The 501,617-nt window shown below is 41.0% G+C and overlaps 2 protein-coding genes across 6 annotated transcripts; one reads left to right on the plus strand and one right to left on the minus strand.

Annotated features, from left to right (window-relative positions):
- Window positions 1-67,743: 67,743 nt before the first annotated feature.
- SYNE2 (spectrin repeat containing nuclear envelope protein 2) lies at window positions 67,744-398,679 on the plus strand. Of its 4 annotated transcripts, XM_064374927.1 has the most exons (116): window positions 67,744-67,823; window positions 73,909-74,038; window positions 104,061-104,122; window positions 105,446-105,541; window positions 105,636-105,713; window positions 105,958-106,050; window positions 114,962-115,143; window positions 121,028-121,224; window positions 129,493-129,593; window positions 132,230-132,331; window positions 135,676-135,813; window positions 144,106-144,270; window positions 145,130-145,242; window positions 146,075-146,237; window positions 147,916-147,994; window positions 148,546-148,733; window positions 150,484-150,648; window positions 151,582-151,731; window positions 154,311-154,484; window positions 158,246-158,404; window positions 158,693-158,866; window positions 161,617-161,751; window positions 163,082-163,240; window positions 165,312-165,523; window positions 165,671-165,719; window positions 166,597-166,706; window positions 167,321-167,447; window positions 168,969-169,126; window positions 170,334-170,481; window positions 171,422-172,032; window positions 175,984-176,163; window positions 178,936-179,086; window positions 185,342-185,500; window positions 186,287-186,448; window positions 188,783-188,884; window positions 190,122-190,322; window positions 190,670-190,841; window positions 191,372-191,484; window positions 193,183-193,385; window positions 193,837-193,956; window positions 194,055-194,346; window positions 195,795-195,946; window positions 196,700-197,009; window positions 198,946-199,110; window positions 200,103-200,444; window positions 214,946-215,101; window positions 216,557-216,822; window positions 218,956-221,056; window positions 223,250-223,572; window positions 230,494-230,638; window positions 233,152-233,370; window positions 239,317-239,582; window positions 242,323-242,491; window positions 245,394-245,549; window positions 248,233-248,373; window positions 251,466-251,648; window positions 252,771-252,908; window positions 258,954-259,139; window positions 261,517-261,639; window positions 262,822-263,004; window positions 265,298-265,429; window positions 269,807-270,004; window positions 270,612-270,686; window positions 273,181-273,291; window positions 274,538-274,654; window positions 278,407-278,637; window positions 284,526-284,708; window positions 286,037-286,171; window positions 287,438-287,559; window positions 287,705-287,846; window positions 290,120-290,251; window positions 290,803-290,955; window positions 291,074-291,283; window positions 292,621-292,722; window positions 293,967-294,086; window positions 294,228-294,428; window positions 296,145-296,318; window positions 297,644-297,775; window positions 301,744-301,940; window positions 303,909-304,041; window positions 305,042-305,224; window positions 305,640-305,786; window positions 307,450-307,626; window positions 310,079-310,234; window positions 317,556-317,708; window positions 323,873-324,043; window positions 324,553-324,683; window positions 328,036-328,240; window positions 329,366-329,545; window positions 330,853-330,978; window positions 333,134-333,288; window positions 333,400-333,544; window positions 334,765-334,859; window positions 336,114-336,348; window positions 341,561-341,755; window positions 344,305-344,430; window positions 359,143-359,298; window positions 361,279-361,437; window positions 362,520-362,686; window positions 377,009-377,171; window positions 379,067-379,254; window positions 380,042-380,192; window positions 380,556-380,738; window positions 382,888-383,025; window positions 384,140-384,334; window positions 385,507-385,789; window positions 386,612-386,680; window positions 387,576-387,715; window positions 390,336-390,450; window positions 391,115-391,317; window positions 392,330-392,530; window positions 393,447-393,575; window positions 395,074-395,265; window positions 396,674-396,760; window positions 397,268-397,314; window positions 397,582-398,679. In XM_064374927.1, the coding sequence occupies exons 2-116, from the start codon at window positions 73,960-73,962 to the stop codon at window positions 397,787-397,789; spliced, it is 20,700 nt and encodes a 6,899-aa protein (XP_064230997.1). In that variant the 5' UTR covers window positions 67,744-67,823; window positions 73,909-73,959; the 3' UTR covers window positions 397,790-398,679. The 4 variants fall into 4 exon arrangements, with proteins under 4 accessions (XP_064230997.1, XP_064230994.1, XP_064230995.1 ...); XM_064374924.1 differs by lacking the exons at window positions 67,744-67,823; window positions 73,909-74,038; window positions 104,061-104,122; ... (49 more) ...; window positions 242,323-242,491; window positions 245,394-245,549 and having other exon boundaries at window positions 248,166-248,373; window positions 397,265-397,314; XM_064374925.1 differs by lacking the exons at window positions 67,744-67,823; window positions 73,909-74,038; window positions 104,061-104,122; ... (50 more) ...; window positions 245,394-245,549; window positions 262,822-263,004 and having other exon boundaries at window positions 248,166-248,373; window positions 397,265-397,314.
- On the minus strand, window positions 398,525-460,743 carry ESR2 (estrogen receptor 2). Of its 2 annotated transcripts, none has more exons than XM_012464175.2 (8): window positions 460,293-460,743; window positions 456,120-456,292; window positions 443,058-443,174; window positions 435,031-435,330; window positions 431,221-431,359; window positions 422,545-422,678; window positions 407,888-408,068; window positions 398,525-399,797 (listed from the first exon to the last, which is right to left on the minus strand). In XM_012464175.2, the coding sequence occupies exons 1-8, from the start codon at window positions 460,652-460,654 to the stop codon at window positions 399,713-399,715; spliced, it is 1,491 nt and encodes a 496-aa protein (XP_012319598.1). In that variant the 5' UTR covers window positions 460,655-460,743; the 3' UTR covers window positions 398,525-399,712. The 2 variants fall into 2 exon arrangements, with proteins under 2 accessions (XP_012319598.1, XP_012319597.1); XM_012464174.2 differs by lacking the exon at window positions 398,525-399,797 and adding an exon at window positions 405,490-405,914.
- Window positions 460,744-501,617: the final 40,874 nt, after the last annotated feature.

A 501,617-nucleotide genomic window follows, 5' to 3' on the forward strand; every position in this document is an offset into this window, starting at 1 on the left:
ATTGCGCCCAGCCCTTCTTTTAAAATGGTCTAAGCCAGGTGTGGTGGCTCACGTTTGTAATCTTAGCACTTTAGGAGACCAAAGCAAAAGAACCTCTTGAGGCTAGGAGTTCAAAACCACCCGGGGCAACATAGCAGGACCCTGTCTCTATTTTAAATAAAAAGAAAAAAAGAGAAATAAAAGGAAAAAGCTGCAAAATAATTTATGTAGCAGCGATTAAGTATCGGATCTTTGGAAACTTAGAAGAATTCTTTGTGAAACCATCTGGGCCTCATACTTTTTCTGTGTGGATAGTTATGTTATGTCTTTATTTCTTCTAGAAAAATAGGTTTGTCTAGGCTTTCTATCTCTACTGAGATTAATTTTGTCATGTTGCAAGTTCTATTAAATCTAGGCTTTCAAATGTATTTTTGGGCATGGTGGCTCATGTCTGTAACCCCCGCACTTTGGGAGGCCAAGGCAGGTGGATCACCTGAGGTCGGGAGTTCAAAACCAGCCTGGCCAACTTGGTGAAACCCCGTCTCTACTAAAAATACAAAAATTAGCCTGGTATGGTGGCGGGCACCTGTAATCTCACCTACTGGGGAGGCTGAGGCAGGAGAATTGCTTGAATCCAGGAAGAAGAGATGCAGTGAGCTGAGATCACGCCGTTGCACTCCAGCCTGGGTGACAAGAGTGAAACTTCATCTCAAAAAATTAAAAAAAAAAATCAAATGTATTTTCATAATACTATGTAATTTTCTGTTTCACTGGCTATACTCCCCTTACATTTTTAAAAATTTAGTGTTATACTTTCATCCTTTTTTTTGGATTAGATTAATTAGTAGTCTGTCATTAAATTTTTTCCTCAAATAATTGGCATGGTAATTTATTCATTCATTCTCTGTATTTGACATAATTGATTGCTGCTTTATCCTTATTTTACTTTCTGCTTTTCTTTTTCTTTCTTTGTTTTTAATACCTTAAACTATTTAGGGATAATCTGCTTTTGTTTGATTTTTTTTGGTTTAGGTTTTTGTTTGTTTGTTTGTTTTTGAGACATAGTTTCACTCTGTCGCCCAGGCTGGAGTACAGTGGCATGATCTCAGCTCACTGCAACCTCCATCTCCCGGGTTCAAACAATTCTCCTGCCTCAGCCTCCCAAGTAGCTGGGATTACAGGTGCCCACCACCATGCCCAGTTAATTTGTTTTGTATTATTAGCAGAGACAAGGTTTCACCATGTTTTCCAGCCTGGTCTCAAACTCCTGACCTCAAGTGATCCACCTGCCTTAGCATCCCAAAGTGCTAGGATTACAGGCAGGAGCCACTGCACTTGCCCCCTGACACTTTTGTTTTTTTTCTTGAGACAAGGTCTGGCTCTGTTGCCCAGGCTGGAGTGCAGTGTTGCTATTACGGCTCACTAGAGCCTCAATTCCTGGGCCCAAGCAATCTTCCCACCTCAGCCTCCCAAGGAGCTGGGACCTCAGGCATGTACCATTATGCTGGCGAAGTTTTTTTACTTTTTGTAGAGATGGGCTCACTATGTTTCGCAGGTTAGTCTCAAACTCCTGGGTTCAAGCCATCTGCCTGCATCAGCCTCCCAAAGTGCTGGGATTACAGGTGAGAGCCACCATGTGTGTAGCTGGTTTAGTTTTATGAGTGAGAAATTAAATTCATTTTTGGCCATTCTTTCATTTTTAGCAATAGAAATATTTAATATTATAATTTTTTCTTTAGTTACTGATTTTTTTTATAGACTGTAATATGTATTGTTTTCATTATCATTATGTTTTAGAAATTATTCAAGTTCAGGCTGGGTGCAGTGGCTCATGCCTGTAATTCCAGCACTTTGGGAGTCTGAGGTGGGTGGATCACGATATCAGGAGATCAAGACCATCCCGGCTAACATGGTGAAATCGCATCTTTACTAAAATACAAAAAATTAACTGGGTGTGGTGTTGTGCGCCTATAGTCTCAGCTACTCGGGAGGCTGAGGCAGGAGAATTGTCTGGAACCCGGGAGGCGGTGAGCCGAGATCATGCCACTGTACTCCAGCCTGGGCCGACAACAGCGAGACTCCATCTCAAAAAAAGAAAAAAAAAAAGAGAGTTAGATCTCAAGGTTTTTGTTTCATAGGAAGGAAGCCAAGATTGTGCCACTGCACTCCAGCCTGGGTGACAGAAGGAGATTCCATCTCAATAAATAAATAAATAAAGTGCCCTACTAAACAACTGTTGGATAAAATGGAAAATAGAATTAAAATTGAACTTGAGGCCGGGTGCGGTGGCTAACGCCTGTAATCCCAGCACTTTGGGAGGCCAAGGCGGGTGGATCACGAGGTCAACAGATCGAGACCATCCTGGTCAACATAGTGAAACCCCGTCTCTACTAAAAACACAAAAAATTAGCTGGGCACGGTGGCGTGTGCCTGTAATCCCAGCTACTCGGGAGGCTGAGGCAGGAGAATTGCCTGAACCCAGGAGGCGGAGGTTGCGGTGAGCCGAGATCGCGCCATTGCACTCCAGCCTGGGTAACGAGAGCGAAACTCTGTCTCAAAAAAAAAAAAAAAAAAAAAAAATTAACTTAAATAATTTCTTTCTTTCTTTTTTTAAGATGGAGTCTCACTCTGTCACCAAGGCTGGAGTGCAGTGGTGCGATCTTGGCTCACTGCAACCTCTTCATCCTGGGTTCCAAGTGATTCTCTTGCCTGAGCCTCCTGAGTAGCTGAGAATACAGGCATGCGCCACCATGCCTGGCTAATTTTTGTATTTTTGGTGGAGACGAGGTTTCACCATGTTGGCCAGGCTGGTCTCCAACTCCTGACCTCAAGTGATCTGTCTGTCTCTGCCTCCCAAAGTATTGAGATTACAGGCGTGGGCCAAGTACCCAGCCTAATAGGGCACTTAAAAATTTCCAGGTGGAAAGAACTACTTGTTTTCTGATTTTGTTACTGATTTCTAGTTTTATTATATTGTTTGTTTATTTACTTAAAATTAAAAAAAATAATAGAGAGAGGGTCCTGCCGTGTTGCCCAGGTTGGTCTCGAATTCCCAGGCTCAGGCTATCCTCCTGCCTTAGCCTCTCAAAGTGCTGGGCTTACAGATGTGACCCACAGCACCCAGCCTATTATATTATTTACTTACTAATTATTGTTTAACTAAAATAAGCCTGAATCTGTGGCTCACCGCTGTAGTCCCAGTACTTTGGGAGGCCGAGGTGGGAGGATTACTTGAGCCAAAAAGTTCGAGACCAACCTAGGTAACATATAAAGACCCTGCTTTTACAAAAAAATAAAAAATAAAAAAATTAGCTGGGTGTGGTGTCATGTGCCTGTAGTCTCAGCTACTTGGGAGGCTGAGGTGGGAGGATCCCTAGAGCCCAGGAGGTCGAGGCTACAATGAGCCATGATCATACTATTACACTCTAGCCTGAGTGACAACATGAGACCTTGTCTCAAAAAAAAAAAAAAAAAAGATATTTGCTTTATTCTACTATTGAAGTTTTGTTTATGATATATTATAGCCAGTTTTCATTGCTCACTCATATGTGCTTGGGAAGAAAGTATGTTCTCTCTCTCTTTTTTTTTTGAGACCGAGTATCACTCTGTTGCCCAGGCTGGAGTGCAATGGTGGGATGTCAGCTCACAAAAACCTCTGCCTCCTGGGTTCAAGTGATTCTCTTACCTCAGCCTCCTGAGTAGCTGGGATAACAGGCACCTGCCACCATGCCCAGCTAATTTTTATATTTTTAGTAGAGATGGGGTTTCACCATCTTGGCCAGACTGGTCTTGAACTCCTGATTTCAGGTGATCTGCCTGCCTCAGCCTCCCAAAGTGGTGGGATTAGCAACGTGAGCCACCGTGCCTGGCCCATTTTTTTGTTTTTTGTTTTTTTTTTGTTTTTGAGATGGAGTTTCACTCTTGTCACCCAGGCTGGAGTGCAGTGGCGAAGTCTTAACTCACTGCAACCTCTGCCTCCTGGGTTCAAGCGATTCTCCTGCCTCAGCCTCCCAGGTAGTTGGGATTACAGACACCTGCCACCATGACTGGTTAATTTTTATATTTTTAGTAGAGATGGAGTTTCACCATATTGGCCAGGCTGGTCTCGAACTCCTGATCTCAGGTGATCCACCTGCCTCAGCCTCCCCAAGTGCTGGGATTACAGGCATGAGCCACCTCATCTGGCCTATTCTCTATTTTTGAGGTGTAAAGTTCAATATATATGATATCCAGGAGGTCTGCCTTATTATTTGTTTATTTATTTTTAAAGATTTATCAAGTGAAGCAGTGGGAGTGAAGAAGGAACAAATAAATCTGTAACTGGCTGTGATCAATTTGTTGTAAACATCATTGCACTGAGACCAGCCAAGGTCTACCTTATTTATTATTAATATATTGTTTAAGTTTTCTATATTCTTGCTTAATTTGGCTGGTCAGATCTGTCTTAGACTGAAAGAGACATGTTCGTGCCTCTTATTTTTATTGTGAACTGAACAGTATGATTAATCCATCACTTAGCATTTGAGGGCAAAGCAAACTAGACATACAACAGGATTTCTTTAAATGATGCATTTATTTCTGTTAAAAACATGTCCAGGTTCTAATTCAGGGACAGACACTACTAGTTTTATTAGGCAAATACTTCAAGGTTTCAGTCTTCTCCTTTGTAAACTGATGTGAGTCATGGAATTTTAAAAATCTAACATTTTAATTGACTTATTCAATAAGTGCTTTTGAAATAACACTCTTCAAAGCCCCGAAGTTACTGACTGAAATAATTGCAATAATGACAGCTATCATTTGTTTAGTGGTCACAGCCCGCCAGCCTCCACGCTCAGCACTTCACATACACAGTTCCACTGAATCATGGCATAGTCCTTTTTAATTTTTCCTCAATCTCTAGAATGTTGGACTCTAGTTCAACTGGCAGTACCAACTTGCATCTTGTTGGATGCAACTTTCTACTTTCATTAGGACGATGGTCAGAAAGAACACATTAGTCAAGGGAGCAATTAGCCAACACTTATTTTTTTAGTTGCCAAGTTTTACAGGAAACAAGACCAGAGTGAGATAAGGAGCTCTGGCCTTTGCAGGGTGTGATTGCACTCTTGGACAAAGAAAAAGGAGCTGTTTTCCCGGCTAGCTATTTTCATCCAGGTTTAAACAAGTGCTCCCAAAGTGGTAAAACATATTGTAGCCAAAAATTGTTCCTTAACTTAGGCAGAGATAGCCTAACAAGGAGTGTTTAGCACTAGTTAATCTCCTTTTGTCTTTTTTAGTAACATTGTAATACAATAGGAGTAAGTAATAAGATGGTCTCACCTTGCCTCAGATTAATGAATATCATACCTGCTTCTTTAGATAAAGAGACTTTGTGTTTAAAAATTCACTTATCCATCTGGTGAGTCACTTAACATTATTATCTCCTATTACCATCAGGGTCGATAAATACATGATACCATTGTCACACTACCACCCTCCGTGCCCATGGCAAGAGAATCGGTCATTAATCAACTTGTACATTTTCTTGCCAAATCTAGATGGAGCCCACAATTTCTTTTCTTTTCTTTTTTTGAGACAGAGCCTAGCTCTGTCGCCAGGCTGGAGTACAGTGGCGCAATCTCGGCTCACTGCAACCTTCGCCTCCTGGGTTCAAGTGATTCTCCTGCCTTAGCCTCCAGAGTAGCTGGGACTACAGGTGCGTGCTACCACGCCTGAATAATTTTTTTTTTTTTTGTATGTTAGTAGAGACATGTTTCACCATGTTGGCCAGGATGGTCTCAAACCCCTGACCTCGTGATCCGCCTGCCTCGGCCTCCCGAAGTGCTGGGATTACAGGCATGAGCCACCACACCAGGCCAATGACCCACAATTTTTTTTAAACATGGCACCCAAGTATGACTGGAATTAGCTCCTAAGATAAAATCTGTTACCATTCTTGTTTAGGCACTCTGGATGCAAGGATAAATACACAGAACTCACAGCTGAGGGTGGGATGCAGAAATATAAATATCAACACTTGTGCCATGAGATCAGGTGACAGGGAGGAGTTGCTGGCTAACTTAGAGTGGTGAATTTAGCATTTCTTTAATAGCACGAGGATGCTCAGCTCTCCTGAGTTCCTTAGACCACGATTTTTTTCAGTGACTCTTGGTTGAGCTGCTCAGTACACTGTATATGTGGAATGTCTACTTCAGTATTGTCACCCATGTGCCATAGCATGTCTGTGTACCAAGTCACAGATGTGCTTTCATTTTGAGCAACTTGCAAAACTTATGTTTACTACAGCTGGAGTTAGCAAAGTCGCTCAGGCAGGCTGTCGAGCCCAACAGATCATTTGTTATAAGATACAGAGGCTTGCTGGGGTATGGGGTATAATACGACGACGTACTATTTTATTTTATTTTGCTTGTTTGCCTTTTGAGACAGAGTTTTGCTCTTGTTGCCTAGGCTGGAGTTCAATGGCGTGATCTCAGCTTACTACAACCTTTGCCTGCCAGGTTCAAGGGATTCTCCTGCCTCAGCCTCCCAAGTAGCTAGGTTTACAGGCATGAGCCACCAAGTCTGGCTAAGTTTTGTATTTTTTTTAGTAGAGACGGAGTTTCACCATGTTGGCCAGGCTAGTGTTGAACTCTGACCTCATGTGCTGGGATTACAGGTCGAGCCACTGTGCCAGGCCGACAACATACATGTCATACTATGTTTGTATTTTGGTACATGGGAAAGTGTATACATGGCTGGGTTTGTGGCAACCCTTACTCTTTCCTAGTGAGAGATGTAACCATATGAGCCGTCTGTTTATATAGGCTCAGGATTGTGTTTTAAGAGAACTAGGTGTGTCTCTGTGTGGCTTAACATTACATTTGATTTTCACTTCAAAGTACAGAGGATCTGTTTCATTGCACTTGTCATTAGTCTAATCTGCTGATTTAAAAGTAGGTATTAATTTAATATCCAAACTGGGATGGCTAAGAGACACCACAGGTAATTAAAAGGCTCTAATTAGAGACACCTAAAAACATTTTGAGACATTGTATTCTGGACTCTTTAAAATATACTAGACAACATCGAGCAGTAGTCCTTTCACTTCAACAAGGGCTTGTAACATAGATGCCTGGAAGAGAACAATGACTAGGAAATCATAACATTTTTCCCAGAGACTGTTGCCATTATGATTTTTGCAGGATTTACTGTAAAGAAAGCAATAGACACAGAATGGAAATTAATAGAATGAATAGAACAGAGAGGGGAAAAATAGCAGACAATGTTTTGTAGACAGGTCCGCAAATCCCCGAGCCCAACCTCTCTCTAAAATTGGCTCTCTGGCTTGCAACTATCCATCCCATCAAGCAAAGTGGTTTTATGAAAAGACAGCATAGGACCAGAAAGTTGTTCTTGCTTTATAGACTTTTGTTGTGACTCAAGCCATTGTTAATAAATAATGCAAAGCTAGGTAGTCTGAGAAGTGATATCATTGGAAGTACAATCTAGGAATACAAGGAACTCTGCATTTGTGAAGAGTTGAGCTACTGACCATCAATAAAATGTGCATTTCAAATAATTTGCCTGTATCATCCTGGTAGTCACAGAGGTAAATGTTTTTGAAACAATCGTTCCAAATTGTCGGTACAATTTAAAACTAATTTTCCCATTAACATATGTTAGCCGAATGCATTATCAAACCTCTAATCTCCGTTATTTGCCATCTACTTTGAGACATTTCAGTAATTCAGGTAAGATTCTGTAGCCACAGATATATATATATGAACTTGGAGTTTTTAGAAAAGTTAAGGCCGATGCAGTGGCTTATGCCTGTAATCTTAGCACTTTGGGAGGCTGAGGTGGGAGGATCACTTGGGGCCAGGAGTTTGAGACCAGCTTGGGCAACATGGTCAAACCCCGTCTCTAAAAAAATACACAAATTACTGGTGTAGTGCTGTGCGCCTGTGGTCCCAGCTACTAAAGACGGTGTGTGGCGGGGGCAGGAGGGGGCGGGGAGGGGAATCTGTGTGTTGCGGAGGCGGTGAGGCTGGAGGATCGCTTGACACCAGGTGGTAGAGGCTTCAGTGAGTTGAGATCACACCACTGTACTCTAGCCTGGGCAACAGAGTGAGACCGTGTCTAAAAAATAAAATAAGTTAAATCTGATTGTAATAGAAACTCAATAGAGAAGTACTGAAAAGTCACTGCTTCTTTATGTAATAATAGTGAGGTGCGCATTTTATTTGGAACTTCAAGTGCCTTAGTAATACTGTAAATAGCAGCGCAAGAGGTAAGTGGGAGTAAAATGACAACATCCTGAGTCCAAAGGGATTGAGTATTGCTGTTATATCAAACAGCCACCTGCAAGACGCAGTTCCAAGGATGTAGTTCGCAGTGAGTTTTAAGACCTGGATGATGTATGTCGCGTCAGACGACTGAGGCAGCTCTCCACTTTCCCTCATCCAAGAGGAGGGAGGGACCCGGTCATCTGCATTGTTAACAAGAGCCTCCCCTTCTCTCCAGGTGACCTCGAGGTCCGGACCACTACGAAATATGGATCCAGATTTTAAAGACCTTCGAATCCAAACTCCTGGTGTTACAAAGAGCCCACGGGGTGAAATGAGTTGTTCACCGTCTGGTAGCTAATCGCAGATCTGCTCTCTTACTCCCACTTCCAAGACCCAGGAATCTGCGGGCGTTGGAGAAGACCCCTGCTGAAATAGTCCAGAAAAGCTTTTTAGGGGAGTTTGTGACCCCTGGTCCCCCAGCCCCGGATAAGAAAAGGGCCTTGAACCTGCATTGCGAGGTGGTCTCTCCCTCACACCACCTCTGATGTCCCAAACCACAGGGAGAAAGTTGCCCGCCCCGGGCTGCGGCAGGGCCTGCTGCTCCGCCCCGCGCTGGCGGGCGCGCTCCACACTGGCCGCCGAGCGGCGAGCGCGGGACTCGGCGGCGGGAGGCGGGCGGGGAAGGCGCGGGGCGTGGTTTGCCGCTTTCCGAGCGCCAAGGAGCGGAGCGCGCTCAGCTGCGCCCAGAGCCTTCGGCCGGACCTGAAAAAGCGAGAGGGAGAGCGAGCAAAAGGCGCGATTCAGGGAGCTAGGCAAGCGGGGCGCCGACCTCTGGCGGCCCCGGCCCGCGCCCTCGCCCCTCGGCCGGGCGGAAGGTGGGTGAGCGCGTCCGCGGGGCCCCAGTACCCCGGTGCGCCCAGAAGAGAGCGGGAGGGAGGGGAAGGGGCGGGAGCGAGGGAGTGAAAGATCCCCGAGCCGGGGACGGGGGCGGCGGGAGCCGGGAACCGACCCGATGCCGGGGTCCGAGCTGGGCCACGGGAAACTTTGCTCGAGTGGGGAGAGCGGGGTGCGTGGAGGGCGCCGCAAACTTGTCAGCGGGCGGGGCGCTCCGGGGATTGGAGCGAGCGCCAGCGGGTGGCGTTTGTCTCTCCGGGTTCTTTGTGTCACCTCCGGGCCCCAGCCCGCCGGTCTACCCGGCTCGGGCAGGCGCTGCGCGGGAGGCTGTGCCCGGGTGCCCCGGCCGCCCCCTTCCCGGCCCAGGCCCCGGCGCTCGGGGGCCGCTGATTGTTTTCATTCCTCGCGTCACGCCTGGGCGGGAAAGATTTTGAATGCCGCGTGAGCTGGAAGGCGGACAGCTGCGGCGCAGAGATTGCAGGATCGTGGGCGGTGTGGGGCTCGCCGGGGGGACTCGGGGACCCGCGGGCCGGGGCGCACCCGGGCTGGAGGGGGCGCGGGGACGGACGGACCGGGCACTGGAGGGGCGGCGGCGGGCGGGACAGCCTAGCGTCTCCACGGGGGCGGGGGCTGTCGAACGCCCGGGATTATAATTCCATTTTGATTGCTTGGGGTCTTTGTTGTCTGAAATTGCCTTTAGGGTCTGACGGTGGCACCTTCTCCTCCTTAGGTTATTTTTCTTCTGTCCAAAAGGGCGGGGCGGGGGCTGTGTATGGCATTAGTGCTGCTGGGAACGTTAGCGCCTGATGTGATGGAGGCCGAGAAGTCCTGTGTAGCATTCGAGTTTGTGGACGCCTGCTGTTTCCGAAAGTTATTTCCCCCTCCCTCGGTGAAAGGGAGCTTCTGAGCTGGACGCCGCAGGCGCGATTGTGTACAAGCACCGGCAAGTCGGAGCCAATCCGTGAGGGTTCTTTCGCGCGGCTCCACTCTTGGCATCGCCTTTTTTTTTTTTTTTTTTTTTTTTTTTTGAGTTTCTTTGATTTGAAGCAACTTTCTTCTGCTTTTCTTAAAGTTCCGAAGGCTTCGTTGCAGATACTAAGTGGCCATGCTAGGATGGGTTCGATCACTTTTAGAGGTGGGGAATACAATGAAACCATGCCGGGCCACACCTGGCCTTCTCACCACTCCAGTACCTGCCACTGAGACATTGTAAACAGGTTCAGGGGAGAGCGTTCAGCTTTTATGGGATGGAATATTTGGTGTGCTTTCATGCTTTAATGCATGACTCCTTCTCTAAGTTGTCTTTCTGGAAAGCTGTGGAGACTCTCAGGGGCTTTTCCTGAGATAATTACTGAACAGCTTTAGCCTGGCCAGCCCCCTGGGGCGGTGGGAACAGGTGTAATCCTCATTAAGTTTTTTTCGTGGTGAAGACTGGAGATAACAAAATAAGTAAGAAGTGGAAATGTTTAGGTCTTTGTCCATATGTTTGAATTAACAAAGCTTTATCTGAATTAAAAAAAAAAAACACCGCTAGCTAGCCTTAAAATTGTTTGAAAAATCATGTGAATAAATTTACCCAATTAAATTTTTTTTAAGCATTTCAGTGGCTTCGTGTTAACTTTATTGTAGGGTATTGCAGGTTGTTTAGAGAACTGAGTCACAATGAGGTCATTCTGAGTAGTGCTCTCACTAGCGTAAGGTGAGAGTTAATGTAAAATTTAAAAACGGAATGAATCACATTTTAATAAGTAAGGGAATGGATGAAAAGCGATTTACTCATTTTTCTTTTTTTTTTTTTTTTTGAGACAGAGTCCCGCTCTGTCACCAGACTGTAGTGCAGTGGCCTGAACTCGGCTCACTGCAACCTCTGCCTCCCAGGTTCAAGTGATTCTCCTGCCTCAGCCTCCCGTGTAGCTGGGATTACAGGCACGCATCACCACGCCCAGCTAATTTTTGGTATTTTTAGTGGAGATGGGGTTTCACCATGTTGGCCAGGACGGTCTCGATCTCCTGACCTCTTCATCCACCCACCTCGGCCTCCCAAAGTGCTAGGATTACAGGCATGAGCCACCGCGCCTGGCCTCATTTTTCATTATTATATTTTTCATTACTTATATGTTTTAAATATATATTTTCAAAAATTTCACAAAGTTATTCATTTACTCAAATAAGCTCCTACACATACCAGCCACTGTGCTGGCTTCTGGGGTTCTGAATAATAATAATAGTTACCCCTTATAGAATGCTTATTTTGTACTAGTAGATACTTTACATAGATTACCTTTTTACCTTTTTCATCTGTAAATATTTATTGAGTACCCACAGTGTATTGTGCCAGCTGCCAGGGTGATAGTGGTGCACAAGACAGCTGTGGTTCCTGCCCTTATCTAGGTGAGGAATATAGGCAGGAAATAAAACATATTGCTAAACTAATCGCAGGTTTTGAAAGGTAAATCAGAGCACATCATTCTTCTGTTCAGACCCTCCATAGCTTCTCATGTCTCTCTGACTGAATGGCAAAGACCTGACAGTGGCTTCCAGAGCACACCTCTTTTGGTTTCCCTGCTTCTCCGTGCTGTTACCTTCCTATCCTATCTGCTACTCTGAGTGTCTACAGACAAACTAGCTGTCTTGCTGCATGAGGGCCTTTGGACTTGCTGTGCACTGCCTGGAATGACCCCCTGGCCCGTATCTCTCATGGTTCTCCTGTTGACCTGACCCCCTTCACTTCTTTACTTGATGTTATTTTCATCAGTGAGTCTTCACTAACCCCCAAATTTAAAATCACAACCACTCTCGCAACTCCCATTCCTCCTTTCGTAAGTTACTGTTTTTCCTCCATAGCCCTCATGGCTGTCTACCATATAATATGTGGCTTGTTTATTGTCTGTCGTCTTCAGGCGATTGTATCCTCCTTCAGACCTGCATTAGAGCTGTTTTATTCACTGTTGTAACTTCAGAATCTGAAACAGTAATTGGCAATGACTTGAATGAATGTTGAGTGGAAAGAAGGATGCAACAGAATACTGAGACATAGAATAACCGAGGCCTCCCATAATACTGATGAGAAGACCTCTCGGTGGAAGTGACGTTTAACTGAGACTTGAAGATGAGAAGGAGCTAGCCATGTTGTTGTGGCATAAGAGGTTGTAGAGAGGAGACAGGCATGGAAGAAGATCAGGCAGAGACATACCATGCCCAGAGGCCTTGAGGCAGGAAAGAGCTTGGCGGTGTGTGGATTTGTTGGAATTGAGAGGTCATTGTGGCTGAGCACTGTCGAGTCAAGGGAGGGTGGGACTAATGACAGAGTGGAAGTCAGGTAGGTGTCAGATCATGCAGGGCCTTTCTGGAGAAATTAACATTGAATTCTCACATATAGCCTATGAACCCATTTTGTAGTTTAAAAAACTGGGCATCAGGAGATTGAATAACTTTCCGAGATTATGCTATGGGTGAGTGGCAGAGCCTAGAATATAAAGGCAGGCTTGCAGACTCTAAAGGACCTATATTTGACCACTATGTCAAGATCAAAAGACCTAGTCCCTATCCTGACGAAGCTATTAGTCTAGTGGGAAGATAAGCTATTGCAGTATACACACGTGCTCCTGGGGGCTGCGAGAGGAGGGAAGCACCTCATCCTGCCTGGGAGTGGGGCAGGCCAAATTGGAAAGAGTAAAACCATTTTTCCTTTTTTTAAATTATGAAATATTTCATATTAATCTTGGGTAAGAAATAATATTAAATGCAATAGCCTATTCTCTGAGTATTTACTGTATATTCACTTTCTTTTCTTTTCTTTTTTTTTGAGATGGAGTCTCGCTATGTCATCCAGGCTAGAGTGCAGTGGCGCAGTTTCAGGTCACAGCAGCCTCCGCCTCCCAGGTTTAAACAATTCTCTGCCTCAGCCTCCTGAGTAGCTACAATTACAGGCGTGTGCCACCATGCCTGGTTAATTTTTTGTATTTTTAGTAAAGATGGAGTTTCACCATCTTTGCCAGGCTGGTCTTGAACTTCTGACGTCGTGATCCACACGCCTCGGCCTCCCAAAGTGCTGGGATTACAGGTGTGAGCCACCGTGCCCGGCTTTTCTTTTTAAAGACAAAATACTTGCTTTCACAGGTACAAAGGATCTGTGTCATATGCCTCCTTTCCTACTTTCACCAAATAAAGGATTATGTCTGGAATAGTGTAAAGTCACTTATTTTATTATTTTATTTTATTTTATTTTTTGAGACAAGGTCTCATTCTATCACCCAGGCTGGAATGCAGTGCTGCGATCATGGCTCACTGTAGCCTCTGCCTCCTGGGCCCAAGTGATTCTTCCACTCCAGCCTCTTAAGTAATGGACTACAGGTACGCACTACCATACCTGGCTAATTTTTAAATTTTTTCTAGAGAAGAGGTCTTACCATGTTGCCTAGGCTGGTCTCCTAACTCCTGGCCTCAAGTGATCCTCTCACCTCAGCCTCCCAAAATGCTGGATTATAGGCATGAGCCTGCATTTGGCCTCATGTTTATGTTGGAGAAGGTTTTTTTTTTTGGGATGGAGTCTCACTCTGTTGCCCAGGCTAGAGTGCGGTGGCTCAATCTCAGCTCACTGCAACCTCTGCCTCCTGGGTTCAAGCAATTCTCCTGCCTCAGCCTCCCAAGTGGCTTGGGTTATAGGCATGCACCACCATGCCCAGCTAAGTTTTTGTATTTTTAGAGAAACAGGGTTTCACCGGGTTAGTCAGGATGGTCTCCATCTCCTGACCTTGTGATCCACCTGCCTTGGCTTCCCAAAGTGTTGGGATTACAGGTGTGAGCCACTGAACCTGGCTGAGAAGTTTTTCACTTATGTATAGACCTGTGAAACTGCCTTCCTCTAGCCCCTTGCTGTACCCTAAATCCCCCTTCCTCGTACAACCAATGATAGATAACTTTGTGACTCTGTGGATTAGTTTGCATTTTTAGAATTTTATGTACATGGAATCATGTAATAAGTTCTCTTCTTTGCCTAGCTTTTGCTTAGCATAATTATTTTGAGACTCACCCATATTGTATTAATAGTTGATTCGTTTTTATTGTTAAGTAATACAACATTGTACTGATAGACATTTCATTTATCTTTTCACCCATTGATAGACGTTCGGGTTGTTTCTGGTTTTGGACTATTAAAACTAAAACTGCCGTGAACATTATACACAGTCTTTGTATGCATATCTTTCATTTCCCCTGGGTAGATATCTAGGAGTAGAATGACTAGATTCTATGGTAGGCATATGTTTAACTCTCCAAAAACTGTACTTTTCCAAAGTGGTTATATAATATAACCAAAGTAGTTTGTGAGGGTTCCAGTTGCTCCAAATCCTTGCAAACAATTGGGGTGGTCAGGCTTTCATAGCCATTCTTTTGGGTGTGTAGTGGTACCTCATTGTGGTTTTAATTTCTGTTTCCCTGATGGCTAATGACATTGAGCACTGTTTCATATGCTTATCTACCAGGCATATCTTCTTTGTTGAAGTGTCTGCTCAAATTGTTTGCCCATTTTCTTGTGGTTTCCTTATTATTGAGTTTTGAGAGTTCTTTGTGTATTCTGGGTGCAAGTCATTTTATCAGGTCTAAGGTTTGCAAATATTTGCATTCAGTCTTGTCTTAGTCCATTTTGTGCTGCCATTGCAGAATACCACAGATTGGGTAATTTATAATGAACAGAAATTTATTGTCTCACGGCTCTAGAATCTGGGAAGTCTAAGATTGAGGAGGGGGCGACATCTGGTGAGAGCATTTTTACTGTATCACTACATGACAGAAGGGCAAAGAGAGGGTGAGAAAGATGCAAAATGGAGCTGATTTATTCTTTTTATTTTATTATTTATTTATTTTAAGACACAGTCTCACTCTGTCACCCAGGCTGGATTGCAGTGACACAATCTTGGCTCATTGCAACCTCTGCCTCCTGGGTTCCAGCAATTCTTGTACCCAGCCTCCCGAGTAGCTGGGATTACAGGTGTATGCCACCACACTGGCTTTTTTTTTTTTTTTTTTTTTGTATTTCTAGTGGAGACAGGGTTTCATTGTGTTGCCAGGCTGGTTTTGAACTCCTGGCCTTAAGTGCTCTGCCCACCTTGGCTTCTGAAAGTGCTGGGATTACAGGCATGAGCCACTGCGCCCAGCTTATTTTGTTTTTTGAGACAGAGTCTTGCTCTGTTGACCAGACTGGAGTTTAGTGGCTCAATCTCAGCCCACTGCAACCTCTGCCTCCCAGGTTACAGCGATTCTCCTGCCTTAGCCTCCTGAGTAGCAGGGACTCCAGGTGCATGCCCCACCACACTCATCCTGATTTATTCTTTTATAAGAAACCCACTCCTACAATGATGGCATAAATCCATTAATGAGAGCAGAGCCTTCATAACCTAATCACCTGATAAATGTTCCACCTCTTTGGGAGGTTGAGGCGGGTGGATCACCTGAGGCCAGGAGTTCAAGACCAGCCCGGCCAACATGGTGAAACCTCATCTCTACTAAAAATACAAAAAAAAAAAAAAAAAAAAATTAGCCAGGCTTGGTGGTAGGTGCCTGTAATTCCAGCTACTTGGGAGGCTGAGGCGGAGATTACACCATTGCACCCTAGCCTGGGCGACAAGAGCAAAACTCCATCTCAAAAACAAAACAAAACAAAACAAAACAAACACAAAAATTAGCTGGGTGTGGTGGCATGTGCCTGTAGTCCCAGCTACTCGGGAGGCTGAGGCAGGAGAATCGCTTTGAACCCGGGAGGCAGAGGTTGCAGTGAGTCGAGATTGCGCCACTGTACTCCAGCCTGAGTAACAAGAGTGAAACTCCGTCTCAAAAAAAAAAAAAAAAAGTTCCATCTCTTAATACTGTAATATTGTAACAGTATTGCCTCTTAATAATGTTATAGTGGCAATTAAATTTCACCAGAGTTTCGGAGAGGACATTTAAACCATAGCAAGTTTATTACATTCTCTTAACAATATCTTTTGAGGATACTGTTCTTAATTTTGATGACGTACAACTTGTAAATTTATTCTTATGGATTGTACTTTTGGTATTATATCTAAGAAATCTGCTTCATTCAAAATCAAAAAGGCTTTCTCCTATGATGTTTTTCTAAAATGTTTATAGGTTTTGGTTTGACATTTAGGTTCATCTGCTTTGAGTTAATTTTTGTTTATGTTGTGAAGTATGGGTGGAAGTTTACCCCACCTATACGAGGAACATTTGATAATTTTTGGAGGCAGTGTCTGGAGACCATGTCTGGTATAGGGACGAGAAGCATGTATTCCTGGCATCTAGTGGGCAGAGGTCCAGGATGCTGCTAGATCCCCTACAATGGATAGGTGAGATCCTCTCGGTTATTCAGCCAAAGCGTTAGCAATGCCACGGTTGCGATGCCCTAGGCTTGAGGTTTATCAGCTTTATTGACCTCCGTGCACTAACTGTTGGTTTCATTGATATTGTTTAATATTTTTCCATTTTCCCTTTAATTGAGTTTCACTCTAATCTTTATTTTTTCTTCTACTTTACTTTTGGGTTCAATTTGTTCTTATTCTAGTTTCCTTAGGTCATTGATTTGTGCCTTTTTTTCTTTGATATAGGTGTTTAGTCTTTTAAATTTATTCCTCAGTACTACTTTAGTGCCATCTCACAAATTTTGATACGGTGCGATTTTATTTTTATTCAGTTTAAAATACTTTTAAAATTTAAATTACAATTTATTTTATTATTATTATTTTTTAAGATGTAGTTCTCCTTTCTGCACTGCATTTTTTAAAGAAGGAGGTCACTATATGCAGCCTGCACTAAAGAAGTGGCTGCCACTCCTTGGATGATATTATATTTTTTTTCCATTGTGACTATCTTTGCCTTTTAATCAAGATGTTTAGACATTTATACTTAAAGCGATTATTGATGTAATTAGATTTAAATCTAGCATCTTATCATTTTCTTTTTTTCCTCATGTGCTCTTTGCTTTCTTTTACTGTTTTTGGGTTACTTGAATATTTTTTATAATTCTATTTTATAGCCTTATGCTTATTAGCTATCATTATATTGTTATTTTATATTTCTTATTTTTATATTTTATTTATTTCATTTTGAGACAGAGTTTCTCTCTGTTGCTTACATGGTAGCTTTGACCTATTGGTCTCAGCATCTCAAGTAGCTGGGACTACAGGTGTGTGCCGCCGCACCTGGCTAATTTTTGTATTTGTAGTAGAGAAGAGGTTTCACCGTGTTGGCCAGGCTGGTCTCCATCTCCTGGCCTTAAGTGATCTGCCCGCCTCAGCCTCCCAAAGTGCTGGGATTACAGGCATGAGCCACTGCACCCTGACCTCTTTTCTCTCCTTTCTTTTCTTCTTCTGTTTCTCTTTCTCCCCTCCCCCTTCCCCTTCCTCTGCTCCTTCCCCTTCCTCTGCTCCTTTCCCTTCCTCTCCTCCTTCCCCTTCCTCTCCTCCTTTCCCTCCTTCCCTTCCTTCCCCTCCTTTCCCTCCCTCGCTGGAGTGTTGCAACTTCTGCCTCTCTGGCTCAAATGATCTACCTGCTTTGGCCTCCCAAAGGACTAGGATTATAGATGTGTACCTGGCCTAGAAACTAATTTTCTTGAACTAAATCCTTAATTGCTTTAATTTTCCAGGAAAAAGAAAAAAAAAAGAGAAAAAAAGAAAAAAAAACTAAATCCACTAAATTATCATAGAGCAAACCATTGCTGTAATAGAAACGTATTTTATTTTTTAAATAGTATTCTGCTTATGTATAGAACATATTTTAGAATACAGCAGAGTGTTACAATATTCAGAGCACCTCACCAGAGAACCCTCCCCTCCAGATAGGCTCTGCAGGGTGCATTGCCTCCTTTTCTTTCCTTTGGGCTCCATTAGGAAGAGAGAGGTGAATGGGGAGAAGGAAATCTATCTTCCTGTGTTGACATTTTCCAGACCCTGAGAAACGTTGAGTTGAAAGATGAGTGTGAAAGCATCTCTTTCTTTTGATGTTATGTGAGATGAAAAATACTTGCTAATAGCTCCTCAGGTCAAAGTAACACATTTGACAAAAAGGAGCTTCAAGCTTTTGCTCGTCAGTGTCCATATTTGATTGGAAAGTTCAATCTGAGATGCGGTGCTTAGATTTTTCTAGAATCTGCCAATTACTTGTTTCTCTGGTTTCAGCTGACTTTTAGTCTCCCTTTGGCTACTACCACTGTGTGCAGTTTGTTGTAAGTGAGTAGCTCTTCTCTATCGTGCTGTGTAAACGTACCCCTCTTTAATACATTCAACGAATTATTTTTTAAATACTTACTGAATCTGGGCTCTGACACACAGATGAAAGTCAATGTCCCTTGCCATTAGCAAGCTGTCTAGAAGCAGAAAGGCCCATTAGCATAGGAACATCTCAGTGGGGTGATTGGAGTCACTGAGTGGAGACATGAGCAGGGCGAAGCATGGTCAGCTAGAACAGTGGTTCTCAAAGTAAGGCCCAGGGACCAGGAGCAGCAACCTATTGACTATACCTTGACAGTGGGGCCCAGCAGTCTGTGTTTAATAGGTCTTCTAAGTGATTCTGATGCATGCTCCAGACTGTGAACCATGGGCATAGAGGATGAGATGATCTCTGAGATTTTTTTCAGCTCTTGAAGTCTATGCATATGGTTAAGAAATGTGATGTTTACCCCACTGTATTTTAAGAGCATTAGTTGGCACTAATATCATATAAAACATTAGTTGCAATGTTGGCTGGGGACCACAGCATATGCCTATAATCCCAGCGTTTTGGGAGGCCGAGGCAGGAGGATCACATGAGCCCAGGAGTTTGAGACCAGCCTGGGCAACATAGTGAGACCCCCATCTCTTAAAAGAAAATAAGTAGCTGGGCTATGGTGGTGCATGTCTGTAGTCCCAGGTAGGTACTAGGGAGGCTGAGGTGGGAGAATCGCTTGAGCCTGGGCGATTGCGGCTGCAGTGAGCTGGGAGACACAGTGAGACCCCGTCTAAAAGGAAAAAAAGAAATGTAGGTAAAACAAATTCAGTTTTACTCAATGTGTTGCTGAAGTGAGCACAGTAAAACAAATTCAAAGTGATACAGTTATGTTTGGCGGTGAAGTAATAGTAAATTGTATTTAAAATTTCTTATGAAAACTTTCAAATAGATTCAAAAGCAGAGATAATAGTAAAATGTACCATCATGTAACAATTACCCAGAATAAATATTATTAAATCCTATCAATCTGTTTTTACCCATGTCTTCACATATCCCCCCCGTGCTGGATTATTTTGAAGCAAATTTCATCCGTCATATCATTTTATCTTTAAATAATTGGATTTTAAATTATTTGAGATGTTAAGGTGCTAGAAATGAATTTGAAACTGAATCATATGTAGCCATTTCCTGGTTACCCTTACATTATAGATAAAACTTATCCGGAGCTAATTTACACAAAAGGTGGATAAAACAAAACAACAGGTGGACACATGTACATGTATTCCTATTTGCATAAAATCTATTAAAAAGTATACTTTTTTTGTTGTTGAGGCAAGGTCTCGCTCTGGCACCCAGGTGGGAGTGCAGTGTGGTGTGATCATGGCTCATTGCAGCCTTGACCTCCTGGGCCCAAATGAACCTCCAGCCTTGTGTTTTGATATTTTGTAGAAATGAGATCTCTCTATGTTGCTCAGGCTGGTCTCGAACTTCTGGGCTCAAGCAGTACTCCTACCTCTGCCTCGCAAGGGGTTGGGATTACAGGCGTGAACCACCGCGCCTGGCAAAAAGAAATATACTTGTCACTACCATGAATACATTTTATTATAACATTTTATGTACTGTCATTATGTTAATAATATATGCATTATACTTATAAATAATATTCTAGAATAGTAAGGAAGATATACATACATGCCCTGGCAAAATTGAATTATTACACTTGAATGGGAAATTTTAATTTGAAAGGCAGACTTTTAGGAAGGTAGATATTAGAAGGTTTTTGAAGGTTTGAAGTTTTTTTTTTTTTTTGAGACAGTCTCAGTCTGTCGCCAGGCTGCAGTGCAGTGGCGTGATCTCGGCTCACTGCAGCCTCCACCTCCTGGGTTCAAGTAGTTCTCCTGCCTCAGCCTCCTGAGTGGAACTAGGCATGCACCACCACACCTGGCTAATTTTTGTACTTTTAGTAGAGATGGAATTTCACTCTGTTGGCCAGGCTGGTCTCAAACTCCAGGCCTCAGGTGATCTGCCTGCCACTGCCTCACAAAATGCTGGGATTACAGGGATAAGCCACTGTGCCTGGCCGTGGGGCAGATTTTTAACATATGTAAACTAAGAATTCTCACTACTCATTTCAGCAGTTATGTTGCCTCATTTGGAAAGAAAAGGTATTGTGCATGTGGGGATGCGTAATAAGTTTTAAAAATCCATTTGTCTTAGTCAGTGTGCTCCATGCCGTCCTCTTTTCAAGGTTAGAGATAACGCATTTAGTAGGAGATCAGGTTGTGGGATAGTTGGTGTTCGGAGAGGGGACAGAACTGGTTACAGATGTACCGCCTGTTTTCTCCTACTTTTGCTTTGGAGGACATGTTGTGGTATCCTGAGGAAAAGCTGATTGTATCACTTATGACTGAGATTTTCATCTTTAGCCGCTTCTGTGTGATACGTGAATTAATGGGTCATACCATAGGAGTTAGCTAATTTTCATTTTTTTTTCGCAGACACCTCATACAAGAGCTAATTTTCATTTTAAAATGTTACTCAGAAGAAATTTTTTTCTTAGTTGTATATTTCAACAATATAAATAAGCTCTTCAAGACTATCTGCCATACCCCCAAAACAAAAAATCCCACAACTGGAATGCATATAAGCTATTACTACAGTATAATGGTGGATTATAGCCAGTGTACGATGGGATTGTGGATAGAATAATGCATATTAGAGCTTTTAGTTCAAAAATTTGAGATAGTGATTCAGAAAGAAAAAATGATTATCATGAATTCTGTTTACTAAAGAGTTAAAGATGTGTTTTATTTATTTTTATTTATTCTTTTGAGACAGAGTTTTGCTCTTGTTGCCCAAGCTGGAGTGCAATGACGTGATCTCAACTCACTTCAACCTCTGCCTCCTGGGTTCAAGCAATTCTCCTGCCCCAGCCTCCCTAGTAGCTGGGATTAGAGGCGTGCACCACCATGCTCGACTACTTTTTTGTATTTTTAGTAGAAATGGGGTTTCACCATATTACCAGGCTGGTCTCGAACTCCTGACCTTGTAATCCGTCCACCTTGGCCTCCCAAAGTACTGGGATTACAGGCATGAGCCACTGCTCCCGGCCAAGATGTGTTTTATTATTTGCACTTGTGTTGGCAAAGAAAATCGGTTACTAAGCATGCTCTTGTTAGAATATTCTTTGTAGTCACTCATTTGATGACATTGAGTAGGAATCTTTCCTCTGTTAATAGACCTTTGTTTAAAAGAAAATATGTTACCTTTGTAGTCTTTGTACATTTTTCACTGCAGAAAGCTTCCCCTCTGCTGGTAATAATTACTTTTATAAAAGTGTTTAATCCAGAACTGATTATATTCCCTTCTGAGCTGGATGAAAAGAAACTCCTGAATGTTTGTAACCACAGATTAATGATTTGGTTACAAAGACTCTGTTGGTGGTGGTTTCTGAGAACTGGAAGGTAAGCTTGTTCCTTGGGTGAGTCATCATGTTGTCTTGCGTTTGGTCATGTGTTTTCTTAGCAACTGCTGTTGATTTCAGGTTTGAGCAGGGTGAGCATGTTTTGAAATGATCCAACAGATTCTTTTAGGTTCTATATGCCTGCTGAATCTTATATACTTACTATTGTATGTATCACAAGGAATGAAAGATTGCATTCTTTTTCTATCTCTGTCTTCCAAAACATTTATCTTCTGATTTGTTTTTCAGAGGTCATGGGGACTGGGAGTGGAGGTAAAAAAAGGAGAAAAAATAAATGAATCTGGGTTATCATGAGTCTGCTTGTTTATGCCTCTGGACTAGAGCAGAACCAAAAGGACCTTCATGTGCTGAAAGGAGTAAATACGATTTCCTGGGGTGCTGATCTTGAGTAATACTCCCATGTGCATACATTCTAGAGGAACAAGTGAATTTTAAAAATGTCTGTGGTATAGTGTAGTGGTTAAAGGCATGGCTTCTGAAATCAGTCTGACCCCTGCTTCATATTCTAGCTTTGCTGAATATGAATAACACCTCTCTATACTGGAGGTGTTATTTTGGGCAAATTACTTAACCTCTCTGAGTAGAGTTTCCTCATCTGTAAAAGTGAAACTAAAATCCCACGTACTTTGTAAGCGTTGATGAGTGTTAGTGAGATAATACAGGTAACGGACAGCATGGTACCTATAGAACACATGATAACAAATGCTATTACATTCAGTTCAGGGGTGCAGTACAGAAGGGGCTAGGTAACAGGTGTTTAGGGGACAATCAGAAATGAATCAGATGTGAGTCCTAATTCTTCAGGAACTGGGAGAGATGGCCTTGAAAACAAGTCACTGTGGTATTATCTAGAATGGAAGAAGTGCCAGCTGAGGTACAAGTGAGGTGCTGTGGGTGCATAAAGCAAGTGATTAATGCCAACTTTGGGGAAGTTAGAGCTAATTTTGTAAAACATTTGCCACTTGAGCTGAGTAGCTGGGCCTAGAATGATGAGTAGGGCTTTCATGGGTGGAGAATGGAGGAGAGTGGATTGCAGGCAGAACACAAGCACAGGGTTCATGGCAGGGTGTGGTGGGAGGGAAGGCTGGCGAGGTGATTTGTGCTTAGATTTTGGAGGGTTTTTCACACGCAAGTGTTCAGACTATATTCTCATGGTCAGTGGGGAACCAAAACAGGTGCTTGGTGTGAGCTCTGTTTCATCATAATATTTTGAAGGATGTACTGGAGAAGCAGGGAGTCGAATTACAAGGATGTTTCAGAAATTCAGGTGAGTGATGAAGACATTTGGAGAACAGGGTCTGAGGAGATTAAAAGGAGATAGAAGACAGATAATTTGAAACCAGGTGCCAAAGAGAGTGTTCATGCCATTACTTGAGAGAGAGAGAAAATACAGGAGAAGAAGATCTGGGATAAGTTGGGTAGTCCAGCAGTGAGGTGGGCTAATGGGCCTTGTGAGCTCAAAGAGTAGTAGGAGATCTATCTGGCAGTTGGAAATTCAGTTCTGAAAGAAAGAATCTAACATTTATTGGGTACCTACTGTGTCTCAGGTTTTATGCTAAGTACCTTCGCAAATTATTTATTGGTAGCAAATAATTTCTTTCTTTCTTTTTTTTTTTTTTGAGATGGAGTTTCGCTCTTGTTGCCCAGGCTGGAGTGCAGTGGTGCAATCTCGGCTCACTGCAACCTCTGCCCCATGGGTTGAAGTGATTCTCCTGCCTCAGCCTCCCGAGAAGCTAGGACTACAGGTGCCCACCACCATGCCCAGCTAATTTTTGTATTTTTAGTAGAGATGGGGTTTTACCATGTTGGCCAGGCTGGTCTCAAACTCCTGACTTCAGGAGATTCACCCACTTCGGCCTCCCAAAGTGCTAGGATTACAGGTGTGAGCCATCATGCCTGGCTTCAAAAAGTTATTTTTAAGATGAAAAAGTAGGGGCTCAGAAGAGACCTGACATTTAAACATCAACTTTAATTTTAAAGCACTTCTCATTTTTATCTTTTCTCTTTAAGCTCAGGAGAATGGATGAATGAGTGAGTACTGGAGGCAGCCAGCTGGCTGCTCTCTGGGATACTTTTCGTCAGTTTCCACCTTCAGGCTTTCACTGTGAGGAGAGAAGCTCTTTAACTGGGTGGTTCTCCTTGCTACCTGAAGAATGTCAAGAGAGTTTAATTCTCCATTTTATTTCTCAAGTTCTAATATTTCTTTCCCTTTTGAGCTGCTTGAAGGTTAATGTCCTTTAAGATTTCTCTCTCTTGCTTCTGATGAAATAGAAATAGTTGTTTTGGAGTGGGTAAAAACTTAATCTATTGAGTCTTGTTTTAGTTCAATTGGAGAGGCCAAAGGGACAGAGAGAATGTTGCTTTTTTCCTTAATGGTGTCCCCTTTATTAGATAGTGAAATGTGTAATCCTTATGTCAGGCTCATTGATGCAGATAAAAATTAAGTCTGATCAGACTTTGCCTTTTAAGGAATTTTTGTTCTTACAAAAACCCCAGTACACACACGCACACACACACACACACATGAACATTTACATGCACACATGGGCAAAAGCCCTTCTCCATAATATTTTCATTTTCCTTTCTTGCAGTCTCTCTTCCTAGAGATAATTGCCATGGACAATTGTATGTTTATTTCATTTAAATATTTCTGACACTTGGAACCTTGTCAATAATTAGGCAAAGCAGCTAGATTTTGACCTTTTTCTTTTTCACCTAGGTATTTGATATCAGGGTTTATTACTGAAATTTCATAAATATGGGTTCTTTTTTTTGTTTTAAAGGCAGGGTCTCTGTTGTCCAGGCTAGAGTGCGGTGGCATGATTTCTGCTCACTGCAACTTCTGCCTCCTGAGCCGAAGCAATCCTCTCCTATTGGCTTCCTTAGCAGCTGGGGCTACAGGTGTGCATCACCACGCCTGGCTAATTTTTGCATTTTGTGTACAGATGGGTTTTGCCATGTTGCTCAGGCTTGGGTTCTTATTTTTGACTGTGGTTTTGAAAACCCCATAAATGTAAAATTTAACTTACTTTAAATGCTGTTAAATCACTTCAAATCAGCAACATGGCTAAGGATAGAATTTAAAGACCTTGTGCATCTCATTTGTTGCTAAACTGGTTCTGTTAATTTATTACATAGGTTTGCCAGTTAACTGCAACAGTGGGTAAAAAAACTTCTTTTTCCTTCTTTTTTTTTTTAAACAGAGTTGTACTCTGCAGTCCATGCTAGAGTGCAGTGGCATGATCATAGCTCACTGCAGCCTCAAACTCCTGGGCTCGAGCAATCTTCCCACCTCAGCCTCCCAACACAGGTTCATGCCACCATGTCCAGCTAATTAAAGCAGTTTTTTTTTTTTTTTTCAAGAGATGGGGTCTTGCTATATTTGCCAGAAGGGTTTTGAACTCCCAGACTCAAGTAATCCTCCTGCCTCAACCTCCCAAAGTGCTGGGATTATAGGCATAAGCCACCTTGCCTGGCCTCTTATCTTTTCTGTTCTGTTCTGTTCTTTTTTCCCTTCCCTCCCTCCCTTCCTTCTAGGAGGAAGGACACAGAAGAGCTGAGAGTAGAAATTAACATAGGTCAATTTTAGTTTGGTAACTGTATTCATCTGTAAACTAATTCATACGTTAAATGCTCATATAAATGTGCTGTGTTAAATTTCTGTACATAATCATGGGGTAAATGAGTAGGCTGGATATATCTTGTCCATTAAGAAGTCTCTTGTGGTCCTCTTTAAGGACACGGGTTTTGGAGCTCAACAGACTTGTGTTCAAGCAAGTCTTGCCCGTAACTTGCTATGTGATTTGGACAAGTTACTTAACCTCTCTGTTTTCTTAAATGAGGTGGTTGATGTCTATGTTATAGGCTTGTGAGGATCAAAGTAAAGTGTCTGGCACCAACTGAGTACTTAAAAATATTAACAATTTTTTTTTGAGAGGATCTCACTCTGTTGCCCAGGCTGGAGTGTAGTGGCACAATCTCCATCTTTTCTGGGCTCAAGCAGTCCTCCCACCTCAGCCTCCTGAGAAACTGGGACTACAGGTGTGTGCCACCACACCTGGCTAATTTTTAAGTTTTTTGTAGAGATGGGATTTCACTGTGTTGCTTACGTTGGTCTTGAATTCCTGGGCTCTAGTAATCTTCTTGCCTTGGCCTCCAAGTGCTGGGATTACAACATGAGCTACCATGCCCAGCCAGTGATTCTTTTTTTTTTTTTTTGAGATGGAATTTCGCTCTTGTTACCCAGACTGGAGTGCAGTGGCGCGATCTCGGCTCACTGCAACCTCCGCCTCCTTGGTTCAGGCAATTCTCCTGCCTCAGCCTCCCGAGTAGCTGGGACTGCAGGCACGCACCACCATGCTCGGCTAATTTTTTATATATTTAGTAGAGACGGGGTTTCACCATGTTGACCAGGATGGTCTCAATCTCTTGACCTCGTGGTCCACCCGCCTTGGCCTCCCAAAGTGCTGGGATTATAGGTGTGAGCCACCGCGCCCGGCTCAGCCAGTGATTCTTATTACTGTTTTATCATTGTTATCAAATAGAGAACCTACAATTTTGATCACGTATGTGAGTTAATTTATCTGTTCTCACTTTTAAGCTATAACAAAGTAGGTGTAACTGATACTCCACATTTTTTGCCCTGTAGGTTGTCAAAAGGAGTATAGAAATACTGAGATAAGCTTTTTAAAAATTTATTTATTTTTAAAAAATTTTAAAAAGAATGGAGATAGGGTCTAGCTATGTTGCTGAGGCTGGTCTTGAACTCCCAGGCTCAAGCGATACCACCTTAGCCTTCCAGAGTGGTGATATTACAGGTGTAAGCAACTATGCCTGGCCAAAAGAAGCATTTTAAAACAGAGGCGAATCTTAGTACTACTCTTAGTTGGTCAGCTTTTTAAGTAAGTTGAAAGAGTTCACCCAAAGAATAAGAGAGATTTTCTTTAGTTTTAGTAGTCTGACATCTCAAGTTCCTTTGGTGTTTTGAGTTTTGTTTCTACTCAGGAAAATGTTGTGGAATGCATAAAACATTTTAAAAGGAGTGTTCCAATTGTTCACCAATGGGGAAGAGACTGCTTAAGTGGTGTTGTTGGTTGAGAACATATTATATATATTTTGGGGGCTGAGGACAGATCAGGGATATTTCCACAGGGAAGGATTTGAGAGAAGGAAACAAATATTTCTTAGAAATGTCAAAACTGTAGTCTGAAATTCCATGGAAAGAAAATTGAAGAATTTTGTAATCCAAGTCATTGGAGATAAAGGGTTAGAAAGAATATTTTTATTGTAGGAAGTGTTAGCTGCATGGGAAGATCCATAAATCTAACAGTTTTAGTGAGCTAGAAGATACAGTAAAGAAAAAGAAATCTCAGAAGTAGAGAGAAACAGGCTTTTTTGTTTTTTAAAGACAGGGTTTTGTTTGGTTGCCCAGGCTAGTGTTCGCTTTTTTTTTTTTTTTGAACATGGAGCTGGATGCTTTCATATATATATATGAAATATATATATGTATATATAATATACATATGTATATATGTATGTACATACGTATGTATATATTATACATACATATGTATATATGTATATACATATATATTATACATACATATGTATATTATATGTATGTTCTTTACATGTACCCCTGAACCTAAATTGCAATATATGTATATATTATACATACATACATATGTATGTATATATTATACATACATACATAGTATATATACATATGTATGTATAATATATACATATATTATACATACATACATATTATATATACTATGGGGGGTGTATATATTACACATACACAGTGTATATATTATATATACACACTGGGGGGTGACTAGGGGAGGGACAGCATGGGGTGGGGAGTTGGGGAGGGAAAACATGGGGAGAAATGCCAGATATAGGTGACGGGGAGGAAGGCAGCAAACCATATTGCCAAGTATGTACCTATGCAACAATCCTGCATGTTCTTTACATGTACCCCTGAACCTAAATTGCAATATATGTATATATTATACATACATATGTATATTATATATACATGTATGTATATATGTATATATGTATATATTATACATACATATGTATATATAATGTATGTATAATATATGTATATATTATACATACATATGTATATATAATGTATGTATAATATATGTATATATACATACATAGTATATATACATATGTATATACTATGTATGTATGTATAATATATACATATATTATACATACATTATATATACATATGTATGTATAATATATACATATATACATATATACATACATGTATATATAATATACATATGTATGTATAATATATACATATATTGCAATTTAGGTTCAGGGGTACATGTAAAGAACATGCAGGATTGTTGCATAGGTACATACTTGGCAATATGGTTTGCTGCCTTCCTCCCCGTCACCTATATCTGGCATTTCTCCCCATGTTTTCCCTCCCCAACTCCCCACCCCATGCTGTCCCTCCCCTAGTCACCCCCCAGTCCCCCCCAACAGACCCCAGTGTGTGATGCTCCCCTCCCTGTGTCCATGTGTTCTCATTGTTCAACATCCGCCTGTGAGTGAGAACATGTCATGCTTGATTCTCTGTTCCTGTGTCAGTTTGCTGAGAATGATGGTTTCCAGGTTCATCCATGTCCCTACAAAGGACACAAACTCATCATTTTTTATGACTGCATAGTATTCCATGGTGTATATGTGCCACATTCTCCTTGTCCAGTCTATCATCAGTGGGCATTTGGGTCGGTTCCAAGTCTTTGCTATTGTAAACAGTGCTGCAATGAACATTTATTATTTTGAGATATGTTCCGTCAATACCTAGTTTATTGAGAGTTTTTAGCATAAAGGCTGTTGAATTTTGTGAAAGGCCTTCTCTGCATCTAGAGATAATCATGTGGTTTTTGTCTTTGGTTCTGTTTATGTGGTGAATTACATTTATAGACTTGTGTATGTTGAACCAGCCTTGCATCCTCGGGATGAAGCCTACTTGATCGTGATGGATAAGCTTTTTGATGTGCTGTTGCAATGGTTTGCCAGTATTTTATTGAAGATATTTGCATCTGTGTTCATCATGGATATTGGGCTGAAGTTTTCTTTTCTTGTTGAGTCTCTGCCGGGTTTTGGTATCAGGATGATGTTGGTCTCATAAAATGATTTGGGGAGGATTCCCTCTTTTTGGATTTGTTTGGAATAGTTTCAGAAGGAGTGGTACCAGCTCCTCTTTGTATGTCTGGTAGAATTCGGCTGTAAACCCATCTGGACCTGGGCTTTTTTTGGTTGGTAAGCTATTAACTGCTGCTTCAACTTCAGCACTTGTTATTGGTCTATTCAGGGTTTCAACTTCTTCCTGGTTTAGGCTTACGAGGGTGTAAGTGTCCAGGAATTTATCCATTTCTTCCAGGTTTATGTGCATAGAGTTGTTTGTAGTAATCTCTGATGGTGGTTTGCATTTCTGTGGAATCTGTGGTGATATCCCCTTTATCGTTTTTTATTGCATCTGTTTGATTATTCTCTCTTTTCTTTTTTATTAATCTGGCTAGTGGTCTATTTTGTTGATCATTTCAAAAAACCAGCTCCTGGATTTATTGATTTTTTGAAAGTTTTTTTGTGTCTCTATCTCCTTCATTTCTGCTCTGATCTTAGTTATTTCTTGTCTTCTGCTAGGTTTTGAGTTTTTTTGATCTTGCTCCTCTAGCTCTTTCAATTTTGACAGTAGGGTGTCGATATTAGATCTTTCCTTGCTTCTCATGTGGGCATTTATTGGTATAAATTTTCCTCTAGACACTGCTTTAAATGTGTCCCAGAGATTTTGGTACATTATGTCTTCGTTCTCGTTGATTTTAAAGAACATCTTTATTTCTGCCTTCATTTCATTGTTTATCCAGTCAACATTCAAGAACCAGTTGTTCAGTTTCCACGATGTTGTGCGGTTCTGAGTTAGTTTCTGAATTCTGAGTTTTAACTTGATTGCACTGTGGTCTGAGAGACTGTTATGATTTCCATTCTTTTGCAGTTGCTGAGGAGTGATTTACTTCCAGTTATGTGGTCAATTTTAGAGTAGGTGTGATGTGGTGCTGAGAAGAATATATATTCTGTGGATTTGGGGTGGAGAGTTCTGTAAATGTCTATTAGGTTTGCTTGGTCCAGGTCTGAGTTCAAGTCCTGGATATCCTTGTTAATTTTCTGTCTCATTGATCTGTCTAATATTGAGAGTAGAGTGTTAAAGTCTCCCACTATTATTGTGTGGGAGTCTAAGTCTCTTTGTAGGTCATTAAGAGCTTGCTTTATGTATCTGGGTGCTCCTGTATTGGGTGCATATATATGTAGGATCGTTAGCTCTTCTTGTTGCATTGATCCTTTTGCCATTAATGCCCTTCTTTGTCTCTTTTGATCTTTGTTGGTTTAAAGTCTATTTTATCAGAGACTAGGATTGCAACTCCTGCTTTTTTTTTGCTCTCCATTTGCTTGGTAAATCTTCCTCCATCCCTTTATTTTGAGCCTATGTGGTATCTTTGCATGTGAGATGGGTTTCCTGGATACAGCACACCAATGAGTTTTGGCTTTTTATCCAATTTGCCAGTCTGTGTCTTTTGATTGGGGCATTTAGTCCATTTACATTTAGGGTTGATATTGTTATGTGTGAATTTGATCCTGCCATTTTGATGCTAGCTGGTTGTTTTGCCCATTAGTTGATGCAGTTTCTTCATTGTTTTGATGCTCTTTACCATTTGGTATGTTTTTGGAGTGACTGGTACTGGTTGTTCTTTCTGTGTATAGTGCTTCTTTCAGTAGCTCTTGTAAAGCAGGCCTGGTGGAGGTGAAATCTCTGAGCAATTGCTTGTTCATAAAGGATTTTATTTTTCCTTCGCTTATGAAGCTTAATTTGGATATGAAATACTAGGTTGAAAGTTCTTTTCTTTAAGGATATCGACTCTCTTCCGGCTTGTAGGGTTTCTGCCAAGAGATCCTCTGTGAGTCTGATGGGCTTCCCTTTGTGGGTAACTCGACCTTTCTCTCTGGCTGCCCTTGGCATTTTTTTCCTTCATTTCAACCCTGGTGAATCTGATGATTATGTGCCTTGGGGTGGTGTTCTCTGTATTTCCTGGGCTTGAATGTTGGCCTGCCTTGCTAGGTTGGGGAAGTTCTCCTGGATAATATCCTGAAGAGTGTTTTCCAGCTTGGATTCACTCTCTCCGTCACATTCAGGTACACCTATCAAACGTAGATTAGGTCTTTTCACATAATCCCATATTTCTTGGAGGCTTTGTTCATTTCTTTTTACTCTTTTTTCTCTAATCTTGCCTTCTCATTTTATTTCATTGAGTTGATCTTCAATTTCTGATATCCTTTCCTCTGCTTGGTTGATTTGGCTGTTGAGACTTGTGTATGCTTTGTGAAGTTCTCGTGTTGTGTTTTTCAGCTCCATCAATTCATTTATATTCCTCTCTAAGCTGTTTATTCTCGTTAGCATTTCATCAAACCGTTTTTCAAGGTTCTTAGTTTCTTTGCATTGGCTTAGAACATGATCTTTTAGCTCAGAGAAGTTTGTTATTACCCATCTTCTGAAGCCTGTTTCTGTCAATCAGACTCATTCTCCATCCAGCCTTGCTGGTGAGGAGTTGTGATCCCTTGGAGGAGGAGAGGCTTTCTGGTTTTGGGTATTTTCATCCTTTTTGTGCTGATTTCTTCCCATTTTTGTGGATTTATCTACCTGTGGTCTTTGTGTTTGGTGGCTTTCAGATGGGGTCTCTGAGTGGACGTCCTTTTTGTTGATGATGAAGTTATTTCTTTGTTTATTAGTTTTCCTTCTAACAGTCAGGCCTCTCTGCTGTGGGACTGCCGGAGGTCCACTCCAGACCCTGCTTACATGGGGATCACCTGCGGCAGCTGCAGAACAGTAAGGGTTGCTGCCAGTTTCTTCTTCTGTTATCTTTGTCCCAGAAGGATACCTGCCAGATATCAGCCTGAGCTCTCCTTTATGAGGTGTCTCTTTGGTTATATGGGGTTTAGGGAGCTGCTTGAGGAGAGAGTCTGTCCCTTATAGGAGCTCAAGTGCTGAGCCGTGAGCTGTTCAGAGCTGCTGGGCAGGTACGTTTAAGTCTGCTGCAGTGGAACTCATAACTGTCTTTTTTTCTCAGGTGCTCTGTCCTGGGAAGGCAGGGCTTTATTTAAAAGTTCCTGTCATTCTGCTGCCTTTTTTCAGAGATGCTCTGCCCAGTGAGGAGGTGCCTAGTCACAGTCTGCCAGCAGAAGCGTTGCTGAGCTGCCGTGGGCTTTGCTCAGCTGCTGTGTGAACTTTCTTGCAGTTTTGTTTACAGGGGTATAGTTAGAACTGCCTTGATAGTGGCGGACTGCCTCGGTAATGGTGGATTGCCTCAGTAATGGCAGACTGCGTTGGTAGTGGTGGACTGCCTTGGTAATGGTGGATGCCCTTCCCCCCACAGAGCTGGACCATCCTGGGTCCAGGTGCACTTGCTGTGAAACTCAATCCAGAGTGTTTCGATTGCTGGTCTTTGTGGGAGTGGGACCTGCCGAGCCAGATCATCTGGCTCCCTGTTTCAACCCTTTTCTTCAGTTGAACGGGTGAATCTGTCTCCCAGGTGTTCCAGTCGCCAGTTGAAACGGCACCTGGATTTGTGTGAGTTTTTGTGTGGAGACCCACTGCCCCGGCTGAAACAGCTGTGCTGGAGACTCGTGGCACTTTTCTGCCTGGGAATCTCCTTGTCTGTGGGCAGTAAAAATTGGTTTGGAAATGCAGTGATCACTCACCCTCTGCATTTTCGCTGGGAACTGCACTCCAGAGTTGTTCCTATTCAGCCAGCTTGGATCCTCCCTTTTTTTTTTTTTAAAGACCAGATAAATTTCTTTCTTTCTTCTTTTTTTTTTTTTTTTTTGAGGAGTCTTGCTCTATTGCCCAGGCTAGAGTGCAGTGGCGCGATCTTGGCTCACTGCAACTTCTGACTACTGGGTTCAGGCGATTTTCCTGTCTCAGCCTCCTGAGCAGCTGGGATTACAGGTGTGTGCCAGCATGCCCAGCTAATTTTTGTGTTTTTAGTAGAGATGGGGTTTCACCATGTTGGTCAGGCTGGTTTCAAACTCCTGACCTTAGGATCTGCCTGCCTCAGCCTCCCAAAATGGTCGGTTTGTGGACATGAGCCACTGCGCCTGGCCAATAAATTTCTGATGGTGCATGTTGCAAGCAACAACAAAAATTATTTACTATACACAGAAGTGCATTCTTTTCTTTCCCTGAGATGATATGACCTCATATCAGATCTTAAAGTTGTGTTCACAGAATTTGCAAATACGTATCTTTAGGGAAAACTCAGAAACAACTAATTCTGATTATTTCTCTTCAGGTGAGAAAGTTCTACCATGCTTAGAAATGGAATGGAAACAAGTTTGCAAGCTCTCTAGCAAGTCACAAGGAAAGCAGGGGCAAAGGGAGGATTTAATAGATTTCACAGTTTGAGATTCTGCTTTTTCAAAAATCAAATCTGTTTTTCAGAGACACTCTCTCTTTTCTTTCTTTCTTTTTTTTTTTTTTTTGAGATAGAGTCTCACTCTGTCTCTCAGGCTGGCAGGCTGGAGTGCAGTGGCACAATCTCGCCTCACTGCAACCTCCACCTCCTGGGTTCAAGTGAGTCTCCTGCCTCAGCCTCCTGAGTAGCTTGGCCTATAGGTGCCTGTCACCCCTCACTTGGCTAATTTTGAATTTTCTTTTTTTTCTTTTAGAGACAGTGTTTTACCATGTTGTCCTGATCTCAAGTGATCCATGCACTTTGACCTCTCAAAGTGCTGGGATTACACAGGTGTGAATCACTGTGCCCAGCTCAGAGACACCCTCTATTTTTATAGTTGTTTGATTCAAATACTTTTCCACATAAGAATATCTGTTAAAGAGCTGCATTGCTGGTTGGCATGCTAGAACACACAGCTTTTACATCACACTACAGTTAACTTTCCAGCTGTTTTTTCTCATCTACTTTCATTTTACTTTTTAAAATTAAAATTTAAATTTTTAATTGTACTTTGTTGTTTTTAACCAGTCAGAATGCTAAGATTTGATTGTTAGGTTAAGACCAGCTATGAAATATTTAGTAAGAACTCCCCATTTATCAATGCGGTTGCACAGAAATGGATGGTTCTTGGAGGCAGAGTTAAAGAGAAACAGCCCCGAGAAGGACAGAAAGGAACACTAATTTTGGGGAGATTTGAATTTTTTAAAAAAATTTCACTAGAACAAGTATTTCCTTAACATTCTAGTATGAAAAGCATTATCTAAAGTGGTTAAGAGATGTCATTTTTTAAAATCTTTCAGAGACAGGGTCTTACTGTGAGAATCCCAGCTAATTTTTATGCTTTTTGTAGAGATGGGGTTTTGCCATATTGTCCAGGCTGGTCTGAAACTCCTGAGCTCAAGCCATCCGCCTGCCTCGGCCTCCCAAAGTGTTGGGATTACAGGTGTGAGCCACTGCACCTGGCCAACTTAAATTATACCTATATATAGATATAGTTTAAAAATTACGTAATATTTAAGACCTATGAAAAGGTATAAATAATTATACAGTAAGTATATACTTGCTTTAGCATCCTAGTTCAGAAATAAAATTTTGCTAATTTGGTTGTGACCTCTTCCTCCTCCACAGAGGAAGCTGCTATACTGAATTTGGTGTTTATCGTGTTTACGTGTTTCTTCACAATTTTGTTGCATATGAATGTCTTCAAAGTATTTGACAGTTGGTAGTGTGTGGGCCCAGCTGTGCCAAGTTGTACTGGCCTAGTAGTTCCATCATGGATCCCTAGGAAATATTTTAAGATGGTATCTAATTGTCTGGGTAAGGTGGCTCACGCCTGTAATCCCAGCACTTTGGGAGGCCGAGGTGAGTAGATCACCTGAGGTCAGGAGTTTGAGACCAGCCTGGCCAATATGGTGAAACCTCATCTCTACTGAAAATACAAAAATTAGCTTGATGTGGTGGCAGGCACCTGTAATCCCAGTTACTTGGGAAGCTGAGGCAGGAGAATGCCTTGAACCCGGGAGGCAGAGGTTGCAGTGACCTGAGATTACAGCACTGTACTCCAGCCTGGGCAACAGAGTGAGACTCTGCCTCAAAAAAAAAAAAAAAAAAAAAGTATATATAATATTACAATTTTACCGTAGGTTGTACATTCTTCTGGAAGTTGCTTTCTTTCCTCTCAACTGTGAGATTCATCCCTCTTGGTATATATGTAACTCTGGTTCATTGCTTTTCGTTGTTTTAACATTCCATAGTATGACTATGTCACAGTTTATCCATTCACTTATTTTTTGATACTTAGTTTTTTATGTCTTCTAGGACCCAGCTGTTCATGTCTTTTGTTTATTTTCCTATTGGTTTGTTTGTCTTTTTCTTTTTGATTTGTAGATATATTATTTTTATTGTTTTCTGGAAACTATTACTCATTAACAAATGCTCATTAACATACACATAAACTACATAATGACAGCTTTGTCTTTCCATTACTACTGGAGCTACATATAGCTACTCACATTTGAAAATGGGTATACTTTAATCAGACTGATATGAAGTCCACAAGTAGAATTGTCTGAGTGTTAATATGCTGCGGACTGTAGATATAAACATATTTATTGAGAATGGATATGACTTACTTTTTTTTTTTTGAGATGGAGTCTTGTTCTGTTGCCCAGGCTGGAGTGTAGTGGTGTGATCTTGGCTCACTGCAACCTCCATCTCCCAGGTTCAAGTAGTGCTCCTGCCTCAGCCTCCCAGGTTGCTGAGACTACAGGCGCCTGCCACCATGCCTGGATAATTTTTGTATTTTTAGTAGAGACGCTTTTTCACCATATTGATCAGGCTGGTCTCGAACTCCTGACCTTATGATCCACCCGCCTTAGCCTCCCAAAGTGCTGGGATTACAGGCGTGAGCCACCGCGCCGGCTGATTTACATTTTTTTGGTAAAGATTAATTTCCCTGTATTTACATAGTCATGCAGGTAAAGGTGTTGACCCTACAGTACTCTAAAGTGTGAGTATTTACCTTTGTAAGAAATCATAAGATTCTCATTTTTTAAAAGCAGGATAATGGTTGGCACCATTGCTTCCTCATTGAACCATGGATAGGTCTCAGCATGCAAAGGAAGTAGAAAGTGACTGGGAGGCCGGCAGCTGTTGCTCATTTCTTTCCACAGTTTGATTTATTTACACTATTTGGGTTGGTCATGGCTTAGTTCTCCCTCCCTTTTTCCTCCAGGGAACGGTGACTTGACAGGGTGCATGGGAGCTGCTTGTTCTCTTGTTGGCTGCTTATATTTTCTTTCTGGAAGGTTATTGTTTTCAAGGATCTTAAGCACCAGGATTAGGAGAGTTAAAATTTGTTAGCTTGGAGAATGTCACCTTCCCCTTTATCCTGCTGTCCTGGCTGTGTGCTTCCTTCTCTCCCTTCCTGTATCTCTCTTCCTTACAGATTGCTTGCATTACGTATCTGTGAGATAGCCGTCTACCAGAGTATTTAACATTTTGTTCATTATAGTTCTTTAAAACCTTCTTGTAGTTGCACAAAAAGACATAAACATTTAAAAATACGTTTGGTACTGGAGGGTGCCTTTACCTGGAGCATTGCATCTGATTTCCTTATTAGACTAAATCCTACTGAACACAGTGGCCCTCCCTGCCTGCCCTCCGCTCCACTGTGTCTGTTTCCCGCCTCCCGGCTCTGCAGGCCTCCTTGGTTGTTGGGAAGTAACAAAGTACCGTAATTTGCTAGATGTTGCAGGAAGATGACAGGCCGAGGGGTTCCAGGAAGGATGTCTATGTAACCTGCCTTAGCTCTCTTATCTTTAAAATTGCCACCTAACTAGCCTCCTCTGTCTTGGGAATAGACAGAACTTTAGAGTTAAGAATGTTGTTCAAAAGAAAGATGTTTATTTTTAGAGCAGAAAATATTTTGTGCCTATTTGCCATAACTGCTTTTTTTTTTTTTTTTTTTTTTTTTTTTAGAAACAAAATGATTGGGCTTTACAAGTGGGTAATCTCAAAGGGAAAACAAAAATCTTGCAAAAAGATTTAGCAATATATAAAAATTTGGGAAACAAGCTTCATTAAGTAACTTTTTATGTTTGCTTAGTCAAAATTAATATTACCGTAATTACTCTGAAATTCCTTTACCTTGCATTTCTTGCCATATAACCTGATTTAATGACGTAGAAAATAAAAAATATCAAAGGTGACAAGTATTTAAAGGCATTTTGTTGTTGGGACAAAGGGTGTGGTGTTATCACTAGGAGACAGAGTTCTCAGAGATGGTGTCATCTCAGTTAATTTTATCTTCTTCATGATCACATAGATAAAAAAACATTTCAAATTCCCGATTTTTTTTTTTTTTTGAAATGGGGTGTTGCTATGTTGTCCATGCTGGAGTTCAGTGGCTACTCACATCGTGGTGCACTAAGCTTTAAACTCTTGGGCTCAAGTGATCCTCCTGCCTCAGCCTCCCAAGTAGCTGGGACTACAGGTGTGTGCCACTGTGCAAAGCTTTCAAGTCTTTGATTTTTAAGGAATCCTGATTTTATTTTAGCAGGATAATTTTGACTTTATGAGCCCGTTTCTTGTAATAACGCAGCATGTGATATAGATAAAAATCAAAGACCAGAGCTAACAGAATGGCCTTCCTTCTTATAGCATCTTTATGAACAGTTGTGAGTAAAGATGATTCCCAAAACCCTTTACAGATACTAAATTCTATTTAAAGATTCACAATAACAATGACAACATTTTAGGGCTCCCTTCCAACACCATCACTTCCTCCTTCTCCTGGGAAGTTGAGCTTGGGGTGGAGGAGGCGCAGTGGTATTCCTGGACTAGCACGCCCATGCTGTTGCCTGCATCTATGGAATCACAGACCTTTATGAGACACTGAGCAATGGGATTGGTGATGTAGAAATATTTTGATGGAGACTAACAGAATAGAAAAAAAAATGAATTAAGAAATGAATTAAGAAACTTATCAACTTCAGTCAGTCATGGGGAGAAATACTCTCATCTATTAAACAATAACAAAACTTTTGAAATGCCGATATTTATAGTAAATGGTTTTTTCTATCTTTTGGCATTACTCTTAAGAGGTATATTTGAGGGACTAACAGTGTGTAGGCCAAGGGGAGGCTTTGCTGCCCAGGTGGAAGAGCCCTCTATTGCCCTCTGCAGGGTCCCAAGGCTCCCAGACAAGGGACTTGATGCCAGAAAACCCAGGGCAGAAGGGAGAATGGCCAAAGTGCATGTTGCACAGGGTGCATCTTAGAAGATCCCTCTGATTGACTTTGCTGTACTCTAGGGAGGTCTGTGGACCAGGATCACCCCAGTGTTTCCAGTTTAAACTAGGATGGACCTGCTTTATGAAGGTACAGGTATGAATTTGGTGGCTATGGATTGAGCTAGTTGTTTAAAACTTACTGAATCAACTGGGTGTGGTGGCTTGCACTTGTAATCCTAACACTTTGAGAGGCTGAGATGGGAGGATTGTTTGAGGCAAGGAGTTTGAGACCAGCCTGGGCAACATAGTGAGACCCTATCTATACAAAAAATAAAAAATAGTGGGGTGTGGTGGCACACACCTGTAATTCCAGCTACTTGGGAGGCTGAGGTGGGAGGATCGCTGGAGCTAGGTGTTCAAGGCTGTAGCAAGCTATGATCATACTATTAAACTCCAGCCTGGGTGACAGAGCAAGACCCTATCTCAAAAAACAAAACAAAATAAATAAAATCTTATTTAATTGCAGTAGTGGATACCATTATATTTTTTCAATAAAAAAAAAGCCAATCAAATATGTTCCATTTAACTGCATTGCTAATCATAGCAAATAAACTGAGATAATACAGTGAGTTGTTCAAAGCTTCCCAGTGAGTCAGGGAACAAATAAAACAGATCAGAAACCACTGTCCCTGGATGCCCAGGCTGTTACTTAGTCCAACAGACCTGTTATTGAGGATTAACATCCACTCAGAGCCAGAAATAGACCAATTGAGACCTAAATCAGTTTTGATTGTTAGTCTCTAAGGATGAAAGGATGAGGGATACGTTAATTTGCTGGGCAATTGATTTTCCCTTGGGATAAGAGAAAAACAAGACCAAAATTGTCAGTCATCAAAAATGGCACAGCCGCTTTCGCTAATAAATTATGTTTGGGTTTGGAAAAATTCCAGCCCTATAAATAGATTATGGGAAGCCTTCGGGGAAAGAAAAAAAGGTACGCCATGACTGCTTTCATATTAAAAAACAAAAAAAAACAAAAAAAAACAAAAAAAAACTCAGCAGGCCCATAAAACTTGGATAAAACAGTGAGAGGCCTATAACCTAGAACTTTGGTCAAAATAGGAACTATGATTCATAGCTGAAACTTTACTTTCTAAGTTTGTTACCACTCACTTCCAAGTTTAGAAGGAATAGGTCAAAAGTTTGGCAGGAGGATTTTCGGGAACGATTTGTACAAACAGGAGATTTCTGAGCAGTTCCATTTTTCCTGCTGAGAGGTGGTTGATTTGGTTACTGACATTCTCATATTTTGCCTTTGTAGTGATTAAGAAAACCATTTCTGGAGTGGAAATGAGAACCATCTCCACATTTTAATATTGTGATTGTAATAGAATTATGGAATGCTTCTGAAGATCTACACTGTTGGAAAGTGACACCATTCTGATTTTCTGGGCTTCTCATAGGGATGTTGAAAGTCAGCAAGTGGAGCTTGATATTTAACAACAGAGTTAGGGACCAAAGAGGCTTATCTTTCATGAGTATATGTGTTCCCCATGTGCGTATTCTTTGCTTTCTTATTCTCTGTGTCTGTTCCCTTTTTTCCCCTATGTTTCTCTGACAGTTCTACTTTATGACTGTCTGTGAGGTGTGGCGTTCTATATTTTACAGCGAGGGCCATTTGCATTAGTTGCACCTTTTTTTTTTTTAATTGAAACTTTTTTTTTTTTTTTGAGACAGGGTCTCATTCTGTTGCCCAGGCTGGAGTACAGTGGCATCATCATGGCTCATTGCATTCTCGACCTCCTGGGCTTAAGTGATCCTCCCACCTTAACCTCCCTTGAGTAGCTGGGACTACAGGTGTGCACCACTGCACCTGGTTAGTTTTTTTTTTTTTTTTCTTTTTTTTTTGAGACAGAGTCTCACTCTGTGGCCCAGGCTGGAGGGCAGTGGCATGATCTCGGCTTACCACAACCTCCACCTCCCAGGTTCAAGTGATTTTCCTGCCTCAGCCTCCTGAGTAGCTGAGATTACAGGCGTGCACCACCACACCCGGCTAATTTTTTTTTTTTGAGATGGAGTTTCGCTCTCGTTACCCAGGCTGGAGTGCAATGGCGCGATCTCGGCTCACCGCAACCTCTGCCTCCTGGGTTCAGGCAATTCTCCTGCCTCAGCCTCCTGAGTAGCTGGGATTACAGGCACGCGCCACCATGCCCAGATAATTTTTTTGTATTTTTAGTAGAGACGGGGTTTCACCATGTTGACCAGGATGGTCTCGATCTCTTGACCTCGTGATCCACCCGCCTCGGCCTCCCAAAGTGCTGGGATTACAGGTGTGAGCCACTGTGCCCAGCAATTTTTTTTTTTTTTTGGTAGAGATGAAGTCGTACTGTGTTACCCAGGCTGGTCTTGAACTCCTGGCCTCAAGTGATCCACCTGCCTCGGCCTCTCAAAGTGCTAGGATTACAGGCTTAAGCCATTGTGCCTGGCAAAACATGGTGTTCTTTTTTTTTTTTCCTCTTCCCCCACACCCCCCAACATGGTGTTCTTTGTATGGTGAGTGGGTAGGTGAATAAGAAATGGCACCTGTGGGAACATGATCGTGATCTTCACTCTGTGGGACTGGCATGTCTAGATATCCTTGGCCTACACTTGGTACACCCACATAATCTGATAAAGTCTGTAGCCCTGGTAAGAGGCTTGCCTGTGGAGGCAGTGAACACCTTTATGGGGAGCTGGGGAGGACTGGTTGATTGTCTAGAGAAGTCGGTTAGTATCTCATATTTGGGACCATACAAGAATCAAGACAATCATTTGCTGATAGGCATTTCCCCTGGATTCTGGTTGTTTCATTTCTCCTGCTGAAGCCTCCTTTTATTTATTTTTTCTTTATTTTTATTTATTTATTTTTGAGACAGGGTCTCACTCTGTTGCCCAGTCTGGAACGCAGTGGTTGGTGCTATCTCGGCTTACTGTAGCTTTCACTTCCCAGGTTCAAGGAGTTCTCCTGTCTCAGCCTCCTGAGTAGCTGGGATTATAGGCCTCTCCCACCAGGCCTGGGTAATTTTTGTATTTTTAGTAGAGACAGTGTTTTACTAGGTTGGCTAGGCTGGTCTCGAACTCTCTTGACCTAGGTGATCCACCTGCCTTGGCTCTCTGAAGTGTTGGGATTACAGGAGTGACGCCAGCCTGAAGGTCCCCTCCCTTTTTTTTTGAGATGGAGTTTTGCTCTTGTCGCCCAGGCTGGAGTGCAATGGTGTAACCTAGGCTCACTATAACCTCCGCCTCCTGGGTTCAAGTGATTCTCCTGCCTCAGCCTCCTGAGTAGCTGGGATTACAGGTGCCCACCACCATGCTCAGCTAATTTTTGTATTTTTAGTAGAGATGGGGTTTCACCATGTTAGCCAGGCTAGTCTTGAACTCCTGACCCCTAGTGATCCACCCACCTCAGCCTCCCACTGCGCCCAGCCTCTGAAGCCCCTTTTTAAAGCAGTGATCAAAAAAGAAAAAAAAAATTTAAGCATAACTCTTAAATATCTGACTGAAACCATTAAATTATATAGTTTGGATGAGTGTGGTGGCTCATGCCTTGCCTGTAATCTCAGTGCTTTGGGAGGCTGAGGTGGGAGTCTTGCTTGAGGCCAGGAGTTGGTTTTTTTTTTTTTTTTTTTTTTGAGACAGAGTCTTGCTCTGTCACCAGGCTGAAGTGCAGTGGTGCAATCTCAGCTTACTGCAAGCTCTGCCTCCTGGGTTCAAGCTATTCTCCTCCCTTAGCCTCCTGAGTAGCTGGGACTACAGGTGCACACCACCATGCTTAGCTAGTTTTTTTGTATTTTAATAGAGATGGGGTTTCACCATGTTGGCCAGGATGGTCTCCGTCTGCTGACCTTCTGATCCACCCGCCTCGGCCTCCCAAAGTGCTGGGATTACAGGCCTGAGCCACCGCACCTGGCTGAGGCCAGGAGTTTAAGACCAGGCTGGGCGACATAGCAAGACCCCTACCAAAAAAAGTTCAGTTGGGTGTGTAGGTATGTGCTAAGGAGTTTAAAGGAATACAGACTGCCTCATGAGCCAAGAGACTGTAATGGGGGAAACTGAAAAGCATTCCATGATCTACCCCAACCTTGAGTTAGGGCTAATTTGTCTCAATAACAAAGACATTGTAGAGAATGACTCCTCTACCAGGGCAGGAAAACCCTCTAAAAATTAACCTCTGCATTCTTCACTAGAATCAGCCCCAGTGAACCTGAACTGTGGGTAGATGAAGGAGACAGGCAGAGATCCAGGCCATGAGTCCTTGGGAGAAGTGGTTGGAGCCCACAGAGTCTCTATCCCCTGAATTCTGACAGTCACCTCAGATACTCTGTAGCTGTTCATTTCTTCCAGGAAAGGCTCAGGCGGCTGGTGTATCCTATAAAAGAAGCTAGGAAGGTAGGTGGGAAAGCAATCTGGGAGACTGTTAATTGTGTGCAGATGGGAAAGGGAGAGTGGTAATATGTAACTTTACTAAGGAACAAAGGGGCTTCCAAAAGTTCCCTTGCCCCAGCCTGTGACAAAGGAGGAAAAATGAATCTACCCAGATAAATAAGCAACAGAGGACAAAAGTATTTTTGTGTTTTCCCTTTGGTATCCACAGATAGCATATTTTACAAATACCGCAAGATTAAATTCTTCAGTTAGTCTGAAAAAGTAACACTGGAGAATTCAAGAAATTGAGCCAAGGTTATTGGGGGGATACTTGAGTTTCTAGCACCAACTAGCAAAGGATATCACAGTGGCATAGAAGTTAAATCTTTAAAGGAATTGATTTAGGTTTATTCTTTTTATTAACCACAAGTCACATTCTTAAGAAAATATTTTCTTCTCTGGTTAATGTTTCATTTTATGGATGAGAACTTTCTAAATGTAATTTTATTCATTTTCTTATTTAATTTCACTTGATGAAAGGGATGTGACAAAGGTTGACGTTAAGTGGTTTTATTTATTTATTTATTTGAGACAGGGTTTCACTCTGTCTCCCAGACTGGAGTACAGGGGCATAATCTCGTCTCACCTCACCTCTGCCTCCCAGGCTCAGGTGAGTCTCCTGCCTCAGCCTCCTGAATAGCTGGGATTGCAGATGTGCGCCACAGCTGCCCAGCTAATGTTTGTATTTTTAGTAGAGAGGGTTTCACCTTGTTGGCCAGGATGGTCTTGAACTCCCGACCTTAAATAATCCACTCGCCTCAGCCTCCCAAAGTGCTGGGACTGCAGGCCTGAGCCACTGCGCCTGGCTGAAGTGGTTTAAAAACTGTGTGTGGGTTACATATTTTTCATTTAGAAGATGAGGTAGCAATAATGCTAAAAGACTTTGAATAATAATTCTATGTTTAAAAACAAAAGAATTCTATGTTACATCACCTAGCACAACTATTTTTGTACTTTACCTTTTAATGCTTGTTTATATGGGTGTATATTTATATGGTTACATTCCTATTGAATATCAACATTGGATTCTGTTTATCTTAGTATTTTCTTATTTAATATTTTCTGTAGACTTTAATTTTTTTTTTTTTTCCTTTTTTAGACAGGGTCTCCCTCTGTTGCCCAGGCTGGAGTACAAGAGGTGTGATCATGGCTCACTGCAGCCTTGGCTTCCTAGTCTCAAGCAATCCTCCAGCCTTAGCCTCTCAAATAGTTGGGACTACAGGTGTGTGCCACTGTCACTGGCTAATGTAAAAAAAAATTCTTTTTTTGAGATGGAGTCTCGTTCTGTTGCCCAGGCTGGACTGCAGTGGCACAATCTCGACTCACTTCAACCTCTGCCTCCTGGGTTCAAGTAATTCTCCTGCCTCAGCCTCCTGAGCAGCTGGGATTACAGGCATGTGCCACCACACCTGACTAATTTTTTTTGTATTTTTAGTAGAGATGGGGTTTCACCATATTGGCCAGGCTGGTCTTGAACTCCTGACTTTGTGATCCGCCCACCTTGGCCTCCCAAAGGTGTTGGGATTACAGGTGTGAGCCACTGCACCTGGCAATTTTTTTTTTTTTTTTTTTTTTTTTGAGACGGAGTTTCGCTCTTGTTGCCCAGGCTGGAGTGCAATGGCGCGATCTTGGCTCACTGCAACCTCCACCTCCTGGGTTCAGGCAATTCTCCTGCCTCAGCCTCCTGAGTAGCTGGGATTACAGGCGCGCGCCACCGTGCCCAGCTAATTTTTTGTATTTTTAGTAGAGACGGGGTTTCACCATGTTGACCAGGATGGTCTTGATCTCTTGACCTTGTGATCCACCCGTCTCGGCCTCCCAAAGTGCTAGGATTACAGGCGTGAGCCACCATGCCCGGCCTTTTTTTTTTTTTTTTTTTTTTTTTTGTAGCGACAGGCTTTCTCCAGCTTGGCTAGGCTGGTCCTGGACTCCTGGGCTGAAGCAATCTGCCTGCCTTGGCTTCCCAAAGTGTTGGGATTATAGGTGTGAACCACTGTGCCCGGCCCTAAAGAAAACTTCTATGCCTTTGAATATGAAGCTATTACCAGGATACTTGTTTGTCTTCAGTCACTTCGTGGGATATTGCTATAGAATAAAAATTTGGGCCAGGCATAGTGGCTCATGGCTGTAATCCCAGCACTTTAGGAGGATTGTTTGAAGATAGGTCTCTTCAGCCTAGGCAACATAGTGAGACTGTCTCTACAATAAATAAACAAAACAAAACAATCTGATCTTTTGAGCTAGAGAGATAATACAGATTAATTTATGTACATATAAAAATTTATATACTTACGTAAATATGTATTTATGGATAATTACATATTTATGGATAATTATTTATATTTCTAAAGAATTGGAAATAATTCAAATTAATTTCTCTTAGTGAATTAATCTGCCACATCAGGCAACGTGTTGCTTCATGTCATGCCGATGTCCAGTGGATAAGATGTTGCTTATTCAACACCACTTGAAGAAACACCAGCTTTGCATGGCCTTAGTACTACAGCCTTGCAGAAACCATTAGAACAATGGTACTATTACTGATGTTAGTTATTGGAAACTATAACATATTTCTGATTGACCAGCCAGATAGATGATTGAATTAGGGAGACTGTTAGCCTTATGGGAATTTTATTCCTCTTTAGAATAATGTTTGAGAGGAAGAGTTTAAAATCCAAGCATTTCACTGAGGAAAGATAACAAGGCTACAACCCTGCTGCAGTTTACAGGTTATTGGTCATGCTTTGTGTGAACTATTTGAACCTTCTCAAAAGCTCTGTGATGCAGGTGGAGCTGTAGGTCCTTGTGTAATAGCAGAAAAGGCGGAAGCTCAGCCTCCTGCTTGTGGTTATTGCGTGAGTACGTGGAAGAGCGGATGAGAAGCAGTCAACTCCTTGCATCCTGGCAAATGTCAGCTTGAACAATGTCATCATTAGGATGAATTAGTGAGCAGCTAAAATTCCATTTATAGTTATAATTAGATATGAGTATAGTAATTGATATGAATATTGGTGTTAAGTCACCAAAGAGAACTTAAAACATATTCTATATATTGTATTTAGCAGGAATTTCTATCACTCTTGATTAAAAACAAATAGTAATGTTAGTGAATGAGTAATGTGTGGAGGCTGGGTGAGTGGTGGCTCACACCAGTAATTTCAGCACTTTGAGAGGCCAATGTGAAGTGATTGCTTGAGTCCAGGAGTTCGAGACCTGCCTGGGTAACATAAAGAGACCTCATCTCTGTGCAAAGTAAAAAAAAAAAAAAAAAAAAAAAAAAAAAAAATTAGCTGGGTGTGGTGTCACATGCCTGTGGTCTCAGCTACTTGGGAGGCTGAGGTGGGAGGATTGCTTGAGTCTGGGATATCAAGGCTGCAATGAACTATGATGGTGCCACTGCACTCCAGCCTGTGTGACAGAGTGGGACCGTTATCTCAAAAGAAAAAAAAAGATAACAATTATTTGTGGAAAGGTTACTTATCTTGATCATCTCATTTTGGTATTATATGAAATAGAGGTTGAGACTGTGGACTCAGGATGCAGCTCAGAGACACAGTGGCTGAGCCACTAAGGATAAAGCACTTTGCTTCCATGAGCCTTGGTTTCATCTATAAATTGGAGGTATGGTTAGTATACATGTCAGAGAAGTTTTATAAGGATTAAATGACATGATATATATAAATGCTTAGTGCATAGTAAGCACTCTTTTTTTAAATGAATTAGTTGGTATTTATTGGCAAATATGCTTCAATTCTTTATTGTTTTACATTTTATTTCTTTGTTTTTTGGAGATGGAGTCTTGCTCTGTCACCCATGCTGGAGTGCAGTGGTGCCATCTTGGCTCACTGTAGCCTCAATCACCAGGCTCAAATGATCCTCCCACCTTGACCTCCCAGGAAGCTGTGACTATGTACAGCTCCACACCTGGCTAACTTTTTTCTGGTATTTTTTTGTAGAGATGGGGTTTTGCCATGTTGTCCAGGCTTGTCTGGAACTCCTGGGCTCAAGCAATCCTTCTGCCTTGGCCTACCAAAGTGCTGAGGTTACAGGTGTTTGCCACTGTGCGGGGCCTTTATTGTATGCTTGATGTGAGGAAATGCCTGTAAATCAAGGCTGAAAATACAAAAACAAATTATATTGGATGATAAATTTCCTATGGGGTGTTTTGAATTTGAATTTGGGAATAATTGTTCCAGACACAAGCTTGAAGTTTTCTGAACTAAAATATAAATGTAGACCTGGTTATATTGCTTATAATACAGAAGCTGGTGAACTTTTGTTTTTGGCTTGGGTGTGAGGGGAGTTGGGGAAGTATGGACTCTTTTTGAAATGAAAAAATACGTTGTGCCCTCAGGAAGAGATGTTTTTATGTGCAGAGTCATTGGATAGTGATGGGTGACCCATGGAGAGCTGAGAGGCGGTCCCTTGGTGCCACCCAGGAGATGAAGGACAGCCACTCAGAGCGAATCTTAGAGAGTAGCCACAGCCAGGATGTCAGGACCAGAGGGGCACCCTAAGCTTCTTTCCCCTCCTGGACCATCTCAAACAAACTAAAGACAGAGTATCGAGGGTAAGTGACATGGAAAGCAGGCTCTGTCGTAGACCACAGTGGAGAAGGTGGAGTTTCTACAGCAGGACGGTGCTGCTACAGAAGCCTTCCGGGAGCAGGGGGAGCAGGTTCAGTGACATGACCTGGGGCCCATAGGAAAGGCTTTTCTTCCCAAGACAGAAAAACTAAGAAAAGAATAAAGGTAGGAGGTACTCGCTGAGAGTGTTCAATGATTCTGTCCATCTCTCCAGTAACTCCTCGCATGTCTGCTTGGTACCTACTTTGCATCAGACTTGGTATTTGGAACTGGATACAAAGAAGAAAGTGGTACCGTCAGGAGCTCTGGGTGCAGTGAGGCCTCAGACACGGAGATGTGTCTGAGACAAGTGTGGTAGATGCGCTGAGATTGTGGCATGGGGTGTATAGTGGGCACCAAGGCAGATCACCTCGCTCTGCCTGGGTCAGATGGAGTTGTTCACGTGGATGGGATAGGAGAGACAGTGTGTGCAAAGATGGGAAGGTGAGAGAGAACCCGGGGCCTTAAAGAGAGCTTCGATGCTTTGGCCACGTTTGTAGCCTTAGGGCCCAGGTGAGATGTGAAAAGACGGTGATGAAGTAGGAAGGCCCCAGATCTTGAAGAATCTTAAGTGCAGTCGATAGGGAGCCTTTGAACTATTTTAAGCAGAGAAGTAGCCAGAGCGATGGTTTTCAGAGCTTAATATGGTGGACACTGTGATGCACTGTCCAGATACCCCTTCAAAGAAAGACTTGGCCAGCCTCTTAGGAGTGACCCCTTTAGCCACTGCCTCAGCTGCAGTGAACCACCTTACTCAAAGGATAAAGATGGAGGGTCCCACATCCAAGGGCTAGTGAGGTGGGAGTAGGAAGGCTGCACCATCGAGGTGCAACTTAGGACAACTCTGAGGGCCACACCACCTCCAGAGCTCACCTTGCAGTTGGTAGAGGCCGTATTGAGCCCTCTTTACAACTCAGCCTTCTCCTCTGCCCACTCCTGCTTCCTTCTCTACTCCTGCAATCTGGGCCTTTCTCACTTCCTCTCGGTGAAGTTGGCAGGCTCTATTTGGTGTCCCTCTGATGTGCTTAGGTCTGGAAATTGTTTCCAGGTGGGGAGCACAGACAATCATGAGGCTCAGCTTGTCCATTTCTCTGAAGGATGACACTCTTGCATTCCCTGTTGCAGCCTCAACATAATTGTTTCCTATATTGTTTCCAGTTTTCTAGTTGTTTACAGAAAAACATTAATTCTGGACCCTGTAACTGCCAGATGGCCAGAGCCGAAGTTACCTGTTCTATTTTAAATTTTTTTTTTTTGAGACAGGGTCTTGCTCTGTCACCCAGGCTGGACTGCAGTGGCGTGATCATAGCTTATTGCAGCCTCAAGCTCCTGGGCTCAAGCAGTCCTCCTGCCTCAGCCTCCTGAGTACACCTGTTTTATTTTGAATATGTTGAACTGGGAGATGTTGAGGTAGTTACGCTGCCAGCTATATACTCATCCAACGATATTCAGCTTGCATTTATTGACTACTTGCTGTGTGCCAGATTTTTGGTTATATACCAGGGTCATTGAGGTGAAGGATAGTAGTCCTTGCCCATGGGGAGACAATGGTCTAATGGATTCTTAATTGAAGCAAGGGAGGTGTTCCCGAGAATATTCGAGCTAAATAGATGCTGATTTTCTTAATTAGACCCAGCCTTCCTCCCTCCCTCTTTTGCCAGTATGGGATCTTGTTGCTTTATAGTGAAGTAATTGATCCCTACACCACCTGTGTTGTGCTAACACAGGTAATGATGCCATTTCACAGAATGAAAGTGGTTGTAACATCCTTACTGCTTGTTTTTCAAACGGGATTCCAGATGCACTGTTGGGTGGACTCACTACCTACAAAAACATACATATAGGCAGACACACAAACTTGTCACCTGTTTTCTGTCCTTGGCCCAGGAATGAGGACCCTAACTAAAGCACCAACAGGAAGATGTGTGCTTAGGTAGTCGAGAGCTAATGGTCCTTATTTTTTCTTTTGGCTTTATGATTTTCAGATAAGTAATGACTTTTTATTAGAATAATTGATTATAATTATTTATATAAGACAAGGTGAAATGCATGCTTTGTTGTCCACTTGTTTACTATGTGGAATTTTCTTCCTTTTTTCTTTTTTAATCATAGACTTTGATTTTAAGAGGTAGGTAGAACAATGTAATTTTAAGAATACATTGGGCCGGTGGGCTCGGTGGCTGATGCCTGTAATCCCAACACTTTGGGAGGCTGAGGTGGGTAGATCACGAGGTCAGGAGATTGAGACCATCTTGGCCAACATGGTGAAACCCTGTCTCTACTAAAATACAAAAAATTAGTTGGGCGTGGTGGTGTGTGCCAGTAGTCCCACCTGTTTGGGAGACTAAGGCAGGGGAATTGCTTGAACCCAGGAGGCGGAGGTGGCAGTGAGCTGAGATCTCGCAACTGCATTCCAGCCTGGTGACAGAGCAAGACTCCATCTCAAAAAAAAAAAAAAAAAAAAAAGAATACATTGTGTAATCAATGGGTGTAAAGTCAATTATTAGGTGCAAGGTTTATCTACTGGATATTTATCAATTTTATATTTTGTAATTAGATGTCTCAACTGACAGAATTTATCTTGTACTTATTGGAGTAGTAGCCTTATTAATTTTGTGTTTAAAATGATATAAACTATTCATTCTTTTTTTTGAGATGGAGTCTTGCTCTGTCGCTGAGGCTGGAGTGCAGTGGTACAATCTCGGCTCTCTGCAACCTCTGCCCCTTGGGTTCAAGTGATTCTCCTGCCTCAGCCTCCCAAGTAGCTGGGACTACAGGCGTGCACCACCAAGCCTGGCTAATTTTTGTATTTTTAGTAGCAACAGAGTTTCACCATATTGGCCAGGCTTGTCTTGAACTCCTGACTTCAAGTGAGCCCACTGCCTTGGCCTCCCAAAGTGCTGGGATTACAGGCATGAGCCACTGTACCTGGCTGAGTCCCGCTTTTTATAGTGTCATAAAATTGCACTTATTTAGCTGGAAGGACTCGTAGTGTCTAGCTCCATCCTTATGATATGGATGAGAAAACTAGGGATCAAGTATGTTCAATACATTCTCTACAAGCTTGGGACAAAACTCAGGCCTGCTAAACCACCAGTCCAGGAGGAGGTCATGACATGGTATTGCCTCCTCATAAGACCGTTCAGCTTCCTAGACTGCTCTTGGTGTGGCTTCGGGTATCCCAGACCTGGGTGGGAGGCACCGTCCTTCACTGGCCAGCCAGCCAGCAGCTGTGTGTGCTGGTCCTTGCTTCTCTTGCTGTGAGCTGGGATCTTAAGGCCAGGCTTGGTTATATTCTAGCCTAGATGAGCTTGGGTCCTTGTTACGGCTGCTCATTCACCATTCCTGCCCTACTGGAAATTAGCCTCATAGTATCACTCACCTAATTATTTTATTTAATTTGCACAGCATAGAGAGAGCTGAAGCACAGTGGTGACAATGGCCCTGAATCAAGTAAGGCAAGGTAGTCTGTATCCCATCTTGCTGACTACCCACTGTAGTGCCTGAAACATGCAAATTGAGTAAATTATTGACAAGTAATAAATGAACGAAAGCTAAATGGTAACAGAACATTTTCTCCCTTTTGTCTTCCTGAGATGTTTTAGGAGACTAATCCTTGCTGTTCTTTTCCAATTTAAATTTTTGTGAACCATCAAGATGTAATGCAGGCATTAAGATTGTGTTTGTAGAAATTAACAACATAGAAATAAAGCCAAAAAAATTGTGGTGTAATTACAACTCTAAAAACAAAGTAAAAGATCTGTGATAGAGATTTTAAAAAGATAAAAATTATCTAAAAATTGACAAAAATATTAGGAATGGTGGCATTTGGATGGTGAAGCCAGGGGTATAGTTTATTTTTTTTAGTTTTCTGGAACATTTAAAAATTATTTTAATAAGCTCCTATTTTATAGTATGAAAATCCTCTTAAAATAAATACAATGTATATTTCATTTTGTAGAAAATAAACTGAATGACAGTTTGACTTTCTGTCCTTTCAGTATATGTAATTTACAGGATTTTTAAAAATCCTCTAATAATAGGTGGATACATTTCTTCACCACTGGCTCTGTTGTGGTGGTGGAGTAGGGAGGAAAGGGGTGATACTTCTCCTCACCCATCATAAGGGTCGTGGCTGACACTTCTACCTATAACAAAAGTCAGGTTAACCAGAGAAAAGCATACCAAGTATTATTATTAAAGTATCATTAATAATTCTCCTATTAAAGTATTATTTTTATTTTTAAAATATTTATGTTTTTGAGTCAGGGTTTCATTCTGCTGCCCAGGCTGGAGTGCAGTTCCACAATCGTAGCTCACTTTAGCCTCGAACTCCTGGGCTCATGGGGTCCTCTCATTTCAGCCTCTTGAGCAGCTGGGACCACAGATGCAGGCCATGACACCAGGCTGTTTAATTCTATTTTTTGTAGAGACAGGGTCTCGCTGTGTTGCCTGGGCTAGTCTGAAACTCCTGGGCTCAAGTGATCCTCCCACCTTGGCCTCCCTCAGTGGCTTAGAGATGTGAGCTACTGTGCCTGGTCCATACTGAAGTATTTAGTCATAGTTTTACATGACATGAGCGCCTTCAGAATGAAGGCCCAAAGACTCAGGGTGAAGTATCCATTTTTATGCTGTGGTTCAATGCATGGACAACCGTGTATAAATATGATTGGACAAAAAAGATATGATCTTGTAGTAACAGACTGAGGGGGAAATTTATTCAGAATATTCTTGACCTCACTGTACAGCAGTCCTTCCATCCAGTATGGGGTAGGACCCCTCTCTGGAGTGGTTGAGGTTTTTTTTTGTGTGTGTGTGTGACAGTTTCCCTCTGTCACCAAGCTGGAGCGCAGTGGTGCTGTCTCGGCTCACTGCAACCTTCGCCTCCTGGGTTCAAGTGATTCTCCTGCCTCAGCCTCCCGAATAGCTAGGACTACGGGTACACGTGACCACACCCAGCTAATTTTTGTATTTTTAGTGAAGACTGGGTTTCACCATGTTGGCTAGGATGGTCTCCATCTTTTGACCTCGTGATCCGCCTGACTCAGCCTCCCAGAGTGCTGGGATTACAGGCGTGAGCCACTGCGACTGGCCATTTTTTTTTTTTTGAGACAGGGTCTCAATCTGTCGCTCAGGCTAGATGGAATACAGTGGTGTGATCTTGTCTCACTGCAACCTCGACCTCCTGTGCTCTGGTGATCCTCCTACCTTAGCATCCCCAGTAGCTGGGACTACAGGCGTGGGCCACCACACTTGGCTAATTTTTGTATTTTTAGTAGAGACAGGGTTTTACCATGTTGGCCAGGCTGGTTCTCTCAAAATCCTGAGCTCAAGCGATTCACTGGCTTCAGCCTCCCAAAGTGCTGGGATTACAGGTGTGAGCTATCGTGCCTGGCCATTAAGGGTCTTATGACTTACAATCAAACAAGATATGCCAGAGAATTTCTTTCTTTCTTTCTTTTTTTTTTTTTTTTTTTGAGACGGAGTCTCACACTGTTGCCCAGGTTGTAGTGGAGTGGTGGGATCTCTGCTCTCTGTAATCTCCACTCACTGCAACCTCTGCCTCCCAGGTTCAAGCAATTCTCCTGCCTCAGCCTCCTGAGTAGCTGGGCCTACAGGCGTGTACCACCACACCCAGCTAATTTTTGTATTTTTAGTAGAGACAGGGTTTCACCATGTAGGCCAGGATAGTCTCCATGTCCTGACCTCATGATCCACCCGCCTCGGCCTCCCAAAGTGCTGGGATTGTAGCAGGAGCCACCGTGCCTGGCCCAGAGAATTTCTTTATAGCCAGTTCTTACACAGAAAAGCCGGGGGACGTTTGTTGTAATGTTTTTAGGTTTTATGGCTGGCTTTGGGGAAATGGGGTTCTGATTTCTATGACCCCACTTTGGAGAAGAGGGATTCCAGTTTCCGTGGCTTGCCTCTGGTGAGAATGAGGGGAGAGAGGAGAGGGCAGGTGGTCAGAGAGAAACTTTGCTTCTGAGGCTGCCACTTGGGAGTATAGTTTTCTGAGCCTAACAGTGGATTAGAGAAACGGACTTATTTGTGTGCTTGTTAATGATTTCTAATTTGAGTAGGCTCACTTGTCCTGGCAGCATGCCCATCCCCAACTACATTTGCTGGGTCCTATCTGCCTCAATGGGGAAATCTTGAGGGTAAGAAGACAGAAATTGCTCCTTTTCCTTTTATGCCTCTATGACAAGCTTTGCTTTTTTGGACTTCTCCAGGCAATTAGTTATGCTGTTCATGCTCCTGACTCTGTTCCTGTCTCTAGAAAGCATTTCTCACTTATTCATCGTTGTTCCCAAATGCCTGATATAGTGTCTGGCAAGTTGTAAGCACTCCATTGGTATTTGTTAAATGAATGAATGAATGATTACTGTCACCTCTGGAACTCTCAGCTCTTCAGGAATTTGGTTTATGTTTTTATAATATTTATCTTATGCCCCAGTATTAGAATAAAATGGGGATAGAAAGCCTCTAAATTAGCAAGAAGCTCGGCAATTGTAGGGGAGGAAAAACTTCTTTCCTCTACCCTCCTAGGTTTAGTGGCCTGAGGCCCTGCCAATTAAACTGTCAAAAGAGATTAACAAGAGAAAAAACAGTTTTAATTACTTACGTAGGCATGAAAGTTCACAAAGAAATGTGGCACAAGGAGGCCGTCAGAACTTGACGGCTCATATGCCATCCAAAGGATGACAAAGTGTAGAGAAGAGGCTAGTTGTAGGAGAAGGGGACTCAGTTACGGGAAGGTGACTAGGAAATGTGTGGTATACAGGGGTTGTTAGTTAGGTTTGTCTTGGAGATTAAAGTGCCTTCTTCATTGATGGGAATTGTTAAGAGACATTCTCCTCTTCCTGGCACAGGAGAGGGGGGACACCTTTACAAATGGAAATTTCCTTTATAAATGTAAATTTCCTTTACAAAGAGAAACAAGCTCTGTTTTTACAGCTTGTCATGTTCTCAGTTGGCTTCAGCTCACGATAATCTTTATGCCAAAGAGGAATATTTTGGGGTGATATTCTGGCCTCCTTTACAATCATATATACATATATGATTTGGGGCTGTAGTGGGATTTGGACATTACAAGACAAAACAGACCCTTATCTGAAAAAGACTGCTTTTGCTAATTTCCTCTGTAAGGGAACACAGTTAAAGAGAAAGAATGGGTCTGGGCCAACCAGCAGCTGGTGCCTCTGTTCATAAAAGCACGTGTAATTTTGGCCGGTTATAGCAGTGTGGGCCAAAAGGAAAAAGCAAATCACTCCACCTTTGCCCATTTATAATAATAAATTAATTTCTGCATGTGAAAGCATCCCTGCAGCCGCCACTAAAATTGGCAAACATTTTTCTCAAGAAATAGTTTGTTTTAGAAACAAACTTCTGATTTTAACAGCTAACATATTTTTGGCTCTCATAAGCGTTTGCTGCCAAACATTTCAAATTTAGAGATATTTCTTTTAAATATCTTAGGGAGACTAGTGTTTGGAATTTTAAAATAACAATCCTTCATCAGTGGGAAAATGCTGCACAACAGAACGTGTAAAAATGCATGTGCAGTTATATTACTCAAACGTCTGACAAACAAACTATTATAATCATAGTGGGATTCTGCGTGATTTTCCCCAAGCGTTTCTTTTCTTCTCAGAATTTTGCCAGTTGTATTTGCAACCATTTTGACCACAGCTCAGAAAGACTAGTTCAACTTTGTAAATTTTCATAGAGTTCCTCCATTTCCCTCAGCCTCCTTTTTCCCCCCAAAGTAGTTTTTCCCAGAGTAGTTTCAAGTTCTTCTTGAAAACCCAAGGAAAAAAAATCATTACAAGCAGAAATTGGCATTTTACCTTAAAATACATCCAGGAGGATATTTGAGGTCAATTCAGTTTCCCATGGCTAAGAATTCTGGTCATTCGGGGAGAAAAAAAATTGTCAAAAATGGAAGAAGGAGAAGCAATTCAAGTGAAGATATCCAAGGAAGGAATTGTAATTTTTTTTTTAGTATTCTGTGACTCACAAAGATTTGAGGTTAAAAATGATTTTTAGTATTATTTCTGTTTTTATTTGTATGTGTGTAAAAAATAAATTATTGGTAAAGAATGCTTTCTGAGTGTTGGTTTTCTGTTTGTCTTTTTTTTTTTTTTTTGTAGAGATGGGGTCTCACTATGTGGCACAGGCTGGCCTTGAACTCCAGGGCTCAAGCAGTCCTCCTACATCAGCCTCCCAAGTAGCTGGGCCCATAGGCGAGGGCCACCGTGCCTGGCTGTTTTATTTATTTAGCTTTTAAATTTATTCATTCTCTATTTTATACACAAAGGATGACTACAACAAATATGTATAAGATCAAGTATTAGGGCCGGGCGCGGTGGCTCACGCCTGTAATCCCAGCACTTTGGGAGGCCAGGGAGGGTGGATCACGAGGTCAAGAGATTGAGACCATCCTGGTCAACATGGTGAAACCCCGTCTCTACTAAAAATACAAAAAATTACCTGGGCACGGTGGCGCCTGCCTGTAATCCCAGCTACTGAGGAGGCTGAGGCAGGAGAATTGCCTGAACCCAGGAGGCGGAGGTTGCGGTGAGCCGAGATCGCGCCATTGCACTCCAGCCTGGGGAACAAGAGCGAAACTCTGTCTCAAAAAAAAAAAAAAAAAAGATCAAGTATTATATGTTAGTCAAAAGTGAAAACAAAAGATAATCCAAAGGCCAGAGGAAAGCAAACAGAATGAGGGTCTACACAGTTACTAGAATTAGACCTCAAAGTTAGCCCTGTTTCCGGGTGGCTGAAGTGAAAAAGAACATTAATTATGTATGGTTCTTATTTTTAGAAAAGAAACCAACAACAAACATTCTTCATTTCTCAAAGGAAATGAAGTGTTTTCTAGCACTAAATTCTTTAAAAATGAAAAAGAAAAAAATTTAATGGAAGGGCTTTCTACAAGGAGAAGCTGAAGATTGTAGAAACGCAGTGTCCTTGGCCAGGTGCGGTGGCTCCCACTTTTAATCGTAGCCCTTTGGGAAGCCGGAGCACTCAAATCGCTTGAGGCCAGGAGCTCGAGACCAGCCTGAGCAACACTGTGAGGCCTACAACATTGTGAGACCTATTGTTTTGTCACTATAAAAAATTAGCCAGGCATGGTGGCACGTGTCTGTAGTCCTGTCTACTCGGGATGCTGAGGTGGGATCGCACTTGAGCCTGGGAGGCTGGGGCTGCAGTGAGCTAAGATTGCACTACTGTACTCCAGCCTGGGCGACAGATCAAGTTGCTGTCTTAAAAAAAAGAAACTTTCTTCAGCAACATTGCTGCAGTTATTCATCTATTCTTTCTTTTAATCTTTCTCAAACATGTATTATGTAGTTATTTGGCATGCACTATGCTACACAATAAAGATAAAACAGCAAGCAAGACAGCCTGTTCTTACAAAGCCAGAGTCTAGGATCGGACGAATCTGTTTCACAGGGCCAGGGCAGGCTCAGTATGGAGAGTCTAAGGAATGGGTTTCTCCGTGTTTGCTGGCCTAGCTAAACATTCAGGACCTGCAGCTCTAAGTGATGCAAGGATGTCTATGTCTGTAATATACTTCGCCTTAGAATGCCAGGAAAGGTCTGACAAGAGCTAGGCAATGGGAGTCATGGCTCCAGCCAGCTTGGCTGGGATGCAGGGCTGAGATTGCTCCTGGAGTGGGGAGCAGAGATGAGTGATCTGTTAGTTACTCAGTTACTTCTTTGGGGAAAAAGGCCAGTTCACCTAGAGCCAAGTTACCCAATGACAGGCTGACCTAATTATTTGTTGCTTTTTAATTCTATTTTAAAAGTTTAAACAGTTTGTGTAAGATAAGATGGTTTTAACAGCTTTTTGAAGATGTATGTGATATTTAAGATGGGCTTTTTCATTTTAATGTGCTGGGCATTTTATGGATTTTTTTTTTTTTTGAGACAGGATATTTTTCCTCTGCCCAGGCTGAAGTTCAGTGGATGTGATAATAGGATCATAGCTCACTGCAGCCTTAATTAAACTCCTGGGCTCAAACTGTCCTCCTGCCTCAGCATCTTGGGTAGCTAGGACTATAGGCATGCACCACCATGCCCTGCTAATTAAAAATATATTTTTTTTCTAGAAATGGGGTCTTGCTATGTTGCTTAGTCTGGTCTTGAACTCGTGGCCTCAGGCGATCCTCCTGCCTTGGCCTCCCAAAGTGCTGGGATTACAGGTGTGAGCCACTGCATCCCGCCATTATAAAATAACTTATGTTTCTATTGCTGGAACGGGAGGGTGCTGGGGCAGAGGGAGATAAAAACACACTGCAAAGCCTGGGCTGCTGTTCTTCTGGAGAGGAGATTGAGGGGCAGAATGAGGGAATGGAGAGGAGGTAGAATAAGTGTATTCACCAGGAGTATAATCATTATAAACACATTCTTGGATGTAAAGGGTCATTAGGAATATATTTTTATTACGAATAATAATTCATTATGGCCATCATTACCTTCTTACTCTCCCCTTCTCTGTTGCCTACTACCCTGGAAATATTGTTAATCTATTGCTTGTAAGCAAGACTATATTCGGGCTCTCTATGGAACTTGGGCTATTGGTGACATGCATTTAGTTCAAGAGTGATGGGACATGAAGAAGCAGACTCTGGCAGAAATGATACTCAGGAATAGGAATAGGAACCTACTCAGGTCTCAAAATCATTCCTGTGTTTTTAGTAGGGATGCTTTAGCATGTTGTTTACAAATTAGGCCTCTTCCTAGAGCTTACAACTGGAATCTAGCTGTCTTCAAGTGATATGGCATTGAGAAATATTAAAATAGTCCCATTTATTGAAAGCACATACATTTCCATTTTCTACTACCAATTTTTTCTTTCTCACCAATGAATAACAATTTACATTTGTGACCTAGGAACGGTGGCTCACACTGTAATCCTTACACTTTGGAGGCTAAGGTGGGTGGGTCACTTGAGCCTAGGAATTTGAGACCAGCCTGGGCAACATGGCAAGACCCCGTCTCTACCAAAACAAATTTAGAAATTAGCTGGGCAGGTGTTGTGTGCCTGTTGTTCTAGCTACTCAAGAGGCTGAGATGGGAGGGTGGCTTGAGCCCAGGAGGCAAAGGTTGCCGTGAGCCGAGATTGTGCCACTGCATTCCAGCCCAGGCAACAGAGCGAGACCCTGTCTCCAAAAAAAAGAAAACAATCTCATTTTATAATTTTAACGTGCCACATGCTAAATGAGATAATCATCTTGTCCTTACAGAAAGTCTATGACTTAATTTATTTGTATCCTCTCTTATTCCAGGGAGAAGCTTGAAGCACTTTATAGAGAAACATAAAATTCAATGGAATAAAAAATAGATGAGGACATTGGAGTGAAGAAAAAATAGGGGTAGATGGATGTAGACAGTGGTAAAGCAACTTATTTTCTATAAGTCATTTGTAGTTGCTAGAGATGGGCTGTAGCAGCTAAAACAGGGAGGGAAACCTTGTTTATAAAAATAACATGTTCATTAAATTAAAAGAATAGATGTCTAGGATCACAGTTTTTCTTGGTACTGAGACCTGAGAGAATTTTCCACAACATGTTCTCATAAAAGGAACACTGGTTTCGGGCTGTGTACTCCTGAACTCCTGTAGAAAGAGTACAATGGTAGGTTTCTCTTGAGTGTTTCCTATCATATCCTGCATGGTAAGGCTTGTGGGATCACACCAAAATACATTTTACTAAAAGCCGTTCTCTGAAGGGGTAGAACAATGCAGTGCAGGTTCACAGCTCCCTGACGGCTGGACAGGATCCAAAGACAACATCCAGGAATGGGTGGACTCGATCTCAGGCATTCCTCTGTGAATACTGTTTCTTGTAATCCAGTGTTGGTAAATGTGCGGCGGAGAACTTCGGGTTAGATTCTTTGGCAGGAATCTGAAAGTCTGAACGTTGGCCCAGACAAAATCATTACCCTCATTTCACAGATGAAGAAACAGGACCTTGGTGAGGCTGATGATTGCCCAAGGCTGAGTGGTCAGTGGAGAAGCTGGGACTACAGCCGAGTTCTTCTGACTTGAAGTCTAGTGCTCTTTCAGCCATTTCCTCCCACTTTTCTAACTTCGATAGAATTCTGTTAAAATTTAAAGTGTTCATAATGACTGTTTTAAACATTCATAATGGACTCCATACTTAGATGTTAATTAAGTTAACTATATAGCTGAAGTCTCATCCTTCTGGTCCTTTGCCTTCCACTCTGTGAAGTTGGGGGTATCTTGCCCTGGCATGTTTTTGCTCTTTTACTGTATATGTGTGTATGTCTATGTTTAAAATTTACATAAATGGCCTGGTGCAGTGGCTCACACCTGTAATTCCAGCACTTTGGGAGGCTGAGGTGGGCGGATCACTTGTGGTCAGGAGTTCTAGACAAGCCTGGCCAACATGGTGAAACCTCAACTCTACCAAAAAATACAAAACTTAGCCAGGTGTGGTGACGCACACCTGTAATTCCAGTGACTTCGGAGGCTGAGGCAGGAGAATCACTTGAACCCAGGGGGCGGAGGTTGCAGTGAGCCGAGCTTGTGCCACTGTGCTCTAGCCTGGGTGACAGAGTGAGGCCCTATCATAAATAAATGAATAAATAAAATGTACATAAAGGACATATGACCTCATAGTGTATCTGTCCTTTGTGCTGGCTTGTTTCTCTACCTTTGTAGTTCTTGTATCTATCCATGCTGATACTGGTCTTTCATTGATTTTAGCTGTGAATAGTCTTCACTTTTTTTTTTTTTTTTGAGATGGAGTCTTGCTCTGTCGCCCAGGCTGGAGCATGGTGGCATGATCTCGACTCAGTGCAGTCTCCACCTTCCAGGTTCAAGTGATTCTTCTGTCTCAGCCTCCCGAGTAGCTGGGATTACAGGTGCGCCCCACTGCACCTAGCTAATTTTGTTTTATATTTTTAGTAGAGATGGGGGTCTCACCATGTTGGCCAGGAGAGTCTCCATCTCCTGACCTTGTGATCCGCCTGCCTTAGCCTCCCAGAGTGCTGGGATTACAGGCATGAGCCACGGCACCTGGCCTAGTCTTCACTTTTACATGAATCAACCACAGTTTATCTTTTTCTCTGCTAATAGCATTAGATTGTTTCCACTTTTTTCCTTACAAACAGTTCTACCCTGATTATTCCCAAATGTGTCTCCTTGTGTATACATGCAATTTTACAGGATTTTTTAGTCGGCAGAAATGAGCATCAGGCAGATGTGAGAACGTTTTTGCCGAGCCCTCGCGGGCCAACCTTGGACCCAGCATGCCATTTAGGATCATTCCTAGCCAGTGCTGTTCTGGCCTCCGCGGGCCTTCAGCTGCCCTCACAATCCTTGTATGCTTCTGTGGTTGGTTGGTTTGTCTTCTCAACTGTGGTTTGTTGCAAGCACCATTTATTCCTCAAGAACCCCACACTAACCATGTTCCCCCTGCTCCTGCTCCCAAGAGATGACCTCAGCTCTTATTTTCCTGAGAAAAATGAAGTCAAATGATGAGAGCTCCCTCTTCAAAATTTCTCCGCATTCTCACGCAGAAGAACCACGAACATGTTTTGCAAACCACAAATTGTTTGTGGAATGCTTGGAGGAATACATTTTTAAAAAAAGTTTCTGAGATCCCAAATTGGAACTTTGTCTTATCATGAGCTGCTTTATCTTCAGAGTCACTCATTCAAATCCCTCTGACCACAGCCACCAACCTTCCTAGTGTATTTCCTAAGGTATGCAAACTATAATCGTTCTTCAGCCTCACGGAGACAGCCGTCTGTACACTCTCTAATTTCATGGGCTCACTCCTGCCTGCAGTACATCCCTCCTTCCCAGGTTGTCTTCCCACAGCTCGCACCCCAAACCTCTCTCCAGAGCCCTCCGTTTTCATGTCTCAATCTGCTGCATCACTATCATCCTGGGAACGCCCCTTTCTTTCTCCTGTATTTAATGCCCAGTTCCTGTTTTTCTCACTTTTAGTTTAGTGTTTTTTTTTTTTTTTTTTTTTAAGACAAAGTCTCACTCTATTACCAAGCTGGAGTGCAATGGCACAATCTTGGCTCACTGCAACCTCCACCTCCTGGGTTCAAGTGATTCTTCTGCCTCAGCTTCCCGAGTAGCTGGGAATACAGGTGTGCACCACCATGCCTGGCTAATTTTTGTATGTTTAGTAGAGACACGGGTGTCACTATATTGGCCATGCTGGTCTTGAACTCCTGACCTTGTGATCTACCAACCTTAGCCTCCCAAAGTGCTGGGATTACAGATGTGAGCCATTGGGCCTGACCAAGTATTTTATTTTGTTGGCATACTTTTGTTCATCTTGTTTTACCTTCTTATTTTGTTAGTATAACTTTATTTTTTTGAGACAGAGTTTTGCTGTCATTCAGGCTGGAGTGCTGTGGTGGCATCTCGGCTCACTGCAATCTCCACCTCCCTGGTTCAAGCGATCCACCTGCCTCAGCCTCCTGAGTAGCTGGGACTACAGGCGCATGCCACCACGCCTGGCTAATTTTTATATTTTTTGTAGAGATGGAGTTTTGCTATGTTGCCCAGGCTGGTCTCGAACTCCTGGCCTCAAGTGATTCGCCTGCCTTGGCCTTCCAGAGTGCTGACATTACAGGTGTGAATCATTGCACCTGGCCCCCACCAGTAGCTTTCTAAGACGAAGGGCTTAGGACGTATATTTTTTTTGAAGCTTTGTGTGTCAAACACTTGATTCATACTTTAGCTGGGTATAAATTAGAGTTGAAAGTTTTTCTCTTAGAACTTTGTTTAAAAATCACAAAATACACATAACATAAAGTTTATCGTTGTAACCATTTTTAAGTGGTATTGATTCCTGCTGGTGGGTTCACACTGTTGTGTAACCATCACCACTATCCATCTCCTGAACTCTTTCCATTTTGTAAAACTGAAACTATATTCATTAAACAAATAAAAGTTAATTAAAATAGTTAACTCTCCATTCCCTTGGCAGCCACCATTTTACTCTTTGTCTATAAATTTTGATAACTCTAGGTACCTTATGTAAGTGGAATCAGACAGCATTTGTGGGGAATTTTCTGGATCTGTGCTGATTTCATACATGTGGATGTCAGGTTTTTTAGCTTTGTAAGTTTTCATCCTTAAGTTATTTTTGTTAGTTTTTTTGAGACAACAGGGTCTTACTTTATCACTCAGGCTGGAGTGCAGTGGCACAGTCATGGCTTATTGCAGCCTCAAACTCCAGGGCTCAGGTGATCCTCCTGCCTCAGCCTCCCAAGTAGCTGGGACTACAGGCACATGCCACCATGCCTAGCCAATTTTTGGATTTTTTGTGAAGATGGGGTTTTACCATGTTGCCTAGGCTGGTCTAGAACATCTGGGCTCAAGTGATGCTCCTGCTTTGGCCTCCCAAATTGCTGGGATTACAGGCGTGAGCCACTGTGCCTGGCTAAGTTTTCTCACTCTTTGTTTTAGTATTGTGACTGGCTTTTAATTTTTACTGCTGATTAAGAAATGGGATAATCTCTATAAATGTATTCCACAGATTACAATAAATACTATTTATATACTGTGTAGTACATTTCTTTTTTTTTATTGCATTTTAGGTTTTGGGGTACATGTGAAGAACATGCAAGATAGTTGCATGGGTACACACATGGCAGTGTGATTTGCTGCCTTCCTCCCCTTCACCTATATCTGGCATTTCTCCCCATGCTATCTCTCCCCAACTCCCCACCCCCCACTGTCCCTCCCCTATTTCCCCCCAACAGACCCCAGTGTGTGATGCTCCCCTCCCTGTGTCCATGTGTTCTCATTGTTCAACACCCGCCTATGAGTGAGAACATGCGGTGTTTGATTTTCTGTTCTTGTGTCAGTTTGCTGAGAATGATGGTTTCCAGGTTCATCCATGTCTCTACAAAGGACATGAACTCATCGTTTTTGATGGCTGCGTAATATTCCATGGTGTATATGTGCCACATTTTCCCTGTCCAGTCTATCATCGATGGGCATTTGGGTTGGTTCGAGGTCTTTGCTATTGTAAACTGTGCTGCATTGAACATTCGTGTGCATGTGTCCTTATAGTAGAGCGATTTATAATCCTTTGGATACATACCCAGTAATGGGATTGCTGGGTCAAATGGAATTTCTGTTTCTAGGTCCTCGAGAAATCGCCACATTGTCTTCCACAATGGTCGAACTAATTTACACTCCCACCCAACAGTGTAAAAGTGTTCCTATTTCTCCACATCTTCTCCAGCATCTGTTATCTCCAGAGTTTTTAATGATCGCCATTCTAACTGGCGTGAGATGGTATCTCAATGTAGTTTTGATTTGCATTTCTCTAATGACCAGTGATGATGAGCATTTGTTCATATGTTTGTTGGCCTCATGTATGTCTTCTTTTGTAAGTACATTTCTTATAGTAAGTATTTAATAAATGTTAGTTGTAGTAGTTCTTAGTTTCCTGAGTGTGTTCCTTGAATTCCAGCAACCACCTTATAAGAGAAGGATTATTCCCATTCTGCAGCAGTGGATGCTGAAGTTCAGAGCATCTGGGACTGGATCAAGGCCAGTGGAAGGCGCTTTTAGGGAAGTGGCTACATTTCCTCCGGATGCTCTGATGGTGGGTTAAGTGGGTGGTTTCTCACCTCAGTTGGTATTTGTTGGTGACACTGCTTTGTTGTGAGATTGTAAGCCCAGTGGCATCATGATTTGAGAATTGCTACATGTTTGTTTTCTAAAAGCATAGTATATAGATAGGTGTATTAGTTTGTTTTCACACTGCTGATAAAGACATACCTGAGACTGGGAAGAAAAAGAGGTTTAATGGACTTACAGTTCCACATGGCTGGGGAGGCCTCACAATCATAGTGGAAGGCAAGGAGGAGCAAGTCATGACTTACATGAATGGCAGCAGGCAAAAAGAGAGCTTGTGCAAAAATCTCCCCCTTATAGTAACCATCAGATCTTATGAGACTCATTCACTATCACAAGAACAGCGCAGGAAATACCCGCCCCCATAGTCACCTTCCACCAGGTTCCTCCCATGACACGTGGGAATTGTGGGAGTTACAATTCAAGATGAGATTTGGGTGGGGACACAGCCAAACCATATCATAGGATTGATTGTTCTGGCACTTGTGTGGTGTCATTAGAAGAATTAAGTTCCTGGGAGGAGGTAATAGAGTGGACTTTACAAATCACCTGACCTGGGAATATGCACCAGTTGCTTCTAGAGAAGTTAATGGGAAAAAGATGAAGAAATTTATTGCAGTGTTTCACCAACTTTCTGCTGTGAGCTTGTAAGCAGACTGTCAATTGCTGGGAATAGCTCTACAATTGAACTGAAAAAGGAGAAGAGCCTTCCAAATTCCTAGGTGGACTATAAATAATAGTACAGCTGAAGAATGGAAAAAAGAACAGGAGAGACACCCCAGTGAAAATGCTGGCTTTAAAGTCTCTCTGTTAAAGAAATAAGTGAATGATACATCCTGCTATGATATACCTTCTGGTCAACCTTTAAAGATAGGACAAATGCCTCTTCCTCAGTAGTGGCGAAGTGGTTTTTCAGTTAGACTTTCAGTTATACTGGCAGGGCTTGTTAACAAACTGTCTAATGATGAGAAAACAGAAAACCATTGAGCTACCAAAAATAATTCTGGGAGTATTTTTTAGAAGTTTCTGATACAGAGAATTTAAAAAATACTTCATTTTTGTCAAGAGTATTTTTCTCCTTATTATGAAGATACAGTATACAAGTTCTATGGCATATGGAATGAAGAACTGAACCTGAACTAAATAATGGCTTATTCTCATTTTGCTGTCATTTCATTAAAATAAAAGCAAAATTGTTATTCTTATTTCAGTAGAAATATGCATCCGTCATTTGAAAATTTAAAAATGCAGATAAAAAGAAAATAAAAATCACTCATAACCGCCTTCACTTGAGATGTCATCTATTAAAATTTCATCTTTTAGATAAAAAGTTTCTAATCGTAGCCAGAGTAAATGCCAAGATTTCTTTAAAAAAGGGAAACTCAACCAGATGTGGTGGCTCAAGCCTGTAATCCCAGCACTTTGGGAGGCTGAGGCGGGCGGATCATGAGGTCAGGAGTTTGAGACCATCCCGGCCACGCTGGTGAAACCCTGTCTCTACTAAAAATAAAAAGAATTATCTGGGCATGGTGGTGGGCACCTGTAATCCCAGCTACTCGGGAGACTGAGGCAGGAGAATTGCTTGAACCTGTGAGGTGGAGGTTGCAGTGAGCCAAGATAGTGCCACTGCGCTCCAGCCTGGGTGACAGAGCGAGACTCCATCTCAAAAAAAAAATAAAAAAAAAAAAAAGGAAAGAGAAACTCACTACTGTTTTGAGGTTTTAATAGATATCACAAGAATATTCCATAAGCAAGCCATAGTCATTTCAAAATAGTTTATACCAGCCGGCTGCAATTGCTCACACCTGTAATCCCAGCATTTTGGGAAGCTGAGGCAGGAGGATTGCCTCAGGTCAGGAGTTTGAGACCAGCATGGGGAATATAGTGAGACCCTGCCTCTATAGAAAATTTAAAAATTAGCCAAGTGTGGTTTTATGTGCCTATAGTTCTAGCTACTTGGGGAGGATGGCTTGAGCCCGAGGACATTGAGGTTTCAGTGAGCCATGATAGCACCACTGCACTCCAGCCTGGGTGACAGAATGAGAACTTGTTTTCAGCAACAAACAAAACCAAACCAAAACCCCCAAAATAGTTTATATGTCATTGATAAAAGCATGTGTATTAATTTACATGAATTTTAAAAACAACGCCACATTATTCCACTTTGTTTTAGAATATTTAATGCCACTACATTCTTCACCCAACCTTTGGTTTTGTTTCTGAAGATTTTATTCACTCTTAAGAATAGTTTTATTTAAGGCTGGGCATGGTGACTCATGCCTGTAATCCAAGCACTTTGGGAGGCTGAGGCAGGCGGATTATCTGAAGTCAGGATTTCAAGACCAGCCTGGCCAATATGGCGAAAACCCAGCTCTACTAAAAATACAAAAATTAGCTGGGCATGGTGGCTTATACCTGTAGTCCCAGCTATTTGGGAGGCTGAGGCAGGAGAATCATTTGAACTTGGGAGGCAGAGGTTGCGGTGAGCCGAGATCGCACCATTGCAGTCCAGCCTGTGCAACAGAGCGAGACTCCATCCCTGGCTTTGTTACATAATTGTGGTTACTTTTATTTGAGAAGACAAGTAAGACCAAAAGGAGTACCCAGGAAAAGCTCTTCTGGGGTGGAATTTACCTGAGCACAGCTGCTGTCTTCTCCTCGGGGAAGTCAAAACATAGTGATAGATTTCAGTTACCAGAGACCTGGGAGACTCAATCTAGCCCTCAGCCAAACCCTCACTCCTCTCTTTCTTTCTCTCTCATCCCTTTTTTGGGAGACAAAGTCTTGCTCTGTCACCCAGGCTGCAGTGCAGCGGCATGAATGGGACTCACTGCAGCCTTGATCTCCTGGGCTCAAGCGAGGTGGGAACCTCAGCCACTGGAGTAGCTAGGCCTGCAGGTGCGTGCCGCCAAGCCCAGCTATTTTATTTTTATTTTTTTTGTTGAGACAAAGTCTCACTTTGTTGCCCAGGCTGGTCTCGAAGTCCTGGTCTCAAGCAGTCCCCCTGCCTCTGGCTCTCTAAGTGCTGGGATTACAGGAGTGAACCTCTGCACCTGACCTTTCACTCTTACTTCTGCCTTCCTTTTTCATACCCTTTCTAGCTTCTGCATTCAAATCCTGAGAAGACCCTTGAAACTTTTCGTTTCTACTGTTTCGGTTTTTCATGGTCCTTTTTGATATGTAAATTCCTCCCTAGAAATGTCAACAGTTTCTCACTGTTTTTCACCAAAAACAGTTGTGTTGGAAATATCTTCAATCATATCCTCATGACCTCTGTAGTATGTTTTGACAAATGATTGTACTAAGACAGTATTTGGGTCAATAATCTAATACTCCCAATTGGTTCAGTGTTCAAAGTTTGGCTTTACTTTCGATAGACATTTCTAGAAGCTCTAAGAAATTGTCCCGGAAATAAAAAGTTATGAATATATCTTTTGCCTTGTTTGCTGATAAATTCTCCTGGTTAAAAACAGAAACTTCTGGCCGGTGTGGTGGCTCACACCTATAGTCCCAGCACTTCAGGAGGCCGAGGTGGGTGGATCACCTGAGATCAGGAGTTTGAGATCAGCCTAGCCAACATTGTGAAACCCCTGACTCTACTAAAAATACAAAATAATTAGCTGGGTGTGGTGGTGGGTACCTGTAATCTCAGCTACTCAGGAGGCTGAGGCAGAAGAACTGCTTGAACCCAGGAGGTGGAGGTTGCAGAAAGCCAAGATTGCACCGTTGCACTCCAGCTGGGGTGACAGAGTGAGACTCTGTCTTAAAAAAAAAAAAAAAAAATCCAGAAACTTATAAGTCATCCAGCTATTTTGAGGTCTAGACTGTTTTTTTGGGGGTACTATTTTATCTAGTTGTTTTTCTGACACCTTTGTTATTTATTTATTTTTATTTATTTACTTTCTAGAGGCAGAGTCTCTCTAGATTGCCCAGGCTTGCCTTGAACTTCTGGATTTGAACAGTCTTCCCATCTCAGTCTCCTAGGTAGGTAGGACTACAGGGATGTGCCTGGTCTTTTTCTACGTCTTTAATATACAATACAGTGACTTCCACATACCAGTTTAGGACAGGAATACTTCTTGATTCTCCAGTTACCAACTTGTCTTTATTGTTCTGTTTTTGTTTTTAATATAAATACAGCAAATGATTCTTTCTCCTACATCTGATACCTTATATTTGATTAATATTGAACTAAATGGCCATTCTTTTTATTTTTTTAATTTCAGAGAGACATTGTTTTTTTTGAGATGAAGTCTCGCTTTGTTACCCAGGCTGGAATGCAATGACATGATCTTGGTTCACTGCAACCTCTGCCTCCCAGGTTCAAGCAATTCTCCTGCCTCAGCCTCCCGAATAGCTGGGATTACAGGCGCTTGCCACCATATCCGGCTAATTTTTGTATTTTTAGTAGAGACAGGGTTTCACCATGTTCGTTGGGCTGGTCTTGAACTCCTGACCTCGTGATCTGCCTGCCTCAGTCTCCCAAAGTGCTGGGATTACAGGCGTGAGCCACTGCAGTCAGCCTCTATTTTTTAAAATTTTAACTTTTGTTTTAGATATAGAAGGCACATGTGCAGGTTTGTAACAGGTATATTGTAACCAGGTGGTGAGCATAGTACCTGATAGGTAGTTTTTCAACCCATGTCCCCTTCCCTCCCTTCACTCCTCTAGTAGTCTGTAGTCTTTTCTTCCCATGTTTATGTCTATGTGTTCTCAATGTTTAGCTCCCACTTTTAAGTGAGAACATTTATTATTTGGTTTTCTGGTCCTGTGTTAATTCGCTTAGGATTATGGCCTCCAGCTCCATCCATGTTGCTGCAAAGGCTAAGGTGTTATTCTATGTTATGGCTGTGTAGTATTCCATGATGTGTATGTACTACGTTTTCTTTAGTCCACAGTCGTTGGGCACCTAGGCTGATTCCGTATCTTTGTTATTATGAGTAATGTGGCAGTAAACTTATGAGTGCATGTGTCTTTTTGGTAGAATGATCTATTTTCCTTTGGGCATATATACAGTAATGGGATTACTGGGTTGAATGTTAGCTTTGTTTTCAGTTTGAGACATCTGCAAACTGCTTTCCATAGTGGCTGAACTAATTTACTTTCCCACCAACAGTTTGTAAAGTTCTCTTTTCTCTGCAGCCTCACCAGCATCTTTTGTTTCTTGACTTTTAGTAATAGCCATTCTGACTGGTGTGAGATGGTGTATCTTGGTGGTTTTGATTTGGATTTCTCTGATAATTAATGATAGTAAGCATTTTTTCATGTTAGTTGGCCAGTTGTAAGTCTTCTTTTGAGGTATGTCTATTCATGCCCTTGGCCCATTTTTTAATGGGGTTGTCTTTTGCTTGTTGATTTCTTTAAGATCCTTATAGATTCTGAGTATTAGGCCTTTGTCAGTGCATGGTTTGTGAATGCATTCTTCCATTCTGTAGGGTTTTTGTTTACTTTGTGGATAGTTTCTTTTGCTGTGCAGAAACTCTTTAATTAGGTCCCATCTGTCAATTTTTGTTTGTGTTGCATTTGCTTTTGGAGACTTAGCCAAAAATACTTTGCCAAGGCTGATGTTAAGAAGGGTATTTCCTAGGTTTTCTTTCAGGATTTTTATAGTTTGAGGTCTTACATCTGTGTTGAGTTAATTTTTGTTTATGGTGAAAGTTAAGGAAGGGTTCAGTTTCATTCATCAGCATATGGCTATATAGTTATCCCAGCATCATTTATTGACTAGGGAGTCATTTCTCCATTGCTTATTTTTGTCAGTCTTGTTAATATCAGATGGTTGGAAACGTGCAACTTTATTTCTGAGTTTTCTATTTTGTTCCATTGGTCATTGTGTCTGCTTTTGTATTAGTACCATGCTGTTTTGGTTACTGTAGCCATAGAGTATAGTTTGAAATTGGGTAGTGTGATGCCAATGGCTTTGTTCTTTTTGCTTAGGATTGCTTTGACTATTTGGGCTGTGTTTTTGGGTCTATGTGAATTTTAGAATTGTTTTTTCTAATTCTGTGAAGTATGTTCATAGTTGGATCAGAATGCCATTGAATCTGTAAATTGCTTTGATAGTATGGTCATTTCAGTGATATTGGTGGTGCTTCTAATTCATGGACATGGAAAGTTTTTCCCTTTATTTGTGTCATCTCTGATTTTTTTTCAGCAGTTTTTTATAATTCTCCTTGAGATCTTTCACCTCCGTGATTAACTGTGTTCCTAGATATTTTATTTTCTTTGTGGCTGTTGAAAATGGAAATATGCTCTTGGCTTGACTGTCAGCCCGGTGCATCTAAATTTTGTACTAAGTTTTGCTACTGATTTTTGTACATTGATTTTATATCCTGAAACTCTGCTAAAATCACATATCAGTTCTAGTAGCCTTTTGGCGGAGTCTTTAGGGTTTTTTAAGTATAAAATCATATCATCAGCAAAGAGAGATAGTTTGACCTCTTCTTTTCCTATTTGGATGCCTTTTATTTCTTTTTCTTGCCTGATTGTTCTGGCTAGGGCTTCCAGTGCTTTCTTCAATAGGAGTAGTGAGAGTGGACATCTTTATCTTGTTCCAGCTTTTGCCCATTGAGTATGATGTTGGCTGTGAGTTTTTTTCATATGGCTCTTATTATTTTGAGGTATATTCCTTCAATGCCTAGTCTGTGGAGGGTTTTTTTAATCATAAAGGGAAATGTTCAATTTATAAAAAGCTTTTCTGTGTCTATTGAGATGACATATGGATTTTGCTTTTAATTCTGTTTATGTGGTAAATCACATTTATTGATTTGGATATGTTAGAACCAACCCTATATTCCAGAAATAAAGCCTACTTGATCATGATGAATTAACGTTTTTATGTGCTGCTGGATTCAGTTTGCTAGTATTTTGTTGAGAATTTTTGCGTCTGTGTTCATCAGGGATATTGGCCTGAAGTTTTCTTTTTTAGTTGTGTCTTTGCCAAATTTTGGTATTAGGCTGATGCTGGCTTCATGGTATGAGTTAGGGAAGAGTCCCTCCTCCTTAATTTTTTTGGAATAGTTTCAGTAGGATTTGTACCAGTTCTTCTTTACACTTCTGGTAGAATTCAGCTGTGAATCCATCTGGTCCAGAGCTTTTTTTGGTTGGTAGGTTTTTAAAAAAATTATTGATTCATCTTCAGAGTTCGATATTGGTCTACTCAAGATGTCAATCTCTTTCCAATTCAGTCTTGGGAAATTGTGTTTCTGGGAATTTATCCATTTCCTCTAGATTTTCTAAGTTATGTGGATAAAGTTGTTTGTAGTATTCACTGAGGATCTTTTGTATTTCTGAGGGATCAGCTGTAATATCATCTTTGTCATTTCTTATTATACTTACTTGCATCTTCTCAGAGACATTCTTACCAAATTCAAGGTACTATCCAAATAATGCTAATAGGACTATTTGGCAGGAAATGCTATTTTGTAATAAGTACACTCTTGTCTTAGGTGGTTTGAGTTGCTATAACAAAATACCATATAATGGGTAGTTTAACATGACAGAGATGTATTTCTCATAGTTCAGGAGTCTGGGAAATCCAAGATCAAGTCTAGAAGATTTAGTGTCTGTTGAGGGCCTGTTACCTCAGGGATGGCGATCTTCTCAGTCTATCCTCACATGGTGGAAGGGGTAAGGGGTCTCTCTTGGGCCTTTTTTATAAGGACACTAATCCCATTAATGAGGATCACCTCTCAAAGGCCCCATCTTACCATGACATTGGGGATTAGATTTCAACATATGGACTTTGGGGGACGTAAGATCTCAGTCCACTGCAACTCCTACAGTTGCATCCATCTCCAGCTTTTTTTTTTGTTTGTTTGTTTTTTGAGATGGAGTTTTGCTCTTGTTACCCAGGCCGGAGTGCAATGGCGCAATCTCGGCTCACCGCAACCTCCGCCTCCTGGGTTCAGGCAATTCTCCCGCCTCAGCCTCCTGGGTAGCTGGGATTACAGGCACGCGCCACCATGCCCAGCTAATTTTTTGTATTTTTAGTAGAGACGGGGTTTCACCTTGTTGACCAGGATGGTCTCGATCTCTTGACCTCGTGATCCACCCGCCTCGGCCTCCCAAAGTGCTGGGATTACAGGCATGAGCCACCGCGCCCGGCCTCCATCTCCAGCTTTAAGTGGTGGCGCATGCTGCCTCCTTTGCTATCAGAATACCTTCTATCCTTGTTTATTAGAGGACTTTGCTTAATATTGTGTTCATTTGTCATTCTCAGAGGATTGAATCTCTTGAGAGCAGCATCCAACCTATATGATTATTTGTTGTACAAATGAATGAAAACAAAAATAAACAACATATGGCAAACTTTCGCTCACCTTAGGAGGTACCATCATGTGTTGGTTTAGAGGATGAACTCTGAAGCCCAAACTACGTGGATTCAAGCCTTGGCTCCTTCATTTATTACCTGTGTGTTCTTAGACAATCGTGAATCATATTGGTGCATCTAAGTTTTATCTTTTCAAATGTGGAGATGACGGTAGTTTCTAACTCTTACCATTGTTATAAATGAGGTTTTATATACAAAGTGCTTGTAACACTGCCTATATACAGTAAGTACTGTTGTTACTATTGCTATTATCCTTTTTTTTTTTTTAATAGCTATGACATGGAATAGTATGTGCCCTTAAAAGATTCATTCTGGAATTCAGTTCTTAGGGTGCCAAAATGAAGAAGTGCTTTGTCTCTACTTTGGGTTCAGGAGCCCCAGAGTATGGGAAGTGGAGGTCCTCAGTATATCACACAGCTGAGGACATTTGTGTTTTTATCAGTTGTCAGGCTGCCGAGGCTCATGGTGAACTAATAAACAGCCTTTCCTTTTGGTTAGAATCTCTCTATCCATATAGCAACTCTTTTACCTCAGGCTGGTTGTGATTCATCTTAATTCAGAGGGTAAACAAATTAATCATTAATTAAGTTACGAAATCTTTAACAACAGTGATCCATACAAGAGATACTAAAAGGGCTGTGGGTGATAAACAGAGGGAGCAGGCAGGATTGAAATATTTTTGAAGTCTTCTCTAGCAGGAACTGTTTAATGATTTTTACTCTTTGTATTTTTTTAAGTGTTCTGTTTAATATTTAATATGATTGTATCTAGCTGTTGGCCTCATATTTATCTTTTAGTCCCCCTGCCAACATTTTATTATGCAAAATTTCCAGTATACAGCAAAAATAAAGGAATTTAAAAGTGAATACCTATATGGTCAACACATAACATTAATATTTTGCAATGCTTGCTTGATCACAAAGCTGTACAGTTATCTATCACTATGTTCACCCCCAACTACTTTATATTTTTATATGCTTGGTTAGGTTTATTTTATTATTTGATCATCCATATGAGAGAAGTCAGTGTTTTGTACTCATCCTCCAGAAACTAATAGTGGTAAATAAATACATGAAGCAATGCTTTGTAAGAGGTATGGAGTAAAAATTGCTCTCACTGGAAGGATTCTTTAAGAATCAAGGTGAGGCAAGGGGAAGAAACGTGTAGGTAGAAAAATAAGCCCTTGGGAAAAGAATTCACTATATTAGATAACTCATTAAAATATTCTTTTTGATATGTTAGATTTTTAGTTTCACTTTGCAAGCTATGCAGGCTCAGCTCTTCTTGTTTCCAGTAAATAGCAACAAAACTGGGGCAGAAAAGAAACTACGTTAGTAAAGTGTTTTAAAGAAAATCCTTGAAGGTTGAAGGCTAACAATCACATAACACTAACACCTAAGATAACAGTTTGTGTCAGCTTTACTTCCTCTAGATAAGTTACTACATCGAATTGCCTGGCTTTCCTTTTCATCACTGGTATAGAATCCACAATGCTAGTTCTTTTGGAGTTCTGAAGGCAGCTCCAAAGGGCATGAATAGGTCATAGGGCAAAATCTTGATTATGAGTCAAAAGGAAGGCGTAGTTACTTTGTTCTTCATGAACTATGGAAACACACACTAGAAAGCCATACTTGTTTTGGAGGACGGTTTTTGGTTGCTGCGGTTTTCTGGCAGTACATGTTTACTAGAAACAGAGCTGCAAAGTTATTAATGAACATTTATCTCTTTCACTTTCAGTTCACTTCTTTAATTGAGATGGACATGATATAATCTCCATTGAGTCAAAGAATGGCATCTAGTCCTGAGCTTCCCACCGAAGATGAACAGGTTTCCTGGGGCATCGATGATCTCCATATTTCATTGCAAGGTAATTAAGATTGGGTCCAGGTAGCACCCACAGAAACTGTGGAAACCTTATTCTTACCTAGCTGCAAATCATACTGATTTCTGTCTCTCCTATGGAGATAATTAAATATATCTGTATTTTTCCAGCTGTAGAAACCTTTTAGTATACTTAAGTGTCTTTATTGCTGTCTTAGCTCTGTGGGAAAGTAAGGAATACCTGGAAGGAATTTACTATCTCCAGTTTCTTACTGAGTGTATGTATTTTATTTGCAGTGAAAATTAAATAGTAAACCATAGTTTACTTGGCATTGTTTGTGCTTACTTCATATCTTTTTGTATAGCTTCTTTTAAATGCACATCCTTGCCGGGCACGGTGGCTCATGCTTGTAATCCCAGCACTTTGGGAGGCCGAGGTAGGCAGATCACCCAAGGTCAGGGGTTCGAGACCAGCCTGAACAACATGGGGACACCCCATTTCTACTAAAAGTACAAAACTGGCCAGGTGTGGTAGCACATGCCTGTAATCCCAGGTACTTGGGAGGCTGAAGCAGGAGAATTGCTTGAACCCGAGAGATGGAGGTTGCAGTGAGCTGAGATCGCACCATTGCATTCCAGGCTGGGCAACAAGAGTGAAACTCCATCTCGTAAATAAATAAATGCACATCTTTATTTTTCCAATAGGAAGAAAGGTAATATCATAAATGAATGATCTTTCAGTCATGTGAATCATGTGTCCATATGTCTAAGTGCTGTCATTTTTTTAAATGCTTCTTGTGAAGTTTGGCAATATTCGTGTTGTATTTTGAAAATTCGCTAGCCACTAGACCTCTTTGCTGATAACAAATGTTGGAGTTTAGTAAAGTTAGCTAGTATACAAGAAATAAGGCTATAGCAGGTCTTGGAAAATATTTATGGAAATATGTATTTTAAAGTAATTTCAAGATTATGAGCAGTATTATGCAGCATTTTTAGAATGTTATTCAAAATCATAGATTCTGAGTCATTTATGGTAAAGATGCCAAAATTACTTTTTTTCTGATATTTTCCTTTAAATTAAAGATCTGTTTTGATGCCATATTGAGTGATTTGGCAAAAAAACAAAAACAAAAACAAAACCACCCTGTTTTGAGTCATTTGCTTCTATATTTTGAGCTGAGATGGAAATCAGTAGCTGTTAGAATAGACAGTATCTGTATGTACCAGCCTTTTAAAAGTAATTATTGTATAATTTGTGTAGATTAAGAAACAAATTGTTGCGAGGTTATACTTGAGATAAGAATTTTAAAAATTTTTAGTAAGGACTAAAAAAATAGTGTCTTAATACTCAGATGTAGTTGGAATCAAGCTTTCATTTAACTGGAAAAAAATTCTTGTTTTTCTATGGTGTTTTGGTTGCATGTGAAGTTTTGACTGCCATAAATAGGTAAATCAGATTTCTAATGCTGGCTCTGCCAATCATTAGTTCTTTGAACTTGGAGGAGAGATTTCATCTCTTGAGTCTCAGTTTCCTCATTTGTAAAATGTGAATGAGAGTGCCCACACTGCAGCTGCGTTTTGAAGATGAACAGTAAGAGAGACAAAGGGGCTTAGCACAGTGCCTAACACAGACTAGCGACTCAGTATGTACATCGAACTTTGACTATGTTTGGAGTCAAAATCTTACTCTCAAAGTATTGCTTGTCCAGGAGCACATGGCTGGAGTAGAAACTTCATGGTATACAGGAAAAAAGTGTAAATCAGAAGTCTGGTTTTTCTCCGCTATTTCGTTTGTTTGTTTTAACATTTCTGTTCAGTGGCTCCCTATCACATGTGGGATGAAGTCCAGACTTCTTGGCATGGCTCAGGCTTTTGCTGGTCCAGTGCTTGCCTTTCTCTCGGCTCTTATCTCCCACCATGCCCCATATACACTCTGTGCTCCAGACCCACAGTTCCTTAAGGGGCCATACTGTTCCCCACTCGGCCAGCCTGTGTGCTTTCATTTGGGTTGTTTCCCTTGTAGCTCCCCTCTCCCGGCCTCCTTCAGCAGCAGAAGTCATCCCCGATCCATCCTTCATACATCCCTTATCCATCCCCCGGTCAATTAGAATCAGCTTCCTCTGTGAGCCCTGCTCTCTCTTAGGCTGAGATAACGTGCTTCCTCCTCTGTTCTCCCATAGTATCTATTTGAGCACTTACAGTATTTTAATTATTATACATATCAAATAATATTTTCTTCCCCACAACAGAGTGAACATTTTGACTTCTGTGTAGCATGCTATAATTTATGTAGCACTTTTGCATACATCATCTCATTTGATCCTCACAACCACATCATGAAGTAGATTTAAAAAGAATCTTTGACGAGCTGAGAAAGAAGCTGTGGCTCAGAAAGAATGAATTACTTGCCGAGAGTCCCGCAGCTAGTGAGCAGCAGTTTTGACTAGGAGGACATTGTACCATACCCTCTTTGATACACTAACTTTCTCTGGAAAATTTATTAAATCTTAGCCTTAACCTATTCAATCCACAGCAAGTGTTCACATCCAGAATATGGATGGACATCTTCAAGTAATATTAGCAATCTCAGGCTCACACATAGCTCAAAATAATCAGCAAATTACTGAGAAATGAGTGGTTTCTTATAGCATGTTTTGAATTATAGTAGGTTATACAATCTGCTTCACAATTGGAGAATCGTATGGGCTGTTTGCAGTGTAAATATGATATACATGCACTGATCAGTCTGAACGATTTCCTTTCATGATGTATTTAGAGGAATCGTGGGGCTGGGCACATTGCTCTGTAGGGGGAGAGGTGGAAAGCCAATACTATAGTGTTGAGGTGACACTGGGCAATCTGTCCACATTAGCCAGGTACCCTCAAGAGATACCAACCACGAAGTTCCCATGCCTATAAGATGAAGGCTTTACGGTGAAATGAATAGGTTTCCCAAAGTTAAGTTCCATATTGTTATCAGTGAATTTATAATGATTCTTTCAGCCTAAGTTGTTGAAGGAAAGAAGGAAGGGAGGGAGGAAGGAAGAAAAGAAGGCGGACACTGGATATATTTCTGAAGGCACCTTTGCTTTCATAGCAGGATTATTAGTTATTTGAGAAAAAATATTGTTGGACAATATTATCTGCATGAAGAACTACTGAACTAAAGGCTGTTGGTGGTAGTCTTAAAGACACTTGGCATTGTACACGCAGCAAGCAGACTCGTATTTTGCAAAATTCACGTGCTTAATGATCCTTGGAATAATATGAGAAAAGAGATTTCATGTAATATGAGAGGCTCAGGATCACTGCTCTTAAGAAAGTTTTTATTTTTCTTTGTTTCAGAACCGTTTTTAGAGGCAGATAGAGACAGTAGAATGGCCTAATTAACTTATAAAGCCTGCTTTATTTTAGCAAAAACTTAATCTAAGGTGAGACAATTGTGGCAACACCCTTGTTGCAATTTCTTGCAATCGTGCAAGAAAAGATTAAAATGTCTGAATTGAAATGTAGTGATTCATTATTGATATGTTACGAAAGCAGATAGCCCATATGTGCAGGGCCTAAAAGAAATCAGCCCTAAAAATAAGGCAGTGCTTTGCTGAAATTCATAGAGCAGGACAATAAGCAAGTGACTTCATCTTTCTTTTCATTGACTTTTTGTGTGATCTTTGAGAAAATATAAAGCCAATTTGAGGGTACCTTCCCTCTTTTTTTTTGAGAGAGGGTCTTGCTCTGTCACCCAGGCTGGAGAGCAGTGGTGTGAACATGGCTCACTGTAGTCTCAAACTTCTGGGCTCAAGTGATCTTCACACCTCAGCCTCACAAGTAGCTGATACTACAGGTACACATCACTGCACCTGGCTTTTTAATTTTTTTGTAGAGATGGGGGTCTTGCTATGACACCCAGGCTGGTTTTGAACTCGTGGACTCAAGTGATCCTCCTACCTCAGCCTCCCAAAGTGCTGGGATTACAGGCGTGAGCCACCACACCTGGCCCTGAGGGTAATCTTTATAGGTAGATATTTATGTTTTCTGCATCTAGTGAAGAGGATGGTATTGGACTGTTTGGTTAGGAAGAGAAATGAATGGTATTTATGAATTTGAGTGGGTTCATTTAAAAATGGAATTCATTTAGTTTAGTGCATTCTCTACTCTGGGCAGTCCACATTTTACTTTAGTTATTTATTCATATATATATATATATATATATATATATATAACATACATATAAAATATATAATATATAAAAAAAAATTTTTTTTTGACAGAGTCTCACTTTGTTGCCCAGGATAGAGGGCAGTGGTGCAACCTCAGCTCACTGCAACCTCCACCTCCTGGGTTCAAGCAATTCTCCTGCCTCAGCATCCTGAGTAGCTGGGATTACAGGCACCTGCCACTACACCTGGCTAATTTTTGTATTTTTAGTAGAGACAGGGTTTCACCATGTTGGCCAGCTTGGTCTTGAACTTCTGACCTCAAGTGATTCACCTGCCTTGGCCTTCCAAAGTGCGGGGATTACAGTTGTGAGCCACTGGCTAGCAGGCGTTATTTTAAATGATTTTGAGATTTGGAAATTCAGGCTATTAAAATGATAATAAATGGCTGTTTAAAAATTTTTAAATTTAATATAGTTTTAAATTTTAAAAAATTAAAAAAATATATGGGGAGAATCTTGCTAATTTGCCCAGGCTGGTCTTGAACTCCTGGCCTCAAGCTATCCTCCCACCTTGGCCTCCCAGAGCACTGGGATTACAGGTGTGAGCCACTGTGCCTGGCCATAAATGGCTATCTCTAAAAATTGTTTGCTTTACCAATATGCCCTTTATATAATTCCTTTAAATCTTTCTATTTGGATTTCTTCCTTGGCAAAGTAATAGGTGCTTCCTTCTCTTTAATCTCAAGAAAATAATAACTATAAACTTTGTCAGAAACAACATCTGTGCTCAGCTCTTTGTGTGGGAAAGGTATGCCCAGGGAACAATTTTTTAAAGTATTGGATAGATAAGATTATGAAAGCAGTAGGGGTAAAGTTGGATAAGTATCACAGGACTTTAAAGTTAGATGGGATTTTCTTTGCAATTCAGTGTAATTTGGGACCAAAGTAGGAATCCTTTCTGAAGTATTTCTGAGATTAAGATCCTTCAGGGAATTGAATTGAAACCCGAGGTTTGGGTTTTTTGCTTTTAGGCAGTGCCCACCTGTTGGGTTTTGAGAGTGAGAGTTACGTGGTCACATGTCGGAGTTGTGCCTTAGGGGATTAATCTGGCTTTGAGGTACAGGAAGGCTGGAAAGGTCAAGAAAGTAGTTGGAGAAACCTATTAGGAAGTGTTAGCAAATATCTGGGTGTTGGTACTTTTGCCCGGGCCAGGGTTTTAGCAGTGGTTATGAAAGTATGGGACAGATAAGAAAATCTTTAAGATGGAAGACTCAGTAGGAATTTGCAACTATGAATGTGGATAAGGTAGAAAGGCTCCAAGGTTTTGAAGTTGAGCTGCTTGGGATAATAGCAGTAGCATATATAATGTCCAAATTACTAACTTTATTTACTGTGTTTTGTTTTTGTTTTGTGTTGAAACAGAAGTCTTGCTCTGTCTCCCAGGCTGGAGTGCAGTGACGTGATCTTGGCTCACTGCAGCCTCCGCCTCCTGGGTTTAAGCAGTTTTTGTGTCTTAGCCACCCGAGTAGCTGGGATTACAGGCACGTGCCACCATGCCAAGCTATTTTTTGTGTTTTTAGTAGAGATGAGGTTTTGCCATGTTGCCTAGGCTTGTCTCAAACTCCTGGGCTCGATAGTTCCTCCCACCTTTGTCTTCCAAAGCGCTGGGATTACTGTCATGAGCCACCGTGCTCGGCCTATTTAGTGTGTTTTTATGAGTCATGATAGTAACAAATACAAAGGCCATTAAATATTATTTATATCAATGTGCTTAAAATAAATTTTTGTAGATAAAAGATGCTTTACAAAGACTCTTGAGAACTTCTCCATTATAGAAAGATTAAAAGCATGATGTAGGTGGAGGATCTATTTGAAAGCCATAGTAACAAGCGAAATCGGCTGTGTAGGAGGACTCATCATGAGAAATTTTAAATGGCAACTGTAGGCAATTTTGAACTGTTTTGGACACTCACATTTTTGTATTTTAGATTTATTTCTTTTTTAATAAGGACATAATGAACAACATCGGCCAATGCTTTAGAAAAACAGCATCCAGATACAGAATATTATCATTTTATGATACACTGATATTATCATTTTAGACACTGAACTAGGAATGAGTGTGGATTCTGTTACCTTTGCCACCACACAGAAGTTAACTTGCAAGCAGTCCTGACAAGATGCAGGTTCGTCTGCAAGAACTTGTATAAAAAACATTCAGCCCAGTTACCGTGTCATTTCAAACAAGGCTCATATGTTTTATTTAATGCTCATATCGTCTCAATGACGTATTTTAAAATATTAAAAAACCCTCTGTGTCTTCTGTGTAGGTATCATTACTTGGTAGGGTCCAGTGGTGAAACGTGAGTCTCTGTAGTTAGGTTATTAGTCCGTTTAAACTTATTTGTTATTTACTGAGTATCCATCTGATGGGAGGCTTTCAATGTTTGTACTATTTTTAGAAGTGTTAAAAATTATCCATATTTAGTTGGTTAGGTTACAAACATCATAATGGAGATGTCAGGTTTAATTTTATTCATTTACTTGATAAATGCTGAACGCCAATCATGCGCTGTGGGCAAGGTGTTATGAGTACAAAGAAACAAATTGGACATCTTCAAGAAGCATGTAGTCTAGATGTGCTTTTGCTTGTTGATGTCATGTGGAAGTGAAAAGATAGCCTGGGATGCCAGTATAATCATTCTTTCTTTTTTTCTTGAGATGGAGTCTCGCACTGCCAGCCGGGCTGGAGTGCAGTGGCGCTATCTCAGCTTACTGCAACTTCCACTTCCTGGGTTCAAGTGATTCTCCTGCCCCAGCCTCCTGGGTAGCTGAGATTACAGGCACCCATCACCACGCCCAGCTAATGTTTTGTATTTTTAGTAGAGATGGGGTTTCACCATGTTGGCCAGGTTGGTCTCGTGATTTGCTCGAGAATGATTACATTGTAATCCCAGCCTCCCAAAGTTCTGGGACTACAATGTAATCATTCTTGTGAGATGAGCTGAGGTCTTTAACTTTAAAGGGTTATGTTCCTAATTTTGGTATCCGTTGTACAAATTCAACGAAAATAGGACCAGAAATGTTGTCTGGAATATCTTTTTTTCAGCTTTAGGGAGGTAAAGAATAAAAAACATACTGCATACAGCATTATTTGCAAGGTGAGTTATAAATTCTTCTCAGTGTAAAGATGAAACAGTTTGGTCAGAACTTCCCTGGAGATTGTTGTCTTCTTACTGTTCTTATCCTTGAATTTCCTCTCATCTTTGGATATTACTTGCTGCGATAATACTTCAGAGTTCCTCCAAGTGTGTTTTAGGTACAGACAATATTAATGAATCATTATTGCCAATCAAGTTTCTGAATAGTTTAGGTTTTCAATAAACAATTTTATTATGAGTGACTGAGTGGCCATTTTATATATTTTAAAATGTTCAATAAAGTACCCTGGATTAGAAGAACTTTTGAGTGTTCATGAAAATTGTCAGATGGGATGGAAACATGGTTTTTTTAGACCTAAGACAGTGAGGTGTGTCTGTGATGTTTCGGGGTTAAATAATGCTTTAGTGTTTATGAGAGAAGAATCTGTTCTACCTTTTAACTGTGAGTGAATGAAACCATGTGAAGTCTTAGAGGAACGAGATTGATTACAAGCTTCTAGGCTGGTGCAGTGGCTCAGACCTGTAATCTCAGCACTTTGGGAGACTGAAGTGGGAGTACTGCTTGAGCCCAGGAGTTTGAGACCAGCTTGGGCAACATAGTGAGAGCCCTGGCTCAACAAAAAATAAAATAAATTATCTGGGCATGGTGGCTTTCCCTTGTAGTCCCAGCTACTTGGGAGGCTGAGGTGGGAGGATTGCCTGAGCCCAGGAGTTGAGACTGCAGTAAGCTTTGATCACACCACTGTGCTCTAGGTTGGATGACAGAGGGAGACCCTGTCTCTAAAATAAACAATTACTTATTTTTTTAAAAAAGGATTATGGGTGGAATTTCTTCCCATTTGCAACAAAGTCCCCACTGTGGGATTTTGAGGTTGATGATGAATGAAGAGTAAGAAAAGGCATGTATTAGTAGGTAATATTTTTGCTTCTCTAACCAGTTCAGATTGCTCGTTTATTATGAATAAAAGCAAATTTTCTTTGGCTGGTTAGATACTTATTATAGCAATCAAGCTATAATTTACCCATGTTTAGTGGTTTAGGTTAGTCCTTCACTGGCTATCAGTGTTGTACTGTAACAGTACAAAAGCTTCTAGAAAGTTCCTGTTATCATAGTAGCTGATATTCGCTTTTGCTGTGTTTTCTTGGAAAATTCTTTGCCTTGATATTATTAAACTTTATAACCTTAAAAATATTCTAATTAAAGGAAAAATAAAATAAGAGCTCTTGTGATATTTTGTGCTGCATAGTGTTTTTCAGAAAAAAAAATTGTTTTTTTCTTTAGTTTGTATATACAGTTTTGGCTTCTGGGAACTTTGGTTCTGTTTTTGCCAGGAATTTGGGGATAAGCTTACTTTATTCTGGGTCAGTTAAATTTTGAAAACTAGGGCAAGATAAATCCAGGGTCATTTAGAGTCTTGTTAAAGTGGGTTAACAAAGATCTCATTCATTCTGTATAGAAGTAAAAATCCTTTTTAATTAGCCCCATGGGATACAAGATTTTTCTGAGCTTTTCTGTATCCATGTATGTCGGGTGGGGGTGTAATTATTCAGAGCTTGAAGTAGTACATTAGAAAAACACAAAACTTAAAATAACATCACCTTTAAAATGGAAAAACTAAGACGTTAGTATAGTATGTTACGTTGTAATCATTTGCTGGATTTAGTGTGTGGTTTAACACTCTGAATTGGAGGTCATTTCTAAATGTGCCTCTTCAAAACATTACTTCCCTTACCTGATTTCAACAGTGGTGATTACAGTTTCCCGAAGTAACTCCCATTTTTCTAAATCATTCAGGGACTCTCAAAGGTAACTGCATTTCTGTTTCTCGATATGTGTGAGAGCCACAGTTGACTACCACCAGGTATTTTTATAGTCATTTAAAAGTGATGGATAAAAGGATATGAATGATTTATCAGAGAGATGGAATGTCTGAAGTTTTCAGTGTGTGTCTCTTTGGAGGAGAGATGTCAGATGCTGGATGAATAATTTCTTACTGTCATTGAGAGTCTGTGCAGTGATGCATGTCAGACGAGCATAGGAGGGAAAAGGCAGAAAGAGTAGCCACACGCTTTTGCTGTTCTCTTGTGGGGTGGAGCAGCATCCACTAGTCAGGCACTGGTTTTTTCCGTCTTTACTGCACAGGGGATTACCAGTTTCATCAGTGGTGTCATGTTACAAGGTAAAGGGCACCTGGCTCAAGTGTGGAACACAAACAGCCCTTCTCAAATTTGAGAAACATTTAAGATCTTTCCAAAACATTGGAATCATTTGCCTTTTCTTCAGTTAAGTAGGATTTTTAATAGTAGGAACTAAGTCTGCTGGGTATCTCTGCCTCCATCTGAATGCTTTGTTGGCAAACTTCCTGGGGGTTTTGATGTCTTCAAAATAAAATGTTTCAGAAATCCAGGTAAATTCACATTTCCCACTTCATCAGATAATTATAATTTTTATGAGCACAGGTGAAGCTGTTCACTGATTCATTCATGCAGCAAATGTTTCCTGTGACCCTACTTTGCATCAGGCACTATTTTGGGTAAGAGAATACTGAGGTGAACAACTTCAGTAAGCTTCATGTGCCTGTGGTGTTTATATTTAAGCTAGACTAGCTTATAATCAAGAAGTACATCAGTGCATGGTAAAATGCTGTGCAGAAGATGTAAATGAGTTCATATCATAGAGCTTGGGTGACTTCTTTAGATCAGAGAAGGCCTCTGAAAAGGGACAGCTTAGGAGTGATTGAGTAACACAAGGAACTTCCCTGCAAAGAGCAACATGAAAGCGGCCCAATGTGAGGCAGTAGGACAAAGAAGAGCTCTAGGATAGAAGCAAGGTTGGTGAATTCATGGAGCCAAAGAAGCCTAGTGTGGCTGGATTGTGGTGGGCAAGGGGTGGCCTGACCTGGTCATGCACTGAATGAGATCGCCTATGGAGTGTGTAGCAAGAGCAGACCTTTGGGTCTTTCAGTGTTTAGAGGTCAAGTGGAAGAGGAGGAACAAGGAAAGGACACTGAGAAGGAGTAGCCAGTGACAAGGAAGGAAAAGCAGGTGAACGTGATGCCCTGGAAACCCTTAGATGAAAGTGTTTCAAGAAGGTGGTGGCCGGGCGCGGTAGCTTCCGCCTATAATCCCAGCACTTTGGGAGGCCGGGGCGTTTGGATCATTTGAGGTCAGGAGATTGAGACCAGCCTGGCCAAAATGGTGAAACCCTGTATCTACTAAAAATACAAAAATTAGCCGGGCGTGGTGGCACGCGCCTGTAATCCCAGCTATTCGGGAGGCTAAGGCAGGGGAATCCCTTGAGTCTGGGAGGCGAAGGTTGCAGTGAGCCGAAATCCGGCCACTGCACTCTAGTCTGGGTGAGAGAGTGAGACCCTGTCTTAAAAAAACAGAAGGTGGTGTGGTAAAGCATGTTGAATGCCACACAGCAATCAAGTAAGGTCAGTACAGAGAGGTGCCCACTAGATTGGGCTCATAGAATTTGTTGTGATGGCTCTGACAAGGTTAGCTACTGTCAAGTGGTGGAAATGGAAGCCTGACTAGAGTGCCTTGAGGAGGGAGAATACGAGAACTAGGAATTGGAGACAGTGGCTTTATTTACACTTTCAAGAAAGTTTGCTGTAAAATAGGGATATCAGGCACATGATAAAAGGGAAGATTTTTTTTTTTAAGGTAAGAGGTACTATTTCGTTACTTGTTATGCTTTTCCTAGGTATAGGTCAATTTACTCTGAAAGCTCCATTCATTTATTTGTTCATTCATTATTCAACAAATATTTTTGAACACTTTCTGTGTATAAGGCATTGTGCTGAGCACACGGGGTAGTATGTGGCACGTCGTCTTCTAAAATGTGTCCTCTGATTAGAGATACACACAAGCACATAGACTATCCCAGTATCATGGGATGTGTGCTCCAAGTGAGGCAAGACTTGGTACTGTGGAAGTGTGGAGTAGGAGTACCTAACTCAGACCCAAGGAAGGTGTCCCAGAGAAAATGATTCCTAAGCTTTTACCTAAAAGGTGTTAGCAAATGAGTAGTGTGAAGATGAGAGATGCTGTGGGCAGGAGAGGCCAGAAGATGAGCTGAATGTGGTACATTGAGGGAAATGGGCGTTCAGTGAGACTGAGGATTTAAAGGAGAATTAAAATTTGGAGGATAATGTGAAGAGATGAGGGGTCATGTAAACATAAAGGGGTTTGGAATTTTTCCTAAGACCAAGGAGAAGCAATGGAGGGATTCTGAGGAGCCACAGAACAGTTTTTAGAAATTCCCCCAGGCTGTAGTGTGGGGTATAGTCTTTAAGGGAGTGAATGTAGAAACAGAAAGACCAGCTTAAGTCTGTTAGGGTGGTCCACCCAAGAGAGAATGATGTCCTGATGTAGACGTGGCCAATGAGATGGAGAGAAATAGGTGTTCAAGAGATATCATCTAATAGGTATCAGGACTTTTTGGTGGACTGGGTATGGGAGAAGGAGAGGGAAGGATGTATCAAAGATGATAGATTTTGGCCAGGTGTGGTGGCTCACGCCTGTAATCCCAGCACTTTGGTAGGCTGAAGTGGGTGGATCGCTTGAGGCCAGGAGTTCAAGACCAGCCTGGCCAACATGGTGAAACCGTGTCTCTACTAAAAAATACAAAAATTATCTGGGTGTGTTGGCACGCTCCTGTAATCTCAGCTACTTTGGAGGCTGAGGCAGAAAAATCGCTTGAATCTGGGAGGTGGAGGCTGCAGTAAGCGGAGATCGTGCCATTGCATTCCAGCCTGTGGGACAGAGAAGACTGTCTCAAAAATAAATAAATAGAAAATATGATAGGTTTATTCTTGGGCACATGGGTAGATGATAGAACTATTCACTGAAAAAAAAATGCAGGAGAACAACTTTGGTTGGGTAGGGAATTGGTTAGAGATGATGACTCTGGATGTGAAATCCAGAGCATGTTATCCAAGACGTACTAGGCTTTCAATAGACCTTTTGTTTTGTTTTATTTTTTTGAGACAGGGTCTCACTTTGTCATCCAGGCTGGAGTACAGTGGCGTGATCATGGCTCACTGCAGCCTTAACCTCCTGGGCTCAGGTGCTTCTCCAACCTCAGTCTCTCAAGTAGCTGGAACTATAAGTGTGTGCCACCATGCCTGGCTAATTTTTTGTATTTTTTTTTTTTTTCTTTTTAAGAAAGGGTCTCACTTGGTTGCCTGGGCTGGTCTTGAACTCCTGGGCTCAACTGATCCTCACACCTCAGCCTTCCAAAGTGCTGAGATTATAGGCACAAGCCACCACACCCAGCTTAGATATTTTATTAAATGAGCAAATAAAATATCCTCCATCTTCTGGGAGGAAGTAATCTCGTTCATAAAATGGCTACCTGACCACTTCATTGGTAGGCTTTAATGTAAGTGTCATAGTTCCTTATTCCTGGGCCTGACTTGCTTCAGCAAGCCATCTGAGCCCCTCCAGTGTTTCTTAAGATATCCATGTGTTAGGGCCAGGTGCAGTGGCTCATGCCTATAATCCTAGCACTGTGGGAGGTTGATGTGGGAAGATAGCTTGAGCTCAGGAGTTTGAGACCAGCCTGGGCATCATGGCAAGACTCTATCTCTATAAAAAATACTCAGGTGTTATAATATTTATTTTGAAATACATTGTATTAATATCCAGAGTTTATTATTTCATCGCTTTTTTTTTGCCAGGCCCTTCTTATTCCCTTCTGTTGTTTCAAGAATAAGTCACACGTGTAAATCGTCCAGTCTATTTAGACAACTATTTCACAAAGTGAGATATGTGAAGGCCTGAATCAGAATCTTGGAGAGTTGGGTTCCAGAAACCTGCGCTTAAACAATCACCCTGAGTAATTTGCTGGCATTCCAAAATGTAAGAACCCTGGTTATAATCACAGCACAGCTCTGTTTAGTGCAGTCTGGTTCTTTTGCACTCAGAAGTCAGAGGTGCTTGGACTGCTGCCCCAGTAGAAAGTGTGCAGGCTCACATGTCTTGACTTTCAAAAGAAAAGCATTCCGTTTTATGTGGTAGATAAAAAGTAGCAAGGAGTAATAAATGTGTGTTAAAATAAATGTAGTCATTTCTTTATTTCTTCATTCCATAGATATTTATTGAGCAATTCAGATGAATCAGAAGAGGGTGAGAAGGAGGAAGGACAAATAGCACCCAGCTTCTAGACTTTTATCAGTATTGTGGGCTCATTTTCATGTGCTAGAAATACAAGATTTGCTTACTCAGAGAGCCGGGAGCTATGTTCCAGTGAGGTTGGAAACAAAAGCCTCATTATAAGAATCTCAGGTGTTTACACAAGGGTGTGGTTTGCTCATGTGGCAACACGAAGTTGCTGGATTCCACATGCTGAGGCTCAAAGTAGAAATCATTGATCTTATGTCATATATTTTCCCAACAAACTAAGTACTTAAATCTCTATGTTGATTGAGGAAAAATAACAACAAAATCCTGCTCCCTCTTTCCTCAGCCATTTAAGCATTCATTCAACAAATATTTTCTGAATTCCTGTAGGATGAAAGCTCTGGGGTAGGTGCTGCAGGCAAAATGAGAAGCAAAATGAGACATGGGTCATGTATTCTGGGAGCCTGTGAATGAGCTAAGCTAATGAGGAGGCAGTGGTTAATCAAATAACCTCATAGATATTAGCTAATATTTCGTTAAACTTTATTAAGATATAATTTGACATCAAATTCATATGCCATGCAATTCACTCATTTAAAGTGTATGATTTAGTAGTTTTTAGTATACTCACAGTTGGGCAGTCATCACATTGGATTTTAGAACTTTTTTTTTTTTTTGTGACAGGGTCTCACTTTGTCACCCAAGCTGGAGTGCAGTGGTGTGATTTCAGCTCACTGCAACCTCTGCCTCCCGGGCTCAAGCAATCCACCCACTTCAGCTTCCTCAGTAGCTGTGACTACAGGTGTATGCCACCACACCTGGTTAATTTTTTGTTTTTATTTTTATTTTTATAGAGACAAAGTTTCACCATGTTGTCCAGGCTGGTCTTGAACTTCTGGGCTCAAGCAATTCACCTGCCTCGGCCTCCCAAAGTGTTGGGATTATTACAGGCATCGGGCACTGCGCCCAGCCAAAATGAGTATTCTTTTCCTACTGACTTTTTCTTGCCATGCTTGTCAAAAATCAACTGACCATAAGTGGAAGAATTTACTTCTAGATTTTCAGTGCCATTCCATTGATCTATTATATAGATCTGCCCTTATGCCAGTACCACACTCTCTTGATTACTGTAGCTTTTAGTATGTTTTGAAATTGGGAATTGTGTGTCCTCTAACTTAATTCTTTTTCAACTTTAGCTATTCTGGGTCGCTTGTATTTCCATATGAATTTTAGAATTAGCTTGTCTAATTGTGAAAAAAAAAAAGGCAGCTGAGATTTGATAGGAATTGCATTGAGTCTGTAGAACAAGTTGGAAAATATTGCCATCTTAACAATATTAAGTATTCTAGCCCATGAATATAGGCTATCTTTTTATTTACCTAGATCTTTAAATTTCTTTTAACAGTGTTTTGTAGTTTTCATTGAATAAGTCTTGCAATTCTTTTGTTAAATCTAGTGGTAAGTAGTTTATTCTTTTTTTTTTTTTTTTTTTTTTTAAGATGGAGTCTCACTCTGTCTCCCAGGCTGGAGTGCAGTGGCGTGATCTTGGCTCACTGCAATCCCTGCCTCCTGGGTTCAAGTGTTTCTCCTGCTTCAGCATCCCAAGTTGCTGGGATCACAGGCGCCTGGCACCATGTCCAGCTAATTTTTTGTATTTTTAGTAGAGACAGGGTTTCATCATGTTGGCCAGGATGGTCTTGATCTCTTGACCTTGTGATCCGCCCACCTTAGCCTCCTAAAGTTTATTCTTTTTGATGCCATTGTGAATGATATTTTCAAATAGCAATTTCTTGATTTTTTCATTGGCAGTATATAGAAATACAATTGATTTTTGTGTATTTATCTTGTATCTTGCAACCTTGCTAAACACATTAATTTGGGTATATTTTTTGTAGATACAATAGGATTTTCTAAATAAAAGTTCATGTCATTGCCTTTAAAGACAATTTAACTTTTCTCCTTCCAGACTTTGTTCTTTATTTTTTGCCTCACTCCAGTGCAATGTTGAATGGAAGTGATAGAAGTATACATCCTTGCTTTGTTCCTGATTTTGATTTAGGAACAAAGCAAGAATATATACTTCCATCATTTCATGCATTTAGTTTCTTGTCATTAAGTATGTTGTTAGTGTTGTTTTCTTCATCAGTGTTCTTTATCACATTAAGAAAGTTTTCTGCCAGGTGTGGTGGCTCATGCTTATAATCCCAGCACTTTGGGAGGCTGAGGCAGGTGGATCGCTTGAGCCCAAGAGTTCAAGACCAGCTTGGGCAAAATGTTGAAAACCTGTCTCAATCAATCAATCAATCAATAGCCAGGTGTGGTGGTGTATGCCTGTAGTCTCAGCTACTTGGGAAACTGAGGTGGGAGGATTGCTTGAGCCCAGGAGGCAGAGGTTGCACTGAGCTGAGATCACACCACTGCACTCTAGCTTGGGTGACAGAATGAGACCCTATCTCAAACAAAAAAATAAATAAATAAAATAAATAAAGTTTTCATCATTCCCTTTTTAAAATTTTTGTGAATACATAGTAGTTGTATATATTTATGGGTTACATGAGGTATTTTGAAATAGGCATGCAATGCATAACAATCATATCTGGGTAAGCAGTGTATCCGTTACCCTAAGCAGTTATCCTTTGTGTTTCAAACAATCCAGTTATATACCCTTCGTTATTTTAAAATGAACAATTAAATTGTTTTTTACCATAGTCACCCTGTTGTGCTAGCAAATACTAGGTCTTCTTTAGTCTTTGTAACTATTTTTGTACCCATTAATTGTCTCCCCTTCCCTTCTTCCTGCACTCCCAGGTACCCTTCCCAGCCTCTGGTAACCATTCTTCTACTGTCTGTCTCTATGAGTTCAATTGTTTTAATTTTTAGTTTCCACAGATAAGTGAAATCATGTGATGTTCTTTCTGTGCCTGGGTTTTGTTTTGTTTTGTTTTAAAACAGAGTGTCACTCTTGTTGCCCAGGCTGGCGTGCAATGGTGCGGTCTCAGCTCACCGCAACCTCTGCCTCCCAGGTTAAAGCGATTCTCCTGCCTCAGCCTCTCGAGTAGCTGGGATTACAGGTGTCTGCCACCACGCCTGGCTAATTTTTGTATTTTTAGTAGAGACGGGGTTTCTCCATGTTGGCCAGCCTGGTCTCGAGCTTCTGACCTCGGGTGATTCACCCGCCTTGGCCTCCCAAAGTGTTGGGATTATAGGCATGAGCTACCACAGCAGGGAGGCTTATTTCACTTAACATAATGACCTCCAGTTCCATCTATGTTGTTACAAATGACAGAATTTCATCTTTTTTTTTCTTTCCTTCTTTTCTGAGATAGGATCTCATTTTGCCACCCAGGCTAGAGTTTAGTGGTGTGATCTCAGCTTACTGTAGCCTCCACCTCCTGGGCTCAAGTGATCTTCCCACCTCAGTCCCCCAAGTAGCTTGGATTACAGGTGCACACCACCACACCTGGCTAATTTTTCATAGTTTTTTTTTTTGTAGAGATGTGGTTTCGCCGTGTTGTCCAGGTTGGTCTTGAACTCCTGAGCTCAAGCGATCCACCCACCTCAGCCTCCCAAAGTGCTAGGATTACAGCTGTGAACCACTGTTCCTGGCCAGGATTTTAGAACATTTTTGTCACCCCAAAAAGAAAACCCATACCTTTTCACTGTCACCCCTCCCCATTCCCACCTCCATCTCCACCTCTAGCCTTACCCCCAACCCTAGGCACCTATTAATTTACTTTCTGTCTCTACAGATTTCCCTATTTTGGACATGTCATATAAATGGACTCACATATGTGGTCTTTTGTGACCGGTTTCTTTCACTTAGCATAATGTTTTCCAGATTCAACCATATTTGTGTAAACTAAGCATAGTCTATGCCAGGGACTGGCAAACTTTTTCTCTAAAGGGCCAGGTAGTAAATACTTCAGTCTGTGAATGCCATATGGTCTCTGTTGTAACTACTAACTCTGCCATTGTAGCATGAAAGCAGCCACAGGCAATGCACAGACAATCAAGCATGTGGCTGTTCCAATAAAATTGTATTTATAAAAACAGGCAGCAGGTCAAATTAGGCTTGTGGGCAACAGTTTGCTGACCTCTGGTCTAAGTCAGTAGGGGCACTTAATCCTCCTAATAACTGGATGAAGTAGATACTATTGTCCCCATTTTCAGAATAAGACTGAGGCACACAGCTAGTAAGTGGGAGATAAGGGGATCCCACACAGGTAGTCTGGCTCCACAGCCAGTGTTCTTAACCTTGTCATTGATGACAAATTGAGCTAAGTGCTAAATAGTGGGAACATTCCCCCATGACTCTATGAAAGCAAATGAAAGACTTAGATTGACTTAGTTTTTCCTCAGGATGTAACACTTGAGCTGAGACCTAAGCATGACTAGAAGTTAACTCAGTGAAGTGAATAGGGGTGTGATGGTACAAATGCCTGTGGGAGGTAGGAACACAGATTGTAAAGGCCCTGAAAGAAGGCAGAAGTGGCTAGAGCCTGGGGTGCCGGAGAGAGTAGGATGCCTGAGGCTGGTGAGGTGCTGTGAGGCCCACACAGTGCCTCCTAGGCTCTGTTAAGGACTTTGCTCATGATTTTAAGAGCAGAGAGAAACCATCTAAGAATCAAGAGTAATTTGGGTAAATTTAGGTCAGATTGGAAGGGCCTAGAGCAGACGTAGTTGGCCATGGAAGCATTCCAGGGTAGAGTTGATAGTAGATTGAAGAGGAGAGGTCAGATGCAGTGGCTCATGCCTGTAATCCCAGCACTGTGGATGGCTGAGGCAGGAGGATAACCTGGGCCCAGGAGTTCAAGACTAGCCTGGGCAACAAAGACCCCATCTGTTATGGTTTGGCTGTGTCCCCACCCAAATCTCATCTTGAATTGCAGCTCCCATAATTCCCACGTGTTGTGGGAGGGACCCAGTCAGGGGATAATTGAATTTTAGATGTGGCTTCCCCCATACTGTTCTCATGATAATGAATTAGTCTCATGAGATCTGATGTTTTTATAAGGGGTTTCACTTTTGCTTGGCTCTCATTCTCTCTTGTCTGCCACCATGTAAGACATGCCTTTCACCTTCTGCCATGATTGTGAGGCTTCCCTAGCCACATGGAACTGTGAGTCCATTAAACCTCTTTTTCTTTGTAAATTACCTGGTCTCAGGCATGTCTTTATCAGTAGCATGAGAGTGGACTAATACACCATCTCTACAAAAAATAGGAAAAAAAGAAAAAAAAAAAGGATCGAACAGGAGGGCTAGTGGGCCAAGAGGTATAGAGAAGGAAGTGGATACCAGAGATATGAGGGGGCAAATTTGGCAGGATTTGGTGGTGGGTTGTACTTGAGAATGATAAAGAATAAGGGTGTCCAACCCATGAGATGGGAACATGGGCAAGGACTAGACTGGGGAGAGACAATGCTGAAGTTGACAGGCAAATACTTTTTTCCCCATAGCGATAATGTCGATTCTTCAGAGGGAGATGTGTGAAATAAAGTAATTGCAAGGTTAGGAAATGGTTGCTCATTGTGTTTATGAGTTGTGTTAGCCAGGAATTACCTCTTAAACTCATTTTACTGATTCAATAAGCCAGAGCTTAATCTTGGTACTATTTGTTTTCCTTTCTTACTGTTTGTCTGTTTATGGTTGGTTGCAAGAAAATCATGTTGTAAATTATCCTCTGCTTTTTCTATTAGTTAATAGCCTCCCTTTTGTAGTAAAGTAACAGGCTTTTTCCTGTTTATCCTTCAGATATTTTAGGCTTGTTTTTTGTTTTGATTGTGTGTACCTGTGTGTCTTTATTCTCTTAATTTGTTTCTTTATTTATTTCTGTTTGTTATCATTGCCAAGAGAAACAATAGAAGAGGTGGCTTTATATTTTTAGTTCTCTTTCTATCAGATGGCAGCTTGATTAAGATTTTTTGGGTGGGCTGTTGGAACACGTGGCTAAAATATGTTGCATTATTGTCTGAATTTAATTATCATCCTTACTGTGTCTGTCCTAGCTAACAGTAAGTTGGCAGTATTGTTGCAGGGAATGGCAACAGAATCTCATTAGCACCTGTCTGTGACATAATAAGAAATATATATTTGGTCTCTGCCCCTGGTTCCTGGCACTTAGCTCCTAAAACTCTTGGAATTTTCTGAACCACAGGAATGTTAGGAGCATTTTTTGTTCTAAGTTTGACCTTTGGCTCTGGTTCCTGACATAGAGCTCTTAAAGCCCTTGGCATTTCCTGGTGATAGGACCATCTTTTGTTCTAATGAGGAGACTCTTGATGGCTCCTAGATGGCTTCAGGATGGAGTCTGGTTACCAGAAAGACCAAGCCAGATTAGAAATTTGGAACTCTTCCCACCCCTGTTTTCCGGAGGGGTGAGAAGAGCTGGAGATTGAATTAATAATTCATTTTATCTATGTGATGAAGCCTCCTTAAAAATCTCTAAAGTGCAGGGCTAAAAAAAATCTGTATCCTATGGAATTTATATTCTAGTGGGAAAGCCATGTAATATACCAATAACAAATAAGTAACATAATACCATTTACACAGTGTAAATCTAAAGAAGAAAGTAAATAGGGACAGGCTCGGTGGCTCACGCCTGTAATCTCAGGTGTGATCTCTCTTTGGGAGGCCAAGGAGGGCGGATCACTTGAGGTCAGGAGTTCAAGACCAGCCTGGCTAACATGGTGAAACTCAGTGACAACTAAAAACATAAAAATTAGCTGGGTGTAGGGGTGGGCGCCTGTAATCTCAGCTACTGGGGAGGATGACGCAGGATAATTGCTTAAACACAGGAGTCAGAGGTTGCAGTGAGCCGAGATTGTGCCACTGCATTCCAGCCTGGGCAACAAGAGTGAAACTCTGTCTCAAAAAAAAAAAAGAGGAAAAGAAAAATTTTCTCTGGAGAGATATTTAACTGAAGGCATCAGGATGAGCCAGCCATATGAAATGCATGTAGAATACGTATTCCAGGATTCCAGGTTAGGGAAACAGCATTTACTGAACTTCATGAAATGAAGTTTTAGAGATAGGCAGGAGCCAGATTACATGAAGCTATGGGCCATGGTTTGGTTTTTAATATACAATGAGATGGGGCCAGACACAGTGGCTCGTGTCTGTAATCCTAGGGCTTTGGGAGGGTGAAGTGGGGATTGCTTGAGGCCAGGAATTTGAGATCAGCCTGGATGACATAGGTAGACCGCCCTCCCATCCCTACAAAAAAATGAAAAAAGTTAGCTGTGCATGGTGGCATGTGCCTATGGTCCAGCTACTCAGGAGGCTGAGGTGGGAGGATCGCTTGAGCCTAGGAGGTTGAGGCTGCAGTAAGCCATGTTTCCACCACCACGCATTCCAGCCTGGGCCATAGAGTGAGACCCTGTCTCAAAAAAAAAAAAAAAGAAAGAAGCAGTGAGGTGGTTGTACAACTTTGTGAATTATACACTTTAAAAAGTGAATTTTATGGTATGTGAGTTACATTTCAATAAAAAAGTTGTTAATTAGAAAAAAAAAAATCTCTAAAGTATAGAGTTTGGATACCTTCTGGGTTTGTGAACACATTCATGTGCTGGGACCCTTCTAGACCTTGCCCTCTGTATGCCTTTATGTGGCTGCTCATCACTTTCCTTTATCATTATCTTTTTTTTTTTTTAAAGATGGAGTCTGCTTTGTTGCTCAGGCTGGAGTGCAGTGGTGCGATGATAGCTCAGTGCAAACCTTTGCCTCCCATGTTCAAGCAATTCTCCTCCTGCAGCCTCCCAAGTAGCTGGAATTACAGGTGCATGCCACCACGCCTGGCAAATTTTTTGTATTTTTAGTGGAGACAGGGTTTTACCATGTTGACCAGGCTGGTCTCAAACTCCTGACCTCAGGTGGTCTACCTGCTTCAGCCTCCCAAAGTGGTGGGATTACAGGCGTGAGCCACAGCACCATACAATAAACCAGCAAACGTAAGTGATTCCATGAATTCTGTGAGAGCCATCATAGCAAATTATTGAACCTTAGGAGGGGGTCTGGGGATTATAAACCCTGATTTATAGCCAAATCGCACAGAAATGTGAGTAACCGGGAATCAACTACCTGTGACTGGCATCTGAAGTAGGGGAGTCTTGTGGGACCGAACCCTTAACATGAGGGATCTGCACTAACTCCTGGCAGTCAGTGTCATCTTTGAATAGAGGATACCCACTTGGTGTCTGGAGAGTTGGAATTGCTTAATGTTAGGGAAAAACTCACACATCTGGTATCAGAAGTGAAGTACTAAGAGTTGTAGGTCTGGGCACGGTGGCTCACGCCTCTAATCCCAGCACTTTGGAAGGCCAAGGTGGGTGGATCACAGGAACAAGAGATCAAGACCATCCTGGCCAACATGGTGAAACCCCATCTCTACTAAAAATACAAAAATTAGCCGGACGTGGCGGCACACGCCTGTAGTTCCAGCTACACCAGAGGCTGAGGCAGGAGAATTGCTTGAACCCAGGAGGCGGAGTCCACAGTGAGCCGAGATGATGCCACTGCGCTCCAGCCTGGGCGACCGAGCGAGACTCTGTCTCAACAGGAAAAAGAAAAAAAAAGATTTGTAATCGAGAAAAAGAGTGCTTTTCTTTCACAATACCCTTTTGTTCAAGATGTTTTATTAGTTGAAGAAAGAAATTGCCTAGGATTTATTAAAATAAGGATTAAGAGAAGACGTAGGCCTAGTATAACTGTTGCCAGTAAGTTATTTTCCTCCATGCAGTACGTTGGTTTTATCCTCAATACTTTTAGTTCTTCCTAAGTCTTTCAATTAGCCAATATTTATTGAGGATTTTTTCCCCTATGTTACACTGCTGAGGGGAAGCAAAAACACAAAAGCAGAAAGGTTTGACTCCAAGTCGTTATGCTGAGTAGGAGCGAAACCTATAAGTTATGTATCAGAAGTTCAAGTTACAGTCTTCAACTCCTGGACTCCAGTGATCATCCTGCTTCAGTTTCCAGAGTAGCTGGGACCATAAGCATGTGTCGTCATGCCTGCCTCTAAGATTAGCTTTTAATTTCTATTTTATGTCCCTAGGTACTGTTTGAAAACTTTTTATAAGCATTACAGGTTACTTTGTAATAATAATAACCAGAAAAGATTCAACAAAGTGTTGTCAGAGGTCAGAGCCAGAATAGATTATTTCCATTCATTTTAAGAAAGGGAACTTTGGGGCCAGGTGCTGTGGCTCACACCTGTAATCCCAGCACTTAGGGAGCCCCAGGTGGGTGGATCACTTGAGCTCAGGAGTTCACGAGCAGTCTAGGCAACATGGTGAAACCCTGTCTCCACAAAAAAATACAAAAATTAGGCATGGTGGCACACACCTGTAGTCCCAGCTACTGGGAAGGCTGAGATGGGAGGATCATTTGAGCCCAGGAGTTCCAGCTGCAGTGAACTGCGATTGCACCACTGCACACTCCAGGCTGGGTGATAGAGTTGAGACCCTATCAAAAAAAAAAAAAAAAAAAAAAAGATGTGGACCTTTTAAACTGGATATGTTCGATTTTAATAAATGTTGATTAAATGCTGACATTTGCTGGGTGCTGGTGTTTCTATGAACACAGAGAGATGGGAAAGAGTGGTCATTCCAGTAGCGTGGCAATGCAGAAAAGGGTGAAACGTTGTTGGGGAATTGTAGATATCCCAGTTTGGCCAGAGAAATAGGATATGAGTAGAGGAGTCATGGAGCCAAGTTACAAATGACCTGGAATGTTAGGCTAAGAATTGATCATTTATTCAGTAAGGAATTGGGGAATTATCAAACAATTTTAATAAGGAGAGTGAAAGATCAAAGTAATGAATCTGGGGCCACATGCAATAAACCTGTTATTGATACAATCATAGGAGGAGAAGAAGAGAAATTCTTGGATGTGAAGAGGTCATAAGGCTTCCTCGTAGTGCAGTTATGTGAAAATGAAAGCTAGTGATTCTTAGCCTCAGGTAACTGCTTTTGAACTCTTATTACCAGGAAGGACTCCCGGAGTCAACATTTTAGACCAACTTTTGGGAAACAACCTTGATGAGACTTAGTAGCCATGATAGTTTTATAATGAGCTTTAAAATGAAAAGCCACACCCTTTAATTAGCTTAACTCAATTTGCTTTCAGTTTAGTTCCCTTCTGGCTAAGCATAGGAGATGTCCGCTCACAAAAACAGACTGAATCAGAACAAACTCAGGGATTAAATGTATTTTTGTGGTAATGACACCTAGAGAAAAATCTCTGGCTTCTGTGCCTCATTTCTCAAATCCAGGCGAATATTTTTCGAGGATGATAATCAAAGATACTCATATGGGCCTGAATAAAATTCACTGACCACATTTTCCTACATTATGTATGTATATTTGCCTGAAAAATCAAGATAGAGAATTTCTCATTCTCTTTTCCCTTAGTATTTTTACAGAAATTAATCATTGTAGTAGATTGTATTAGTCTCTTTATTTCTTTGCTTTTCCTATCCCTAACATCTGCTGATTAAAAAGTCCTATTCTCTACATGCCATTCTAAGAAGAGTTTTATTAAGTTGCTATAAGCAAGTGGCTCTCAATTATTTTTTCCCCAATGGGTCAGCCTTTGAAAAGAACAAAAGGTTCCTTATCCTGCCATAGGGTGAGCTGTTTGCCTCTGGTTCCCATTGAATACTGCCATTCAGGGATAAAGCAGTATGAAAAAGTGAGAAAAGTGTGTCAAGGGATAAATAGAATGGCCCATATGAAACCGTTTAATTGAGCTGCTACAAAGGTGTTTAATTGCACCTGGGACATCTTTGTTTGCCATTAAGCAAAGGGTCTTTATTGCATTTAAAGGGTTTTGATTTCCAGGATGAAGAGACATTCTCTAAGTTCGGACAATGAGTTAAAAGCCATGCAGATTCCTTTCCAAATCTTTTTTCTGAAGATTTCATTTGTGCACTGCTTCCTTTGCTAACTGGTGAATACCTGTGGGGATTTGTTCTGGCTGCTCCTCTTACTGTTTTTTTCCCTTGTTTTATGAGAGTTTAATCAGATTAGGACAGAGGTAACTTCAACTCTTCCTTAGAAAAGTTTTGGTAATTTTAAATTCAAGTTTATGTGTCTATAAGGGGATGTTCCTCAGTTTACTCTCAGATTAGCTGCTCCATTTGAACAATCCAGTTAGAGCCCTGATTTTGTTACCACTTTTCTCAGCTAGGAAAGTTCATAGTCCCAGGTTGCTTAGTATAAAACCCCTTTTGTCTAGTATCCCGTGCAAATGAAATGACCCCCATCTTATTTGGAAATAGCTCAAAATGGCTGAGGTTTCCAGGTGGGCATGGATTACTAAGACTGAAGGCACTCAGTGCTCTTTTTGCACTCAGTTTCATGCTGCATCTCACCTCCTCTGAGGCTGTTGAATCATGCTCCTCCCTCATGGTAACTCCTGATAATATTGCTGATTAGTTTCTTTTTTACACTTTATCATCCAGAAAGAAAAAATCTCTCTTGGTCCCTTAAAAATAAGAGAGTGATCTTTGTTTTTTCTGTTGTCGTCGTTTGTTTTCATTTTCAATGTCTGCTCTAATGCTAGGAATGGATGGGGCCCTCTCAGCTTTTACATATGACCCTGATTAGTGTACGAATAACTTGATCCTTGAATCACAAAAACTTCTAACTTGATCCTTGAATCACAAAAACTTCTTCAGTAGTTTTTTTCTATTAAGACAAAAAATTAGCCTTTGATGCATTTTTTTGGTAAGTGGCAGTATGTATTGGCAATATGTTTAAAAGTTTATCTTCTGATACTGGGGACAAAACAATGGAAACATTTCTCAGAGATTGTAGGAGATTTAGTATAATTTTGAATTATAGGACAAAATTGTGGTGCTCTGGAATTATGTGGTTAAGAGAAGTGTATTTAAAACAGGAATAACTCTTAAAAGCCTGAATTATCCAGTTGGCTTATCAGAACTCAGTTTAGTTCAGTTAGCAATTATTGAGCACCCTATGAAGTGTTAGATCAGTAGGCTGTAATTAATTTAAACTGGTGATGCATAAAAAAGGGAATGGATTAAAAAAGAAAATAATTCCAGTGAGACTTGGTGCATCTTTAATTCTTACTCAGTTGCAATACTTACTAGGCAATTGTAAATACCACAAAATTCCATTTACGCTGCTGGGCCTTCTTCTAATTCTTCAGCCAGAGCTCTTGTCTGCCTCAACATTTTTCCAGAACTTAAATTAGATGTCATACTTTTACAAATATTGCAGGTCAAATACCAACAATTTCAATTCACTATGACTATTAGATAGAGATTAATAAGGGAGAGAAAAGTCCAAGGAAAATAATGTAGTGGAAGGTAGAACAGACAACTTTGAGAGAAAGGACTGTGAACTCATAAAGGTAGATTTGCTTCAATATTGTAAACAAAATATAGCAACCACAATAATAATTAAAAACATTATCATTAGGTCACACTTGTAATTCCAGCACTTTAGGAGGCCAGCGTGGAAAGAGTGCTTGAATCCAGGAGTTCAAGACCAGCCTGGGCAACACAGTCAGACCTCATCTCTACTAAATTCAAAAAAGAAAACAAAACTTTTTGTTTGTTTTTGAGACGGAGTCTTGCTCTGTTGCTCATGCTGGAGTGCAGTGGCGCTGTCTCGGCTCACTGCAACCTCCGCCTCCCGGGTTCAAGCGATTCTCCTGCCTCAGCCTCCTGAGTAGCTGGGATTACAGGCACGTGCCACCACGCCTGGCTAATTTTTGTATTTTTCGTAGAGATAGGGTTTCACCATGTTGGTCAAACTGGTCTCGAACTCCTGACCTTGTGATCTGCCCGCCTTGGCCTCCCAAAGTGCTGGGATTACAGGCATGAGCCACTGCACCCCACCCAAAACATTATCATTGTTTCAGAAAATATTTATTTAGGGCTTACTCTGGGCCAAGCTTTTCAAGGCGGTTGGGACATGTCACAGAGAAAGCATCTTTGCCTGGGTTGTGGTGCTTAAATTCTGTTGAGAGGAGAGTGAGAACTTACCAATAAACCTCCTGCCTAAGCGATTTACCTGGAATGTTGAACGAGATAAGCACTCGGAAAAATAACAACAAAACAGAGTAGAGCAGGACAAGAGGGATCAGGAGTTGGGGGTGTTACAGCTTTAGATAGGACAGTCAGGGCAGACCTCTTAGATGAGGTGTTGTCTGAGCCACCATTTGAAGGAGCTGAGGGACTTCGCCTGTGGATAACGGTAGAAAGAACATTCCTAGAAGAAAGAACAGCCGGTGCCAAAACCCTCAGGTAGGAATGGGCCTGGGAGTTTGAGGAATACAGGAGGCCAGAGTGGTTGGAGCAGAAGGAGCAAGTGGGAAGCAGGGAAGGGCAGATGGCGCTGGGGCTTGTAGCTATCATGTGGGGTGAAGAGGGGAGCCCTTGCAGGGTTTTGAGCAAAGGAGTTTCCTGATCTGAGTGAACATTTTGGCAGCATCACTCTGCTTGCTCTGCTGAGCATAGTAGTTTGGGGGCAGAGCTGGAAGGAAGATCTGAGTCTGTCATAGTAATTCAGGTGATGGTGATGGTGACTTGGGCCAGGGTGGTGGTGATGGAGGTGGTGAGAAGTGGTCATATCCTGAATATATTGTAAAGGTAGACCTAACAGAATATCTGGAGGCATTAGATATGAAACGTGAAAGAAAGGGAGGAGGCAACCATGATGAAGGGGGAACATCAGGAGGCTGGGTCCTGGAAGCAGGAGAGGAGAGTGATCATCTGTATCAGATACTGCCGATGGGTCCAGCAGGATGAGGGTTGAGAAGGGACCTTGGTTTTAGTGAGAGTGAGTCATCGAGGATCTTGATTCGAGTGACCATGATGAAAAAGCCGTTTCAGTGGAATGGCAGGAACCTGACTGTTATGGGTTCAGTTAAGAGTGAGTGAGGAGGAGACCTGGAGACAGTGAACACAAACTGTTTGAGGAGCTTTGCCACAAAGGAGCAGATAAATGAAGCGATGGCTGGTGGGGAACTGGCGTCGAGAGAGGTTTGTTTTTGGATGGGAGAATTAACAGCATGGCTGTCTACTTACGGGGATTGTCTGTGGGAGTGGAGGAAGAGGATGATGCGGAAGAGGTAGGAGCAGAATGTTCTTGTGTGGGAGCACAGGGATGGGATCTAGTGTACAAGTGAAAAGTCTGGCTTTAGATATGAGTGAGGCTAGTTCATCTTTGCTGATAGGTTGGAGGCAGAGCACTTTTGCAGCTTGTTAGATGAGGAGGTGGGAAGCAAGGTCTCAGCTGAGTTTAACGATGGGAGAGGGTGTATTGGACGTTTGAGGAAGAAGAAAAGGGGTGAAGTTGCCATCTGGGGAGGGAGAGAGGGTGGTAGAGTGTGATTGCTGTCAGCGTTGAGGGCCCAGTGGGGATGCTGGTGAGACCAGTGAGCACCGTTTGGTGGTTTCTCCAGCCACATTCAGCAACCTGTGTGTAGGATGAAGTGCACAGAGCAGTCATGAAGTGTCAAATGAATAGAACAAAATAGGTGAAATGCAAAGAAGTGTTGGTAATAATTGATCATGGAACTTAAAATGGATAGGAATGAAAGGTAGGACATCCTGGAGGTGAGGGAAACTAAAAAACAGGCAGAGTCAATGGCTTGGAGTTGTTGATGAGCTGAAGGAATTGTTGGAGTTGGGGCACTAGAGGGATTGAACTGAAATGAGATACGTGAAATTGAGATCATGGAGGAGTTGTTATTAATAACAATGCAGTCTAGAGTATGACCGTGACAGACAGGTGATTGACGCAGGGCAGAGACAAGTGTATTGGAGAGGAGGAATTTGAGAAGTGAGGGGCCACGACATTGGAAAGTTCATTGCTGTGTTTATTGAAATTGCCAAGAATAAGGCCAGGTGTGATGGCTCACACCTGTAATCCCAGCACTTTGGGAGTTGAATTGGGAGGATTGCTTAAGCCTAGGACTTTGAGACTGGGTCACACGGGGACACCCATCTCTGCAAAAAATTTTTAAAATTGGCTGGTCATGGCAGTACATGCCTGTAGTTCCAGCTGCGTGGGAGCCTGGGAGGTCAAGGCTGCAGTGAGCCATGATCACACCCCTGCACTCCAGCTTGAGCAACAGAGTGAGACCCTGTCTATAAATAAGTAAATAAGAAATGACTAAGAATTAGACAGGAGTTCCATTGGACGGAGTGGCAGTGGAGAAGGAGCAGAAAGGGTGGGAAACGATAGCGGTAGGTAACGACTGTGATAGCAAGGATAGTCTGATGACATGAGATTCAAAGCTTGAGCATTTCAAGGACAAAGAGGGTAGAGGATGGGCTGGAGGTGGCATGAGGAGTAAAGAAACAGTGATATGAGGGCTGCAGGAGAAAGCAAAGCCGCCACTTGAGAGGGCTGCAGGGAAGTGGTATTCTCAGAGGAGAGCCAGGTTTTCATGAGAGCAGGAAGGCAAAACCTCAACACCAGAGAGGGTATTGGGCACGGAGGGGATTTTGCTGATGGTGCACCATGGATTTTATCATCTGTGGAAGTGTTTTGGGAGTTAAGGAGAGGTGGGAAATGAGAAAAGTTGGAGGGATATGCAGAGTCGTATGGAAATTAGAAAGAAAGAAATGAGAGGGACCTGAGAATTTAGAGTGCATCTGTGTGTGTATGCACGTGTGTGCATGTATATACATGTATGCTTATGTGTGTGCATGTACATGTGTGTATGCATTGGCTGATACAAGCAAGGATAAGAGTATAGTGAGATGAGGCCCAGTGACCTTGAGGTTGATGGTGGCAAGGCCATGAGCATTGGGCACAGGGTGCAATGGGTGTCTGGGCCTATTCTTATCCCTGCCCATCCAGGTGGGGAGGCCTGGGGAGATGGAAGCTCAGTTCTTGAATGCAGGGCTAACTCTGAACCTCGGTGCTGAGAATGTCTACTGAATATCAGGGTAGAGGGCTAGGGGAGGCCTGGTGTCAGTGCGGGGGCCACTCCTGCTCAGAGGGACAAGGAGGGATATACTCTGAGGGTTCAAGTCTTCCCCTTGAGTCCTACTTTTTTTTTTTTTCTTTTTCTTTTTCTTTTTCTTTTTTGAGATGAAGTCTCTCTTTGTTGCCCAGGCTGGAGTGCAGTGGCACCATCTTGGATCTTGGCTCACTGCAACCTCTGCCTCCTGGGTTCAAATGATTCTCCTTCCTCAGCCTTTCTAGTAGCTGGGGCTGCAGATCTGTGCCACCATGCCTGGGTAATTTTTGTATTTTTAGTAGAAATGGGGTTTCCCCATGTTGCCCAGGCTGGTCTTGAACTCTTGACCTCAGGTGATCCACGGCCTCAGCCTCCCAAAGTGCTGGGATTACAGATGTGAACCACAGCACCATGGTCCTAATTCTTTAGTCAGTAAAAAATATTAAAAACCATTGTCTGTTATCAACAAACCCATGGTTTTTTAAAAAAAAAAAAAATCAACATGCTTTTTCTGAAACACTACTTGGACAAATATCTACAATTTAGACTAAATCCTGGAAAGCTTGTAAGCTTGTGAAACAAAGGCACACACCCAGCATGACAGACCTTTGCAGCTTTAATATGTGCAGGAGGTTTCTAAGAATTCTGATTTTATAACTGCTGATGTTCTTTCTTTGTAGCTGAACAGGAAGACATTCAGAAGAAAACCTTCACATGCTGGATAAACTCACAGTTGGCCAGGGTAAGCAAACAAAGACCAAATTCGGTTATAAATCTATTTGTTACTCCCCCTACTCCTTCTGTTTTGACCCCAAGAAGCCATTAAAAAATGGTACTGGTGATGACAGGTAAAAGGTTGTGGAATGTCTTTTCTTGAAAGAATGTGCTAAAAGTTATCTTGATCTTGTTTTGATATATTAGTTACTCTTTCTCAACACAGAAAAAAAGTTACTTTTGTTAAGGATATGGGATAGTGCTGTAAAAATATTCAAATTAATCACAGCTTTTGCATCAGGTGAAATACAGTAATACTTATTTGCATGTAATGAATATTATGTATTAGAAACTGTCCTAAACTTTTTTTTTTTTTTTTTTTTTTTTTTGAGATGGGGTCTCACTGTGTCGCCAGGCTGGAGTGCAGTGGTGGGATCTCGGCTGGGTTCAAGCAATTCTCGTGTCTCAGCCTCCCAAGTAGCTGGGACTACAGGCACGCGCCACCACACCCAGCTAATTTGTGTATTTTTAGTAGAGTCAGGGTTTCACCATGTTAGCCAGGATAGTTTGTATCTCTTGACCTCATGATCTGCCTGCCTCAGCCTCCCGAAGTGCTAGGATTACAGGCATGAGCCACTGCGCCTAGCCAGAAACTGTCCTAAACTCTTTAAATGTAATGATTATGACAATTCCAGACAAATGATTTCACAACATCCCTATGAGATAGATAGTAATATGCCTGTTTAAAGGTCAAGGAAACTGTGGTACAGAGGAGTTATGTGACTTGCGTGTGGTCACACAGCTCATAAGTGATAGTGCTGGGATATGAAACCAGACAGTCTGGACTCAGAGGCCTTGATCATAATCACTGTGCCATCCTACCACACTGATGCCAAGTGTCTAGAGTAACCTAGATACACGATGAATGAGCCTCTTTTCACAGACCACTCAGACTGTTTTCTCTCTGTCCATTTCAACATGATGCTTGTAATTCTAACAAAGGGTAAATACATAAGCAGCTTACTCCAGAAATGTAATCTGCTCTCCAGATGGGTCAATAGCAGCTGATTCTAAACGTCTTTGATGCCACTTAGGTGCACAGGTTTTAAGCTGTCAGTGAAAGCTCCATGCAGAAAGGATGTTGTGTTACTGGAAATGTGCCATAAGAGAAATTAAATTAGCTACTTATCATGTTTTGATATGAATCTTTGCATGTTCTCTCTCATTCTCTTAATTAAGAAGAAAGTCATTATTGAATTTTAGTTTTTCACAAAGCACATTTATGATATTCTTAAAGGTATTGTTTTTGAACCAAAGTTTAACTGATTATTTTTCTTTTTACCTTCTGCAGCACATTTCTCCCTCTGTTATATCTGACCTATTCACAGACATTAAAAAGGGGCATGTTCTCCTGGATCTGCTAGAAGTACTTTCTGGGCAACAGTTGGTAAGATTTTTAAATGACACTGAGAAACTTTCTGTTGATTTACAAAAAATGTATTTCATTTTTTCTGAGTAATATATTTGCTTGAATTTTGCAGCCTCGGGATAAAGGATCTAATACATTCCAGTGTAGAATCAATATAGAACATGCCTTGACATTCCTAAGAAACCGATCAGTAAGTATAAATTTCACTTGAAAATTCACAGGAGATGGCCGGGCGCGGTGGCTCATGCCTGTAATCCCAGCACTCTGGGAGGCTGAGGCGGGTGGATCACCTGAGGTCAGGAGTTCAAGACCAGCCTGACCAACATGGTGAAACCCCGTCTTTAAAGAAAAGAAAAAAAAAAAAAGAAAATTCACAGGAAAGATTAATGCTCTGGAATATTTCCTCCTTTTAACCTGCATTTCTTGTTTTCCAGATCAAGCTAATAAATATTCATGTTACTGATATCATTGATGGAAACCCATCCATTATCCTTGGCCTAATTTGGACAATTATCCTGCACTTTCATGTAAGTAGATTGATGGTATAGAAATCATTTCTGCCCTACCACAGTATGAAATAAATGTAATACAATAAGTGTGACTTGACTAGATTCAGTCCTGAGCTGCTTCTATAAATAGGACCTCTGGAAATCTTGAACGGGTAGCAGACCTTTTGCCATTTTTGTTGCTGGTTTTTAACATTTTTTTTTTTTGTTTTTATTTTTATTATTATTTTTTGAGATGGAGTCTCACTCTATCATCCAGGGTGGAGTGCAGTGGTGCAATCTCAGCTTACTGCAACCTCCACTTCCTGAGTTCGAGTGATTCTCCTATCTCAGCCTCTTAAGTAGCTGGGACTATAGACACGCGCCACCGTGCCTGGCTAATTTTTGTATTTTTAGTAGAGACGGGGTTTTGCCATGTTGGCCAGGCTGGTCTCAAACTCCTGACCTCAGGTGATCTTGCCTCGGCCTCCCAAAGTTCTGGGATTATAGGCATTAGCCACCGTGCCTGCCCTGTTGCTGTTTTTCAATTGAAAGTTGAATGATGAATTATCATGGTATCCTGCATTATCCATAATATCAGTGCCAGTTTGAACAGAACCTGCCGTGATAAATGTTTGCTTCTCATGGCAGAAGAGAGAGTAGGAAGTTTCTGGAGTAAATGCTTGAAATCTAACCACTAAACTTTGTAAAGCCTCCTTATTTTGGGGGACCCCTGTCCAATCTGACTATGAATAATCCTACAATATCCAGTTCTATCCCAAGACTGACTTGTAGATTCATTTCATTTCACAGATATTTTTGAGCACTTACTGTATGCTAGCTCTTGTATGAGGACATCAAGATTTAGTGATGGTTATAGTTCTGACTTTATAAAACATATGATTGATAAATATGTTTTTTCAGGCCTGGAATTCTGACATAGTGCAGGTTTTCTGCACTACCTAAAAGGTTGCATTTGCTGTATGTCCATAATTATTTTGAAAATAACTTGGAAACAATACTTATTTTAGAGAAACTAGAAAATACCGTTACTAACATATAACATTTAAAACATACAGAGACAGATGACATATTATTTCTGGATACATGCATTTGTAATTACAATGGAATAATATACATGAAAATGATGAAAACTAAATTTAAGATTGTGTTTTCTTTCCTGAGAAAGGAGAAAATGAGATTGGAGAGGGAAAGACAGAGGCTTAAATTGTTTCTGTGTTTTCTTTAAGAAAATCTAAACCAAATATGGTAAAATGTTAAAATTTGATAGTTCATAGGCATTTATTACTTTTTCCTATTTATTACAGCTTTCTAGTATTTGAAATATAATTGAAAATTTTAATATAGATAAAAATTATCTAAATCCACCATTCACTATAACTGCTATAAATAATTTAGTGTTTAGTCTTTATGATATATACAGCAAGAATTAATGTATATTCATATGTATATATTTTTAATAAATGGAGGCATGATGTTTGCTGTAAAGTACTATATTTCACTAATGATAGTCAGAAGGCACATGATCATTTGTAATTATAGGTAATTTCAGATAAGAATGCCCTTAAGGTAAAACCTTTGCAATACGATCTTAATTATTTCTATGGGCCAAATTCTTAGAAGTGACATTGTGTCATAGAGTTTGCAAACTTAAGGCTTTCTTTTTGAGACTGAGTCTTGCTCTGTTGTCCAGGCTGGAGTGTAGTGGCATGATCTCGGCTCGCTGCAATCTCTGCCTCCCAGGTTCAAGCTGATTCTCATGCCTCAGCCCCCCAAGTAGCTGGGATTACAAGTGCCCACCCCCACGCCTAGATAAATTTTGTATTTTTAGTAGAGACGGGGTTTCACCATGTTGGCCAAGCTGGTCTCAAACTCGTGACCTCAAATGATCCACTTGCCTCGGTCTCCCAAAATGCTGGAATTACAGGCATGAGCCACTACACCTGGCCTTTTTCTTTTTTAAATTAAAAAAATTTAAGTAAACTTTTGTTGATGTATATGTAACATACACAGATAAAAATGAACAGGTCGGAGAGAGATCCAAGATGGCTGACCACTAGCAGCTCTGGATTGTAGCTCCCCATGAAAGTGCAGAACGAGAGGATGCCACACTTTCAGACGAATTTTTGTTGCTCACGGACCAGGAGATTCTCAGCGGAGGAGCCCTATGGGTCGCCAGTGTGACTTTTGTGGCCGGCGCGGCAGTTTTGCTGGCGCCTCAGCGCGGCAGTTCTTGGTGCAGAGTGAGCGGGACTGGGTCCCCTTTTGGCCGATTTCTGGGCAGAAAAGCACCATCAATCTTAACACTGCTGTTTTGGCCAGCGCAGTGGATTGCTCAGATTTTGGTGCTGGGAATCAACAAGTTGGACGTCCACTCAGAAACCTAATTTGAAAGTCGGAAATCACAAAGACGACAGGTGGATAAATTTACAATGATGGGAAGAAACCAACGTAAAAAGGCTGAGAATACCCAAAATCAGAATACCTCTCCCTCTACAGGGGATCACAGTTCCTCATCAGCAACGGAACAAGCCCTGATGGAGAACGAGTGCGTTCCATTAACAGAAGTAGGCTTCAGAAGGTGGATGATAAGAAACTTCTGTGAATTAAAAGAACTTGTTCTAACCCAATGTAACGAAACTAAGAACTTTGAAAAAAGGTTTGACGAAATGCTAACAAGAATAGACAATTTGGAGAGGAATATAGGTGAATTAATGGAGCTGAAAAACACAACACGAGAACTTCACGAAGTATGCACAAGTTTTAACAGTCGAATTAATCAAGCAGAAGAAAGGATATCAGAGTTTGAAGACCAACTTAACGAAATAAAACGAGAAGTCAAGATTAGAGAAAAAAGGATAAAAAAGAATGAGCAAAGTCTGCAAGAAATATGGGACTATGTGAAAAGACCTAATCTACGTTTGATAGGTGTACCTGAATGTGACGAAGAGAATGAATCCAAGTTGGAAAATACTCTTCAGATTATTCAGGAAAACTTTCCCAACTTAGTAAGACAGGACAATATTCAACTCCAGGTAATACAGAGAACACCACAAAGATATTCCTCAAGAAGACCAACCCCAAGGCACATAATCGTCAGATTCGTTAGGGTTGAAATGAAGGAGAAAATACTAAGAGCAGCCAGAGAGAAAGGTCAGGTTACCCATAAAGGGAAGCCTATCAGACTTACAGCAGATCTCTCAGCAGAAACCCTATAAGCCAGAAAAGAGTGGGGGCCAATATTCAACATCCTTAAAGAAAAGAACTTTCAACCCAGAATTTCATATTCAGCCAAACTGAGCTTCAAAAGTGAAGGAAAAATAAAATCTTTTGCAAACAAGCAAGTACTTAGAGATTTCACCATCACCAGGCCTGCTTTACAGAAGCTTCTGAAAGAAGCACTATACATATAAAGGAGCAAGCAGTATCAGCCTTTCCAAAAATATATCCAGCTAGCATCAAATGGCAGTATTAAACTCATATATATTATTAACTGGATAAAAAGCCAAAACCCATCAGTATGCTGTATCCAGACCCATCTCACATGCAACGATACACAAAGACTCAAAACAAAGGAACAGAGGAAGATCTACCAACCAAACGGAGAGCAAACATAAATAAATAAATAAAAAGCAGGAGTTGCAATTCTCACCTCTGGTAAAATAGACTTTAAAGCAACAAAGATCAAAAGAGGCAAAGATAAAGAGACTTAGCCTCCCACACAATAATAGTGGGAGACTGTAACATCACATTGTATCAACGAGATAGAAAATTAACAAGGATATCCAGGATTTGAACTCAGACCCGGAACAAGTAAACTTAATAAACATTTATAGAACTCTCCACTTCAAATATACAAAACATACATTCTTATCAGCACCATATCATACCTATTCCAAAAGTGACTACATAATTGGAAGTAAATCACTCCTCAATAATTGCATAGCATTTCATAGGTTTAAATGAAATTTTGGTTGGCTGCTTGTTTGTTATTTTCTTCCCTTATTCCTTCCTGTCTCCATTGTTAAGCACAATTATTGGCATAAAAGAGGTTTTCAATTCCCATTTTTAGACCACATTCTAGCCTGGGCAATAAAGCAATACTCCCGTTCTGTCTCCTTCTTTCTCTTCCTCATCTTCATTCTTTTTTTTTTCTTTCTTTCTTCCTTTTTTTTTTTTTTCAAAAAAAAAAAAAAATTACCCAGTCTTGAGTATTTCTTTATGGCAATGCAAGAACAGCCTAATACAGTGGCCAAACACAATAGAAGTTTATTTCCCTTTCATGAAATAGTCCAGTCTGGGCATGATTAAAAAAAAAAAACAAAAAACAAAAGAACACAAGTGGCTTCTAGAAGCTGGAAAAGGCAAGAAAACAGACTCTCCCATGGAGCCTCCAGAAAGGATAGCAACCCAGTCCGTATGTTGATTTTAGCCCAGTGAGAGGCCAGAATTGTAAGATAGTAGATTTGTGTTGTTTCAAGCTGCTAGATTTGTGCTGATTTGTTAAAGCAATAGAAAACTGAAAAAAAAAAAAAAAAAAAAAATGAACAGGTCTTAGGTACAGAGCTTGATGAATATTTACAAATGAAACACACCCATATAATCACCCTGCCAGACAGAAATATAGAACTTTGCCAGCATCCCAAAGTGCCCCAGGTCCTTCTCCCAATCACTGCCCTCCTTTCCTAAAGATAAGCACCACTTTGAGCTCCATGGACAAGTGTAGTGTCTTTAACTCCATACAAGTAGAATTATAAATGTCTTCTTTTATGTACACTAAGTACTCTTTTGTGTTTGACTTACTTCACTTTACATCATGTCTGTGAGATTTACCTGATTGTAGCAAGTATCAGTAAGTCTTTCTTTTTCATTGCTGTGCGTGAATATACAATTGTATGTATATACCATATTTACCATTGTATTGTTGATGTATATTTCTTTTGCTGCCAGTTTTTTTTGTTAGTTTGTTTTTGTTTTTTATTTTGAGATGTAGTCTCACTCTGTCACCCAGGCTGGAGTGCAGTGGCACGATCTTGGCTCACTACAACCTCTGCCTCCCTCCCGGGTTCAAGTGATTCTCCAGCCTCAGCCTGCCAAGTAGCTGAATTATTGGTGTGTGCCACCACACCCAGCTAATTCTGTATTTTCACTAGAGATGGGGTTTCACATTGTTGGCCAGGCTGGTCTCGAACTCCTGACCTCAAGTGATCTGCCTACCTCTGCCTCTGAAAGTGCTGGAATTACAGATGTGAGCCACTGCAAGCAACCTGTTGCCAGTTTTTAGCTTTATGAGTAAAGCTGCTAAGGACATTCTTGTATAAATCCTCATTTCCAACCTATATCTACCTAGGAATGCAATTGATGGTCTTAGAGCATATGATCTTTAGCTTTAGTATGTACTGCCAAACAGTTTATCAAAGTGGTTGTTCCAGTTTACACTCACCAGAGTTTCTTGCTACAATCTCTGCTGCTAATAGTTGGCATTTAAAATTTTTTATCTAAGCCTTGATGTTATGTGTAATGATTTGTAGGCATTTAAAAATATATTCTAGGCTGGGTACAGTGGCTCAGGCCTATAATCCCAGCACTTTGAAAGGCTGAGGCAGGAGGACTGTTTGAGCTCAGGAGTTTAAGACCAGCCTGCCAACATGAGGAGACCACATCTCCTCAAAAATAAAAATAAAAATAATTAGCTGGGCATGGTGGTACCTGTCTGTGGTTTCAGCTTTTCTGGAGGCTGAAGTGGGAGAAGCACTTGAGTCCAGGAGATTAAGGCTGTAGTGAGCCATAATTGTGCCATTGCACACTAGCCTGGGCAATAGAGCAAGACCCTGTCCCCAAAAAACATATGTAGGTATATATAAATACACACACATATATACTGGAGATCATATATTTATACATGTAATATATATGATCTTCAGTGTATATATTACATATATAATATATATTGATATATATTCAAAGAACTTTTATCCAGTATATATGTATATGTATGTATACATATATATGTATGCTTTTGTCCAGTAAACATATGTAATATATATATGTGTATATAATATATATACTGAAAAAAAGTTCTTTGTAGAATATATATAAATTGCAAAGAATTCTGACTCTGGGGCTTGCTTTTTCAGTCTTAATGAGGAAGCATTCATAATTTTAATAGTTTTAATGTATCAACTGCTTTTGTGGCTTATACTTTTAGATTTTTTTTTTTTTTTTTTTTTTGAGACAGTTATGCTCTGTTACTCAGGCTGGAGTGCAGTGGCATAGTGGCGTGATCTTGGCTCACTACAACCTCCACTTCCCAGGTTCAAGTGATTCTCCTGCCTCAGTCTCCTGAGTATTGGGGATTACAGGTGTGCACCACCATGCCTGGCTAATTTTTGTATTTTTAGTAGAGATGGGGTTTCGCCATGTTGTCTGGGCTGGTCTTGAATTCCTGACCTCAGGTGATCCACCTGCTTAGCCTCCCAAAGTGCTGGGATTACAGGTGTGAGCCACCGTGCCTGGCCTTTTATATTCTTTAAGGACCTGTTTTACTGTGAAGTATTTTCTAGAACAGTTTTGTCCAATAGGATTTTCTGCAATGATGGAACTGTTCCATAGCTATATTGTACGAAACAGTGACCACTAGCCACTTGTGGCTGTTGAACACTTGAGATGTGGCTAGCATGGCAGGGGAACTGAATTATTCAATTAATTTGAATTTAATCTCACATGTGCCTAGTGGCTGTCATACTGGACAGCCCAGTTCTGAAAACTTGTTTTAAATTTTATATTTAGATCTACAGTCTTTGAAGAATGAATTGATTGTCTATGTTATATTGAAACAATCAAAATTTACTTTCTTCCATATGGCTATCCTGTTTACCCAACACCGTTTATTGGAAAACTCGCCATTTTCCTACTGTGCTGTGTAGTGTCATCTTCATACATGAAGTTGCCCTATATGTGAGGCTCCTTTTTTTTTCTTTTTTTCTTTTTCTTTTTGAGATGGAGTCTCACTCTGTCACCCAGGCTGGAGTGCAGTGGTGAGGTCTTGGCTCACTGCAGCCTCCACCTCCTGGGTTCAAGCGATTCTCCTGCCTCAGCCTCCTGAGTAGCTGAGAGTACAGGTGCCCACCACCGTGCCCAGCTAAATTTTGTATTTTTAGTAGAGACAGGGTTTCACCATGTTGGCCAGGCTGGTATCAAACTCATGACCTCATGATCTGCTCACCTCGGCCTCCCAAAGTGCTGGGATTACAGGTGTGAGCCACTGCACCCAGTCTGTGAGGCTCCAATTTCAAATGACCTATTTCGGTTCATGACGTCTCTTTGCACCAGTACTATACCTGGTTAATTTTGGTAACTATATAGTAAGTCTTGATATCGGATAGTGTAAGTTGTCCAACTTGTTCTTTAAGAAAATCTTCATTATTCTTTACTTTTTGCATTTTTATATAAATTTTATGAATAACTTGTCACACATGTGCATGCACACACATACACATTTTCTGCTGGGATTTTTATTGGGATGACATGGAATATATGAAACATTTTGGAAAAAACATATTTAAAAAATACTACATTTTTCATTCTATAAATATAGTATTTTAATCTGTTCAAAATATTTTCTAATTTTCTTTACTATTGCTTAGGCCTAGTGCAGTGGCTCACACATGTAATCCCAGCACTTTGGGAGGCTGAGGTGGGCAGATCACAAGGTCAGGAGTTCAAGACCAACCTGACCAACATGGTGAAACCTTGTCTCCACTAAAAATACAAAAATTAGCCAGGCGTGGTGGCATGCGCCTATAATCCCAGCTACTCAGGAGGCTGAGGCAGCAGAATTGCTTGAACCCGGGAGGCGGATGTTGCAGTGAGCCAAGATTGCACGACTGCACTCTAGCCTGGGTGACAAAGTGAGACTTCGTCTAAAAATAATATGTATATATAGGGCGCTTAATTTCTGAATATTTGGAGATTTTGTCTTTTATATATTTGCTGCTGACTAGAATTTCAGTGTGGTCAGAGAGCATACTCTGAGTGATTTCAGTCCTTCAGAATTGCTGCAGCTTGCTTTATGGTGCAGCATGGTCAGTTTCAGTAAAGGTTCTGTACGCTCGTGAAAGGAATGTGGGTGTAGTGCTTTCTAGATCAATGTTAATCAGATGAAGTTTGTTAATTGTGTTGTTGACATCTATTATTATTGATTGTCTGGTTGGTCTGTCAGTTGTTGAGAGAAATGTATTAAATACTTTTATGTTTATGGATTTATCTTTTAAAATTTTGGATAGATATCATATTGCCCTCCAAAAAAATTGGGCCAATTTGTACATTTACTAGCAATATAAGAATGTCTAGTTTCTCATACTTACTATCACTGGATATTACCTTTACATTTCTTTTGCCTGTATAATATAGTAAAAGCTATCCTTTTGCTGTATACATTTAAATTTCTTAAATTACTAATGCAACTGTTTTTTGTAGATTTAATGGCAATTTTATTTTATTCCTCTTGACTTGTCTATCCATATGTTTGAGTAGCTTTTTTTCTATGTGTACATTTGTTCTTAATGGATGCATTTCACTTAATCCAGTCTCTAGGAGCTCAATTTGGTTCAGTTCAATTCGGTTTGACAGGTGTTAAGCTGCAGTGAAGTGCTCCATAAGCACTTTAGGGGGATGAATGTATACTAGCTCTCAATGTGGGACAGCCTGCCTGGGTGAGGGTAAGGAATGAATCAAGTCATTCCTTAGGAAGCAAAAGTGCAGTCCATATGGCAGATACTACTATTCAAGGATTTGCCCAGCACTCATTTCACCAGGAGTAAACTGTGACTGTCATAGGAGGCTTTTCAGGTCTTATTTTGACGGAAATTTTGGCCCAATTACTGGTAACTTATGCTTTTATAAACATTAAGTCTTATTTTGCCTTCCTTAGATTGAGAAGCTTGCCCAGACTCTTTCTTGCAATTACAATCAGCCTTCCCTGGATGATGTGAGTGTGGTTGATTCATCTCCTACCTCAAGTCCTCCAGCTAAGAAATGCTCCAAAGTGCAAGCAAGATGGCAGATGTCTGCAAAAAAGGCCCTTCTTTTGTGGGCTCAGCAACAATGTGCCACGTAAGTAGTTTGCTATGACCATAACAGACACACAGGGCAGCTGTATCAACCAATAGCACCTCACCACCCAAACACCACCTTACCACCCAAACCTCCTTCGCTTGCAATGAAAATTCTTACTCTCCCGCTTCCTCTCAGTGCATCTTCCACACGTGGAAGCCAGGGAGCTCAGCCACTTTTGGTTTCAAAGGCTGGAGTGTGGTATCACCTGGGTAAACTAACTCATCCCTACCTGCTGTGTTTAGGTGGCCTATTATTACATGGAAATAAAGTGGTACTTAAATGCCAGGCATGGTGGCTCACTCCTATAATTCCAGAGCTTTGGGAGGCTGAGGCAGGCAGATCTCTTGACGTCAGGAGTTTGAGACCAGCCTGGCCAACATGGTGAAACCTCGTCTCTACTAAAAATACACAAAAAATTAGCCTGGTGTGTTGGCACATGCCTGTAATCCCAGCTACTTGGGAGGCTGAAGTGGGAGAATTGCTTGAACCTGGGAGGTGGAAGTTGCAGTGAACCAAGATCATACCACTGCACTCCAGCCTAGGTAACAGAGTGAGACTCTGTCTCAAAAAAAAAAAAAGTGGTACTTAAATATTGTTTTCTTTATGCACAGTTCCCCTGTGCATCTGCAAAGTAGATTTAGATTTAAAAAATTTTACACAATAAGAGCTTTTTAAAAGACAGCATGGTATCTTAATTGTATTCCCAGGATCTAGCCTAATGTGATTTCATGGCATGTGCTCCCGAAACGTGTGTTGAATGAACGAATTAACAAATGAGTGATAAGGCTGGGCTCGCTGGCTCACATATACAATCCCAGCACTTTGAGAGGCCAAGGCAGGCGGATCACAAAGTCAAGTGATCAAGACCATCCTGGCCAACATGGTAAAACCCCATCTCTACTAAAAATACAAAAATTAGCTGGGTGTGGTGGTGCACGCCTGTAGTCCCAGCTACTTGGGAGGCTGAGGCTGGAGAATCGCTTGAACCTGGGAGGCAGAGGTTGCAGTGAGCCGAGATTGTGCCTGCGTGACAGAGCGAGACATCGTCTCAAAAAAAAAAAAAAAAAAGAGTGATAAGTAGCCAGTACATAAACTTATATATTAAGAGACCTCAGAGTTTAGAAACATAGCTCAGTTAGGAAGCACAGAGACCAGACAGTATGTGTTTTGAGACAGGGTCTCACTTTGTCGCCCAGGCTCGTGTTCAGTGGTGCGATTATGGCTCACCACAGCCTTGACCTCCCAGGCTCAATTGATCCTTCCACCTTAGCCTCCTGAGTAGCTGAGACTGCAGTTGTACACCATCACGTCTGGCTAATTTTTGCATTTTTTGTAGAGATGGGGTTTTGCCATGTTGCCCAGGCTGGTCTCAGACTCCTGAGCTCAAGCAATTCACCTGCCTCTGCCTTCCAAAGTGCGGTGATTACAGGTGTGAGCTACCACAACAGGCTGGAGTATGCATCTTTAAAAATTGGGGATAATGAAGGAAAGTTACTGCTCATATATATATTTTAACAAAGAAAAATGTTTTCTGCTCTTGGGAGACAGTTTACTTTTTCATTGTAACCAATGTCTGAGATGGAGTTTAGGAAGAGCTGTAGAATTCAAAAGGCATTTCTTGTCACATCAAAGCATTGTTAAGTAAATAGGGTCATAAATATGTTGCTAAGCCCTTTCAAATGCAGGACTTCAGAGTAAGTCCTTCCTGCTGAAAGGCCAAGATAGAGCTGAATTTCTGCCTTCAACCTTACTTTTATTCTTTTTGAGGGGGAGTTTCGCTCTTATCGTTCAGGCTGGAGTACAGTGGCACTATCTCAGCCCACTGCAACCTCCACCTCCCAAGTTCAAGCAGTTCTCCTGCCTCAGCCTCCTGAGTAGCTGGCATTACAAGTGTGCACCACAATGCCCAGCTAATTTTGTATTTTTAGTAGAGACGGGATTTTACCATGTTGGCCCAGGCTGGTCTCGAACTCCTGATCTCAGGTGATCCGCCCACCTTGGCCTTCCAACGTGTTGAGATTGCAAGCGTGAGCCACCACGCCCGGCCCAGCCTTACTTTTCTTTAGTTGCCATTCATCCTCTGAACATACATAACCTTATATGGAGGCTTAAAGTACATTAAATGAATTGTTTCTTGAATCGCCTAGAGATAATTGTACTCCAGTTTTATAAATTTTAATAATCCCGAACAGTATTTGTGAAGAGCGTTATGTCATACTCAGATTTATTATTTCATTTATGCATAAATAAGCTTCAAGTCCTTTCAAAGCCATATATATTTTACCATAGTGTGTCTTTTCTTCATGTCTCCCCACTTTCTTAGTTTTCAACTATAGAGCTTATGCTAAGCTTATTTTTGTGGGGTTTTGCCATGTTGCCCAGGCTGGTCTCAAACTCCAGCCTCTTACTAAATTTAGCACCTCTTTTTAAGTAATTCATCATGAGTTTATCCTAGTTTTGGCCATCATTACTGGTATTATTAGATAACTTTTATTTCAATATTCTGTGTTATATTTCAGTAAGACTGTTTTGTAAGTAATAGGTTGTATATTCTCATTTGTGAAACAGACGAATCAGGCCTCATTCCCCACATCTAAATGAGTGTTGGTCCTGCCAACCAGGAGCCCAATTCCAGCCTCTCTAAGGTCTGGCAGTAGCGTCTTTGAGGTATTGGCTTTGGCTTATCAGTGCAGAGCTAACCTCAGCTGCAGCCACCATCCCTTTAGGTATTCTTAGGTTGGTGCAAAAGTGATTCTGGTTTTTGTCATTACTTTTAATTACTTAAAAGTAATTGCATTACTTTTGTCATTGCTTTACATTTTGCCATTACTTCTAATGGTAATGGCAAAATGTAAAGCAATGGTAAAAGTAATGGTACTTCTTTTTTACCCACCAAATAGTTTAGCTTAGTCTTGCACACCCTAAAGTCAGAGAGTACCTGGATTTGAAGTCCTGGCGCCCTGTACTTTCTAACTGATGACTTTGAACATCTTATTTCTTTTTGTTGCAGTCTCTTCAGTCATAAAATCTGGACAACAGTAATGTCATAGGTTGTTGTATGCATGATAAGAATTAATTTTTTTTAAAGCATTTAGAACAGTTTCTGGATGAAGTAGGTACCACAAACGTATTTGTTAGACAACACAAAAATGACAGCTATGTGACTGCTATGTAGTTTATTACAGTCATAGTTTTAAGCTTTTTTTCTCTAAGTAAACAGGAAGACCCAGGTCATCTGAAGCAGACTATTTCCTGAGTAGCTTTTATCATTTGATTAATACCTTAAAACAGTCTAGTGAATTTCTTCATGCTTTTTATGGGATATGAAAGGACACTCTAGTTGTTCTAGAGTATATCCCAAATATTACAGGCAACTATCCCTTTTGCAAGACTTTCACCGATCCTTTATGAAGCATGGAATACTGATGAAGTGATTTTTTAAAAAATAGGTGTCTTAAGCCCTGATTATGCCAGGCACTGTTTGGGGAATGAATCTACAGTGATGAACAAGAAAGGCAAAGCGCTTGCTCTCAAAAGCTTGCATCCTGATGGGAAAAGCAGGAATTATCATTAAGAAATACGATAATTACAGTTGGCAAACAGATTAGGAAGGACTTTTGATATGATCAGGAAGGTTGAGCACAGGGAGAGTGTCTCCTTTAGTGTAGGTGGTAAGGCAGGGCTTTGCTGTGGAGAGACTTTGAGCTGAGTCCTGAAGTGGGAGGCTTTATGAAGATCTATGAGAAGGAGCATCCAGGGACGGTGACTAGGAGGGCAGCTGTGAGAAACAGGAACGAGGCTGGTGTGTCTGTAACACTGTAAGAGAGGGGAGATAGGGCTTGTGGGCCAGGGTGAGAGATGAAATACAATGGCTAGCTAATGATGTTTGTATATATCTATAGATATCTATAATATATATCAGTAGATATCTAATGTATCTATAGATGTCTGTAATCTATAGATATATATAATATAGACATATAATATTTATAATATAGCTATATAATATGTAATATAGGTATATAATATAGATATATAATATATGTAACATATACATAATATATCTATAGATAGCTATGGATGTATAATATATATTATAGATATGAATCTCTATAGATATCTATATATATTATATAGATATGTATTGATATCTCTATAGATACAATAATTATATTATATGTAGATATATAATATATTAATATATGTATCTATATATAATATGTATTTATATATAATATATTAATCTATATATCTATATATCTATATATAAAATATATTAATGTGTATCTACATATATTATAATTAATATATCTATATATGTATATGTTACATATGTATTACATATATAGTTAGTATATACCTACATATATCTACATATTATAATTAATCTATATCTACATATATTATAATTACATATTATATAATATATATTTATATCTACATATCTTAATATCTAAAATATGCCATTTTGACCTTTCTTTTTTTTTTTTTTTTTTTTTGAGATGGAATCTTGCTCTGTCTCCAGGTAGGAGAGTACAGTGGTGTGATCTCAGCTCACTGCAACCTTCCCCTCCCAGGTTCAAGCAATTCTCCTGCCTCAGTCTCCTGAGTAGCTGGGATTACAGGCACATGCCACCATGCCCAGCTAATTTTTGTATTTTTAGTAGAGACAGGGTTTCACCATTTTGGTCAGGCTAGTCTCCAACTGCTGACGTTTTGATCCACCTCCCTCGGCCTACCAAAATGCCGGAATTATAGACGTGAGCCACCGCGCCCACCCCATTTTGACCATTTTAAATTGTACAGTTCAGTGGCACTAACTATATTCATATTGTTGTCTAACCATTGCCATTCTCTGTCACCAGAACTTTTTTCATTTTGTGAAACTGCCCCTGTTAAACTATAACTCCCCATTACCGCCACCCACCATTCTACTTCTCTGTGAATTTGACTATTCTGCATACCTCATACGAGTGGTATCATATGGTATGTGTCCTTTTGTGACTGGCTTATTTCATTTAGCATGGTTTTTAAGGTTCATTCATCTTGTAGCATGTGTCAGAATTTCCCTCCTTTTTTTTGAGACAGTCTCATTCTGTCACCCAGGCTGGAATGCAGTGGTGTGGTTGTAGCTCACTGCAGCTTCAGTTTTCCAGTATCAGGTGATCCTCTCACCTCAGCCTCTCAATGTGCTGGGATTACAGGCATGAACCAATGTGCCCAGCCAGAATTTTCTTTCTTTTTAAAGCGGAATAATAGTCATTGTACATGTATACCACATTTTTTTAAATCCATTTAACCATTTATCCATTCATCTTCAATGATGGATTTTATGCAGAAGAGTGACAAGGTCTATCTACCTAGTAAGCTACTGGCCATTGATTGCAGACAATGTATCATTTAATTTGTCCCACTGAAAAAGAAAATGCTTTTCTCAAGTTAGGAACCTTACCTGTATGTAGAAGTTTAAAGGCAGACTTGAGCCAACAGATTTGGTAATGAAGGAAATCAATCTTGAGTGATTATCATTATCTCCTGGAGGGCTTTTAAAGGCACAGATTTCAGGCTCACCTCCAGAGTTTGATTCAGCAGGTATGGGATTCAGCCTGAGAATTTGCATTTCTAAACCTGCGGTCCAGGTGACACTAAGGCTGCTGGCTCAGAAACAACATGTTGAGAATCAGTGTTCTGTGATATTTTGAGTTTCATGAAACTTGGCATTTTCCTTTAATTTGGTCACAAGATTAAAAATTTTATCTGGCATGATGTATCTAATTTATTTGTTTTGCCAAATTTTGTTTTAATTACTATCAAATATAGTGGAGGTGTGTGTTACATTATTTTTAATAGTATTTATCATGTTTTTGTCCTTTTATGATAGGTATGAGTCTGTCAATGTGACAGACTTTAAGTCAAGCTGGAGAAATGGGATGGCTTTTTTGGCAGTCATTCATGCCTTGCGACCAGACCTAATTGACATGAAGAGTGTGAAGCATAGGTCCAACAAAGACAATCTGAGAGAGGCCTTCAGAATTGCAGAACAAGAATTAAAAATCCCCAGACTCCTGGAACCAGAAGGTAAAGAAGCTTCTTTGCGTTTAAAACAATTTTTAAGGCTTAGCATGAAGTTGATTTCAAAATAGTGTCTATACATGAGCAAACATAAAAGCATTCTATTTTAGTCCTGGAGGGTTTAACTTAAACTGTTTATTGAATTTTATGCAATTAAAGATTTCCTACCAGTTTGTTAACTTCAGTAATTATAGGGGAAGCCACCGCTGAAAGCAAACAGTGCTGTTACTGGGAATAATTTGAGCCTCTGTCTTGATTTTCTTCTATTACGTTCTGTGTTTTGTTCTTCTTGATTCTATTATTCTGTTCTAAATCTCTTATGTGAGATGTTTCTCTAAGTCTTGAATTAAATTTGTTTATTTGTCTCTCCTTCTTCACTCCCTCTGTGTTAAAGCTGAACCTCTGTGAGAATAGAAACTGCTGCTTTCCCGCCTCCCCTTAAATGGTTGGCCAAGCTTTGTCCATTGATTCTGCACAATCAATTGTGTTGGATTGTTAACAGCACCATCCTAAGTACTGGTTATTTTTACAGAGATCATCATCGAGTTATAATTTAGCTTTATAAAATTAAGATTTAAAAATTTTACTTCTTTCTCAAAAGCACTTTAATTTGGATTGTGAGAGAGATCCAAGATGGCTGATGATTAGCAGCTCGGGCATGTACCTCCCAGTGAAAGCGCAAAGAACGAGAGGACGCCACACTTTCAGACGAATATTTGTTGCTCACGGACCAGGAGATTCCCAGTGGAGGAGCCCCACGGGTCGCCAGGGCGACTCTTGTGGCCGGCGTGGTGGTTTTGCTGGTGTCTTAGCACGCCAGTTCTTGGTGCAGAGTCCGGAGATTCCCGGGCAGAAAAGCACCATCAATCTTAACACCGCTGTTTTGGCCGGCTCAGTGGATTGCTCAGATTTCGGCGCAGGGAATCAACAAGTTGGACGTCAGAGACCCAGTTAGAAAGCCGGTAATTATAAAGACGACAGACGGACAAATATATAATGAAGGGAAGAAACCAGCGTAAAAAGGTAGAGAATACTCAAAATCAGAATGCCTCTCCCTCTACAGGGGATTGCAATTCCTCATCAGTAACGGAACAAGGCTTAATAGATTACACGTGTGTTCCAATAACAGAAGCAGGTTTCAAAACGTGGGTGATAAGAAACTTCTGTGAATTAAAAGAACTTGTTCTAACCCAATGCAAAGAAACTAAGAACCTTGAAAAAAGGTTTGACGAACTGTTAACGAGAATGGACAATTTAGAGAAGAATATAAGTGAATTGATGGAGCTGAAAAACACAACACGAGAACTTCGCGAAGCATGCACAAGTTTAAACAGTCGAATTGATCAAGCAGAAGGAAGGCTATCAGAAGTCGAGGACCAGCTCAGTGAAATGAAACGAGAAGACAAGAATGCAGAAAAAAGGATGAAAAGGAATGAGCAAAGTCTCCAGGAAATATGGGACTATGTGAAAAGACCTAATTTACGTTTGATAGGTGTACCTGAATGTGATGAAGAGAATGAATCCAAGTTGGAAAATACTCTTCAGGATATCATTCAGGAAAATTTTCCCAACCTGGCAAGGCAGGGTAATATTCAACTCCAGGTAATACAGAGAACACCGCAAAGATATTCTTCAAGAAGACCAACCCCAAGGCACATAATTGCCAGATTTATTAGGGTTGAAATGAAGGAGAAAATACTAAGGGCAGCCAGAGAGAAAGGTCAGGTTACCCATAAAGGGAAACCTATCAGACTTACAGCAGATCTCTCAGCAGAAACCCTACAAGCCAGAAAAGAGTGGGGACCAATATTTAACATCCTTAAAGAAAAGAACTTTCAACCCAGAATTTCCTATCCAGCCAAACTAAACTTTATGAGCGAAGGAAAAATTAAATCTTTTGCGAACAAACAAGTACTTAGAGAGTTCACCACCACCAGGCCTGCTTTACAAGAGCTTCTGAAAGAAGCACTATACATATAAAGGAACAACCAATATCAGCCTTTCCAAAAATATATCAAAAAGCAAAGAACTTTAACACAATAAAAAATTTACATCAACTAATGGGCAAAACAGCCAGCTAGCATCAAATGCCGGTATTAAACCTATATATATTTTAATTGGATAAAAAGCCAAAACCCATCGGTATGCTGCATCCGGGCCCATCTTACATGCAACAATACACAAAGACTCAGAGAGAAGGAGGAAGATTTACCAATCAAACAGAGAGTAAAAATAAACTAATAAACAAAAAGCAGGAGATGCAATTCTCGCCTCTGATAAAGTAGACTTTAAAGCAACAAAGATCAAAAGAGGCGAGGAATGACATTACATAATGGCAAAAGGATCAATGCAACAAGAAGAGCTAACGATTCTATAGATCAACGAGATAGAAAATTAACAAGGATATTCAGAACTTGAACTCAGACCCGGAACAAGTAAACTTAATAAACATTTATAGAACTCTCCACTTCAAATACACAAAACATACATTACCACCTCACACCTATTCCAAAGGTGACTATATAATTGGAAGTAAATCACTCCTCAGTAATCGCATAGCATTTCATAGGTTTAAATTAAATATTGGTTGGCTGTTTGTTTGTTATCTTCTTCCCTTATTCCTTCCTGACTACATCATTAAGTATAATTATCAGTATAAAAGAGCTTTTCAATACCCATTACTAAATTGCATTCTAGCCTGGGCAAGAAAGCAATACTCCCATTCTCTCTCCCTCTTTCTTTTCCTTCTCCCTCCTCCCCATTCTCTCTCTCTCTTTCTCTTCCTTTTTCCTCCTTCCTATTCTCTCTCAAAAAAAAAAAAAAAAAAAAAAAATTTGGATTGTAATGCTTCATAATGTAACCAAAGCTATTAAAAAAACATTAAGGTCATAATAGAGGTATACAGGATTAGTGAAAATTATGATGAATGAATAGGTCAAGTACATTTAAATTTTAGTCTCAGCTCTATTACTGGGGTATGTATATAAATGTTTAGTGACTGGCTCTCCCAAACAATGGGAAACACACATACATTTACACTGTCTATTATAGATTTTACTGATATTAAGGAATGTGTATTATTTTATAAGTAATTATAAAATTTATGATATGCTTTCTTACAGATTCCATATAGCCCCAAAATGCTTTTATTGATTTTTGCCAAACTCTATATCCATCTGTAACCAACTTGGGGTTGTATTTGCTGAAGAAGTATAGTTCTGACATGAGTGTTAGTTTAGAATTTCCTTTATGTTAATAAGTAAGTGGAATAAGAGGTATATTAGAACTTCATTTGTTCTTCAATGACACGAATGACTTCTTTGCTGAATCGAATACTAGAAGAATATTTTTTCAGCTTTTTATGCTATTCACAATGCAACTAACACCTATAGACAACACATTTTTAAGATTTACCTGCATTATTAACAATTTCTTCATCCCTTTTTTAGCAGTTAACAAAACAGTCCTCATTTGCAGACTTCTGTGTTATAAATGCTACTGCTATGACTGATTTCAAGTTACCAATGTACAGTCACTGAACACAGAATTAGAGAAAGATGTGCAGTACCACATCATTATGTATTGTTTCCATCATACAGATACAATAGACAGCCTCAAGAGCATAAATAATAGTAAAATGTAATACAATAATTGGGAAGTGATAAGTTTTGAGTATTTATTACCTATGCTTTTAATATAATTTGTACATTTGTATTTTATGTACATCATTAAAAATTATGATTTAATTTTTAATGATGATTTTTTCACAACCAGCTTACAAAACTTCTAAACATTTAGCAGTCAGCTCTCTTAAGCCTGTGTGAGTCAGCTAGCTCCAGCACACTCACTGACTAGGGACTGTGGTTTTGTCACTTAATTTTTTTGGTTTCAAGCAGCTTTGTTAAGAGATAATTCACATACCATATAACTTATCCATTTAAGTATACAAATTAGTGGTTTCTAGTATACAGCCTGCCCTCCATGTCTGTGGGTTCTATATCCATGAAGTCAGCCAACATTGGATTGAAAATACTTGAAAAAAAAAAAAAAAGCATCTGTCCTGAGCATGTACAGACGTTTTTCTTGTCATTTTTCCCTAAACAATACGTGTTACACAATTGTTTAACAACTATTTACATAGCATTTACGTTGCATTGGATATTAAAAGCAATCTAGAGATGAGTCCTCTAACCAGTCCCCGTGGATACCAAGGACAGCTATATTCACAAAATTGTTCAGTCATCATCACAGTTCGTTTTAGACCATTTTTGTTATCCCCAAAGGAACTCCTGTGACCATTAGCAATTACTCTCCATTTGCCTCCAACTCCTGCATGCCCCAGTACTTTCTGTCAGGATAGTTTTGCCTCTTCTGAACATTTCACATAAGTGGAATTATACAATATATGGTCTTTGTGACTGGTTTCTTTAACTTAGTAAAATGTCTCTAAGGTTATCCATGTTGTGGCATATGTCAATACTTCATTCCTTTTTGTTTGTTTGAGTCAGAGTCTCACTTTGTTGCCCAGGCTGGAGTGTAGTGGCGGATCTTGGCTCACTGCAACCTCTGCCTCCTGGGTTAAAGCGATTCTTGTGCCTCAGCCTCCTGAGTAGCTGGGACTACAGGTATGCTCCACCTCTCAGTTTTCTTTCCTTTTTTTTTTTGAGACTCCATCTCAAAAAAACCCAACTTTGATTTTTAGAACAAGTTTAGATTTATGGAAAAATTAAGAAGATAGTGCAAGGACACCATGTTTTATTTACTTGTCATGTCTCCTGTGGCTCCTCTTGATTGTGACTTTTCCAGACTTTTAAATAAATGACCTTGACAGTTTTGGAGATTACTAGTTAGGTATTTTGTAGGATGCCTGTTTATTGCAATTTGCCTTAGGTTTTTTTCTCATGATGATGCTGGGTTTTTGTGTTCTTGGGAGGAAGAACACAGCAGTAGAATGTCATTCTCATCACATCCTTCCAAGGGTACATACTGTCAACATGATTTATCAATGTTGATGCTTACCTGGATCCCCTGGCTGAGCTAGTGCTGATCAGGGTTCTCATGGTGAAGTTACTCTTTTCTCTCCCTTCTTTCCATACTGTACTCTTTGGAGGGAAATCACTGCACAGCCCACATTTGGGAGAGTTACACTCACTCTCCTTGATGGCAAATTATCTATGTAAAGTATTTGAAGATCTTCTGCATAGAGATTTGTCTGTTCTCCTCCATTTATTTATTTATTCAGTCATTTGTTTATATCAGTATGGGCTTATTGATATTTTATACTGTTAGTTGTAATCCAGTACTACTTTGTTTATTTTAATGCTTAATTTTTTTTTTTTTTTGAGGTGGAGTCTTGCTCTTTCACCAGGCTGGAGTGCAGTGGCGCAATCTCGGCTCACTGCAGCCTCCACCTCCTGGGTTCAAGTGATTCTTCCGCCTCAGCCTCCCGAGTAGCTGTGACCACAGGCATGTGCCACCATGCCCAGCTAATTTTTTTGCATTTTTAGTAGAGACAGGGTTTTCACCATGTTGGCCAGGATGATCTCAGTCTCTTGACTTCGTGATCCGCCCGCCTTAGCCTCCAAAGTGCTGGGATTACTGTCGTAAGCCGCCACGCCTGGCCTTTAAGGCTTAATTTTTCAAAAAGTCCTCTTTAAGCTCAAAGTTCTGGCCACTAGGAAGCTCTTGCAGTTGGCTCCTATGCTCCTTTGTTGTATCCCCATCGGTATGGGGTTTGCTTGTTTTTGAGCATTTTCTTGCTTTCTGGCCTGACGAGATGCTGCAGGTTCATCTTGTATATTTCCTGCCCCAGTCTTAGGATCAGTCATTTCTCCAAGGAGCTCTGGCTCTTTTTATTGGAGAATGATATTAGAAACCAAGATCTGGGTGCTAGCTATGCTCTTTGCTACTGGTATGTAGCCTCTTAGGACTTCAGTTTTTTGTGTGTGTGTGTGAGAGTTGAATTAGATGATATTTGTAAGCTCACAGCCTAATGTGAACTCAGAACTTTTATGTGAGCTTACAGCTATATTTCTTTTATTTTTATTTTCATTTTTATTTTTATTTTTTGAGACGGAGTCTCTTGCTCTGTCTCCCAGGCGGCAGTGCAGTGGTGGGATCTCGGCTCACTGCAACCTCCGCCTCCTGGGTTCAAGCAGTTCTCCTGTCTCAGCCTCCCAAGTAGCTGGGATTACAGGCATGTGTTACCATGCCCGGCTAATTTTTGCATTTTTAGTAGAAAGGGAGTTTTGGCATGGCGGCCAGGCTGGTCTCAAACTCCTGACCTCAGGTCATCAGCCACCTTGGTCTCAGAAAGTGCTAGGACTACAGGCTTAAGCCACTGTGCCCGGCCTGCCTACACCCGTATTTCTACAGTTTGGACATTGGTCGGGCTTCATGTTGATTGTTACTAATTCTTGTTAATTTTTTACCCCTATCTTCCTCCCCTTCCCTTTTTACCTTCTTTTCTCCATTTCTTTGTCTTTTGTCTTTTTGTTTTATTTTCCTTTATTTTTCCTCTTGCTCTGTTCTGATTTCTGGTTTCTGATTACTATCTGTTTTAAATACTTTTCTCATAGTGTGATTCACCAAATCTTTATTATTAGTATAAAATATTTTCTCCATTTTAGTATGTACAAATAACCAGGCAACTAATGAAACAGACACTATAGTAGAAACAAATTTCCTCTGCAGAATTAATTGCCCATAATTCATTATAGATGGCTTAAATAATAGCTCAAAAATGTGAAGTGCACCATGATTATTTATGCAAACCAAATACCATAGTCATATTTGAATAAGGGAACTATTTTGACATAATATTGTTAATGCATTTAATCATCACACATGGCTTCATATATAATGAGAAATTTTTATAAAGCAATATCTAGATAAGCCAGTATCATTATTTTATGTATCTCTTGATGTTTATATCTTTTTCAGTTAAAGATAGAATAACTTAATTCTTAGAAATTCTTCCTATATTGAAACCCCGCCCTCAGTTTGTTGCTAGCTTTTATATGCTTACTGCCTTGTTTGCAAATGGATTAGATTTATTTTCTACTTCAGCTGACTTAGAGCACTCATTGAACCTATGAAGTATGTCCACTAAAACATGCATGATGTGTTGTATTTGTTTGTTATTTGTTTTTCTCCCAACCTTAAATTCCTTGAGGGGCAGATAATGTTTTAAGGCATCTAGCGTCTACTAGTTTAATGAATAAAGGGTTGAAACAGAAGCTCTCCAAAGGCATGGACCATTCCTTACATATCCGTGTAGCCGCTGCCTGTGACCCACATTTATTGGCTCTCTGTATATATTTGTTGTGTTAAGTTTAACTGAATTAATAAGTAAACAGTGAAGTTCTTAAAAAATATCTTCATTGGTTATTTAGGTCAAGAAACACCTCCAAATTAGGTGTTCATTTTGTCTGTGATACATTGCATCCCCCTTTTTGTGGCTTTATGATCTCCTTCACTTATTAGATGCCCCGAGAAGTTCTTCACTTACAGAATTTATATACCTGGCACAGTGTCTTGTGCCAGCTACTTGTGAGGCTGAGGTCGGAGGATTGCTTGAGGCCTGGAGCTTGAGACCAGCCTGGGCAACACAGAGAGAACTTGTCTCTAAAAGAAAATAAATAAGAATTTGTAGTCTTTTAAATTTTGTTTAATTCAGCATTTTACAAACTTATTTCACCATGGACTCTTAATGCAGCACAAAGCCTGGCCCGTAGAAGGCTCTCAGTAGATTTACTTGTTCCATGAATGAATGAACAAACTCTGTGGATGTCTTAGATAAGCCTTCCGTACAATATATGCTTTTGGAAATGCTTTACTGCACACATGCCAAGACTAACGTGTCAGGAATGCATTCTAATTGCTGTATGTTCTTGCACTCCTGGAAGAATTTCTGTACCATGTCTCTAGAAAGAGGAATGCTTGATTTTCTCATTTTCTCCTCTTCATCCTCTCTGACTACTTATGCCCTCAGACATACCCCCACAGTGACACTTTATTATTAGAAAAGTGAGACTATGCACATACCAGTGCCAGGATTTAACCCAGATATCTCCGAGTATAGATCTAAGCTCTTAGCCACTGCACAGTCTTGCAGCAAGGCTGAGTAAACAGAGATTGCATGGCTGGGTGACTACTTTGGTGCATTTCCAGAGTCTGTGAACCAAATGGCAGAGGCTATGATGTAGCCTGTTCTTTGAGTATGCATTATAGCAAATGTATAAGAGCTCATTGATAGTGTGGTGTATCTTGCAGACGTGGATGTTGTTGATCCTGATGAAAAATCCATCATGACCTATGTGGCACAATTTCTGCAGTATTCCAAAGATGCCCATGGGACTGGAGAGGAGGCTCAGGTATGTTTTCTTCTGTATAAATCAAGCTCATTTTTGTTGTATCCTGCTAATGGTTTAACTTTTAAAATTGAGATATAATTTGCATACAGAACTTAAATATACAGTTTAATGAGTTTTGACAAAGCATTCACCCCTGTAAATCACACTTCAGTCATGATGTAAAACATTTCTAATACCTGGAATATTCCACTGGGCACCTTTTCTGTCTCTGCTCCCCACCCCAGGTAACAAGCATTCTAATTTCTTTCACTGTACATTAGTGTTGAATATTCTTTTCTTTTTTAAGTTCAGAGAGATAATTTATTAAACTCTACTGAATTATCTGAAACAACTTTTAGATAGGTACTATATAAGACAAATGAAGTTAAACTTTTTAAAAAACTCTAAAGATATCAAGTTTTTGTTTGTTACAATATTCTATTTTTTATTTTTTTGAGACAGAGTCTCACTCCATCACTCAGGCTGGAATGTAGTTGGCTTACAGCAACCTCTGCCTCCTGGTTCAAGTGATTCTCATGCCTCAGCCTCCCAAGTAGCTGGAATTACAGGCACATGCCACCATATCCAGCTGATTTTTGTATATTTGGTAGAGACGAGGTTTTACCATGTTGGCTAGGCTGGTCTTGAACTCCTGACTTCAAGTGATCTGCCTACCTCAGCTTCCCAAAGTGCTGGGATTACAGGAGTCAGCTACTGCGCCTGGCCTATCAAATTTTTGTGTATTATAATATTTATTACATATATATATATATATATATATTTTTTTTTTTTTTTTAAGAGGGAATTTTGCTGTTTCACCCAGGCTGGAGTGCAGTGGTGCAATCTTGGTTTACTCCAACCTCTACCTCTCGGGTTCAAGCAATTCTGCCTCAGCCTCCCAAGTAGCTGGGACTACAGGTGCATGCCACCATGCCCTGCTAATTTTTGTATTTTTAGTAGAGACAGGGTTTCACCATGTTAGCCAGGATAGTTTCAATCTCTTGACCCTCATGATTCTCCTGCCTTGGCCTCCCAAAGTGCTGGGATTACAGGTGTGCGCCACTGTGCCCGGCCGATGTAATTTATATACAATAAAATTCATCTATTTAATGTGTTCATTTCAGTGGTTGTTAGTGTATTTACATGATCGGGCAACCTTCACCGTCATCTAATTTTAGGATATTTCCATTTTGCCTATTGTTTAGTTTCATATAAATGAAATTGTGAAATTCATATAAATGGGAGTGTTGTGTTCTGTTGTCAATTCCTATTTGTTGATATACTCTTGAACTACTTTTTCTTTTTTGGTTTGTTTTTTGAGACACAGTCTCACTCTGTAATGAGGCTAAAGTGCAGTGGTGTGATCTTGGCTCACTGCAACCGCCACCTCCCAGGTTCAAGTGATTCTCGTGCCTCAGCCTCCCGATAGCTGGGATTACAGGCATGGACCATCACGCCCCACTAATTTTTGTATTTTTAATAGAGACAGGATTTTACCATGTTGGCTAGGATAGTCTCGAACTCCTGGCCTGAAGTGATCTGCCCGCCTTGGCCTCCCAAAGTGCTAGGATTATAGGCGTGAGCCACTGAGCTCAGCCTTGAATTACTATTAGATTGCCATTTGATTATTCAATTTTTCCCTTTTAGTTTCAGTCAGTTACATAAAATATTGTGGGTAGAAACTTCAGAAAAATTGCTGAGCAGCTGAAAAGAAACTTATTCTGCTTCTATGATGATAAATGAATGCTGTGAATTTAGTAAAATGTTTGAGAATATTACTTAAAAATGTGTTTTCAACCACATGTTTACATGCATTTCAGACATGTTTACATACATTTTATTTGACAAATCGGGCCTGTGTTTTTCCAGCTGTTAAGTTTGAGGCAATAAGCCAGATTGTTGCTGACTCTGGAAGACAATCTCAAGCTGAGATGCAGGCTTATAATTCAGTTCACTCATTTCTGGCCTGCTGAGGAACTATTCTTATCTAATTAATTTTCATATTAAAAACATAAAATTAAAGATTCAACTGTCCATGAAATTGAGTGCAAAAATATTAGAAAACTTCTACTTAATAGGAAAAAACAAAGTAAATGAAGGTTAAAGAATAGTGGAAATAAGATATAACTTCTTTGTCCTCTAGCAGTAAAACTGCCTTCCAAATGTAAGCAAGTTTACCACCTAAGCAAGAATCTATAGAAAAAGTAATTGTTGTTCACATCTTAATGATAGCTAGCTAAAACCTTTGGTAGTGTTATTTTTAGGCTCTTGGAAGTGTTTGAGATATTTTTGATGTCAGTGTTTTTGCAGGGTGTGAACATCTCTTGAATTACCCCATATTTAGATTTATTGCAAGTCAGTCTTCTGAAATGCCTGCTATAAAGAAGTGATTTAGAATAATGTTCTCTAAGCCAACATGGGGGCGGGGGTGCGTTGCTTGCCCATTTCTTTAGCACATTGTCATGTTCAGATGCTAGTTTCAATCTGGTTCAAAATTTAAGGTGTTATATGAACAAGGGAAATTACTCTTTGGCATAATGAATCAATGATGTGTAATGATGATATTATTTCACTGATGTTTCAAGTTGTTAATTTTTTTGTTAAAAAAAACCAAGTCTGTTTAAAATATAGTTCAATCGTGTGTGTGTGAAATACAGGGAAAGGTGAAAAATGCTATGGTCTGGTTAACTCTGCAAAAGGAAAAACTACAGAAGTTGCTCAAGGATTCCGAAAATGATACCTACTTTCAAAAATATAATGTAAGTATGATTTTAAACAGCTGTTTGTAATTTACTGTTAAAGAGAAGAGCAGTAAGTATGTTTTTAGAAAACTCTTTCAGAGTGAAGTATTTTAAATATTAAGTGCAGGTTTGAAGGCTGAATTCTAGGACTGTCCATCTGGAACTTTAACGTGCTTGTGATCACTGGGTCATCCTATTAAAATGCACATTCTGCTTCAGTAATTCTGAGGCAGGGCCTGAGATTTTGGATTTCTAAGGAGGCCTCAGGTGATGTTGGTTCTGCTGGTTTTTGGAGTCCTTTGAAAAGCATGGTTCTAGAACAGGAGTTGGCCCATTTTGTAAATGTTATTGGAACAGAGCCACATCCATTTAAGAATTGTCAGTCAGTACTTTCACACTGTAACCCCAGAGCTGAGTAGTCGTGATAGAGACCATATGGCTCATAAAGCCTGAGATATTTGCTGTCTTGCCCCTTAGAATAAAAGTGTTCCAATCCCTGGTTTAAAGCAGAACATGCTTTTCAGAATGAATATTGAATGAAAGAAAAATCAGGAATAGGGTCCCAGAATTCCTTTGGGAAATAATGACAACTGTGATTATTATTACCACATATTGAACATTTCTTTTTTTTTTTTTTTTTTTTGAGATGGAGTCTTGCTCTGTGTCCCAGGCTAGAGTGCAGTGGCGTGATCTTGGCTCACTACAACCTCCGCCTCCTGGGCTCAATCTATTCTCCTGCCTTAGTCTCCTGAGTAGCTGGGATTACAGGCACCCGCCACCATGCCTGGCTAATATTTGTATTTTTAGTAGAGACAGGGTTTCACCATGTTGGCCAGGCTGGTCTTGAACTCCTGATGTCAATTGATCCGCCCGCCTCGGCCTCCTAAAGTGCTGGGATTACAGGTGTGAGCTACCATACCTGGTCATGTTGAATGTTTTTTAAGTAGCAGACACCTTGCTGATTTGCATTTTACATATTAAAATATCTTGCTGAGCTTGGTATTATTCTAGTTTTACAGATGAATAAGTGGCTTATTTAAGGTTACATGGATACTGAACGATAGAGATGGGATTTGAATGGAAGCCTAGCTTTAAAGACCTAGCTGTTTTTACATTCTGATGCTTCTCCGGGGCAAGTAGTTATTCCCTGTACAGTCTTGAAAGAGACTAACAGGAAACAAAGCAAAGGTCCCTCAGTCCTGTTTGTTAGAGCCCATTGTCTATGCAGTGCTGTGCTTCTCCCCAGTGCTCTGTCCTGAGCAAGCTGCAGATACTGTCAGATACCTACACAGCACTTAGCACCTCTAGACTTCCATCTTCCTGTCTGTTAAGTGAAAGAGTTGGATGAGTCCAGCCTTTCTAACCATAACATTCAATGGGTTGTATGACTTGCTAGCCATACGTTCCTTTTTGCTTTGGAAGCATAGGGAAGAAAGGGATCAAACATCTTTTTTTTCCTTTTGTCTGAGCTGCATAGACTTCTTGACCTTCTTCCATTTAGCTCTGGTCTAAGATTTTTTCTTTTCTTTTTTTTTTTTTTTTGAGACGGAATCTAGCTGTCACCTAGACTGGAGTGCAGTGGGGTGATCTTGGCTCACTGCAAGCTCCGCCTCCTGGTTTCAATCGATTCTCCTGCCTCAGCCTCCTAAGTAACTGGGATTACAGGCATGCACCAGCACATCTGGCTAATTTTTGCATTTTTAGTGGAGACAGGGTTTTACCATGTTGGTTAGGCTGATCTCAAACTCCTGACCTCGTGTTCCACCCACCTTGGCCCCCTCAAAGTGCTGGGATTACAGGCATGAGCCACTGCGCCGGGCTGAAGATCTTTTTTTCTTGACAAAATGCTTATCATTTACTGAAAGTGCATTGTTCTCAAATATGTCTTTTATTTAATCATGCATTAGAGATTCAGGTTTCTTAAATAGAAGGCTTTGTGAAGTTATTAATTATCAGAAAGTATTAAGTAATCCTTTGACTTTCTCATAACATTTAATTTAAAATGCTGTCAATAATTCTGGATAATGTTTTAAGTGACATTTTAAAACGTTAATGCTGATCCTTGCAGTACTTTCAGCAGCATGGTTCTAGCGTAGGGGTTGGCCCATTTTGTAAATAAAATGTTATTGGAGCAGAGCCACACCCATTGAAATATTGTCAGTAGCTACTTTCACACTACAACCCCAGAGCTGGGTGGTTGTGGTGGCTCATGCCTATAATCTCAACACTTTGGGAGATGAGGCAGGTGGATCACTTGAGCCCAGGAGTTTAAAAGCAGTCTGTACAACATGGTGAAACCCTGTCTCTACAAAAAAATACAAAAAAATTAGCCATATGTGGTGGTGGTTACTGGTCTGTAGTGCCAGCTGCTTGGGAGGCTAAGATGGGAGGATCACTTCAGCCCAGGAGGCAGAGATTCCAGTCAGCCAAGATCACACCACTGAACTTCAGCGTGGACAATGGAGCCAGACCCCGTCTCAAAAAAAAAAAAAATCTATGTAATCGATAACTCTTTTTTTTCCCCTGAGACAGGATCTCTCTCTGTCACCCAGTCTATAGTGCAGTGGCCTGATCATGGTTCACTGCAACCTCTGCCTTCCAGGCTTAAGTCATCCTTTAAGCTCAGCCTCTTGAGTAGCTGGAACTACAGGTGTATGCCACCATGCTTGGCTATTTTTTTGTATTTTTTATAGATCTGGGTTTTGTCATGTTGCCCAGGCTAGTTTTGAACTCCTGGGCTCAAGTGATGTACCTGCCTTAGCCTCCCAAATTGTTAGAATTACAGTCGTGAGCCACAGCATCTGGCCAATTGATAACTCTTAAACACCCATATTTCACACAATTGTGAACCAAGAAAAATCTTTACTTATTAAATGTTTGAAGGCAGACAAAGTGTTTTTCAAAGTTTATGTAAATGAATGGGGAAGAATAAGCTGAAGCTCAGTTAATCATGAACACTGTGAAAATCACTTATACATGACTACTACTGTCATACAATTTTCACATTCATTCATTCTTATTTTGCTGTGAGCATATATTTGGGAAGGACAAACAAACTCATATTTTCCATGTGACATTATGATCTGTTCTGTGGCCCTGTGACTTTGCTGCTCCATTCCAATAGAAATCCAACAATACTGACACAAAGCACAGAGTGAGACCTTTGATATTATGCTGGCGCCCAGTTATCACAGTGCACCGAAGAAGGGAACCAGAGCAGAGAGAGGATACTGGATTCAGGGGATTTTACCTTTAAGTAAAAACTTAAATATAACCTATAGCTATAGACCTCAAAGTAACAGATTGTATTATATAAATGGAATTAAACATTTTCAGTCTTTAAACTACTCTTCTGATTGTAGAGCCTGCTGTCCTTTATGGAGTCATTCAATGAAGAAAAAAGATCCTTTTTGGATGTCCTGTTGATAAAAAGGAATCTGGATGAGCTGGACAAGGATCAGTTACAGTTGGGAGAAGCCTGGGATGGCCTCAATCACCAGGTGACTGTTTATGTTGTTTAGAAGAACAATTGCAGGCTTGAAAACGCGGCTCACACCTATAATTTCAGCATTTTGGGACACCAAGACGGATGGATCACTTGAGGTCAGGAGTTTGAGACCAACCTGGTGAAACCCTGTCTCTACTAAAAATACAGGAATTAGTCAGGGTTGGTGGTGGGTGCCTGTAATCCCAACTACTTTGGAGGCTAGGCATGAGAATCGCTTGAACCCAGGAGACGGAGGTTGCAGTGACCCAAGATCGCACCACTGCACTCCGGGCCTGGGTGACAGAACGAGACTACGACTCACCAAAAAAAAATTTTTTTCAAAGAGCAACTTTGTTTTTTTCAATGAGGGTTTTACTTTAAACGTCCATGGGAAATTCTGTAAAACACAGGGTAGATGCTTCATCAGAAAATGGGATAGTGTTTTTATATTTTCTCCATGGCATCATTTGGATAGTGGTCATGTTAAGTAGGATTTTTTTGCATTCTGCATAGAGAAAACGCAAACTTATCCAAGTTTGATACATTTGCTATCAATTCTTCGTTTGCCACAGTAGTTATCTATATTTTGATTTATCTGTGGCTTCTTCTCTACTATCATGTATCAATATCAGTAGATGCTTGAGAGAAGTAGGAGCAAACCCACAGAGTGTGTAAGGATGAATTCATACTTGCGTATCTGAATATATCCGTATGATTTTAATCCTTTTCAATGTATTGACATGGTATAACATTCTACAAATGTTAAATTTAAAAAAAAATTCAATTTAAATTTTAATTTTTGTGGGTACATAGTAGGTATATATATTTATGGGGTACATGAGATATTTTGATACAGGCATGCAATGTGTAATAAGCGTATCTTGGAGAATAGGGTATCCGTCCTCTCAAGCATTCATCCTTTGAGGTATGAACAATCCAGTTACGTGCTTCAAGTTATTTAAAAATGTACAATTAAGTTATTATTGACTATAGTCACCCTGTTGTGCTATCAAATAGTAGGTCTTATTTGTTCTATTTTTTTGTACCCATTAACCATCTCCATTTCCCCCCTACTCCCTTACTGCCCTTCCCAGCCTCTGGTAGCCATCCTTCTACTCTCTATCTCCATGAGTTAAACTGTTTTGATTTTTAGATGCCACAAATAAGTAAGAACGCGTGCTATTTGTCTTTCTATGCCTAGCTTATTTCACTTAACATAATGACTTCCAGTTCCATCCACGTTGTTGCAAATGACAGAATCTCATTCTTTTTTATGGCTGAATAGTACTCCATTGTGTATATTTACCATGTTTTCTTTATTAATTCATCTGTTGATGGCCATTTATGTTGCTTCTAAATTACAAATATTAATTAATACAAAGTGGTTGTTCAGATTATCTGTGTCTTGACTGACATTTTGTCCAATTCTATTGTATATTGATCAAAGAGGAGTATTAAAAGTCTGCGGGAATCTCTCTTCAATGCTGTCAAATTTTGCTTCATGTATTTTAAAACATTGTCATTGTGTGTACATGCTTATGATTACTTTGTCTTTCTGAGGACTTCTAGCGTTATGAAATATTCCTGCTTATCTTTAATAATATTGTTTTTCTTGACATCTGTTAATATTATACTTAATGTTGTACCAGTATAGTCATTCCAGTCTTGTATGCTGACTGTTTAGCACATCTTTTTCCTTCATTTACTTTAAATTTATTTAGAGTCTTTATATTCAAAGTGTACCTCTTATAAATGACACATAATTATATCTTACTTTCTTATCTACTGTGCCAATCCTTATCTTTTTTTTTTTTTTTTTTTTTTGGAGATTGGGTCTTACTCTTTTGTCTAGGCTAGAGTGAGTATAGCAGTATAGCAGCACAATCATGGCTTACTGTATCCTTGCCCTCCTAGGCTCAAGCCAGCCTCCTGCCTCACCTCCCAAGTAGCTGGGACTACAAGTGTGTGCCATCATGCCTGGCTAAGTTTTAATTTTTTTGTAGAGATGGGGTTTTGCCATGTTGCCCAGGCAGGTCTTGAACTCCTGGCCTCAAGCAATGCTCCTGAATTAGAACTTTTGGCCTCCCAAAGTGTTGGGATTACAGGCATGAGCCACCGTGTCTATCCTATCCCTCTCTTTTAATTGGAGTGCTTAGTCCATTTAATGCAATTGTTGATAGAGTTCAGTTCAGATATATCATTTAACTCTTTGTTTATTCTCTATTCTCTCTGCCTTTTCTATTCCCATTTCTTTCTTCCTTTCTTTTTTTTTTTTTTTTTTTTTTGAGATGGAGTCTCTGTCTCCCAGGCTGGAGTGCAGTGGCATGATGTCAGCTCACTGCAACCTCTACCTTTTGGGTTCAAGTGATTCTCCCATCTCAATCTCCCAAGTAGCTGGGATTACAGGCATCCGCCACCACGCCTGGCTAATTTTTGTATTTTTAGTAGTGATGGGGTTTCACCATGTTGGCCAGGCTGGTCTCGAACTCCTGACCTCAAGTGATCTGCCTCCCTCGACCTCCCAAAGTACTGACATTACAGGCGTGAGCCACTGTGCCCAGCCCCTGTTTCTTCCTTTCTTGCCTGGTTTTGGATCATGCATTTTTTTAAGAATTCCATTTTAATTGGTCTATTGACTTTTGGCTCTACATCTTCCTATCATGTTTTTAATGGTTGCTCTAGGGATTATTATACACATAAAATTTTTACAGTCTACTTAGAGTTTTACAGTTGTGTTTTTTTTTTTTTTTTTTTTGGGACAGGGTCTTGCTCTGTTGCCTGAGCTGGAGTGCAGTGGCTTGATCATGGCCAACTGGAACCTCTGCTTCCCGGGCTCAGTTGATCCTTCCACCTTGGCTTCCTGAGTAGCTGGGACTACAGGCATACATGACCATGCACACCTAATTTCTTTTGTATTATTATTATTTTTTTTAACAAAGAAGGGATTTCACTATGTTGCCCAGGCTGGTCTTGAACTCCTGGGTTCAAGGGATCCACTCACCTTGGCCTACCAAAGTGCTGGGATTACAAGTGTGAGCCACCACACCCAGCCTTAGAGTTGTACAATATCCACCTTGTTGTACAACTTCTTGTAACATGTAGAAATCCTGCAATCAAATTGATTCATCTCCCATTATTTATGCTATAGTTGTTTTATATATGACACATGTAACATGTGTCTTAAAATCCCCAGGACCATGTTATAATTTTTTTTTTTGCTCTAAACAGCCATATATTTTAAGGAAATTAAATGAAAATATTAGTCTTTTATATTTATCTAGGTATTTCCAGTGTTCTTCATTTCTTTCTAGAGATTTGAGTTTCCATTGAGCTTGGTTCCCTTCAGCCTGAAAACTTGCTTTGAATTATTTTGTAATCCAGGGCTGTGATTGACAAATAGACCTAGTTTTCTTTGATCTCTAAATATGTCTTTATTTTGCCTTCTTTTAAAAAAATAACTTTATTGAGGTATAATTTATGTAACATCTCATTTTCAAATGGATAACAAAATGATTTCTAATACATTTACAGAGTTATGAAAGGAACTGTGTGGTCCACAAAGTCAAAATACTTACTCTTCACAGGAAAAGTTTGCTGACTCCTGCTTGGCCGTGAGGAGTGGCAGCCTGCTTTCAGAATGTATTTTCCACATCATTTACTAAGTGTATTAAATAACAGTTCAGTGGCTTAAAAAGAGCCGCTCTTTTAGAGAGCCTAATTTTGAGGAACTCACAGCTCCTAGAATCTTCCCATCAGTGGTGGTGCTTCTTGCATTGTCAGTTCCTATTCTGATCACCGCTTTGAAACAGACTCTTGTGAAGGATAAGACCTGTCCGTCTTATCTTTTGTTGGCCAAGTCCTCAACAAAGTGCAAGGCAACGAAAAAGATATTGTCTGTATAGTTCAGGCTCTTCCAGGCCACAGAGACCTGGCCTGATTTTGTTAAATATGGAAAAATTGCCCAAATAATGAGAAAAACCATAAAGAGAACTATTTTGCAAGATTAAGGGCTGCAAATTGGTAATAGCTTGAAAATCCATTCCTCAGTCAGGTAAACTGCAGCTCAGTTTCTTGGTGTGGCAAAATGAGACATTGCTAATTTTAAAGTCATTGAATATATGAGTTGAAACCATTTACACAGTTTCTGGTTCAGTAGTTTGAGAACAGAGATTTCTCAGAGCATCATAGTAAATGGTTTCATATTGAGTCTACTAGAAAATAGCAACATTATGTTATTTTGACCTGTGAGGATCTTATATAAATTTTCAGCCAAATTGAAAAGTAATTACTGCAGAAAGGAAGTGTTAAGTGGGAGAGAAGAGGAACGAAAGGTAAACATTGCCTTCTGTTCTTCCTCTTCTGCCTGCTGTATAAATATTGAGTGTAGCCCTGAGTCAGAATACACAGGTTTGGTTTAATTCAAAATATATACAACTTTCTTTTGGTTGTGCAAAGAATAATAGTTGAACTAGAGGTATTGCTCTTAACCTCTCTTTAACTCAATCATTTATCAGTTTTTCTGGTTTATTTTTTGGCAAAGGTACAAGTAATTAGACATACTAAAAGCGCATGCTAACTTGTTTATTTGAAAACTCACAAAAATGGCCAGGTGCAGTGGCTTACACCTGTAATCCTAGCACTTTGGGAGGCCAACGTGGACAGATCGTTTGACGTCAGGAGTTTGAGACCAGCTCTGGCCAACGTGGCGAATCCCTGTCTCTACTAAAAATACAAAAATTAGCCATGCATGGTGGCACAAGCCTGTAATCCCAGCTACTCAGGAGGCTGAGGCAGGAGAATCGCTTGAACCCGGGAGGCGGAGGTTTCAGTGAGCTGAGACATGTCTCCAGCTTGGGAGACGGAGTGAGACTCTATCTCAAAAAAAAAATTTACAATAATGAAATCACTTTTTTTCATTTTTCTTCCATCTGGAGACATAATGGCAAATGGTTAATGATGTAAAATTGTAGAATTGGCCGGGTGCAATGGTTCATGCCTGTAATCTCAGCACTTTGGGAGGCCGAGGTGGGTGGATCACCTGAGGTCAGGAGTTTGAGACCAGCCTGGCCAAGATGGTGAAACCCCATCTCTACTAAAAATACAAAAATTAGCCAGGTGTGGTGGGATGTGCCTGTAATCCCAGCTACTCAGGAGGCTGAGGCGGGAGAATCGCTTGAACCTGGGAGGCGAAGGTTGCATTGAGCCAAAGTTGTGCCTGCACTCCAGCCTGGGTAACAGACTGAGACTCCATCTCAAAAAACAACAAAAAACAAATTATAGAATTATCTTTGTCATATGCCTTTTGAGAAAATTAAACTTCCAAGACAAAGCAAAACAAAATGAAAAAACTGTAATATTTAATGCTTCTATTTTATGAACAGTTCCATTTGATTGCATTAAAGGAGCCTAGCTTTGTCCCCATTTTGTATACCTGGGTACTTGGTTGAACATCTTTTAGATACTTGCTTTTGCATATCACGCATACCCATAAATGTTTTTGAATGAACATTGAAGTGATCTATCTAATTTACAAATTTTTGCCTAGTCTTTCTCCTGTTTAAAAAACAAAAGAACTCAGCTGGGCATTGTGGCTCATGCCTTCAGTCCTAGCAGTTTGGAAGACCAAAGCAGGAGGATTGCTTGAGGCCAGGAGTTCAAGACTAGCCTGGGCAACATAGTGAGACCTTGTCTCTACAGTAAAACAATAATTTAAAAAACTCACAGAATAAAAACAGTGCATTTAGTAGAATTAGACTAGGTAACAGAAAGAGAAAATACAGAATTAAGACCAGTCCTTTCATTAGAGAAAGTTATTTGAGTGAAACAAATTTTAATTTGTGATTGATCTTCATAGGAGTATCAAATAAATGAGAAGAGGCTTATTTGACTCATGTTTCTGCTTCTGTACAAAAAGCATCGTGCCAGCGTCTGCTTCTGGTGAGGGCCTTAGGCTGCTTCCACTCATAATGGAAGGCAAAGGGGAGCTGGTGTATAGAAATCACATGGCGAGAGAGAGAGAGAGAGAGAGAGAGAGAAAGAAACAGAGAGAGAAAGGAGGTGCCGTACTCTTTTCAACAACCAGCACTCATGGGAACTCAGCTCCTGTTAGGCCCAGCCCTAATATTGGCTGTCAGACTTAAACATGAGATTCAGAGGAGATAAACATTCAAACTGTATAGCAGTACGTTTATTTAAAAAGTCACATTCTTTTTTTGGAGACAGTCTTGCTCTGTTGCCCAGGCTGGATTGCACTGGTGTGATTTTGGCTTACTGCAGTCTCCACTTTCTGAGTTCAAGTGATTCTCCTGTGTCAGCCTCCCGAGTAGCTGGGAGTAGAGGCATGATCCACCATGCCCAGCTAATTTTTTTTCTTTTGTTTTTGAGACAGGGTCTCGCTCTGTCTCCCAGGCTGGAGTGCATTGGTGCAATCTCAGCTCACTACAACCTCCTCCTGCCTGGCTCTGTGGTGTCACTTACCACAGTTTCCTGTAACCATGTTCTTGGCTGCTTCTTTGGATAGGTGGTTCAGGCAAGAGCTGTGGCTTTTATTTATCTGGTTTATACTGTGACATAGGGGGTGGTGTTAAGTTGCTCTTCCATTTATACATAACACATGGAGCTGGGCGAGGCCCTGCTCTTGTTTTTATTCATTGGCTTGTGTTTTGATTTCCTTTTATACTCATACCTTCTTTCTATTTCCCCCTTCTCCTTGAGCCACAAGTTTGATAACTTTAATGTGTTTCTTTTTGTTTTATGTTTTTGCATAATACAGATAGAATTTATAGTGTTTTTTTTGAGACAGGGTCTCACGGTCACCCAGGCTGGAGTGTAATGGCGTGATCATGGCTAGCTAAAGTCTTGACCTCCTGGGCTCAAGTGATCCTGCCACCTTAGTCTCTTGAGTAACCAAGACTATAGGCGCACACCACCACTCCTGGCTAATTTTTGTATTTTTAGTGGGGGTGGGGTTTTACCATGTTGCCCAAACTGGTCTTGAACTCCTGTGCTCAACTGATCCGCCTGCCTCAGCCTCCTGAAGTGCTGGGTTTATAGGTGTGAGCTACTGCTCCTGACCTGCACATGTGTTTTTAAGTTGTGTACCCTTAAGTTGAGGATATATGTTGTTTCTTTTATTTTTGAGCACAGTGTATTTAAGGTGCTTCCATGTCAGCATCTGTGCATCTAATTTGCTCCTAACTGCTGTATAGCATTGAACGATGGGTAACCATCACATGGTTTCTATATCTTTATCTCCAGCTCTTAGCGCAATAGGTTGTTCATAAATGTTTGGTCAGTGGGTGGATGAATGAATGAATGAATGAATGTGTGAGTGAGTTTTGACAGTGCTTGTGGGGGGAAATCCAGGTAGAAGAGGCAGCAAGAGTTAAGACACAAGAGTACAATGAGTGAAGAAGCAAGCAGTCCCGAGTGTGTGTGGCTCATGTGCTTGTGCATGCAGGAAGTGGTGGGAGGCTGAGGAAGGAGGAGATAGACCTGGATTTGGGGATGGGTGGTGCTTTAGTGAAGGACAGATATTCAGGAGATCCGGTAGATATATGTCACATGGATATACAGTTAGGGCTAGAGAGGGAAGTGGTTATAAGTCACTATGGAAGATGCAGTTGTAGTGTCAGAGCACACAAGGACAAATGACGGTCATTCAGTAGGATAGCCTATCCTTGCTTAGAGGCGTACTTTAAATCTTTTGAATTTTCCCCATATTGTTTTGTTTTGTTTTGTTTTTTCTTGAGATAGAGTCTCACTCTGTTGCCCAGGCTGGAGTGCAGTGGCATGATCTTGGCTCACTGCAACCTCCACCTCCCGGGTTCAAGCAGTTCTCTGCCTCAGCCTCCCAAGTAGCTGGGATTACAGGCACCCTCCAGCATGCCTGGCTAATTTTTTTTTTTCTGTATATTTTAGTTGAGACAGGGTTTCACCATCTTAGTCAGGCTGGTCTTGAACTCCTGACCTTGTGATCCATCTGCCTCGGCCTCCCAAAGTGCTGGGATTTCAGGCATGAGCCACTGCACTCGGCCTACCCCATATCTTATTGTGGATTTATCAAACATTTGTTTTTTCTCATGCCTTCTTTTCCTATAGCTTTTGAACAAATTATATTTCTGATCAGCAAGTAGGTAAGTGATATTTAGAACTAAGAAATTTACCCATTGATAAAGATTTCCATGATAATGGAACACATTGATCAGTTATGACTTTCAGAGCAATTTCAAAGAATCAAACCTACTGTATGTAAAGAAATAAACAAGAAAAGTTCTACTGAAGAACATCTTCCTTTTTTTTTCAGATTAATGCGTGGACAGTAAAGCTGAATTGTGCCTTGCCTCCACCCCTCCATCAAACTGAAGCTTGGCTTCAGGAGGTAGAAGGGCTTATGGATGAAGATTTGTCAACCTCCCAGGATTACTCTCAAGACATGACTCTGATACAAGAGAAAATGACTTTATTCAAGGTTGGAAAAGCAAAAAAAGAGATGTAGAAAAACACATTTCATTAGTGATTGTTCTTGAGGAAGATTTTTTCGTAAAAAGAAGGGAAGGAAATATAATGGATATTTGAAGATGGTTTAGAATGATTCCTCTGGGGATTTTTGGGATCTAGAAGATAACTTTATATTCATGACCATTGTACTAGCTTAAGGTTGAAACAATAAAGATAGAATCTAAATAAGGATAGAGTTCCAAAGCAACTGTAAATAAAGTCTGACCAAGAAAAGGTCAAGGGGTAGGAGGGCGGAGAAGAGGGGGCCTGATTTAAAATTTGAGAGACTGGATTCTCATTAAAATGGCATGAAAGAAATGATGTGAGATTTATGATATTTGAGCCTACAAAGGAATGGAAAATACACCAATAAATAAAAGATTATAATAATGGTTTTACTAAAGACACTGTGGTCTGCCTCTCTATAAAATATTCAGATTTGAAACATTTATGATGAAAATATCTATTCACAAAATCTTAGTTAATGGGAGGAGTTTCAGCGAGACTCCTCCACTACAGAATTTTTTTAAAAAACAAAATTAGCTGGGTATTGTAGTGTGTGCCTGTAGTTCCAGCTACTTGGGAAGCTAAGGTGAGAGGATCCCTTGAATCCAGGAATTCTGGGCTGCAGTGAGCCATGATTGTACCACTGCATTCTAGCCTGGGTGACAGAACGAGACCCTGTGTCTTAAAATAATAAAGAAAAATGGGTTGGGGGAGGGCTTTACGATTTTTTTTGAGAAAAGATACAATGCAAGTTAGATAGACAAATCCTTAATTACAGTGTTTGGCAATAAATATGGCTTATGTCATGCTGAATTTCTTTTCAGAGCCTGATGGATAGATTTGAGTATCATTCAAACAATCTCCTTACCTTTGAAAATAGAGATGAAAATCATTTGCCTTTGGTGCCACCTGACAAATTGGAGGAAATGAAAAGACGGTGTGTAACACTACCATTTCACAACTGCTGGTGCTATTCACGTTTGAGTAACAGCTTGTACTACAGGGACCACAAAATACAGATTTTTAGATAATTTTTACCAAATATTCTCCTTTCAATCTTGATAACAATATCTTCATGTTTTATGTAATAGTAACATTGTAGATACTATGCAAGCATACTTCCTTTTTTATTGAATGGTAGAATATGGTGATGGAAAAAGTTGAGAAACTGAGCTCTGTATCTTGGTTTTGGATAAGTTTTTCTCTTTTTGAGCATGTTTCCTCCTTTGTAAATTTAGGTTAATGATAATTCACCCTGTCCAGGTCTCACCAGGAAACTGGATCATATGGGAGGAGGAATATGAAAGCACTTTATAATTGTAAAATACTATAAATATTGAGATTATTTAATCAATTATCTTTTCTCATTCAAAAGTAACTTATTAGAGTAATAAGAGGGTGTTAGCCTTAATAATGAAAAAGCTTAATAATATATAAACTTAGATTATAGTTTTATATTAAGTCATATGGAAGTTTTCAGATTTAGTAAAATATTTCATAGATCAACATTTTATTATAGGATTTGTCAATTGGGAAATCATTTATTCAGAAAATGTTCTTTGTTTTATGTTTTTACCTTAGAAATGGTTGTTTTATATCTAGTCATGATATCTTACAGTGTTTAAAAAGGAAAGAGATAATGATACATCTGAGTTCCATGTGCTTAAAAGAGCAAGTTGAAGCCTCAGTATTTTTAAACATGCTGAACAGATTTCTCACGTTTGGTCAATAATATGAAGTTAAATTCCTAAACTTGCACTGTTTTCCAGAATCAACAACATTTTGGAGAAAAAATTTATTCTACTTCTAGAATTTCATTACTACAAGTGCTTAGTTCTTGGTTTGTTAGATGAAGTGAAATCAAAATTGGATATTTGGAACATTAAATATGGGAGCAGAGAATCTGTGGAATTATTGCTGGAAGACTGGCATGTAAGCTTTTAATTTTGTGTCATAGGCAACTATTCTCCATCTCTTGGTGCTGTGTTTGCATTTTTACTTGGCACGATTTCCCATTAACTCTTCAGGCTTTGAGATGGGTTTTCTTGACAGATTTCTTTAGCTTCAGTATTGCCTGAAGAAAAGAATTACAAGGAGTCAAATAGCAGCATAGGGAAGAGTGAAAAAAAAATATCACTACTTACTACCCAAGGGGAGATGAAGAGTTAACCAAGTCAGTTAATGTAATATAAAAGGTTTCCATGCTTTTTTCATTAAAAATTCCTCCTTTCACTTACTTGAAATGTTAATTTTTGTTTCCTTTTCTGATTCATACTTTCATGCAGTAATTACATTTTTCATATAACATTTTTATCTTAGCTTACTAAATTTACTACTTACGATAAACAATGCATTTTCTCTTTTGTCTTGAGGCTTTCTATTTGGCTTTAACTCTTCCAGTTTATAGGAAGAAGTGTTTGAAGTCAGTTAAATATAAGTATGTTCACATCTAAGTTAAAACTACAGCATCACAGAAATGCCGATTCTACACTCAGGCCTTATCCTTCTTTTTGTTTCCCTCCTTTTAGAAGTGAGGGGGTGCTGGGTGCGGTGGCGCACAGCTGTAATCCCAACACTTTGGGAGGCCAAGGCAGGCAGATCACCAGAGGTCAGGAATTCCAGATCAGCCTGGCCAGCAGGGCAAAACCCTGTCTCTACTAAAAATACAAAAATTAGCCAGGCGTGGTTGTAGGTGTCTGTAATTCCAGCTACTCAGGAGGCTGAGGCAGGAGAATCGCTTCAACCCTGAAGGGTGGAGGCTGCAGTGAGCTGAGATCGTGCCACTGCACTGCACTCCAGCAACAGAGCAGTTGTCTCAAACAAAAAAAGAGAAAGAAAGAAAGAAAGAGAGAAAAGAAAGAAAGAAAGAATGAAGAAAAGAAAGAAAGAAATGACGGGGAAAAGAAAAATCCCAAGATTGCAAATTTTATTGTAAAAATTTAAAAAATGATAAAGAGAAATTTACTTCCAATTTATGATTTAAACACTGTATGTTTCCAAACAGGAAGCAGCGTCATTCTAAACTAGGCTAGATTTTGAATATTTCTACTTCTTTGATTTTTCATTTTTCTATTTAAATGTTCATACTATTGGCACATATAAGTATACAGTAAATATGAATTTCGAATTAGGTTAGTATTTTTCCATAACAGAATCTGGTTAATGGTAGTTTCTGAAGTGTTTTTGTGTGACGGATATCTCTTTGTAACATACTCTAATATATCTGAAAAGATTACTCAATAAAGCATGTGAAATAAGAGCACTGATACAATTATGTAATATTAATAAAATGTGCAAAGTAGGAGATCCTGAAATTACTATAATACTTAACTTGCCTTTTTCCACAAGAGGAAAACTAGTGTAGCACCATGTCACCACATTAAGACAAATTTTATCAGATGTCGTACCTGTTTCATGTTCACGCTCAGCTTATGTCTCCTAGATTTTAGCCATCCTTCTTCCTCTTTCCCTTCCAAATATGTAGTATTAAAGACCTAAAGAAATTTTGGTAACTGTGTCCTTCATTGAATGTCTGTATCTCCCTATCTGGATTTCTTGGCACAATTTTAAAAGTAAAAACTGTCAATATATTTTTTTCTTTTCTTCCCAGAAATTTATTGAAGAAAAAGGATTCCTAGCCCAACTTGATACCTCTTTTCAAAAATGTGAAGAAATTTATAAGAATTTGGGTAAAGTAGTTTAGTTACTTTTTGATGGAATGACTGTCACTTAATGATGTTTTATCTGTTTTACTTTCTATATAATGTTTTAGAAATTAGTTTTATGTGCATGTTTTCCTAGGAAAATTCTTGCTTTCACTTTTTTTTTTTTTTTTTGAGACGTAGTTTCGCTCTTGATACCCAGGCTGGAGCGCAATGGCGCGATCTCGGCTCACCGCAATCTCCGCCTCCTGGGTTCAGGCAATTCTCCTGCCTCAGCCTCCTGAGTAGCTGGGATTACAGGCACGCGCCACCGTGCCCAGCTAATTTTTTGTATTAGTAGAGACGGGGTTTCACCGTGTTGACCAGGATGGTCTCGATCCCTTGACCTCGTGATCCACCCGCCTCGGCCTCCCAAAGTGCTGGGATTACAGGCTTGAGCCACCGCGCCCGGCCTGCTTTCACTTTTAATATTGTCGGAGTACATATTATTTTGCCACTGTCAATTAATTCAAATATTTTAAGAATATTATTAATAAAAAATTGTTTTTTAAGATCACTTTTTTGTTTTAATATTGCAGCTGGAGAATGTCAGAATATTAGTAAACAATATATGGTGATGAAATCTGATGTTTGTATGTATAGGAAAAATATATATAATGTGAAGTCCACTCTACAAAAAGTGCTGGCATATTGGGCTACTTATGTGGAAAACCTTCGCTTAATAAGGGCTTGCTTTGAGGAGATAAAGAAGGAAGAAATTAAAGAGGTATTTGCAATCTAATAGTATCTGCTCAATTTTGTTTTTTAATTGTTTTATTTTATGACCCTTATTTTTGATTCAAAGATGAGAAAGCAGAGACGACTATACCAGTGTTTTGGAAAATTCTTCGAGGTTTGGAAAGAATTTAGTTTCTTCCCAATGTAATTGCCAGGAGGCAGTTTTCTCCACTGGTTTATAGGTTTTATACATGGTCACACACACACATACAACGCCCCCCCCACCCACCTACCCACCGCCAACAACACAGAGCTTTCTTGAGGTATAATTTACATACAGAGTAATAGCTTTTTGGGGATGTTTTGCTGAACTCTTTGGAGAGGAAATAAGACTTAATGTACTGGGTAGCTTATAAACAGATTTAAAATAAATTACTGTTCAGAAAATTTTATTTTTCCATTTGGTTGAAACCCTCCAGCTCTAAAATATTCCTGAGTTTCTAGAGGAGGACAATCAAGATACCTTAACTTATGTGTAGAGGTGTGGAAGAACTGCCAATGTAATTCATTATTGTTTTAATGTGTTATTCCTGTAATAATCTGTTCTGTGATTATCTGAGATAGTTTCTCTTTCTTTCATTTGTTTTTCTCTGTTGCGGATAGCTATAGTCTTTCAGATTAAACATTTTCAAAATAGAAACTAAAATTACTCAATAGAAAATCGATTATTTGTATTAAAGTAAAAGTGTAGGAGTACAAAAAAAGAGCATTTTAGGGGTTGAGTCATCACTTCTTTCTGTCACCCATATTAATACTAGAAATTCAGATCTTTGTCTTCCAACAGTCCCTCTGTCTTTAAAGGTCTTCTATAAAAATGTACATAACTCAGAGAAAAATAACACTCTAAGCTTGCAATACCCAAACTGCTAAGAAATCCTGAGCTACCAGAGAGAACTAACAGAACTTACAGAACACTCTAAAATTCGAAGGAGACACAACAACATCCATCTGTTGGACACCATGCTGCTACTAAGTTGTTGAACTGACTATTAAAAATGGGAACTGTTAGGTAATATTTCTGGCCTAGGGACTCTCTGAAAAAATTAATGAGACAGTTAAGGCTCCATGAACTAAACAAGTTTGGAAACCTCTGCTGTAAGTTCATCAACCACATAGAGAGATCAGATGCATTTTAAAAGTCCAGGACCAGGAGTGATGACAGACAGCTGGGACTCGCCAGTTAGCACTTAGAAATGAAGAGCTAGACCAGTAGGGATGGCGGATTCCTCTAAGGGGAAAGTCAAAGTCCCTGCAAAGAATGTTGCTTAGAATTAATCTTGGTGTGGAGGTTGCAATGAGCCAAGATCACACCACTGCACTCTAGCCTGGGCAACAGAGCAAGACTCTGTCTCAAAAAAAAAAAAAAAAATCCTGTATGGTGGCTCATGCCTGTAATCTCAGCACTTTGGGAGGCCAAGGCAGGCGGATCACAAGGTCAGGAGTTCAAGACCAGCCTGACCAACATAGTGAAACCCCATCTCTACTAAAAATACAAAAAGTAGCTGGGTGTGGTGGCCTGCACCTGTAGTCCCAGGTACTCAGGAGGCTGAGGCAAGAGAATGGCTTGAACCCTGGAAGTGGAGGTTGCGGTGAGCCAAGATCAGGCTACTGCACTTCAGCCTGGGTGACAGAGCAAGACTCTGTCTCAAAAAAAAAAAAGCCTTGGTGAACATTTATTATACATAATAGAAAGACACTATTACGTCATTAAGATAGTATGTTGCTTATCTGTTACGTAGGTTCCCTTTGAGACACTAGCCCAGTGGAATCTAGAACATGGTACTTTAAATGAAGCAGGAAATTTTTTAATCGAAGTCAGCAATGATGTGGTTGGATCATCTATTTCTAAAGAACTGAGAAGGCTGAATAAAAGATGGAGAAAGTTTGTTTCAAAAACTCAACTTGTAAGTTCTTTTAACTGGTTACAGCTTTATTTAGATATGATTCATGTACCATACAATTTACTCATTGTAAGTACATAGCTGATTGATTGCTGGTATATTCACCGAGTTGTGTAGCCATTACCATACAAAATTTAGAATATTTTTATTAATTCATAAAGAAACGCTGTACCCCTCAGCGGTCACTCCCTATTTTCTTCTAACCCCTACCCCCACAGCCCTACACAACCACAAATCCACTGTCTTCTACAGATTTGCCTATTCTGGACATTTTACATAATAGAATCATATAATATGTGATCTCTTAGGGCAAATTATTTTACTTGGCATAATATTTTTTAGGTTCATTTGTGTTATAGAATGAAATAGTACTCATTCCTTTTTATTGGCAAATAATAATTCATTGTATGGATATATACCACATTTTGTTTGTCTATTCTCTAGCTGGTGCTCATTTGAGTTCTTTTCACTTTTGGGGTTTTTATGAACAGTACAGCTATGGACATTCATGTGGACACGTGTTTTCTTTGAGTGTATGCCTAAGAGAGTGTATGCCTGAGAGAGCTGTTAATTCTTGAACCCTTTCTACTATAGAGCCTTCTAGTTGAAATTCACTTACCATAAAGGAAAAACAAGCATTGTTTTGCTTACTAGATTTTCAGCTCCTTGAGAACATACACTGAGCCTTATTTATCTTTATATGTAGCATAGTGCCTCATAAAAGCAGACTTTTTATAAAACATTTTTCAACTAATTCCATTTCTTAACAATTTGAGACTTAGGTCTTTTATGTGAAATGCTCATATTTTATAATATTGTTGCTAGTTGAGTCCTAAAAATATATTTGAATATATTATGTCCACTTATTGTTTGTAATGTATATTAATATAAAATAAAAGTATGAGTATTAAATTTTATAAAATTAATTTTGTATAGGAAATGAACCTACCACTGATAAAAAAACAGGATCAGCCCACTTTTGACAATTCCGGAAATATTCAACTATCTAAAGAAGAAAAAGCAACTGTTGAGTTTTCAACAGATTTGTCAATAGAACCTCCTGAAAATTGTAATCAAAATATAAAGGTAAAATAGTCATAATTCGTATATTTCGCTTGCATATAGACATAATTTAACTTTGGTACTTAAAAAAAGAGATATTGCTGGGCCCAGTGGCTCATGCCTGTAATCCCAGCATTTAGGGAGGCCAAAGTGGGTTGATCGCTTGAGCTCAGGAGTTCGAGACCATCCTGGGTAACATGGCAAAGCCCTATCTATACCAAAAATACAAAGTTTTCTCGGTGCGTGGGTATGCGCCTGTGGTTCTAGCTACTTGGGAGGCTGAGGTGGGAGGATTGCTTGAGCCTGGGAGGTGGAGGTTGAAAGTGAGGCAAGATTGTGCCAGTGCACTCCATCCTGGGTGACAGAGTAAGACCTCTGTCTCAAAGAAAAAAAAAGATATTGTTGAGATGGTGGTAAATGTGTGGATTGCTAGATGACATTTGAAGTGTGATCATTTCCTAGGAAAATGCTTGAATGATTTCCCTCATGAAGTCTTTAGCATGGAAGTCTTACTTACTCCACTTACTGTGCTCTCACAGACACACAGAACAGTCCTGACTCTCAGCAGTATAAATTGAGTTGATGTTTTCCTGAGATTACCTCTGACTAGTGCTCAGAAACTGTCTAGCTTTAGGCTAGCCCTTGGCGTTTGTGTGTCTTGCTTCCTTTCTGTAAAATGGGGGAAAATATTTTATTTCTTCCTTGTTTTGTTGGGTAATTTGGTGAATGACTTTAGATCATAGGAAAAAGTACAGAAAAAGAACAAAAAATAAATGAAAAATCATACATTCGTAAGATATAATACCTATGACTTTGGAAATACTCCCTTCCTTCATGATAACTTATACAGCTTTATTTAAACTACTTTTAAACTAGCTCGGATCCATTTGCATGATGGAGTGCCAGTGTTTTCACACTGTAAGAATGCCTACTTAGAATATCTGGAAACATCTGAATTTTTGTGTGTGCTTTAAAATACTAGCGTCTTCTGATACATTTCAAATATAATCTCACCAGGCAAGGTGGCTCATGCCTGCAATCCTAGCACTTTGGAGGCCGAGGCAAGAGGATTACTTGAGCCTAGAAGTTCAAGACCAACCTGGGCAACAGAGTGAACCCTGTCTCTATTTAAAATAAAATAAAATAAAATAATAAAATAAAATGAACAGTGATCTAATCTTAAATGATCTAATCATTTAAGAATGTATCTGTGGGTAGTGCACACCTGTAATCCCAGCACTTTGGGAGGCTGAGGCGGGCAGATCACTTGAGATCAGGAGTTTGAGACCAGTTCGGCCAACATGGTGAAACCCCATCTCTACTAAAAATAAAAATAATTAGCTGGGTATGGTGGTGGGTGCCTGTAATCCCAGCTACTCAGGAGGCTGATACAGGAGAATCGCTTGGACCTGGGAGCAGAAGTTGCAGTGAGCCGAGATCATGCCACTGCATTCCAGCCTGGGTAACAGAGCAAGACTCCATTTCCAAAAAAAAAAAAAAAAATCTGTATATCCCATAAATATAAGCCATTATAATTTGTCAATATACAGTTTAAGACATAATATATCTATTGTAAAGCTATAGTATGCCAACCTATAGGTTATTAATGGGAAAAGATTTAATTTTGTTGAAATTTGATTCTGAGTTTCTTCTTGATATTTTCAATAATAGCTATATTTATTTAAATAGTATATGAGTTTTAGAAATGTTTTTATAGTCACTTACCCTCATTTACTAAACTTTAATCTTCTTACATGTAAAATGGAGAAAATATCTAACTGATAGGAATTATATTATAATTAAGTAAGAAACCCTGAGCAAACCTTTTAATTTGCAAAGTGATGCACACTATTTTAAAGTGTTAATCATTGGCCAGGCATAGTGGCTCATGCCTGTAATTCCAGCTCTTTGGGAGGCTGAGATGGGACTTAAGCCCATGAGTTTGAGATCAACCTGGGCAACATAGTGAGACCCCATCTCTACAAAAAATAAAAAATTGGCTAGATATAGTGGCATACACCTGTAGTTCCAGCTACTCAGGAGGCTGAGGTGGGAGGATCACTTGAGCCTGGGAGGTTGAGGATGTAATGAGCTGTGATCGTGCCACTGTACTGCAGCCTGGGCAATAAAGTGATACTTCATATAAAAAAAAAGTTACTATTGTCAAAAAACTACATCTTATATCATTAAAATATGTTGAATTGGCACTCTTCAGGAGAGAAAGGGCGTAACTTTTTAAACTTTTATATCTGAAGACAGGGTCTTGCTTTATTGCCCAGGCTAGAATGCAGTGATATGATCATAGCTCACTGTAGCTCCAAACTCCTGGGCTTAGGCAATTCACTTGTCTCAGCCTCTTGAGTAGCCAGGACTACAAGCACGCACCATTATGCCCAACTAACTTTAAAATTTTTTGTAGAGATGAGGTCTCACTTTGTTGCCCAGCCTGGTCTCAAACTCTTGGCCTCAAGTGATCCTTCTGCCTCGACTTCCTAAAGAGCTGGGATTACAGACGTAAGCCTAAGGTGTAACTTTTTGAAAAGGAAAATTATTATGTTTTATACATGCTGACATTTTCTCGGTGGTAATTTTGAATGTTATAGGCTGGAGAGGAACATGAAAAAGAAAATGAAGAATCCACAGGGCAACTAAAAGTGGCTAAAGATGTTGAAAAAGTCATTGGACAAGTGGAAATCTGGGAGGCAGAAACCAAATCTGTTTTGGATCTTCTGAGAGATCAAGATGATGTGAATACTTCAGTGGAAGAATCTTTGAAGGTATGAGTGTAAAAGTATTAAGAGGATACTTTCATGGTTGTGCATTTATGTTTTAAGATAAATAAAAAGTGTTAAAGTAAGTAGTAATAAGCCTACAGTTTTAATTTTCTTTGTTGGGAGTTTTAAAAATGAATGGATTTTTATCTCTCGATTATTTGCTGTTACTTTGCTTGAAAGCAGAGGGTAGATTAGGAGACCACTGATAATACCTATGAATGTTAAGCTCTTGAACTTACTATCTTAGCCATAAAAGGGGAGTTAAAATATTGTCTTGCTCTGGAGGACGATGAGGAGATGAATGAGTTCAGTCTCATAGAGCTCAGTGCAGAGTGCACATAAGAGATTATACAATCAGGCCAGGCGCGGCGGTTTATGCCTGTAATCCCAGCACTTTGGGAGCCCAAGGTGGGCAGATCACAAGGGCAAGAGATCAAGACCATCCTGGCCAACATGGTAAAACCAGGTCTCTAATAAAAATAGAAAAAATTAGCTGGGCATGATGGCACACACCTGGAGTTTCAGCTACTTGGGAGGCTGAGGCAGGAGAATTGATTGAATTGCTCCCGGGAGGCGGAGCCAAGATCGTTCCACTGCACTCCAGCCTGGGTAACAGAGCGAGACTCTGTCTCAAAAAAAAAAAAAGATCATACAATCTGTGCTTTGGAAGTTCACCCACTGATTAAGTCACTCTTCTTACTCAGTGCAGGGAGACTGACTCATGTTGTTAGATCTTTGTTCTCTCTATATTCTCAGGCACTTGACTCATTGAAAGGCAATGAGGCAAGAGAGTGTTTTAATATAACTTGGTTCTCTTGGGAAAGGAGTTATTGAGGTTTTTACTGAGTTCCAGCTCAGCTCTAATACCTACAGAGTATAAGTTACAACAAGATGGGGAAGTTTCTGGAATAAAAAGGAACATTTACATACTTTTTCTAAGCCTACATTTCTGAAAGGTATATATTTCAGCATTTTGTGTTTTCAGTATTTGGTAGTTTTTATTGCTTTGAAAATATTACATAAATTTATCATGCCATCTCATCTTCTGATTTTATTTTTATTATTTATTAATTTATTCTATCTGGAATTTATTTTCTTGGAAAAAATATGGTAGAAATTCAGTATTTTAAAATTTTTTAAATAATTTAAAAATTATTGTGAAAATACAAGCACACTGAACTATATTTCTATTAAGAAAGAATTAAGTAGATATCCATTGGATCAAAATATTGGATCAAGATACATTCTAAAGTAAGAAATACAAGTTTCTAAACAGTATGGATAATGAGATAATGTGATCTCATTTGTGGTTTTTAAAAGAGGTTGTATTTTTATATATAATGTATTTATATTCATAGAAAAATATCTGTAAAGATATACCAGTAACTGAGTCTATCTTTATCCCATATTACTCCCAGCTCCTAGTACATGGTAGACATCTAGTAAATCTTTTCTTTCCTTTTTTTTTGAGACGGGGTGTTGCTCTGTCTGTCACCCAGGCTGGAATACAGTGGCACAATCATGGCTCCCTTGACCTCCCCAGCTTCAAGTGATCCTTCTACTTCAGCCTCCCAAGTAGCTGGGATTACAAGCATGCGCCATCACGCCCAGCTAATTCTTATATTTTTAGTAGAGATAGGGTTTCGCTGTATTGCTCAAGTTGGTCTTTAACTCCTGGGCTCAAGTGATTTGCCCACTTCAGCCCTACTAGGTGCTGGGATTGCAGGCGTGAGCCACCGTGCCTGGCTATACTTCCTTTTTTACATGCTGTACCTTTCCTTTTTTTTTTTTTTCAGTTTTTTGAATTACATGAACTTTTTTGTTTTATAATTTAAAAGAAGGAAAAATTGAAATGATAACTGAACGTGCTAGTTTCAGGAAATTAAAATCACTGTAATTCCACTGCCCTAAGATAAATAAGATCAACATTTACATAGTTGGTATCACACACTATAACTTCTATTTTATCATACCGGTGTGTATTAGTTCATTTTCACACTGCTGTTAAAGACATACCCGAGACTGGGCAATTTACAAAAGAAAGAGGTTTAGTTGACTTACAGTTCCACGTGACTGGGGAGGCCTGACAGTCATGGCGGAGGGTGAAAGGGATGTCTCACGTGGCGGCAGACAAGAGAAGAGGGTTGTGCAGGGAAACTCCCCTTTATGTAATCATTAGATCTGGTGAAACTTACTATCATGAGAACAGCACAAGAAACACCTGCTCCCGCGATTCAGTTACCTCCCACCGGGTCCCTCCCACAACACGTGGGAATTCAAGACGGGATTTAGGTGGGGACACAGCCAAACCATATCACCATGCCACTGTGAGTTGTAATTTAAAAATTATTTTTTGCTGACTTGAGAACTGAAAAGTGGTATCTCCTTATTGTTTTAATGGGTACTTATTTGACTACATATATTACTTAACTATCATATATTTATTAGGCATCTGTTTCTATGAATTATCTGTTCTTATATTTTCAAAATTTTCTTTGGGGTCTTGGTATTTTTTAAACTGAATTATACAAGCTCTTTGAATTGTGATCCATTTTCAATTCTGTGTCAAATATTTTTGCTGAGTTGTTGACTTTGTTTATTTTATTTTGCATCACAGGTTTTTTATATTTATGTAGTCACGTCTATCCCTATGCTTAGGCCTGAAAAGACCCTCTGCAGTGAGATAGGAAATTGGATTTTATTTTATTTTATTTTTGAGACGAAGTCTTGCTCTGTTGCCTAGGCTGAAGTGCAGTGGTGCAATCTTGCCTCACTGCAATCTCTGCTTCCTTGGTTCAAGAGATTCTTCTACCTCAGCTTCCTGAGTAGTTGGGATTACAGGCACCTGCCACCATGCCTGGCTTTTTGTATTTTTAGTAGAGGCCAGGTTTCACCATGTTAGCCAGGCTGGTCTCAAACTGCTGACCTCAAATGATCCACCCATGTCGGCCTCCCAAAGTGCTGTGGTTATAGGCATGAGCCATTGCTGATTTTATTTTATTTTATTATTTTTTCTAGTTTTTGAGATGTAGTTTCACACTCTTGTTGCCCAGGCTGGAGTTCATGAGTGTAATCCTGGCTCACTACAACCTCTGACTCCTGGGTTCAAGCAATTCTCCTGCCTCAACCTCCCGAGTAACTGGGATTACAGGTGTGCAGCACCATGCCCAGCTAATTTTGTATTTTTAGTAGAGATGGGGTTTCACTATGTTGGCCAGGCCAGTCTCGAACTCCTAACCTCAGGCGATCTGCTTGCTTCGGCCTTCCAAAGTACTGAGATTACAGGCATTAGTCACTGTGCCTGGCTGCAGATTGGTTCTTATGGATAATGTCTTTCTTTTCGTGGTTTCATATTTCTGACCCATTTGGAATTTATTTTTGTTATGATACATAAAGATTATTTTCCAATAGCTATTTTATCCAGTAACATTTATTGAATTCCCCTTCCCACTAATTCGACATAGAACAAGTTCATTTTAGGGTTTATTACCATTGTCTCAACTTTCTATTGTCTTTGTTTTTCTTCTATTCTTTATTTCATTGAAGTACTAACTGTGTAAAGAATAATCTATAAAACATGTTCAGAATCTGCTTGTATCAATATGAAATTTCAAATGACTCTTTAAAATATTTTTCAGAATGCAGATTTGCTTGATTTTGGATTAATAATGAACTTATTTGGTTTCCTGATGAGATTGTTTTGATTAATGTTTAACATATAATCAGAATGTTTATGGTTATCTCACTTCAATTTGTTTTAATAGCATCTTATTGCCAAAGGCTCTATGTATGAGGAGCTTATGGTAAGAACTGAAGATATGTTACACATGGATATACAAAATATTTCAAGCCAGGAGTCCTTTCAACATGATCTCACAACTGGGCTTCAGGCAAAGATTCAAGCAGCTAAAGAGAAAGTCCAGGTATCTCTTTAATTTTCCCTATTTAGTGATTCTATTCTCTGAAACAGAGGGGTCACTGGGTGGGCAGTGAAGGGGTTGATAGCCCTGTAGCTTGGAAACATTTCATAAAATATTACCTTTGCATTACATTTCTTTATAATTTAGAGCATATTGGGAAAATATAAGTAACATAATTTAGGTAGCTCTTTGTCTAGTGGGAAAATAACAAATAGTCAAAGTATTTGTTAACTTAAGAATTTATTAAGAATTTGGTCCACGTGTTAATTTGAGAATTTTTTTGTCTTCAAGATCAATGTAGTAAAACTCATTGCAACGTTGAAGAGCTCAACCGATGTTTCACCAGAATTGGACGTCAGGCTGAAGATGGAAGAATCCCAGAAGGAACTTGAATCATACATGACGAGGGCTCAGCAGTTACTGGGGCAAAGAGAGAGCCCCGGTGGACTCATTTCAAAATACAAGGTGGGAATCTTTTCAGCCAGCAAATGTAGGACATTTATTACTAACTGCCTATCTTGTTTGAAATCAAGATGTTTCCTTCACTGTAATTATATACTGAGTTACTATAACTGAAAAGGATTTCCCAGTATTATATATCATTCCCCTGAGGTTATTAAAAGTAAGTATTCAAGTATAGAATTTTTTTAGTTCAAATTTTATTGTGGATCTGCTGAATGTACTCAGTGATATGGTGTAAAGAGTGCAGCCGACTCTATGACACTGAACAAGAATTTAATTTCTCTGGCTTTTTAATTTGTAAATTGGCATAATAATTCCATCCCTACCCAGCTGTCAGATTTGTTGTGAGGCTTTAAGTTAAAATAAGGCACATGAAGTTACTTTGCATAAATTCTCTGAATGTTAAAAATTATCATTATTATTAAAATACTTTGATAAAAGTTATTCATGGAAACATACTTATCTGTAGTTAAAGACCTAATAATGTTGTTTTGTATGGAGACAGTTTCAAGTTGATTTTTATGGTTTGATAGGCTGAGGTTGCAGCTTAAGATGTCACCAAACCAGACTCACTCTTAATTAACATAGTGGGAGGTGCTGGGGGGATTAGAAGCAAAGGTAAACAATGCCTCTACCTTGAAACAAATTGGAGGGGTAGAGTAATACCAGTGCTTTCGTTCATTCATATTCAGCATTTAGCATGCTTTACTGAACACTTAAAATGAGCTGGGCATTTGGGGGAAATAAAATGCAGGAAGGCGATGCCCTGTTGCTGCTCCTACTCTTTATGAAAGCGTGCCCTATAGGAGCTTGTCTTCATTCTCATCAAGGCCTCTGTCTGTCTTCTGGGCCTCAACCCTATTTTGGCTTTCTGGATTGCTAACCACACTGGAACCCTGTTGTCAGTCATTTCTGCATCGCTTTTCCTATGACCTTATAGCCTTTGTCTGCTTGATCTCACACCATTTGCGCTTTGCTAGCTGCCGCCTTCAACCACTACCCTCTGTCTTTTATTCCCAGGTTCCTGGGAACTTTTACTCCCAGGTTCCTGAAAGTACTAAAGTGACCTTAAGAATGAGTTGTTGTTTTAAATGATGCTGAGGCTGGAATTCTAGGTGGGTAGATATGGTCTGGTCGGGAGAGAAGGAAAAAAATATATACAGGTTTCTAGACTCCTTCTTTTATTTTTATTTTTATTCTCAGAGACAGAGTCTTACTCTGTTACCCAGTTTGGGGTGCAGTCGTGCAATCTCGGCTCACTGCAGCTTCCAACTCCTGGGCTCAAGCTATCCTCTTGACTCAGACTCCAAGTAGCTGGGACTTCAGGCACACGTCACTACACGCAGCTAATTTTTCAAATTTTTTTATAGAGAAAGGGTCTCACTCTGTTGGCCAGGCTGGTCTCAAACTCCTAGCCTCAAGTGATCCTCCCACCTCGGTCTCCCAAAGTGCTGGTATTACAGGCATGAGACACTATGCTTGGCTTCTTAGCTCCTTTACCAGAGAAGGGATGGAGGTGTCTGTTCTCACACCATTTTCTCTCCCTGACCTTCTTCCTTTTGGATTTTCCCCATTTTGCCAATGGCATTTAGTCAAGTGGAGACACTTTTACAGCAGAAGCAAGATCCCTGCCCTGTTGGGTATTGCCCTGAGACCCCCCCAGGACTCCATGCACACAGGGGCAGTGGGAGCTCCCAGCTATGAAGAGCATACAGGGTAAAGGTGTCTACCCAGGCTGTAAATCTCGCAGTCCTCAAGGAGGCCTTGGAGGGGGGCCTGGAGCTCAGCATTGTACCTTACCTGCAGCCAATCCGTAAAAACGTGTAATGAGTGAAAGTGCAAATTCCCACCCTGCTCGGCTTCTCCCCGAGAATGACTTTCATCTTCTCTCTCCTATAAGTTTTCTGCCATTTTCACACACAGGCCCTAGCCTGTTTTTTTTTTTTTATTCTATCATCACTAGTTACCTAGGCCAGGTTTTTGCTTCTGTAGAGTATGCCAGGTCGGGAGCAGACACGTGCCTATCAGGGCTGTTTCCATTCTTGTCTACTGCTGGGACTGCCAACATGGGTGGCCCTGGGCAAAACTTTGAAGTTGATGGTGAAACAAATTGGCCTCCTTTCAGCATAACTGTTTATGCATGATAGTAAACATTTGCCATATTAACCTTACTGTAAATTTTGTCTTGGCTGGGCATGGTGGCTAACACCTGTAATCCCAGCATTCTGGGAAACCGAGGTGAGTGGCTTGCTTGAGCCCAGGAGTTTGAGGCTGCAGTGAGCTGTGATTGTGCCACTGCACTTCAGCCTAGGCGACAGAGCAAGATTCTATCTCAAAACAAAACAAAACAAAGAAACAAAAACTGATACACTCTTCATATTATATTGCTTCTGTAGTATGATTGTCTGCTCAATACTGAAGAACTTTAAAGGAAACATAGCCAGTGACTATTCCCCTGTACAGTGAACTTTATAGTTACTTACCAATGAGGTAACAAAAATCATCTTGAATATCATAAAGGTATGTGCCTCATGTGTAACTACATTTGAATAATAAATATTTGGTACTGTTTTGAAAAGAATTCAAGAGATGCCAAAGGGCTAGCAACCTCAATTTACAAAGAGATATCTCCTGTAAATCTTCAGGGAGCCCCTTCCTACTTTACCAGTTAAAGACATATCCAAATTAGCTTTGAGGATTTGGCAGTAGAATGAGGTTTTTATGATCTTGTTTTCTTCTTCTTCTTTTTTTAGGAAGCACTAATAATTTGTAATACGAAAAGTCTGGCCAAGTATTTGAAAGCTGTTGAAGAACTAAAAAATAATGTAACTGAGGACATAAAGATGTCCTTAGAAGAAAAGAGAAGAGATATCTGCGCCACATGGGAGGTAAGAACACGCATATATACCTGAACTTAGGTTCTTTATGTCTGATTCTGGGCTGTCAGTTGCCAGAGCCATTTCTGGGGTTTCCTTGTCTACACTCTATCAACAATGGGCTGGTCCCTGCAGGCTGCAGTCCCAGGATTCATACAGTTTCCTAGCAGAATAGGTCTAGGCTTTGGTGGCAGACAAACCTGGATTCAGCAGCTATGACCCTGGGAAAGGTACTTAACTTTTAGGAGTCTCCCTGATGAAAATGAGAGAACACCACCTACTGGGCAGAACTGATGCAAGGTTTTATAGAAAGCATCTACCACTGAGATTGTGTTCTGGTAATTAATGGCAATTAATATTCAATGTAATATTGAAATGTGTAATTAATATGATAATTAAAATATGTGTGCCTGTATATCTTTATCTGTGTAAGTGGATTGAATATGTACTGTTAAGGATCCTCCTAAAACTAATTTTAAGATAAACTTTTTAACTTTTAGAATAGTTTTAGATTTACAGAATTACTGTAAAGATGATGCAGAGAGTTCTAGTCACGGCTAGATTCCTTTGTTATCAGCATGTTTTTTTTTTTTTGGGACGGTGTGTTGTACTGTCACCAAGGCTGGAGTGCAGTGGCGTGATCTCTGCTCACTGCAACCTCAGTCTCGTGGGTTCATGCAGTTCTCCTCCCTCAGCCTCCCAAGTATGAGATTACAGGCACACACCACCACACCTGGCTAAGTTTTTGCATTTTTAGTAGAGATGGGGTTTCACTATGTTGGCCAGACTGGTCTCGAACTCCTGACCTGGCGATCCGCCCGCCTTGGCCTCCCAAAGTGCTGTGATTACAGGTGTGAGCCACCGCGCCTGATCTTATGCAATTACTGGGTCAATATTAATACATTGTTTTTTTTCTAGCAGTTTACCTTGACAGATTGATTCATTATCATTACCTAAAGTTTGCACTTTATTCACATTTTCAGTTTTCCCCAGTTGTTCTGTCTGTTCTGGAATCTCATCCAGGATACACATTACATTTACTTGTGTCTCCTTGGGCTCAGATATCTGTTTTGCATATAATTTCCCTCAGTCTGTAGCTTGTCTTTTCATTTTCTTAACAGTGTCTTTAACAGCTAAAATACATTTTTAGTTGTTAGAAAAAGAACATTTATGGGCCTGGGATGTTTTAAAACATCTCCCCCCAAAATATATGGATGAATCAGAATGGCACTTACCCTTTATTTCTGTCCTTTTGTTACTACACATGCATTTATTGTTACTGTAAATACTTTTTTGTATATTTTGTTTCCATGGTTAATATATTCCTTTGATTTTTTTGCAGTCTCTTCATCATGAACTGTCTTTATATGTTCAACAACTAAAAATAGATATCGAAAAAGGAAAGCTTAGTGACAATATTTCAAAACTTGAAAAGCAAATAAATAAAGAAAAGAAGCTTATTCGTAGAGGAAGGACCAAGGGTCTCATCAAGGAACATGAGGTACAGTAACGTGTTTCCACTTAAATTTTGTCATGATCTTGGGGTTTATCTGAAACGGCTGTATGTATCTTTGGCCTAGGATGAAATCTGTTCTGAAAATTACCCCAGCCCTCCTCTCCCCTGGGGATGATCACTTCTGTGCTTCACGCTCTCTCCAGTGCCTGTGCTTCTTACTTTTTAGAAGTGAGAAAATTCGGCACTGAGTTAATATTTTATGATTTCCCTGATGTGTCTCAGTGGCCCCTGTCCTCAGACTCTGGTCACAAAGGTGTCAACTGTTACTAAAGTACCCACAGTCACTTTTGTCAGGACACAGTGTCCTCAGAAGCACAGCTTTTGAGAAAATGAGCAAATCAGGGTATAAAGCAGCTGGGGCAAATCTCATGATCTCCTTTTGGTCTCCATCCTATTTGATTGCTTTTATGTATTTGATATTTCTAACCTTATTTTTTTTTTCATTTCTTTTTAACTTTCTGCTGCTATGGCTCTCCCACTATCAGTCTCTCTTGCTTTATATAATTATCTAGCTAGCTAGCCATCATCTATCTATCTACCTGATATAGATACATATAAATAGGTATAGATGTAGATATGTAAATATATAGAGATATATAATTTGCAGTGAGTTCTTTTTAGTGTCTTCACAAATATTCTTTTTTATTCTGTTATCTTAATGTTTTGCTTTTGAAGAGGGGGGTCTCCATCTCCACTTTTGGCTAGTTTCGTGCTTCCCTTAGGAGATTTTATGCACTCTGGGATTTGACCTGCCTTCTCTACAATGATAGTGCCTAAATGTTTCTCTCAGCTGAGTCCTTTCACCTAAATGTTGTGTTCTATTTCTCACTGACTGGTAGATAGCACTAGTGTTTCTCAGAGAACTCAGATTCAGCAAGTTCAAGATGAAACCAGTAATATCTTCTCTCAAAGGTTCGTTTTCTGTTCTGCCTCCTGGTAATGAAAGGCATTGCAGTCTCGTGATGCTCTTCCTCTCCTTCCTCCCTTCCTTTCCACTCAGCCTTAATTAAATCTGTTGCCAAGCCCCATCTGGGTTTCTTCGGAACAGCTTCTTCCTTTCCAGTGGTTTTGCCACTTACCTAAGCCAGGGTTCTTTTCTCAGTATGATGATGGTTGTTTCATGTCGTCTTCCAAATCACCACCAGAGTTGTCCTTTTGAGCTATAAATCTTATGTCACCAGTTCCCCATTCCCCCAGGACAATTCCAGACTGCTGCTTTTTTTTTTTTTTTTTTTTTTGAGATGGAGTTTTGCTCTCCTTGCCCAGGCTGGAGTGCAGTGGCGCAACCTCAGCTCGCTGCAACCTCTGCCTCCCAGGTTCAAGCGATTCTCCTGCCTCAGCCTCCCCAGTAGTTGGGATTACAGGCATGCACCACCATGCCTGGCTAATTTTGTATTTTTACATTGCAACATAGGGTTTTTCCATGTTGGTCAGGCTGGTCTTGAACTCCCGACCTCAGGTATTCCGCTCATCTCAGCCACCCAAAGTGCTGGGATTACAAGTGTGAGCCACCTCGTCTGGCCCAGACCTCTTAGAAGGCCACTTAATTCCTTCCCAGTCTGGCCCAGGAAAGCCCTTTAGCATCCCTCCTTCCTGGGCCAGGCACTCCAGCCCCACTGGAGTACTGGTCCTTTGAGACATCTGGTGCTTTTCGTTACCTTTGTGCTTTTCTGGTGCTTTTTGTTCTCCTGGTGGTCCTTCTGCTAGAAATAACCTCTCTCCCCTTTTACTTGGAGAACTTGTCCTTGTTTCTTCCACGTATAGCTCAGCTGCTTCCCCCTTGTGAGGTAGGCTTCTCTGACTCCTTCAGGCAGGTGGGGCCTGTCATAACACTTAGCACACTCTGTGCTGGTTCTTTGTGTGTCTAGGTTACTAAACCGAGAATTCCTTTAGGGCTGACTCCTCTTTTTTTCTCCAGCACCTATTGTCATAGCACTTAGATGGCCTGTATAAGAATGCATTGTGAAAACCACACACATCTGTTAGTTTCTAGTCCTTATGGAATAATCATGTAAACTCATCTGAAGTGCATTTCCTGCTTTATTTCTTCAATTAGGCCTGCTTTTCCGAGGAAGGCTGTCTGTACCAGCTTAATCACCACATGGAAGTCCTGAGGGAGCTGTGTGAAGAGCTGCCTTCACAGAAGAGTCAACAAGAAGTGAAGCGACTACTCAAAGATTATGAACAAAAAATAGAAAGACTTCTGAAATGTGCTTCCGAGATTCATACGACACTGCAGGCCACAGCAGGAGGCACGTCGAGAAGCGAGTCAGTACTTCACAAGAATAGCTACCCTTCAGGATAAAACAAAATGAAGCCTTTTGCATGGTCAAATGACATTAAGCGTTATTCATGCTTGTTTAGGTTTCATTTTACTTACTCTCTTTTAAACATGCAATTTTGATTCCTTTCTAGGGGGACCATCACCACATCTGAGAATAGAGGAGGGGATTCCCACAGTGAGGTACTATTTGCAAAATCAGATAATCAGCCATCAGCTGAAAAGGTGTTAAATGTGGATAATGTATTTTAGAAGTAAACCCAATGTAAAAGACCAAGTCTACAAGAATTCGCTTCTCAATTAATTAGGTGTTGGTTTTAATTATCCGATTGTCTTTATCAATGGAGAATTTCCACTTACACAAAGCAAAAGACTGATTTTCAAATGAGAATGGAAGCAACGAAAGCAATAGTGAGCATAACCTAATCTTCCTCTGAGTATACAAGTAGTTCTTTTAAGCAGAGACCCTTTTGAACCATTATGAATACCAATTGTCTGTGTACATTGTTACTGAGAGTAGAAGAGGTTGAGCTTGATTGGGACAGATGCTTCCATTTCATTGGGATGAACAAGTTCATTTATCATTTGCCTTTTCTTTTTCTGCATTATAATGCATTACATTTTCTGTGGGAATTGAATATTCTAAATTCCTGAAGTCTAGATAATTTGGCATTTACTGTATATTATAGTCCAGGCTGCCACTCAGAACGTGTGGGGGAAGGAACGAGGTGAGGTGTATCTGGTTTTAGAGGTCTTTTCCTGCATGTTAGCCTTCTGCCTGCTTTTGACTATGGTTATGTAGTCTCAGGCAGAAATAGCATTTTGGGGCTGGGAGTCTTCCTTTACCATGCTGACATACCAATTAGAAGATGAGAATCAGTCTAATAAATCTCTGTCCTACGAGAAGGCTTTTTTCTGAGCTATCTCAAAAAAATTGTATTATCTCCTGGTTTGAAGTATAAAGATTCAATGATGTATTTTTGAACATAAAGCATTTCTCTTTTCCAGATAATTAAATATGTCTAAGATATTACATTTACTATTTTGCATATTCTCCTAGGCAATGGAACCTGTTATGAATTTTAGCCTGGCATCAGAGTTAAAGCCTCCGCAAGAAGAAAGCATTATGGAAAAGGATTACAGTGCATCTATAAATAGCTTACTAGAGAGGTAAACTCTTTTTAAACAACTGTATAATCCACCGACTATCTTTCATCAATTCAAACATGTTGTACTTTTTAAAAGTTTTATTTTCATTTAGTCATCATTTTGCATGTGGCCCAGTAACTTAAACAAATTCCACGGTATTTCCTCACACACAGTTGACAGTAATTTAAAAATATTTCTTTGTGTTACTTTGTTTTATTTTTCTTATTTTTGTGTTTGTTTTTTGTTTATCTTTTGTTATTTTATTTTTATTTTTTTGAGATAGAGTCTTGTTCTATCTCCCAGGCTGGAGTGCAGTGGCACAATCTTGGCTCACTGCAACCTCAGCCTCCCGGGTTCAAGTGATTCTCCTGAACCCAGGAGGTTCAGCCTCCTGAGTAGCTGGGATTACAGGTGCCTGCCGCCATGCCTAGCTAATTTTTTGTAGTTTTAGTAGAGACAGAGTTTTGCCATGTTGGCCATGCTTATCTCGAATTCCTGACCTAAGGTAATCCACCAGCCTTGGCCTCCCAATGGCTTACAGGTGCAAGCTGTAGGATTACAGGTGCAAGCCACCACACTCGGCCTGTGTTATTTTAAAAATTAACTACTGTGATGTTGCATTTCATTTTGCCCAGGTATGATACATACAGAGATAATCTTGAACACCACCTGCAAAACAACGAATTCAGGGTTACTTCTGATTTCTCTAGTGAAGAGGACAGGAGTAGTTCTTGTCTGCAGGCTAAACTGACAGATCTACAGGTAATTACCAAAAATATTATTTCTGTGGTTATCTTGTTTATTAGAAAATAGTACCACTGTGAGTCTAGACATCCCCGTTTCTGTTGAGGTCACATCTGCTCAATGTTTCCAAAGAACCCTCTTTGTTGGATTGCATTTCTATTGTCACCGTATTCCAGAAAGTGATTTTCTTTCAAGTACCAACCCCAGGAAAAGCTTTAGTTTAAGGTATTAATTTACTACTTATATTCTAATCTGGTGATCCAGATAATGTGACTTGAAAAGTTTTTGTTTATTTATTTCTTTTTGTGCTTCGGGCTTCAAGGGAATTAGTCAAAAACAATGTGTTTGAAGGGAATTTCATCCTGCTCTTGGGTTGCTCCAAAGTTAACCAGCCAGTGAATGTTTATTTCAGTCCTTCATCATCTTTACCAAATTATCACATTGTTTAAAACTGCTGTACAGTGACTGTTGACTGATATTGGGAGTTTAGGGGCAGGCAGTGGAGGGAGTTTTCACTCTAAATGATGGATTCTCCTTCTAAAAAACCTTCAGAGGAAGTTATTGCAGTTGACTAAGAAACAACAGGAAAAGCAATCTATTAGTGGTTGGCACACAAATCACAACCTCTACAGATAATATCTTCCTTATTTTGAAGGTGATCTGTGCATTGCAGTGCCTTATTCTTGATACACGCCCTGAGTGCGTTAGAGGGAATGCTCACAATGGAGGACCATGGGTAGTTCCTACAACATGCTTCCGTATTTTCTAGTTTCTTTTATTTAATTATACCAGGTTTCAGTCACACTGTACCATCTGGCTGCTCTCTGTTTTTCATCTGAGTAAGCAAAATGTATATGTTAAAATCCCTGTTGCTCAAGTGATGGATTTAGCGTGTTTTCATCACAATTAAGAAACTGTCTTGAGACTCTTCCCCAGTGACTGAATAATGAGTTGGTTAGAAAAACTGTACTAATCTTTGGGTAAAGTGAAGAACAAATTATACTGCTGATTGCTGATCCCTCAGCAGTATCATAGAGCAGTGCCTTACCAACAAAACAGAAATCAAGATAAGGAGCTGGAATAGTATAGAGTTACAGATGTTAAGTATAAGCCATAAATTAATTTACTTTACTTCTTATTCATATAGAAAGTTTTGGTTCACTCCAGTTTTCTTTCAGTTTAGAAGGTAACAAATCTTTCCTATCTAGAGAAAACAGAGTATCTGTTCTTACATGTATCTTTATGTTTCTGAACTGTATTCTGTGTAATTACCTTAGGGGAAGGGAGTTTGGGTACCTTTGAAAGCTTCATTGTTGACTCCCTTGACTTCATTGAATGCGTCTTCTGTGAGCACAGTGAATATCATTGTTCCCTAAAGGAGAGTTCACTTGTAGATGGTTGGAAAATATTTTTAAAAACATTTCCATGGGAAACATTGTGTTTGCTTCCACAGTTGGTGAATGTCTCATGTTTTAAGAACAGAATAATTGTGCCTATTAACTCCATTAGTTGATAAATTAATTAATGTGTTCCATCTAGGTCTTAAAAAATGAAACTGATGCTTGCTGGAAAGAGTTTGAAATTATTTCAATGAAGTTAGAAAATCTTGCGAATGACATAAAGAAGCCTTTTATAGTTAAGGAAAGAGACAGACTAAAGGAAAGAGAACGAGAACTTCAGATGACTCTTAATACCAGGTAAGATTCTGAGATCTATTAATTATGAATCTAATAAACTCATTAAATTCTATAATGCCATTTTAAGCAAGACTATTGCTATACTAAGTATGTTATTTTATCTGGATGTCACAACAACTGTAAGAGAGGCTACCATTATGATTGTATTTTTACCGATAAGGAAACTGATAGGTTAAATATTAATAATATAACCAGGCCACTCTGCTAGCTGGAGACTTAGTGGAACTTAAGGTCTGCCAAGGGTCAAAGGCCATGGTCTTTCCACTGTCTCTTTTGGGCATGAATTTGTCCAAGTCACATAAACTCTCTGGGTATTGATTTCTTCACTTCTGAAATGAAAGTGCTATTGGGACCTTATATACATAGGGTATGTATCCCCAGCGTTATTCCCATATTATATAGGAAAAAACTGGGGCTCAGAGTCTATATATTACTTAACTATGCTCACACATATCAATTAATTATCAGCAGAGCCTATTCTTTGAACCCCATTATATTCGTAATATGGAAATATAACAAATTATTCCATAATTAAAATAATTTTGAGATTTCTTAGTTGTCAAGGTGAAGTTAAGTAACAATTCAGTTTTTATTTCAAAAGAGAGAGAAAGGCTTCATGTGTTTTACAATTTTTTATCCAGTATGGTATATATTACACTGCTAAGAATACTTTGGAGCCAGGAGCAGTAGCTCATTCCCATAATCCCAGCGCTTTGGGAGGCCACGGCAGGCAGATCACTTGAGGTCAGGAGTTCAAGACCAGCCTAGCCAACATGGTGAAACTTCATCTCTACTAAAAATACCAAAAAAAAAAAAAAAAAAAAAAAAGAATACTTGGATATTGGGAAGCATTTTAGAGTGAAAAAAGAAATCATTAATGATACCGAAACAGCTGGAGTTGTCTGGGCCAGTGGGTCATGGTTAACCTAGCTCTGCTGCCTGTCACTAAATAAATGTTTGTTGATTGAATGAATAAATGGATAGAGAGATTAACAAAAAAAAGAATACTTGGATATAGCAACTAATTAATTCTTTGGCATTTTAGATTGATGGGTTTAGGTGTTAATGTGATAATGTGTATGTATCATTCTATGTCTGTTTATTGGATGATTATTTTCTGTTCTTAGTTCGGTAATGGTGCTGATCAGTTTTATAGGATATCTTTCTGCTAGGTTTTCCTCTCATGTCTGATTTACTTTGTGCCCAGAATGCAGTCTTTAGAGACAGCACTGCAGCTTGTGTTACCTGTAGAGAAGGCATCACTCCTTCTCTGTGGCTCGGATCTGCTTCTCCATAAAATGGCTATCCAGGAATTTGGTCTCATTAATGCTGATGGCATTTATCAACACCTGAGGGTAAATATATAAGTTCTCACAGTGTATTTACAGAATAATCAAGTCTTCTGAGATTTATAAATCCTTATGGATTTTTAATTATTCATCATAGCATTAAGAGTATAAGCCATGACAATTTTTTTTCAGTAATTTAAACTTGTTTTTATTTCTTTTTTTTTTGAGACGGAGTTTCGCTCTTGTTACCCAGGCTGGAGTGCAATGGTGCGATCTCGGCTCACCGCAACCTCCGCCTCCTAGGTTCAAGCAATTCTCCTGCCTCAGCCTCCCGAGTAGCTGGGACTACAGGCACGCGCCACCATGCCCAGCTAATTTTTTTTGCATTTTTAGTAGAGACGGGGTCTCACCTTGTTGACCAGGATGGTCTCGATCTCTTGACCTCGTGATCCACCCGCCTCGGCCTCCCAAAGTGCTGGGATTACAGGCGTGAGCCACCGCGCCCGGCCTGTTTTTTATTTCTTAACTCTTTAATTCCTTGCAAATTTGGAGGTACGTACTGTGGAGTACATAATGACGTATTTTCTTTGAATTCAAAAGGAAGTCTTGTTTATGAATGCCTTCTTCAATGACTGAATTCCTAAATATCATACTAGACTCATACTTAAGTACCATATTCTACTGTTTTCATATTCCAAATCCCATCTTAAATAAAAATATTTATTTTTCAGATTATAAAATTGATCTCTGAACAGTTTAATATCTAATTATTTGCTTTGAAGCCATAGATTTATGTGCTTGTTTTCTTTTTGGGATTGAAACATCAGCTGGGACAGCTGATCATTTGTAATTAAAATGTTTCCTTAGGTAGAAATTGTCACTTTTTGTTGAACTCAGAAGCATTTTTCTAGATCAAATCTAGTCATGCAGTTTGGGACTGGTTTCTCACATGTAGTCTTTCTTTTTTTCCACCTCAGTTTTTCAGCTTTTCTTATCTTTATTTTAGAATATCCAAGATTCTATAGCAAAACAGATTGAAATATGTAACCGCTTAAAGAAGCCGGGCAACTTTGTATTGAAGGAGTTACACCCATGTGATCTACATGCAATGCAGAATATTATACTGAAATACAAAACACAATTTGAAGAAATGAATTGCAGGTTGCAGAGGAGTGAAGATACTCTCAGAGCTCTGGAAGGCTTTTTGGAATCTCTCAAAACAGCTAAACTCTCTGCTGAGCCTGTTATAGACCTTTCAGCCTCAGATACACAGGTGGCACAAGAAAATACTTTGACAGTAAAAAATACAGAGGGAGACATTCATCTGATGAAAGACAAGGCCAAACATTTGGATAAACGTTTGAAGATGCTTGATATGAGCTTTAAAGATGCTGAACAGGGTGAAGACACCTCCTGTGAAAACCTTGTTGATGCTTTATCAGTAAAATTATCTAAGACACATGGCTATGGGGTACAGGAGGAATTCACTGAGGAAAACACATTACTAGAGGCTTGCATTTTCAAAAATAATGAACTCCTTAAAAATATTCAAGATGTGCAGAGTCAAATCAGCAAAATTGGTCTTAAGGATCCTACTGTCCCTGCTGTGAAACATCGGTAGGTATTGTCCATCCATTTCCATTCAAGGTGACCGGCACTTTGTTTATATTTTCACCTCTATTCCTATGTCTTTCTGCTTCTGTTCCATCCCACTCTATTCAGTGTTCAGCACTCTTTCCTGTAGACGTTTCAAGCAAGCTTCCTTTTTGTTGATACTGTACCTGTGCAAAATGTCACATAATTTTTTCCCTCTTTAAAAGCATATCTTCTCATGGACAAAGGAGTGGTGAAGTCGGATATGCATTAAGTACTGTACATGAGTTACTTCCGATTCCCTTGTACTTCTGTGTGTTTACTGTGGCGTTCTCCTAGGGACGGACGACTGGCAGACTCCACGCATGTGATGTTAATGAAACCAGGGGTGAAAGATGCATGTGCCACATCTTGTCCCTGCTTCTTCCTTAGTTATTTGATCTCTTCCTCCTCCCAGCAGAGTTAGGGTGGGAACTGAGTGGAAGGGCGGGAGACTAAATTTAAGAGGCGATCTAAAGTGAGTGTTGATTCTGGAAATGGAGCAGCGTTGCAGTAGACTGAGGTCGGCAGCCTTCTGTATACCTGCTGCCATTTTAATTTCATCATTTGGAATTGGCCCTTCAAATTCCAAAAGCTAAAATGTTAGCAAGAGTTGCTTTTGTGGAATTCTTTCCCCCTTTCTTCTTTTTCTTCTTCTTCTTCTTCTTCTTTTTTTTTTTTTTTTGAGATGGAGTCTCGCTCTGTTGCCCAGGCTGGAGTGCAGTGGCATGATCTTGGCTCACTGCAACTTCCACCTGGTTCAAGCGATCCTCCTGCCTCAGCCCCCCAGTAGCTGGGGTTACAGGCACACACTACCATGCCTGGCTAATTTTTGTATTTTTAGTAAAGATGGGTTTTGCCGTGTTGGCCAACCTGGTCTCAAACTCCTAACCTCAGGTGATCCACCAGCCTCTATCTCCCAAAGTGCTGGGATTACAGGCGTGAGCCACCGTGCCTGGCACCCTGCTTTCTAAATCTGTCTTGCTTTCTGTTTCCTTCTCTGCCCACCTCTAGTTCCTCAGGCTCAGTGGTCTCTCGAGGATTTTTTTTTTTTTTGAGACGAATTTTCGCTCTTGTTACCCAGGCTGGAGTGCAATGGCGCGATCTTGGCTCACCGCAACCTCCGCCTCCTGGGTTCAGGCAATTCTCCTGCCTCAGCCTCCCGAGTAGCTGGGATTACAGGCACGCGCCACCGTACCCAGCTAATTTTTTTGTATTTTTAGTAGAGACGGGGTTTCACTATGTTGACCAGGATGGTCTCGATCTCTTGACCTTGTGATCCACCCACCTCGGCCTCCCAAAGTGCTGGGATTACAGGCGTGAGCCACCGCGCCCAGCCTCGAGGATCTTTAGATGACTAAGCCCTCTGTGTAGTCAAGTGTGCTGTTCCTTCTGAAATGTCCCACACCCTCAGGCCCAATGAGACTTTCATTCCTAGGGTGTCCCGCCACTGCACGTGATTCTACCACTGCCCTCCAGCCTCGACAACAGAGCAAGACTCTGTCTCAAAGCAAAGAAAGAAAGAGAAAAAGAAAGAAAAAGAAATTCTAAGTAAGGAAGGAGGAGGGTGTTGCTCTTGAATAGGGTCTTCAGGGAAGGTCTTACTGAGAAGATGGCCTTGGCATCAGATGAGAGGCAAGAGCAAGCCACTTGAACCTGGAGTAAGAGCCTTCTAGGCAGAGGGAGCAGTAGGTACAAAGGTCGGGTGTGTTTGAGGAAAGGCAAGGAGGTGAGAAGGTGCAGCAGTGAGGGGAGATGTGGTTTCTTAGCTCATGCCATAACTTGTAGGCTGTTTAATGACTTTGGCTTGTTCTTTGAGTGACATGGGAAGTCACTCACTGCAGGGTTCTAAGCTGAGGGAAATGTCTTGGTTTTCATCATAACCTGTCCTCACTGGCTGATGTGTTGGAAATAGACTATAGGAGTTGAGAGAAGATATTGGAAGTCTGGTTTGACCTATTGTAGTAATCCCTGGTAGGGATGAAGCTGGCATGGACCAGTGGTGATGTGGTAGAAAGTGTTGAGATTCTGTGTATAGTTTGAAGATGGAGACCAGATGATTTATTGACACATGGACATGGTGTGGAAAAGAGATAATGGGATCAAGAATGGTTCCAAGCATTGGAACCTTCCTCTAGGCTCAGGTGTTCTTGCCTCTCATTGTCCATTGTGTCAATGGTAACTTGAGCAGTGAGTAAGAACTGAGTTACCATTGATTGAGATGAAAAAGACTAAAGATGGCTGGGTGCGGTGGCTCACGCCTGTAATCCCAGCACTTTGGGAGGCTGAGGCAGGCAGATAACCTAACCTGAGGTCAGGAGTTAGATCAGCCTGACCAACATGGAGAAACCCTGTCTCTACTAAAAATACAAAATTAGCTGGCGTGGTGGTGTGCGCCTGTAATCCCAGCTACTTGGGAGGCTGAGACAGGAGAATCGCTTGAACCTGGGAGGCGGAGGCTGCGGTGAGCCAAGATGATGCCATTGCACTCCAGCCTGGGCAAGAAGAGCAAAACTCCATCTAAAAAAAAAAAAGAAAAAGACTAATTAGTCTTGGATGAAATTTATCAGTATTGAATGAAAGATTGGGTATGCTCAGTTTTAGAAATGATGTGTTCAAGATACTTATTAGACATTCAAGCAGCAATATCAATAAGACACTTAAAAATAGATGGCATTAGGAATCAGGAGAGACGTCTGGGCCAGAGGTATATATTTGAGCATTTTCATCATTTTACAAGAATGGATGAAATTTCCAAGGGAGTGAGTTTAGATAAACAAGAGAAGAGGTCCAAGTTGGATTCCTATCTGGGGCACTCTGTATTGAGAGATCAGGGAGATGAGGGGAAACCAGCTGAAGACACTGAGAAGGGGGAGGCTAGTGCAGTAGGAAGAAAATCAAGAGACTTCTGGGGCTACCTGAAGAAGGCATGTCAACCAGGAGGATGTGATCAAGTGTCAAATGCTGCTGACGAGTGAAGCGACGTGAAATTGAGAATGGAACAGGGATATCGCAGCGTGGAGGCCAGCTGTTTCAGTAGGCAGTAGGGAAGAAAGCCTCATGGGAGTTAATTGAAGAGGAAATTGGAGGCAAGGAAGTAGAGGCTGTGAGCAGTTTAGCAATTTAGATTTAGGTGAATGGTGTGAATCCCTCCAGGATGACTTTACCCTTAGTTAAATAACTCCTTTTTGATAGGGAGAAGTGCTTTTTCCTTCCTCCTTGGCCGCCCCTGTCCTTCCTTAGGCGTCCTGCAGTTCTGGGTCATCCGTCTTCTCTGCTTCTCCCATATCATGCTGCCTTTCCTCTACATATGCACACATATGTGCTTTTTCTCTCTCTTGTCTCTCATGTGCATATACACCTTTTACAAGTGTGTTCATTACAGAAATATATTGCTGCTAATGTTTTGTATATTTATCATATTTATTAAAAGTACCAAATTAATATTCTGGAAACGCAACCAGGTGTGGCAGCTCACACCTGTAGTCCCAGCACTTTGGGAGGCTGAGCCAGGAAGATCACTTGAGTCCAGGAGTTTGAGACAAGCCTGGGTAACATAGTGAGACCCCCATCTCTACGAAAAATAAAAAATTAGCCAGGCGTCGTGGTGTGCACATGTGTACCAGCTATTCGAGAGACTGAGGTGGGAGGATCACTTGAACCTGGGAGGCCGAGGCTGCAGTGAGCTGAGATTGCACCACTGCATTCGACCTAGGTGACAGAGTGAGACCCTATCTCAAACAAAACAAAGCAAACAAATCAGAAAAATTCTGGAAATGCAAAGAGCATCCTGAACTCTGTAACAGGAACGTGTAATTTTGGCATTAACCTCATGAGGACAAATTGAAGTTAGCGTGCCTCCCCAAGTGACCCATATTTGTGTTGAATCAGTGGTTAACATTTGGCTATCAAACTTTTTTCTCATTCATAATCAAGGAAAAAATCTTTAATCAGACTGGATAAGGATCTAGATGAATATGAAGCAGAGAAGAAACATTTACAAGAAATGGCTAATTCTCTTCCACACTGCAAAGACGGCAGAGAAAAAGCTGTGAGTCAGCAGTGCCAAAATACAATACTCTTGTGGGAGAATACCAAAGCTTTCATCACTGAATGGTAAGGAGAAAAAAGAATCCCTCTCGAATCTGAAAAATTGTCTGTAGCACAATTAACTTTTTCAAACTTCTGGATTGAAAACACATCCCCATGGACCTAAAGGAAGGGCAGTCATAAGGATTTCCCACCAGAGCTCACAGGGCCAGTGTCTGGGACAAGACCTAGAATTGTAGATTGTAGCCAGAATGTAGCAAAGAGGATCTCCATGAAGCATAACACACACACAGTACGGTACGTTTATGCTCATTACCATCCCACCTGTGTTAGCTTCCTGTTGCTGTAAATCACCAAGCAAATCACGAACTTAGTGGCTTAGAAAGAACACAGATTTATTACCTTATGATTCTGGAGGTCAGAAGTGGTAAAATGGGCTGCACAAAGTGGCTCAATTCCAGCACTTTGTGAGGTTGAAGTAAGATTGCTTGAGCCTAGGTGTTTAAGACCAGCCTGGCCAACATGGCAAAACCCCATCTCTACAAAGTATAAAAAAATTGGCCGGGCGCCGTGGCTCACACCTGTAATCTCAACACTTTGGGAGGTCAGGGTGGGTGGTGGATGAACTGAGGTCAGGAGTTTGAGACCAGCCTGGCCAGTGTGGCGAAACTCCATGTCTAAAAAATTAACTTGCATGCTGGTGTGCACCTGTCGTCCCAACTACTCAGGAAGCTGAGGCAGGAAGACCGCTGGAGCCTGAGAGATTGAGGTTTCAGTGAACTGAGATAGCACCACTGTACTTCAAAGCGAAACTCTGTCTCAAAAGAAAAAAAAACCCTAAAATCAAGCTGTGTTCCTGCTGGAGGCTCTAGCAAGATTCATTTCCTTGCCTTTTCCATGTTCTAGAGGCCTGCTACACTCCTTGGCCTGTGTGCCCCTCCTCCATCTTTAAAGCCAGCAATATAGGGCCTTCAGATCTCTCCCTGCCCTCTGTTCTGTCATCATGTCTCCTTTGACACCTCTCCCTGCCTCCCTCTCACAAGGACCCTTATGATTACACCAGGCCCACATGGGCAATCCTGGATAATCTCTGTATTTCGAGATCGTTAGTTTAATCACCTCTGCAAAGTCCCTTTTGCCTTGTAAGGTAACCTGTAAGGTAACATTCACAAGATCCAGGGATTAGGCCAAGGACATGTTTTAGGAATTGGGAGCATTATTTTATCACACATACTTGAATGGGAGATGTTGCCTGTCAATAACTGCTCTGTTTCCTGGAGAGTCGGGGCTGATGGCTAAAATTTTTGCAACTCTGAAGTCCATTACCTATCAATCCCAGTTGTCAACTCTTTTTTTTTTTTTTAATATGTGATATTATTTATTAATTTGCCAGACTGCTTTGGAGAGATTCAGTGTTTTTTAAATATGATTGCTTGTGTGTCCTCTTGTCCATTCCATGGAATATCCTCTGTCCATACTTTGTCCCTCTTACTATCTACAAGAGGGTGGAGAGTGGTGGGAGGGCTGGTCCATGGAGGCTGAACCGCCGAGGCCAAGGGTTCCAGTAGGGTTAGTCAGTGAGGGGTATTATAGGGAGAGTAGAGGGCAAGAAGAGAGGCCGGGGTGGTCTCACCATCCCACTTTGCTTTCATATGTGGTCTGCCACCACCTGACGGCACCCTCCTGTGTGGCTTGGGGCATCTCCCCAGCTTTAGGGGCTGGGTGGCGTGACCTATTTGTGGGAGTTAATCCCTGTGTGTCTCGGCCTCCCTGAGAGCTTCCCCTGACTCTCTTCTCAGAGGTCTGTTCAGCACCCTCTCTTCGGAATTCCATTTGCATACACCTGTTTCCTACCAGAACCTGAGTGTACAGGAGTCAAGATGAAGCCTGAATGTGGTATTTGATCTAATCTACACTCTGATTTTACTGAAGAAAGAATTGAGATTCGAAGAGGCTGAAGTAACTTATCCAGAGTTTCAGACTAAGCAGTGCCCAGCTGTACTTGAAACCAGGTGTCCTAACTGCCACATTGTCCCACTACCTTATTTTTTAAAAAAGACTAAATCCAGAATGAATAGAATAGATACATAAAAGGCTGGGCGCAGTGACTCACACCTATAATCCTAGCACTTTGGGAGGCCAAGGCAGGCGGATCACCTGAGGTCAAGAGTTACAAGACCAGCTTGGCCAACATGATGAAACCCTGTCTCTACTAAAAATACAAAAATTAGTCAGGCGTGGTGGCACATGCCTGTAATCCCAACTATTTGGAGGTTGACACAGGAGAATCGCTTGAATCTGGGAGGCAGAGGTTGCAGTAAGCTGAGACCGCACCACTGCACTGCAGCCTAGGTGACAGAGTGAGATTCTTGTCTAAAAAAAAAAAAAAAAAAAAAGGAATAGATATATAAACAACCTGTGACTTGCTGAATTAATGTAATAATCTGCCAGAGTTATGCTAAGGAGCCCTGTTTTTCAAGGTGTCTTCTGGTGAATGATGAAATTGAGATGCTAATTCCTTAGGATAATGAATCCTGTGTTTGTTTCTAGACCTTACATCTGGTAACTTTCTAATGTTTACCTAGCAACAGTACTAATCCAGCGATTATGCTATCTCTTTGCCAGATATATTGATGTGCCATCATTCTTAGGTTAAATTGGTTAAAAAAAATTAAGAAACACATCAAGAGGAAAAGTTCTTTACAACTTATTCATCATTTATGTAGGATACTTGCAAAGAGTATTTGCAAAAATCCCATTTATATGGGATACTAGCAAAAAAAAGAATGGTTTTGCTATTTTTGGACATTTAGCTATTGTGTATTTTTCTATTCATAGTCTTGAACAATGTGGAAGAGTTTTGGAGCTCTTAAAACAATACCAGAATTTTAAAGGCATCTTGACAACTTTGATTCAAAAAGAAGAGAGTGTCATCTCCCTGCAGGCTTCGTACATGGGAAAGGAGAACCTGAAGAAAAGGATAGCAGAGGTGAGTCCAGGTTCCATAAGAAAAAGCTGTACAGTGACCTCACTGACAGGCCTGGTAGGAAAGAGATACTACAGATTGAGTCTGTTTTGAAACTTTGTTTAAAAGAAGTTACTAGTGACTCTCTTTTACCAGGTATCTGAAAATTTATTGATCACCAGGGTTGGAAAAAAGAAACAGTCCCCAAGTTGATGGTGGGTCACTTCTGATTGGGTTTTAATGATGGGACTGTTTTTGCTGGAGCCTACTTCTGTGAGATTGTAACAGCCTTTGCACTGACTTTCTGTTTACAAGGAACCTGACCCTTCATTGCAGGCCTGACAGAAGGAGGATGGTGGGAAAATCCCTGCTGTTGTTAGTGGAGTAAGGAAAAATTACGCTTTTATTTGTTTTCTGTGAAGATATGCAAGCTTATTACCATGTTGCTCCATCTGTATTCATATTCTAAGAAGAGTAATATTTTTGGACACTAGGTGTCATTATTTTCTATGGTTTTATGTGGTTATCAACCCGAGTGGCAGAAGAATTGAATGGTTAGAAAAGAATATACTACACTATATGACTCTACACCAGACAGTTACTTTTTCTACTTATTTATTTATTTCTTTAGCGATTCTCCTGCCTCAGCCTCTCGAGTAGCTGGGATTACAGGTGCGTACCACCATGCCCAGCTAATTTTAGTAGAGACAGGGTTTCACCATGTTGGCCAGGTTGGCCTCAAACTCCTGACCTCAGGTGATCTGCTCTCCTTGTCTTCCCAAAATGCTGGGATTACAGGCCTGAGTCACCACGCCTAGCCTTTTTCTATTGATTTTATAAGTACTAAGCTAAAGTGCCGTCAAGGTGTCAAAACTATGTGAAAGGTAGTTTGCTTGATACACTTGGAGGTTGGGAAGCAATTTTATTAAACTTTCCAGTAGCTAAGAGCAGCATCAGTGAAAGCTTAAATAGGACAGTGGTTAGTCCTTATTTAGAACTATTAACCCTGAAGCTCAAGTGACACCAAGAGTGTCAGGAATGGCCCTTGTCTGGGACCCACTTTCTCAGACTTAGTTTCTTAGAGCTGACCAGTTGGAAGGAGCCCTATTTAGATACCAGCTGTACAATATGCGACTATGTAGCTGGTTTTTGTTGGACTTAATCAAAGCTGTCAAGACCATGAGCAAATAGTCAGAATTGCTTAGAATGTAACCTGTCTGGTTCCCTCCAGTGGAGGCAGCTTTTGGGTTTGGCTGGTCTTGGGATCTAGGAGGGTCCTGTCTTCATTCAGTAGATTTAAGGAGCTCTGGTTTCCTAGATTCTTGGAGAATCCAGCATGTTCAGCCTTACCAGATCCTCTTAGGCTCATGTTCCAGTTTGCATAGTTGCCCTTCTGCCGTGTCCCTGATAGCAGTCTCCTACCTTGTGCTCTTGTTTTAGGATCAAGGTCTCTGCCTTATTCAACAGACCCTGAGACCCTGCCTTGTATGCTGACCAGATATCTAGTCCTACTTGACTTGCAGCTTTTCTTTTCTTTTTTTTTTTTTTTGAGATGGAATCTCACACTGTTGCCAGGGCTGGAGAGCAATGGCGTGATCTTGACTCACTGCAACCTTTGCCTCCTGGACTCGTGACATTCTCCTGCCTCAGCCTCCTGAGTAGCTGGAATTACAGTTGCACACTGTCACAGCCAGCTAATTTTTTGTATTTTTGGTAGAGGCGGGGTTTCATTATGTTGGCCAGACTGGTCTTGAACTCCTCGTCATTCGCCTGCCTCGGCCTCCCAAAGTGCTGGGATTATAGGCGTGAGTCATCCCGCCCGGCCGCAGCTTTTCCTGTTCCTGCAAATCCTCCTCAATTCTGGTGCCCTACCTTAGCCCTGTTAAGTGGGATCCTCTGACCAGTGGAAAGGATTCCTTTTGATCTGGTGAGGTTGCATCTGTAAAGTATCATCAGACGTACCTAGGTCTTGATGAGTGTTGGTTATGATGCCCCATGCTGCGCGTGGCCTGTCTGCTGCTCTTCCCACTACCCCATAACTGTATAACCTTATAACTATAAACTGTAGTTTCTAGATAAGTTATTTTTCTGACTAATAAACTTCTTGTCACCTCCAGGGAGCTGACTCTCCTGGGTGAGTCTCCCTAATTGGAATCTAGGCCCAGGTCTTGGCCTTTCTGCCATCATTAGCTCCTCGGTGGCTATCGCAACAGGACCTCATCTCTGTCCTCAGCTGTATTTGGCAGCCCCAAGTCCAGAGCCTCCCTGGAAAGTAAATCTCTTTGGGTATGGAGGGAAGCCATCCAACCAGGTGAAGGAGGGCCTGACAGTCTACATGTGTTTCTCTTAAAAAATGTCATCCAGTCTTCCTGTTTGTGGTTGACCTTAATGAGAAGTCATTAAGTCATTTCTAGCCTTTTGAGATTCTATGACACAAATGGCCTTGCTTCTTACTGGCTTCTCTGCACCCTCCCCACTATCCCATCTCCTTCTAGACTAAGGTTTCAGCTTTAGTTTGTTGAATCAGTTACCATTCATTCTTCAGCTTTTCAGCTTCCCAACTTCTCATCTTCCACCTGAGAGTATTCTTATCCTCTGTTCTCTTTGTGCTTGTTGGTTTGTTCCGTTTTCAATTCTTTTCTGTTATTAAAGTAGCATGTGGGGAGAAAACAGACAAACATGGATGTTTAATCCACCATGTTAAACTTGTTATTTCAGTGTTTCGCTCACTGCATAAAACTGCCTGTCCTGAAGACATATTTGAAGTGTGTATATAGCAGAATAAAAATTAACTCTTCTTTGTCTGTACTCCTTACTCAACTGCAAAAGGTATTTTTAAAATTAATAAAATAATTATAACTACCTTTAAGAAACAACAGGCCTGGCTTTCCTTATTTTATTAAAATGAAAATTCTGCATCTAGTACATGGGTACTTTATACGTTTGCTGAAATAATCTATTATTTTGTGTAAAAGATATAGAAGTTTTAATACACTAATGTTTAATTCTTTTGTCAGGTTTTTAAAAAAACTGAAAAACCAAATTTTAGTACTGATTATTAACATAACCTTGAGTTAATTTTGTGATGACATAGGTACTGTCTTCACACAGTCCATTTCTGTAGCATGGATTTTTATGCTGCTTTGCAGCAGTGCCTGAAATATGATACCACTGAGAACTTTTGTCCTTCAAAACCGTAGTAACCTGGATGTTTATCTAGGATATGGTGACAAATTTCTACTCTCTTTAGTGAAAGACAGAAGTGCAAAAGTTAGACTAGAAGGCTGGAATGTCAGGAGACTACTGAAGTTTGGAAATGTCAAAGTGGGCCTAGTTCCCTTTATTCTACTCCTTCCATTCATTGTACAACAAAACTCTTATCTGGCAATGCTAAAAGTACACCCTCTTCCCTTTCTTCTCTCATCACCCTGTGGAAACTTGTGCTAGTTTAACAAGAAAGTTCTTTGCAGGCAAAAATATTTAGCTTGTTCAATTAAATGAAATATATCAATTAAAGATGTATGTGTGTGTGTGTATATATATATATATATATAAAATTTAATTGAACCAACGTTTTTGCTTACAAATGTTTTTCCTCATTTAATTTTTTTTTTTTTTTTTGGGTATATTTAGGGAGTACAAGTGCAAATTTCTTACATGCGTATATTGTGTAATGGTGGAGTCTGGGGTTTTAGTGTACCTGTCACCCAAATAGTGAGCATTGTACCCAATATGTAAATTTTCAGCCTTCACCCCACCCCTATTGGCCCACCTTTTATAGTCCCCAGTCAATGCCTAATAGTCCACTCTGTATGTTCATGTGCCCCCCATTGTTTAGCTCCCACTTATAAGTGAGAACATTCAGTGTTTGACTTTCTGAGTTATTTCACTTAGGATAATGGCCTCTAGTTCCATCTGTGTGGACAAACATTTATTGTGCCCCAGTGCAGAGTTCTGAACCAGGAGAAAGAAGACCTGGGTTTGGATCTCAGCTCTGCCAATGTATCAGTCAGCATCCAGTTAGAAGACAAACCTCCTTGGTATTGAGTTTTCATTTTAAAGATTTTATTTATTATTAATTTTTAAATTAGCCTTTATTTTGAGATAATGGTAGACTCACATGCAGAAATAATACAAAGAGATCCCATGTATGCTATATTGAGTTTCCCCAAAGGTAAAATCTTGTAAAACTATAAAGTATCACAATCAGGATATTGACATCAATACAGTCAAGATAAAGAACATTTTCATCACCACAAGGATTCCTCTTACTGTCATTTTCTAGCCCCATTCACTTCCCTCCTCTTCCCACTCCTTCTAATCCCTGACACCCACTAATATAGTCTTCATTTCTATAATCTTATTTAAAAAATGTTATATGAATGAAATCACAGAATACGTAACTCTTTGGGATTGGCTCTTTTCCTTCAGCATTATTCTGTGGAGATTCATTCAGGTTCTTCCATATTGATAGTTTGTTCCTTTTTCTTGCTGAGCAGTATTCCATGGTATGAATGTATCACAGTTTAACTATTCACCCACTGAAGGACCTCCGTGTTCTTTTCAGTTTCGGACTATTATGAATAAAGCTGTTGTAAACATTTGTGAAGGAGTCTTTGGTGAATATAAGTTTTTATTTCTCAGGGATGTGTCCAGGAGTGTGGTTGCTGGGTCATATGTGAATTGGATGTTTATTTTTTAAGGAAACTGTCAAAATGTTTTTCAGAGTGGTTGTAACATTTTACATCTGTGCTTTTCTGCATTAACTGACATGATTATATAATTTATTTCCATTAGCTTATTAAAATGGGTTACACTGATTGATTTTTAGATGTTAAACTAGCCTTGCCTTCCTGGAATAAACCTTATTTAGTCAAGGTGTACAATTCCTTTTTTTAATATATGTTACTGAATTATATTTGCTAATGTTTTGTTAAGGATTTTTGTGTATATTTCCTTGAGAGATATTGTAGTTTCTTTTTTTGTAGTGTAAAACTGGCTTTCATAAAACTAGTTGGGAGTGTTCCCTTCTCTTCAGTTTTCCAGGAGAGATTGTATATAATTGGTAATATATCTCTTTTAGATGATTGATCAAATTCTGTAGTGAAACCATCTGGACCTGTAAATTTCTTTTGGGGGAGTTTCTATATTATTCATTCAATTTCTTTAATATTAATAGGGCAGTTCATATTATGTATTTAATATTGGATGAGTTGTGGTTGTCAGTGTTTTTCAAAGTATCTATCCATCTCCTCTTAAGTTTTCAAATTTGTGTATGTAGAGTTATTTGTAGCATTCCCTTATTTGCTTGATGTCTGTAGTGATATCCCTACTTTATTCCTAGTATTGGTATTGCTTTCTTTTCTCTTTGCTTTTGTCAGTCTTTCTAGATTATAGAAGTTTATCAATTTTACTGATCTTTTGAAAGAACTAGCTCTTTATTTCATTGATTTTTTTTCTAAGGTTCTTGTCTTTTCAACTTAATTGATTTCTGTTTTAATTTTTATTATTTCCTTCCTTTTACTTGCTTTGGGTTTATTTTGTTCTTAGATTCTTGAAGTGGTCACTTAGATTATTGATTTCAGACTTTTCCTCATTTTTAATGTATGCATTTAGTGCTATAAATTTCCCTCTTAGCAATACTTTAACTGTATTACACAAGTTTTCATGTTTTATTTTCATTCTGTTTGACGTACTAAAAAATTTCCTTGAGACTTCTCTTTGACCCATATTTAGAAGTATGTTGCTTGGTTTCCCGGTGATTGGAGATTTTCCTTTTGATAAGATAGCATTTTGCCTTTTATGTTAGAAATGATAAAGTTAGACTCCAAGATGTGTTAGAGGTCTGTTTATTTTATTCAGGTAAGCACTTAGAGGTTCTCTGACACTTAAAAGATAATTCCTATTAGGCAGATGTAGGAACTCTCTCTTTTTTTTTTTTTTTAAATGCCATTTAATGGAGGTGCTTTTTTTGGCAGGTAGAATCTTATTTCACATGGGCAAGAAATATGGTTTTAGGCCACTATGAAAATTTCGTCATGTATAGTGGAAGGAAATTTGAATATAAGATTAACATTGAACCAATGGTTAGGATGCTAAAACTTTTCATTGAGAAAGTGGGATAATAAAAACCTGCTTTAAAGAAGAACAATGTAAGAAGCTATTACATTGTTTTTGTTGGGTATTGCTTTTAAGCTCCATATCCAACAATAGAATTGTGATTCTTAGCTGTTTGTCTATGTCAGTACATAAAAAATAACTTTTATATTTTTTTTACAGATTGAAATTGTCAAAGAAGAATTTAATGAGCATTTAGAAGTTGTAGACAAGATAAACCAGATCTGCAAAAATCTACAATTTCATCTAAATAAAATGAAGACTTTTGAAGAGCCCCCTTTTGAAAAAGAGGCTAATATTATTGTGGATAGATGGCTTGATGTATGTGATAATTTCATTGACTACAAATTTAATTTTGTTTCCAATTTTTTTGTGTATCTTTAGTATTTTTATTTAATTACAAGATTCAGAAATACCCATTGTAAAAATGCTCAAATTATATAAAACTTAGGAATTAATTTTACCCCCCGAGTCGGGCACTACTAACACATGGGTTCATCATCTACATATAAAAACACATACTCAGCTTTAAAATAAGTTAGTTAATATATTGCTGTTCATGCCGTATACTGATGTTTAACTGCATATTTAATATAATTTTGGTTGAGTAGTAATGATATTACTAGTTTTTATTAATTATAAACTAAGAACTCACGTGCATTATATTTTCTTCTGGGTTTTTAAAAGCACCCTTTAACAAAAAAAATTATGGTTTAGAAATTAGGAAGACTAGACCAGGTGCATTGGCTCATGCCTGTAATCCCAGCACTTTGGGAGGCCGCGGCAGGTGGATCACAAGGTCAGGAGACCGAGACCAGCCTGGCCAACATGGTGAAACCCTGTCTCTACTAAAAATAGAAAAATTAGCTAGATATGATGGTGCATGCCTGTAATCCCAGCCTCAGGAGGCTGAGGCAGGAGGATTGCTTGAACCTGGGAAGTGAAGGTTGCAGTGAGCCGAATTCGCACGACTGCACTCCAGCCTGGGCAACAGAGTGAGACTCTGTCTCAAAAACAAACAAACAAACAAAACCATGTTTGGCTGAAATAGTGGTTTTCAGACTTTTCACTGTTACGTATTTTGTTTCTCTTTTTAAATTATGGTAGATAAATGAGAAGACAGAAGACTATTATGAAAGTCTTGGTCGAGCTCTAGCTTTATGGGACAAACTTTTTAACTTAAAAAATGTCATTGATGAGTGGACAGAAAACGCCCTTCAAAAAATGGAATTACATCAATTGACTGAAGAGGACAGAGAAAGGCTGAAGGTAAATTTAACATATAAAATATATGCTTTTCTTGGTACACAATTGACTTTTTTTTTTCTCTTTTATTTCTTATTATCTGCTAAGGCTCTGTCATCTGCACAGTTGACATTTTAGTATTGAGTTTGTTTTCATTGAACAGGGTGGAAAAATCACAAAGAAATCTTTCTATTTCTTTTATAATTCCTGAGAGGTTCTTGAACTCTATCATCTCCTTGCTGACATCTAGGGAGATGCTAACAGGTACTATTCAACTGGGGTTCACAGACACCCAAAGGGTAAGAAGACTTTGGATGGGAAAAAACTGCATCTTTGTTATCATAACTAAAAGGCAGAACTTGTTTCAGTTATGAATATAGTCAACAAGTATATTAGGATGATCATATGTTACTTTGTTATCAAGAAAATCACAGGTATTTTTGGCTCATTATTCAGTTGTTGTATCTGTTACCCTTACCACTACTTTGAAAGTGTGGGATTTAGTAGGTTTATTGCTAGTTCTTGTTATATAATAGGGAAACATGTACTACTGTTATGTATCACAAATTGTTTTTAATATTTTGATAATTATCATTTCATTGTTTTTCTTTGTAATCCTGCCTTATTTATTTTATGCTTTGTTTAAAAAATATTGTTACACAAAGGGCCTATAGGCTTCACCAGATTGCCAAAGCGATTGGTAGTATGAAAAAGATGTAGCTGGTTTCCGATAAAAACTTTATTTATAAAAACAAGCTATCAGCCCTCCGGCTATAGTTTGTTAATCTCTGATCTAGACCATTGATTATGGACAGCCTTCTTCAGTGTTTGAATTAAACAATGCCTTGTAAGGATTAGAAAGAATACATGGCTGAGTATCACCATTGTTATAGAGCTTCAAGAAAAGCTGCTTTTTAAAACGACAGTCTCAGGTTGTGGCATTTGGAAAGAATCGAAGTTACTTCTCTTTCAACTCTAGGGAGAATTCTTTCTAATTGCTTGTTTGTTTATATATTATTTGTTTGGATCATATAAATTTGTTGTTGGCTGGGCACGGTGACTCATGCCTGTAATCCCAGCACTTTGGGAGGCCGAAGCAGGTGGATCACTTGAGGTCAGAAGTTTGAGACCAATCTGGCCAACATGGAGAAACCCTGTCTCTACTAAAAATACAAAAATATTAGCTGGGTGTGGTGGAGTGTGCCTGTAATCCCAGCTACTTAGGCTGAGGCAGGAGAATCGCTTGAACCTGAGAGGAAGAGGTTACAGTGAGCAGAGATCACACCACTGTACTCCAGAGTGGACGACAGAGGGAGACTGTCTCAAAAAAAAAAAAATTTTTTTTTTGCTGTCTTGCTAGGTCAGAAAACAGCCAACTGTTGCTGGTTATATATGGTTCAATGTAACATAAAAATTCATGCTAATGCCTCAAATCTTACTTTGTCTCCAATTCTCACTATTTTATTCACTTGTTAATTCATGTGTTTAGTTTTACACATTTGGAAAAAGTTTTTTAAGTGTTTGGAGATTACAAGTTTCCTAGATATATTATAATGGGTATTAAGTAAAACTGTGATTTTCTAAGTATAAATGAATCATTTCTAAGAGTCCTTTAAATTTATCTTGGATTGTAGGTTGTTTAAAATCTGAAATTAAGGATTGTAAACTGACAGCTGTGGGCCAAAATCTGCTAAAGTTGCCTGTGTGCGTGTGTGTGTGCACATGTGCAGATGCACATACATGGGGTATGCAATTTACAAATATATTTATGAAATTTCTTTTTTTTTTCCTTTGAGATGGAGTTTTGCTCTTGTTGCCTGGCTGGAATGCAGTGGTTCGATCTTGGCTCACTGCAACCTCCACCTCCCAGGTTCAAGCCATTCTCCAGCTGAGCTTCCTGAGTAGCTGGGATTATAGGCATGTGCCACCATGCCTGGCTAATTTTGTATTTTTAATAGAGATGGGGTTTCTCCATGTTGGTCAGGCTGGTCTCCAACTCCTGACCTCAGGTGATCCGCCCACCTTGGCCTCCCAAAGTGCTGGAATTACAGGTGTGAGCCACTGCGCCCGGCCAACAAATATATTTATGAAATGTAATGCCTTAAGGCAGACTATGCAGTCACCTGTGGTGCAGGCCTAACCTTTCTCTTGTCTTATACCTAGAAAGACAGTTGGTTATAGCACTTGCCTGCCCCTGAAGGCACTTGGTTTTGTAACTTCTAGGACTCTGACAAAACACAAATCATTATGGGAAATTCAAGGGCTCTCAGTTTCTATATATAAACAGTAGTAATTATGGGTACCAGAAAATAAGGTATGAAATAAAAAGACACTATCCTTTAAAATTACATATTTTAGGAAGAATTACAAGTCCATCAACAAAAAGCTTCAGAATTTTCTCAAAGAGTGGCTGAAATACAATTTTTGCTCCAAAGCAGTGAAATACCTCTTGAATTGCAGGTAAGAATTTTTATTTAGAAGTTTCAGTTATTGAGGCCTCAGTGAGCTATAATCATATCACTGCTCTCCAGTCTGGGCAACAGAGCAAGACCCTGTCTCTAAAACAAACAAACAAAAAGGCCCAATTAAGGATTATAGTAGGGGTGTCCAGTCTTTTGGCTTCCCTGGGCTGTATTGGAAGAAGAAGAATTGTCTTGGACCACTAACACTAATGATAGCTGATACGCTTAAAAAGAAAGTCGCAAAAAAAATATCATAATGTTTTAAGGAAATTTGTGAATTTGTGTTGGGCCATGGATTGGACAAGTTTGCCCTGTAGCCTCTAAAATAACATTTATAAACCATTTTAAACGTTAAAGCCTAAAATAAAATTAGGATCATTTATTCAATTCCTATATTAAGTCCAACCAAATTTTTAATAGTTGGTATAAATACATGTATTCCTTATTTAGCATGAATGATACTATATTTTTATATTCCTTTATTCTCCCCTCACCTATTTCACAGGCTTCAGCTATGGAGGGCAGATGTTGCCTGAGCTTCCGTGTAAAGTAATGATGCTTTCCTATGTGTGCGTAGGAGCGAAAGAGAATTTCGCTCAAGTCATCCTATGTTTATTATTTGCTAGATGGAGACAGAGAGAGGTTGCCTCAAGTGTGATTTTCGGTTATGTGAAGAGACTTGTTTTTGTTTTCCTTAGGTCTAGCTACATAGTGGTTGAATATGAGCGCTGGAGTTGAGACCTTCTGGGTGAGGTTCTCGCTGTACTACCTACCAGCTTTATGAGTTTGGACAAGTTACTTAATATTCTTAAGCCTGTGTTTTCTACACAAAGTGCTTACCACAGTGCTGATTATATCATAAATACTCAATAAAAAGCTGGCTAATTTTTTTCTGTATGTTTGAATCTCATCTATATGTTTTTCTTTATATTTTATCTCATGAGCCCCATGAGATAGCATCTTAGTTGGTATGCTAGATTAAACTTGTGTTGGGAGAAAGGATCAAGTTTGTCTCTTAGAAAGAAGTCAGGATATCCATTTCAGTTTTTTTTTTTATGTTACGCTTTATCTTTAAAGGCAAAATTTTATCAGTGATATAGAAAAATGTAGAACAATGAGAAGAATGAATTTCACATTGAAATGAAGTAATCTCAACCCATTCTCTAGCAATGCAGTTGTCTTAAATCTAGTTAAATAACGACCGTTACACTACTTCATGTGTTTCCTGATTTCAGGTCATGGAGTCTTCTATTTTGAGCAAGATAGAACATGTGCAAAAGTGTTTAACAGGAGAATCCAACAACTATGCACTCAGTGGCAGCACTGCTGAGCTAAGGGAGGATCTCGACCAAGCCAAGACTCAGATCGGGATGACTGAGTCCCTCTTAAAAGCCCTGTCTCCTTCTGACAGCTTGGAGATCTTCACTAAACTAGAGGTGCTACCCAACTGCTTGTCTTCTGTGGTTCAGATTTATTTTCACACTATTTTGCAGTCGTCTTAAGCTCTTAGAGTTAATAAAAATAGAAAAGAAATGAAAGTCCAAGAAGAAAACTCAGAAAACCTGTTTTTGTATATTTAGCATTTTTACCTTTGAATTGTCTTGCTGATAATTATTTGATATTAACTTGGTATTGTATCACACATTTACTAGCAAAGAGAAAGTGAATCCATTCAACAAAGAGAGTCATTGAGATTTTTACGAAACAATTGAGATCTAATATGCTTTGTGTAAATTGAGCCTGTTTTTAAGACTTAATGGTTGTTGTTTGTTTACATATTTAGGAGATACAACAGCAAATTCTGCAGCAGAAACACAGTATGATATTACTTGAGAATCAAATAGGTTGTCTGACTCCTGAACTCTCTGAATTGAAAAAGCAATACGAAAGCGTCAGTGATTTATTTAATACCAAAAAAAGTGTTCTGCAAGATCACTTTTCTAAGTTATTGAATGGTGAGTGCAATGTTTCTCTTATTTTCTTTCTGGAACTCTTGAAGTAAGAACATAGTACTGTGAACACAAAGGCTAATCTAAAGCCTGACTTAGAGATGGTTTGCACAGACTACATTTAAAGAAATAATAATCAGACAAATCGTTTGGGAGAAAACACTGATTTATGCTTGACATAAATAACATCTAGTTCTTGCAAGCTCCAAATCTTTCTTTCTTTCTTGAAGTTAAGTCGCCAAGGTCCTAGTGTTTGACCTGCTCACTGTGGTTGGTGAGTCTGGGGAAACACTGTGTACGGGCTGCCCGGGCAGTGTCTCTGAGAGTCCTGTATGCTTGAAAAAGACGTTTACTATAGAAAATACACTATAATTACTGTCTAGGATTTATTAGCCCTGAACATTGGATTTTAGAGTTTATTACCACTTTCACAATGATATGTATCTATGGCATGGGAAACAAGTTTCAAAAGCTCTCGCTTTAACAAAATGCATGAAGTCTTCCTTGAATGAATAGAGCTTCTTTCCCCCCTGCAGATCAATGCAAGAATTTTAATGACTGGTTCAGCAACATTAAAATGAACCTTAAGGAGTGTTTTGAATCATCAGAAACAAAAAGGAGTGTGGAACAAAAGCTACAAAAACTTTCTGTAAGAGATATGTGCATTTTTAACAAGAATTTTCAATACTAAAGTACTGGAGGCATGGAACTATATCTAAATAAATAGCGAGGCTGGGCGTGGTAGTTCATGCCTATAATCCTAGCACTTTGAGAGGCTGAGGTGGGTGGTTCGCTTGAGCTCAAGAATTCAAGACCAACATGCGTCTCGAACCCTGGTGAAAGGTTCACCAAGCTCATAGTGAAACCTTGTTTCTATTAAAAAATACAAAAATTAGCTAGGTGTGGTGGCAAGTACCTATAGTTCCAGGTGGGAGGATCTCTTGAGCCTCGGAGGAGGAGGGTGCAGTGAGCTGAGATCACACCACTGCATTCCAGCACTCCTGCCTGGGTGACAGAGTAAGACCTTGTCTCAAATGAAAAAGAAGTAAGAGCCAGGCGCAGTGGCTCAAGCCTGTAATCCTAGCACTTTGGGAAGCCGAGGTGGGTGGATCACAAGGTCAAGAGATTGAGAGCATCCTGGTCAACATGGCGAAACCCCGTCTCTACTAAAAATACAAAAAATTAGCTGGGCATAGTGGTGCGTGCCTGTAATCCCAGCTACTCAGGAGGCTGAGGCAGGAGATTTGCCTGAACCCAGGAGGCAGAGGTTGCGGTGAGTCGAGATCACACCATTGCACTCCAGCCTGGGTAACGAGTGAAACTCCCTCTCAAAAAAAAAAAAAAAAAAAAGAAATAAGAGTAATAATTATTTTGACTTCCTAATATTTTCACATAAGAGATAATATTCCCGAATAACTTGGCCTTTTCCCAAATATTTAAGACTCTATTTATTGGGTATGTGTACAAATGGCTTACAGAATCTCTACTCTGACATTTATTCTAAGATGCTGCTTACTTTAGTGTCCACTGGTGAATTCAATTGTGTTGAAATCATATTTGATAAAAAATAAAGATCTAATTTGGACTTTAAAATCCCCTTTCTTGAAAGAAGTCTCTTGACTTGTTTATACATGTTTTCCCAGTTATATTTCTTTTAAAAATTGACACTGAACTTCAGTACATTTCTGGTTGGAACGTAGTGGAGGATATCCTGAAATGGAAGGCAGAGTGCACGGGGGTGTTTGAAAGGCCTTTGGTGCCCTAAAATCTTCATCACTTTAGGGTAGACTGTCTGTATTACTTTAATGTCTTGATGATAAGTTAGATTCTTAAGCTTATCAATGGCACTAAATGTTCACTGTTGAATTCCTTGCTTAGATGGTACCATTCTTTACTGATAGAATCACCTCTCTTGTCTTTTAATAATTTGAAGTCCCATCTTTTTTTGTTTGCTTGTTTGCCTTTAATTTTGCCTGTTGCATGGGCCTTAACAATTGATGCCCAAACCTTGAAACATGAACATTGAAGTAAAATTCTGATTTGGGCAACATTAAATAGAGAATAGTCTGTGGAGAAGTTGAACACAGCCAGGACAGGGAAATGTCGCTTTCCTGGTGTTGCTCCTGCTGACCTTCCTAGTGGCTCTTATAACTTTGCTTGATATAATTCCCAGGAAGTCAGAAGCAAATGTAAATGTACACATGCCTTCTGGAACTAATATAAATCATGTGCCATTGGAGATAGCCACATCTCCCTCACCCTTCTTTCATATGGGTTCTTAAGAAGGTGGCAGAGACCATATTTAGACTTGCCAGGAGATCATAATGGACTTTTTGTCTTTCTGAAGGATTTCCTGACTCTTGAAGGAAGAAACAGTAAAATACAGCAGGTGGACAGTGTCCTGAAGCATGTGAAGAAGCATCTGCCCAAAGCACATGTGAAGGAGCTTAGCAGTTGGCTTGTGGGTCAAGAATTTGAATTAGAAAAAATGGAGTCCATATGCCAGGCTCGAGCGAAGGAGCTTGAAGACTACTTGGAACACCTACTAAGGTAGGAAATAAGGGTGATCTCTAAGTAACATGTTTTCTAACTGTATCTTTATTTGTGCTCTGCCTCAGTACAGAGAACACTGGGATACGCAGTACACACAAATTTCACACACAAAAGACATACTTTTAAATCCAGGCTTGGTCCTAGGAATATAAAAATTTGGGAAAAATCTTCAAATTATCTAATGTAGCAAAGGTTCATGGGATAGGCTGAAAAAAGTTTTCTGTTTCCTGTTCTCTATGAGACATTTGTATGGTTTTATTTAATACTATAGAACCCCACTATCATCCAGTCTGTTATTTAGATTTTTGTTACAGGTTAAATTCTCTCTAAACTGTAACAAATATAAATTGTAAAAACCTGGTTGACTCACAAGATTTGTGTCATTCTTTTCTTTAGTATAAACACTCTTTGCTTATTTTGTATTTAAACACGTATAATGCTCTTTTAGACTCCAGGATGAACACAGAAATCTGAGTAAGTGGTTGACTAATCAAGAAGAGAAATGGAAAGGAATGGAAGAATCAGGAGAGAAAACTGAGCTGTTCTGCCATGCTTTAGCTAGGAAGAGGTATAGCTGATTTTGTATGAAATACATTAACTGGGGGTATGGTTTCTTCCATGGTGTGGTTACTCCTATAAACTTTAAATAATATTTGGAATTTATAGGGAACAGTTTGAATCTGTGGCCCAGTTGAACAGCTCTTTGAAGGAATATGGGTTTACTGAAGAAGAAGAAATAATAATGGAATCAACATGTTTGATGGATAGATACCAAACATTATTGAGACAACTAAGTGAAATTGAGGAAGAGGATAAGTTACCACCCACGGAAGACCAGAGCTTTAACGATCTTGCACATGATGTAATTCACTGGATAAAAGAGATTAAAGAGTCCCTTATGGTTTTGAATTCATCCGAAGGCAAAATGCCACTTCAGGAAAGAATCCAAAAAATCAAGGTATAGCTATGGAAACTAAATTTCAGAAGTCACAGTGAACTCTAGTTTTGAAAAGATTTAGAAGAAATCTGTAAAGATTTGCTTCTTAATGGAAAATGGGATCACTGTGGAATGGTTGAAGAAATTCAGATAACTGAGCTTACAAAAGAGAAGGATTGTGATGGATCTAAAATTATTTTGATGCATATGAAAGAGAGAAAGCATGTCCTCTCTTGGAGAGAGCAATGCCTATTGTCCATTTTTACTGAGTGCTGCAGAAGAATTGAAATAAAGACATTGGATGAGAGCTGCTAGTGGGAGGGAGTTTGGCGGGATGTCAAAAGAATATACGTCAGTACAGCAGAAGCATCAGCAATGTCGAGGCAGGGGAATTCTTTAGAGTGGATGTGTATGGTTTATAAAAGGTTACTAGATCGTGGGCGGGAAAATCAAGAAAGTCTCAAGCTCCCTTGGGCTCCCTTTTTATCTAAGGGGAGATTCAATAAACATTTTTTAAAATTAAAATTTAATTGGCCGGGCGTGGTGGCTCAAGCCTGTAATCCCAGCACTTTGGGAGGCTGAGGTGGGTTGGATCACGAGGTCAAGAGATCGAGACCATCCTGGTCAACATGGTGAAACCCCGTCTCTACTAAAAATACAAAAAATTAGCTGGGCATGGTGGCACGTGCCTGTAATCCCAGCTACTCAGGAGACTGAGGCAGGAGAATTGCCTGAACCCAGGAGGCGGAGGTTGCGGTGAGCCGAGATCGCGCCATTGCACTCCAGCCTGGGTAACAAAAGCGAAACTCCGTCTCAAAAAGAAAAAAAAAAAAAAAAATTAAAATTTAATTTTAGTAAATTTAAAAATTCAATCACTAGATAAAAATACAAGGGACAGAAGCACTTGTGCTTAAAAGGAACTCGAGGAGAATTGAAATCACTTCACTCAAAAATTGTGAGTTCTGAAGGTTGGTGAGACTTAGTAAATAATCAGAATCATTTGGGATTGTATCCAGACATTTTCCCATAAAAAGTGAGAATGAGAATTAGTTATGTCATGGTAGAGAAACAAGAGTTGGCCTGAGGGACACTGCATTTTCCTATGGGAAGTCATAAGTCTGTGCTTAGGTTATAACAGTGTCTTGTCAGATTGTTACCATAACTCTCCATCCATAAATAATAGAGTGGATAGGAAGAGGTTTTGCCAGGATTTTGGGGGGCATAAAGAAAGTATTGAAAATCTAGAGAAGAACAGGAATGCAGTCAGCTCAAACTGACAAATATTTATGGAGAACTAACTCTATATAATATAAAGGGAGATATATTTGTCTTTTGGGTACATATAAAAATGAAAAGATTATGTTGGAATATATACTGCAGTTAGAATCACTATATAAAACTTACAAATAAATATATAGTATCTCTAAATAATACAGATGACATTATAAAATCTTTTTTATTTAATTCAGGAAATAATTTTGCTGAAACCTGAAGGGGATGCCAGAATAGAGACCATCATGAAGCAGGCAGAGAGCAGTGAGGCCCCGCTGGTTCAGAAGACCCTCACTGATATCAGCAACCAGTGGGACAACACACTCCATTTAGCTAGCACCTACCTAAGGTAAAGGGCATGTCTGCACCACTCGCATCATTTTCCGTTGCCCAGTGAAGCCATAACAAGTATGTTTTGTCTGCCTTCTGGGTTTGGATATAGTATCTGCTGGAGAGAAAGTCAGTCATGTCAGGGACATCCACAGTGTCAGAGACAGAAACCAAAACTAGACAGCCTCATTATCTGCATGGTATCACTGTAGAATAATTCTCTTAAATATTATTTTAAGAAATTCTTAAGTATGTGAACATTGATAAATGTTGGCTGAATCCAATGGATGTAATTCTAGTGAAAATTCTTAACTCATATCATGTCCGCAATGGTACATTTAGTATTTAGAAATGTGAATTTTATATTTGTCTGAAGAGCCTATCAGATCCTAATTTTAAGCTATAGAAGGCTTAAACTAGTTAGTTGGTTAATATACTTTTTGCTTTATGAAGAAGTAAAATATGGGAAAATATAATTTCTTAAATATGATAGAAACTGTTGGGACTTGTTTGAAATCTAAATTATGAAATGTTCTCTGGTCAAATTATGTAACAGAAAATAATTATTTTTATTAATACTCAGATAATTTCTGTCTTGGTTTCTGAGCTAAACAGTGTTATTTAGAATGTTCTAATATCAAGAATCTCTGGGAACAATTTATAATAGTGTTATTTTGATTTTTATTAGGATGTATGCTACATTATAATATGCAAAATGCTAGTTCATTTTGCTAAATGTCATTTCATTTGTAAAATATTTTGTGAAATTTAGCCATCAAGAAAAGCTTCTACTAGAAGGAGAAAAATATTTACAAAGTAAGGAGGATCTGAGATTGATGCTCACAGAACTGAAGAAGAAACAGGAAGCAGGCTTTGCTCTACAACATGGGCTGCAGGAGAAGAAAGCTCAGTTAAAGATTTATAAGAAATTCCTCAAGAAAGCACAAGATTTGACATCCTTGCTAAAGGAGTTAAAATCTCAAGGTAATTACCTCTTGGAGTGCACTAAAAATCCCAGCTTCAGTGAAGAGCCTTGGCTGGAAATAAAGCATCTACACGAAAGTCTTCTTCAACAACTGCAGGTGAGGTGGTCAAAATAATGCTTTAAATGATTGTCCTAATTATACATAAGTATGCAAGATATATGTGGAACTTTCTGTTGTTGTTCTTTTTATTTTATTTAATTTTTTTGAAATGGGGTCTCACTCTGTGCCCAGGCTGGAGTCCAGTGGCATGATCTCAGCTCACTGCAGTGTCATCCTTTGTGGGCTCAGGTGATCCACCCACCTCAGCCTCCTGAGTAGTTGAGACTACAGGCACATGCCAGTATACCTGGCTCATTTTTTATTTTTTTTTAAGATGGGATTTTGCAATGTTGCCTGCCTGGGCTGGTCCTGAACTCCTGGGCTCAAGCGATCCTCCTGCCTTGGCCTCCCAAAGTGCTGGGACTACAGGCGTGGGCCACCACACCTGGCCTGTTGTTTTTCTTTTGCAAACTAAGGGTCTTCTAATTTAATTGATCTTATTTATTTATGTATTTTTTTTTATTTTTATTTTTAGAGACAGTGTCTTGCTCTGTCACTTAGGCTAGAGTGCAGTGGTGCAATCAAAGTTCACTGCAGCCTCAAACTCCTAGGCTCAAGTGATCCTCCCACCTCAGCCTACATAGTAGCAGGGAGTGGAGGCATATGTCACCATACCCCGAGAATTTTTTTATTTTTGTAGAAATGGGGTCTTGCTTTGTTGTCCAAGCTGGTCTAGACCTTCTGCCTTCGTATGATCCTCCTGTTTCAGCCTCTGGAGTAGCTCGGATTATAGGCGCGAGCCACCACACCCAACTCCTAATTTATCATTTTTAGATGAAAATCCTAACTTGCAAGGATAGAGGAATAAATCCAGCTCATCTTACTAGTGTATTATTTGGTGATGGTATTATATTCTCATCAAACCTCCCCTCTTCAGGTGTAGAATGGTTAAGATTTTTCAGGCATCTCTGTGAAAGTCACAGTGTCAATATTACCCATCCATCCGTCGTCTGTTGTTAGTAGTTTGCTTCCGTTATCTTATATCCACTTTCTTATCAATGCCCCTCCCTCACATCTTTCTGCACAATCTTTAGTAAAATAATGACGAGGTAGGCCAGGCACGGTGGCTCATGCCTGTAATCCCAGAACTTTGGGAGGCCGAGGCGGGTGGATCACAAGGTCAAGAGATCGAGACCATCCTGGTCAACAAGGTGAAACCCCGTCTCTACTAAAAATACAAAAAATTAGCTGGGCACGGTGGCGCATGCCTGTAATCCCAGCTACTCAGGAGGCTGAGGCAGGAGAATAGCCTGAACCCAGGAGGCGGAGGTTGCGGTGAGCCGAGATCGCGCCATTGCACTCCAGCCTGGGTAACAAGAGCGAAACTCTGTCTCAAAAAAAAAAAGATACACCTGTTTTCTGTAAAATGTTTAGTTTAGTGGTTGCAGCTTTTTGATCAGGTATGGGCATTGTGTTTTTCTATCCCAGGGAGAGAAACTAAAGGTGGTTTTACTTTTGAGTTAGGATTGCATTTTCCTAACACACAGTTTGGAGTTTGATTCTTAAGACACAAATCTGAGGTTAGTTTGATCTCATATGGTCTCATTTTCCAGAGTGGAAATTGGTAGTTGGTTTTAGTGCAAAGGATAATTAAGGAAGTTGCTTTATTATGAATGTTTGGGATTTAATGATATAATTTGTAGCTATTTCATTTTATAAACATTTTGACAAATTATCTTCATGAAGGGGAAATGCAAGCAAAGAAGCATGGAAAAAACAAATCGTTTTCAGTAAGAGTTATTTTTGTGGGGGGGTGACTTTGCAGTGAAATATCTCAAACTCTAAAATCTTTCCTTAAGAACTCTGGATAATTTATAGCCATATTCCTGTTTCAAGATGAAACGTGTAAACAGGTATTTATTAGTCATTTAATTATTTTCAGAGTGAAAAATATCAGAAATAATTTGTAAATTTTCTATGGCTTTTTTTTTAGGATTCTGTGCAAAACTTGGAAGGTCATGTACGAGAACATGATTCATACCAGGTTTGCGTCACAGACCTGAACACCACACTGGACAATTTCTCCAAGGAATTTATCACTTTTTCTGATAAGCCTGTGGATCAAATAGCAGTTGAGGAAAAATTGCAGAAACTGCAGGTACTAAACAGTGTCCAGACATGATAGACATTTTAAAAAATCAGCATTATTAGAACTTGATTAATCAGTGTCCTCTATCAGAAATTCCACTGCTATTCAGATGACTCTTAGGTAATTAATGCTCTGACCAATCATAATAAATGAGTATGTCTTTCTTTAGTGGACAAATCAATTTATAATTTGAATTAACCCTTACATGGTAGGCCCTCAGAGACGGTTTTACCCACTAGACTGTAGGACCTTGAAAAGCCTGTTTGTTACTCCTTTATGTAACTTCAAAACCTATCCTAATATGTGGCTGTTAATTGGATGAATGAATGGTTGAGTGAATGCTTCTTGTGTAACCGATTAGGATAATGACTGATAAATCATACAAAGTTTACCTAGATTTATTCTGTTTCAAAGTAGCTGCTACAGTACATCAAATTCCTTTTGAGTCTAGGGTTTTAAAATCAGTCATCTTATTTGTTTATGTATTTACTAAATATTGATTGAGCTTCTGCTATATTTAAGATAGTACACTAGATAGATTAATTTCTCATCAACACCAAGTTTTGCTCTGAATTGTAAATATTAGCATTAGATTCAGGTAGATACATTCCAAATGATTCTTCTATTCTTTTTAATACGTTGCACATAGTAGGCACCTATTATTTAGTGTTTTGATTATATGACAAAGATATATCTTGAACAAAACATACATATTCAACGAATATCTATTGATTGCTTGATTGCTTCCTGTGTTCTAAGAACTGTGCTATTATAATTTTCTAAATTGCTTGTTACAAACATTCTAGTATCTTAAAATACCTATTTGAGAATTTGATCCAAGATGCAACATTGGTTTAAATTTTGCCCAAGTTTCTTCTAAGTGATGTGAGTTGTTAAGTTCACATTTTCCACTGGTGAAGCAAGAGTGCTCTGATTTACAGAAGTCAACTAACTTTTGTGGCTATTGAATGGAGATATAACAATCTTTTCTCCACTCACAGGAACTAGAGAATAGACTCAGTTTACAAGATGGCACATTAAAGAAGATTTTAGCTTTAGCAAAATCCGTCAAGCAAAATACATCTTCAGTGGGGCAGAAGATTATTAAGGACGATATAAAATCACTTAAGTATAAACAAAAAGATTTGGAAAACAGACTTGAATCTGCTAAGCAGGAGATGGAATATTGTCTCAACAGCATTCTTAAATCAAAATGCTCATCAGAAAAGAAAGAAAAGTTTACCCTGCCAGGCAGAGAGAAGCAGGCCACTTCTGATGTGCGGGAGTCTACTCAGGGATCAGCTGCAATGGAAAAGTTGGAGGAAGACTGGGAAATAAACAAGGTAAGTGCTTGTGATTGCACTTTCAAGACAGTGAGTCTGAGAATGAAGAGGTATTTGGCTCTGAAAAGAGGGTCGTGAATCAAGCATTCTGATACCATAATTAAATCCTCAATGTCCTGGCTATTTATGAAGCCTGCTTGTAAAAAGAGCTCTTAGAAAATTGTTCAGGATTTTAGTGGTGAAATATTACTGTTCTGTCTGTTAAAACGTCAGTCATCAATTTAGGTTTATTATTCTCTCTGATAGGTAATCAGATACTGTTTCTTGGGTCAAGAGCACAAAGGCAAATTAGAAAAGGTGAAAGAAAAGAAAATGTGCTTTACCTATTTTCTCAGGAAAAAAGTCCAAAGATCCCAATTTTTGGGGGGTTGATTTCATAATGAAATCAGAGACTTTTGGAAAGGATAGTATCTTATCTTTTTCTTATGTTAACCCTCTGTTTTTAGATCATTTAGTGTGAGGATAGCAACTTTTAGGCTCCTAGTTTTGCCTGGGGAGAAGAAAGAAGAGTTTTCTTGTTTTCACTATAAACAATCACATGGGTACATTTCTTGTGGCTCCTAAAGTGCTTTTTCATAGGTAACAGATTGAAATGTGAATCACACAGAGATCCAGTATTTGAGAGGATCTCTCTGGCAGGCAGCTTCTCACAGTCAGGGTCCAGTGAGACAATAGCAAGGGTAGAACATTCAGGTATGAGTTCCCATCAGCTCTTTAGGGAATAAGTTATCAACAGGAATGAAGAGAGCAAAGATCCACTTTTATTGTCTCCCTGAAACAGAAATGCATGGAAAATTAAAGGAACCATGCAGGATTTTCTAAAAATACGTAAAACAATGTTAAATGCCGATGGAGCATCTCTCTATGAGGAAAGTTTTTTAAACAAATTCCACGGTGTTAGATATTGCTAAGGAAATGTGTCAGGCTGGGCATGGTGGCTAACGTCTGTAATCCTAGCACTTTGAGAGGCCTTGGAGGATCCCTTAAGACCAGGCTGGGCAACAAAGCAAGACCCCTGTCTCTACCAAAAAGTAATAATATTAATAACTGGACATGATAGTGCACGTCTGCTATCCCAGCTTCTTCGGAGGCTGAGATGGGGGAACACTTGAGTCCAGGAATTTGAGGTTATAATGAGCTGTGATTGCACCATTGTACTCCACCCTCTGCAACAGAGTAAGACCCTTTGTCTAACTTTTTTTTCTTTTTTTTTGAGACCGAATTTTGCTCTTATTGCCCAGCTGGAGTGCAATGGCGTGATCTCAGCTCACTGCAACCTCCACCTCCCTACAACCTCTGCTTGCCGGGTTCAAGCGATTCTCCTGCCGCAGCCTCCCGAGTAGCTGGGATTACAGGCATGCAACCACCATGCCTGGCTAATTTTGTATTTTTTGTAGAGACAAGGTTTCTCTAATTCTTTAAAAAAGCAAATATGTCTTAGAGGGTTAAGGGATCAGTGCGTGAGGCTCTTGATGTTTTATGTGTGAAGAAACTTTTAAAACAGTATTTAAATAGCAATAGATAGGCAAGACTTAGTGGCTCACACCAGTAATCCCAGCACTTTGCGGGGCTGAAGCAGGAATATCAGTTGAGCCCAGGAGTTTGAGATAAGTCTGGGCAGCATAGGGAGATCCCATCTCTACAAAAAATTTAAAAATTAGCTGGGCATGGTGGCTTGCACCTGTGGTCCCAGCTATTTAAGAGGCTGAGGTGGGAGGATCGTATGAGCCCCAAAGGTTGAGGTTGCAGTGAGCCATGATTTCATCACTGCACTTCAGCCTGGGCAACAGAGCAACACCCTGTCTCTAATTAAATAAAGTGATAGATAAAGTCAAAAAGGAAAAATACCTGAGTGTTTTTTATGAAATAGGTTGTACAAGAGGGCACAGTCCTAACAGATGATCTTGCTAAAGGCAGTTACTTGCCTAACAACTTTTAAACTAACTTCCCAAATCCATTTTGACTGTGAACCCCCAAAATTCAATAGAGTATATTGAGAACTATGTAAAGATTGTAATCTAAAAATAAGAATTGTTTTTGCCCAGGCTCACAGCCGTAATTTCAGCACTTGGGGAGGCCGAGATGGGTAGATTGCTTTAGCCCAGGAGTTCGAGACCAGCCTGGGCAACATGGTGAAACCCAATCTCTACAAAAAAAATACAGAAATTAGCTGAAGGTGGTGATGCGTGCCTGTAGTCCCAGCTACTTGGGAGGTTGAGGTAGGAGAATTGCTGAGCCCAGGAGGTCGAGACTGTAGTGAGCTGAGATTGTGCCACTGCACTTCAGCCTGGGTGACAAAGCAAGACCCTGTCTGAAAATAAAATAAAAATTTAAAAAGGTTTAGAAATTTATTTATTTATTTATTTTTGAGACAGAGTCTCACTACAGCCCAGGCTGGAGTGCGGTGGCATGACCTCGGCTCACTGCAACCTCTGCCTCCCAGGTTCAAGCATTTCTCCTGCCTCAGTCTCCCAAGTAGCTGGGACTACAGGCCCATGCCACCACCTCTGGCTAATTTTTGGTATTTTTAGTAGAGACGGTTTCACCATGTTAGCCAGGATGGTCTCGATCTCCTTACCTCGTGATCCACCCGCCTCAGCCTCCCAAAGTGCTGGGATTACAGGTGTGAGCCACTGTGTTCGGTCTAAAAATTTGTTAAGCTTTTATTTAACCTTGAATTATAAGAATTATTGAATTATAACCTTGAATTATAAGAGTTTATGATACAAATGTATTTAACTTTTACTTAACCTTGAATGATAAGAATTATTGATAGTTTGTGATACTTCATTTAAATGATTGTTTTTTTCAGGGCAATTGGAGGAATTGAAGTCCTCAAATAATTTTCATAAGTCTGGATACAGATAACTAGTTTTTATTCTCTAGCAACATTTTGTTTCTTTTTCTTTTGTAACATGACTCTTTTTCTGTATCTGTGTGGCTTATTTTCTCTGAGTACTGGCTGTGTTTACTTTTATGTAATGTTAGCGTATATAATATTATATAACCGTCTGTTAAGGTCAGGAGCAGTTTTAAGGTTGAACAACAACTAGCAAAAGAGATCAGATTTATGCTCATCCAAATAAAGTACATGTATAATGTGACAAATGACATAACTGTAAATGACTTAAGCTTGATTCTCAATATAATGAATACATAGAACACATAAAGGCATAGTTTACTGAATTATAAATTTGATTAAAGTAAATTCATTGTGATAGTGAAAATAAGCACTTCAGTCATTAAAAACACTTCTTAAGAGCTATTTTGTGCTAGTCATTCTGCTAGAATATGAGGATATAATTATCACAGCTTAAAATCTAACACAAGTTAAATAGCTAATTAATACTCACTTCACATGCCTTTTTTGGAATCCAGAGAGGCTTTTTATTAGATTATTTTAAATAGTCTCCAGAAGACTTTTTAGCAAGTTTTTATTTCTTGTACTTTTTCTTTAATAAATGTCATTAATCTTAGCGTTTTGTTCAAAGTGTGATTGCAGTTTTCAAAACTTGCCATCATAGCAAGTATATATTTGAATCCATTGCCAAGAATTTCATTTCAGATGAATTTCAGGTGATTTTTGTAGATCTGGACCTTTGGTTGGCCTTTTCTTTATTATCGGAAGTGTTCAGGCAGACCTAGAAGCAAAAGAAGTTGCAAAATTCAGTATGATGGGTGTCTGTGCTTATGATTCAGTACCATTCTGCATATTGTTATAGTTGCGAATTTCTGAGTTTTTACACATGAGTAGGCAGAACGACCTTCCGTTTCCTTCTTTCTATACAGGTTAAGTGAAGCAACAGATTAGGATATGGTAAAAAGTGAAGACTGTCTAATGTCTTAGGATTTTATGTGCCCATAAAGGGAAATGATAAAGAGGAAAAACAGGGAAACTCATACATTTCTAATTTATTATTTTTTTTCTAAAAAGCATAATGCAGCATTACATCTTAACTGGTATCAAATGCTCTTTCTTGCCCCATCCTTCCAGAATAGCAGCCTACGTGACATACTTGCTATTTAAAACTCAAATCCTTTTGTCTGTAATTACTTTTTTAATTTCCTTATCATTGGCATAATTGTTGGCATTTCTGAATTGTTTTTTGTTCTTTTCAGAAGTTTCTGAGCATTTCTAATTTGATGTTTAAGAAGGCATTTGTAGATAAATCTTGGAAGGTAGATGATCACGCATACAGGCAAAATGTGCAAAGCTCTAGCTGTGGGTGAGTGAGCCGGAACAAAGCCTGGAGTCAGAACTTGAATGAGAAGGAACCTACTTACTGGAGAGTTTTCAGTCCTGGGATGAATTATGTCTATTTCTGGTGTTGTTTATCCTGTTAACTCACTAGAAAAAAAAAAGTTGTAACAGAGCACATAGTTGGACTGTGTGTCAACTACAGTGTCCTACTTTGCCCTTTCTGGCCAATATGCAAATCTTGCATCTTACTTCAGAAGTATTTTCACAATCCAAAATTTATTCTTTAATGGGATAACCAACTTAAATAGTGCATGTTTTTTTGCCATCTATAGACAACGTGCTTTTGAGAACATGCTCCAAAGTTGTAAAATCTCAGGCTGAAAGAGACCTTAGAAATTGTCTAACCTCACCCTTGTATTTCAGGTGAGGGAACTGAAGTCCAGCAGAGCTGGGACTAGAACCTAGGCATCTTTTATTTATTTTTTTTGAATTTTAGAGACAGGGTCGGCTCTGTCACCCAGGCTGGAGTGTAGGGATACTACAGTCATAACTTACTGCAGCCTTGAGTTCCTAGCCTTAAGCCATCCTCCTGCCTTAGTCTCCTGAGTAGCTAGGACTACAGGCGTGTACCACAATGCCCAGCTAATTTTTGTAATTTTGGTAGAGACTGGGTTTCGCCATGTTTCCCAGGCTGGTCTCAAACTCCTGGGCTAAGGCAATCCTCCCTCCCATCTTGGCCTCCCAAAGTGCTGGAATTACAGGTGTGAACCACCACACCTGGCCACCCTGTTTCTGTCATTCTTTACAGATGTCTGGTCAATAACTGCTAGATTGACAGGTCCTCAGTTTCTTTCCATTTTACTCTATAACCCATACATAAAACAATTTTTTAAAAAAATTTTTTCCCTCTCACCCACAGGCCAAAGACAAACATATTATTAATATTTGGAAATGGAAGACTAAATAAAATTCTAACTCTGATTTAAATCCTCTGGTTTTAATTCATCTGTACATCTACTCAGTTTAAATTTATTGAGTAGGCAATGAGGATTCGTACGTAGACGTGGTCTCTGTTCTCATAGAGTTTCTAGTCTAGATGGGGGGATACATATTAATCAACTAATTCTACCAATGAGAATCTAATTACAGGAGCCGAAGGAAGGAACCCAGTTCCGTGATAGTCTTTAACCAAGGAATCTGACCTAAACTGTAGGGTCAGAGAGAGCTCCCAGGAAGCAACATTGGAACGGAGACTGGAAGTGTCAGTTGGAGTTAGTGAGCTCAGGGCTGGGTGTGGGGAGCATTTTTAACAGAAATGTTATTTCCTCCTGTGGTGGGAGAGAGCATGAGGAGTTTCAGAAGCAGACTCAGGGCACGGTGGCTGCAACACAGGAGGCAGGTGGCAGAGGAGAGTGACATAGATGAGGCCTGAGAGGTAGGTGTGGCTGACTGTGCCTTATGGGTCACATTAACATTTTAGATGTTATACTAAGAAATGGGCAGCCTCTGAGATTATGTTGATCTGGCTTTTGGGTTTGCCTCTAGCGGTGATGTATGCTTATGCAAAGAGTTGTTTTCCACTGCTTTATATTGTAAAGCTTTAGAGAAAAAAGAAATACGTCATCTAGAGCTGGCATAACACTCTGCCCCACTGTTGCCAGGTTACAAGTATTAGATTTAGGTTTCTGCCTGTGACAAAGTTACCATAGCCATGGGCTATAGCCCCTGAAAGGGAAAAGGGATGGTGAAGCTGTAACTGACTTGCCTCTTGTGACTGTGCTAACATGTTTGCCAAGCTGGAGTCCATGCTCGGTCATTTAGAGCTCAGTGTTTTTAATGCTGAAGTGGAATGTTAACTTTGTGACTTGGGATGTAAAGATGAAACTGTCATGGTCTTGCCCTTAGGAAGAGTTGATGATATTCTTATCACCTTCTATTCTTTTTCAAACAGACCCAAATGAAAGTAAAGGTATGTGTTTGAAAAAAAGCAACATTTTAAAAACAAAGAGTAAACGTTGTTGGCAATATAACCCAACCATGCTTTGATAGAATGGTCATTTTCCACTTTAAATTTATTATGAACTTCGAACATTTTATTTGTGCTCAGAAGTTCAGTATGTATGCCTTAGTGCACTGTTTAAAATTGTACTTTGTCTTGAGTTTATGCTAACCATAATTTCTTTTTTAAATAGAGAAAATTCAGGAGTAGGGGAGAAGGGAAAGAATTAGATGTCCAGGGGCTTAGAATTTGTGGGGGCTCAATGAGAGGCTGCACGTTGGTAGATACTCCACAATAGACATGGGTCCTTGAAAATCTTGTACCTTTGGGGAAAAATAGACCAGGAAAATCTCAAGCCAGAGAGAGAAGACTAGGAAGCTTCATTTTCCAGTTAAAAATGGAAATAAGAGGTCTTGCATGAGAAACCTAAACCAACCCCATGCAGGTTTTGAGTCTAAATTTACACTAATTGCATTGTGGAGCAGGTCTAGCCAAGAAATTAACATGAAAATTGGTCTCTAATCTGTCTGTCTATCTACCTACCTGCCTACCTACCTACCAGTCAGGCCAAAGAGATTCCCACAAGTAAGTTAAAAAAAGAAAAGTCTGATAACAAATAATTAGTAAGAATGAATGAATGAATAAATAAATAAATAGATAACACAGAGGAACACTTTACCACAAGGAGGAGTACTCATCCCATCAAACGAGAGAATTCACTAAGAAAGTGAGATAATGCAGCAAAATGAAAGATATTTTACCATAACATGTTTAAATTGATTAGTGATTTTAAAAAAAGAAGAAACTGAAATCATAAGGAAAGAATACAGTACTTTGAGAACAAAAGGACAGATTTGAGAAAGAATCATAAGGGACTTTAACAAAACAAGTCATTAAGTGCCCATTGCTTTGACCAAATTAAGCAGCAAATTTGACATAGTCTGAAGAGACTTAGAATATATGACTGAGAAAATTATCACCAAATCCAACATCTATAAAGAGATGTACCCCCTACTGTAGAGGTGAGGTTTAAAAAAACAGAAAATAGGAAGGAGTTTTACGAGAGCCAGAGGCTGTACTGCAGTGATTGAACACATTTCTGATAAGAGCTTTAGGAGGAGAGAATAGAGAGATTGGAGGAAAGGCAAAACTTCACATTTTCCAAAATTGAGAAAAAATGAATCTTGTTTCAAGAAGTACAGAGAGCCTTGAACAGACTAAATAAAAATAAATTCTTATCCAAATGCATTGTAGTTAAACTAGTAAAACACCAGAGCCAAACTACAGAAAAATGTTACCTCTAATAAAACGAGTATGTCAATAATAAATTTCTCAACATGGAAAGTAAGAAGGCAATGCAAATAAGATCTTCAAGGAGCTGTCAACCTAGCTGAATTATCATTCTAGAATGAGGCAAAATACATTTTCAGACAAAGACCGAAAGTTTGCCTATCTCAAACTTCAAACAAAAATATGCTAGAGAAAAGCTTAAATGTGAAGAGAAAAACTCTAAATCTTTACAAGTGAATATAAAAGAATGGTTTTTGTAATCTTGGGGCATAGAAAACTTTCTTAAACAGGCCCTAAAACCAGAAGCCTAAACAGGAAAAGAGAGAGAAATTTTGACTAGATTAAAACAGTAACCTCTTGCTCAACAAAAGACGTCATACATAAAGTTTAAAGACAATCTACTGAAAGATAATGACAATGCATATAACTATTAGAAGATTTACATCCAGAATACAAAAAAAGCCAAAAGGCAGGACTTTCATGTCCAGTGAACATATGAAGAGTAGCTCAGGCCAGGCGCTCTGGCTCATGCCTGTAATCCCAGCACTTTTGGAGGTTGAGGCAGAAGTATAGCTTGAGCCCAGGAGTTCAAGACCAGCCTGAGTAGCATGGAAGACCCCATCTCTAGTTTAAAATTAGCTGGATGTGGTGGTATATGTCTATAGTCCCTTGGGAGACTGAAGCAGAAGGATCACTTGAACCCAGGAGATTGAGGCTGCAGTGAGCCATGTTCACACCATTGCACTCCAGCCTGGGTGGCAGAGAAAGACCCTGTTTTTTTTTTTTTTTTAAAAAAAAAAGGAAATATGAACTCTTTCACTATGCTGGTAGGAATATAAATAGTAATTCAGTGTGGAGAATAAATCAGTTAACTATCTATTGAGAGTCAAAGGAAGCACACTACTAGCAGTAATTTTAGCTCTGTGTAGATATCCTGAGGAGCTCCACAAATGCACAAGAGGAACTGTACAAGGGTATATATCACAGCAGTATCTATTACATGAAAAGGTGGAAACAATGTTGTTGTCCACAGTAGTCTAACGTGAAAAATTCATATTCATTCAGTGTAATGAGCTAGATTTATATGTCAACATGGGTAAACCTCCAAACATACTGCTGAGTGGAAAAACAACAAGTTATGACATGATACATCCATGATTCTATTTCAGTAAGAATTAAAACACATAAAGCAATGTTACATGAATACTAACATAAGTAGTGAAAGCATAAAAGTGTGTGTGTAGACTTTAGAACATTGGTTGGTTTTGGAGAGGAAGAGTTGGAAAGGGATAGAGGTTGGGTTTTAAATTACTTTTTTAATACAGAAAGTTATATCACTTTAAATTTGTGTGGTCAGTAATGTATGTCTGTTATTGATATGGTTTGGTTGTGTCCTCACCCAAATTTCATTCTGAATTGTAACTTCCACAATTCCCATGTGTTGTGGGAGGAACCTGGTGGGAGGTGATTGAATTGTGGGGGTAGGTTTTTGCCTGTACTGTTCTCATCATAGTAAATGAGTCTAATGAAATCAGATGGTTTTGAAAAATGGGAGTTTGTCCGCACCTCTCTTTTTGCCAGCTGCCATCCATGTAAGACGTGACTTGCTCCTCCTTGCCTTCCACAATGATTGCGGGGCCTCCCCAGCCATGTGGAACTGTAAGTCCAGTTAAACCTTTCTTTTGTAAATTGCTCAGTCTCAAGTATGTCTTTATCAGCAGCCTGAAAACTGATTCTGAAAATTGGTACCAGTAGAGTGGGGCGTTGCTGAAAAGATACCCAAAAATATGGAAGCAACTTTGGAACTGGGTAACAGGTAGAGATTGGAACAATTTTGAGGGCTTAGAAGAAAACAGGAAAATGTGGGAAAGTTTGGAACTTCCCAGAGACTTGTTGAATGGTTTTGACTAAAAGCCTGATAGCAATATGAACAATAAGTTCCAGGCTGAGGTGGTCTCAGACGGAGATGAGGAACTTGTTGGGAACTGGAGCAAAGGTGACTCTTGTATTTTAGCAAAGAGACTGGTGGCATTTTGTCCCTGACCTAGAGATTTGTGAAACTTTGAACTTGAGAGAGATGATTTAGGGTATCTGGCGGAAGGAATTTCTAAGCAGCAAAGCATTTAAGAGGTGACTTGGGTGTTGTTAAAGACATTCAGTTTTATAAGGGAAGCAGAGCATAAAAGTTAGGAAAATTTTCAGTTTGACAATGTGATAGAAAAGAAAAAAAAACATTTTCTGAGGAGGAATTCAAGCCGGCTGAAGAAATTTGCATAACGAATGAGTAGCCCAATGTTAATCCCCAAGACAATGGGGAAAATGTCTCCAGGGCATGTCAGAGGTCTTAACAGCAGCCCCTCTCATCACAGGCCCAGAGGCCTAGGGAAAAAAAAATGGTGTGTGGGCTGGGCCCAGAGTCCTTGTGCTGTGTGCAGTCTAGGGACTGGGTACTCTGCTTCTCAGCTGCTCCATCCTTGACTATAAGGAGCCAAGGTACAGCTCAGGCTGTGGCTTCAGAGTGTGTAAGCACCAAGCCTTGACAGCTTCCATGTGGTGTTGAGCCTTTGGGTGCACAGAAGTGAAGAACTGAGGTTTGGGAACCTCTGCCTAGATTTCAGAAGATGTATGAAAACACCTGGATGCCAAGGCAGAAGTTTGCTGCAGGGGCGGGGCCCCCACAGAGAACCTCTGCTAGGGAAGTATGGAAGGGAAAGGTGGTGTTGGACCCTCCACACAGAGTCCCTACTGGGGCACTGCCTGGTGGAGCAGTGAGAAGAGGGCCACCGTCCTCCAGACCTCAGAATGGTAGATCCACCGACAGCTAGCACCGCTTGCCTGGAAAATCTGCAGGCACTCAATGCCAGCCCATAAAAACAGCTGAGAGGGAGGTTGTACCCCAGAAAGCCATTGGGGCAGAGCTGCCCAAGACCATGGGAACCCACCCCTTGCATCAGTGCGACCTGGATGTGAGACCTGGAGTCAAAAGAGATCATTTTGGAGCTTTAAAATTTGACTACACTGCTGAATTTTGGACTTGCGTGGGGCCTGTAACCCCTTTGTTTTGGCTGATTTCTCCCATTTGGAATGGCTGTATTTATCCAATACCTGTTCCCTTATTGTATCTAGAAAGTAACTGGCTTGCTTTTGATTGTACAGGCTCTAGGCAGAATGGACTTGCTTTGTCTCAGATAAAGACACTTTGTACTGTGGACTTTTGGGTTAATGCTGAAGTGAGTTAAGGTTTTGGGAGACTGTTGGGAAGGCATGATTGGTTTTGAAATATGATGATATAAGATTTAGAGGGGCCAGGGGCTAAATGATATGGTGTGGCTGTGTCCCCACCCAAATCTCATCTTGAATTGTAACTCCCACAATTCCCATGTGTTGTGGGAGGAACCCAACTGAAGATGATTGAATTATGAGGGTGGGTCTTTCCTGGGCTGTTCTTGTGATAGTGAGTCTCATGAAATCTGATGGTTTTTAAAAAATGAGAGTTTTTCTACACAACCTCTCTCTTTGCCTGCTGCCATCCACGTAAGATGTGACTTGTTCCTCCTTGCCTTCCACCATAATAGTGAGGCTTCCACAGCCACATGGAACTGTAAGTCCAATTAAACCTCTTTCTTTTGTAAATTGCCCAGTCTCAGGTATGTCTTTACCAGCAGCGTGAAAATGGACTGATAGAGCTATATTTTATTCTTTTAAGTTCATATGAAATATTTTATATTTTAAAATAAAATGTTTCAAATGAGCCTGCAAAGTAAAGATAAAATGGAGCACATGGTGGTGAGCAAAGGACGCCTGTTGATAAAAGAATCCATCATTCCAGGAGCCTATGAGGACCTGAAGTGTGTTCCAACCTCCCTGCTACAAGCAAAGGAATGTTTCCTTTTACATTTGAAATATTAGTCTAAGGGATTCTGTTGGCTTTTCTGCCAAGTTAGAAACATGGCTTTTGGAGTTAGTAAACAATTGATCTTTTGGGGATAATTTCAGGTTTTCGAGAATCCTTTTTCTGACTACTAAAGGCAGTCATTAGAAATGTTGCTTTTTTGCTGTGTAACCATAGTCCTCAGGCACTGGATCATCAGATAAGAGAGACCAAGGGTTCCACAATCTTACTAGCTGGTCAGTAACAGATAAAGTGTTCTTTAGGTCCAGTATCCAGGCCTTTAGTGCAGGCTCTCTTGGGCCCCAGCCATATTTCTGGGGAGTCCTCTAAGAAATAGTAACCATCAGATAGAAAGGAGACAGCTGTCTAACTCATATGACGGTGGCTCATAGGCAGAAAGCAGTGCTGGCCAGTGAACCCTGAGGTGTGGCACCTCTCTTCTTCTCACAGTATTCTTGGATCTTTCCCCCGTGAGGTGCTGCAGCCCTCGGTGTAGATTTTCACCACAGTTTGCATGAATACATTGTTGGAACTGGAGGAAATTTGCAAAGTTATTTCAGTCATTTGCGGCCTTTTAGAAGTGACTCATGCTAAATGCCAATTAAGTACTTCACAACCAGTAATCCTGGACAGCTGAATTATCTTTCCAGTTAGAACTGGTGAAGCTCCAGAAAGGATTTGTTTTATTTAAATGAACTTTTAATTTTAGAATAGTTTTACAGCTACAGAGAAGTTGCAGCAATAATACAAAAAGTTCCTTTATGCCCCTGCACCCAGTTTCCCCTATCGTTAACATCTTATATTACTATCTAGACAGTATTTTTAAGACAATACTTTCTACTTTGTTTGGGGATGTGGTCATGTTTTATTCACAGATTTGATACCTCAAAGATTCTACGAACATGAAAGTATGTAGCACAATTAAATGATTTTTCATTTATAAAGTAACCTGAAAATAAGAACAAGTACCTTAGCAAAACAGTCGACATCTTTTAAAATTACTGCCATGGTGCTTGGTATATCTCAGGGCTCCACAAATATTTATTGAAAGAATAAGCAAGTGAATGCAGATGCATTGTCTCTCTGTGTCCTACTGAGAACCTCAAGTTCTTAAAACTTTCAGAGGCTGAGGTGGGTGGATCACGAGGTCAAGAGATTGAGACCATCCTGGTCAACATGGTGAAACCCCATCTCTACTAAAAATACAAAAAATTAGCTGGGCATGGTGGTACACGCCTGTAATCCCAGCTACTCAAGAGGCTGAGGCAGGAGAATTGCCTGAACCCAGGAGGCGGAGGTTGTGGTGAGCCGAGATCGCACCATTGCACTCCAACCTGGGCAACAAGAGCGAAACTCCGTCTCAAAAAAAAAAAAAAAAAAAAAAAACTTTCAGAAAAAGTCAAATTATCTTGTATATAACTTGTTGTGTCTTACCGAGGTTTGAATTCTTACTACGGATTGACTTAAGACATAATTTATTCTTTCTTTGTTTTTGAAATAAAAATGCTTTTGAGACAGGGTCTCACTGTCACCCAGGCTGGAATGCAGTGGCGCAATCATGGCTCACTGTAGCCTCAGCCTCCTGGGCTCAAGTGATCCTCGCACCTCAGCCTCCTGAGTAGCTGGGATTACAGGAGCATGCTACCACACTGAGCTAATTTTTGTACAGATGGGTTTTCACCATGTTGCCCATGGTGAACTCCTGAGATCAAGCATTCCACCTACCTCAGCCTCCCAAAGTGCTGGGATTACAGGCATGAGCCACTGCACCTAGCCAATTTATTCTTAATGATGCAGGATTTTTCTCAGCCCCTTAACCATGCTCATAAAAGGAGTGCCCTGTTTACCTGGCTCCTTGTAGGAGGGAGCATGTGAGCAAGTGAGCATAGGATATAGCCAGCTACTCTGTGTGCCAAGACAGGAGCAAGTTCTGTGCAGGGCCTGCAGCCAGACTAGGCATGTCGCCTTTAGGGGAACATGGCGGTACCTGACTGAGGGTGCTCGTGACCCCGAAGCCCTAGAGAGGGTGTTACAGCACTCCTTTAGTTCTGCCGTCCGCAGATGGCAGTGTGTTAGTAGTTCATTTGGCCCCTTGCCTCGTTGTGTGGGGCAGCTGCCCTCCACCAGCAAAGGCAAAGGACTGGTGTAACAGCTTTTCTGGGTACCTACATTTGGTAGGTCCTGAGTTCTTATCCAGCATCCAGGAAGAATGAGGTCACGTGGACAATTGAAAGATGGTTAAGGCAAAGAATTTTATTGAGTGATGAAAATGGCTATCAGTGGGGAGGGGAGCTGGAGAGGGGATGGGGGAAGGGCAGGTTGTTTTCCCTGAAATCAGGTTTTCTCTTCACTGAAATCAGGCCATCTCCTCCTCTACTGACTGAGTCTGGGGTCTTTATAGGCACAAGATAGGGAGTGCGTGCTGATTGGTTTGTAATTATCCAAAAAAGTTTAAAGTGACACCACTCAAAGGTGAGCATAAAAGTGTGGAAAACCAATTAGGAAAGGGTAGGTATATGTAAAATAGGGGAAGGATGGGGATCAGTCAGAGGAAAGTGCACCAAACAGGAAGACAAGTTATCAATCTGGTCCTAGGAATTAACTTGCAGTTTGGCTTTCAGGCTTTAAATTGTCTTTGGCATGGAGGCTGGGTTTCACTGGGGACCTGCCCCTATCTGCCTAGGCATTTGGCTGTCTCCTGTTGCTATAATTAATATCATGAATCCTTGGTGTTACCTCCATCTAGCCACTTATTTTAATCTACCAGTAGGTAACAATAAATGCCTGTTGTTTGCCCTGCCCACTGTATCCTGATGAACACTAAAGCATACACTTCTGTTTTAAGTATCATTTTTCTGTCTTTAAGACTATAGATTTTGCTTCAATATTCATTTGAGTTATGCTATATCCTATACTACTTTGTCAAAAAAGGTTTCATCTTGGGGTAATACCGACATAGGCGTGTTGTATGAAAAAATCATCTTTTGTAGTGCCCAAATACACTTTTAAAGTCTATAATCCAAGTAAATAGAAGAAACTGGAATGTTTTTGTCAAGAAAAATAAAAGTTATTTATTTGGAAGGTAGACTATTCAGCAATTAATCTTTTTATATTTTCAGGATTCAGCTGTGGAAACGGTTATGTCAAAACAACTTTCTCTCAATGTTCAAGAAACCATGAAAAACACTGAAGATGAGCAGAAAGTCAATGAGCTGCAAAATCAACCTTTAGAATTAGATATTATGTTAAGAAATGAACAATTAGAAGAAATAAAGGTATGGAAACCTGAAAAACACTGACCGGATGATTGCATCATTTATCCATTGCAATACAATATATTTTAATTGCCAAATCTTGCTTGTACAGAGTGAAAAGTCTTATTTAACCTTTGCCTGATGATCAATTTGGTAACTGTATAATTATGTATGAAGTAAGTTATATAAATCTTTCCATTTAGAAAGTAGAAGAGTTTAATGAACATTAGTCTTCTTTCTATTTCACAAAGTTCCTAAAAACTTAGTGACAAAATTTGGAGATACTGACTTGCCATCATTCCTATTGTTACTCACATATATTCTTCTGATTCTGACAAGTGTATTTCTCCTAACAATCAGTGTTATGAGCATCCTCCTCCTTTGTTTTTACATCTGTGTTTACATAGTTAGGTTTGTGTATTTATATGCTTCCAGCTATATAAAGTAGTCAAAAAATACAACATATGGCTATGTTCTAAAAAGCGAAATTGTGGCCAGCCATGGTGGCCCATGTCTGCTATACCAGCACTTTGGGAGGCTGAGGTGGAAGGATTGCCTGAGTCCAGCAGTTGGAGACCAGCCTGGGCAACATTGCGAAACCCCATTTCCACCAAAAAAAATACAAAAATTACTTAGGTGAGATGGCATGTGCCTGTAGTTTCAGCTACTCAGGAGGCTGAGATAGGAGAATCACTTGAACCCAGGAGTTCAAGGTTGCAGTGAGCTGTAATTATGCCACTGCACTCCAGCCTAGATGACAGAGTGAGATCCTGTCTCTAAAAAAAAAAAAACCAAAAGGAAACTATAAACTGTCCATACAATTTTAGCCAAGTTTCCACAACAGTAAACATGCATCTAAAATAGGAAAGATGGGTGACGTATGTAAATAATAAAAATAAGATGAATCTTCCTTTCGATATTGCAGAACCCTTTAAGAGAGTAGAGTGATCTTATTGACATTAAATGCTGGACCAGTGGTGAATTTTATACTAAATTTTAATGTGATTTTTGGGAAGAAAAACCTTTTAAATGTTAGGGATATGGTGGCTCATGCCTGTCATCCTAGTCCTTTGGGAGGCTAAGGTAGGAAGATTGCTCGAGGCCAGGAGTTCAAGACCAGCCTGGGCAACATAGCAAGACTCTCAGCTCTACAAAAATAAAAATAAAAAAGTTATCTGGGTGTGGTGGTGTGCACCTGTAGTCCTAGCTACTTAAGATGCTGAGGTAGGAGACCTGAGCCCAAGAATTTGAGGTTACAGTGAGCTATGATTGCAACCTGCACACTATCCTGGGTGACAAAATAATAGTAATAATAATTTTTAAAAGTTACGACTGTAGTTACCCTATGTGCAAATGAAATATGTAAAACCTCTCTTGACAAAAGAGTGTTATCTCAAAGAAAGAGGAAAGAAGATGAATGAAATAATGCACAAGTAAGTGAGTGTTTATTGACTGATTTGCGTGACTTATTTTTAGGAATTATATACCCAGTTGGAAGCAAAGAAAGCAGCCCTTGAGCCACTAGAACAAACGGAATGTCTCAACAAAACAGAAACTGGGGCCTTGGGTCTCCACGATGCAGGATATTCAGCACAGCACTTGGACAATTTGCTTCAGGCACTTATTACTTTGAAGAAAAACAAAGAAAGCCAATATTGTCTCCTCAGAGATTTTCAGGAACACCTTGCTGCAGTTGAATCCTCAATGAAAGCCTTGTTGACAGATAAGGAAAGCCTAAAAGTGTAAGTGTAAGAATTTACGACTTGGATTCTTTTTATTCAAGCACAATCATCTACCACTTTGGACAGGCCCAGAGTTTTAAGAGTTTACATTGTGAAAGGGTATTATGACTTTAAAACTACAGTATTGAAATTTATTTCATATGGATGCTGTCTTTTTTTGGACTGCTGTAACAAAATACTGCAGAATAAGTGGCTTATAAAAAACAGAAAATTATTTCTTACTGTTCTGGAGGGCGGGAAGTACAAGATCAAGGCAACAGAAGTTTCAGTACCTAACGAGGGCCTGCTCTCTAGTTCACAGGTGGCACATCTTAGCTGTGGCCTCACATGTAGCAAGAGCAATGCAGCTCTCTGGAGTCGCTTTTCTAAGGGCTCTACTCTTATTCATAGGGGCTTCACCCTCATGACTTAATCACTCCCCGAAGGTCCTAATTCTTAGTGCCATTACATTGGTGATTAGGTTTCAAAATATGAATTTTAAGGGACATACATTCAGACCTTAGTAGAAGCCATTTAAGGAAACCATTGGTTTCATGCAAAAAAATAATTTTTATTACTGCATATGTTTTACATAGTAATTTATGAAACAATTCACACTGTAAATATCTACAAAATAGATTTACATTCTATGGAATTCAGTATTATTTTTGTCAAGAATTTCTTCTAGGCCGGGCACAGTGGCTCACGCCTGTGATCCTAGCACTTTGGGAGGCCAAGGTGGGTGGATCACCTGAGGTCAGGAGTTCAAGACCAGCCTGGCCATCATGGTGAAACCCCATCTTTAAAAAAAAAAAACAAAAAAAAAACCCTTATTCTTAGGCCAGGCACGGTGGCTCATGCCTATAATCCCAGCACTCTGGGAGGCCGAGGCAGGTGGATAACCTGAGGTCAGGAGTTCGAGACCAGTCTGGCCAACATAGTAAAATCCCTGTCTCTACTAAAAATACAAAAATTAACTGGGCGTGGTGGCATGCACCTGTAATCCCAGATACTTGGGAGGCTGAGGCAGGAGAAACACTTGAACCCAGCAGGTGAATATTGCAGTGGGCTGAGCTTGTGCCAGTGCACTCCAGGCTGGGCAACAGAATGAGTCTCCATCTCAGAAAAAAAAAAAAAAAGAATTTCTTCTAAACTGTGGGCAGGGGAGAGAAACATATATAATTGTTTAGTGTCAGCATAATTAGTTAAATAGTTTGGTATATATTCAATATATACGTATTGCAATGTTTTCTTTTAAAATTTATGCACTCCTTTTGGCTTTGAAAATGATGGTAAATGGTATTAGATGTAGTCTTAGTATCTAAATATTTTCTCATTATTAAAAATGTTTATTTTAGGCCAGACATGGTTGCTCACACCTGTAATCCCATCACTTTGGGAGGATGAGGCAGGTGGATCACTTGGGGCCAGGAGTTTGAGACCAGCTTGGCCAACATGGTGAAACCCTGTCTCTACTAAAAATACAGAAAAAATTAGCCAGGCATCATGGCACACACCTGTAATTCTAGCTATTCAGAAGGCTAACGCAGGAGAATCACTTGAACCTGGGAGGCGGAGGTTGCAGTGAGCTGAGATCACCCCACTGCATTCTAGCCTAGGTGACAGAGCGAAACTGTCTTAAAAAAAAAAAAAAGTTTATGTTATACTTAGATCTAAATGGGGTTTGCTTTCTGTAATATCCCTTAAGGAAACAATTTAGTTTAGCTTGATGATTGCAGCTTTTTAGTCAGTATCTTTCCCTTTGTTGGAAAGATGACAAAGTGGTTGGATATTATGGTAATATCTCTCAGTCCTAGACTAACCTTTATACAAATACTTTACAGTTTACAAAATATTTTTATGTACATTCTTCCCTTCACTCTTCATTTTTTCCTGTGGTAATTCATTTTTATGATACTCCTTTTCTTTTCTTTTCTCACTCAAAGTAATTTATAAGTGAGTTTTCAATATTAATTAAAAGCCACAGTAAACAAGATTCTGATTTTTATTTTAAGGATAGATATTTTTTTATAGACAGCCTAATTTTTTCTTTGAATTTAGAGCAGAATTAGTTTCTTCTAATGATATTTATCCACGTTTTGATGTAGAATAAGCATTAAATATTAACAAGTTCTATTTGTATTCTTTTTCTAGAGGACCACTGGACAGTGTAACATACCTGGACAAAATTAAAAAATTCATAGCATCCATAGAAAAAGAAAAAGATTCTTTAGGTAACTTGAAAATCAAATGGGAGAATTTATCAAACCATGTGACTGACATGGATAAGAAATTGTTGGAAAGCCAGATTAAGCAACTTGAACATGGTTGGGAACAGGTGGAACAACAGATTCAAAAGAAGTATTCTCAGCAGGTAGTGGAATATGGCGAGTTTACATCTCTCATGAACAAGATACGGGACACTGAGATTTCTCTACAACAACAGCAGCAACATCTGCAGTTAAGGCTGAAGTCTCCAGAAGAACAGGCAGGGAACCAACGCATGATTGCCTTGACCACTGACCTCCAGGCTGCCAAGCATGGATTTTCTATTTTAAAGGGACAAGCTGAATTTCAGATGAAGAGGATTTGGGGAGAAAAAGAAAAGAAGATTTTGGAGGATGGAATAAATAACTTGAAGAAACAATGGGAAACATTGGAGCCGTTAAACTTAGAAGCAGAAAATCAGATTAAGAAGTGTGACATAAGGAACAAGATGAAAGAGACCATCTTATGGGCCAAGAATTTGTTGGGTGAACTTATTCCCTCCATTTCCCTTCTGCCAGATGACATTCTTTCACAGATCAGAAAATGCAAAGTGACACATGATGGCATTCTAGATAGGCAGCAGGCTGTGGAATCGTTGGCTGAAGAGGTCAAAGATAAGGTTCCTAGCCTTACAACCTGTGAGGGCAGTGATTTAAATAGTACCCTAGAGGACTTACGGAATCAATACCAAATTCTGGTCTTAAAATCAACTCAAAGATCACAGCAGTTAGAATTTAAGTTGGAAGAAAGAAGCAATTTTTTTGCAATAATAAGGAAGTTTCAACTTATGGCTCAAGAAAGTGAAACACTGGTAACTCCCAAGGTGGAGACAACTGCCACAGAAGCTGAACTAAAACATCACCATGTTACTCTGAAGGAATCTCAGAAGGAATTGCAAGAAATTGACAATGTAATCTCAACATATCTTCAGGAACTAACAAACATCTATGAGGAACTAAATGTGTTTGAAAGATTATTTCTGGATGATCAATTGAAAAATCTTAAGAATAGGACCAACAGAACACAAAGATTCATTCAGAATAAATGTAATGAAGTAGAACACAAGATAAATTTTTGCAGAGAATTCCATGAAAAAACATTAGTGCTTCAGGAGGAGGTTGACAGTATACAACGCAATGAACTTCTACTTAATCAAGAGGTAAATACAGGTGTTAAAGAGGAGATCTGTAATCTTAAAGACAGACTCACTGATATTAGGTGTAGCATCTTACAGGTACTGAAACTTAAAAAAGTGTTTGACTTTATTGGACTAAACTGGGATTTTTCACAACTTGACCAATTACAAACCCAAGTATTTGAAAAAGAAAAGGAACTTGAAGAAAAAATTAAGCAGTTGGACACATTTGAGGAAGAACATGGCAAATATCAGGCATTGCTAAGTGAAATGAGAGCTATTGATTTGCAAATTAAGAAAATGACTGAAGTAGTACTAAACGCTCTTGATAGCTCTCCAGAAAGCAGACTGCTCAATGCACAAATTTTAAGTCAGAGAATCGAGAAAGCCAAGTGTTTATGTGAAGAGATAATAAAGAAATTAAATGATAATAAGACCTTTGATGACTCATTCAAAGAGAAAGAAATACTACAAATAAAGCTGAATGCAGAAGAAAATGATAAGTTATACAGAGTTCTCCAAAACATGGTATTAGATCTCCCACCAAAAGAAATGGCTGAAAAGAATTTTCAGGACAAACTGGAAACTTCCTTTCATGTTTTAAATCAGATAAAATCTCAGTTACAGCAGCCTTTACTTATAAATTTGGAAATTAAACATATTCAAAATGAAAAGGACAATTGTAAAGGATTTCAGGAGCAAGTTTGGGCAGAAGTGTGTAGTATTAGAGCTGTGACTGCTATTGAGAAGCAAAGAGAAGAAAACTCTTCAGAAGCGAGTGATGTGGAGACAAAACTACATGACTTTGAAGATCTTCAGATGCAGCTTACCACAAGTGTTGATTTGCGCATAGTAAGTTTTAAAAATTGGGTAGTTAGTGACTGGGTGCTGGGGCTCACACCTATAAGCCCAGCATTTTGGGAGGCCAAGGCGGGTGGATCACTTGAGGCCAGGAAGTAGACACCAGCCTGGCCAATGTGGCAAAACCTTAGCTCTACTAAAAATACAAAAAAAATTAGCTGGTTGTATTGGTGCATGCTTGTAATCCCAGCTACTCAGGAGGCTGAGACACAAGAATCACTTGAACCTGGGTGGCGGAAGTTATAGTGAGTCAAGATGGCGCCACTGCACTCAGCCTGGGTGACCAAGCTAGAGTCTCAAAAAAATAAGTAAAATAAAATTGGGCAGTTAGTACATCTATTTTTCTTTTGTGATTTTCTGTTTTGCTGGTTAATGTCTGTAATTCTAAAGAAGCTATAGGTTCTACATGAAAATTCTCTCCAGAAGGAGAGCCATTTTCAAAAATTACAGTGAACTCGTTTGTAATCCTGACTCATACTGCATCTAAATGCAGTGCCTTCTGGTTTTGAAAAAGACAAACATGACTCCTTTATTTCTGTTTTCCTTGTAGCCTCTATTGAGCTCAGAACATTAAAAAAAAAATTTTATCTTTTTTGTTTTTAGAGGTAGTAAGATATAGTGGAAGAATTATGGTGCCGAGGGAAGAACCCCAAATGATAACTAACATTTATGTAGAACTTACAGTGTTGGAGACACTGTGCTAAAAATTTCATGTTGAATTTTCATACCCACTCTGTGAGATGAGTACTATTATTAGCCCCATTTAAAAATAAGGAAATTGAAGTTTAGAAACATGAAGATTTTTCTCAGAGTCCCGAGAAAGTAACAGAACCAGAGCAGGGAACATCACATTAAGGCCCATGAGCCAAATCCTTCCCACAGTGCCTGACTTTTATAAATAAAGTTTTATTGGAATATAGCCATACCCATTTGTTTTTGTATTGACTACATTTGTTTTCATGCTATAGCAATAGAGTTGAGTAAATTGTGATTATTTGCTCACGTGACTCTGTTGAAAAATGACTCGAACATACTCCCTTCCCTTCCTTTTGATATATCGAGTAGATATCTTAGGCATCATTGTAATTCACACTGTGCTGAATATAATGCCATACATAGGTCTTCAGATTGAGCACATGAAATTTGTAGAATGGGAAATTAACTACCTTTTCTAATTTGAAGAGTTATTATGAGATACTGTATTTGGAATATTTTGGTAGATGTAAAGGCTATGGAAATGTGAAGTATTATGAATTCATATTACTCAAATAGTTTTGTAATAAATGAGTAATTTGAGTGCTTCTCCACTTGAATTTTAATACAGTCTCAGGAAACAATGTACATAAATCCCAAAAATAATAGGATTAGAACTGAACTGGAAGGGATGTTTATTTATTTCAACTATTTGTTATTTCAATGAGATGACTGAAGTCTGGAGACATTCATTCAATAATGTACCTAAACTAAAGTTAGAGGCAGAGAAATTAGTTCAAAAACATAAAATGCCTCGTGATTTTGTTTTCATTTGTTCACAAATGTTGATTAAGATTATATACGTTAAATATAATCCATTGTTTTATTTAATTCATAGTCTAGTACAAGAGTTCCAAACCAGGAAGATACATTAATAGACATTATTCTTGAGATGTTATTTTGAATTTAGATTATTTTTCTTATTAAATCTGGAAGCAACTTTTTAAATGCAGTGTTATTCACTTAAAAATAATAGTGTAGGCCAGGCGCGGTGGCTGTAATCCCAGCACTTTGGGAGGCCAAGGCGGGTGGATCATGAGGTCAAGAGATCGAGACCATCCTGGTCAACATGGTGAAACCCCGTCTCTACTAAAAATACAAAATATTAGCTGGGCATGGTGGCGCGTGCCTGTAATCCCAGCTACTCAGGAGGCTGAGGCAGGAGAATTGCCTGAACCCAGGAGGCGGAGGTTGCGGTGAGCCGAGATCGCGCCATTGCACTCCAGCCTGGGTAACAAGAGCGAAACTCTGTCTCAAAAAAATAAAAAATAATAAAAAATAATAGTGTAATATTGTCAAACTGTAAGCACAAGAATGCTAACTCTTATGAGACTCAGAGACATATTACGAATGCACCACAAAAATTTAAGAATGACAGAAATTCCAAAAGTTTGACAGTTTTGTCACAGCATTTAATCTCTTATTCACCAGAATGTCTTGAATGATGCTTATGAAAATCTAACACGCTATAAAGAAGCAGTCACCAGGGCAGTGGAGAGCATCACTTCCCTCGAAGCCATCATTGTACACTACAGAATAGACATTGGTAATCCAGAAGAATCTCTAGAGATGCCTCTTCGAAAACAAGAGGAATTGGAATCCACAGTAGCAGACATCCAGGACCTCACTGAGAAACTAGGAATGATATCCAGCCCCGAAGCCAAACTACAACTTCAGTGTACTTTACAGGAACTAGTTTCTAAGAACTCAGCAATGAAGGAAGCTGTCAAAGTACAGGAAACTGAGGCAGAAAGGTAGGTCCCGTTCCAAAGGTAATCTTTAAGAACATAAAACATAGCTTTAAGATATAATTCAACTGTATTTTAAAAAACAGTTTTAAGAACATAAAATATAGGTTTTTTTATTAACATGTATGCATTGGAGATAATTTGGAAAATATGGTAAAGTAGAAAAAATTACAATGTAAAGAAAACTGGTAAATATTGTATTTCTTCTGTTTTTCTTGTTGTTGTTGTTGTTTTCTTATTTAATATTGGGTACATACAACAGAGTGTTTATAAAAGTATGTGCATGGTATAAGTAATAATGATAAAACTAACATCTGTGTACCCAAAGGTGCATCATTAATTTGAGTTCTCTTGTGTGCTCCTTCTCTCTCCTCTCAGAAATAACCATTCTGCTAAATTGTGTTTACTGTTCTCCTGACTTTCGTTGTACTTCTACTATGTGTTTTTGTGTCCTGTTGTCACAATTTCAAACTAATACCTAGTGTGTACATTCTTCTGTTTTTTTTTTTAATTTTTGTGAGTATATTTATGGCATATATGGAATATTTTGATATAGCTATGCAGTGTGTAATAATTGCATCAGGGTAGATGAGATATTCATCATTTCAAGCATTTATCTTTTGTGTTACAAACAATCCAATTCTTTTAGTTATTTTTAAATGTATAATTAAATTATTATTGAATTTAGTCACTCTGTGGTGCTATCAAATACCAGATCTTATTCATTCTTTCTATTATTTTGTACCCATTTACCATCTCACTTCCACCTCCCCTGCTACTCTTCCCATACTCTGGTAACCATCCTGCTACTCTCTATGTTCATGAATTCACTTGTTTTGATTAGATCCCACAAATAAGTGAGAATATGTGATATTCGTCTTTCTGCGCCTGGCTTATTTCACTTAACATAATGACCTCCAGTTCTATTTATGTTGTCGCAAATGACAGGATCTCATTATTTTTCATGGCTAAATAGTACTCCATTGTGTATATGTACCACATTTTCTTCATCTATTCATCTGTTGATGGACACTTGGGTTGCTTCTAAATCTTGACTATTGTGAATAATGGTGCAATTTAAACATGGGAGTGCAGATATCTTTTCAATATACTGATTTCTTTGGGTATATACACAGCAGTGGGATTCCAGGATCATATGGTAGCTCTATTTTGAGTTTTTTGAGGATCCTCCAAACAGTTCTCCATAGTGGTTGTGCTAATTTGCATTCCCACCCACAGCATGTGAGGATTCTCTTTTCTCCATATCCTTGCCAACATTTATTATTGCCTGTCTTTTGGCCAAAAGCCATTTTAACTAGGTGAGATGATGTTTCATTGTAGTTTTGATTTCTATTTCTCTGATGATCAGTGATACTGAACACCTCTTCATATACCTGTTTGCCATTTGTATGTCTTCTTTTGAGAAATGTCTATTCAGTTGTGCCCATTTTTTAATTGGATTATTAATTTTTATCTGTAGAGTTATTTGAGCTCCTTATATATTCTGGTTATTCATCCCTTGTCAGATGGGTAGTTTGAAAATATTTTCTCTCATTCTGTAGGTTGTCTCTTCACTTTGTTGATTATTTCCTTTGCTGTGCAAAAGCTTTTTTAACTTGATGTTATTCCATTTGTACATTTTTGCTTTGGTTATCTGTGCCTGTGGGATATTATTACTCAAAGAAATCTTTGCCCAGTTCAGTGTCCTAGAGAGTTTTCCCCAATATTTTCTTTTAGTAGTTTCATAGATCTTAGATTTAAGTCTTTAATCCATTTTGATTTGAGTTTTGTGTATGGTGAGAGATAGTGGGACTAGTTTTATTCTCAGGATGAAGATATAGATAATCCAGTTTTCCCAGAACCATATATTGATCTCTTTCTGTAGGTTGAGAAGTTCTCTGTTACAATCTCTTTGAGTAAACTTTCGACCCATTATCTCTCCCTCTACCTCCTCTTTAAGGCCAATAATTCTTTTTTTCTTTTTTGAAACAGAGTCTTGCTCTATCACCCAGGCTGGAGGTGCAGTGGCACAATCTTGGCTCACTGCAATCTCTGCCTTCTGGGTTCAAGCAATTCTCATGCCTCAGCCTCCCAGATAGCTGGAATTACAGGCTCAAGCTACTACACTGGCTATTATTTTGTATTTTTAGTAGAGACGGGGTTTGCCCATGTTGGCCAGGCTGGTGTTGAACTCCTGCCCTAAAGTAATCTGCCCGCCTTGGCCTCCCAAAGTGTTGAGATTACAGGTGTGAGCCACTGCGTTCAGCCTAATAACTCTAGGACTTAGCTTTTTGAGGCTACTTTCTAGATTTTGTAGGCATGCTTTATTTTTTTCTATTCTTTTTACTTTTATCTCTGCTGACTGTGTTTTCAAACGGCCTGTCTTCAAGTTTAGTAATTCTTTCTTCTGCATGATCAGTTCTGCTAGTAAGAGACTCTGATGCATTCTTCAGTATGTCAGTTGCAGTTTTCAGCTCCAGAACTTCTACTTGATTCTTTCTGGTTATTTCAATCCCTTCGTTAAATTTATCTGATAGGATTTTGAATTCCTTCTCTGTTAGAATTTCTTTGATTTTCCTCAAAACAGCTATTTTGAATTCTCTGTCTGAAAGGTCACATATTTCTCTCTCTCAAACTGGTTCCTGGTGTCTTACTTTGTTTGGTGAAATCATGTTTTCGTGGATGGCCTTGATGTTTGTGGATGTTAGTCAGTTTCTGGGTATTGAAGAGTTAGGTATTCTTGTAGTCAGAATCTGGGATTGTTTGTACTTGTCCTTCTTGGGCAGGCTTTCCAGGTATCCTAAGAGACTTGAGGGTTACGATCTAAGTTTTTGGTCACTGTAATCATATCTGCATTACAAGATACCCCAAGCCTGATAAGGCTTTGTTTTTTGCACAGTCATAGAGCTACCATCTTGGTGGTCTTGTATAAGATCTGGAAGAATTCTCTGGATTAGGAGGCAGAGACTCTTGTTATTTTCCCTCACCTTCTCTCAACTAAATGGAATCTCTGTGTGGAGCTGCCCAGAGCTGGGACAGAGGTGACACAAGCACCCCTGTGGCAACCACTACAGGGAGTGCACTGGATCAAACCAGAAGTCAGCGCAGCATCATCACTGGGTCTTGCCCAAGGCCCTCTGTAAACAGTACCTGGCTATTGCCCATGTTTGCTCAAGGCCCTAGGGCTCTACAATCAACAGATGATGAAGCCAGCCAGACTTATGTCCTTCCCTTAAGGGTGGAGCATTGCCCTGCACCTGGGTGAGTTCAGATACGCTGCCTGGGAGCCAGTGCCTGGAGTTGGAAACCTTAGGACTCTACCTGGTCCTGTGTACCATGGCTGAGCTGACACCCAAACCACAAGACAAAGTCCTTCACATCTTGTCTCCCCTTTCCCCATGTCCACCACCACTATAAGCTCATGGAAAGTACTGCCAGGGTACTGCTCATGTTCACTGAAGGCTCAGCTTGTGGTGAAGGTTGCCAGCCTGGGACTCATTATTCAGGGCAGTGGGCTCTCTCCTCTGGCCCACGGTGAGTCCAGAGATACTGTCCAAGAGCTAAGACCTAGACCCCAAGAGCCCACTTAGTGCTCTTTCCCACTGTGGTTGAGCTGGTACCTAAGCTCAGGACAGTCTCCTTTACTCTTTCCTCTGCTTGCTCAAGCAGAAAAGGCCTCTCCTGTAGCCACCACAGCTGTGAATGTGCTGAGTCACACCCGAAGCCAGCACGTCTCCATCTCACCCAAGGCCCACAGCGTGTACTACCCAGTTGCCACTGCTGATTATTCAGGGCCTAGGACTCTTCTGTCAGCACGTGATGAATCCTACCAGGACAGGTCCTTCCTTTCAAGGCGGTGGGTTCTCTTCTGGCCCAGGGTGTGTCTAGAAATGTCATCTAGGAGCTTGGGCCTGGAATGGGGGCCCAAGACTCTGCCCAGTGCCCAGTCCTACTTAGCTGGTATCCAAGTTGTAAGAAAAAGACCCCTTTACTCTTCCCTCTTCTTTCCTCAAGTAGAAGAAGGGGTCTCTTTGGATCTGTGAGCTATGCTTCATGGAGTTGGAGGAAGGGTAACGCGAAGGACTCCGTTAGCCGCCCTGCTGGTGTCTCACTTGGTCGTATGCCTCACCAAGTCCTCTGGCTCTGATTGTAGCACAGCACTAGGACTTACCTAGAAGTTGCAATCTTTGTGGTTTCGACAACCTTTGAAGTTTATTTAGGATCGCAGAGTACTTTAGCCCGAGGTGGTGAGGCTTGCTGCAGTTCTGGTTTCAACCCCTGGGATGGGCAGTTGCCCTCTGGCTAGGGCTAGTCTAAATGCTTCCTCCATGGGTGCTGGCTGAGTTCTGTCCTATGTTGGAGCACTACATTACAATGCAAAAGCCCCCAGTTGCTGAGCTTTCCCTCCCGCAAGTGCACAGATCCTCTCTCTTGCCATGTTGCCACTGCTAGGCGATGGGTGAGGAGTGGCATCAGCAATTCAAGACTGCCTTTTTAATACTCTTCCATGCCTCTTTCAGAGATATGAAGGTAAAATTAGGTACCGTGATTGCTCATGTAATTTTTGTTTTTTTTATGAAGTTGCTTTTGTATGGAGATGGTGTCAAATTTGGTGTTCCTGTGGGGAGAATGATTAGTAGAGGCTTCTATTCAGCCATGTTACTCCTCCTGCATACCTCACTTCATTTTTTTCAAGCCCATCATTATGAATCTGAGATTTATTCATGTTCTTAGTAAAATTTATTTTATTTGATTAATTAATTAATTATTATTTTTTTGAGATGGAGTCTCGCTCTGTCACCCAGGCTGGAGTGCAATGGCGCCATCTCAGCTCACTGCAACCTCTGCCTCCTGGGTTCAAGCAATTCTCCTGCCTCAGCCTCCTGAGTAGCTGGGATTACAGACATGTGCCACCACACCTGGCTAATTTTTGTATTTTTGGTAGAGACAGGGTTTCACCATGTTGGTCAGGCTGGTCTCGAACTCCTGAGCTCATGATCCACCTGCCTTGGCCTCCCAAAGTGCTGGGATTTCAGGAGTGAGCCACCACGCCTGGCTAGTAAAATTTATTTATTTAGCTATTGATGGACATTTGGATTGCTTCCAGCTTTTGCATTCACAAACAGTGCTACTTAGGAACATTTTTAAGTGTAATAAATTCCCTTGGGTAATTATCTAGGAGCGTGATCATTCTGATCAAAAAGTTACATACATCTTAAATTTTTAATGCCAAATGATTTTGCCAATTTCCACTCAAACCAGCCACATATAAGTATTCCAGTTGTCCCATATCCTTGCCAACATTTGATATTGTGAGACATAATTTTTGCCATTCTGATGAGTAAGAAGAGGTATTTCTCCAAACAGGCTTTGTGTGAGCAACATGGCTGTTTATTCACCTGGGTGCAAGTGGGCTAAGGCCAAAAAGGGCATTAGCAAAGGGCAGTGGGATAGGAGTTGGTTTTATAGGTTTGGGGTGGGCAGTGGAAAGTACAGAGTAAGATTAGTTACAGTGGTGGGGGTAGGAGCAAGGAGTATACATTACCATAAGTTATTTACAATGACAGGTGGGGTAACAGTGTTATCATAATAACAGTTAAGATGGCAGGATGGGGTGAGGGGCTTGTCCAGGGAAGCTGGGCTGGGCTATTAGGGACAATGGCGAAAGCAGGCGGTGAGTAAGCAGGAATTCAGTTGACTTCAGACGTTCAGGCTCCAGGCTTGCATATGGAGACCTGACAGTTTTAACTTGCGCTTCTGTTACTGCTAATTAGTTTGATCTCTTTTTTTGAATGTTTATTGGTCATTCGTGTTTTCTCTTCTGTAAAATGCTTATTCAAGCCTTAACTCAGTTTTATTGGTTATCTGATTTTTTCTTACTGATTTGTAGGAATCCTGTATTTTAGAGACTGGTCGTATATGTTACAAATATTCTTGCAGAGGGAGTTTTCTGTTAGATCCTCATCTGGGATCTGCTCCCAGCCTTCATGGTCTGCCCCCTACCTTTCAGTAGGAATCAAAGAAAACTGAAACTCAAGTGCCCTCAAGGCAAAAAACTGGTCCTACAACTTTGCTCATTTCTGTATATTTCCATTTTGCAGCATGACTCCCCAATTCCTTGCCAATTTATTCATGTGTTTTAAGAGTTGTTTTTAAAAAATAATTTGATACAGAGTTTTTTGTTACATTCAATGGGTGATTTAGGCTGTGTCTATTTTGGTATGCATAATTTTATAGTGTTTTAAAATATATATGCTGTATATAAAATGTCAAATATCCAGCTTTATTTTAAAATTTTATAACATTAGTTCTTTTCTTGATTGTAATAAATACTTTGTAAAAGTAATTGTAATTACTCTATAATATTGTATATGATAAATTGTTTTAATTTCCTAATCATATCTTTGTTAGTTTAAGGGTATTCCAATATGTGCTGTTTTAATTAACACTCCAGTGAGTAAAGATGTTTTACTGTGAAAAAGATTTAGGATAAATTCCATATGTTTAGGATACATTTCTTAAGGTAAATTGCAGAAGCTGCATTAATGGGTCAAAGATAGGAATAGTTTTAAGACTAAGTGGTTTTCCGCAAGAATTGTACCAATTTACAGCTCATCAGTGTGTTCAAGAATGTAGTTTTCATTTTACTGAAGTGAACTTTAAAAAAAAACCAAAACTCTCCAGTTTAGAGGACAGCTCTTTCTTCCTTTTAAAGTTTGCACTTAAAGCCATATGCAGATCCCTTTGGGAATGATTAGTCGATAATAACTTCTTAGAAAACATGTTAAAATGCATTGGCTAGCAAAAAAGAAAGTTGTCATATCTTCTCTTAAAAATTAAGTGTGGAGTATTTATTCTGGGAAATTTAGAATTGATTGTGTTAAATAAAATTTAATATCATTTCTCTTTCTAACTGTGACTCATTAGGTATCTTGAGAATTACAAATGCTGTAGAAAAATTGAAGAGGATATTTACACTAACCTCAGCAAAATAGAGACAGTTCTTGGGCAGTCCATGTCCTCATTGCCACTGTCTTACAGAGAAGCTTTAGAGCACTTGGAAAAGAGCAAGGTAATAGTATTTGCAATTATCCAGTAAGTCTGTGTACAAAAAATTGCAGAACAAACTGGCGGAGGCAGCAGAGAATATGGCCGTGTTATGACCCATGGAAATCTTCATGTTGAGTTAAATACCCACAAATATTCCTCAAATTGAAAGCCAGAAGCTAATGTTACATATATATTTGAGAGAGAGTCTCCCCCAGGCCGGAGTGCAGTTGTGCAGTCTCAACTCACTGCAGTTTCCACCTCCCGGGTTCAAGTGATTTGATTCTCCTGCCTCAGCCTCCTGACTAGTGGGGATTACTGGTGCCTGCCACCATGCCCAGCTAATTTTTGTGTTTTTAGTAGAGACGGAGTTTCACTATGTTTGCCAGACTGATCTTGAACTGCTGACTTCAAGAGATCCACCAGCCTTGGCTTTTCAAAGTGCTGGGATTACAGGCGTGAGCCACTGCACCTGGACTAATGTAATATATTAAAGCTTAAAAAAAAAACCCAGAAGGGACCAGACATGGTGGCTTACGCCTGTAATCCCAGCACTTTGGGAGGCCGAGGTGAGTGGATCATGAGGTCAGGAGTTCAAGACTGTCCTGGTCAATACGGTCGAAACCCTGTGTCTACTAAAAATACAAAATTTAGCTGGGTATGGTGGTGCATGCCTGTAATCACAGCTACTCGGGAGGCTGAGGCAGGAGAACTGCTTGAACTGGGACCCGGAAGGCGGAGGTTGCAGTGAGCCAAGATTGTGCCACTGCACTGCAGCCTGGGCTACAGAGGGAGACTGCATCTCAAAACAAACAAACAAAACCAGAAGGAAGGAAATGAAGCAATGGTACTGGGAGATTTAATTAATCAGGTTTACAGGACAGTCATCCCCCCAATAGCATCCTGTCCTCATTGATGGCTTTTCTAAAGCTTCACTTCTCATGTTACTTTGAGAAATGCTGTTGGATCAATGACAGAGCCTTGTTGTCCACTGAGCACTTACTACAATTGTTAAAAGCTCTAAATTCTGGTTACTTTTTAGACTCTGTTCCAAAGCAATTTGAGCTTTTGCTTATTTTCATCTGTTAGAATCTATGGTACTATGTTATTTGATTTGGATGAGGACTCTTAAATCATCTGTAGTTAACATTCACCAAAAACAAAAGCAAACCAAGAAAAACCTTTTAATAGTGTGCTGGTGGTTGATATAGGGAGTATTGTGCAAAGGAGCTACTTAGTAAAATATGAGACTTAAGTTAAAATAACGAAATGTACAGTAGTTCCCCCCTTAACTACAGGGGATATGTTCTAAGACACCCAGTGGATGCTTGAGATGTGAATGACACTGAACTCTATGTATATAATTTTTTTCCTATACACGCCTATTATAAAGTTTATAAATTAGGTACAATCAGAGATCAACAATAACAACTAATAGAGTAATTATAACATTATGCTGTAATAAAAGTTCTGTGAATATGGTCCCTTTCTCTAAAAATATCTTATTGTACCGTTTTCATCCTCCTTCTTGCGATGACATGAGACTGTACAATGCCTGGATGATGAAATGAAGTGAGGTGAATGATACAGCCATGGCCAGGTAGCATTAGGCTACTATCAGTCGGGAACACAAGTATTTGATAGCAGAACAGTTGATCTGATAACCAAGAAGGCTACTAAATGACTCATAGCCGGGGAACTTATATAGCACGGATATGTTGGGCAAAGGGAAGATTCATATCCCAGGTGGGATGAAGACAGATGGCATGAGATTTCATCACACTAGTCAGAATAGCACTTATATATTTATTTACAAATAAAACATACATTTTATACAGATAAATCTTGCACATTATTTCCTTCTGGAATTTTCAAATATTTTTGGACCATTGTTGATCACAAATAACCTAAACCTTGAAAGGAGAAACCAAGATAATGAGGACTACTGTACTTCTAGATTTTTTTTTTTTTTTCAAATAAGACAGAGTCTTGTATTGTCACCTATACTGGAGTACAGTGGGGCAATCATGGCTTATCACAGCCTTGAACTCCTGGGCTCAAGGGATTCTCCCACCCCAGCCTGCTAAGTAGCTGGGGCTACAGGTATATGCCACCATACTTGGTTAATTTTTTAATTTTTTAATTTTTTGTAGCGACTGGGTCTTGCTATGTTGCCCAGATTTTCTCAAATTCCTGGCCTCTAGCAATCCTCCTGCCTCATCCTCCCAAAGTGCTGGAATTACAGGCATGAGCCACCGTGCCCAGCCTCTTCTAGAATATTTGCTTTTGAAAGTAGGTTCTTTCTTGGAAAAAATGGTTTATAGGTCATTATTTGTCCCTGTAGTCCCAAATTCATGCAGAATACAATAATACATAGATAATTCTCATCTGGTCTAAATTGACTTCGAAAAGGATAGGAAGTGGATCATGCAATACACAGAAGATTGAAATAATTGTTCAAGATTTAAAAAGAGTTTGTAAGTTTCAGGAAAAAAATAATAGTATGTCCCTCCTATCTTTTTTCTTTTCTTTCTTAAGGCCTTGGTATCAAATCTTATATCAACCAAAGAAGAGTTAATGAAACTACGACAGATCCTTAGACTCTTGAGACTCAGGTGCACAGAAAATGATGGCATATGTTTGCTCAAGATCGTGTCGGCTCTGTGGGAGAAATGGCTGAGTTTGCTGGAAGCTGCTAAAGAGTGGGAGATGTGGTGCGAAGAATTGAAGCAGGAATGGAAATTTGTCAGTGAAGAAGTGAGTGCTTCAGTTTCAACAAACCGTATAGTTTCTAACATGTTATTTAAATTGTTTTATGACTTTCACCTTGTTTTTATATAAAAAGAGTCCTCAGATGTACCATTTGTGGACATCACTTATATATGATACATGAATGTTTATAGAGGTCAGGCCTTATTAAGATAACCTCCAAGAACTGATTCAGATCTTTTTATAATAGTGTGTATTTTGATAGCAGATAGTTCTTATTAATAAGTGACTACTAGCTGGTTTGAGCTTCACAGTCTTTATTGTGAAAATAACCCCTCTTGGTAATAACTGCCTCTACATTATACTAAAGCTTAGAATTAGGTAATATGCATAATCACCAAATAATTTTGAAATTATCAATAATTTTTTTGTTTGTAGAAAGTGATTTATTTAAATAGAAAAACAGGAGAAGGAGAGAGAAATAGCTAGCTCTCACACTGAGTGAGGGAAGGAAAAGCCACTCTCACACTGAGTGAAAAGAGTTCCCAGAGAAAGAAAACCAGAGAAGGAAAACTCCCCTTACACTGAAAGAATCCGAAAAAATGGAATCCAGGAGAGGAAAGACAGCTTCCACACTGGGTGGAAGAGGACAGAGAGAGAGATGGAGTTTAGGAGGGGAAGACAGGCTTCCATGAGAGAGTGTGGAAAGGAACCCCAGAGGGGAAATCCAGAAGGGGAAAGAGAGCTCCCACTATGTAGGAAATAATTTTTAACTATGGAAATTAACTGCAGTTGTTAAGTGTGGACCTAAAAATAAGTGAGGTTATGGTGTTCTTTTGGAAAACGGTCTCAAAATCTGCATGATACATATCAATCACAAATGTTCATTTAACCTTGGTTCGGGATTCAGGTATCACCTGTATTTAGAAAGAAAAATAATTTAGAAAATTAAACTGGGTGCAGTGTCTCACATCTGTAATCCTAGCACTTTGGAAGGCTGAGACAGGAGAATTGCTTGAGCCCAGGAGTTCTAGAACAGCCCAGGCAATGGAGTGAACCCCATCTCTACAAAAAATAAAAAAATTATCTAGACGTGGTGGCACATGCCTGTAGTCCCAGGTATTTGGGAGGCTGAGGTGGGAGGATCTCTTGATGGGAGGTCAAGATTGCAGTGAACCATGATTGCACCATTGTATTCTAGCATTCCAGCCTGGACAAAAGAGCGAGACCCTGTCACACACACACAAAACCATCAAATTATCTTAGGATAAAATGTTAACCTCTATCCACTATACTATCATATTATCTTGCTTAAAACTATTATTGGTAAAAATGAATATTATGTCAGTGGTCCTTGTGAGGCTTGACTAGTGAATAGTCTCTTGAATGTTAAAATACACTTTGTAAATTATACTTTTGGTTGGTGCTGCTGACACCAGTGCTTGCCTGTTGATAATAGTACCACTTATTGAGTTACTAAGCTATGCTGAGAAGGCAGTTCACACCTGTTCTCACTGAATCTTTGCATTGTCCCTGGGAAGTAAATATTATCACCATTTTATAGATGGGAAAACTGAAGCACTGACAGATTAAGTAATGGCACAAGGTCCCCAGGTACAGATTGATTAATCTATAAGCCCCTGTAGGCTGGGGCTGGTGCTGGGGCTGTCTTGCTCACGGCTGTAACCTTGGAACTTGGCTAGGGCCCTGCTCTTAGTGGGTACTTACTTAGTAAATATTTGTTGAGGAACATCTCCTATTCAAATTCAGATCTGGGCTAATTCTAAGATTTTGCTCTTTTCATTTTATCACATTATTGTTCTATACCCATTTGCAATTATATCTTATTAATTCAGACTCCATTCATATAGAACTTTCTAATTATTCACATAAGCATTTGACAAAATCTGCTAACAAAATGGATTTTCAAAGATTAGCACAAGCAAAAAAAAATGGTTTCATGTGATGACAATAATAAAAACAGCTACTAAATTGAGCACTTATTGTGTGGCAGGCATAGTAGGCATAGTTCAGAGCACTAGTCAAGATTCTATGAGGATATTTTTATTATCCTTACTTTGTAGATGAGGAAAGTGAGACACAGTGAGACTGAGTAACTTGCACAAGGGGTAGAAGAGGATTCAAACTTAGACTCTGGTGCCTAACCATTAATCTGTCAACTTACATACATCAAATTGATATAAGACTTTAATGTAGCTTTTATCCATTCAATAAAAATTACATCATCTAATAACCCATACATGTAAGCTTCTGTTAGCATGGTTGGTGCTTTTATATATGATAAAGTAAATTTTTGTTTTAAACATCCCTGTAGTAGCGTAATAATTCAGTCTTTGTGAAATAAACAGTTTATATAAGTAGACTTTTTAAAAACGTAAGTGCCTAGTTTATAAGTTTACAAATTAAAAACTAAATTTAAATTTTGATTGAACTTATGACCCCCGCTAAAATTTTACCTCCCTGTTTTCTTAAACAGAATCTGCTTACTATATTCACTTGGGTTATTCAAAATCATCATTTTATGCTTCGATGATCATAATGTGCTAGAAGAAAGTCACATTGTCGGCCGGGCGCGGTGGCTCACGCCTGTAATCCCAGTACTTTGGGAGGCCGAGGCGGGTGGATCACGAGGTCAAGAGATGGAGACCATCCTGGTCAACATGGTGAAACCCCGTCTCTATTAAAAATACAAAAAATTAGCTGGGCATGGTGGCGCGTGCCTGTAATCCCAGCTACTCAGGAGGCTGAGGCAAGAGAATTGCCTGAACCCAGGAGACCTCGGAGGTTGTGGTGAGCCGAGATCGCGCCATTGCACTCCAGCCTGGGTAACAAGAGCGAAACTCCGTCTCCAAAAAAAAAAAAAGAAAGTCACATTGTCAAAGATAATGAGAGATATGAGACCGGCCTCTTCCACTTGCACTAACAGTTTTTTCTTTGTTGGTTCCCTTCTCTGCTGGGTTCTGGGTTTTTCGGTCTCCTTCATGGGGTTTGCATATGGTGCAACTATGGGTCCATCCCCCTTTCTAGACTGGACTTTACAATTGACCGTGACCTTAAAAGTTTTTTTTTTTTTTGAGACAGAGTCTCACTCTGTCACCCAGGCTGGAGTGCAGTGATAGGATCTTGGCTCACTGCAACCACTGCCTTCCAGGTTCAAGCAATTCTCCTGCCTCTGTCTGCCGAGTAGCTAGAATTACAGGCATGCACCACCACGCCCAACTAATTTTTTGTATTTTTAGTAGAGACGGGATTTCACCATGTTAGCCAGGACGATCTCCTGACCTTGTGATAAGCCCACCTCGGCCTTCTAAAGTTCTGGGATTATAGGCGTGAGCCACTGTGCCCAGCAACCTAAAAGTTTTATAATCGATTTTATTAGGATCCCATGTCTAAGGAAAATCATCAAGGGATTCCAGAGCCTCTTCTAGGTAGAAAAGTGAATGCACAGGTTTTTTGGCAACTATTTTACTGATTCTGAGGCTGTCTTCACACTTTTTCGTGTAAAATATGTTGTTCTGACAAGTGCATAGAGTCACATGATCACCAACAAAATCAAGGTTTAAGACAATTCTGGCCTGGCACGGTGGCTCACACCTGTAATCCCAGCACTTTGGGAGGTGGAGGCAGGTGGATCACGAGGTCAAGAGTTCGAGACCATCCTGGTCAACATAGTGAAACCCCGTCTCTACTAAAAATACAAAAAATTAGCTGGGCATGGTGGCGTGTGCCTGTAATCCCAGCTACTCAGGAGGCTGAGGCAGGAGAATTGCCTGAACCCAGGAGGCGGAGGTTGCGGTGAGCCGAGATCGCGCCATTGCACTCCAACCTGGGTAACAAGAGTGAAACTAAAAAAAAAAAAAAAGACAATTCCGTCACCCTAGATGTTTCCCTTGTTCTTCTTGGTGGTCAGTCCCTTCCATAACCTCCAGCCCCTGGCAAACCTTATTCATCTGTTTCTGTTCCCGTAGTATTTCTATTTCAAGAATGTCTTGTCAGTGACTTCCCTCCAGTTCGTGGCCTTTTGAGTTTGGCTTTTTTTCACTAAGCATAATGCACTTGAGATTCATTCTTGCTGCTCTTTGTATCAGTAGTTAATTTATCTTGATTCCTGAGTAGTATTGCGTTGGGTGGGTATAATACAGTTTGTTTATTCATTCACAGGTTGAAGAATTGCCTAGTTTGGGGGTAAAATTACTGTCCCAATAAAAATTGTTCTCCCTCTTATATTTCCCCTTCTCGATCACTTAGCAAATTCACAGTGGACAGCGGAGCTTGGGACTGAGGCTTGCAAAGGGGTGGTTTATTTTCGAAATTGATCCCAGGGAACAGGAGTAGGAGACTAGGAGAACTGAAACAGGAAAGGTTTGAGCCTTTAGTCGCTTTACTCTTACTGGATTGTGGTTGCTACAGCTGCCCATTTGTGGTTATTATCAGGATAAATCTGCACAGTTCTGATGTGTAAGCACCAAGAGGTGCCCCCATTAAGTCCTGGATTACAGACATAGTTTTTTCAACCCTGAGGCACATTGGAAACCCTAGGTGTACAATTCTCCCATCGATGTAGCAATTTCTTCATTTGCATGCTGGTTTCCAGCAGGGGGACACAAAATGACCCAGTGGAACCCTTATCTCATTCCCTGGTGGAAGTGTAGCTGTCTGGCGAAGAACCAGGACTCCTTATTCAACCGAATTCAGGTTTGAGGTGATGAGAAGCACCCATTGCACGCCTGGATCTCTTGGACAGTGGCCAGTCTACACCTGCATCCATGTATTCTAGTTATTGGGTACCCAACTGGATCATATAGCACAAATGGCAGGGCAGCTTATACCATAGTCTGACCCTCCTTTGGTGCCTTTTCTCTAGGCCTTTTTCGACGTTAGCAGTATTCTGATAAATGGATCTGAGCAGTAATCCCAAGGATAGCATATACTGCCTCCCAGACCCCAAAAGGTCCATTCCATGCATGTGTCTCTTTCTTAGTGGTAGAGTTACAAGGTTGAACAACTTGACCTTCATCTTAGAGGAGAAGTCCTGGCATGTCCCAGGCCACTGGACCCCCGGAAACTTAAACTGAAACTGGGGCTCCTGAATTTTCACAGGCTTTGTTTCTCACCGTCTGGCATGTCTGACTGGACATTCAAGTCCTTCCTCACCATTTCAGTTAGCATGATAACATTAACATAGATGACTGGAGTGATATGTTCTGATGTCATGATTGCAGGATCCGTGACTGTGTTTGAACACAGAGCAGGAGAGTTAACCATCACTGTGGCAGAATGTGGTAACTGAATATGGCAGTTGAGGAGTGGGCCAGGGGATTCAAGGTTGTGGGGCATAAGAATGACCTGATTCAGGGGACTTTGAGACTTTTTTCTATATCTTAGTTGAGTTCAGGACTGGCGGAACTCCCAGTTTCTACATATGTGGTGTAATAGGTTATGTATTTCTGAGTTCTGTGTACACCATTATTGATAAATACTTGATTGGTTCAGTTTGTGTCTGGGTAATTAGAATCTACTGGACTTACTTTTTGAGCATATAGGAATTGGAAATGAAAGAAAAGACCTGCAGAAAAAATTTTTCCTGTCTAAAAGTTGCCCAACCTCTTCTACTTAGTGAAAGCAGTTTGGTGGAGCTCATATGCTTATCTCAGGAGAAATGTTGCTTTATCCAACTGAAATCTGAAGGAGAAATAAATTATTTATGAAGATAAGCAACAGCATTTCCTTCATCCCACAAGAGCAATACTCCATTTTAATCACACATCTACATGAGCAATAGCTGGGAATTATGGGATTATGGGATTCTGATAGTAGACAATTAATATTCCCAGCTATAGAAAAACAGACTAGGATATGGCACTAGGAACCCTTTGAAGAGAGAACATACAAAAATTATGGCTACTTCAGGTCCTGGCACGCTTATTGTATATTTTACTTATTTTAGTTCTTTCTTTTTGTTTATTGAATTAGATTGAACGAGAAGCAATTATTTTAGATAATCTTCAGGAAGAACTCCCTGAAATTTCCAAAACAAAAGAGGCAGCCACCACAGAAGAACTCTCTGAGCTGCTAGACTGTTTATGCCAATATGGAGACAACGTGGAGAAGCAGCAGCTGTTACTGACTCTACTTCTTCAGCGCATCAGAAGTATCCAGAATGTTCCTGAAGGCTCAGGGGCTGTGGAAACTGTGTCGGCATTTCAAGAAATTACTTCTATGCAAGAACGATGCAACCAGTAAGATTTATGAAAAATGATTAAGGACATGTGCTTGACAATTATGGCTCCAAATTTAGAAAATATGTATAGAATAATGGCAAATTATACAATAGAATTGAGGTGAGACAACACTGATAGGTATAAAAAGGGATGGAAAAGATTAATAACTGTAATTAAGCACACTTTTTGCATCCTGGTATTAATGAAAGTTAATATCCTTCCAATTTCCTTTTTTTTTTTTGCCCTTTTTCTAGTTTAGTAATACATATTCATTACAGAAAATTTAGAAAATGTGAAAATTACAAAAATTTATTTAAAATCTACCTTAATGTCACCACTCAGCAACAACCACTGCCAATCATTTTTTTCTCCTTTTTTTCAACTATGATTTTGTTTTTAAATAAGCTGAGATCAAAATACTTACACTGTTCTGTATTCTGCTGAGTAATTTATCAGCAAATTCCATTTGCCTTTTTATGCCCTTAAATGTTCTTTTAAAATGTAACTAGCTGTGGCTGGGCATGGTGGCTCATGCCTGTAATCCCACCATTTTGGGAGGCCAAGGCGGGTGAGTCACCTGAGGTCAGGAGTTTGAGACTAGCCTGGCCAACATGGAGAAACCCCATCTCTACTAAAAATAACAAAAAATCAGCTAGGCTTGGTGATGCATGCCTGTAATCCCAGCTACTCAGGAGGCTGAGGCAGGAGAATCACTTGAACCTGAGAGGTGGAGGTTGCAGTGAGCTGAGATCGTGCCATTGCACTCCAGCCTGAAAAGCTCCATCTCAAATAAAATAATATAAAAAATGTAGCTAGTTGTATAATTTCTACCTTATAGATATGCCATAATTTATTACACCAAGCCTCTAATCAGGAATCTTTAAATTATATGGTTTTGTTTTTAATTTTCATAACACTGCTGTGAATATTCTTATGCCAGAATCTATATTTCATCTGTGACTAATTCATTGAGAAAGATATTGAGAAATAGAATCACTAGGTCAAAGAATATAATAGTTTTATGGCTAGAGGTCATCTGAAGAAAAGAACTGTTTTTTCTGTCTGTCCTCACACACCATGCAGCAAAGCACTTCTGACACCATGTTGGGTGGCCACGAGGTGGGGGTGGTCCCCACACACCAAGCAGTTCTCGAGCGGACACCAATTCATTTCTCACACTATCCACCCGGAGACAGCATGAGATCACACAGGCTGGAGGCACAATCCATCCCACAAGAGGCCCTCCACTTCAGATGCCAATCACAAGCGGTAGTTTGCTACCTATACTATACTTCTTTATTTTATTTATTTATTTATTTATTTTTATTTTGAGACAGAGTCCTGCTCTGTCACCCAAGTTGAAGTGCAATGGCACAATCTTGGCTTACTGCAATCTCTGCTTCCTGGGTTCAAGCAATTCTTCTGCCTCAGCCTCCTGAGTAGCTGGGATCACGGGCATGCACCACCATGCCCCACTAATTTTTGTATTTTTAATAGACAAGGGGTTTCACCATGTTGGCCAGGCTGGTCTCAAACTCCTGACCTCCCACAGTACTGGGATTACAGGTGTGAGCCACCGCGCCCAGCTGGTATACTTCTGACTGATAGGCTATAAATCAAGGGAGACACCTTTCTTAGGGTCAATTTATTTGCTAGAGTGGCTCACAGAACTCAGTGAAACACTTTACTCATATTTACCAGTTTATTAATTTTATTAATAAAGGATATAATGAAGGCTAGAGATGAACAGCCAGATGAAAGAGGTGTCTAAGGCACAGTATAGGAAGGGGCATGGGGCTTCCCTGCTTTCTGGGTGGTTCAACTTCCAGGAACCTTCAGGCTTTCAAATCCAGAAGCTCTCTGAACTCTGTCTTTTTGGGGTTTTTATGGAGACTTTATTTTGTAGTCATGATTGATTACATAACTGGCCGTTGGCAGTCAACTCAACCTTCAGCTTCTGTCTCCTCCCCAGAGATTTGGGGGTGTATGTTGGAGGGTGGGGTGGTACTGAAACTTGCAGCCTTCTAATCACATAGTTGGTTCCCCTGGCAACCAGCCCGAATCCTGAGGCTACTCAGGATCCTACCTAGAGTTGCCACTTTAGAACTAAAGATGCTTCTGTTACTCAGGAAATTACAAAGGTCTTAGGAGCTCTGTGTCAGGAAGTGGTCAAAAACCAAGTATTAGAACAAAAGACTCTCTTACCTAGCACTCCTGTCTACAAGGGTATTAAGAGCTCTGTCTTAGGAAGGAACCAGAGCAGAGATCAGGCATATATTTATTATATCACAATATCATAGATACTTACCAAATAACCCTCAAGAAAGATTTTACTCACTTCAGTGCCTCTTTGATGATTGCTGCATCCATAGCAAAATGGGTCAGCTCAAGAGAAAAAGGCCAGTGGGTTGTCTGTTGCCAAGAGCCCACCCATGACTCCTTTCACACCTCTAAGTCATTTTCATTTGAGCTCAAGGATTACATGGAGAAGAAGAGAGGACAGAGATGTCAGTTACAATGTAATGTGTGAAAGGAGAATATTTGGGGTGAAAGGTTTGGAGAGATTTTTGATTAAGTGATAGATTTTGGTACCTGTTTTGATACGTGGTACATCCATTGTTGAAAGTTGTTACTTTGTTTCTTGGAGGAAGTAACCATCCTTTAGGAGCTATTCAGGCATTTAATTAATTGTTACAATAAAAGTGTTTCCCAGAAAAGCGGGATAAAGAAACAATTATATTTTGATATTCTCTTTTAGGCTTCTTCAGAAAGCTCAAAAAAATAAGGCATTGGTGCAGACTGAAATCCAAGAAAGACATTCCTTCACAAAAGAGATCATTGCTTTGAAGAATTTATTTCAATACACCACAACCTCTTTCCAAAATATGGCATTCCAGGACCACCCAGAAAAGGCAGAGCAACTTGAGGTAAGTGAGGAATTAATTAGTGAATGTGGCACAGGCCCACAGTCTTGTATCCAAAGTCCTTGGGGTGGAGATAACTCAGTGGCTGGGTTTGGGGCAGTGGTCTGGGGAGAGAGAGAGGCACATGCAAAGGCCCTGTGGTATGACATGGGCAGAACCAAGGGAGAAGATCTGTGTGGCTGGAGAGCAGGGAACAGAGTTGAAACAAGGCTGAAAGATAGGCCAGTCTGGACCAAGCAGCCTGCTTTCAACTATGTTTCCAGTGTGTTTGGTGAACAAGGGTGTCAGACCAATCTTGAGTAGCATGATAGGCTACTCTTTTGGTAGCAGATGGTGCCCTGTCTCTGATAGGGGCTATGTACACCCTACAGGTCATTTGGAATCTCATTTCATTTTTTTATTACTACATTTTAAGTTCTGGGGTACGTGTGCAGATCATGCAGGATTGTTACATAGGTATACACGTGCCATGGTGGTTTGCTGCATCCATCCCCCCATCTTCTACATTAGGTATTTCTCCTAAAGTTATCCTTCCCCAATCCCCCCACTCCCTGCTATCCTTCCCCTAGCCCCCCATCCCTGAACAGGCCCCAGTATGTGATGTTCTTTTCTCTGTGTCCACGTGTTCTCATTGTTCAACACTCACTTATGAGTGAGAACATGTGGTGTTTGGTTTTCTGTTCTTGTGTCAGTTTGCTGAGAATGATGGTTTCCAGATTCATCCATGTCCCTGCAAAGGACGTGAACTCATCCCTTTTTATGGCTGCATAGTATTCCATGGTGTATATGTGCTACATTTTCTTTATCCAGTCTATCATTGATGGGCATTTGGGTTGGTTCCAAGTCTTTGCTGTTGTAAACAGTGCTGCCATGAACATACATGTGCATGTGTCTTTATAGTAGAACGATTTATAATCCTTTGGGTATATACCCAGTAATGGGATTGCTGGGTCAAATGGTATTTCTATTTCTAGATCCTTGAGGAATCGCCACACTCTCTTCCCCAATGGTCAAACTAATTTACACTCCCACCAACACTGTAAAAGCATTCCTATTTCTCCCCATCCTCTCTAGCAGCTGTTGTCTCCAGCTTTTTAATGATCACCATTCTATTTATTTATTTATTTTTTGAGACAGAGTCTCGCTCTGTCTCCAGGTGCCAGGCTGGAGTGCAGTGGCGCAATCTTGGCTCACTGCAACCTTTGCCTCCTGGGTTCAAGCAATTCTCCTGCCTCAGCCTCTCGAGTATTTGGGACTACAGGCTTGTGCCACCACACCCAACTAATTTTTTGTATTTTAGTAGAGACGGGGGTTTCTCTATGTTGGCCAGGATGGTCTCGATCTCCTGCCCTCATGATCTGCCCACCTCGGCCCCCAAAGTGCTGGGAATGATCGCCATTCTAACTGGCATGAGATGGTATCTCAATATGGTCTTGATTTTCATTTCTCTGCTGACCCGTGATGATGAGCTTTTGTAATCTCCTTTCTTCAGAATAATCTCTTCTTTCATTCCAGTCCAATGGTGACAGTCCAAAAGGATGTTTGGAAGTTTTTTCAAAAGTCACATTTCGGCTGGGTGCGGTGGCTCACACCTGTAATCCCAGCACTTTGGGAGGCCAAGGCAGGTGGATCACTTGAGGTCAGAAGTTCAATATCAGCCTGGCTGACATGGGGAAACCCCATCTCTACTAAAAATACAAAAATTAGCTGGGTATAGTAGCGTGTGCCTGTAATCCCAGGTACTGGGATGCAGGATAATCACTTGTACCCAGGAGGTGGAGGTTACAGTGACCCGAGATGGTGCCACTGTACTCCAGCCTGGCTGACAGAGCGAGACTCCATCTCAAAAAAAAAAAAAAAAAAAAAAGTCACATGCTGTCTAACCAGAACTTTTGGTTATTAATATTGGAAAGTAAATAAGCAATCTTCATGGGAAAGCCTTCTAAGTGTACCTCTGAATGAAAGCCTGAACTCCTGGACTAGATGTAGATAAAACGGGATGACATTTACTTCTTAAACCCTATCTTTGAATGTCATTATTCTCTAACTTTCTCTTTCTAGATTTGTCCTCTGCTGAGGATTAAGAAAAGGAAAACAGTGACACATCAGAGTCATTTAAAATTGTAATCATTCTTCAGTGCAGTGAGTCAATCCATCATCACAAATAATGCTACTGAACAGCTACTGTACAAACAAAACAAACAACAAAAAAGCCACAGTCAAGTCAAGAAGTATTTTTCCACTTGATCTTTGGGAAACTTTCCCAAACAAATGAGTTTCTCCTTTATAATTACTGCAGGAGAAGGTAGATCAGATTTGGTTTCTAGGCCACAGCCAATAGACTATTTGTTCAGGTTTCTTTTATCTCCTAAAAACCTACATTCTTTGTATGGAACTGGAACCCTCCCTTTTGAAAGAAGTTGAGCTCTGCTGGGCTGTCTAATTACATGAAAGTAGACACTTCTGCTCCAAGCGTGGGGCTTTTAGTGGCCTTGAATCATTGTGATGATAATGGAGGAAGAAGTAGAAATAGCAACACGTTAATAACAACAACAAAAAACTTCTTTGAAACTTTTTTTCCTGCTTGCAACTTTTTAGATCAGGACTGCAACTGAGATACAATTAAATCCTAAAGGTACTTTAGAAGCAGGGGGTGTTGTAATGTCTTTTCTAGATAATGGTGTGACACTATGAAGAGATATCAAGTTTAATTCTTACAAATTAGCATCATCTGACTAAACTGAGAATCTCTCAGGCTTAATCAGCTTGTATCACTAGTGGGGTTTTGTCATGCAAACCATACTCCTTTAAATCATAAGGATATGCTGGAAGGCTGCTTTCACTTTTTAGAGTTAAACTTTTCCCCCAGTCCTATGAGTTATTGAAACTCTTTTAATGTTTTCAGGAGCTTCAAAGCATCCTTAAGAAAGGGAAGCTAACTTTTGAGAATATTATGGAAAAACTGCGAATCAAATATTCTGAAATGTACACCATAGTCCCTGCAGAGATTGAATCCCAGGTGGAAGAATGCAGAAAAGCTCTAGAAGACATAGATGAGAAGGTAATAATAATGTTTGTACTACTGTTATTATTTATGGAGCCGAATGACTGTCAAGAGGAAAATATCATTTGATGTCAAATTCTGTCTGCCAGAATTTCAGCTGTGACTGCTTTTAAGAGTTAAGTGACCATTTTGTATATTGAATACTAAGATAAAGATGTTTTAAATATGTGACATAACAGCATTAGATAATTTATATATGTTTAATTATCAAAATGCTTATTCTTCTCTTGCACCTTATAATACAGTTATATAATATCTTTTACTGGTTCTGTTTGCTTTTGTACAACCCTTGTACAACCACTTGAACATTTTGGATGTTAACACTTTGCTTTAAAATATATTCTTTGAAACATTTTGACATTATAACTGAGGACAATAAGAATACAAATTTCACAACTCACTAGGAATAGTACTTAGCATGTAATGTCTGTCTAATGATGATGTTAACAGAATTCTCATAAAAAGTACCTGAGCAAATCTTTATACCTGAAAGTCTAGATTTGAAGAAAGATTGGAAAATATTTTATAATACTAGAAACATAGAAGCTTAGCAGGATATTTTGATTGGATTGCAAAAAGACAACCCATATCAAACAGAAGAATATCCTGTTTGGTTTGGTATCCACAGGATTTTTTGTTTGTTTTGAAGCCTAGAATACTTATAACTTGATGAATAAAATAGATCTTAAACACAAAAAATTCCGATTTCAAACTTAGTTGCTAGAATATGACATTAATTCTATGACAGATTTCTCAGGAAAATCTCACATATAAAAAAACATGTAAACCCTTAATGTGTATTTATAACAAGTCTTTTTTATTTAACACGCAAGAAAACCTGTTTGGTACTTTGTCAAGGATCATGTACTATTGATTTTATTTGAGGAAAATACTGAATGTTTTGAGAGAAATTAAATGCTTTTCTCATGAATACTTACGAAAATCCCAGCAGAGTAAATTAATAATCAAAACCAGTTGTTCAAATTCAAGGTTGAAAATTTTCGCTGTGAACCTGTATATTTGTAACCAACAGCAACTAATTTTTATTGTGTGATGCATCTAAAGGAAGTTCAAGGGTCCGGGGGATAGACACAGTACCACTGCGTATAATTCAAATGGCTGCTTACGTGTCCTAAATCATGATCTGTCCTAATGTATCTAAATGGTGTGCATTTCTACCAGGAGAATAAGTGCTCAAAATATCAGAAAACTTTGTCTTGTGGTAATTTGTGACACAGCCATCAATAAAAAACTAATGCAGGACCAAAGTAGGATTCTTTTTTCTAATAATATTGATTGCAGTATGGTCTGGGAAATAAAGACATGATGTAAAAGTATCAACAGCCCGATGTTGTGAATAGAGCCTGGGACTCAGTGTGGGGACTTGGGCGCTTCTTGGGACGAGTTCAACTACTTCCTTGACAAATGACTATAGCAAGTCATTTAGCCTGTGTTTCAGTTTCTGCATCTGTATACTCTCTGCATAGGATGGTTTTTTAGTCTCAATGGTTACACAGATTGTGAGAGAGAGAGAGTGTGTGTGTGTGTGTGTGTGTGTGTGTTTAATTTAGAAACAAAGAATTATACAAAAGCATAAAGTATTACTTGGTTATTTAGTAGCTGCTTGGAGAAAGCCTTATCAAATAGCAAAACAAGAACACAAATACCATTCAATGTATCACATTTAGAAAGTGATACATTCAACATTCATTTATTATGTTTCCTAGTACAAGTTTTTGTTTGTTTGTTTGTTTTTAAGAGAATCATTTAGATAAAAAACATTACACTGTTCATTAGCTAAGTTTCTGATGGCTAGGAAAACATCTACTACAAATGGTTACACAGAGAATAATTAAGCTCTATGCATCCTCAAGAAATAGCTGCTTTTAGAAGGTTGTTTCACGCAAATGAATACTTTGATGGCAATTACGTTTAAAAGTCAGCTTGAGTAAGTTTGGTTTTACTGAAAACAGATCTATGCAGAGGATCTTCTTACAAAATAGAAAGATCATATAAGAATTGTTTATCCCCCAGGAATTCTTTTTTTCTTTCTTCCCGAGACAGAGTCTTGCACTGTTGCCCAGGCTAGAGTGCAGTGGCGCTATCTTGGCTCACTGCAACTGCTGCCTCCCAGGTTCAACCAATTCTCCTGCCTCAGCCTCCTGAGTAGCTAGGATTACAGGTGCCCATTGCCACACCCAGCAAATTTTTGTATTTTTAGTAGAAACTGGGTTTCACTATGTTGGCCAGGCTGGTCTCGATCTGCTGACCTCATGATCCACCCACCTCTGCCTCCAAAAGTGCTGGGATTATAGGTGTGAGCCACTGCGCCTGCCCCCCCACCCCGCCCCCAGGAATTCTTTTATATCATTTGATCCATTTGGGCATGTTTCAAACAGTCCACTCAGTAGTTTTGCCCAACACAGCATATATGTGTAATACATGTTATATTACATTAAACGAATTTTTATTTAAGATTGAAGAGGTCAAGTAAATACACCTGCCATTTATTAGTCTGCCTATTCACCTTCTCATTAACACATTTGCCAGAATTTCTTCCCCCAGCCCTTAAAAAATTTTTGCAAGTTAAAACAGAGTGACTACCACTTTTGTTGTTCAAACCTGTGAATAAAGTGCAGACAACCTCTCTAAGCCATCTGTGTCTTTCTCTCTTTAACAGATTAGCAATGAAGTCTTAAAAAGTTCACCATCATATGCAATGAGGAGAAAAATAGAAGAAATTAACAATGGGCTACATAATGTTGAAAAGATGTTGCAGCAGAAAAGCAAAAATATTGAGAAAGCGCAAGAAATTCAAAAGGTAAAATTCTTCTGTAACTCCCTTGAGCATTTGGTATTTCTGTCCTCCCCTGTTCATTAGTTATCACAAGGTGAGTTTTTTTGAATTACTCTGAAGCACAGAAACCCTAAATCAAATCTGCAGGGGCATCACCTAAATGAGAGGCTTGATAGGGAAAGTTGCATTTAAAAATTATTCTGTTGTCCAGGTGCGGTGGCTCATGCCTGTAATCCCAGCACTTTGGGAGGCCAGGGCAGGGCAATCACTTGAGCCTAGGAGTTTAAGACCAGCCTGGCCAACATGGCAAAACCCCGTCTCTACTAAAAATACAAAAATGAGCTGGGCATGGCGGCACATGCCTGTATTTCTAGCTACTCGGAAAGTTGAGGCATGAAAATCCCTTGAACCCAGGAGATGGAGGTTGCAGTGAGCCGAGATCATGCCACTGCACTCCAGCATGAGTGACAGCCTGAGACTCTGTCTCATTTAAAAAAAAACAAAACAAAAAACTCTGCTTTTCCATGGTGGGCATATACCCAAACTTCTGAGAGCCTGCGATTGTGAACTAGCATTTTCACAAGTAAAGGAAAGTAAGGATTTTATCTTGGGGATACTGATATTAAAAATCATTCAGTAGAATATGAAAAATATTAAAGCTCTTTTTAAGATTGCCAAGGTTTAAAAAAATAAATAAAAATTCCAAATTTATTTCCCTTGTAAAATGTCTTATAAAATAAAATCTTAGGTAAAACTGTACATAAACATACTATTCTACTTTTTTGAGGTGGAGTCTCACTCTGTCGCCAGGGTGGAGTGCAGTGGCCTGATCTTGGCTCACTATAACCTCCGCCTCCTGGGTTCATGAGATTCTCCTGCCTCAGCCTCTCGAGTAGCTGGGATTACAGATGCCTGCCACCACGCCTGGCTAATTTTTCTGTATTTTTAGTAGATACAGGGTTTCACTATGTTGGCCAGACTAGTCCCCACTCCTGACCTCCTGAAACCCCCACCTTGGCCTCCCAAAGTGCTGGGATACAGGTGTGAATCACCGCGCCCAGCCACTATTCTACTTCTTAATTCACAAGTAAACTCCAGGATAGGGAAAGGATTATCGTTCTAATCTATGTTTTTTTTTTTTTCCAAATCTATGTTTTAAGGAAATATTTTTAATAATTTGGGGCTTTTGGCCAGGTGCGGTGGCTCATGCCTGTAATCCCAGCACTTTGGGAGGTCGAGGCGGGTGGATCACAAGGTCAGGAGTTCGAGACCAGCCTGGCCAACATGGTGAACCCTTGTCTCTACTAAAGATACAAAAAAATTAGCCCGGCGTGGTGGCGGGCACCTGTAATCCCAGCTACTCTGGGGGCTGAGGCAGGAGAATCACCTGAACCGGGGAGGTGGAGGTTGCAGTGAGCCGAGATTGTGCCACTGCACTCCAGCCTGGGCAACAGAACGAGACTCTACCTCAAAATTATAATAATTTGGGGCTTTTAAAATTGGTTAGAATTTGGCTCACTATTGGACAAATCTTAAGCAGAGGAACCTAATTTAGCAAGTTAGATTTTCCTAGTTCTCAACAAAGGAGAAAAAATGTTCTTAAGCAAACATTAAGAACTGAATGTTTTACCTTTGAAATTTTCCTCTGCCCAGCAAAGTTCAGATTTGAATCCAACCTATTGGTTTCTTGAGTCAAAAGCAGTTGTTCCTAATACATGTTTCTAGAGCTTTTTGCCTCTGCATTCATTCCAAGTCAGCAGATAATTTTCTTTTTTTTAATTTTTGAGATAGTGTCTCTTTCTGTCACCCACGCTGGAGTGCAGTGGTGTGATCAAAATTCACTTCAGCCTTGACCTCCCTGGCTCAATCGATTCTCCCACCTCAGTCTCCCTAGCTGAGACTGCAGGTGTGTGCTGCCACACCCAGCTAATTTTTGTATTTTTTGTAGAGATGGAATCTCCCAGTGTTGCCCGGGCTGGTCTCGAACTCCTGGGCTCAAGCAGTCCACATGCCTTGGTCTCCAAAATTGTGTGAGCCACTGCACCCGGCCCAAATATTTTTCTTTATTTTTATCACTTAAAATTATTTTCTAGATTAAGTGTGTGTGTGTGTGTTTCTGTTTCTGTATGAACTAGTGTAAATAGGTTCAGGTATTTTCAGGTACTTCCCCAAGCCTTTTTTTTTTTTGGAGACGGAGTCTTGTTCTTGTCACCCAGGCTGGAGTGCAGTGGCGTGATCTCGGCTCACTGCAACCTCAAATGATTCTTCTGCCTCAACCTGTTGAGTAGCTGGGATTACAGGCATGAACCACCATGCCTGGCTAATTTTTATATTTTTAGTAGAGATGGGGTTTCACCATATTAGGTCAGGCTGATCTCAAACTCCTGACCTTGTGATCCACCTGCCTTAGCCTCCCAAAGTGCTGGGATTATAGGCATGAGCCACTGCACCTGGCCTCCCCAGGCCCATTTAAAATAGAATGTTTTGTTCATCACTCTTGAGGAAGGAGGGCTACATTGACCTTGTTTGTGTCAGTAATCTCCTTTTTTTTTTTTTGAGACGGAGTTTCGCTCTTGTTACCCAGGCTGGAGTGCAATGGCGCGATCTCGGCTCACCACAACCTCCGCTTCCTGGGTTCAGGCAATTCTCCTGCCTCAGCCTCCCGAGTAGCTGGGACTACAGGCATGCGCCACCATGCCCAGCTAATTTTTATATTTTTTTATTGGAGACAGGGTTTCACCTTGTTGACCAGGATGGTCTCGATCTCTTGACCTCTTGATCCACCCGCCTCGGCCTCCCAAAGTGCTGGGATTATAGGCGTGAGCCACCGCGCCCGGCCCTGTGTCAGTAATCTCTAGAAATGTCCAGGTCTTTCTGTTTCCCTACAGCTAATTTGTAGTGAAATGAATACAGTTATAGTTCGGAGAGCTAAGAAAAAGTGTTTTTTGGTTTAGATCACACATGGTTGCTGGGTATAAATTAACAGCTATTCTTGTGATGTTGTTTCTGTGCTGTTTTAGTAACATTTATAAATGTAAATTCTGGGTGAAAACCAGGCATTGTCTCCATAAACTATGGCCTCTTCATTCAAACTGACTTACGATTTCCTTCTTCAGAAAATGTGGGATGAGCTAGATCTCTGGCATTCCAAGCTAAATGAGCTGGATTCTGAAGTTCAGGACATTGTTGAACAGGACCCTGGACAGGCTCAAGAATGGATGGATAACTTGATGATTCCTTTTCAGCAATATCAGCAAGTGTCACAGAGAGCAGAGTCTAGAACCTCACAGTTGAATAAGGTATGGCCGTGACTCATGGTAGCTTCATAGCATGTGGTAGTATTAAGATGGTGTTAAAACAAAACAAAATAATATACTGAGAGGTAGCCTGTTTATCTTGACTTGCCAGTTACAGGACTTGAAGCTGGAGGCTCAGTAGGCTCATGTGGGCACTGAGGAGACAGATTTCAATGCTAGTGTAGGCAGGAAGTCTGATTAGGCAGACAGAACCAAGTTGACCACAGCAAGAGCCAGGCAAACTGTTGGGAAGTCCAGGCTTCCCAATAGGTAGATAAAGACCAGCAATGGGAATTTAGGGCAGGTGATCTCAGGAGTCTAGGGATGGAGACAGCAATGAGAAAGACTGTCTTTCAGGGACAAGATACCCTTTCTATCTTCGTTCCTAATAGGAGCTGTGGTTGGCTGAGTTGTGTTCATGATTTAATAAGAGTGAGGCAGCATTCTGGTCTTAGAAGAACTGTAGGGCAAGGTCCCGAACAGGAGGACAAAGTACAAGCCCAGTTTTAAAAATGAAGCATAAAATGGGAACCAGAATAGTTGCAAGGCTAACCCAGAACTCTTGCTGAGGCCTATAACGTTGGAGTAGAACCATTTAAACCTTTCCACCGGTAGTCAGAGTTAGTCTTAAAAGTCAGAAGTATCTGCCAGGCTCAGTGGCTCCCACTTGTAATCCCAGCACTTTGGGAGTCCAAGGCAGGCCGATCACGAGGTCAGGAGATTGAGATCATCCTGTCCAACATAGTGAAACCCTGTCTCTACTAAAATACAAAAAAAAAAAAAAAAAATTACCCAGGTGTGGTAGCATGCACCTGTGGTCTCAGCTACCTTGGGAGGCTGAGGCAGGGAAATTACTTGAGCCTGGGAGGCGGAGGTTGCAGTGAGCCAAGATTGTGCCACTGCACTTCAGCCTGGGTGACAGAGCAAGACTCTGTCTCAAAAAAGAAAAAAAGGTCAGAGGGTATCATAACCTAGAGCAGATGAGCAAGTGGCCCCAGCCATGGGGAGCAGACATCTGCAAGGTCTGACACACCCCTGACTAGCAGCAACTGACTCTTCAGTGAGTAGTCACTCATCTCCAGTAAAAGGCATCCAACTAAGTTTGGCACTGCGTCTCTTTCCCAGGCCACGGTTAAGATGGAGGAATATAGTGACCTTCTGAAGAGCACCGAGGCTTGGATAGAAAATACCAGTCGTTTGCTGGCCAATCCTGCTGACTATGACTCTTCAAAGACACTGAGTCACCATGCTAGCACTCTGCAGGTAAGTGTTCTCAGGTTTTCTGCCACTCATAGCAGCTACATAAGGATTTGTGGCTTAGCTGATCATCCTGTTGCTTTTTTCTTCCTTTCCTGAAATACAGCCTTACCCCAACCATGCCAGTGGTGGAAGGAAGCTTGAGAGAGTGGCAAGCACTAGACAGGGATTTTGGAGAGCAGGATCCAGCTCTTACTGTCCTGATAACTGCTTTATGACTTTTTGGATGATTTAGCATGTCTTCTGTGGACCTCAGTTTCCCCCCATGAAATAAGAATGTGCTCAGGATAGTGCTAATGGTTTTTGGTTGGTAGAATTCTAAGATGCATCCCTAATATTCCCATCCTCTCATGTATATCACCTGGAAGAATAATTCCCTTCTCTTGAATGTGGGCAGGAATGTGCATATGATAGGATAGTCACTTCATTGATTAGGTTATATTGTCTGACTAAGGTAATGGAGTAGTCACTCCCGTAAATACTTGATTAACGTGATTATAAGGCTCTCTAATATGGGTTTTTGGATTTTCGGATTTGGAAGGCTCCACCAGTAAGTATAATACTTATATTCCAAAATTTGAAAAAGTTTAAAATCCGAAATGCTTCTTGTCTCAAGCATTTCAGCTAAGGGCTACTCAACCTGTAGCAGAGTGTAGTGAGATTCTCCTTGAAAAAGTAAGCAGCTATATTGTGAGAGGGCCATGGGGCTAGGACCCAAAAGCTATTTCTAGAAGCTGAGAGTCACTGAGAGCCAGCAAAGGAAACAGGGACCGCAGTCCTATGGCTGAATTCTGCCAACAACCTGAATGATCTTGAAAGAGAACCCCAAGCTCCAGATGGCACCAGGACTGCAGCCTGTGGCTCCCCTTGCAAAGGACTCACCACAGCTATGCCTGGACTCCTTACCCCTGGACAATATGAGATAACTTTGTTTTGCTTTAAGCCATGAAGTTTGTGGGAATTAGTTACACAGCGATAGAAAACGAATCCATGGTTCCTTCCACTTCTGACACACCATGATTGCAAATTTCCTGTCCTTCCCGGTACTCCACACATGCCCTGTGTCTCCATGCTGGCTTACAAAGACAAAACAAATCAAAGTGTTTTCCTACTTGAGGCCTTGGCTGCAAAACGTCTTCCGGATACTGAGTATTGAGAGAAGTTTCATTGTGCTGGTATGTTTCCCTTCTCTTATTCTGCCATGAGAAGGAATCCCTTAGAGAAATTTGGTGACCGTTTTTACAGAATCAGACTTGCAAGGTGATTCAGCTCCTTTTTCTATGTTTAGAATGGCACAGTGTGTTCCTAAGTGAGCTACTGACCTCAGACTTCCCTGACGTTTGAGAATTGTTGGCATATTTTTTTTCTTTTTCTTTTTATTTATTTTTATTTATTTATTTGTTTGTTTGTTTGTTTGTTTTAAAAGGCTAGTCAAGTGAAGCAGTGGGAGTGGAGAAGGAACAAAGAAATCCGTAACTGGTTGTGATCGATTAGTTGTAAACACCACTGCACTCGGACCAGCCTGTTTTCATATTTTTTTCTTTCGGTAACACTTGTAAAGATGCTGCATTTCTATCCATTTTTTTTCTTTTCTTCTCCTTGATTGTGTTTTCTTTTGCCTTTCCCCACGTGGATTAACTTACCATATCCTCAAAGTTTGTCATTTTTAAACTTTTTATCACCTCTCTAATTCACTATTGTTGAGGACTTTACCAAGACAAAAAAGAGGAATGATGCTTTTTTCTTCCCCCTTTAAATGTTTATCAGTTAAAAAAACAAACTACAAAAGTGAGCTCAGGTAAAAGCAGCTGGGATTTTGCTACCTTCTACTGATACAAATGCAAAAATATAAAAGTATCTCTCAAACTCTTCAGGACTTTCTAAATTGCTAGTCTGTCTTTATGAGCTAGAACTGAGTAAAGGAAGTAGGGACAAGGGAAGCTATGGGTTTATTTCTGTGTCCTGATAGGTCCTAATCTCCCCCTGGGAAGTAAGTCCTAAATAACTAGTCCTATGTGAAATCCTGGTTTGTCCAATAATTCTACTTTTAGGATACCCTTTTCCATTTTCTAGCATATTCTGGTGTTACTTTTTAAATTGACTTTTAAAGAAGCATCAGAACTCTAAACCAAGCTTTAAATGTTTGTTTTAATTGCACTATACCCTTCTACCTGGATTGCATTTGTTAAAACAGGTCTTTGTAACCTAAAGATAATTTCACAAATACTACTGTTGTAAGAATCACTGGAACATAAATTGTCGTCATTATAAAAATAGAATACTAACTTTTTTTGTTTTTTTGAGTTGGAGTTTCACCCTTTTGCCCAGGCTGGAGCGGAATGGCACGATCTAGGCTCACTGCAGCTTCTGCCTCCTGGGTTCAAGTGATTCTCCTGCCTCAGCCTTCCCAGTAGCGGGGATTACAGGCTTACGCCACCATGCCTGCCTTATTTTGTATTCTTAGCAGAGACAACGTTTCACCATGTTGGTCAGGCTGGTCTCGAACTTCTGATCTCAGGCGATCTGCCCACTTCGGCCTCCCAATGTGTTAGGACTACAGGTGTGAGCCATTGCACCCTTTTACCCACCTCCAACCCTAAGTAATCATTCACTGTTTTCTGTTACTATAGTTTTGCCTTTTCTAGAACATCGTATAGAGGGAATCAAACAGTATGTAGTCTTTTGTGTCTCACTTTTTTCACTTAGCATAATGCTTTTGAGATTCACCCAGGTTATTACACTTATCAATGCATAGTTAATTCTTTGATTGCCAAGTAATATTCCATTTTTGGAAATAAGTAGTTTGTTTATCTACCAGTTAATAGATATTTGGGTTGCTTCCAGTTTTGAGCTATGTATTAGCCATTGCTGTGTAACAAATTACTCAAAAGTTGGCAGCTTGAAACAGCAAACTTCTTTTTTTTTTTTTTTTTTTTTTTTTTTTTTGAGATGGAGTTTCACTCTTGTTACCCAGGCTGGAGTGCAATGGCGCGATCTCGGCTCACCGCAACCTCCGCCTCCTGGGTGGAAGCAATTCTCCTGCCTCAGCCTCCTGAATAGCTGGGATTACAGGCACGCGCCACTATGCCCAGCTAATTTTTTGTATTTTTTTAGTAGAGACGGGGTTTCACCATGTTGACCAGGATGGTCTTGATCTCTTGACCTTGTGATCCACCCGCCTCGGCCTCCCAAAGTGCTGGGATTACAGGCTTGAGCCACCGCACCCGACCCAGCAAACTTCTATTACTACAATTTCTGTGGATCAGGAATCCACAGGCATGGCTTAGCTAAGTGTCTCTGGCTCAAGCTCTCTCATGAGAATGTGATCAAGGTGTCGGCAAAGGCTGCAGGCTCATCTGAAGGCTGAACTTGGGTGTGGGAAGAGGTGGGGGATCTGCTTCAAAGCTCATTCCCATGACTGTCGATAGGCCTCAGAAGATCTGCTTCTACTCACAGACACGTGGGCTCCCCCAAGAGTCTGCCTCACACTATGGCAGCTGGCTTTCCTCAGCATAAACTATCTACAAGAGAGTAAGAGAGAGCTCTCAAGACAGAAGCCACATTTTATTGTTCTTTTAGAGACAGGGTCTTGCTCTGTCACCCAGGCTGGAGTGCAGTGGCACAATGTCGGCTCAATGCAGCCTGCACTTGTTGAGGTCAAATGATCCTCCCACCTTAACCTCCCAGGTAACTGGGACTACAGGTGCATGCGACCATACCTGGCTAATTCTTACATTTTTGTAGATAAGGTCTCTCTTTATTACCCAGTCTGGGCCACAGTTTTTGTAATCTAATCTTAGAAGTGACATCTCATCACTTCTGCCACATTTTATTAGAATTAAATCAGTAATTCCGGCCTGCAGTCAAGGAAACTGATATAAGGGTATGAATACCAGGCGGGGGATCATTCCGGGCTACCTCAGAGGCTGCTACCATAGACCATTATGAGCAAAGCTGCTGTGAATATTTATATATAAATCTTTGTGTAGACATGTGTTTTCATTTTATTTCAATGAATAAATACCTCTTTTATGATGTGTTTTAATAAATAATAAACTGGGAAATCCTTTTCCAAAATGGTTGTGTCATTTTTCATTCCTACCAGCAACATGAGTTCTAATTGCTCCATATTTTCAACAGCACTTAATATTGTCTGTCTTTTAAGTTTTAGCCATTGTAGTGACTTACAATGGTATGTCATTGTGGTTTAAATGGCACTTCTCTAATAAGTAATAATTTTGAGCATTTATTTATGTCTTTTTTTTTTTTATTTGAAGCAGAGTCTCGCTCTGTCGCCCAGGCTGCTAGAGTGCAGTAGCACAATCTCAGCTCACTGCAACCTCCGCCTCCCGGGTTCAAGTGATTCTCCTGCCTCAGCCTCTGGAGTGGCTGGGATTACAGGCACACACCACCACATCCGGCTAATTTTTATATTTTTAGTAGAGACGGGGTTTCACCATGTTGGCCAGGCTGGTCTTGGAACTCCTGACCTTGTGATCTGCCCGTCACAGCCTCCCAAAGTGCTGGGATTACAGGCAGGAGCCACCGCGCCTGGCCTCTATTTATGTCTTTATCGGTCATTTGTATACTTCCTTTGTGAAGCATTTGTTCAATTTTTTTTGCTCATTTAAAAAATTCCATTGTTTGTCTTCTTGTTGAGTTGTAAATTATTTGTAACATATTCTGAAAACCATTCTTCTGTCATATATGTCATTTACAAATATTTTCTTCCAGCCTGTGGCTTGTTTTTACATTGTTTTAACACTGCCTTTCAGCAAGCAAATGTTATCAATTTGATGAGGTCCACTTTATCACTATTTTCTTTTATGAATTATTCTTTTGTTCTGCATTCTAAGAAATCTTTACCTAATGCAGGGTTACAAAGATTTCCTCCTATGTTTTCTTCCAAAAACTTGATAGTTTTAACTCTTACTCTTAGGTCTGTGATTCATTTCATGTTAATTGTTGCCTAAGATATGATTTGAGGATCAAAGTTCTTTTTTTCCATAAGGATATCCAATTGTTTCTGCGTCATTTATTGATCAGAATCACCATTAAATTACTCTGACCTTATTGGGAATCAACTGACCTCATACATGTGCTTCTATTTCTGGGCTCTCACTTCTGTTCAATTGATTTATGTCTATATTTTCACGAATACAACAGTCTTCATTACCATAGCTTTACAGTAAGTCCTGAAATCGGGTAGCATCAATTCTACAACTTTGTTCTTCTTTTTTGGATTTGTGTTGGCTAAATCAAGGCCTTTGCATTTCCATATAAATCTTAGAATCAACTTGTCAATTTCTAAATAAAGTTCTGTTTGAATTTTCAGTGGGATTGCGTTAAATTTGTAGATGAATTTGGAAGAGAATTAACGACTCAACCATATTGACTATTCAGTCCAGGAACATGATATATCTCTTTATTTCTCTTGGTGTTTAATTTCTCTCAGCAGTGTTTTGTAATTTTCAGTATACAGTTCTTGCATGTATGTTGTTAAATTTATTCCTAAGTAGTTTGTGTCAGTGATATTAGTAAAAAGCATTGGTTTTAAGTTTTGTTTTTTTAAAAGTTTTCTCCTATAAGGATTTTGAGTAAGATTAATATAAAATTCTGAATAACCCACTTAGTTTTAGTGACTTATGACTAAAATTTTCGTTGCATAAATGAATGTTCTTTCTCCTATCAGTTATGGTTTATGGAATTGCCTGAAGAGTACATTAGCAAACTGAGCATTTTCATTAGGTGGCTGAGCTATTTTGACATCTTAAATTTGAAAATTATTACATGTATAAAAGGGGCTTATTGTGAATAACAAAAGATACACAAAGTATCTATATTTCTTATTATAGTAGAGTACACAGGTGGATACTCTAAAGTCTTTTATTACCATTGACATTAGAGAGTATTTGGTTTTCATTATCAAACTAGAAATGATTAGAAGTTTAAAATGTTGAGACAACTTTAAATTTTCTCTGATTAAAATTTTAATCAACTTATATCAGGATCTTGATGTCTCTCTCTTTCTCTCATTTTGTTTTTATATAGATGGCTTTGGAAGATTCAGAACAGAAGCACAATCTTTTACATTCAATCTTAATGGATCTAGAAGACCTGTCAATAATTGTTGAAACAGATGAATTAACACAATCCATACAAGAGTTAAGTGATCAAGTAACAGCTTTACAACAAAAGATAATGGAAAACCTTCCACAGATTCAGCAAATGGCTGATGTAAGTTGGCACCATAAAGATGCGATTTATTATTCTTAATTTCTATTTCATTCAGAATTAAATTAGGGGCTGGGCATGGTGGCTCATGCCTATCATCCTAGCACTTTGGAAGGCCAAGGCAGGCTGATCACTTGAGGTCAGGAGTTCAAGACCAGCCTGGTCAACATGGTGAAATCCTGTCTCTACTAAAAATATAAAAATTAGCTGGGCATTGTGGTACACGCATATAAACCCAGCTACTTGGAAGGCTGAGATAGGAGAATCACTTGAACCTGGGAGGCAGAGGTTTCATTGAGCCAAGATTGCGCCACTTGCCCTCCAGCTTGGGTGACAGAGCAAGATTCTGTCTCAAAAAAAAAAAAAAAAAAGAAGAAATAAATTAGATTTATACTGCTAACCAAGTACTATACAACTAATCATTGTGAAGACACATTGATCTGGTGAAATTTCGTTTATGTTATTTGTTGAATTATATTTTACTTTACTTTGCAACCTGTAATGTAACTATAACAAAAAACATCTCCCCATTTTCATTTTGGAAGTGGTCTGTTTAAAGAGTAGAGAATCTTGATAAAAATAAGCTTTTGTTTTCTCTTTGTCAAAGAGAAATATGATTGATTTTTAAATGCTGGGTAGGAAAGAGGAAATTGAAAGAGAATCCTGGCCAGGCGCAGTGGCTCACGCCTGTAATCCCAGCACTTAGGGAGGCAGAGGCAGGAGGATAGCTTGAGCACGGGAGTTTGAGGCCTGTCTGGGCAAGACCCCATTCTCCACAAAAAGGAATTAAAAACAAGTTTAAAAGAGGTAATCCCAAGTCTTTATTTACCAATAGCAAATATTTATTGAAGGGCTGTTGCATGCCAGCCTCTGGATTTTGATTTTTGCTTGAAATATCTGATGCATTTGTTTAAGGATAGAGTCACATAGTAGAGGCAGTTACAGTTAGTTCTTCATTATTTACCTTTGTTTCTCAGTTACATTCCCTATACCACACTCATGTATCTTCAGGGAATAATAACTGTTTAAGTAATATTCTTGGTTATTGAAGCTTATTTCAAAATTTTTAAATGCTTCTATAATTTTTGATGAAAATTACCCTAAAATACATTGTCTAATTCTATCGAATTTCTTAAATACTAGGTGTACAGAATAATGCCCATTTAACTTTTCCTCATAATTTGGAGATAATCACTATAAACAGCTATCGTACATACTTCTTCATTTGCTTATGAAGTTTTGTTGGTTCCTGGCTGGGCACGGTGGCTCTTGCCTGTAATCCCAGCACTTTGGGAGGCCGAGGTGGGCAGATCACCTGAGTTCAGGAGTTCGAGACCAGCCTGGCCAACATGGTGAAACCCCGTCTCTATTAAAAATACAAAATTAGCTGGGCGTAGTGGCAGGTGCCTGTAATTCCATCTACTGGGGAAGCTGAGACAGGAGAATCACTTGAACCCGGGAGGCGGAGGTTGCAGTGAGTCGAGATCACGCCATTGCACCCCACTCTGGACAAAAAGAGCTAAACTTCCTTTTCAGAAGAAAAAAAAAATTTGTTGGTCCCTGTATTGAATGGCTCCAGACTGCTATAATTTGATATCCTGTCTATTTTTATGTCATTTTTAAATCTCCTTCATTATTTACCATACCTTCTTATTGGTACAGTCTATCTGCATTGAGCTCTAAAGGCCTATAGGCTCTCTTACAGTTGTGTGGACTTCAGTCTGTAGATTTCGCAGCATACGTTTTGCTTATTTTTGCAGCATTTCACTTGAAGGTTCTTGACCAGGTCCTGCAGGTTGATGTTGATGAGAGACTAACCACTGGAAAATGATCCATTGTTTATGTTAATCTGAATAGGTTATAAAATAACTCAGTGACACTCTGCTTGGCAACAATTTATTAGGGAGTTAGTGAAAAAGTCCTGACCCTTTTCTAGTTCCTGTGTGTCCGTTTCCCAAGGGTAACTTTATCATTTTACTTAAGGTGGTGGGAGTTTTTAAAATGTCATACCCACCTATTTTCAAGTCTTTAAATGTAATCCAAAGATAAATCTAAAGAGTTTGTTTTAAAGAAATTGATTTCAATATGTATGACCTTTGATCTCATAGTATGAGTAATTTAAAGTTGGCATACAATGATCTTTAGTCTAGAAAGTATATAAGCAATGCTTTGTAGTATGGTGTGCTATTTATGGATTAACGTTTTTATTAAAAATGGTGAACATTATTTATCTGTAGTGCTTGGTTAGTTTTTAAGAGTTATAGATGGCAAACATTATTTGGCTAAATAAGAGAATAGAATTAATTCCAATAAACTGTTTTACAGATGATTAATATACAATATATATTGTATCAGTTTGTTCTTGCTTCTGAAATTCTAGGATGTGGTTGCTATTGAATCTGAAGTAAAATCAATGGAAAAAAGAGTTTCAAAAATCAAAACTATCCTATTATCAAAAGAAATACTTGATTTTTCTCCTGAAGAACATCTTAAACATGGGGAGGTAAGCATAGATCATTATTTAAAGTATTTTCTTATAATACTTAATTATGTCTTTTTAAAAACAATATGATGTGACACAAAAACATTTAGTCTTAATAGAGGAGGTTAGGAAATTGATGGGAATGACTATGTATTTTAATCATAGTTATAGTACCACCTATGTAAAGATAACTTTCCTATAAGTTACTGTTTCATTTAAGTCAAACTCAAGGGCTTGAGTACCTAAGTCAGGCTGAACTGGGTTCCAGCCCCAGCTAGACTGCTCACTGGCTGCATGACTTTGAGTAATTAATGTTTTTTGGATTCTCTTTCATATCTGTGCACTGGTACTGAAGTGATGACATTGGCCAATTATAATGTAATAGAGCCCCTGACAGAGGAGCTGGGACATAACTAAACAGCAGACAAAGGTTGATCCCCCACTCAGCCTAGTGATTGAGAGCATGTGGCTTAGGCTCAGGGAGGCCTGGATTCTATTCCCAGCTTTGCCTCTTACAGACTAAGCTTACCTGGATCTTCCAACTTCTGTGAGCCCAATTTCCTCACCTGTGAAATGGAGGTTAGGATACTTAGCTCTCAGGGGGTTGTGAGGATAAATGAAATGATATTATATGAAATATGACTTAGTAAAGTGAATAATCTCTTCTAATTATTGGTTACATAAATCTGGATTTCTATGGCTCAGATGTTATTAAAGCAAAATATAATTATACTCCTGGGAGTGTACATAGTCCCTGCATATGTCCTGGGACTCATGCAGGTCAGTTCTGTTGAAGTCAGTAAGCATTTTTTGAGGCCTGCTACATGGGAAGCCTGTGCTAGGTGTAGTTGCTACGAAAGTGAGAGGCAGTTCCTGCCCTTACATTACTCACTGCCTAGTGACAGTATACACAGCAAAACGCCAGTTCTACACAGAAAGTGGAGGGAGAGGAGGAAGAAAAAAGTTGTCCAAATGCATAATTGAGTACTGATAGGTTACTCTTGCCGCAGGTATTCTTTCCTGAGACCTTCAACTCCCAGATCACGAGTGACATTATAGTTCTTTTCAATCTGAGCTAAGAAATTGTTTTAAAAATGGAAACTATAAAAACTAAATTATACAGTATTTTAATTTTGAATAATTAAATTTAACAGTGACCATTGTCTTTTCATTTTTGTAACATGCGTCTCTTACATAATTAAGGTCATACTTGAAAATATATGTCCCATGAAGAAAACCATTGCTGAGATAGTGTCTTACCAGGTGGGACTGAGGTTACCCCAGACAGGAATGAAACCTCTGCCTGTGTTTCAGCGGACAAATCAGCTTTTACAAGATATAAAACTATTGGAAAATGTGACTCAAGAACAGAATGAGTTATTAAAGGTGAGCAGTTTCTAATGACAGCCAACCTAGTGGATGAAAATGTTCACCAATGGTTTTGTTTTCATTTCTAATTGGAATTATTATCCTATTAATTATTATAGGAGGTGGCATTTTATATAAAAGCATATCTTCATGCTGAAATGGAGCTAAGGTTATTTTTCTCAGTTCTTATCCTTGTTCTGGTTGAAGACATGAAAGCATAGTGATGGTCTATTTAATTTCATTCCACAGTTTATTAAAGATCTTCATGGGCAAAATGCTGTGGGGAGAGAGTCAAACCTGAACAACGCATTGGCAGCCTCTGAGGCCAACAGATCTAGAAAGTAATCATCACCGTAGTAATCTCTGTTTTCTCAGTCACTCTTATTGATTGTCTCATTTTATTACCAAACATGCGATGTAGGTTGAGTAGGCACTTTATCATCCTTGTTTGTTACAGATAAGGAAATTGACATCAGGGTTAAGTGACCTGCAAAAAGACCACAGAGTTAATGTGTGTAGAGGTTAATTTATGTATACATGGAGCAAGAATTTGAGTTTCTAAGCTCCTGGTGTCATTTTGCATATTGAGAGATGATATTTTTCATCTTCTCCCCAGAGGAGTTTGGTGGTCGTAGTGGTGGTGGTTGGGTTTTGTTGGATCACTAGTCTCCACCAAGAATTGTCATTAGTTAGAAATAATCTTTAGTTTGTATTCCTAGATCAACAATCACTCCCACAGGAACAGAAAGTTGCAGAAAGAGCCTTAAAGTGTACAGACTTTCAGTCCTCTCCATCCACCGCCTGCATGCTGCCTTTCCTGATTAGATGGGTCACTGTAGGACTTACTTTTTATGAGAAAAATGAAACCACCTTTTGCTTGTAAAAAGAAAAATGACTATATCTTATTCCCTGTTAAGTTTTATGCACATTTTTGTTCTGTTCTCCTAAGGTTTGAGGATACTGTACTCTCTGGTTTGCATCTTAACTCTGGTCTGGCTACTAGTCAACTGATAGCATTCTGTAACATCCACAGAGAGAAAAAAGATCTAGCACTCTGTACTATCTTGTGATAATATAAAGAGAAGGAAAAAAATATAAAATATGATCTGTTATTTTCATCCTTTTGTGCTTTATTGGTCTCCTAATCAGAAGAAGAAAGCAACAGTCCTAACTATGCTTTCAAATGGCTTCTTCACAACATGAAAGGGGTGAAATAGAAGAGGAAGCTCTATTTTGTGCCAAGTTAGGTATCAAACTGTGCTGCCCAAACTTTCCATCTCATTGTGCTGGTAGCAATCAGATGTCCCCTCATATATTTCAAAGCTAAGTAAGACAGGGGTGATGACAATCATTAGAATATGGTACATTTCCTTTGGTTTCTACTTTAAATATTGTAAATGACCTCGTAGAAAATAAGACAGATTACTTTTGTGGGGAGTAAGGGGCTATAGTTCATTATTGAGGGCTGGGGAGCAGATGTGCACAGTGCACATAGTTACTCATTTCCAGCCTACAGCTAAAATTATGGTTAAATATTAAAGAAAATACAAGGAAGAATTCCGTGTTAGCTAGAAGCTTTGTAGTTTTAAAAGGCATTTTGCTTCATTATGTAGCATACCAACGAAGTATCTCGTTTTTCTTTTGAAGTTCGTTTCTTTATTTTTCATCATACTTAATCATACTATTTAGTCCACAGATAGGTCAGCTTTGCTGCTTCCCAACACTAGATGCCAGGTATTGTTCTGGTTAGTTTTCCTTTATTCTGCAAATTCAGGCTGTTCTTGAACCCTCAACCTCTTACTCACAAAATAAACATCACTGATCCCAACGGGTACCAAGTGAAGTGAAGTTGGACCGGGAAAACCCATTATCACTCAAATCACATGCTCTGTTCAATCTGAATCAGTTATGTCACCTTTCTATGTGGAAAGCCCACTGTGGAATATGTATTAAAATGGTGTCTGTGACGCGTCAGTAATTTTTCAAAAGTTAGCAACTTTATGTTAACATGCCATAAAATGCTTTACAGAATAAACTTACTGGACTGGAAATACTTAAGAGTAAAGGTGTGTCCAGTGAGGCTTGTACTTTAAGCACTGCCCAGCATGCCCTGGCATCTAGGAGAGCAAGAAGATCAGGTGTCAGCTTGGCAAACATTCTTCTCTCTGTTTAGGCTACCACATCCTATTGAAATCTCAGTGGGTGCATATTTGCTCTAAGTGATTAAAACTTCTACGGGGATAGACAATGAAAATACTCCATTAATCTACTTAGATTATGACAATTTTCTTTTGTGGGGGTTATTTTATAGGTAGTCATAAAACAGACCAATGAATGTGATGAAGAAATAGAAAATTTGAAACAGATCTTAAATAATCATTCAGCTCAGTTCTCCTTTGAACATATGTCACCAGACCAAGCTGCCAAGCTGCCACAGCTACAGGTATGTTTCCTTCATTCTTAAAGGTATGTTTCGTGTGTCCTTCAGTCCATTTATTTAATACTTACTAAGCCTTTGGTGTCTAGAAGCCTTTCTAGTGTATAGTGTAAGTTCCTATTTCTCTGTAACAATTTCTGTGTGTATTTACTTTCCATTCCTATTTCAGAAAATAGGTGATTATATAATGATCATTACTAAAAAATGATAAAATTGTAGCCTTTGATGTTTAATCAAGAGAAGCCTTATCTGTGTATAGCCTGGGCAGCCCTAACCCCAGAAACTGGGCCAGGGTTGCCACATCTCCTTCTTTAATGGAGGGCTTTTTAAGTGCCCATAGTCTTAGCTTGATGCCTTTTGATCTGAATTTGCTCTGGTACCAAGGAAGCTGTTATAACACACAGGATATGTGGACAACCTGACTTTCTGGGATAGAGTCAGGCAGTGTGAGCAGGCTGGGCTTTGGCAGTTAGAGACCCAAATACTATTGTAATGAAGAATTCCATTTTCTAAGTAGTATTGCCATATGTCAGAATTCACAGTGTCCTGTAGATTCAGCTACAATGGTTTGCAGGTTAACTGTCTATTACTAGTTTTTTTCAGTCATTGCTTTTGAAGTAGCATTTCTATAATGAAAAAAAAAAACCTGATTGTATGCTAGGGATAATAGAAAGCTGCTTTTTTTCCTGCCATCAAGTTGATACAGGCAGGCAATTAATACGGTACTCAAAGGAAGATTATACCACTTGCTGGCTGTGAGACCTAGGGCAAGTGATTTGACATCTACAGGGAAGTACAGGGGAGTGCAAAGTGACACAGCTGTTCAACGGTAGATCAATAATTCCCACTCAGTATTAAAGACTCAATATTGTAAAAACATTGGATTTCCCCTTATGATAAAAATTCAAGGACCCCAAAGAGCTTTTGTTTCTATGAATTATATCCATTGATACAGAAGTTAAAACTCAGAAATGTAAAAACATTTGTTTAGTTTTTAAGTAACAATAACAAACCCACAACATGTTAATAGGAATAACTATTTTATTATTATTTTTTTTTTTTAGAGAAGAGGTCTCACTGTGTTACCCAGGCTGAAGTAGAAATAATATTTTTATTGAAGTAGTTATATTTTCTAAAACAAATAGATGAGAAGACTGACACTGTTTTGTGTATTTGTAATATCTTTAATATCTGACTCAATATTAGGTCAGTACACCCACCTAATAGACAGACAGATTATGTTTTTGCGTTTGATCTGTTTAGGCATGTAGTTTTGTTTTAAGTATGTGAAGACAATCTAGCCTCTCAAAGACATGCACTTGGAAGAGGGAGGAATATTTTAATAGTCCTTTTGAATAATTGTGGACATTTTTCTTTGAAACTATACTAAAACCCAACAAGTGCAAATTACGTATTAATTGTAAAATGGAATCTGAAGCCATGTCAATGACCTTTACATGTTCTTACATTAAAATCCATTGGTCTACTTTGTACGTTGAATGGATCTTCTAACAATGAATGCTTTTATAACATCACGCTAGATCATTTGGAAAATATTGCTTTACTGAGTTATGCAGATCTTCAAAATGTTGACACATTTCAAGTCAGTATTTCTTTAAATCATAGTTGTTGATATTAACACCTATCTCTTCAGAAAAATCTTTTAGTATCTAAGGAAATCAATATAGTTTATCAGCTGGCTTTTTTCAAGTAAAAATAGTGTTCTATGAATAAAAAGGATAGTTCAGCTTACAACTCAAACAATGGCCTAAGTGGTTTTTCTCATCCATTGGCCCTTCACATGCAGTAGAAGTGCCATATGCATACTTGCCATTTTTTCACAAAGAATACTAAAAATACATGCTGCTGTGGTTTGAATGTTTTTGTCCCCCCCAAAAATGTTGCTCCCCTCCAACATTTTTATTCATGTTGAAACTTAATCACCAACGCAGCAGTATCGGGAAGTGTGGCCCTTGGGAGGTGATTGACTCATAAGGGCTCCTCCCTCATGAATGGGATTAGGTGCCCTCAGTAAAGGGCTTGAGGGAGGGAGTTAACCCATTTTTGCCCTTCTGCCTTGTGCCATGTGATAACTCAACAAGCCTCCCTCCAGGAAGATGGAATTTTTCCTTAAGAATGTCCTAGATAAAGATACGTGTGTTAGTTTACTTGTGCTGCCATAACAGAATACCCGTGACTGGGTAGTTTATACAAACATCAAAGTCAAGAACCCAGTAACAATGAACATACTTGGTGTTCCTGCCTTAATTGATATAAGGTACCAGTAGTTATACACACCATTGCTTTCATGCCATCAGTGTAAATGTCAGCACAGTGTAAAGGGCAAATAGCATGTTAGTACTATGAAAATTATCTGGACCTCATACACTGTGGCCAGGGGTCTGCAGATGCTGCTTTGAGAACAGCTGCTCCATGTAGGACCGCGGCTGTACTCTGCTTCTGTTATTCTAGTGCTGTAGTATTGCTCTTGTTGGAAGGCAGTGTACTTCTAAAGTTTAGTGTTTTTTGAAAATGGAACACAAAATGCAGCCCACTCAGATTGAAGTCAAACATCTGTTATTTCTCAAAAAGCAATCACAGAAATGTTGACTTCAGACAGAATAGGGGTATTGGCCTAGGAAAGTGTGCAGTAGAGCCACGAGAAAGCCCAGGCCTGTGTTCTGCTGGGTGCTAGCTGCAGCTTTGGACAAATCAGCTTCTTTCCCTGGCCTTTACAACTTTCCCTTGCAGGTAGAGACAGATCATGTTTCTTTCTTCTGTAAGAAAATTAATGCTTCTATGAATATCTGTAGGATGGGTGGATGGATGAGCCACTGCTCAATTACTTACTTATTCTACAGTAAAATCTTCCTGGTAAATAGGAATAAATAAACAAATAAAGGTACCATGTAGTATATCTTATTATGGGAATGATGGACAGAAAGGAATGATGGACGGATGGAAGAAAGGAAGAAAGGAGGAGGAAAGAATAGGGTTTAAGGAATATATTGGGAACAAATTTCAAGCACATGAAGGTTTTCTAAAAAAGAGCAGGCTGCTTCTGATGCAGCACTCACTTCAGGAGCTCAGGCAAGTTGAATGACATCTCTCAGAGGTGCTAGAGAGGGGGATGTTAGTGTATTTGACACCTGCTATTTCTTCCACATCTAAGAATCTATCTCAGATAGACAGTGGGCATTTGCATATCTGCCATGTGTAAGAAACTTTATTTGCACACATCAACAAATAGAAATGTTAAAAGTAACATTATGAAGCTTGGGGTCATCTCTCCATCATTCTCATAAGAAGATATACTACATGGTACCTTTATTTGTTTATTTATTCCTATTTAGCAGGAAGATTTCACTGTAGAAAAAGTAAGTGATTGAGCAGGATAGACTCTGCTAACAAACAAAAAAGTATGCTGGCTTGTGTTGCAAAAACAACAACAAAAAAAGTAAATGAATTTAGTAAAACCAAAGAAGACTTTCAAAGATAATAACAAAAGAATGAGATTTATATTTTCATTTTCTCTTGGTGGTTCCCAAATGTTAGTCTGTTTAAGAATTTCCTGGAGAGATATAGGAACGTGTCTCCTGGGGACATGCTTTTTTTTTTTTTTTTTTTTTTTTTGAGATGGAATTTTGCTCTTGTTACCCAGGCTGGAATACAATGGTGCGATCTCAGCTTACCACAACCTCCGCCTCCCCTCCCAGGTTCAAGCGATTTTCCCGCCTCAGTCTCTTGAGTAGCTGGGATTACAGGCGCCCGCCACCACGCCCTGCTTAATTTTGTATTTTTACTAGAGATGAGGTTTCTCCATGTTGGTCAGACTGGTCTCTAACTCCTGACCTCAGGTGATCCACACACCTCGACCTCCCAAAGTGCTGGGATTATAGACATGAGCCACCGTGCCTGGCTGGGACATGCATTTTTAATACGCTTTGGGATGCAGTGGGAAGTATGCATAAGCCACTTATACTGTGTTGGTTAGTGTGCAGACTCCTGGGCCCTGGGCCGTGGATTCTGGTTCTCTCAGTCCTATAGCTAGCCGCTAGACCAGTAGCTCCCAACCCTGGCTGCACACCACAGTCATCTCTGGAGCTTGTTACAAGTTTCCATGCTTTGGCTCAACCCCCAGAGATTCGGATTCACAAGGTCTCTGGCAAGGCTGGGGGATCCTATAGCTTATAAAGCCTAAAAAGGACCTTTGGAAATGCAGCCAGGATGGAAGGAGCTTTGCTGTGCCAGAGACTAGCTTCTGGCTTTGTAAACCAAACAGCAGAGAAAAATCTTTAGCCCTTGTACCAAAGGAAGCAGGCTGCTATCGGCCTGCAAAGGCCTCAGACTTCTCAAACCTCTGCAAACACTCTTTCTACACAGGAAGAAATCGAAGATATGGAAAAACAGATTCTGAGTTTGAACCAGAAAAAAGAAGATCTGTTGGTGGACTTGAAGGCCACCGTACTAAACCTTCACCAGCATTTGAAGCAAGAACAAGAAAAAGTAGAAAGAGATGTGCTGCCAGCTGTAGCATCAGAGGAAGGCAGAGTGGCAGAGAGGGATGCTTCTGAGTGGAAGGTGGGTGTGACTTTAGGTTAATGCTGGCCTCAGACTCCACAAGAGCAGTAATGGGTAGTGTTTTCCATCTGAACAACCTGTGGCATCTACGTCTATGTCCTGTAGTAAAGGGATTTTTAAAAGTGGAAATACTCAACCTGAGGTTGTTTACTAGTGAATATAAATCCTCAAGGTGTGCCTGTTCTGGGCTCCACCCAGAATTCTTATGCCTGAGTTACTTTAGGACATGCTTATAAAATTTCACAGGCACGTGGATCAAGCCTCCCTTTGAAGTATGTTCCTACGGAAAAGTCAGCCGTTTGCAGACCCAAGAAGGGCCCAGTGCCTCTCTAACTCCTCTCTGCATCCACATCAAGGACTCACATTCTTTAATTGTTTACTGAGGGGCCACGGGGTGGGGGCATGAAAATGACAAGACCGAAGGTTTGACTGACTTGGGGTATCTGGCTGGAGGAGCGAACTGTATGGGAGGCAGAGGCTACTTGTGGGGTGGGCATCTTGGATAAAGTGAGTAAAAAATTAGCTACATAAAAATGCAGCCAGACCGGGATCTTGGTGACGTTGACCAGCAGCCAGACTGCAGGTGTTCTTGTGCTGTGCCTTTCAGTTGAACAGAAGAGGCTCCATGTCTTACCTGGCAGCAGTCGAGGAAGAGGCGGAAGAAAGTTCTGTGAAGAGCGAAGTAAGGGAAACGATTTTCTTGTTAAAGTTTGTTAGAACCAAACCTCTAAAAGAAGGTCAATGAAAAGATCTTAAAGTGAATGGAAACCTAAGAATTTTTTAAATTAATGTTGATATTTTAAGAGTATGACTGAAGCAGTTCTCTTACGTTATTAATGTTTAAGTGTATCGAAACCTACTTCACTGTGTAAGAGTGAGATGAATGTAATTCAGACACTCTTGTTGGCATACGGGAGAAGATGAAGAAGTTCTCTGTAGTATCCTGATTTCTGAGGACTTTCTCTGAAGTTTTGAGAGCATGCTGTTTGTTTGGCACTCCTGGTCTCATTTTTAGAACTGTATTTTTCCACATTTCAATTACTCTTTTGGTCTAAAACAGTATTTCTGAGGACATGAAGAGTTGTGTTAGCAACTAATACTAAGAATTCATACTACTTAATTATAACTGGTTGAATGAGACATTTTCAGTTGTCTTTCTGACATCGGTTTCCATATCATACTTGAAAAATGAAAGTTGCAATGGGTCTTATGCCAAAAGGAAGAAAATTGAAGCAACTTACAGTTTTTGTGACTCACATGTAACCACCAGACACTTTTTAGGCTCATTTTATAGATGGTTAAATGGCTCCACTGTCACACAGAACAGATCTCCTGTCCTAGAGTGTGTCGCTAGGACATGGTGGAACTGTGACAAGGAAGAGTACAGGTTTACTGTGCTCTGGGACCAGCAGACAACTTTGCAATCTGATTATAACCTTTCATGGCAGAGAGAACTATGAGAATCACGAAGGGACCAGGGGCCAAAAAAAGTGACTTCAGTACGATGCTAATTTGAGACATGTATTTGGTTCTGAGCTCATGGTTATAGTATTATTTGTCTTTGACAGCAACAAAACAATACCTGTTCATCAAGCTGTTATTTTTGTTTTAATTGACAAGTAAAAATTTTATATGGTCAAAATATTAGCCAGAGGTGGTGGCGGGCACCTGTAATCCCAGCTACCTGGGAGGCTGAGGCAGGAGAATCTCTTGAACCTGGGAGGCAGAGGTTGCAGTGAGCCGAGATCACACCATTGCACTTCAGCCTGAGCGACAAGAGCAAAACTCTGTCTCAAAAAAAAAAATGTATATATTTATGATATGTGTGATGTTTTGATACAGTATATGTATATATGCGTTGTGGAATGGCTACATAGAGCTAATTAACATACACATTACCTCACATAGCTTTTTTTTTGTAATGAGAACACTTAAACTCTATTCTCTTTGTAATTTTCAAATATATATTAACTATAGTTGCCATTATATACAAAAGATCCCTTGAACTTATTCCTCCTGTGCCTTTTTTTAAAGTGCCCTTTGACAAACGATTGTGTAATCTCTGGTCGCTGGTAACCGTTATTTTATTCTCTGCTTCTATGACTTACTTACATTTCACATATAAAGGAGATGATGTGGTATGTGTCCTTCCACAGGCCTGGCTCATTTCACTTAACAGAAGATACTCCAAATTTACCCATGTTGTTGCAAATGACAGAATTTCCTTATTTTTCTAAGGCCAAATAGTATTTCACTATGTATCTGTACACCACATTTTCTTTAGCCATTCATTTGTTGATAGGCACTTAGGTTAATTCCATATCTTGGTTTGTTGTGAACAGTGCTGCAGTGAACACGGGCGTGCAGACATGTCTTTGACATACTGATTTTTTTCCTTTGGATGTATATTCAGTCTTGGGATTGCTGGTTCTATTTTTAACTTTTGAGGAACCTCGATACTGTACCAATTTACATTCCCACCAACAGTATTCAGGGGTTCCATTTTATCCACGTCCTCATGACCACTTTTTATTTTTTGTCTTTTTGATATAAGCCATCCTACCAGGTGTAAAGTAGTATCTCACTGTGGTTTTAATTTGCATTTTCCCCGTGATTAGTGATGTTGAATATTTTTCTTATACCCATGAGGTTGTTATTTTAAAGATAGCATTTTCATTTTTTTAAACTTTTATGTATTTTAAAACATTTATTTATTTAGCGACAGGATCTCATTCCGTTGCCCAGGCTAGAGTGCATTGGTACTCACTGCAGCCTCCAACTCCTGGCGCCAAGTGATCCTCCCACTTCAGCCTCACAGAGTGCTGGGATTACAGTGTGAGTCATGGTGCCTGGCCTCAAGATAGCATTTAAAGTTACATTTAACAAAACAGATTAAATTCCTAAAAGCACTGTTTTAAAGATTTCCTTTGTGTGACGTGAGCCGAGCCCCTACTTTTAAAAATATTTTCTAGGCTTTAGGAAGAGCAGTCATAGTTGGAAACATGATATAGTTAGCAAAAAATACAGATTAAAAAATGGGGGAGGGCTGCAATAAAGGGATATGGTTACACTGCCTGGTAAGTTGGGCCTGGTATAAAAGAGGTGAGTGAGTAGGGTGTCGGTTATGACAGTAAGGGAAGCTGTTTCCTTTGCTAACCAATCGATTACTCTGACAGAATGGAGATGAGAAGGCAGAGCCACCTCCTCAGTCTTGGTCTTCATTCTGGAAGCATGACAAGGACGTGGAGGAAGACAGGGCTTCCTCATCCTCTGGAACGATTGTTCAGGTAATGCTGGGCATGTCAACCACATTTGGGAGTGATGGGGAGCAGGGATCTCTTTTTGCACCACTTTCTCTTTCCACACTCCTCACCCGCCCCCAGCTCCGAGATGGAGTCTTGCTCTGTTGCCCACGCTGGAGTGCAGTGTCACGATCTTGGCTCACTGCAACCTTCGCCTCCTAGGTCTAAGCAATTCTCCTGCTTCAGCCTCCCAGGTAGCTGGGATTATAGGCACATGGCACCATGCCCGGCTAATTTTTGTATTTTTAGTAGAGGTGGGATTTCACCATGTTGCCCAACTTTGTATGTTAACTTTGCTTCCTCTCTTCCCCCTTTCCTTTGGTTTTCAGTCAGCACTGCCTAAACCTTTAAAATGCCCATCTGTAGCTCAGACAAGGAATAAAAATAAGGATGGTAAAGAACTATCTTGTTTGAAGGAATGCTTAGAGAGGGAACCTGCATGGGCTGATTTTTTTTTTTTTTTTTTTTTTTGAGACTCGAGACAGAGTTTTGCTCTTGTTGCCCAGCCTGGAGTGCAATGGCGCGATCTCGGCTCACTGCAACCTCCCCCTCCCTGATTCAAGGGATTCTTTTGCCTCAGCCTGGCCATATAATTTAAATTTTCATAAGAATATACTTTTAGGCCGGGTGCAGTGGCTCACGCCTGTAACCCCAGCACTTTGGGAGGCCGTGGCGGGCAGATCACGAGGTCAAGAGATCGAGACCATCCTGGCCAACATGGTGAAACCCCGTCTCTACTAAAAATACAAAAATTAGCTGGGTGTGGTGGCCTGCATCTGTAGTCCCAGCTACTCGGGAGGCTGAGGCAGGAGAATTGCTTGAACCCAGGAGGCGGAGGTTTTAGTGAGCCGAGATCGTGCCACTGCACTCCAGCCTGGTGCCTGGCAACGGAGCAAGACTCTGTCTAAAAAAAAAAAAAAAAAATGCTTTAAAAAAATTATTCAATGAGACAAAGCATACTTCTGAAAGAATCTACTTAAGTACCTACTTCTCTAGATTCTTTATGTGTTCATTAAGAAGAAAAGTTTGAAGAATGTAAGTCTTTCAAATAAATACAATCCTGAGGAAGCTGATTTTTTTTTTAATGAACCAACTTTTTTCTAATTGTACCTTACTTCTCCGTACCTGACTTTTTTGCAAGCAAGTAATTTGTAAAATGAGCAGACACAGAAAGAACTCATGTGGCACCACGGCAAGACCTTTCCTGGAGCTCTGATTCTTTTCTTTACAGGAAGCATATGGGAAAATAAGCACCTGTGATAATTCCATGGCACAAATCCTCGCACCAGACTCACCAAACACTGAGCAAGGCTCAGAATGTTCCCTAAGGACCAACCAAACAGAAGAGGTAAGTCCCTGGTGGTAGTAAGCAAACTGCTCAGATAGCTGGACTAGCACCTAGAGGTGACCAGTGTTCTGCATCCTGCAATACCGTGTACGTCAAGCCAAGTGTTTCTTGTGAACTTTTACATATGAAGATAATGTGCTGTCAGGCTGTGGAAATGGAAGACCTGTCATCAGATATTTACAAAGAAAGTAAGCATGGCATACAGAATTAGGCGCTGTTCACTCATTTACCGTTTGTCAACATGAAATAGTCTTTCCATTGATGACTACTTTAATCTGTAGATAGAACTTATGGGGGCAAAGAAAGTGAAGAGTTAATATTAATGGCCTGTTACATAAGAGGCATTCATAGTTACCTGTTTAACCCTCAGACTGTTAAAGGTAGGTTCATACCTACTATATGTTTACAAATGAAGAAATCAAAATTCAGGGAGCAAAAATACAGCTAGTGGGCCGGGCATGGTGGCTCATGCCTGTAATCCCAGCACTTTAGGAGGCCAAGGCAGGCAGATCACCTGAGGTCAGGAGTTCGAGACCAGCCTGGCCAACATGATGAAACCCTGTCTCTACTAAAGATACAAAAATTAGCCAGGCATGGTGGCACATGCTTGTAATCCCATCTAATCCAGAGGCTGAGGCATGAGAATCGCTTGAACCTGAGAGGTGGAGGTTGCAGTGAGCCAAGATTATACTACTGTACTCCAGCCTGCCTGGGCAATTGAGCAAGACTTTGTCTTAAAAAAAAAAAAAAAGTCCAGGTTTGGTGGCTCACACCTGTAATCCCAGCACTTCGGGAGGCTGAGGTGAGCAGATCATGAGGTCAGGAGATTGAAACCATCTGGCCAACATAGTGAAACCCTGTCCCTACTAAAAATGTAAAAATTAGCTGGTCGCGGTGGCGCATGCCTGTAATCCCAGCTACCTGGGAGGCTGAGGCAGGAGAATCACTTGAAGCAGGTAGTCGGAGGTTGAGGTTACAGTGAGTTGAGATCACACCACTGCACTCCAGCCTCATGACAGAGTGAGACTCTGTCTCAAAAAAGAAAAAAAGTAGAGGGCCGGGCGCGGTGGCTCACACCTGTAATCCCAGCACTTTGGGAGGCCGAGGCGGGTGGATCACGAGGTCAAGAGATCGAGACCATCCTGGTCAACATGGTGAAACCCCGTCTCTACTAAAAATACAAAAAATTAGCTGGGCATGGTGGCGTGTGCCTGTAATCCCAGCTACTCAGGAGGCTGAGGCAGGAGAATTGCCTGAACCCTGTAGGCGGAGGTTGCGGTGAGCCGAGATCGCGCCATTGCACTCCAGCCTGGGTAACAAGAGCGAAACTCCGTCTCAAAAAAAAAAAAAAAAAAAAAAAAAGAAAAAAAGTATATATATATATATGGTTAGTGAATGGGGGAATAAGGAATCAAACCCTGATTATTCTAACCTGCCTTTCTTATTTGGAATCTTGTACCTCAGTGGTTCTCAAGACCCCATCTCAAAAAAAAAAAGTGTGTGTGGCAATAATAGGTGCTCAAATAAAATGTTTTAATAAATAATGAAAGTGGGTGGTAAATCTGTGATTACAGATAATTAATATTAATAGATTGTTTTCTCAAGTGGCCAAAAAAGGAAAGGGATCCCAAAGTCTTTATCTGTAGCAATATCTGAAAACTAGAAGGGAATTAATCAGATGACAAGAAATAGATGTCTGGAAGTAAAATCACACAGCGGTTACTTTAAAAAAAAAAAAAAAAAAAACCAAAAAGAAACATAGCCTGGCACTATGGCTCATGGCTCATGCTTGTAATCCCAGCACTTTGGGAGGTTGAGGCGAGTGGATCACTTGAGGCCAGGAGTTTGAGACCCAGCCTGGCCAACATGGCCAAACCCTGCCTCTACTAAAAATACAAAATTAGCCGGGTATGGTGGCATGTGCTCCTAATCCTAGTTCCTTGGGAGGCTGAGACAGGAGAATCACTTGAACCTGGGAGATGGAAGTTGCAGTGAGACGAGATCATGCCACTGCACTCCAGCCTAGGTGACAGAGCGAGACTCTGTCTCAAGGAGAAAAAAAAAAGGATTAAAAAAGAAAATTAAGGCCGGGCATGGTGGCTCATGCCTGTAATCCAAGCACTTTGGAGGCCAAGGCGGGCAGATCACCTGAGGTCGGGAGTTCAAGACCAGCCTGACCAACATGGTGAAACCCCGTCTTTATAAAAAAAAATAAAATAAAAAATAATAAAGAGAAAAAAAAAAGAAAATTAAAACAGGTGAATCCAAGCATAGACCTGAGTATATGTGAAGTTCAGAAAAAGCACAATACAAAGGAAAGTTTCTTTGAGAAGGTGATTCTTGAAGAAAATTGTAATAATAGATTAATGAAGGCAGGGGAGAAACGGCATTTTGGCAGAAAATAGCAAATGTATGTGAAGATAATAGGTGGTGAAAGGTAAAAAATACAACCCAGAGATACTTGTGCCAGACCAGCTTTCGTGATACTCATCAGTGCACATGAAAAGGAACAGCATTCTCACGCCTGGCACATGTTTGTTACCAGCTACCAATTTTGTTCACTCTTTGACACTGAAAGTTCTATGTCTAAACAAAATTCCATAAACGTTGGGAAATATGCATTTGCCTTGAGTTAGGGTATACATTTGCGAGCACCTCCTATTCGAAGTTTGTCACTTGACCAGCATTACATTGTATTAGATGCTAATATGTTAACAAAATCTTAAAGAAAACATTATAGTTTATCATAATTAATAAAATGTTTATTGAGACCAAAAAGTTTGTAGAGCAAAACACAAATCCTTATTCCTAAAGGAATTTTTCTAGAAGTGTCAATGTTATTCTTTCTATATTCTAGGGAAGGATAGATAATACAGCGGGAGGTAAATACTTCTTTGTATCAAATTATCTTTTGCTGCCTGGTTGAATATATCTATTATATAATTACTGGAATACTTTTATTTGGTGCCTGGAAGAAAATTTTCTATTGACTTGATAAACAACCCGGTTATTTGAATATAAAAAGAACACAGCACACTTTCTTTACACTATGAGCATCTAGTCCTTAACTTAATCATATTTGAATATGCAGAAGGGGAAAGTCCTTTTAGGGATTCTTTCTGAGGAATAGGAAAAACATTTCCAGATTACCCCACTGAAGTTCATTAGTTGACTTAAGCTGTTTTTATTAGGGAAAAGTTTAGATGAGTAATATCATGTATGTTTTTAAAAAGTTAAAATTTTATAATCTAGCTATTATATTAAGTTAAAATTATGTGGTATATGTTATTGTATCCCTGCTGGTATGTAAAGATCGTGTTCTGTTTTGTTTTTCTGTTTGAATAGAGTGTGCAGCAATGTAAGCATTGCTTAATCATGTGTCACGTAACTCTAAACACTGGCCAATTCCCTCAGATGTTTCAGACACATACACACCCTGTCACTCATATTCTCACCTGTCTCCTGGGGCTCACCGGCTAGTGAACTGCAGGCCTGTTTGCTTCCTCTGTGCCCGGGAATACTGTACCTGTGTACTCAAAGATCGGCTGCTTGGAAACCTGTGGCACCAGGTCACGTGATTGTTGCCATGAGTGTGGAGGTGCCTTTCTCTTTTCTTTCTTCCTTCTTCTGCCCTGATTTTGTTTCTTTTAACTGGAGAAATGTTGCGGGCTCCCAGGTCTTTGCAGGCCCAAGTCTGAAAACTTTGGACTCCCTGCCTTTTCACTGCTGGATTATCTCTGGATTTCTTTTAGGGCACCACACCTCCTATCAAGGTTGCCACTCTGGACTCTTCTGACACGCAAGGAGGTTTGGAGCACAGGGTGGAGAAAACTAGGCCGGAGCCTGCGGAAGTCCTGCATGCCTGCAAGACCCAGGTGGCCGAGCTGGAGCTGTGGCTGCAACAAGCCAACGTGGCATTTGAGCCGGAAACATTAAACGCAGACATGCAGCAGGTGGTGGAACAGCAGCTGGTTGGGTGCCAGGTAAGACTGAGAAGTCAGAGTTCATGGTTTGCCTCTCCACCAATCATCTGCCAAGATTGGGTGAATTTCTCTTAAAGCAACACTGTTTTTCTTTCTGTTACTCTGACCCTTACATTTATCTTGGCTTCAACTTTTAGTTCTCAGGGTAATATTTATGGAATGCTTTATGAAAACATCTTATTTGAGGGGACAGAAGTGGGTTAGAGTTAAGAATGTAGAGTCTAAATCCAGCTCTGTCACATTAACTGCGAGCTTGGGGAAGTGAATTGCTCAGCCTCATTTTCCACATATAGTAGGTTATCTCATAGGATTTCTGTCAGGATTAAATAAGGTATTTAAAGTAGTGTCATAGGATTTAAATAAGGCATTTAAAGCATGGTATAAGATACAAAGTTATCTCATAGGACTTTTTTCAGGATTAAATAAGGTATATAAAGTAACAAGTGCTTAGTAAATGCTATTATTTTATTCACTAAAATTTGTCATTAGAATATTCATTCATTAGATGTTATTAGTTACAAAAAAATTATTCATCAAAAATGAAACCAAATGTCTTGATTTGCAAAATTGAAGATACAGCATAAAAGGGCTTTGCAGCCATTTTACTAGGAATGCCGTTGGTTTTGCTTGGGAGGCGCAGGGATATATCAACTTCCTTGCCGCTAGTCACTCTGAGTAAAGCTTGCCCACCCAGCCCAAAGGTTGGGGTTTCGAATCCCTCCAGGGAGGGGCTAGAGTGATGACATCGCAACAGTATAATCGAGTGTCACAAGAGCAGAAGCATGTGAGCTACTTGCTAAGGCCTCTCTCCCAGCTGCATTTAGGAGACCAGCCTCGTCTCTACCTTATGGGCCTGTTTGTCTGCCAAGAATGAAGACATCCTCTTGTCTCAGCCCTGCTCCAGGGAGTATTTCCCGCTGTGGCCTGTTATGTTGTTGCGGGTAGCCTGCCTTTGATCCCCAGGTGTACATTCTCCACTTCTGTTTAAGCCCACAGTCTTACAACATCCAGGAACCAGACGGACAGGCCAGCCTCCTTCTCTGTGCAGCTCGGCACCTCTGATCTGCGAAGTCAGTTCTTTTTTTTCAGGGTCTCATTCTGTTGCCCAAGTTGGAGTGCAGTGGCTCAGTCATAGCTCATTGCACTCTCGACCTCCTGGGCTCAGGTGATCCTCCCACCTCAGCTTCCTGGGTAGCTGGGACTACAGGTCTACACCACCATACCCAGCTACTTTTTGTGGGTTTTTGTGGTAGAGATGAGAGGTCTTACTGTATTGTCCAGGCTGGTCTTGAACTCCTGGACTCAAGCAATCCACCCACCTCGGCCTCCCAGAGTGCTGGATTACAGGCATGAGCTACCATGCCCAGCCCAAAAGTCAGTTCTAAAAGGATAGGTTCACTCAGATACTGGCACTGCCGCTTGGCCTGGCTGATGAGCACAGGTGAGCCTCTGAACAGCACAGAGCATCAAACAGCACAGAGCAATGCTATGCTAAACTGAACTCGAGGCAGTCCAGATTGTGAGTCCCACCCACTTAAGGCCATTCAGGATTGATTTACCAACTGATTATCTACTGACTGGGTAGACCCTATGCCAACTCCTTGATCATCACCAGAATCCCATATTAATTGCCACTTGTAGTGAGTTCAAGGATTTCCAGGCTGCTCAAGGAAAAGACATGACTGCCAGGTGGCAGTAGCACCCAGCAAGCTTTATTTGGGCAGCATTTTGACAGGATTATGATTGTGAGGGACAGGTCTTTACTGCAGGAGACCTTCCAGATGCTAAGGCATAGACTGGGGGTCAGGCCACCACCCAGAAGGAAGGAGAACCAGGGAGCTCCCAGGGGAGAGGAGAAATAGAGAGAGGACTTACGTGTCTAACAGTGTCTCAGCACAGTGGAGGATCTCTGGGTCAGAGAGCCCCAAAGGGCAGCAGAAGCTTGGGATATTTTTATGGCCCAGGGTTAGTCTTATCCATGGCTGGCAGATGTTGGGTGCAGTTTTCAGGGGTACGCAAAGCAGGCTCTAAATGGATTAAAATATGCCTATTCGGGCTGCATTTAAAGCCATCAAATGTGTAAACATTTGAGTCTGGTGCTGGCACTCATTGAACTTACTGCTTCTGACCTGGTCCGAAGAAATAAACTACATAGGGGCTAACATACAAGGGCATCTTTGGCTCATTTATATAACATGACACATTAAAGTTATTATTGAAACATATAAAACCTTAAAGTGATCTGTAAAAAACACTAAATTCCAGTGGAAAGGCAGCCAAAGTACAGGAGCAAACAGTTCAGTCAGAAAAGATTATGGACCAGGTGTGGTAGCTATGCTTGTAATTCCAGCACTTTGGGAGGCCAAGGCGGGTGGATTGCTTGAGGCCAGGAGTTTGAGACCAGCCTGGGCAACATAGTAAGACCTTGTCTCTACAAAATTATAAAAATAAAGAAGTAAACTAACTGGGCATGGTGGTGTATTCCTGTAGTCCCAGCTACCTGGGAGGCTAAGACACAAGTTTCTCCTAAGCCCAAGAATTCAAGACTGCAGTGAGCTATGATTGCACCCCTGCATTCCAGTCTGGGCTAGAGAGTGAGACACTGTCAAAAAAAAGAGAGAGAATGGTAAGAAGGGAGGGAGAAAGGATTGTGCTTAGTAATTTAATATTTGAGAATTGTTTAATCTTGGTTATTCAAGATGTGAATTAAAACAGCTGTTGTTTTGTTTCTACATTACACTAGCAAAAGTTACATCATTCTGGAAAAATGGATCCTCTGATGTCTGGTAGTTCTATCTAATTGGCTCAGTGTTTTGGGAGGTCAGTTGTCAACATATAAGCTGTTCATTTTCTTTGAGCTGAAAGTACCATTACTTGTTTTCTTTTGAGATGGAGTCTCACTCTGTCACCCAGATTGGAGTGCAGTGGCACAGTCTCAGCTCACTGGAACCTCCGCCTCCTGGGTTCAAGCGATTCTCCCACCTCGGTCTCCCAAGTAGCTGGGATTATAGACATACATCACTGTACCCGGCTAATTTTTGTATTTACACTGGGGTTTCACCATGTTGGCCAGGGTGATCTCAAACTCTTGACCTCAAGTGATCTACCTGCCTTGGCCTCCCAAAGTGCTGAGATTACAGGCGTGAGCCTACCATGTCCGGCCAGTACCACTGCTTTTAATTTACCTTCTGAAAATAATCGAAAATGAGAAAAGTAATTATAGAAGCATTGATCACAAAAATGAAGAACTAGAAACAGTGGTAACAATGGGGAAGCTGTTAAGTGAATCATGGAATATCAACTTGTAGCTGTTAAAATGAAAATCATGAAACGTGTGGAGACACGAAAAAGTATGTAATAGTTAAGTGGGAAAAATAAAACGTAAAATTATGCTACATTTTATTTATAGCCACTCCACAGTCTATGGGTACGTATTGTTTAAACTTCAAAGACTCTATAGAGGATGTAAGTAGAGTAGTCCCACCTTTATCTGTGGGGGTGTGTTACAGGACCCCCAATGGATGCCTGAAGCCATGGACAGTACCGAACCCTATGTATATTATGGTTTTTTTGTTTTTTTTTTTTGATCTGATAACTGAGATGGCTACAGATTGAGTATACCTTATCCCAAAATGCTTGGAACTAGAAGTATTTTGCATTTGGGTTTTTTTTGAGCAGGAGGATTTGGAAGATTCGCATATACATAATGAGATATCTTAGAGATGGGACCCACGTCTAAACATGAAATTAATTAATTTATTTATTTTAGGGTTAACAGGGCCTTGCTCTGTTACTGAGGCTGGAGTGCAGTGGCATGATCGTGGCTCACTACAGCCTCCAACTGCTGGGCTCAAGCAATGCTCCCACCTCAGTCTCCAGAATAGCTGGGGCTACAGGTGTACACCACCATGCCTGGCTAATTTTATTTTTTGTTGAGTTGGGGGTCTCACTGTGTTGCCCAGGCTGATCTCAAACTCCTGGCCTTAAGTGATCCTCCTGCCTCAGCCTCCCAAAGTGCTGGGATTACAGGTATGAGCCACTGTGCTGGGCCTCATTTATGTTTTATCTATACCTCATACACATACCCTGAACGTTATTTTATATAATAACTTTAATAATTTTATGCATGAAACAAAGTTCAGTTGTCACTCAACACATGAAGTTGGGTATAGAATTTTCCTCTTCTGGCATGGGACATAAAAAGTTTCAGATTTTGGAGCATTTTTGGATTTTGGATTTTCTTTTTTTTTTTTTTTTTTTTTTTTTGAGACGGAGTCTCGCTCTTGTTACCCAGGCTGGAGTGCAATGGCGCAATCTCGGCTCACTGCAACCTCTGCCTCCTGGGTTCAGGCAATTCTCCTGCCTCAGCCTCCTGAGTAGCTGGGATTACAGGCAGGCGCCACCATGCCCAGCTAATTTTTTGTATTAGAAGAGACGGGGTTTCACCATGTTGACCAGGATGGTCTCGATCTCTTGACCTCGTGATCCACCCACCTCGGCCTCCCAAAGTGCTGGGATTACAGGCTTGAGCCACCGCGCCCGGCCTGGATTTTGGATTTTCAGATTAGGGATACTCAACCTGTACTAAGTTACTAAGGGTCCGAGTGCTAGAGTGTGGATATGCTGGACCAAGGGATGGTTCACATCCTGGGCGGGATGCGGCAGGATGGTGTGCAAGGATGCTGTGCAGTTTTATCATGCTACTCGGATGGTGAAAATTTAAAATGTATAAATTATTTCTGGAATTTTCCATTTAATATTTTTGAGCCATCGTTGACCACAAACAACTGAAACCACAAAAAGTAAAAGCATGGATAACCGGGCCTATTGTAGCTTGTTTAGATGAAGAAGTTATGGGATAAATTATTTGAAATTTTGTTTTAAAAATAGAGTTTTTCCTTAAGGAAAATTTATAATTCCTTAAATCCTCTCAATGAATGGAACTTGTTCTTAGTCCTGCACTGAGTTTTAGTACAAATGATCATGGTGCTGGAATGTGAGTTTGTGTGTTGCTGCTGAGTGCCCAGCCAGTTGGCGTGACCGAGCGGGCTGCTGAGCCCCAGGAGAGGGCAAACTTGATCTGTTGAGGAGGAATACAATGACCGAAACTTACTGGGAAACTTACTTCATCCAGCTGATATATTTTTAGATCTGTGTGAATTGGCCGGTTGTATCAATAACTAAGTACTTCAGGTTCCAAATTATGTCTTCTGTGGCATTCTTCTGAGAGTTTAGAGGCTTATTTGGCTTGAGAAAGAGAAGGAAAAGAACAAGGGAAATAATTTTCAAACAGTTACATGGAATTCTTTTTAAAATTTCTACTCCACACTTGGATTGTAACATTAAAGATTAGGAAGGTCAGGGGGAAATAAGAACTTTTTAACCGTGGACTATGTATCAAGCACTGGCCAAAGTTCATGGATTTAATTCATTCTCTCCTCACAATGACCCTAGGAGGTAAGTTCAGTTATTATCTTCATTTTACAGACTACTAGAGGCACACTCCTCTAAAATAAGGTGCCTATGTTTACACATCTACTAAGTGTCAGGACTGGGATCTGAAACCAGGTAGTCTGGTTCCAAGATCTGTATTCTTATCTACTATCCTCTACTGGATACATTCCGCTGTGTTTTGTAAGCTGACTATAGAGTCACTTACTTAAATGATTTTACAGGGTGACACCTGTAATTCGGGTTGGTTTGGTTGCACCCCTGCTGAAAAGTACAAGAATTCTGTGGAAGTTTCTGTTTTTCCAAGGTTTCTTCCATCCTGTGTTTCTGGGGCTTCTTTGATATACTTAGGTAAAAAGAATAAGTCTGAACTTGTTGGGGGAACAACACTTATTCAAGACCAACACTATGAGTAATTAAATGCTTTTATTTCCTAGGCTATGCTAACAGAGATTGAGCACAAGGTTGCCTTTCTGTTAGAGGCTTGCAAAGATCAGGGCCTGGGAGATAATGGAGCCACTCAATATGAGGCTGAAGCACTTTCCCTGAAACTGAAAACAGTGAAGTGCAATTTAGAAAAAGTCCAGATGATGCTTCAGGAGAAGCACAGTGAAGATCAGGTAACGAATGAGTATTTATGGACATTCATCTTGATATACATATTCAGCAGACCCGCCAGAAGAGAACTCTGGTTGGAAGTGTTGAACCAGCTACAGAGAAACTCTACTAAATGTGAAAGAATTATACACGTTAACACTGTACATGAGTATACTGGCTTGTTACTTTTATTTCATTTTACTTTTCAGTTTTCCTGTCTAGGTGGTTGTTGGCGATGGTGGTGGTTTGGTTTGTGTTGGTTTAATGTGGCTGAGTGTTCTTGCTGGCAGTGAGCTCTAGCATCAGGCTTCTTCATAAAAGAAGAATGTATTGTAAAGGAATTTTGTGACTCTAATTGACCAGAAAACAAAGCTTTTGTAGATATGACTAAAATTTGACATCAGAAACATAAACCTGTTTCCAGGATACTTTATTTTTCAGTTGCAGATATTTATATATACTAATCAAAGTATCATATAGTTAAAGTGTTCTTATGATTTTTAAAAGCACTTTGTGTTTTTGAATGTAAATGTGCATCTTATGAGTAGATCTTACTATATAAGATTTGCATCTGTACTTATGAGTGGTTCCTACTTAGAGACTTTTGTTCACAGAAATAAGACTAGCTGCAAATACATAGGGCATATGGTTCCTCTTTCATCCTTATATGTTCTCTCTTTTTAAAAAAATATATTTAGCCATAGGAGAAACTTGAATTTATAAGTATACTGTTTCTCTTTTTGGTACTTTTTTATTCAGTATTTATTCTTAAGAAAAAAGGCAATACATTTTCTTGCTTTTAGTAATTCATTGGATGAATTAAGTTGAAGAAATAAGATGATCACTTCACCAAATGTAGTGGTTTTTGAAGTTGTTATGAAATAAGTATATTAAATCATAGTAGACTGGGCGCAGTGGCTCACGCCTGTAGTCCCAGCGCTTTGGGAGGCCGATGCGGGCAGATCATCAGAGGTCAGGTGTTTGAGACTAGTCTGGCCACATGGTAAAACCCTGTCTCTTCTAAAAATACAAAAATTAGCTGGGTGTGGTGGGTGCATCTGTAATCCCACCTACTCTGGAGACTGAGGCAGGAGAATCACTTGAATCCAAGAGGCAAAGATTGCAGTGAGCCAAGATTGCGCCATTGCACTCCAGCCTGGGGGACAAGCATCAAACTCCGTCTCAAAAACCAAAAAAACAAACAAAAAACCTTAGTAGGTAATTATTGCAAATAACAAAATGCCGTATTTATTTCATATAAAATCTTTCTATGTAGTTCCATTATTAGAATTGAGATAAAGTGGAGTTTATTTTTAAAATAAATAGCCTGCCATTATGAAATGTTTTGCAGCATCCTACCATTCTAAAGAAACGCTCAGAGCCAGAGCATCAGAAAGTTCACCAACCAGTTAACCTTTCTGAATTGGAATCCACGGTAACTGAAAGGCCACAATTCAGCAGACAAAAAGATTTCCAGCAGCAACAGGTAATTCTAGCCCCCAACAGTTGTAGAGACAAGAATAAAACTTTTTAACCAGGCATAGTAGTGCAAACCCACAGTCCTAGCTACTTGGGAGGCTGGGGTGGGAGGATCACCTGTGCCCAGGTGTTCAAGACCAGCCTGGGCAACATAGTGAGATCCTGTTTCAAAAACAAAAAAGGCCAGGCACTGTGGCTCATGTCTGGAATCCCAGCACTCTGGGAGGACAACCTGGATGGATCATTCGAGGTCAGGAGTTCGAGACCAGCCTGACCAACATGGTAAAACCTTGTCTCTACTAAAAATACAAAAAAATGAGCTGGGCGTGGTGACGTGTCTCTGTAATCCCAGCCACTCGGAGGCTGAGGCACAAGAATCGCTTGAATCCAGGAGGTGGAAGTTGTAATGAACTGAGATCATACCACTGCACTCCGGCCTGGGGTGAGAGAGTGAGACCCTGTCTCCAGGAAAAATAAATAAACAAACAAACAAATAAATAAATAAATAAATCTTTCTATATGGAATTTCTGCAAAGTGTGGTATGTGGGTGTTTGTGTGTGTGCCGCAACTCTGAGAGTTTTCAGCATTTACCATAGCACCTGCTTTGCTTTTAGCTGCTACCATTGGGGACACCGTAACTTTGCTCCTTTATTAACTTGCATCTTATATCACCTATCTTCAGAGTGAACTTCTGTAATTGCAACTCTGCTTTGCCTGTCTTTTCTTTTTTTTATTTTTTGAGACAGAGTTTCGCTGTTGTTACCCAGACTGGAGTGCAATGGCTCGATCTCGGCTCACCACAACCTCCGCCTCCTGGGTTCAAGCAATTCTCCTGCCTCAGCCTCCCGAGTAGCTGGGACTACAGGCGCGTACCACCGTGCCCAGCTAATTTTTGTATTTTTAGTAGAGATGGGGTTTCACCTTGTTGACCAGGATGGTCTCGATTTCTTGACCTCGTGATCCACCCGCCTCGGCCTCCCAAAGTACTGGGATTATAGATGTGAGCCACCGTGCCTGACCTGCTTGTCTTTTCAAAATATGTTTGTATATCTTTGATGATTTTTTATGTATGCAGTTTAACAGTTATTGTGTGAATATTTTAAATAGGTTTTTGGGAAGTGAGAGTTTACAAGAACAGGGATGCAAGAAAGAGAAATAATCATTAATGATTTAGGAACTGGCTCAAAATTAGATTTCTCTCAACAGAGGAAACTATTGGGTACTAATTGAAAACTTAATGGTTTGGACCATTTGTGTCTCATTCAATTACAGGTTCTGGAGTTAAAACCAATGGAACAGAAAGATTTCATCAAATTCATAGAATTTAATGCTAAGAAAATGTGGCCCCAGTATTGCCAACATGATAAAGCTACAACTCAGGAATCATCTGCAAGGTAAAACATTTTGAAATATAGTTGGACATTTGGTGGTTTTATGATTGGGAGAATTAAGAGTGTTTCTTTTAAAAATTGCTCATAAAACTTTGTAATACAAAATTTTTAGTGTCGATTATTCTCTTTACCTTTTGTTCTTCAAAAGCAACCAGGCATCCAGCCCTGAAAATGACGTTCCAGACTTGATCTTGTCACCCCAGGGCCAAAATGGTGATAAATGGCAATATCTGCATCATGAACTCTCATCAAAAATAAAGCTCCCACTCCCTCAGCTTGTGGAGCCTCAGGTCAGTCTGCTTCTACATGGTGTAAATAGCCTGTTTATCTTTGAAAATCCAACAAGCATTCATTAAATAAACATGTATATTCTGCAGAAAGCAAAGTTGCCAAGTGAGTTTTTCATTTTCTTGATCTTGGAAATCTGCATTAGGGACCCCTCCTTTGTGCTTCTCTAGCACCCTGGACTTCCCTCATCAGAGGTCTTACTACACTGTTCACCTCTTTATTTATAGTCTGTATTCCCCATTAGATGGGAAAGAAAGACAGATCATGTCTGCCTGGTTCGCATTTGAGTGCCAAGCGCAGTACCTAGGACATCATAGACTCTCAGTTACTTTTTGTTGAATGAATAAAGGAATGTATATATGTTTTAAGAAACACTTTAGGCCGGGCGCGGTGGCTCAAGCCTGTAATCCCAGCACTTTGGGAGGCCGAGGCGGGTGGATCACGAGGTCAAGAGATCGAGACCATCCTGGTCAGCATGGTGAAACCCCGTCTCTACTAATACAAAAAATTAGCTGGGCATGGTGGCGCATGCCTGTAATCCCAGCTACTCAGGAGGCTGAGGCAGGAGAATTGCCTGAACCCAGGAGATGGAGGTTGCGGTGAGCTGAGATCATGCCATTGCACTCCAGCCTGGGTAACAAGAGTGAAACTCCGTCTCAAAAAAAAAAAAAAAAAAAAAAGAAACACTTTAAAAACTATGTAGTGCTATATGAGTGTCATTCATTGATCAGAAAATTCTTTGGAATCTACCGTGTGCCAACCCCTGTGCCAATGGCACAGGCCTTCCGATTGGCCCTCCTTATCACTGCTGTCACAGGCTCTGTCAGGCTGGCTTGCTGTGTTAGCCACTGCTGCCTCTCTCCAGACAGGGAGCAAGTGAGCAAAACCCTGCCGCACACAAGGCAGGCTTCTGCCTTTTACCACGCACTCACATTGCCTGGGCAAAGGTTACCCATGATTTCCCAATTCCCCAGTCTAATGAGAACTTCTCAGCTGTCCTCTTTCCTGCCAAGGCCCTTACTTGACCATTTAAAGTTAAATCAAACTCACCAGTTGGCCGCTAGCCTTGGTTTCTCTTTATTACACTGTAACATGTACATAGATCTCTTGCAAAGATGAGAACTCCACTCATTATTAGTTCTTTCCCCAAGCAGAGTCATCTACCACTTCACTGTTTCCTTTTATTTGTTAGCTTTCCAATTTGAGAAAGAAGCTAACTCTGAATCATTCACCCTTCTGAAATCACAGCTTGTTTCCATTCCTAATTTAGCTTTTCAATAACAAATCAAGATGAAAATCCATCCCTTAGAGGAGACTTGAATTCTAGTAGTTGGCTGTGTCAAAAGTAAACTGGAAATAAACAGCTAACCCTGTAGCATGAATGCTGTTATTACTGAAAGATTAATGATTTCACACACACACACTGCCTTTTTTTTTTTTTTTTTTGGGAGAGACAGGGTCTCTCTCTGTTAACCAGGGTGGAGTGCAGTGGCATGACCGAACTCACTTTAACTTTGAACTGGGCTTAGGCAATCCCCCTGCCTCAGCCTTCCAAGTAGCTAGGACTTCAGGTGTACAGCACAATGACCAGCTACTTAATTTTTTTTGGTAGAGAAATTGTCTCGTTATGTTGTACAGGCTGATCTTAAACTCCTGGCCTCAAGGGATCCTCTCACCTCTACTTCCCCAAAGTACTGAGATTATAGGCATAAGCCACTGAGACTGGCCTTTCTCCTCATTTTGATATCTAAATGGACCCTCAAGCATCTAAATATAACCAGTCATGACTTTTCAAAGCTGTCCAAAATATTAAAATGTAATTTATTATTTTTTTTAATAAATGACAAGATAGACAAAAATGCTCACCAAGAAAGTAACTCAGAAGACAGCATGCTAAGACACCTTTTTCTATTTAAATTAACATCAACAAGCTGGACGTGTTGGCTCATGCCTGTAATCCCAGCACTTTGGGATGCCAAGGAGGGTGGATTACCTGAGGTCATGAGTTCCAGAACAGCTTGGCTAACATGGCAAAACCCCATTGCTACTAAAAATACAAAAATTAGCCCGGCATGGTGGCAGGCGCCTGTAATCCCAGCTACTCGGGAGGCCGAGGCAGGAGAATTGCTTGACCCTGGCAAAGGTTGCAGTGAGTTAAGATCACACCACTGCACTCCAGCCTGGGCGACAGAGCAAGACTCCATCTCGAAAATAAATAAATTAACATCAACAAGGTCTAAAACTGTCACTAACAGAGTTCCCTTTTGTCCAATAGGTTTCCACAAATATGAGTATTCTACCCAGTGTGAGTATGTATAACTTTAGATACCCAACAACTGAAGAACTGAAAACCTATACAACCCAACTTGAAGACCTGCGCCAAGAAGCAAGTAACCTTCAGACACAGGTAGAAGCTGCACACGATGTATTTTCCTCATTGCAATAACATAAAGAAAGGAGGCATTAGCCACGAAGCCCAGCCCCATTGCTATTTTTTAGACACTGTACCTCCTCTTTGCAATCAACCCCTTCAAGCTTCTCTTTTGTGACTTCTTTTCCTTCTCCCTGCTATACTTGATTTCATTAACCACTTCCTCCTACGTTCGAATGTGGAGAGTGGGTAACAGTGGTAAAGGAGGCAGTGTAATTTATCTGGGACCACACTTTCACCTGGATGGCCCTGCTAAGGGATCCTTCATCTCATGATTTACCTTTTAGTTCCATTCAGTACGCAAATAACTACCTAACTATGAGCTTCTTAAACCTGTTTTTCTCTGAGTTTAACGTCGTTTAAGTTTATTTATTTATTTGTTCGGCCATCTAGTTCACAAAGTGTTTGAAGCAACTTATTACAAAAGAAGCATAACAGAAATCATAAACTGTAATGGAAAACAGGCAAAATATAGGTCCAGGAAGGCAAGGAATCCTAATTTTTTTTCTTTTTTCCTCTTGACTCAGGAAAATATGACAGAAGAAACGTATGTCAATTTAGAAAAAAAATTGTTTGAACTATTCCTGACCCTCAGTCAGTGCCTCAGCAGTGTGGAGGAGATGCTGCAGATGGCCGGGCTTTACCGGGAGGATGGTTCTGCCCAGCAGGTGCACTATGAGGTAGGGCACTTTTCATAAGCCCATGTGTCAGCCATTACAGCAGCCCCGTGAGTTAAGCCCGTGTGGAAGCCTCTTGAGGTCAGAGTTCATTCGTTGTCTTCCTTCCTCTCCACTTCAGACATTGGCTCTTGAGTTGAAGAAACTTTATTTAGCGTTGAGTGACAAGAAGGATGATCTTTTGAAAGCCATGACTTGGCCTGGCAGGAACACCAACTTGCTCCTTGAATGTTTTGACAACCTTCAAGTCTGCCTGGAGCACACTCAGGCTGCTGCTGCCTCTAGAAGCAAGTCCCTGAAAGCTGGCCTCGACTACAACCGCAGTTTCCAGGTATTATTCCAAGGACACAGCCTATTTTGGCACTGTTTTAAGTTGTACCCCTAATTCCTATTAATTCCTATTCTTGGTGACATTTGTTAATAAGAATTGCTAAGGGAAATTGTGAGACTCTTCTGTTTGTTGCTCATGGTTGGAGAACCTTTGAAAGAGAACCCCTTTTCAAAGTCTTGGCTGGGCACAGTAGCTCATGCCTGTAATCTCAGCACTTTGGGAGGCCTCGGTGGGTGGATTGCTTGAACCCAGGAGTTCAAGATCAGCCTGGGTAACATAGATCCCATCTCAAAAAAAGAAAAAATTTAAAAAGTAAAAAAAAAAAGTAAGAAAAAAATAAAGTCTTGAGTATGAATTTTTTAGGATGAGCTAATATAACGTTTCATTTCTTGCATTACATTTAGCCATTTAACAATTAAAATAGGGGGGATTTGTATTTGTTTTTCTAGGCTAGAGGGAGCCATTAAAGTTTTTGAGCGAAGGAGTGACAATCCATGTATGTTTCAGGTAGATTCCTCAGCAGTTGTCTAAAGTGAATTGGAGAGTGAGAGACCTGAGGCAGGTAGATGAGTGAGGAAGCTACTAAAATTATCTAATGAAAAAGAAATGAAACCCAATACTATTTATGAATGAGTCTTGCCCATAAAAAGCCTGAATCTGACCAAGCTTCTAGAATCCAAATAAAACAGACACAAGAAAAGAAGAACAGGTTAAACAGCACAATGGGGTTGCAATCTGCCAAATCCAGCCTGTGGGAAACTGTAGTAAACAAATGACCCATTTTTTCACACACACATTCAAGAAACAGAAAAGAAAGGTGATTGGGGATTCTGCAAATTAAGAGAGATCGAAGTTGTATTTATTCATTGTGACATGTGGACCTCATTTGGATCCTCATGGAAACAAATCAGAAAGAAAAATTATAGGCAATTAGGGAAATGTGAATCCTGTCTGGGTAGTTAATCATACTAAGGAATTATTATTGATGACAGGAGAGGAGTATATTGAAGTATTTTTAAAGAGAAGGATCTTTATCTTTTAGAAATAAATACTGAAACGTATACTGATGAAATAACTTGAGACCTGGGATTTACTTCAAAATAGCCTGAAGGAAAGGAGATTAGGTACAGTTGAGAGCTGCAGGGAGGATGTAGAAGGAGAAGGCCAGCCATGAATCAATAATTGTTGAAGTTTAATGATGATAAAATGGGGATTTCTCTATTGTTTGTATTTGTTTGAAATTTCTAATGTCACAAAAATTATAAAAAACAATTAAATATAAAAAAGGTAATGAAGGCCTAAATGAGATTGCTCAGTTTCCTGCATTTATCTTACAGAATGAAATAAAGAGATTATATGATCATCTCATTAAGAGTAAGACATCTTTACAACAGTCTTTGAATGAAATCAGTGGCCAGAGTGTGGCTGAACAGCTTCAGGTAACCAAGTCAAAATTATCCAGACTGACTTAACTTTGAACGAAAGAGCTTTCTGTGTAAGCTGTGCTTCTGAATCACTTTCCTTTGTGAGCAGCAGTAAGACTTAAGTAAATAAATAAAAAATGAAAACTATTTATGTTGTTGACCTTTTAAGGACATCTCTTAAGTAGGATTTTCTGAAGCACAATGTATTAAAACAACAGGAGACTATTTTCACTTGCCAATCATGAAAAAATATGTGTGCAGTGTTGGTAAGGGGATTGCAAAATGAGACCCTCATCCTCTTGCTAGGGGAGTCCTAATCCATCCAGCTTCTGGGGATCCTTTGTTTGTATATCAGAATTTTAAACTTAAATACTCTCTTCCAGCAATAATTTGACTTCATTTATTTAGCAAATATTAATTGAGGCTCCACTATGTTCAGGCACTGTTTGAGGTGCTGAACTTGTACTCTTCCTAAAGAGATAAGACAAGTGCATAAAGGTAAATAACTTGGCCAAGCATGGTGGCTCACGCCTGTAATCCCAGCACTTTGGGAGGCCAAGGCAGGCGGATTACTTGAGTCCAGGAGTTCGAGACCACCCTGGTCAACATGGCAAAACCCCGTCTCTACTAAAAATACAAAAATTAGCCAGGTACAGTGGCTCATGGCTGTAGTCCCAGCTACTCAGGAGGCTGAGGCATGATAATTGCTTGAGCCTGGGAGGCAGAGATTGCAGTAAACTGAGATCGTGCCACTGCACTCCAGCTTGGGAGACAGAGCCAGACCTTGTCTCAAAAATAAATAAATATATCATAGATATTTAAGGATGGACCTGGTAGTTCTGCTTGAATTAAAAACTGTAAATAACCCAAAAGTCCACTGAGAGCTGACTGTTACAAAAGCAGGGTACACTCTTATAATGGCATGCTGTGTGTCTGTTTCAAAGGAGCTAGATCTGTGTATACTGATGTGAAGAGACGCTGAGAGCTAGTAGGTGAGGAGTGCTAGCCTCAGGACAGAATGCTGTGGTACAGTTCATTGAGTTTAAGGATATGTGTGTATACCCCTACTGGTATGGAACGTGTTAGGAACCTGGGGCCTCTGGGAAGATTGTTAAGGAGAGCAGGAGGTAAGGGAGGGGAACTGGGATTTTCATTTTTCCCTTCATCCCTTTCTGTACTATTGAATTCTTTTTAAATGACTGTGTGTACTTCTCTGACTTACTGAAGCGTTTTCTTTTCTTGTATTGTCTCTCACTTAGAAAGCAGATGCACATACAGTGGAGCTGGAGAACTCTGAGAGCCGAGTGGCCAAACTAAGAGACGAAGGGGAGAGGCTTCATTTACCTTATGTTTTACTCCAGGAGGTTTACAAATTAGAGGTATGCCTGAGCAGCATTCACTCAGCACTGCGATTGTGAGGAGTCAGACTTTTTTATTCCACCAGCAGAGTTTAGATTTGTCTTCGGTTGTTTCCCTGGTTGAATGAGAATGCATGTGTGCACCTGTTCTTCTCTTTTCAGGATGTACTCGACAGTATGTGGGGAATCCTAAGAGCCAGGTACGCAGAACTCAGCGGCCCTTTCGTCACTGAGAGCCAGCAGGATGCTTTGTTGCAAGGTGTGGTGGAACTGGTGAAGATTGGGAAGGAAAAGCTTGCTCATGACCCCTTCAAACAAACCAAAAGCAAAGTGGCGTTACAGGCTCAAATAGAAAACCACAAGGTGAGACACAGGGGTTGGATGACCCCTTCACAGACTAAAATCTTAAGGTTTTTCTGACTGGAAACAGAAAGGATCCATTTTTCTTCTTTGTTGAAATTTTAGCTATTCATTCTTCTAATAAACATCTATTAGAGTGCTTAATGTGTACCAGGAACCCTGGTACACTCTAGGAAGTTGGGTTATGAATAAAAACAGAGACATTTTCTTATAATGATGGAGCTTTCAGCTGATTGAGAAGACAGATGTTTATCAACAAGTCTTCAAACAAATTTAAAATTAAAATGAGGATACTTTCTGTGAGAGCATTTAATAGCAGAAAGTGACAGGAAAGTTAGAAAAGGCTTTCCTGAGAACTAGAATCAAAAGGAAGGTATAGTATTATATAATATAAGACTCTAATAAATCCTTTCATTTTTAAAATTCATTAAACAAAAACCTCCTGATCACCAACTAAAGATAGAGTAATCTAGGTGCTAACAATTAAAAATGTGTAAGACAGTCCCTACCTGAGGTAAGCTTACAGTTTAGCATTTGGAAGGTAGAGCTTAGTCTACGAAAAATTGAAAGATAAATATTGTATGAAGGATGGAGGGGAAGATGAGAAAATAATATTGATTATCTACAGTGTGCCAGGCCCCTCACTAGATGCTTTTATAAGCATCTCTATGTATATGTCCTTTTCGAGGCTGAGGAGAAGAGATTTACATAATATTGTCCTCCAGACAACTGGAGGAGGCAGTACATGGAGAAGAACTGTGTGAAATAAAGCCTTCCTCTTGAAAGGTTCTTGAAGTACAAATACAGATACAGGACTTGGAGGACAAATGGCCAGGATTCCTATACACCCCCATTAGCAAATTCCCTTTATTTAGTCATTTTCTTGAGTAGAAGTTAAAGCCAGGGTTAAGGAGCCCTGTCTTTCAACTATGTGGGCTGCTTGAATTTGCACATCTGTCCATCCAACTTGTCTTGAAATTCATCAGGCATCTGTTTGTTTGTTTGTTTGTTTTTTTAAGAGACAGTGTTTCTCTGGTTTCCAGGCTGTAGTACAGTGGTGTAATCATAGCTCATTGTAGCCTTGAAATCCTGGTCTCAAGCGATCTTCTCACCTGAGCCTCCTGAGTAGCTGGGAGTACAGATGTGTGCCACCATACCTAGCTGGCATCTATCTTTTTATAACATTTAAAGAATTCAAAACAACTGATTTAGAAAGATCTATCTGGAAATTGAAATTGACTAACAAAAATGTTTGCATTTAAAATGGATTATTTTGTGGAAAATAATACTTAAGGATAACACTTCTTTATAATTTGTTAAAGTTCCACTAATGTTCAAAGACTAAGAGTTTGGTTTTTTTTGAGGCGGAGTCTTGCTGCCTCGCCCACGCTGGAGTGATGCTGTGGCAAGATCTCGGCTCACTGCAACCTCCGCCCCCAGGTTCAAATGATTCTCCTGTCTCAGTCTCCCAAGTGACTGGGATTACGGGTGTCCACCACCATGCCCAGCAAATTTTTGTATTTTTGGTAGAGATGGGGTTTTGCCATGTTGGCCAGGCTGGTAAATTTTCTTTTTGTTTTCTCGTATATTTGACTTGACACGAATGTCCTGGGATTTTGGATTTAAAACAAAAATAACTGGATATAAAGTTGAAGTAACTTGGTTTTTAAGATTTTCACAATTTCAAAATAAATATTAAAAACCTTTTCCATCTCACAGGTTTTTTTCCAGAAGCTTGTTGCTGACATGTTGTTGATCCAAGCATACTCTGCCAAAATACTTCCTTCTTTATTGCAAAAGAGAGAGACATTTTGGGCAGAACAAGTAACAGAAGTTAAAATACTAGAAGAAAAGTCACGCCAACGTGGTATGAAGCTGCAGAGTTTGTTGCAGGTATTTGGATTTTGTAAACATTATACTGAAGCTGGGAATTACTGATTTTCTATCACCAGAACAGATGTTGAGAAGTATCTGGTTATCATTAAGCTATACTTAAATGGAAGCCTGACAGTGAGGAAGGTGGACCCCTGCTCAGGTTCCGAGGCCACTCCCTGAGGAAAGGCTGGCTGGTATTTGCCTTACGTAGATTTGGGATGTTACTGCGTCTCTCTGCCACTTAGGTTCGTGTATGAGTAAGCAAAACGATAAGCACTTTGAGATCTTGAATGAGATCATTTGGGTGAAACAGTTACTGATTTAGAAACTGTACTTCTTCAAGAGAACAGGCCGAGATGTCCTAAAATGGATTCATGACATTTTGTCTAAATTCAAAGAAAAAAATGAAACATGGATAAAACTCCTTCTCTGTTTTAAGCCATTCCGCTCACACCTTTCACAGCCAATGTTAGTAAAGAAAAACAGGGAATAAAGAAAAAAGGAAGCAAATGTTCAACTTGACAATGTAATATGGTATTATTTTATGCTAACAAAATTTATTTTCTAGTTAGTTTGTCAAGTTGATATTTTTAATATTTCATAGTATTTTTTTAAAGACTCTGTGGACCCTGTTCTATAAAAGCCAAGTGAGCCACTGTGTGAATAGATATGGAAATTAGTGAGGTGGTTATTTTTCTAACAGATGATGTTTGGAGTCAGTAACTTGGCTTTGCGGTGTGTTGGGATCCTAGACAGAGGTGGGTGTCCATGGAAATGGGGCAAGCTAGAAGAAGACCAGACTAGGGCTGAGGCAGTTGTCCTCCCTGGATAAAGTGTAAGCCTATACTCCTCAGAGAGGCCTTGGGCAGACCTGTGCTTCAAGTGGCATGGGAGTTTGGAGAACTTGGGATTGGGCTTGGAGAGCAAGAGGAGCCTAATAAGAGCTCCTGTTGAATGAGGGTCTAAAAGTTAGCTCTTTGGCTTTCTTAATAAGAGAAAGGCTCTCTTGTGGCTCTGAGGTCTCTACAGAGTTGCTAGGAGTATCACTTTAACTTCATTGTGTCACTCCTTTAGTCATGTTACCCAGTTTGACAGGGCAAGCATAAAACACTAGTGCCAACTGGGATTCTTTTTAAACCTTGTCCTCAAAGGCAATGGAATTACTTTCCATTAGATGCTGAGCTCTTACCAGGGTGGGTTACATCTCTCAGACATGCCCCTGGAATCTGTGCTTTAATTTTGTATGGTCTTGGTGTTCATTTTTGTTTTGTGATTAATTATGTTGTTATCTGGAACCAGTCTAGTAAATGGCTCCCACTGATTTTATGTCTTTGATTCTCTAGAAATGGGAAGAGTTTGATGAAAACTATGCATCTCTTGAAAAGGACCTGGAGATTCTTCTGTCTACATTGCCCTCTGTGAGTTTGGTGGAAGAAACAGAGGAAAGATTAGTGGAAAGGATTTCATTTTACCAGGTATTTTTCTTCCATTTAAGTTATCAAAGGCATGTACATAGCACTTTGTGCTTTACATTTGTTTTGACTAAATGGTTTGATTTTGAAGGTTTGAATTCAAACAAAACATTCATCATAGAACTCACTGTTGAATGCATTCAGGGATACTGCAGCTTTCAACGTGAACTGCTCAGTATACCATATGTCTGGCTTTGGGGAGAGGACCTTGTTTGAGTCTTGGCTCCATCACTTATCACTTCTGTGACCTTACTGTCCCTAAGCCTCAGTTTCTTTGTCTGTGGAATGTAGATAATCGAGCCAATTCTACCTGTCTCTGGAAGTGAATGCCATTGAGCTACTCATGTGGAAATGAGCTGAAGAATGGAAAGAACTTTGTCAGCCTTCAGCCTGTAAACATGTATTTACTTTTATTCCTTTTTTTTTTTTTGAGACAGAGTTTCACTCTTGTTGCCAAGGCTGGAGTGCAATGGGGTGATCTCAGCTCACTGCAACCTCCGCCTCCCAGGTTCAAGTGATTGTCCTGCCTCAGCCTCCCGAGCAGCTTGGATTACAGGCATGCACCAGCATGCCTGGCTAATTTTGTATTTTTAGTAGAGACTAGGTTTCTCCATGTTGGTTGGGCTGGTCTCGAACTTCCGACCTCAGGTGATCCAACCCCCTCAGTCTCCCAAAGTGCTGGATTACTGGCATGAACCACCATGCCCGGCCTAGTTTTATTCCTACAGTGAAGTCCTGACTGGATGTAACCCATGACACAGTAATCTTACGTGCCACTAGCATTATAAAAACACCTCAAACTTTTCAACTTTGTGTGTGTAACTTTTAGTATTACTATCATCTGTCTCTGTGTCTCTAATTTTGGTGCCAACGAAAAGATAAAACCTTAAAATGGTATCAAGTGGCATTGAGAACACATACAACAAGATAAAAACAAGTTTTAAGTCTTCCCACCAGGAGGGTAAAGTGCTTAATTTTAACTTTAGAATATACGCAGTCAGAATCTGAGTTGCACGGCTAGAGGCAGTTATCACATATCAACTTTAAAACTTCAGAAGCACATTTATCACCTGAATGAACTAGGTGGAAAATGAAAGCAGGAAATACTTGCAGAGCCTTCTCTTCCTTGGAGGTGTTTTAGCCCCTATAAAAAACATTTTCCAAAGGCTGGGACACTGTGTACACTCTCCAGATGCCTGGAAAGCTAGAGCTGGTCTCATTGCCACCTGATTAATTATATTGAGCCTAACTCTAAGGTAAATCTGGGTCATCTGGGGTGGGTGGTAGTGGGGGTGAGGGGAGTACTGTTTTGCTCTTTGTTAGTCTAGGGATACAGAAAGTATCATCTAAACAGCTGAAAGAATGCAGTTGAAAACAGTATTTTAAGGCTTATTATTTTAAGCAACAGTCTAATATTAGCCAACCTAATATGAGTGTGATTATTTCCTCCAGAAGTGACCATATCTGTTAAAATGTGTGATTCTATTATGTTTGAAATATTAAAAAGAAAAAGAATTGTTCTAAGACTTTTAAATAAATTTGCCAAACTAAAGGAAGACATATCTTGTAAAGCCCATCTCCCATATAGACTTTATAGGCCATTCTGAGTTCAGAGTCAAGGAAAAGGTTGTATGAGTCTGACAGATGTCGTCATCTTAATCAGCAGATGTCTGTGGGGCTTGGGACCTAGGGGTTGTGTGGCCTTTGAAGTCGAACAAAGCTGTGTTCAAATGCTGGCTCAGCCTAGTGACCCATGCACAGACTGTCTCCCATGCATAAAATGGGTGAATTAGGCCGGGCGTGGTAGCTCATGCCTCTAAGCCTAGCACTTTAGGAGGCCGAGACTGGCAGATAACTTGAGGTCAGGAGTTTGAGACCAGCCTGGCCAGTATGGTAAAACCCCATCTCTACTAAAAATACAAACATTAGCCGGGCATGATGGTGCATCCCTGTAATCCCACCTACCCGGGAGGCTGAGGCAAGAGAATCACTGGAACCCTGGAGGCGGTGGCTGCAGTGAGCCGAGATCGCGCCACTGCACTCCAGCCTGGGTGACAGAGCAAGAATTCATCTCAAAATTAAAAAAAAAAAAGTGAATTAAGACTTTTCAGAGATGTTTTAAAGATAAAGAATCTTGCACTTCACTTAGAAAATTAGACTGAGTTTTTTTTTCTTTTAATACAGATGTTGGGTGTTTAATTTTTCATTCTAGCCCACACAGGCTCAGACAGTGGGAGTGAATTACAAATGGGAGTGGTGGAAAGGGCCATGGAAGTGAAATTTTTTGGTAATTTTTTTTTTTTTTTTGAGACAGAGTTTCGCTCTGTCGCCCAGGCTGGAGTGCAGTGGTGCGATCTAAGCTCACTGCAACTTCTGCCTCCTGGTTCAAGCAGTTCTCCTGCCTCAGTGTCTAGAGTAGCTGAGACTACAGGCACGTGCCACCACACCCAGCTAATTTTTTTGTATTTTTAGTAGAGACTGTGTTTTACCATATTGGCCAGGCTGGTCTCAAACTGGTTTTCACCATGTGGGCCACGCTGGTCTCAATCTCCTGACCTCATGATCCACCTGCCTCGGCCTCCCAAAGTCCTGGGCTTACAGGCATGAGCCACCATGCCCAGCCTTTTTTGGTAATTTTTTTCTTTTTTACCCAGAACCACATGGAACGGACTTCTTTGGTAATTTTTTAAAAGGCTTAGTTAAAAAATAGCAAACCTGTTTTGATAATTATTTTTTAAGATTAAACAAGTGTCAGGATAAATGGCATTAGCTGAATCCAGCTGTGTTAGATAATTACCTTTAGACAGACTTCTCTTCAAAGAATTTCGTTTTTCTTTCCATGAAGTTAGATTAATGATGGGCTGTCTGTTTTAATTTATTTCTCTAAAGTTTTCTTCCTTTCTGTCTACTGAATCTTTATATTCAGTAGAAGACCCTGAAAATAAATTTTTCTGCCTACTATTTGCATCTCATGGATGATAGAGAAATACTGTTTTATTTATCCTCTTCCTGTCCAAGTCACCATCTAAAGTTCTTGGGTGGGGGGCAGGCAGGAGAACAGAAATGAGGAACATCTCCTGAGTCTGCAATCGGGGTGGTGGGACTGAGCTGAGGGAAAAGGAGAAGGGAGTAAGCTCTTTTAGCGCAGTCAGCTGCTGCTCTGTTCTGGCCACCCTTTGCCACATAAGATGCAGACCAACAATTGCTGGGTCTTCCAGTTTTCCCAGAGACACTGGCAATCCTGATTATTAGGTAAGATTTACTGATTTTTCAAATTGATCTTGAGGTTACACAAAACCTGTCTGTGAACTCAGCGTGACCTATAGACTGCCAGCTTCTTTGTTTTGTTTTTGTTTGTATGCAATAAATCTATAGAGTTGATTGGTTTTGTTTGTTTGTTTGTTTGTTTAAGACAGAGTCTCACTCTGTCACTCAGGCTGGAGTGCAGCGGTGCGATCTCAGCTCACGGCAGCCTCTACCTCCTGGGTTCAAGCAGTTCTGCTTCAGCCTCCTGACTAGCTAGGATTACAGGCATGTGCCACCAGGTCCTGCCTCAGCCTCCTGAATAGCTAGGATTATGGGCATGTGCCACCACACCTAGCTAATTTTTTGTATTTTTAGTAAAGATGGGGTTTCACCATGTTGGTCAGGCTGGTGTCAAATTGCTGACCTCAAGTGATCTGCCTGCCTCAGCCCCTCAAAGTACTGGGATTACAGGCATGAGCCACCACCTCCAACCAGTAAGTCTGCAGAGTTGAATCTATGCTCTAGAAATGCAGGACGGGATACTCATCATGAAGGTGACCCATTAGCCATTAATCATGCATCCAGTCAGACTATAGTCTTGAAGGTGGGGAAGTTTTCATGTTTCATCAGTAGACACAAATGTCAGTTTTAAATGAAGTATTTGTGAATAGCTTAGTAGACTTTATTTTTTAAATAATTCATTTTGTGTCTTTACTTTTTATTAGCAAATAAAGAGAAACATTGGTGGAAAACACGCTCGGCTTTACCAAACTCTGAACGAAGGCAAACAATTGGTGGCGTCTGTGAGCTGTCCTGAATTAGAGGGCCAGATCGCAAAACTGGAAGAGCAGTGGTTGTCCCTGAACAAGAAAATTGACCATGAGCTCCACAGGCTGCAAACACTAGTCAAGCATCTGCTTAGGTCTGCCTTTTTGGGGGTGGATTGATGTCACATTGCGCTGTGGAGAAAGACCTCAGGGATTCTGGAGTCAGCTACATTTTACCTGCAACCCACCTTATGCTGTTTTTTCTTGGGCATTTGGGTCCATCTTCTGGTCTAAACGCAATGTAGAATCTCTGATGGTTTGCTAGGCACAGCATAAAATGTAATCAGTGTGCTGGGATTGTTTTGTTTGTTTTGTTGTTGTTGTTGTTTGGAGGCCGAGTCTTACTCTGTCACCCAGGCTGGAGTGCAATAGCACAGTCCTAGCCCACTGCAACCTTGAACTCCTGAGCTCAAGTGATCCTCCTGCCTCCGCCTCCCAAGTTGCTGGGACTACAGGCATAGACCACCATGCCCGGCTAATTTTATAAAATTTTTTGTAGAGACAGAGTCTCACTTTGTTGCTCAGAGTGGTCTCAGGCTCCTGGCCTCAGGCAGTCCTCCTGCCTCAGCTTCCCAAGATGGTGGGATTACAGGTGTAAGCCACTGCACCCAGCCAGTTAACACATTTCTATAGAAGCTAGGAATTATGTTATAAAATATACGTAGGTTACCTTTATACCGCGATAATGCTCTTTCTTACCCTCTTCCAAAAGTTTTAAAATTAAAAAAATTAAATGATTTTAGCTAACAGAATAGTTTGAAATAGCCTTTTGAGTTCTTCAGAGAATTTCTTGTGCTTAGTTTATGTAATCTTGAACCATGTGAGGAAGGAGGAGAACATAGAACATTTAAACCCTTTTCTCATCCCTGCCTCTTAACCTAAGGCAGTTTAAAAGTTACGAGAAGGGCAGAATTTTGTTTGGATATTTTCGCTACCTCAGGCAAATATGTTGGTGTTCAGCCAACAGCAGTTTGTTGTTATGCAGCTTATACAAATGCTGGGTGTGTGGGGGGGGCATGTATGTGTAAATGTATGTAAAATTTTATTTTATTAAAATTATATATATATATATATATGTATAATTTTATTTATTAATTTTTTGAGACAGGTTCTTACTCTGTTGCCCAGGCTGGAGTGCAGTGACATCACGGCTCATTGCAGTCTTAACCTCCTGGGCTCAAGCAATCTTGCCACCTTAGCCTCCCAAGTAGCTGGGACCACAGGCAGATGCCACGACTCCCAGCTAATTTTTGTGTTTTTTATAGAGTTGGGGTTTTGCCATGTTGCCCAGGCTGTTCTCAAATTCCTGGGCTCAAGGTATCTTCCCACCTTGGCCTCCCAAAATGCTGGGATTATAGGAGTGAGCCACTGTGCCTGGCCTATATTTTTGCTATAAACGAATTTATAGAAGACAATTGATGAATAAAATAAGCTTTGCCCCTTCATTGGGTGTAATTTTGTATAGCTGTAATAAAAAATAAAAAAGAATGCCTTAGGCTTTAAGATCCTCATTGCTCTTTTGTCTTGTTTACTTGTGTTGTGTTTTTTTGAGACAGAGTCTCACTCTGTCGCCCAGGCTGGAGTGCAGTGGCGTGACCTCAGCTTACTGCAACCTCTGCCTCCCGGGTTCAAGTGATTCTCCTGCCTCAGCTTCCTGAGTAGCTGGGACTAAGATGTGCGCCACCATGCCTGGCAATTTTATTGTATTTTTTAGTAGAGACAGGGTTTCACCATGTTAGCCAGGCTGGTCTTGAACTGCTGACCCCAGGCAATCCACCTGCCTCAGCCTCCCAAAGTTCTAGAATTACAGGCCACTGTAATTCCTGGCCTAAAATCTTCATTGATCTTGCTGAGCTATAATGAAGAGAGTCCTAGAAAACACCAGGGGCATCAGTTTTGGGGCATGGCATAAAACATGATATAATCCTTATTATTATCATGATATTCTGAATGTTAGGACTGATTAACATAGGAAAACACAAAAGAAGAAAATTTGCTGGTGGTGCCTATCATTATCAGAGTATGTTTCTCAACTGCCTTCTCTCTTACCTTTCTTCTGTTAGTTATAACAGAGATTCGGATCAGTTAACCAAGTGGTTGGAATCTTCCCAGCATACTCTGAATTACTGGAAAGAACAGTCTCTCAATGTGTCTCAGGACTTGGATACAATCAGAAGCAACATCAACAATTTTTTTGTAAGTTGTAATAGCACATGTTCAGTTAATTACTGGTCAGAAATAGATATCAAGGAAAAAGCATCAGGGTTAATGTGATAGTCTTTGTATTTATTTGTGGATAAGACTTGGGCGAATAGCAACTATGGTCTTCAGACTTAGAACTATTTGTTTATACTGTTCATTTATAATGATAAAATGTATTTTTAATTGACCCTATAAAATATATATAAATTTAAAACTTGCTGACATGGGTCATGTTTTACAAATACAGAAAATACCCCCGATCAAGACCCACAAACAATTTTATAAGGTTATTGACTTACAAATGTTAACAATAAATGCATAGTTTTAAATTATTGTAAACAAAATTGATATTTCTAAAAAGTTTTTGTTCCATTGTTTTGAGATGTTTTTTGGGAAAAAAATTCAAAAATATCCCCCAAACTTCGGGGGAAATAAAAAGGTATTACTCTTGTAATATAATTACAAAATGATTATTTGTTAATGCACTTATGAAGCATAGTCTTTTCCATTAGACTTTTCTCAGTTTTTTCCATTTTTCATACTTTGTAGCTATGGTTACTCACTTTGGTATTAAAATATAAATGTTTTTCAACATACTTGAAAGAATCTGTACATAGGAAAGATTTAAATATTTTAATTATAAACTTGTTGCAAGTCATTTATTTAATATGTACTTGATGTTGGGTTCCATAGTTTATTGTAAAACTTACCATTTAAATAATGACTTGTCTATTTTTAAAAATACTAACCCCCTGGATTATAAGCTTTTCGAAGGGTATCCATTCCATCTCTTTTGTTCCCCTCTGTGTATCTGATAACTGACAGTAGGAAAAAGGGGTGTGTGTGTGTGTGTGTGTGTGTGTGTGTGTGTGTGTGTGTACACATTCAAATATTTACTATGTTTAATTTCCAACTCTAGCCAGTTATTCTGACTCTTACTTTCTGCTGTATTTAAATTTTAAAAGTTTCTAAATTTTAAAACTCTCTCCTTTAGGAGTTTTCAAAAGAAGTTGATGAAAAGTCCTCCTTGAAGACTGCCGTTATAAGTACCGGGAACCAGCTTCTTCACCTGAAAGAAACTGATACAGCTACGCTGAGAGCTTCTTTAGCACAGTTTGAACAGAAATGGACAATGCTCATAACTCAACTTCCAGATATTCAAGAAAAACTTCACCAGGTAACCTTTTAGAGACTCAGCATTTGAATTAGCATTCACTTGTTAGCTCCCAACTCTTTTAAAATTATTTCTCTGACTCAATAATTTTCATTGACACTACCTATTTTTCTCTGGCACCACTGAATATAGGTCCTAATTACTGGACTCTCCTCTAATGGGGTCTTTCTTAAAAGAGAAATCAGGCTTAATTACTTTATTTCTCAGTTTATCTTTGCCACTATGTTAGTTTATGTGAAGGTCATTGTCATTGTTTTGGGGTCGCTTATTCTAAGTTTGAATGCTGGGTTTGTTTTTTTGAGTAACCTGGATAATTATATTGAAAGACCTTTTATCAAACCAGATATCATCTTTAATGATGCCCTGATTCATTTTGTTAACTGCAGGCAATTAAATGGAAATCATTTTGTTCTTACAGCTTCAAATGGAGAAATTGCCATCTCGTAAAGCAATCACAGAAATGATTAGCTGGATGAACAATGTGGAGCATCAGACTTCAGATGAAGACTCCATGCATTCACCAAGTTCTGCATCTCAAGTTAAACATCTTCTTCAGAAGCACAAGGTAATTATGCAAAAGGAGCAGAAGTCTTTTCATTGAAACAAGAAGGCTAATCAGAGGGGTAATGCTGGATAAAGGGACACATAGGATATAATTTCAAAAAACTAATTCTAGGGGTAGGAAACTGGGGTGGTGGATGGTTCTAAAGAGATGTTAGTAGACTTGCTTTTATTCCACTTAAATTCCTTTTGCTAGCCCCCATCACCACAGGACAACCCAAGCAAGGTTTTAACAGACTCTGGTCTTATCTTTTTATCCACACCCTGCCGCCCCCATAAACCGTGAACCCTGCCCGACAGAGTGATTTTGGTTCCTTAACAGTTTTTGGTGCTGTCTGTCATCATGCTGTGTACATGCTGCACCCTGCACCTGGAATGCCAGTGCCCACTTTTACCTGTATACATCCTCTTAGTCATTATTCCGAAGTCAGCTTGAGTTGTCCTCATTTAGAAATCTGCCCCTGACTCTCCTAGCCAGATGAGGTGACTTTCCTAGTTTAGATGTCTCCATGGTGCTGTTAGTAGATCCTATCATGCATTATTATAATTATTGGTTTACCTGCCTGTCTCCCCACCTTGACTGAGCTTCTTGAGATGAGGGGCTGTCCTTCACCTCCCTATAACGTAGCACGCCTATCCCAATACCTGCCTTCCTCCAACAGTTTAAATGTTCTTTGAGTAAGAGAATGGGTAAGAAAAAGTTGAGATTCTTCTACAAATAGATATAAATGTGGCCTTCTCCATGATATTTAATTTTAAGTAGATTTAATTAACATTTCACGAGCCACACGCAAACATATATTGTGTGCTCAGCAGTATGCTGGCCACTGGGAATACAAAGATGAGTGACATGCGTGGTCATTGTTTTAAGACCATGCAGGCTGATGGAGCTAGCTTCTGGTAGGCAGAAGATGAATGGCTTAATCACCAAGCATATGAGCGGAGGATTTTGTATTTATGTACTATCACATCCTAACTTCAGTGTGTAGTATAATCTTTGAAAAGTCTACACGTGTATATTCTCACAGGCTGTAGCAACCTAGCACATACCACATGACTGTCACCCCTGGATATCTCCAAAGGAGGTGCTAGAACTTGTAAGGATAAAATCAGTGAGTGAGAGGTTTGGCAGAAATGTTGTTGGCCCTCAGTGGGTTTAGAATTGCTGTACAACTTAAAGCCACCCAAACTGCCCCGAGAGGCCTTAACTATCCCAGAAGGAACAGGGAAGCTGCCTAAATGACAGAGTTCCTTAAAGGTGTACTGGGTTTTCTAGGAGAGCCTTTACGTCCTATTTCCCATCTGGTTGTTTCCATGAGCCCCCAGAATTCCAGCACAGCTCACAGGCTGCCTCTCCCAGGAAGCCTTTGTCATAGCTTGGGTCCTCATTTGAGTTCAGTTGACAGGAACTGTCATACACAATGCCCCTTTGACTTTTCAACCTATTTGAAAGTAATGCATCTCTGTGTAATTCCCCAAAAGAATCTCTACTCAAATAAAGCCAACTCCTGGTGGAGGTTGGGGAGGGTAGAATGGAACTCCTGACAGGTGCCCCTTGATTAATGAATGGAAGCTTGGCGCCCCCTTGAGTACATAAAGGGAAATCGAATTCCTCTGACCAATGTCCATGACTGCTTTGAGTGTTTAACTTTGCTGGTTTGTTTTAGGAGTTTAGAATGGAAATGGACTATAAACAGTGGATAGTTGACTTTGTTAACCAGTCATTACTTCAGCTAAGCACCTGTGATGTAGAAAGCAAGCGCTATGAAAGAACGGAGTTTGCAGAGCACCTGGGGGAGATGAACCGCCAGTGGCACCGTGTACATGGAATGCTGAATAGAAAGGTGTGTTCCTGGGTCACAGCTGGATGTATGGTTTGGCCTTTGTAAAATACACTCTCTGAAAAATCAAAAGACATTTAATTAGTTGACTATCTGATTACTAAGCCTAATAATCATCTCAACTAAATCCCTTTTATAAATCCTATGTTTTAGAATTCTCCATTGGTATCTATAAGAGTATATGAAAATAGTTATTATATTTGAGATTTCTTAGTGGGAAATTGAGTTAGGCAAGTGAAGAAGAGGAGTTTTATTTAGGAACACATCAAGTATTATGTCAGGCTCCTAAATGATTAGAGATTATACATTTTCTATGAAAGCAGATGTTTGAAAGGGGCAAAGCTATTTCAGCTTTGAAAAGATTATAAAAAGAAAGAAAAATGCATGTGACTTTTTGGTAGATTTTTTTACTCCATTGACTCTTGAAAAGATTCGGAAAACTTATTCCTGAAAAAACACTTTATATATAATCATAATGATAATTGGTGTGTTTACTGTGTAGAGAATGCATGCAAATGGATTTATACAGTTAAGATACAAGTACGTGAATGGATGAAGAACATGAGCAGACAATTCACAAAAGAGGAAATTACAGTTAGCAAATAAACATGGAAAGATATCATTATCAGATACTCCAAATAAACACTATGCAACACAATGCAGTTATTAAATTAGAAAAAGAATTAATCAGATAAGGACAAAAACCCAAAGCTGTCATGTTTCTACATTGCTGATAATGGCTTAAGTACTCTCTTGGAAAGCATTTGGAAAATTTAAAGAACTGTAATAATAATCTTGTTACTTAAGCAAGTCATCTCTTACACATTTAAGTAGATAGTCCTTCAAAAAAGAAAAAGATATGCACAGAATGTTCAACTCAACATCATTTATACTGGTGAAAATGCTCCACACCGTAATTCTGACCCTAGGGGAATAATTAATCAAATTATACTGTATTCATTTGATGAAACATTGGGGCAGTTTTTTTTTTCTTTTTTTGAGGTGGAGTCTCGCTCTGTCACCCAAGGTGGAATGCAGTGGCACAATCTCAGCTCACTGCAACTTCTGCCTCCTGGGTTCAAGCAATTCTCCTGCCTCAGCCTCCCAAGTAACTGGTATTACAGGTGCCTGCCACCAAACCCAGGTAATTTTTGTATTTTTAGTAGAGATGGGTTTTACTATGTTGGTCAGGATGGTCTCAAACTCCTAACCTGAAGTGATCCACCCACCTTGGCCTCCCAAAGTGCTGGGATTACAGGCACGAGCCACTGCATGTGGCCAGGCAGCCTTTTAAAATTATGTCATGGCTGGGCGCGGTGGCTCACGCCTGTAATCCTAGCACTTTGGGAGGCTGAGGTGGGTGGATCACCTGAGGTCAGGAGTTCAAGACCAGCCTGGCCATCACGGTGAAACCCCATCTTTAAAAAAAAAAAAAAAAAAAAAAATGTCATGATACAGTAATTATGATGTATTGTAAAAAGGAATATTAGGCCGGGCGTGGTGGCTCACGCCTGTAATCCAAGCACTGTGGAGGCCAAGGCGGGTGGATCACCTGAGAGTCGGAAGTTCAAGACCAGCCTGACTAACATGGTGAAACTCCGTCTTAGAAAAAAAAGAAAAATTTTAAAAAAGGAATATTAAAGTTTGTGTATATTATTATGACCTAATACAAATTCTATTATGAATGAGAAGAATCCAGATATTAAAGACGATGATTATTTTATTAAATTGATAAATTGTTTATTATTGATAGTGATAGAAATTTTTAAGCAACTCTAATGAAGAAAGTCTGAGGAAAGAAATTTTTCTTTTTTTCTCTTTTTTTTTTTGAGATGGAGTCTTACTCTGTCACCAGGCTGGAGGGCAGTGGCACAATCTCGGCTCAGTGCAACCTCCGCCTCCCGGGTTCAAGCAATTCCCCTGCCTCAGTCTCGTGAGTAGGTGAGACTACAGGCATGCAGCACCATTGCCGGCTAATTTTTTGTATTTTAGTAGAGACGGGGTTTCACCATGTTGGCCAGGATGGTCTTGATCTCCTGACCTTGTGATCCACCTGCCTCAGCCTCTCAAAGTGCTGGGATTACAGGCGTGAGCCACTGTGCCCGGCAGAAAGAAATTTTTCTTACACTTTACATATGTCAATAGATGATTCAGTGAAAAATATTGACTGTTAGCAACATTTTAGTTTGTATACATCTGAAACTCCAAAACAAATTACCTTTCTTAGCAGATTAGCTTTCACCTTAAATGAGAGATTTTTTTCCAAAGAGGAACTTTAATTCTGTTTCCTGATTTATGAATCTTTATTTCAAAAGTTATCAAAGCATCTTATTATATGAAATAATAGAAATTTGAGAAGAAACAAAATTGTTCTTTTAAAAAGAACATATCATGGCATTTCCCTTTTAAAACATACATTTTAACATTTTTTGTAATTTTGAAATTCATCACTTAGATACAACATTTAGAACAACTTCTGGAAAGTATCACTGAGAGTGAAAATAAAATACAGATTTTGAACAACTGGATGGAAGCACAAGAAGAGAGACTGAAAACTTTACAAAAACCTGAAAGTGTGATTTCGGTGCAAAAGCTGCTCCTGGACTGTCAGGTGAGGAGGGGGACAGCATCCCGTCCAACCCACGAGCTGGGGCGATTTGGTCACCTCTCTTGCCCCAAGGACAGGTGGCTGTAGTTTGTGGAGACTCTCCTCCATCTCCCCTCTATTGACTTACTTTCTTATGTCAATTAGATAATGACCCATTGGTTTTACAAAATTGCAAAGTGCCATTTTTTTATGATAACCAGAAGAATGTATTTTCACGGTTACAGTATTGCTGCTCTTAAGAGGTTTGAGTAGTACGCTTGGGGAAAAAATGTTCAAAGGGAATTTTGATTTAAATTTTTCCAGTTTTCCATTTGTTTAATCGTTTTGCACAATGTTCACAAAATTACTCTAAAGGTTTCATTATTTTTAGCATTTCATTCTGTGTTTCTTGAGAGGAAAATGATTTCCTTCTACCTATTGTGTATTGTTTTAAAAAGTCCGCTTGTCCCTTGGAACCTCTGTCTGAATCACATTTGGCCTTGAGAGTGTTGTCCGTGGTTCAGCTGTGCCTTGCTGCATCACTCAGTCTTTGCACATTGATCCTGCTTCAGCACTGCCCTTAGGGCCGCTGCCTGTTCAGAGCACCTCTGCCATCGCCATCACTACAGGCGGCACGTGCTTTGCTGTTTCTGCACCTTGTGTGACGGCCTCACACTAGTCACTGTCAGGACTGTAAAGTCTGGCCAGACCCCATTTCCATGGAGGAGGTTACAGGATAGCACTGGACATAAATGTAAGCAGCAGCACCACTATAAGAGGTCTTTTCAGATGGTCATATCCTGTTCCTGCCTCCCCATGAGCTAGCTCTACTTTAGCTTTCTGACAGCCACCTTGGAGTCCATAGCCTTCCTTACTGGAAGCCTGCATTCTGCAGCTTGGTGCTGCACTGTCCCCTAGCAGGTGGTTCTCTCAAGAGCCCAGGAGGTGTTTTCACACGTGTCTCTACCTCCAGTTTCTCATTAGGTGCTCTCAACTTACTCCTTACTGTCTGGTCAGTCCGTCTCAGACCAGCTTCCTTCAGACCACTCTCAGTGCAGGCCTGTTTCATGCAGCTGCTTCCAACCCACTTAGCAGCCTCCCCCGTCATTTCCTTCTCATTCATTCTCCACATTGCTGCAGAAGGATATTTCTGAAATACAAAGGGTCACAGCAATCCCCATTGAAAAATCCTTCAGTGGCTCCAGATTGACCACAGAATGAAATCCATGTTACAGAATGACATTTTGGTCCCTCACCTACAAAGAATTGCAAAGAGACCTAAGTCAAGTGAGTCTTTGCCCGATTGTGTGTCTCTCTTTGATAGATAATAGTAGCCACTGAACAAGGCTGAAATGGATTAAGTTTAGCTATTCTTCACACAACCTCACTACCAAGTTGTAGTAAAACAAATTACAGACACAATGCCAGCATCCATAGAAACATAGATTAGCAAGCAAGCACTAAAAATAGTTTATATAGGTAAGTTCAGCAAAGCCTCTCTGTCCTCTTTAGTGTACCACCCACCACTTTTTAAGAAAGGCAGACATAGTAATGTTCCAGAAACAAGAGTCTGTTATTTCTTTATTTATTTATTGTTATGTATGTGTGACGGAGTCTTGCTCTGTTGCCCAGACTGGAGTGCATTGGCACGATCTTGGCTCACTGCAACCTTGTCTCCTGAGTTCAAGCAATTCTGCTGCCTCAGCCTCCTGAGTAGCTGAGACTACAGGCACGCATCACCACACCCAGCTAATTTTTGTATTTTTAGTAGAGACGGGGTTTCCGCATGTTCAGGCTGGTCTCGAACTCCTGACCTCATGATCTGCCCGCCTTGGCCTCCTCAAGTGCTGGGATTACAGGCGTGAGCCACTGTGCCTTGCCAAGAGTCTATTATTTCTATGGCTAACATTAGGCAACTAGAATCCTTGGAGTTTAAACTGGGATAAGTCATTATGTAGAAATGTGGATAAGTCATTGTGTAGAAACCACATAAGGACTTACCTTAGGGGTTATTGCACTGGGTGAAGGCAACAGGCTATACCCAGTTCTTAGATCCTGTTCAAGTAGGGGTGGAAATTATATCTGCAGTAGTTTAGCTAATCCATGAATCTTGGGTACATGAAATTGACCAGTGAGAACCCATTTCTAATATTCATTATGTTATTTAACAAGCCAGTAAGGCCAGGCACAGTGGCTCATGCCTGTAATCCCAGCACTTTGGGAGGCCGAGGTGGACGAATTGCTTGAGGCCAGGAGTTCGAAACCAGCCTGGGCAAGATAGTGAGACCTCGTCTCTGCAAAAAATATTTTAAAAATCAGCCAGGCATGATAGTGCATGCCTATAGTCCCAGCTACTCAAGAAGCCAAGGGAAGAGAGGATCCTTTCAGTCCAAAAATTCAAGGTGACTGTGAGCTGTGATCATGCCACTGCAGTTCAGCCTGGGTGACAAAGCAAGAACCCATCTCTAATAATAATAATCATCATCATCCATTAATTTTACCAATAGAAAACCATTTCTAACATTCACTGTGCTTATTAGAAAAATGACTGGTGTTGAATGAGACATGGAGCTTTTTTTTTTTTTTTTTTTTTTGAGACGGAGTTTCGCTCTTGTTACCCAGGCTGGAGTGCAATGGCGCGATCTCGGCTCACCGCAACCTCCGCCTCCTGGGTTCAGGCAATTCTCCTGCCTCAGCCTCCTGAGTAGCTGGGATTACAGGCACGCGCCACCACGCCCAGCTAATTTTTTGTATTTTTAGTAGAGACGGAGTTTCACCATGTTGACCAGGATGGTCTCGATCTCTTGACCTCGTGATCCACCCGCCTCGGCCTCCCAAAGTGCTGGGATTACAGGCTTGAGCCAGCGCGCCCGGCCGCAGACATGGAGCTTTTAAAGAAATTTACGGACCTGCCTGGCCAGCATCATCTCTTATCAGTCTGCATTTGCCTCTGTGCCATTACATATGCTGCTGATGGCAGAAATCTGTATACCTCCCTCCCCTCGCCCCCACCATCCACACACAGGTTCTCCTCCATCTTTGTCAGAACTCATTAGAAGCACCCTACCCCCTCCTTCACCACATGCCTACTGTCTATGCCTTCCTACCTACTCCCACATTTCCATTAGCTCATTTCTTCCTGTTTTAATTTTTTATGCTGCTTCTTAGATGCCTCCTTGTAAAAGGCCATAAACAAGGCCAAGATGGAAGCAAATAAATAAAACAGGTTTTCCTAGCATCCCATGTAGTATCATGTGTCAGAGACTGTACTGAACTCATCTGTCCACTGGTCTGTCCTCTACCAGCCTGTGGGTTTCTCAGGGCAGGCTGGCACATCAGCATGCCTGTGATACCTGTCACCGCCTCTGAAACTCATAGGTGCTTAATAGTTGCCTGAGTATATATCTATTAGTAGACCTAGAAGGCTGCTTTTGTATAAATGTTAATTTCTCCTTTTTTCACTATTCTTTGCATATAAGAAATAAAATGAGGCCAGGTATGGTTGCTCACACCTGTAATCCCAGCAATTTGGGAGGCTAAGGCAGAAGGATCACTTGAGGCCAGGAGCTCAAAACCAGCCAGGGCAACATAACAAGATGCTGTCCCTTCCAAAAAAAAAATTTATCTGGGCATAGTGTTGCACTGTAATCCCAGCTACTCAGGAGCCTGAGGCAGGAGGTCACTTGAGCCCAGGAGGTCGAGGTTCGAGCAATAAGCCATGATCATGCCACTGCACTCCAGCCTGTGTAAGATCCCATCTCTAAAAAACAAAAACAAAAACAAAAAGAAAGAACAGAAAAAAAAAAAAAGAAAATGGTGAAAATGATTAATGTATCCTTCAATGACTTATCCCAGTAGAATGTTTCAGTTCAGGTAAGCTTGCTAAAGTGGCTTTCCTCTAGAAAACTTAAGGACTGGAGTTGATGAAGTATTAAGACATTAGGCTTTGAAATATTCTGAAGGGCTTCTAAGTGTCATTGGTGACTGGTAAAAGGCCATGTTTGGCATATTACAATGATCAAGGAAAACTGTATAATTGACTAGATTGGGGAGGTTTGAGATGAGGTTATTAATCCCTCAAGTTTGCTGCATCTATACTATAAGCAAGCACAACTTCTTAAAGAAGCATGTTCATGATAATCTCAGAGGAATTTAGATATTTTAAAAATATTTAACTCTAGTTCTCACAGAATAGAAAAGCAGGACTTGCAAATTCTAGTAAATCTCCATAATTAGCAAAATATTATTTTTAATTCCACCCTGATTTATGTTCGCAAATTGGAATTTAAAGTAAAACAAATTAATTGCCGGTGTGGTGGGAGTTGGGAAACTTAAAAGGTCCTGTTAGGCCTAAGTGAAGCAAGGGCAGATGACAGGATTACGGGGCCAAATCCATGTTATTCTGCGGAGAAAAAGAAGCAAGCATCTCCACTGTGTGTGGGTATTTGTGTGCTGTTATTGCTATGGCTTTTTTTTTTTTGCTTTTTTTTTTTTTTAAGAGACAGAGTTTCTCACTCTTTTGCCCAGGCTGAAGTGCAGTGGTGCAATCATAGCTCACTGCAGCCTTGAACTCCTAGGCTTAAGAGATCCTCACACAGCTGGGTGTGATGGCTCATGCCTGTAAGCCCAGAAATTTGGGAGGCCAAGGCAGGCAGATCACTTGAGGTCAGGAGTTAGAGACTAGCCTGGCCAACATGATAAGACCCCGTCTCTACTAAATATACAAAAATTAGCTGGGTATGGTGGCATATGCCTGTAGTCCCAGCTACTTGGGAGGCTGAGGCGGGAGAATGGCTTGAACCCAGGAGGCAGAGGTTGCAGTGAACCAAGATCGAGCCATTGCACCAGCTTGGGCAACAGAACAAGACTCAGCCTCAAAAAAAAAAAAAGATTCTCCCACCTCAGCCTCCCAAGTAGCTGGGACTACAAGTACATGCCATCACACCCGGCTAATTTTTGTATTTTTTGTAAAGACAGGGAGAGTTTCATCATGTTTCCCAGGCTCGTCTCAAACTCCTGGGCTCAAGTGATCCGCCTGCCTCAGCCTCCCAAAGTGCTGGGATTATAGGAATGAGCCACCGTGCCTGGCACGGCTGTTGTTTATGCTGCCGTTTTTGCAAGGTGTGGGTGTGGCTGTGGGTGGGTGTGGGTTTGTTGTTATTTTCTTTTGTCTGCTACACAGTCATTTCTCATCAGTTTTCTTTACATTATAGGGGAATTATGACAACTTATTGGTAAATAAGTGTTTTTAGAAATCTTTAGTCAGTTGAGCCTTTAGGAAATACTTTTTTTTTTTTTTTTTTTGAGACGAGTTTTGCTCTTGTTGCCCAGGCGGGAGTACAGTGGCACAATCTCGGCTCACTGCAACCTCCGCCTCCCAAGTTCAGGCAATTCTACTGCCTCAGCCTCTCGAGTAGCTAGGATTACAGGTGTGCATCAGCATCACCATGGCCAACTAATTTTTGCAATTTTTAGTAGAGGTGGGGTTTCACCATGTCGGTCAGGCTCTTCTTGAACTCCTGACCTCAAGTGATCCACCCGCTGTAGCCTCCCAAAGTGCTAGGATTACAGATGTGAGCTACCACGCCTGGCCAGGAAAGACTATTTTATAAATTCAAAGAAGGAAAGTGATTCAGTATTCTTCAAATGTTTTCAGTTGTAACTTTGCAGATGAAAAATGTTAGATTTAAACCGATGATAAAAGAAACATGCTAACAAATAAGGCTGTCAGGGTATGAGGGGGAGCGAGTTAGGGCAGCAGAGATGGACAGAGGTAGCAGCCGATTGAATCTCATTGGCACAGGCTATTTCAGAGAACCCGTTTTGTTTCATGGGTGCCTTTGTAACCAGTCCAGAAGAATAATTTTTTACAAATTCACTCGCATGTCATTATGGGTGGATTGTTATGACAGTGAGAAATTTTCTGTTACTGTGCTATATATTCATGTGGCTCTAAATTCTAAAAGCACAGAGGGTCATACAGTGGAAGATTCTTCTAACTCCATTCTCTGGTCGTCCCTTCTCACTGCCAACCTTAGCTGTCAGTTTCTTATGGAACAGTATTTTTTTTTCTACTTTCCAGTCCAGAAGACCCCTGACATTCATTGATGCAGAGTTTGTGATTTCCAAGAGTGACCTGAGGGCTCCCCACACGTGGTAATCTGGCAGTTTTGCTGGACTGGATAGCAGTGCTCCGCTGTGAGGCTAGCATGAGAGAGCTCATCCCTCACCAGGGTACAAACCCAGCCACCTGTTTAGCTACCCCATGCCTACGAGGCACTCATGTTTCTCTTTCCTTACGGACCATGCAGTGATTCTTACAAAGGATTTTTTTTTTTTTTAAAAAAGGAAGCTGGGATACTTATGCAAAACAATTTTTAAGAGAGAAGTAGAACATGAGCAAAGGGTCATTAACTTTAAGGCCGTGCATTCAGAACACATGCATCTGGATAAAAATGAATGCTCAAGAAAGTGTACACAAGCACATCCCAAATCTGTGAACTGGGAGACTTGAGGGGAATTCAAAATGAATTCCTCTGAATGCCAAAGATCTCTGGTGTTTTCTAATTTTTCTGTAACGAGCATGTCCTGCTTTAATAATTTTTTGAAAGGTTAAACTTTTTCCAAGTTGGATTTCAACTGCAGTCCTGAGAAGGACAAATAAGCAGCTCCGACCATCCTTCCTCTAAGTGGAGTGGCAACGCTGTTGCTGGCCTCATTGATCTCTGAGTTCAGACCGCTGGCTCCATCGTGTCCTTTTTCGTAGAGAGATCCTATAGGTTCCTAAAAATGTGTTTATAAAGAGTAGACCAGGTCAGGGTGCCTCTTATGAGTGAATTAATAAACTAAGAGATAGAAAAAGATTAAAGTTATTGCTGACTGAACTACCTATAATTATATAGTCTGTCATTTAAATGATACTATATGGTTTAAAGGCACCTTTCAGCTTGTGATTTTATTTGAGTTCTTAGCTTGGCACACATGGTGTGTGGGGTATCATCACTTTTTCCAAATGAGAAAATGGAGACTCAGGGGTTTGATGACTTATGCCTGGTCAAACAGCCAGTGCAGGGCAGATGGGGAATGGGGACCAGCTCTCAGACCAGCATTCTTTCTGCTCTGCCATGATGATTCGGACGTGTTGCCTAGATTCTCCTAAAATACAGAGTTGTGTCATATGTCATTGAACTAAGGGTATTATGATTTAAATATCTTTGGTGTAATGCTATTTAATTATATAATCTAATGGCTTTTTTACTTGAGAAGAGTGAACTCCTGTCTCTGACACCTTATTAATTGTTTTGTAATACTGTACATTGAAAACCTTTTTCTCTTACCCTTCCAGGATATAGAAAATCAAGTTGCAATTAAATCCAAAGCACTGGATGAGTTGAAACAAAGTTATCTGACTTTGGAGAGTGGGGGAATGCCAGTGTTAGAAGATACAGCATCCCGAATTGATGGGTTATTTCAAAAGAGGAGCAGTGTCATCACTCAGGTACTAGAATGCGTTTGAAATGTGCTATTTCTCTTCACATATTCTCTTATCTTATTTGTTGTTGTGTTGTCGTTGTTATTGTCCTTTAATCATGGAGTCTGTCTATGCCAAACACTGAAACGTTGCTGAGAAAAATAATTGAAGTAAATTAGAGAGAAGCATTTTAAGTCCCATTTTATGCACTGAATAATTAGAGGCAAAGCCACCAATTCCAATGTCATTGACAGGCTGCAAATCCACTTGGTTATCTTTGTTTTGTCTAATGTACTCACACAGACATAAATATCTGCATACCCCAAACCCAACAGAGTGTCTGGCATTGTTTCCTGGCAAGATAGACACAAACAGTGATGAAGCAGTGACTCCATGTACAGGGAGATGCCTCAGGGAGGAAGTGATCCTCTATCGTGTAGCCTGTGTGAGCTAGGAGCTTAGTCAGCTTCAGGAGGACTCTAAAGGTTGGAATAAACACTACATGGTGTTGAAGAGGCAGTATAAAGGAAGAGAGTGTGCAAGACATCTAGTAATCTTACAAAAGGCATGTTGATGTCTGCATTTTACCCCTTCCAGGAGAGTACCAAAAGAGAGAGAGCTCAGGCATCTCTAGACATTGCAACCTTGACATTTTCCCACAACAGAGGGAGAGAATTAAAATACTAACCAATTATAGGTGTGTTCATGTTTCCTAGAGAATCCTCATCGTGGGTTGTCACCTACTAAAATCTACTTTCAACCATTTGTACTAACCAAGAGGGAATTGGGAATAACCTACATGACTGAAATCCATAGGCAACAGTCAGCCTCATTCCTCAGTGCTTAATCCCTCAGGAATCTAGCAGAAAAATAAAGCTGAGCTTATTCAGTCATTTGTTAAGCATACATTGTGTGAGGTGCTGTGCTAACTTCCAAGATTACAAAGATAAACAAGAAAATAAATGAATCCCACTCTGAAAGATCTCATAGGCTAGTGGAAGAAACACACATGAACAGATAATTGCAGTATAATAAAAATATAAAGAGAAAATGAAATGAGATAATGCATGTAAAAAGCATGCAGATAGTACTGTCATAAGGATAGATATATATATACATGTACTTGGAATAGAATTGAGAGACCAGAAATAATTGAGGGACCCTCCTCATTTTATAGTCAGTTAATTTTCACCAAGGATTATAAGACAATTTAATGAGGGAAAACATTTTGTCGAATATGGTACTGGGACAACCACATATCCACATGTAAAATAATGAAGTTAGACCTCTACATTCTTACAGTATACAAAAATTAACTCAAAATAGATCAAAGACATAAATGCAGGCCAGAGATGGTGGCTCATGCCTATAATCCCAACACTTTGGGAGACTGAGGCAGGAGATCATTTGAGGCAAGGAGTTCAAGACCAGCCTGGGCAACATAGTAAGACCCTTGTTTCTATTTAAAAAAAAAAAAAAAAAGACATAAGAGCTAAAATTATAAAACTGTTAGAAGAAAACATAGGTTTTCTTCATGACTTCATGGATTAGGCAGGGATTTCCTAGGTATGACACCAAAATCATAAACCATCAAAGAAAAAGACAGATAAATTGGACTTCATCAAAATTAAACATTTTGATGTTTTAAAGCACAGCATCAAAAAAGTAAAAAAGGCAAACCACAGACTGGGAAAAAATATTTATATATCATATATTTGATAAGGGGCTTATACCTAGAATATATGAAAATTTATCACAACTTGATAATAAAAGGAAAAATGACCAAATGAAAAAAAAATGGACACAAGCCAAACTCAGCGGCTCCTGCCTGTAATCCTAGCACTTTGAAAGACCAAGGTGGGCAGATTGCTTGAACTGAGCATTTTAAGACCAGCCTGGCCAACATGGCAAAACCCTACCTTTACCAAAAATAGGAAAAATTAGTTGGGTATAGAGGTGCACACCTGTAATCCCAGCTACTTGGGAGGCTGAGGCAGGAGGATCACCTGAGCCTGGGAGGCAGAGGGAGCAGTGAGACAAGACCATGCCACTGCACTGCAGCCTGGGCAACACAGTGAGACCCCGTCTCAAAAAAAAAAAAAAAAGACAAATGATCCGAATAGACATTTCTGTAAAGAAGACAATACAAATGGCCAAAAAGCACATTGAAAAGATGTTCAGTGTCCTTAACCATCAAGGAAATGAAAAATCAGAACTACAAAGAAATACCACTTCCCACCCACTAGGATAGCTATAACAAAAAGACAGACAGTAACAAATGTTAACATGGAGGCGGAGACACTGCAACCGTCACACCCTGCTGGCGGGGTTCCGTGGAGTTGGAAAAGAGTCTGACAGTTCTTCAAATGCTTAAACATAAAGTTATCATGCGACTCAGCAATTCTGCTCCTCCATAGATAGCCCGAGAGAAATGAAAATATCTGTCCACACCAAAAACTTGTAAGTGAATATTCATAGCACTATTCACGATAGCCAGAAAGTATAAACAACCCAAGTGTCCATCTACTGATGAATATATAAAGTGTGGTCTATCCACACAGCAGGAATGAAGTAGTGCTGATACATACCACAACACTGATGGAAACATTATGGTAAGTGAAAGAGGCGAGTCACACAAGATCATATATTGTTTGATTCTGTTTACATGAAATATCCAGAATAGGCAAATCTATAAAGACAGAAAGCAGATTAGTGGCTGGGGGAGAACAAAGAGTGACTGCTAACAGGTTTGTGGTTTGTTTTCTGAGTCATGAAAATGTTCTAAAATTGATTGTGGAGATTACACATTTTAAATAGATGAATTGTTACGGTACATGAATTATATCTCAAAATTTAAAAAAAATCCTGAAGGTGTGAGGCACATATCATCCATCTATGAGCTGTCAAGAGTCGATGTAGGCCTGGCCCAGTGGCTCACACCTGTAATCTCAGCACTTTGGGAGGCCAAGGTGGGAGGATCGCTTGAGGCCAGGAGTTCAATAACAGCCTGTGCAACATAGCGAGACTCCATCTCTACAAAACGTAAATAAAGTTAGCTGGGCACGGTGCCGTGCACCTGTAATCCCAGCTATTAAAGAGGTCGAGGTGGAAGGATTACTTGAGCCCAGGGGTAATAGTCAATATAGCCTAGTGTTTAAGAACAAGGGCTTTGCAGTTTCTGCCTGAATAAAGATCCTGGCAGCACCATTTTTGATCTGTATCTTCAGTCAGGTTACTTAACCTTTCTAAGCTTCAATTTCCTGGTCTATAAAATGGGGATGATAACACCTACTCATTTATTTCTACCATAATAGTGATGCCTATACAGTGCTCAATAAATGCTGCCCTACCGATGACCACAGTTTCAACATTCTGAAAATATTCCTCCCGCTTGTTTCTAGTGTAGTGTATTTTACTTAATGATTTTCTAATCCTTAAGATTAGAAATGGTATAAAATGTACCATGTCTTCTCCATGAAGCTGTACTATAAGGCCTTTAGGGTGCCAGAAGTTGCACCAGCTTTATACGTGGAAGCTGCAGAAGCCTTGTGTGACATGAGCCATGGCAGTTCTTGTGTTGCCATGTGCCTGTGGGCTCTGGGATGGTGCAGTACTTTGTGCTAATTATCCCTGTCACCCAGGTAGAGCTGACGTCATTTCTGGGAAAAAGGTACATCGATGAGGAATTCCTTCCCTGCTTCTCTTTTTTCTTTTCTTTTTTTTTTTTTTGCAGACGGAGTTTTGCTCTTGATGCCCAGGTAGAGGGCAATGGCTGATCTTGGCTCACCACAACCTCTGCCCCCGGGTTCAAATGATTCTCCTACCTCAGCCTCCTGAGTAGCTGGGATTACAGGCATGTGCCACCATGCCCAGCTAATTTTTGTATTATTAGTAGAGACAGGGTTTTACCATGTTGGCCAGGCTGGTCTTGAATTCCTGACCTCAGGTGATCCACCCACTTCAGCCTCCCAAAGTGCTGGGATTACAGGCGTCACCTGCCACGCCCAGCCTTCTTCTTTATTTTCTTAACTAAATGACTTGGTTTCTTTTTCTGAGCCATCCTGCCCTTATGAAGACATTTGGCCCACATAGTTGCCACCACGAGACTCACATTTTAGCGTCCCACTTTGATTTTTGTCCATCCATGTTTGGGGCAGAGATGGAGGAGCCTTCCTGTCACTGTGGATGTGCCAGTTTTTCCTGTAGTTGTTAAGCAGAAAACAGGGTCTGAGTGCCGAGCTGTGTGATTGTACCCGAAACTCACATCACACTACCCATAAAGATGGCCTGTTGAGCCACATAGTGATCATATTCCATTTCAACCCAGATCCTTTTAAAAAATTGAGATATAATTCATATACCATAAAATTCACCTTCTAAGGTACAATTCAGTGGTGTTTGGTATACGCACAGAGATAAGCAGCCGTCACCTATCTCATTACAGAACATTTTCATTACCTCAGAAAGAAACCTCCACACCTTTTGCCAGTCACGCCCCACTTTTCTTTTTCTCCAGTGCCTGGCAGCCACTTAATCTACCTTCTTATGGATTTACCTATTCTGGACATTTTATATAAATAGAATCATATGCTTTATAGCCTTTTGGGGCTGGCTTCCTTCACTAAGCATAATGTTTTCAAGATCATCAGTGTTGTAGTACTTACAGTACTTCATTTCTTTTTATGGGTGAATAATATTCCATTGTATGGATATACCATATTTAGCATATCTGTTCATCAGTTGACAAACGTATGGATTGTTTCCATTTTTTGGCTCTTATGAATCATGCTGCTATGAACATTTGTGTTCAGGTTTTTATGTGAACATAAGCTTTTAATTCTCTTGTATGTATATCTAAGAGGACAATTGTTAGGTCATATGGCAACTCTATTTAATTTTTTGAGGAGCTATCTAGCTGTTTCCCACAGTGACTATACCATTTTACATTCCCACCAGCAATGTATAAGGATTCCAGGTTTTCCACGTCGTTACCAACACATTGTTAACTGACTTTTTGATTATGGCCATCAAAGTGGATGTAAAATAATCTCTTACTGTGGTTTTGATTTAGGTTTCCCTCGTGACTGTGGATGTTGAGAACCTTTTCATGTGTTTATTGGCCATTTGTGTATGTTCTTTGGAGAAATGTTTAGTCACATCCTTTGTTCAATTTTTAGTTGGTTTATCTGTCTTTTTATTGTTGAGTTGTAAGTTTTCCGTACATATTCTTGATTGAATGTATCTGAGATCATTTTCAATTTTGATATGTCCAAAATGCTTGGATTCCTTTCATCATTATCAAAACGTATCAGTGGACAAAATACACCCACCATGGCATTGCCTCCTGCTTTGCACTTGCCCGTCATTTTGTTAGAGTGTGTTCCTCTCTCATTGGTGCTTGCTCTATAGTAATAATCAGACTTACGTGCCAGGTAACATCTTACATTTATAATGTTGTACTGTTTTCAGAGCATTTTCACAGACACTGTTTTATTTGTGTTTTCTTCTTATTATTCTTATTTTGAGATGGAGTCCCATTCTGTCACCTAGGCTGGAGTACAGTGGCACAATCTCGGCTCACTGCAACCTCTAACTCCCAAATTCAAGCGATTCTCTTGCCTCAGCCTCCCAGGCAGCTGGGATTACAGGTGCACTACCACGCCCTGCTAATTTTTAGTAGAGACGGGATTTCACCATATTGGCCGGCCAGGCTGGTCTCGAACTCCTGACCTCAGGTGATCCACCTGCCTCAGCCTCCCAAAGTGCTAGGCATGAGCCACCGAGCCCAGCCTATGTTTTCAGTTATTATCTCTGTTTTGTGGATGAGGAAACTGACTCTAGGGTTCAATAACTTGCCCAAGGTCAGAAAGCTAATAGAATATAACTGACCTTTGCACTCACAAATTCGAATACTCGCCCACTGTTCTTTCCCTGAGCTGTCTCTTCCTAGTCTGAACTCCTTCAGTGCTGATCCTTCTGATCTTTGGGCTCTTTTTCATTCACTCATTATAAAATAGCCTTCTCTGATACTTTCTTATACATTGACCTACCCTTCCCACCTTCAGTTAATTGCTGATGATCCTTCAGTGCCCTCAAATTGAAATGCCTAAATTAGGTACAGTGGTAGATTCTTTGGAGAGCATGTCTTCTCAGTGATATTCTAAATCAGTACATTTCCGCTTTTTGTCTAGGTCAATCAGCTCAAAATTTCCATGCAGTCGGTTTTACAGGAGTGGAAGATTTATGATCAACTCTATGATGAAGTGAATATGATGACAATCCGATTCTGGTACTGCATGGAACACAGCAAGCCTGTGGTGTTATCATTGGAGGCCTTGAGATGCCAGGTGGAGAACCTTCAGGTAAATTAACCAGAGCTTGGCACGGTGCATTATTGGCAGGAAATTACAAATGGGAGGAAGCACAGTAATGGGCATAATTGTGTTTGTGCCCTCCCACAGAGAAGCACAAGGCATATTAAATAGCAGTTTCAAAAGGATAACCGGAAATTCCAAAATAAGTCACATGAGCCAAATCAGGAAAACACTGTAAAATGTTTGAATGGAAAATATTGAATCTTCCTTTATTTTCCATGTTTATATTATTTCACAATTGAAGGCTTTGGTTTTTGAGGGGCCTTTTTTAATACTCCTAAGTGCTAAGTACTTAATATTACTTAGTACTTAAAAGTTCAGCCTCAAGTAAAGAATACCTTCTTTACTGTTTTCTTCCCATCCCTAATAGTTTATCAGAGTTCTATAAGATTTGAGTGTATGTTATTGCTACATAGCAGCAAGTGTTGAGAAGCTGCTGCCTTCTTTGGAAGTAGCCGGGCCATTCTGAAACTTTTATTTCTTGTATGTCATCTTAGTCTTTGCAAGATGAAGCTGAGAGCAGTGAAGGGAGTTGGGAGAAGCTCCAGGAGGTTATTGGCAAACTCAAAGGTCTCTGCCCCTCAGTTGCTGAAATAATCGAAGAGAAATGTCAAGATACTCACAAAAGGTATGCTTTAAGATATAATTTGAATGATAGATATCTTTATCTTAATGACTTGCAGTGAATGAGGGGGCGTAGGCACTGTAAAATCTTCTATCTCTATCATAAGATTCTATGCCATAAGGGCTGTGACACTCCTCGTACAAGTGTTTGGTATAATTAGTCTAGAAATGGCTTAATTACAGCCCCAGTGTACTTACTTACAGAATTATAGACCAAATGTCAAGTTCAATCTCAGAAACACCAAAGTCAGAGGCAGAAACAGACAAAGGGGTAGGCCAGATGGGCAGTCTGCAGGGGGTGTTCAGACATCACTGGAAACATTATAAGGTGGAAGAAAGGGGGTGTTAGAATATCTACTGGGGAGGGCGTTTGTGGTGTTGGAAGGAATTCTTTAATGAACTACGTATGGTAGGATATGAAAGCTCCCTTTAAGGAGTGTGGCCCTAGTTAATTGTAGGGCTTTTATTTTGATGAGTGGGATATAAAAGTTGGCCTCCAGCCAATTGATTAGAGATAGGGATTAAGAGTTATGCTACTTTAAGTGTCCTTCTTTATTTTTCCTCTGTGCAGATTCAGCCTCTCTTGTAAATCAACTTTGAGCAAGTAATGAACAAGGGATTCCAAATTATGTACCCTGCAGTGATGCCCTTAGCTCTTGATCCAGTCTTTATTTAAAGAGCGGGAGGAAAAAGACTAAGAGGAACCTTCAAATGCTTTTGACTCCACATACAATATCAGGGCTGCCCTCAAAACATATGGCAGGGCAGTCTGTTGCTAAAGGAACTCAGTTGTTACACTGCACTTGTTGGCACAAGAATATGTTGGAAGACATGTTAAAAACATGCATGGCAAAAATATGGAAGAAAACAGTACCAAAATGCTAATAGTAGTTACCTTTGGATAAATGAGATGTCAGGCATTTCTTAACTTTCTCATGGATTAGCAAGTAGGTACGATAGATAGATAAAAAGAAAGATACACCTGGAGGGATTTTGTTTGCTTTTTGACCGTGACTATATGTTATATTTATAATTAGGGAAAATCTTATTTTAAAAAGACAGTCTGATAAGATTTTTGAAATGCATAAAAGTAAAGCAGTGTGCTGTTTTCCACCTTTTATTTTATTTTATTTTATTTTATTTTATTTTATTTTTTGAGACAGTCTCGCTTTGTTGCCAGGCTGGAGTGCAGTGGCGTGATCTTGACTCACTGCAACCTCCGCCTCCCGGGTTCAAGCAATTCTCCTGCCTCAGCTTCCTGAGTAGCTAGGACTACAGGCGTGTACAACCATGCCCAGCTAATTTTTGTATTTGTAGTAGAGACAGGGTTTCACCATATTGGCCAGGCTAGGCTTGTCTCTAACTCCTGACCTTGTGATCTACCCGCCTCGGCCTCCCAAATTGCTGGAATTACAGGCATAAGCCACCATGCCCGGCCTTATTCTTGAACCAGTTAGCAGGGTTGAAGATATTGTGAAGCAAACATTCTCATGTATTTCATGTTAGAATGTAAATATAATGCTTTCAGAAAGCACGTTGACCATTTATTCCCATAATCTTACAAATATGTGCGTCTTTATGTTATTTGACTCCGTAATTCCCCCAGAAATCTAGTCTCAGGCTAATATCTTAAAATACAAGGGAAAAAAAAACCCTTTTGAACACAACTGTATCTGACCATTATCATAATAGCAAAAATTGCAAATATCTTAACTATCCATACTAAACAGGAATTAAACTAAGGAATTTGGCAATTAAACTAAGGAAACAAAAAAGAACCCTCAGGCCATTTGCAGACCATTTGTACAGCTTTTTAAAATGAGATTTACTTACTTTCTTTTATTAATAACATGGGGGCAATGTTTTTTAAAAGTTAAATGGGCTGGGCACGATGACTCATGCCTGTAATCCCAGCACTTTGGGAGGCCAAAGTGGGCAGATCAGTTGAGTCCAGGAGTTCAAGACCAGCCTAGGGGGCCGGGCGCAGTGGCTCACACCTGTAATCCCAGCACTTTGGGAGGCTGAGGCGGGTGGATCACGAGGTCAAGAGATCGAGACCATCCTGGTCAACATGGTGAAACCCCGTCTCTACTAAAAATACAAAATATTAGCTGGGCATGGTGGCGCGTGTCTGTAATCCCAGCTACTCAGGAGGCTGAGGCAGGAGAATTGCCTGAACCCAGGAGGCAGAGGTTGCGGTGAGCCAAGATCGCGCCATTGCACTCTAGCCTGGGTAACAAGAGCGAAACTCCGTCTCAAAAAAAAAAAGACCAGCCTAGGTAAAACCCCATCTCTACAAAAAAAATACAAAAATTAGCCACACATGGTGGTACACACCTGTAGTCGTAGCTACTTGCAGGGGCTGAGGTGGGAGGATCACTTAAGCCCAGGAGGTCAAGGCAACAGTGAGCTGAAATTGTACCCCTGCACTCCAGCCTGGGCAATAGAGCAAGACCCTGTTTCAAGGGGAAAAAAAAAAGGTTAAATGGGAAAGAAAGGCAAGATATTATAGTCTATATATGGAATAATAAGACAATTTCTTTTATTTCCACTTTTATGTAAGGCACATTTGTGTAAACAGAAAATAAATTTTGATATAACTAGAATGTTAAAGCCTATTTAAAGATAGCATATCTCTTTAAACTGGGAGCTTCTTCATGTGGAGACATTTTATTAGGCATATGGTTCAATGTTTTCTCCATCTTTGCCAAAAAGACATTCATAGGTGGGGCACCATTGCTCATGCCTAGAATCCCAACACTTTGGAAGGCTGAGGCAGGAGGATTGCTTGAGGTGGGAGAATTGCTTGAGCCACAGAGTTTGAGGCCATCCTGGGCAACATATCAAGACCCTGTCTCTACAGGGGGAAAAAAACGTTTGAGCTCCCTTCGTCACTCCCCTCCCTTACAAAAAAGAGAGTGAAACATGTTGGCCGGGCGTAGTGGCTCACGTCTGTAATCCAAGCACTTTGGAGGCCAAGGCAGGCGGATCACCTGAGGTCAGGAGTTCAAGACCAGCCTGACCAACATGGTGAAACCCCATCTTTATTTAAAATAATAATAATAATAATAATAATAATAATAATAAAGAAACATGCATAACATCATAGATGTTTCTTGCCAATCATAAATTATGTAGTTTTTGTGCAATACTATAAAATCAAGTAAATAGCCTAATTTGGATTTTTTTTATAGAATGGTTTCTATAATGGTGATGCCACTAATTTTATAAAGCATTTAACAGTGTCTTCTTAATGCTCCATCTGCGAATAACTTACCAGTAGAGTGTGCGCATTGTACTTTTGCTACAAGGGAAAGGAGAGAATGAGGGTCCTGTTATTTGTGTTGCACTGACAGGTGGACTCAGGTGAATCAAGCCATTGCAGACCAGTTGCAGAAGGCCCAGAGTCTGCTCCAGCTCTGGAAGGCCTATAGCAGTGCTCATGCTGAAGCTGCTGCGAGACTGAAGCAGCAGGAAGCAAAGTTTCAACAGCTTGCAAACATCAGCATGTCTGGAAACAACCTGGCAGAGATCCTGCCCCCAGCCCTGCAGGACATAAAGGTGGGTACAAAGCCTGTTTGGAAAACCAGGGCCAAGTCAGCCCAACAGACAAGGCCAGGAGGAACAGCCATGACCTGGGGACCACACAAACCACAGGGACAGAGAAATCAGTCAGAACAGGTGCTGTGAGCCAGCCATGTAGGACACAGGCGAGGCTGGGAGGACCAGGTGGTGGCTCAGAGGTGATGTCCAGGCAGCAAATAGCTGGATCCAGGGGGACCTGATATCACCCTGTTCTAAGTCTGCACTTTGTCTCTAGTGTTAAATCTCTTAAGGCAGAAGCTTCATATGAAGGAGTCTGAAGTAAAAGCAAGTGTCTCAACTGATTGTGACCCTGTAAGAATAATACATGTTGTATCTCTTGTTTTAGCAATAATCACAGACTTGGTGCCATGTTGCTATGCCCTTTCTGTGGGTCTAGTAAATTTCAGACTATATTAAAGAGTTGCATAATTTCCTCTGTGGTGGTTTTTCTGTTACTGTTAATGAATGCCCAGAAAGTGAATACTCTTTAGTTCTGAACTGGGTGAACAGATGCATTTTGTATCTTCTGCTACTGTAGGTCAAATCAAAAAGTGGCAACCAATTTAATTAGGTGAGAATCTAACAGGTCAGTATTTCTAATTAACTTCCACCTGAGCGGATGTTTAAAAGAAAATAAAACAGAAATTTTATACACACAGTATTTTCCAGAATAGCCTTAAAATCAGCCTGCTTAATAAGATTCTATAGTTTTTGCACGTGAGTCCATTTATATCAGAAAGTCTAAGGCAGGAGTCAGAGTTGCATTGATTCTTGAAGTAGCATGAAAGCAGATACCTAAACTATTTGACAATTGAAGTAGAAAGCACATGAGTACCCAGGTTATGTCCAGTTTCTATATACTAGAAGCCTCAACTGTATTGGTTAGTAGTCACTTTTAGTTTTGAACTGACAATTTCAGTAAAGCACCAGTGATGTACATCATTTCAAGAAAGCTCAGCCTTTTTAGCTATTTAAAATAAATCATAACAAAAGGTCATGCCTACATTTTCAGGTCAAATATTCTTTGATGGAGCAGCAGCGGGTAGGGAATTGTGGTATGAAAGGAGGAAGAGGTGTTTGCGATCCCTTTTTCTTCTGCAGGAGCTGCAGCATGATGTTCAGAAGACAAAAGAAGACTTTCTCCAAAATTCCACTGTCCTGGATCGACTCCCACAACCTGCAGAGTCCAGCACTCACATGCTCCTCCTGGGTCCCCTGTACTCCCTCCAGAGGGCTGCCTATTTGGAAAAGATGCTGCTTGTGAAAGCAAATGAATTTGAGGTTCATCTTTTCTTTCCATTCAAGTTTTAGTCTTGGACATTTGCATTCCATCCTCAATCTCTGGTATCCTTTGAAGCAATAGCTGCTTCACTGAAGCTGCCCACAAATATATACGATTCTAGCTTCAATCACATGGGCAGATCTGAAGCAACCATTTCTTCATTATGGAAGATGTTAGTTCTAGAAGTCATGTGTGCATTATATTGCATATACTGTTCAGATTTCAGTTGTTTGGATTTCTGAGTCAAGTAATTGAGTCATAGAAATAGCTACTTAAAGCACGATGATCTTTTGTATCTTCATTCACTTTTCTTTTAATTTGAGATAGACTCGCTGTGGCACCCAGGCTGGAGTGCAGTGGCATAATCCTGGTTCACTGAAACCTCTGCCTCCCAGGTTCAAGCGATTCTGCCTCAGCCTCCTGAGTAGCTGGGACTACAGGCACCCACCACCACGCCTGGCTAATTTTTATATTTTTAGTAGAGATGGGATTTCACTATGTTGGCCAGGCTGGTCTCGAACTCCTGGTGGCCTCAATTGATCTGCCCACCTTGGCCTCCCAAAGTGCTGGAATTACAGGCATGAGCCAGTACTATGGGCCTTCATTCACTTTTTATAAAACCTTTCATTCATGAGCTGTCAACAAGCTACACAGAAGGCCATGGAGCTCCAATATCACATCTCAATACCAGCAGGAAAACAATCTAAAAACCACATTTAACTAGTGGGACTGAGGGACAGAGTGCTCACTGACTCTCCTCTGTGTGGTCCCCTCAAGCAGGTGATCTGCCCATTTGGGAAGGCTCAAAGGCACTGAGTGAAAAATCAGGGGTCTTTTGAATATTTATCTATGATTCTTGAGTTAACAGTGAGCTTCTCAGTGTCAAAAACAACTTTAATTTTTTTTTTTTTTTTTTTTTTGAGTCAAGGAGACAGTGTCTTACTCTGTTGCCCAGGCCAGAATACAGTGGTACAAGTAAAACTCAGTGCAGCCTCGACCTCCCAGGTTCAGGTGATCCTCCTGCTTCAGCCTCCCAAATAGCTGGGAGCACAGGCATGTGCCACTGTGCCCAGCTAATTTTTTTTTTTTTTTTTGTAGAGATAGGGTCTGCCTATGTTACTCAAGCTGAACTTGAACTCCTGGGCTCAAGCAATCACCTTTCACTTCCAAAATGCTGGGATTACAGCCATAGGCCACCATGCCTGGCCAAAAACATCTTGAATTTTTAGCAGCTCCCAAGCCTGTGTTTAATTCTGTTTTATATGAACAGGAAAATAATTTCTAATGAAAATTTCTCTTGTTCTAGTTTGTTCTCTCACAGTTTAAGGATTTTGGAGACCGGCTGGAATCTTTAAAAGGTCTTCTTATGCATGAAGAAGAGAATTTGGATAGACTTCACCAACAAGAAAAAGAAAATCCTGACTCATTCCTGGTATTGCCAATTTTTGTTTTTTCTAAAAGCATAGACTCACCATAGGGTTAAAAAAATAAGCTGATTACTGTGAAGTTATAGAACGTTTCTATCTTAACTTTTTTTTTTTTTTTTTTTTTTTGAGACAGAGTCTTGCTCTGCACTCTGTCACCCAGGCTGGAGTGCAGTGGCACAATTGCGGGTCACTGCAACCTCCACCTCCCAGGTTCAAGTGATTCTTCCACTGCAGCCTCCCATGTAGCCAGGGCTATAGGCATATGCCACCATGCCTGGCTAATGTTTGTGTTTTTTAGTAGAGACGAGGTTTTACCATGTTGACCAGGGTGGTCTTGACATCAGGTGATGCGCCTACATTGGCCTCCCAAAGTGCTGGGATTACAGGCCTGAGCCACTGCGCCCAGCCTAACCACCCTTGAGCACAGTCATTTTTATGCCATTCATTACTGTCCTATTTTCCCTCAGGTCTAGAAAAAGTAGGATGACATAGGGATCTATTTTAGCAATATGTCAGAGTAATTTGTAGTAGATGTTTTTTCATAATTACTGTCAGGAAACCAAAACAATCTAGAAATGAGCTGTTGTAATTGAGTTTTTCTGGTTAGTTTAATATAAAAATAAAATAGTCTTTTTTTTTTTTTTTTTTGAGACGGTGTTTCGCTCTTGTTACCCAGGCTGGAGTGCAATGGCGCTATCTCGGCTCACCGCAACCTCCACCTCCTGGGTTCAAGCAATTCTCCTGCCTCAGCCTCCCCAGTAGCTGGGACTACAGGCACGCGCCACCATGCCCAGCTAATTTTTGTATTTTTTAGTAGAGACGGGGTTTCACCTTGTTGACCAGGATGGTCTCAATCTCTTGACCTCGTGATCCACCCGCCTTGGCCTCCCAAAGTGCTGGGATTATAGGCATGAGCCACCGCGCCCGGCCCAAAATAGTCTTAAAATGATGCATTTTTCTTTTATTTACCTTAGGAAATTTAGTTTAGAAATCATGAGTGACTGAAAGAATTAAAGAATTCTGGTCTTGTAACTACTAGGAATCAACATTCATAACCTGGATCAGCAGTCAACAAACTGGCACACTGTTCACCACTAATTTTTTTCAGTAAAATTTTATTGGAACACAGCCATGCCCTTTTGTTTACATATTGTCTATTATAGTGTTCACGATGCAGGGCAGAATTGACTCGTTGCTACAGAGACCGTATGGGCCACAGATGCCTAAAATATTTATGATGTGGCCTTTTACAGAAAAAGTTAGCTTATCCTGACCTAGATATTACAGCAGAGTTCTGTGGTGATAACTTCAACATTGTCAAGGATGTTTGCTTGACATATTGCCAGCCTAGATGCTGTTGTTGGATTATCTTTTTTAAAATGAAATTTTGATAAGTTTGCTTTCTTGTGATGTAATGTTCTATCAAAATATGGGTGTTTAAGTCCCATGCTCTGCTACGGTTATTTTAAGGATCAAATTTTCATCACTCTATGCTTGACCTGTTTGTTAAAGGTCAGGTTGTTGGCACACTAAATGGGACTTAAAGGTCCAGAATTGGTTCTTTTTTAAAAAGCCTATTTGGCCAGATGCAGTGGCTCACAATCCCAGCACTTTGGGAGCCTGAGACAGGTGGATCATCTAAGGTTAGAGTTTCAGACCATCCTGGCCAACATGGTGAAACCCCGTCTCTACTAAAAATATAAAAATTAGCTGGGTGTGGTGACAGGCACCTGTAATCCCACCTACTCAGGAGACTGAGGCAGGAGAATCACTTGAACCTGGGAGGCAGAGGTTGCAGTGAGCCAAGATCGTGCCGTTGCACTCCAATCTGGGCAACAGAGTAAGACTCCATTCCAAAAAAATAAATAAAAATTTAAAAGCCTATTTTCTGTGTTCTTCAATGACAAATTCTGAGATCACTTTTTATTTCCTGGGCTATTTCAGGGCCAGCCGTGTATGCAGGTTGGTATTCTAGAAGGCATAACATTGAGAGAGCTGAATTCAGGTCCCACTGTAACATTAGCAAGCTGTTTGACTTTAGGAAGTCGTTTTCCTGTTCAGACTCCGGTTTTCCTTCATCTTTGAGATAAAGAGGGTTTTCTTGTCATCTAGATATCTTAGTGGCATCCAAAAACCTGTACTTTAATTTTTTAAAAATAGAATCATGTGCTGGCACTGACAGCCCAATCACCTGATATTGAACATTTGAATGAAGTGAGCCTCAAGCTCCCACTTAGTGACATAGCTGTGAAGACGTTACAGAATATGAACCGGCAGTGGATTCGGGCCACGGCCACGGCACTGGAGCGCTGCAGGTTAGAGCATCCCTTCTCTAGTGTTGTTTCACTCAAGGTCAAATTAACGGCTTCAGCTTGGGAATGGTGTTGTTAATATGGATGTGTTTCGTTTATTTTCAACCTTTGTAGTAAGCTTCAGGGAATTGGATTGAATGAAAAGTTTCTTTATTGCTGTGAAAAGTGGACCCAACTTTTGGAGAAGATAGAAGAGGCACTCAAAGTGGATGTGGCTAACAGCCTTCCAGAGCTTCTGGAGCAGCAGAAAACCTATGAGGTAAATCCGTGTTCTCTGCCACCCTTGAACTGCTCACCTGGGGCAGGAGTCAGGAAAAGATAGCTTTAAATAAAACACAGGAGGTGTGCCTGTCAGTCTCTAAATACAGAATGTATATCGCTAAGCAAATTCAGTTGTCAATTGATCGTTTGTAAAATTCTTGTACCTTTCATTCATTTCAGCATTTACTACTCCATTTTATTAGGAACAGGACTCCTAGATTTTCTGCAGTACATGGAAGCTTCTAGTACAACTTTGCTTCTGCAAAATGCAAACATTATACCATTCTATCAAGAGCATAATAAAATGCTTCAACTCATCTTTGCATTTTCACTCAATAATTCTCTATAGTATTAAAGCACCTGGTATAGTTATAACTAGCATTAATAATTTCACAGGAGTTTCTCCATTGTTTATGCTGACATGTATTTGAAAATACTCGTGGTGGTTATAGGCAGATCCTGCATTTTTTGTTCTTTTTGGAGACAGAGTCTTCCTCTGTCATCTAGGCTGGAGTGCAGTGATGCAATTTCAGCTCACTGCAACTTCCACCTCCCAGGCTGAAGCAATTCTCGTGCCTCAGCCTCCCGAATAGCTGGGACTACAGGCATGTGCCACTGCACCTGGCTAACTTTTGTATTTTTAGTAGAGATGGGTTTCACTATGTTGGCCAGGCTAGTCTCAAACTTCTGACTTCAAGTAATCCGCTTGCCTCAGCCTCCCAAAATGCTGGGGTTACAAACAACACATTTCAAAAATGTGCAGATTAGTTCACTGCAACTTTCTAATGTAACTGATTGAAGTTTGTATTGCTACATTAAGATCATCCAATTAAAATGAAATCACCCCTGCCAAAAAGCTTTGTGGCCTTGAATAAGTTATTGAGCCTCTTTATACCTTAGTTTCCTCCTCTTTAAATGGATGTAATCATAGTGCTTTAGTCCTAAGGCTGAGAAATAAATGCAACAATGCATGTTTTACATAGTGCCTACCAAATCGTAAATGCCCAACAAATGGGTATTAGATGTAATTATTATTAGACCTATTTGCTTTTAAGAATATGTTCATAGGTGAACATTTTTTGCAGTAGGTTCAAATAATATGAAAATCAGTTATCCCTCATATCCTTTGTGAGCTTAGATTTTAATAAGAAATATAGGTTCTCAGATTCATAAAGTGAATTTTGCTAGCTGATATTTTCTGTTTGGACTCATATGCAGATGTTAGAAGCTGAAGTTTCTATAAACCAGACAATTGCTGATTCCTTTGTCACCCAGTCCTTACAACTCCTGGACACAACAGAAATAGAGAACAGGTGAGCTGTCTGGGGCTCATGAAGGTTGTGGGTGGATGGAAGGTAATACACTCAGGCAGCGCAGGCTTTCTGCCATGTGAACCTTGACCATGTTGGTGCCCTGTGGCCATGTTCGTTGACAGATCACCATAGGACCAGGCTTTTCACTGTGTCATGGGACTAGATCTTGCTGGGTGACCATAGAAACTTATGTGACAGACACCTTTTCCCTGTGATAGGTGGATGGGGTTAGCAGCCCAGAAGCTTTGAAAAATGCCCACTTCGCAAGTATAGTTAACTAAGTTTGTACCCCAAATGATTCTTCTGTAGTATGTTTCCCTCTCTACCATCACCATGATGTTTTGTTACTTAAAAAATAATTTCTAAAAAATTAGTGTTCCTACTGTTCCCCTGTACGTATGAAAAAAGGGCTTTCTCTCCATGTTACATATGTGGGCTTAGGGTCACTGGGCAGTGCCAGTCAGGCTGAGCAGAGCTGCTTCAACCAGTTTGCCAACGCTGAGTGAGTCTGCTCATGCAGCTTTTACACATGGCAGACAGCCTAGAGGTAGCCCGAACACTTAAAGTACTTAAATATTTCTCTCAGTGTCCTAATAGGTATGCTTTTTCTTGCACATTACCACTCATACACCTTTGAGTCTTCTTTCAGCATAACTAAGAAATATAAAGCCCCTTCCTCCATAGCGCTGAAGTAGTAAATTCAAACCAGTTTCAGGATGATAGCTAATTTCCATTTGATCTATACGGAAAAACATGACTTTCCCATAATAAATAGAAAGCCTTATTTCTCGTGCGAAGAATATTATTTATCCAGAAAAGAACTGGTTGAGTAGTTGCAATAAAGCATGCTTTTTTATTGCTAAAACTATGTAAAGTACACTCAAGTAATCAATAATGTTACAAAGTACCTGCCTGTTCATCTGGTTCCCATTGATCCAGTTTCTAGTTTTCCCTTCTGCATTTAACGTAATATATATTAAAACAGCCTCAGTTTGTTTAAGGGTATGGTTAGCATGCATGCTGGCAAAATACCAGGTAACGTGCTGATAGTTTCTGCTAAACTCAGTCTGCATGCTGCCCTTCCCAAAACTTTAATCATGTTTACATTGAATAATACTCAGGTTTTTAGAAGTTGGGATTTTTTTCATGAAAATTATACTTATAAATAGTGAATCTGAGCTGCTCTTACCCACTGATAGTTATTTTTTTCTACATGTTGATATCGGGATTCTATAACCATTTGTTTTTCCCCAGACCAGAATTTATTTCAGAATTCTCAAAGCTGACGGATCGGTGGCAGAATGCTGTCCAGGGTGTTCGGCAGAGGAAGAGTGACATCGATGGGCTGGTGAGGCAGTGGCAGGATTTCACTACTTCTGTGGAGGACTTGCTCCGCTTCCTCACTGACACCAGCCACCTGCTATCCGCAGTGAAGGGCCAGGAGCACTTCAGCCTCTATCAAACCAGAAGTCTGATCCATGAGCTGAAGGTAGTGCATGCGTCGTAGCAGCGTGAGAACCACAAATGGTCATTATTTGCAAGATGCTCATTCACCTTTCATTTAATGTTTTTGATAACAAAGTGATTCAAATGTGCTCTCTGCAGTGTGAGGCCAACAAGGTGCAGTCACCACACCCCACAGCCTGGTCCCTAGCATTGTGGGGTTGGAAACCCAATATTACCCATTCATCCAGAAATAGTGGAAGCAGACATCCACTCTGTTGTCCAGGCTGGAGTGCCTGGTTCTCTTGGGCCATGAGAGGAGGCACGGAGTCGAGATGGGTGAATAAATGGGGGAAGTTTAGGGTGACAGACTCACACCACCAGATTCTAAAGCCACTGATGAATGTATAAATTGACGATTAGTGTAGTAATGTACAGTGGAATTGTTTTACTCTTAAGAAAAAATTCAATGGGTACGAAAAAAAAATAGAATGAATAAGGCCTACTATTTAATAGCACAGTAGGGTGGCAATAGTCAATAATAATTGTATATTTTAAAATAAAGAATGTAATTGGATTATTTGTAACTCAAAGGATAAATGCTTCAGGAGATGGATACCCCATTCTTCATGATGTGCTTATTTTACATTGCATGCCTGTATTTAAAATCTCATGCACACACAAACATTTTTAAAACTAATTTTAAAAAATAAAAATAAGGGTGAAGTACATTCAGGCAACAAAGCTTTTCAAAAGAAACTTGCTGGATGAGCACAGGATTAGAGTAGGTGATTGGAATATCCCACGGAGCTGTAGAGCCACTCTTCACCTTAGAGAAGCCTGTCAACAAACACCACCCTCCTGCAATCCTGTGCAGCCCTCACTCATTATGCGATCATTGCATTTTAACTGGGTACCTGCTCTGTGCCAATCACTGTCCTAAGTGCTGAGCTTATTCTGTGGATGGAGAGAAGACCTTCACTCTTATAAGGGCGGACAAAGTAGTAAGTAAACCAGAATAATTAATCAGATAAATTAATAAATAGTAAAATATCATATTGTAATACAACTTATGTAGATCATTAAAACAGGGCCAGTAGAGATGGGGATGTGTGGCTCCTTTAGATTGGGTTGTCTCTGGCCATGTGACGTTTAACCTGGAACTGAATGAGAAGGAGCCAGCCATGCAAGATCTAAGGAAAGAGCCTTTCAGACTGAGGGAGAGGCTTACTCCAAGTCCCCAGGATGAGAACAAGCTCAGCACAGCAGAGGAACTGCACAAAGGCCAGTGTGGCTGGCACAGGGCTGGCAAGGCAGCAGTGGCAGGTGAATTAGAATGACAGGTGGGGAGAAGCATTTTGCAGGCCAGTGTGGTAGCTGGATTACCTGGTCTGGCTGGAACCAGGGAGGCTTTGAAGTGTTTCGGCTGAGGGAGAGGGAAGCATGACACTGTTTGTTTGCTTTTTTTGAGATGGAGTCTCACTCTTACCCAGGCTGGAGTGCAGTGGTGCGATCTCGGCTCACTGCAACCTCTACCTCCCAGGTTCAAGCGATTCTCGTGTATCAGACTCCTGAATAGCTGAGATTACAGGTGTGCACCACCATGCCCAGCTGGTTTTTGTGTTTTTAGTAGAGACAGGTTTTCACCATGTTGATCAGGCTCATCTCGAACTCCTGAGCTCAGATGATCTGCCCGCCTTGGCCTCCCAAAGTGCTAGGATTACAGGCGTGAGCCACCATGCCCGACCCCATATTTTTTAAAGATTGCTCTGGCTGCTTCTGATTGTAGAGGAGCTAAAGGAAAAGTGGGAATCCTAGCATCTCGTTTACCTATCGCTGCATCATGACACTCGTTATTCTGTCTTGTCGTTCTCCGGGGTGACTGGGGTTGGTGGTTCCTGCTTGGGGTCTCTCAGGCAGTTGCAGTCTGATGGTGGCTGGGGCTGGCGTCATCTGAAGCTTACTCACATGACCGATGCTTACGCTGGAGTGACGTGGGCAGCAAGGAGCTGGCACGGTGGGGCTCCTCTCCTTGGGCATCATTCTCTGTAGTCTTGCCATGTAGCGGCTTCTGGTGGCCAGACTTCTTATATGGTACCATACCCATGGCTTTAGAGATTCTTATCAGAAGAACAAGCTGTATTGCCTTATAAACCCAGCCTCACAAGTCACATACATCACTTCTGCCACGCTCTAATAATGAAGGCTGTCATATATGCCCACATGAGTTTGTGAGGAGGGGACAGAGGGGCCACAGTTTGATGAGGATTGGTTCTAATCCCAACACTTTGAGAGGCTGAGGTGGGAAGATCCCTTGAGCCCAGTTCAAGACCAGCCTGGACAACATAGTGAGACCCTTGTTTCTACCAAAAAAAAATTAAAAATTAGCCAGGCATGGTGGCATGCACCTGTACTCCCAGCTGCTCAGGAGGCTGAGGCAGGAGGATCGTACTGGAGCCCAGGAGGTTGAGGCTGGAGTGAGCCATGGTTGTACCACTGCACTCTAGCCTGGATAACAGCAAGATACTGTCTTCAAAAAAAAAAAAAAAGTTATCTTTGGAATTTAAATGATCCTTGGAGGCAGTCATCTTGAAAGAGTCTGTTTGGATGTGGTTACATCTGGGTCTTCTTTTCTGCAATAAGATAATGAGGTAACAGGAAGGGAAAGAAAAAACAGTCACTCTCTGGGTCTTAGGAAGATAAAGGAAATTCTGTAGGAGACACAGGACGGGGAGGGCAGAGACACCCTGAGGCTTCTTCAGTTCAGCACATCAAAACACCGTATTTTGGAGTGTCGGTTTCTGAGTCTGGTAAAGGAAAAGCTAGATGAAGGATGACTGTGGGTTGAGGTTCAAGCATCTTGGTGAATAGCGTGCTCTTGACCAAGTTAAGGAAGACTAAGGGAGTAGCAGGTCTTCTCCAAGCGACTCATTCGCGCAGCACAGTATGTAGGAGAGACGCGCGTGGAGTGCCTGTGGTCCAGTTGCCGTTTCTCTTATTTGTGTGCTGCTCCTGAGGGTGCGTTTGGCTTTCCTCTTTTGGATATGGGTGATCTATAGGCTTCTCAGAAATGCCTTTGTAAATGAGTGATGTTCTATTGATGTTGATCAGCTCCCATTTTGGAAAATGCCCACACTCTGTCTCCCTCAAGAAACTTCAAGGTGAAGGAAATAATATTTACGTATTATTTATTTACTTATTTGTTTTAGAGACAGACACTCGCTCTGTCTCCCCGACTGGAGTGCAGTGGCGTGATCATAGCTCACTATAACCTCACACTTCTGGATTCAACCAGTCCTCCCAACTCAGCTTCTCGAGAAGCTGGGACTACAGGAACTCACCACCATGCCCAGACAGGAAAACATTTTTAGAACAGACAAAAACTATTTAATTTTTTCCCCAAAACCAAATGCCTTTAGAAGTATGAATCAATTTTAAAGTTTTTACTTCATTTTTGTGTTATAAATACCTAGTTTCAGCGTCTTTAAAGAATGCCCATGTAGCCAGGTGTGGTGGCAAATCTCTTAAAAAACAAGGCCTCAGCTACTCTCTGCACACTGCCTGTGGGTGGCCCTGCTCTGCAGGAGCAGTCACGGAGCTGTAACACTGCCACTAAAAAATAGAAAAAAATAAAAATAAACAAGACCTTTTCTCTTAAAAATTTTTTTCATTTTTTAAAAATTTTTATTGTTTTGAGACAAAGTCTCACATCACCCAGGCTGGAGTGCAGTGGCATGATCTTGGCTCACTGCAACCTCCGCCTCCAGGTTCAAGTGATTCTTGTGACTCAGCTTCCCAATTAGCTGGAATTACAGGCATGCACCACCATCCCTGGCTAAGTTTTGTATTTTTAGTAGAGATGGGGTTTCTCCATGTTGGCCAGGCTGGTCTCGAACTCCTGACCTCAATTGATCTGCCCATCTTGGACTCTCAAAGTGCTGGGATTACAGGCATGAGCCATCGCGCCAGGCCTAAAAAGCTTGTTTTTAATTTTCAGAAAGCCTACATGATATTTGGATGGAATTCGTTGTTTGTTTTGTTGTTGTTGTTGTTGTTTTGTTTTTTTTTGAGACAAAGTCTCCCTCAGCCGCCCAGGCTGGAGTGCAGTGGCGCATTCTCAGCTCACTGCAACCTCCGCTTCTCAGGTTCAAGAAATTCTCCATCAGGCCCCCCGAGTAGCTGGGATTACAGGCATATGCCACCACATCCGGCTAATTTTTTTTGTATTTTTAGTAGAGGCAGGGTTTCACCGTGTTGGCCAGGCTGGTCTCAAACTCCTGACCTCAGGTGATCTGCCCATCTCAACCTCCCAAAGTGCTGGGATTACAGGCATGAGCTGCTGTGCATGGCCTCAGATGGAATTTTTTAAAGCTGTCCCTTTGGGCACACATTGATGTATGTATTTATGTACCCATAATAAGCTTAAGAAATGTATATTTTTTGTATTTTACCCTTTCTTGTATTCACTCATTTTATATTTGTTTAGCATAATGTACATATCCTGCTCTTGTGGGTTAGGAGTAAAGTGGCTTTGTCCCATGATCATGACCCAGTATTTGCTCTTGATTTCAGGTCTGATACTGTAGTCACTTTCTTTCTTTTTTTTTTTTTTTTTTTTTTTTTTTGAGACGGAGTCTTGCTCTGTTGCCAGGAGGCTGGAGTGCAGTGACTCAATCTCCGCTCACTGCAACCTCCGCCTCCTGGGTTCAAGCGATTCTTCCGCCTCAGCCTTCCAAGTAGCTGTGACTACAGGTCCAGTCGCTTTCTTAATACTCTTAGATCCATTTACCTTGCAGACTTTTATTCTGTGATGTATACTTTTTTATTTCTCTATGCTTGTAATCATTACACTAAGAATTTATCTCACCAATCTTTGGAAATTATTATTATTATTATTATTTTTATAAAGACGGGGTTTCACCATGTTGGTCAGGCTGGTCTTGAATTCCCAACCTCACGTGATCCGCCCGCCTTGGCCTCCAAAGTGCTTGGATTACAGGCGTGAGCCACCACTCCCGGCCTTTTTTTTTTTTCTTTGGAAATTATTTTAAGACCACCTCACTTAGTAGTATGCTTATCTACTCAATGTAAAACATTAGCTTTTGATGTGAGTGTGGGTATGTCCATTCTGACCCAATTTATCTAATTAATATCTAGTTTAACACTTAAGAAAAGCTCTGAAGGAAATATACACAGACACACGTAATCACATTTTGAACACATCAAAAGCCTAAGCAAATTACTTTTTTTTTTCTTAGAATAAAAAAATTCATTTTCAAAGATGGCGAACCACCTATGCACTAACCTTGGAAGCTGGAGAAAAGTTGCTGCTCACAACTGATCTGGAAACTAAAGAGTCCATGGGTAGGAGAATCAGTCAACTTCAGGACAACTGGAATGACACAGAGCCCCCGCTGGCAGAGATGATTCAGCAGTTCCAGAGCACTGTAGAGGTAAACTCACCACTTACTTTTCCATTCACGATATTCAAATTCAGTACATAAATTTTCATTCATGGTATAACAATGGAAATGATTTTAGGAAATTACAGTATTGTGAGTTTCTAACTCAAGCTCTCTAATCCCTAAGTCATGCCGGTTACTTAATGTGAAATGATAATATAGCATTGCAAGAGCTCAATGTTTAGTATTTAAATACTTAAGATTCTATTAAGATTCTTACTTTTATGAAACAGGAATCATATTCTTATTCAATGGAAGTTCAATACATAAAACTAATGTTCCATGTACAATTTGTACTTGGGCATAGTATATGAAAATAAACAGGTGGCTTGGCGTGGTAGCTCACACCTGTAATCCCAGCACTTTGAGAGGCTGAGGCGGACAGATCATCTGAGGTTGGGAGTTCAAGACCAGCCTCGACAACATGGAGAAACCCCGTCTGTACTTTAAAAAATACAAAATCAGCTGGGCATGGTGGTGGGCACCTGTAATCCCAGCTACTTGGGAGGCTGAGGCAGGAGAATCGCTTTAACCCGGGAGGCGGAAGTTGTGGTGAACCGAGATTGCGCCATTTCACTCCAGCCTGGGCAACACGAGTGAAACTCTGCCCCCACAGAAAAAAGAAAAAGAAAAGAGACAAGAGTACTTCATTTTTCTGCTATCATCAGAGAATGCACTTTTCCATATAAGTGAATTTTCCAAATAATGTATGATTATACATTTAAGAACTACAGTGTTATATTTTGAGTCACTATTAGAAAAATCGTTATTGTTTGTTATACTAAGATACCAGGTTGTTCTCAAGGCCTCTAAATTGCTTTGAACCTATGGCCCTCCCTGAACTACTGTGCTCTGAGTTCTGATATGGTTTTTATCATTTTTCTTTCTCTCCTGTTAATGTCAAGCTGTCTATTTTTACTTTTTCTTTCTCCAGGCTCACTTACTTTTTATAGCCCACTCCTCTCTCTAATCTGTTGTGTGTGCCAAAACTCGATAACCAAGCTTATCAGACATATTTTTCTGAATTAAGAGTAAATATATGCTGAGTTAGAGCTTGAGAATTTCTCCTGTGAATAAAGTATCTGAATTTTATTTGGTACATGGACTGTATGGAATTCATTAACTAGCAAACATTTGTTAAGCATCTGCCATATTTGTAAAGCACAATGCTAATTGCAAGTAACAGTTTGGTGGGAGAGATAGGAACTCATAGTTTTGCTTCTCCCTTCGCTTTCTCTTTGAGTTCCAGATATTTGATGTTGCTAGACAAGTGGCCTTCCCTTAAGTGAGGGGTTACTATAGACTTAGGCCAACCCAACCAAGTATGTTTAGGTATCAGCTGTACTGAAGAATAGAGTAGTGGTTCATTATAGGTTTGTATAGTTCTAGTAACTTCAGGAAAATAAGTTTATCCTAATGAATCAAATATAAATACCCTACAGTTGAAAATGCAGGCAGCTTTTTGCTCAACAATATAAAGTTTGAAGAAAAGAGACAGTGGACCCTTGACAAGGCTTTTAACCCCAGAACCACAGGCTAGTCATTTTTCTCTGAGCTTTAGTTTTCCCATTTTAAATATGATAATACTTGTTTTAAATATGATACTACTTTCCCTGTCTATCTCCCAAGGTCATATAATTACAGTGAGTTAATAAAGCTGAAAATGCTTTGTAAAAAGGAAAGTGCTTTAAGCAGCAAGTGGTAGTCAGCACAGTGGTGAGAAGTGGAAAGTGAAAAGGTCACTGAAGCCAAGCTGTAGAAAGGAGAAGAGAGCCAGCAGAGGAGAGGGCTGACGGTGGGCAAGAAGACGAGGAAAGTGGCTGAGTGCTTGTGCTCTGTGGTGCTGTTACAGCATGTGCCAAAGACTGGCAGTGCTAACAGTTAATCTGTACAGTAGCCTTTTAGATGTGAACTTTTCCAAAATTAAAGTAGAAATCACATTGGCTAGATGAGAGGGATATGGGGAGAGAAGAAGAACTTTTTTTTTTTTTTTTGAGACAGTCTCTCTCTGTCACCCAGATTGGAGTGCAGTGGCGCAATCTCGGCTCACTGCAGCCTCCGCCTCCCGGGTTCAAGTGATTCTCCTGCCTCAGCCTCCCAAATAGCTGAAATTACAGGCAAGCACCACCACTCCCAGCTAATTTTTGTATTTTTAGTAGAGACGGGGTTTTGCCATGTTGGCCGGGATGGTCTCGAACTTTTGAGCTCAGGTGATTCACCTTCCTCAGCCTCCCAACGTGCTGGGATTATAGGCATGAGCCACCACGCCCAGCTCGGAAGAACTATTTTCAAGTAAAGGCCAGCCAGATGCCTGAAATGAGCCACAGGTAAAGCTACAAGGAGTTTCGAGTCATATTGGTGTTCCTTCTGCTTTTGGAGACCACAGTCTGCTCAAGACAAGGAACTGGGTGTCTGTGTGATTTATAAAAAACAAACTTAAACTTAACAGAAAGATTATGTGGATTAAATCAGCTATTCTGTTTCCACAATTCATTCTAAAGAGCAAAGTACTTACCAGTTTTAATCTTGTTTTCAAATAGACCTGGGACCAGTGTGAAAAGAAAATCAAGGAGTTGAAAAGCAGGCTGCGAGTTTTAAAGGCACAAAGTGAAGATCCTCTTCCAGAGCTTCACGAGGACCTCCATAACGAAAAAGAGCTGATTAAGGTATTGAAATCCAGATAAGTGGCCAAGATAATCACTTAGCTGTTTTCTGAGTACTTTGAAGTGCTTCTTTGCCTATTTCTGTGTTGAAACTGAGTTTTCATTTTCAATCGGAAAATATTTTTCTGATTTGCTGTCTAACGTAACATGCTGATCTCTTAAAGAATTAGAATTGATGCTTTTTATGATTGTTGTTTGAAGATGAGAAAGACTTTTGCAAAAACTCACTTCTTAGGATCTTAGGAGTTTTCTCCTTCAGGTCCTCTTTCTGTCTGCTTCTCCTCTGTAAAGTAAGATGTGGCCTCTGAGATTCCTATAAAAGCTGTTACCTTATCAAATGTCCTTGTCTTTGAAATGAGAGTGAAGTATGACTGAAGAATTCATTTTTGAAAGCGAGTAGGTTGGGTTTTGCTTCAGTATAACATTTTTGTAAAACTGTTCAAACTATGTTCTGCCTAGTGAATACCACACCAGCAAATATTCCTGGATATGTTATGCCTTTGCTGAAGACAAGGCAAACTTATGGATAGGAATTGGAGCCAGAATAATCCCCAGGTCAGCAACTCTCTGCAACTTTGATGTTTCAAAGACATTGAGAGACTATTGGAATGGTCCTTTAATTTTTTTCTTTCTTCAGTGACCTTCAGGGATCAAATTGAAAAAATTAGGAAGAAATGAATAGTCTCATACTTCAAGTTGGACCAGGAACTAGTGTCTTTCTCCCTATGTCATTTTCTTTGTTGTAAAAATATCTAATATGCTAAAAGGGATAATAAATAATGTGACAAGCTGGCATGACACTATCACCCAGCTAAAAAAAAAAAAAATTACACACAGTTCAAGTGTCCTGTATAACCCAACTTCTCCTCAGACGAGTCGGCAACCCTGGATTTGATGTTCATCATTCTTACACATTTCCTAATAATTTTAATTAATACATGTGTTTGTAGGTGTCAATGTTTTTGTTTGTTTGATTTTGAGGGACAGGTTCTGGCTCTGTCTTCAAGGCTAGAATGCAGTGGTGCGATCTCAGGTCACTGCAACCTTTACTTCCCAAACTTTAAGCGATCTTCCTGCGTCAGCCTTCCGAGTAGCTGGGACTACAGAAACACACCACCATGCCCGGCTAATTTTTGTATATTTTGGAGAGATGGGGTTTTGTCATGTTTCCCAGACTGGTCTCAAACTCCTGTGCTCAAGCAATCCTCCTGCCTTGGCCTCCAAAAGTGCTAGAATTACAGGTGTTAGCCACCACGCCCAGCCTGCTGTCAATGAAATGTAGAATTGTTTTCTGTTTTTAAACTTTACATGGCTAGGCATGGTGACTCACAGCTATAATCCCACACTTTGGGAGCCTGCAGCAGGAGGATCCCTTGAGTCCAGCACTTTGAAGTAGCCTGAGCAACAAAGCGAGACCCCACATGTACAAAGAAAAAAAGTGTTTTTTTTTGTTTTTTGTTGTTACCTCTTTTTTTTTGTTTGTTTTGTTTTTTTTTTTTACATTTTTTTAAAATTGCATTTTAGGTTTTGGGGTACATGTGAAGAACATGCAAGATTGTTGCTGGGTACACACATGGCAGCGTGATTTGCTGCCTTCCTCCCCTTCACCTATATCTGGCATTTCTCCCCATGCTCTCTCCCCGCAACTCCCCACGCCCCGCTGTCCCTCCCCTGTTTCCCCACAACAGACCCCAGTGTGTGATGCTCCCCTCCCTGTGTCCATGTGTTCTCATTGTTCAACACCCGCCTATGTGTGAGAACATGCAGTGTTTGATTTTCTGTTCTTGTGTCAGTTCGCTGAGAATGATGGTTTCCAGGTTGATCCATGTCCCTACAAAGGACACGAACTCATCGTTTTTGATGGCTGCATAATATTCCATGGTGTATATGTGCCACATTTTCCCTGTCCAGTCTATCATCGATGGGCATCTGGGTTGCTTCCAGGTCTTTGCTATTGTAAACAGTGCTGCAATGAACATTCATGTGCATGTGTCCTTACAGTAGAACAATTTATAATCCTTTGGATATATACCCAGTAATAGATTGCTGGGTCAAATGGAATTTCTATTTCTAGGTCATTGAGGAATCGCCACACTGTTTTCCACAATGGTTGAACTAATTTGCACTCCCACCAACAGTGTAAAACTGTTCCTATTTCTCCACATCCTCTCCAGCATCTGTTGTCTCCAGATTTTTTAATGATCGCCATTCTAACTGGCGTGAGATGGTATCGCAACATAGTTTTGATTTGCATTTCTTTAATGACCAGTGATGATGAGCATTATTTCATATGTTTGTTGACCTCATGTATGTCTTCTTTTGTAAAGTGTCTGTTCATGTCCTTCTCCCACTTTTGAATGGGCTTGTTTGTTTTTTTCTTGTAAATCTGTTTTAGTTCTTTGTAAATTCTGGATATCAGCCCTTTGTCAGATGGGTAGACTGCAAAAATTTTTTCCCATTCTGTTGGTTGCCGATTCACTCTAATGACTGTTTCTTTTGCCGTGCAGAAGCTGTGGAGTTTGATTAGGTCCCATTTGTCTATTTTGGCTTTTGTTGCCAATGCTTTTGGTGTTTTGGTCATGAAGTCCTTGCCTACGCCTATGTCCTGAATGGTTTTGCCTAGATTTTCTTCTAGGGTTTTGATGGTGTTAGGTCTTATGTTTAAGTCTTTAATCCATCTGGAGTTAATTTTAGTGTAAGGTGTCAGGAAGGGGACCAGTTTCTGCTTTTTGCACATGGCTAGCCAGTTTTCCCAACACCATTTATTAAACAGGAAATCCTTTCCCCATTGCTTGTTTTTGTCAGGTTTGTCAAAGATCGAATGGTAGTAGGTATGTTGTGTTGCCTCCGAGGCCTCTGTTCTGTTCCATTGGTCTATCTCTCTGTTTTGGTACCAGTATCATGCTGTTTTGATTACTGTAGCCTTGTAGTATAGTTTGAAGTCTGGTAGTGTGATGCCTCCCGCTTTGTTCTTTTGCTTAGAATTGACTTGGCTATGCGGGCTCTCTTTTGGTTCCATATGAAGTTTAAGGTGTTTTTTTCCAGTTCTGTGAAGAAGGTCATTGGTAGCTTGATGGGGATAGCATTGAATCTGTAAATTACTTTGGGCAGTATGGCCATTTTCACGATATTGATTCTTCCTTACCATGAACATGGATTGTTTCTCCATCTGTTTGTGTCCTCTCTTATTTCATTGAGCAGTGGTTTGTAGTTCTTCTTGAAGAGGTCCTTTACGTTCCTTGTTAGTTGTGTTCCTAGGTATTTTATTCTCTTTGTAGCAATTGTGAATGGCAGTTCATTCTTGATTGGCTCTCTTTAAGTCTGTTATTGGTGTATAGGAATGCTTGTGATTTTTGCACATTGATTTTGTATCCTGAGACTTTGCTGAAGTTGCTTATCAGTTTCAGGAGATTTTGGGCTGAGACGATGGGGTTTTCTAGATATACAATCATGTCGTCTGCAAATAGAGACAATTTGACTTCCTCTTTTCCTATTTGAATACCCTTTATTTCTTTTTCTTGCCTGATTGCTCTGACTAGAACTTCTAGTACTATATTGAATAGGAGTGGTGAGAGAGGGCATCCTTGTCTAGTGCCAGATTTCAAAGGGAATGCTTCCAGTTTTTTCCCATTCAGTATGATATTGGCTGTTGGTTTGTCATAAATAGCTTTTATTATTTTGAGATACGTTCCGTCAGTACCTCGTTTATTGAGGGTTTTTAGCATAAAGGGCTGTTGAATTTTGTCAAAGGCCTTCTCTGCATCAATTGAGATAATCATGTGGATTTTGTCTTTGGTTCTGTTTATGTGGTGAATTATGTTTATAGACTTGCGTATGTTGAACCAGCCTTGCATCCCTGGGATGAATCCTACTTGATCATAGTGGATAAGCTTTTTGATGTGCTGTTGCAATCGGCTTGCCAGTATTTTATTGAAGATTTTTGCATCTATGTTCATCATGGATATTGGCCTGAAGTTTTCTTTTCTTGCTGAGTCTCTGCCGGGTTTTGGTATCAGGATGATGTTGGTCTCATAAAATGATTTGGGAAGGATTCCTTCTTTTTGGATTATTTGGAATAGTTTCAGGAGGAATGGTACCAGCTCCTCTTTGTATGTCTGGTAGAATTCGGTTGTGAACCCATCTGGACCTGGGCTTTTTTTTTTGGGTGGTAGGCTCTTAATTGCTGCCTCAACTTTAGACCTTGTTATTGGTCTATTCAGGGTTTTGACTTCTTCCTGGTTTAGGCTTGGGAGGATGCAAGTGTCCAGGAATCCATTTCTTCCAGGTTTACTAGTTTATGTGCATAGAGTTCTTTGTAATAATCTCTGATGATGGTTTGAATTTCTGTGGAATCTGTGGTGATAACCCCTTTATCGTTTTTTATTGCATCTGTCTGATTATTCTCTCTTTTCTTTTTTTTTAATCTGGCTAGTGGTCTTGTTTTTTTGTTTTTTTTTTTTTGTTTTTTTTTTGTTTTGAGACGGAGTTTCGCTGTTGTTACCCAGGCTGGAGTGCAATGGCGCAATCTCGGCTCACCGCAACCTCCGCCTCCTGGGTTCAGGCAATTCTCCTGCCTCAGCCTCCTGAGTAGCTGGGATTACAGGCACGCGCCACTATGCCCAGCTAATTTTTTGTATTTTTAGTAGAGACGGGGTTTCACCATGTTGACCAGGATGGTCTCGATCTCTTGACCTCGTGATCCACCCGCCTCAGCCTCCCAAAGTGCTGGGATTACAGGCTTGAGCCACCGCACCTGGCAGGCTAGTGGTCTATTTCGTTGATCTTTTCAAAAAACCAGCTCCTGGATTTATTGATTTTTTTGAAGGGTTTTTTGTGTCTCTATCTCCTTCAGTTCTTCTCTGATCTTAGTTATTTCTTGTTTTCTGCTAGGTTTTGAGTTTTTTTGATCTTGCTCCTCTAGCTCTTTCAATTTTGATGATAGGGTGTCAATTTTAGATCTCTCTTTGCTTCTCATGTGGGCATTTATTGCTATATATTTTCCTCTAGAGACTGCTTTAAATGTGTCTCAGAGATTCTGGTATGTTGTGTCTTCGTTCTCGTTGGTTTTGAAGAACATGTTTATTTCTGCCTTCATTTCATTGTTTATCCAGTCAACATTCAAGAGCCAGTTGTTCAATTTCCACAAAGCTGTTAAAGTCTCCCACTATTATTGTGTGGGAGTCTAAGTCTCTTTGTAAGTCATTAAGAACTTGCCTTATGTATCTGGGTGCTCCTATATTGGGTGCGTATATATTTAGGATCGTTAGCTCTTCTTGTTGCATTGATCCTTTTACCATTATATAATGTCCTTCTTTGTCTCTTTTGATCTTTGTTGGTTTAAAGTCTATTTTATCAGAGACGAGAATTGCAACTCCTCCTTTTTTTTTGCTCTCCATTTGCTTGGTAAATCTTCCTCTATCCCTTTATTTTGAGCCTTTGTGTATCCTTGCATGTGAGATGGGTTTCCTGGATACAGCACACCAATGGGTTTTGGCTTTTTATGCAATTTGCCAGTCTGTGTCTTTTGATTGAGGCATTTAGTCCATTTACATTTAGGGTTGATATTGTTATGTGTGAATTTGATCCTGCCATTTTGATGCTAGCTGGCTGTTTTGCCCGTTAGTTGATGCAGTTTCTTCATTGTGTTGATGCTCTTTACCATTTGGTATGTTTTTGGAGTGGCTGGTACTGGTTGTTCTTTTCTATGTGTAGTGCCTCTTTTAGGAGCTCTTGTAAAGCAGGCCTGGTGGTGATGAAATCTCTGAGTACTTGCTTGTTTGCAAAGGATTTTATTTTTCCTTCACTTATGAAGCTTAGTTTGGCTGGATATGAAATTCTGGGTTGAAAGTTCTTTTCTTTAAGGATGTTGAATATTGGCCCCCACTCTCTTCTGGTTTGTAGGGCTTCTGCTGAGAGATCTGCTGTGAGTCTGATGGGCTTCCCTTTGTGGGTAACCCAACCTTTCTCTCTGGCTGCCCTTAGCATTTTCTCCTTCATTTCAACCCTGGTGAATCTGAAGATTATGTGCCTTGGGGTTGCTCTTCTTGAGGAATATCTTTGTGGTGTTCTCTGTATTTCCTGGACTTGAATATTGGCCTGCCTTGCTAGGTTGGGGAAGTTTTCCTGGATGATATCCTGAAGAGTATTTTCCAGCTTGGATTCATTCTCTCCGTCACATTCAGGTACACCTATCAAATGTAGATTAGGTCTTTTCACATAGTCCCATATATCTTGGAGACTTTGTTCATTCCTTTTTGCCCTATTTTCTCTAATCTTGCCTTCTTGTTTTATTTCATTGAGTTGATCTTCGACCTCTGATATCCTTTCTTCTGCTTGGTCAATTCAGCTGTTGAAACTTGTGCATGCTTCGTGAAGTTCTCATGTTGTGTTTTTCAGCTCCATCAATTTCACTTATATTCCTCTCTAAGTTGTCCATTCTCGTTAACATTTCATCAAATCTTTTTTCAAGATTCTTAGTTTCTTTGCTTTGGGTTAGAACATGTTCTTTTAGCTCACAGAAGTTTTTTATTACCCACCTTCTGTAGCCTGATTCTGTCAATTCATCACAGTCATTCTCCATCCAGCCTTGTTCCTTTGCTGGTGAGGAGTTGTGATCCCTTGTAGGAGGAGAGGCCTTCTGGTTTCGGGTGCTTTCATCCTTTTTGTGCTGGTTTCTTCCCATCGTTGTGGATTTATTCACCTGTCGTCTTTGTAGTTATTGACTTTCAGATTGGGTCTCTGAGTGGATGTCCAGTTTGTTGATGATGAAGTTATTTCCTTCTGTTTCTTAGTTTTCCTTCTAACAGTCTGGCCCCTCTGCTGTAGGACTGCTGAGGTCTACTCCAGGCCCTGCCTGCCTGGGGATCACCTGCACTGGCTACAGAACAGTAAGGGTTGCTGCCAGTTTCTTCTGCTGCTATCTTTGTCCCAGAAGGATACCCACCAAATGTCAGTCTGAGCTCTCCTTTATGAGGTGACTCTTTGGATATATGGGGGTCAGGGAGCTGCTTGAGGAGACAGTCTGTCCTTTATAGGAGCTCAAGTGCTGAGCTGTCATCTCCGTTGTTCACTTAGAACTGCTGGGCAGGTACGTTTAAGTCTGCTGCAGCGGAACTCATAAACCCCTTTTCTTTTTTTCCCCAAGTGTTCTGTCCTGGGTAGTTAGGGCTTTATTTATGAGTTTCCGTTGTGCTGCTGCCTTTTTATCAGGGCTTCCCTGCCCAGCGAGGAGGCAGCCTAGTCACTGTCTGCCTGCAGAGGCTTTGCTGAGCTGCTGTGGGCTCCGCCCAGCTGCTGTGTGAACTTCCCTGCAGTCCTGTTTATACGGCTGTAGTTAGAACTGCCTCAGCAAAGCCAGCCCACCTCTGTAATGGCGGACTCTCTCTGTAGTGGCAGGTTGCCTTGGCAATGGCGGGCTACTTCAGCAATGGCAGACTACCTCTGTAGTGGTGGAGTGCCTCGGTAATGGCAGATGATGCCCCTCCCCCACAGAGCTGGACCTTCCTGGGTTCAGCTGAGCTTGCTGTGAAACTCTCAACGCAGAGCGTTTCCAATTGCTGTTTTTTAGTGGGGGTGGGACCAACTGAGCCTAATCACCTGGCTCCCTGCCTCAGAGCCTTTTTTTTTAGTTGAATGGTCGGCTCTCTCCCAGGTGTTCCAGTCACCTGTTGAAAAGGTGCCAGGATCTGTGTGATTTCCCGTGCAGCGACCCACTGCGCCAGCTGAAACAGCAGCGCTGAGATTCGCGGCATTTTTTTGCCTGGGAATCTCCTGGCCTGGCTCAGTTTCAGTCCCCTTTGTAATCAGATGAATGGGCGACTCTGCCTTCCTGGAGCTCTAATCGCCAGCTAAAACGGTGCCCGGACCCATGTATTTTGTAAGGAGAACCACTGCCCCGGGGCGCTGGTAAAGCTGCCACGCTGGCGACCCGTGGGGCTCCTCCACCTGGGAATCTCCTGGTCTGTGGGCAATAAAAATCCCTCTGGAAATGGGGCGTCCACTCACCCTCTGCGCTTTCACTGGGAGCTGCAATCCTGAGCTGCTCCTAATCGGCCATCTTGGATCCAACCCTGAAAATTTTTTTTAATTAGTTGGGTGTGGTGGCACATTCCTGTGATCCCAGCTCCTGGGGAGGCCAAGGTGGGAGGATCCTTTGAGCCCAGTAGGTTGAGGATATAGTGAGTCATGAAGGTACCACTACACTTCACCCTGGGTGACAGAGTAAGACTATCTCTAAAAAAAAATAAAATACTTAAATTTTAAAACTTTATATAAGCAATACTATATATAGTGTACTTTTTTTTTTTTTTAATCTCCTGTTGCTCAGGCTGGAATACAATGGCACCATCTTGACTCACTGCAACCTCTGCCACCTGGGTTCAAGCAATTCTCATGGCTCAGCTTCCCAAGTAGCTGGGATTACAGGTGCAAGCCACCAGGCCTGGCTAATTTTTTTTATTTTTAGTAAAGATAGGATTTCGCCATGTTGGACAGGCTGGTCTTGAATGCCTGGCCTCAGGCGATCCGCCTGCGTCGGCCTCCCAAAGTGCTGGGATTACAGGCGTGAGCCACCATGCCTGGCCTACAATGTGATATTTTTCCCTCTTTATGATTTGGAGTCATATATGTTGGTACCTAGTGCACATTCATTCTCACTGCTATATAGTATGCATTATAGGAATATACAACAACTTATGTATCCCTTCTGTAGTCACTTGGTATCGTCAGAATTTTTTTAACTTTTGCTAGTCCAACAGCTGTGAGTGAGATAGCACCTCTTCATAGTTTGCTAGTCAGTTGCACTTTTTTTTTCATGTTTGCCCTTTTGTGAATTGCCTGTTTGTGCCTTTTACTGATTTTTTTTCTGTTGGGCTATTTTTTTCTTACTGAGTTGAAGGAGCTGCTTATTTATTCCAAATATTCCTTCTCTATTGAGTGTATACATTGCAAATGTCTATTCACATCTGAGAGCCTGTTTTTCTACTTTTCCCTTGGTGTTGCTGGCTCAACAAAAGATAATATTTTGTTATTTTAATGTAGATGTATTTGTCAGTATTTTCCTATAATATTTGTATTTTTGCTTCCTTTGCAAACTCTTCATACTAAAGTCATAAAATACATGCTTAGAGTTTCCTTGAAAAGTTTTCAGTTTTTGTTTTTTGCATTCTCATCTTTATTGATCGAAGAATTGATTTCGGCATGTTTTAAGGCTGTGATTCATTTTCTAAGTCTTGGTGCCTATTTATTGTCTAATGTCAAATATCAAATTTCCATATAGGCAGGATTCATTTCTCAGTTCTCTACTCTGTTCATTGGTCTGTTTTTCTCAGCTTTAATATCAAACTATCTTGATTACCGCACTTTGTTGTAACACATCTTTATTTCAGCTGTGATATGTACCCACACCTTGTTCTCTGACATTAGTTTGGATGTCCCTGGGTCTTTGATCTTCCATAACTTTGAGGAACAGCAGCTTTTTAAACCATGAAAAGTTCTGATAAAAGTTTTAATTGAATTGCATTGAATTTATAGATTAATTTGAGTAAAGTTTTTTAGTATTTCTGCTCATGAATGTGGTATATATTTCCCTTTGGTCATGTGTAGTTGTTTGTCACTAATGGTTTATAATTTTCTTTATTCTTGTTATAATTTTCTTTTCTTCTCTTCTCTTTTCTTTTGTTTTTTTGAGATGGAGTTTTGTTCTTGTCACCCAGGCTGGAGTGCAATGGCACTATCTTGGCTCACTGCAACTTTTCCCTCCACGGTTCAAGGGATTCTCCTGCCTCAGCTTCCTGATTAGCTGGGATTACAGGTGCCCACCACCATGCCCAGCTAATTTTTGTATTTTTAGTAGAAACAGCGTTTCACCATGTTGGCCAGGCTGGTCTCTTAATTCCTGATCTCAGGTGATCTACCCGCCTCGACCTCCCAAAGTGCTGGGATTACAGGCATGAGCCACTGCACCCGGCTTATTCTTGTTATCATTTTCTTTATCACAAAAGATACATCTTTTGTTAGTTATGTCTTGGTTTGATATTTTTGAAGCTATTGAAAATACTGCCTTTTTCTAATTATATTTTATAACTGATTATTCCTGATGCCTAGAAATGCAGTTGGTCTTTGGGTCTTTGCAGATTTATGTTTAACATCTTGCTAAACTCTTATGTTAATTCCAATAATTAGCTTATGTATTTTAGGTGTCTCTGAGACTAACATCATCTGTCAATAATGACAAGGTTATTTTTGTTTCTTTCTTCTTTTTCATATCCTTTTTTTTCCCCCCTATTATTCCTACATGGGCCAATACCTCTAAAACATTGTTAAGCAAAAGTATTAATAGCTGACTCTTTCCTGTCATTCGTCATTTTAAAAGAAAATGATTCTAACATTTCACTGTTAAGTGTGATATTTGCTGGTGGTGGGTCAGTTAGTGGCTTTATTAGGTTAACGGGATTTCTATCCCTAATTTTCAAAGTTTTTATCATCCCTACCTCATTAGGTTTAGAGCAAGACTTTGGTAACAACAAAGAGAATTTGGAGTAGTGCTCTCAGCTGATACATAGTTTCCTTCCATAAGGTCTAGAAACCTGTGCAGAATGTGAAATGCAAACCGTGAGCAGCCATGATTTTCCTCAAGTATCATCTCTCAGTTTCCAGTGGGAGCTTTTCAGCTTTCACAGTCTCAGCATCCTATTTATCAGTGGAAAGAATCAGGGAAAGGCAGAGAGCATTGAGTTCATTCAACCCATGACCGTATTCCAGAAAGATCCCAAGTAACCCAAAGATAGTCCAGATCAGTGTGTTTCATCCCTGATTCACCTGGGGGAGATATGCTAGCCACTTGACCAATTTGAGCTTTACTTTCCTCCTCATAAACTTATATTCCTGGCTGGATGTGGTGGCTCATGCCTATAATCCCAGCACTTTGAGAGGCCAAAGCGGGCAGAACCTGAGGTCAGCAGTTCAAGACCAGCCTGGCCAACATGGTGAAACCCCATCTCTACTAAGAAAAAAAAAAGAAAAAACAACAAAAAATTATATTCCCTTCTAAGCACAGCTGCAAAAAGAAAAAGAAAAAGCCGGGCATGGTGGCTCACGCCTGTAATATCAGCACTTTGGGAGGCTGAGGTAGCCGGATCACCTAAGGTTAGGAGTTTAAGTCCAGCCTGGCCAATATGGTGAAACCTCGTCTCTGCTAAAAATACAAAAAAAAAATTAGCTGGGTGTGGTGGTGGGCTGCTGTAATCCCAGCTACTCGGGAGGCTGAGGCAGAATTGCTTGAACCCAAGAGGAAGAGGTTGCAGTGAGGCAAGAATGCTCCATTGCACTCTATCCTGGGCAAGAAGAGTGGAACTGAGTCTGAAAAAGTAAATAAATAAAATAAATTTTAAAAAATAGATAAAAAAGAAAAATTATATTCCCACTACAGCCAAGTCGAGGAATGCAATTATTTCCTTACATATATGTTGTATATAAATTCTAACTTCACTATTATGAAAATTGCTACAGTGGACATCTGTGTTTCATTACACTTGTCCAAAGATTGAGTCCTTGGAACAATTTGGTTTTTAAATAATTTTTGTATAAGTAATATAGTCACGTGGTTCAAAATTCAGAAGCTGCAAAAGGCATCTGTGATAAATTTTTCTTTTATCAGTTCCTCTCCACAGAAACAGTTTGTGTTACAAGTTTGTTGTATGTTTTTCCAAAGACAGAATATACGTGTACAGGCCAAAATTTATTTATATACCCATTCTTGTTTGGTCCCTTTTACCCAAATGGTAGTACAGAGAAATGGGACTTGACAGTTCTCCTGGTAGTTGAGTCCACAGGCAAGGCTTCAGTGTTGACCCGATACTGTAGAGAGTCCAGTCAACTCCTGTGCAACACACTCCTTTTTGTAGTCAAACAACTTGAAGTTTTACATCCTGTGTTACATAAAAAATTGGAAATTTTCAGGTATTATTCTTTTTTTTTTGGCAAAGTCTCGCCTTGTCACCCAGGCTGGAGCACAATGGTGAATCTCAGCTCACTGCAACCTCTGCCTCCCAGGTTCAAATGATTCTCCTGCCTCAGCCTCCCAAATAATTGGGATTACAGGCGTCCACCACCACGCCCAGCTAATTTTTTGTATTTTTAGTAGAGACAGGGTTTCATCATCATGTTAGCCAGGCTGATCTCGAACTCCTGACCTCGTGATCTGCCTGCCTCAGCCTCCCAAAGTGCTGGGATTACAGGTGTGAGACACGGCACCCGGCTTAGGTGGTCTTGTGATATAGGTAATTTATCTAGTTGAATGAAGATGATGAAAACTTACCTGACTTCTCTTATGACAGTTTGGTTGCAAATCTGGGGCAATTTAATTTAAAGATAGGCATGATTGTTGACATTTTTATACAAACTGTGATCATCAGCTATAGTAAACTTGCACAAGAGACCTCATTCTATATGTTGGTTGACTCCCTGCTTTTTTCATTTAGTGTTTATGAACGTTTTAAAGTTCTTGAGACATACATTTTGGTATCTGAAAACTTGCTGTCCACCAGCACCATGGCAGGTTCTGGGCACTGCATCAGTGAACACTGTTGTCATGGTGCCTGTCATGTGTGCAGCTAATAGTCCAGTCTACCAGAGAGCCTCACTGTATGCATAGGAACTGTGTGTGTGTGTGTGTGTGTGTGTGTGTGTGTGTGTGTGTGTATAACTGAACATGCTGAGTGTTAGAGGGGAAAAGGGCACGGCAGTGAGAGTCTCAACCTTATCCAGTGACTGTACACCTTCTGATTGTCAGTATTATAAGTATTCAAACCAACCCGATTGAAACCTGGCTGTGCATAATGTGGCGGCCGAGCCAGCACCTCTAAGCAGGGCGCTGGACAGGCTGAACTTCCTGCCACGTGACTGGGAAACTGAAGCTCAGCAGTTTCCAGATCTCCAATTTCAAGCCAGTGAGTGGTACACCTCAGCTGGCAGGTGGTCCCCTTTATGTTATGTAGCTTTCCATAATGTTCCACTGTGGAATCTGCTGTCACCTGCTTTACTGGAACCAATTATGAGACCAAAAGTAGGTAATAAAAATGTTAGATACCTAGTGATTTATCTTCTGAGAAAAGTGTTGTTCCTCAGTCTTCATGCAACCTTTAAAAAGAATTCTCTGGGCCATTTTATTAAACATAAATTCTTGCTGGTAAGTTATGAAATCATACCAGTGTAGCTTTTAGAACTGTGAAAATCAATCAGCATTAACACATTGTTAGGGCCCTTCAAACTTATCCCTGATTTTAGGCATAGTATCAGCAGGGCATGGTGGCTCACCCTTGTCATCCCAGCACTTCAGGGGGCTGAGGCAAGAGAGTCACTGGAGCTGGGGAGTTCAAGACCAGCCTGGGCAACATGATGAGACCTCCATCTTTACAAAAAAATATTTTAAAATTAGCCAGGTGTGATGGTGTGTGCCTATAGTCCCAGCTACTCTAGAGGCTGAGGCATGAGGATCACTTGAGCCCAAGAGGTCAGTCAAGGCTGCAGTAAGCCATGATTGTGCCACTGTACTCTAGCCTGGGCAACAGGGTGAGACTCTGTCTCTAAAAAAAATAATAATAAAAATTTAAAAGGCATAGTACCTTATTTCAGATATCAGTTGACAGGACTGAAGACCCTTAAAACGTGCCAAGTTATGAAGAATTGTAAGCACAATGAAAACCTGGCGGACCCTTGAGTGTTTTGGCTGTTTCCTTTTACCTTCCATGCTGTGAAAGTAATTCTCTTGAGTAAATTGTAGATTTCAAAAAGTTTCAATTTGACAGATGCTTCTTTTTGTGTGTGTGAGACAGTCTCACTCCCCATAGCCCAGACTGGAGTGCAGTGACACGCAATCTCAGGTCACTGCAACCTCTGCCTCTCAGGTTCAAGTAATTTTCTGGTCTTAGCCTTCCAAGTAGCTAGGATTACAGGTGCGCTCCACCACACCCAGCTAATTTTTGTATTTTTAGTAGAGGTGGGGTTTCATGTTGGCTAGGCTGGTCTCAAACTCCTGACCTCATGTGATCCGCCCACCTTGGGCTTCCAAAGTGCTGGGATTACAGGCATAAGCCACTGAGACTGCCGATGCTTCATTTTCAGATAGATGTTTCCATGGCCAGAAAATTGTCTGCTAACTAATCTTTGCCAATTAGAAAAGTTTATTTTTTTCTTCCATTATACTCACTCATTCTTTTCAAAAGTTAACCAAAAATAATTCCCTTGGAACAGAAGTTGTTGCTATTACATGATTGCCACAGTAGCAGCAATACATTTCTTAGGTTTTTTTTTTTTTAATGGAAAATCACACTTTATATCTATCTGAAATGTAGTTTCAGGATTAAAAATTATGTGTGTGCCTATGTGTGTGCGTGTAAAGATTATTAGACTCCAAATACACTTTCCTCTAAATAAAGACCTGCATGACCTTAAAATAGAATAAATTCTATCAAAATCAGAGCTACCTGAGGAAATGAAAATAAAGGTGGAAGAGTTTTCCTTTGAGGAAAAGGTGGTGGAGTACTGGCCAACGTAGACTGCAGGCGCTCGCCTGGGGCTGTTTCCCATTCAGAAGGTCCCTCCCCCTTTCCTGGCCTCCCCTCCCCCAGAGCCTAATCAAAGGATTAGCCTACAGGTTTGGAAACAACAGCCGCTTGAGTTGAAGGCTTTTTACCCCCTTCTTGTGCTTAAATGCAGGAACTAGAAAAGTCTTTGGCTAGCTGGACTCAGAACTTGAAAGAACTTCAAACTATGAAGGCGGACTTAACCCGGCACGTTCCCGTGGAAGACGTGATGGTTTTGAAGGAGCAAATAGAGCATTTGCACAGACAATGGGAGGACCTCTGCTTTAGGGTAAGTTAGTTCACTGCAGGGCACGGCTGCTTGGGAGTGGATTGAAACGTCTCTGAAGGCCAGACAAAATAGAAAGCAGCTTAATTTCATTGAACCGGAGGCCCTTTTCAGTGGGACCCCTGGCCCAGATGCTGCTCCTTTGGAAGGCAGCAACATGGTTTAACAGATTTGGCCCTTTTGTTTCTCTAGCGCTAAATGCTAGAACTTTGCACGCTTTTAATAAGCTTTTTAAAAAGTCACCTTAAGTGGAGACAAAAATTGCAGTTCTAATCAGATATGTAGACTGCTCCCTGGCTTGTGTAGGTGACAAGTCCTAATCAGTGTATCACAAGCAGGACCCAGTGAAAAGGTCCTTTAGGAGTTTCTTCTGGGCCTAACAGCAGGAGTCTTCCTCAGTGCCCAGCAGGCGTGGTAGCATTTCCGATGAGTACTCTGCATTCACATGCAATCTGATGTTTATTTCAAGTAACTGGTTTGTAAAATTCTCTAAGAGAAATGATCAACTGCTAGTTGCGTCTCAGTGGATTACTTCGACTTATTAAGAATGGGATTCTATTAATAGAGTATTATATGGTATATGCTTGTGACAGGATCAAGATTGAATTAAGGGGTTCAAATAGTCTTAAAGATCTTCGTTTTAAGAGCATGGAATTCTAACGAAAATAAATTCCTTAATCTCATTTGTGTGAATAATTAAGAAGAGATGTGTTTAAAAAGTTGAAATTCAGACACGTTGTTGTTCTTGGTTTTAGTATTTAATATCCACAGTGTACCCTAATTTTAAATGTTCTTTTAGAACTTTTCAAATTTTATATAAAAGGAAATGTTTAGAATATATGAAAAGTATTCTAAAAGTTAAGGTAGACAGGAAGACTGGAACCCAGATAGATGTTCCTGATTGTTACTATTATGAAACCAATCAGTCAGAACCACACTGTGCAAAATGCCAGTGGTTTTAAGAGCTAAAATAAACAGATGCCCTGAGGAATGGAAACACAACACTTGTTTTTCTAGGATAGTTTTTCAAGCCTTTTTAACACATTTGGCTGGGTAGGATATATAAGCATTCAGTATTTCCTCCTCTGAAAAGAGCAGAGGTTTCTTTATACACAGCAGGAAAATCTCAAGAGAATTCAACCTTGGTTTCCTGATCCATACAGTGGGGTGTCAAAACTTTACCAAAAGAACTCTTAGCCATCCCCTTTTAACTCCCATGATTCTTGAAGATTCTTAAAACCTGGGAATACTTTTCCATCTAATAAGACTGATTTGCATTACTTAAATTTATATTTAAGTAGTAAAATATAAACCTTTAAGGAAGAGGACCCATAGCTGATGTCGGTTTAGAGGTTACTTACGCATAATGGGGTATTGCGTATTTTGGGGTCAGCCTGCTTTCTGCGGACCAGCTGCTGGTGATACTTCCATGGTGTCCATCGAAAAGCCACAGCGCATAATGGGAAAGTGGGTTAAATGAGTGATGTACATTGTTTTTGCTTTGTTTTGAAGCATAACACTAGGACATTTAAATGGATGTAGTTTTCCTGGTCCGTTTGCATTATAAATGTTTGATTTACATTATATCTGGATTAAGAGTTTTTAAATTAAATAGACAGGACATTGTCCTTATGTAGGTATAAGGATTTGATTTGTTGTTAAAAGGGCAAGGATTTGGGTTATAAATTCATCTAGCCATTCCTGTTTCTAATTTTTAATGTAACTGGATAGTAACACACGTGTATTGGGTAAAACAGTCCTTCCAGTTGCAGTCTCTATTTTGTTACTTTTTACGGCATTTATCACAGGTGTAAGGAACATCTGTTGGTGCTAAATCCTAGGTTTTTAAGAGGCAAAAACAAGTGTACGTGTAGAGAGCTACTGATTAAAATGAATGAAACTCAGTCTTTTTGATGTGAGGGAGAGAAGCGGGTGCTTTCCTTCCTGGTGATACTCAGCTGCCAAATGTATTTTCATTCGCAGGTGGCTATACGTAAACAGGAGATTGAAGACAGACTCAATTCGTGGATTGTATTCAATGAAAAAAATAAAGAGTTGTGTGCCTGGCTGGTGCAGATGGAAAACAAAGTTCTACAGACAGCAGATATTAGTATCGAAGAAATGATTGAAAAGTTACAGAAGGTAAGGGAGGACACCAGGTGGATGTAGTTCTGACTACAGTGGAACTCTCCGTTCTCCTCTCTCCTAGGCCCAAACAGGTGGAATGTTACAGGTATGTTCCCAGGAATTTTAGAAATTGAAGGGACTTCACTGTTTTTGATCCTTTTGAGAGAACAGTTAGAAGAGAGAAGGTTCCAGAGAGATGGGAGTATGAGACCACTGTCAGTGGGCAATGGTACTGAAAAGAGTTGCTTTCTCTCCATTAGGAAGTTTGGCCAGGGAAGGGGCTTACATATCCTTATACATCAGCTCTTGCCCAAGTGAGTTAGAGTTTCTCTAGTTGTTATTAAGAAGCTCCCCTTGGCTGGGCACAGTGGCTCATGCCTGTAATCCTAGCACTTTGGGAGGCCCAGGTGGGTGGATCACCTGAGGTTAAGAGTTCGAGACCAGCCTGGCTGACACATGGTGAAACCTCATCTCTACTAAAAATACAAAAATTAGTCTGGTGTGGTGGTGGATGCCTGTAATCCCAGCTACTTGGGAGGTGGAGGCAGGAGGATTGCTTGAACCTGGGAGGTGGAGGTTGCAGTGAGCCAAGATTGTGCCATTGCACTCCAGCCTGGGCAACAGAGCAAAAACTGTCTCAAGAAAAAAAGAAGCTCCCCTTGCCAAGGGGGAGAGGCCAACAGCAGCAAGGCTCATAATTTTGAAATGGTCACTGATCCCCACAGGGAAAGGTAATAAGAACATTCTTGCTGCAGTCACCCAAAACACCACTCAGTCAAACCTCCGGGAAACTGTAACCCATAGTAGGCTAATTAGTTATGCCCGGTTGTCCTCAGCTCCCAAGTAGGTTAGAAGAAATCGGTGAGAGGAAACAGTGGGATCTTACTGTGTTGCAAAAGCTAGTCTTGAACTCCTGGACTCGAGTAATCCTCTTGCCTTGGCCTCCCAAACTGCTGGGATTATTAGTATGAGCTACTATGCCTGGCCGTTTTCTTTTGTTTTGTTTTATTAATTTCAAGAGGCAACTCTGTTTGTGGCAGGAGAAGAAACGACTTTTGGGTAATAATCCAGGCTTTATGTTTTGGTGCCTTTGCCAGGACTGCATGGAAGAAATAAACTTGTTTAGTGAAAACAAGTTACAGTTAAAGCAGATGGGTGACCAGTTGATCAAGGCCAGCAACCAGTCGAGAGCAGCTGAGATCGATGACAAGCTCAACAAAGTTAACGATCGTTGGCAACATCTTTTTGATGTCATCGGATCGAGGTAAGAAATGGCCTAAAAATGATTCTTACTCTCCAGGAACAGTGATTGTTTTACAGATCTAGTAAACTGAGCTTCCTCTAAGATGATCCAGCAATTTTGTAAGTTTACAGATTAAGGCACAGGTTGATAAAAATGAGTGGAAATTCTTTCTATATTATTTTAAAAATTATATGCTAGTATATTCTATGTTAATATTTCTTCTTTAGCTTACAACTTCACATGAATTAGAGTAGTTTTAAATGAGAGTTGGAAATTTATTTGGAAAGGGATCCTTGGGAGGGGTTATTGTTTAGAAATTTTGACTTTGTGTTAGCATGTGCGTGTCCCCACAGTGAAATCATGCCTGTTGTTCCTGCCTTAGTATGGCAAATCAGGCAGGTCAGGGCCCAGGCCCAGTTTCTGGAGGCTGGGGGCCCATGACCGCCCCACTACCCGCACTCAAGGCAGGGGCAGGAGTCTTCTGTAAGCATGTGGGCTAAGAGTGCCAGGTCTCTCATGGGCGTCTTGTCCTAGGGTGTGGATTTGGGCACAACCAAGTCCTAAATCAGAGGACCACAAATCAAAGCTGTATTTGCCAGTGTAGTCTTATCAGAAATAGAGCTGATAATTTTCTCTCTCTTCCCAAAATGACGATGATACCCAAAGTTCTTAAATGTCTTGTCTTCAAATTCCCTCTCTGAAGACAAACTCCAAGTGGATGTTTTTTTAGTGGCCACCTGGCATACAGAGAACAGTCACTTGGCCTTGAGACCACTTGTGCAGCTGTGTTTCCACTGACCACACGGGTTCTTTCTGTGGCAGCGTGAGCAGATGTTTTGAACACACATCGAATTTGGAATATACAGGAGAACCTATAAGGTGAATAAAGAATTTGGGGGGTGATGAAAGTAAGATATTCTTCATAATTTGGCATCTTCTTTACCTCATTGTTTACTGGAAACCATAAGTGAACCTGAGTCAGTCAACAGAGGCACTGGGCTAAATGCTATGAGAATTACAGGCAGAAAGTAAGATGCGTCAGTTACCTTAATGGAAGTAGGTATCTGAGCAGCTGTAAAACCAAGTGGTTTGAGAGCTCAGATCCCATCTTCCTGAGATTAGGAAGAGCCTAACAGAGGGGCTGTGTTCCCAGATGGTCCTAAATGAAGGATTGCGATTCCTGGCGGTTACTGGTGGCAGAGAGGGTGGCACTTATGTTGAGAGCAAAGCGGTACAGAGTAGAGCAGCATCGAAGCCATTCAGGAAGTGATGAGAAGTCCTATTGACCCCAGCATAGGAGATGAGCTAGAAGGATGGCCTGGGGATAAATCTTAGAAGACTTTTGTTTGTTTGTTTTTGTTTTTGAGACAGAGTTTTGCTCTTGTTGCCCAGGCTGGAGTGCAGTGGTGCGATCTTAGCTCACTGCAACCTCTGCCTCCTGGTTTCAAGTGTTTCTCCTGACTCAGCCTCCCGAGTAGCTGGGATTACAGGTGCACGCCACCACCATTTTATTTCCACTAAAAATAATTTTTGTATTTTTAGTGGAAACAGGGTTTCATTATATTGGTCAGGCTGGTCTTGAACTCCTGACTTCGTGATCCACCTGACTCAGCCTCCCAAAGTTCTGGGATAACAGGTGTGAGCCACCACACCCGGCCTAAAGACTTTAAATCTCAGCTAAATACTTAGCCTCCTAAAAAAAATCTGAGCTATGCCTGGTTCCTTAGCAGTGGAGGGTTTGCTGAAGACAAATATTGGGGGGATTTGGCTGGCAACATAGACTGGCCCAAGTTGAACTTCTGTCCACAGCCAATTTGGAGAAAAAAAAAACAAACAGAAATGCATGGTGGAAATCTAAGTAAGGATTAAGAGCACAAGTTTTGAACCATTCCTGACTTTCCCACTTATTCACTGTGGAATCTTGAGTGTGTGATTTAACCTTTCTAAGCCTCAGTTTCTAAACCTGTAAAATGGGTCTAATTGGCTCACATCAGAGGACACTCGTGCTGTCCGCGGTGAGGATGTGTGTCACGCCTTTGGTATAGGGCCAGCACATCACATACGAGCCAGCGTATATGGGCCAGCATTTATGGAGTGGTTGTTTTCTACTTTCCCATAAGAAGACTCTTAAGTCACATGTTTATTGAGTGGAAGATGATTCTATCAGTTACATCTAGTGATGAGAGATCTTTCCCAGGAAGGCCTGTGACTGGACTACGTCATTCTCAGAGCTTAGAATAGTGCATCACGTTTGTTGAAATGAAGAAATGTTTTAGTGCGTTTGTTAAGATAATTTCTATGGGATGAATTGTGTCTTCGTGGTCGCCTTTATAGCCTAAGTCTTCTCGGGCCCTTGGCACTAGTCGAAGGTAGGATGGCATCATGCCCGTTCATGGATCATACAGGATCAAGATCTAGCTAATGTTTCCTGAGGGTTAGAGTGACAGTCCATTCTTAATCATTCATGCTCTGCTTATATCACACTGGAGTGTAACAAGCTGTTTGCTTTCCTTGCTGCCTCTTTGGCTGCCTGTCTTCAGCCAACCTTTTGGTGGGAAAGAGATAAAACAGTGGGTGAAACTGTACTAATCTTTTTGGAAAGAACAATTGGGGAAAAAGGAGTTGAAATAATAGCAAATATATTGTCAGCTGCCTGTATTCTTAATGCACCTTTTGTGTATGATTTCACTTAAACATTGTGATTCTGAAATGTAAATATCATTGCCCCATTTTATACACAGATAAGGAAGCTGAGGACTGATGCTGAGTAACTTACCCATAGTTACACAGCCAGCATGTGACTCAACCGGGATTTCAACTCAGGCAGTGTCACCTCCCTGACAGCCCAGACCTTCTCATTTGAAACACTGCAATGAGCAGTACATGTTGAGTGCCTAATCCCTTCGGCACTGAGGAATTTGGGAGGGAATCATTTTTCTTATTTTAAAGCAAGGGCTAGGCTGAGAAGCTCTTAGCTAAGTTTATTGTTCAGGTGAATCTGTGGGTTGAGGCAGTGAACTTGGACCTGTCATAAATCAGCCTTACATAGAATCCCTGATGCTGACTTCACCCTGGGCATTGTACAAAGGGAAGGAAGGGTTGGAAGAACAGGCTGCAGACTTTATGTTTGAACAGTGGCAACAAGAACCTGCTCTGCAGGGCTCCCTGATGGCTTCATTTGCCCACCAGATCCAGGACACCATGCACCCTTTTCCATCCTGCCCACAGTATTCTGCTGCTATGGCCCTTTGACAGGGAATAGCATCTCTTGTTAAAAATAAAATTGGCCGATCCAGTGCAGTGGCTCATGCCTGTAATCCCTGCGTTTTGGGAGGCCGAGGTGGGCAGATCACGAGGTCAAGAGATCGAGTCCATCCTGGCCAACATGGTGAAACCCCATCTCTACTAAAAATACAAAAATTAGCTGGGTGTGGTGGCATGGGCCTATAGTCCCAGCTACTGAGAAGGCTAAGGCAAGAGAATTGCTTGAACCTGGGAGGCGGAGGTTACAGTGAGCCGAGATTACACCACTGCACTCCAGCCTGGCAACAGAGCAAGACTCCATCTCAAAAAAAAAAAAAGAAAGAAATTGAAAATAAAAAAAGATTGGCCAGGCATGGTGGCTCACGCCTATAATCGCAGCACTTTGGGAGGCTGAGGCAGACGGATCACCTGAGGTCGGGAGTTTGAGATCAGCCTGACAAACATGGAGAAACCCCATCTCTACTAAAAATAGAAAATTAGCCAGGCATGGTGGTATTATGTGCTTCTGGGCCAGGCACTGTGGCTCATGCCTGTAATCCTAGCACTTTGGAAGGCCAAGGCAGGTGGGATCATGAGGTCAGGAGTTCAAGATCTACCTGGCCAAGATGGTGAAACCCATCTACATTTGTAGTTTTGAAAACTACAAAAATTAGCTGAGCGTGGTGGCAGGCGCCTGTAATCCCAGCTACTCAGGAGGCTGAGGCAGGAAAATCACCTGAACCCTGGTGGCAGAGGTTGCAGTGAGCCAAGATCATGCCACTGCACTCCAGCCTGGGTGAGAGACTCCATCTCAAAAAAAAAAAAAAAATTATATGCTTCTATGTTCATTTGTCAAATTAAACAAAGAGTTAAATTTTTTTTTTTTTAATTGTGCCTATTAGACTCTCTCCTCCTTTTTGAGACAAGGTCTGGCTGTATGGCCCAGGCTGAAAATACAGTGGCATAATCACAGCCCATTGCAGCCTCGACCTCTCAGGCTCAAACAGTTCTCCCACCTCAGCCTCCCAGGTAGCTGGGACTACAAGCACACACCACCATGCCCGGGAAACTTTTTGTTTTTGTTTTTGTTGTTTGTTGTTTGTAGAGATGGGGTTTCACCATATTGCCCAAGCTGGTCTCGAGTTCCTGGGCTCAAGTGATCCTCCCACCTCTGCTTCCCAAAGTGCTGGAATTACAGGCATGAGCTGCCCACATCCAGCCTTCAGTAACATCTTTGAAAAGTAACTTAGCAAAACTTCTGAATGCAGGACAGACAACTAAATTACAGAAGTTATTTTTCAGAACTACCAATTGTGTGATCCTCTGTTCTGGAGGAACCTGGATTACTTAAGAACAATTGAGATACAGATTGATGGGTGATAGACAAAAAGATGCAGGGTTAACCTTCACAGCCATCACAGACTAAAGCTCGGAAAAGAGGATCCTTGGATCTCATCCCGTCAATGGGACTGATGTCAGAGAAGGAATTGACCTGCCACCTGATCTCACCTATGCCTCCCCTTATTTTTAAAAACCCAATAGTTGCAGCTGGGTGCAGTGGCTCACACCTGCAATCCCAACACTTTGGGAGGCTGAGGTGGGCGGATTGTGAGGTCAGGAGTTCGAGATCAGCCTGGCCAACATGATGAAACCCAATCTCTACTAAAGATACAAAAAGTTAGCTGGGCGTGGTGGACGCCTGTAATCCCAGCTACTTGGGAGGCTGGGGCAGGAGAATGGCTTGAACCCAGGAGGCGGAGGTTGCAGTGAGCCGAGATCATGCCATTGCACTCCAGCCTAGGCGACAAGGCAAGACCCCATCTCAAAAAAAAAAAAAGAACCCAATAGTTGAACTCCTTAAAAATTCATCATCTACTTTTGTTTCCCAGAATGCTCTGCCTGTTTGATGAATGAAAACCCTGGCTTGTCCTATGACGCAGGAGCTCTGTAGCCACAGGCTGGGCTGTGTCTTCAGTGAGTCCCTCTGGCAGGTTACACATCTTGGTGAATTCCTTTAGAGTCTTGGGATCGGATTGAGGAACTCTTTTTAAAGACTCTTTCTAGCAGCATGTGCAAATAATCTGAGGAAAGCGTTCAGTGCCTGATACAGGTTCGACAGTGAAGTGGAAAGGCATACCCATCCCCCCACCCCAGAAAGCTTACATTGGTTTTTATCTTGGTTGGAATCATTTTAACGAAAATGATTTTAATTTTCTTTTTGCTCATTTGTACTGACGTGTCGTGAACAAATGTCATCAATTTCATGTTCTCTCTCCTAAATTTCTCTCTGATGGTAGCACCAGCAGCAAGGCCTGTCATCCCTATGAAGCCACTGACATGGAGGGACTTTCCTAGTACTGTATGACCTCAAAGATTAGCTCCTTCCTGTTTAGACTGAATTGCTGTCACTATCAGAAATATCAAATCCACCAAAAGGAACTTTTAAACCAAACATAACCTTTACATTTTGTCTACCAACCTGAAAAGCCCACCTACTTTATAATAGTGGCAATTAAAATGTTATCATTAAACTCAGAAGTTATGACCATGGCAATTGTGAGTTAAGATTGTTTTCCATTCCTTGCAGCATGGGCAGGAATGCATGTGCCTTTTTAAGCAGATAAAGCTTTTCATTGTTCTCCTTTTATCTGTATTTTCTCAAGGTTTTTTGGAAGAGCAAACAATGCTGCTAGTCACAAAGTTGACTTGCGTTGGTCTTAGAAGGTTGCCTGATCCAATGGGACTGGAAGGATTGAGAGGTTATTTTAGCACAGGGAGAGCCAGATGTGAGGCTCCTCACTTCATCAGCCTGATCCTTCTACCTCTAGAATGGGTGATCGCTGCTCTCAGACCCTGCAGAAGTGCCTGAGGGTCGGAGAACTCCCCCAAGGAAAGAGTGGCCATCACTGGGGTAATGAGCAAGTAGGCTGATGGCCAGCGTCAGGCACGTCCAGCCTCAGAGGTTCATGTTTAGCAGGCTGCAGGAACAGCCAACCATGTGGGTCTGAGTTAATGCAGCGTTTGGGGCGAACTATTGCCAGTTCTGCTCTTCGGATTCCACTGGTGTAGCGTTTGCTGTGTTTCAAGGTGGGGATGTAATAATGACTAAATGTTGGGCTTTAGGGACTCCTGAAAAATGATATCGAGTCTCAGAATAAGGCTGGGAATGAGTCTAAGGTAGCCTAGACACAGGCCGAGCACTGCCACTTAGGATTGTCGGGAGAAACTGAGGCTGTGAATAAGGAGGAATTGTAGAACACTCACATTATGGTAAACCCTGGGAGGAGCTAGCAAGGAAAATTACAAATTTTCTTCCTCTGCAAAGTCCTAAATTCCCTTTATACTGCAAAATAGAATTTTTTGGCACAAACCAGATGAACTAAATGAACTCTCTGACCCTTCTAAACCAAGGTGTTTAGGACCAAAAGGACAGAGCAGAAAACCCCCACAGGGAAATTTCTTCTTTAAGAGGATGAGAGGAAGACATCCCTATTAGACTCAGGGGCTTCCAATTTCGCTGTTTCTTTTAAACCCGAAACAGAGAAATTTAATTTGAGGAGGACAGAAATCCTCTTTTGTATGCCCCAAATCTAAATGTTTCTTCTCTCCGTTTATAGCACTTCATAAATAACCCATAGCCAAGATAACACTGTGACTTTCTTCTCCCAGCGTTGCAATCCTGGAGTGTCAGAACAAAGGCTGTGTGTGTGAGGAAAGAGCTGGAGATATTTGTTTATTGGAAGGGAGAAAACCGAGATTAAAAATTGCAGTTAGCAGGGGAGAAGAAGGTGTCTTCCTTCCCACTGGCACTGCCCTGTGCCTGCGAGCCAGCCGTGCCCACAAGGAGCCTTGGAGAGGGCTGAGTCCGCCTCTGTGCAAGATGCTGAACCAGTGAAGAGGGCACGCCGGGCAGGGGGAGGGGCTGCCTCAGCCCTGGGAGGTGGAGGTGCAGCCGGGAACTTGGAGCTTTCGCTTAAACATAAGGAATGATTTTTTCTCATCAACAGTAAGTGCCATTTTCGTCATCAGCTCTGCATAGGGCCGAGGTGCCAGCTGCTGTCCCTTGTGTCTTGCTCTCTGGCCGTGTCGCTTTGGTTACAATAGAAATCACCGATGAGATGGTGGCTGCGGAGTGTGTGTGCTCAGCCATCGGGGGATGGGTTCTTTCCTAGCGTCAGCATGCGTGTGGTGTCTGCAGTCTGCCTCTGACAAGCAGGGCAGAGGAGCGATTATGCCGTGTGGAAAATGGAAGTCCTCCGGTGACAAAAATGCTTCAAAGAGGCAGTGAGCTCAGACGTGTATTGTAATGCCTCTGCCCCTAAATCAGGGCTTCAGGATCTTGGTGTAATGCATTATTTTGCCATAAGGATGTTTAGTCACGTAAAAAGATAGAATTGTACAGGATTTGAACAGTATTTTTTGGAACTGACAGCTGCCCACAGGTTTGACTATTTGTTTATATTAGTACAAATTCAGATACTTGAACCATCTCAGTTTTCCTTAGTATTTTTTAAATAAGGCTGTCCACATGGACATAGGAATTTTTTTGTTAACTTAGACTGATTTCGGGCTTTTATTATAATTTAACTGTAGACTCCTGAGCACTTAGAGGATAGAACTAAATGGTAAATTATTCCATGTGTATAAATTTAACATGTAAAGCCTTCCTCATACATTGTAAAGGCTTAGGCTTGGTATATAGCATGATGCTAACCTGGCTTGATTTTGTTTGGAAGGAGAGCAGTGTTCATCAATGTTATATTCTCATCCATCGCTAGTTAAAAGAAAAACTTTATTCACCTTGATTCTTTTCTGCATTTTTACCCGTAGCCACTGCAGAAGAACTCTTCTAATTTAAAGTGACTCTTAGGCATAATTCTTTTGTTTGGTTTCATAGAAAACATTTTGCTTTTGTTCAGTCTCCCAATAAAGAGCCTACGCAGGTGGAAAACTTGCCTTTTGTACTTAAACATTTTCTTTTTCTGACTCTCAGAACTGGGTTTTAAAATGCTGCCTTTTCCTGGAGAAATGTTATTTGTTGAAATGCCTGTGTGAGAAATGCTGAGAGCACCCGGGTGAAAACCTGGGCAGCTGCAGAGATGAGGGCCGTGGCAGCAGCCGGCTCAGGTAGCTGACGTCAGGCCGTGCTGGGGTTGCTTCTGTGTGCCAGCAGGCTGGGTTCTGAATAGGTTTTCTTATTTCCAGATATTAACTCGAGATTTTAAATTGTTCGAGAGCAGTATTAACAAGGCCTCACATGTGGAGGTCAGTTGGCTGGGTGTGCAAAAGACAAATACTTCCTGACCTGGGAGAGGTGATAATTAGATGACAGTGTCTGTACAGAACAGAACGATGCATACCCAGCAGTGTACCTGATGGGTCCCAGAGTAAGTGGTTACCTGATGATCTGAGGAACGGCATTTGTATTCCCAGGCATTTAGGGGTATTAGACCTCTGGATGGAGTTTGGGATATACAGGCTACATCCTGGCTGGATGAGTGCTTTGTCACTTCCTCTTGAATTTGCACTAAGTAAGCCTCTGATGTGAGTGTCTGGCAGCACTTCACTGGCCCGTGTGAAACTAGGGCTGAGGAACACAAGTGGCTCTTAGGATGGCAGCACACTGCTTTGTGGCAAAAAGGGCTCTGATATGCTCGGTCTTTACCTCTTCTTTACAATCTAACATGGCTACCTCTTTTATGAAGAAGACAAATCAGATAGATCGAAAGGTATGAGTGAACATCATTCACTCCTTCAACAGCTATTTTTTTTTTTTTTAATAGACAGGGTTTCACCATGTTGGCCAGGCTAGTCTCGAACTCCTGGCCACAAGTGATCCACCTGCCTCGGCCTCCCAAAGTGCTGGGACTATAGGCGTGAGCCACCGCACCCGGTCTTCAACAGCTATTTATTGAGCAGCTCCTATGTTGTATTATAAGGTCAACATTACATCTAAGTTAGGTGATGACCTCTCTGGGAAGAATCCTCTAGTGATCTCTGAATCCTCAGGATGTGTGCAGGATCCAAGACAAAGCAATGGTTAAGTGTTTACTGAAAGAAAATCATGGAAGGGAAATGTGGGCAGCATGTATTGAGCCTTCTGGCCTCCTCTCCAGGCACCAGCTAAGAACCCCAAGCTGTAGCATCCATTATACCAGATCCTACCCCCAGTGTATCCTGCGCTATGAGTCCAGACTTCTGGTCATGTTCTCTGACAGCAACAAAACAATCCTGTACCTCCCATATGTGCACGTTAGTGTGTGTGGGATTATGTGAGAAGATGGGTAGTGCTTAAGAACAGCAGCTTTGGACCCAGCACAGTGGCGCATGCCTGTAATCCCAGCACTCTGGGAGGTCAAGGTGGGCAGATCACGAGGTCAGGAGTTCAAGACCAGCCTGACCAACATGGTGAAACCCTGTCTCTACTAAAAATAAAAAAAATTAGCTGGGCATGGTGGTGCGTGCTTATTATCCCAGCTACTCAGGAGGCTGAGGCAGGAGAATTGCTTGAATCTGGGAGGCGGAGGTTGCGGTAAGCCGAGATCGCACCATTGCACTCCAGCCTGGGCAACAAGAGCAAAACTCTGTCTCAAAATAAAAAACAGCTCCAGACCAGACTGCCCAGGTTAGAATCCTGACTCCATTATTGACCATGTGACTTGGGCAAGCTATTTACTCTCTGTGCCTCAGTTTCCTCATCTGTCAAGTAGAGATAATATTACCTATCTCCTAGCATTGTTATAAAGAGTAAATGATACCTGTAATGCCAACACTTTGGGAGGCTAAGGTGAGTCGTCAAGGTCAGGAGTTTGAGACCAGCCTGGCCAACGTGGGGAAACCCTGTCTCTACTAAAAATACAAAAATTAGCTGAGCATGGTGCCATGTGCCTATAACCCCAGCTACTCAGAAGACTGAGGCAGGAGAATTGCTTGAACCTGGGAGGCAGAAGTTGCAGTGAGCCCAGATCTCACCACTACACTCAAGCGTGGGCAATTGAGACTGTCTCAAAATAAATAAATAAATAAATGAGTTACTAACATGAAGTACCACAAGCCTGGCACATGTAGACATCAGCATCGGATACAGATGTTTCATTTTAATAATAAAGTTTATCATTTTAAAAGAATGGGATGACAATAGACAATCTCCTGTTTTATTTCCACATTCCATTGATTTGTCCTGAGCACCCCATTTTGGATACCACAGTCCTGGGGAAACCAAGCAAATTATTCCCCCACCTTCTGCATACCCCCTCTGCTTTGTTGCACACCTAACCCCCAGGGTTAACAGAGTTTGAGATCACCACATCCCTGTGCTTCTGTACCCAGGTTATTTTGTTGCTAGTTAGCACCCTTCATTTCAACCCGTGCATTCTTCGGTGTGTTCGTTGCTTTTTCTTTCTTTTTTTTTTTTTTGAGATGGAGTCTTGCTCTGTTGCCCAGGCTGGAGTGCAGTGGCGTGATCTCAGCTCACCGCAATTTGCGCCTCCTGGGTTCAAGCGATTCTCCTGCCTCAGCCTCCCAAGTAGCTGGGACTACAGGTGTGCGCCACCACACCTAGCTAATTTTTTGTATTTTCAGTAGAGACGGAGTTTGACCATGTTGGCCAGGCTGGTCTCCAACTCCTGACCTTGTGATCTGCCCACCTTGGCCGCCCAAAGTGCTAGGATTACAGGCATGAGCCACCGCCCTCTGTTCATCGCTTTTAAGTTATAAGAGAGGAGATAAAGAAGGAAACGGAAAAAAAATAAGAAAAAGTATATAAAGAAATACTTGGATTCTAGCTCTCTTCTTTTCAAAATAAGAAAGAGGCTGGGATTCTTACGGTGGAATAGGATCAGAGCTAGATGAAGGCCGTGGGAGATTTCATTCTGGGAAGAGGGGAGGAGTGAGGAGGGCAGGACAGCTGTGCAGAAGTCACAAGCCTGAGCCCTTCCCCGACCCTGGGAAGCTCTTGGCCGGGCCTCTTCTCCAGCAGAGGCTTCTAGGAGGGCAGTCCCTTGGGAACTGCCTGGAGGACTCCTTGTCCCATGGTGCCAGGGGTTCCCAGTTATCCTGGGAGTTGCCTGGAGTGTTCTTTCTGGAACCAGGACAATCAAGGTGGCAAGATATTGGGGTGAGGGGAGTGTACCTCTGAAGTTGTAGGAATGAAGGTGGGATCTAGGTTACAGCTGTATCCAGGCCTGGCCCCGGATTCCATTACTTCCTTTTTAATAAATCATCTGTCCTTGTGGTGTTTGCAGTAAGAATATAATTTGGAAAACATGCCTCCTTGAAACTTACCGTGACTATAAGTTGCTGGGCATTTATCTCTGAGGCATTCTGCCTTTCACGTGTTATAGCTCATTCAGTCCCCTCAGCCACCCAGTGAAGGAAGGTACTACTCCTACTGTTTTTTTTTTTGTTTTTTTTTTTTTTTGGGCGGGGGGCTTTGTTTTGTTTTTGGTTTTTTTTGAGATTGAGTCTCGCTCTTGTTGCCCAGGCTGGCGTTCAGTGGCGCAATCTTGGCTCACTACAACTTCCGCCTCCCGGATTCAAGTGATTCTCCTGCCTCAGCCTCCTGAGTAGCTGGGATTACAGGCGTGTACTGCCACGCATGGCTAAGTTTTGTATTTTTAGTAGAGGCAGGGTTTCACCATGTTGGTCAGGCTGGTCTCGAACTCCTGACCTCGTGATCCGCCAGTCTCGGCCTCCCAAAGTGCTGGGATTACAAGCGTGAGCCATCACGCCTGGCCTATTAACACCATTTTACAGATGACATTAAACATGGCCAGGACGCAAGGCCAGGACGCAAACCCAGGCCCTGACCACAGAGTCTGTGTTCTTCCACCACCAGACTACACAGCCTTCTTCCAGGCTTGACCTTGAGAATAAAATATTTATGAAAGAACTTTGTGACATCCAAGCTGTGTAAATAAAGCGTGATGGTAGTGTCACGTGGTCCCAGTCAGCATTCACTCTGTGCAGATGACTTTACGTGCAGCCTCTTATTTCAGTCTCACCACCACCTGCAAGGTGGATAATTTTACAAGTAATGAGGAGACTGGGAGTCAACGGTGGGCAGTTTGCAGAGTGCAGAGCTCTTAGATGGGAGAATGGAATTTGGGCCCAGGTCTGCTTGTCTCTGGAGTTCTGGCTTCACCTCACCTGATGCTACACCTACCTGAGGTTAAGGGGCCTGGAAGGTGTACTAGAAATAAGGGGGCTGAGGTGAAAGGACTTGCATTAAATCTTAACAGTAGCTGGTAATAGAACTAGAAGTAGAAGTCAGTCCCTTGGATTGACTTGGTCAACCATAAGTTACAATTTTTTTAAATCCACACTTACATGACTACTCCGTGGTCTACTTAAATCATAGCTTCTAGTGGAAGAGCTTGTCCATATTTATCCATTCACCAACATTTGTGGAGAGCTTCCTGCCCACCAGGCGCTGTGGGAGGTGCTTCGTGTGCAGAGGAAACGCTGGCTGCAGTCTGGCCGTGGCAGTCCCTGACCTGGTGGGTGCTCAGTGTCTGAGAGAGTGCAAGGCTAGAGCAGAGTGGCCCCTGAATGCTTGAGGTACAAAGATCAGAGGGCTGAACCAGTTTTTCAGGGTAGGGCAGGGAATATGGAAGGCTTTGAGCATGCATCAGACATGCCTTGTAAAACTTATTTACACTTCGGCTACAGAACCAAAAGTGGACAGGAAGGCTAGGGGGCTGAGAGGAGGTTGTTCGTTCAAGTAAGAGGTGATGGAGGCCTGGAGTGCAGTGTTTCCTGAGAGTTAGGGTCAGTGCCCCATTTCTCTCTCTAGCTCCCAGCCATGGGGCGCAGTTCTGACAGCATCAGCATCTCCCAGTGTAGGTATTGATAAGTAGGAACTTTACATTGGAGCCATTGCTTTTTTTTTTTTTTTTAGAGACAGAGTCTCACTCTGTCACCTAGTCTGGAGTGTGGCATGATCTTGGCTCACTGCAACCTCCGCCGCCCAGGTTCAAGTGATTCTCCTGCCTCAACCTCCTAAGTAGCTGGGATTACAGGCACCTGGCACCATGCTTGGCTAATTTTTTATATTTTTAGTAGAGATGGGGTTTCGCCATGTTGGCCAAAGCTGGTCTCAAACTCCTGACCTCGTGATCCATCCGCCTCAGTCTCCCAAAGTGCTGAGATTACAGGCGTGAGCTGCCATGCCCAGCCTGGAGCCATTACTTTTAAGTGTCTGGGATTAATGAAAAATCCCACAGAATGCCAGGACAGATCCTGGCTCTACTTACTCTACTTGAGGACTTTAAGGAAAGCAGTTTATTGGAGCATCTTATTTTAGTCTATATGTCAAAAAAAGATTGTTTTCCCTCAACAGCTACATCACTTCCCCTTGACAGCATGTTGACGTGCACGCCAAGCTGCACTCATGCCATGTGTGTGCTTTCAAATCTGCTCCACGCCGAGTTGGGCTGGATGGGAGCGGAGGCGGATTGGCGAGGGAGATCACATTTAGAACTGCGCTTGCATGCAGATTTCCTTTGCCTCCTCCCTTTTTGACGGACAGAGATGCCCCATAATCCACCCACGTGGGCTGGTTCAATGTATATGGCTGGGCGAACCCCTCAGACAGAAGTGGTAGGGCTTGGCACATGTTTCCTGCCAAAGGGGAGGGTCCCATGAGAGGCCTTGTGGACCAAATGCCACCAAGTGAGCTGTGAACCAGGCGTGTAACATCTTTAATCTCCCAGGGTAGATGACTGGCCGCTGCAGTCTCAGACATACCTATGCAGAAACTGGACAGAAGTTAGGATGGTTGTTCCCATTTAGAAAAAATGGCATATCTTCTCACCTCTGCAGCCTCAGGACAATGGACTGGGTCTCAGGATCTCACTCTGGGAATGATAAGACTTCCATATTTGCATAGGTAGATTAACTCTCAGTCCTTTTGAAAATCAACAGAAATAACAGCTTTGCAAAGCTTCACATCTCCTCTGAGAACTTGTGTCTGGTGATATGAGAGTTGTTCCTGATATAAAATCAAAGCAAAGTAGATTGTTTTTTACCCTGCAGTGCTCTTATTGGCACATTCTGTCACCACTAAGTATTGGGCTTTTTTTTTTCTGCAAATATGTTTAGGGTGAAGAAACTGAAGGAGACCTTTGCTTTTATTCAGCAGTTGGACAAAAACATGAGCAACCTTCGCACCTGGTTGGCTCGAATTGAGTCTGAGCTTTCCAAGCCTGTTGTTTATGACGTCTGCGATGATCAAGAGATCCAGAAGAGGCTCGCTGAGCAGCAGGTGGGACAATCAGAAATGAGGTCTTGAAAGAGGACGGGTGTCCGCGATGTGCACGGACTCAGGCCCTCCCCATATCTATGTGTGTTCACATGCTCACATTTCATAACATTGGTTTGCTCTTTCCAGAGAAAACTGACACCTTTCCATGTTCTCGCCTCCATCTCTTGAGTGCTCCCTCCCACACGCACGTCGCTTTTTGTGAAACTGAGTGAATCATGTTTAAGATGCATATCTTAACCTTGGTGGTAAATAAGTTTGTTTGTTTGGTTTTTTTTCTGGGAAGTTTACACTGAAGTAAATAAGATTTTTTTAATTATGTCTTTTTTTAACTCTGATCGTTATGTTCTGTTAATATAGTTTTGGAAGGCAATGAATTGAAAGAAAAGCAAGTTTTCTAACCAAGGAAGGTTTGCATGGGATCATATTGTGTGTGACTGGCATAGCTTTTTAAAAAATTAAAACAAGAAAAGGTGTGATAGGCCGGGCGCAGTGGCTCATGCTTGTAATCCTAGCACTTTGGGAGGCTGAGGTGGGTGGATTGCCTGAGCTCAGGAGTTCAAGACCAGCCTGGGCAACATGGTAAAACCTCATCTCTTTAAAAAAAAAAAAAAGGTGTGATAAGGAACATGCTTAGACCAGTAGTTTAGGAAGCTGCAATGCTCTGTGTGTTTTTGTTATCAGATATGTGTGCTCTGAGCCAACCCTGGGGAATGAACCTTGTATTGCCTTCTGTAGATGGTGGCAGCTACCATTTATAATATAATCCTCTTATTAACCAAACTTTGTTGAGTTCTGGGAATTGGATTTAGTCTAGTTAATAGTGGCTTATTTAAAGTAGTGTAGGTTTCAGATATTGGTATATTATCAAATAATTAAAATAGAATTTAACTTACTCTTTGCTTTCTCACAATGTAATTTGGATATTAAAATTAATGGTGTAGTCTTATGACACTTATCACAGGATTTGGACATCAGGGATGTCTAACTCATCCAGAATGGCAAAACAGGTTCATCACCTCTCTCCCTCCCCACAGCCCAGCTGTGGGGCACAGAATAAATATTATCTCATGATGACTAAAAAGGCCATGCTTATCCCTAAAGAGGTTTTCCAGTTTTTTCCTGTGACCATCCATTTTCCCTTCATAAATGTTATTTTTCCCAAATTGGGGATTGCATCACTATTACCATCAAAGGACAAGACTCCAGAGATCCCATGTCTCCCCAGCCACCATAGCCATGGCTGGGCTTTATCAGCTGGGGAGGCGAGCTCTGTACCCCAAACTCCTCCATGCTCACGGGGAGACTGGGTGCCCACACTGCTGCATGCACCATTTGGTATGTGTGTGAAGACATCGAGGTCTTAGTAGATTGAAGAGTTTGGCAGCCCATAAAAGGTTGAGAGTTCCTGCTGAAGAAACTCAGTTTCTTTTCTTTTTTTTTTTTTTCTTTTTCTTTTTTTCTTTTAAGCGGCAAATCCGTCATAGGGAGAGACTCAGTTTCTAAAGAAGACCTCCCTGAAACCATGTCTAAACTGGAGGCCTTTGGGGTTGGGTGGTATGGAGTAGATCCCATGTGTACCCGGAGTCTGTGCAGTGATGGGCTCTCAACGGTAATGGCACCACCTGTCAGGGTACAGAGGACACCCACTACTGTGCCACCCCTCACATGGTTCAGCACATAAATCCTAGATGTTCCAGTGTTTAAACTTTGTATCAGGTGCTGATAGCACAAAGGTGAGAGGGATTCAACGTGTACTGCCGATCCCACGGTGGAAATGCACTCAGAGAAGTATCCTCTGAGCTGGGAGAAGGGAGGGAGGAACGGAGGTCCTTTGATGCTGACCCTCCTGCTGCTACCAGCATCTCAAGAGGTTTCTTACTCTGTTGTAATCACAGGATCTGCAGCGAGATATTGAACAACACAGTGCCGGGGTGGAGTCCGTGTTTAACATCTGTGACGTCCTCCTGCACGACTCCGATGCCTGTGCAAATGAGACCGAGTGCGACTCGATCCAGCAGACCACCAGGAGCCTGGACAGACGCTGGAGGAACATCTGTGCCATGTCCATGGAGCGGCGCATGAAGTAAGAGCTCAGCTCTCCCAGATGTCTTCCGAGTGGTCAGCCGAACACAGTATACCCTTCTGACCACACTCACAGTAACTATTTCACTTAGAAATGCACCAGGTAGGCCGGCGCAGTGGCTCACGCCTGTAATCCCAGCACTTTGGGAGGCCGAAGTGGGCAGATCACCTGAGGTCGGGAGTTTGAGACCAGCCTGACCAACACAGAGAAACCCCATCTCTACTAAAAATACAAAATTAGCTGGGCGTGGTGGCACATACCTGTAGTCCCAGCTACTCAGGAGGCTGAGGCAGGAGAATTACTTGAACCCAGAGGGTAGAGGTTGCAGTGAGCCAAGATCATGCCGTTGCACTCCAGCATGGGCAACAAGAGTGAAACTCCATCTCAAAAAAAAAAAAAAAAAGAAATAGACCAGGTATTGGCAGAGAAGGCCCAATATTTATCAAAGGATTTATTCAAGAGAAACATAACGGGAGTCATGTCTCTCCCCAGCTCTCCTGTGCAGGGTGTGGCTGTGGGCTGGCCGCTGTGCTTCTGTTGACCTAGCCCGGCCATCGTGGAGGCAGGCCTGTCTCCTAGTTTTTTTAGCCTCTGTGAAGCAGGAGCTCTGGGGTGCTTGGCACTCCCAGGTGGGAGGAGCACAGACAAGAAGTGGCGTCCCTGTGATTCCTCAGAAGGGGTAACAGGGTCTCCCCCACTAAACAGTGCGAGTGTCAGGGGATTAAAGAAGTAGGAAAGCACAGGCTCCGAGGGGATGGCTTGTGTTAAGTCACTTCCCTCCTGTCAGAATCGAGGAGACGTGGCGTCTGTGGCAGAAGTTTTTAGACGACTATTCCCGCTTTGAGGACTGGCTCAAGTCTGCCGAGAGGACGGCAGCCTGCCCAAATTCCTCAGAGGTGTTGTACACAAGTGCCAAGGAGGAACTGAAGAGGTTTGAGGTAAGCGCCTTCTCCTTCCCAGCCTCCTGATCATAACTCAGCCTGCAGCGAGTGGGGCAGCTGCTGAAATGGCCTCCCTAAGTAGCCAGCTTCCCCTCACCTCTGGCGAGGGCTGCCCAGTCCACAGCCTTTCCCCAGCTGCTGAGACGGCTTTGCAAGACATGGCTGATGTATGCCAGCGGCTGTGCAATGAACTTGAAAGCCTGTTCTGTAGCTGGCATCAGGACTGGTGAATTGGGCCCTCTGCTGCCATTGCAGTTCGGGGGGTGAACGCCTGGCAGCGGGTCGCTTGGGGTGTAGAAGGGAAGGAGGGCGTCCTGGCACTCTGCACGCTTTGGCTCTGACCCCTCCCGCGCGGTGCAGGCCTTCCAGCGGCAGATCCACGAGCGGCTCACTCAGCTGGAGCTCATCAACAAGCAGTACCGGCGGCTGGCCCGGGAGAACCGCACGGACACGGCCAGCAGGCTGAAGCAGATGGTCCACGAGGGCAACCAGCGCTGGGACAACCTCCAGAGGCGGGTCACGGCCGTCCTGCGCAGACTCAGGGTAAGTTCCTCTGCACCTGGCTCGGCTGTAGGTTTTCAGGGAGACGTGACACGCCATACGCAGTGGCAGGCTTGTCACCCAAGGCAGTGGGTAGAAGGTTTCGCTTCAGGCCTGAGCTGTCTTAACGTTCCTCCAACACAAAGAAGCCCAAAGCTGCCAACGTTCATTGGTTAAAAGAGGGATTTGCGTGTGGGGCTTCTTAGGCAGGGCCTGTTTATGGGACTTGTGTCACCAACACACATCTCTTTTTTACAACTTCCATAACCCGTGGTGGTGTACCTGTTGGCGCAGAGTCCAGGGCGCCGCCTCGCTGGGTCTGGAACAGGCAACACGTGGGCCCCCGGAAGGAGCCCCGCTCTGCTCATCTGTCTGTTTTTATGGGCCCCGCCAGTTCTCGCTCTGAGGAGGTTGGACAAGGTGCATTCATTCATGAGCCCCTGTCTGCACCAGGGGGTTGGGGACTGTGATTATTCTCTGCATTTCAGAGCACACTGACTAATCCCAAAGGTTTGGTTTTTGAAAGTAAATATTCACCCTAGATTTCTGTCATTCAGAAGATGTGCTGTGTAAAGCTATGTGAGTCCAGGTATAAACTGAAAGGACTGTCACAGGCAGAGACTGCGGGACACAGTTTTAATTTCTGGGTCTGTTCTCAGGGCAGGGCATTGTTGAACACATTCTAGAAAGATATGAATGGCTGGCTGGCCTGCCTGCCTGCCTGCCTGCCTTCCTTCCCTCCTTCCCTCGTTCCTTCCTTCCTCCCCTCGTTCCTTCCCTCCTTCCCTCCTTCCTCCTTTCTTCCCTCCCTCCCTCCTTCCTTCCTTCTGTCCCTCCCTCCTTCCTTCCCTCCCTCCCTCTTTCCTTCCTTCCCTCCCTCCCTCTTTCCTTCCTTCCCTCCCTTCCTTCCCTCCCTCCCTCCCTCCTTCCTTCCTTCCCTCCCTCCCTCCCTCCTTCCTTCCTTCCCTCCCTCCCTCCTTCCTTCAGTCCCTCCCTCCTTCCTTCCCTCCCTCCCTCTTTCCTTCCTTCCCTCCCTCCCTCCTTCCTTCCTTCCTTCCTGTCTTTCCTTTCTCTTTTCTCCTTCTCAGGAAGACACTGGTTTTTCTAGTCATCCAGACAACTCCCTTGCATTTCTTTCTTTCTCCCTTCCTGTCACTCTTTCTTTCTCACTCCTCTTTCTCTCTTCTTTCTTGATAAGATCTCTCTGCTGCCCAGGCTGGAGTGCAGTGGTGACATCATAGCTCACTGCAGCCACAAACTCCTAGGCTCAATGAATCCTCCTGCCTCAGCCTCCTGAGTAACTAGGATTACAAGTGTGTATCACCGTGCCTGGCTGATTTTATTTTTTGTGGACATGGGGTCTCACTATATTGCCCAGGCTGTTCTCAAATTCCTGGCTTATGTGATCCTCCACCTTGGCCTCCCAGAGTTCTGGGATTACAGATGTGAGCCACCTTGCCGGGCCTCTTGCATTAATTATCTCCTGCTGATCTGCCTGTGGCTAATCTGCCTTTATTTGGCACTAAATGCTACACTGATGTGAGTATCAGCTGCCTATCTGTGAAGTGGTAACCTGAGAGGCATCCTTAAATGGAGGTGATAAATCTGCTCTGGGTCTTCTTTCTCTGGGGAGACACATTCAGAATTCAGTGAAGGCAGAAGGGGGCACCAGGCTGACCTCAATCCTGAGATCAGGGCTTTTCCATCTTGAAGCTACTAAATCTTTCTGTCAAGCAAAAGCTGCAAAAGGCTGATGCATAAACATCAGGCAGAAGGCCTGGCCTGGCCTATCAGGGGGCTCTTCAAAGGACAGAGGAAAATCACTGATTTGTAGTAGAGAATTACAGAATTTCAAATGCTCAAGGACCTCAGAGACCATAATGAACATTTGCACTCTCTCCCCGACTTGCCAGTGTAGAAGCTGGGGCTCAGAGAAGTCGGGGTGGGGGGTCATTTGGTATCACAGAGCCCAGGACCAGACCCCAGGCTTCTGAACACAGTGCTTCTGGGGCTTACTGGGTACCCCAGTGGGAGATTGCTCCCTGAGTATCCTGGGCACCTTTTTCTTGTGGCCAAAGGTTACCTTGCCATCTGTCTGCACTCCTCCTGTTCAGTGGTCAATACAAATGTGATTTCCTCCCCACTTCTGCAGCATTTCACCAACCAGAGGGAAGAATTCGAGGGTACCAGGGAGAGCATTCTGGTTTGGCTCACAGAGATGGACCTGCAACTGACCAATGTGGAGCACTTCTCAGAGAGCGATGCTGATGACAAGATGCGCCAGCTGAATGTGAGGGCCACTTCCTTAGCTCTTCTGAAAAGAACTCACATTGGTGGGGGAGAGCTGGCCAAGTGCAAATTTCACCCGATACTCTGAGAGCAGATTTCAGAACTCCTAAAGCAGCCAGGCTACTTCCCACCTGTGTACTGCTCGATTATCCCGTGCCAGGACACCGTTCTCTACAGCCCAGGAGTATCTGTGTCACCAGTGGGGCCAAGAACAGAGATCCACTCTCCCATTGTTTCTGATGTCTGTATGACAGGCTGATCTCACTGTAATTCTCTCCTTGGCTAGATTTTGGAAGAGGTTGAGAAATGGAAATTTGCCTTCCCTAGTATAATGGCACCAATGAATATTATTGTGTCAGCAAAAACAAATGCCCATTTGTGGCTTATTATGGGAAATGTTCTATTTCCACAAAGTTTTGTTGTGGCAAGTTCTTTCTCTCACACCCAATAACAGTAAATGTCCACTCGTGTCAAACCTTCAGAATTATTTTAATTGGAAAAGCTAGTGCCCATAAAGAGGGGAATACAGACAATCATTTTAAATTTTCTTTTTTTATTTATTTATTTTTTTGAGATGGAGTTTCGCTTTTGTTGCTCAAGCTGGAGTGCAATGGTGTGATCTCATTTTAAATTTTATTTATTTTTTTGAGACGGAGTTTCGCTTTTGTTGTCCAAGCTGGAGTGCAATGGTGCAATCTCGGTTCACTGCAACCTCTACCTCCTGGGTTCAGGCAATTCTCCTGCCTCAGCCTCCTGAGTAGCTGGGATTACAGGCGCGCGCCACCATGCCCAGCTAATTTTTGTATTTTTAGTAGAGACGGGGTTTTACCATGTCCACCAGGATGGTCTTGATATCTTGACCTCATGATCCACCCACCTCGGCCTCCCAAAGTGCTGGGATTATGGCTGTAAGCCACCCCGCCCTCCCGGCCAATCATTTAAAATTCTTAAGGTGTCATTGTCACTTAATTAAAAACAAAGCTAGAGTAGCATGTGAAGGAACAAAACAATAATGACATTTGGATGTTTTTTTCTGTGGCCCAGTTAGAGGAAACAGGCTCTGGATGCCCCGGGTGAACTTTCTTTGAAGTCCTTTCTTTCCCCTCTCTCAACAGGGCTTCCAACAGGAGATTACATTAAATACCAACAAAATTGATCAGCTCATTGTGTTTGGGGAGCAGCTGATTCAGAAGAGCGAGCCCCTGGATGCCGTGCTGATCGAGGATGAGCTGGAGGAGCTCCACCGCTACTGCCAGGAGGTGTTCGGAAGGGTCTCCCGGTTCCACCGGCGGCTCACCTCCCACGCTCCGGTATGGGCACTGCCACCTAGAAAGGGCACCTGGGCTGCTCAGAGTTTACGTGAGATAAAATTTTTAAAAAGTTAGGAGACTATCTTATCATAGTGAACTATGGTTTGTATTTTGGTTAAAAAAAAAAAAAGACTATCAAAAAATTTTAATTTCCACTTTTATTACTGTAGAGCCACAATAACTTACGGGCTCCCGTTCCCCAGTGGAAAGCATGGCACTCCTGAAGCGCATGCTCCTCGAGTCTGCTTTAAGTATTCCTCCAGGCGGGGCTTGTCTGGCATGTGTCTCTTCCCCTAGAATTCCTGAAGAACTCTTCTGGCTTTTATTACGTCAGTAACTTGGGAATTTATTTGCCCTTCCCTTGTTCTTAGAGGCTGGAAGCTTTTAGTATTTGTGCCTTTCTGATGCTTTGTTCTCACCTTGGAAGAGTCAACACAACAGTTTCAAAAGCAACTTTGATGTTTCCCTGGATGAAAGGCCTTTTCCTTTGGGAAGTTCAGGTGGAGTTCAGGCCACCATTGAAAGTTTACGGCCTTTGTGTGCCTGAAGCTCGAATGATGACCGTTGACCAACACAACTGGCCAGTCTCTCTTTTTTGTCCTTCCCACTGGCCACATTCAGATGTAGTTATTTCATCAGACATGGCCTCAAATATTACCCTACAATTCTGATTTTTAAGTACAGCCACTTAAAGTTGTTTTTCTTAGACTGAAAGGGACGTCATGACACAAGCAGAATACAGACACTGAACAATTAAGACAAGAAAGAACCTGATGGATATAGTTCTTGAAGTCACGAGTCTTATCCAGAACATTCAAATGCCCTTTTCAAAAATACTCTGATTCTTGGAGGAACCTGACAGTAACACCATCAATGAAACTGGCAAGCATGCCCTTATCTCTTAGATAAAGTTGTTTAACTTATTATCAAACTTCAGCTTTTTTTTTCTAAGGAAAAAAGCTGGAGGTTTTGGAAAATACAGATTCTAGGCCCCACTCCAGATTGTCTAAACTGGAATAACCAGAAACAGGACCTGGGAACCTGATCTTTTTAAAGCTGCCTTAGAAATGCTATTGGTGGTTATTTTTGGAAACTGCAGGACAAGCAGACTTCTCATGCTCTTGCGTAGCCTGTGAGTTGATTAATTCTAACAACTGGATACTCTGGTTTAGGGCTTGGAAGATGAAAAGGAGGCCTCTGAGAATGAAACAGACATGGAAGACCCCAGAGAGATCCAGACTGATTCTTGGCGTAAAAGAGGGGAGAGCGAGGAACCCTCATCTCCTCAGTCCCTGTGTCATCTAGTGCCCCCAGCCCCGGGCCACGAGCGGTCAGGCTGTGAAACCCCTGTCAGCGTGGACTCCATCCCCCTGGAGTGGGACCACACAGGCGACGTTGGGGGCTCCTCCTCTCACGAAGAGGACGAGGAGGGTCCATACTACAGCGCACTGTCAGGTAACAGCTGGGTTCCCAGCACCCTGGAAAGTGACCTGTTTGGCTGTTTTTAGCCCCTTAGCAACACGGCCAGCTCTTGATGACCAAGAGTCCAGCTTGTCGCCGACCCTGACTTCTGTGGCTTCTTGTGTTCTATCCTGCCCATCTCTTAACTTACCTGAGAATTGGCTCACTCTCATTACAGGTGGAATGAAAGGGAAAAAAAAACAACAAAATTCACATTTAGACATTAAGCCTGTTCTTCAGTGATGGCTCTGGCTGTCTGGGAGACTCATCAGTGATTTTTTTTTTTTTTTTGAGACAGAGTCTCACACTGTCACCCAGGCTGAGGTGCGATCACGGCTCATTGCAGCCTCAACCACCAGCGCTCAAGCAATCCTCCCACCTCAGTCTCCTGAGTAGCTGTGACTCTAGGTACACGCCACCACACTCAGCTAGTTTTTAAATTTTTTATAGAGACAAGGTCTTGCTATGTTGCCAGAGCTGGTCTTGAACCCCTGGGCTTAAGAAGTCCTCCCACCTCAGCCTCCCACAGTGCTGAGATTGCAAGCGTGAGCCACCATGCCCAGCCTCCCTTTCAGTTGAGTCTTAGAGTGTCAGCAGATTGAGGAGCTCCCTTGTTTTGATACCCATTGTCCTGCTTTGGACAGTCGAGTTGGCTGGGAGGAAAAAATCCTTCTGGATTTCAAAATCCTTTTAATTGAAAAAATAAAGGGTAGTTAGTTTTCTCCCCCCAGCTGACAGTGTTACTACTGTGTGTTAATACTTGGGCATTAATCTTCAGGCACCTCCAATGAGGCAAATGACATTGTTCTTTTTCAGATGTAGAAATCCCTGAAAATCCTGAGGCATATCTTAAAATGACCACAAAAACTTTGAAAGCGTCTTCTGGTAGGCCCCCGCCCATGCATGTCTCAACATGGCAGCATCCTGTGGCACACGCTGCATCCTCAACCTCGCTCCCGTGTCGTGTCTGCCTCTGCCTTCTGTGGACACCATGCGCCTCGGTCCTTGTGTCATGGTGTATTTACACTGCCGTACTCACCCATACCTGCGTGCTCCTTACAGAACCCCATCCAAGCCAGAGCTGTCTCGATACCAACCCTCTCCTCCCTTCAGGCCTGTGCAGAGGGAATTTTTCATGGTGCCTTTTTTGATTTTTTTCTCCATCTAACTGAAGTCCTTTGGCATGGGCCAAGCTTTCTTCATGGTGGCTTGGTTTGGAACTATTTCCTTGCTTTACTGGGATCTCCTGGTGGAACGGGGTGGATGGGTGAGTGGGTAGCGGGTAAAGGTACTGATGATTTGCCATAGGAGGAAAAAACCTTCCTTTCCTTGATTTCGCAGCTTTAATCTTCATCCTTTGCCCCATCCCCATCTGCCATGGTGGGTCGGGGAGAGCCCTGAGGAGCCCTTGGGTTCCCAAGACCATCTTGACGTTCACTGTTCCCCTCACTCCTGAGAGGCCTTCTGCCCTCTTGGTCCCCAGACCCGGCCTTGCCGCTTAATGTTCCTACCACTCGAGACCCTGGCTCCAAAACGCCACTCATCCCACAGCAAATCATGTTGGTCATGTTCCATTGTGTACCCATCTAGTGAAGGCACAATGTTGCTGAGTTGCATGACTCTCATCTCATTCTCTTCTGGGACATACTGACATTTTGCAAACATGCATGCTTTGCAAGGAAAGCTGCAAACTCATTTTCATACTATAACCTGATGCCATGTCACCCATGACCTGTTTGTTGGGAGAGAATGGACTAGCGCTTGCTGCCTTTCATTTCAGGTAAATCCATTTCGGACGGCCACTCGTGGCATGTTCCCGACAGCCCTTCCTGTCCCAAGCATCACTACAAGCAAACGGAAGGTGATGGGAATGTTCCACCTGTTCCTGCCGAGTCCAGCACCCCTTATAACCCACCCTATGTAAGTCTTGACTCCACTGGGAATATAGCCTTTGTGTGTAATAGTTACATTCGCAAGAGAGATCTGGTGTGAACCGTGTGTGTTCACTCCCCACCCCCGGCATATTTTGGGATGGTTTTCTCATGGTGACAGTATCTCTGCTGAGCTGTCCGTACTTCATTAGAACCCTGGCAAAACTGATTAGATTTAGAGATAGGTTTCTGGCCAAAAACCATCTTAGTGTATGTTGGTGTGGTGTAACAGTCATTATTACTGTCAAGTCAGGTGTCTGTGCAAATAGTGAGCAAGCAAGGTGCTGCCTTTCCTGAACTGCTCTCAGAGCTCCCAAGCCTTTGTCTTTTTGTGCTGTTTGTTTGTTTTGTTTGAGATGGGGTCTCATTCTGTTTCCCAGGCTGGAGTGCAGTGACACGATCTCGCCTCATTAGAACCTCCGCTTCCTGGGTTCAAGTGATTTTCCTGCCTCAGCCTCCCAAGTAGCTGGGATTACAGTTGTGCACCACTATGCCTGGCTAATTTTTGTATTTTTAGTAGAGACGGGCTTTTACCATGTTGGCCAGGCTGGTCTTGAACTCCTGACCTCAAGTAATCCATCTGCCCCAGCCTCCCAAAGCACTGGGATTACAGGCATGGGCTACTGCATCCAGCCTTCAAGCTTTTATGTTAACCTATTGACCATACATCCTATTCCAAAAGCCATAACTTCATATTCAGGTTTGATGGTGTGCTGCAGTGGACACGGATTTGATTTCTAGCCCTGCCAATCCATCGCCATCATACTTGAGGCACTTCGACTTGCCTCTTTAAGCCTTTCTTACCTGAGGATAAAAACATTTCACCTAATTGTTGTTAAGATTATTGCATATAGGCCGGGTGTGGTGGCTCACACCTGTAATCCCAGCACTTTGGGAGACCGAGGTGGGCAGATCATGAGGTCAAGAGATCAAGACCATCCTGGCCTTGGTTTCACATGGTGAAACCCAGTCTCTACTAAAAATATAAAACTTAACTGAGTATAGTGGCTTGCACTTGTAGTCCCAGCTACTCCAAAGGCTGAGACAGGAGAATCTCTTGAACCCAGGAGGCAGAGGTTGCTGTGAGCCGAGATCACACTACTGCACTCCAGCCGGGCAAGAGTGAGACTCCGTCTCAAAAAAGAAAAAGATTATTGTGTATAAAGGTAAAAGAAGGTCCTTAGAAATAATGGTTGTAATTATTACTCCTGTATTGGTTTGTGGTTTATAGCAATGGCTGTCTCTTCTTAGTTACATTTTCCTCAGCTGGCAGCTCCTGGGAGGGCAGCCTAGGGCAGCAGCAAGAGATACTAAGGAGAGAATATTATTACATTATTGAGAAGATTCTGCCTTTGCATTGTCAAATCCGAGCGAGTTGATAATGAGCTGTCTGTGTCCAGTTCAGAAACTCTTCCTCTTGCTTAACAAGCAGGTGTCATTTTTAATCTGCCTCTCTGCAGTGCAGAATTAAGAAGACGGGGGAGACAGCAGTCCCTAACCTCTGCATGACATCCTTGGCTCATGTGGCTTGGCTATCCCTTTCTGTGATGACACCTGTATTCCTCACCTGGCCGCTTTCAAAAGTTCAGCCCTTTGATTGTGGCTGAAACAAGACGTATCACCACAAATCTGAAGGGTTTTTAATTGTTTTCATTCTGCACAAATAGGCCATACAGACACAATCCCAAGAAAGCAGATCTTTCTAAAAGAGATACTTTTATTTTTGGAAAGGCTCGAGATAATACCCCAGTTGGCTATGTGATAACAGAAGAGTCAATACGTGCAGTGAAAGATAAACACTTGGTAACGAATGTCCCTGGGAGGCAGATTCATCCTGTGTGCATTTCTGATTCTCCGTGATAATGATGCCAACCACCTCCACAGAGTGACGGGGTGGGAGGGCAGATAACTAAAATTCTGTATAGCACTGTGAAAATGTAAAAGTGCTAACTAACACAGTAACAGTCTGGTAAGCTTAACAAATTGTTCTCATTTGTTTCACATGGTTCATTTGAGGGGTGTTTGGAAGCATGCAAATTAAAACAGACCTTTTTTTTTTTTTGGAGACACAGTCTCACTCTGTCACCCAGGCTGGAGTGCAATGGTACGATCTCAGTTCACTGCAACCTCCGCCTCCCAAGTTCAAGTGATTCTTCTGCCTCAGCCTCCCAAGTAGCTGGGATTACAGGTGTGCACCACCACACCTGGCTAATTTTGTATTTTTTTAAAAAATAGAAATGGGGTTTCACCATCTTGCCCAGGCTAGTCTCGAACTCCTGACTTTGTGATCCACCCGCCTCAGCCTCTCAAAGTGCTGGGATTACAGGCATGAGCCACCACGCCTGGCCAGAACAGACCATTTTCTTCCCATCATTGACATCTAGTCTGCTTCTCCCTCCCTGGGCCTTAGCACACTTTATTTCTGCCATCAGCTTTGCCAGCTTATAAATGCTACCTAGACACTAAAGCACCACTGTATTCCTAGCAAGATACCTTTCAAAGGAAAGGGCCCCCCATCTCCTCAGTTCTTGACTGTTAATATGAATCTAGTTGTTCTTCAGACATCCTTAATGTTTACAGATGGTAACTTTAAAACTGGCTCATTCTAGGGAAAGCCGCTATTACCTCCAGGCACAGATGGTGGCAAAGAAGACCCACGAGTCTTGAATGGCAGCCCACAGCCGGGAGACGGGAGACTGGCCGGTATCACAGCGCAGCAGTCAGGTACTGCCTGTAACTAGCAGTTGTCCAGAGAGGCAGAGTCTGGTATTTAAGTCCTTGCTCAACAGAACATTAATTAGATATTAACCAACTATATGATTCACCAAAACTGGGGGACTTAACCCTACAACAACCAATGTTATTTTTAACCCAGCAGTTTGTATTCATGAACAATCTACGCAGTTCAGTGTAATTTGAAAACTAGTCTTTAAATATTGGTAAAATAAGCCTCCTGACGAGTGCATGCTTTCACTTTCTACATTTGTATATGAAGCTCAGACATGAAGATGATGATCAAAGTGTTGTCTCGAGTGTCCCCTCATTCGACCCAGTAATTAGTAATTACTCAACTAAATCTAAAGTTGACAGAATTGACCTGATTGTTTGTGGGCCAAAGGAGAAAACAAAAAATTCAGCATAAACTGAACTGCTGAGCTTGAAACTGTAACACATACTGGCAACACTGGGTTCTCTACCTCTGACCTCCCACTTCATTCCAGTCTTTGTGGGAGTGTAGGCCTCAGATCCTGTGCTATTCCACATTCCAGGAGAAGAGAGAACTCCTAAAACCAGACCCCTACAGTTTATCATCCTGACCCCTAATTAGCTGGAGCAGAGAAATCTGTTGCATTATTGCTTGTTTTAATTGGCTGTTTTTAAATTCCAGGTGCCTTTGACAGATGGGAACTGATTCAAGCACAAGAGCTTCACAATAAGCTGAAAATAAAACAAAACTTGCAACAGCTGAACTCTGATATCAGCGCCATCACCACTTGGCTGAAAAAAACTAAAGCAGAGCTGGAAATGTTAAAGACGGCAAAGCCTCCCTCTGATATCCAGGAAATAGAACTCAGAGTGAAGAGACTGAAGGTGAGTCAGAGGTGTGGAGGGGAAGAGGAATTCAGGATGTGCATGTGATGAATGCATTGCTATGCTGGATGAACATATCACATGTATTCATGGTGTAGCTGCAGTTTGCAGATGGTATATGGTAGAGGTCACTCTTCATGTCAGTTCCATAGCTGGCAAGGACGTAGATGCAGATTTTTGTTTTCATATGGAAGAGTATCTACAAATGATCCTGATCCCAGAGTGCTGGGGAGATGTGGCTCAGATCTCCAGAGATGGAAAGATCTGACATCCGAGGCACTTCTAGACTTTTCTGGAGATACTAGTGGCCACTGTCAGGCAGTGTAAAATCACCCTTCCAAACTGTATGCACAGTTTCAGGAAAGACTAGTGGTGGAACCTTCCTTGGAAGACCTTGGGAAAGGACCAGCTCACCTGCTGATGAATCCCGTGGCCTGAGCTCGTTACCCTTTTATGCAGTTAGGATGCGTCACCCACATAAGTCCTGGCTACACTGGAACTAGCCCAGGGAGCTGCAAAGGGACAGTTTGAGCCCTGCACATTAGGGGTGTCCTGAGCATTAGCCTGAGCTCCTGAGACCTAGGGCAGGAGTTTTGGGGGTATCCAGGCCCCCTTCATATTTGTACTTTTACTTTCTGCATCAGTATATTAGGGGTTACCATTCTGCCTGAGGAATAACATTTCTGGGATATCTAGGAGCAAATGCGGGATAACCACATACACTTTTTCTGGAAGACCTTTAATCTGGTACAGAAACATTAAGCTAATTGCAGAGCAGGCGCTGTAGAGGTCAGCAGGGTCTCCTCCGGCCTCTAGCAGGCCTCTGCTTTGGGGCCCTGTTGGCCAGGTTCACTGACTTTGTGAGGCAGCCCCCTCACCTGATGCTTCCCAGCCAGTCACAGGCGTGGTCACTCTGATTTCTGTGGCCACAACATGGAAAAGTGTGTGGAAGACTCGTTCCCTACTGAGGTTCAAAATGAGCTCCTAACCTCATCGTTTCCTTCTGTGGTAGGAGATATTGAAAGCCTTTGATACCTACAAGGCATTAGTGGTCTCTGTCAACATGAGCAGCAAGGAATTTCTGCAAACCGAGAGCGCCGAATCCACAGAGCTCCAAAGTAGACTCCACCAGCTGAGCCTGCTCTGGGAAGCGACACAGGGCATGGTGGACAGCTGCAGAGGGGGCTTAAGACAGTCGCTCATGCAGTGCCAGGTATGTTGACTCAGCACCCAGCCTCCTAGAGCCAGCGCCCAGGCCCACGTGATGGGAGCAGCAGATATTTTTATCATTGTCAGGCTGCTTTGGTGCAGCCAAATGTGGCTTGTGTCAGGAAACATGTGCCTTACCATTTGTTTCCAAAGAGGCCCTCCGGCCATCTCAGAGACCCACTGCCTGCCCCAGGTCTCTTGCTCTGTTGCCCAGGCCCAGAGCCACTCCTGGAGTAAGGGTACCTGCAAGCCACCTGTCGGTTAGAGATGCCCCCCACAACTCCTCTTTTTGTCCTTTTGCTGAGTAATTAAGGGATCTGGCCTTGAAACAGAGGAGCAGTTACCGCTTAATAGCCATCTGACTTTGGGCAAATCATTGAGTCTCCTAGACCTCAGTGTTCTCATCTGAAAATGAGAATCATTCTGTGCCTACCTCTTAAGGTTCTTTTTAGGAGAAAATGAGGCAGTGTGTGTAATCCTAGCCCAGTGCCCGACATAGGAGTAAATGCACAGCGGGTGTCAGCTCTGCACCACTGCCTAGCTCTGGCCATGTCTCAGGGAACATGAGCCCACCCTCTGCCTGTCCTGGTGGGTTGTTTCCCTCCGCCACAAAGCCCAGCAGATTGGCTGAGGAATGCATGTGGCCTTCATACGTAAAATTAGCCGGGCATCCTGAAGCCCCACCTTCCTATTGGCATTTTTATTCGCTGCCTCCTGGCACCGTGCCGAGTGCCTGCCTTCTTTTTTCTTCCTTGTTCTGGGGCCCTGGCATTTAGTTTAAAGCTGGCCCTTGTATTCACTGGGTAAGGCAAAAAAAGCAAATGACTGTGATGGATTGGAAGCAGCAAGCTGCATTCCTAGCATGCCCTCTTCCAGGGCTCTAAGAAATGGCAGTGCTCTGATGTGTGTTGTGTTTTAAGGACTTCCACCATTTGAGTCAAAATCTGCTGCTGTGGTTAGCAAATGCCGAGAACCGGAGGCAGAAGGCCCATGTCGCCCATCCGAAGGCAGACCCCCAGGCTCTCCTGGAGTGTCAGAGGGAACTAATGGTAAGTTTCTTCCCAAGGGCTATGTACTGCCACCAGCCTCTGTCAGTCCCAGAGAGGCAGCGCACTCAGGTAGCCTCGCCTAGCATTTCAGGAACTGTGCCAGTGGTGTCTCCCTGTAATGCACGAGTTCAGCCCTGTTATTCCTCCAGTTGGTGTCTACCGAGCAGCCCTTTGCAGTTCTGAAACCAAATGACTTGCAGGAATGGAGAGCCACAGTCCACAGAACTGAGGACATAGGTGGCCTGATACCCTGAGAACCTTAAAGCCATTTGAGTGGAAGTATTTTTTTCTCTTGTGACTACTGCTCATCCAAGGAGAAGGATGGTGCTCACTTGCTCCACAGCTGTGATGAGCTGAGTGGGTTTTCTGTATCCACTGTGGGAAAATCTTTCTTCTTGGAGGAGAGTCATGTCCTCGTGTATTCGTCAGTAACACACCAAGATGAGATTTCTGTATTCTCACTTATGCTCAAGGTGACATTTTCATCCATAAATCTGTATGTGGTTTAAATATTTTAAATTTTAATCAGAGTGCTAGCCATTGTTTAAATATATATGTATTGTTTTCCTAAAATGTTTGCAAAGCCCCAGTCTCCAGAGCAGTGGCAGCCAGTAGAACTTTTTGCAGTGATAGAGATGGCCAGCATCTGCACTGTCTAGTTACCTCATGTCGCTATTGTGACTGAAGCTGAATTTTTAATTTTAGTTAATTTAAATAGCCAGATGTAGGCCACGCTCACGCCTGTAATCTCAGCATTTTGGGAGGCCGAGGCTGGCCAATTGCCCAAGATTAGGAGTTCAAGACCAGCCTGGTCAACATGGTAAAACCTCCATCTCTACTAAAAATATAAAATAAAAAAAAAAAAAAAAAATCAGCTGGACATGGTGGCAGGCACCTGTAGTCCCAGCTACATAGGAGGCTGAGGCAGGAGAATCAGTTGAACCCAGGAGGCAGAGGTTGCAATGAGCCCAGATCGTGCCACTGCACTACAGCCTGGGTGACAGAGTGAGACTCCATCTCAAATAAATAAATAAATGAATAGGCACGTGTCTAGTGGCCATATTGTAAGCAAGATAACCACCCTTAACGATTAAAGCCTGTCTGGCTGGTGTGAACCTCCATGTTTCTAAACAGTATGGTTATGGTGCTGGTTCTCAGTTGATGGACTTTAGTTTCCCTTTACTTCATCCGGTGGTAGATGAAGGACCTGCTCTTCCCACACCACTTGCCTCACTTCCTTCCTCTAATTTCTCCAGCGTCACAACTGTCTTCAGCGTGAAAAGAAATAAAAAATAGGGGCAGGGTATAATCCACCTGTTATCTAAACAGTGCTGGGCTGGAGGACACAGACAGGTGGATATGAGAAATAGAAGGTTCTGGAGTTGAGTACCACCCATTGTTCATTCTGGAACTTTTCTGGTACTGAGAAAAACCTCATGTGGCCACACTAGCTTCCCTTTTGACAAGTCACTGTTTCACACACTTTTTCTATTTTCAGCAACTGGAAAAGGAGCTGGTAGAATGTCAACCTCAAGTGGACTTGTTACAGGAGATTTCAGACAGCCTTCTCATTAAGGGACATGGAGAAGAGTATATTGAAGCTGAAGAAAAGGTCCATGTTATCGAGAAGAAACTCGAACAGTTACGGGAGCAAGTGTCCCAAGACTTAATGTCCTTACAGGGAACCCAGGTGAGTCTACCTGTAGCTTTTAAATGTAAAGATTACCATATTAGATGCAGACAGGATGGCGGTGTTGCAGCCCCGCTCTAAGAAAGAAGCCATAAGCAAGGGGCAGGTAGGCCGAGTGGAGCCTCGTGTGCCCTTTTCTAGTTGTGCAGACTTTGGCTACATAAGCAGCCGGGCACAGGGGCTCACGCCTGTAATCCCAGCACTTTGGGAAGCCGAGGTGGGCTGATCGTGAGGTTAGGAGATGGAGGCCATCCTAACACAGTGAAACCCCATCTCTACTAAAAGTACAAAAAATTAGCAAGGTGTGGTGGCATGCACCTGTAGTCCCAGGTATTTGGGAGACTGAGGCAGAATAGCTTAAAACCTGGGAGGTGAAGGTTGCAGTGAGCCAAGATTGCACCACTGCACTCCAGCCTGGGCAACAGAGCAAGACTCCATCTCGCTCTGAGGGCAAAAAAAAAAAAAGCTGCATAAGCTCTTTGAATTTGTTTGGTCATTTTGAAAAGCCGGGGGGCAGGGGGTGACAATTTTTTAAACTTTTTAAAAAAGGAAGTGGCTAATTTTTGTATTTGTTGTAGAAGGCTTCTTGCCGTGTTGCCCAGGCCAGTCTTGACCTCCTAAACTCAAGCGATCCAAAGTGCTGGGATTACAGGCATGAGCCACCGCACCTGGCCTATTTTTAAATGGGTCCAACTCAAAACAATGGGAATACCCAGACTGTGGCCTCACTAGACCAAGGGCAGTTCTATCCCCCCCATTCTAGAGTCTGTTTTCTTCTAAGCAGCCAAGATTAGACTCTCTTGATGGCCACATGATCTCATCACTGACCTGTGATGAGCTCACCATCAACTGGAACTGCTGCCGTGGTCCTCTTGCTGTGGCTATACTCAGTCTCCCCAGCTCTGTGCTATGGGTTGGTTTTTAACACCGGTTGGCTTTTCTTTGTTTACATTCCTTTTTGTCTGAAAGAGTGTTAACATTAGGAATGAGAGCAATAGGAGAGCCCCTTGAGGAAAGATTTAAGGCTGAGCACAGTGGCTCATGCCTATAATCCCAGCACTTCGGGAGGCCAAGGCAGGTAGATCACTCAAGTCCAGGAGTTCAAGACCAGCCTGGGCAACATGGTGAAACCCCATCTCTACAAAAAAATAGAAAAATTAATCAGGTGTGGTGGTACATGCCTATAGTCCCAGCTACTCAGGAGGCTGAGGTGGAAGGATTGTTTGAGTTTGGGAGGCAAAGGCTGCAGTGACCCATGATTGTGCCACTGCACTCCAGCCTGGGTGACACAGTGAGACTGTCTCAAAAAAAAAAAAAAATTGATTTAAGCTGGGGGAGGGTGAGCTATACCATGAAGAATCTGCATGAAACATATTTCTGTGCTTAACCTTTGGGATCTGCATTTCAGAACCCAGACTCACCCCTGCCTGGCTTCGACGAGGTAGACTCAGGAGACCAGCCTCTCTCGGCGTCTATGCCAGCTCCCCGAGCAAAGGTAGGAAGCCCCTTCCTTCTGTGAGAACCTCACTGGTTATTTTTAAAAGTCACTGAGATGAGAGAAACTTGGGACAAGAGGCCATTAGCCATTTCAGGACAGCACAGGTCTGTTGTAGCCTGCTGACCCACGGAGAGGCTTACTCCAAATACATATTTTTTAAATAAAATGTTCTTTTTAAAGACTTAAAGCCTGTCTTCTAGTCAGTTACTCTTCTTTGGGATCACAGTAAGTTGTGAAAGATGAGAGTTCTTACAGTGTTGCTAAAGGGGTTTCCTCATTTCGCCATTAAATACAGATCAACAAACTTGACCCTGAAACTAAGTAGTTTAACAAACCTAATTATTTCCTACATCATGTGACATTTAATCCCAATTGTATTACTCTAGTCTCCAAAGTTTGGCTGTAACACACATGAAGGTGGTATATAATTTAAGAGAGAATATTTTACCATTGACAGGACTAAACTGTCTTCAACTTACTAACTGGAGTTTCTTTACCCAGCAGTTCAGAGGAAAGAGAACGACAGAAGGCGAGGAGGAGACAGAGAGCAGGTAACAGGACTTTACTACCACAGCAATGCGTTCCCTGCCCTGCATCCCACTGCCTCAGTCTTGCCAATGCCACTATCAGGTCCTTGCAAAAATCTGGTTTTTTGTCTGGAAAGGGCTGGTCTTCTCCTCTGAAACTGAACCCCAACTATTGGCCTCATTTAAATCTCAGGTGTTGGATTTCTTACTTACATAAGCAGGGGGTCAGGTAACGGAGTGGGTCGTGCCCGTGGAGCCTCCCGGTCAGCTCTCAACCTCCTCTGTTGGCAGGGTCGCCGGCAGCACACGGCCACAGCGCTCCTTCCTCTCACGGGTGATCCGGGCAGCCCTGCCCCTGCAGCTGCTCCTCCTGCTGCTGCTGCTCCTGGCCTGCCTGCTGCCCTCCTCTGAAGAAGACTACAGCTGCACTCAGGCCAACAACTTTGCCAGGTCCTTTTACCCCATGCTGAGGTACACCAACGGGCCACCCCCCACATAGAGGGAGTGGCTGGCTGCAGCACCACACCACCCACCTGATGGCTAAGGGTGCCCAGCACGTGGCCCCAGACCAATCTGTGAGTGACTCTCAGTGTTGGCAAGGTCCAGGGACCTGTGCAGACACCTTCTTCTGTGCTCTCTGGAGCCCAGGGCAGCTTTCAAATTATATTCCTCCCCAGGGGCAGGGAACCTGTGTGGCAGTTGCCCCGGGTATTCTGGCGAAGCTAGTTGATTGGTTTAGGGATCTCTGGAAATGTCAGTTTCCTGAAGAGCCAAGCACTTTGTGAATTCTGATTTATTTGTAAAACAGCATTATTATAAGGTAGGCAATATGATCAATGAGCAGTGGTGTCCATGGTGTATATTATAGAAGCAAGTGAGCACATTCCACCCTAGAAATGGTTCAGAAACTCATAGGCACCCTTAGCTAATGAAAACAATCATATTCAATATGTCTAGAATCAGTTTTACTATGATCAGCTGGCAATTTTGAGCTACAGGTTATACACCAAAATCTTCTGTTAAGTACCTAGCTCTGCTCTTTTATATTGGTTTACATTTTTAAAGAAATTATATTGCATGGATGTGGTTATTTGTGCATATTTTTTAACAATGCCGAATCTGTATGAATAATGTAAACAACTTTGATTTTTTTAAAAAATCAGATTTTAGCTGGAGCTTTTGACTAATGTACAGTAAATGCCAAACTGCTGACTTGATAGGGATGTTTTTGTAAGTAAGTTAATTTTCTAAGACTTTTTCACATCCAGAGTGACACTTTAGGTTTTAACTGTTTGGCCACGGGGGGTTGGGGGGCGGTTCAGAAACTTGAAGCTGTTTGTGGTATGTACAACTCAGATGTTTCTCATTAAAAAGACAAAATTAGCCAGACTTCTGGATTCTTTTACAAAGCAGTTCAATGGTATGCTTAATCTTCCAAAGAAGGAAAATTATTTTAAAAATATTTGGGGAGAGCCTTTCATTCTAAGTCTTACAAAATTAAACTTGTCTTATAGTCTTTAACTTTTACAAAATTAACTTAGATCTAGACTCAAAACCTGTTTGGCAAGAGGACCCTTGTGTATATGTAAATTACTCAGTGTGTGTGACCCTCAGATGCTACAGGGAATGGCGAAGACAGAATAGGAGGTGGACACAAAGATACCCAGTTTACTCTTGTCACCAAGGCTGGAGTGCAGTGGCCTCATCTCGGCTCACTGCAACCTTCACCTCCCTGGCTTGAGCGATTCTCGTGCCACCATGCCTGACTATTTTATATTTTTAGTAGAGATGGGGTTTTGCCATGTTTGCTAGGCTGGTCTCAAACGCCTGGCCTCAAGTCATCTGCCCACCTCGGCCTCCTAAAGTGCTGGGATTACAGGCATGAGCCACCATGCCCAGCCCAGTTTATTCTGTTCCTGGTCCTCTCCACAGCAAATTAACAGGCAGTCAGGGGTCTAACAAATGTTACAGGCAAAGCCCCTTGTTGCCCATTTAAGTCCAGTAACATATTGTTTACTTTCTACCTAAACAGAGGACATACATCAGCATTTCCCCTTTCTTGAGAAGATACTGAACCCAGTTCCTAACCTGCATGTCTTGGCAGGCACCGCTGACCACACCATCCCAGTCCCCTCCTCCCCTTCTCAGCAAGGCACAAACCTCAGGGGAAACCAGTGAAAGCCTCAGCTTTCCATATTGGTGCCCCTCATGGGTGAGACATCCACAAGGCCTGGGCAGTTAAGGAGACCATCTAAAGAGAATCTGTCTTCACTTTACCTTCAGTGTTTACAGTTATCAAATTGGTGGACTGATGTAAAAAGGAAGATGGTTTTTAACCACATAACTTCAGTGATTCCAGAGGGAAACTGAAGTGAAAACGTTACCCAAGCTTTTTCTTTGGGCCACCGAGTTGCTTAGAGGGTCACTGCTCCATCGTTGCTTCAGGCAAGAGTCTATCTCCAGCTTCCATTCCAAAGGAGGTGAGTGAGTGAGAGGCCTTTTCTGCCCTTAAGTAGAGATGCAGGACAAGTCAGAGTTGCAGTAAAGAACAGTGTGGTCTTCATTTCAAAGCCCAATATTGTGTGTATCAATTCTCGTCCCTTCCAGAGGATAAAGACCTTTAAGCTGGTTTGCCCCCATCGCCAGGGAGGCCCCTGCAGCTTCTTTCACTCAAAGCTCAGTGTATTCCCAGAACTGTTTTATGAGTACGTCTGGGTTTTACATCGTCTGCACATCTTTCATTGCCCACATGCAAAGGACATTTTCATATGACTGTTGGCACTAAGATAACTTCAAAATGAATGAGTTGCTTTTCTCCCCATCTGCAAAGGATATAATTCTAATTGAACTCAGATGGAATGATAGAAAATCTATCAAAATAACTGATGCACTAGATATCAGGACTTTTGTGGGCTGTGTTTTACTTGTATACGCGGAACCTGTGGTCATAAATCAATCACAAGTATGAGAATTGCTGACTAAAGATGAAATTGTCCCTTTTTACGAAGCCATACATTAAAGCAGAGCTTAACTCTTCTGAAATTGTACACAAGCATTTGTGTTCAGGTGCCTTTTCCCGTGAAGACTAGCCCTGGTTTTCATCAAATGCTCAAAGGACTCAAGCCCCAAAATAGAATTCAGAAAAGAATGTAGACACTGCTTAGCCCAATTTCTGTATATTCTTATACTCAACCCTCAACAAATACATTTTTAAAGCCAAAATAATGAAAACACTTTATTTCTATCATGTTAAACTCTCTGTGACAGTGCCATAGACATTAAAGGGACACAGTAAGGAAAAAACACTCCCTGGAGGAAGGGAGAGCAGGTCTCAAAAGTCTGCTTTCACATAGCAGCATACATTCATTTCTACAAGGCCCAAATGTAAAGCCTACAAATGAAGTGAACAAATTAGTGTAATGGTACAAAACATTCATCTGAGAAACTGGCAAATTATAGCCAACCAACAGGCTCTGAGGTACACATTGAATGATAAAAGGTATAGGACCAACAGTTAAGGCATTTAGAAACCCAACAGAGGAAACAGATGCAAAACCATCCAGTTAACAGGAACTGTTCACAGCTGGCATTGCCACTCCTTACGTGCTTCCCGTAGAGGAAACGCACCACCAGTTACCAGTGGCTAGCCATACAAGTCAATAGAATCCTTGGAATTAAAAAAAAAATCATTGACTCCAAAGCAACAAAAATGGCGCTTCAATCATACATCACAGACTGGAGCCAAAATTCCAGCAAGTTTGAGAGCTATAAAGAATAAGTGGCGTATGTTTTCACAGTATAGCATACCACACACCACAGGGAAGCATCAGTGCCGAAAAGACGTGAGTTTTACACGAGTACACTTCCAAGGAACATATTCCACGTGTTTGGGGAAAGCAGTCACGGATAGGAGGTGATCGCAGTACCCACTAGCTCACAAAACTGAGATGGGACAGTGGGAATAATAGAATGCATCTTATTTTTCCACCTGTCACTGGTGCTTTTCTGTAACGGTGCATGCAGACCCATCTAAGCTGAGGAGATGGGATCTAAAGGTATGGCGGAAGGCAACCCTGACTTCACCACCCCTCCCTTCTGCTGTGACTCAGCTCACAAAGCAGAGTCTCACAGAAGCAAGTCCTGGAGCAGAAGCGTACTGGCCCACCAGGCAAGCAGAAGACTTGAGCGCCAGTCCAAGCTTTGCCGTGAGTTGTTTTAAATGACCTTGAACAGGTGCATTTGCCCCTGTGAGCTTTAATTTACACATATATGAAAGGTACAGTTGAACATCTGTCAGATGTTTACAAACTTACTGTGTCTAGGGTGTCCTGGACATTGTGGTAGGAGGTGAGGGAGTGACACAAGGAGGCCTCATTTAAATCACAGCAGCCATGCATGTCAGGTTGCATCTGATGGACAGATTCTGCAGTTTTAAAATACTTTTTTTTAAAACTGGTTGAAGTGCATGGTCACTGTCGGCACTGGACTTAGAATGCCTGTGTTCAGCTCTATCGCTTATTCCCCATGTGACCTTGAGCAAGTTTGCTTACACTGTCTCTAGTTCCAAAACCAGAAAATCAGGACAACAGCAGTTCTTAAAAGGATTAAATGTGAATGACTGAGGCACTAGGAACTGTCTGGCACAAATTTTATGTTAAGATTTTCAGCAGCTTAAAAACATGTGTCGGGGTTGGGCACAATGGCTCATGCCTGTAATCCCAGCACTTTGGGAGGCCTTGAGGCAGATCGCTTGAGCGAAGGAGTTCAAGACCAGCCTGGGCAATATAGCGAGACCCCATCTCTTCAAAAATTACAAAGAATTAGCCAGGTGTGGTGGTATGAACCTGTAGTCCCACCTACTTAGGGAAGGCAGGGGCTGAGGTGGGAAGATCACTTGAGCCCAGGAGTTCAAGGCTACAGTGAGCCATGATGGTGCCACTGCACTCTAGCCAGGAGCAAGACCCTGTCTCAAAAAAAAAAAAGTCTCAAATTGTATTAAATGAAGATACTTTGTTTCAAAATAGGCCTATAAACAAAAGGTTCACTTTGAATTTGAAAAGTCCCTTAGCAGATATAAATAAGAACCAAACCCCATTTTCACAAGCTAGAAAATTCTAGAATTGCTTCAACTTACTTATATATATAAATATATATGGATATTTAATATGGCTCTGCCAAGTATTGGTAACTGATTTTTCTTCCTTACTGAAATCTAAAATAGTTGCCCTTCCAGCTGAGTTAGCAGGGGAGGTATTCCAGATCAAGACTCTACTGCACAGCTCCCGTCAATTTTGCAGTTCTGTTTTTAATGCAGATAAGAGTCCTCAGATTTGTTGTTAGGCTGACAGCTTTGTCTCATGTTCCCACCTTACTTTTCTGAGAAAAATCCCTTCAAGACTATTTTAGGGTCAAATCTTTTGTAGTCAGTCCTGGTGGGCAGTGAGTATGGGACAGGCCTGAGGCCAGACAGAGGGGTGAGGTAAGAACAGAGGGAGATTCAGTGAGAACAGCTGAAACACTCGGCGCTCGCCAGACTGCCCTCTCAAGGCTCTAAAGGGATTGCCATTGCCAGTTCACTCTCAGGAGTAGGAATGAAATCTGTCTTAAGATCTACTCTCCAAAAGTATATATATATATTTCCTGGTAATTTTTTTTTTTGAGATGGAGTGTTACTCTTGGGAGTGCAATGGCACCATATCGGCTCACTGCAACCTCCTCCCTCCCAGGTTCAGGTGATTCTGCTGCTTCAGCCTCCCAAGTAGCTGGAATTACAGGCACCCACCACTATGCCCAGCTAATTTTTTGTATTTTTAGTAGAAACGGGGTTTAAACTTGTTGGCCAGGCTGGTCTCAAACACCTGACCTTGTGATCCTCCCACCTTGGCCTCCCAAAGGGCTGGGATTACATGCATGAGCCACTGCACCTGGCTGGTAATTTTTGTGTGTGTGACAGGGTCTCCCTCTGTCGCCCAGGCTGGAGTGCTTTGATATGATCTCAGCTTACTGCAGCCTTGATCTCCCCAGGCTCAGGTGATGCTCTCACCTCAGCCTCCCAGGTAGCTGGAACTACAGGCCTGCGCCATCACGCTTGGCTAATTTTTGTATTTTTTGTAGGACAGGGATTCTCCATGTTGCCCAGTCTGGACTTAAACTCCTGGGCTCACATGGTTTGCCTGCCTCGGCCTCCCAGCGTGTTGGGATTTACAATCATGAGCCACCACATCTGACCTTGTTTTGGTTTTTTATGTTTTTGTTACCTGGTAGTCTCCTTTAAAAATACGTTTAATGGAATTTCACTGGAAGATAATGAGTTGTTGAAGGCTGCCTTCTTTGCCTCTTACTTCCTCCTCTCCAGCTTCCAAACCCCTCTCTTGGGAGTCGGGGATTCTAGGTTGGCCAGGAAGAAAGAAGCTGACACTAACTGGTTCCCTGGTTCCTGTGATATCATGCTTATCCTACCTGTACTAAATCTTACTAAGGCTGTAACACTGAGTCACTAAGAATAACTTCAGACTGCCTCAGAACGCAGACAGCAGTGTGTTCTCTAGGTACTTGTCCAAGCACTTCTGAAACACCTAAGCTCAACTTTTAGTAAAACTGCACCAATATCAAAATTAAGGATTATTCAATGTCTCACTAGCAGAAATCAATCTAACACTGAATGTAATCTTCCTAATGACTTAGTAAATACAGGATATGCTAGCCAAAGTGAACCTATTTTCAAAAAGAAAATATATTTAATATATCACAAGGTAATTGTTTAAAACATTACTACAGTAATCAAACATGATTATTTCATTGCTTGCTTCCAAAGTATGCTGTTACTCATTTTGCACATTCACTGTTTCCAAAACTGAAAATTTCAAATCTTTTAAAAAGTGAGTTAAGGCCAGGCACAGTGGCTTATGCCTGTAATCTCAGCACTTTGGGAGGCCAAGGTGGGTAGATCACCTGAGTTCAGGAGTTCAAGACCAGCCTGACAAACATGGAGAAATTCTGTCTCTACTAAAAATACAGAATTAGCTGGACGTGGTGGCAGGCACCTGTAATCCCAGCTACTCGGGAGGCCGAGGCAGGAGAATTGGTTGAACCCTGGAGGTGGAGGTTGCAGTGAGCCAAGATTGCGCCATTGCACTCCAGCCTGGGCAACAAGTGAAACTCTGTCTCAAAAAGAAAAAAAAAAGTGACTTAAAACTGTCATTTCAGAGGCGCCTTTCTTCATGTCCTATTTGTGTTCCTCTTGGAATAAGAACTAATATTTTTACTGTTTCTTTTTCACCCAGAAACCACCATAAAATCTTTTTAAAAGAGCTCTCAAGTGTAAAAGAATTCTTTCTTGCTATAAATAATTATCCCTAAATATTTCTGTTTCAGGAGAGTTCACAAACTGGGTCTTGTTCAAGGGGTGTACTCATCAAGGCTATGCAGTGTGGCCCCAGAGCTGACACACTGGGGTGCGTGGCTACTCATCCATTCACAAAACAGCATGCTGTGCACACCCACAGCCCAAAGTGTCCCTGACTGCTTGGGGTGGCTGCTTCCACTGTGGATGGAAACTGCATCCACAGTTCCCCCAGGGAAACACTGGCTGTCACCCACACCCACAGGAGAGAACCCCTTTCCTGCAAACACGGCCTTTCTCCAGCACCCACGCTGGCCCCATGGGACAACAGAGGTTTAAGAAACGGCAGCTCCAGGAGCAGGGAGATTTGTATCTCCCACAGTCCTCCATGAAAATGATCACACTCTCATACACACATACCGCAAATTATTGGCAGGCTCTGTGAATGCACATCAAGAGGGACGAATCTGTGTGTAGCTGGCAGCAAGGTCAGAGAGAGAACGTGACTCACATCCCAGCTTGACTACGGTCCCTTTGGCCTTTGACAGAATAAGCATCATGATACGATCAGTCCCCACAGGCCTGGGAGGTAGGTACGCGATTGTCACAGGGGTTTTCAGTCTTACAATCAAGTGGTCCAGAAAAGAGCATACAAAGGTCAACTCAAAGGGAAGGGTAGTGTGTGCGGCACAAGAAGGGTTAGTCCACTTCCTGTAAGCATGTCACTTCCTCTCCCCTTTCTGATTCGCAGCCCTTCCAGGTCACATGTCCACTATTCATTCCAAAACCTTTAAGATGTTTCACAAAGGGGAGGAAGGGAGATGGAAAGTAAGACAGACCACATCGAGATCCTGTGAGGCTGTTCACTATGAAAACACTGCATTCAAGTGTGCGCCCTGCTAACAAGGAAACTATGGCTTCCTCACCCTGTCTCCTGGGAGGTGGGGAGGTCAGGGGAAGGAAGGTACATGACCAATCCTGCCATCACCAAATGAGGGACCACACAGCAGAAAGATGAAGCCCAGGCTCCTGACACACTCGAGTTCACACTTCAGCCTGTGACCTCTGTGGGCCCGTTCACCTCAGGGCCAGGCGTCACGGAGACTGTGGGTTCTGGGAGCCCTCTGTGCTTTCACTGTCCTCTGCCGGGCTGCACTCGGACCCCGTGATGGAGGACTTGCACCCGTGAACCACGTGGGCATTCATCATCTCCAGCAGCAGGTCATACACTGGGACCACATTTTTGCACTTCATGCTGAGCAGATGTTCCATGCCCTTGTTACTATGGGGACAAAAAGGTGCTGAGATTCCCTCCTCTGAGACAGCCACAGGACACCAAACCCTTCCCCAGCTCTCTTTGCGCACAGCCAGTCTACCCCATCCCCACCCCCACACTTCCGCCAGCCCATTGCTCCATGGCACATGCATCCAGCTTCCCCTGATAATTTATGGTCAAGGGCAAGGAGTGTCCTGTCAGCCTCTATGCCCCACCACACACCCGCAATGGCCTGGCACATAGGACAGTCGATTCTCATTATTTGCAGCAATTATGTTCCATAAAGTCACTGTGAACACTGAATTATCACTCCTAGGGGAAACACAGGGTTAGGTTCCTGCAAGCCTCTGGTCACATCTTCATTAGCTAATCACAAAACCTTGTTTTATGTGTGTTTCAGTTTAAAGATGCCTCATCTAATATTGTTGACTCATTAACATTGGGCTCATGGCCGACAGCACTGTAACTCAGGCCCGAACAAAGCATATCGAACACGTACTTGCTCCATAAGGCACATCACAGCTTTTTCACACTGAGAAACACTAGACAGCTCTTCAGCACCACACCAGGGGCCCAATTTAAACAGTGAAGTCGCCCACCAAAAGCAAAAAATGTAAAACCATGACACTAAGTAGACCAAATAAAGGACACTTGTTTACAGTAGGAGAGCAGCTGCTTGTTCCATCTCAGCTGGGACTGTGCATAGAGGGTGACTCAAAATTTTTGCCACTCTGTTCATGACCTCAAAAACACCATGAATACTGATTTGGGGGTTACAAATAAATTTTAGCAAGCAGATAAATTCACAATTAAGGAATCTACAAACACAGGATCAAGTGTATCTGTTCTGCAAATGGTTGTGTGCTGAGTAACCATTAAAGGGGAAGCAGGCAGAAGTCTTCTTCCTCTCCTCTTGCTTTTTAAGATTGTTGAGGTGAAGGCCAAGCATGGTGGCTTAAGCCTGTAATCCCAGCACTTTGGGAGGCTAAGGCGGGTAGATCACCTGAGATCAGGAGTTCGAGACCAGCTGACCAACCTGGCGAAACCCCATCTCTGCTAAAAATACGAAATTAGCTGGGTGTGGTGGCACATGCCTGTAATCCCAGCTACTTGGGAGGCTGAGGCAGGAGAATCCCTCCAACCCAGGAGGCGGAGGTTGCAGTGAGCCAAGATGGCGCCATTGCATTCCAGTCTGGGCAACAAGAGTAAAACTCCATCTCAAAAAAAAAATAAGATTCTTGGGGTATATATCATCCTTCCCCATAGTCTTTATACTTGCTCCTCAGAGAGCACTTAATTACCTTCCATTCTCCCCTCTCCTCCTCGAGCTCCAGGGCAAGTCTACCCTCCATTCTGGGTGACACCAAGCACTGAGCATCACTGTACCAGCAGTAGCCACCACCGCACACCATTACATTTCCTGCACACGATTACATTTCCTGATCAGAAACATGCCCTACCCTCAGCCTTGCCTTCCTAAATCTGTTTGGCGTAGCACTTCTCTTAGGTCTTGTCCTTAATATCCTGATGCCATCAAAAGAACAACTCTTAGGGAAGCCTTTGTGCACTTCTCCATATCACCAGCTTAAAGGGCCATCTAGGAGAGCAGGTCTTAGCCTCTCCACGACAAAATGACCTCAGGGCCTCAGCCCTGGGTGGTGTAAAGAGGGGTGGCAGTTCATGTAAAGGGAGGAACTGCCCCTTTTAGGACTCCATAAACAGGCTATAAACCCCAGCAACTGAAAAACAGATGAGCCACCACTGGATGCCATGAAGATCCTGTAAGATACCACGTGACATTCCTTCAATGCCCACTCTGTGCCCATCTTTGGTTACAGGTGTGTAAGCTGACAAATCCCCCATTCCCTTTCAGGCATTTATTTTCCTTAACTTTCAAACACTTCCCAAATCTCTTCACCCTCCTCTGAGCACATAATCCCACCCCACGCCTGAGCCGAGCTGCTCCCGAAGGCGCGTACCTCGCGTGCCTGATGTGGGACAGGAGCATCAGGAGGTTAGCCAGGCGCACGGACTGCTGCTGGGAGGAGACGCCACTCTTGGCGATCACCCAGACCAAAGCGTCGGTCACGGCGTTCAGCAAGTGGGCCAGCTTCTGGCTGCTGTCAGCATCCTGGGTTGCTGTGACCAAAGGGTACATACCTGGACAAAGAATAAAAGCCACAAGTCATTGCTCTGAGCAAAGGAGCAGAAGTCATGTGCTCAGCTGTACAGCGTGCCTACTCCGAGGTGATCTGGGTTGCTCTGACATCTGCATGTGTGGCAGGATCTTATTATAAGCATGGTCTTACCTCCCCAGGGGCTCTTCTCTGAGAGCCAGCTGCATCACAGAGCTAGAAGAGAAGCCTGGCTTAATGCAGACAGACTAAATGTCCCCTTGAAGTGCCCACCGGGCCCATAATTGTGGCCTTGCCATGCAAGTATATCTAGTCCCCTGAAACCATTATATGGTGTTTCTCATCTGCAGCAACAGAATACACAGGTTGAGAAGTGTAGTAATGGTCAGAAGGTGAAAGTAATTCTACTCTTAGCCCCAGGGAGGGCTCCCCATCTAAAGAGAATTTAATAAACAAAGGAATGGCCAATGTGATGACGCCGCCTCTGCCACTTCCTGTGTGTACCACGTGCCCTGGACAGCCACAGCAGGGCCCCTGCTGCCACCTCTGCATCTCACTGTGTGGCACCCGGCTGGAGCAGGAAGACCACCAATTTGGAGTCAGACGGACCTAACTTCTATCCACCATCTGGATTTCTCTGAGCCTCAGTTCCTCATACAGCAACACATGCAGGAACACATCTCCTTAGGTCCCTACAACCACGCCCCGGGTAGTCTGCCTCCCCTATCCTGCCCTGCCCTGCATTTAACTGCCCTCCAACTCTAGGATTGAGATACTGTGGCGTCCCAATGGCAGCCAAATAACAGCTCACCTAAATCTCCTCCTCCCCACCCCACCCCCACAGCTGCCTGACTCCTTGATTCCCTTTAATAATTAGCTTCTCTTCCAGGCTTTTCATTTCAAAGCAAGAATAAATAACGAATATGTGAAATCGACAAGGGAGCTGCTGAGTCTTGGCTGACGTGAGACTGAAGATGGCTGGTGCTCCAGCATCCACAGAATTCGTTTTGGCAGTTTTTGTTCTCTATTTTTATTGGCACTTTCAGTTCAATTAAGGCAGCTCAATTTAACTAAGTTCAACTCAGTTAAGGCAAGGGACATACTGAAGCACAATTATGTAAGTGTAGTGCTTTGCCACATCCCTAGGGATCTCCATAATGTCTGATGATGCAGATTTAAAATATTCATCTTTTCAATATCCCTGAAGCTGCTTCTCCAACCCCTGCTCCCCAATTTGTTCTCCACACTGGTTCTTTCAGAGTCCCCCCACCTCCTCAAACTTCCCACTGTCACCCCAGAGATGACCTGTGCTCCCACCACAGAGGAAACAAGATCCCACCCTTGACCCTGTGTGTCCCCTTCTGAGTGGCCAAAATGCAGATCTGCTCATGGGGCTACCTTTAATGACCAGCCAGCTCATAAGGTAGAGAGTCCAGACCACCTGCTGCAGCTATCAGGGATACCAGGCCCTTCCCTGCTCCTCTCATCTGCAGTTCCCATCACACCTCGCCGTGAGTCCCACTCTCAACTCCCTGAACAAGTGACGCTTCAAACATGCTCAGCTTTCTGCTTGGGAACTCTCTCCTTCCTCTCTACCCTGATTTTTTTTTTTTTTTTTTGAGACGGAGTCTCACTCTGTCACCAGGCTGGAGTGCAATGGCGCGATCTCGGCTCACTGTAACTCCGACTCCCTTGTTCAAGGGATTCTCCTGCCTCAGTCTCCCAAGTAGCTGGGATTACAGGCATGCGCCACCACACACAGCTAAGTTTTGTATTTTTGATAGAGATGGGGTTTCACCATGTTGGCCAGGCTGGTCCCGAACTCCTGACCTCAGATAATCCACTCGCCTCAGCTTCCCAGAGTCCTGAGATTACAGGCATGAGCCATTGCACTCGGCCTTCTACCCTGTTTTTCTTGCTGATTTATACCCATTCCTCCTGTAGATTCCAACCTGGTCATGAAATTCCTTCTGGAAGCTTCCCCCAATGTCCCTACCATTTCACCCTAAGTCTGGTTTGAGTTGTCCCCTGGCACTCTGACAGTGCCCCGTTCATCCCAGCAGAGGCACCACGTTGCCCTACATGCTGGAGGTCTGCCTTGTCCCCATGCACACCCCACAGCCACCCTTCTGCCCTAAGCAAGACTGAACATGAGTGCTTTGAGGGCACAGACCCTTATTTTTTTTTTTTTTAGCCAAAAACATCATATTTGAAATGATAAATATTTGTGCTAATATATGTTTTAGGTACACACAGAAAATTATTAGTAAAAAATACAGAGAAAATTATTTCAAGCTTACTTTCCCTAAAATCAGGCCCAGCTGCATGAACGAGTGCTTCCTTTTAGCTACCCTGTAGTCTATTCAGCTGCATGACATGTGACTTCCACTGCCATCAATACTGTGTCTTCGAATTCCAAAGGGAGCCAAACTTGTGTACCTGTACATGTCTCAGTTCAAAGTGACATAGATTAAAAATATAAAAACAAATCCTCAGATTTTACACAAATGTTCGTAGCAGCATAACTCAGCCTCAAAGTGGAATGTCCACTGACTGATGAACGGCTCAACAAAACGTGGTCTATCCATACAGCAGAATAGTATTCAGCTACAAAAAGGAATGAGGTACTGGTAGATGAACTTTGAAAACATCATGCTAAGCAAAAGAAGCCAGACACAAAGGACCACGTGTTGCGTGATTCCATTTATAACAAATGTCTAGAAGAGGCAAATCCATAGAGTCAGAAAAGCAGATTAGTGGTTGCCTAGGGGTGTGGGTGGGATAGGGAGCAGGAAATGATGGCTAAGAAGCATGGGGTTCTTTTCAGGTGATGAAAATGTTCTAAAATTGATAATGGTGATGGTTGCACCACTTACAGTGAATAAACTAAAAACACTGAATTGTATACTTAATATGGATAAATTATATGGTACATGAATTACATCACAGTAAAGCTGTTACTAAAAATAAAAGTAATAATAAAAGAACACCTCAGAACCAAAATTACAATAACATAAATTCCCTGGGCTGTGAGTGACCAAGGTTCCCTCAGAGAACATGTATGTGTCATTGTGTTATCCACTTCATGAACCACAGTCATTGCCAAGGCCAGACCCCGGGCCTTCTACAGGCTGTGGCAGCAGCACAGCTCCACGTGGGATACAGAGTCCATTAGCCACAAGCAGTTTAGGGAGGCGAGGCACTGCAGTTTTGGAAAGGCATGTGCTAAATCCGTTTTACATATGGGGGGGCAGTGTATATACAAAAAGACTGACCTGTATAAAATTATCCTGGGGACTCCTTTTCTTGTTGATCACACAGAAAAGAAATACCCTCCCGGAAAGGAACTGTGCTGAAGAATACCCATGCTGCTGCCTGACTCTCCAGCTGGCAGTACCGTGCCTGCACCTTGGGCATTCGTGCTCGGGCCCTTGCTCATCAAACATATATGTACAGAGTACTTGCTAAGTGGCAGGCCCTGGGCAGGGTGGGGCAAGGGACAAGACAAAGCCCTGCCCAGTCAGACACAGAAAACAACAAAAATTTAGCACCCGCTCCACCCCCCAAAAGTAAAAACATCAATTAGGATTCACTGTAGAACAAAATTAAATTACCTTTCGTGAAACTGAAGTAGTTAAAAAAAAAAAAAAAGACAAGATCTTGGCACCGTGCCCACACATACCAAAGAAAGTGAAATAAAATCAAGGACACATCTCCTCTCCCCTTTATCAGCTGAAAACAGCTGTGTGCTCCGCTCACCAGCCCACCTGATGACATACTGGGCAGCACAGTGGTGGGGGAGAGCCACGCCTCCTTCAAGATTTGCCACATCTGATTTGTTCAAAGGATGAAAACATAAGCTTTACTTGACTGAAGGCAAATACATGAGAAAATCTAATGTGTTAACAAAAGTCCCAGCATACTGACCAAAGGAAAGAAGTCCTGGCTTTGGGGAGCCATATGTGGTGTTTGCTTGTTTGCTTTGAGGAAAGGAACCTCTGGCCATGACCCACACCCTCTGTCACCACCTCCTGTCCCCAGCACACGAGGGCAGATGGGACTTAAAAGGTGCTATGAGGCCAGCAGGCTGCTGTTCAACTGTGCTTTACCTCCGAGTTCGTGGTCAACAGAAAAGGACCCCCCATCTTTCCTCATCAGCATCCCTCTGTGTCTTTGTCTTCTCCACCCACCCACTTCATGTGACCTCTCCCCATAAACTCAGAGGGAACCAGGGCTTGAGCCAATGTCTCTTAACTTTCTTAATGTAAAAGAGGATTGCCTGACTTAACCCCTCTATTTCTTTCATTTAATGAAAAGTTTCATTCTTTGTAAATCTTAAAACTTTAAATAGACTTGTTTCTAATTTAAAATATTTTAAAGACTATGGATAATTAATGTAATTAGTTATATTCTAATTCCTAAATTCCATACCCTCTCTAATTCTATCCAAGGGAGAGGATTTATCTAGTCCTCAAGTTCCTGTGTGGCAAGATGGCCAGTCTCTCTGTTGAGTGTTGGATATGCTATTTTATTAACTACGACACTTGCATAACACCTTAGAGTTTATAAAAACACTCTAATAAGCATTGTAATTGGTTGTTAAATTCAACATTTTCTGTTGTCTCTTAGTTTCAAGAGCCATATCAAAGGCTAAGTATGATACAGGAATCCCAAGTACCACACATCCTATATATGTATAGTGGAAGAGGACTGGCTGAGAGAGTTAGAATGGTGTGGTCCTTTCCCCTCCCTCCCCAAGAGAGAAGTATGTGCCTCTCCTACTTAAGCCCATCAAGGATCAGACCTTTGATTAACTATTTGAGTGTATATCCCCTGTTCTAGACCAAAAGCATTGTATCTAAATCATTCTGACATCTTTAGAAGTCATTGATATACACACCAGAAACTGAGCTGAAGTTTAGTTGGATGACACAGTTAATTTCCATTCCATATTATACCAATTATTAGTAGATATGCATAACTCAGAAATGGGCAGCTTTTAAAACGTAACTACTGACAAACCCTGACCTGGCCAGCTAGTGTGCTGTACCAGTGCAGACGTGATTGAGTGACATAATCCTAACTTAAGCATGTCATATACACAGGAAAACAGAAGACCAGACTATGCAGGAGGTCTTCTTCAGACAGCCCAGTGCTTATCTAGCCTGGCAAGGCCATCTAGCAGCAACCAAATGCAGCCCTTGGAGACTCTGCTATCCTAATGTGGGATACAGAAGTTCACAGCCTTTTGACTTAAGAGACCTGAGAGGTGGAGGTTGTGGTGAGCCAAGATTGCGCCACCGCACTCTAGCCTGGGCAACAAGAGTGAAACTCTGTCTCAAAAAAAAAGAGAGAGAGAGAGAGAGACCTACCACATTTCCCCTCTCCTGACCCTTATCCTCCAGGGCCTCCACCCTGTGCTTAATTTGGTTCCCTGCTTGGTGGTATCTCTTTTCCATTCAGCCTACGAACTTCGCGCTCTTCATCTTTTTGTTTTCATTACACTGTTTGCAGATTCATTGAAGTATAACTGACATACAATAACCTGCACATATTTTGTGTGTATGATCTGATGTACGTTGACATACATATACACAGTGGAACCATCAGCACAATCAAGATAATGAACACACTTATCTGCATTTTTTTGACTTTATGATGGTGCAAGAGTGATAACGCATTCAGTAGAAACTGTACTTCCAGTACATACAACCATTCTGTTTTTTCATTTTCAGTAATCACTTTTGGTATTCAATAAATTACATGAAATATTCAGTACTTTATTATAAAATAGGCTTTATGTTAGATGATTTTGCCCAACTGCAGGGTAACGTAAGTATTCTGAACACATTTAAGGTCGGCTAGGCTAAGCTATGATGTTCAGTAGGTTAGGTGTGTTAAGTACATTTTTGACTAGCAACATTTTCAACTTAAGATGGGTTTTTTGGGACATAACCCCATCATAAATTGAGGACCATCTGTAGTTGTACAGATGTATTTCTGGACTCTCTGTTCCATTGATCTATTTGTTTCTCTTCACATCAATACCATATTGTCTTTGAAATCAGGTGGTATAAGTCCTCCAGGTTTGTTCTTTTTCAAGGTTGTTTTGACTATTCTAGGTCCATTGCATTTTCATATGATTTTAAGAATCAGCTTGTCAATTTCTACCAAAAAGCTTTATTAGAGTTTTATCAGTTTGAATCTATAGATCATTTTGGGGCAGAATTAAAAACAATACTAAATATTATGGTCCATTAACATCTCTCTCCATTTATTCAGGATTTCTTTAACTTCCTTCAGCTATATTTTGCAGTGTTTAGTGTGCAGGTTTCACATCTTTTGTAAGTTTATTCCCAAGGTTTCAGTGTTTGATGCTACTGTAAATGGTATTGGTTTTTTATTTCAATTTCCAATTGTTCACTGCTGCCACATAGAAATACAATTGATTTGTATATGTTGCCCTTGTATCTTACAAACTTGCTAAATTCACTTTTTTTAGACTCCTAAGGACTTTCTGCATAGATTATCATGTTTTTAAATAAAGACTTTGACTTCTGCCTTTCCAATCTTTATGTCTTTTACCTCTTTTCTTGCCTTATTGCACTGGGTAGAACTTATAGTGAAATGTTGAATACAAAGGACAGTGGACATACTTGCCTTGTTCCTGATTGTGATTAAGTATAATATTAACTGTAGTTTTTTGTTTTTGTTTTTTTTGTTGTGACAGGATCTCACTCTGTTGCCAGGCAGGAGTGCAATGGGGCAATCTCAGCTCACTGCAACCTCCACCTCCTGGCTTCAAGTGATTCTCCTGCCTCAGCCTCCCGAGTAGCTAGGACTACAGGCAGATGCCACCAGACCCAGCTAATTTTTTTGTATTTTTAGTAGAGATGGGGTTTCACCATGTTGGCCAGGATGGTCTCGATCTCTTGACCTTGTGATCCACCTACCTCAGCCTCCCAAAGTACTGGGATTATAGGCATGAGCCACCACGCCTGGCCAACTGTAGGTTTTTCATAGGTGCCCTTTAATGGATTGAGGAAGTTTCCTTCTGTTCCTTGTTTGTTCAGTGTTTTAGCAGGAATGGATGTTAAATTTTGTGGAATGCTGTCTGCATCTGTTAAGCTAATCATATGGTTTTTCATTATTATTCTGTTAATACGGTGAATTTTGTTTGATTTTCCAAAGGTAAAGAAATCTTGTATTCCTGAAAATTCTCCTTGTTCATGATGTGTTATCCTTTTAATATACTATTGGATTCTATTTATCAAAAAAAATTTTAGAAAACTTTTACATATATATGTACGAGGGAAACTGGTCTGTTGTCTTCGTTTCTTACAATGTGTTAGTCTGGGTGTTCTATCAGAGTAATGCTGGCCTCACAGAATGAGTTGGAAAACATTCCCTGCTCTTCAGTTTTCTGTAAGGGTATGTGTAGACTTGGTATATGAGTCCATTTTCACACTGCTGTAAAGACATACCCAGACTCAGCAATATACAAAAGAAAGAGGTTAATTGGACTTACAGTTTCACATGGCTGGGGAAGCCTCACACAGTCATGGCAGAAGGTGAAAAGTATGTCTTGCAGGGCAGTAGACAAGAGAAGAGGGCTTGTGCAGGGAAACTCCCATGTTTATATAACCATCAAATCTCGTGAGACTTATTCAGTATCTTGAGAACAGCATGCTAAAGACCTGCCCTCATGATTCAATCATCTCCCACTGGGTCCCTCCCACAACATACAGGAATTATGGGCACTACAAGATGAAATTTGGGTGGGGACACAGCCAAACCGTATCACTTGGTATTATTCATTCCTCAAATGCATGGTAGAATTCTCCCAGAATTCCAGGATGGTGGTGGAGCAGTCAGAACACACAAATTTACAGATTAAGTTTACCATCTTATATGGGCACAGTTTGTGGCACCCCAAAACAATTACAATAGTAACATCAAAAATCATTGATTACAGATCACAATAGATATAATAATAATAAAGTTAGAAATATTGCAAGTGTTATTCAAAATTTGACACAGACATAAAGTAAGCATGTGCTGTTGGAAAAAATGGTACCAACAGATTTGTTCAATGCAGGGTTGCCACAAACCTTCGATTTGTAAAACATGCAGTATCTGTGATGCACAATAAAGAAAAGCTCAATGACATGGGGTGTGTGTGTCTCTATTCCTGAGCTTTGTGCTTGGATGCAGTTAAATCACGTAGCAATCATTTGATCCTCCAGCCTTGCCTTTCAGTTTTGTTTGGGAGGACCATAATGGACTTTAGGCCCGCTACTGAGGCAATACCCTTCCGAGCACTATATGAAGGCTGAGAAGTGCCCAATGCCCAGGGTACTACAAGGTTTTTCCCACTGGTTGGTGAGAATGTGAACTGTTCGCCCTGTGTGACCTCTAGGGATTGTTTTGCCCACTCCTTTCTGATGGTTTTTTCTGTCTTCAGTAGCCTCAAAATCATGGGCAGATTAGCACTCAGCTGAAGACTTGAAGAGGATGCTCTATTGATCTCCAAAGTTCTCTCTGTGAGCAGCTCTTTCCCATTCAGTACTCTCCCCTCCACGTCCCAGCTGCCTTGGTCACCAAGGGAGACTACTGGTATCTATCTGGGTTACCCTTTGTGATGATTAATTTTAGGTGTCAACTTCGCTGGATAAAGGGATACCCAGATAGCAGATAAAGCATTATTTCTGGGTATAATGTTCCAGAAATAATGCTTTATCTGCTATCTGGGTGTCCCTTTAGCTGGGTATCCCTTTAGAGTGTTCCAGGAAGAGACTGGCATTAGAATCAGTGGACTGAGGCCAGGCATGGTGGCTCACACCTGTAATCCCTGCACTTTGGGAGGCCAAGTTAGGTGGATCACTTGAGGTCAGGAGATTGAGACCAGCCTGGTTAACATGGTGAAACCCCATCTCTACTAAAAATACAAAATTAGCTTGTAATCCCAGGTGCCTGTAATCCCTGCTACTCGGGAAGCTGAGGGAGGAGAATCACTTGAAGCCAGGAGGCAGAGGTTGTAGTGAGCTGAGATGGTGCCACTGCATTGCAGCCTGAGCAACAGAGCAACACTCTGTCTCAAACAAAAAAAAGAATCAGTGGACTAAGTAAAGAAGATCTGTCCTTAACCAATGTTGGCAGACACTATCCAACAGGCTGAGGGTCCAGATAGAATGAAATGGCAGAGGAAAGGAGAATTCTCTCTCTCTCTCTCTCTCTCTGTCTCTCTCTCTCTCTCTCTCTCTCTCTTTTGGAGCTAGAACACCCATTTTCTCCTGCCCCTGGACATGAGAACTCCAGGTTCTCTAGCCTCCAGGCTCTGGGACTCGCATCAGTGGCCTCCCAGTTCCTCAGGCCTTCAACCTCAAACTGAGAGTTACACCATCAGCTCCCTAGTTCTCAGCTCTTCCCATTTACAATGAGCCGCCCGTGCTGCTGGCTTCCCTGGTTCACTAGCAGGCAGATGGCATATCATGGGACTTCTCAGCCTTCATAATCGTTCAAGTCAATTTTCATAATAAATCCCTTCTCATTTACCTGCCCACCTGCCTACCCGCCTACCTACCTACCTACCTACCCACCTACCCAACTGTCCTATTGGTTCTGTTTCTCTGGAGAAACCGAATAGACCCATCCCTGCATTGCAGCCTGGAAAGTGGCTGCAGGCAGTAAACTGGACAATCAAAGCCTCACCTCGCTTGTGTCTCTCCTCCCGGGGATCACTGTTGTCCAAAGTTCAATACCTGTTTTACATATTCTGTCAGGGTTTTACATTTTAAAGCAGGGAGGCAGACTCCATCCCTATTTTTGTGTTTAATTTAAATACCACAAATAATCCAGAAGAAAAAAGCCTGTACTTACAAACCCTAAAAACCTAGCACAGAAAAGACTCACCTATCCTGGCAGTGAACACTGTCCCATTTTCTTCCTAGCAATGCCGAACAGAATCAATTTATTTTGACAATTGTTATGACTACCAAGAAAGAAAGGAGCTTCCTTAAAAGATTTCTGGCCAGGCGTGGTGGCTCTCGCCTGTAATCACAGCACTTTGGGAGGCCGAGGCAGGCAGATCACAAGGTCAGGAGTTTGAGACTAGCCTGGCCAACATGATGAAACCCTGTCTCCACTAAAAATACAAAAATTAGCTGGGCATGGTGGCGGGCACCTGTAATCCCAGCTACTCCGGAAGCTGAGGCAGGAGAATCGCTTGAACCCAGGATTCAGGAGGTTGCAGTGAGCCGAGATCACGGCATTGCACCCCAGCCTGGGTGTCAGGGTGAGAGACTGTCTCTAAAAAAAAAAAAATTCTTCAACTTGGATTTACAATAAACAAATTTTACTCGTTTACCCCCACAAGCGGTAATTACATCACATGTCTCCCTTGCCTTCTGTAATTCTCTCAATGTGGCAGTTCTGTCATGCTGCAGGGGAATGCTGTAGCCTTCATCTTTCCCATTTGCACAGATGCTGCATCTAGCTTTGACAACAACACAATATGATGTCTGGGAGGCTAAAATGCCTGTAAGGAGCCTTGCCAAACAGAAGGCTTTATACTACAAAGTGTCGTAACAACAAGCAAACACTGCTTTCTGAGAAGCAATTTCCTGCACAGAAAAGAGTTCTAAATTATTTCTGAAAGTGAGAGAAGCCCCATCATCTGGCATTTGATGATCCTCCACTGCCAAGATGAGAAGGTACTCTTCAAGCAGATCCTCCCTTGGACAGAAATGGCAGCACCTAAGTGAGATAATGTTGGTAGGTGGTTTGGAAAAGAAGGTCAGAAAAAGTTGATTTTATTCCATGGTCCATTCAAACATCCTGGCTGGTGGGTCAGATGTGGTGGCTCACACCTGTCCCAGCACTTTGGGAGGCCAAGGTGGGCAGATCGCTCAAGGCCAGGAGTTCGAGACCAGCCTGGCCAACGTGGAGAAACCCTGTCCGACATGGCTAGGCTTTGTGTCCCCACCCAAATCTCATCTTGAACTGTAGTCCCCATAGTCCCCATGTGCCAAGGGAGACACCAGGTAGAGGGAGAGACCAGGTGAAAGTGACTGAATCATGGGGGCAGTTTCCTCCATGCTGTTCTCATGACAGTGACTAAGTTCTCACAGGATTTGATAATTTTATAAGTTACAGGGCTCTTCTGCCTTTGCCTGGTACTACTCCTTCCTGCCACCTTGTGAAGAAGGTATCTTGCTTCCTCTTCACTTTCTGCCATTATTTTAAGTTTCCTGAGGCCTCCCCAGCCATACTGAAATGTGAGTCGATTAAGCCTCTTTCCTTTATAAATTACCGAGTCTCAGGTATTCCTTCACAGCAGTGTGAGAACAGATTAATGTATCATCTCTACTAAAAATACAAAAATTAGCCACGTATTGTGGCATGCACCTGTAGTCCCAGCTACTTGGGAGGCTGAGGCAGGAGAATCACTTGAACCCAGGAGGCAGACGTTACAGTGAGCCAAGATTGCACCACTGCCCTCCACTCTAGCCTGGGCGACACAGCAAGGCTCTGTCTCAAAAAAAAACCCCTGGCTGGACTTTCCTACATGCACATCAACACAATCATCAGTGTAAGCTGGGCCCTCATGTTATTCTGTAAAAGGTGAATGGTAACAATAAACAGGGAAGGGTGTGTTGAGTGCATGGGAAATGACCTGTTAGGCAGGTAAGGCCAGACTGAGACTCAACTAGGAAATGCTCAAAGGTTGTCTTCAAGGTCTCTGTACTCTCACATGGCCTTCAGATTCCTTCTTCATTTTCCCTCACTCAGTTCTTCCAGGGCTAACCCTGCCCTCCACCCCAGATCCGAGCAACTCCTGGACAACATCCTGTGTTCTCTCCAGAGCTAATGTATGGTCTGTTGCCCATTTACAAAGAGATAGGTAGAAATTCAGTGTAAGAACTTAGAAACATCTATAGCAATCGACAGAATAATTTTAAATTAGTTGAATATAATAACTAATAATAATACAATAAACCAGGACTTGAATTTTGCACTTTTTCTCATAATTCATTTTTGTTATATTTTGCAAAAGTAACTGTCCTTAACACTCCAGTCTGGGCAACAGAGTGAGTCTGTTGCCCTGTGTCAAACAAACCAACCAACAAACAAAAAAGCAACAAACTAGCGCCAATATCCAAGAGTCTGTGAGAGAAGAAATATGTGAAGGTCTGCCAGCCCCACATCAAGAGGCAGCTGGAAACATGTGGTCACAGTGAATTCTGCATTGAATCTTGGCTTCAGGAACAACTACTTAGGCTGATTTAAAAGACTATAGTATAATATGATCTGATATACATCCCTGTTGTTTCAAGCACTGAACTCTAAGATTGGATAAATAAAGCCCCATATGTTGTCCAAATAGAGGTATCTGTAAGTCTTCAGGTGAACATTAAAACCAGGATGTAAACAGTACTTGAGAAAGAAAAGAATCAATAGCCTAAAAGCCCAACAAGAGTAAATGGCTAAGCAAAGCCCTCAGTATCTGCTAGAGCAGCTGGCTTGGATGCCAAGCAGATCATGAACTGACCAGTGTGACAACTATCCATAAACTTAGAAATTCATGCAAAGTAGCACATCTTTATTTATTGCAGTAATGTTTATAATGGTTTTTAAAAAAGGAAGAGGAACTGGATGTTTAGTAACAGAGAAATGGTTGAACAATTTAGTATAATGCCCTCATGTCAAAGATTGTGTTAGATCTCTCCTAGTTGACCCAGAATGGTTTCACAGCATTTTGAAAAGTGGAAAAAAAAAAAAAAAATCTGATATGATGGCTTGTGCCCATAATCCCAACACTTTGAGAGGCTGAGGCGAGTGGGTCATGTGAGCCCAGGAGTTCGAGACCAGCTTAAGCAACGCAGGGAGACCTCACCTCTACAAAAAATACAAAAATTAGTCGGGTGTGGTGGTGGGCCCCTGTGGTCCCAGCTACTCAGGTGGCTGAAGTGGGAGGATTACTTGAGACCAGGTGGTCAGAACTACATAAGCCATGATCATGCCACTGCGTTCCAGCCTGGGCAACAGAGTGACCCTGTCTCAGAAAGAAAAGTGAAAAAACAAGATACAGACTGGGTACAGGGGCTCATGCTTATAAATTTTAGTACTTTGGGAGGCTGAGGTGGGAGGACTTCTTGAGGCCAAGAGTTCAAGGCCACCTCTGGCAACACAGCAAGACTCTGTCTCCACAAAAAAAAAAAAATGTTTTTAATTAACCAGGTCTGGTGGTATGTAACTTTAGTCCCAGCTACTTGTGAAGCTGAGGTGGAAGGATCACTTGACCTCAGTTCTAGGTTACAATAAGCTATGATCATGCCACTGCCCTACAGCCTGGGCAGCAGAGCAAGATTTTGTCTCAGAAAAAAAAAGAAATAGTCACCAAAGTTATGGTGGATATTTTGAGGGCAGGTATTCCTGATGATTTTATTTTCTTCCTTGTGTTTCTCATTTGAATGTTTATTTACAATAACCAGATATTATTTATATAAGAAAAAACTAACAAAACTAAACCATCCACATATCCTAGATTGTACCTTCCTTATTTCCCTCCTCCACGTCCCACTTCCCCCTTAAGTCAAGTCCCTTCCTCCCTAACCTCATGCCACAATGACAGTTCAGGCTTTCATTGTCTCTAACGGGCCCCCTGCTTCAGTCTCTGCCCTTTCCAATCCTCCACATGGAAGCCAGGGTGACCTTTCTATGTCATTCATCTGTGCGTGACACTCCTGTGCCTGAACCTCTTCTAAGCTGCTCAAAGCCCGAGCAGCAGTTTCTAATCTTCAGCACTGCATTTTATAGCCACAGCTACTTCCCTCTCTCCTTTCCTGAAGATTCATTCAAACATCATTCCCTTTGGCAACAACTCCAGTATCTCTCCTCCTATTTTCCTGTAGTACTCTGTGTATTTTTAGTAGAGACAAGGTTTCTCCATGTTGTTCAGGCTGGTCTTGAACTCCCAACCTCAGGTGATCCGCCCACCTCTGCCTCCCAAAGTGCTGGGATTACAGGTGTGAGCCACTGCACCTGACCAGAAATCATTATTTTTAATGATTTGTTGTCTCTCCCTCCCTGCCTACACTCTGAGCTATTTGAAGGTAGGACTGTATTTTTACTGAATCACTTAATCTTTAAAAAAGCAGGCCCCCAAATGTAAGTGTAAATGCATACCAACCATGTAAAGTGTCTGTGTAAGCACTGAAAAAAGGTTAAAAGAGAAACAGTTTAAAGTTTTTTCTCTTCTCCAGAAAGTTGCTTGAGTTACTTTTAACTTGATTGCCATTCACTTAATGAGTAATTTACATACAAGTTACCAAAAGTTACCTACAGTTTAAATCGTGATCAAAATAAAAACAAAGTCCAATAGGAAACCATTTTACCCTTTTTAAATAAAATAGAAGTTCAACATTCTCCTTCATATCATGCTAGTTCTAGACACAGCATCTCTCCCCGATAAAACATGGCCCAGCTGTGTGGTTACTTACTGGAATTGAGCAGGACCATGGCCTTGACACAGAGATACTCTTTGTGTTGGAGTTTTAACTCTCGAAGCCTTGAAGTAGTTGCCAGGAGCATGTCGAAGACTTCCAGAATTCCTTCTACGCATTTCCCCTCATCCCTATAAAAGTTCATTTGAAAATTTAAGGAACACGACTTCAGGAAACATCAAGAAACAAACAATAAGGAGTGTTTTATTTTTAAACTCAAGTTTCATCTTTCAACATGTTCATCTGATAATACCATGTTAACTACAACAGGGTGTTAATGAGACCACACCCAGCAATATGAAATTACTAGAATTATCTTCATATAAAGAGGATAGGCCAATTCCTATAAATCCCTATAGTAAATATATGAATAAATATTATTTAGGCAAAAATGTGCATTGGAATTATATTTTCCTTCTACATTTTCACCAAATGTTTTCTTACAGGAATATCACTCCAATTGATTGTTTTCAATCTAAACCATGTCAGTCAAGCAGCCCCAGATATGACACATATTTCAAAAATGAGATGTTCCATATTAATGAGGAAGACTGTGTGTCACAGCAGCAAATATCCCAAGAATAAACCTCCATATCTAGGGCTTAATTCTCACTTCCTGGTGGTCACTTAGAAACTGGCGTAGCGGCCAGGTGCAGTGGCTCACACCTGTAATTCCAGCACTTTGGGAGGCTGAGGCAGATGGATCACCTCAGGTCAGGAGTTTGAGACCAGCCTGGCCAACATGGTGAAACTCTGTGTCTAAAAAAAAAAAAAGAGAAAAAAAGAAACTGGTGTAGCAACTAAGACATTCACATGTAATTTGAAAAAAGCGAATATGACATACAGAGAAATCACAATTAGAGAAGATGGATTAGAATCAGGAAAAGAAGGTATACATGGAGGTGGGGAAAATTTTTGACTTGCCAAGGATTATATTTAAGCAAGGATTATCTTTAAACTTTGAGTAATCTAATCAAAATTCTTTTGAGCACTCCTTATAGAAATAAATGTTTAAATATACTTTTGAAGTAAATTACTTGAACTTTATCTGGAAAATACCAGCTTCTATTCACTGCAGCCAGACACACATTATTCTACCTCACTGCTCCCCAAAACACTCTATTATTATCAATCACAGGGTTATCGGAAGTCCTTAACAAGCAGTTAGATGATTTTGTCACAAAACCACCATTTGCTCCCGAAAGCCTGCAGCTCACACGAAGGGCAATGTGTTTATGCGAGTTCCATTTTTAGTCTCCCAGCAGTCCCTGAAGGGACCTTGAGGTCTTCAAAGAACTGGCTACTCTCCTCCTCCTTCCCCAAAGTGACGGCATTTTCAGTGACGGCAGTATTTCAGGAAAGGGCCTCTGATACCACTGCATACAGCAATCCTGGGGAAGTCTTTCCCATTAACTGCTGTATGATGGTACTCACCGGGATCCTGCATTCCAAAGCATTCACTCTCCCACCCCCACAGACTCACAGAGAACTACAAGCATGCAAATTGCTTACTTTGGTACATGAGCATTACTAAGTTATTAAAATTTACTAAATTGTAAATTCTGCAAACATTTGCAAGTTTCTGTAAGTACAGAGGTTAAGTGACAAAACACTAGTGCCCCCTGGAAGTCACTCATAGGAAAAGGTCATTTTAGAGAATCCAGAGCACTGGGCAAAGAGTGCCAAATCTGTAGGAAGCCTCCAACTCTCCCCACGCCCCATCTTTCCACCGCCCCAGCTCTGGGCTCTCCCAGGCAATCTGATGCAGGCATCCAGTAAATACAACACAGGCCCTGCACAGAGATGACACATAAGAAACACTTGGGCACGGAATCCCTTCATGCCACATCACCAAATCACCCTGCCTGTGGACAATTATTATTGGAAATTGTAACTGCTGAACTTGAGGACATTTGATAACATGGAAAGCTAGTTTTAAAATATCTCTGTGGGGCAAAACCAAAAAATCCACCAAGTCCTACACGATGGTTTGATTATCTCTTTATTATTCTGTGTTGATGTGGGATTATCACACATGCGCAACACATACACACACACACACTCACGCACACACACACACACCCTTCCCCAAGTGGTATGGTAAGGGGACCCACCTCAAGTCAATCCTATTTTCCAGAAGTACCTGTGCCTTAGTTCCTAAATACTGAAGTTGGTATCATTTCCTCATTAAAATATATGCCATTTTCACTGCAAATTCATGTTTCAAAAATGGGGAGAGGGTTTGCATATTGAGGTATTTTAAACCCTGATAAAGGGTGTCACTCACAGTAATCAGACCATATGTACCTCACGGAAAAAGTTAATTTCTAAACAAAGTCTAAATAACTAGGTCTGACTACTTTCTTTTTAGCAGGAGTGACAGTCAACCATTTCATTCAAGGGGTGGCAAAGTTAGAATATTTTTATTCACTTCACAGTCTGCAGAAACCAAATACATTTCTACAAAATAAGTGAGAAATGAAGGGGCGATAAAGTGTAAGACATCATAAATGGCCAGGCGTGCTGGTTCCCGTCTGTAATCCTAGCACTTTGGGAGGCTGAGGCTGGTAGATCGCGAGATCAAGAGATCGAGACCATCCTGGCCAACATGGTAAAACCCCGTCTCTACTAAAAATACAAAAATTAGCTGGTATGGTGGCATGTGCCTGTAGTCCCAGCTACTTGGGAGGCTGAGACAGGAGAATTGCTTGAACCCAGGAGGTGGAGGTTGCAGTGAGGCAAGATCACACCACTGCACTCCAGCTCAGCGACAGAGTGAGACTCCATCTCAAAAAAAAAAAAGACATCATAAATAACAGCCCAATAAAGGTCTTTCAGATGAGTTATACAGAACAAAATTAGAAAAGACTCTAAAATAAATTAATGACATATATTTCATTTATTTTATAATTTTAGATTGAAACTGAATTATAAGTAAGAAATTAGGACAGGATTAAAAGAGTTGAATTAAAGACAGGGCCGGCTGGGTACAGTGGCTCTCATCAGTAACCCTAGTGTTTTGTGAGACCAAAGTAGGAGAATCACTTGAGGCCAAAAGTTCAAGACCAGCCTGGGCAACATAGTGAGACCTTGTCTCTACAAAATTATAATAATAATAACCAGGCATGGTGGCATACAACCCATAGTCCTAGCTACTCAAGGGGCTGAGGCAAGAAGATGACTTGAGGCCAGGAGGTCGAGACTGCAGTGAGCTATGATGGCACAACTGCACCCCAGCCTAGGCCACAGACAGAGAGCCTATCTCTAAACAAAAACAAAAACAAAAAACAGGGCATATGATTCGAATGTTAAAATATTGAAACAATGTATCAATCAAACTGAGCTACTTAGAAAATTTATTTTTGGACACTATCTGTCCATAAACTACTAAATAAAAGTAAAATCAATAATAACATGGAATATCTTTGTATTAGTCCATTTTCACACTGCTAAAAAGTACTACCTGAGACTGAATAATCTATGAAGAAAAAGGGTTTAATTGGCTCACAGTTCCACATGGCTGGGGAGTCCTTGGGAAACTTACAATCATGGCAGAAGGCAAAGGGAAAGCAAGGCACATCTTACATGGAGATAGGAGATGAAGTGAGTAAGCGAGACGGGAGGAACTGCCAAACGCTTTTAAAGCATCAGCTCTTGTGAGAACTCACTATCATGAGAACAGCGTGGGAAACTGTCCCGGAGATCCAACACTCCCACCAGGTTCCTCCCTTGACCCATGGAGATTACAATTCCAGATGAGATTTGCTGGGGACACAGAGCCAAAGCATAGCAATTTTATTACTTGATTTTATTGATTGATTGATTGAGACAGAGTCTCACTCCAATGCCCAGATTGGAGTGCAGTGGCGCGATCTCTGCTCACTGCAAGCTCCGCCTCCAGGTTCAAGTGATTCTCCTGCCTCAGCCTCCCTTGTAGCTGGGATTACAGGCACGCACCACCACGCATGGCTAGTTTTTGCATTTTTAGTAGAGACAGGGTTTCACCATGTTGGCCAGGCTGGTCTTGAACTCCTGACTTCAAGTGATTCACCTGCCTCAGCCTCCCAAAGTGCTGGGATTACTGGCATGAGCCGCTGTGCCCGGCCTAAAGAAGAAGATTATTTACTACAACAAAATGTTGAATGAGTGGGCCTTCCTTTGGGGTACACTATTTTATACCTGCATATATACCTGCAGGCGGCACACACCTGCATACAGACCATGATTTACCTCTGTGTGTATGGCAATGGCAGGGAGTGCTTAAGGCTTAGAACATAAAAAGGACTTAATAAATATTGAACTGAAGTGAAATTACTTATGTGCAAAGGGTAAATTAAAATTTGGAACTGAAAATTCGATAGCTAACTTGAAGGAATTTAGCATACAAACAACTAATGTGAATGTAAACTCAAGACAGTTATACATCTACCATTCCACGGAACCGTCTACGAGACAGTTATACGTCTACCATTCCACGGAACCGTCTACGAGACAGTTATACGTCTACCATTCCACGGAACCGTCTACGAGACAGTTATACGTCTACCATTCCACGGAACCGTCTACGAGACAGTTATACGTCTACCATTCCACGGAACCGTCTACGAGACAGTTATACGTCTACCATTCCACGGAACCGTCTACCAGACAGTTATACGTCTACCATTCCACAGAACTGTCTACGAGACAGTTATACATATACCATTCCATGGAACTCTCTACAAGTGTCCACAATGGGGTCCAAGCTCAGATACAAACTTCCTCTGACTTTTTAATAATTTAACATTAGTCAGTTGCCTGTTGATACTAAGGACACATAAAATGTCTTTGCTTATGTGATTTTTTTGAGCAAGTAGATAATCTTCACATGCATTTATGATGAATTTAGTGGTTAGCAAAAGAACTAAATGCTTAGAAATAAGCTGAGGTAACTAGATTTTCCTCTCATTCTCAGTGGCAAGAAATTTTTTTGTTGCAGAGGCCTCAACAAGAATAAAGGGAAACAGAAATCATAGTTTCAGTATCCACAAATGGGTTGTTAGTTGTAATCACTGTTTATACAGCCATATTACCACTGGAAGAAACTCTGCTAGGACAATTCAGCAGAAGACAGTTATTTTCAAATGGTGTGAAGATTATCTATTCGCTTCGCAAAAAAGAGTCCTAATAGAACTTCTTTAAGGAGCATTACTCCTGACTTTTTGAATGAGCAAATCCTCCAGAAATATACCTATTACGTAAAAGTATATTTATCTGTATAAAAGATGACTAAGTAACTGAACTAGCTTAGACTTCAAGTTCCAGACTTCACAAAGTTAATGTGTTAAAAATACTAGAGATGGTAGGCTGGGCACAGTAGCTCACACCTGTAACCCCAGCACTTTGGGAGGCTGAGGTGGGAGAATCGCTTGAAGTCAGGAGCTTAAGACCAGCATGGCCAACACGGTAAAACCCTGTCTCTCTCTTTTTTTTTTTTTTTTAAGATGGGGCTTCACCATGATGGCCAGGCTGGTCTTGAACTCCTGACCTCTGGTGATCCACCCACCTCGGCCTCCCAAAGTGCTAGGATTACAGGCGTGAGCCACCACGCCCAGCCAAAACCCTGTCTCTACTAAAAAAAATATAAAAATCAGCCAGGCGTAGTGACACATGCCTGTAATCCCAGCTACTCAAGAGGCTGAGGCATAAGAATTGCTCGAGCCTGGTAGGTGAAAGTTGCAGTGAGCCGAAATTGCGCCACTGCATTCTAGCATGGGCAACAGAGTAAGACTCCATCTCAAAAACAAAAACTACTAGAGATTGCAACAAAAAATAAACACCAGTAGTCATTCCAAAAAAACGAAATGCCTGCTCAATGTGAATGCATTTACAATTCCCAAGAATTCCTCTTCTATACTCAATCAAATATACTAGATTTATGTATGTTACAAAACATAATACTTTCACATAAGTTATAGAGGCAGTGTGAGTCTATTAGAAATAATTTGTAAGAAAAATAACTTTTCTTCTATTAACTAAAAGGTAGGCCTAATATTTTTCCAGAATTTGTGTCCACTTACAGTAATGTTATACACACACTTACAGGAATTAGAGAACCCATGCAGAGAAAAGGGAGAGTTAATTGTACTAAAAACCAGGAATGAAATAGTCACTAAAAATAAACACTAAATTTGCCATCAATTTAGAAATCAACATAAAAGAAAATTTAATCCCAATGTCTGTAAATGAATTGATTCGTGAAGGGATGGAACGTCTTCCTAGGACTAACTTCTAGGAGAAATATATGTGTATATTTATACATATGTACACTTGGCTTCAGTTAAAACACCAAGTGGAATACAATGAATGAATGAGGGCAATGGCTTGGCCACTGTGCTTGGCTTTTCAGCCTGCCTTGCAACATGGTACCCTGAGATGACAGTGGGAGGAGTGGATATTTGCAGTGTGCTAGGAGTAGAACAGGGCTGTTCTCTACCAAAACGCTTCTGTTCTGCAGGATGTGCTCTTTGTCAACATTGTTATCCATGACAACAGGTAGAATAGACAGTTAGTTTGCCATTTGGGAACCCCCCAAGTCCAGCTCCACCAGCTATTATTCTACCCATAAGCAGGTTTTTTTTTTTTTTTTAATTTTTTATTTACTTTTAAAGGATGGGGTTTCACCATGATGGCCAGGCTGGTCTTGAACTCCTGACCTCAGGTGATCCACCCACCTCGGCCTCCCAAAGTGCTAGGATTACAGGCGTGAGCCACTGTGCCCGGCCCTGTAAGCAGGTTTCTTTCTTTTTTTTTTTTTTTTGGAGACGGAGTTTCGCTCTTGTTATCCAGGCTGGAGTGCAATGGCGCGATCTCGGCTCACCGCAACCTCCGCCTCCTGGGTTCAGGCAATTCTCCTGCCTCAGCCTCCTGAGTAGCTGGGATTACAGGCATGCACCACCATGCCCAGCTAATTTTTTGTACTTTTAGTAGAGACGGGGTTTCACCATGTTGACCAGGATGGTCTTGATCTCTTGACCTCGTGATCCACCCGCCTCAGCCTCCCAAAGTGCTAGGATTACAGGTGTGAGCCACCGCGCCCAGCCATAAGCAGGTTTCTTAATCTCCCATTTCTAATACCTGAATGACAGAGATAATAATGGTGCTTATTCCCCCAAAGAGTGTAGGAAGACTGTGAAGATTAAATGTGTCAACATAAGTCAAGTGCTTAAGGTGCTGCCAAGCACATACAAGCCAATAGGTTAGCTGTTTTGTTTGTTACTGAAGGGTCTTATGCCCTGCACTGCTCTGGGCTTCAAGAGCCTCCCTGCGTGGTTCACCACCTGGGAGTGAACCACTCCCTGTTCAAGTCACATCAGTCCTCCAGCTTTTCCCTAAGGATCTGTTCTCTATCAAAACACCTTCATTATGCAGAACAGTGCTCTTTTAATAACATTGTCAACCATGACAAAAGGCAGAATGGGGACTGATACCTTGGGGTATCACTCTTCATCTGTGTAACACAGGGTCTTCTGATGATCTAAAGTGGTAACAGGATAATAATGCAAGAGTTGAGGTAGGCACTAGCCATCCTCCCACTCTGTAGAGATGTGGCTGAACACTCAACACTAGTAGTTTTTCCATAAAAGAGGTGTGGAAATCAATTTCCATGAAGATTTCAAACTGCTTAAATTTATACCAAGAGGGTAGTCTACTTTTCCCGCTAAAAAAACTTGAGCATTTTTATATAGTCCAGCTTTCCCTCCATAAACAGTTCATTTAAGTCAATTAAAAATTGGTTCATTTTCTGTGTCATCTTTAAAAGAAAATCAAACACAATCAAGTTATAGCAACACATCCCAATTTCTGTTAAGTTTCATGTGATTTTAGTAACTCTTACTTCCACCACTATTGCCAAAAATGCTATAGTACATGCATTAGGATGAGTTAAAGCAGGCCGGGCACAGTGGCTCACACCTGTAATCCCAGAACTTTGGGAGGCCGAGATGGGCAGATCGCCTGAGGTCAGGAGTTCAAGACCAGCCTGGCCAATATGGTACAGCCCTGTCTCTACTAAAAATACAAAAATTAGCCTGGCGTGGTGGTGGGCACCTGTGATCCCAGCTACTTGGGAGGTTGAGGCAGGAGAATCACTTGAATCCGGGAGGTGGAGGTTGCAGTGAGCCAAGATTGAACCACTGCACTCCAGCCTGAGGAACAGAGTAAGACTCTGTCTCAGAAAAAAAAAAAAAAAGAGTTAAAGCATGTGAAAATAAACTTGGTAGATTTTTAAGACTATTATCACCAGTCCAGAAAGCTCCAGATGTAATTGGTCACTATAGGTACAAAAAACAGAAGAACAGCTTAAGACTGTAACCTGAAAATGGAATTTTTAATGCAGAAAAATCTATGTTGACTTATACACATAGTGGCCACATTCCTACAGGATACAGTCCCCTATTAAGGCGCTGGCCTGTAATGTACCACAGATTAAAAATGAGTCACAGGACTCTGAATCCTTGATCCTCTCTCTCTCCTTCTCTGGTTCTTGACCCAGTGAAGGATCTGATGATACCATCATCCTCTAATTGCCCTGCAGGTGCGAGATTTTAATTGCAGCACCTAGGACTTTGTTCCCACTCACTAAGCACCTTACTCAAACAAGTTGGAGAAGAAACACAATACATTTTTTCTCACCTGTCCAGAATGAGATTTGGAGCAAAGATGAGCTTGCCGGGGTGGTCAATTGAGCGCCACATCAGCCCCACCATTAACACCTCCAACCAGCAGCTCTCCAAGAGCCGCACTTGGTCCAACAGGCGGAGCTCCACAAAGCCTGGGGAAAGCAAGAGGTAGTGAGACACCCCCACCCCTCCTCCTCAGCTCCCTGTGTCTGTAGAGATAGAATGGCAAGTGTTAAAACACTAAGAAAACACAAACCATTAGGGAATCGATATTTTATAGATGTGATTAACTGCTCATTAAAGGAAGAAAACTTTTAAGTTAAGCTGCGCAACCAGTTTCCAGTCTTGGACCCCTTCTAGAGACATACTTCATTTAGAGTTTGTCAAGCACTATGACCTGGGCTCAGAACCAATCGTTGTTAGCTGTGTCCTAATAATTCCTCTGCGCTACTGAGAAGGTTAATGTTTGGCTGCCAGTCAGAGAAGCTGCCTGTCTGACCCAATCCTTGACTGGGATCAGAAGGGGTCGGGGAATGCAGTAGGTGGAGGTTGCAAGTGGAGGCACACAGACAGCAGTGCCAGGCCGCTCAGAAAGCCAAGGACTCAACAGCAAGGATTTCTCTGATTGCTTAAAATTTCCCATCCAGTGTTAAGATCCTTCTTCTCGGTAGAAGCACTGTTTCTTGGTGATTCTATCCTAAACAGCAAATACAGTCCAGGCACAGTGAGGCACACGTGTAATCCCAGCACTCTGGGGGGCCAAGGTAGGTAGATTGCCTGTACCCAGGATTTGGAAACCAGCCTGGCCAACATGGAGAAACCCCATCTCTACAAAAAAATTAGCTGGTCACGGTGGCAGGTGCCTGTAGTCCCAGAAACTCTGAAGGCCGAAGTGGGAGGACAGCTTGAGCCCAGGAGGTCAAGACTGCAGTGAGCCAAGATCATGCCACCACACTCCAGCCTGGGCAACAGGGTGAGACCCTGTCTCAAAAAAATAAATAAATAAAGAGCAAATATGGCCAGGCGCGGTGGCTCACGCCTGTAATCCCAGCACTTTGGGAGGCCGAGGTGGAAGGATCATCATGAGGTGAGGAGATCGAGATCATCCTGGCAAACATAGTGAAACCTCGTCTCTACTGAAAATACAAAAAATTAGCTAGGCGTGGTGGTGCATGCCTGTAATCCCAGCTACTTGGGAGGCTAAGGCAGGAGAATTGCTTGAACCCAGGAGGCAGAGATTGCAGTGAGCTGAGATGGCGCCACTGCACTACAACCTGGGTGAGAGTACAAGACTCTGTCTCAAAAAAATAATAATAAATAAAGAGCAAATATAACGAAGCAGGTCCTGACAACCTAATAACACATGTTGGTCACAATATTGATTGAAAACAGGTAACCTCTGGGGAGGGGAGCACTTTAAAAAAAAGCAGAGAACACTGGGGCTTCCTCCACAAGCCATGATAAAAGGAGAGGGCCATGTAATATAAATATGGTAACAAAAGACAGAGCGTTGGCATGAAATAGACTCTGGTTTGAACCCCAGCTCAGCCTCTTTCTAGTTGGTCACTTAATTTCCCATTAAGTCTTTGTTTTTCTTACAGGAAAATGGGGGTAATAATGTCTATCTCTGAGAATGTCCTATAGGCAGGATCTCTTATCATCCTTATTTTACAGATGAGGACACTATGGCAGAGAGAACACATGTGGTTCAAGTCTTGGAACAATTATAATGCCAATTTGCATAAAGGAGAATTTCATGGTGTTATGAATGTAAAGATGGATAAATACTTTCTAAATCCACATGCTATGCTCAACTTAGGTTCTTAATGTGTATACACCTTCCCAATCTCACCCACAATGATAGACAATAAGCCTACCCAAGAGAGATCACGGTTCTTAATCTTGTAGATATTCAACAAGATTAAGGCTAGATGATAATTTTTTTGTTTGCTTGGACAATGACTATGCCAGCTGGGGCGGGGTGGGGGAATCACACCTTCAGACTATGCCTATGTTTCCTGAAAATTTTTCAAAACACCAGGTTTAACAAGGAATAATGCAGCTGAAAAGTTCAGATTTCTTATGGCACAAAGAAGGGGCACAGCTTTCAGCAATAACTAATTTCACCACTGCTCTCCATGTGTGGTCCTGCAAAACCGTGTTTGGAATACATTTAAAGCAAAAACTAGAGGAAAGTGCATCAGTACTGTCTCCTCTGGGAAAAAGCAGAGAAAATAAAGTAATTCTGGGAAAGGTGAAGATGCTAGACAAAACAAAATACAACTAGAAACCAAAAAATCCTCAGGAAGCTCAGAAGAAATGGGCCCAGGCCAACAAAAATCCCCAAATGATACTGTCACTGTAGGCCTCTGTTCCCCGGGCTCTTTACCTGGAACCGCTCTTCCCCCAGCTTCTCACCCCTCCTCATCTTTACATTTGCCCAGTACACTTGCTGCTCTCCAGGCCATGGGAATGCCTCCAGTGGCTCAGAACTTGTAAGAGACTTCATTTCTTCAAGGACTGTAAAGAAGGGCATGGGGAAGCTTTCACAGGGGGATTGTGGGGTGTTGCCATTCTAGGTTAGAATCCTAGATTCACTCCTCCACAGAAATACCAAGTCAAATGATAATTAGCTGGTAATTTTAGCATCATACAGCCCTTCAGGTATATATTACAAATGGCCTTGGGAGAAGTGATCATTTTAGAGGATGGAAAATGCAGGTTCCAAATGATAACTCATGAGTCACTAAGCTCATTTTTAACTCAATGGCATTCCAAGTTTATGGGCCCACTGAGGATTCATGTAACTTCAACCACTGATTTACTCTATTTGTCCATACATACTTATTTATGTACATAATATTGATTCTCTATTGGAATAATAATTTATAAAATTCTATTTAACATCTGACAAACCTTTCACTTCCAAACCAGTCATACTGCACCCTACCCCATCCTACCCAAACATGCCCCTCCTCTCAAGGTGAGGAGTCCACAGCCAAAGGACGGGTCAATGTGGAGCCCAGCTTATTTATTTATTTATTTATTATTTTTTTAGACAGAGTCTTGCTCTGCATGATCTCGGCTCACTACAACCTCCGCCTCCCGGGTTCAATCGACTCTCCTGCCTCAGCCTCCCAAGTAGCTGGGATTACAGGCATCTGCCACCATGCCTGGCTAATTTTTGTATTTTTAGTAGAGACAGGGTTTTGCCATGTTGGTCAGACTGGTCTTGAACAGCTGACCCTGTATTCCGTCCTCCTCAGCCTCTCAAAGTGCTGGGATTACAGGCATGAGCCACCACTCCTAGCTGAGCCCATCATTTTAACCCTGTTCCAGGTTCCAGGACCCTAGGATTTCTTGCCCAAATGACCCCAAGCCCAATTCCAGAGCCTGGGTGGGTTCCCTGGGTCCATCCTCCCAGACCTCTAGGCACGAAAGGTGGCCAACAGGTGTCTGTAGCAGATGTGGACACATAGGATGGGGTTTGTGCAAGGCAGTATGGGATGCATCTGTACATGGGAAAAGAAGGGAGTCAAGAATAGAAATGGCTGGGTGACATACAGCTCTTTCTGCACTACCATGTCTGGTACAGAACTCAGAGCAGTCTCAGAATTCTAAATCAGAACATGACCTTGTTGAAGGTAGGTATGCCAAGATGGGAGGAAAGAGCATATTGCACTCAAAAGTTACTAATCTAGCTGTGGAAGTGTTAAATATCTAGGCACAGCTCGTGGACCTCTACTTTGTACTCTTGGCCCTTAAATATTAGCAGCAGGCCTTTCTACAAGTACGTGGAAAACTGATAACCAGAAAGCCCTACCGGGAATCTTCTTGGCCCAGCTGATCATGTGTACCAACTCCTCGTCGGCCAGCTTGGTCAGGGACATCATCATGGAGGCCTCGGTGAAGGGCACGCTGGGGCGGCTGATCAGCACATGGGGCGGCTCGGCCTCCAGGAGGGTAAGCACCAGCTGCTCGGGGCTCAGGGGGCTCAGCAGCAGCTCCCGCACTCGGGGCACGTGACCGCCACTTCTCTTGGCCTTGCCGGCGCAACGCTGCTGCTCCTCGGCATTTCCCTGTCTCCGCACAAGGCGGTACCCACATCTCTCTCTCCGGGAGCCTGAAGAGGAAAGCAGAGTCATTCGAATTGCCAGGGTAAAAGCACAGTCAAGTAAAAGAAGCCTGACTCTTCAGTCCGTGGGGCATATATCAAAGATTACTATGGTCTTGACTGTACTAGCAAAACCAACAACGTAACTTTTCAGCAACTTTTTAGGTCTCCATTTCCAGGTCATCTATAGATGCTAACTCCATTTCTCTATAAAGAGCGCTCATATAACTGTTTCCAAACCATGAAATTAGGAATTTTCTTCAGGAAGGAAAATGGGGATATTTCCAAAGGTATCAAATAATATATTTTATTATAACACATTCTTAAAATGTTTATATGCATGTGTGCACGTTTATATTTCTTTTTCATACTTATACAAAACAAGTATATTTCAAATAACTAAGTGAAAAAAATCTGGAGAATATAGAAGAGAATAAATTTTGGCATAAACTCTTTCAGTTTTTTAATGCTTTTATGTTTTTCCATGTTTTATACACAAAAATATTTATTTATTTATTTATGAGCCACAGTCTCACTGTGTCACCCAGCCTGCAGTTCAGTGCTGCGATCTTGGCTCACTGCAACCTCAGTCTCCAGGTTCAAGCAATTCTCCTGCCTCAGCCTCCTGAGTAGCTGGGATTACAGGTACCTACCACCACACTTGGCTAATTTTTTTTTTTTTTTTTTTGAGATGGAGTCTCACTCTGTCACCAGGCGCCAGGCTAGAGTGCAATGGCGCAACCTCAGCTCACTGCAACCTCCGCCTTCCGGATTCAAGCAATTCTCCTGCCTCGGCCTCCCAAGTAGCTGGGACTACAGGCACACGCCACCATGCCCAGCTAATTCTTGTATTTACTTAAGTAGAGACGGGGTTTCACCATGTTGGCCAGGCTGGTCTCAAATTCCTGACCTCAGGTGATCTGCCCATCTCGGTCTCCCAAAGTGCTGGGATTACAGGCATGAGTCACTGCGCCTGGCCTTTATACACAAAATTAGATTGCAGTATATACACTATTTTATTTTAATTGTATTTTTGAGAGTCTCACTCTGTTGCCCAAGCTGGAGTATAGTGGTGCAATCATAGCTCACTGCAGCCTCCGTCTCCTGGGCTCAAGCAACCCTGCTGCCTCAGCCTCCTGAGTAGCTGGCACTCCAGGAACATACCACCATGCCCAGCTAATTTTAAAATATTTTTGTAGAGATAGGGTCTATATTGCCCAGTGCTCAATAGTTTGACTATTTTCTCAGAACCCATTGGACATTAAAAATCATTTTTAATGTTTGCTAATCTAACAAATGACTAAACCATCTTGCTTTACTTTGTATGTTTTAATTACTAGCAAATTTGATTTATATGCTTATTCTTTGTATTTACTTTTTTTTTTTTTTTCAGAGACAGGGTCTCTCTGTCACCCAGGCTGGAGTATGGTGGAATGGTCATGATCACAGCCCGCTGCAGCCTCAACCTATCGGGCTCAAGGGATCCTCCCACCTCAGCCTCCTGGGTAGCTGGGACTACAGTGTGTACCACCACACCTGACTAATTTTTGTATTTTTTGTAGAGACAGGGTCTTGCTATGTTGCCCACACTGGCCTTGAACTCCTAGGCTCAAATGATCCTCTTGCCTTGGCCTCCCAAAGTTCTGGGATAACAGGTAGAAGCCACCACACCCAATCCAATAATTAAGTTTTGGTGATACAGAAACAAGGTGGAACCAAAATACCAAACAATAACATGTAAGATGAGAGATGAATGATTTTGGTTAGAATTTCTAAGATTCTTTTTTTGGGAAGATAAAAGCTTAAATTCCCAAATTAATCAAGAACACATGTTAAAAAATAGAAATGTCATTAAAGGAATTTAAATGTGGCTAAGCATGGTGGCTCACACTTGTAATCCCAGCACTTTAGGAGGCCAAGGGGGGGGGATCACTTGAGGCCAGAAGTTCAAGACCAGCCTGGGCAACATGGTGAAACCCTATCTCTACTATTAATACAAAAATCAGCTGGGCGTGGTGGCACACCCCTGTAATCCCAGCTATTTAGGAGGCTGAGGCAGGAGAATCACTTGAACCCGAAAGGCGGAGGCTGCAGTGCGCCGAGATCATGCCACTGGACTCCAGCCTGGGTGACATAGCGAGACTTTGTCTCAAAAGAAAAAAGGGAAATAAAACAGAATGTATGATTTTCAAACTAGTAAAAGAAGAAAAAGAAAACATAAAAATATGATTAACTCCTAAAAGGAAAGAAGTGGAAAATACATAATAAAAATTTTAAAATCACAAAATAAGATAGAAATGAACCCAAATATTAGTTATCACAATAAAGAAAAAATACTAAATTGACCATTTAAGAGTGACTCTGAAACCATATATATTTTTAAATCTAGACCTAGATTAGTCGTAAGAGAGATACCTCACATACAGAAAAACAAAGTAGACAGAAAAATATATAACAGGCAAAAATTAACCAAATAAATTGATGTTACTCTATTGATATCAGACAAATAAACTTTAAGGCAAAATTTATTATTATAGATAAGGAGACTCATTTCTAGAATATTAATAAAAGATAAATAATTCTAAACTCATATACTTCAAAACAACATAGGCCAGGCGCAGTTGGCTCACATCTGTAATTCCAGCAATTTGGGAGGCTGAGGCTGGTGGATCACTTGAAGTCAGGAGTTCGAGACCAGCCTGACCAACATGGTGAAACCCCATCTCTACTACAAATACAAAAATTACTCAGGCATGGTGGCACATTCCTGTAATCCCAACTACTCAGGAGGCCTCCGGAGGCAGGAGAATTGCACAAACCTGGGAGGCAGAGGTTGCAGTGAGCCGAGATCACGCCACTGCACTCCAGCCTGGATGACAGAGCAAGACTCTGCAGAAAAAAAGAAAATCATAAACAACAAAACACAGCCTCCAAATACAACACAAAAAAGTGATTGCAAGAAAAAGGGAAACTGACAGATGCACTATTATAATGGGATATTTAAACCTCTCTCTCAACAGCTGAAAGAGCAAAAAGTCAGAATGCAGAATATTTGAACCACATAATTAACAAGCTTGATCTATAAAGACCATAGAAATTTTGCAAAACTTATCACATACTAGGCAATGAAGAAAATCTTAAGTAAAATACGGATCATTCAGACCATATTCTCTGACCATAAGAAAAATAGAAATCAACAACAAAAATATAACTTCTAAATCTGTATACATTTGAGCACCAAAATCTTTATAAGTTTTCATTGGTTAAAGACAAAAATGTGAAATGGAAATTAAGAAAGACATGTTGTAAGTCAGGATGTCATTAGCATGGTTACAACTTTTATATGAATTTCCCCTTAAAAAAACCCTAAAAGTTAAAATCTGCAAAATGCTTAGTTTTTACACCCCATTTGATTACGTTTTTTTCACTAAATTCGATTTCTACATTTAAAATAATAAATATGTTAGAAAGTATGAGCAAATTTAAATTATTGGCTCCCAGGAAAATTTATCAGAATTTCCCCTTAACCTTGACTAGTTATAGTAGAAGAAAGTGCTCTATTTATTCAGAACATTTGAACCAAATTTACTGCTGAAAGAATTAAAGGCCTAAAATATAATTCATTTTATTTGTAATCAAGTAGAATGCTATGGATATTTAAGGTCAATTATATACCTAGGGTAAAATGGAACACAATGTATGTTTATTTTTATTTTACTTTAAGTTCTGGGATACAAGTGCAGAATGTGCAGGTTTGTTACATAGGTATACACGTGCCATGGTGGGTTGTTGCAAAATGTATGGTTTTAAAAAGCACCTGTATGCCAGGCACAGTGCTCATGCCTGTAATCTCCCAGCACTTTGGGAGGCTGAGGCCAGAGGATCACTTGAGCCCAGGAGTTCAACTAGTCTGGGCAACATGGTGAAACCAGGTCTCTACAAAAAATACAAAAATAAGCCAGGCATGGTGGTACACACACCTGTAGTCCCAGCTACTCAGGAGGCTGAGTTGGAAGGATTAGTTGAGCCCAAGGAGGTCAAGGCTGCAGTAAGCCAAGATTGTGCCACTGAACTCCAGCCTGGGCAGCAGAGTGATACTCTCTCATGGGAAAAAAGAAAAAAAAAAAAGCACCTTTATGATCATGCATTTCTCTTTTGTAGAGTATATAAGAAAAAGCAATTTACAAAACAGATTTACATACCCTTTACACACTCAAAGTGAGAGATTTTGAACTCATACATTCAAATTTACTTGACAAGTTTTCACTGACAAAGTCTAATGTCCTAGGCCCTGTAATGAGTTCTGAGAATTCTAGACTCAATAAATAAAGCCCTTGACAAGGAACTCATTTTTCTATCGAGGATGTTTCTAGTGTTATGACTTTTATACTGTAACCTAGGCAGCTGCCTCTCAGTGAGCTTAATGAGCAGCTCTACCAAATAGGAGTGCTCCATATTAGAGTGGCAAATAGCCCCAGCCAAAGATGATGATAATAATAGTGATAAATGATACTAATGGCAGCTAACATCTACTGGAAGCTTCTATGCACCAGTCATTGCATATTGCACATAGATTATTCTGACAGCTACCCTACAGTATAGGAGCTATTACTGCCTCCAATGTACAGAGGAGGAACCAAACATAAGCTCAAATAACTTGTCTAAGATGGTATAGGTAGAAAATAGTAGAAGCAGGATCTAAACCCAAGCAGTAGCCTGAATCCAGAGCTGATGCTTTTAACCACTATTTTATACTATCTACCTATCAAATCCCTTTCATGGAAGAATATACAGCAGGTATAGAAAGATATGGCACCCAAAAGATTTTGAGCTATCCTAGCAATATGAGGATATAGGCCAAATACATGGCTATTCAGATCGATCGCCTAGTTCCTTACATTTCAGTGTATCCTTATAATGAAGTTTCATCCATAAAATTAGTCTAAGTGAATGTCGTCCTACCATTATATGACCACATCAAAACTTTAGTAGAAAAGACAAGATCAGAAATCAGAAGAAAAAGGTGATAACAGACTACATGGTTTCAGAATAATAGGGGGAAGCAGGATGGTACAGGAGGATGCAAAATGCAGGTAGAATCTCTAAGCCTTCAAGACCTGATAGAAGAAAAAGCATGGCCAAGCGTGGTGGCTCATGCCTGTAATCCAAGCACTTTGGAGGCCAAGGCGGGCGGATCACCTGAGGTCGGGAGTTCAAGACCAGCCTGACCAACATGGTGAAACTCTGTATTTAAAAAGAAAAAAGAAAAAAAAAAGAAAAAGCATGCATAGAGGGTTTGGGGGAGGGCAGATAGGAAGAGCGATGGGAAAGGAGAGAGACAGAATTAAGAAAGTTCATCTCTAATGGTCTTTCTCTATGGTCAGTAAAGGGTGAAATATCCCATTGTATATGTGCAACAACCCATCTCATTTCTTCTGTAATCTCCACAGAGAAGACAGTCTTTTCTTAAACTTTCTGGCTAAATTCAGAAATTTCTCTCATTCCCTTTTCTATGAAAGCTTCTTTAACTATCCCTCTGTACTCTGTCTCATGAAAGAGCATTGTATCAAAACTCATATGAGCTTTCCAGGGAAGGAGGAGAGAGAAGGAGAAAAACTAAAACTGAGTGTCAGGTACTAAGCTAAGTCTTCATACATGTTTTCATACTTATTCTTCACAAAGTCCAGTGAAGCAGATATCTCAGCTCAGAGATAAGAAAACCGATGGCCAAAGAGGTTCAGTAGTTTGAGCACAGTCACAGTCAGCAAGAAGTGATGAAACAGACTCTATGAGGTCCAACCTCCATGCCCTTCCCAGCATACACTGCCTTGAGCCATGAGGGCTACCGCTGTGCAACAGACACTAGTACAACAAAAGCATTCTTAAGACTAAGCTGGAAATCATTTTTTAAACACACACACACACACACACACACACACACACACATTCACCTTAAAATATTGTTGAACTTAAAACTTAAAACATTTATTTGCAATCTTTTGTCAGGGAGCCAAGGCTTTCTCTCTAATTATCTGGGCCAATTAGACAAAGTCACTTTTTTGCATAAACCTACCCATGAGATATCTCTGGATTTTTAGTTTCAGCTTCTTTAAAACAGAGCAAGAACCTAGATACTTCTAAGGAATTCTGAATTCAGGATCTTCCTACGTTTGTTTTGCCCCCCAATCTCACCCATACCTATCTCAATAGCTATTAGCCCTTTAAGATTTTATTCAAGTAGTCATAAAAGATTTTATTCAAAACTTTCAACTAAGCTTTCATAGAAAAAAGCAAACCTGTCTTTTCCTATTCATAATGTTTGCATAAATTTTAATTAAATTTCATAATGTAACAATTACATTGAGTAGAAACAGGTTTGAGAAGAAGCCCATTGGTTTCTGATAAGGATAAACTGAAGCAATGGGAACAGAAACGTTTAAGTGTTTGAGAGAGTAACCGATACACACACTGATGTTCTTCATTTCCTCTGTAAAACATCCTACCAGTGCCCAAAGGTGAGGCTTTGTTTTACAGAGGAAATGAAGAACATCAGTGACTCTAGGAAGCCAGAGAGGAACATCAGTGACTCTAGGAAGCCACGAAAGTGTGATCAAATTAAGAGGACTTCTGCTGTAACTCTGAACTATAATAGCTGAGGGTTCTAATCTGTTAGATACACAGAGAAAAAGAAAAAGGTAGAGAATGCTCACAAGGCAGCGCTACTAAGAAACTGTCAGGGAGTAAAGAGATTTTTGTTTTAAATTTTCAAATAATTACAAAGAGAGAAATTACAACTAACTACAGGTAAAATACTGGCTAGAAGAAGAATAAGTGCAGGCAAGCTGCTATGAGCGCATATAAACAAGTGAGTACAGACAAATGAACCAAAAGTCGCCAGGTGGACGGAGCTGGGTGTCAGCATCTTTGTCAATTATATACTAAAACTGCTCACTTTTCTTTGTGTGTGTATAAAATGTGAATATATATACATAAATATGTTATATACACAAATGTATACATCTATTACTGTCATAGAACAAAATCTATGCTGTATGTACTTTTCTTTTTTTTTTTTTTTTTAAAGATGAGGTTTCACCATGATGGCCAGGCTGGTATTGAACTCCTGACTTCAGGTGATCCACCCACCTCGGCCTCCCAAAGTGCTAGGATTACAGGCATGAGCCACCGTGCCCGGCCAGCTGTATGTACTTTTCATAGTTCCATTTTGTTTCTGACTCCTACCTATTTTTCTACTTCTAGAAAGCTAGTCAGGGGATAGGTATGAGCTTCCCGCTGGCTACTCCAGTAATCCACAAGATATTCTACTTTTTTTGTCACAAGCTTTAACCGTGGACATTTACCAGGATTTCATCCTTAGAACTGGATTTTTCAAGGTCACAGGCAGATGGTCACCCAGCCCTGTTTGAGGACTCCAGTGGCTAGAAGTCCCCTAACCCATGTAGTAGCCTATTCTGTGGTCAGACCACTAGAACTGTATAAAGTTTTTCTCTACCTGGGGCCAAAATCTGCCTCCCATGATCTGTTCCCATTCATCCCATCTCTGTCCTCTGCAGTTACTGTGGATAAGTCAATGCTCCCTCCAACGTAACTACATGCACATACTTAATTACTATGTCCTAAATCTTCTTCTCTTCCCAGCTACATGTCCCCAGTTCCTCAGAGGACAGAGCTTTTAGCAAGGCCCACATGCAATCAGAAGGGAAGCAAGCACTCACCACACTTCACCATTCCCACTTCGTAGCACTTCCGAAGTCGGCAGGCCTGGCAGCTCTTGCGCCGGTTTTTATCGATTGTACACTGATTTGTAGCTGGACAAATATAATCATTATGTCCTATAGCAGAGTGGGGGAGAAGAAAAGGTTATTGCTATAATCTCTTGGTTAAATCTCTTCTTGATTAACAGCATTGATAACACTTCCCAGCTGAGAGACAGGGGATGTCTTCTTAAGGACCAGTATAGGTACAAAGCCAAAGTCAAGCTACATTGTCACCTTGTTAATAAGTAAAAGAGACCTAGGAATATTTCAATATCCTGGTTTTTGACTAATACGTTATTCTCTGCATATTCTGAGAATTCTCAAAAGAGAGAGATGTAAAAATATATCCTTTGGATGTGGAAAATGAGACAGTAACATTAAATCGACTTGCTCCAAGTCATAGAACCCCTCAAGAGTTGTATATCGACACATCAAATTCAACTGCTTATATTCTTTTACATATATCCCTCTTTCGGGTTTAATAAGATATTTAATGGGAATTCATAGTCAAATAAAATAACAAAAGGAACAAATAAAGAAATTAGAATCTAAATAGGGACAAAATGTACTGCTATTGACAAGAGTTGTGGTGTATTAGATTACTGTTCTCGATTCTTCATTCTCTCACTCAGCCTTGCGACCCTGCAGTGTACTAGAGTGGGCAGAGAATAAACACTTCCCTACCAACTGATGCTGGGCTTGAACACAGGACTTTCTGTAGTCAATGATATATCAATAGATGTGCTGCTCCAACAGTTTGGCTTGGCCTGTTGAGCTCCTGCGAGGTAGCCCCTGGTCCAAGGAGAACATAGTGACATGTGGAGCAGATCTGACCTCCCCGAAAAGCCCAGAACCGAGTTTATGAAGTAGAGCTACTCTAAACAACTCAAAGACATAGAAGTACAAAAAATAAGACTCTAAGAATTTGAACTTGTTCATTATATAGCAATCTCTAAGACGATGGTGCTTTTAATTCATTTATGCAAGGAAGAGCTATTAATATTTACATTTCAAAAATTATTACTTCAGAAGAACCAATGAGAGGCAGCAAAACTGATGGAGGCCAGGAGACCAGATGAAAGCCTGCTATAGTTGTGCAAATGAGAGAAGATGTCTGGATGGGGTGTTGGTAGGGAGGATGAAGACAGTTACATGGGTCTGAGAAAGTATTAAGAAATAGAAATTATATGGCTCACGCCTGTAATCCCAGCACTTTGGGAGGCCAAGGCTGCTGGATCACAAGGTCACGAGATCGAGACCATACTGGTCAACATGGTGAAACCCCGTCTCTACTAAAGATACAAAAAATTAGCTGGGCATGGTGGCGCGTGCCTGTAGTCCCAGCTACTCAGGAGGCTGAGGCAGGAGAATTGCCTGAACCCGGGAGGCGGAGGTTGCAGTGAGCCGAGATCGCGCCATTGCACTCCAACCTGGGTAACAAGAGCGAAACTCCATCTCAAAAAAAAAAAAAAAAAGAAATAGAAATAGAAATTATAATAAAATAGATAGAAAGTGAAAGTGAATAGGGCATTTTGGTGTCTTTGTTTCTAATGCAAAATATGGCCTGAATATCTTACATTAAGTCTATAATGAACCAGAATTTTAGTGTGGAGAATGAATGAATCTCAATGATAAATGAAATGAGCAAGTCATAAAAGAAAAAAGTCTCCAAATAATATGAAGACATGAACACATAAAGTTCTAAAACAGAGAAAATGAACCTGCAGTGTTTAGCGATGCATGTGTACATGGTTAAACCACACACACCGAGGAAGGCAGAAAGTAGGACTGTCCCACATCTGCAGACAGGGAGGCAGGTGTGGCAGGAGAAACCACTCAGAGGGATTCCAGGGTGCCATTATATTCTATTTCATTGTTTGAGCACTGGTTACATGGGGAGTTGCTTTATAATTATTCTTGAAATTGGACATATTACATGCAGAATTCTACACATTAGCATACAATGAAAAGGTAATTTTTTTTTTTTGAGACAGAATCTTCCTCTGTTGCCCAGGCTAGAGTGCAGTGGCACAATCTCAGCTCACTGCAACCTCTGCCTCCTGGATTCAAGCGATACTCCTGCCTCAGCCTCCTGAGCTGGGATTACAGGCACCCACCACCATGCCTAGCTAATTTTTGTATTTTTAGTAGAGATAGGGTTTTGCCATGTTGGCCAGGCTGGTCTCGAACTTCTGACCTCGGGTGACCCACTTGCCTTGGCCTCCCAAAGTGCTGGGATTACAGGCGTGAGTCACTACAGCCGGCCAGAAAAACTTAATTTAAAAACTAATTGTAACTCCAATCTTGAAACAGACTTCACAATCTCTTAGATCTACATGAGTCTCTCATGTTGCAAAGATGATGTATATGAAGTACAACGTTTTTCAAGATTTCTTAGGCTCCTTTTCTATTACACTTAAATTATTAACTACACTTGATATCTTTTATTTCAAACAATAGCATGTTTGAAATAACATGTATGGCCGAATTTTACTAAAGTACTGTGATCTACCATTTTTTGTTTTTTTGTTTTTTTCCAAGACAGGGTCTCCCTCTGTCGCCCAGGCTGGAGTTATAGGGGTGTGATCTCAACTCACTGCAACCTCCATCTCCTGAAGTCAAGCAGTTCTCCAATCTCAGCCTCCTATGTAGCTGGGACTCCCACCTCCCCCACTCCCACCGCCCTTCCTAGCCTCTGGCAACCATCCTTCTACTCTATCTTCATGAGTTCAATTTTTTTCATTTTTAGCTCCCACAGATAAGCCAGAACATGGGAGGTTTGTCTTTGTGTACCTGGCTTATTTCACTTAACATAATGACCTCCAGTTGCATCCATGGCATTAGAAGTGACAGGATCTCATTCTTTTTTACGGCTGGATAGTGATGTATGTGTTCCACATTTTCTTTATCTGTTCATCTGTAGATGGACACTTAGGTTGCTTCCAAATCTTGGCTATTGTGAACAGTGCTGCAACAAACACTGGAGTGCAGATATCTTTGATATACTGATTTCCTTTCTTTTGGTATATACCCAGCAGTGGGATTGCTGGATCATATGGTAGCTCTATTTTCCGTTTTTTGAGGAAACTTCAAATCGTTCATACAGTACAACTACTATATGAACAGTACAACTATTACAGTAGTTGTAAATTAGTACTACAGTAGTGGTAGTTGTATTAATTTACATTCCAACCAACAGTATACAAGGGTTCCCTTTTCTCCACATCCTCACTAGCATTTGTTATTTCCCATCTTTTGCATATTTTGACTGGGGTGAAATGATATCTCACTATAGTTCTGACTTGCCCTTCTCTGATGATTAATGATGTTGAACATCTTTCACATACCCATTTGCCATTTGTATGTCTTCTTTTGAGAAATGTTCACTCAGATCTTCTGCCCATTTTTCAATCGGATTAGATTTTTTCCTATAGAGTTGTTTGAGCTCCTTCTATATTCTGCTTGTTAATCCCTTGTCAGATGGGTAGTTTGCAGATATTTTCTCCCATTCTGTGGGTTCTCTCTTCACTTGTTTCCTTTGCCACGCAAGGAGCTTTTTAACTTGATGTGATCCCATTTGTCCATTTTTGCTTTGGTTGCCTGTGCTTGTGGGGTAGTACTCAAGAAATCTTTGCCCCAGCCAATGTCCTGGAGAGTTTCCCTGTGTTTTCTTTTAGTTTCAGAGTTGGAGATCTCAGATTTAAGTCACTGATCCATTTGGATTTGATTTTTGTATATGGTGAGAGATAGGGGTCTAGTTTTATTCTTCTGTACATAGATATCCAGTTCTCCCAGCACCATTTATTGAAGAGACTATTTTTCCCCAAGGCATGTTCTTGTGCCTTTGTCAAAAATCAATTAACTGTAGATGTATGGATTTGTTTCTGGGTTCTCTATTCTGTTCCATTGATCACTATGTCTGTTTTATGCTATTTTAGCTGCTGTAGCTCTATGGTATAATTTATAGTCAGGTAATGTGATTTGTCCAGTTTTGATATTTTTACTCAGAACAGCTTTGGTTATTCTAGATCTTTTGTGGTTCCATACAATTTTTAGGGTTTTTTTCCTGTTTCTGTGAAAATGTCGTTGGTATTTTGATAGAGATTGCATTAACTCTGTAGATTGCTTTGGGAAGTATGAACATAATAACAATATTAATTTTTCCAATCCATGAACATGGAATATCTTTCCTTTTTTTGTGTACTCTTCAATTTCTTTCACCAATGTTTTACAGTTTTCATTGTAGAGATCTTTCACTTCTTTGGTTAATTCCCAGGTATTTTATTTGTAGCTACTGTAAATGAGATCTCTTTAGATCTTTTTTTCAGACTGCTGTTGGCATATAGAAATGCTACTGATTTTTTATGTTGATTTTGTATTCTGCAACTTTACTGAATTTATTAGACCTAATAGTTTTTTTGGTGGAATCTTTTAATTTTTCCAAATATTAGATCATATCATCTACAAACTAGGGTAATTTGACTTGTTCCTTTCCAAGTTAGATGCCCTTTCTCTTTTCTGATTGCTCTAGTTAGGACTTCCAGTACTATGTTGAATAACAGTGGTGAAAGTGGGCATCCTTGTCAGGTTCCATATAGAGGAAAGGCTTTAGTTTTTCCCCATTAGGTATGATACTAGCCATGGGTCTGTCACATATGTCTGTTATTGTGTTGAGGTATATTCCATCTATACTCAGTTTTTTTTAGAATTTATATCAAGGGATGTTGAATTTTATCAAATGCTTTTTTAGCATCAATGGAAATTATCATATGGTTTTCAATCCTCATTCTGTTGATATGATGTATCATATTAATTTGCATATGCTGAACCATCCTTGCACCCCTGGGATAAATTCCACCTGGTTATGATGAATAATCTTTTTAATGTGCTGTTGAGTTTGGTTTGCCTGTATTTTATTGAGGATTTCTGCATCAATATTCATTAGGGATATTGATCTGTGATATTCTTTTGATGTTTGTCTGATTTTGGTATTAGGGTAATACTGGTCTCACAGAATGATTTTGAAACTATTCCCTCCTCTTCTATTTTTCAGAATTGTTTGAATAGGATTGCCATTAGTTCTTCTTTAAATGTTTGGTAAAATTCAGCAATGAAGTCATCAGTCCGGGGCTTTTCATTGCTGAGAGATTTTTTTTTTTTTTTTTTTTTTTTTGAGACCTGATCACACTCCATCAACCAGGCTAGAATGCAGAGGTGTAATCTTGTCTCACCACAGCTTTGACTTCCTGGTCCTAAGCAATCTTCCCACCTCAGCCTCCTGAGGAGCTAGAACTACAGGTGCACACCACCACACCTAGCTAATTTTTAATTTTTTTTTTTTTGGTAGAGATAGGGATCTCCCTTGTTGCCCAGGCTAGTCTTGAACTTCTGGGTCCAGGTGATCCTCCTGCCTTGGCCTCCCAGAGTGCTGGGATTATAGGTATGAGCCACTGTGCCCAGATTATTGAGAGACTTTCTGTAATAGCTACAATCTTGTTACTGGTATGTTCAGGTTTTGGATTTCTTCATCCTTCAATCTTGGAAGGTTGTATGCATCTAGGAATTCAGCCATTTCTTCTAGGTTTTCCAATTTATTGGCATATAGTTGCTTGTAATAGCCTCTAATGATCCTTCAGATTTCTGTGGTATCAGTTGTAATGTCTCCTTTTAAAATCAGAGATGAAAAATCTCTGATTTTATTTGGCTCTTCTCTCTTTTTTAAAAAAACATTAATCTGGCTAAAAGTTTGTCAAGGTTATTTTCTTAAAAAAAAAAAAACATTTTGTTGATCTTTTGTGTTGTTTTCTTGGTTTCAATTTTATTTATTTTGCTTTGATCTTTATATGAATATTTCTTTTTGTCTGTTACTTTTGGGTATGGTTTGCTCTTGCTTTTCTAGTTCTTTAAGATGCATCACTAAGTTGTTTACTTCAAGTTTTTCTACTTTTTTGATGTAAGCACTTAAGCTATAAACTTTCCTCTTAGTACTGCTTTTACTGTACCCTATAGGTTTTGGTATGTTGTATTTCCATTATCATTTGTTTCAAGAAATTTTTAATTTCCTTCTTAATTTGTTCATCGACACACTGGTCATTCAGGAGTATATGGTTTAATTTCCATGTTTGTATAGTTTCCAATATTCTTTATTGATTTCTAGTTTTATTCCATTGTGGTCAGAGGAGGTACCTGTTTGATTCCAATTTTTTTGAATGTTTTCATGCTTGCTTAGTGGCTTAACATATGGTATATCCTTCAGAATGATCCATTTGCTAAGGAAAAGAATGTGTATGTTGCAGCCACTGGATGAAATAGTCTGTAAATATCCATTAGGCCCACTTGGTCTTTAGTGCAGATTGTCTGACATTTCTTTGTTGATTTTCTGTCTGGATGATCTGTTCAACGCCAAAAGTGGGGTGAAGTGTCTAGCTAATATCGTATTAGTCTGTCTCTCTCTTTAGCCCTAATAATATTTGCTTTATATATCTGGGTGCTCTGAACATATTTACAATTGTTATATTCGCTTGCTGCATTGACACCTTTATTATTATATAGTGACCTTTTTGTCTCTTTTTATAGTTTTTGTCTTGAACTCTACTTTGTCTGGTATAACTATAGCTACTCCTGCTCTTTTTGGTTTCCATTTGCATGAAATATTTTTTTTCCATCCCTTTCTTTTCAATCTACGTGTGTCTTTATAGGTGAAGTGTGTTTCTTGTAGGCAACAAGTGGTTGGATTTAAAAAAAAAAAAAATCCATTCAGCCACTCTGTCTTTTGATTGGAGAATTTAGTCCATTGACATTCAATGTTATTAATGGTTAATAAGGACTTACTCCTGCCATTTTGTTATTTGTTTTCTGATTGTTTCGTGGTCTTCTTTTCCTTTTTTCTTTCCAATCTTCCTTTTAGTGAAGGTGATTTCCTCTGGTGGGATGTTTTAATTTTTAATTTTTTGTGTATCCATTGTATGCTTTTTGATTTGAGGCTACCATGAGGCTTGCAAATACTGTGTTTATGTTAAACTGGTGACAACAAACTAACAAACAAGCAATTAAACACTTAACTTTAACTTCACTCCCCTTAACTTTTCATTATTTCTATGTATATATTATGTCATGAAAAGTTGTTGTAGGGCCTGGCACAGTGGCTTATACCTGCAATCCCAGCACTTTGGGAGGCTGAGGCAGGTGGATCACCTGAGGTCAGGAGTTTGAGACCAGCCTGGCCAACATTGTAAAACCCCGTCTCTACTCAAAATACAAAAATTAGCCAGGCATGGTGGTGAGCACCTGTAATCCCAGTCACACCAGAGGCTGAGGCAAGAGGATCCCTTGAACCCAGGTGTCAGAGGTTGCAGTGAGCCAAGATTGCACCAATGCACTCCAGCCTGGATGACAGAGTGAGACTGTCTCAAAGGAAAAAAAAAAAGGGTGGTGAGGGGGTTGTTGTAGTTATTGTTTTTAATTGGTTCTTCCTTTAGGCTTTCTACTCAAAATATGATTAGTTTACAAATCACAATTAACAGTGCTATACTAGTCTGTAGTTTTCTATGTACTTACTATTACCAGTGAGTTTTGTACCTTGAGATGATTTCCTATTGCTCACTAACATCCTTTTCTTTCAGATTGAAGAACTCCATTTAGCAATTCTTGTACAGCAGGTCTAGTGTTGATGAAATCCCTTAGCTTTTGCTTGTCTGGGAAATAACAAAAAGCTAATATCCCTTAGCTTTTGTTTGTCTGGATAATAACATTCATATCTTAATTATGGCTTGAAAGATATTTTCACTGGATACACTATTATAGGGTAAAAATTTTTTCCTTTGGCACTTTAAACATGTCATGCCTCTTTCCTGGCCTGTAAGGTTTCCACTGAAAAGTCTGCTGCCAGACGTCAGAGCTTCATTGTATGTTATTTGTTTCTTTTCTGTTGCTGCTTTTAGAATTTTTTTTATCCTTGAGTTTAAAGACAAAAGATTATGCAATAAAATCATTCTAACATTCCTAAGAACAAACAAGAGAAAATAACTAGGACATTTTTAAACTTGTGTTAAATACATTATAACACTGTAATAGGTCGAATAATGTAGAATCATGTAAAATAGTTCTTACATGAGAATGAAGAGATCAATGGAACAGTCAGAATAAAATGCTAGTATATGTAAGAACTCTGTAAACCATATTTATACGTATGTAGAGAAACAAAATCCAATGGAAACATGAAGAGATGCACAAAATCATCATTAGAGAAATGCAAATTAAAACCACAATGAGATGCTACTGTGTACACATTAAAATGGCAAAAATTAAAAAGGCTGACAATATCCAGTTTTGGCAAAGATGTAAAGCAACGGGAACTCGCTCATACATTGTTGTCAAGAATGCAAAGTCGTCCAGCCACTTTGGAAAACAATCTTATAAATATACACTTATCACACAACTAGAAATTTTATACTTAGGTACCCAAGAGAAACAAAAACATATGTCTGTACAGAGAGATATGCATGAATGCTCATAAGTTTTATTCAAAATAGCACAAAACTTTAAACAACCCAAATGAATGAATAAACAGTGATAGATCTATACATTGCAATATTAGCAACAGAAAGGAATGAACTACTGATACATGCAACAACACAGATAAATCTCAAAAGCATCATGATAAATAAAAAGCCAAATACAAATACAATATGGCATTCTCAAAAAGGCAAAACTAGAGGGACAGAAAACAGACCAGTGGGCCAGGCAGAGTGGCTCGCACCTGTAATCCCAGCACTTTGGGAGACCGAGGTGGGTGGATCATGAGGTCAGATGGAGACCATCCTGGCTAACATGGTGAAACCCCATCTCTACCAAAAATACAAAAAATTAGTCAGGTGTGGTGGTATATGCCTGTAGTCCCAGCTACTCAGGAGGCTGAAGCAAAAGAATCGCTTAAATCTAGGAGGCGGAGATTGCAGTGAGCCAAGATCACGCCACTGCACTCCAGCCTGGACAAGACTCCGTCTCAAAAAAAAAAAAGAAAAAAAAAGGAAACAAACCAATGATTCCCAGGACCTGGGAAATTCAGGAGAAATTGGTTGCAATGGACATGAGCAAATTTTGAGGGGTGATAATAACATTCATATCTTAATTATGGTGGTGGTTGCATGACTACACATACTTTCAAAACTCATAAACGCACATAATTAAAATAGGTAAATTTTATTGTATGCAAATTGTATCTCAAACTCAACTTTTAAAAAATTGGCTCTCATATTTTAAATCAATGAAAAATGAATGTATTCAGTAAAATGATGTGGAGAAAATTATTTACAGACAAATGCATTTGATTCTTATTTCATTCAGTATGCCAAAATAAATTCCTTTTGAATTAAATGATAAAATGTAAAAACAAACTATTCAATGACAAAATATAGGCAAAAGTTTATATAATGCCTGGGTATGAAATGACCTTTTTTTTTTTTTTACTTAAAAACTATATACAAAACTATCAAAGTTAGTGATATTTGACTATTTAAAGATTAAATATTTCTGCATGTCAACATCAGAATCAAGTGGAAAAAATATTTGTCATACATGTAATAAAAGGTTGATATGGTAACATATAAAGCACACAATAATTTATCAGGAAAATGTGAGAACCTGATAGAAAATTGGGCAAAAGCTCTGCATAAAAAAGATAAATGAGAAAATACAAATGGCAGATTTCAGAGAAAGCATTTACCTCACTAATAAAGAGAAGCAAATTAAAAACCAAAAGATACCATACATGACCTATCAACATAGCAACGTGTTTTTCTTTTTGATGATAAGAGTCAATACTACCAAGAGGTTGGTAAAAGCAACACTCACACTGCTGGTAGAAGAGCAAGTCTGCACAGCCTTCTTGAGACTTGAACACTTGAAAACATCTGTCAAGAACTTTAAACATTAATATACTCTGACCCTACAGATTTGTTCTAAAAGTATATCCAGAGAAACTATTAGAGATTTTTTCAAAGCTTCATGAACAAATAAATTAAGAATAGCATTATTTAAAACAATGAAAATAATTGATAAGGTCTTTAACAATAAAGAGTTCAATTAAATCTGATCATAAGATAGATTGTTACACAGTTGTGAAAAAGGTCTCTGGAAATTTTACAACAGAAATGCTTACAAAACAATATTAAGTTAAAAAGGATACAGAACTCTGTGTAGGAACCCAGTTAATTTTGAAACATCATCATTTAAGGAATTGAGTGCCACTAGCGAACAAAATGGACAAAAATCCTTGCCCTCATAGAATTTATAATATACCGTCTTGTTCACCACTGTATCCACAGAGCCTGGTGCAGTGCTCAATAAATATTTGTTAAATGAACACCAATAGGAAAGAGAATAAAAAGTAAAGGGTAAGCTTGAAAAACAAGCCATGCCTTCATCTGGACCAGAAGAAGTGATGAGGTCACTCTCCCTATGTCCTCCCTTCCTCTGTGCTCCATAACTCAGGAGAGAAACAACAGCACTTATTACTCTGATGGCAACTCTGTGTGAAGAAGCCAACAGAGTATCAATGGAACAGCAAGCACAACACGGCTTCCAGTGCACTGTACAGCAAAGGGGACAGACACATGACTAAGATATGGTCATTTAGCTTATAAATCAATTACAAGACAAGTTTAAAATTATGTAAACAAAAGAATGTTAAATGCAAGGAATTTCTCAAGTTAATACTGTACCATCCTGGCCTATTTGAGACAATTTTAAAAATGGGTGGCCACTTTCAGTTACTGCAATGCACTTCTATCAAAGACAGGAAGCATGCAAAGAAAGGATCATTTAAGCGCTCAACAACTGTAAGAGCTTTAACTCTCTCCTCTTTGCACATTTAGAATTTCATGTTCCTATCTGACGCAGCAGGAAGGAAGAAACAACACAGAGAAGCAGAGGAAATTTACTTTCAATTGCTATTAGCTATAGTCTTAACAGTCAAAGATGTTTCAAGCAGACAGATGTTTCCCCAACAGCAAAAAAAAAAAAAAAAAAAAAAAAAAAAGGGTCTGTTTTTTAAAAGATATGGTTAGAAATAGTTGGTTAAAATGTTCTTAAGGGGTAAAATTCTAAAACCTCAGCAAGATAGAAAATAGTCATCATATCAAGAGTTCAGTTCAGAATTTCAGAAAATCTAGATTGTTCTTATCATATAGCAGGGAACTAGACTTGGCCTTACAATCTACTGTTAAGAGTTATCACAAACAAAACATTTGAGCACTGAATATGTTTTCATATAATCAACCTCATTTCATCTTTAGAAAATCCCTCTGAGTATCTCCATTTCACAGAGGAGGAAAAGGCTGGGAGGTGAAGTCACAGAGCTAGTAAGTATAAAATCCAGGTCAAATGTCATCCACACAGGGTGAATTTCAGGGCACAGGTAGGAAGGTGACTCCATCTACCAACATTTCACTCCTCACCAGGTCATGGATTTTATCAGTGTCTCTCTGCTTGAGGTAAAATGTCCTCTTAATCTAGAGTTATCAATGGGTGAGTTAATTTAGTAAATTGCCATTTGCCATTTACACACTATGAATTCCCTCAACGTTGCTTTTCTTACTGGCAAAGAACAAAGTGCTAAGGCTTTGATCGAGAAAGGAAGGGAGCTTTCAGACGGAAACATAGGGTAGTTACCTGGAAGGGGGCTATTGAGGGAGAAGTTATATGGCAAAAAGAGAAAACAAGAGTAAGCAAGAAAGCGACTTCAGCAAATCAGGGCTGGCAAGGGAGAGAGTGTGTAGCAAGGACACGTGCAGGGAGATGGGCTGCCTGGCCTTGAAACCAGGGGTGAGCAACTTGAAGTTTTATAATCCAAAAATAAAATTCTAAGGCCCCACCCCCAACCATCTGAATGGGCCCCTCCTCTTGGCCAAAGGTATTCCAAAGTTAACGTGAAAAATAAGTTTAGGCCATGATGGGAAGGGGGAGCCAAACACGGTTCATTACCCTCCTCCCTTTTGGAATCACTGACAGAACAGACTCTTTAAATCCCTTAAGAAACATTTATAATCTATTCTCTCTGAAGCCTGCTACCTGGAGGCTTCATCTGCATGATAAAACCTTGGTCTCCATAATCCCTTATTGTAACCCAGCCATTCCTTCCTATTGATAATAACTCAACCAATTGCCAATCAGAAAATATTTGAATCACTTATGACTTGAAAGCCCCTGCTTTCAGCTGTCCTGCCTTTCCAGAATGAATCAATGTATATCTTACGTGCATTGATTAATGCCTTATGTCTCCCTAAAATGTATGAGACCAAGTTGTGGCCTGACCACCTTGGGCACATGTTTCAGCTCTCCTGAGGGCTTTGTATGGGCCATTTGTCACTCATATTTGGCTCAGAATAAAACTCTTCAAATATTTTGCAGAGTTTGATTATTTTCATCAATAAGTTGATTTAAAAAAATCCAGAAGGAATTTAGACAAAGTCAGGGAAATAGTCTAAACCCAGCCCAGGAAACAAGGGAATTGTGAACTGAGACCCTCCTAACCCAGGGGAAGAAATGTGTCTAGATCAATTCTCAAAGTCCACTGCAGTTGAATTCCTGATTTCTGACCATTTCCATAAAATGTGTTTATTCTCTCTTCCTCAGGAGCCAGCCCACTATCATGACTGTTAAGCATGTGGTATATTACATTTAAGTAAAAGAATCTTTTCAACTCCTTGTGAGCACATTTTTTTCCAAGAGACATCATCACAAGGTTGTAACTTGATGTCTTCTATCCAACACCCATGTGGGTGAAGAAGGAATGGTAAGACCCATTCGAATTGGCTGTATAATCTTGGGTTTCTGGGGTAGAAATCTGCAATTCCCCTCCACCACCCAACCCACTCCCAAACACACATGATCCTCTGAACTGTTCATCAAATACTTTGTGTGCCAAATAGGCCAGCAGTGACATTCTGCTAAGTCATCTCTAAAAAATTGTTTGAAAGCAAAAGTAGGAAAGTAAACAAGCAGTTAACAATTCTCTTTTACCTTGAATGCTTCTTTTAAAAAAGGCCTTACATCCTTCACACGACCAGACTCCATAGTGATATCCTGATGCGTAATCGCTGCAGACTGCACAGAAGTGAGCATCCCTCTTTGAACTTGGACCAGTAACAGGGCTGGCACAATGGTTCCCACTAACCTTCCTTTTCAGTGTCTCTCTAGGGAGCAAAGAAAATATCCATTGAACAGAGCATAAAAGGGAAAGGAAGGGCTTTCTAGGAAAAAAAAAATAGCATGAACATTGCCCAATTTAATCTCTTTTTCCTCCAGGGTTCATGGTAAATATATTCCAGCAAATCTAATAGAGAAAAACTTTTTTTTTTTTTGAGACGGAGTTTCGCTCTTGTTACCAAGGCTGGAGTGCAATGGTGCGATCTCGGCTCACCGCAACCTCCACCTCCTGGGTTCAAGCAATTCTCCTGCCTCAGCCTCCCGAGTAGCTAGGACTACAGGCATGCGCCACCATGCCCAGCTAATTTAGTATTTTTAGTAGAGAGGGTGTTGCACCATGTTGACCAGGATGGTCTCGATCTCTTGACCTCGTGATCCACCCGCCTCAGCCTCCCAAAGTGCTGGGATAATAGGCGTGAGCCACCATGCCCAGCCTTAGAGAGAAACTTTGATACTGGTATCAGAGCTACAAAAAGCCACGCTGTGGGGAATGACTGATGTTTGAAAGTGGGTAGGTGAGTTTATGCCCATCCATGTGGTGCTCAGCATTTGTCACTGCAGAAGACCTGTCATAGCCATGGGGTAGGGGGTGCATCTCTAAGTGTAATGAAAGGAGTGGACAGATCAAATCTTACCCACAGATCTGAACCATAGGCAGGATATGCATTGGTCTTCTGTAGTTTAGACTAGAGTTCACAAATGCTGCATGGAGGAGTCTGGAAGCATACAGCCACTTCCAAACATCAGTCATTCCCAACAGCATTGCTAAGCAGCCCTTCAGACATTTGAGGGTCCCACTTAAATGGAGAACAAACATATTGCACTCTGCAATTTCAGATAAAGGTCTGGATTTAAAATAACTTTAAGGTTGGGTGCGATGGTACAAACCTGTAATCCAAGCACATTGGGATGCCAAGGTGGGCGGATCACCCGAGGCCAGGAGTTTGAGACCAGCTTGGCCAACAAAGGGAAACCCCATCTCTACTAAAAATACAAAAATTAGCCGGGCATGGTGGCACACACCTGTAATCCCAGCTACTCGTGAGGCTGAGGCAGGAGAATTGCTTGAACCCAGGAGGTGGAGGTTGCAGTGAGCCCAGATATGCGCCACTCCACCCTGGACAATAGAGCGAGACTCTGTCTCAAAAAAATAAAATAAAAGTAACTTTAAGAGGAGTAACAAATGAACTTTAAGTTACCTTGAGATCAATGGGAGAGAAGAAAAAGGGGGAAGAGAAGAGAAAGGGAGAGAGAAAAAAGAGAAGAGAAGGGAGAGAGCAAGCAAGTGCCTGGCCTGGAAAGGCCTGGAAGGAAGCAGAGGCTTGATGCTGGACCGGGGAAGGAGGTCCATAAAGGAACAGAGAGTCTAGCAAGGGAGCCCCAGGCAGAACCCAAAGCACACGTGGCTAGTTCCTGATGCTGCAAGGGCATGGTTCTTTTGGGAAGGGAATAGTAAATGTATTATTGATTTATAAATGAAGGTAATTATATCATGGGGCTTAATTTTCTCAAAAATTAGCATTATTTGATTAGAATTCAAGCTCAGAAACAAAATATCTACCTTTACAGAAGAAAAAAACATTACTTTTAAAAAGTTATCCACGATGTTTATATTATCTTCTTTTACTGCTTTATTTTAATGAGTAAAACAAAAGAAGACAAGTAAAATTATGGTGCAATCTTGCTTTCTCAAAGTTTTATGACAATATTTGAAAGTAATGAATTTCAATATCCAGTATGCCCTTAGTAGTTTCACTTAGATGTTTATCTCCCCCTCTCCTTTCTCATAATACCATCCCTTCCCTTCCTACCTATGATTATCATTAGAAACATTACAAATTAAATGGAAATAATCCATAATGTTACCTTGCATTACCTTGCATACCTTTTTCTTTTTCTTTTTTTTTTTTTGAGACAGAGTCTTACTTTGTCGCCAGGCTGGAGTGCAGTGGCACTACTCAGCTCAGTGCAACCTCTGCCTCCTGGGTTCAAGCAGTTCTCCTGCCTCAGCCTCCCAAGTAGCTGGGACTTCAGGCATCCGCCACCACACCTGACTAATTTTTTGCATTTTTAGCAGAGACAGTTTCACTGTGTTAGCCAGGATGGTCTCGATCTCCTGACCTCTTGATCTGCCTACCTCCCCCCGAAGGCACTGGAATTACGGGCGTGAGCCACCATGCCCTGTCATGCCCAGCTAATTTTTTCTTTTCTTTTTTTTTTTTGAGACGGAGTTTCGCTCGTTACCCAGGCTGTAGTGCAATGGCGCAATCTCAGCTCACCGCAACCTCCGCCTCCTGAGTTCAAGCAATTCTCCTGCCTTAGCCTCCTGAGTAGCTGGGACTACAGGCATGTGTCACCATGCCCAGCTAATTTTTGTATTTTTAGTAGAGACGGGGTTTCACCATGTTGACCAGGATGGTCTCGATCTCTTGACCTCATGATCCACCTGCCTCGGCCTCCCAAAGTGCTGGGATTATAGGCGTGAGCCACCGCGCCCGGCTGATTTTCTATTTTTAGTAGAGATGGGGTTTCTCCATGTTGGTCAGGCTGGTCTCAAACTCCCAACCTCAAGTGATCCTCCCACCTCAGCCTCCCAAAGTGCTGGGATTACAGGCGTGAGCCACCGCACCCGGCCACACATTTCCTTTTTAACTTCAGGAAATGTCAACTGAAGCCTATATTTCAATAGTTTCCACTGATCTTTATATAATGGTATTATTTTAGTTCATGGTTAAAAAGCTTATACCAATCGTCTGTGTTTTCAAGCTTTACATGTCTAGAATTTCATTTAAGTTGTAATACTGCCACAGTTACTTTTATCCTGGAAACAATTTGTCATGAACACTAAATTGGGATGTCGCTATTTAAGAAGATTCCAAAACAAAGTAAAAATTCATTTTTCAAATCCAAATAACTCCATTAAGAGTGAGTTTAAGCCAGGCGCGGTGGCTCACGCCTGTAATCCCAGCACTTTGGGAGGCTGAGGCGGGTGGATCACTAGGTCAAGAGATCGAGACCATCCTGGTCAACATGGTGGAACCCCGTCTCTACTAAAAAAAAAATACAAAAAATTAGCTGGGCATGGTGGCACGTGCCTGTAATCTCAGCTACTCAGGAGGCTGAGGCAAGAGAATTGCCTGAACCCAGGAGGTGGAGGTTGCGGTGAGCCAAGATTGCACCATTGCACTCCAGCCTGGGTAACAAGAGTGAAACTTCGTCTCAAAAAAAAAAAAAAAAAAAAAAAAAAGAGTTAAAAAAAAAAAAAGGCCAGGCACGGTTGCTTACGCCTGTAATCCAAGCACTTTGGGAGGCCAAGATGGGTGGATCACAAGGTCAGGAGTTCAAGACCAGCCTGGCCAAGATAGAGAAACCCCGTCTCTTATTTAAAAAAAAAAAAAAAAAAAAAAAAGAGTGAGTTAAGTTCAGATCAGGTGCAGTGGCTCATGCCTGTAATCCCAGCACTTTGGAAGGCCAAGGTGGGAGGATCATTTGAGGTCAGGAGTTCAAGACCAGCCTGGCCAACATGGTGAAACCCTGTCTCTACTAAAAATACAAAAAAATAAGCCAGGCATGGTAGTGAATGCCTATCATCCCAGCTACTCAGGAGGCTGAGGCACGAGAATTGCTTGAACCCAGAAGGTGGAGGTTGCAGTGAGCTGAGATTGCACCACTGTACTCCAGCCTGAGTGACAGAGTGAGACCCTATCTCAAAAAAAAAAAAAAAAAAGTGACTTAAGTTCAGTCTTTACTGTTTAAAGACAATAGTCTGAATAGCAAATTCTCCCTACAGCATTGATGTACACATACCACTTTTTAATGAGAGCTAGAACATCAGAATAGAACAGGGCATTCTATGTTTTGGGTGCTCTAAGTAAAACTATGTAATTAATAAAGACTTTGTCTAGCATATCATTTTCTTCTCACTAAACCATAAAGTGATTTGAGAAATGCCCAAGAACTGTAATTCAGAATGAAGACTGGACTTACCTGCTTACAGGTAAGGTGTGTTCTAGTGATCTTGCTTCACACCAGGGACTCTTTTGAGGTTCTGCATACAGATGTGATAACTGGTGATGGACAGCTAAAGGAGAAAGGTGCCCAGGTGTTGACCACAGCATATTTGGGTTTGTGATCTGCCGACCAGGCCCATCTTCCAAGTTAGTAACACTGCCGGGAATGCCGTAATTCATCACAGCAGGGCTGTAGAATGTCATGGCCGGATATTCATGGTGGCTCTCTACATAGGAGGAAGGTATGTATATAGGGCCGTGCTCCAAGGGTAAGATGGATTGACCGAAATTGTAGGAAGAAGAAGAATTAAGGCTAGATGGTGAGTTTTTTATATCCATGTCTTGAGATAATAGCTGGGATAACACCTCGCGAGAAGAGGCACAAAGGGCATTATAATGTCATCAAAGATTCTTGGGTAAGTTTAATGACTGTAAAGAAAAACAGAAGACATTGCCAAGTTAATTAGAGCTACAGGTGTAACTTATGAAAATTTGAACATTTTTATTAAAAAAAACCCATACACTTGCATGAGATTAAAAATACATCCTGAAAAATATATATGAAAATATGAACCTCAGAAGAGTTGAAATGTGAGCATGAAACTCTTAGTTCTCCAAAACTGACTTCTGGAGAGTCATTAAGAGGCTAGGTGCTTTTTGTCTGGATATATTTCAGATCAGATTCACATGACAACTATCTGTCAGTGGCCTTAAATAATCAGGAACTTGGTAGCCAATGCAAAGAGTTTTTCTTCCTAAACAAAGCCATAAAAAGGGAAAGGAGTGATGAACTTAAACCATTTTAATAGTCTGTGAGACAGGAGAACAGGTAGCAAAAAGAGGGGTCTTTTCCCCCAGAGGTGTATAAAAATGAATAAACAAATCCATTCTGGTTGAGTAGTCCTACTCTAAAACAGAGATAGAAACTGGTCAAAGGAAAGACTCCCCAAAAGATTTAATTTCTTTAACATTGTAGGGCAGAGTTTTCCCAACACATCGTTTAAATATCCAAACATGGCCTCAGTAACCACAATGTCTGGTACAACAGGAAAAAATGATCTCTAAAGAGTTTAATTGTTGGGGCTGGCATGTAATTTCACCTGGGCAACCAAAGAACCAGTACCCAGTATCCTGATTCTAAGAATTATTTATTTGCATGTCGATTTTCTTTAATTAGTCACCATAACCTAAAATAGTTGGTCCCCATCCTGGGTGGTGAACAGCCCTTGTGTTCTGTCCAGAGATTTCTCTCTCACTCCCCCAACACACACACCTGTGTTTGGCCCTCTCAAGTCACATCTGAATTCAGCCATAAAGTTTTTTGTACACATGGGATTATGCATGGTGTTCTACCGTACTGGCTGGGGAACATACTATGGCTTTTGAACTAAAACAAAAATATTTAAAATTCCAAATATTGATAGTGAGTCTGTGAAGAAGAAAAAGGTTGGCCCTAGAAATGGCAGAAAGACACTCCAAAAAGACTAGATTTATTTTTATCAAAGCACCTATAAATCTAGTTAATAAGAAGTCAGCCACCATCAAGCCTATTCTTATATATATTTCTATCAGTGGCCAGAGCAGAACATTCATAGTAGCCCCAGCTCTGCCTGAAAGCCAGGCAGTCTTAGACAAATCCACAAACTCCCTGAGCTGCCACATCTTTGGTAGAAATGGGTACCGATTTGGGGCTGTGCCTTTTCACAGTGCTTTGAGAATGAAATGAGATAATGTCTGTGAAAGGATTCTGTAAGGTATTATTACATATCCAAGAGGATGAAGCCAGACTATTGGTATGTCATTGGATACACATATAGTGTTGGTTGGAATTTCCAGACAAGTTACAATGTCTTATGGCCTGAAGATTTTTGTCTCCTAATTTTACTTTTTGATTTCTGTTCTATAGAAATCCATTCCCCCTAGAGTCCAGATAGCTGGGCTGTAGGAAGCCTGACAACACTATGTGTGTGGACAAAATGCCACATATTCCTGATGCCATATTCTCAATCTTGCACAGTAGGAAGACTCTGATAGCTCATCCCTGTTCCTCTTCCACCTGCCCATCACACTTTCCCAAGCATTCAATTCAATCACCTCACATTTGTGTGCCCTATAGAAGTAAAAACTTCACACTCACCAAGTAGAAACTAGAAGCAATTTCATGGTAAAGATTTCTTAAGCAACAAGAATCCTTGATGTGTGTAAGTAGCTGTTTGGTGACTATTAGCTTTTTTTTTTTTTTGAGACATGGTCTTGTTCTGTAACCCAGGCTGGTGTATAGTGGCAAGATCATGGCCCACTGCAGCCTTGACCTCCTGGGCTCAAGGGCTTCTCCAAACTCCGCTCCCCAAGTAGCTGGGACTAAAGGCATGCACCATCATGCACAGCTAATTTTTAAATTTTTGTAGAGATCAAGTCTCACTGTGTTGCCCAGACTGGTCTTGAACTCCTGGCCTTAAGCAGTCCTCCCATCTTGGCCTCTCAAAGTGCTGAGATCACAGGCCTGAGCCACCACACCTGGTCAATTATTATCTTTAAATGTATCCCTTTTTAAAAAATTTTTTTGAGATAGAGTCTTACTTTGTTGTCCAGGCTGGAGTGCAGTGGCACGATCTCAGCTCACTGTAACCTCCGTCCAGGTTCAAGCAATTCTCATGCCTCAGCCTCCTGAGTAGCTGGGATTACCGGCATAAGCCACCATGCCCAGCTAATTGTTTGTATTCTTAGAGACAGGGTTTCATTATTTGGCCAGGCTGGTATCAAATTCCTGGCCTCAAGTGATCCACACACCTAGGCCTCCCAAAATGCTGAGATTACAGGCATGAGCCACCACACGCAGCCTCTTTAAATATATTCTTTCAAAACAAAATATTGAGACTTTTAATCAATTTAATATTAATTAGAAAGATAAAACACTCCAAAATCACCACAGAACTCATCAATAAAAACTGTTTTGTGGCCAGGTGAGGTGGCTCTCGCCTGTAATCCCAGCACTTTGGGAGGCTGAGGCGGGCAGATCATGAGGTCAAGAGATCAAGACCATCCTGGCCAACATAGTGAAACCCCATCTCTACTAAAATACAAAAAGTAGCTGGGCATGGTGGTGTGCGCCTGTAGTCCCAGCTACTTGGGAGGCTGAGGCAGGAGAATTGCATGAAGCCAGGAGGCGGAGGCATGCACCATCATGCACAGCTAATATTTTAATTTTTGTAGAGATCAAGTCTCACTGTGTTACCCAGATTGGTCTTGAACTCCTGGCCTCTATAAATATATTCTTTCAAAACAAAATATTGAGACTTTTGCATTGAGCCGAGATCGCCCCACTGTACTCCAGCCTGGCACCTGGTGAAAGAGTGAGACTTTGTCTAAAAAAAAACTGTTTTGCATGTAATTCTTAAGAACATGCATATCAAGAAACCCTGTTTCCTTCCAAAATGAGGAAAAGCTAATTATCCTAGTAACCAATTGGCGTTTATTTAGTTAGATAGGAAATAGAGTTTTGAGGGCTTGAATAGGGTAAGAGGACAAAGCCTCAAAGGCAGGCATGGGAGAGAGTTCATCTGTCTTCTCTCTCGATAGCAAGTTTCTGCTCCTTCCTAATACCCACAACAGCCACAGACAATGCTCTGCAGAAACTGAACCAAATTCAAATGTTCATTTGGGACAGGGTTAGAGAGAATTCTGAGTGAAGAGATTCAAGATGACACGGCCAATCCAAAGTTAGGCTGAACACACTACACCTCCTTTCAGCCCTGGGTTTGATAGAACACAAAACAATTTACCAACAAAATGCTGCAGTCTGGCTTTGAGGAAACATATACAAGTCCAGCAATGTTTTTCCAGGTCACCCTAACTCTCCTGCCCTCTGTCAAGTACACCCACACAAAGATTCTCCACTAAAAGTCCTTCATTTTCAAGACCTGTCATAATTCCAGCTAGAAAGGCCAACTAGTTCCTCATAAACTGGCCACTCTGCATATCCTTGTTACTACCACTGTAACTGGGTATGCAAGGTAAGTTACATATTTAAAATACAGACTGTTTTCCTTCCTTTTTTTTGAGACAGTCTCATCCTGTCACCCAGGCTGGAGTGCAACGGCACAATCTAGGCTCACTGCAATCTCCACCTCCCAGGTTCAAGCAATTTTCCTGCCTCAGCCTCCCAAGTAGCTGGGATTACAGGTGCACCATCACACCCAGCTAATTTTTTGTATCTTTAGTACAGACGGGGTTTTACCATGTTAGCCAGGCTGGTCTCCAACTCCTGACCTTGTGATCCACCTGCCTCAGCCTACCAAAGTGCTGGGATTATAGGCATGAGCCACCATACCCAGCCGAGACTGTTTTTCATAGAACGAAAGAAAAAGGGAAAAGACATCTACTTTATACATATATATACACATACACATATATATATAATAACTACCAATAACAGCCTCCTAACTGTATACTGAATTGAATACTGTACTAAACAAGGAAAACTATTAGTTTACAAAAGATTTTGCATCTGCACTCTGCAGGAAAATGTGGACTTCAAGCCATGAGCATAGAAATTTAAAAATCCTGACATCTACAAGTAATTTGGGTACAGACCTAAGCTCCTATGAAGGTAAATATTTTACCCTGAGCAATCGTAATCACTCTGCATTTTAAATGTCTTCAAGTTGTTGTTTTCAATCCCTCTTTTGCTTCTTACTATTTGATAATATGCAATTTCAGGTAGCTTTCTTAATCTCAGATATAATGAAAGTAGTTTTTTAAAATACAGAAATAAGTTTGACATTTCAAAGATTATAACAGAATGGTGCATTCTATTAATATGATATAAATAACAACTTTAAATGGCCTCATATTTCAATACAGGATAACCAATGATAATATACCATAACCAAAGGCTTAAACCACAATAGAATCTAAATCTGCTAAGAACTAAATCTATTAGCCCAATATGAATTTAACACTTAGTTCAAGTCTCTAGTTTCCCATTTGCAAATAGCATTGTCTTTGCCTTAATTTATCCTAAGGTACTAGAATTAAAACAAAAATACCACAAACTGACTCAACCTATAAAAAGGGAAAAACAGGTTTTTCTTTTAAGAAAAGTGAAGAAAGGAAAATATGCCTAAGTAAAAACATACTAAAAAGCAAAACTTGTGGTATAACATTTTGGAAAAAAAAAAAAAAGAGCAAAATTACATAATCAGCAAACAGATCAGTGATTTTCCGGGGCAGTGGGGTAGGTGGAGAGAGTTGACTACAAAGAGGTACACAGGGGACTTCTGGGGCGATGGAACTATTTTGTGTCTTGTCTGTGGTGCTGGTTATATAACTGCATCTGTCAGAATTCACAGAAGTACACTTACAGAGGCTAAATTTTACTGTATGTAAGTTATACTGCAGTAGCCTAATTATTTAAAAGTACTATTACATATAAAACAAAATGCTGGACACCTGAATTATGAAATCTAATGTTCAAGCATACAATTCTCAAAGGTTCTAGATGTATTATCAAAAACTTACTAGTAAACACTTCGAGTTCAACCTTCAGTATTTTATATTGTATCCATATTTATGTCCTATAAAATGATTCAAAACATCACCTAAAATTATCACAAGATGTATTTTGAATCATTACATGTTGAATCATTTACAGAAATTGTCAGTGTCTTATTTTTAAGAGTGAACATATCAATATCTATTATATATTAATTAAATGGTTATAAATTGGATTTACTACTAAATTTACCTTTTCTGAATTATAAATACATTTTGAGAAATGTAAATGGTGATTAGATTTATTCACATCCCTCAGAACACTATGAAATGTGTCCTAAACATGTTAATTGATTTCAGAGACTTCTATGTCTTGAGCAAGACTTAAGTGTTACAAGCATCTGATGGCTTTTAAAATGAGAATGTTCAAGAAATTCATCTTAAAAAAAAAAGGCTGGAACGTAAAATGCAATCCTAAGGTGTATGCTCTAACACCTATTGATGAACGGATCCTTACAGTTTCCTTTTTCTAGAACTTATGTCAAAATATATTGATTTTCTTCAGAAAAAAATAGGAGTCAAAGATGTGAAGCATGTTTTCATAGTCATAGTACATTTGCTTTTTACAACACTCTCAGAAAAACCTTTCCTTTCACACGTTCACTTTTTAAATAGCAAACATCTTTCCCCTCACACAAAGGAAACTAGACACTGAGTTATGAAATTTACAGCAAAAGTAAAACTTTATAATGGAATGCCCATGTAAATACCAGAAATATAACAAAATAAGGCAAACTCTTTCCTCCCAAGTGTTGCCTACCACACCAAAACACAATCCTGCTTTTTAAACAGCAAGTAAAATTAAATCAACCTTATCTTCCTGAATAGAAGTCAATTCAAAGTTTTATTTTTCACAAAAATGACATTCACTTGACTTAATATTATCCTTTCAATAAGAATAACACGGAGGGGGTTAGAGGGCAGTAGCTGGACTCCTCTTCAGCAAATAAGAGATACCAGATAGCGCTTAGCCCAGGAAAGGAGGAACTTAGTTTGCTGACATGACTGAGGAATGCCAATACATTTTAAAACCCCTATCATCTGTTTGAGATATGTACATCTTCCCAGGTCCTCAAACTTCAATTAGAAAGTGTGTTCAACTCCACTGTCATTTCATCCACACTGGGGAAATCCACCGAGGAAAACCAGAGAAAAAAACAATTTTTTTCAGACATTCATATTAGCAAAATCAATCCAGAGCTCACAAGCACAAACTAAGTAAGTTAACTTGCCGGTGTCTTGAATAGAGACAGTTGATCAAAGCATGCATTTTCCATCTTTCCGGCAGCTTCCAATACAGTTGGTTTTGGTGATCGTTTTTTTGGTCTTTTATTGTTCTCAACATGACTGGTTTCTCACCGCAGGATTTCAAACAAAATGAGACAATTAAATCACACCTTGAGCGAAAGGGCGCTTACCTTGTGGATAAACACCGGCTTTGCCTTCTCTAAAATGCGGACACGTGCTTTTCCCGCAGTAGGGGGCTCCCGGAACGCGCCCTGCGGCCACCTGTTGAGGAAAGCGAGCGCTCCTCGTGCAGCCCCGGCTCCGGGCGCCAGCCTTGCCCCGCAGCCCTGGGGCCCGTCGCAGCTCGGGTGGTCCCTTCCCAGCCCAGCGCTCGCCGCCCGCTCTCCGCCCTGCAAGTTTCAAGAGGCAGTTATTTCTCGCATCCTCCCCGCTTGCAGCTGCCTCCGGGCGGGGGAGTGGGTGTCCAAAAAGCCAGCAGCTGGAGAAACTGAAAAGATCACCAGTGACTTAACGATAAGCCCCTTTTTTCTTTTAAAGACCGAGAGGACGGTAGAGGGGAGTAGTGCCTGAGCCCACGTGACCACCGAGCCGGGGAGCCTGGCAGTCTCAGGAGCACCCGGCGCCGCGCGTGACCCCGAAGTGGGGGAGCACCCTTGAGCCGCCTCCTGGTCCACCCACAAGGACAGTGGCGCACAGATGGCGCTCCCCGCAGCCCCAGTCTCAGATTTAAGAGGTTTGGAGTGGGGCCCGAGAACATGCATTTCCAACCAGGTCCTGGGAGATGCTGACACTGATACAGCCAGTCTGGGGACCACACTTGGATGACCACGTCCCCAGCCCCTGACTCCCCTGACTCACATGGGTGTCATTCAGTACAGAAGTCTGATTCTAAGGATCCAGTGGTGAAACCAGAGAGGCTTTGGGTTTGTCAAATCCCCAGCAGCAAACGTAACCTCGGGTTCTGGAGTGGCAAAGCCGTGAACTAGAGATGGAAGGCGTGGGTTCTCAGCTCTCAAGAGCTCGCTGGGAAGGCCTTTCGCGTTATATCAAAGATCCCAGGTACTTCCTCGAACTCACTTGGTGGAAGTGGCATCGCGAAGACCTGTGCCTCCGTCTGCGGCGCCCTTCTCCCCTGGAGGCACCTGCCCACTCCCTCCTCAGGTGAGGGCTCCTCGCGCCCCCTGGTGGCAGCCCCAGTTCCCCCAGCTTACTGGGGTGTTCCCCTCACACACTCCAGGACACCCAGGATGTAAGACTAGGACCACAGTCTCAACTGGCTTTAGGGCAGCTGATGATGATGAAAAGGAAAAGGAAAGTATCATGTGACCCACGGGCCATTGTGAGACTCGTGTCACATCTGTGCCTAATTAATCATCAAACCATCTACTCAGGTGGCATAAGGGACGTGGTTTTTGAGGGTTGTGATCCAGATCTCTAATAGAGGAAAACCAAGGGGGCATTTGGAGGGAACACTTTACAGTCCCAGCCTCAGTTGTTTGGTGTTTAGCCAAAATAGAGAGAGGCACGTGTGCTCTGGGTTGATAAGGATGAGGTCCACGGGTAGTGAAGACAGGCTCCAAAGACGGAGAAGCACCTGCTTCTTCAGCTAAACAGTGGCTGTGAAAAGTCTCCACTGCCCCACCCCAAGTCCATTTTTCATTAAAGCTGTGAGTCCTGGTTTCTCTCCGGTTGAAAGGCAGTCTTTCCTTGAGGCAGATAAGTTAGTTTGGACAGGAAGAGTGTGTCACTGGCAAGTAACTGCAGCAGACAACATGCCAATCTCAGCCTCTCTGTCCCCTGTCTTGGGGTCTTTCAAGGTACCCAGTCCCCATATACTCTCTCCTCCTTGCCACCTTATGGAGAAAATGTTAAACGATGGTTTTAAAAATCAGCTTCTTTTGGTGGTGTATACTTGTTAACAAGATATCTCTGGAAATGGAAACCATCATGAAGGAATTTCAACCATGAGCCAACAGGTAGACAAAGATGGGTGAGGGGGAAGAAAACACATCTATCAATAGCAACATCATACCCGACTGTGTGCACAGCATCTCATTTAATCCTCACACCAGCTCAGTGAGATAATATTGACTCCACTTTTCAGATGAGGAAATTGAGGCTCACAGAGCTGCTATCAGCTACCTGAAGCCACATAGTGAGAAAGGAACCCAGTAACAACAGTGGCTTCATAGACAGCTACCACTTACTGGACATTTACGCCCTACTTTCTCTCAAAAATTCTTATTTTATATGCAAGCCTATGAGGCAAATTCTATTATCCCATTTTATACTTGAGAAAATGAATGATCAGGAAGGTTAAACAACCTACCTATGGTCACATGACCTATCAGTGGCTAAGAAGGACCTGAATCCAGGAGAGAGACCAAGGACCCATTTACCTCATGCCTGCAATCAGAAGTGAAGGTGGCTTGACTCTGCTCTATGCAGAACACTGCAGACAAACTCCTGCCACCTGTGAGGCAAGCTTCTGCTCTGTGTTCACTGTGATGCTTCCTTTATAAGGCATTCTACACACAGGAACAGCATGTTCTCTTTTTAGAGCAACTCAGACACCCACAGAAGCTGTTTATTATACAAGGAAACCTCACTGCAGGAAATAATAAGCAGAAAATGAATGGGAGTGAGTAAATTTTCTTCTGACTCACCCTATCTATCAAAAAAGACAATGGTACCCAGGGATGGAACCTTTGCCTGGTTTAATGCAGAGTGGAGAGGATGATTATTCCAATTCTACCTGAATTGTGACCACAGCAAAGAAAGGATTATTCTCAAGGTAGTTCATATTAATGGGTAGACCAAAAAGCACCCTGAAGCCTGGTATTGAGGACAATGCCTCTACTCAGCAGGGTCCCAGCCTCATTGCCATCTCACCTCTGACCTGCCTAAGGAGGCATCCACATATGGCATTGAAATGACTGCCTGCTTCCAAAATATCCTACAATGGGGACTGAAATCTTCACCATTAAGTCGTATTTTGGGGATAAGGCATTGAATTGTTAAAATTCAGTCATGTTATATATGATGGGTAATATTAATTTACTAGCTTTTATGATTAGTAAGATGAGCTTGCAAGATGAGCTGGATGTTACCTGGGAAAGCAAAGGAAGTCAATGTAGGACAGGTATGTTTTGCTGTGAAGAGGAAAGAAAGCCTCTCCATAAAGGTGCACCTTCCTCATCTTCTCATCCCGCCCCTTCTCTGTCTAGTGAAGTCTTATACATCCCAAAGCCAAGAGCCTGAATAAAGTGAAGAGCACATTAGCCCAGTGGAATGTACACACTGCCTCCCCAAAGCCCTCATCTTACCTGTCAACACAACCTGCGCTGCAATTGGACAGTGCATGTCTTATATCTCCAGCATTTTCCATGGTGCATAATGCCCACCTAGCATAATCCAGGCATTCAACAAATATTTGCTGAAGGCTTCGACTTGGAAAGATCAGGGGGAAAGAGTAGGGGAAAATTTTCTGTAGGAAAGAAACTACCAAGAGGCAAAACAAAACTCTGTCAAAAGCTAAAATGAAAAGTGGAGGGGAAGAAGGAACCCTACAGATGTCTAGAAGGGTGTCATACCTAAGGGTGCCTTTGGATTATTGCTTTATTCTCTGAGCTTGAGGCCAAGCAGGAGGATATGGGTTCTGGAATACTCTTATCTGCTCCAGAATATCATAGGAACAGGTTTATTCATATTATGTGGGCATAAATTGGTCTGTTTTAAGATAATCTAAGAGATAAAACCCTACCCTTATGGACTTAATAAAGGAAAGGGGAAAGATTCATTGAACCTGCAATAATACTTTTAGTGGTGATGAATAAGAAAGATGAGATTACTAATTCATAATGCAGAGGTCACCTCAACTGAACATTAATCAAAGTTCACAAAATGTGATTTGACATTTGAAACTTGAATTTGGATAGAGCTCTTAAGGATCACATTTTTTGTAGAAATAAAAACAAACCTAATATTTATTGAGCATCTTTCTAGCCTGGACACCACAGTAGTCAGGCTTTCATAGGTTGATTCACTTTTACTTCATTTAATCCTCAAAAATTCCCCAGGACTGTCTATTTTACAGATGGGAAAACTGAGGCTTAGAGAGCAAACATTTCTTTTATAAGGTCACCCACATGCATGTGGCAGAGTGAAAGTTCCAACCCAATTTTACCTACCTACCTGCACATCCCGTGTTTTCCCCACTGTCACTCAGATGCTTTTCTTATTTGTTGCATAAATGGAGGCATGTCTATCCCGTGGAACCCAGATATTGTTGAATGAAATGTCAATTTCTTGTCTAGGAATGACCATCTATGAGCATATTTACATAACTTATTCTCTATTGATCTGTGTTGGACTGAAGTCCTCAGAGGGTAACAAAGGACATAAGCAGAAAGATAGACCTAAACTGATACCTGAGCACCAGAACCATGAGACAAGGTTACTCTGACCTGCAGTTTAAATGAACCACCTGAGCAACCAGCACCTGCAGCCAACTCTTTCTAAATCGCCCTCATTTGTCTCAGTCTTGATCTTTGATAATTATAAACAAACAGGTAAAAAATAACTTTTTATCCTGTCCACTGCCCCTTGAAGGTACTTAAATTCCACATAAATCTTTTGCATACATTGAGTTTCTAATTTTCTATGCATTTGCAATCAAACATGAAGAATACACATTTTTGGCCTTACTTCCAACTCTGAAGCAATTCTCTCCAGCTAGAAGAGAAACTAGCTCCTAGAGGTCATTGGCATTAATATGAACACCCAGTTGAGAAAAAAAAAGTTATAGGACTGTTAGAAATGGTGGCAACTTGTAATATGCAATTTCACAAATTACTCAAATGCAATTCTGAAAATGCAGCTTCCTTACCTTTTCTGGCTCAGAATAAGATTAACAACAGGTCAGCCAGTGTAATAGTCCATGAAATGAGATCAAAAAAGAAATAAGGTGTAGACAGACATGGCTTGAGACCATAGATAAGACTGGTTCCACAGAGTTTTATATTTAAAAAAATATTTCAAAATTGTTGACTAAAGTTTTTTCTACATCTTCTTGTAAATGTATCTAACATTTTCAATTTCTTTGTTCATATCATGGAAGTTACTAGAAATGCCTCATATTATACTTTAGACCAATAGCAACTAACTCTCCAGTGATGCACATTGCAGAAACGGCTTTTATAAAAATACAGACCTGATTTTTTGTGCACAGAAAGTGCTTTCTTCACATATGTCACTGCTGATCTGATGAACCTAACCAGAGAAAGGAATTTTCTTCTTCTCCTTATTCAGTCCTCTCCTTTGCTAGGAATTATAACCAGAAAATGAACTTCTCTAAGCAGCTCATGCAGTTACTTAAGGATCACCGATGCTGTTCCGTGGGCCAGGATCTCTGCATTCTCTTCCTCACATTGTTTCTCTTCCTTTTACATCCCCACATAGGATTTTTCCATTGTCCAGGCAGTTTAGCTAACTTCTTAGTGGTTCTGCTCAAATTCAAGTCAAGTGCTTCCTCAGCCTGCTCCACGTATGCTACTGAGCCAGCAGCCACAACTTCCTAGAACTGCCACCCGAGCATGACATTAGCTTCTAGTTAAAAAGCACGTGCATGGCCACATCATGCTGCATTTTCACACCAACCCTACGTGTTTATTTTATCACCAATTTGCTGACAAGGAAACCTGAGTGAGTTTTCCAGATTTGCATTCATAGGAACACAGGTCCTCTGGCTTATATATAGATGCACACCTGCCTCCTTGCAGGAGATTCAGTTTCTGTGTTCCTAGCACTGAGGCTGTCAATGTCCGCCATATTGCACTGCTAGTGTCTCACAGGTTTTCAACCTGACCCTATATCTTCCTTTCCTACCTCTACCCTCCCCACTGGCTGTCTAAAATGCCACTCAAGGGAGAAAATTCTTAACAGCTTCTTTATTTTCGCCTTAAAATTTTTCTGACGGATGGGGTGTGGTGGCTCATGCCTGCAATCCCAGCACTTTGGGAGGCCAAGATGGGAGGATTGCTTGAACCCTGGAGTTCAAGACCACCATGGGCAACATAGTGAAAACCCATCTCTACAAAAAATACAAAAATTAACTAGGTGTGGTGGCACCTGTAGTCCCAGCTACTCGGAAGGCTGAGGCTAAAGGATCACTTGAGCTCAGGAGGTTGAGGCTGCAGTGAGCTAAGATCACACCACTGCACTTCAGCCTGGGGTGACAGAGACTTCATCTCAAAAAAATTTTTTTTTCTGACACTTGAGCTCAGGAGGTTGAGGCTGCAGTGACCTAAGATCACACCACTGCACTTCAGCCTGGGGTGACAGAGACTTCATCTCAAAAAATATTTTTTTCTGACACTCAGCATTACATTTATGCCTTCATAAAACACTTTTGAGACTGCCTCTTGCCCTCATGCATTTATCTCTTTGTGACAATACCCCCTTAAAGCTGAGAAACAATAATAGCTTAAGTGTCTACCTGAGACACAAGGAAATATGAGGGTGTTTGCTCTCGGATGATATGAGTAGAAGGAGGCTACAACTACCATTCATTCAGCTGAATCCTTTGCCTGCACTATTTCATTTTATCCTCAGAACAATCCAATGAGGTAGTTACTACTTATGTTTCCATTTTACAGATGAGAAGAATAAGACTCAGAGAGTTTAATAAGTAACTTGCCCAATAGCTAGTAAGTAGCAGAGGGTTCAAACCAGATCTGTTTCACGCTGAAACCCATTCTCTCTGAACTGCTGGTCTCCCTAATGCACAAGATGACCTACAATGCCAGTTACAAATGATAAGTGACAAATAAATGGGGACAGTCAGGAATTTTGTGGACTTTCACATAGTGAGAAGTCACATTCCTGCTTGGGTTCCTCTAAGAGATTTACAGTAACTCTCAAAGCTCCTTACCAGGGTTAACTGGAGAGCGGTGATCTCCTCTGGGGTCTCGTCTGAATTCTACAGGTGCATAGGCCTAGCCTTGAATCCTTCCCTTGGAGTCCCTCGTTCATCCACTCTGGTACTCCAGAAGCTTCATTCAGGGCACCTGTAGACTACAAACTGCCTCCATCTGCTCCTTCAGCCTAACCTTGTGGTTTGGAGAAGAGAGCCTAGGATTTCTACAGAGAAAACAGAGAACACAAGGAAACTAGCGTACACAGATCAGAATTGCACAGTGCAGCGCTGGAACCCAGGCTTAGAGTTCCAAGGCTTGGGCCTAGGGTGAGGTTTCAGCCCAAACACTTCCTAGTTGTGTGCCCTTGGACATTTTCCTGAATTCTTTGATTTTTCTCTGTAAAATGGGAATAGTGCAAGAAGCTACTTCATAGGATTGTTATGAGGAGGCAAAGAAATGAGAAATTGTTGTAAAGTGCCTGATGCTTTGTAAATTCTCAATTAGTAGTTTGAAAACAATCCAGAGAATCTCAGATTGAAGGACTTCTCAGGTGTACAGAAGCCTTGGCCTAAGAGAGGGCAAGGAGCAGGTTTTCCTCTTTGGGAAGTTTGGGCTTTGAGGGCAGAGGAGATAGTGGAGGGGTTAAATGCCTGCCTGGAGTGTGTTGTAGAACTCTGCATACATCTTTTCAAGCAGACCCAATTGTGAAGTTAGAGAAAGACCCCTGACACCTGACCCAATTATAAGAGTAATTTACAGCAGTGTTTCCACACTTCCCCAGGTCACAAGAGTCACCTGGGTCACTTATTTAAAATACACATTCCTAGCCATCTCCCTCAAAATGTTCTAAACCAGGTGCTCTGGGGCAGAACCTGGGAATGTTCATTTTACACATGCCACTGGGTGATTTCATGATCAGAGAAGTTTAGGAATCATTGCTTTAAGTGTTCAAAGAACTTATGTGTCCTCTATGTAATAGATCTACATAATGAGCAGATCTATCATCCCCACTTTACAGGAAAAGTGACTAAGGCCCAACAAAGTTCAGCAGCATGCAGGAACCTGCTTAGGCTGGCTCAAGAGAGCCTACTGTTGTTGTTTTCTTGTCTTGTTTTTTGACATGGAGTTTCACTTTTGTTGCTCAGGCTGGAGGGCAGTGGCCCGATCTCAGCTCACTGCAACCTCTGCCTCCTGAATTTGAGCGATTCTCCTGCCTCAGCCTCCCAAGTAGCTGGGACCACAGGTACCTGCTACTACGCCCAGCTAATATTTTGTATTTTTAGTAGAGATGGGATTTCACCCTGTTGGCCAGGCTGGTCTTGAACTCCTGACCTTAGGTAATCCTCCCACCATGGTCTCCCAAACTGCTGGGATTACAAGCATGAGCCACTGCGCCCAGCCAAGAGAGCCTACTGTTAAATATTCAAGGAATTTGCAATTCGGTGGTTAAACCCGGAGTGGCTTGAATTTGGCTATGGTGGAATAACTACACTCCAGATTTCTCCTGGCCAGAGAGGAGCTCACAGGTGCTCAGGCTGGCTTCTTTTTTCAAACAACACAGGGCACTGATTGAACTGAACACTTCTTGGCTGTTCTCTGGTTTTCAGTGCATGGCTCGATTTGAATATTGTCTTTTTCTCTATAGAAATTCATAATTACATACAAATCAGCAACCCAGGGCTTTAAAAAAAAATTTTTTTTAAAGAGCTGGTTTACTAGCACATCACTGAGTCAGGGTAAGTAATTAGTCTCGCTGTTAGCAAAAAAGCTGAAGCTCACCTGTGTTCTGGCTCCCTAATCCATGTGCATTCTCCTTCTGCATTTAACTTCCTTTATTGTCCCTACAACCTCCAGTCCTGGATAGAGTTAAGGGCGCAAATTCTAACAAGGATCACCCGCTGCAGAGTTGGTTCAGTTTCTAGTTAAAGACGTCAATTAATCGTTCTTTTCCACAACAGGTTGATGTCTCCCTCTAGTGGATAGGAAAGAGTAAGACAAGTCAGATTTCTATGTTTTTAGATCATTGCATATATGCAACATGCTGAAATATATAGAGGAGAGCTAATTTCCAATAGCAGCACAAAAGTTTCCTTTTTATCAATTTAATACTTCATTCACTCAGTATTTATAATTTGCTTACCATGTGCCAGATGTTGAGGTATAAAGATAAAAAAATGAAAAAAATCACTATATACTGAAAAAGATTGCCAAGATACTTTATGAGAAGAAAATCAGACTGCAGAACGGCATGAAAAATATACTACCATTTGGTTATAAAGGCAAAAGAAAGAATAGATACACACACACACATTCACATAAGATATCTTTAGAAAGACACACAAAATACTGTTAACATTAGTTGGTTTCCTCCTGGAAGGGGAATAGACTATCTAGGAAACAGAGGTAGGAGAGAGTTTTCACTGCATTCCTTTTGTGTGTGTATTTAAAAAATTTTTTTCTTTCAAGACAGGCTCTCACTCTGACCCCGGGCTGGAGTGCAGAGGCACAATCTCAGCCCGCTGCAGCCTCAACCTCCTGAGCTCAGGTGATCCTCCCACCTTAGCCTCCTGGGTAGCTGGGACTACAGGCATATTCCACCATGCCTGGCTAATTTTTTGTAGAAACCGAGTTTCACCATATTACCCAGGCTGGTCTTCCAAGCAATCTGTCTACCTCGGCCTCTCAAAGTGCTGGGATTATAGGCATGAGCCACTGTGCCCAGCTGCCTTTTATGTATTTTTATTGTGAACCACATGAAGCTATTTCCTAATCATAAAATAGATATTAAAACTTAAGAAGAAATTGAGGAGGCTGGTGCTGCCCTCAGTTTCTTGGAAGGAAATTCACACACAAATACAGTGCAATGTGATCAGGCTCTGTTAGAAGCAGACACAGTATACTACAGAGCATGAGGCAGAGGTCCCAACCCAAACTGGTTGTAGGGACAGAGTGGAAGTAAGAAAGATCACGAGAGGCCAGGTTAAGGAGGACCTTGTATGCCAGGCTAATGAGCTTTCACTTTATTCTGTAGCAACAGCAAGCCATTCAAAGACTTGAGCAGGGGACTAACAGGTAGATTCTCATTTTAGAGGATCAGCAGTCCAGGGGAGGATTTGAGGAGGTCTCCACGAGAGGGAAGGTAAAGTCATGAGCCCTTTTCTGTAATTTATCTTTTCAAAGATGTATTCTCTAGAGTCAGAGGATTCAAGTTAAGAACAGGAACAGTGAGTCTAGGTTAAAGATGATTTATGTGGTCTTTATTCAGATGACTTGTTCTTAGTCTGGGGAGAAGAATAAATTATGTGTAATTCACTTACAGTGTGGTAGGAACACTAGCAAGTCCTTTACAAAGGACACCTCATTAATCCTCACAATAATCACAGAAAATGGGAGCATGATTATTCTCCTAAAAAGTACAGATGAGAACATTAAGACTAAGCAGGTTAATCAACTTGCCCAAGTTAATAGCAAAAAAAACCCTGCCAGATTTAAGTCCATCTGTCTGATCGTAAACCCAATTTTAAAGGATTGGCTAGAGTCTCCTCTAAACTGTTCGACAGAAAGCCACTACCCTTCTCTGCCAAAACCAAGCTTCTAAAATATTCCCCTTGGCCAGGCGCAGTGGCTCACGCCTGTAATCCCAGCTCTTTGGAAGGCTGAAGGCTGTGGATTGCTTGAGCCCAGGAGTTCAAAAACAGGCTGAGCAACATGGCAAAACTCCATCTTTACAAAAAAATACAATTAGCCTGGCACAGGGGTGCACGCCTGTAGTCCCAGCCACTTGGAAGGCTGAGGTGGGAGGATCACCTGAGCCCAGTGGGTCAAGGCTGCAGTGAGCTATGATTGTGCCACTGCCCTGCATCATGGGCAACACAGTGAGATCCTTTTCATACAAGACTAATGCCTATGCCACAGCAATTTGACTGATTATAGATTGCCAAATTCCAAGTAAGAATACTTTATTACTCTATAAGGAGGGGCAATGATCTGTGGGGTTCTTACCTGGTTCTGTTTCATCTTAATTATCTATAGGAAAAACAAGGCAGAAGTTGCAGCAGCCAGCCATGTGACTCCAGCTGCACAGCCATACTCCTCTCAAGGCTTGGAATTATTTAAAGTTCCAACAGCTTTAAGTTTGAATTCTTTTAAGTTTGAATTATTTAATTTCACATATTTATTTAAAAGTAAATTAAAAGTTGAGGCATAGTAACTGACGCCTGTAACCCCAACACTTTGGGAGGCTGAAGCAAGAGGATTACCTGAAGTCAGGAGTTTAAGATCAGCCTGGGCAACACAGCAAGACCATGTCTATGCAAAAAAATAATAATCTTTTAAAAATTAGCTGGGTGTGGTGACTCATGCCTCTAGTCCTAGCTACTTGGGAGGCTGAGCTGGGAGGATGATTTGAGCCAAGGAGTTTGAGGCTGTAATGAGCTATGATTGTTCCACTGCACTCCAGCCTGGGCAATAGAGCGAGACATCATCTCAAACAATAAATAAAAATATAAAGTATTAAAATTTAAAAAGTTAAAACTGGTTTTAAATGTTTTCAAAGAGCTATTTTCTTCTAAAATATTAAAAGTGAACTGCTTTTAAAAATTAATAGGCAAAATACAAGTCATAATTAACAAATATCAAGATTTTACTCAAAAATATTTAAAGCTAATTTTAAAAATTCTACTATATAAAATACTTTATACAAATTAAAGTAGTCACAGTTCGGCTGGGTGTGGTGGCTCATGCTTGTAATCCCAGCACGTTGGGAGGCCAATGCAGGTGGATCACCTGAGGTCAGGAGTTCAAGACCAGCCTGACCAACATGGAGAAACCTGGTCTCTACTACAAATACAAAATTAGCCGGACATGGTGGCACATGCCTGTAATCCCAGCTACTTGGGAGACTGAGGCAGGAGAATCGCTTGAACCCAGAAGGCAGAGGTTGTGGTGAGCCAGGATCGCGCCATTGCACTCCAGCCTGGGCAATGAGAGCGAAACTCTGTCTCAAAATAAAAATAAAGTAGTCATAATTCTACCATTTAATGTCTATCTGGTTGATGCAATAAAGAAGCATATTATGTCTAGAACTACCTATATACAGATTTAAGTCAATGTGAAGTATTTAACACTATCAATGTTCCTCAGCTTCTATATACAGCAATTGTAATACTGTGCTAACTCTTGAATAACTCTGAAGTAAGAAAATTGGACTACAGAAAAATAATACTACATTGTCCGAGAAACACTTCCACCTTCTGGGTTTAAGCAGTTCTCTGCCTCAGCCTTCCTGGGATTACAAGCTCATGCCACCACACCTGGCTATTTTTTGTATTTTGGCCAGCCTTGTCTTGAACTCCTGACCTCGTGATCCACCCACCTCAGCCTCCCCAAGTGCTGGGATTACAGGTATGAGCCACAGGGCCCAGCCCATTTTGACTCTTAAGAAGAAGTAAACAAGTTAATTTGTCTTTTTTCTCACCTAAATGCTTCTGCTACTCCACTCTGTCCTGTCCTTAAAAGTAATGTTTATCTCTGACAGCAGCAGCAACACAAACCTTCATAGCATTTGGACACAGTTGAATTTCATTTCAAGGACTTGGAACTCGGAACAAGACAAATAAAGGGCCCCCATACCTAGTTTGCTGACTTTTTATTAGAAAAGGATGCTAGATTTTGTCAAACACTTTTGGTGCATCTGTTGGGGTAATCATATGGTTTAATTTTATGTTAATATGGTGACTTATATTGATTGGGTTTTGAAATGAAGACTTATATGCCTGAAATAAACTCCAGTTGGTCTTCACGCATTGTCCTTTTTACATATTGTTAGGTTGGATTTGTCAACATTTTCTTTAGAATTTTTGCATCTGCGTTCCTGAAGACTGCTGCTCTGTAGTTTTCTAAGAATGTCTTTGACAGGTTTTGGTATCAGGGTAATGCTGTTATCCTAGAATGAGTTGGGAAGTATTCCACTGGCTTCCATTTTCTGAAAGAGGTAGTAGAGAACTGCTGTTGTTTCTCCTTAAACATTGGGTGTAATTCACCAGTGAAGCCATCTGGGCTTGGAATTTTCCTTTTTAGGAAGGTTTTAAACTACTAATTCAATTTTAAAAAATAAATATAGGACTATTCAGGTCAGCTCTTGTTGTACAACTTTTGGTAATTTATTTTTTTCAAGGGATTTGTCTATTTTATATACACTGTTGAATTTTTTGTTAAAAAGTTGTTCATAATATTCTCTGTTCTTTTAAGAGCTGTAGAATCTGTAGGATCTCTCTTTCATTCCTGATATTTGTAATTTGTGTTTCCCCTCACTTTTTTTCTGTTCAGTCTGGTTAGAGGTTTATTAATTTTATTGATCTTCTCAAAGAACCAGCTTTAGGCTTCATTGATTTTCTCCTATTTTTGTTTTCTATTTCATAAGTTTTTGCTCCAATCTTAATTATTTCCTTTCTTCTTTTTATTCTGTGTTTAACTTACTCTTCTTTTTCTAATTTTGGTGTTTTGGGGTTTTTGTTTTTGTTGTGGTTGTCGTTGAGATGGAGTCTTGTTTTGTCACACAGGCTGGAGTGCAGTGGCATGGACACACCTCAGTGCAGCCTCAATCTCCCAGGATCAAGCCATCCTCCTACCTCAGCCTCCTGAGGAGCTAGGACCACAGGTGCACACCACCTCTCCCAGCTAATTTTTGTATATTTTGTAGAGACGTGGTTTCACCATGTTGCCCAGGCTGGTCTTGAACTCCTGAGCTCAAGCCATCATCTGCCTTGGCTTCCCAAAGTGCTAGGATTACAGACGTGAGGCCCGGGTTACTTTTATTTTCTAATATAGGCATTTGGTGCTATAAGTCTCTCTCTAAGCACTGCTTCATTGTATCCCACAAGTTTTGTTATCTTGTGTTTTAATTTTCAGACAGTTCAAAACCCTTTCCAATTTCTGTTTTTTTAAACTAATGTGTGATATAGAAGTTTTGTTTTTCAAATATTTGGAGATTTTCTAGATATCCTTTTTATTGATTTCTAATTTAATTATATTATGGTCAGAGAGTATATTTTATGACAGAAATAATTTTAAATTTATTAAGAAAAACAGTTAGGCCTATTTTGATAAATGTTCTATGTGTACTTTTTAAAATGTGCATTCTGCTATTGTTGAGTGTTCCATAAATATCAATTAGGTCAACTACCTTTTTAAATTTTTGTTTATGGTTTTATGAAATAAACTTTATACTACATTTTGTTTGTTTAAAAGATCATTTCTCTTTTGAGCAGATCTAAATTTATTTTATTTATTTTTTAGAGACAGAGTCTCACTCTGTAACCCAGGCTGGAGTGCAGTGGCACCAGCATAGCTCATTGTAACTTGAATTCTTGGCCTTAAGTGATCCTCCAGCCTCAGTTTCTCAAAATGCTGGGATTACACGCCTGAGCCACCATACCCTCTTTCTTTATTTGTTAAAAAGAAGGAAGGGAAAGAAAAGGAAAGGGAAAGAAAAGAGAAGAAAAGAAAAAGAAGAATAATACCTAGGCATTTTGTGAAGATTAAATAATATACCTATGACACAGTGCTTAATGTGCAGTTATTGTTCAGTAAATGGTAGTTATTATTGCCAGATTCTTCTATCACTACAAAAGCGGAATTATCTAGCATTTCTAGAGTCCTTACAGAACACAAAGAGAGCCCCTGAAACTCATACCCATTTACTGCTTAAGAGAGTATGTTATCTAAGCAGTAGATGTTACATAAGCCAAGGACACTGTGGTATAATAATTTAACAGGTTGTTTTCAGTTGCAAGTAATAGAGAATCTTAGGCTGGGTGAGGTGGCTCACACCTGTAATCCCAGCACTTTGGAAGGCTGAGGCAGGTAGATTACCTGAGGTCAGTTCGAGACCAGCCTGGCCAACATGGTGAAACCTCGTCTCTACTAAAAATACAAAAATTGACTGGGCGCAGTGGCTTATGCTTGTAATGCCAGCACTTTGGGAGGCCGAGGTGGGTGGATCACCTGAAGTCAGGAGTTTGAAACGAGACCAGCCTGACCAACATGGAGAAACCCCATCTCTACTAAATATACAAAATTAGCCAGGTGTGGTGGTGCAAGCCTGTAATCCCAGCTACTTGGGAAGTTGAGGCAGGAGAATCGCTTGAACCCAGGAGGCGGAGGTTGCAGTGAGCTGAGATTGCGCCACTGCACTCCAGCCTGGGTAACGAGTGAAACTCCGTCTCAAAAAAAAAAAGGGAGAGAATCTTACTTCAACTGAACTAAACAGAAGATGTAACATCTCACTTAACAAGTCTGGGTATAAACTGGATGAGGTGGCTCACGCCTGTAATCTCAGCAGTTTGAGAGGCCGAGGCAGGTGGATGGCTTGAGGTCAGCAGTCTGAGACCAGTCTGACCAACATGGTAAATCTTTGTCTCTCCTAAAAGTACAAAAATTAGTTGGGCATGGTGGCACGCACCTGTAATCCCAGGTTCTCAGGAGGCTGAGGTAGGAAAATCGCTTGAACCTGGGAGGCGGAAGTTGCAGTGAGCCAAGATCATGCCACTGCACTTCAGCCTGGGCAACAAGAGTGAAACTGTCTCAAAAAAAAAAAAAGAATCTTGTTTGAACTAAACAGAAGGGGATGTAACATCTCACATAACAAGTCTGGGTATAAGCTGGGTGCAGTGGCTCACGCCTGGAATCCTGGCACTTTGAGAGGCCGAGGCGGGTGGATGGCTTGAGGTCAGCAGTTCGAGACCAGCCAGACCAACATGGTGAAACCTCGTCTCTATTAAAAGTACAAAAATTAGCCAGGCATGGTGGCAGGCACCTATAATCCCAGCTACTGGGGAGGGTGAGGCAGGAGAATAGCTTGAACCTGCAAGGTGGAGGTTGTAGTGAACCAAGATGGTGCCATTGCACTCCAGCCTAGGTGACAAAGCAAGACTCCATCTCAAAACAAAAAACAAGTCTCGATATAGAGAGCTTAAAATTTGATTAATTCATAAGCTTAATATTGTCATCAAATCTGTTCTTTCAGTTGAATATGTAACTATAAAGCTCCTCTTCCAAAGGTAAAATTTTATGACTGCAGTTTGCCTTTTTCAAAAATGCTGGAGAACTTTTTTTTTTTTTTGAGATGGAGTTTGCTCTTTTCCCAAGCTGGAGTGCAGTGGCATGATCTCGGCTCACTGCAACCTCCGCCTTCCAGTTTCAAGAGATTCTCCTGTCTCTGTCTCTTGAGTAGCTGGGATTACAGGCGCCTTCCACCATGCCCGGCTACTTTTTGTATATTTAGTAGAGATGGGGTTTCACCATGTTGGGTCAGGCTGGTCTCAAACTCCTGACCTTGTGATCCACCCGCCTCGGCCTCCCAAAGTGCTGGGATTACAGGCATGAACCACCGTGCTAGAGAACTTTTACATACAGTATTTTCCTTTGCTTTAGCAGGGCCAAACAGCAATATTGCATCTCTCTTTCTTGACTGTATCCTTAAAAGTCCTTATTAGACACAACAAAAAAGGCATATTGATTTTAAAATATCATTTATATCTCATTCAAAATACTTAACAATTCAATCTGTCTGACCTACTCCTATTTCCATATTCCTGGTCATTCTCTGTCAATTACCAGTACATCCTTCCCTGCAAAATGGAGCCATTTTATCATATTAGATTTTTACTCACAGTTCTTTAAAATCACTTCAACTTACAGCTGTGCTTGGAAGACTTAAGGATGCTGAAATTACAGTGAAAGAATATTAACTTAGGGGTTGGTTTCACAATAATTATGGAGCCCTAGTGGCTTACAGGGGGTTAAGCAATACAAAAAAAAATTATTAATATATTAAAATACATTCAAAGGAGAACTTATATTACTTTATGAAACTCTAACTTAAATTTGTGTTTGGGCCTCTTGACATCTCAAAACCTATTGTTTGATTCACTGCAGGCAAAACAATTTTGCTTTACATTTTAAAAACCTACAACATGTCGGGCACAGTGGTTCACGCCTATAATCGCAGCACTTTGGGAAGCCGAGGTGGGTGGATCATCTGAGGTTAAGAGTTCAAGACAAGCTTGGCCAACATGGTGAAACCCCATCTCTACTAAAAATACAAATATTAGCTGGGCCTGGTGGTGTGTGCCTGTAATCCGAGCTACCTGGGAGGCTGAGGCAGGAGCATCCTTTAAATCCAGGAGGCAAAGGTTGTGCCAAGCCAAGGTTGTGCCACTGCACTCCAGGCTGGGTGACAAGAGTGAAACTCTCAAAACAAATAAACAAACAAAAAACCATTTAAATTATCAATCAAGTTAAATACTTAGGTATAAATCTAACAAAATATGCTGGGTGTAGTGGCTCACACCTATAATTCCAGCACTTTGGGAGGCCATGGTGGGAGGATTGTTTGAAGCTAGGAATTAGAAACCAGCCAGGTCAACATAACAAGAATCCATCTCTACAAAAGAAAAAAATTTACATTAGCTAGCAGGGTGTGGTGGTTCATGCCCGTAATCCCAGCACTTTGGGAGGCCAAGGCAGGCAGATTGCATAAACCCAGGAGTTCAAGGCCAGCCTGGGCAACACAGTGAAATCTTATCTCTACAAACAATACAACAATTAGCTAGGCGTGTTTGGCATGTGCCTGCAATCTCAGCTACTGGGGAGGCTGAGATGGGAGTGGAGACCAGGAGGTCAAGACTGCAGTGAACTGTGATTGCGCTACTGTACTCCAGCCCTCCAGCCAGGTGAAAGAGAGAGACCCTGAAAAAGAAAGAAAGGGAAGGAAGGAAGGGAGGGAGGGAGAGAGGGAAAGAGAGAGAGAGAGAGAAAAAAAATCTGAGTGAGGACTATTTTAAAACTTGGATGAAAGAAAGAAACAGACTCATGCAAAATCTAATATTTAACAAAGAAACAAGGCAATTCAATCAAGAAAGAATAATCTTTTCAAAAAATGGTACTAGAACAACTACATACAACTGCATATCCACATGAAAAAAAAAAAAGAATCTAGACACAGACCTCACATCACCTTTACAAAAACTAACTCAAAATACATCACAGACCTAAATGTAAAGCACAAAGCTATAAAACTCCTAGAAGATAATGTAGGAGAAAATCTAAGTGACCTTAGGTTTAGAGATGATTTTTCGGATACAACAGAAAAGCATGATTCATGAAAAAATTGGTAAGTTGGCACTTCATTAAAACTAAGAAGTTCTGCTCTGTGAAAGAGATTGTTAAAAAAAAATAAAAAAGACAAGCCACAGACTGGGAGATAATTGTTGCAAAAGATATATCTGATAAAGGATTTTTATCCAAAATATATGAAGAAATTTTAAAATTCAACAATAAGAAAATAAACAACTCAATTTAAAAATGGCAAAAGTTCTGAACAAAAGTTCTCATCAAAGATATACAGATGGCAAATAAGCATATGAAAAAATGTTCACCATCATATGTCATTAGGGAATTGCAATTAAAACAATAATGAGATACCACTAACACCTGTACAAATGGCTAAACTCCAGAACAATGGCAACAACAGATGCTGGTGAGGATGTGAGAATGACAGCAATAGGAGCTCTCATTGCTGACAGAAATGCAAAATGGAATAGGTACTTTGTAAAACAGTGTGGCAGTTTCTTATAAAACTAAACATATTCTTACAATAAGATTCAGAAATAGTATTCCTTGGTTTTTACCCAAGTGAAGTGAAAATTTATGTCCACATAAAAACCTGCACATGAATGCTTATAGCATCTCTATTTATAATTGTCAAAAATTGGAAGCAACCAAGATTTACCATTTAGGTAAATGGAACGCTAAAATGTAGTAAGTCTTCAAGACAGAATATTTTTGCAATAAAAAATGCTTTTTATTTTCACATTGCAATAAAAAGCAATGAGCTATTAAGCCACAAAAAGACATGGAGAAAACTTTAGTGCATATTACTAAGTGAAAGAAGCCAATCTGAAAAGGCTACATCTGTATGATTCCAAATACACGACATTCTGGAAAAGGCAAACCTATGGAGGTAGTAAAAACATCAAGCTGGGCATGGTGGTGTACACTTGTAGTCCCAGATACTCAGGAGGCTAAGGCAGAATTGCTTGAGTCCAGGAGTTTGAGATGAGCCTGGGCAACATAGTGAGACTCCTATCTCAAAAACAAAAAAAAACTGTAGTTGCCAGAGGTTTGCAGGAAGAAGAAGGAATGAACAGATGAAACACAGGACATTTGTAAGGCAGTGAAACCATTCTGTATGATGATGTAAAGATGGATACTTGTTATTATACACTTGTCAAAGTCCATAGTATGTACAACACAGAATGAATCCTAATGTAAACCCTGAACTTTAGTTAATAATGTATCAATATTAACTCAATTGTAACAAATGTACCACACTAATGCAAGTTTGTTACTGTGAAGATGGGGAAGGAAGTTTATGGGATCTCTGTATTTTATACTCAATTTTTTTGTAATCCTCAAACTGCTTTCAAAAATAAAGTATTATTGGGGCCGGGCGCAGTGGCTCACGCCTGTAATCCTAGCACTTTGGGAGGCCGAGGTGGGTGGATCACCTGAGGTCAGGAGTTCAAAACCAGCCTGGCCATCATGGTGAAACCCCATCTTTAAAAAAAATAAAATAAATAAAATAAAGTATTATTTTTTTAATGTGGCATATCCACACAATAGAATATAATATAATGTGGTATATCCACACAATAGAATACCATTAAGTAATAAAAAGAACACAATATTGATGGATGCTACAACACGGATGGACCTCAAAAACAATGCTAATTTTTAAAACTTATGAAAAGACTACACATTGAAATTATTGATTTATATGAAATATCCAAAAGAGGAAAATGTATAGACACAGAAAGGAGATTAGTGGTTGCCTGGCACTGGTGATGGAAGAGAGAATTAACTGTCTATAGGCAAAAAAAAAAAAAAAAAAAAAAAAATATATATATATATATATATATATATATATATATATATGTATGTGGGGTGATGGAAATGTTCTAAACCCAGAATGTGGTGGCTTGCACACATTCTGGGTTTAGAATAGACTTACAGACTTACTAAAAATCATTGAATTGTATACTTTAAATGAGTGAATTTTATGGCATGTAAATATCCCATAACAATTTTGTAATCACATAAACAAAATGATAGACATAAACACATTCAAGCGACTACCTATGGGCATAGGGAATGGAACCAAAAACCAATAAGTAAATTAAATAGGAGATGGACCATTATGTCCCCAAATAATGAGACATTATTTAAGAAATTTGAGGGCCGGGCGCGGTGGCTCACGCCTGTAATCCCAGCACTTTGGGAGGCCGAGGCGGGTGGATCACGAGGTCAAGAGATCGAGACCATCCTGGTCAACATGGTGAAACACCGTCTCTACTAAAAATACAAAAAATTAGCTGGGCATGGTGGCGCGTGCCTGTAATCCCAGCTACTCAGGAGGCTGAGGCGGGAGAATTGCCTGAACCCAGGAGGCGGAGGTTGCGGTGAGCCGAGATCGCGCCATTGCACTCCAGCCTGGGTAACAAGAGCGAAACTCTGTCTCAAAAAAAAAAAAAAGAAAGAAAGAAATTTGATTAGTATAATCTTCTGCACTTAAAATCCAAATTATGGGAAGAAGGAGGCAATTTGTAGAAAACTAAACTCAAGTGGTCAACAGGCATATATAAAGATGCTTACCAGCCACTAAAAAGAATGAAGTCACATTCTTTGCAGCAACATGGATGGAGCTGGCAGCCATTATCCTAAGCCAATTAACACAAGAACAGAAAGCCAGATACCACATTTTCTCACTTATAAGTGGAAGCTAAACATTGAATACACATAGACATAAAGGTGGGACAGTAGACTGGGGACTACCAGACAGGGGAGGAAGGGGGCATGGGCTGGAAAACCACCTATTGGGTACTAAGCTCATTACCTGGTGGCATACCCCGAACCTCAGCATCAAGCATTATACCCATGTAACAAACCTGCACATGTACCCCTTAATCTATAATAAAAGTTAAAATTTTTTTCTTTTTGTATTTTTATCTTTTTTTCCTTTGTTCATGCCTTTATCTATCACTTTGAGCAAAAAGTTAAAATTATTATTTGAGACAGTTTTGCTCTTTCGCACAGGATGGAGTGCAATGGCATGATCTCAGCTCACTGCAACCTCCGCTTCCTGGGTTCAAGCCATTATGCTGCCTCAGCCTCCCAAGTAGTTGGGATTACAGGTGCCTGCCACCACAGCCGGCAATTTTTGTATTTTTAGTGGAGACAGGGTTTCGCCATATTGACCAGGCTGGTCTCAAACTCCTGGACTTCAGGTAATCCACCCACCTCAGCCTCCCAAAGTGCTGGGATTAAAGGCATGTGCCACCGCACCTGGCCTAAAATTATTTTTTTTTTTAAAAAAAGATGCTTACTGGCTGAGTGCAGTGGCTCACACTTGTAATTCCAGCCCTTTGGGAAGATTGCTTGATCCAGGGGTTTGAGACCAGTCTGGGTCACATAGTAAGACCCCATCTCCACAGAAAGTAAAACAAAAATGCTTGCCTTCACTAGTACTCATGAAAATGTAAATTAAAGTAATAATGAGATACCTTGTTTTTGTTTTTGTTTTTGTTTTTAACCCAACAACATCAACAAAAAAGAATGACAGCATTCAATGCTAGCTAGGATGTAAAAGAGAACGATTTACTCTTAAATGAACTACTTCTATCTTTTTGCAAATAGTAATCTGATAATGGCTATTAGAATTTAAAATACACACTGTGACCCTAATAGCTCATATTTGTCACTTAATCCTCTAGCAACAAAAGCACCAGTGTGGAAGGATATATATTGAATGATACTTATTTTCACATTATTTGTAGGGACCAAAAATAGGAAATAATTATATCATCCCTCAAAATGGGAATGGTTGAATAAATTAAGATACATGCATACTGTAGACTATTATACAGTTATTAAGGGAATAGCTATAACTTTTAACTTAAGATACAACCATGAAGCACTACTAAGTAAATAGAGGAAGTTGCAAAATATTTTTATTAGAATGGTTTTAGTTTTGTGAAGACATCATTACCCTTAAATAAATGTTTACATATTTCCACAACTATAGGGATGGTTAACATATGTTACTGAGGTGAGATGGGCAGAGACAAGATTATTATTTTCTTTAAACTGTTTAGCATGGCTTTAAGTGTTGTGGTAAGCACATGTTATTTTGTTTTTTGTGTTTTGAGACAGGGTCTCACTCTGTTGCCCAGGCTGGAATGCAGTGGTGCAATCTTGGCTCACTGCAACCTCCACCTCCCGGGTTCAAGTGATTCTCCCATTTTAGCCTCCCAGGAAGCTGGGATCACAGGCATGCGCCACCATGCCTGGCTAATTTTTGTGGGTTTAGTAGAGACAGAGCATCACCATGTTGGCCAGGCTCGTCTTGAACTCCTGACCTCGAATGATCCACCCACTTTAGCCTCCCAGAGTGCTGGGATTACAGGTGTGAGCCACCATGTCTGGCCAAGCACATGTTATTTTGTACAATCTTAAGAAAACTTAATAAAGAATTATTTTTCTCCCAAAATAGGATGAAAAAAGAGAAAAAAAGAATTCTTTTTATTTGTATGGATTAACCATTCAATGTATTTTTTTCATAACATATTCAAAGGTAGAGGAAGAGGGTAGATGAGATGATATATTTATCTTTAAACTCTTTAAGGTCTACTGTTGACCTTACTTCATTCAGTCCTGTTTTTTTGTTTGTCTTGCTCTGTTGCCCAGGCTGGAGTGCAGTGGTGCGATCTTGGCTCACTGCAACCTCCACTTCCCAGGTTCAAGCAATTCTCCTGCCTCAGCCTCCCAAGTAGCTGGGACTACAGACATGTGCCACCAAACCCAGCTAATTTTTGTATTTTTAGTAGAGATGGGGTTTCACCACATTGGCCAGGCTGGTCTCAAACTCCTGACCTCAGGTGATCAGCCCACCTCAGCCTCCCAAAGTGCTGGGATTACAGGCATGATTACTACATCCAGCCAGTCCCATATGTCTTTAAAATCTGTGGTTGCTCAATTAAGTATTGAATAAATGATTATATAATCAATCATTCAGTTTGTGAGTAAAATAAATGAATGTGGTAGTCAGACTTTAAGATGACCACCAACGATCTGCACCACCTGGTACCCTTACATAGTTCCCCACAATATTGTACCAGGTTGGTGTGTTTGACGAATAGAATATGGCAGAAATGATGTTATGTAACTTCCAAGAAGAGGTTATAAAAGATACTACACTTTCCATATTACACTGATGGTTTTATCTGTCAAATATGTACATAGTGAAAAAATGGAAGATACGGGAAAGGGCACGTTTTTTGATAAAATTAGAAGCATAACTCTAAGGATTTTTTCCCCTCACTTTTCCAATGTTAAGTGAAATATAAATAGTTTTATCAGCTTTCTACATCAAATAAAGTTAGTTATTAATATTAGAATAATAGTCAATTTCTTGGCCAAAATAACATCTATAATTCAGAAAAGTCTTTTTTTCATAGTCTAATCTTTTAAAACATTAAAAGCAATTTTTCCTTCCAGGTATTTCAAGGATCTTTTGTTGTTCCCTAAACTTCTTCAAGTTGGAATGATTCACAAACAGTTCTTCATAAAGATGATACAGCTGTTCTATTTGCTGAGTGAGCATCTGAATTTCTTGCTGAAGATCTTCTGCTCTCTATAGAAAGAGAAGAAAATACTTCCTGAGAGTTAACAGTTATGTTTAGAATGACATTGTGGCTACTTGGGAGGCTGAGGCAGGAGAGTAACTTGAACCCAGGAGACAGAGGTTGAACTGAGCCAAGATCACACCACTGCACTCCAGCCTGGGCAACAGAGCAAGACTCCATCTCAAAAAAATAAATAAAAATAAAACAAATGTACAGTCAAAATAGATTTCTAAGGCCAGGTGCCATAGCTCAAGCCTATAATCCCAGCAGTTTGGAAGGCCAAAGTAGGTGGATCCCCTGAGGTCAGGAGTTTGAGATAAGCCTGGCTAACATGCTGAAACCCCATCTCTACTAAAAATACAAAAAAAGGTGGGTGCGGTGGCTCACGCCTATAATCCCAGCACTTTGGGAGACTGAGGTGAGTGGATCATGAGGTCAAGAGATCAAGACCATCCTAGCCAACATGGTGAAACCCCGTCTCTACTAAAAATACAAAGACAAATTAGCTGGGTGTGATGGTGCCTGTCTGTGGTCCCAGCTACTCAGGAGGCTGAGGCAGAAGAATCACTTGAACCCAGGAGTCAGAGGCTGCAGTGAGCCAAGATCACACCACTGCACTCCAGCCTGGGCAACAGAGTGAGATCCTGTCCAAAAAAAAAAAAGGTTTTCTAATGAAAACAGTTATTCAGTCATCCAAATATTCCCAAGAGGGTGTCATTTCAGAAACCATCCTTTTTAAGAAGACATTTGGAGAGCAATATCTGCCTGGGTAGTAGGATAATATTATAAGGATTAGGGCATTATACATGGTATCTTAGTCCATTTGTGTTGCTATAATGGAATGCTTGATGCTGAGTAATTTATAAAGAAAACAGGTTTATTTGGCTCACAGTTCTGCAGACTGTACTAGAAGCATGTCACCAAGATCAGCTCTGGATGAGGGCCTCAGGAAGCTTCTACTCATGGAAGACGGCAAAGAGGAGCCAGTGTGTGTAGATCCCATGGTGAAAGAGAAAGCAAGAGAGAGAGGATAGGTAAGCACAAGGTTTTACAACAATGAGTTCTTGTGGGAACTAAGAGTGAGAACTTACTCCCTCTAGAAGGGCATGACACCATTCATGAGGGATCTGCCTTAACAACCCAAACACCTCCCATCAGGATCTACCTTCAACATTAGTGATCAAATTCCAACATGAGACTTAGCAAACAAACTGTATCCAAACCATAGCACATAGACTAAAATACTTCTATTACAACAATTCCTGAGTAGAATTCTTTAATTGCAATGTGAGAAAGGGGAAAGGAATTGGAAATTACTATAATAAAGAAATAAGGGCCAGGCACTGTGGCTCATGCCTGTAATCCCAGCACTTTGGGAAGCCAAGGCAGGTGGATCACTTGAGCTCAAGACCAGCCTGGGCAATGTGGCAAAATCCTGCTTCTGCTAAAAAAAAAAAAAAATTGTATGTGAAAACTTGTTTTATATCATATATACAAATAGCTTAGATACCTAAATGACTAATTACGTTTTGATCTTGCTTTGAATATTAATTGCTAAGGAATGATAATATCTCCCTATTCTAAGGCTAATTTAGAGTTTCAATCCTATTTCTATGTTTTTTAAGTCCTCTTCTATCAGAATTGCAGCCAAAGGGATTGGTGAGCCTGAAGTCAAGTCAAAATAAACTACACAGATAAACTACCCAGCTGGGCATGGTGGCTCACACCTGTAATCCCAGCACTTTGGGAGGCTAAGGCAGGGTGGATCACTTGAGGTTAGGAGTTTAACAGCAGCCTGGCCAACAGGGTGAAACCCCATCTCTATTAAAACTACATGGGCATGGTGGTGTGCACCTTTAATCTCAGTGACTTGGGAGGCTGAAAATATCTAACATATATACAATTGTAGACCCAGAATAAGAGAAAAGAGAGGATGTAATTAGAGAAATTTTGGCCAAACCTAATGACAGACATCAATCCACAGATTGGTAAATCTCAAGCATGATAACTATAAATTTGACCAAGACACATCATAGTCAAATTGTTTACAACTAAAGACAGAGAAAATCTTATAAGGAGCCCAAGGGGGGAAAAAGACATATTACCTTCAAAGGTACAACAATAAGACTGATGGTTTACCTTTTTGGGTTTTTCTGTTGTTGTTGTTTGGGTTTTTTTTTTGGTGGGAGGGAATCAAGAGTTTTACTCTTGTCACCTGGAGTGGCATGACCTTGGCTCACTACAACCTCCGCCTCCCAGGTTCAAGCAATTCTCCTGCCTCAGCCTCCCAAGTAGCTGGGATTACAGGTGCCCACCACCACACCTGGCTAATTTTTGTATTTTTAGTAGAGACCAGATTTCAGTATGTTGGCCAGGCTGGTGTTGAACTCCTGAGCTCAGGTGAGCCACCTGCCTTGGTCTCCCAAAGTGCTGGGATTACAGGTGTGAGCTACTATGCCCAGCCTGATGGCTTACCTTTTAATAGATGCTAAGGCATCCAGAAAATAAAAGAATGACATTTTTAGTTTACTGAAAGAAAATACTGCTAACCCAGAATTCTATACTCAGTGAAAAAAAATTCAAAACTTAACATTAAATAAGGAAGTTTTCAGAAAACAAACTAACTGAAGGTATTTACTGTCATAAATAAGAAGTGAACTATAAGAAACACTAAATGGGCCAGGCACAGTGGCTCACGCCTGTAATCCCAGCACTTTGAGGGGCTGAGGAGGGCAAATCACGAGGTCAAGAGATTGAGACCATTCTGGCTAACACAATGAAACCCTATCTCTACTAAAAATACAAAAAAAATTAGCTGGGCGTGGTGGCACACACCTGTAGTCTCAGCTACTCTGGAGGCTAAGGCAGGAGAATCACTTGAACCTGGGAGGCAGAGGTTGCAGTGAACCAAGATTGTGCCACTGCACTCTAGTCTGGGAAACAGAGTGAGAGTTTGTTTCAAAGAAAAAAAAAGAAAAAGAAAACAAAAGAAAAAAAAGAAAAACACTAAATGGAGGCCAGGCACAGTGGCTCACTCACACGAGTTCAAGACCAGCCTGGCCAACATGATGAAACCCCGTCTATTCTAAAAATACAAAAAATAGCCAGGCATGGTGACACACGTCTGTAATCCCAGCTACTCAGAAGGCTGATGCAGGAGAACCGCTTGAACCCTGGAGGCAGAGGTTGCAGTGAGCCGAGATCGTGCCATCGCACTTCCGCCTGGGTGACAAGAGCAAAACTCCATCACATGCACAAAAATAAACACTAAATGGAATTCTTCAGGTTGATGGAAAATGATCTCATATTAGAAGCATGGAATCACAAGAAGGAATAAAAAGCACCAAGACAGATCACTATGTGGGAAAATAGAAATAAATACTGGCAATTAATAATGACTATAATAGGCCGGGTGTGGTGGCTCACGCCTGTAATCCAAGCACTTTGGAGGCCAAGGCGGGCGGATCACCTGAGGTCAAGAGTTCAAGACCAGCCTGACCAACATGGTGAAACCCCGTCTTTAAAAAAAAAAAAAAGAGGCTGGGCATGGTGGCTCATGCCTGTAATCCAAGCACTTTGGAGGCCAAGGCGGGTGGATCACCTGAGGACGGGAGTTCAAGACCAGCCTGACCAACATGGTGAAACCCTGTCTTTAAAAAAAAAAAAAAAAAAAAAAAAAATGACTATAATAAAAACATTTTATGACATTTATAACATATGTAAAAGTAAATACATAATAAAAAACATACAGTAGATTGGGGTTGTTAAATGAAGATAAACTATCATAAGATTTTTAATTTTGGTAAGAAGTTTTAAAGGTATTAATTTAAAGTAAACTATAATAGGCCAGGCACAGTGGCTCACGCCTGTAATCCCAGCACTTTGGGAGGCTGAAGAGGGTGGATCACGAGGTCAGGAGATTAAGACCAGCCTGCCCAAGATGGTGAAACCCCGTCTCTACTAAACATAGAAAAATTAGCCAGGTGCAATGGTGGGCACCTGTAATCCCAGCTACTTGGAAGGCTGAGGTAAGAGAATCGCTTGAACTCAGGAGGCAGAGGTTGCAGTGAGCCAAGATCATGCCACTGCACTCTAGCCTGGGTGACAGAAGAAGACTCTGTCTATAATATTAATAATAATAATAAGGAAAACACAATAATAAAAATGCTCAATTCAAAGAAAGCAATAAAGCAAAAAATAAAGGAACTATATTAGGGTTTTCCAGAGAAACAGAACCAATTGGATGTACGTATATAGAAAGAGGCTTAAGAAATTGCCTCGGCCGGGTGCTGTGGCTCAAGCCTGTAATCCCAGCTCTTAGGGAGGCAGAGGCGGGAGGATAGCTTGAGCCCAGGAGTTCGAGACCTGCCTGGGCAATATAGCGAGACCCCGTTCTCCACACACAAAAAAGGAAAAAAATAAAAAGACAAAATAATAATAATAATAATAAAAATAAAAGAAATTGCCTCGGTGGGGCACAGTGGCTCATGCCTCTAATCCCAGAACTTTGGGAGGCCGAGATGGGTGGATAACATAAGGTCAAGAGTTGGAGACCAGCTGGCCAACATGGTGAAACACCATCTCTATTAAAAATACAAAAATTGCCGGGCGCGGTGGCTCACGCCTGTAATCCCAGCACTTTGGGAGGCTGACGCAGGAGAATTGTTTGAACCTGGAAGGCGGAGGTTGCAGTTGCAGCGATCCAAGACTGCGCCATTACACTCCAGTTGAGGCAACAAGAGCGAAACTCCGTCTCAAAAAGAGAAAAAAAGAAATTACCTCACTAGATTAACAAGTACTAACTGGCAAGTCCAAACTTTGCAAGGTGGGCCAACAGACTGTGATCAGGAAAGAGTCAATGTTGAAGTTCAAGTCCAAAGTATGTCTGTTGGCAGAAGATCTTTGCCTGCGGGAGGTCAGTCTTTTGGTCTCTTCAGATATTCAATTTATTGGATGAGGCCCACCCATATTATGAAGGGTAATCTGCTATATTCAAAGCCCACCAATTGGCTGGTCAAGGTGGCTCACATCTGTAATTCCAGCATTTTGGAAGGCTGAGGTGGGCGGAACACCAGAGGTCAGGAGTTCGAGACCAGGTAGGCCAACATGGTGAAACCCCGGCCCTACTAAAAATAAAAAAATTACCAGGTACGTGGCACAAACCTGTAATCCCAGCTACTCAGGAGGCTGAGGCAGGAGAATCGCTTGAACCTGGAGGCAGAGGCTGCAGTGAGTGGAGATCGCACCACTGCACTGCAGCCTGGGCAACAAGAGCAAAACTCCATCTCAAAAACAAACAAACAAACAAACAAACAAACAAAAAACAAAAAAACCCCACCAATCTAAATGTTAATCTCATCTAAAAACACCTTCACAGAAACATCCAGCATAATGTTTAACCAACTATCTGGGTGACACGGTCAAGCTAAGTTAACACATAAAATTAATCATCACAGCCGGGCATGGTGGCTCCTATAATCCTAGCACTTTGAGGGGGCCGAGGCGGACAGATTATGAGGTCAGGAGTTCGAGACCAGCCTGGCCAACATGTTAAAACCTCCGTCTCCACCAAAAATACGAAAAATTTAGCCAGGTGTGGTGGCAGGCGCCTGTAACCCCAGCTACTCGGGAGGCTGAGGAAGGAGAATTGCTTGAACCTGGGAGGTGGAGGTTGCAGTGAGCTAAGATAGTGTGCCATTGCACTCCAGCCTGGGTGACAGGAAGACTCCACATTGAAAAAAAAAATTAAGCATCATAAGGACAAAGAACAGAGGAGAAAAAACACAGTAAGTAACAGTATAGTGGACTTAAATCTCTACTAAAAATACAAAAATTATCTGGGCATGGTGGCACATGCCTGTAGTCCCAGCTATTTGGAACTAGGTGATAGTCCCAGCTACTTGGGAGGTTGAGGCAGGAGAATCACTTGAACCTGGGAGGCAGAGGTTGCAGTGAGCCGAGATCGTGCCACCGCACTCCAGCCTGGGCTGGAACTGTGAGTTCGAGACCAGCCCGACCAACATGGAGAAACTCAGTTTCTACTAAAAATACAAAATTAGCCGGGCATGGTGACACATGTCTATAATGCTAGCTACTCTGGAGGGTGAGGCAGGAGAACTGCTTGAACCTGGGAGGAGGCAGAGGTTGTGGTGAGCAGAGATTGTGCCATTGCACTCCAGTCTGGGCAATAAGAGCAAAACTCTGTCTCTAAATAAATAAATAAATGTGATTTGGGAAATGCAAACCCCAGAGGAAAATGAAAGCTATAAACTGGTCTAACATACAGTAAATAACAAAATAAAGATGGTCTAAAACAGAATGTAAACTTGGATAGAAAAGCTTTTCATATTTTGTGGCTTTCTTAAATATTGCTCTTATTATAAGGGGATAAATTAATGGCTCCCTTTTCTCCTATCAACAAGAATACCGTGTATGATCAAACATCTCCTCTCTATACACATTGACAAGATAATCACAAGTCTTAAAATGAAAAACTGTAATCATGTTAGACCAGGAAATACATGAAATTCCACGAGGTTAAACTCTGTTATCAATCAGGAGCATGGAGCTCATATGCTATGTGTGAGCTTATGATGAGAGACATGTTTCAAAAATAAACTAGAATTTTCTACCTTAGTTTTATAATTTGTTCCATTAAGTCCTGCTTGCCACTTAATTCTGGTTAAAGATACGATATGTTCCTCTAGATCCTTGACATCATATTTCAGGGACATTATCTGGGATGACTATTGAACATTATTTACTTTGTAGCTTTTTAGTTCAGACTTCAATTTTTGCAATGAAATTTCTTTTTTTTTTCTCTTATCAACAGCAATTCAAAGGAGCAATGAAATTTCTTTTATGATATACTAGTCCGTTTTCATACTGCTGATAGACATACCCAAGACTGGGTAATTTATAAAGAAAAAGAGGTTTAATGGACTCACAGGATGGGGAGGCCTCATAATCATGGTAGAAGGTGAAAGGCACATCTTACATGGCAGCAGGCAAGGTAGAATGAAAGCCAAACAAGGGAAAATCCCTAATAAAACCATCAGACCCTATGAGACTTATTCACTGCAACAAGAATAGTATGAAAGAAGCTGTCCCCCATGATTCAATTATCTCCCACCAGCTCCCTCCCACAATATGTGAGAATTATGGGCGCTTCAATTCAAGATGAGATTTGGTTGGGGAGAGCCAGGTGTGGTGGCTCATGCCTGTAATTCCAGGTCTTTGGGAGGCCAAGGTGGGCGGATCACCTGAGGTCAGGAGTTCCAGAACTGACCAATAGGGTGAAACCCCATCTTAAAAAAAAAATAAAAATAAATAAACAGAGATTTGGTTGGGGAGTCAGCCAAACCATATCACATGAGAAGTTTGTTTTGAAGATTCTTTACCTAAATAGAAAGGATTTTTAAAATTATTTATGATTTTAAATTTAAAAGATTGTTTCAAAATCATATTTTATACATAAACATATATTAAAGTCAAATCTGTGTGTTCCAGTGTACATTTTTAAAATAAAATCAAATTAGCACATATAACTTGGAATACAGTTTTTATTTTGACCAACATAAAAACTGTTTTTTAAAACAGTAAATTGTACCAACAATGAATTCTGTAATTCCTACTAGAAAAGAACATTAAGGCTGGGCGTGGTGGCTCTTGCCTATAATCCCAACTCTTTGGGAGGCCGAGGTAGGCGAATCACCTGAGGTCAGGAGTTCCAGACCAGCCTGACCAACATGGAGAAACTGTCTCTACCAAAAATACAAAATTAAACAGGCGTGGTAGCACATGCCTATAATCCCAGCTACTCAGGAGGCTGAGGCAGGAGAATCATTTGAACCTAGGAGGCGAAGGTTGCAGTGAACCGAGCGTACCATTGCACTACAGCCTGGGCAACAAGAGCAAAACTCCCTCTCAAAAAAAGAAAGAAAAGAACATAAATGTATGCTGCTTTGGGCCATACCTGTTTTTCTTTATGATATGTCCTAAAGGGGAGTGTGTTCAGTCTTCTCATTCTACCAACAAACTTAGTAGCTTACAAAACAAACATGTATTATCTAAAAGGAATCCAAAAGTGGCTTTGTTGAGGGATCCAGCTAAGGGCCTCTTTGAGACACTGACTGACTGAGGATGAAAAATACACTTCTCAGGTGGCTCACTCACATGCCTGTTGCCAGAAGGATTCAGTTCTTCCCTGGCTATTGGGAGTAGGCCTATTTCTCACCACAAGTACCTTTCCCTAGCACTGTTTGATATGTCTTCATGACTTGGCAGTTGGTCTACTTCAGAACCAGAATGATCGGAGAGAGAAGAAAAATGAAGTCAGGACCTATTGATATACCTCCATATTAGCCATATTCTACTCATTAGAAGCATGTCACTAAATCCAGCCTATTTAAGAAGAGGGGAATTAGCCACCACCTTTGGAAGGAGAAGAGGGGAATTAGCCACCACCTTTGGAAGGAAATAGTATCAAAGAAATTGTAGTCTTATTTTGTTTTTTTTTGAGATGGAGTTTCATTCTTGTTGCTCAGACTAGAGTGCAATGGTGCGATCTCAGCTCACTGCAACCTCCGCCTCCTGGGTTCAAGTGATTCTCCTGCCTCAGCCTCCTGAGTAGCTGGGATTAAAGGTGTGTGCCACCACACCCAGCTAATTTCTGCATTTTTAGTAGAGATGGAGTTTCACCATGTTGGCCACACTGGTCTCAAACTCCTGACCTCAGGTGATCCATCTGCCTCAGCCTCCCAAAATGCTGGGATTACAGGTGTGAGCTACCACGCCCAGCCTGTGGTCTTATTTTAAAACCACCACAGGAATACTGTGTAGGGTTTTTTCCTAAAATAATATTTTTAATAAATAATAGTTTTTCCTAAAGTAATATATCCCTAGCACTGGGGATATTTAGGGATATAAACAAAAGAGGCAACGTAAACATGTATAAAAATTAATACTTTTAGATTATAAGTGTTGTATATAGAATAGAATCATGTGAGCCAGTCGCGGTAGCTCACGCATGTAATACCAGCACTTTGGGAGGCCGAGGCGGGCGGATCACGAGGTCAAGAGATTGAGATCATCCTGGCCAACAGGGCAAAACCCCATCTCTACTAAAAAATACAAAAACTAGAGCTGGGTGTAGTGGCGTGCACCTATAGTCCCAGCTACTTGGGAGGCTGAGGCAGGAGAATTGCTTGAACCTGGGAGGCAGAGGTTGCAGTGAGCCGAGATCGCATCACTGCACTCCAGCCTGGCACCTGGTGAGAGAGCGAGACTCTTGTCTCAAAGAAAAAAAAAAAAAAAAAAAAGAATAGAATAATTTAACAGTGATCAGGGAAGGCACACAAGGTAGTAACTTTTGTTAGAGTGACTAGAAAGGCCTCCTGTGATATATTAAGATAAATGGGATTATACCACGCATTCTATTAAATAACCTGACTTTATCATTTAACAAAGCTATCTGTCCTTAGCTTGGGGTGCTATAACAAAATATTAATGGCAAAGACTGGGTGGCTTTAAAAACACACATTCGGCCAGGCATGGTGGCTCACGCCTGTAATCCAAGCACTTTGGAGGCCAAGGCGGGCGGATCACCTGAGGTCAGGAAATTCAAGACCAGCCTGACCAACATGGTGAAACCCCGTCTTAAAAAATAAAATAAAATAAATAAAAACAGACATTCATATCTCATGGTTGTAGAACCTGGAAAGTCCAAGATCAAGGTGACAGCCAATTCAGTTCCTGCTGAGGACTCTTCCTAATTTGCAGATGGCTGCCTTCTCACCATGTCCTCAAATGACAGAGAAGCTCTGGTCTCCCTTCCTCTTTGTGTAAGGATACTACCCCCATCATGGGGACCCCATCTGTATGATCTCATCTAAACCGAATTACCTCCCAAAAACACTTTTTTTTTTTTTTTTTTTTTGAGATGAAGTCTTGCTCTGTTGCCCAGGCTGGAAGTACAGTGGCGTGATCTTGGCTCACTGCAACCTCCACCACCCAGGTTCAAGTGATTGTCCTGCCTCAGCCTTCCAAGTAGCTGAGATTACAGAAGTCTGTCAACACGCCCAACTAAAATTTTTTTTTTTTTTTTGAGACGGAGTCTCACTCTGCCTCCCAGGCTGGAGTGCAGTGGCGTGATCTTGGCTTACGGCAACCTCTGCTGCCTGGATTCAAGCAATTCTCCCGCCTCAACCTCCCATGTAGCTGGAATTACAGGCACCAGCCACTGTGCCCGACTTTTATTTTTTAGTAGAGATGGGGTTTCACTATCTTGGCCAGGCTAGTCTTGAACTTCTGACGTCATGATCTACCCACCTCGACCTCCCAAAGTGCTGGGATTACAGGCGTGAGCCACCACGCCTGGTCTTTTTGGTATTTTTATTATAGACAGGGTTTCGCCATGTTGGCCAGGGTGGTCTCAAACTCCTAACCTCAGGTGATTCATCCGCCTCAGCCTCCCAAATTGCTGGGATTACAGGTGTGAGCCACTATGCCCGGCCAACACTTTTTTTTTTTTCAAGATGGGCTTTCACCCTGATGGCCAGGCTGGTCTCGAACTCCTGACCTCAGGTGATCCACCCACCTTGGCCTCCCAAAGTGCTAGGATTACAGGCGTGAGCCACCGCGACCAGCCTTTTTTTTTTTTTTTTCTTTTCCAAGCCAACACTTTTTTTTTTTTTTTTTTTTGAGACGGAGTTTCGCCCTTGTTACCCAGGCTGGAGTGCAATGGCGTGATCTCAGCTCACCGCAACCTCCACCTCCTGGGTTCAAACAATTCTCCTGCCTCAGCCTCCCGAGTAGCTGGGACTACAGGCACGCACCACCATG

The sequence above is a fragment of the Aotus nancymaae genome, unplaced genomic scaffold (assembly GCF_030222135.1).
Source record: "Aotus nancymaae isolate 86718 unplaced genomic scaffold, 86718_ANA_hifiasm-v0.15.2.pri h1tg000011l, whole genome shotgun sequence".
NCBI lineage: Eukaryota > Metazoa > Chordata > Mammalia > Primates > Aotidae > Aotus > Aotus nancymaae.

Coding starts and splice junctions, on each gene's coding strand:
- SYNE2 (XM_064374927.1), top strand. CDS start 73,960: ATGGCATCTAGTCCTGAGCTTCCCACCGAAGATGAACAGGTTTCCTGG. Junction 197,010..198,945: donor GTCTTCTTCAACAACTGCAG/GTGAGGTGGTCA, acceptor CTTTTTTTTTAG/GATTCTGTGCAAAACTTGGA. Junction 265,430..269,806: donor CCAAGCTGCCACAGCTACAG/GTATGTTTCCTT, acceptor CTTTCTACACAG/GAAGAAATCGAAGATATGGA.
- ESR2 (XM_012464174.2), bottom strand. CDS start 460,654: ATGGATATAAAAAACTCACCATCTAGCCTTAATTCTTCTTCTTCCTAC. Junction 431,360..435,030: donor CTGGGCCAAGAAGATTCCCG/GTAGGGCTTTCT, acceptor TGCTTTCCCCAG/GCTTTGTGGAGCTCCGCCTG. Junction 422,679..431,220: donor CCAAATCTCATTCTGGACAG/GTGAGAAAAAAT, acceptor GAACTTTTATAG/GGATGAGGGGAAATGCGTAG.